Source organism: Mauremys mutica, chromosome 5, assembly GCF_020497125.1.
Source record: "Mauremys mutica isolate MM-2020 ecotype Southern chromosome 5, ASM2049712v1, whole genome shotgun sequence".
NCBI classification, from domain to species: Eukaryota; Metazoa; Chordata; order Testudines; family Geoemydidae; genus Mauremys; species Mauremys mutica.
Genome location: NC_059076.1, coordinates 136,015,194 through 136,590,498, shown reverse-complemented (window position 1 = coordinate 136,590,498; position 575,305 = coordinate 136,015,194). Strand labels below are relative to the sequence as shown.

General features: G+C 45.6%; 2 protein-coding genes and 2 long non-coding RNA genes across 11 annotated transcripts; 3 read left to right on the top strand and 1 right to left on the bottom strand.

Annotated features, from left to right (window-relative positions):
* The first annotated feature begins 143,672 nt into the window (after positions 1-143,672).
* SLC4A11 (solute carrier family 4 member 11) lies at positions 143,673-400,647 on the top strand. Of its 7 annotated transcripts, none has more exons than XM_045018780.1 (21): positions 143,673-144,196; positions 147,945-148,013; positions 254,086-254,136; positions 276,094-276,246; positions 294,499-294,542; positions 302,099-302,330; positions 304,261-304,342; positions 325,988-326,111; positions 331,247-331,453; positions 340,145-340,229; positions 350,301-350,426; positions 352,362-352,475; positions 353,550-353,682; positions 354,315-354,388; positions 365,023-365,275; positions 367,627-367,733; positions 368,966-369,134; positions 374,860-375,045; positions 378,237-378,432; positions 386,465-386,634; positions 392,587-400,647. In XM_045018780.1, the coding sequence occupies exons 1-21, from the start codon at positions 144,139-144,141 to the stop codon at positions 392,648-392,650; spliced, it is 2,697 nt and encodes an 898-aa protein (XP_044874715.1). In that variant the 5' UTR covers positions 143,673-144,138; the 3' UTR covers positions 392,651-400,647. The 7 variants fall into 7 exon arrangements, with proteins under 7 accessions (XP_044874715.1, XP_044874714.1, XP_044874717.1 ...); XM_045018779.1 differs by having other exon boundaries at positions 143,674-144,196; positions 294,496-294,542; XM_045018785.1 differs by having other exon boundaries at positions 143,675-144,196; positions 374,872-375,045.
* LOC123371318 lies at positions 154,720-165,719 on the bottom strand. The gene is made up of 3 exons (XR_006579761.1): positions 165,616-165,719; positions 159,317-159,394; positions 154,720-155,178 (listed from the first exon to the last, which is right to left on the bottom strand). It is a non-coding gene; the product is annotated as an uncharacterized LOC123371318 (long non-coding RNA).
* A 33,219-nt stretch (positions 400,648-433,866) lies between the features above and the next one.
* Positions 433,867-453,339, top strand: LOC123371577 (5-hydroxytryptamine receptor 7-like). Its single transcript, XM_045019331.1, has 3 exons — positions 433,867-433,977; positions 434,877-435,448; positions 450,954-453,339. Exons 2-3 carry the CDS (start codon positions 434,940-434,942, stop codon positions 451,723-451,725), a joined length of 1,281 nt encoding a protein of 426 aa, XP_044875266.1. The 5' UTR covers positions 433,867-433,977; positions 434,877-434,939; the 3' UTR covers positions 451,726-453,339.
* A 72,296-nt stretch (positions 453,340-525,635) lies between these two features.
* Positions 525,636-561,216, top strand: LOC123371892. 2 transcript variants are annotated; one of them, XR_006579997.1, is made up of 3 exons: positions 525,636-525,750; positions 540,878-541,025; positions 561,130-561,216. It is a non-coding gene; the product is annotated as an uncharacterized LOC123371892 (long non-coding RNA). The 2 variants fall into 2 exon arrangements; XR_006579996.1 differs by lacking the exons at positions 525,636-525,750; positions 561,130-561,216 and adding exons at positions 537,293-537,652; positions 541,398-541,522.
* The last annotated feature ends 14,089 nt before the right edge of the window (positions 561,217-575,305 follow it).

Genomic DNA, 575,305 nt, shown 5'->3' with positions numbered 1-575,305 from the left:
CTATGCCAGCCAGCAATGCGGGGGGAAGCTGAAGGCTGCCACTAACTCATGATACTGCAAACTGTCGTCATTAAGCTCCAGAGTTGTCAGTCCCATTGAGATGAATGAGTTCACACCTCTCCCAGTTTTTGTTTGTCACCCTGCAGACCATGCTCAGTTCATTCATCTGTCGTTTCCTTTATATCCATAATGGCTAGAACTTCAGTTGTTTTTAAGGAAAGTTTCGATTGTGCAGAAATGAGTCGGTTCTCCGGCAAGTGGCATAGCTGAGTCCCGCCCCCCAGCACAGTGCATGCTTGAAAGCTGTTCCCCCACTCTGTCAGCTCTTTGTTCAGGGAGGATGTTGCAATTATCTGCAGCCAGTCTGCCATGGCGAAGCTTAGAGAGACAAGGTGGGGGAGGTAATATCTTTTATTGACCCAACTTCTGTTGGTGAGAGAGAGAGAAGCTTTCGAGCCACCCGGCGCTCTTCGGCTTCTCCCTGAAGAAGACGTTTGTGTGGCTTGAAAGCTTGTCTCTTTGCCCCCAACTGAAGCTGGTCCTGTAAAAGATATGACCTCCTCCGCCTTCTCTTTAATATCCTGGGACCGACACCACAGCTCCGCTGCGTGAACCGTGCCCTGACATTTTGAGCACAATGCTACCCCTGTTAAAGAGCTGCCTGGGGCCTGGATCACAGCATTGGTAGCTGTGTGCCTAAATCCCCAGCCAGTCCTTTGAAACTGCTGCTGCCTGGGCCTCTCCTGTAGACTTTTTAAATCATTAACTAGGCCATTAATCTGTACTAGCACTCAGCATGCAAAACAGTGAGGAGAAATCAATCCTCTATTTAAAAGTTAGTGTCTTTTCCAACCTATGTAAACAGTCCCCCTCTCCATGGCTCTAGAGATAGAGTCCGATGGGTATGGGCTCCATACCAACACAATGAGATTATTTCTGAGCAGGATTTTTGGCGTTCTCCAGAAAACCACGTCCATGCTTTGGCAGAGTGACTTGTCTGTAGCTGTAATGCTATGTTTGTTAGGCAATCAAGTGATTCTGGCTGTTTTGCCTCCCGCAGCTAGTACAGTTGTAGAAGTGGCTTTTTTCCGCCTTTAAATAAATAATCCTTACGTTTCTAAAAAATTTTTAAAGGAATTGAAAAGGGAAGGACGCGGATTAGGGAGCGCTCTGTGTGTGTGTGTGTGTGTATGAATATAAACACACACCCACGTGGAGATGCTATAAGGTGGGTGCATAACTGGTTGGAAAGCTGTTCGCAGACAGTAGCTATCAGCGCTTCACAGTCCAGCGGAAGGGCATATCGAGTTGGGTCCCGCAGGCATCAGTTCTGGGTCCAGTTCTGTTCAATATCTTCATCAATGATTGAGGGTGGAGGGATAGCTCAGTGGTTTGAGCATTGGCCTGCTAAACCCAGAGTTGTGAATTCAATCCTTGAGGGGGCCATTTAGAGATCTGGGACAAAAATCCGTCTGGGGATTGGTCCTGCTTTGAGCAGGGGGTTGGACTAGATCCCCTCCTGAGGTCCCTTCCAGCCCTGGCATTCTATGATTCTATAATGGCACAGAGAGTACGCTGACAAAGTTTGTGGATACCACCAAGTTGGGAGGAGCTGCAAGTGCTTTGGAGCAGCAGTTCTCAACCAGGGGTCTGGGGCCTCCTGGGGGACCACAAGCAGCTTTCAGGGGGCCCACCAAGCAGGGCAGGCATTACGCTCACTGGGGCTCAGGGCAGAAAGCCGAAGCCCTGCCCCACAAGGCTGAAGCCCAGGGCCCTGAGCCCCAGCACCCGCAGCTGAAGACAAAGTCCTGAGCACCTTAGTTTTATGAGGCCCCAGACAATTGCCCTGCTTGCTACCCCCTAATGCCAGCCCGGGCTTTTATATGCAAAAACCCCGTTGTTGTGGCACAGGTGGGCTGTGGAGTTTTATAGCATGTTGTGGGGGTGGGGAGAGGGCTCAGAAAGCAAAAGGTTGAGAGCCCCTGCTTTGGAGGCTAGGACTGAATTCAAAGTGATCTGGACAAACTGGAGAAATGGTTTGAAGCAAATAGGATGAAATTCAACAAGGACAAATGCCAAGTGCTCCACTTAGGAAGGAACAATCTGTTGCACACATGCAAAATAGGAAATGACTGCCTAGGAAGGAGTGCTGTGGAAAGGGATCTGGGGGTCATAGTGGATCACAAGCTAAACCTGAGACAACAGTGTAATGCTGTTGCCAGGGCCGGCTCCAGGCACCAGCATTCCAAGCTGGTGCTTGGGGCGGCATTCTGCAAGGGGCGGCAGTCCCTGTTGTTTTGCCCCCAAGCAGCGCGCTGAAATGCCGCTGCGGGCGGCGGGGACAGTCCGTGCGCCCTGAGGGCGGCAGGCGCGTTTCCGCGGTGAGGGCAATTCGGCGGCAGCTTCTATGTTTAGCTGTCCGGGGCAGCTTCAGCTAAACATAGAAGCTGCTGCCGAATTGCCGCCGCCGCCGCGGAAACACTCCTGCCGCCCTCAGGGCACACGGACTGCCCCTGCCGCCCGTGGCAGCAATTCGGCGCGCTGCTTGGGGCGGCGAAAACTGTAGAGCCGGCCCTGGCTGTTGCAAAAAAAAAAAAAAAAAGCGAACGTCATTCTGGGATGTATTAGCAGGAGTGTTGTAAGCAAGACACAGGAAATAATTCTCCCACTCTGCTCCGTGCTGATACAGCCTCAACTGGAGTATTATGTCCAGTTCTGGGCACCACATTTCAGGAAAGATGTGGACAAGTTGAAGAAAGATCAGAGAAGAACAACAAAAATGATTAAAGGTCTAGAAAACATGACCTATGAGGGAAGATGGAAAAAATCGGGTTTGTTTAGTCTGGAAAAGAGAAGACTGAGAATTACAGGTTGTGGTGCCAACACCTGCCCACATGTCATTCACTCATGAGAGTCTCAGAGAGATCATGAAGAAAGCATGTATTCCACAAGATGAAACAGATTCCCCACTGTCAGTTATCCTGGCTATAGTTGAGTCAGATTCCAGAGTAGTCTATTATAAGCTGACAGGTGGTTTCATAATGACAGATCCTCCGGATGATACTGGAGACATGGACAATAAACAGTGCAGAAAGAAAAGAAGGAAGCTTTTGAGATGACTTTAAGAGAAAGACGAACTGTTTCTTGGCCCCTTATTTTCAAATCTAAACAAATTCAGTAATTTGTGTATGTAAATTAAAAGGTATACAATGGCTTAACTGCTGCTTTGCAAATCTTCACTTGCTCTGGAGAACTGAGATTTCTGCAGCATGCTTCAAAATAAAATGGTTTAAAAAAAATTGGGGGGAGGGATAGCTCAGTGGTTTGAGCATTGGCCTGCTAAACCTAGGTTTATGAGTTCAATCCTTGAGGGGGCAATTTGGGGCAAAAATCTGTCTGGGGATTGGTTCTGCTTTGAGCAGGGAGTTGGACTAGATCAGGCCTGCACAACATGCGGCCCGCGTGGGCTCACTGTGCAGCCCGTGAGGGGTGAGTAGGCAAACAGCAGGTGAAGGAGGTGGGTGGGCAGTGGCAGGGGGTGAGGAGGCAAGCTGGGGGGTGGGGAGTGGCGGGGGCTGAGGAGGCGAGCGGCAGTCCAGGTCTTTGGAGGCATTTTGGCAGCAGGAGGTCCGCTCCGCGTCTTCTGGGGCACTGAAGGACCCCTGCTGCCCAAGACCCAGAGTGGACCCCCCCCATCACCGGATGAGTAAAAAAAAAAATTTAAAAAGGCACCTAAGGTGCAGGGCCCGATTCTGGGGAATCGGTGGAATCGACCTAAAGCCAGCCCTGATTACAAAGTTGGGGGAAGATCTTATTCTACTTCTAGCAAAAAGGCATTTTTCTTTTACCTTAATTATACTATCTTAGGGGCCCGCTGTAACATATTACCATGGTTCAATACCACTGTTTCGGTGGGGCAGCGCTGGGGAAGGAGGGTTTATTTCCGCGGGATGGGTGGTGCTGGGGTGTGTATGTGTGTGTGGAGTATTTCAGGGGGGATGGGTGGCACTGAGGGGGTGTTGTTTCAGGGGGGGCTTGGTGGCACTGGGGTGGGGGTCGGCAGGGCTGGGGGGGGTCGGCCCTCAGTTGTTTTCTTTGGAATAATATGGCCCTCGCCGCTTTATGAGTTGTGTAAGCCTGGATTAGATGACCTCCTAAGGTCCCTTCCAACTCTGATATTCCATGATTCAATGACATAACAGTTTTCAAGTACATAAAAGGTTGTTACAAGGAGGGAGGAAAAAAATTTCTATTTAATCTCTGAGGCTAGGACAAGAGGCAATGGGCTTAAATTGCAGCAAGGGAGGTTTAGGTTGGACATTAGGAAAAACTTTCTGTCAGGGTGGTTAAGCACTGGAATAAATTGCCTAGAGAGGTTGTGGAATCTGTATCCTGGGAGATTTTTAAGAACAGGTTAGACAAACACCTGCCAGGCATAGTCTAGATAATAAATCCTGCCTTGAGTGCAGAGGACTGGACTAGATGCCCTCCCAAGGTCCCTTCCAGTCCTACGATTCTATGAATGGGGATGCAGCTGGGGTTTGTAGAGGTGGGGGATGGCGGGTGGAGGGGGGAGAGAGGGAAGAGATGTATGCATTGCTAGGGATACCTTCTCCGTATTCCTGTCTAGGAGACTCTGGAATAACCCAAGTGATGACTGGCCTCTTCCCAACAACCTCTTGAGCCCAGTGTATGCTGGGAAAGGACTTTGGATTCTGTTCTGTTCTAAACAAGTTGTTAGCCCACACAAAACACTGTAGTATCATCCTTACTGAAAGGCACTGATTAAGCAGCATGACTAACAGGGTCAAGAGTTGTTTGCAATGTTGTAGCCATGTTGGTCCCAGGATATTAGAGAGACAAGGTGGGTGAGGTCAGATATTTCATTGGACCAATGCCTGTTTATGGAAGAGACAAGCTTTCAAGCTACACAGAGCTTCTCTTTAGCTCCGGGAAAGGTACTCAGAAGTCTCAGCTGAATGGGAGATGGAACAGATTGTTTAGCATAAGTCATTAACACACATTGTGAGAGACCATTCAATGTGAAGAGGCCCATTAACGCCTCTCCAGTCATAGGACAAACAAAGGGGGAGGAGGGAGTTAGTGAGATACCGAGTGTAAATAAACAACAAGTCCAGTGTCTTTATTAAGACCAATGTTTTTTAGTGTTTAGCAAAGTTATGAATTTAAACTCTCAGCCTCGCCTTTTGAAGGTGCTGTGCAGGTTTCCTTTGAGGATCAGGACTGAGTGGTCAGATATGGAGTGATTGCTTTGTGAGAAATGTTTGTCCATGAGTGATAGGGTGTTTGTCTTTTATCATTTTTCTGTGTGAGTTCATTTGAGAGTGTAGTCATTGTCTGGTTGCACCCAGAGAGTTGTTTTCTGGGCATTCAGTGCACTGGATGATGAGGTACACCACAGTGTTGTGATAGACCCAGGCCAGTTGGGTACAGCAGAATAGCAGAAGGCAGATATACTGGCCACTGGGTTAACAGTTTTCTGTTCCCTGACTGACCAGAGCAGGGGCTGCTCCAGGCTAATGAGAACACCTGACTCTAATTAACCTGTAAAGAGTCAGGTGAGGCCATTCAGTTAATGTGACCACCTGACTCTAATTAAGGCCCTGCTGATACTATAAAAAGGGCTCACTCCAGTCAGGCAGGGGAGAGCCAGGGAGCCAGAGGAGAGGAAGTGCGGCTGAAGGGCTGGTTAATGAAGACACTCTCAAGCCATTGGTAAGGGAGCCCTCAGGTAAGGGTGAGGAAGGGAGAAGCAGGAGAGCTGTGGGGAACTGGCCCAGGGAAATGTAGCAGCTCTGGCAGTGAAAGGTTGGCTGCCAACAGCTGCTACCATTAGGGTCCCTGGGCCGGAACCCGGCGTAGAGGGCGGGCCCGGGTTCCCCCCAACCCACCACTACAGGAACATCTCCTGGGAGGGGAAGTCAGGCCCCTGTTAGGACAGGAGGCTAAACTGTTCTGAAATAAGCTCCCAGGGACAACAGAGACTGTGGGAGTTCTCTCACCAACCTCCTTGCAGGCTTATGATGAAAAGGGCTCAGTAGACTAACCCTGGCCCTAGAGAGAGAAGGGCTACGTGGAGGGTCATAGTGAGCCACTGAGGCTAGCATAAACCACCTAGAAGCTCAGGACCCACGGGAGCAAGGTCAGAGCTCTGCCACAGCATGTGTAGGACCCAGGGACCCTGGCAGGTGTGTTGTGGGGGATATTGATCATCGTAGCAGTGGGGATATGGCTGCAGGTTTTGCACCTGCTGTTTTGAGGTGGTTTGTCCTGGCCTGTGGGGAGCTTGCTTCTGATGATGTGGTTTGGGTGTTGTTTGAACACCAGAAGAGGGTGTTCGGGAAAGATTTTTCAGGATGTGGTCCCCATTATAATTCTTTGTTGCTATCCCATATGGGTTCCAGAGTGGAAGGGTTGTAGGTGACAAGTACGGGTGTGCAGTCAGAGGGTTTTTTTCTGTATTGTAGCAGGTTTTCTCAGAGTATTTGGGTGGCTCATTCTATGATGTTCTTTGCTGTACCTCATCCAGTGCCCTACGTTTCCCCAATGACAACTCTAGAGGTGAAACCAGGCCACTGAATGAACTCTCTCAGAAGAAAGGACAAAAAGACCTTATCACCCACGGCTGAGCACTTTTCACAAAGCAATCGCTGCATAGCTGACCTCTCAGTCCTCATGCTCAAAGGAAACCTGCCCAGCGCCTTCAAAAGACAAGCCTGGGAGCTTAAATTCATAACTTTGCTAGACACTAAAAATCATGGTCTTAATAAAGACACTGGATGTATGGCTTATTACAGCAACCTGTAACCCACTAACCCCCCTTCTTGTCCTATGACTGCAGAGGTGTTAATGGGCCACTTAGCACATACTGTGAGAGACAGTTCAGTGTGAACCACTTATACTAATCAATGTGTTCCACCTTGTATTTAGTTGTGACACTCCCTTTCCCAGAGCTCTGTGTAGTTTGAAAGCTTGTGCCCCTCTCACCAACAGACACCATCAAATAAAAGATATTACCTCACCCACCTTGTGTCTCTAATGGTCAAAAGTGGCTCCTCCTCTCCCTAGAGAAAACTGCGTGCAGTGTCACGTGTGTCTTGGTTTGGTAGCGTTTATTTTTAATATGCAAATGTTGCTCAGTGCGTGTTTAGAGAAGGCAGATCATATCATAACTATATTTCTATGAATAATATGGGGTGTAACATCACAGGAAGATTCTTTGAATAGGGCATAAAGATGTTTTATGCAAGATGGATCATGTGAGGTATCATTGAAAAGGTTATGATCTACTGCATGTGTTTATCCAATTTGAATGCAGGTATGATTTCTGTATCTGAAATTTAGAATGCTCCCTAAAAGTGTGTGTGTGGTGGAAGGCGGCGGGGGGCACTGGCACCTGAACCATGGCCAGGCCCCTTATGCTGCCTCTTTCTCCAAGGCCCCAACTCCACACTGCCTCCCCCCACAAGACCCTACCCCCTGCTCACTCCTCTCCACCCCTCCCCCCATTGATTGTCCTTATGGCCATTAAAAGTGAGAGGCCCATTCCCTGCCCCCCCCCCCATTCCAGCACCCCTGCTTTTAGTCACTGGTAGGTGACTTCCAGTCTGGAAGCAGGGAGTAGGTAGGTGACAAAAAAACACAGACCAGGAGGAATTGCGGGAAGGCACTGAAGCGTGGCTTAGCCATGCATCCACACTGTCGACTGGTTGTGTTAGGCATATATAACTAGGTTACTCGGGTGTGGATTTTTCATACACCTGAGTGATGTCATTATACTGACCTAACCCCAAGCGTAGACAGCGCTATGTTGACAGGCTTCTCCCATCAACCTAGCTTCTGCCTCTTGGGGAGGTGAATTAACTACGCTGATGGGAGACGCTCTCCCATTGGCACCATAGTGTCTTCACTAAAGGGCTACAGCAGGCCAGCTGCACTGGTGTACGTGAAGACAAGCCCTGGGCAACTGAAGTGTAAACATCACTTGGGTTTAGCCTATGAGCCAGGACGGGCCAGCTAGCTTCAGTTTAAAGCACCACCACATTTGCGTGAGAATTTTTCATGTGAAGATGGGAGTGAGGCTGGGGGAACACCCAGGTTAGAACCGGAGTTAACTCAGCAGTCAAGAGAAGCGCTCAGTGCTGGGTGGGTCCCATGTAATGCCTTTGTGATCCTTAAAGCTCAGACTTACTTCACTGTTGCGTCTTGGCATTGATTGAGGGAGGTTCCAGTAACCTGGGACCTAACCCAAGGCACGTTGTGTCCAGGTTCTATTATATCTCTGACTTATTATCCTCTCCACACACACATTGCTGCCTTGGGACATTAGTTTTGCTGGAAATTTGCCATATTTACTCTGAAGGCAAATGAGAAGTTTTCCGCAAACCTGAACTGCCTCATGTCTGTATCTCTATCGAACCAGGCGGGACAAGTCATGTTATTTCAGGGACGCACTGAATGACCAATTGTTAAATTTTGCTTTTAAGGCTTGAGGGTGCCACAGTTGCAGCAAGTTCAACTTAACGCTGGTCTTGTTTATGGTCAGCACTCGAAGGGTTAAGCAACAACGGTGACAGATTTCTGCTCTCAAAATCTGAGGGGATGCATGTTCCAGGCTGAAATCCAGCCTGACCCTCTGGCCTGAGGCAAACGCTGTCCTGCTAGAGTGCTGGGCCATCATGCTGGCTTCTTTTTTTTATTTTAATTAAATTTGTTTTGCTTTTGTGTCTTTTAAGTCAGAGCCTTCCCATTAATTAAACATTGTAATTAGTCCAAATTGCCGTTAGTTTCCTCTTGGTTTTTATAAAAGAAAAGAGAGTTCAAATGGTCTCCTTTTAAAGAAACAGAAAAGCAAAATGCAGCTGCTGATTCTGTGCATGGCAGATGCTGGATTGCTGCCTTTCTGGCTGTCGAAGGGATTTGTCAGCCTGGTATCTGTCTGTCCACTCACCCACCCCAGTAGTACCTAAGCACCATTGCTGTAGTGTAAGCCCAGCATTGAAGGTGGATTTCTGGTTTCCTATTAATAACTTTTTTGTCAGTTGTGTAGCTCAAGGCTGCTTAATACTGTACACGTTCCTTTGACATCATCACTTGTCTTTGTCGAGGCTGTACAAGAACATCAAATGATATCAGACCCTCCAGACCCTGATTCCATTCCGAAAGCACCGATTTCGCTGCCTGTGTCCTGCCGGGAGCTCGAAGGGTACTGCTGAGCTCCTATGGCTCATGCTGCAATGGCGCTGTGAGATCCCTAGCGGCTGAACCTTCCTTTCAGTATTGGAGGGAATTTCCAGTTGGTGCCGTCTGGAAGCAGCCATGTCATTTTGCAGTGGGGCCCCCGAGGCCAGGGGCAGAATGGAGGCAGAATGCCCTTGTCACAGTTCAAGGCAATTGCATCTGTATTCCCCCTCTGTGGTCCACTCAGGGCACCCAGTCTAGATTCCTCAACAGTCACGTGTCTTGGCAGAGACCCACATCTCTGTTGGTGGAGACTCGCATCTTTTCCAGCTTGCATTAGAAGCTGCCTTTTAAATAGCTGGAAAACCTGTGCCACTGGAGCCCCATCTCCCTTAGTGGTTTTCGGGACAGCAGCTGTTTTCAAATCGCTGCTCAGCATGTCATTTTAGCAGGATAATGTTTTCAGGGGAGCGTTTGACTGGACAAGTGTGGAGCGGGGAAAAATAGTTACATCCTCTTTGTATTTAGTCATTTGGCCAGATCCTAAAACCCTCTTTGAGCAGTCGTGCTTTGACTAGGAAAGATTTCCCCCTTATTTTACAATACAAGTTGTACTAGAATTTGGATATTGTAAACTGTCGTGGTGTATTAAAGGTGCGTTAAAGCTATCGCTTTAAGAGTAAGGGGTTTCCTCGTCCTGCTTACAGGCTAGGGTACTCTTGGCTTTTGTGCAGCTAGTCTGCAGAAAGCCAGCCTACAGCAAGGTGTAGGGTGAATTGTGTCTCTCTTTTAGGGAGCAGCCTGCTTTTCTCTCTCCCTGTTTTTGGGGCTAATTTTGTGTTATTTTTCTGAATTCTTAAAAATTAAGGTAGTGTTATAATGTAACCTTCCAGCAAGAGAATTTTATGTTTGTGCCTAACTTCTCTGTATGTGTGGCCTGAAACATCATAATAGTTGTCATTTCAAAGAGCTCCTGGAGGAAGAGGAGCAGCAGCAGCTGTCCACCATGAGCCTACGGGATCAATCCAAAAGGAATGAACAAAGGCAGCTTAGTGCAACTCCCTCGCCCCCACAGCAGCGGTTCCCATACTGCAAGTCACAACCCCAAGTAGGGTTGTGGCAATCCCGACTGCGTGGAGGATACCACAAATGCCACCTTCCATGCAGCATGACCTCGCACGCAGCGCACGTATGCGAGGTCACACTACGCGGGGGGTGCCATTTTGTAAAGCATTTTTAAATGGCATCTCCAGGCTGTCGGGGGTCATGACCCTCTGAAAATGGGGTCATGCAGGGAAAGCCAGGGAGGCATTGCCTTAATGGCTGGCAGTGCTGAAGGCAGCGGACAGATGAGCCAGTATTGGTGCGGATGGAAGTATTTAACTGTGGCCGCGTGCTTGGGGATGAGCAAGCCATAAATGCAGGCAGCCATTGCCCCCGCTTGCTTCAGCCCTACAGTTTCTATACAGCACGTCTGTCCCCTGCTGGATCCTGCCCGTGGAGGCCCGAAGGAATTCCACATACAGCTCAGGCTTTGTTCAGGCCACATTCTGGCCCCTTCAACCTCCAGCGGTGTCTGCTGAGCCCTGCACGATGTAGCAGACAACCTGCAGCCACACGGCGCCCTTGATCCCTTGCTAGTGACTTTGGCCAGCAAACCTTAAGAGGGCCGGGGCTCAGCTGCACCCTGTGCCTGTCTCAGCCACCTTCCCGGGTGAAGGAAACAGGTCCTGGGGTCACAGGGTAGAAGACTGCGGCTCAGAGCCAGGCCTGCTGGGATATAAAGGACGTCCTGTGGACAGGGAGGGGGCTAGAGACAAGAAGGGATCTGAGAGAGGCAAGGGGAAAGCCCCTGGGGCCGGCAGCCTGCACTGGGCTGGGGAACTGCTGTTTGGGGCGTTACTCACTTGTTTTCTGTCTAACCAGTAAATTATGCCCTGAGGCAAGGGCCTGAAATGGACTCTGGCATGGCACCGGTTCCTCGTTGGGCTGGTGAGAGAGCCCACTGCCTTACAGGGTCTTGTGGTTACATCCCTGGACTGGGACTCGGGCGACCCAGTTCAGCGTCTGACTCTGCTACCACCTGCCTGTGTGGCCTTGGGCAAGTCATTACGTTTTTCTGTGCCTCTTTAAAACAGGAATCGTCCGTCCTTTGTCGTCACGATTTAGACCGTAACCCACTGCGGCAGGGAATGCCCCTCCGTGTGTTTATTGCCCACAGTGCTGGGTGCTGTACAGTCCATAACAACTTGAGGGCTGAGGCCTGGTGGGAGCATCTGAATCAGGCGGCTCAGGCAGTGTTGCCCAGAGCGGGGCTTTCTCACCTGTGAACTCACTTGTCGCCCAGATGTTTGCCAAATGCAATGTGGAGAGCGGTTTACAGCTGTAAAGAGCTTGGTTCTCTGGTGGCATTGACGGGAAATGCACAGGGCCCTGCTCTGTGGGAGGAGGGCTGGAGGGTACGTTGTACAATGGCTGGTTCAGCCGAGGTCGGAAAATCAAACCAGGCGCAGGAAACGTTCCATAGGGGGTTATTGGCTGGGCAGGCAGCAGTTACTGGTAACATTGTACCTTGTGTTCGGAGGGCTCTGGGACTAGACCACAGGCGCCGATGCTATTGCAAGTTGAGGCTGGGTTTAATGATTTTATCCATCGATAAAGCCCTTCCCAGACGCTGGTGGAGGCAGCTCATCTCTCCAGCAGACGAGTGAGAGGACAGTTATTTCCCTGACACGGACTTCTTATGTCTCCAGTTTCCCAAACAGCAGGTAAAGTAAATGCGATGGGGGAAACCAGGGCTAAGGCCTTGTGCTAACTCCACACGGGCCCATGACAATGAGGCTGAATCAAAAGCCAGTTTCTGCTGCCCGGGCTTCTCAAACTGTCCCTCTCCCCTGTTCCCATCTGAACAGGATGCAGCTGGGACCCTTCTCCAATCTAGCAGTACGGCAAGAGTAGGGGTGCTTGTGCCACGTGCTGACACCTCTCTGATCTCCCTGGGGATCCTGGCTCCAGATCTGAGAACCCCTGACATAACAGAACACCACAGGGACTGGAGCTCAGCTGGCTGGGAAATGGCTCTTCCAAGGTAAAATAAAATCAAGTAGGAGAGAGAGAACGAAGCCAGTAAGCACAACTGTTGCCTACCTCTGTTTGACATGTCCTTTGGTATTAGACCCCAGAAATGACTCTCATCAGTCATTGGCAGGGCATATAAAAAGAATGAACTGATCAAATCTAGCAAATATCTGTCAATATTCAAGTCATCCTTAATTAAGGAGCTGCGACTGTGCCACCATTATATAAGTTAAAGCAGTACCAGCATCTTTTCTTTCCACCTTTAAAATTCCACCTGTCCATAGAGTGGGTTCTGTTGAACATCACGGAGTTCCTGTAAAAGAGACTCGCCCTCTTCCTACAGGAAAAGTGGAAATTTAAGACTCCAGTGCTGTTAAAACAAACCCACCTCCTAAACTATATTGAAAGTGTGTGGGTAAAAGTGAGACCTGAGTGTGGAAGTCAGCCATGTGCATAGGCTCCGACTCCATGGGTGCTCGGGGACTGGAGCACCCCCGGGGAAAAAAAAAAAAAGCGGGTGCTCAGCACCCACCAGCCACAGCTGTTTGCCACCACTGCCACCGATCAGCTGTTTGATGGCACCCCAATAGGCTAATTCAGGGAGCCACCAAACAGCTGTTTGGCCGCACTGCCCAACAGCTGATCAGTGGCTCGGGGAAGGACTTGGGGAAGTCTGGAGGGGATGAGTGGGTGGGGTCCTTGGGGAGGAGCTGGAGCATGGGCAGGAAGAGACGGGGTGAGGGTGGGGCCTTGGGTGAAGGGGCGGAGTAGGGTGGGGCCTCAAGGCAGAGTGGGGGTGGAGCGCCCCCCGGGGAAAACTAGAAGTCAACGCCTATGACGTGCCCTCATTCTCTAAATTGTACCTGGAAAATGGAGTCGAACGCCTAGATTCATAGGGTTTAAGGCTAGAAGGGACCATTACATCGTCTTGTCTGAGCTCCTGTGTAGCGCAGGCCATGACATTTCACCCAGTTACATCTGTACTGATCCCAGTCACTTGTGTTTGGCCAAAACGTCTTCCAGAAAAGCAGCCAGGCTTGATTTGAAGCCATCCAGAGATGGTGAATCCACCACTTGCCTTGGCAGCCTGTTCCAATGGCTAATCACCCTCGCTGTTAAAAATGTGGGTCTTCTTTTTAATTGGAAATTATCTGGCTTCATCTTCCAGCCATTGGATCTTCTGCTTTTCTCTGCTAGGTTAAAGAGCCCGTTAGTACCCATATTAATTCCTGTGAAGATACTTAGCCATTGTAATCAAGTCACTTCTCAAGCATCTTTCTGATACGCCAAACTGACTGAGATCTATACTTCTCACGCGCAGGCATATTCTCCAGCTCTTGAATCATTTTGCAGCCCTTTTCTGTAACCTCTCCAATTTTTACCACAGCATTGCCCTGAAAGCTCATGTTGTTCCTTGTTCTCTATGACCGCTAAATCCTTTTCAAAGTGGTGCTTTCCAGGATACAATCCCCCATCCTGCGGCTATGGCCTGCATTCCCTGCTTTTAGATGTATGAACTTGCACTTAGTTGTATTAAAATGCATTTTGTTTGGATGGGCTCAACTCACCAAATGATCCTGATCACATTATGACGGTGCTGTCCGCCTCATTATTTACCATTCAGCTTTTTGAGATCTGTCCGTGAGTCCATTCTTAAGCTATTTAACACAGGGCTGGGCAAACTTTTTGGCCTGAGGGCCACATGGGGCTTCTGAAACTGTAGGGAAGGCTGTGCCTCCCCAAACAGCCTGGCCTCCATCCTCTGGCTGCCCCCCTCAGAACCCTCGACCCATCCAACGCCCCCTGCTCCTTGTCCTCTGACCGCCTCCTCCCAGGGCTCCACACTCCTAACCACCCCCGTCCAATTCCCCCCGTCCCCTGCCTGCCCCGACCGCTATCCGCACCCCTGCCCCCTGACAGGCCCTTTGGGACTCCCACACCTATCCCACCGCCCCTTGTTCCCCATCCCCTGACCGCCCCCGGGACCCTCTGTCCCTTGTCCAACCCCTCCGCACCCTACACCCTTACCATGCTGCTCAGAGCACCAGGACTGGCAGCCGCGCCGCCTGGCCGGTGCCAGCCACGCCGCCGTGCAGTCTAGAGCACCGGGGCAGGCCGGCAGCTCTCGCAGCCGCGCTGCCCAGCAGCAGCTCGCAGCCCCCCACCCAGAGCACTGGCAGCATGGCAAGCTGAGGCTGCGGGATGGCGGGGAGGGGCCAGGGGACTAGCCTCCCCAGCCGGAAGCTCAAGGGTTGGGCGGGATGGTCCCGCAGGCCAGATGTGGCCTGTGGGCCATAGTTTGCCCACCTCTGATTTAACATGTGCTTTATTGATTCTGTATAATACTATTTTTTGAATCCGAATGCCGTGCAGTACTAAGCCAAACACCTTACCGAAGTCTGACCTCTCAGTCCTCGTCTTGAAAGGAAGCATGCACAATACCTTCGGAAGATGAGATGGGAAACAAAAACTTATGGACTCAGTAGAGACACTGGTTTTATGTCTGTAATCCATTAAGGGCTTGTCTACACTTGAAATGCTACAGCTCCAGTGCTGCAGCCGTGCCGTTGTACTGCTTCAGTGTAGACAGTGCTTCCGTCAGCGTAGGTGATCCGTCTGAGAGGCGGTAGCTAGGTCGATGGAAGAATTCTTCCATTGACCTAGCGTTGTCTACACTGAGGGTAAGCTTGGCTTAACTGTGTTAATCAAGGTGTGGATTTTTCACACCCCTGAGCAGTGTAGATTGGTTGACCCAAATTTTTGTGTAGACCAGGCCTAACTCTTGTCCTAGGACTGCTAAGGTGTTAAACGCCAAGTTCATTTGAAATGGTTTCTTGCAATGTGTTTAACAATCTGTTCCACCTTGTATTTAGCTGTAAATAACTCTGAGTACCTTTCCCAGTCCTGAAGAACAGCTCTATGGGGCTCAAAAGCTTGTCTCTTCTGCCAAGAGAAGTTGGTCCAATAAAAGATATTAGCTCATCCACCTTCTCTTGTATTTTACATCTACACAGTTAACTTTATCAGTCAAACTTGTAATTTCATCAACGAATGAAATCGAGAGTGTTTTGACAAGACTTAATTTCCATAAAATCACCTTGATTAATCGATCAGCAATTGTTGGTATGCAATGCTGAATCAGTTCCTACAGTTCTAAGCACCAGGGAGCAACTCTCAGTTGTTAGAAGTTCATCTGGGCTAAACTGTAGCAACAACCAAAGTACCCCAGGTTGGGCTGTTGTCAGGTTTTATAAGCTAAGCAGGACTGGGCCTAGTCAAAGCTTGGATAGGAGACTCCTTAAGAAACTCCCCTGGGGCATTGCTGATTAAATATGTGGCATTATCCAATAACACCTTGCCTGCTTCTTTTGGTGAGTGCTGTTTCTGGGAGATGCTGCATCTGCATTCCCAGCGCAGTAACCTAGGGCAGGCCTATACTTAAAACACTGCATTGATGCCGCTGCGTTTAAGGGAAGATGCTCCTACGCTGACAGGAGAGACTTCCCTGAGAGGAGATAGCTGTGTCGGCGGGAGAAGCTCTCCTGGCAACATCGTGCTGTCTACATGGGGGGTTAGGTCGATCTATCTACGCTGCTTAGGGGTATGGAAAAATCCACCCCCCTACGCGACGCAGTTATATCAACATAGGTCTGTAGTGTAGACCAGACTCTCGTTCCTGGAAATTCTATCACTTTTCCTTCAGGACTTGCGGGAATGTCATAATCTGGTTGTGACACCCAGGGGTAAATGTGGTTAAGGAAGAGTCGACTATACCATACGGGAAGAAGATGTGGTCGCCTGCTTATCTCACCTGTCATGATTATCTCACTGTTAACTTGTGCTCCTCCTGTTAATTGCATCCACCTTGTATCTCTCATCTGACTGTAAGGTCTTTGGGGCAGGGTCCATCTCCATTACGTACAGTGTTGAGCACAATGTGGCCCTTACCTCTATGTGGCTTCTAGCTGCTACTGCAATATAAATATGTTGTGCCTTCGTGCAGGGTGGGATGGAGGGAAAATGTCCCTTCCTAGGGCAACACACACTCAAGAGTGAAATCCAGCTGTCCCTAGTTACTAAGCTTTTATTGAAGATAAACCAAATGGTGGATTTCTGCAAGCTACTTTCCTACGTAAGTCTTGAGAGGTTGACAGCCATGCGTGATAAGGGAACACAGCAGAGCTAGCAGTGTCAAGTTTCTGTTATCAGTTCAGCCCATTGGGCCCATCTCACATCGAATAGTTCAGCTGTTAGTTTAACACAGCCTGGAAGTTCTTCCATTTCTCTCTTCTTCTTGTCAACCACCTTTCTGTAGCTATTTGGTTTTGTAGCCATAGTGATGAAACACATGCGTTGGCTGCTGTTGCGAGAATGCTAAAGAGGCGTCTGTGTTTGGTTAATTTTGCAAATTGGTTTATTATCTTACATCATAGTCACTGGAATTTGGGAGACATATTTGCATAGTGCTTACCTTAATGGGAACCTGCTCTCAATCGGGTCTCTGCTCTCTACCATTATGCCAATGATAACTATTTGTTCTCATCCCAGGGGATTGTTCCATAGATCATGGCACTCCCTCAAGCATTTGGCTGTGAATTTTGTGTCCCTGGTTTTGCAGAGTTTATGTGCAAAAATACCTGATCATCATTCTCCCCTGGTATTCTCTTCACAAGGGAGTGAACTTCCGCTGCTTGTAGCAGCAGCTGCCATTGTATCCACCCAGTCCTCTGCAGAGATTTTCTGAATCGTCTTTTCCACTTCACCTCACGTTGTCAAAATTGCCATACGGTTTGGGGTGGGAGTTGGGGGAGGGGAGTGTATCTGTTGGTTTGTTTTTACCAGAGATTTGATTATGCTGATATTTCCTTACATAGTCACTTCCTAGGGATTCATAGATTCCAAGGCCAGAAGGGACGATTTTGATTGTTTCGTCCAGCGGTTCTCAAACTGTGGGTCGGGACCCCGTTTTAATGGGGTCGCCAGGGCTGGCTTAGACTTGCTGCGGCCTGGGGCTGAAGCCCGAGCCCCACCGCCTGGGGCCGAAGCGGAAGCCCAAGGACTTCAGCCCTGGCCCCTGGGGCTCAGGTTACAGGGCCCCTGCCTGGGGCCGAAGCTCTTGAGCTTTGGCTTCCCACCCCCCCAGGGCAGAGGGGTCTCGGGCAGGATCAGGCTTCACTCCCCCTCCTGCGGTCATGTAATAAATGTTTGTTGTCAGGAGGGGGTCGTGGTGCAATGAAGTCTGAGAACCTCCTGGTCCAGTCTGGCCTCCTGCATAGCACAGAGAACTTCTCCAAACACCCCCCCCCCCATCCAAAAGATCTCCCATGGGAACGCCAAATAAAATCCCCGTCTTTCAGATTTATGTGGCTCTCGCAGTATGTGCAAGAGTTTAGCTCTGTTGGAACAGATGCAATTTCTTACATATTTGAATCTTGCTAGTCTCTCGCCCCTCCCCCAGTCTTCTGTGGAATAAAGTACAACATCTGGGCTATTATAAATGGGGTCAGTTTTGAAATATCCTTTGCAAGCGCTAGATGTTTCCCCATTTCTCTTGCCATGTTTTTAAAAGATTTTGACAACCCATGGATTTTTGTTGGTGGGGGGGAGGGTAGACGAGGGGGGGATATTTCCTTATTTGGTTGACCAGTAAATAGTCATTATTTTAGTAGTATTTGGACACCAGGTAACTCTAAATTCCAAAATATCTGCCTCATGGGTATCTGCAAATCCTTGTTATGGAGGTCCAGAGGGTTGTCCCTGGAGATGAAGAGTGGTCTTGTGTTTAAGACATTCAGCTGGGACTCAGAAGCTCTGGGATCAGTTCCTGGCTCTGCTGCAGTGTGTAATTTGGGGCAAGTCACATTGGGTCTGTCTACACTGCAACTAGACACCTGTGGCAGGCCTGTGCCAGCTGCCTTTGGCTTCGGGCTAAGGGGCTGTTTAACTGTGGTGTAGACATAAGGCTTCGTGCTGCAGCTTGAACTCTGGGATCATCCCACCTTGCAGGGTTCCCGAGTCTGGGCTCCAGCCCGAGCCGAACAGCTACACTGCAATTCCACAGCTCCTTAGCCTGAGTCAGCTGGCACTGGCCAGCCATGGGTTTTTAACTGCAGTGTAGACATGCCCTTAATCTCTCTGTGCCTCAGTTCCCTACCTGTACCACTGGGGTAGTAATACTTCCTCTGTCTGCCTTGTCTATTTGCTTTGTACTGTCCATGGGGTAGGAACTCTCTATGCTAATTATAATGGTTAGGCTGTTTCATGTGCTGAGACGGCGGCTTGTCATGCTGACCGCTATTGTCACATTATTTCCTGGTGCTCCCGTGTCGATCTGTCTGTATCCAGCTGTTGTCTCGTACATGGATTATAAACTTTTCGGTGCAGGGACTGTCTTTTTGTTCCGTGTTTTGTACAGCGCATAGACCAATGGGTCCTGCTCCATGACTGGTGCTCCTAGGTGCAACAGAGATAATGTGGATGCACACGGTCTAGAACAATGGAGCCCCGACCTCAGGTGAGGAGCTCTAGGTGCTACGGTAAATAATATATAATAATTTGTTACGATATGTTGAAGTGGAAAAGAAAAAAAATGAACCTGGTGCTAGGGACTCCGGCAATTGAAAGCAGCAAAGATTTCTCAGCAGTGTGTATCCATCCCTTAAACTGTCTATCATGTGAAGAACTGGCAGCTTGGGAGCTTTATTTCATTTGTGTGGTCACCTTATGTCTCATGCTCCCAACATGATCTCATGGCATAGAAAGCCACGTCGCTGGACAGGGTTGCACTTTTGGGCTGTGAGTCATTCTGAGAGAGCCAATCCACAGACTCTTGCTCCGTATTTTCTACCCTGCAGCCCGTTAACACAATCATTCTGAGGGAAATAGATTAAATTACATCTGCCAAAAAACTCGGATCAGAGTGATTCAGTGTTTCAGGTTGTATTAATGTTTAAATAAAGAAGGAAATAGAAGCCAGTAAAAGCACCCAGAATCTCATAGACGTCTCCTTCACACCTCCTCAGTCTGCATTTCAAACCTATGACATGCATATTTGAATGTGTGCAGCGTCGTTGTAGCTGTGTTGGTCCCAGGATATTAGAGAGACGAGGTGGGCAAGGTAATATTTTTATTGGACCAGTTTCTGTTGGTAAAAGAGACAAGTTTTTGAGCTACCCAGAGCTCTTCTTCAGGCCTGGGAAAGGTAACCAGAGTGTCACAGCTAAAGACAAGGTGGAATAGATTGTTTAGCATAAGGAGTTAACACGTTCTAAGAAACAATTTAGGTGAAGTGGCCAGTTAACATCCCTGTTGTCATAAGACAAAAATAGGGGGTGAGTGGGTTACAGATTGTTATAATGAGTCATAAATTCAGTGTCTTTATTAAGCCCAGGATATTTAGTGTCTAGCAAAGTTATGAATTTAAGCTCCTAGGCTCATCTTTTGAAGGTTTGTGCAGGTTTGCTTTGAGGATGAGGACTGAGAGGTTAGATGTGGAGTGATTGCTTTGAGTGTTCGCCCACAGGTGATGTAGTATTTTTGTTTATTACTTTTCTGTGAGTTCATTGGAGAGTGTAGTGAGTGTCTGGTCTCACCCACACAATTGTTATTGGGGCATTTAATGCGCTGGATGAGGTATGTTGTGATAGGCATGTGTAGGACCCACAGATCTTGAAAGCGATGTTGTGAGGGGTGTTGATCATCCTAGTAGTGGAGATATGCTACAAGTTTTGCATCTGTTCTGGTAGGGTCCGGGGCCACTTTGAGTTGGTACGTCTTGGTCTGTGTGGAGCTTGTGTCTTATGATAAACTTGGAGAGGTTATTTGAAGGTATTTTGTTCCCCAAAAGAATACAGTCAAATCCTGCTCAACATGCTCATTGCTACAGTACTCATATAGTGCCTGACCCAAAGATATTAGGGGATCTCTGATTCAATGGGTATTTTATAAATTCATAGAGTTTAAGGCCACAAGGGATTGTTAGATCATCTACTCTGATTGCCTGGATATCAGTGGCCACTAAGTTTCACCCAGTCACACTCTACACTGAGCCCAGAAACTTGGGTTAGACCAAAGCATTTCAGTCCTCAGGAGACTAAACTGTTGTGTGCCACTGGCAGAGAACAGGAGAGGCCGAGGTGCTACCAATGGCAGGGAACCGACTAAGTGAAACATACCCAGATTATCACAACAGGTGAACCACACCCAGGCTGCAAAAGAAGGTAAACCGCCAAGTTCTCTGCCATTTTGCCGGGGGCAGGGAGATTCCTCCCCAACCCCAATCTGGTGATAAGTTTGACCCTGAGCATATGAGCAATGCACATCAGCCCAGACATCTAGAAAGAAGATTCTCTATGCCACTTCAGTCCACAGCCCCCTCTGCTGGCTGCTCTATATAGGAGGTTAAGCACTTACTATTGTTACCAGCTAGTGGAGTTACTCCTTTAGCTTACACCCCCTTTATTTTTAGCACTGAAAGTCCTGGGTTCAGTTCCTGCTAGTGACCCAAAGTTTGGACTTTAAATCAAAAAGAGGAGCATGTCTAAGGCCACGTCTACACTACCCGCCAGATTGGCGGGTAGTAATCGGTCTATCGGGGATCGATTTATCACGTCTCGTCTAGATGCGATAAATCGATCCCCGAATCGACGCCCGTACTCCACCTCGGCAGGAGTAAGTGGAGTCGACGGGGGAGCTGCGGCAGTCGACTTGCCACTGTGAGGACAGCCAGGTAAGTCGAACTAAGATGGCGTAGCTGAAGTTGCATATCTTAGATCGATTCCCCCTCCCCCCGGTGTGGACCAGCCCTGAGATGGCACTGTGACAAGCCTGGAGTTGGGGATAATATAGTTGTCTTTCCCTATCATACTTATTATAAGATTGGTTCTTTTGGACACCCCTGTGACTGATTTGGCTCACTCGTGTGCATACGGAATCTTGCTAGGGACTTCTTGAACTAAAATCATAGAAATGTAGGGCTGGAAAGGACTTTGAGAGGCCAGTCCCCTTCACTGGAGCAGGACCAAGTACACCTACACCATCCCGGACAGGTGCTTGTCTAACCAATTCTTAAAAACCTCCAATGACGGGGATTCCACAACCTCCGTTATCTCAGCCTTTAACTACTCATCGAGTTAGAAAGTTTTCCCTAATATCCAACCTAAATCTCTCTTGCTGCAGTTTAAGCCCATTACTTCTTGTTCTACATTCAGGGGACATGGAGAACAATTGATCACCATCCTTTTGATAACAGCCCTTAACATATTTGAAGACCGTCAGTCTTCTTTTCTCGAGACTAAACATGCCCCTTTTTTTCAACCTTTCCTCAGAGGTCAGGTTTTCTAACGCTTTAGCATTTTTGTTGCTCTCCTTTGCTCTCTCTCCAATTTGTCCACATCTTCCTTAAGGTGTAGCACCCATAACTGGACTCACTACCCCAGCTGAGGCCTCATTAGTGCCAAGAAGAGCAGGACAATTCCCTCTCGTGTCTTGCATTACGACACTCCTATTAAGAAACCCCACAATGACATTAATCTTTAGCACAGCTGCATCACATTGCTGAGACGTATTCAATTTGTGATCTGCCCTAACCCCGGATCCTTTTCAGCAGTACTACTGCCTCGCCAGTTATTCACCTTTTGGTAGTTGTGCGTTTGATTTTTCCTTCTGAAGTAGAGCACTTTGTACTTGTCTTTACTGAATTTCATCTTGTTGATTTCCGACTGATTCTCCACTTTGTCGAGGTTGTTTTGACTTCTAATCCTGTCTTCAAAGTTCTTGCAACCACTTCCAGGTTGGCGTCGCCTTCGTATGTTGAAAGAGTGGGCTCCACTCCCTTTTCCCAGTCATTAACGAAAACATTGAATAGAAATGGCAGAGAACAATGCGTGTTTCTTAACTGCAAGTACATATTGTAATTTACAGTTGCGTAACATGATCCTAGTGCGGGGGTGGGGACCGCTGTAGCGGTGAGGATTTGATCTCTTGCTGACTGGCTTTTATTTTTTCATGTGGGGTGGCGTTTGCTCTTGCTTTGTTATTTTTAGGCGAGTAGTGTTTATAAGCTTTGTCAAAGCACCTAGAGCCTTGGGCAAGTGCTTTGAGGTGTCTAAATCTAAATAAAAACAAAATGAAGAAGAGGTGTATGCAATGCCTACATCTACTTAGAGAGGCAGTATGGTCCCATTGATGTCAATGGGAGTTGGGCACATATTTGCTTTCTGAAAACCCCACTAGGTGTCTGTATGTATCTTTAGGTGTCTCGATATCTTTAAAAATCTGGCCTTTTATTCTCTTTGTGCCTCAGCTCCCCACCTGCGTAATGGGTATAATAGCAAATCTCTTAAGGCTTGTCTGGCCTGAAAGTCTAATTAAACTGCCGTAGTTATACTACTCTCGTGCCCCGTGTGGCCACTCTTATTCCAGAATAAGGCTTCCTTTGAGCAGCTGTGCTTAAACCTACAGAATGGGGGAGCTGTCTCCTGGAAATCAGCGACTCTGAAAGGATTTAGGGGTTATAGTGGACGAGCCATGAAACGTGAGATCCCAGGACAATGCTGTGGCAAAAAGGGCCAGTGAGATTCTTGGCTGTATAACCAGGAATAGGAGTATTCTGTACCTGGCATTGGTGAGACCGGTTCTGGAGTGGCTCCTGACTGTGAATGCCAATCTCAGGGGCAGACTGTTACAAACCCCAATGTGGGTTCTCTGGTTAGATGTCATCAGCTAAGTATCAAACGTGAGCTCCTCAAACACTGGAACTGCCTTAACATGGAGTCACAGACAGCCCCCTTGGGCACCTCTCTTGCTGACCAGCCAAGCCAGTCTTTGTGATAGATGGTCCCTTACACCAAAAAAATCACAACAATATTCAGGGGGCAGAGGGATAGCTCAGTGGTTTGAGCATTGGCCTGCTAAACCCAGGGTTGTGAGTTTAATCCTTGAGGAGGCCACTTAGGGATCTGGGGCAAAAATTGGTCCTGCTAGTGAAGGCAGGGGGCTGGACTCAATGACCTTAGAATCGTAGATTATTAGGGTTGGAAGGGAACTCAGGAGATCATCTAGTCCAACCACCTGCTCAAAGCAGGACCAATCCCCAAATGGCCCCCTCAAGGATTGAACTCTCAACCCTGGGTTTAGCAGGCCAATGCTCAAACCACTGAGATATCCCTCCCCCTTCCAGTTCTAGGAGATAGGATATCTCCATTTATTTATTTAATTTAGGTTACTCCCAGTTCCAAAGGACCAGTCACTTAACCCACATCAATTGCACCTTAACTCTCACACCAAAGACAATGCTTGTAGCCAATCTGATGATAAACTAACTAAAGGTTTATTAACTAGGGGAAAGAAATAAGAATTATTTTCAAGGTTAGAGCCAGTCAACATACACACACAACTGTTACTGTCTTAGGCTACATCTACACTGCAGAGTTTGGTTGCAAAAAGTTATGCCGTTTTAATTAATGCGCTGTTGCATGTCCACACTATGCTCCTTGTACCAGTGGAGCGCGTCCACACTAGCAGCTCTTGCATCGACTCAGAGAGCAGCGGGAAGGGTGTGCAGTCCCTCATGGGGCAGGCACAGCATCACACGATGCAAGTTTTTCAATCCCATTGTTCTCTGGGCATCCCACTAGATTGCCAGCTGCTTTTTAACTGAAGTGTATGTGGAGGAGGGAAGGAGTGTGGGTGACAGGTTGTGTGTATATGTGTGTGTGTGTTGGGGCAATGTGTGAGAGAGTGGGAGGGTGTGTGAGAGAGGCAGTGTGTGTGGTGGGGGACTGTGTGTGTCGACACGCTGTCTTGTAAATTCAGACAGCTGCCGGAAGCAACCTGTCCTGGGGGAGGGGAGCACCCTTGACATCAGCCTCTGGCTCTGCACAGCACAGCAGTCTCTCTCTCTCTCTCTCTCTCTCACACACACACACACACACACACACACACACACACACACACACACACTCTCTCTCTCTCTCTCTCTCTCTGTCCCTGCCTGCCTCTGTGTTCGTAGTGTGGGAGAGAGCAGGAGCGTTCCATGTTAATGGTTTGCTCCTGGTTGCTTGGAGCCGAGCAGCAGGCTCAGCTGTCAGAATGGCGCTTTGAAAGGGGCAGGGCGCAGGCCTGCAAGGCAACTGTGTTCAAATCAGTGCACAGAACGGTCACGGCAGGCATTGTGGGATACTGGGGGAGGCCAGTTCTGGTGGCATAATGAGCGGGAGTGTCTACATTGATACTTTGTTTTAACTTTTCTGCAAAAGACTTTATGCCTCTTGTCAAGGTGGTTTTATTTTGTCATTGAAACTGAAGAGTTTTGTCACTAAAGTGGCATTGCGGTGTGTCCAAAGCTGCCTTTTTGAGACAAAATTCTGCAGTGTAGACAAGGCCTTAGATTCCAAAAATTGATAGAAGCTGCTGTAATGTGCAAGCTGTGTGAGTCCTTTAAACATCCAGGGATCCCTTGCTTATGCTTAGAAGTCTCGCCTTCTCCCTGAAGTCCAAGCAGCACAAGGATAATAATTTTTTCTTGACTGGGATTTTTATTCCCTTTCCCCAGAGCTCAAGCCAATGGGATGAGCGTTTGTGCACATCTCCTCTTCATGGATGTGGCGGGAGCAATCAACAGAATCTTTTGTCCACTGATGGTCCCCAATGGCTTGTCTGATGTCTATAGGCCTTCTTTTGTTGGGCAGGAGATGACATCTCTTGTGGTAAACTAATATTTCACACTTGGTAATGCTTCTCTCATGACTGCAGGGGTTTTCAGTTTCATTGCAAACACTTTTATAGTTATATAGAAAACATTTAAATAGTACCTTATGACATGGGGTACAAAGACTATAAATGAGATTAATTCATGCAGCAACTTACAAGCATTTCAAAGTCTAAATACATTTTTTATAAATCGAATGCCATTTTAACAACACTGAGACACGGGTCAGACAGTCTGGATTCCAGCTATACTTTTGTCAGTGTTCAGAGGCCCACGGGCCTTCGCATGAGCAGGCACCTGGTCTGCCAACATCACAAATCTGTCCACGTTTTAAAGAGGACATTGAAAAATTGGAGAGGATACAGAAAAGAGCCACAAAAATGACCGGAAGGTTAGAGAAAATGCCTTTTGGTGAGAGACTTTGTGCTCAGTGTGTTTGGTTTATCAAAAAGGAGCTTGAGAAATGGTTTGATTAGTGTCAAAGTACCTTCACAGGGAGAAAATACCAGGGACGAAAGAGCTCTCTAGTCAAGCAGAGAAAGGCAGCACAAGAACTGGCTGGAAGTTGAAGCCAGACAAATTCAAACTAGAAATTAGGCACACCTTTTTAACCGTGTGGGTGAATCGCCACTGAAACAGACTACCACAGGAAGTGGTGAATTCCCCATCTATGACGACCGGATGCCTTTCAGGAAGATGTGCTTTAGCCAACCCCAAGACGTGCTTTAGTCAAACTTACCAGTTACTGAGCTCAATGCTGGGCTGCCTGGGTGAAGTGGAATGGCCTGTGCTCTCCAGGAGGTCAGGTTAAATGATCTAATGGTCCCTTCTGGCCTTAGTCTACAAAATTGACAAAAGCAGGAGGGAAAACAGAGGCACGGGAAGATGAAGGGACTTGCTCCGGGTCACACACCAGTTAAATGGGAGAGCTGGAACCAGAAACCAGCCTACGTGACTCACAGGGCAGCACTCTAAGCTCGAGGCTATGTCGCCTCTTGAGCCATCTCTGCCTGGGTAGATCTGCTTGCAGGATTGGGGCCTATGAGATCATTTCTTTTCCTGACTAGATACCCCTTTTTTCTGTTGCCCTTTTGGTCCAGTTCTGTACTCCCCTCTAACCATCCAATTTTAAGCGCTTTTAAATAATCTTTGTGAGAGAGACAGGGATTAGAGCAGAAGGGGGAGCCTTTCATGTGAAGCGTAATACCATGCAGGCTTGGTGCACAAAGGAGATGACAGATCTCCTTTATACAGAGGCGTGCAGGAACATGACACACATCAGATGTCCTCGGTGACTCAGAGATTTTTAAGGCCAGAAAGGACCGTTATGCTCACCTTGTCTGGCCTGTTTGGGCAGCTCATTTCCCTCTTCTTCAATTGATTGGGGGAGTGAGGGGGGGAAATATTGGCCCTAATCCACAGCTGGTATAAAGTGACACCACTTACAAGCCCCCCGAACTGAGAGTCAGTGGGGTTGTGCATAAGTGTGAGCAGCGTCTGTGTAATGAATCCCCATGTGCATCTTGGGAGACGTACTTTTTTGACAGACACTTGTCATCACAGCCACACCACCTTCCTTGCCAGCTGCTCTGTGCCTCTAGCCTGTTGGCACTGTGTACGCTGCCCAGGCAGATCCAGCTCGGTTCGCAATTAGCCTTGTAGCATGTTCCTTGGCAGGATTTTCTCCCTATTATTACAGGACGTTTGTGCTTTCCCAATTAGTTCTTCAGCTCCTGTAAAACGGGACCTTTGGCCTTCACCAATGTACCAGCTCAGATGTTTGATTATTTTCCATGCCCCGGAAAAGCCGGCTGAAGTTAAGTAAAAGCCATTTTTATCCAACTTCTTCAGTAAATGAAACAGAATATGCTGCCTCTGAATAACAGTGGACAGTGCCCCCTGTCTGTTTCTTTAAAAGCATCCCGAAATAACCCTAGAACTCATGCAAAGGGATTGCAGCCAGAATTTCCATTTAAAACATCAGTGCAGAGTGGGTGTGGAGATGGTTTCACTGGATGTTGTGCAGAGACCCACTACATCGCTCTTGCCCTCTCTAGTCCTCCAGCAATAACAGTAGCTTCTAAAAGAGGGTCATTTCCTATGTTCCAAACAAGGTGAAAATGCCTAGCTAAACTGTTTTAAAGATTCCTTCTGGAGGTGCAGCTGGATATAGTTGCCAGCTCTTCCTATCCAAAACTGTCACATAATATTGTTGTGCAACATTACATTGTCTGGCACCACGCCAGAGGTGGCTGCATTTTGGTGGTTGGTGATGTAATTACTGTGTCCATGTGTTTATAAATGATACACATGTTCTGGAAGAATATGAGACTAGTAGAATCCATTCTGTTATATGTAGCAAGCTGCCGGTGCAGTGTTCTTAGCTCTGCCACAAGGGTGTCTGTTAGCATGTGTCAGTTGCTTCTCTGACCAGGCTGTTTAATTTCTATGATGTATTTAGGCCAAGGAACTGCTTTCCTGACTGCTGTACCCCCTCCCAGCTCTCATTCCAAATCCTCAGCGCACACACATGTACAGAACACTTACACATCGTGCTGGCTAGTGAAGGACTAGTAGACTCCATTCTTCAGATCCTGGAAGAAATTTTAAAGCAGCAGTTAAAAATGACACACATTCTCCCTTAATAGTATGGACTCCATCAGGAAATGATTAACTTCCTTTATACATATTTATGTTTTTAAAAATATTGCTACCACCTGATGCTTTTGGCTCCAGGTTTTGTTGTTGTAGTTTGTTGTTTGTTTTTGTTTTGCTCTTAAGAGGACGAAAACCCTGTTAATTCCCAAGATCTTGAAGAAATGTCAAATAAAACATGCTGAACAATTATTCAATCTGGTAATAAGCAGTAAAACAATCTTTCTGGAGAGGCATTGAACAAAGGTTTCCCCTGATACATGTAGACTATTAGGAGTCTTCAGTGCTCTGGTTCTAATTAAATTGCTGCATCATCTGTAAGCATCTAAGGATATCTTGCGGGAAGTGATGTGCAATGTACAATTCTGCAACTCCACCTGATGTGCAGGTACTTTGGACTTATTTCTGTCTCTTATCAGAGCCCCTCAATTTTGAGAGCTTCTTGATTGCTTCCATCACTCTCCTGATCATTTCCAGCTTCCCTGTATCTCTGGACCATTTACCCTGAAGACCCCTCGGCACCGGGGGAGCTGCCTTCCACATCGAACAACAGGATGACATCCATGCTGGTGGAATGCTGGCTGAACTTCACTGCCAGCTTGAGCATCGTCCCAGCGAGCCCCGTGTACACCTCCCCCTCCCAGATCTTGCTGCGAGTTGGCTGCAGTTCAGTCCTGGATTGCCCGACCACGAGAGCTCTGTAGGCTTTTGGCAGCTTGACTCTGAACCTGATCCAGCTTCGTTCCTGGAGCACTCCCGTCCTGGGCTGTAGCAAGATGCAGCCTCTCCTCCATGTGCTGTACACTCGGGGGAACGGAAGCCACCGTGGCTCGGAAAAGCAGCGGACAACGTAGTCGCAGACATGAGCAAAGTCCTTGTGGTCCTGGTTCCTGCTGAAGAGCCCTACTTTGTAGAGGCCCGATTCAGGAAGCAGGATACAGATGCTGACCTTGTTTCCCAGATGGGTGAGCAGGACATATCTTTCCATGGGGTACTTGATGTTCGTGACTTTGTCCTTACTCAGGATGGCGGCCACTTCGGTGTCCGCCCGGGTGTGGAATGTGATGTTGCACTTACCCTGGTTGGTGTTGATGATGGGGGCAGGGTGGCTGGGGTTAGAAAAGCCCCTACAGCCGGTGCTGATCCCTGTCCCACAGTGCATGCTGAGGCCAGAGGGGAAGAGCTCGTTCTGGTTGATGGAACCAGAGCAACGAATGAGGAAATTGGCTGCATTTTTGAACAGGTCACCTCCTAAATCTTTCACAAACACCGAGAGCCTGTAGTAACCCAGAAAAGGACACAGCACGTGGCAACTCAGCTTCTCCTCCTCTGCTTGAGAGGCCAGGCACTTCGTGCTCAGGGAAGTGTCTAGATCTTTATTCACCAGCTGGTACGTGGCCAGCAAGGGTCTAGATGTCTGTAGCGTCAACAGCAAAGTTCCTGTTGGAACAACAATCAGGTCCTCTCCGCAGTTGCACTCCTCAATCCCAAAAGCTTTCCCCTTTGGATGGAGGCCCCAGAAATGAAAGGGGTTTTCAGGCAGTTCTTTCTTATGGGACTCCAGGCACTTGATCTGATAGGAACACACCCAGCTATAGGGGTTCTGAGCGTCCGACGGGCGCGCAAAGACCATCAGTTCAAACAAGCCCTCAGTAGGGGGGAAAGCTTTGAGAGTCATGCTCTTCTCGGACACCGTCAGCATCCCGTGAGTCGTGCCTAACACTTCTTGGCTAACGTCGCCACAGAGCTTGGAAAGATGGTAGCTAAATTCTGCTGGATGTGTGCTCCTCAGAGACACTGTTGCTTCCCCGTGTTCTGTAGGAAGGGGAAGGAGTGAAACACTTAAGATCACAGTTCAGTGTGAGCATCCTAGTAAACTTAATTCTCAGCCCAAAGCCTCTCTCTTTAGTAACATCAGTCAAACCCAGGTTCGCAGACAAAATAGGAAGCAGGCTGGATATATACCACTGGACTGGGAGTCAGGAAATCTGGGTTCTACACCCAGCCCTTACTGAGCAGCTGAGTGGCCAGAGGTGAGTCACTTCTCCTCTTAATGCCCCGTTTCCACACCAGTTAGATGGGAGGGACGAAATCCCCTCTCCCTTGTAAAGCACTTCAAGGTCTACACATGGAAAGTGCTTTTAGCATTATGATTAGGTTGCTTTCCTGAGTGCCCGTTGTTAATGGGAGCAGTTCCCTGAACTTATTAGACTTACGTGACAAACCCCGTGTCCCATCCAGAGCATTATTTTTACAATAGCTCTCCCACTGGTTGCAGGAATTGGAGGTGCAGATCTGACGTGCTGCTATCATAGCAGCTGGGAAGCTCAGAGGATTTCAGCACAGCTGGGAGAAAATCCTACAGCAGTCAGCCAGACTGTCATCAGACAAGCCCACCCCCACTTTTTTTTGGGGGGGGGGGAGTCACCTTAAATAGAAAAATCCGGTGCGCTGTTGTCTGGGAGGCAGCTCTCAACCAGCAGGAGGGGAAATGCAGGGGTTTCACAGACCGTACCTAATGAATGACCTGGGTAAGGTTTGTTCTGATTATACAGCTTAGAGCTCAGCTGCACAGCACAGAGGAGTTGTGCAAACTTGTTAGATTTACACCTCTGCATCCCTTACTTTTCCTTTTCTGAGTCTTTCTTGTTTGGCTTTTTAACTTTCTTTTGTCACGGATACGTGTGCATATCTTGTATTTTAAAGCAGAGGCAGAATATCTTTTAAAAGAAAACATTATTAATGCGAGAAAGATCTTTAGGAGGATGGATAGTGTGTGTGTTTGTACAGCACCTAGCGCCATGGAGTACTGGTCCATGCTGGGGCTCCAAGGTGCTACTGCAATACAACATACAATTATAGCTACCCAGGCAGCTGGGATATGTGTGAGGTGCCTGAAACATCTTGGATACTTTCCTTGAACACAGGAACAGGGTTAAGCAGCAAAGTTGTGTGTGAATGTTCCTTTTGGTTGGGGGGGTGGGGGGTAGGGTATAGAGTATTCCCAGCTGCTGGCATTTTTACATATGCCCATGGGCAGCCTCAGTTTTCTGTGGAAACACTGTGCCTGCCTGATGCACTAGACTAGACCACTAAGAACATCCTGCCTGTTGCATGATGCGATCTACTTTTCTGATGGAGTGTCCATGTTTGGTGAAGGTGGTTTTAAGTCTGTTAAAGAGCATGAACAAATGGATATAAACTGGGCACTAGGAAGTTTAGACTTGAAATTAGACGAAGGTTTCTAACCATTAGAGGAGTGAAGTTCTGGAACAGCCTTCCAAGGGGAGTAGTGGGGGCAAAAGACATATCTGGCTTTAAGACTAAGCTTGATAAGTTTATGGAGGGGATGGTATGATGAGATAGCCTAATTTTGGCAATTAATTTAGCAATTGATCTTTGATTATCAGCAGGTAAGTATGCCCAGTGGTCTGTGATGGGATGTTAGATGGGTTGGGATCTGAGTTACTATAGAGAATTCTTTCCTGGGTGCTGGCTGGTGAGTCTTGCCCACATGCTCAGGGTTTAACTGATCACCATATTTGGGGTCGGGAAGGAATTTTCCTCCAGAGCAGATTGGCAGAGGCCCTGGAGGTTTTTCGCCTTCTTCTGCAGCATGGGGCACGGGTCACTTGCTGGAGGATTCTCTGCAGCTTGAGGTCTTCAAACTACAATTTGAGGACTTCAATAACTCAGACATAGGTTAGGGGTTTGTTATAAAAGTGGATGGGTGAGATTCTGTGGCCTGCATTGTGCAGGAGGTCAGACTAGATGATCATAATGGTCCCTTCTGACCTTAAAGTCTATGAATCTATGAGTCTATGTTCTGTGGTATATAAGGGCCTGGCTGTAGATAACCGATTTCTCAGTGTGTTTGGGGTGGTTACTGGATCTGAGAAGTAGATTGGATCATGCAATGGGCCACCCAATATCCAGTGTGAAACTTCTTCAATACAGGGGGAAAAAAAAACCCCAACTGTACACCCCTAGCTGTTACTTATCACTTCCAACTGGAACACACGTGGTGGTGTATGATGAAACAATTATAAGCGATACTCAATGGGGACCACATCCTGAAAGAAATCTTTCCCATTCCCTCGCTTCCGGTCTTCAAACAACCCCCCAACCTCACCAAGATCATCATCAGAAGCAAGCTCCCCACAGACTAGGATGCACCAATTCAAAACGGCACCAGACCCTGCCAGAACAATGGATGCAAAACCTGCAAACATATCTCCACTGCTACGATGATAAATGCCACCCCACAACAACAACACCTGGATCCTACATATGCCTATCACAACAACGGTGTACCTTATCCAGTGCAGTAAATGCCGCAATAACAACTGTGTGGGTGAAACCGGTCAATCACTATGCGCTCAAATGAACTCTCACAGAAAAGTGATAAACAAAAACAAAAAGCCCACATCACCTGTGGGCAAACATTTGCCACAAAGTGATCACTCCATATCTGACACCTGCACAGTCCTTTCAAAGGATGAGCCTGGGAATTTAAATTCATAATTTTGCTAGACATGAAAATTATCATGGGCTTAAGATATAAATCTCGTGTCTTTATTATCACAATCTGTAACCCATTAACCCCCCTTTTTTGCTCCATGACTGCAGGGTTGTTAATGGGCCATATCACCTTGAATGGCCCCTTAGAATGCATGTTAACTACTTATGCTAAACAATCTGTTCCTCCTTATGTTTAGCTGTGACACTCTGAGTACAGTTCCCAGACCAGAGGAAGAGCTCTGTGTAAGCTTGAAAGCTTGTCTTTCACCAAGAGAAGTCGGTCCAATAAAAGATATTACCTCACCCACCTTGTCTCTCTAATATCTTAGGCCCAACATGGCTACAACAGCACTCTTTTCTAGCCGGTCATTTCCCATTCTGTATTTGTTCTGTTGATTATTCCTTCCTAAGTGTAGTACTTTGCATTTGTGCTTATTGAATTTCATCCTATTTATTTCAGACCATTTTGCCAGTTTAAGATCATTGTGAATTCTAAGCCTGTCCTCCAAATTGCTTGCAACCCTTCCCAGCTTGGTATCATCCTCAAACTTTAAGTGTATTCTCTATGCTACTATCCAAATCGTTTATTGAACAGAATCAGACCCAGGACAGATTCCTGCAGGACCCTACTCAGTGCCCTTCCAGCTTGTTTGTGAGCCACTGATAAGTTCTCGCTGTTAACGATTTTCCAACCAGATATGCACCCACCTTATAGCAGGTTCATCTAAGCTATATTTCCCTAGTTTGCTTATGAGAAGTTCATGTGAGACTGTATCAAAAGCCTTAATAAAGTTGAGTTATATCACATCATCTGCTCCCCACCCCTCAACCACAATGTTTGTTATGCTGTGAAAGAAGGATATTAGGTTGGTTTGACGTGATTTGTTCTTGACAAATCCATGTTGACTGTTACTTATCACCTTATCTTCTAGGTGCTTACAAACTTATTTGCTCCATTATCTTTCTGGGTACCAATGTTAAGCTGACCAGGCACAGGATGACTATGAGCCGCCAATGTGATATGGCCATGAAAAATGCTAATGCGGTCTTGGGATGCATCAGGTGAGGTATTTCCAGTAGAGATAAGGAGGTGTTACTACCATTATACAAGGCACTGGTGAGACCTCATCCGGAATACTGTGTGCAGTTCTGGTCTCCCATGTTTAAGAAGGATGACTTCAAACTGGAACAGGTACAGAGAAGGGCTACTAGGTTTTCCATTCCTCGGATCATCCTATCTTATGAAAGGAGACTCAAAGAGCTTGGCTTGTTTAGTCTAACCAAAAGAAGGCTGAGGGGAGATATGATTGCTCTTTATAAATATATCAGAGGGATAAATATTAGGGAGGGAGAGGAATTATTTAAGCTTAGTACCAATGTGGACACAAGAAAAAATGGATATAAACTGGAGACTAGGAAGTTTAGACTTGAAATTAGATGAAGGTTTCTAACCATCAGAGGAGTGAAGTTCTGGAACAGCCTTCCAAGGGGAGCAGTGGAGGCAAAAGACTTATCAAGCTTAGTCTTGAAGCCAGATATGCTTATGGAGGGGATGGTATAATGAGATTGATCTTTGACTACTAGTGGTAAATATGCCCAGTGGCCTGTGATGGGACGTTAGATGGGGTGGGATCTGAGTTACTACAGAGAATTCTTTCCTGGTGTCTGGCTGGTGAGTCTTGCCCACATACTCAGAGTTTAGCTGATCACCATATTTGGGATTGGGAAGGAATTTTCCTCCAGGACAGATTGGCAGAGGCCCTGGGGGGTTTTCGCCTTCCTCTGCAGCGTGGGGCAAGGGTCACTTGCAGGAAGAGTCTCTGTACCTTGAAAGTCTTTAAACCATGACTTGAGGACTTCAATGACTCAAACACAGGTTTGTTACAGGAGTGGGTGGGTGAGATTCTGTGGCCTGCATTGTGCAGGAGGTCAGACTAGATGATCATAAGGGTCCCTTCTGACCTTAAAGTCTATGAGTCTATGATTATATAATTCCCTGGGTTGTCCTTATTCCTCTTTTTGTAGGCTGGCACTCTGTCTGCCCTTTCCCTTTCCTCTGGGATTTCTCCCATCCTCCATGAGTTCTTAAAGATAATAGCTTGGAGATCTCTTCAGAGCATTTCTTAAATATTCTAAAATGTATTTTGTCAGGCCCAGCTGACTTGAAGATATCTAACTTGTCTAAGTAATTCTCAGCATGTTCTTTCTCTATTTCAGCCCCAGAGCTTATCCCATTTACATTGATGTAAGTTGTCTGATCACTGCTAACCTTTTTGGTGAAAACTAAAACAATAAAGGCATTTAACGCTTTGGCCATGGCTGTAGGATAAGAGGACCCGTTTTCTTGGTTTGGAAGTGTGGGATGATGGGGTCTGGATGTCCCTGATGTTTAGAAGTTTGCGGGTTCCATAAGTTAATTCAAGCTGCACTCATTTGAATTTGCTGACGTAAGAGTCCTTCTCAGAGTCCTTCCAGCAACTGGCAAGTCACCTCACTCCATCGGCAGTTATTTACCCCTGTGCAGTTAAACACTAACATCCTGGTTTAATCTCATTTTGCACCCCCCTCTCTGCATAGGTGTAAATTATGAGACAAGACGAAAGGCTGTAGAGAATCAAGGCTATTAAGTCTCTAACTCCTGAAGGCTACCAGAGTGCTATACAGCCAGGTGCTGAAACACATGCTTATGTTCCATTGGCCTCAAAGGGATTTAAGCATGTTTATAAAGTTAAGCAGATGCTGCAGTGCTTTGCTGAATGCAGTCCCGTGTACACATGGATTATTCAACCCACTGTTAAATGCAGCTGCCATCAGAATTTACTACAGCTTTTAAGTTAGTGAAACGTAAGTAAGAAATTGTTGATGTTCAAAGCATTCAAACAATATAAATATAACATAGTGTAGGAGATCTGCCCTAGGTTCAGAAGCTTTTCATATGAAAGGAAGCTTTTTGCTATCAAGAAAATTAATGGAAATTTTTAGTGCAAATCCTGAGTTCTGGTATTTGTCACAACTACCCACCATATGTGTGAAAAGTGTGAAGTGGCTGGCTTTTGTTTTTTGTTTTTTGTTTTTTTTTGCCTTGATTTGTTAAAGTTGTGACTTGGCTCATGCAGTAAGTACAAACAATAATCCTCTGGCAAGTCTCCATCGGAGACCTTACTGATGACAGAATTTATTAACTGCAGTTTTGCTTGTTATTAAATTCGGCCAACGTCAGTTTCCTAAGCTGCTGCCCTGGCTGGCTGAATCATATTAGGATCTTTAAACAGACAGAAAGAAAAGAACATTGTATTCAACCAAGCCAAAGATGGTGAGATATAGAGAACAACACATTCTGCTTTGGGAGGGAAACTCTAAAAGATAATTAAAGGATACATTTGAACATATCTGGGGAATACTGAATTTATTCCATTGGTGTTCTGAAGATTCCTTTATATAGCAGAAGGCAGGTGAAACCACAGATGAGTTCCAATGCGGTTTCTGCATATATGTAGTTTAATTCCCTATCCTACCATAGGAGGGGGGAATTCTTTTGATAGGCCAGAGCCTAATAACATGCCTAGACCACTGCCCGCAGCTGGAATACCAGTTGTTATACGCATTGCTGAAAGCAGTTAGAAAGGCCATTTGTGTAACTTTAGCACAACTAACACACACAGAGGGAAGTGAGTGACCATGAGGTGTAAACATGATCCTGTACCCTCCTGACTCGAGCTTTTTGCTGAAGAATACAGTAGTGCAAGATGGAAAGTCAGCCAACAGTAACTATTGCTATGTGAAATACAGCTGGTTAACTGATGGAAAATTCTCTGCCTGACAGGCTGGAAAACTCCACACTTAACTTAGTTTCTGCTCAGCAGTTTTTCTGATGACTAACCTATGTAATACTAGCAGTTGGGGTATTAAAGGAGGAAGAGATCTGAGGTCAGTGGACACATGAACACTTGGAAAGCTTGGCTGTTTCTTGGACACCTCTCAAGTTCTCCTGCAGACGGAAGGCTGGCCATTGGAAGTCTACAGACTTCCACCCGAGACCTCCTCAAATCCTTGGGTAAACATTAATCTGGGGTTAATGCAGGGTGCTCTACTAACCTGTTGCGATGTGTGTAAATGCTGGAGACTAAATAAAGCAGAAGCTTTGAGTGAACGCACTTTTGTTTGCCTGCTTGCATCAACTATCGGCCAGATGGGCCGTGTCCCAATTGATTTATTTCCTGCCACCACCTCACAAATAAGGTTGCCAACGCTCCTGGATTGGCCGTGAGTCTCCCAGAATAGGGCTCGATCTCCTGGAGGCTACTGAAGCCAATCCGGGAGATTTTAGGACACTAAAAGTGCGGTGGCACAGCAGGGCTAAGGCAGGCTCCCTACCTGCCCTGGCTCTGTGCTGCTTCTGGAAGCAGCGACATGTCCGGCAGCAGCTCCTAGGAGGAGGCGCAGCCAGGGGGACTCTGTGTGCTGCCCGTCCCTGAGCGCTGACTCCACAGCTCTCATTGGCTGGGACCGGGGAACTGTGGTCAATGGGAGCTGCAGGGGTGGTGCTTGCAGGCAGGGGCAACGTGAAGAGCCACCTGACCACCCGTGAGCCTAGCAGCTGCTACCGGACATGCTGCTGCTTCCAGGAGCTGCCTGAGATAAGCACCGCCCGGCCGGAGCCTACACCCCAAACCCCTCCCGCACCCCAACCCCCGCCACAGCTCTGAGCCTCCTCCCACACCCCAATCCCCTGCCACAGCCCTGAGCCTCCTCCTGCACCCCAATCCCCCGTCCCAACCCTAAGCCCCCTCCCACACCCAAACTCCCTCCCAGAGCCCACACCCCAACCCCCCTGCCCCAGGTCAGAACCCCCTCCCACACCCAAACTCCCTCCCAGAGCCCACACCCCGAACACCATCCTGCACCCCTGCCCCAGCCCTGAGCTCCCTCCCAGAGCCCACAACACAAACCCCCTGCCCTGAACCCCTGCCCCGGGTGGGAACCCCCTCCCACACTCAAACTCCCTCCCAGAGCCCATACCCCAAGCCATCTGCCCCAACCCTGAGCACCCTCCCACACCCAAACTCCCTCCCGGAGCCTGCACCCCAACCCCCTGTCCCAGGCTCAGCCCAGAGCCTCTCTCACACTCCAAACCCCGTGGCTCCAACACTCTGCCCCAACCCAGTGAAAGTGAGTGATGGTGGGGGGAGAGTGAGCGATGGAGGGAGGGGGGCTGGAGTGAGTGGGGGTGGGGTAGGGGCCAGGGCAAGGGTATTTGTGCTTGTGTGATTAGACAGGTGGCAACCCTACTCACAAAGAGTAAAGTTACCAAGAGATTTGGGTTCAGCAAAACCCAGGGTAACACTACAGATGTTCAGTGTGTGTGTTGGATTGCTCAAGAAAACACCCCCCATAAAGTGCAGGCATGTTTTTAATTTCTCAAAATGTTGTTTAAAAAAATTCTTTCTCTGCTATTGTATCTAAGGCATCTGCCACTTAACTGACTTAGTACAGGAAAAGGTTAAATTCACAGGGCCAAATTCTGTTCTGTTACTCCTGGTGCAAAATAACACGAGGAATTAAAAGGACATGATATATAAAGGGTGGATGCTCAGTATTTTCTGAGTGTCAGGTGCCTTCAAGGTATCTCAAGCTGGGTACCCAAATATGGAGGCAAACTAATAGTGACATGTGACAATATTGGCCATGGGTGTTGAAACTAATAGGGAGAAATGGGCAGCTTTTGTAGTACACACCTCATACGCTTTTGCACTGACATCGTTTTAGACTCTTAAGAATAATTTTTCAGACACTAGCCTCCATTTTTTTATACTTATAACTTTGCAGGTGCATAAAATGGAGACCTCTTTAAGGTGTGCCTCACAATTTGGTTTTTAAACGTATTCATGATGCAGGGCTGGTTGCTCAGCATAATTTTAGTACTTAAATTACTAGAGTTGGTCACCCACCCCATTTGTATCCTTATAAAAAACAGGTTTAAAATGTTCTGATGTTTAATGGAAAAAATATGAAATTAAAAAATGAAGTTTCTACTTCAAAATGAAGTTTTGATTTCAGCTCAATTTTTTGAATGCTAACAGGATTTTGACATTTTTACTTCCCCCCCTTTCTCTTCCTTTTCTCTCACTGAAGCCAATAGAATGATATTTAGGAGCTCTCCCCATCTCCCCCCCACACACACTTTTTCATTTTCCACTCTAATTTTTCCAAACTTATCTAACTTTGGAGAAATTAGAAAGCGGAAAAAGTAAATTCTGCCACTCTGCGACCTTTAACAATGCACTCAACTTTTGAAACTTTGCCAATTAGCAAAGTTAGCATTTAATTTTTCTAACTTTTTCAACAATGAAGACCTTTCTAAAAGTTAGAGTGGGAAAAGGGCGGGGGATGACAAAAAAAGGAAATAGTTTTCTTTCCCTGGGGATTTTTACTTAACTTCCTTCATTCTGTTGCAGTCAGTGGTGGTAAAGTTGGGAGAAAGGAAAAATCAAAAGGTTGCAATTTTCCAATTTGAAAATATTTTTTTCAAAAACCAAACCAAACAAAATTTTCAATTTGATATAAAATAAAACTTTTTCTTTTCCTTTTGTTTTGACATTTCCCCATTGAAAACTTACAACATTTAATAAAAAACACTGTTTTCCTGTGAAAAACTTTGTTTTCGGTGAAACTCCATTTTTCAGCAGGAAAATGTTTCAGTAGAGAAATTTTGACTAGCTCTGTAAATTATATGCCGCATGGTGAAAATCTGGGAGAGTTTTGTAACCATGCTTTTCTTCCTGACTTTATATAAACCTTAACTAGAGTTAACTTGGCGGTCCACTGTACACATCGATTTGTATTAACACAAGGACGTCTTCAAAGTGTCTCAGAAAGCTGGATTCTGCCTATTCCTATGCATGCTGGGCCTGGTTGCATGGTATTGAATTACTTAACATGAGTAGAGGTGGTAGAATTTAATTGAACCCAACTGTTAGTCAAATGTTAGTCCATGATTATGAAATTATGTAATTATGTAAATACTTACAATGGAAAGAATGGATAACTCATGCTTGGGTTCCGTATGCATATGTATAATACATATCTATGCATAGGTTAATTTTATATTTGAACAATGCATCACTCAAGTAGGGAAGGGAGCCTGTCTGGTGGTTTGAGCAGGAGACTGAAACGCAAAAATTCTGGTTTCTGGTCCCATCTTTGCCACTGACTGGCTGTTTGGCCTTGGCCAAACACTTATGGGGGATTGTAACACATGCTTACCCCACGGGGATGTTGTGAGGCTTCATTACTTGTAAAGCACTGTGGGGGTCAGGGGGAGGAGGGCTATAGCTTCCATCTTTGATTCAACACTATCAGCAAAGCCTAGACCTCCTGACGTATGGCGTGACTTGGATTTCCGGGTAAATGACTCCTCTTGATCAAAAGCTTTACGCTGTGTTTTGTTAGCAATCCACTGGTTCTTCAGAACAGTTTCTTAAGCTCTGTAATAATTTCTAAGATTACTTTTCCCTAGAAGCCTTCCCTGCTGATAAACTAAATGGCAGAAAAACCTGACTGACTGCCAAGGACGATGGCCATTGGAAAAGCTAACTAGCTACACAAAGGATTCTCAGGCAGGTAAAGGTCATATTGTATCTGACCCAGAAAGTTATAAAACTACCACTGATTGGGCAAAAACCCTTCTTCCTCAAGAAATAGTACAGGAATGTTTCAATCATGCTTTATATTGTAATCTCGCTGCATCAGCAGTGTTAGAAGAAAGAAAACTCATGTCCCACTTTTTTGTTACGCTGCTGCCTATAGCAGAGTGCTTTGTGAACACTGAAATGATGTTTCAGAGATCTTAAAGCTACCTACAAACAGTTAAGTAGAATGTATTGTACTGTGAGATAGGGAAGTAGTATTGTACCTACTTTAGAGATGGGGAAACTGAGGCACAGAAGGGATTAAATGACATGCCCAGGTTAAGTACAATTCAGGAATCTTCACTCCTAGTTCTCCAGTCACTGTACCACACAATGCTTCTGATTCAGAAAACACTTAAGCGCTTGCTTAAGACCCATTGGCTTCAATGTGACGTATGCATGTGCTTAAAGTTAGGGACATGCTTGGGCCCCGTTCCTGAATTGGGGCCCCTATCTGCAAAAAGCTATCACCTTATAATCAGGATCCAGGAGTCAATGGCTGTAAACGGAGGTCCTTGCTTTGCATTTACCTGTTTTGAGAAGGGAGAGGTTTGGAGAGAGAAGAGAAAGCTGCAGTTTGAAAAACTCCGATGTTTTAAAAACTCTCTGTTCAAAGTCTTCTAGCGAGACATGCGGCTGCACAAGCTGCCATTCTGGCTCATCAGGCCAGTGGGTCTCAATGAAATCCTCAGGGTCGGGTAGAAAGAAGAAGTCATCGTACCTGCAAGAAAGAAGAAGTCATCAAACCAGGCCACAACATGAGGACACTGCAAACGTTTGTATCCCAGACCCCTCCTTCAGCACTGAAGTCTGAGGATACAGCACCATGGACTTGAGCAGAGTTGGATCTGCTTAAACAAGGGGTGAATGTGGCCTCAGGTTTAGTGCACAGACATGTAATGTTATTTGGAACATGTGCAGGATCATGCTGCTTCCTGGGCTTAAATTCAGAATCCAGGGCTTTGGCCTTTCATCTCCTCATCATTCTGAACCCATTTCCTCCAGAAGCTCTCTACAGTGGCCCCACTAGAATCTGTGACCTTTGGCCTCAGCTGCAGATTGTCTTTCACACCCATCTGGTATGTTAACTCTGAAAAATCTTTGCAGGCCTAATAAAATCTTTATTTTACCTTGGCTAAGTATAATACCATGGAATCATCCATGTGAGAGTCACCTATGGACTCATGAAGTCTTCTTGTTCAGTTCCCTGAGACAGTACAGTAGGGACTGGAAGGGTGAGGGCTATGATATTTTCTTCCATAGTCTATAAGATCTCACTGTCCGGAATTTTTTTCCCATATCTCCTTGAACTACCCTAAACAATTCCTCTCCATTTAGGGTTTTATCATCCTTCGAGTATTGAAGCAGCTATCTTAATCCTCCTGCTTAATTGAAAAGAAAAAACAACTCGACTGAATGCATTCAGCCAGCAAATTGGACCGCAAATCAAACACAATAAAACAGATATCACGATCTTTAATATTGCCTCACCATCACCAGTACGGATAGAGTACTGGTATACTCCAATGTAGCCAGCATGGTGGAACAAGCCAGGACACCCAGAACAAAATCAGTAAAGCCAGGAACACCTTCAAGAGCTTAAATACAGTCTGGAAATCATCAAAAACAACACCAAAACCAAACTCAAGATTTATCAGAGCTGCGTACTTTCAACATTACTTGATAGTGCAGAATGCTGGGGAATGAGAAAGTATGAAATGTCCAAACTGTCTTCATTCCATACAACCTGCCTTAGAAAAACTCTCCGTATCTTTTGGCCCAGAACAATTTCAAACCAAGATCTATTGACACAGCGCAGCCAAGGGGATCTGAGTACCATAACTGCTAGGAAGCTCTGGAGATGGATCGGTCATGTGCTTCGGATGGAAACTGATTCCATCACCAGAGTAGCAACAAGATGGACACCTGAAGGCAAGTGAAAATGAGGCCACCCGAAAACAACATGGCGAAGAGCTGTGGAAGCCGAGCTGAAAAACCTGGGGCACAACTGGGGAACCATTGGAAGACTTGCAAGAAGCAGACAGGAGTGGAGGAACTTGTCACTGCCCTAAACGCCAGAGGCATAATAGGAACATCATGATGATAATGATCAATTGTTGTCACTCAACCACGCTGTATGTGGTTTTGTTCCTTTAATTTTTCCTCACAAACCAGTTCTTCTGGCTGCTGAGTCATTTGTGTTGCTGCTTTCTCAACACAAGTTTTGTCTGTATCTTTCTAGTACTAAGAACATGGGATTGGAAGGGACCTCCTGGGCCACTGAGTCCTGGGCTACGCAGGCAACCCCTTCACATTATCTCATTCATAAATTTACCAAGCTCCATCTTAAACCACTTAGATTTCTTGCTCATATTTCTCCTTTTGGGGGCTGCTCCAGAACCTCACTCTTCTGATGGTTAGAAACCTTTTTCTGACTTGCAGCCTAAATTTTTTCATGGATAATTATACCCATATTGAGAAGCCTAATGCTGAAAGCAGTATGCATAGATTCCAAGGCCAAAAGAGACCATTTATGATCATCCATTCTGACCTCCCGCACAATACAGGGCATTGAATTTTATCCAGTGATACCTACAACAAGCCCCACTACTTATGGTTGAGCTTGATCAGATATTTTAGTAAGTCATCCCATCTTGGTTATAAGTCATTCCAATGGTTAATTGTCCTCGCTGTTAAAAATGTGCACCTGATTTCTGGTTTGAATTTGGAAGTTGAAGCTAGATGGCCATTGGATCTGGTTATGCCTTTGTAGAAGGAGAAGCAGATAAACAAATAACACCTGTACTTCAGCCACCTTGACTCATTCTACTGTGACTTGAGAGACACAGCAGTAGATTGGGAATCAGTATTAAAGAGCAGAGTGGGCTTAGCGCTCAGGTTAGGGTCTGATCCTGTGTTTTGCTGAGGGCCCTCTACTTCCATTGACTTCAACATGAGCTGAGGGCACTCGGCACCATACAGAATAGGTTCATCAGGACTTAACCAACTGGACCAATGCCTACTGCTTTCAGTGAGCTTTGGACTAGACCCAGAGGAAGCAGTTATTTGCCTGTTTCCCTGAGACAATAGCTGTCTATTCCATTCTTTCCCTCTCCATTCTTCAAAAACAACCCAAACAAGCGGATACTTTTAAAACATTGTTCCAAGTAAAATAATTGCCAATTAGTAATGGCACAATGCCTTCATTATGCAGCATTTGAGTAAAAAAAGTCAAGTTTCTAACATCTAATGGAATATTATTAAAAAATTTGATAAATAATTTTGACTCAATCATTATTTACTTAGTCAGAATGGGCTGAGAAACCTCCAGTAATTCTGTCTAGAGCCTCATAATAATAAAATGGCTGTGGAACCAGAGATTAATTACTTAAATGCTGACATATTTTTAATCAAAAACTAATGGTGGGAGAAAAGGTGATATTTGACTATTCTTTGAAAAATCTGTATTTACAAAACACATGACTTTTAAAACTGCATTTTCAATAAAAACATGCATTCTGGTGCTAACTCTTCAGATTTTCACCTGTCAGATGCCCAATATTGTGTTTCAAAATGTGTGTGTGTGTGTGTGTGTGTATACACACACACACACACACACACACACAATGTGCATGCTCCCACCTCTGGCTTGATCCAAATCTCATTGAAGTCAATGTGGCAACTCCCTTTGATTTCAATAGGCCTTGGCTCAAATCTCTAAGTATTTAGGTCCATGAGACACTGCAACCATGGGGTGCAAATCCATGCATGCAACATCTGTTTTAGGAGAGCTCTTTGTGGGTGGAAGGAGGAAACTGGGTTCATCTACTTTAGTGGCTTAGAGATGGATTCCAAAATGAATCCACCTCTATATGCCATCCCAGACCGTCCCCATTTAGGGTTTGATTCTTCTTCTGTTCAGATCAGTTGCAAAACGTCCATTGTTTTGAATGCCATGGGATCTAGTTCATGATTCTCTTTGCAGAATGGTGTGGGAAGTTATGTGGGCAGGGTGAGGCAGGGATAGCATCCAGAAATACTGATTCCCAATTTCCTGCTGTAACCCACAGATCACCATAGAATGAGCCCGGGTGGCTGATGAATTGGAGTTACTGATTTACATTTATTAAAGTGTCTCTCCAGTGTTCTAGCCCATGGGATCTCAACCATGGGAGCCTGGTGATCCTGGGGGGTGGGGTCTGTGTTCAGGTTTCAGGGATTTGCAGTTACCAACCCTTTCTTGAGGACTAGATGAGAGGGAGGGTGGGGACTCTGGACCTTTTTTCTGCTGTAACATGGAGTCACAGTACAGAGAGGCTGAGAACGGCTAATTTAGTCACATCAGAAATAAGTGGATTTCTTTATGTTTGGAAATGAGAAACGAGAGGTTGTGGAGGGGTCGGTGTCTCACCTGGGTATAAACAATTTCTTCTCCGCATCCACAGTGCCTGCACCCCAGCATGCATCCAGCAGGTACCACTGCCCTTCCAGCTGAACTGCATTCCACATGTGGTTGGATTTCTTTTGTTGGCGTTTTTGCCCTTGTTGGTATCCAGTACCTCTCCCATAGCCCGACACTTCAACGCAGCTCAAACCTGCCTCCCTGTAAGGATGGAAACATTCATGGTAGGAAAACACAGATTAGGCTGGAAACCCCTCAGAGTTGGTGCTTAATTAACTGCTGGGCACTCAGATGACGTGATAGCTCAGACTTCTGTAATCTCCTTTCCAGGATGTTTATGGTCATGTTCTTGCTGTTGAGCTCAGGGCACCTCCATTGCTTTAATAGCCTCTTAGTGGAGCTTGCTGGCTGTGAAGATCAGCAATGCCCTTCCCAATTCTTTCTTTGTTCTTTGCCTGAATCACGGTTCATTCAAACAGAATGGCTTTTATTTTGGAATAAGAGAGTGACAAAAACAAGAAAGAACAAAAGTCAAGGCTCCAGGAGAGAGCAGGGCATCCTGTGAACGGTTGCAACGTAGCATGGAAATAAATACGTAACACATTTTGCCCAGGAGTGCCAGCCATTCTCACAGTGTTGTTGGGTTAATTTATACCTGCACATTTCTTGGCATAAATTGGCATAACCAGAGCACACTCCTCTTCCAGTCTGCAGGACCTGTTCTGGGGTATGGATCTTCGGAGATAACCCTAAGAAGCCATCCACATCATATCCTAAGAGGAGGAAATGAAACCACAACCATTATCCAGAGGCGTTGGCAACTCCCCAAATAAAAGAAGAATTGGTAAAACCTTGGACCAATCCTCAGCTGGTGTAAATTGGGGTACCACCAGCAAATTTTCTGGTGAAGCAGGGGAATCCCAAACCCTAGATTAGTTCCTAATGACCATCCTCCTCAATCTAGACAAATCACCCTACTATGAGTCAAGCTGAATAAAAAACGTACTCACGGATATTGTGACACAACCACATCCATATTGCTCGCATGGTCTCCAGCTTGCTTCGGGCCTCGTCAGTAATCAGCTGAACAATGGTCTGGACTGACGACAAAGCTGGCTTTGATTTTATCTGGCAAGGACAGGATTTTATGGGAGCAACTTGAATGTATATTACGAGATATAAGTACTGGTCCCTTTGCATCCTCCCATGGTGTGAAAGGGTCAAAATATGGCTAGAACTTGCTAGCTGGGAATCCACACAGCATGAGTGAGTCACCACATGGCATGGAACAGCCCCAAGGTTGCTCTCAACTATACTTGGGCCGGACCTGGCTAGGAACAGATCCCAGAAATGGGGATCTGCAAGCAGTTCCTAGGCAGTACCTGCTCCTGATCATGCCTGTGGATACCGGGCACAGCTGAGAATCTAGGCCATGGTTTCTAGGTGCTAGGTAACCAGGGCCAGTGGCTCCACTTGACCACTCTGGATTGAGTGACTGGGTTCCCTCCTCCCAACCCCCCACAAACCCTTGTGTGTAAGTAGCCCCGCTGAGGTCAATGGCACGGATCCCAGCTCCTTGATTTGGCTTTGAGTTTAAAGTTCAAGGGGTCCTTGTTGGGTCTCTTGCGGAGAGAAGCTCGTTCTGGGGAGCTGTCAGCTAGGCTGGCATGTGGGGAGAGGTGGAGGCAGTTCCTGACCCCCAGGGAAGACCTGTGCCACTGAATGTGGTGGTCCACACGGGCAGAACGCACTGGACCCACGCACATCTGCAATGTACTATTGTCAGCATTCACAATAATAATTCCGGAGAGGAGAAAATGACAAAGTGCACCAGATTGCAGTACATTCCGTATTTTAAATAAGCAGGTGGGTGGTTTGTACAGCTCTCTATTCCCAGAGGTGCCTTTAGTGGTTTTTTTTAACTGTTGCCTCCACCTCTCCCAAGCTCCGTTTTAGCATATGAGGTAATCTCCATGGTCCTGAAGCCAAGCTTGCATGGAGACAAAATTAATTTCCTCCAAATCCCAGGCGATGTTAGCCTGCGGCTGGGTATGAATGACAGGTTTCTCCAGAACAGGGAGAGCAATTACTTTCAGCGCCGAGTAAATAATTGAACTTTTGCCTTCTTTCTATTTAACCTTTGGTGCATAAGTAACAAAAGATCGTCAGTTAGACTGTTGGATCTTTGACACGTTATGGTGGTCTTGAGGCTAACCTGGTGGTGTTTAGTGTAGGTAATAGAGCGTAATTATAATTTGTTTGTGTGCCAATCCCTGGACCTCTTACACAGTCAAACATGTATCATTGCGCAACTGCAGTTAAACTTTAAACCTTCTAGAGCACCATTCTCTACACCTCATGTGGTGAGATGTGCCAGGGAACTGGCTTGAATCTTACACCCAGTTTAGCATTTATTGGCTTCTGGTTGTCTGCCCAGTGGTTGGCCTGGAAAGAGGACCCAGTAGAATGCTTCATGGTTGAGAATGAGCAGGACTCAGGTGTATTGGATAGAAAAGGGATTCTTTATTACAGCTGCTGGACACAGACAGACCCTGTGGTTGTCTCTGGCGCTCTCGCTCTCTCTCTCTTTTCTGGACAAGACAGACACTGGCTCTCAAGCCCCAACTACCTAAGCACAACTTTTTGCTGCCTCATTTTGTCACATAGGATTTCCTTAAGCTCTGGCCCAGACTTAACAGTCATGGCATGAACTACTAAATACAGTATGAACCTGACTACACGTCTCTAATGGAGACTCTTCTTGGCTCGAGTCAAGATTTCCAGATGTGGCTGGTTTTGGGTGCCTCATCTGACACCTTAAAAGGGACCTGGTTTTTAGAGTACTCGGTGTTTTCTGGATAATAGGTCTGTCTGAGGTGTCTCAGGTTGGGCACCTATTGACCTGTAACACCAACCTGATTTTAGGGTGCACACTTAAATTATAGCCTGTGTTAATGCATATTACATTACAGCTCTACTAATTTTACTATCTTAACACATTTTAACAAGGAAAGCAAATGTAAAAAGATTTCTTCAAGGCTTTGCAAAGCATGAGGCCTAGATAGTTAGCCTGAAGTGCGTGACCTAGGGTTATAACAGTTGGCAATATGCATCTTGTGATAAACAAGTAAACCACAAACGGGCAGCTTAAGCTTGAAATAACACTTCTAGGGGATTGATTTTTTTTTTTTTGGTACATGTAACCACAGAGAAACCACATTCATGTATTAAAACTATTGGAAATGAAGTGACGCTGTGATTTTTGTCTCAACTCATAAGGCAAAAAGCAGGCTTATCATTAGCCAAAGCATTAAAAGGCTGGTTTCTCATTAACAATATCTATATAGACTTTGGAGGAAGCTTGTGCCTACAGTACCTACCTGCTCGCTCACATGCAGAACATGAGCATCTATGTGGCTGAAAACCTTTGAGTCTGGGAAAAGGTCTCCCCTTTTCTTTCTCTGGGTCACGCTGGACCATGCCTGCCTCTCTCCTCTCAGGCCATCCATCCCTTCTCTGGAAACAGCTAGCGGAGAACAACCCTTCTCAGGTGGCTTATGGATGGTAGATTTCTTCAGGGTCACCTTGCTGCCATTGTCAATTTTGTTTGCCCCAAACAGGAAAGTACGCTTGATGGGGGAATCCTTGGGGGCGTTGGCTATTCTCTTTGTTGCCATGGTTTCCTTCGGAGTGGTCTCCCCATTCTGCCGGCTCTCCTTGGCAACCCTTTGGTGGCGCTTCTCTGAGGCATCAGAGGGGCACCCCCGGGCCACATTGCCATTATAGAAGTCTGACATTTGACTCTTTCTAGCAGCAGCTGACATGATATCTGGGGACGGGGCCAGTTTTTCACTGTGGTTCCTACCCTGAGGTTGCCTCGCAGGGCCTTGGATGGGGTGGCTTTCATGGCAGTTGGCATTACTTGAGGAAGAGCAAATGGTGGAAATTGATTTGCTCACTTTGACACCCTGGGGTTTGGACGTCTTGCCACGGTCGCAGTCCATCTTCATTTGCGCAGATGGTCCAGTGGAGTCTGTGAGGGAAAGGTAGAAACTCCTGTTCAAAGGAAACATTTACTCTGCCTCCCCTTCCTTCAGAGCCTGTGTGTTGTAAGTAGAGTGACTCTGTATCTGATGGTTTGGAGCTGCAACCCACAGCACTGAAGGTTCCCGCTGGTAATGGAAGAGCAAAGGTAGAATCACCCATGTACATTCTATTGCAAAGCCATTTCCAGGCACAGGATATTTTTTAAGGATGTCAAAACCAGGGAAATTTAGCTGGGAAGGAAGAGTCAAAGGGAAATTGATAGAGGTATTTAAGCTTATTGGGTGTTGTGTCTCCCGTACAGGGCTGAGATCTATTCCTGGTTCTGACAGTGTCTCTGTATGCATTTGTGGGCATAATTGTGTCTGTTTCCCCACTGTAATATTAGAATAATAATTTTGTACATCCCCCTGTGTCGGTTCTGGGGCTGAGCCACGCCAGTACTCCATGCAATTAACACTTGAGTGCCTGAAATGGGTATTTTGGCACTCAAGTGTGAAAATTAGCCCATAAAAGTTAATTTGTTGCCTTCAGTTTCATTAAGCTGCTTGGTACCTGTAGAACAGCATTACCTCTTGCGCCATCACATTTTGGTTTAATATGTTGGTTTTGTTTTCTGTTACTGCTTAAGGCTGGTAGGGGAAAAGGGGTGTGGGTTGTGGAGTGGAATGAAAGGCCTGACCCTAGACTTACAGGATAGGTGGGTTATCCCATAAACAGGGAAGCACTCCCAGAACTTGTTCCTTCCCAGTGGTGCCAGGGGAAAAAAATTTCAGCAAAACATGCAGGTTGACACCAAAATATTTTGCGAATTCATGTCAGTTTTGCCAAATTTGTTTGTGAGGAAAAGAAAAATTCTGAAACAAAGTCTGACACTTTTGAAATGGAACATTTTGATTTTTCCATTCTTTTCCTTTCAAAACATCTTTCCATTTTATTAAAATAGTCAAAAACCTTTTAAAATTGTCAAAATAGAAACGAAACGTTTTGTTTGGTTTCATTTTGACAAAACTGAATCAACCCCACATTATTTTTTCCAGCTCTTCAATTCACCAAAAATGCTGAAAAATTTCATTTTCAGTTTGACCCAAAACAATTTTTTTGTGTGGCTTTGACAGTGAACTGAAAAATCCACTATTTCCCCAGCTCCACTTCCCTCCATGACTGGAGAAGGCTGCAAAGTGCTTGTTTTTATTAGGTTGGGTTTGCTTCTGTTTTTTAATAAATAAAATGACTGTGAATTGCAAATAGCATGTCGTGCTGTGAACCACTTACAGAGCGGCCCAGAAATGTCACACGCTGGATCCCTCCGGCTCCTTGCATGCGGAGGCAGAGTGGATATTCAGCAACTACTCTAACTCTTGCCTGACTCTTCCAGTGAAGCTACACGTCAGTCATCTCTGTGCTACCCGGCTGTCTGCTTTAAAGGGGCGATTCTTTTCCCCTGCATGCCGAGGCAGCTCCATTGGTGGTGATGGAGGTGGCTGGCCATCACCGCAAGACTTGCAAAGAAGGTCTTGCATGTGAGACAAACTTGGTGCAGCTCCTGCTGGCTTGGCTAAGGAGAGACTTCCCCTTAGCTCCGCTGGGAGAGAATCAGGTTGCTCCCTGTCTGGATTTCGGCTGCTCTGATATGCAGGGCGCACGCAGACTGCATCCCACCACCAGATGGGAGACACCAGTAATGAGTGACAACCTGTCCTAGGTGTTAGTGCAATACAAATAATAATCTAATACCCTCCTGGAGGATACAACACTGTCCCTTATACTTGATTTACCTGTGCATGAACTGGGCCAAGGGCAGAAAATGTGAGCTCCCAGAGGAGTCCAAACGGGTGTGATTTACACCTTCTTTCAGCCCTTTCAATGCGCATATCTCAGCAATTAAGAATCCCCTTACATGTTAGTAGGGTATTTCCCCACCATCTTCATAGTAGCTGCCAATTTATTAGCTAGTCACCCTCTTCCCTATGGAAGTGCTTTATAGTAACGGTTCCATGTGTGATCCTCTGAGGAGCTCTCTATGACACAACCTCTCATAGAGGGTTTGCCAAGGGCAGAACCATTCACCTTATGGGTTGACTCCACAGCCTGAAGACACCACCTGTTCTCTATTTACCTGAGGATTCTAAAGCTGGCTGCAACCCAGCTTCTAAACGTACACAGGCACATTTTTCATGCCCACCTGTTTGCATGTACAAGTCGCCCATTTCTAGTGGGAACGCAAGCAGCTAGTGGTGCAGTCTGTATGCACGGATACCAGCTAGCGCCTGGAAATACAGGTTTGGCGTGCTGGTTGATGAGTGAGAAAGAGAGCCCACTTCTGAAGCCTTGGCCTGGGCTAGCCAGCAGGTACCGTGTCAATCGCCAGCTGTCAACTTGGCAACAAAATCACAGCAAAATAAGCCCAGTTTTTCTCACCTTGCTCTCTCTTGACTTCTTCCCGCAAGGTAGAGGCGGCAGTGTGGTTTGGTGGGTAAAGCACTGGCCTAGGACTGGGTTCTAATCCCAGCTCTGCTGCATGATCTTGGCTTGTCTGGTTAGACTGTAAGCTCCTTAGAGCAAGGTCTGTCTTTCTCTCTCACTATGCATTTGTGCAGTGCTTGGAACAATGGAGCCCTGATCTTGGGTTGGGACCTTTTAGGTGCTATGGTAATACAAATAATAAATAACTAGGTGCTGAGCATCCTTACCTCTCATTGAGACCAGGTGGCACTGAGGACACTCCACATTTCACAGGATCAGTCCCCCTGAGAAGAGGGAATTAGAATTATATGAGTAACACTCTTGTTCTTATCTACTTTGTATAGTCCCTAGGCTGACCTGGGAGACACTGGAATTGTGAAATGATATCATTCTGTACTTGCACAGCCTGCAAGCCAGTAGCAAGGATTGCAGGGATTCCTTCCTGTTAGGTGGATTATGCCTTGCACCAGCTTTGTCACTGGTTCCCAACAGGGCCGGCCGGAAAACAAGAATTCTGTTTTGCCAGAAATGTGAAGATTTCAGAGTTTGGTTTTGTTCAGATGCAGAACAAAAATGAGACCCTTTTAAAAAAAAAAATGTGAAAAAACCATGAGAGAGACTGACAGATCACCTAGTGTTGCGAAATTTTTCAGACAGAACTTTTTCACCCAAAAAAGGCAGATTCAGATTGATTGAAACATTTCACAAATTTGAATCAAATGTAGCTAATTGTTTCAATTAAAAAGAGAGAGCGAGAAGCGATTTCAATTGAGCCTTTTTAAATTATTGTTGCCAAATGCTTTGTTTCAAATTTTACTTCACTTTTTTATTTTTAAAGTTTAAAAAAAACAACAGGTTTTGTTTTGACCCAATTTTTTTTTCAAGTCTTCAGTTTAGCCACTGAACCAAAAATTCAGTAGCTACAGACAGACCATCCCATCCCACAATAGCCCAGCAAGTACCCTAACCCTCTCGCGCTCTGTCACTGTCTCTCTGTTTTGAACAGAAATTCTATCCTGGACCCAAGAAGCCTCCCAACAAAAGTTTTTTCCCCAGCCGATACATTTCTGCAAAAAGTTTTGGTTTCAATACATTCGCATTTTCTGACCAAAATAAAAAAAAAAGTTGAGTTGAAAAATTCCAGGCCAGCTCTAGTTCCCAGAAGCGGGACAAGCTGCTGGTTTTGATTCTTCAGCATGGTTCCTGGTGAATGTAGTGTCCCGGTGCCCCCAATGTGCTGCATGAAAAGCGTTTGTTCCAGCGAGCATGTAGCAAGGAGAACGTGCTGCATGCAAGAAACCGTTCTCACTGGTGGGACCATTTATGTTAGTGGCTGTGGGAGAGTGACATGCAACCTGCTTCTTGACGAGTGACCTGCTGTAGCCCCGTTGCCTTTGGCAGGCAGGCAGCCTCCAGGATCGCCTCTTTCTACATCCACTGTGCAGCTGCACATTAAACCAGGCACTGCAAATGGTCTTTCTTCTGCTCCAGCTGGGGATGGAATAAAACTGAAATACTGGTATGAATATGAACTGCGTTGTGAGAGACGTGCCCTCATCTCTGGAGATAAGGGTGGGTGCTAAGGGGACGGGCTGCTATTCGAATTTGAAAAATAACTCCGGCAAACCTCCTCCCCTTCAATAGGGAGGAAACACCATCTGCGTTATCTTTTGGCTCACAGCCAGGGGCTCAGTCCTGACGCTCAGGCAATAGCCTTGCTTGTAGGTAAAGGAATCGCAGAGCTAGAATGGTTTTGCAATTTGCTCTCCAATGTGGAGAGACACCGGTGTCCATCTCCCAAAGACTCACCACCCCAAGCAGCACTAGCTGGCTTCCTTACAGGCAGCCCTCCCAGGAGGCTGGAAACGGCTGAGACTCTTGCCCCAGAAATCAAGACCAAACCATGTTCCTGGGGCCATGTTGGGAAAACTTGCACTGCTGCTGCTCGTGCTGTACCTGAGCTGGAGGTTAACAGGACCTTGGGGGAACAGCTGTATCGCTGGGGGAGAAAGGAGACGACCTACAGATCTTTTCCATTTCTTTGACTCAGTTCCCAGGACAATCAGTCCGATGCCTGGAAAGTCTCTTAAAGAGAACCTGTAACAACCCTCTCGCAGCTAGGGGGCAACTCGATGTATTTGCTGTTTGTGGTAGGGGGCGGCTCTGTGTCACCAAATGGGTCATAGCTGAGACAGCTGATACATGTACATAGCCAAAGGAAAAACCTTCAGACACTCCCATAGCTCAAGCAAGGAGGCAGAGCCCCTGCCATCTCCCGATAGCTGTCTGCCTGTGAGCTCTGGGATGGGGCAGTGTAGCGGGGTGGTCATCCCGCTCCTGCCCGGAGAGGTTAAAAACAGCCCTGCAGAGGGCTGTAGCTGGGGAAAGGCTGATTGGAGAAGGGCCTGGCTGCTGGGACGCTGACCCAAGTCCCTAAAGGGGAGCAGGGCTGGGGAAAGGCCAGACGAGCTGCAGGCCTTGTTAAGGGCCGAAAAGGTACTGGGGTTGCAGGGGGGCAGCCCAAGGCAGCAGGTCCAAACCCTCCTTGCCAATGATGAGTGGCTGATACTGCAGCCTGCCCCAGGGAGTGGGGGCTAGATGGTGACAAAGACTGAGGCAAGGTGGGGATAGGAGGTTGGGGGTCCCCCAGGGAGGGGAGACTCAGAGAGACCACGGGGTACTGCAGGAGACAGAACCCTGGCAGAAGGGGTACCGGGGGCCGGGAGGGACATGGAGGCCAGCGGCTTCCGAGACACTGGCCTGCTGAGGGCGCTCCTGGGTCGAAGAGCTAATTCCCAGGAGGACCGACAGGAGGCGCCATGCCGGTGAGTCTCACCCCGTTACAGGCAGGCCATTGGCCAGTCCGTGAGCAGAAGAGAGACCCACAGGGATGCAGAGCACTTGAGGTTAGTGTGTGGAGTGATAGGTCAGTGAAGAAACCAGCTGAAATGTGAAATATCAAGCAGCAGCCAGCCGCGCCCGGTGCCGTGGGAATTAGTGTGTGTCCAAATGACAGCACCAGCTAACATAGCTTAGTGAATACCGAAGAATGCATCCGAAGAAGTGGGTATTCACCCACGAAAGCTCATGCTGCAAAACGTCTGTTAGTCTATAAGGTGCCACAGGACTCTTTGCTGCTTTTACAGATCCAGACTAACACGGCTACCCCTCTGATACATAGCTTAGAAAACAAATATAGAACAGTGCCTGAAAGCCCAGCCTGGCGCTCGGTCAATGACCGTGAACAAGTCTGGCCTCTGCCCGTTTTTCTTCAAATATAATGTGCTAAATAGTCACATTCTGCTCCTTGAGGGTGGGTGAGCGTGCTGCAGTCATAGGTGGAAGCCGAGGTTTAGCAATAGTTGGTTTGACTTACCTCCCAAGTCTCTAGCTGCTACGTGTCTGTGTCTCGCTGCGGTCTGCCAAGGTCAGATAAATGCTGGTGGTTCACAGATCCCTTTTATATGCTTATTATCAGGCCTGGGCTGTTCTCATCTGCACCTTGCCAGTGCCAACTGAACTAAAAATACTACAAAGAATTGGAGAACACGGCGGGCACTTTGCAGGGTGCAAGCACTCCAGAGGGCCTGAGAGTTCTGCAGAATAATTGGCCGGAGCGTATTTATATCCATATTTATATAGAAAGCGATTCTAGTGGGAGAGATAAGCTACTTTTTCATAGCAGCAGCCAGCACCTGCAAAGGCCGCGTTTGTCTTCTCTCCCCAGCCAGCTCTTTAGAATCACTAATGGGAGAAACAAGTGGGTTGTGGAGGGGGAACATTCTGGGAGAAAACAAGAAAATGAATGTCAGGTATCAGAGGGGTCGCCGTGTTAGTCTGGTTCTGTAGAAGCAGCAAAGAATCCTGTGGCACCTTATAGCCTAACAGACGATGAATGGGAGTTTTGTTTGTCTCGAGGTGGTTTGAAAATGAGGATCGTGCTGCTTTCTCCCACCCCTACCCTCCTCCACAGCCTCTCTTTGCAAATCCTATATTTCCTTTGAGTCCCGTTTTCATAGCAATCTCCATTCACTCTGGGAGGGACCTAGTTTCATAGAATCATAGACTATCAGGGTTGGAAGGGACCTCAGGAGGTCATCTAGTCCAACCCCCTGCTCAAAGCAGGACCAACCCCAACTAAATCATCCCAGCCAGGGCTTTGTCAAGCAGGGTTTTAAAAACCTCTAAGGAAGGAGATTTCCCCACCTCCCTAGGGAACCCGTTCCAGTGCTTCACCACCCTACTAGCGAAATAGTGTTTCCTAATATCCAACCTAAACCTTCCCTACTGCAACTTGAGACCATTACTCCTTGTTCTGTCATCTGCCATCACTGAGAACAGTCTAGCTCCATCCTCTTTGGAACCCCCCTTCAGGTAGCTGAAACAGCTATCAAATCCCCCCTCACTCTTCTCTTCTGCAGACTAAATAACCCCAGTTCCCTCAGCCTCTCCTCGTAAGTCATGTGCTCCAGTCCCCTAAACATTTTTGTTGCCCTCCGCTGGACTCTTTCTAATTTGTCCACGTCTTCACTCCATCTGTAAATATCCTGCATCATCTTGATCAGAGCTGTGGTCAAACAATGGGAAAATCTTAGTGGCCAGCTGCATGGGAAAAATGTCATTGGAAGAATATTTTCCAGCCCTTTATTGCAGAACTTGGCAGAAAAGGAGAAAAATTGTTTTGGAATTGATGAGAGAAATGCGTCAAAGAAGCTTCTATGGCTATTAGTCAATCAGTTCTGCTCTGGATTTCCTGTGTAATGAAATCACGGTTTACTGAGGCGGCAGGTTGTTGTGTGTTTCCCTTCCTACTTATGTAGGTTCTGATGCTGCCCTCGGATGCATGTGGCAAGAGGGGGGAAGCTTTGCACTCACACGCACCTTGGAGCAGAATGCACATAAAATTATTAGTGCTGTGACTTTGTATTTGCAGAAAGTCAGTAAAAAGGAAACTTTCACAGTTAGCAGATCGTTGCACCAAGGATTTAGCGAGGGAAGGTTGCTGGACCCATGGGAGACGGCTAAATAAGCAATGGCTATATGATGGGGTGTCCACCCCACACAAGCCCTGAGTGGGGCCAGACAGGATTAATTAACCTTAGATGCTGCAGCTGGAGGGGACCCAGGGCTTGATAAGGTCTAATGGCAGATTAAACCCAGCTGGGGAAGGAGCTTGGCTAAGAGTATGAGCCAGGAAGTGAGAGCAGAAAGAGGCCACAGGGATGAGGTCTGCAGTCAGGGCCAGCTTTATGACCTGTGGGGCCTGATTGGAATACTCGGTGGCGGTCTGGGACTTCAGTGGCGGGGGGTCCGCTCTGGGTCTTCTGCGGCACCGAAGGACCCCCTGCCACCGAAATGCCGCCGAAGACCCCCGGAGCAGGGCACCCTTAGGTGCGGGGCCCGATTCTGGGGAATCGGCGTAAAGCCGGCCCTGTCTGCAGTCACTCCCTAGAGGAAAAGAGAGCTGGCCAGGAATAAGAAGGAGAATCCTGGGGTCCTGTCCTGGACCGGGGAGTCTGGCAAGAGGCTGATAATGGTGAAGTAACCATGGGGAGCAGAGGAATCTCCAGGGGTAAATCCAGAGACAGGCAAGGAGATAGAAAGCTGGGTTAGGAAGAAGGCCAAGGAAATAACAACAGGGACTGAGACTGAGCAGACCTAGGTTGCTAGTCACAGGGTTCCTGGGCTGGAACACAGAGTAGGGATGCACCCAGGTTCCCCTACCAGCCACTGGGAAGTGGCACAGGACCTGGAGACCAGCTGAGATAGCATCTGGACAGCTCGTCCAGTGGGACGTTGTTACCCTGGAAAAAGGGGATTATATAGTGACCTGGCTGGAGGGCCAAATGGTGAAAAGGGAGGACCCTGAGTTATGAAGAGAGGGGCCACAGTGCAAACAATGCACAAAAGGGGGCGCCAGAGGAGGCCAAAGCTAATTCCCAGACCCAACCACAAGGAGGCGCACCTGAGTGAGTGGAACTCCTTCAGAAGCTAAAACACACTTTCAATCCCTCTAAACATTAACGACCTTAGCACAGACCCCTAGACACTGCAGAAATCCAGACGGCTCTGCATGGGGTCTATGCTAATTGAACTGGGGAGGGGGCTATAAAGGGAATAAATCTTAGAGCATCTTCTTCATCCCTCTGCCAGCACAAAATCATTCCCTAGCAGTAATTCTCCATTGTTTTGTCCAGCCAGGTCTCCCAGGCTCTGCTTGCAGAGAAAAGCAAACCACTGCAGTCAGAGTTACTGTTGATGTGATCTGAATGTACCGTATGTGTACTAATGAAATGGGCATAGTGAAAGGAGGATTCTAACCGGCTTACAAGTGCCCACCCATGCGGGCATCCCATGAAACTGGCTGGGTCAAATGTTGATTTCACTTCTGAAAACTCACTAGGAACATAGGAACTGCCAGACCGGATCAGAGCTGTGATCCATCTAGTCTAGTGTCCTGCCTCTGACAGTGACCAGCAGCAAATGTGTCCTACAAGAACCATGCAGTAGGCACGTTAAACTCCTCCAAGGGGGGAAATAGGTGGCGTGGTAATTTCCTGTGCTCATTTATTTTAATTGTGAAATCCTTCCAGCCTCTCTTGGCTCCTGAAGTGCGTAGCTGCTTTTTCACAAAGCCCTCGGCAAGAAGCCAGAAATGAAGGGAGAATTGCTCACGCTTCGATATTGGCTGCCGGCTGCCTTTCCATTCCAATTCCCTGGAAAGCAAAGTTGAATCCAAGAAATGAGGCCAGGGAGAATATTTTTAAATAGTCCATTTAAATGCCTTTACCTGGACTAGAGTTGTACTTTCCAAATTAAGTGTACATGTAACTTCCCCAGAATGATAAATCTGAAGGCCAGGAGGGTCTATCATAACTATCTAGTCTGACCTCCAAGCAGAGCGCGCAGAGAATTCCACCTGATGGTTCTTTCGACAAGCCTAGCGTGTTGTGATTGTACTAGAGCATATCTTTTAGCAGGCATCCAGTTTCCAATTAAAGACGCCCAGTGGTAGTAACTGTCCTGCAGCCTTTTGTAAACTGTGCAAGTAGTTAAGCTATCCTTACTGGTAAACACTTGTACCTGCTTTCCAATTTGCCTTCTTCTGTCTTCAACATCCAGCCATTGGACCTTGCTCCTTTCTTGTCTGCTAGATTAATCAGCCCTTTTGTGTGGATTGCAAGGTCTTTGGAGCAGGGACCATTTTTGTTCTATTTGTACAGATCCTAGCACAAATGGGCCCTGGTCCATGACTGGGGCTCGTTGATGTGACTGCAATACAGATGATAATCATAGCATTGGATAGCGTCTTGCTGTGCAGGTAGTTTTATTCTGAGCTGCAGTGTTCTTAGAAAATATCAGAGGGGTAGCCGTGTTAGTCTGGTTCTGTAAAAGCAGCAAAGAATCCTGTGGCACCTTATAGACTAACAGACGTTTTGCAGCATGAGCTTTCATGGGTGAATACCCACTTCTTGCATCCGAAGAAGTGGGTATTCACCCACGAAAGCTCATGCTGCAAAATGTCTGTTAGTCTATAAGGTGCCACAGGATTCTTAGAAAATATGCAGCACACTGGGCATGTGGGTTGATCACTGAATTAAACATTTGTGCAGGTGGGGAAAGTAATGGGGTCATGGTTTTCTAAAGGAATCCTACGGCCATAATCCTGATTTGCCCATGGAACAGCTTGTTATGTAGAGTTCATATGGAACCTTCTCCTTTTCCACTGAGATCCCACAGCATGCGCTGGATAGCTGTGCATCTCTACAAATGTTTCCTCTATTTTTCCTTTTCCCATCTCCCTCCTCCCACTTTGCCCCATATCCTGGTGATGAATTTCTAACAGAAGCATGACATTTTGATTAAAGAACTAGAAAGATATAAAATTATCAGGGCACCCATTACAAGGATTTAAAGCTGGCTAACTGATAGGTCTCAAAAGGTAATTGTAAACGGAATCATCATCAAGTGGGTATGTTTCCAGTTGGGTCCTGCAGGGATCAGTTCTTGGCCTTACGCTATTAAACATTTTTATTCATAACCTGGAAGAATGGCACAAAGAATGGCACAAAAATTGGGGGAGTGGTAAATAATGAAGAGGACAGGACACTGATGCAGAGTGATCCAGATCTCCTGTTGAACTGGCCACAAGCAAATGATACGAGTTTTAATATGGCTGAATGTATACATTTAGGAACAAAGAATGTGTGCCATATCGGCAAGATGGGGGGTCTCCATCCTAGGAAGTAGTGACTCTGAAAAAGATTTGGGGGTGGTAGCGGATGATCAGCTCAACATGAGCTCCCAGTGCAACTCTGTGGCTAAAGGGATTGTAGTAGGAAGACAGCCCGAGACATAAGCCCTTGTATCAGAGGCCTGGTATGAGGCCTGAGGCCTGGGCTAAAGTAGTAGTCAAAGCTTTACTGATGCAAAGCAAAGACAAGCTGTGAGCAAGAGGCAGGACATTCCTAAGACGTGCTAGGCACAAAGTACTCACGCAAACACATCCCGATATCAAGGATGGTACAAAAACATTCCCCAAGGATTACAGGAACATGCTGACCTCTCCTAAAAGATAAGGTCAGGATGACAGTATGTAATAGAGATGTTTTGATCAAACCAACATGTACAAGGTGATGGATGATAACTAACCACGTCAGGGGGCAGCAACTAACTATGTCAGAGAAGCAGTACGTAACTTGTTTGTATCAGGGTATAAAGATGTATCTCAGAGGGAGTCTCTTTGTCGAGCCTAGGGAGGAACGGAAAGTTCCACCGTTCCCTGAACTGATCCATTGTTATGGGCATACATGTATTAGTGGTCTGGTAGAGTCTGTGGGATACTAGTACCGTGCTTCATTGACAATAAACCTGGCTGTGTGTTCTTGTCCCTTAACGGATCTTGTGGTCATTGGGTGGTTCGCTCAAGGTCTGCTGGCTGTCTGTGCAGCACTGGACAGCGCACAAGGAGAATACAGAACACACACAGTGCCGAACATCTAACGACAGGGCTAATGTGATCCTTGGATTAATAAACAGGAGAACATTGAGTAGGAGTACAGAGGTTCTTTGGCACTGGTGTGATCACTGCTGGAATGCTGTGTCCAGTTCTGGTGCCCACAATTCTAGAAGGATGTTGATCCATTGGAGAAGGTTCAGAGAAGAGCCACAAGAATGACTAAAGATTAGAAAACCCTGCCTTACAGGGATAGACTCGAAGAGCTCAATCTATTTAGCTTAACAAAGAGAAGGTTAGGGGTGACTTGGTTACAGTCTGTAACTATCTACACAGGGAACAAGTATTTAATAATGGACTCCTCAGTCTAGCAGAGAAAGGTATAACACAATTGTAGCAAAGAGGCGTGGCCTCCCTCAGAGATTGACAGTGAGGGAGAACCAGATGCCCCCGGGTGGGCAGAACCAGGAAAGCCATGCCCTGCATGCCGGAAGCAGAGGGGGTGAGACAGGAACAGAAAGTATAAAAGGCAGACCCTGTAGCTCAGTTGGGCTGAAGCCGCCAAGGGAGGCAGACGCTTCCACCCTGCTGCTGGAGCCAGAGCCAGGTGAGGACTTCTGCTGTCCCCAGGACTTGTCCGGACTGCCCGAGCTACCACATACACCTGATGCTGAGGAGTGGCTGGGATTACCGCTTGCACTGCGCCCAGGGGAGACGGATGACAACCCAGAGATCCAGGTACACCCAGAGGGATGGGTAGGAAGTGGCCTAGGGACAGCCAGCTATGGTCCGGCTGCGTTGCTGCCTGAGACCGGTTCAGTGTGTTACCGCTAGATCCCCGCTGACCCAGTGGCAGATCACTCTGCCACTGTTAGGGGCCTGGACTGGGATGTGGGGGAGTCGGGTGGGCCTGTATCCCTCTACCCCCTGCCACCCCTGGGGTGGAAGCCTCTCCACCTTTGTCCAGGAGGCCTGTGGGAGTCTGTCTGCTGGGCCCCCCCCAGACTGTGTTGGATGCTTGCCCCTGCCTGAGGGCTGGAGCCCTAGATTGCTGGTAGCCCCCCTGCTTACAGGCCAGGGTCCCCAGATTGTTCACTGATCTGCCCTGCCTAAAGGCTGGGGCCCTGTGCTTGGTACCCCGCCCAAGCTGAGGGCCTGGTTTCCCAGACTATACCTGGCTTTATGCTCCCTGAAGGCTGGGCTTTTAGACTGTTCGGTTCCCTGCCTTGTCTGAGGGCTTGGGCCCCTGGATCATTCACTACTCTGCCCTGCTGGGGGGATCAAGCCCTGAGACTGCTAAATTCCCCTTTGTCTCAGACTGTTATTCCAGGGGCGTGACAGCAAAGAGATGTGGCCTCTCAGTTTCATTATATTTTGCATTAAAATAAAACAATATTAAAATCTGGAATAAAACCTTGGGCATGGGGGTAAATCTATGTGCAATCCCCCCCCAACAAACTGTAAGTGAATGTTACGTACAACGAGAGGATGGCTGGTCTGGTAGAAAAGGTACTGGATTGTCACTCTGGGGACCCGGCTTCCATTCCTAGCTTCAACACATTCTTGATGGATGATCTTGGGCAAGTCGCTTCCCCTCTCTGCCTTATGGCAGGTGGGGGATTTGTAGGGCTGGGAGAGGGTTCCCAGCCAAGTACCTCTGCACAAACACCAACCCTCCCTCCAAGGGGAGGGGGTCAGAGTTAACCCCTGAAACAAGCACCATCCTTAACTATAGAACAACGTTTCTGTCTAACCCAGATAAAGCCAGGAGTAAACCTAGGTCAGGATCTATAGCAGGGGTTATGCAATCTCTCATGCCCCCGATGCAACATACAGCACCCTCCCCTCCCCCATGCTTGGCTTAGAGACACGCTGACTCTCTGCCCCATGCCAGTGCAATCCCCTCCCTGCCTTTGGGTCAGCCCAGCCTGTGTGTGCGCTCCAAGGTGGACGTGTAGTGTGAGCTCAGAATGGTGGGTCCTGTTGCGCGGTCTCAGCTCTCCTGCCAGCTCATGAGTCCCCTTTTCCAAGCAGCTGGCTCTCCTCCAAGCAGCACTGAACGTAAGAACAGACCAAATGTCCATCTAGCCCAGTCTCCTGTCTTCCGACAGTGGCCAATGCCAGGTGCCCCAGAGGGAATGAATAGAACAGGGGATCAACAAGTGATCCATCCCCTGTCGCTCATTCCCAGATTCTGGCAAACAGAGGCTAGGGACACTATCCCTGCCTATCCTGGCTAATAAGCCATTGATGGACCTATCCCCCATGACTTTATCTAGTTCTTTTTTGAACCTTGTTATAGTCTTGGCCTTCACAACATCCTCTGGCAAAGAGTTCCACAGGTTGACAGTGCATTGTGTGAAGAAGGTACTTCCTTTTGTTTGTTTTAAACCTGCTGCCTATTGATTTCATTTGGTGGCCCTAATGCTTGTGTTATGAGAAGTAAATAACACTTTCTTATTTACTCTCTCTACATATCCCCCTGAATCATCTCTTTTCCAACCTGAAAAGTCCCAGTCTTATTAATCTCTCCTCATATGGAAGCTGTTCCATACCCCTAATCATTTTTGTTGCTCTTTTCTGTACCTTTTCCAATTCCAATGTATCTTTTTTTGAGAGGGGGTGACCAGAGCTGCAGATAGTGCTCAAGATGTGGGCGTACCATGGATTTATATAGACGCAGCATGATATTTTCTGTCTTATCATCTATCCCTTGCTTAATGACTCCCAACATTCTGTTCACTTTTTTGACTGCCGCTGCACATTGAGTGGATGTTTTCAGAGAACTATCCACAACGACGCCAAAATCTTTCTTGAGTAGATACAGCTAATTTAGACCCCATCATTTTATATGTATAGTTTCTGTCTCTGCCCTAGCTCAGCGCTCCTGCTTCCTGCACCTGTGTCTCTTTTGTTTCCTCTCTGAATTTTCCTGGGCTCATCCCTTGTCCCACCCTCATCTGCTCATTGGCTCAAACCCTCCCAGGGGTCGCAGTTAATTCTGTTTGTTAGCTACAGAAAGATAGATTTTAAGTGACTACAAGTAGTGACACGCACAAGTCAGAATTGGTTACAGGAAAATAAAAGGTAACACACAAAGCAAAGGTGTCTCTCACCACGTGTTCCAGCAGTCTTACCAACTGAATCGCTTTCAGTGAGGGTCTCTCCCCAGTACAATGCTGCTTCCTTTGTTCTTCAGGTGCTGATGATGCCATGGGTAAAGAGCAAGGGAGAGATGAATTGGGGTGTCTGCTCTCTTCTCTTAATGCTTTTTTCTTGTGCAGGAACCATCTCTACCTAATGTTCAGGAGACAAAGCCCATGTGGGCAGGAACCTTAAACTGCTTCTTTGTCAAAATGTAGATCTTTTGCTCACACTTTCTCTCCTGCCGAAGAGAGGCCACTCAATCAGGTGATGGTCCCTTGGATTCTGTTGTCACCTGGCTGAGGCATTGGCTAGCCGTTTGTCTCTTGTTTGGGGCTGCCCTGCAGAACTTGTCGGAACACATCCCTGTAATATCACACAGTGGAATCTTATAACTTTACATACAATGTTGCCGCAGATATTTTACCTGGACAATAATGATCAGCAAACCGTGAGTGTTCAAACGATACCTTACATGGTATGCTTTGTACAAAATTTAACATAATCAATGTAAAAGGGGTGAACATAGGGGTCAGTGCCGTCCCTAGCGGGGGTGCAGGGCCCGGGACATAGGTGCTGAGTTTCTAATTTGCCGGGGATGCTCCCCCCCGGCTCCACTCAGCTCTAGCCCCCACTCCACCCCTTACCCCAAGACCCCACCCCGCTTCTTCCCACCGCTGCTCTGTCCGGCCTTTTTCCGCCCCCTCCCGAGAACGCGCTGTGCCCTCACTCCTCTCCCCTCCCCCCTGCATCTCCGCAAAACATCTGATCCGGCAGGGGCAGGGGAGGTGCTGATCGGCGGGGCCCACCGGAGGGCACTGGGGGGAGGGGGAGGTTCTGGTAGGGGGGCTGCCGGTGGCCGCTGCTCATCTCCTCGCCTGCCTCCTCACCCCCTCCCTCTTGCCTGCCACTCGTCCCCTTTTGCCTCCTCACCCCGCTCGCCTCACCTCCCCACCTGCCTCCTCACAATTTTATCCAAGCACGGGGTCCCCCAAATGCGGGACCCAGAATGGTCACCCTGATTTGCTGTACTCAAGGGATGGCTCGGATAAGGGTACAGACTGTCACATTCACCCTCTGTGGCTATGACCAAACACTGAGACCATCATCCTGTGTAAGACTAAGACTGGCATAGGGGGCAAGGATTATACTGTCCAGGTGGAGCCATCTTCTGGCACCTGTGCAAACCTGACCATGGTGACCCACAGCCTAATCATTGTCAGGGAAATCAGTCAGAGTCCTGCCAGTCAGAGTCCTGCACCACACCTATCAGTTCCTAAGGCTGTACCACAATCAGGCCATTGCATGGGTACTCTGCCTTGACTGGGAAGATGTGGCAATGCCAGGAGTGCTTCCATTGCCTGGCAAAGCAGCGTTAGAGAAGGCCTAGGAGAGTCCTGGCTCCAGGAGAAAGACATGAGCACTACGTAGATTACCACAGAACAGAGGGAGCATCTGGCCCAGCTGATTTGGAAACATTCTGCCACTTTCTCCAAGCAGCCAACCTACTTTAGGTGTAAAAGTGCTAGTCTCTAAGGTGCCATGAGGACTCCTTGTTGTTTTTGCTGATACAGACTAACACGGCTACCACTCTGAAACCTGTCACCATACTTTAGGTGTGCGACCCACAGCCAGTATCAGATCACCACCAACCACGCCCCGACCTGAGAGAGGTCCCTGCCGGTCCGACCTGCCTTATACCAACCAATGAAAGATGCTCAATGAAATGAAGGAAGGCAGATGTTATTGGAGTAAGCTGCAGCCCCCATTGTCCTGGTAATGAAAAAAAGACTGGAAACTCTGCTTCTGTGTGGACTATTGGAAACTCAACCAAAAAAAAAAAAATCAAATACTGCGAGACTCATGCTAAAATTGCAAGAGTTGGCCACCCTCCACCCTTTGTCTGACTTAATTATTTAGACTTCAAGCTCTTCGGGGAAGGGACTTTCTCTTACTATATGTTTGTCCAGCACAATGGGGCCATCCTCTTGGTTGAGGCCTTAGATGCCACAATCATACAAATATGAAAGGTTTCTTGAGGAAAATGTTACTCTAGATTCAACCTAGCATGCGTACTGCATTTATTTCCAGTTGCTATGGCGCTAGGGTAATTTTCCTTGAACAATAGAGTAAATAATACATCGAAGGTACCTGTCACTAAGTGTCCCCATCTTGTGCATCTTCTTCCTTGATGAATATTTCAGCGGCATTCTTTTTGTTAACAGGCTTCTCTTTCATACTGAGGAAGCACACGTTGTTTTTGACAATTCCACTTCATTATACTTTTTTTTTCTTTATAGGTGACTACATGAAATTGAAACAAGTTGGTGCCTTTTTTGATCAAATGCATGAAAGTACCACAGGGACTGTACATTCTGCTTCATAAACTGGGGTGAGAATTGCACAAACAGTGGCAAAGGGCTCGATGTGTATCCCTACCTGACCATCCCTACCCGAAGCTTTCTTGCATAACACAAATCCAAAATTGGAATCTTTGTTGAGACTTGAAAAAAATTTGGCTGACTTCATTATATTATGCTGGGGGTTGGGCAATTACATTGCTTTATTGAGGCTGTTGTGCATTGTGGCTGCTTTCCATTCAGGCGAAATTGGGAAACAATTAAATATCCCTTTGTTTAGTGACAGCTGAAACTATGTGAAGCCACCGCCCAAGCACTAGACCTCATGCAAATGTGGGCAATGGGTGTGCATGCAGTCAAAGGAGTTTTTGGGGGGGGCTCTAACAAACACAGGGGAGGGGGACTGATTTGATTGCATGTGTGTGTGTCTGTGCGCACACAGAAGAAAGAAGCAGACAGGGAAGGCATCAAAAAAGCCAATGAAAGAAGCAAGGGAAGCACTGGCAGCATTGCCAAGAGAGAGAGTGAGCATGCTTTTTGGGCAGAGTGCTGGATGAAAAAAGGGTTGGAACTGTAACCAGGGAAACTGCCTCCTGTTTGATTTCTTTCTGTGTTCAGAGAAACAGGGCTTTCTTTGTAAATAAACAGGATTGTAGCAAAGAAATACCTGACTCTTACCAATTTCTCCTTATGGAAACAACCTTCAGAATCTCAAATATTGGCTAACATCTCAGTCCCATGGGGTAATAATTATTTTCATCTGTATTTCCAGAGTTCAGACAGGAGTAGAAGCATAAGAAAACGTGAGAGAGCCTGATCTCATCATATCCCTGGCTTGCACAGAAGCAGGAGGTCCTGGAAATCTGTTACGGCATCCTGTGCTGCAGAGATTTCCAACTCTGGAGAAGCTTTTGAATAGCATCTGAACTAAACCTCTAAGCCTTTGGGGGCTTGCCCCTTTAGGCAAAGCATTGGTCCACATATTGAATATGGGAGCAGGAAAATATTTTGTTTTGAGTTATCGGTGGCCCTCCAGATGTACCATGCAACTATAGTAAGGTAGCAGTGAAATGAACTGGCTGGTGTAGCTGCCAGAGGCTCTGTCAGTGTGATGTTCTACATTGGCCATGATGAACAGCAGCACGGTGACATCCTAGAAGTCCTGGTGGCCCCCAGATTTAGCATCATGTGTATCCATTACAGTCTGCTTTAGGGATGCCCATTGTGTGTGTCTCTTCTGCATCCACTCTGGCTCCTGGTTCCTTTTTTAGTCCACCTAAGTTCAAGTCTGAATAAGGTGTTTTCCCCTGGAACATGCACTCTTCAGGCTGCCTAGTGACACATGTTTCTAGCACCCTCTTGTTGCCATTTGTTCTCACTTTTCCCAGTTTTGTAAATATAAAATGTGTGGGAAGAGCAAAATATGTGTTTTGCTGTTTTCAAGACTAGTATTTTAATTTGAGATCTAGTTTTAAAATGTACAGTCCCTGCCCTTACTACTTGGTTTGAGAAAGGGGTGGCCTGGATTAGCAGAGCACTACTAAGCAGGTGATGGGTGGAGTCCATGGAACTATACCACCTGTGAAGGAGACACAATCCTCAACGCTTAGGGAATTAGTGGGGAGACAAAACAAGGAAGTGTGGGGGCAAAGGAAGTGGCTGGGATCATAGAATCATTGAAGATCAGGGTTGGAAGAGACCTCAGGAGGTCATCTAGTCCAACCCCCTGCTCAAAGCAGGACCAACCCCAACTAAATCATCCCAGCCAGGGCTTTGTCAAGGAAAACCTCTAAGGAAGGAGATTCCACCACCTCCCTAGGGAGCCCATTCCAGTGCTTCACCACCCTCCTAGTGAAATAGTTTTTCCTCATATCCAACCTAAACCTCCCCCACTGCAACTTGAGACCATTGCTCCTTGTTCTGTCATCTGCCACCACTGAGAATAGCCGAGCTCCATCCTCACTGGAACCCCCCTTCAGGTAGTTGAAGGCTGCTATAAAATCCCCCCTCTCTCTTCTCTTCTGCAGACTAAATAAGCCCAGTTCCCTCAGCCTCTCTTTATAAGTCATGTGCCCCAGCCCTCTAATAATTTTTGTTGCCCTCTGCTGGGCTCTCTAATTTGTCCACATTCTTTTTGTTGTGGGGGGCCCAAAACCGGACACCATACTCCAGATGTGGCCTCACCAGTGCCAAATAGAGGGGAATAATCATCTCTTGATCTGCTGGCAATGCTCCTACTAATAGCCTTCTTGGCAACAAGGGCACACTGCTGACTCATATCCAGCTTCTCATCCACTGTAATCCCCAGGTCCTTTTCTGCAGAACTGCTGCTTAGCCAGTTGGTCCCCAGCCTGTAGCAGTGCAGGGGATTCTTCCGGCCTAAGTGCAGGACTCTGCACTTGTCCTTGTTGAACCTCATCAGATTTCTTTTGTCTAGGTCACTCTGGATCCTATCCCTACCCTCCAGTGTATCTACCTCTCCCCCCAGCTTAGTGTCATCCACAAACTTGCTGAGGGTGCAATCCATCCCATCATCCAGGTCATTAATGAAGATATTGAACAAAACCGGCCCCAGGACAGACCCTTGCAGCACTCCCCTTGATACTGGCTGCCAACTAGACATTGAGCCATTGATCACTACTGTTGAGCCTGACGATCTAGCCAGCTTTCTATTCACCTTATAGTCTATTCATCCAGTCCATACTTCTTTAACTTGCTGGCAAGAATATTAAAAAAAAAAAAATGGGTGGGAGACCGTATCATAAGCTTCGCTAAAGTCAAGATATATCACATTCTAGCAGGGTGGTTACCCCACTCCTGCCCTGAAGGGCTTAAAACAGCCCTGGGAGAGGGCTGTGGCAGGGGAAAGGCTGGGCTGATTGGAAAGCAGCCACAGCTGTGGCTGGCTTAACGAGGGCCCAGCTGGCCCTTATGAGAAGGATCTGAGCCGGAGTCCCAGAAGGAGTCTCTCTCTCCAGGCTGGGAGAGAGCAGGGCCTGGCTGCCTGCAGAAAGGGTGCTGGAAGTGGAGCAGGGTTGGGGAGAGCCAGAGGAGCAGGAGAGCTCCAGGCTGGCAACTCCCCAGGCTGCAGGGCCTGGTCCAAGGCCCATACATGTACGGGAAGCAGAGGAAGGCAGCAGGTCCGAACCCCCTTGCCTATGATGAGTGGCTTTTACACTGCAGTCTGCCCCGGGGAGCGGGGCCTTAGTGATGACTGGCAGTAGCCCAGAGTGAGGCAAGGTGGAGATTAGAGGATTGGGGGTTTCCCAGAAAGGGGAGACCCATAGAGACTGGTGGGTGTATTGCCAGGGGGCAGCCCCCGGGTAAAGGGGCACTGGGTCCAGGAGGGACACAGGGGCCAGCGGCAGAGGGACACCGGCCTGCAGAAGGCACTCTGAGGGCTGGAGAGCTAATTCCCTGAGGTGACCAGCAGAAGGCGCCACAGGGGTGAGTCTCGCACCATTTACACACGTCCACCACTTTCCCCATATCCACTGAGCCAGTTATCTCATCATAGAAGGCAATCAGGTTGGTCAGGCATGAATTGCCCTTGGTGAATCCATGTTAACTTTTCCTGATCACCTTCCTCTCCTCCAAGTGCTTCAAAATGGATTCCTTGAGGACCTGTTCCATGATTTTTCCAGGGACTGAAGTGAGGTCTGTAGTTCCCTGGGTTCTCTTTCTTCCATTTTTTAAATATGGGCACTATATTTGCCTTTTTCCAATGATCTGGGACCTCCCATGATCGCCACGAGTTTTCCAGGGTAATGTGCTAAAATGGTTTGAGTCCTTCCTGGAGGGGAACCTTGATCTTCACCACTAGTCCCCTTGCTTGTGGGGTTCCACAAGGATCCACTCTTTCTCTGGTCCTTTTCAACATCTACATGCAGTTACTAGGTGAACAGGTTAGATGACATGGCCTCGAGTGCTAGCAATATGCAGATGGTACATGGCTCTACCTATCCTTCACCATATACCACCACACTAGTACCATCAAGATGGCCCAGAGCTTGGTTGAGATCAGCTCATGGATGAAGAACAGCTGCTGAAGCTGAACCCCAGCAAGGCAGAAGTGATGCTGGTGGGCAGAGGAAAGCATTATGAACAGCTTGCATCCATGATGCAGTCGTCTTTGATGGAAGGTTCACACCTGCAGTTGGTCAATTCAGTAGGTAGTGTAGGAGTGCTCTTGCATTGGAGATGCTGAGCTCCAGCATAGCAGCATCCACAAATATAATTTTCTACTACCTCCAGCTGGCCAGGAAACTTCATCTCATCATGGTGTATGAAGACCCGGCTTCAATTATTCATGCCTTTGTCACATCTTGGCTGGACTATAGCAATGCAATGTACCTGGGTATGAAACCTGCAATACTTATGGAACTTCAGCCAGTACTAAAGGCTGAAGCATGTCTCCTCAGCAACACAGGCTACCATGAGTACGAGACCTGTCATGCTCTCTCTGCTGGCTTCCCATAAAGTTCAAGGTCTCTGTTCTTATTTTCAAGGCACTAAATGGCCTGGACCTGGGCCTGGGATACCTAAAAGATCCTAAATCTATAGATCATAGTCAACAACTTCACTCCTCTGGCACGATGGAATGCACTCTGTAATAAAAGTGCAGGGGAGAGAGCTTTCTTGGGGGCTGGTCTGAGACTGTGGCATGAACACCCCCAGGAACTAAAGACCATCCCAAACATCACCCCATTTTGCTCCAACAGTACGCTACATTTCTTTAATCCACCATCTTCCATATAAACACTAAGCTACAGATAAACCAAAAAATCTCAAAACAAAAAATGCAAGAACTGGAAGGTGTTCAAATACTGCGGTACGGTGCAAGAATCTGTACAGAATAGAATTCTCCTATCAGTTTTGTGGGATTTTGCTTTCTTCCGCTACATCCTGATGCGTTACGTTGATGCACTTCTGTTCCATTTTGACAACCCGTGATTCTGACTCATGGGGCATTACTGAATGGGCTGCACCATTGCAGATGCTGCTTATCAGACCAAAAATCAGTTTGCTCTTTCATTTCTCACAAGTACATCCTAACCCAGCCTGATTCAGTCACATTGGCCTTTTCATGCTGTTGAAAGCTCCTTTTATTTTCTGGGAGACTTGTAGCTACGCTGATTTAAGTTGAGGAGGGGTAGCTGTTCAGTGTGATCTTGTTTTCCTTTGAATCAAAAACCAGTCTGGTTTTTCTTTGAAGCTTTCTTCTTCTGTTCTCCTTAAGTTCAGAACCAATTTGATTTTTCTGCTTTTATGGTTAAGCTTTGTTCCTTAAGTCCTTGCAAGCAGCCCGTGCATGTTTTTTAGCACAATCAATGGAAAGAATTTAGGTGGAGCTGGATCAGGACAGGAATGTGCAATTGTGAGCACTAGGACTATTTTCTATAGGCTAATTCTTGTTCCTCATCTAGCAAACAACCCTGTGAGCTTGTCTCAGCCTTCATCATAGACCCATCTACTCCACTCTAGTCAGAGGGAGTTCAAGTGTGGGCGGCCTGTACCATCAGGCTCTGTGTGTTCTGGTGAGAGCTGGTCTCTTCTGCAGGAAATTCCAGTGTTTTCAGAAAACGTTTTATTCCAGTTTGGAATGAAAATCAGAAATTTCTAAATTTCCAACAACTTTTTTTTTTTTAAATGTTACATTTCATTTAGAAAAAGCTCCTAGGGTTTTGCAGGCTCCGTGGTAGCCTGATTGGCATGCTGCCATGAAACCGGGACACCTGGGCAGCCTGGCTCTGCTGACTATCTCGATATATAGAGATATATAAAAAGAAAGTTAGAGGCTGTCAAGCAATTAAAAAAATTAATCGTGATTAATTGTGCGATTAAAAACATTTATTGTGATTAATCACACTGTTAAACAATAACAGAATACCATTTATTTAAATATTTGTGGCTGTTTCCACATTTTCAAATATGTTGATTTCAATTACAACACAGATTACAAAGTGTACAGTGCTCACTTTCTATTTTTATTATAAATATTTGCACTGTACAAATAAAAGAGAGAGTATTTTTCAATTCACTTTAATACAGGTACTGGAGTGCAATCCCTTTATCATGGAAGTTGAACTAACAAATGTAGAATTACGTATGAAAAATAACTGCACTCAAAAATAAGACAATGTAAAACTTTAGAGCCTACAAGTCCACTCAGACTTACTTCTTGTTCAGCCAGTCACTCAGACAGACAGGTTGGTTTACATTTGCAGGAGATAATGCTGCCTGCTTCTTGTTTACAATGTCACCTGAAAGTAAGAACAGGCGTTCGCATGGCACTGTTGTAGCTGGCATTGCAAGATACTTACATGCCAGATGCAATATGTCCCTTCATGCTTCAACCACCATTCCAGATGACATGCGTCCATGCTGATGATAGGTTCTGTTTGATAACGATCCAAAGAAGTGCAGACCGATGCCTGTTCATTTTCATCATCTCTGTCAGATACAACCAGCAGAGTTGGTTTTCTTTTTTGGTGGTTCGGGTTCTGTAGTTTCTGCGTCAGAGTGTTGCTCTTTTAAAATTTCTGAAAGCAGGGCTGGTTCTGGAGCATGGAATGCTGCTGGTACCCACTCTGTACCCTGCTACTGGGCCTGGGCTGGTCCATTTCCCAAGTTCTTCTGAGCTGGGCATGAGGCAAGGGCCTTATCTATCAGCTCAGGGAGAGCGTGTCATGCTTAGGGAGCTGCCTGGAAGAAGGCACAGAAGTGATCTCATGGGAGGCTGACAGGTGAGCAGACAAGGATGGGAACAATGGCAGGGTGTGTGTGAATCTCAACAAGGCAGGATGGGAGGGGACGGCAGGGTCATGTAGAACACTGAAGGTGGTGGCAGGCAGGGCCGGCTCCAGGCACCAGCTTAGCAAGCAGGTGCTTGGGGCGGCCGCTCCGGAACGGGGCGGCACGTTCAGGTATTCGGCGGCAATTTGGCGGAGGGTCCCTCACTCCCGCTTGGAGCGAAGGACCTCCCGCTGAATTGCCGCAGATCACGATCGTGGCTTTTGGGGGGGGGAGGGGAGGCTGCTTGGGGTGGCAAAACCCCTGGAGCTGGCCCTGGTGACAGGAAGCGTAAATCTATATTGGTAGCTGCATTTTGTATGGCTTGAAGGGAGACAATGTATGCATTTGGGAGGCTAAAGGGGTGGATGTCACAGTAATTGAGGCAAGATAGAATGAGGGCCTGAATGAGAGACCTGACTATGTGGATGAAAAGAAAAAGGTAGATCTTGTAGCTCCACTAAAACCTGCTGCCTCTAAGAGTACTGCAGACACGTACCACCCAATAACTGCAATTGCCATGTGGTCTTGTGTCTTGCCGTGTGCCTGCCATCCAGGACTCAACCGATATCAGCTGTTGCATTCCAAATTCTTTTCTGAAGCATTTACTCCTGTGGCAGTTTCTGCCTTCTTGTTCTACAGGTGAAGAATCCCAACACCCGCATATGCAAGTGTTAGAATCTGTCTTCCGTATGGTCAGGCGTTTGTGCAGAAAAAAATGCATGTATGTGCACTGGCAAAGTAGTGTGTGTAATCCACTGATTAGAGGCCCCTTCTCTACATCCAATTCTTAGAGGATGTGAATCTGTTACAGCCCCAGCCTTGGAACGCTGGCTCCTAGCTCAAGCTGTAACAGGTCAGGAGGTCTCTGGTTTAATCCCTGATGCGTCAACCAAGAAGGCAGCCCATAGCACATACGTAGTAACCCCCATCTTGGTCACCACTGGGGACTGAATCCAGGACCTCTTGATCTAACTCATGAGTCTGTACAGCTTGAACTAAAGGAGCAACTTTCTAGCTGGTAGTTGTAGCAGACTCTGATTCCATGTGGGAACATGGGGTGGAGGGTCAGGGGATCCATAACGCACTAATGGTGAATTATGCATACATGCAAATAGAGGCCAGAAGTCTGAATATCAGGTGCATAGTAACTAGGAATGAAATTAATTTCCTGACGGATACTGATTTATGCAATACCACAACCTCTATTGCTTGGGAATCAGAGAACAGTTGCAGGCTGTCTGCTCTCCTACCACACTTATTTTGATCTCCCCTTTTCTTGTTTCGCTTTTTAGTATCAGCCTGTGGTCCTGCGTGTGGAAATCCTCACTCAAATTGCTTAGTTAAGCATTCAATAGCTCTTCTTGGTATAGTGTCCACCCCCTTTTTTTGTCATCTGCATTTCACAGCTGTAATGAGGAAGAGAACCAGAGTGTGCCACAGCCTATATTTGTTCTGTGAGAGAATCTGCCAACTCATCATATATCTTCCTAATGTGTGGTTGAATCATCACCATCACCAACAATGCTCGGAGGAAACTTTCTCCTGCTGTGCATATCTGCCATGCTCTCTGGGTTTGGAGATGTCTTTTCTCCAGTATGTAGACTAACTATGGTATATTTTACGTAGGCGAGACTATTTCTAAGGCTGTAAAAACAGCTGAGTTGAGCACTGGTTAAACACTGTTGTTAGTGTTTGTATTATGGTAGCGACAAAAGACCTCAAAGGCGATTAGCCCCATTGTGCTTGGCTCTGTACAAACTCTTAAGCCTGTTTTACACTTAAAAGTTTTGCTGGTAAAGCTGTATCTGTTAGGAGTGTGGGGAAAAATCACCCCCTGGACGGATATAGCTGTGCCTGCAAAACCCTTGTGTAGATGCAGTTATACCAACATGAGTCCTTTTTGCCAGAATAAACTCTCTCCCCACTAGGAGGCCTCACCCATACAACTACACCAGCAAACCCCTTCTAGTGTCTTGTAAGATGGACTCCCTGCCCCTTAAATTGTAAGCTCTTAATAGACAAAACAGACAATGGACAGGAGGGGAAACTTGCCCAAGGCCATGCAGCAGGTCAGTAACACGCTGGGAATAGCTCCAAGGCCTTTTGACTCCCAGTCCTGTGCTCTTGCTACTGGACCACATGGCCCAGCTGGGTGACACAGTCTGTGTGGATGAGAGACGTACGGGCCAGCTCCGCGGCTGGTGTGAGCTGACGTAGCAGAGGCATGTCCTGCTGTCTGAGGCTAGTGTTGCTCTGTTTCTGGTCAGGTTAGGGCCTTCATCACTGGCAATTTTATAAATTAAGATTGGATGTTTTACTAAATTATCTACTCTAGGAATTATTTGGGGGAAGTTATCTGATCTGTGTTAAACAAGAGGATAGCCTAGATGATCACAATGGTCCTTTCTGGCCTTGAAATCTTTTAATGAAACCAGAGACCAGGATAAGTTATTCCTTAAGCACCTGTTTCTAATGTGTAGAGAGGAAAACTGTGTTGTTATGGGAGACTTCAGTATGCGAGATATAGTCTGGCAGTCTCTTACAACCAAGAGTCAAACATTAGAGATTCTAAAAATAATAGATAATTTTCTATCAAAAGAGATATTGCACCCATCATCAAGTAAGTCTCTTTTGAACTTCCTTATGACAGATAAAGATGAAGTAATCTCTGGACTGTAAATTGGTGGTTGCCTAGGGACCAGTGATCATGACCTGATTACATTCAACATGGAGGAACAGAGGCCAGTTTCAACTACTAATATATATATTAGGTGCTTCAAAGGGTATAATTACCCAGAACTGAGGAAAGTTATAAGCAAATATGACTGGTAGGAAAAATATATACAGAAAAATGTGACTGGTACTGGGCGCTCTTTAAGAAGATTTTATTAAATGGTCAAAAAGCTATGATTCCATAATCAAGAAATAGAAGGGTTTTAGTTAAAAGGTCATACTGGTTCAGTTGTTAAATGAAGACAGAAATAAAAAAGCAACATATAACAAATGGAAAAAAAGGACAAATAAAAATCAATATAAATTAGAAGTTATGAAGTGCAGATAATTGATAAGGGAAGCTAAAAATATCGGGAAAATCATGGCTGTCAGACTAGGACAAAAAAGAATTTTTAAATTTATTAGGAACAAAATAAATTCTAGCAATGGTATAGGCATGTTACTAGATGGAGATAGTCAAATTGTTAATTACGTCGATATTGCAGAAGTGTCCAAAATATTTCTGTTCTGTATTTGAAAAGAAGCGGGATGATGTACTCATAGTATATAAAGATGATGAAGTACTTACCAGTCCATTTGTAGCCAAGGAGGATGTTAAACAACAAGTACTAGGGATAACACAAGAGATATTAAGTATCAGAGGGGTAGCCGTGTTAGTCTGGTTCTGTAGAAGCAGCAAAGAATCCTGTGGCACCTTATAGACTAACAGACGTTTTGCAGCATGAGCTTTCGTGGGTGAATACCCACTTCTTCTTGCATCCGAAGAAGTGGGTATTCACCCACGAAAGCTCATGCTGCAAAACGTCTGTTAGTTTATAAGGTGCCACAGAATTCTTTGCTGCTTCTACAAGAGATATTGCACCCAGTCAGGAGGCCCAGATAACTTGAACCCAAGAGTCATAAAAGAGCTGACTGAGATCATCTCTGGCCCACTGATATTAATTTTTAATTAACACAGAATTGGAATTCAATTGACTTGTACCATCAACTACTTGGAAAATTCCAGGAGACTCGAAGAGTGCTAATGTTGTGTCAATATTCAAAAAAGGGCAATTGGGATGATCCAGGTAACTCTAGGCTGGATGCCCTGACATCAATCCCAGGCAAAATAATGGAAAACCTGTTATAGAATTCAATGAATAGACAACATGGTTTTTATGGAAAATAGTTCCTGTCAAACAAATCTAATTTCATTCATTGAGATTACAGCTTTAGTTGATAAAGGTAACTGCATAGATTTAATACGATTACACTTTTGTAAGGCATTTCACGTAGTACCACACAACATTCTGACTAAAAAATTTGCACTGCCTAATATCAGTAAAACACATTAAATGGATTAAGAACTGGCAGATCTGGGTTCTATTGGGCTTGTGCAATGATTGGAAAATAAATTTAAAATCACTGCTGATTAAAAATTGCAGCTGACACAAAGACTGGTGGAATGGCAGATAATGATGAGGACAGGACAAAATGTGTTCTAATATGGCCAAAGGCAAAATTACACATCTAGGAATGAGGAATGTAGGCCACACCTACCGAATGAGGGATTGTAGCCTGGACAGCAGGAATCTACCTGGGAATGTTAACATGGTGACTCTTGTGGTCTTGGGGCAGCAGAAATGAGCTGTGTCATCTCAGAAGGTAGGACTCAGAGACCTCAAGAGGCCCCTAGTCCTTCCCCCCTGCACTGAGGCAGGATCAAATGTACCTAGAGCATCTACGACAGATGTTTGTCCAACCTGTTCTTAAAATCCTCCAGTGACAGAGATTCCACAACCTTCCTTGTCCCAGTGCTTCCCCATCCTTAGTTAGAAAATGTTTCCTAATATCTAACCTAAATCTCCGTTACGGCAAACTAATCATAGAACTGGAATGGACTTCAAGAGGTCATCTAGCCCAGTCCGCTGCACTCAAGGCAGGACTAAGTATTATCTAGACAATTCCTGAGAGGTGTTTGTCTAACCTGCTCTTTAACATCTCCAGTGATGGAGATCCTACAACCTCTCTAGGCAATTTATTCCAATTTATAACCACTCTGTAATTTAAAACCACTCTGACAGGAAGTTTTTCCTAATGTCCAACCTAAACTGCCCTTGCTGCAATTTAAGCCCATTGCTTCTTGTCCTGTCCTCAGAGGTTAAGAAGAACAATTTTTTGCTCTCCTTGTAACAACCTTTTATGTACTTGAAAATTGTTATCATGTCCCCTCCCAGCCTTCTCTCCTCCAGACTAAACAAACCCAGTTTTTTCAATCTTCCCTCCTAGGTCATGTTTTCTAGACCTTTAATCATTTTTGTTTCTCTTCTCTGCACTTTCTCCAATTGGTCCACATCTTTCCTAAAATGTGACACCCAGAACTGGACACAATACTCCAGATGAAGCCTAATCAGCACAGGGTAGAGTGGAGGAATTACTTCTCGTGTCTTGCTTATAATACTCCTGCTCATACATCCTAGAATGATGTTTGCTTTTTTTTGCAACAGCTTTACACTGTTGACTCATATTTGGCTTGTGATCTACTATGACCCCCAGATCCCTTTCTGCAGTGCTCCTTCCTAGGCAGTCACTTCCCATTTTGTATGTGTGCGACTGATTGTTCCTTCCCAAGAGGAGTACTTTGCATTTGTCCTTATTGAATTTCATCCTATTTGCTTAAGACCATCTCTCCAGTTTGTCCAGATCATTTTGAATTTTAATCCTATCCTCCAAAGCACTTGCAACCCCTCCCAGCTTGGTATTGTCCACAAACTTTGTGTGTTCTCTCTGTGCCATTATCTCAATCATTGATGAAGATATTGAACAGAACCAGACCCAGAACCGATCCCTTTGGGACCCCACTCGTTATGTCCTTCCAGTATGACTGTGAACCACTGATAACTACTCTCTGGGAATGATTTGCCAACCATTTATGCACTCACCTTATAGTAGCTCCACCTAGGTTGTATTTCCCTAGTTTGTTTATGAGAAGGTGATGCAAGACAGTATCAGAAGATACTTGACCATGCCTGATGTAGTCTACAATATTCTGTTAATATGCTTGTGATTCCACAATATTAAGTGGAAGCAGGAGAGTTATGCTGCAGAATTGAGACTTGCAATCATCTTGGGAGATCTGAAATGCCTCAGATGTGGGCAGAAGGATGGCCTGGTGATTAAAGGAGTGGAATGGGATTCAAATTACGTTCAGAAAGTCACGTCCCCTCTCTGTGCCTCAGTTTCCCATATGTAAAATGGAGATAACACTCCCTTCATCTATTTAGATTGTAAACTCTTTGGTGTAAGGGCTGTCATCTGTTACTGTACATGCACAGTGCCTACCACAATGGAGCTCCAATCTCAGCTGAGCTCTCTAGATGCAATTTTATTACAAATTATAGTTTTATTAATATTTTTTTCAGTTAAAAGAAAAAAGTAGACATGGCGCCCAGGACTGCATCAGTTCTAAAAGCAGCAATAACCAAAATCAAAATCAAGAATGTGTTTCATGCTCGAAACTTCCTAACCTCGGAAAAACTGTCCGCATTGCAGTTTTATTGGATTTGTGCTATCCCCTTAGGTCCTCTGCTCCCAGCGTGAGCTCATCAGCGCAGCTCAGTTTTCCTTTTTATGAAGGTATCTTCTCTCAGTCCCGAGCTGCAGACTGAAGACGCTTACACGGAGAGACAGAGGCATGGAACCCAAGAGGAGACAATAGAAGCCAAGGGCGAAGAGACAGGAGGCGAGCATCAAGCCTGCAAGACGAACGAAATGGATCCAAATGAGAGAGGCGCATTGGATGACTTGTGGAGTGGTCTGGCCCTGGAGATCAAACACAGACGCAGTCCTCTCAAGTTGAAATGAATTGCGTTGGGGTTTGAATTACGGTCACAATGATGATTGTTTTCCAAAACGATCCCTTGCTTTACTGCTCTCGCTAGCTGAGCCACCTTGTTTGTCGCACGCAACAAAATGCTGGATTGATTTGCTGCTGCTTTTTCCAGTCCAGTCTTCTCCTGCTTGGCAGTAGGTTGGCACCTGCCCTTTCCTGGGTTAGTCCCTTTGCAATGGCCAGGCAAAGCTGTAACTCACTGCCCCTATTTTAGAACGGTCACGGCAGCCAAAGTTGGAGTCTTTTGCAACCATCGTGCGTGTGTGGGGTCTCCGCAGTGCTATGGTCCCAAACTCTATCTTCAAACGGTCCCGGCTCGTCTGCCAGGTGCCCCCGGGCTCAGGCAAGTGCTGTAGCTGCCTCCGCTGCTTATGGTTCTAGCAGCTGATGGGGGCCGCCACACTCCTCTCAAGGTTACCCTGACAATGTGACCCATTTCTCCCTGACTGCCCTTCTACCTGGCCACCTCTCTCCCTCCCCAGCCCAAGGAGAAAAGCAGCAGCAGGTTCCCCCTTAGCAGATTCCCCCCAGCACACTGTCCACCGAGGCCCCATGGCTACTCAGCAGATTCATCGCATGGTTTCTCGGCGAGTCCCTCTAAGAAGGGCAGGACAAGGGAGACTCCCTGAAGCATGGCTCCCTCCCCTGCCTTCCTTTATAAGAGCCCATTTACAGCCTGGCCTCTCCTTGATGTTAACCCAGAAAGTGTTCCCCCGCCGACCAATGGGCCCGAGAGGCACCTTAAGCCAAGGTCTCCAATAGGAATGGGAGGGGTGGAGGACTTACCCCTTTCTCTGCATCACATTGTGGCGCCCTCACTTACATTGATTAGTACCAGGCCTGCGTGCCGAGTAAGGGGCCGGATGATCAGCTGGTGTAAATTGATATAGCTCCCTTGGCTCCATTAGCTGAGGAGCTGGTGGTAGGTTCTAGCCCTCTGTTATGTGTTAACTTCCTAACCTAACTGGGGCCATTTGAATGCTAAAATGATTGAGATCAGGCAATTTCTTTATCTTTGTTTTTTTTGTAGATTCTAAGGCCAGAAGGGTCCACTGTAATCATCTAGGCTGATCCCCTGTATAACACGGGCCATAGAACCTCTCTGAATTAATTCCCATTTGAGCCACTCATTTAGAAAAACATCCAATCTCGATTTAAAGGTGTCCAGTGATGGAGAGTCCACCACAACCCTGGCGGTAAGTTGATCCAATGATTAATTACTCTCTCTGTTAAAAATGTGTGCCTTATTTCTCAACTGATTTTGCCACACTTCAGCTTCCAGATGCTGGATCTTGTTGTTCCTGCATTTGTTGGACTGAAGAGCTCTTTATTATCGACATTTTGCTTCCCAAGAAAACACCAAGGAAATTAAATGTAAAAAAACAAACCCTGTCAATGTCAGTGCATCTTAAGGCTGAGATTTTTCAAAGGAGCATGTGGGAGGAATTAAGCACCCAAATCCCATGGGATTTCAGTGGGATCTGCACACCTAATTCCCAAAGGTTCCTTTGAAAATCCCAGTCTAGTTTGGGAGCCTTGAACTTCAATGACAGGTTTCAAAGTAGCAGCCGTGTTAGCCTGTATCCGCAAAAAGAACAGGAGTCCTTGTGGCACCTTAGAGACTAGCAAATTTATTTCAGCATAAGCTTTCGTGGGCTACAGCTCACTTCTTCGGATGCATAGAATGGAACACACAGACAGGAGATATTTATACATACAGAGAACATGAAAAGGTGGAAGTATGCATGCCAACAGGAAGAGTCTAATCAATTGAGATGAGCTATAGTCAGCAGGAGAAAAAAAGCTCATCTCAATTGATTAGACTCTTCCTGTTGGCATGCATACTTCCACCTTTTCATGTTCTCTGTATGTATAAATATCTCCTGTCTGTGTGTTCCATTCTATGCATCCGAAGAAGTGAGCTGTAGCCCACGAAAGCTTATGCTGAAATAAATTTGTTAGTCTCTAAGGTGCCACAAGTACTCTTGAACTTCAATGAATTTAATTTATTTTTTTGCATTTCCTACTTGAATATATTTATAGTTTGCTATACAACGAGTTACTTGTGTAGATCTCCTACCACTGAGAGAATAATATACTTAGTCATTTCTGTATGTCTATGTTTTTCTTCCCTTTTTAATTTAAAGCCTGCTGTTAAGAATTAAAAATGACTTCTTGGAATATAGTTATTTGCTTGGAAGCAATAAAACTCCATTAGCCTTCAGATTCTATACTGGCTTCCAGTTTTTTATCACCACTCTGACTACTGTCCAGAGCCTTGGAGTTTATTATGGATCTCTTTGCATTTCATTTGTGGTTGTCTGGACTCTTAGTGATTAATTCTGTGTGCTTCCATCTCCTTAATAATGCCAGGGGCCTCACTGACTCCTCTGATCCAGGACCCGCTCACAGATGAACAGAACAGTCATCATCATCCTCTGTCTTTTTCATTCATCCACTCGTGGTTGTCATCTCATCAGCCTCCTTGGAGCGAGGTGTAAGAAGCCAGGGATAAACAAATGAAACAAGACAGAAACTCTGACGGGAAGTGAGCGATGAAGAGCGGGGAGGATTGGTTTACGCTTGGATGGAGGGATCTACCATTAAAAAAACGAACCGAACCAAGGGGAGTTACACAGCATTTGAGCTTGCCCAGGACATGGTTTGGCCTACGGCTGTCCTTAGTTTGAACAAGGTGGGCTATCGCTGGAGTTGAAATGTTTGATACCGACATCCCTTCACTGTGTCCATGTCCTTATGGACGTGCCAGCGATTCTTGAGGAGGGAGCAATTGTTGCAGCCGTGTGCAAAAATAGTCAGCTAAAGTACAAAGCACAGAATAGCCCAGAAAAGCCAGCACGTTATTTGTTCTTGAATGATTATCTTAGTGTGAATGACCAAACCACCACAACCCCGCTATGGTACCGAGATTTGGGTATCCCCATCACGGCCAGATCAGCAGATGACATGAATCAGAGTAGCTCCAGTGGGTGAACTCCCAGTTTGCCCCAGCTGGGGCCCTGGCCCAGTATTGCTGCTGCATTTTATTACATATAATCCAACCTCCAGCCTGCAGAATTAGCAGAAGTGAAAGTTCGCTCCCAAAGATCAGGTCGATGGCAAGCCAGAGGCAAGAGGAAAGGTAGGAGATTCTGATGACAAAGGGAAGGGACATGTGAGCAGAGAGGTAAGTGAAACAGAGCAATAAGGTAATGTATCTCCTCAGTTGTATTATAGTGGTATCAGTAGCAGACTAATAGCCGTATGGTTCCATATAAAAGATGGAATACAGTTTATAGTGTCTGCTATGAAGATGTAACTGTTATTCCTTTTGGCAAGTCAATTCCTTTTTATACCTCATGTCTCCACCTGCAACAGGGCTTCAGACTCCCCCCACCAATAACAGTCTAATTTTAAAAGTCAAGCAAATCTGTGCCTGCATGTTGGGTCTTTTGCTCTTTAGCCAACAAATACAAATATGCAGAAACCACGTGGGCTCAGCGGGGTGCCAAAGAACAGTGCTTACTTAACTGTACACAAACATACTAGGCCTTGCTTGGTGATAAAGCTCAGTGGTTCATGAGCCAAATTCGCAATCAACCTTACCCAAAAGAGGCACAGTGGTGTGAAATCATAGTAAAAGCAACCTGATTGGTTAATAATTAAATCACACAGTGTTTTAATATCATGTGTTGCAAAGAGCCGCAGGAGATGCATTAAAGAGCCACTTGCACTCCCGAGCCTCGATCTGAGTATCACTGGCCTAGCTATATACACATGGCTGCTCTAGCTACTTTCTGGCAGCTTCTAAAACTTAGAACACAGTGAGCACCACTAGAGGGCTCACAAACTATGTAAAGGGATACAACCCTATTCCTATAAACTACCCTGCAAAACTGATACGTCAGGCCAACAAGGAGCTTGCTTCTGATCTCACTAATGTTGCTGTAAATCAGGCATAACGACATTGAAGTCAATGCCCAGCTAGAGTTAAATCAATCAGGCCTCAAATTCCTGGCCCGTGGTAATAAAAACACCTGTGCCCATCAGCATTTAGATGATTGTTTACTTCTGATTCACATCTCGAGCGCCTGTACAATCTACTGCAAATGGTGGCCCCTTCTGTTGAGAAGGGGGCGGGGCCTGGCCTGTGGGCAGGACATGAGGAGAACCACCACATTTTGTTTTCCAATCTGAGCCCGGGTTTGTGAGGGTGATGACTGGAATAGTATAGAATCACTGACCCCATCGAGCATCATATTATGTCAGAGGATCTATGTAATGTGCCTGATTCCTTCAGCCTTTCTGTTACATTATGACATAAAACATACATAAGGGCTATAGAATTCTTCCCTAGCAAATAGCATGGGCTCTCCAGACTATGCCATGCTTGTGCAGACCACCAAGCACTAATTCTGCAATCTCTTCCTCTCGTACCAGCAAACATCCAATTAAAATGTGCAGTTACCATGGTTTCTTCAGCACCAACCCAGGTAGCTTATCTGTGAAGCAGAGTTTCATGAAGTGTATTTTCTCATTAGAAAATTTATTCATGAGGTGGCTGCTCCTTCAAAATGTTCCATCCAGTCCAGTGTTTTGCCTGTTTATTCCGTGAGTGTTCTCACTCAGTGCACGCACAAATGTCCTGAAACGGAAGGGCCTGTGAAGAACTTGATGTGACAGATTTTTTAGCTGACACTAAGCAAACAGAGATGAGGGCTGGGGACGAGGAATGTCCATTACTGGGCGGGGTGGTGATCTGTATAAACACAAGAAGCTCCTGCAGAAAAAGATGGGTTTTATTGCATTCTCTTTCAATTCATTCCTCCTCCCCTCCCCCTCACGCCCATGTAAAAGTAAATTTCAGACTCTTTTACAATCCAACATGGATTTTTAGGGTCAGAGTTTAAAATGAATATACAGGTTAGGAACTCTTATGATTTGCTCATCGGAAGTTTCAAAGCTCTTCTTTTGCAGCCAGTAACAGATTATAACCCTGGAGACAACTGGGTCAGACTTGTTCATTAGGGTAAGATTTCAATTTGAAATTCAAACATATAGCACCAGGCACTGTGCTACAAGGCCACTAGGTTGTGAGACAAGATGTAGAAATGAGGCTTCCTAGCTACCAAATCCAGACTGTCTGTCTGTCTCTGTCTGTCTGTCTATATGAGCTTTGATCACATCTGAGCTCTCCTGTTCTGTGATTTCATTTCCAATTCTCGCCCTTCCCCCATTTGCTGCACTTTCCAGCTCTCTCTCCTCACCATGTTCCCCCCTCTTTGCAATTATTTCCAGCCTTCCCTTCCTCCCCTGATTTTCTTTTCCTGTTCTTAATTTTACTAGACCGCTGAGGCAGGCCAGTGAAGTGTATTGTACTAGACAACTGAGTGGGCCAGAAAAAGAGGCTGAGGTGTTTCTGAATAAATAGCAAACAGCTCTCACCTCCACCAGCTAGCTATGGTCAGGGTCTTGTGAATTCAATGATTCGACTGCGGCAGATTTTACCTCTTCCCAATGACTGTATTCCAGAATCTCAGCTTTCATTTAAAAAAAAAATCCCAGTGCTTATGGCTGCTGGAAGAACCTTGAAAATGTGACCCAATTGCAAGCGGCTGCAATGATGCCTTCCTGAGTCTGCAGAGAGTCTGAAACAATAGGTCTGTGTGGTGTGAATTACCCCCTTTGTCTGCAGCCATAGAATGTGGCATTTTCCCAAGATGCCCTAGAATCCAGCGTTCTTGCTGAGGGATTTGCCATTTTGCTATAGCCTGGCATTTTGTTTTCTGTCTCCCTTCTCTCCCAGGACCTGCCTACCACTGCCTCTTGCTCTCCTGCTTTCCCAGCAAGGGGAAGTTAGTTGGGTTATGAGGCATGCTCCTCACACTGCTGCATGGAGCCAGAGCTGGAGTCCATCTTGCAGCCATGGAGTGGGGAGATAGGTAGTCAGAAGCCAAGGCTTGTGAGTTGGGTTGCCTGCAGAACAGTGCAGCATTCAGGTCCCAGAGAGATGCTCATCTCTCGAGCAAGGGCTCGTTCACCTGCACATCTACCAATGTGATATATGCCATCATGTGCCAGCAATGCTTCTCTGCCATGTGCATTGGCCAAACCAGACAGTCTCTACGCAAAAGAATAAATGGACACAAATCTGACAGCAGGAATCATAACATTAAAAAACCAATAGGAGAACACTTCAACCTCTCTGGTCACTCAATAACAGACCTAAAAGTGGCAATTCTTCAATAAAAAAACAAAAACAGACTCCAACGTGAAACTGCACAACTGGAATTAATTTGCAAACTGGGCACAATCAGATTAGGCCTGAATAAAGACTGGGAGTGGTTGGGTCATTACAAAACCTAAACCTAATTTCCCCAATACTAATTTCCCCCTACTGTTACTCACACCTTCTTGTCAACTGTTATGTACCACTACATACGTTATTTTTCCTCCCTTGGTATCCTGCTGCTAATTGAATTGTCTCGTTAGACTGACCTCACACTTGGTAAGGCAACTCCCATCCTTTCATGTATTTATACCTGCTCCTGTATGTTCCACTCCATGCATCTGATGAAGTGGGTTCTAGCCCACGAAAGCTTATGCCCAAATAAATTTGTTAGTCTCTAAGGTGCCACAAGGACTCCTCATTGTTTTTGCTTTTAGCGGGACATGCGTAACATGCTCTACAAGTGTATTACAATGGCACCACTGTGTAGCACTGTGGTCTGGCACATCTAAGGAGCCCCACACCAACCTTGTCTGATTTTCCTGTGCAGAGTTGGTGTGGGCCCTTTCCAGGTTCCCCAGGGCTTACAGCAACTGGCAGGGAAAAAATGCACCATACCAAACAAGTAGAAGACTTTTGCTCAGTCCTCCTTCAAAGGCCTCTGCTGAGCCCTTGTCAAAACGGCTTCGACTACATGGCTGAGATCCTTTCCCTTATCACTTCTCTCATGTGGATGCACTCTCTGGTAAATCTGGCTCATGCAGTCTCAACACATGAGATCTTCTGCTTCCCCCAGGTTAGGCTGGAACAGTGTTTCACCACCGGTGCAAACCTCAAAGCAAAGCAAACCCACTCACCCCATAGCTAGGGCTGTATTGTTCCAAGGCCAAGCCATGGAGGGCTGCCTTTGTGCCATTCATTACGGAGAGATACTCAGATCATACCAAGTTACACATTGTGGGCAGGGGACTGTGGCTTCATTGTAACGCTGTGGTGTGTCTCCACTCAGATCACACACTGAAGTGCCTGGAGGGGCTATAAGGGTAATTTGGCTCTCAGAAGGACGGACAGGGTCAGGTGTCTCCCTTCTGGCCAATGCGTGGAATAATGTAGAGAGGCTGTGGGTAGCATAGCAACAAGAAAGCTATTGCTGAGACTGAAAGGGCAAGGAAGTGGTGGCTAGAGGTAGGTAGGAGATATTGCAAAGACTAGTATTAGTTCAGCATAGAGAAGAGGATGGTTTTATGATATAACTACTAGGAAAAATGGATGTGTCCCCCAAGCTTCTACGTTTTTACTCTGGTTTCCTCCAATAATTTTATACGCAGTTGAAGGTTTGTAGTGAAAACTATTCCATGGTTCCTCTTTTACATCATCTCAAAATACTGTTTTTTTATATAAGCGGTAGGAGGAGGGACGGTGAGCAGGTTAACTCTGGAATGTGAGAGTGTCTTCACAAAAGCATGTAGCCAGCCTGTGGAATTCACCACCGCAGGGAATTGTGAAACCAGGCAGCTGAATAATTTTACAAGCATTCAGAACGTTTGCAGTTATGCACCCTAGGATTAGGGCAATCAGAACTCCCTCCTCAAGGCATAAACTTAACCTCTGCAGGGACCAGAAAAGAATTCCGCCTGCCCTGTATAGCAATGCACTGTTGGCTAATAATGGTACAATGGGGGAATCACCTTTCTTTGGAGCATCTGGCGTTGGCCGCTGCTAGTGGCAAGGTGCTAAATTTGATGGATCAATGGTCTGATCAAAGTTGGCAATTCCTACATTGAGCTGGAGGGTGGGTCACTGCAACGCAGAGTTTCTGAGGATGCTGACGGGGTGAAGGACAGGGTAAAATGGCAGGACTCTGGAGAAAGGGAATGTTTTTAGCGAGAGTAACACATGAGGCACAAGTCATGGACTTTTGGCCCATGTGTGTTTCAATGAGAGCATACTGAACAAAGAATTTAATTCCTAAATATATACTGAATCTGCCTTAAGATCAATGTGTCATGCTGGTCTTCAAACAGGAACTATGAGAGCAGCAAACTGGTTCGAAAAAGAAAACAAAATGTTGCGGTGTGTAAGGCCTGGGATGGAAAATAAAGATGAAAATGTGAAGGTGCCATTCTATAAAGCACCTGCTCTGGTACACTGCACGTAGTCCTCATAAAGAACATACAAAAGTAGATGGGGGTTCAGGGATGGGTGACGAGATTAAGTAAAAACACCGAAAGACTTAGGCTGTGAAGAGAGATTGCAAAGACTGGGAGTGCTTAGTTTAAAAAGGAGATAAACAAGGAGGGACATGATAGAGGGATACAGAATAATACCTGGGCAAGAAGAAATAAATTGAGTACTCCTATTTACTTTCTCATAGTACAAGGAGGGGCTAGCAGCTGAGGTGCCAGACTGGACCCAAGACATCTGGCCTCCACCACAGACTCCGCTGTAAAATGTGGGTATTAATGCTTCTTTTGTCTGCCTGGGCTATTTAGATTGTAAGCTCTTCACGGGGTAGCCCATCCCTTGCTATGTGTAGGTACAGCACCTAGACACTCCGTAATATAGCAACAGTAAAAAAAAAAAAAAAAAAAAGAACAAGGAGCAATGGAATGCGACTGGAAGGCAGCAAATCTAAATCTGATCAAAAATACTTTTTTACACAATGTACAATTGAACAGTGGAACTCATTGCCACAAGATCTTACTGAGGCCAGGAGCTTAGCAGGATTCCAAAAAGGATTGTGTATAATTTAGACAGGAGGAAGAAAAATAAGGGATATAGAGACTGTCATGATCAGGGCATAAGCCATTCACTAACAAAAGAGTGTCAAGAAGAAACAAAATACCATGTGGGCAGATTATTCCATAATGTCATAATGTTTTGTACTTTCCTCTGAAGCACATGTTACAGACCATTGTTGGAGACAAGTTTTGGGCTAGATGGACCCCATGCCTAATCCAGTCCAGCAATTCCTACATTCTCCTAACTGACAAACACTCTTCCCATCCACATTTTCTTATTGCTATAGAGCAACATCAAAGTATTTCTTAATAGGGGAAATACATGGCCAAATCTGTCACATTAAAGGCAGAATATTTTTGAATGCTTACTTTTCATGCCCTGTGCCTCGGCTAATCTTAGTTCAGGCACAGGATGTATTAGCATTGTTGCCATGGTAAATAATATACATACACCATGGTTTAGTACAAATCTTCAGACACTTTAATGCCGGAGGACTGTAATTTTGCTTTGGATTCTGGCAAATAGACTCTGAGAACTGAACAGTAACTGATTAAAGTAATTCAGCGGTGGTCTCCCTGCGTCTCTTGTCTCTGCTATAGCAACATCTAGAATTATTTGAAGGGGTCAACAAGCATGTGGACCAAGAGGATCCAGTGGACAGAGTGTACTTAGATTTTCAGAAAGCCTTTGACAAGGTCCCTCATTGAAGGCTCTTATGCAAAGTAAGCTGCCATGGGATAAGAGGGAAGGTTCTCTCATGGATTGGTAACTGGTTAAAAGATAGGAAACAAAGAGTAGGAATAAATGGTCAGTTTTCAGAATGGAGAGAGGGAAATAGTGGTGTCCCCCAGGGGTCTGTACTGGAACCAGTCCTATTTAACATATTCATAAACGATCTGGGAAAAGGGGTAAGCAGTGAGGTGGCAAAATTTGCAGATGATAAAAAATTACTCAAGATAGTCAAGTCCCAGGCAGACTGTGAAGAGCTACAAAAGGATCTCACAAAACTGGGTGACTGGGCAACAAAATGGCAGATGAAATTTAATGTTGATAAATGCAAAGTAATGCACATTGGAAAGCATAATCCCAACTATACATATAAAATGATGGGGTCTAAGTTAGCTGTTACCACTCAAGAAAGAGATCTTGGAATCACTGTGGATAGTTCTCTGAAAACATCCACACAAAGTGCAGCGGCAGTCAAAAAAGTGAACAGAATGCAGGGAATAATTAAGAAATGGATAGATAATAGGACAGAAAATATCATGTTGCCTCTATATAAATCCATGGTACGCCCACATCTTGAATACTCTGTGCAGATGTGGTCACCCCATCTCAAAACAGATATATTGGAATTGGAAAAGGTTCAGAAAAGGACAACGAAAATGATTAGGGGCATGGAACGGCTTCTGTATGAGGACAGATTAATAAGACTGGGACTTTTCAGCTCGGAAAAGAGGCGACTAAGGGGGGATATGATTGAGGTCTATAACATCATGACTGGTGTAGAGGAGGTAGATAAGGAAGTGTTGTTTACTACTTCTCATAACACAAGCACTAGGGGTCAACAAATGAAATTAATGGGCAGCAGGTTTAAAACAAATAAAAGGAGTATTTCTTCACACAACGCACAGGGATGGTGTCCCTAGCCTCTGCTTGCCAGAAGCTGGGAATGGGTGACAGGGGATGGATCACTTGATGATTACTTGTTCTGTTCATTCCCTCTGGGGCACCTGGCACTGGCCGCTGTCGGAAGACATGATACTGGGCTAGATGGACCTTTGGTCTGACCCAGTATGGCCGTTCTTATGTTCTTAACAAGACCTAAGAATGGCCTATCTGGGTCAGACCAATGGTCCATCTAGCCCAGTGGTTCTCAAACTTATTTGATTGGGCCCTCCTTCTTTGTGTCTGTAGTCACTTATGCTTCCCCCACCCATCCCACAAGTACATATACCATTACCCAGCTCTGAAGGCAGAGCAGAGAACAGCGGCTGCTGGCCGGGTGCCCAGCTCTGGGGGAAGGAGAGCCCAAGCCCGCGTGGTGGGGCTCCGGCTGTCGACCGCAGTGGTGGGGCTCTATCTGTCCCCTCTATCCCTGCCTCCTGTGTGTGCACAGCCCTTGTGTATAAGCCCCAGCCACAGCTCTGACAGCTCTTCAAAACCAAAAAAAGCATGTCTTCCCCCTCCCCCGACACATTCCCGCGCCTCCCTTGTGAGGCCTGCCCCACAGTCTGGGAACTGCTGATCTAGCCCAGTGACTTGTCTCCAGCAGGGGCCAGTGCCACTGTCAGTTCAGAGAGGATCGACAGACTAGGGCAATTATCCAAAGTCCTCAGCCAGCCCTACACAAGCCAGAACAATAGGAAATCCACTAGTTTGCTTCTTAAGTATCTCTAAACTGAAATTGGATTCTAGACATGCTAGCAAGGTGTTGGCTGGGGATGAGGGCTTAGTAAGAACCAACGGGGCTAGTGCATTCAGGGTATCTCTCCGTGATTATTTACTGAGTGCTGACAGTGTTTAGATCCCCACATGACACGGGAGGAGGCCCAGTCCCTGGTGCTGACAGTTTAAATAGCTACACGTGCAGTGCCAGAGTAAATGTTTCACGTGCTGAGTGTGCGGCGGATTCAGTGGGTGCCAGGCAGTGAACTCCTTCATAGATGCTTTGAAAAATGTAGCCCTCCAACCGATGCGTCGTACTAATTTGCATCCTCGCTGGCAGACTCTCCAGCAAAGATAAAGATAAGGTGATTGACTAAGGCTGAACTGACCCCAGGGGTTCTTGTGCGAGACAGTGGCGAGCTAGTGGCTAAGGTCCTGGATTGGGCATCAGGTTATGTTTTCAGCTCTGTCATTGACCAGCTGGGTGATGTTAGGCAAATCACATCTCTCTGTGTCTCTGTTTTTCCTTTGGGCAGGTCCTTTCTCTCACAGCCCGTCCCTCCAGCACCCAGCAAAATGGGACCCCAATTTCAGATGGGGGTTTTTAGGGGCTACTGGAATACAAGTGAGGACATGTTTAGGCCCAAGGATTGGGAAGCTTGTTTTGCTGCTTGTTCCTGCTGCATCTGTTAAATCTCCAGGGCTTTCGTGCCAGCACCTTTCACTAGCTAAATTCCCTTTGAAATTAAAAGGCATGCCAAATAATACTAATACTAATCCCCCTGGGACTCCGTTTGGAAGGTGTCTCCTTTATCTGCACTAACCCTGGTGCACGTGCAAGCCAGGGAGAGCTAATGAGCTGTGGGGATACCAGAAAACCCTCAAGAATACGCAGCCTGAAGAAGGAATTGCCCAGGCTACCAAGCGGCCTATTAGATACAGGTTGTGCCATTGAGGCACTGAGCTGAGATGGGTGCAGAGCAGCATGGCATCCTCCAGTCGGAGTAGGCCTGCTGCACCATGCTATAGAAAGGGGGTAAATTGGTCTCCCATCTGCAGCCACCCAGCTCTGCTCCCTGCCCCTTCTCACCCAGGGGTGTCCTGGCATTCAGGACATAGCTGCAACTGCTGGATCCTTGCACCCGCCACTTGCACACACATGCAAAGAACAGCCACAATCGGCTCCTTAACCCCTAGGGTGGACCAGAAGGGATGCACAGGAGTCTTCATCAAACCTTTCCATTTTTAGTTGGATTAGACTCAGCTGTGTGTTCCGCTCTAGCCCAGTGGGTTGGGCAGCTGATTACATGGCAACAGGGTCCAATGCATTCATGCGTGTGATTGAAATGTTGCCTGTTTGCTGAATTCAGCAGCCATGCCCTAGGTAGCCTCCAGGGATTGGGAATGGAAAGCAAGCTGATTCTTTTTATCGCCTGGCTTTAAATAGAGACATTTTCTGTCTCCACTCAGAGCACCACAAAGGGTCAATCCACCTACTTCCCTCAGCTAACTTGAACACAGACGAGTGAGTCCCGGAAAGGAAAGAGAGGCAGTGATTTGCAAAGAACACAGAGCTATCGTCTTTATTAGGCTTTTTTGGAAGGCTCACATTTTTACAGAGCTACCAGAGTGACTCATTTAGAAAAGGCGGTGTACAAGATTTGCATGCAGATCTGTCAGATAGTCACGCAGGGGATCACTTCTCTCCCTGCATCCTGGGCTTGTCAAAAGCTGACAGGTTCTTTACGTTGACGAAAGAACAGCAGCGGGTCTCCAAAAACGTCAAGCCAGCAGTTTCTCAATGAGATTTCTCACTCATTCTGGACATAGAAGACGCACAGTATCACCTAGCCAAACGGGGGAGGGGTTGCTTGTGATGTCTGCTTTTCATTCCTTCCCGCAGCTTAGACAACTGAGAAAATTATTGAATTCCTGATCTTCCCCCATCTCCAAATCTTACGGTCACAACAGGGGTTTAGTTGACACTCATTCTTCCTCGGAGTCCTGTTCCTTTTTAATAAAACCAGGGGATTTAACCTTCTTATAGGCTTCTGTGGTGCACCACCTGCTCTTAAGTAAAACTCCTCCTCTCTAAGGCTGGGGATGAACTTGTAAAGCAATAATCAAATGCTAATTCTTTACATTTATCTATCGCTGAGCATCTCACAGCTCTTTGTTTATTAGGCCCTGATTCTATGAAGGGCTGAGCACCTTGAATGGGAATTGATGACATTCAGCGCCTTACTGGACGGGGTGCTTAATGAATTAAGCGTCACATCACCCCTGTCAAGCACGTGGATGGTGTTGGGCTGGATTCTCCACTTCGCTAACACTACTTTTTGTAGCATAAGTGGCGCAAGTAGCCTTAATGAAGCCAGAGGTGGTCAGTGGAGGATTCCCCCTGGGCAGGTGTGACAGAATGTACTCCTGTATTCACAGCCCTACACACTAGTGAAGTAATCTTTGTACAAAGTATGTCTTGTAAGGTATCATTAGAAAATTCATAATTTGCTGATCAGTGTCATCCTGATGATACATGTGTGGCAACATTGCATGTGAAGTTATAAGATCCCAATGTATGGTGTTATTAATACAAGTTCCAAACACAATAGATCTGTCTCAAACAAAAGAATGTGTACTCTGCTTAATTTGCATTTAAGTAGTAAACTGAGTCATCAAGCAGGAAGGGAAACAAAGGAAACTCAAACAGGTGAGAAAAAAACAGCAGGGAACATCCTTCCCCACAGACCTTTTGTCTCCTGGTACCCAGCTGGAAATGTTTTCAAGAGGGGGATCGAAAGGATAAAAAGGAGGGACAAACACCCCCAGGAACCACCAGCTTCCCATGGCCAATCGATTCACTGCACCTGAGCATCTGGCGGTCCAGATTTGGCCCTTGATCCACCTATTGACTACACCTGTTTAGATCTGTTCTGGTGAGGCTCTAATTGGTTGAGGATCCAGGAGCCACACCCATTTTCCTACAGTGACCTTCAGGCAGGGTGGGAGGGACTTTGACCCACAGAGTCTGGGAGGTTTCCTGGCAGTCAGGGTCATTGGGGCCTAATTCATAGGCTGTTCCTTGTATTTGTTCACAGTGGTGATGCTTTTGCCCTGCGTAAGGCCCAAATAGACCAAGGCACCTGTCTGGGATTGCAAGATCCTGACCACTGCTTTCAGATCTCCTTACATCACAATCCACGCCCTCCATCCTTGCTCTGAGGCTTGAGAGAGCCATAAAATTTGGGTATAAAAAGATACACTCCCAGTTCCAATCTGCCCTTTTATTTTAAAGGAGGTCTACAGTCAACTGGCTCTCAGGAGGGAGAATATTTCTTGGGGAATAACCCTTTGACTATTTAGAGCATGCCCCATCCACGAATCCTAAAGCACTTTCCATCTCACCATTGAGAGATAGTCTAGAGATAATTATCCATATAGCATATATTTCATACCGGGGCTGAGGCCTGAGAGAGCCTAAGCAATTCCCCTGATGTAGAGAGACGGGAGAGCTGGCAATATGTATCAATACGCCTAATCCCTTCTTCTACCAGCTGGCAGCCCTATCTCTTCACTCTTTGTTAATTACACACCACCTGAGATCTGCAGCTTTATTATTCAGTCTCTCCTCAGGCCCTGGCACCACTTGCAATTGATTTCATCTCTTGCTTCTAGCCGTGCAGTTCATTCCCTACACAGAGATTATTGTGTGCCCCTCCATCTCCCGAGCCATGACGGCTGCTCTCGGGTTTGTGGCTTGGACTCGGAATGTCTCGGAGAAGATTAATGAAGCTGGCAAGATCTTTCCCTACAATTGTGCAGAGAACTCCTGCCTCCTTTACTAGCATTGCTTTAAAGTCACCCATGCACGATGAAACCCGGCCAGCAAGGGAAGGTTGTCAGGGGCTGTGGATAGTGAAAGGCCAAGGATTCCCATGAAGCGGCAGGTGGGTTGCTTTAGATGGCCCTTGAGGCAGGTTTTCATTATGTGGAAAGCATGTATCTCAGCAGGGGGGCATAGCGCCTGTATTTACGGCGTCGGCAGCTTTCAATAGCAGTCTATTTTTAATGAAGCCAGGCTGGAACCTGGTGCCTGAGACTTTGGTTTTAGGCAGATTTCTAAAGGGAAGAGTTACTCAGATTGCTTGATTGGAAATTAATTATCGAAGCAATCAAGTTCAAGTCAAGTAATCGCATGCAGACGGCCGCAGGAATCAGATCATTCTTGGCATGGGAACCACATTCATTTACTTTTGTTGTGTTTCCATTGGGAAGGATTCCTAACTTTGGAATGAGCGTAAGGCATCGGACTGAAAAAAGGCATTCTTTATGGAGAGTCTTATGGAAACAAAATCAGTATTAGCCTGACTTACTGTCTCTCTCTTTCAAAATATTTCCAAGTCCTTATGAGCTGAGAGCTGATTTATTCACTGAAGCTCTACCCACAAAGAGGCTCTGTATGAGGCCTGTGTCTATTATACATCATCAGGACAAAGTATTGCAGTTCTACTGAGCTAAAACTCCCATTGATTTCGATGGGAGTTTTGTCTGAGGAGGAATTGCTCCATTTGACCCACTATACCTATCTAACTTTGAATGGTCACTGTCAAGCAAGGTAGACCCCAAATCTGACCTACCATAGTATTCACAGTCTTTAAGTATTTACACGGAGAACAAATATTTAAGAACGGGCTTCCGTCTATCCGAGAAAGGTAGAACATGATCCAATGGCTGGAAGTTGAAGCCAGACAAATTCAGAGACGTACATTTTTGACAGTGAGGGGAATTAATCACCGGAACAATTTGCATATACAGTGGTGGATTCTCCATTACTGATAATTTTACAATCAAGACTGGATGTTTTTCTAAAAGCTCTGCTCTAGGAATCATTTTGGGAGTTCTCTGGCCTGTGTTATATAGAACAGATGGGATGATTGTAGTGGTCCCGTCTGGCCTTGGAATCTATGAATTCTTATTATGGGATAGGCTAAAGTAACCTGAAAATAGCTTTTTTAACACAGAAATGGCCAGACTGGATCAGACCAGTGGCCCGTTTAGTTTATTGTCCTCACTCTGATAGTGCTTCTGGGGAAGGTGCAAGAACCCCATAGAAGCAGAAGTGGGAAATCTGCCCCCACATTAGGTTTTATTCTGGTCTCTACTGGTTAGAGATTGGATGAAGCCTTGAAACATAGGGTTTAATATCCTTTCCAACATTTTTGTTATCATTCATTAGGATAATTCTGGTATTCTTGAGGTCTATATAAAGGTCAAATCCCTTTTTAAATCGTGCTAAATTCTTGACCTCAACAACTTCCTGTGGCAATGAGTCCCACAGTCTACACGTTGCATGAAAAATATTGGGTTTGGTTGTTGGTTGATTGGTTATTTATTTATTTTGCTGCTTTATGAAGTATAATGTGGGCCCAAAAGGAGTTTTGGGGACAAAAAAGTTTGGTGTTTTTACATTCGAAATTCAGGCCCTGACTCTATGATGACTGGAGAACTAGTGGAATGATGACATCATAAGAGGCAGTAGAATGAAAGTTAAGCAGTTAACACAGGAAGAAATTTTCAGTCAAGAATGCTTAAAATTCTTGTTTATTCTTTGTTAACAGGTATTTAATGTTAATAATTAATTAATATGAAAAAGGAGGCCCTGTTTGAAAGAGTCCTCACGGTCTCAATTAAGGCATTATACTCAGTTATTTAGATTCTTACCTTCCATTGAAAACAGTGGAAGTTAGGAGGCTAAATACCTTGGAGAATCTGGGCCTAAAAGCTAACAATAAACATCCTTTATATCTCCTAGTGGTTCTCCAGCAAAGTGAGGAAAGACCTGACTTAAGTTTCTGATATTTCTAATCTAAAAAACGAAGCAAAAAAATACTATTTAAAAATCCTTTCTGGATTACACAACATGAAGGATGGGAGTGTGGGGGAAAAAAAGCACAAGCCCAACTTAAAAAAAATCCTACGCAGGCCATATTAAAAAAGAATTTTTCCATTACTAAGAAAACAGTAGCCACTCTGTATCCTAAGAAGCCAGATGAATGGAGTGAGCATTGGGTAATATTCTGCCCTCCAGTACACATGCCCAGCTCCTGCTGAAATCAATGGGAGTTCGGGATGTGGATAGGTGGGCAGAATTTGACGCAAGATTTGAAGTCGTGTGTTCCAGCTTCTGGCTTTGCAGCAGCCATCTTCCCGAAGCCATACTGGCATTTTGGCTGAGGAAGAGGATGCAATCAAATTTAATTAATTGTGTATTTAAAAGGGGCCATGTTAATTTCAGCTCCCTGGAGGAAAACACTGGTGTTTGCCACGCAGAACTCAGTGAAATTAGATATGATTTGTGTTTGCAGAGTGCCTAGCACAATGGAACCAGAGCCCCTGATTGGGGTGCCAGGTGGTACCATAACACACATAATAAACAATAATGATGATGAGACAAAAAGCCTTTATTTTTCAGCTTCTTCTACCATAGGATACTAGTACACATAATGAATAACATCAAACATCATTTAAATCTCTTTCTAGAAAGAGGCCAGCAGCATCTTTTTACACTCATCAAAATAATTCTATATGGCTTTCTCTTGTTTGAAATTAGCCAAGGTAATTTTATAGATATTTAGGTCACTTTATAGTGGCAGGCACGGTATTTAGCAACTCGGGAGTTTTACTAATGTAGGTGTCCTTGTCTGAGTCCATGAAACTCAACCAATTTTTCTTTGTAGACAAATTTATCCTTGAATGGAAGATGAAAGCTGAAGTTTCAAGGATCAGTTCTGGTTTGCTCTAGGCGATGAATTTACAGGCTCATTTGGGCGTCACAGGAGGATACGTCTTCTCTGTTGCATGTAGGATTAGCACGCACTGTGATGTGGAGTGGATAGTCCATTTTGGGGATGGAAATGCTCTAATTGATTTAGCACTGCTATTCAATGGAAAATTAATGTCCTACTTAGCTGGAGCCAGGTGTCAATGCTAACATTCAATCTGTCAGCTGCCTTAGACACTGCTGATCACAAAGTGTTGCTGACTTATCTGTGGCTTCAGGCAGGGGAAGATGGGCTGCCTTGGTTTGGTGTCATTCTTAGCTAGCTGAGAAGTCCCAAAGGCTTATGTTGGGCAGAAAATGCTCATCAGCCCTAAGTGTTCCATATGGTTGACCCTCTAGGTCAATGGGTACATGGAGCCATTGCAGGGCTGTGATGGGGCATACAGACCCCACACTGGCCCTGAAGGGGTTAAAAGCCAATACTGGTCCCAGGTGTTCCTGCACCCCCAGATCTGTTGAGCACGCTCCAACTGGAGGAGCAGGTTAAAAGGATGTCAGAAGCCCAGGCACAGGGTGATGGACAGGCTGCAGGAGAGCAGAATTCTTTTCTAGGAAGCCAGACACAAGAGTGAGCCTGAGAGGGGACCATAGAGTGGGTCTGGCCCTCAGGCCGAGCCTTCTCTAGACAGCCTCACTTTGAGAACTCACAAGTCTGACTGGGCCCTGCTCCTTTGGACTTTTTTGTTGTAAGGTGATTGGACTATAGGGGCCACGCCCCAAACTGAAAGGATCTATAGGTAGGAAGTAGCCTAGGGAAGCAACTTTGACTCATTGCAGAGAGGAACCCACTGGTGTTGCTTCCCACAGGGCCCTGGGCTGGTACCCATTGAAGAGGGAGGGCTCAGGTCCCCCTATCACACCCTTAAGGGCCTAGACCCAAATGCAGGTGGAAAGCCAAAGATCCCTGGCTTAAGGTCAGGAACCAGGTATCTGTACCACCCTGACAAGGAGGCAAGGGGCCAGAAGTCTGACCAAACACTGACCACTAGGCTTCCCATCCCTCCAAGCTCCCTATCACATGTGGTGAAGAATGCAGGCAGCATAGTGTCCCAGTCCTGAAAGTAGGCCAGAGAAGAGGGAGGACAACGCAAAACAAGAGGAGCAGAAATGGATTTCAAGAAGTTGCTGAAATGGGTCCTGGAAAACCAACAGCAGAATCAGCTGTTCCAGCAGCTTTCCACCCTGCAGCAGCAGCAGCTGATTAAAGAAATGGTGGCACAGCAGCAGTGGCTCAACCAGCAGATGATGATGCTCCAAGAAGTCTGGGGAAGCAGTGAGTTTCACCACAGGATGGGGAGGTACTGCCCCCCAATGCCATCCATCCTGGGCCCCACAGACAACCCAGAGGCATTTCTCTCGGTGCCTAAGTGGGTGGGGCACTCACAGACTGGCATGCCCCATTCATTGCCCTTCTCTCAAGAAACTCCTAGTAAGGTAGACGTCTCCCCGATCTAATTATTAATTGATGAAGGGGAAAAGTTTGTCATACATCTGAATTATTACAGCCATTGCCCTGTGTCCCACTGATCCCAAAACATACCCCAAGGACCTGACTCAATATATTATTTGGTGTAGAAGAAGTGTCTAAGATTCAGATTTTCAAATAGGCCTTAAGTAGTGAGGTGCCCAGTTATCATAGAATATCAGGGTTGGAAGGGACGTCAGGAGGTCATCTAGTCCAACCTCCTGCTCAAAGCAGGACCAATCTCCAGACAAATTTTTGCCACAGATCCCTAAATGGCCCCCTTAAGAATTGAGCTCAAAACCCTGGGTTTAACAGGCCAACGCTCAAACCACTGAGCTATCCCTCCCTGATAGTCAGTGGGAGTTGGGTGCCTGGCATCCTTAGGCCCATTTGAAAATCCTAGTCTATGGCTTTCACTTATCCTTTCATTCTGGCTGGCCTCTTTGCTCCAATGACATCAATGGGAGTTTTGCTATTGAATTCAATGGAAGCAGAATCAAGGCACAATATATTCCTATCCCTTCCTCCCTTATAGCAGCAGCTATGTCTGCTGCACTTACCATTTCTCCCAATCATGGAGTAACTTCTTTTGAGACTGCTCCGTTGTCCTGGAAATTGCCAAGACAGAATGGAAAATTATGGTGAGACTCTGGTCTGACGGTCCTAAAATCACTCTTGAAACTGAGGTCTGGTCTACACTACGGGGGCGGGGGTCGAACTAAGGTACGCGACTTCAGCTACGCGAATAGCGTAGCTGAAGTCGAACTACCTTAGTTCGACTGACTTACCCGTCCAGACGCGGCGGGGTCGAACTCCGCGGCTCCAAGGTCAACTCCGCCACCGCCATTCGCGGTGGTGGAGTTCCAGAGTCGACCGGAGCGCGTGGGGAGTTCGAACTATCGCGTCTTGATTAGACGCGATAGACCGAACTCCGAGAAGTCGAACTCACCGCATCGACCCACGCGGTAAGTATGGACCTACCCTGAGTATCATGCTGTGCAGTAAGATGACGATCCTGGACAGTCTATGATAACCATTGTATTTATGGATCAGGCTTAGGACTAGAATACTTGGTAGCAAGGGAGAAAAAAATCAGTGGCATATTTTTTCTGAGGTTAAGAAACTCCAGTCTACCGTAAGCTCTGAATGCCGTGAGCACTCGGCTGGGAAAGGGCACTCTGCCATTAATAGTTGTTAATAGTTTACTGAATCCAGGAATCCCACATAATATCGGTGGTTGGCTGCTGCCATTCCACTGAGTTAACCACTGGGAAAGGAGGACATTGGCCTAACCACAAAGATTTAATGACAATTCTTCTGCCACCGTGAGGAGATTGTGCCAAAAATAGGTCACGATCATGAAGACCCTTCCTTAAAAATCCACGGTATAATCACATTGAAAGTATTACGAGTGTTAAAATACAGTTTGGAGGAATTGGGTCAACTCTCCAGACTCCCATTTCTTTGTAGAGTTCTTAAGAAGGATATTCCATTACAAGGACTAGCTTACTTGAGAAATTCCAGTCGAGCACAGAGACTGTCCCTTTGAAGTCTTTGAATGAATTTAGATTAGACTCTGACTCCACCCACTTATCATGTACTTGCACGTCAGACAGGAAGCTACTGGTTACATTGCCTGACATCTTTAAAATGTGTTGATTCTGAGCAACTCCTGTCATGCTATTAAGGGGCATTTCAAACTGCTATTAATAGCTAGGAAATTGATGCTTATTATTTTAGTTTTCTTCCCAGGATCATTTCTCCTGAACTGAGTGAATCCATATGCATCTTCCCTCCACCCACACACTTCTTAGATGGCATCTGTAGTGACTACCTCTCTCTTCTCTGGGTTAGCATCTGAGGTTTGATCCACCCAATCAGTGTAATCTTTGTAAGCAGCCTCTGTGTTTGTCTGAACATCTGTACTTGTTCCCTGGAGGGTCCATCTCTCCAAAGGAGAGCTATGATATGTAACCTAACCCAGGGGAGAATTGACACTGTATAGGACATAGGTTCCCAATCTGTGGGGCATGCCCTCCTTGAGGAGCATGGAGGAACATTTGCGGTGTGTGCCTGGGGCCTGGGCCAGCCCCCATGGCAGGTGGAGAGGGAGCGCCACTCAGCTGTGCTCCTGGCCCCGGCCCCATGGTGGGGATCCACTCCTGGCCGCTGGCCCCACACGCAAGGTTCTGGCCGCCAGCGCTGCACCTGGGGATCCGCTCCAGGCTGCCAGCCCTGTGCCTGGGGATCTGCTCTCAGTCACAGCTGATGGCCGAGGCTCCACTCCTGCTCCCAGATGTGGCCCCAGCCTCAGCCCCTTTGCCCCTGTCCGTGTCTCCCCCTCCCAGAGCCATGGACCCACGAGGTCAAAAATGTGGGGACCACTGGTATAGGAGATCATACTTAGATTGTAAGTTCTTTGGAGCAGGGACTTTCTTTTTGTTCTGTTTGTACAGAGCCCAGCACAATGGGGTCCTGGGCCATGACTGGAGCTTCTAGGTGATATGCTAATACAAAGTATGAATAATTCTCCCAGGAACCACAGATGAATTATTGTTTTTTTTTATTTAACATTTGTATATAGTGCCAAAGGTGCAGGTTTAATTTAAAAAAAAAATGAGACATTGCTCCTGCCCTGAAGAGCTTAAAATTCAGTATGACAAGACATGAGGCTGGGGAAGATGACATCAGTCAAAGCAGAAGGTGTAAGGATCTACACGTCTAGAACCTGGCTTGCTACTGCTACAGATCTTGTCTTTCGCATCGCCTTGCTCCTCACTCCTGCCTTCATTCCTGGACTGAGTTGACTTTGGTACCTGTCTCCTGACTTGGCTTGGTAACTAGTCCCGATTCCTACCTTTGACCCCATCCCAGCTTGACCGTGGTGCCTATTTCCTGATTTGGCTTGGTCACTTGTCTCAACTCCTGCCTTTGACCGCGGCTCAGCGGATGCTTCTGGCCTGGCTGCCTACACCCTAGCCATTACCGGGAGGGAGGAATATGCTGAACAGGGTTATGCAGTTGATAGTTTGGCACAGTTCACATGCCTCATGCTAGTTCTTTTTTTAAAAATTAACCAGAAGTAGAGCAAACAGTACCATTGCCTTTCCTATGATCTGTAGTGTGGTGTTCTGTCATTTGCTCTGAAGAGCCTACATGAACTAAACTAATAACAGTTATCAGACTGTTCTTGCGCCTTTGGGCTTTTGTGAACCTCCTGTAGGAGCACTTTACAGTATTCTGTGCATATGTGTGTGTGGATGTAGGCCACCACCACTGAAATCCAGCTCTGTGGCAGACAATTTTAGTCAACGGATGCATCAACACCAAACACAAAGAGTAGTAATATCTTATTACTTATTAGGCCTGATCGGAAAATGGGATTTTTTTTCCAACTGAAAATTTTAATTCTTTTCAATGAAAATTTGAAAACTAAAATCTTTCGACTTGAAAATTCCAAAATATGATTCGGATATGATCCCACGGTGCCTGATGGAAGTTGTAGTTTAGATGCTTCATGCCCCATTCTCTTCTGTAGGCTTGTCAACCCGGTCAGAGCAATCTCTCAGGGTGCATCATAGTCTAAAGGGTCTGGCTGCACCTCTCTGGTGCATCATGGAAGTTCTTGACTGTGGTGCATCATGGGAGATGTAGTCCATCTGGGGGGGTCCAGCCCATAGAGGAGAATAAGGTCATGAGCCCCCTGAATTACAGTTTCTAAGGGGAACTGCAGTGGCACTTACAAATCAAATTCTTTGAGTTTGGGGTGTTCACGTTTCATCAAAAAACAAAATTTTTCCACAGAAAAGAGATACTTTGCATGAAAAAATGTCATTTAATCAAAAAAGTTGTGTGTTGAAAAATGGCTTAGATGGATGACTTTCAACTGGCATTACTAATAATGAACAGCTTTATTTGTGGATACAGCTGGTTTCTTTAACTCAATGCACAAAGCTGTTATGGCCCTGAAAATGCATAGATGTTCATAGACCTGTAGTTACTGCCTTATAATTGTGTCTCAGTGCAATCTTTGTCTTCCTGTCAGGTTGCTCCCAGGGGCAGAAATCCTCTTGAGCTGTAATCTTTGTATCCTTTGGTCACCAAGGCAACAGCAGCAACCACTTTAGGAATCTGAACAGACATAGCTTTAGCTGTATCTGTTTGAATCCTGTAACATTTTGTAAACCGTCTTGAATCTACTTCTATTCTCTATGATGTTCCCACTCATTTTTTAATTGCCTGCTACTCTATGGCTAGGCTAAGGGGAGTGAGATTTTTTCCTTTCTAGACCCTGATGGGAAATTTATCAGAAAGTGATTTAACCTTTTTCTGGTGCATTTGAATCCCCAGAGTTTTAATTATTCACTTGACAGTATCGGAACTGCCTGAGTGCGCCAGACCAATGGTCCATCCAATATCTTGCCTCTGATATTGACCACTACCAGCTGCTTCAGAGAAAGGTGCAAGTAACCTTATCATGGACAATGAAGGAGTAACCTGCACATGGGGGAAGTTTCATCCAAACCCCGAGCAGTTGCTAGTTATGCCTTGCAGCATGAGCACTTGTATTCTTGTTAATCCTAACTAAATTTAAATCTATATTGGAACTTCTTCTAAAAGATGCACTCAAGTTCAAACAGGGATTAATTCGGGGAAATCTTATGGTCTGTATTATTCAGATCAGACTAGATGACCACAATGGTGCCTTCTGGCTTGATAATCTGTCTAGTGTAACTCTGGCTGCTCTCTTTATCATAGAATCACAGAATATCAGGGTTGGAAGGGACCTCAGGAGGTATCTAGTTCAACCCCCTGCTCAAAGCAGGACCAATTCCCAACTAAATCATCCCAGCCAGGGCTTTGTCAAGCCGGGCCTTAAAAACCTCTAGGGAAGGAGATTCCACCACCTCCCTAGGTAACCCATTCCAGTGCTTCACCACCCTCCTAGTGAAAAAGGTTTTCCTAATATCCAACCTAAACCTTCCCCACTGCAACTTGAGACCATTACTCCTTGTTCTGTCATCTGCTACCACTGAGAACAGTCTAAATCCATCCTCTTTGGAACCCCCCTTCAGGTAGTTGAAAGCAGCTATCAAATCCCCCCTCGTTCTTCTCTTCTGCAGACTAAACAATCCCAGTTCCCTCAGCCTCTCTTCATAAGTCGTGCTCCAGCCCCCTAATCATTTTTTTTGCCCTCCACTGGACTCTTTCCAATTTTTCCACATCCTTCTTGTAGTGTTGGGCCCAAAACTGGACACAGTACTCCAGATGAGGCCTCATCAATGCCGAATAGAGGGGAATGATCACGTCCCTCAATCCAATCTGCTGGCATTGCCCCTACTTATACAAGATAAATGTCTAATCCTTTCTTTTTTTTTTTAAATCAGTTATTTCTAGGCCCTAATAATAGCCAGTGGCCAGGAGTTCCACATCTTAATTGAACATTGTGGGTTGTTGTTGGGTTTTTTTTCCAAAGAGTTCCCTCTATCAATTTTAAACATCGCCTTTAAATTTTACTGGGAGTCCCCTTTCTTTGGTAATAAAAGCTAAGTAGGAATTACTAGCTTTATTTTATATGTCTCTATCATGTTACCTCTTATTCATCTCCCCTCTAAGCTATGCAAGTCCCCTCAGGTTGGGGAAAGCCTTTGCATCTCTGATTTGAAATCCTTTCACCACTAGTCAGAAAATTCACCTGCTTCATTAAGAGGATGAATCCAGAACTAGAGGAAATATTTGATGGGTGCTTTTTCAAGTGCTTTTTGTATTTTCAGAGCTGTTCTTCCTCTCTTTTCACTGAAGTTCTAGAAAAGTGAGAAGGCAAACTACCCCTTAGAGCAGGGGTCGGCAACCTGCGGCATACGTGCCAAAGGTGGCACGCGGGCTGATTTTTAGTGGCATGCTGCTGCCAACCGGTGTCCCAGCTGCCGGCCCCGCTCAGCCTGCTGCTGGACTGGATTATGGAACCCCAGACTGGCAGCGGGATGAGCGGCTCATCCCGCTGCCGGTCTGGGGTCCCGGCTGCTGGTCCCTTACCAGCTGGGGTCCTGGCCGCTGGTCCCACTCAGCCTGATGCCGGCCTGGATGGACGGAACCTGGCCGGCAGCGGGCTGAGCGGGGCTGGCAGCTGGGACCCTGGCTGGCAGGGGCCAGTGGATGAAATCCCAGACTGGCAGCGGGCTGAGCGGCTTAGCCCACTGCCGGTCTGGGGTTCTGTCTGCTGCCCACGCTGCCGGTCTGGCATGCGAAACCTTTTACTGGCACGCAAAACCTTAAATGAATGAAGACTTGGCACACCACTTCTCAAAGGTTGCCGACCCCTGCCTTAGAGGAAGATGGAAATTCAAACTACTGTTTTACTTTGTTGCTTACAAATAGAGTTGGTAGATAAATTCTAGGCAGAGCAGTTTTCTGTTGAAAAATGCAGTTTTGTCAAAAATCAAAAGGCTAGCCAGGAATGTGTCAATTTTCATGAGAAAAAATCTAAAATTGTTTTGACGTTCTCATTTTGTTTTGATAGGCTGAACATTTTTTTTGACAAATTGCGATTCATCTTGTTTCAACTTTTATTTTAACATAAGTCAAAATGAAATCAGTCAAAATAATAAAGTCAAAATGAACATTTCTACCTTATCAAAAGACACAGTTCTACGTTATTGAAATGAAACATTTCAACATTATTGAAAGGAAACTATCTGATGATCCCAGATCTGAAATTTTCTTGAACTTTCAGGTCACAGGAAATTTTAAAATTTTGTCTTTTTTATTTGATTTATAATAAAAAAAAGTTTTATTATTATTGAAATGTTGGAATTTCCTTTGGAATGGAAATTCTGGTTTCCAGCCAACTCTACTCACAAGCAAGGGCCTACTCTTAGTAATGTCCCAATCAGTGCATAAGAAGAGGGTCTTGTGGCTAAAGCAGAAGACTAGGATTCTAGGTCTGTGTGTTTTTAAGGGGTTTTTTTTGGTTTTTCTCCTGGCTCTGACACAAACTTCCTGTCTGATCTAGGGAAAGTCATCTTGTGATGGGAGCCCTGGGATGCATCCTGAAACTGTGGGAGCACCTTGTCACCAGGAATCTCATGAACTTCACACATCTCCTCAAAAGTGGTAACGTATTCCAGGATATCACCCATCTCCTTGTATGCAGGACATAGTTAGTCCCAGTTGTGGATTCTTGGGTGAGGGGAATCGTTGGGGCTTGGAGGATTCTGGTTCTGCTTGTCTGCCAGATTCAGTTGATGTTTCTACTCTCTCTTTCCTCAGCTTCTTTGGCTCGTGCTGCTGCCTCTGTCTGCTTCAGTTCCAAGACCCTCTGATGTGCTAACTCCTTGGCTTGCTTCTGAGCCCTTATTTCCAGTTCTTTTAGTTCCAGGGCCCTTTTATATGCAGCTTTGTCTTTGACCTTTTCTGCCTCTTTTAGCCCCGAGGTTTGTTGGTGCACTTTTTCCTTTTCTGTTACTTGTAGTTTTACGGCGCTAACCTTGTAACTGCACCACTCTCTCTCATTGTTATGCCTTTCTGTTCCTATTTCCCTTTCCTGAAATGAGGAGACAAAATAACAAAAGTCTAACCTTTTCTTGACTGTTTCAAGCCTCTGCACTTAAAATCTCACTTAAAATCTCTACACCAGTGCAAATCTTGCTCAGAAAAAGCTATGCATTTCACAGCTCTCTGTGCTACTGTGATGGGACAATCTGGAACTGTGGGATTGCTGTGCTCCCTTAACTCTCCAGCCTGGGCTGTCTCTCATAATGCTATGCCAGTGACAAGCAGCAAACCCCTCCACACACTGTGATCACTCAGCCATCAGCGTGTGGAGTCTCACCCCCAGCTAAATTGCATGAATGCTCCCTGAGCCACTCATGAATTATGCAGAGAGAGGCACCAGCAAATCACCCCAGCTTGGCACCCCAGAAATATACTGTCTTACACTGCTCAAGGGTCCCTTGGAGAGTGCAAGCTCATCAATTAGTTCACGACTCCAACAAAGGGTAGAGATCTGCAACAGCCCCTGTTAACCTGAGCTGAGATTCTCTAAGCACTTCAACCAAATCCACACTGTTTTAGGTAAAACATAAAACAGATTTATTCATGACAGAAGGCGATTATAAGTAGCAGGCATACAGATCAAGGTTGGTTACATAAGAAATTAAAATAAAATCTCAGTCTAAATTCCACAGACTATACAAGATTTGAATCAAGCAGTTTCTCACCCCTTTGGATGTTTCAGGCAGTTTACAGTTCTTATTACACAGGCTGGATTTCCTTCTCAGCCTGGACCCAATCGCCTCAGTTCAGTCTTTGTCTTCCAAAACTACCTTAAAGGTGTTGAGATGCGGGAGGAGAGAGGCCAAGTGGTGATGTCATCGACCCTCGTTTATACTTTCTCTCCATTTGTTAGAAAGAGCCTTGCTGTAATGTGGGGATTAGGCAGCCCATTGCATACATACCCTCTCTGAGGAGTCTCTGGGAGAGTGGATTCTTCTTGTTGGGCCATCAACACATATCTGGCTGGTCTTAACGTAAATCTGTCTTGTCAGTGCAGTTGCTCCTTGGTTGCCACTGAAAGGCCAGCTATGGGCATTCCCCACTTACCACATAGTTCAGTAACAAACCTATAGCAATGCTTCGTAACCTCACAGACAGTGATAGTTAAGGACACAAGTCTGTCAGAGAGGTCACAGATTCCGTCACTTTCCAGGACCTCCGGGCAGTGTTCCCTCTAATTTTTCCCATGCATGTGTGGAATGAATTTTGTTATGTGCACCAATATGGAGGTGATGTGACCTCCATATTGGTGCACATAACAAAATGCATGTGGTGGGAGTGGGGCCAAGGGGTTCGGAGTGTGGGAGGAGGCTCAGGGCTGGGGCAGAGGGTTGGGGTACGGGGGGATGAGGGCTCTGGTTGGGAGTGCGGGCTCTGGGGTGGGGCCAGGGACAAGGGGCTCAGGGTGCAGGAGAGGGGTCATGGCTGAGGCAGAGGGTTGGGATGTGTGCGCTGGGGGTGAGGGCTCAGGTGTGGGGTCGGGGATGAGGGGCTCAGGGCAGGGGGTGCAGGCTCTGGGGTGGGGCCAGGAAGGAGGGGCTCAGGGTGCGGGAGAGGGATCATGGCTGGGGCAGAGGGTTGGGATGTGTGCGGGCGGGGGGCGGTGAGGGCTTAGGTGTGGGGTTGGGGATGAGGGGCTCAGGGCAGGGGGGCAGGCTCTGGGGTGGGGCCAGGAAGGAGGGGTTTGGGGTGCAGTCTGCCCCAGGGCTACAGTGGGGAGAGAGGACTCCCCCTCAGCTCTCTCTCCCTGAAGCAGTACCTAGGCTCGGGGGGGGGAGAGGCATCTCTCCCTGTCATGGCATCTCTGAGGTTGAGGCCGCGTGGAGGCACCTCTCCCCCAGCTGTGGCAGGTCCGGGGTTGGGTTGGGGTCATGGGAGAGGTGCCTCTTTCCCAGCTGCGGCAGATCCGGGGCTGGGGGAGAGGCATCTCTCCCCGCCATAGCCATGAGCACCTGCGCGGCGCTTAATAGGCTGCTGTCCGGCCGTGCAGCTTAGAGGTGAACTTAGCCTCTGGGACTTCTTCTGGGGCAGGGCTGGAGCAGCTGCCACTGGAAAAGCTGACTGGTGGCCAGTGAACAGCTGACCGACAGCCAGCCCCAGACCACACAGCAGCAGCTATTGAAACAGCTGGCCAACGGTCAGCCCCAGGGCCCCTGAAACAGCGGATGGGAGGTGGCGGCGCTAGAAAGCTGACCAGTGGCCAGCCCTGTGGACACAGGAACAAGTGACCAGCAGTCAGTCCTGGAGCTTCTGAAGCAGCAGCCCCCAAGATCACTGGAACTCCAGGGTGGCATCAAAGCAGCTGACCTGGGGTCAGCCCTAGGGCTGCCGAACAGTTGATGGTGGCTCTCTGTCAGAGCAGTGGGCCCCTGCCTGCAAGAATACCGGCCAGGATTGGATCATCCCCCTGGCGCTGGAGCAGCTGCAAGTCCCAGCAGTGCTCTGTTTCTCTCCCCACCTCCAAGTATTTTTAGTAAAACTCAGGGACAGGTAAATTTTTAGTTTAGTAAAAATCAGCTTCCGTGAATTTTTGTTTATTGCCAACAACCTGTCCCTGACTTTTACTAAAAATACCCATGACAGAATCTTAACCTTAATGACAGTACATACAATTCAACAGGCTAGTAATGTTCAACAGATCATGACTTCTCAGATGGTGCCTCACAAGGCATACTTTGTACAAAACATAGCATAATCCTATCACAGTGGTAAATGTGGGAGTTCCAGGGTGCTATTTTGAAGTACAGCATGTCACACACCTACTCTGTGTTTCAGTTCCCCATCTTCAGTGTTGCTGACTCTTGTAGGTTTATCACAAATCTTGTTAAAGTGACTGTTTTTCTGAAAGCCCCAGCTCTTGGAGTCATGTTATTAAGTGAGACTCTCAGCTTACTATTTTGTTTAAAGCTGGAAAACAAAAATCTTATGGCTCAAAACCAGAAGGCAAATAAAAAAGAATCATAAAATGTATTATTTTAAAAAATTCTCATCATTTTAAAGCCAATCTCACGACTTCTTGTGGTCAGTCTCATGATTTTTGGACATGTGGGGTTGGCTGTACTGAACCCATGAAATGGAGATAATGATCCTTCCTTTCTCCTATGCTTTGTGTCTTGTCTACACAGACTGTAAGCTCTTGGGGAACGTGTCTGTCTCTTACCGGGTGTTTGTACAGCACCCAATACAATGGGGTCTTGATTTCAAATGGTTGTCTAAGTAGCACTGTAATATTAATAATGTGAGTGAGAACATCAGTGTCTGACTTTATCCAGAAAACTCATATCTGTTTCAATGCTCCATGGAGGATATTGCTAGATGTATCTGAACTGGAGAAAATTATTGGGATCACATTCACCACAGATATTCCTGTCTTCATGGCAGAGAGTGCTGATTCCAACTTAGCCTGGATGAGGTTCTGGTTTGCCAGAAGGGTGGCTTTTCACCAACATACCTGAATAATGGGTGCTTGAGAAGCTTTCGCTGAGCGGGGGATGGAAACAACCTTTCCCTGAGATTTCAGCCTGGATTCAGACATCTTTGCTGTTGTATATCCAGGGAGCATGAATAAAATAAACACAGATGGTCAGAGGAAGTCAATGGAGCTATGCTGAACACCTGGCCAATAGCCTGTATTCTCACTCATGTATGGAAGTGAACACAAGTATACTGCCCTTTTCTCTTCTCAACCTAATGGGGGATGGATGATGTGGTTCTTGGGAGTCTTTAAACCATGATCTGAGGATTTCAGTAGCTCAGCCAGAGGTAGGGATCTATTACAGGAGTGGGTGGGTGAGGTTCTGTGGCCTGCAACGTGCAGGTCAGACTAGATGATCATGATGGTCCCTCCTGGCCTTAAAGTCTATGAGACCACAAACCACCACAAGCCTTTGAGCTTTTCCTTTCATCAGTCCAGATCACGTATGATATTCCAGAAGCACGTTCAAATTTTGCTCTGGATAAAAAGAAGTAACTTGAAGAAAGTCTTATACCCCCATGGACAGTTACTAAGACAATTTATAGTCCTATTTATCCATGAATTTGCTTTCTGTGGCTTAGGTTTGCTGGGTTCTACCTCCTTGCTCGCTCTGGAGGATGGTGACCAATCCACCTCTAAGGCTCCAGACTGCTCCCTCTCCAGTTTGAGTCATTCTGATTAGAAAGGAATCTCTTAATCTACTCCACCCTCCTGTCCATAAGGTACATTATTCTGGCATGCCGAGGGCTCTGAAAAACTCAGCTGTGTGGGCATCTGCTCTGTCTTGATAAGTCAGAGAAAGCAAACTGGCCAGCAAATGGGAATATAATTTGTTTTTCTGCAACACCACTGATACTACAAAGTGAGAGATGGCAAAGAACTATGGGCCAGATTCAGCTGGAGTTGTGTTCATGTCAGGACTGCTGAATTTGGCCCAATTAGATTATTTAGTCCAATGTTTCTCCATCTTTGCAGGTTGGTGACCCCTTCTTTGAAGTCAATGTTTTTCATGATCCCTTTACATTTACTGGAAGAGTAACACTGTATCAATAATAATGATAAAACCGTATCATTGATTATTTGGGTGGATATTTGGAGAGGTTGCCCGAGAACACTTAACCTAGAAAGGTCACAGTGTGTGGGGAGTGGGGAAGCAGGATTTTCTTTGCGTTAGATTGTAATAATAATTTTAACAACTCATGACCCCTTGACTGTCTTTTGTGACCCCCGAGGGTTGTAATCCGCTGAGTGAGAGGCACTGATGGTGTTCATGCTCAAGAGTTTTCTCTACAATATATTCCAGGGGGTAATCCAGCCTACCTTTAAATGTCACATGCAATATAGGTCTCTCCCCTCAGGGCTTGTCTACACTACAGGTATATGCTGGTATAACTTATGTCGCTGAGGGGTGTGAACAAGCCATCCCCTGAACGATGTGAGTTACACGGACCTAAGCGCTGGTGTGAACAGCACTATGTCAGCAGGAGAGCTACTTCTGCCCACATTGCTACCTCCGCTCGTGGAGGTGGTTTTATTATGCTGACAGGAACGTTCTCTCGGCATAGCGCGTCTCCACCACATGCGCCACAGTGGCGCAACTGCATCGGTGCAGCGCTTCTAGTGTAAACTAGCCCTTCGACTGTCTCACAGATAAGTTCCCCAAAGGAAAGGTGATGCTCAGAAGCTGTGCCCACAAGTGCTGATGTTCTGATATCTTTTGCTTTGTGCTAGAGAGGAACCAGGTACACTGAGTAAACAATTCCTCCTTTTCACAGTCCCACAATGAAAGCTCGAATAACAAAACCAAACCACCACTTCTAGCTCCTTTGCGGTGTTTGTTTCCAAAGTTCTTTCAGCAGCCAGAGATGAAAGGGATGACATGGATTAAAATACAAAGGTTGGCAAGGACGTCGTTGCTTAGAGCAAAATGCAAATCTGAGTGACGTGACAAAAGTTCTGGTATGAGACCGAAAAGCAAACAAAACCTGCAAATAAAGCGTAGCCTCGGGAAAATCTGAGAGATGTGCAGTGCTGTGTTTTCTATGGCACTGGCAACTGGTCTACTAGGCAGCACTCCCACAAGTGCAATGCACACAACCCACTGAAATGAACTTAACAGGGAATTAAAGCATAAGGCCATTTATCTCCTGTATCACCAGCCTCAAGATCTCATACTGGGCTGGAGTCTGAACCTATATTCATGCAGAGTCATTTTTTAATCCCCTCTCCTAGTCTCATGCTTTCACAGCTGTGGCCATCAGCGGAACTCAAGATAGATCCCACTTTTTAATGAAACAAGGGAATTCTGTGTGTGGGCTCTGGGATTCTGAATCTTACTTCCACCTTTAGTCCAAAATACAGAGCCAACCAGAGGGGGGAGCAAGTGGGGCAATTTGCCCCAGGCCCCGCAGGAGCTCCCACGAGACTATAGTATTCTATAGTATTACAACTTTTTTTTATGTAAGGGGCCTCCGAAATTGCTTTGCCCCAGACCCCCTGAATCCTCTGGGTGGCCCTGCCAAAATAGCCTCAATATGGTGACCTTCCAGAGAAGCTGCAAAAGACACCTGTTTGATCCGAATCTTGGAGAGGGGTGAGGATGTACTCCTTGGAATAATGGAAATGGGTTTGTTTGAATGACTGTGTGACACCAATGTCGCTGCATGAGACATAGTGGGCACTGAACCTGGAAACCCCCTGGAACTTAATGCATGAGCCTGTACTGCCTGAACTAAAGACCCACCTCTTTTAGTCAAGTCGAGTAGGCTCATCTTTCTGCAGGTGGCCTAGCCACCACCAGAGGGGATCAGAGCACCTCACTAGCATGGCTTACAATTGTTTTCATGCTGCTGTTGTAATACTAATGGTGTGTTAGGGCCCCGTGTAGACCTCTGTTTTATTACTATTTAAACTGAAGCAAATTAATAAGTGCTCAGGCTGATTAAAGAATGCAGAACTGGGCCCAAGGTAAGCAGGGTTAGACTGCGGAAGTGTTTGGATGGGAGACCTCGAGGGGAAGTAGAAGGTGGGGGATAATGATTCAATAGTCAGCACTCTTACCGCCTGAGTTTTGAACTGATGGTCCAGCGTGGTGCTAGGGGGCGCTGTGCTGCATTGAAGATGAAATGTAAATCAGTTCTTGACCAAGGTTCCCCATAACTGCGTATAGGCATGGCCACACCCCCAGCAGACTCTGCACAGATACGTGCTTGCTGTGCAGGGGGGAGTCTGGCAATTGAGCTCTGGGGTTCTCTCTTCTCCCAGGCAGTTCTGGGGGTGCAGCCAATTTGGAGTGGGGAAGCAACTCCTAGAGCTCCCCTTCCTTGGCTGCATCTGGTGCTGCTGATCGGGGGGCGGGGAGGGGCTCTGTGGTGCCCCCGTCCATGGCTGCTGACATGAGAGGAGAAGGGATTCCAAGACTCGCTCTTTCTTTCACTACATACAACATTTTGCAGCTCTCATCCGCAAATGACTGCATTACACTGATGACTCTCAAATCTCCTCCTCTGCTAAAGACCTGGCTCCCTCCATCCAGTCCTACCTCTTGGGTGTCTCTTTGGGGACATTCAACCACCAACTTGAGTTCAGCATGGCCCAGACCAAGCTTTTGATCTTAGATCCACCATCCAAAGCTTTCACCTCTCCCTCACCATGGGTATAACCACCATCCTCCCAGTGACTGAAGCCTGTCAGCTGGGCATCATCTTTGACCTCACCCTTTCTCTTGACCCACATCTAGGCTGTGTCCTCCACCATTACTGCTTCTACCTCTAATAGTTCAAAGGCTCAGTATTGTCTGTCGGCCCAGATGGCCAAGGCTCTTGTTCAGACCCTCATAACCTTGTACCTCAACTATTGTAGTCTGCTGCTCTCTGGCTTGGACACCAGCCATCTACTCTCTCAAGTCCATTCGAAATGATGCTGCCAGAATCAGCTTTCTGGCTCATCAATTTGAGCTCATCATCTCTTTTTATAGCCTTCCACTGGTCGATGGTTCCAGTTGCTGGTTACCCTCACTGCTAACATTTACTCCTTATTCCCAGTCTGAATGGGTCTAGCTTCAACTTCCAACCCTGGGGTCGATTAGACCTTCCTCTACTAGACTGAAGCTCCCTCTGTTGTCAAATATGTGTTCCTTCTGTGGGCACTTGTAGCTGTGAGCATCACGCCTTACCCTTGATCCCCATGATCAGGCAGGCTAAGATTTAGTCACGGGTATTTTTGGTAAAAGTCATGGTCCCTGACCTGTTCATGACTTTTACAAAAAATACCCTGACTAAATATCTACTTCTTGGGCCCCGGTGCTCCAGGGGGCTGTGTGCGGTGCGTCAGTCTGGTCTGTGAGAGTGAGGGATCGTTTTCCAGGATAGGTTGTAGATTGTTGATAATGTGCTGGCGAGATTTTAGCTGGGGGCTGTATGTGATGGCCAGTGCTGTTCTGTTATTTTCCTTGTTGGGCCTGTCTTGTAGTAGGTGATTTCTGGGTACCCATCTCGCTCTGTCAATCTGTTTCCTCACTTCCCGGGTAGTTATTGTAGTTTTAAGAATGCTTGATAAAGATCTTGTAGGTCTTTGTCTCTGAGGAATTGGAGCAAATTCGGTTGTATCTTAGGACTTGGCTGTAGACAATGGATTGTGTGATGTGTCCTGGATGGAAGCTGGAGGCATGCAGGTAAGTATAGCGGTCAGTAGGTTTCTGGTATAGGGTGGGGTGTGTGTGTGTGAGAGAGAGAGAGAGTTTTTAAGGCACTCACCAGAAGCTCAGACCACAGCAGTTGCCAGCAGCTCTCCTGCTCCTGAGCCCCACTCTGCGGAGACAGGGTGTATTGACACGGGGGAGGCAGGGGTAGAGGGACACCCTGACATCAGCATTTCCCCTCCCGCTCTGCACAGCAAGCAGGAGGGTCCCAGGAGCAGCTGGCGAGGGGCTCCAAGGCAGAGGGCAGGAGCAATGCGGCCGCAGAGCAGTGGGGGGAAGAGGCACCTGAACACACACGGCCGTGCACAGCTCTTCTAATCAGTGCGCAGCACTTGATTCACTCCTGTGCGGCCGCGCAGCTTAGAGGGAACACAGATCTTCACCAGGAGCTCTTGCACTGATTTCACTGACGGTGTGGGTGTAGCGAGGTGGTCTGGTTCCCCGCCGCCCTGGAGAGGGACAAGCCCCTCTGGATGCCAAGGTGGGTGGAGCCAGTGGAGCTTGTGCCCGCCCCCCAGAGGTCAGGGCGCAGGATAAGAAGTATAAAAGCCCAACCCCAGAGCTCAATAGAGCCCCGGCCGCCGGAGAAGCCAGACGCCTGTGGCCTAGCTCCCGGTTGGGAGGCTCCTGCTGTTGGCGACCGACCCGAGGACAGGCCAGACCAGCTGAGGCCTGATGCCGACCAGACCCCAGAGAAGCTGTTAAGCCTGCCTGTGGCAAGCTACCCAGAGGAGCTGCCAAGCCTGCCGCTCGCCGGGTACCCTGAGGAGCCCAGGGTGCTTGATTCCTTGGAAGACTCCGTCCAGACGCAGGTGCCTGGGGGGAGGCGGGGGTAGGAAGTAGCCTGGAGGCAGCCGATCCTAGTCTGGCAGCAGCACACCCACAGCCCATGTCAGTGTGTTGCGGTCAGGATCCCCACTGACGCAGCAGCGGGTCTTCTGCCGCTGGTAGGGCCCCGGGCTGGGACACAGTGGAATGGGTGGGCCTGCGTCCCCCCTGCCACCCAACTCGTGGGTGGCCGTCTCCCCCTCTCCCAGGTCCTTCGGAGCCAGGGCCTGAGCCTCCTTAACTCATTTGTCTGCGCAGCCCCTGCCTGAGCCACAGACTCTCGACTGCCCCGCCCTGACCCAGGGCCTGGGCCTGCTAATATTGAACTGTTTGCTCAGCCCCTGCCTGAGCTGCTGACTGTTTGCTGCACAGCCAGGCTAGTTCCCCGACACACCTGACCGAAGCAGCGAGGCGGTCTGGCTCCCCGCAGCCTCGGAGGGGGGCGAGCCCCGGCCGAAACCTCTACAGGGGCCATTGACAGCCAGAGCCCCACCGCTGGGGGCTGACAACCGGAACAGTCAACATGGTGTGTACACTGATATGTGTCAACCTAACTACATTGACCTATGTATCCAAGGGCTATGGAGGGGAAGTTATTAGGTCGGTGTAGTGAGTGACTTACTTTGGCAGAAGCAATATGGTAGTGCAGATGCTCACAGAGTTAGGTCGACGTAAGCTGATTTACATTGACCTAATTCAGTAGTGTAGACCAGGTCTAAGACTAAGGAGAGCATGCTAAGCCAGTGATCATGCACCAAACTGAGGTGCTCCAGTTGGTAGAAAGTGCCTCATGGAAAACATAGTTTGGGGTAGCTCAGTAACTGGGCCAGATGCCCTAGGGCTCTGGGTCAGGACCAGGTGGAGTGGGTGGGCCTGGGTCCCCCTACCTTGCCTCCCCTCCCCCCCCCCAACTCCTCTGTAGTGACTTAACCTCTGTGTGATCCATTAAAATAAATTGGGGGGGGGTTATTGAGGCCACAGCCCAGGCCCCCACTGGGACAACTAGGCCAGCAGAAACAGTATGGCCCTGGCTTGATTACTAGGCCTGCTGGTCATCAGACCTTCCCACTACATCCTCCTCCTCTTCTGTCAATGATGCCAGAGTTGGTTGCCCTCTTCTCTCCCAGTATCTCCGATCTTTCTCCTAGGCCAGCCCCCTTGCATGAAAAAAGCTGCCCCCTCTCACAATTCATAAAGCTGCCCCCTTTATCCCCTTTTTAAATCTCTCCTTAAAACCTGCTTCTGCAGTGATACCGACACATCACTCCCGTGTGGCATTGGCTAGGCTAATGAGGAGCTGGGACTTCCACTTTTCTGCTAGATTCTGCTTGTTTGATTCTTTCCTCCTTCCAACCTTTCCTACCCCATCTGCCTGTCTTAGCCACCTGTTGCATCCTGAGTGACATCAGATTGTGAGCTCTCTGGGAGAGGGAATCTCTTCTTTTGTTCTTTGTCCAAACAGCCCCTACCACAACAGGGTCCTGGTATTTGATTGGGCTTCCTAAGTGGGTGTTTAATACCAATAACAGATGCCATTGCACATACCACAGCTGTCTGCATCACTCTATTGTTTTAGTAAAATTCCATCCTGGGTTAAGAATATTCTCTCGACCTCATGTCCACAGGATACAGCCTTCTTCACTTTGCACCCTTCAATCTTCATTCCGTACCAGTGGCATTGTTCACTATGTGCAGCCACGGATGTGTGCTACTGCTAGAGCCCAGCAAACAGCTGTCATGTTGCACATAATCCTCACACCACTCCCGTGTCATGGAGGTGGTTTGATCCCCATTTTACAGAGTGGGAAACTGAGGTGATGAAATGACTTGCCCAAGCCTGAACTGTCAGAGCTGGAAGTAGAACGGGGGAGCTCCTAGCTCCCTGTGCTCAGACCTCTCTGTCAACAAAAGCCGAGCAGAGGAAGGAGCGATAAACAACCAGTTTCTGAAAGCAAAGGGGGTAAAAGCCAACAGCAGCTGCTTTAGATCTGTGGTAATGCCAGCTGCTATTGCACAAAACGAAGGTTTCTGATCTTTACTGGTGCTCCCATCCCATTTCTGAGCAACATTTAACTTATTTATTTCTATCTGCATTCATAAAAATGTGTCCGCCGCCCAGGCCTCTGGGCACATTTGCATCAGGGGAGCCATCACTCAGGCTCAGCAAATGGCAGCATCAAAGACAGTCGTTGGATTAACCTCTCCCAATGTGATACCACAATAAAGAATAAAGATTCAAAACAGTCTCCCTAGCCAACAGACGGATGCAGCCAAGTTCCCTGTCATGTCCCAGACGTCTGTGGCTGAGTAAAACAGATGGGTCTCACACCAAGCCCTGAGGATCAGCAACTCTGGGCCCAAACAGACCAGCACGGGGAGAAAATTTCAGCTTAATTAACCCTTTGTCAAGCATGCCTGGCCCCTCAGCTGCTCTCATCTGTCAGCAATGCACATAAGGAGGGAGAAAGCCAGGACAGGGAAAATTTAAAGCATTAAACACTCCCTGATGGTTTGAGTTTCACAAATTCCTCGGGGAAAGCACTTGCCCTGATTCAAATGCAACTCTCTCTCCTCTCATTCCTACAACAAAGGCAGACTTCATATTCTAAAAAACCCAAAGTTGGGGTCTCCCATCCGTAAGTGGAATTTATCTCTTTGCCTGTTGTGTGTGAGGGAGCTGCATATGGTAACATAGAGTATGTCTACACTGCAGTGTAAACCCAAGATTCAAACTCAGCCTCAAGCCCAACCTCCCTTCCGTCCTCACGCATCGTGCTAACCCAGGACTCAGACCGAGGGTCCCAGGTTCCCACATGAGTGGAGGGTCTGAGCCTGAGTCAAGCTGGGACCCAGGGTTCAAGCCCTATTGCTTTGCAGTTTAGACACAACCCCATTGAGCTCATGTTCTGGGTGTCCGCCAAAAGCATTCTGCAGTCTCACAGGCTGACTTCCATTGTCCTCTGGACAGTCAAATTTGGTGGACAGTCAGGTTTCCTCACACTACAACACGAACAAAGGGCTAGAGTGGCCACATGTTGAGAGGCATCTAGGAAGTCTTGGATATGGGTGGTTGGACTCAGGCCCTTCCAATGCAGTATAGATGCGGGACCCCTCCAGGTTGGGACTCAGGGTTCAACAATTCCTAGCCTGGGTTGCAAATGAGTGTAGACACTCAAGCCTAGGTTAACAGACCCATGATCTGCTAGCTCAAGTGCTACTAATCCCCAGCTTACATTGCAGTGTAGACATACTCAGGGAATCTAAGCACGTTCATGGTTAGAGTGTTTAGGATCAGAGGTAGCTTAACTCCATTAGATGCATGAAGGAACTGGCTGATTTTCATAGAAGAGGACTGAAGCTATCTCAGCAGTGTCCATATATGTTGAGCCTCCTAATTCATTCCACCTCTGATGACTGAAGGAGCTACTACTTATGCATGATATTACAAGCGTGGTTTAGATTGTTGGATATGTACAGTAGGTTAAAAGTGATCTATAAAGAAACAAATGGGGTGTCCCACCAACACTTCCCCTGTTTTTGTGCTGCTTTATGGTGTAGAAAGAAAGACAGTTTGTATTGGGGGTTTTTTTCTGCCCTGCCTGTTTAGCCTTTAGAAATATCAGGAATATATATTAGTTTATGCAGCATCGCTACCTCTACATGGTGTCTAGATCTGATGTGGAATGTGAGCTTTCCAATGTTAACCAATGTTAAATTTTTAACAAAAATGTCTTTCTCCTAAGTGTTCTTCACTCTTGAGTTAAAGAGGAGCTAACGAAGACAAAGAGCTATAAATAGAATAAAAAGTTACCGCTTACCTTACTCAGTCAGGTTTCATTTCCATGGTGTGTGTGACGTCATAATCATACCAGCTCTCCAGTTGTCCACAGGAACTTCTGGGAAAAATAAGGCAAACAAGATCTGAATGTCTAAAGTAAAAAAACACACAAAAAAGTAACAAAAATTATTAACTTTCAGATCTTCTTTATAAATCATAAAGAAGATTACAACCTTTTTTTCCCAATAGCTAAAGGGTTAACGACCTCACCAAGCTGAAGCTTCTGCAAAGTTCATTTGTTCCTACTAGCTAGAAGACCCTAGGAACAATAAATTATGAGATATTGTTGCAACTATTATTCCAGCCTGCACCAGCTTTCAATTAATCAGTCAAGGGATAGCTTGAGAGCTGCTATTGAGCAGCATGCTGACCTATTAGGCTGATGTTTTGCTTTGGAATCTCTTTTCTTTGTTTTTGCAGAAGCTTAGCATTTGACTAAGGAAATCCAAGCAGGTACTCCAGAATTCTTCAATACACAACAGGTTTTACAGATCAAGAAGAGAAACATAAGACCAAACTAATTATGCAGAAAGGTATTCAACACTACCAGGATCACTTTAGCATCAAAGTCTCCAGAGAAACCTACAAAGGAGACATGGAGGTTCAAACAAGATCCTGTAGTGGAATAATTTTGTGGCAATCAAAGATAAGTGGAAAGTTGTGGTTTCTATACAGTACTTACAGAGTTGTTTGCTATTAAAAATGTATGGCTAGACCAAAACATGTATTCTGTTTATGCACTGAAAATATTCTTCAAGAACAGCTCATGCATGTAGAAAGATTGTCCCTGAAATGTTGCCAAAGTCCTTTGCAGCTTCGTTTGCTTGCTGGCTTGAATGAGTGTCACTTGAACAAGATAAAGGCTCCTCCTAACACCGGTGATATTATCTTCCGTGCATGTGTCTTTAAATGTTCAGAACAGTATGTGACTAGGTTGCAAGTACGTTAAGATCTCACCTACATGTCTCTGTGCTTCACCAGACTCCACTCTGGATTTAGAAAATAAAGGAAAGCACAGTTTAGTCTTTCATATGAGTCCTAGCCAAATGTTTTGGCGAGGAGGTTTGTCTAGTGCTTTCCACAAGTGCTCGTCCCTGCCCTAACTCTCGTCATATTGACGTCAATAGGAGTTTTAATGGGTGCAGAGTTAGACCAACGCTGACTGTGCTTGAAAAGAATATTGGATTGAGATCCAAGACACCCGGGTTTCTTTCCAAGCTCTAAACCTGTATAGCCTAGGAGGAATATCTGTGCAGTAGTTGACCCAAAATGAATCATAGAATATCAGGATTGCAAGGGACCTCAGGAGGTCATCTAGTCCAACCCCCTGCTCAAAGCAGGGCCAATTCCCAACTAAATCATCCTAGCAAGGGCTTTGTCAAGCCTGACCTCAAAAACCTCTAAGGAAGGAGATTCCACCACCTCCCTAGGTAACCCATTCCAGTGCTTCACCACCCTCATAGGGAAAAAGTTTTTCCTAATATCCAACCTAAACCTCCCCCACTGCAACTTGAGACCATTACTCCTTGTTCTGTCATCTGCCACTACTGAGAACAGTCTAGATCCAACCTCTTTGGAACCCCTTTTCAGGTAGTTCCAAGCAGCTATCAAATCCCCGCCCCCCATTCTTCTCTTCTGCAGACTAAACAACCCGAGTTCCCTCAGCCTCTCCTCATAAGTCATGTGCTTCAGCCCCCTAATCATTTTTGTTGCCCTCCGCTGGACTCTTTCCAATTTTTCCACATCCTTCTTGTAGTGTGAGGCCCAAAACTGGACACAGTACTCCAGATGAGGCCTCACCAATGTCGAATAGAGGGGAATGATCATGTCCCTTGATATGCTGGCAATTCCCCTACTTATACAGCCCAAAATGCCATTAGCCTTCTTGGCAATAAGGGCACACTGTCGACTCATATCCAGCTTCTCATCCACTGTAACCCCAAAGTCCTTTTCTGCAGAACTGCTGCCCAGCCATTTGGTCCCTGGTCTGTAACCGTGAATGGGATTCTTCCGTCCTAAGTGCAGGACTCTGCACTTGTCCTTGTTGAACCTCATCAGGTTTCTTTTGGCCCAATCCTCTAATTTGTTTAGGTCCCTCTGTATCCTATCCCTACCCTCCAGTGTATCTACCACTCCTCCCAGTTTAGTGTCATCTGCAAACTAGCTGAGGGTGCAGTCCACGCCATCCTCCAGATCATTAATGAAGATATTGAACAAAACCAGCCCCAGGACCGATCCTTGGGGCACATCTCTTGAAACCAGCTGCCAACTAGACATGGAGCCATTGATCACTTTGGATGAAAAGTGTTACATGAGAGATAGGCATTATTAACAGTCTGGGGTCGTGAGGCCCTTTCATTGATGAGTTATATGGCAAATGTGAGCTAGATTTCATGGCATTGCTTTATTCTTCCCTCTTAGCTAAGGTGGCCGGCTCAAACTAGACATGGAGCCATTGATCACTACCCGTTGAGCCCGACAATCTAGCCAGCTTTCTATCCACCTTATAGTCCATTCATCCAGCCCATACTTCTTTAACTTGCTGGCAAGAATACTGTGGAAGACTGTATCAAAAGCTTTGCTAAAGTCAAGGAATAACACATCCACTGCTTTCCCTTCGTCCACAGATATGTCTACACTAGAGAGTTTATAGCGGCACAGTTGTACCGATGCAGCTGTGTTGGTGTAAGATCTCTCGTGCAGCCACTCTTTGATGACAGGAGAGTGCTGGCCAGTCGACATTAATTAAACCACCCCCAAGGAGCAGAAGCAGCTATCTCATTAGGAGAAACTCTCCCACCAACATAGCAATGTGCATACTACCACTTTTGGTGGTGTAACTTATGTCAATGGTGGGGGAGGGGTATTTTCTTCAGGTCTGGGAAAGGAACTCAAGAGTGTCGCCGCTAAATACCAGGTGCAACAGATTGTTTAGCATAAGGAGTTAGCACATATTGTGGGAGACCATTCAAGATGAAGGGGCCAGTTAACACTGCTGCAGTGATCGGACAATAAAGGGGGGGTTAGTGGGTAACAGTGTTTCATAAATCCAGTGATTTATGGGTAGATTGTGATTTGTGTGAACACTGGGAAACTGAAGAACATTAAAATCAAGTGGTGAAATGTGCAGCCTGTTGCACTATACTAACCATCATGGGCTTGATTCAACCCAGCGGGCACAGGAAGGTAAAACTGGGACAACTAATCCCATCAGAGGGATTCCACTCTGGGAAGAGCAGGCTTTGTTTGCATGTCTGTTCTCCCATGGATGAAAGAAGGCTTCAAGTTGCATATAGTGCGCCATGAGGAACACACACACATGCTGCTACTGCTGCGGAGGGGATATGCTGAGTCAGCTCATTCTGCTGAGCACCTTAATTGTGTAGCACTGGCTGTCTGTGGGGCCCACAACAGAGAAGGAAAGAGGGTGCAGACACTGTTCCATCAGAGCCCTTCACCAGGTAGACTTTCCTCCATCAGTGCTGAATCTAGACTAGCATTGTTCTATCAAGCATCTCCCGTAGCAGCACCTCCATTGCACCTACCATGGGGTCATCAGATCAAACAGGTCTAAACACATTCGTGGGAAAGAACAGAGGGTAACTGTTTCACTTTGGACTAAGGTAGGACCATCTCTCTCTGCTTCATTGGCCAGGTTACGTACTGCCCACCTGAATCTTTTCCCAATGGCATGAACATTCTCTACATCAAAGCATTAATAAATCCTATCATTAGTTGTTGATAATGCCTAAACAGAGAAGAGCTGGAAGGGACCTCCAAGAGGTCATCTAGTCCTGTCCCCTGCACTGAGGCAGGATTAAGTATTATCTAGACTATCCTTGACAGGTGTTTGTCTTATCTGTTCTTAAAAACCTCCAGTGACCGTCCTAGGTCACCTGTTCCAGTGCTTAACAATCCTCATGGTTAGTTTGCCCTAATATCTAACCTAAATCTCCATTGCTTCAAACTAAGCCGATTCCTTCTTGTCTTACCCTCAGTGGACATGGAGAACAATCAATCACCGTCCTCTTTATAACAACCTTTGATATAGTTGAAGACTGTTTCCATGTTGCCCATCAGCCGTCTCTTCTCTAGACTAAACACACAATTCTTTCAACCTTTCCTCACAGGTCAAGTTTTTTCAACCTCTTATTTTTGTTTCTTTCCTCCTGACACCCTCTCATTTGTTCACATTTTTTGTCCCAAAACTGGACACAGTGCTCCTGGTGAGGCTTCAGCTATGTTGAGTAAAGCAGGACAATTGCCTTCTGTGTACCTAACTTACAACACTCCTGTTAATACATCCCAGGACATTTGCCTTTTTCACAACAGCATCACCCTGGTGACTTATATTCCACAGTGTTTCATTCGTCCTGCTAGAAATTTCACCAACAGTCCAACTCAAGGACACCGGAATGGGGTGTGTGTGTGTGTCAGGGAGCCATGGCCCCATCAGTTTTAAAAGTAGGAGGGCTATGCAAGCGATGTGGGGAAGGGAGCAGAGAGGAGTGAGTGGCAGGCTGGGTCTTGGGGGGGAACTGGTAAAGCAGGAGCAGGAAGAGGCGGAGCGGAGCGGAAACTTGTGGCAGAGCAGAGAAGGACCGGGGTGGGGCCACAGGGAAGGGGCGAAGCATAGGTAGAGCCATAGGCCGGGTGCCGGTCCCTGTCCCCCCTTCTCGGGAGCTTCCAGTACTTCTGGTCCAACTGTATTTAGATGTTGTTGGATAACCAAAGCTGGGGCAGGCCTGGGCTCTAGGGACAGCAGATCATGCTGTCATGCAAAGGATCTGAGTCTCTCACTCCCATGACTGGCAGGCACTGAGCACATAGCTGCACGCTTGGCCCCAAGGGAAGGGAGCGCTCTGTGTCACTCCCAAGTGACCTACTTATGGCTGAGGGTCAGGGGAATGCTATTAAGCAGCTCCAGATGCAGCCCATGTCCAGCTCTCCTTATCGGGACAGTCACTGCAGTGAAGAGCATTTGGAAGTAGAAGTGAAGAAAAGCAGGGGGAAATAAAGGATCCCTGAAGTGCCACCCAAGAACTGTTCAGAATCAAGCGATTCAGCCAGAACAGGGGAGGGAAAGAGAGTAGAAGGGGTGCAAGGCCTGGTTCTTTTCTCGTTAACACTGATGTGCATTAGGCCTCATGCAATGGAAGCCAATGGAGTTACACAGATATACAATCTCTAGGACCAAGGCCACAGGCCCAGTTTGTTGCGTGAGTCTCAATGGCTGCAGAGTCTCGGCTGCAGTGACGAACCGAGACACCGGAAAGGTGGTTCCTTACCATCAGAGCCAGTGTCTCTTGGGTACAGTCTAATTACATTCGCTCTTTTCTTCAGGCCTGGGGAAGCGACACGTGTTTGGTGACAAATTACATAAACCTGCGGCTGCAAACATTTGCAAGTTCTGACAATTTGCAGTATCACTGGAATCGCTTGATTTCTCAGGATGCCAAGCAACAGCTGTGCCCTGCAAATGAATGAGAAGAAGCTGAATAGCAAGAGCGTGCGACCTTGGCAACCCCGGCTGTTCAGTGTCTCCTAATGTCATCACTAATGTATTAGCAAATCAAAGGTAAATGTACTTGTGAGACGGCAAATGCTATTTATTAAGATGTGTGCCTTGTAACTCCCTTCATTAGGTTTCTATTCCCTGCTGTCGTCAAGGCTGCAGAGGCTTCCGAGAGTCCTGCTGTGTTATACCAAAGAGGTGGTGGACACGTCCGGGAAGACAGCACTGTAGCTGAAAGGAGAATGCTGCATTATGGCCCTGGGGTTTGCTGTGCTGGGGTTAAGGTGGTATCAGCAGCTGTGACAAAGTTCCTCCTCTATCTTGCAGCTGTCTAGAGTGCCTCCGGGAACAGCTGTGCGACAGCTACACCTCCCTGGGCTACTTCCCCATGGCCTCCTCCCAACACCTTCTTTATCCTCACCACAGGACCTTCCTCCTGGTGTCTGATAACGCTTGTACTCCTCAGTCCTCCAGCAATATGCCTTCCCACTCTCAGCTCCTAGTGCCTCTTGCTCCCAGCTCCTCGCATGCACGCTACAAACTGAAGTGAGGTCCTTTTAAAACTCAGGTGCCCTGATTAGCCAGCCTGTCCTAATTGATTCTAGCAGTTTCTTCTTAATTGGCTCCAGGTGTCCTAATTAGCCTGCCTGTCTTAATTGGTCCCAGCAAGTTCCTGCTTGTTCTAGAACTGCCCCTGTTACCTTACCCAGGGAACAGGGATCTACTTAATCTGGGACTAATACATCTGCCTTTGAACACTCTCCTGTATCCATCTGGCTTGACCCTGTCACACAGCACTTTCATCGTCGTATTGTTATAACTCTTCATTTCTCAAGCCCCATTGATATATTGTCTGGATAGATGACTCATGGGAGGGACACAGAGGCGGGGCACCAGCTAAAGGGAGGGGCATATGACATCCCCATGTGACCCTCCATGTGACTCCTCCCCCCATCCCCGGGCTCCTGCACTCTCCCCATCCCACATTACGCAGGGGAGCTCTGTCCTCCTGCTGCGCCAGATACCGATTTCAGGAGAAAGGAGCAGAACATGGGGCTGCCGCTCCCAGGAGCCAGCGCCCTGTGCCGACAGCTCCTCCTGCACGGCTGTACTGCCCCCACCCTGCCCCCAGCCCTGTCCTCTGGCGTGGCTGTATCGCCCCCAGCCCTGTCTTCTGGCGCAGCTGTATCACCCCCAGCCCTGCCCTCCAGCATGGCTGTACCGCCCCCAGCCCTGTCCTCCGGCACGGCTGTACCGCCCCCAGCCCTGCCCCCAGCCCTGTCCTCCGGCACGGCTGTACCGTCCCCAGCCCTGTCCTCCGGCACGGCTGTACCGCCCCCAGCCCTGCCCCCAGGCCTGTCCTCCGGCACGGCTGTACCACCCCCAGCCCTGTCCTCCGGCACGGCTGTACTCCCCCCAGCCCCGCCCCCAGCCCTGTTCTCCAGCATGGCTGTACTGCCCCCAGTCCTGTCCTCTGGCATGGCTGTACCGCCCCCAGCCCTGTCCTCCGGCACGGCTGTATCACCCCCAGCCCTGTCCTCTGGCGCAGCTGTATCGCCCCCAGCCCTGCCCCCAGCCCTGCCCTCCAGCACGGCTGTACCGCTCCCAGCCCTGTCCTCCAGCATGGCTGTACCGCCCCCAGCCCCATCCTCCAGCACGGCTGTACTGCCCCCACCCTGCCCCCAGCCCTGTCCTCCAGCACGGCTGTACCGCCCCCAGCCCTGTCCTCCAGCACGGCTGTACCGCCCCCAGCCCTGTCCTCTGGCACGGCTGTACCGCCCCTAGCCCTGCCCCCAGCCCTGTCCTCCAGCATGGCTGTACTGCCCCCAGTCCTGTCCTCCGGCACGGCTGTACTACCCCCAGCCCCGCCCCCAGCCCTGTCCTCTGGCGCGGCTGTATCACCCTCAGCCCTGCCCTCCAGCATGGCTGTACCGCCCCCAGCCCTGTCCTCCGGCACGGCTGTACCGCCCCCAGTCCTGCCCCCAGCCCTGTCCTCCGGCACAGCTGTACCACCCCCAGCCCTGTCCTCCGGCACGGCTGTACTCCCCCCAGCCCCGCCCCCAGCCCTGTTCTCCAGCATGGCTGTACTGCCCCCAGTCCTGTCCTCTGGCGTGGCTGTACCGCCCCCAGCCCTGTCCTCCGGCACAGCTGTATCACCCCCAGCCCTGTCCTCTGGCGCAGCTGTATCGCCCCCAGCCCTGCCCCCAGCCCTGTCCTCCAGCATGGCTGTACTCCCCCCAGCCCTGTCCTCTCGCACGGCTGTACCGCTCCCAGCCCTGTCCTCCAGCATGGCTGTACCACCCCCAGCCCCGTCCTCCGGCACGGCTGTACCGCCCCCAGCCCTGTCCTCTGGCGCAGCTGTATCGCCCCCACACTGCCCCCAGCCCTGTCCTCCAGCACGGCTGTACTCCCCCCAGCCCTGTCCTCTCGCACGGCTGTACCGCTCCCAGCCCTGTCCTCCAGCATGGCTGTACCACCCCCAGCCCCGTCCTCCGGCACGGCTGTACTGCCCCCACCCTGCCCCCAGCCCTGTCCTCCAGCATGGCTGTACCGCCCCCAGCCCTGTCCTCTGGCGCAGCTGTATCGCCCCCACCCTGCCCCCAGCCCTGTCCTCCAGCATGGCTGTACTCCCCCCAGCCCTGTCCTCCAGCATGGCTGTACCGCCCCCAGCCCCGTCCTCCGGCACGGCTGTACCGCCCCCAGCCCTGCCCTCCAGCATGGCTGTACTGCCCCCAGCCCTGTCCTCCAGCACGGCTGTACCGCCCCCAGCCCTGTCCTCTGGCACGGCTGTACCGCCCCCAGCCCTGCCCCCAGCCCTGTCCTCCAGCATGGCTGTACTGCCCCCAGTCCTGTCCTCCGGCACGGCTGTACCGCCCCCAGCCCTGTCCTCTGGCACGGCTGTACCGCCCCCAGCCCTGCCCCCAGCCCTGTCCTCCAGCATGGCTGTACTCCCCCCAGCCCTGTCCTCTCGCACGGCTGTACCGCCCCCAGCCCCGTCCTCGGGCACGGCTGTACTGCCCCCTCCCTGCCCCCAGCCCTGTCCTCCAGCATGGCTGTACCGCCCCCAGCCCTGTCCTCTGGCACGGCTGTACCGCCCCCAGCCCTGCCCCCAGCCCTGTCCTCCAGCATGGCTGTACTGCCCCCAGTCCTGTCCTCCGGCACGGCTGTACTCCCCCCAGCCCCGCCCCCAGCCCTGTCCTCTCGCATGGCTGTACTCCCCCCAGCCCCGCCCCCAGCCCTGTCCTCCAGCATGGCTGTACTGCCCCCAGCCCTGTCCTCTGGCGCGGCTGTACCGCCCCCAGCCCTGTCCTCTGGCATGGCTGTACTGCCCCCAGCCCCGCCCCTAGCCCCATCCTCCGGCATGGCTGTACTGACCCTAGACCCGCCCCCAGCCCTGTCCTCCAGCATGGCTGTACCGCCCCCAGCCCTGTCCTCTGGCCGGGATGTACAGACCCCAGACAGGAGACGCAGCTGCATGGAAGGGCTAGGGGGTGGGGGCTGGCGGCAGTACAGCTATGCCGCAGGAGCTGCCGGTGTGGGGGCCACCCGGCAGCCCCATGTTCTGCTCCTGTGGTTCCTTATGGTTCATTGCTGTGGTTCCCTGTTGAATGTGCCCCCTCCAGGTGCTCATCTCCTTACTAATGTATAGAGCAGGGGTTGGCAACCTACAGCACATGTGCCAAAGGTGGCAGGCGAGCTGATTTTTGATGGCATGCAGCGATGGGCTGAGCGGCTCAGCCCACCACTGCTTTGGGGTTCTGGCTGCTGCCCCATTGCCACCCGGGGTCCCGGCGACCGGCCCCACTCAGCACTCAACCCGCTGTCGGCCTGGAGTTCCATTCACTCAGCTGGTAGGTGGGCTGAGCAGGTCTAAATTCAACGAAATAGGAAAACAAGAGCAACTAATGACAAAGTGCAAGAACCTAGAGCAGTGGTCCCCAACCTTTTTCGTCTGGCGGTCACCAGACAAAGGACCGTGGCGGTGGACGAGCATCCACCGAAATGCCACAGCATTTCAGCGGTGACGCCTCTGGATGACACTGCTTATCGGCAGCAAGCAGTGTCATCCAGAGGCGTTGCCGCCAAAATGCCGCCAAATTTCGGTGGCATTTCGGCGGATGCTTGTCCGCCGGCCAGTACGCAGGTGCACTGAGAGGCCTCTGCGGGCGCCATGGCACCCGCGGGCACTGCATTGGGGACCCCTGACCTAGAGAGCCTCCTGAAGCATGGCGATCATTTTGATTTAAAAGGACTTGAACAATATGAAGAATTGAGTACACTGTCCTCAATGTTGCCACATGCAAAATCGATAATGGATATTGTACAGTTTACTCATACCAGCAAACTTGTTGACATATATCCTAATGTGTACATTGCCACTTGTATTCTACTGACAATTCCTGTAACAGTAGCATCAGGAGAACAGAGTTTCTCAAAACTAAAGCTCATTAAAAACGATCTCCGCTCTACATGGAGTCAGGAACACTTGACTGGTCTTGCTATTCTTGCAATCAAACAAGACATCACTTTGTCTTTGTCATACGATGACATTTTTACTGATTTTGCAGCCAAAAAAGCCAGAAAGATTGCTTTTAATTAAAAACAAATCCTTGTTTCAATACCTCTTCATAGAAATTTCCAATAAAATGTTGACAAATTAAAAAAATTATATTATTTGCATCATTCTGTCAAATCAGAATTTTTTCTATAGTGCTACTTCTTTAGTGCTAGTCCATCAGCATTACAGTGTGCTTCATTAACTTAAACTGGTTTTAATAACATGCATGTGGCAAGTTTTCCAATAGCTTATGTTTGTGTTGCTAAGAGCAAGACAGGCACGGGGAACCAGTTTAATAATCCCGCCTAGGGCACCATAAATCCTAAGGATGGCCCTGCCACCAGCCGACAGGTAGCACTGTTCTTGCTAGCCTCTTGACCACCTTGCTTAGAAGATGGTTTGGTGCCCTCCAAATAGCTAAGATAGACAAAAGGTCCGGATTGGCTGCCCTCCATTAATCCACTGAACTCAGGCAGCAACAGTGGTGGGTTCTCTCTACCCCTCTCTTCCCCCTGCAGAGTGGCTAATGGCACTCACAGCAGTAGCCCCATGCAGCCTCTGTGCTCAGGTGAGCACTAGAGTCATGGCTTTGCTTTGCACCTGGCCAGGTGTGCCGGGGGAGAGGGGACAGGGGCTGCCCGCTTGCACTGCCCCCTTTGTGTGTCAGCCTATAGGCTGGGCACAGTCATTCCCAATGTGATTTCCGTGAAGCAGGAGATGTACCAATCGCTTTAATTGGCTAACTTTATTTTCACACCAATAGAGGGAGCGGGGGAAAAACAAACCAAAACAAAAAATCCTGAATCTGCATTAACTTGTTTGACTCTTAATCAAATAGTCAATTAGCTCTAAATTGGAATCCTCAATGTCCGACCGCCAGGGGCTTCCAAAGTTTCCCCCCCTCCCTGTCCCTGATACTTCTTCCAGTCTTCTGTCCCAGGGATTATAATAGCTATAAGTGGGAGGAATGGATATTTGGATCCAATCCTCCAAAGCGATCTGCCTACATGGGCCCTATGTCTGTGCCCACTTGGAGTCAGACTCTGCACAGGGGTTTGTTCAGGTGGATCCCTTTGCAGGTTCAGCACTGCTGAGGAGGGAGTTTGGGGATCCTGTGGGTGGGCTGGCAGAGGACCATCAGTCTCCCTTCATATGGGCCATCTGCTCTCATCCTGAAGAAGCACCCGTCACTAGAATGGTAGAAGCTCAGAGGAGAAACATTCCTAAGGAGATTTACTGAAAACAGTCTTCCGACGAGGCTCTCCATTAAAGACTACGAAGGTCAGTTAGAACTAATCAATGGCACTGACATTTCTGCCTTTTAAACTGCCTTGCAGAAGAAATTCCTTATCTCCGATTCTTTCTCTGCCGCGTGTATTCCCCCTTTACACCACAATTAAACCAACCCACAGACACAAGGGAGCAGAATATCCAAGTGCATTAGAGTAACATTAACAACAAGGCTGAGTCTCCGTTGGCTGTGTGCAGTGTATGTGCTGCTATCCGCCACAGTGAAAAGCGCACTGCATCCACGCTGCGATGTGCTGCTACGTGGGTCAGTGAAAGGCTCTGGCGGGGGCGGGGAGGCATGAGGAAAGGCTCCAGCTGCTCCCTGCTACCAGAGCCTTTCACTGCAGTGAGGAAACGCCATGGCATGGAGAGGCAGCGGGGAAAGGCTAAAGCCTGGTCTACACTACGCGTTTAAACCGGTTTTAGGAGCGTAAAACCGATTTAACGCCACAACCGTCCACACTAGGAGGCACCTTATATCGATTTTAATGGCTCTTTAAACCGGTTTCTGTACTCCTCGTGATCGCTGTAAGGGCAGGCAAAACTGTTCTATCAGCGCTCCGTTACAGAAGACGAAATTCAAAATCATTTTTTAAATATCTCCAGACAGACGCCATAGCAGGGACTCAGCGCACTGCTGCGTGGCAAGCGTAACGGAAAGCCAAAGAATCAAATGGACGCTCATGGACTGGAGGACTCAAGCTATCCCACAGTTCCTGCAGTCTCTGAAAAGCATTTGCATTCTTGGCTGAGCTCCAAATGCTTCTAGGGTCAAAAACAGTGTCCGCGGTGGGTCAGGGCATAGCTAGGCAATTTACGCACCCCCAGAAGTGAAAGGGAAAACAATCCTGTCTTGACTCTTTTACATGTCACCCTATCTTTACTGAATGCTGCAGATAGACTGCAGGAGCATCTCCTGTGAATAGCATACAGCTCATAATTTCTGCAGGATCTGACACAGAGCAGCTGTGCTCTCTGTGATACAGTGGTTCTCTAGTACACTTGCCCATATTCTAGGCAGGACTGATTCTATTTTTAGATACCAAAAAGGAGTCGATTTTATAAAATCTGTTTTACAAAACCGGTTTATGCAAATTCGGAATAGTCCCGTAGTGTAGACGTACCCTTTGTCTTTCCCCGCGGCCTGAGCATTTCCCTGCAGAGGAGAAGGGCCCCAGCATCAGGACGACACCACACTGCTAAAAATAGCAGGGAGGCACATCTTGGGTAAGTAGAAATTGTACCGTCTATGTACTCTGGATACATACCTGCCCCCAACAGGCGTGTCTTTACTGGCTTAATCTTACTGTGCCTCTACGTCCACACTGGCCCCATGCTAGGGGCACTATGAGTTACACGGAGACTAAAATCCTGCTGTGTGGATGCATCCCTAGAGAGAACCAAACAAGCCAGTCTGAGATTAGGTAGCTTCATGCTTTTGTTTCAGCCCTGTTGTTGTTCATTACAGGACGGTGATCCTGTCAAGATGGCCACAGAACAATGGATGATCTTACAGTTCCTTAGTTACAGCTCAAGGCTTGCAGTGTTTCAGAGGCTGCTGCGTGGGAGGGAAGCCAGAGACGACACTGTGAGTCATGCTGGGAACATGTTCTCTTGTTGTTCTCAAGAAGTGATCTTTGCCCGGCAGGAAGGAAATTCAAGCCCATGAAAGCGGTCAAGTAGGTGTCTGAAGAAGTTCAGGGAAGACTGGCAGCAAAGGCTGTGGTCCTGCTTTTTAAACCTCCCCACATATTGGAACTGAATCGGAGGTTATGCCTCCAGGAGTTAGTTTGGAGTAAATATAATCTGGAGTAATACAAGGGTTAATGTGTAAAGTGGAATGAGTAAGTTTCCTTTACACTTGGTTAGACTCCTTTAGATCTTCTTATACCCAACTGCTATTGTGTAAGGAAGTCAGACTATTTCTTCTGTGCCCCCACCCCATCACCTGGATCCAGCTGGGAACAAGAGAATAGGGCACAGGCTGTTGATTATAGCAGAACGCTCACCCCACTGACCAGTACTGTCATTACCTCTAAACCCCATCAGGAGGGAGGCTGAGTTGGTGCCTGGCATCTGATGTGGCCTTGGGCTAGAATTCCTTCTCCTCCCCCATCCTGCTGGGATCACCACCTGGGGCTGCTGAGCACCAACCCCTGCTACGTGGGCTGGAATTTGCCTGAGGGTGAATAAAGCAACCCGTTTGCTAAGTCCTTGCCACTTGTGTGCACCCGCAACTCGGCCCCCAGCACACCTGGGAAGGCTTATTAAAGAGACTGAGAAAGTAATGAGGAAATTGGTCAGTCTGAACAATTCAAGGTGTCGTCTTGCCCTGTGACAAAAGGGAAAACGTTCAGCTGAAATTGGATCACAAGGAAGAGCGGTCCTTCAATATTGATTGCAGCCAATCTTGACCTCTCGACCTTTGGCTCGTTTAACGTGCCACGCCTCCACCGAGGTGGTGCCTTTTGATCTCCCTTCCGCTGGTGCAAACCCAGAGTAACAGCAGTGACGTCAAAGGAGTAGCTTCAGATTTACACCGGGGGAACCAATTCTGGTCCAAAAAGCAGATTGCTCAAATTGCACCCAGGTCAGCAGGGACTGCAAGTTACCACATCGGATGTCTCTTTGTCAGTGTAACAGGGTGGCCTGCTCCCTAGGGGCCCGAGGCAGCCAGCCCTCGTCAATTGTCAGGCTCAGCTGGGAAGGGAGTAGGTGATGATTATAAAGACCAGCAAGTGGCTCAGCTGAGCGGGGAACTGCAGTAATCCCTGTTATATTCAGCCTCCGCAAGGAACGTGATAGACACAGAGGGAGCTCAAAGAAACAGACTTTATTGTTCCAGCAGCAAAACTGAAACTAACACCAAAGTGAGGCGTTGCTCCACCATTTCAAGCGACAGAACATCACAGCCCCTGCCACCGCGGGTGCTCAACCCCTGCTCAGCCCCACTGCACCCCTTCCCCCAAGTCCCACCCCTGCCTGCCCCTGTTCCATCCCAGGCCCCGCCCCATCCTGTCCCCTCCCCCGAGGGCACCCCGTCCCCACCCCTCCAGCGTAGGGTGACCACAGGTCTCGTTTTGGCCAGGACAGTCCCCTTTTTTAAGCCCTGTCCTGGCCGTCCCAATTTTGGGGGGGGCAAGACTGAGAATTTTTCCCATTCCTCTTGCCAACTTGATCAGTTGGCAAGTTGGAACGTTCGGGGGGGCGAGCGGCGATGCCAATCCTGCTTGGGACGGGGAGGGCTCAGGTATGGCGGGGCAGGCAGGGCTCGAACAACCAGTGACAGCCTTGCACAGGGGGCAGGCAGGGTTTGAGCAGTAACCCCAGCCTCACAAAGGGAGTAGGCAGGGCTCGGACAAGCAGCTTAGGTCAGCCTTGCGGAGTGTCACCCCAGCATCTCCTGCATGCCGTGGGACAGCTGATCACGATGGGCGGGAGGCACTGGGAAGGAGGGGGAGACATTGATCAGCAGGGCCGCCAGCAGGCGGAAGGTGCTTTGGGGGAGAGGGGAGCTGTCTGCTGGTGATTGCAAAGCACCTGCTAATTTTTTTTTTCTGGCGCACCCACGGAGTCGGTGCCTACGGTCCCTGCAGAAGGAAGACTCCAGGTGGGGAGCCCTGGGCATCACGGTTGAGTACGAAGCCCTAGCTGGAGCTTTTGCTGGCCTTTTGTGAGTTTGTGGCCATTTGGACAATGAACGGACCCCAGAACCAAGGGCTAAAGACTAATTTGAGGTGGCTGTAAATGGCCCAGGCTAGTGAGAAAGTCAGCACCCGTGAAATGATTCAGTTCAGTCCCTAATGGACGGGCAAGCACATCTCAAAAATCAAAAACACAACAGAGCAAGGGCTCCGAGAGCCCGGAAAGCCAGTTTTGCTGGCAGTATCTGCAGAGAGGCCAAGGTCTGACGGAGTGTAAGGATCTCACTGTGTTCTTTTCTACAGGGCATTTAGTTCTCCAAGGCTGTCATTCCCCAGCAGGCAATTCATTCACAACATTTACAGAAAGGATAACACCTACCAAGCTCCATCTACTTAGCTCAATTTGTGTTTCATTAGGTGGGGGGTGAAAAAAAACCAAAACCTGAGTGAAGACAAAGGGTCACTCAGTGGTTAATGTGAGCTTGGGAATGCTCCGTGCAGCTGTTTATCATTTTGTTCTTTGTGTTACACGAGAAAACAACCTGATTATGTGACCTGAGAAAATACTTCAGTTCTTTTAAACTTGCTGTACCTGTGTGTTCCTCATGTTACTGCACAAATGAAGGCTCATTTTCCCTAGGATGGGGCCTGCTCCAAACCTCATTTAAAGTCACTGGAAAGACGCCCTTTGAATGGACTTTGGATCAGGCCTTTAAGCAGCATGTGAGAAGCCTACTGTTAGCAGCTAATGTTTCCTACCAAGTCCTCGGAGTGCAGGTTGGATCTGTTTGTTTCTTCCTTCTATCCCCTCTGGGCCTGTGCTTGCTTTTGTTTGACCTGGCAGGCCATCAGATTGATGAATGGGATTTCACAAATAAATCACGAGGACGAGAAGAGCATAAAGATTCATTAACGGAGTTCTTCCCTGAGCTATAATGTTACACAACCAGGCACCGGAGCAAAATGTAATGTTACTATCGTGTGAACAAGGGATACTTGGCATCAAGCAAAAAATGCTGAAGGACTTCTAAACCTCATGTCGTTAGGTGCCTAATTACAAAGCTAGTTAGTTGCCTAATTCCCATTGATTTCAGGATCTGGGCCTGTTAGACATCAGCAAGGCGGTATTAACCTTGATACCTGAAAGGTTCTTAAGTTTGACACATCGACCCTCTCCCAGGTAGGGACGTGTTGGCAGTTGTAAGATTTGCTTTTGCTTTATAAATTCCTCTTTTCATCAACTAAAAGAAGATATTGCTTCTTAATAGGCAGCAGGTTTAAAACAAATAAAAGGAAGTTCTTCTTCACGCAGCGCACAGTCAACTTGTGGAACTCCTTACCTGAGGAGGTTGTGAAGGCTAGGACTATAACAATGTTTAAAAGGGGACTGGATAAATTCATGGTGGCTAAGTCCATAAATGGCTGTTAGCCAGGATGGGTAAGGAATGGTGTCCCTAGCCTCTGTTCATCAGAGGATGGAGATGGATGGCAGGAGAGAGATCACTTGATCATTGCCTGTTAGGTTCACTCCCTCTGGGGCACCTGGCATTGGCCACTGTCGGTAGACAGATACTGGGCTAGATGGACCTTTGGTCTGACCCGGTACGGCCTTTCTTATGTTCTTATGTTCTGATGTTTTAAACAACATGCAATAATATGTATGAGCAATGTTAATGCAAGCTTCAGCGTGAGGAATCAAGCACTCAGATGTTAGAAACTGCAAAGTTAGGGCTGCAAATTCAACCTTAACTCTGCCTCCTTTATGCTTCAGCCTCAGCATGGAGGTGCAGGAATGGGGTGGGAGTCTGGAGGCGGGTAGGAGAAAAGGTGGCTTTTAGGAACATTTGCATGCTTTGTACTCGCAGGCTGTCCCGAGGCAGCCTTGGCCCTCCATGTAAATTAGAACATCTGCAGGGCTGCTCTAACTTGTGCTTTGTCGGCAACTATCCCAATGGTTAATTTATCAGAAGAGGATTGTCTCCACCTCTTCTATACCACTTTTCTTCTTAAGCCCCCGGTCCTGCAGACACTTAGGCAGGTGAGTAGTCTCACTGAGTTCAATGGAACTAGTTGTGCAAAAAGTTATTCCTCTACTGAGAGTTTGCTAGAGTGAGGGTTGGGATTGTAAATGCTTTGGAGGAAGGGCCCATGTCTCCCCAGATATTTGTGCACAGCTGGTTACAATGGAGGCCCCAGTCCCAGCTGGACACCTTTGGGAGCTATGAAAATATAAAAGTTAAATTTGAATAACTCAGCAGAATGTAAACATGAGTAAAATCACTCCCTTTTGAAGATAGTACAGAGACTTGACATTACATAGCACCTATTTTATATTTTGCTCAGAAAGCAATCTCCTGCCCATTGATCAGTGTGCAGCATCCTGCCAGAATTAGGTGAAACGCAAGGCTTTGCAATCCATCCTCAACTTACAATTAACACCATGCAACACCCCTGCTGGTTCCACACTACTTCCTTCGTTGCATGACACTTCGCTGGCAATATCTTTTGGGTTACAGCTCATGTGACAAGCCCATCAACCACACTACAGTTAAGGAATTCTCCACTACTTTCAATTTTTAAATCCAGACTGGATGTTTTTCTAAAATCTCTGCTCTAGGAATTATTTGGGGGACGTTCTCTGACCTGTGTTACACAGGAGGTCAGATTAGATGATCACAACAGTCCCTTTTGGCCAGAGCCGTGGCAAGGAATTTTTGCACCCGAGGCAAGGGCTGGCTCCAGGCTCTTCGGCGGCAATTCGGCAGTGGGTCCCTGAGTCCCTATCGGAGGGAAGGACTTGCTGCTGAATTGCCGCCGAAGAATGAATGAAGCGGCCGTGGCAATTCAGCGGCAGGTCCTTCCCTCCAACAGGGACTCAGGGACCCGCTGCCAAATTGCCACCGAAGAAGCAGTGGCGGTAGAGCTGCCACCGAAGCACTGCTGATCGCGGTAGAGCTGTGCCCCTCCACTTTGCAAACCTGAGGCAGTGCCTCACTCGCCTCCCCCTTGTTACAGCCCTGCTTTTGGCCTTCAAATCTATGAGTCATGGGTCTTTTTCTCTTCTTAGTATATATGTGCCTGAAATTATAAACTTAAATCCAGGCATGTAATAAGGGAGACAGGTTACCCTAATTAAATGTTAATGTCAAAATTACATATAGTGTTATATCACCCTGCTAGAGGAACTGTTGATAAACAATGGGGTGAGAAGAAGATGTTGACTTCACAGCCTCTTCAGAGAGAGCGAGAGTGAGAGAGAGAGAGAGCGAGCGCTGAATGTGGCAGTCTTGCCATGTGAGAAGTGTCTGCTGGGGTTAAATTGAAAATACCAAATCTATTTAATTTATGGGCAAAGATTTGAATTTAGATCTCCACCTGAAAGCCTGGTGCATGTATCCACTACCCCATCTGGACCGCTACTGAAAACAAAGCTTATTGAAATATGGAGTACACGTTAGAAGGTTATGGAATAAACAGTTCCGCTAGCCACAAATATTTTGGCATCCCTTGCATCATTTAGACCGTTTCCCAGATGTAAGACTTACAGCAGTATAAGGGGGAAAGAGAGCGAGAATTATGCTTGTTAACATCCAAAAAGTCAGGGACTCCACGTATGCATCTGTCTCGCTGCCTGGAGTGTCTCCTGACTGAAAGTGCTAACCTCAGGGCAGACTGTCAAAAGCAGACCAGACACCCCAAACTGGTGGTGTAAATTTCACCAACTCAGCAACAAATGTGAACTCCTGGATCACTGTAAGAGTCTTAGCATTGAGTCTCAGACAGTGTCCTTGAGCATTCAAGTCTATCTTGCCACCAGGCAAGCTGGACTTAGTGATAAATGGTCACTTACACCAAAAATCACAACATATTCATGTTAGTCCCAAGAGACCAGTCAATTTGTACCTTAGTTCTCACACCAAAGAAACACTTGTAGCCAGTCCTACAGTAAACTAATTAAAGCTATATTAACTAGGGAAAAGAAAAGAGAGAATTGTTTACAGGTTAAAGCAGGCAACAGATATATACAAATGAGCTCAGGCTATGGTTGCAAAAGGTGATAGAGATGTCGTAATTTGTCAGCACTGAATGTCTTTTTAGGGCTAACCCAGGCTGATGCTGGCGATTTCCGTCTCATCGGTTCTTAGCTCCAGCTCTTGTAAGAGTTCAAACAGCAAAGAGATGAAAAATCTTGATGTCAGCTATCTTTATTTTTCTCTTCCAGAAGTCAGTGTGATGGAACGTGCTTTCTCGCACGTAGCCCCTTCATGGCTATAAGAGGGCCTTAAACCAGCCTTTTTGTTGTGATGTACCCCAATGCGCCACTTAGTCTTGATAGTTCTGGAAGAGCAGGGGAGCCCCTTTTCCTGCCTAGGTTCACAAGTTCAGAACAGGCATTTTTACAATGAAAGCAAAGCTTGCGTTTTACCTTATTGCGCAGGATACAGACATTACAAGTCAGATTAATGCATGCAGCAATTTACAAGCATTTCATGGAGACTAAACAGATTCTTACTGGTGTAACACCTACCTTGCACAATATTAGCACAGAAGTCTGGTTTCCACCTATGAAATTGTCACTGCCCAGCTGTCTCCTATAGACTTGGCAAAAGCTGGCACTTGGTTTACCAGCGTCACAGCCTCCCACACTCCATGCCGATTGCTGAGCAGTGATCTATGCCATGTGAGCGCTTCAGCATTCATTTTGTTGTTGCTTGTTTTACCTTCTTTATGATTATTTAGGTATGGACGCTCAGCTGACTAAATAGAGCTGAAATTACTAACAACCCAACCTTCAAGATCCTATTGGCCCAGGCACAAGCCCACCTTGAACTGAGTGTGTTAGAAATGCAGAACAAGCGGGCACCCCTCACATGTCTTAACATGTGCATGCAGTGTGCATCTGTGACTCAACAGTGATATGCTTGATTGTATCATGTGGGGAAAGCTACCATTCACCTGCCTCTGCAGCGTGGGGCATGGGTCACTTGCAGCTTTAAACTAGTGTAATTCTCTGTAACTTTAAGTCTTTAAACCATGATCTGAGGACTTCAGGAACACAGTAAGAGGTTAGGGGTCTATTACAGGAGTGGGTGGGTGAGGGTCTGTGACCTGTGACGTGCAGGAGGTCAGACTAAATGATCACGATGGTTCCTTCTGGCCTGAAAGTCTGATTCCATCATCACGTTTCTTTTGACACTTGTCCACACATACTGTCCTGAGAAATAAAAATAAATATCATAAAGAAAACAATCCTCATGATATAAATGGGGTGATTTCCAAAGGCCAACTACCATTGAAAGCCAATGGGACTTGGGCACTTGACTTTTATCCGAGCACCTGAAAAACTTCCCCAAAAGATATCAGGAGAAAAATAAGCAAATGACTATTCAGATCTCTTCCATTTTGGGCACACAGGGACTTTTTTACCATCACCTTTTACCTTGTGCAATCATTTACACCAGTGCAAATGGGTATAAAAATCTGACCATTGTGGTTTGGTAGCATTTTACACTAGAGCTGGTTGAAAATTTTCTGCCGAAGTGTTTTTCTGGAAAATGTAGTTTCTACAAAATTGAAATTTGCTACAGGAAAGTGTCTGGGTTGTCAAATTTTTTTATTTGGAACATTCAGTTTTGCTGACCTGAACTGAAACATTTTGGCTTCTGCAACACCTCATGGGAGTTTGGGCGCCTCTTATCCCAGTTATCCTGTATGGACTGGGCTTCCTCGTAGGGTTTCATCTCCCACGATGCACCATGGTGTCACCTCTGGTTGAACTGACAGGGTGCATTATGGGAATCAGTTGACCATGATACGTAATGGGAGATGTAATCCAGCTGGGAACCCATACAGGAGAATGGAAACATGGGGTACTCAAACTACATCTTTCAGATGGCACTACAACAACTCACGAGGACACCGATTAATGTCAAACCAAGCCAAAATAAAATGTTTCTATTTGGAAATGGTGAAACATTTCATTTTGATTGGGAATGTTAAAATGAAATGTTTTAAATATAATTTTTTTAGCTTTCCATTCCATGAGAAATTTCAATATTTCCATTTTTTTTCCAATTCAGGACCAGAACAAATCTTGAAATATTGGAATTTTCCACAAGATGGGAACCATTTACAAATGAGTTACAAACATGCTGCATGTACTCATAGACTGTCTTCCTGGTGACTCCTACAAACTCTTCCCACCTGCAACCTGTGCTCCTCCCTCAAGTTCCATGCAGGCTGTTACACTAATAAAGGATATACCCAAGGTGAAAGTGTGATCCTGAACCAATACATTTTCACATTGCAGCTACACAATGACCACAAGTCATTACCAAATGATTGCTATTCAGTGACTTAAGTGAAATGAGCTGGCAGTGTCAGTGCATATCCCAGAAACCACCATAGTTGACACTAATTGGTAATCTCAGCAGAGTCCAAGGACTGAATGAACCAGCATCTGATATATCTTTTTCTTCCTAAAGGTGATGTTTTTAAAGCAGATTTGAAGCATATTAATTCTGTGTGTATTTGTACTATGATTACCTTTCCTATATTGGTCTGGGCTCAATCCTTCTCAACTCACTAATTCACAACACTGTTGCAGATCAATGTGCAATATTATGCGTAAGTAACACAAGCAAGATCTGGCCATTTGTGGTTAGATGACTACAGACCTCAGGACCATTAATCAGGCAACTTTGTGAACATTAAATTCATGAAAAATCTTCACCCAGGATAACATTCTTGCTTCCTGCAACTGACTGGTATGAGAGTTGGAGAAATGTGTACCTGGGGCTGTTCCCACAGTTCGCAATCACGCTGAGAAGGTAGAATCCAGAAGTGGATCCAAATCCAAACTTTCCCAAAGTTTGAGGGAGTTCAGGTCCAGTGTTCCAGTTCAGGCCCACCTCCAAACCTTCCATCCATCCTACAAGATGCTACAAGATATCAGTACAGTATAGAACTAACTCCCACAAAGGGATTATCAGCTCACCTATAGAATCATATAACCGTAGGTCTGGAAGGGACCTTGAGAAGTCATATAGTCCAGTCCTCTGCACTCATGGCAGGACTAAGTATTATCTAGAACATCCCTTACGGGTGTTTGTCTAACCTGCTCTCAAAAATCTCCAACAATGGAGATTTCACAACCTCCCAAGCAATTTATTCCAGCGCTTAACTACCCTGACAGTCACTTACCAATTCCCTCTTTAAAAAGCATATCCTATCACTCAGAATCCTTGACTTCTAGGAACACCTGAACACAGAGGCGATATAGTACTTGGTAATAAATGTAATTGAAAACGTTGAATCTGGCAAACTTTATTCCTATTTACCAAACCTTATAATGTGACATTGACTGTTATATGTGTGACTTCTGACTCTGCTATCAGCGCTTCATATCCCGATGTAGATGTTATATGACGCAATAGTAATAAATGCACATTTCTCCTTAAATACTCCAAGATGACACCCATCTTCAGTCACCTGGACAGATTCACTGGTTCTAGCTCAAGGAGCTTTAACCAGAAGAAGAAACAGAAATGAGTTTCTCCTTGACAATATAGAAAGTATATTATTTTCCTGCTCATATATCTCAACAAAGGCAGCTGAACTGACTTTACCCAAACTTTCAATAAAAATAATAAGTCCTTCACCTGTAGACTAAAACCCAACATGGAAAATTTCAACCCAAAGAGAATATACTTGATGTTCGTAAAGCACCTGAAGAGAGCGGGGCTAGAATGGAAACTGGAACTCAACTTTGTCTACACTGATTGCCATTATCGTTTCTCCTCAGTTTCCATACAGTGGTATCTGAGGTACCACAATATTTCCCCGATGCAGCACTTGCATCAGCAAACAGCTGCAATGTCTCAGATATCACAGTGAGTAAATGCTGGCTCTCTGGTGTCAACTAATATATAATGCAAAACACATTATTTTGAACTGGCTAGAGCAAGAAGTTGGGTTTCAAGAATCCCAGCCTCTGCCACTGATTCACTATGTGATCTTGGGGAAGACACAACTGCTCGATGGCTTAGTGATCCACTTAATAAAATGGTGGTTATAATGCTTTCCTGGTCCAGCAGAGGTTTTGGCTAACGTAGGCTAGTCCTTACCTGTTCTGACACCACGCTGCACCCCAGAAGCGGCCAGCAGCAAGTCCGGATCCTAGGCAGGGGTGCCATGGGGCTCTGCGTGCTGCCCCCACCCCGAGCTCCGGCTCCATGAGCTGGGGGCGAGGGCGGTGCCTGCAGACACAAGCTGCACGGAGCTGCTTGCATACCTCTGCCTAGGAGCCAGACCTGCTGCTGGCCACTTCTGGGACTTAATGGGCAGCAGGTTTAAAACAAATAAAAGGAAGTTCTTCTTCACACAGCGCACAGTCAACCTGTGGAACTCCTTGCCTGGGGAGGTTGTGAAGGCTAGGACTGTAACAGGGTTTAAAAGAGAACTAGATAAATTCATGGAGATTAAGTCCATTGATGGCTATTAGCCAGGATGGGTAAGGAATGGTGTCCCTAGCCTCTGTTTGTCAGAGGGTGGAGATGGATGGCAGGAGAGAGATCACTTGATCATTGCCTGTTAGGTTCACTCCCTCTGGGGCACCTGGCTTTGGCCACTGTCGGTAGACAAGATACGGGCTGGATGGACCTTTGGTCTGACCCAGTGTGGCTGTTCTTATGTGGTACCAGGACAGGCAGTAAGCCTGCCTTAGAACCCGTGCTGTGCCACTGCGCGAGGTAAGCCTGTGCCCCAATCCCTTGCCCCAGCCCTGAGCACCCCAAAAACTAAAGCCCCTTCCTGAACCCCAAACCCCTCATCCCTGGGCCCAGCCCAGAGCCTGCGCCCTCAGCCCAGAGCCCTGACCCCCCCCCGCACTCCTGCCCAGCTCAGAGTCCCCTCCCACACCCTGAACCCCTCATTCCCAGCCCCGCCCTGCAGCCATGACCCCCGCACCCCATCCCTCTGCCCCAGCCCTCACCCCCTTTCACACCCCAAACCCCTCATCCCCAGCTCCGTTGGGTCGCAGGCATCAGCAATTTTCTTCAACTGGGTCACCAGAAAAAAAGTTTGAAAACCACTGAGCTAGATGGTCCCTTCTGGTCTTGGAATCTATGGTCTTGTTTGCCAGAAGCTGGGAATGGGTGACAGGGAATGGATCACTTGATGATTCCCTGTTCTGTTCATTCCCTCTGGGGCACCTAGCATTGGCCACTGTCGGAAGACAGGAGACTGGGCTAGATGGACTTTTGGTCTGACCCAGTATGGCCGTTCTTATGTTCTTTTGAATCAAGAGCAAATGATGAATGGTGAATTATTTTTATTTAAATAAGTCTTTGGGGGCATTTTCTCTCCTTAGGATTCAGGATTGTGGCATCAAACTACCCCTTTGAGGCCACTGAAGTCTCTATAATAACAATACAGACTGGCTTATATTTCTTTTATTTATATGGCTTTGGCCTGTTTTTAATCAGGGGACCCTACCAAAGAAGATGCACTGCACAGAACGGTGTTTTGACACTGTGAAGGGGCAGTTGCTCTGGGGAAACGGCTGGAGCGTGGTGTTTGTGGGTATTGTAGGCAGCCCAAGACCTAAAATGTTCCTCTGCAGAAATGTTCAGTAAGTACAAAAGTGTATCCCAGAAACTGAATGCAGCTTGCAAACACTGCCCCATTACAAAGGTTCTTTCTCACAAGCAGCCCCTGAAAATCCCCAAAACACAACCCCATTTTAGGCGTGTTCACAACCTCACTCATTCCTAGCTTAATCATGCTTCTGATTCCCTCATCCAGCCCCTTCAGTAACTAGCTCCCAGGAGAAACCTTTGAGAAACAGCTTCTTTCTGACCCAAGGATGAACCTTTTCTACCTAGAGACAGAACCCAGCAGCACACAGGTGGGCTGTGCCTTCTCACAGCTCCACCTCTCCCAGAGCTAACAGGATCACCTGTACCCAGCTCTTCTCTCAGCTCAGAACCAACCACTCTCTCATGAGGGGTTGGTTTGTTTTTCAAACTCCTGGAAGATTCCAGGAGGCAACAGTTAAACCAGCACCAGGGGTAGGTTGGTAGCGCTGTTAGAGCAGGTGGGTTCTGCACAGTTCTCCTCAGCTTTGGACTCAAAGCTGAGCTGCAGGCTTGTGAGCAGGGGAGCCTTAAGTAAAGCAATGAGCCCTGAGGAAAAGCTGGTAGCACCTTAAGGGGAGAGTGGAAGACATGGGTTGTTCCCTTCACACACCCACCACTAGTGATAGGTAAAGCAGCTTCCCCCCATGTACCTTCCTCTCACCCAGAGACAGGATGATCTTCCAAGGCACATTGCAGGGGTGTTTATAGGTGGGAACACTCCCTCCCCCCCTCATTTCCCACAAGTCTAAGGGTCAAAGAAGGGAGGAAAAGGCAGCTTTGGTCCTTCTGCTGTATCCTGTCCTCTTAAAAGATGAAAGCTGAGTCAAAGAGAACTGAGAGTGAGGGAAATCTTCTCTCCATAGAAGAAGGTAAGAATTGAATTGCTCATGTTTTGCTGGCTTCTCAATTAACTGCAGCTGCTCGAAGAGCAGGGAGATATTAAAGACACTACAGTGAAAGCCTCTGGTTCATGTGCAATGGGTGGTCAAAAAGGAAAACAAAATAATAGGTTGTAGATGGAGTGGGATAGAGACTAAAACTGAAAATATGATGCTAGTTTTCAAATTGGTGGTTTATCCCTACTCGGAATGTTGTGGTCAGTTCAGGTTGCCTTCCCTCCCTGCCACCCAGCGTTCAGATTCAGAGACAGACGGCCAAATGACTAGCGTTAGTGAGGGACTTCCATACAAAGAGAGCATGAAAAGAGAAGGGCTATTAGTTAGAAAGGCAAAGTGGTAGATGTGTACACAGTAATGACAACAGGGGGTCATTCAGTGAAATTCAAAGGCATCACATCTTAAACTGAACAAAGGAAATAGCTTTTGCCTAATGGGCCTGTGGACCTTGGGGCCAGGTGGCATCAGTTAGGAGAAGAGCTTAGTCAATTGCTTAGTGGAATGCTTTGTAAGAGCAATGAGAGAGGATATTTTTTTTAAAAATGTAGAACCTTCATTTTTGAGGGCAGAAGCCAACTACTAACTAATGGATGAGGAGCAGTTGCTTCCCAACACCCATGGGCAAGTTATTCTGTAATTATCTACCACAGAGTTGCTTGCACCTCCCTGTGATTCATCTGGTCCTGGTTGCTGTCAGATACAGGGTCAAGGATTGGATGGATTACTGGTCTGACCTGTTATGGCCAATTGGTATGTTGTAAAATGAGCACCCATCACGGAAAAGGGGTTGCAGCTGGTCTGAAGCAGAGCGTGAACAGTAACTGGGTGTGATGGGGTAGACTTAGCTGAATTCTGAGCTGGGACTTTAGCTACTTAGGGCCAATTTTTCTCCCTTGCTGAGGGGGGAAATCAGGCAAGAGCAGCAGAGGCTACCAGCTTATTGCTGAGGGGAATGGGGCCAGGAGTCTTTCCTGCCACCCACATAAACACAGGTAATGGTGGCCTAATTTCCCTAGAAAGGGCTCAAGGACTGAGTAATAGAGGCTTATCATGGAGGGAACTGGGTCATGAGATACTGGTTCTATTGCGGTGACTTGGAAATCCTTGAAGGTGCATCTTTCATAGACTTATATCTGCCACTCTTTCCCCTCTCCCCCACCCAGCCATAGCCCTTCCCTGGGATCACTTGTCTCCAAGGTGGCTGTAAGCAGGCTGTGAGATTTCCCTTCAGTCCCTGCTTCCAGCTGCTGGGGGATGCTGGGGCAGTGGGATTGGGGGCAACTGGGCTGCCAGCACTGTAGGGCTGGAAGGGACCTTGAGAGGTCATCGAGTCCAGCCCCTTATGCTGAAGCAGGACTGAGTAAACCTAAATCATCCCTGATAGTGTTTGCTAAACCTGTTCTTAAAAGCCTCCAGTGATGGGGTTCCACAACCTCCCTTGGAAGCCTGTTCCAGAGCTTAACTACCCTTACTTTTGGAAAGTTTTTCCTAATGTCTAACCTAAATCTCCCTGAGCTAATGAAGCCCATTATATCATGTCCTTCCTTCGGTGGAGATTGAGAACAATTGATCTTCATTCCGTTTTATAACAGCCCTTAATGTATCTGAAGACTGTTGTCAGGTCCCCACTCAGTCATCTTTTCTCAAGACTAAACATACCCATTTTTTTAAAGCTTTTCTCAGAGGTCAGGTTTTCTAAACCGTTTATTATTTTTGTTGCTCTCCTTTGGATCCTGTCCAATTTATCTACATCTTTGTTATAGCATGGTGCCCAGAATTGGACACCGCTCTCCAGCTGAGGCCTCACAAGTGCCAAGTACAGCAGGACAATTACCCTCCTGTGTCTTACACACAACACTCCTGTTAATACGCCCCAGAAGGTTAATGGCATTTTTTTGCAACTGCATCACATTGTTGACTCCTATTTCATTTATGATCCACTGTTACCCCCCCAGATCCTTTTCAGCGGTACTACCACCTAGTATTCCACTTGTACTGGATTGACTATGCCACTTTCCACTGTAGAAGTGAGATGCACTCTCATCATAGTCTAATCCCGGGCTTCTCTTAAGCAGACTGACGCTGGTACCAAATTTAGTTCCACTGTGTGGGCTAGAAAGCTTTTCTGCCATTACAAGATGACCAAGTTTATTTTCACTTTACCTTAAAGCCCTTACTTGAACCCAGGTCTTCAGGAGTGAAAGACTTGAACTAGGTTGATTTGCCCGTCATCAGGAGGCTTTTGAATGAATTGCCTGGGATTGTTCGGGGTTATACATGTGCTATCCTTTGTTCCAAGAAATGTTTAGGGTGATGCAAGAAAGCATATAACCATTAAAATAGTTTACACCATGTCCTGTTCTCTTGCTAGGAGAGCATGTTCAAATGAAATGATTAAGCCAAGAGAAAGATAAGATGCCCAGGCTGCCCTCTTCAAAGCACGATTTTATATATATAATATAAAATCTATACCCTAGCATAACAGGCACTTGAGTTTCATCCTTTTAAGCTTTACACTAATTTTAAGTAAAGTTCACCCAGAACTTGAGCAAAAGACCTCAGATATCCCCCTACACGTCTCAAATGAAACTAGAGGCCATTTGAATGTGGCAAATGTAAGTCGGGCTAAAATATTTATCATAACTTACTCTCTTGCAAAGCTTAGTATTACAGAATTACAAATTAAAAAATATACACACATCAGAAAATTTGAAATTTTTCTTTGAACATGATGCTTTAATTTTACAATTCACAAAAATCTAATTTAAATAACGGAGGCTATGTCTACACTACAGTTTATGTTGCTCGGGGGGGTGAATAAATCACCCCCTGAGCGACATAAGTTAAAACGTCATAAGCGCTGGGGTGGACAGCACTAAATTGGTGGGAGAGCGTCTCCACTGACATAGCTTCTGCCGCTTGCAGGGGCTAGAATAGTTAAGCTGACATGGGTGCAACTGTGCCACTGTAAACTCTCTAGTGTAGACATGGCCTGAGCCCTGGTTATACATCCAAATAAGCTGTTGTGCTACGTGTCTTCTTGCTATTTGCATCTGTGTAACTTGTCAATGGGAGCTACAGATATACACTGAAACTAGACCCGTTAAGACTGAAAATCAGCAGTCTGCAGCTTCTATAATTAACTTTAATACAAAATGGAATTGAGAAATGCATTGATCTTCTCTAGTAACTAACAAGGAACCACTCTACACTGTTAGTTTATTTTTGCTAGTCTGAACTAAAACTGAACTAAACAGATATTGAAAAGTTAAAAATTCCTGTTTGTTTTTATTCCTAGTACCAATACCATGATTTACAGGGAAATATACCTGCTGTAATGAAAAAAAGAAAGAGACACAAAGCTACACCAGATACAAGACCTCAGGAATGTACTCTAAATGAAACTCCATTGCATTAATCAATAAGTGCAAACTGTGGCTATGACAGTCCTCAGCAAGAAGGGTTTCCTGTCTAAGCGGCAGTAACTCTTCTGACTGTGGATTATTGTTCCTTCTGTGCCAGATTTTACAGTTCCTCTAATACATCTGGGAGAACTGTCTCAAAGTAATCTGCAACTTTCTTGACAACTCCCCACTCTCTGTCTCCTGCTAAGAACTGTAGCCTGTTGCATACGGGATAAGAAAACAGTTACTCTCAGTAAATAGTTGTGTATTCTTCGTCGTCATATACATATAATATACCCACTCTTTTTCTTGTTCAGTTTTTAGAATCTTTGGCAAGCCACTGCTTCCACCTCCAGATCCCTGGAGTGTTCCCATGTCATTACCCGGTATGTGAAACAGGCTAAAAGGGGGACGATACCTTACTTTATGTATTGCACAAAGTAATTATACATCTTCCTTAATCCATAAGAATCTACAACATCAGTCTAAGGAACTCATGCAGCCCATAGTATCTAAGCACTTCAAAATCTTTAATGTACATATCCTCACAACACCTCTCAAGTAGGGTGGTGCTATTATGCATGATTTGCAGATGGGGAACAGACACAGAAACTCAAATCACACCAGCGTGCAGGGACTTAGTCAAAGTTTCCCATGCCCCAGGCTCATGTCCTAACCATTGGACTGTCCTTTCTTGCTATAACAGCCAAACATCAGTATGTGTTTTCTTTCTGAAGGCTATTATTGAGGTCCCATCCTGTTCAGCTACAACTCTTCTGCAACTCTTTGAACACAAACTGTATTCTCCAGTCAAATTGCAAAAAAGGAAAAATTGAAGAGCAGGGGGGTGGGAAACCTTTCATAGTCTTGTGAAGTCAGTTGGAGCAAAGTTGCTTTATACCAGCTGAGATCTGACTGAGTGGCTTTAATTTAAAATTTACAAGAAAAATGCTCTATGGTGCAGAACTAGGCGTCATAAAGATCCTTTTCAATGTGGGTCTTGCTTAGAAGTGTGGCCAGGTCTCTTAAGAGTTAATTACTCTTCTGAACCTTGAGGATGCTGTGGTGTTTCCTAGAATGTGGGTCCTTGCCATCCCCACAACTCCTCTCTGATCTTTTGCTTTCCTACAAAGGCATTCAAAGGAGTGGGTCTTTTTTTAACTGCTTGGCGTTTGCCAATTACATTCTCTCTGGGCCTTGTGTTTTACACATTGCTCAGACTTTGGCTTTAATGAAATACATAGATTGCGTTTGTCAGTCCTGCAGGTCTGTTATTACATTTCTCTTGTGTTTGTGTAGAGAGGCGAATGAATGCGAATTACCGTAAGATTAGGATGACCTCAATACTTCCATATGGCAGAGGCATGGATGTCTTCCCAAATAAGTGGTAGTTAAGACTTTATCACACCCAACACAGTCGCTCCTGCTACAAAACATATCTTGACTCCAGTACATTATTCATTTCTGTTCTTCTAGGATCTGATCCAAAGCCTATTGAAACCAATGGAAAGACTCCAACACAGAACAGGGGGCTTTGGGTTCATTTCTATGCTTCCTCCTTTTCGAAGCACTCTTTTACTATAGCGCCAATGTCCTTGGTATGTATAGTGTGTGGTATGCTTAGTGTCACACTCATAAGTGCTGCGTATTCTTATGAGAGCTGGTTGGGAATTTTCCATCCAAATGATTTTTCAACAGGAAAAGCAATTTCCACAAAATAAAAATTATCCTGTAGAAAATTAGATTGTTGCCAAAAATTGTAGATTTTTCTATTGGGAGAAAATCAAAACATCTTGTTTCGGGTGAGCTCAATCTGAGTTGAAATATTTTGCTTGATTGAACTGCTGTGAAATATTTGGTTTTGCATCAGTCCAACATTAAACTGTTTCCCCTAATGTGGCATATTGCCTCATGGGAGATGTACTTTGGGTCTGATGTTCCCTTTCCCCATAGTTCTTGTGCTGATGTTCTGGTTTAAAGTTAAGTTTCCTAATTTATTTATTTGTAATTGAGTCTTTGATTTTCTGCATGAAATATCCACTCAGAAGTGTGTGATTGTCACTTAACACCCAATACTGTCAAATGCAGAAAGTAAATAAACTTGGAAAAACTATTTTTCTGTAATCTTTCAGTTATTCTAATTTTGTAACAAAAAAAACCATGCGTTTTTTTTTAAGTTGATCATTTAAGTTCCAAATGTAGTGTTTTTTTTACAAGACTTCTCATGAAAAGAGTTGATTTCTTGTTTAAAATTTTCTAGTGTGCAGAAAGGGGAAAGGAAAATGGGGAAGGATTTAAATATCCCACAATAGTGCTGGAAACCTGGATGTGACAAATGTGTTACTTATCTGTATTCTTTTATAGCACCCAGTGTGCTATAAAGGCACCTTGCATCCCTAAAACCAACAACTGATGAAAATATGATTCCACTGTCAAACTGCTACCTCGGGATTTAGTAGGTACAATGATCTGCTAGTGGCTTCTCATTAATTAAAAATAGTTTAACTAAAAGCCTGGCTGAAGAAGATCCTCTATGCTGTTTTCCAAAGTGTGCCAAACCTCATTCAATCCTGTTAATTTATTAGAACCAGAAAGTGAAATTGACGGCTTCAGTTGCGCTCTCCAAGCAGAGCACAATATCAAAAGTCAGCACAGAAAAGTAAACTCTGTGTTTTAAAAATTCTTCCAGTTCTACAGTGTTAATAAAACAGGCAAGGAGTTCTTAAATACGGCTTATCTTGATAATGGACAGTGTCTTATGCCACAAAAAGTACATGCAAATGATGTTTATAGACTGTTCAAGAGCAAGGAGTTTATGAATTAGGCTGACATTTTGCTACCTAGTCCACCTCACTTACTGACTGTAGCAGATAATGTAGCACTAAAGGTATTAAAAAGGACTTACTGTTTGGAAAGCTCCTGGAGTATCTAGTTTCAGTGTAATAGGCTAAGGATGGATTATCATTTGTTACAGGGAGGCAAAACTCTCATGTTTAACCATCTTTGATTATGTCAATATACTTACAGGTGGGATTGTGAGGGCAATATTTCTTTCTCTACGTTAGAATGGCTAGCTCCGGGTGCTTTGCAGTCTGAGACGTGCATTCTGTGCTCCAGGAGAGGCAGAATAGGCCAGACTTATGCCAAAGACCTGCGGTTTACAAGGCGGTACTGACACCCCGGTTCTTGGTAGGAGTGGACACAATTGCACTTCAGAGCCTTCAGCCTGTTCTCTCACAGAGGTTCCAGAGGATAGTATTGGCCAACTGCTCTCCTGCACTGTGAGTTATTTTATGTGGGGCCTACAAGGTTTTTTGCTTCCCACGGTTGTTCCACTAGCCTCCTATGTACAATTAAGGCTTGATCCTGCCAGGCACTCTGTTCTCATCCAGGAAAGCGTGTGGGCACGTAAACATAATTACGGCCAGGCTGGGTCAGACCAATGGTCCATCTACCCCAATATCCTGTCCTCTGATAGTGATCAGTGCCAGCTACTGCAGAGGGAGGGAAAAGAACAGGGCAATTATTGAGTGATCTGTCCCTTATATCCCAGCCCCAGCTTCTAGCAGTCAGAGGCTTAGGGACACCCAGCGCATGGGGTTGTCCCCCTGCCCATCTTGGCTAATAGGTCAATCGATGGTTATCCTCCATGAACTTCTCTAATTCTTCTTTGAACCCAGTTATAATTTTAGCCTTCACAACATCCCCTGGCAACGAGTTCCACAGCTCGACTGCGTTGGGTGAAGAAGTACTTCCTGATGCTTGTCTTAAACCTGCTGCCTCTTAATTTCATTGGGTGACCCCTGGTTCTTGTGTTATGTGAAGGAACAAATAACACCTCCCCCATTCACTTTCTCCACAACACGCTTGATTAGCTTCAAGCATGTGACTAGCCCCATTGACATCAATGAAGCTATTCATGTGCATGAAGTTAAGCTGCGCTTAAAAGTGCTTTGCTGGGCAGGAACAGAATGCCTGGCACCTGGCAGGACTGAGCCCGTAGTGAGGAGATGTGAGCCAAAGGGTGCTCCGTTTGCTGATCGCCTCCAGCTTTATAGCTCTGTCATTGGATTTGCACAGTGCAGTGGAAGGCATTTCCCAGCGACTGGGCTTGACTAAGGAATAGATGAAAGTGAGCTGGCTGAAGCTCACTCCTGGATGATTGAAGTGATGATGACGGATTAAGGGGCAGGTAAGTGGAGGAGTTAGCCAGGGCTGAGTTGGCTCCAGGTCTCTCCTCTGCTTTGCAGGAGTATAGCTAATATTTGTGAGCAAGGTCTAAGGGGCTCTGCTTACATCCCCAGCCGCTTCTCGATGATCAAATAGTAGCATGTCTAAGATTGCTGTTCTGTTTTCTTCATCTGCATCATGTCAGGTGGTCATGGCCTTTCCTTTTGGATGCAGAACTTGGTGCCATGCTGCCTTTTTGTCACCTCTCTACTGGACAACTGCATGGTGCTCATGTAGGGTTACATACTAAATCCATTTGAAACCAACACCAGTGTAGAACATGTCAACCTGCTTGGTAAGAGCTTTTTGCCATGGGTCTGTTAGGCCCTTGTGTCACGGAGTCCCCAGCAATGCTCTGGAACTGCTCCCTGCAAAGCCAGTCAGGACTCTGGGGAACCTCCTCTCCCTTGGAGCAGACTGTCTTCAGGACAAGAAGCTCACACGGCTTCACCTTCCTGGGTCTGACCTTGGAGCATTCAGCATATGCCCCTCCATGCGCTTTCCACAGCAAGTCCACCCCGGCGGGGTCCTGGGGAAGCCAGAGGGTCCTGCACCCCCACTTCGCAGTCAGACGTGACTCTTAGCCAGGCAGTAAAACAGAGGTTTATTAGATGACAGGAACACGATCTAAAACAAAGCTTGTAGGTACAGAGAACAGGACCCCTCAGCCGGGTCCATTCTGGGGCCCAGTGAGCCAGACAACCCCATTTGCCTTCACTTCCCGTCCCCAGCCAGCTCCCAACTGAAACCCTCTCCAGCCCCTCCTTTCTGGCCTTTGTCTCTTTCTTGAGCTAGGCAGTCACCTGATCTTTTTCACCTTTAGCCATCCCCTTGCAGGGGGGAAGGGCCCCAGTCATTTGTTGCCAGGAGACAGTGTGTCAGCCATTTAGATACGCTGGAGACTTAAGAAATGCATAGGGGAAACTGAGGCACCCACACAGTATTCAGAGGAAACATTAAGAACAGTCTCACTTTGTCACACCATGCTCCCGGATCTGCATGGCTGTTAATTGGGCACTGGGCTTACACTGCTATTTTTCACTCTTAAAAAGCCCTAAATGACCTGGAACTGCTTACCTGAGAGACCGTATGTCTCCCTATGTCATCCTCCTGCAGTTGAGATCATGGGGGCATTTCAGCTGGATCTTCTATAAAGGGCAAGGGACTGCTGGAGGAGCATTCTAAGTGGCCCCTTTGCTTTGGAATGCCCCATCTCCGTTAGCCTGAAGTAGCCCAGATCTATTGACCTTCTGGCCACCCTGCGAAGCCCTTCTGTTTGAGTGGGCATCTGTGGAGTTCTGAAGCTGTTGAGTGTAGCTGATTTCTGAGTGGTAGGAAGGTGTTTTGGGGGTGGAGTGTTAAACCATAGTCTCTTGGCTGGTGAGATGTGCGTGGGAGAAGTGCTGTTGCAGTTCTATTGCATAATTCCTGTGGCATTGTGTTAGACGTATGTCAGAGCTTTAGATTGGCGCCTCTTGGTGTGAGGCTTCTTTGCAGTCTTGACATACGCTAAATCAGGTGTGACTGCAGCATGTGTAGACATACCCAAGATATCTGTGCTGTAGTGAGCTCGAATAATAGCTGTGAAGCCAGGACCACATGGACTAGCTGTTTGAGTACATACCCAGGGTCCTGGGTGGGCTTAGACAGCTCGTGTTGCCACAGCTTTACTGCCATTGTTAGCTCAAAGCTAACTTAGCTATGTCTACATGTGCTGCAGTCATGCCTGCCTGCTGTGTAGACAGACCCTCAGAAAGAAAATTACATGTGGTACTTGCAGCATCTTCCAGCAAGAGCTGATGGAGCTTGAATAATTTTTCTCTGTCTTCAGAATTCTGTGCAGCTTTTGAAATACCCACCGGGCATTTGGAACGAATGAGAATACATTCCCAGAACAAAAAAAATTGCATCACTGTTCCCATAAAGAGATGTTAAGACCAATGCTTCCAGATGTCACACATTGGTTCTGTCTCTGTTTAACTATAGGAACACTTATTTAACAATTTGCAATTAAAAATGTATAAAATGAAACACAAATCTGCACTTGATTACACCAAATGAGTGTGTTTAATGAGACAAATGCTGACATGGGTTTGTTAATACTCGTGGCAGTATCTGTTGGAACAATGGTTAGATTAATAACATAATTGACATGGTGACTAACACAAATAGGAAATGGTGCGTATGTGTCCATCCATCCCCATCTGCCCCCAGAGTACCTCCTAACCAGCCTCATATCCCTATTTCTACAGAGCATTTCCAGAGTGTGTGGTTGTGATGCAGAGGCCTTTGGGGGTTCAGCAACTCTGTGTCAGGAACTCTTGCCAGGCCTGACATGCCACATCTAACACACAGTTGTCATTGAGAGAGATCCAAAAGGTGGCATGTAATATATCACTGCAAAACCAATCACTCACTGATCGTTGATATTCTTGTGAGATGTATGTACAAAGCTATGGATATTTGCTAGTGTAACCTTCTTGGGTGGGCTAGAGTTTACTTCACCATAGGCGCCAACGTCTGCTGGCCCTGGTGGGTGCTTGATTTCCCCCCGCCCTGACTCCAGCCCTGCCCCGCCCCCATTCCAACCTCTTCCCCAAATCCCCGCCCCGGGCCCACCTCCTCCCCTCAGCCACATTCCTGCTCTTCCCCACTCCCTCCCGGAGCTTGTTACACGGTGAGACTGATTTTCAGCGGCAAGCGCAGGGAGGAGAAGCGGGGACGTGGGCATGCGGTGTGCTCAGGGGAGGGGGCGGAGGTGAGGTGGTGGGGCAGGAAGCTTGGCTGCTGGTGAGTACAGAGCACCCAGCAATTTTTCCCCGTGGGTGTTCCAGCCCCGGAGCACCCATGGAGTCGGCACCTATATACTTCACTGCCCTTCTCCGGTGCCTAAAAAACCCAGCTCCCACAGAAAAGTAGCTGGAGACCCAGAGTTAAATAACTTTTATAAAATCTTATGATAAAGAAACAAACAATCCTAATTTTTACAGCGTGACGTGGCTATTTTGTAATCCACAGACATTACCTTCAGTTATACATAAACAAAGAAAACAAATTAAAATCTGAACAGTTTAGTCCCCACAGAAACACAGTGAGAAGAAACCAAGAGTTGCCAAAGCCTTAAGCTGAGTTCACCTAAGTCTCAGAGTCTTTGATCACCAAATCTCTACAGTCTGCTGAGTCTAAAACAACATCTTCCCTCCCCTTGTTTATTCCCCAGCTGCAATCCAGGCAGACTCTTCCTGTGCTGAAATCACTGCTAGCCAGTCAGCGAACTGATTAACCCACCACTCAGTTACGTGTATAGATTTAAAGAAAACCCTGTGACAAGAAAACACAAAACTGAGAATAGCCAAATAGAAACGACTCTTTCCCCATTGCTACATTTAAAGAAAAGTCGGTGACTAGACAACGTCACTAGAACAGTTTGGCTAAAATCAAAACCACATTCAAAGCCCACAGTTAAAACAGAAGAAGTTATTTTCCCCTCCCGATTTCCCCTGGCTATAATGAGCATTGCTCAGGCTTCCGGTTAGAGGGTTGACAGTATCACTAACCTGCTGCAAAATGCTTCAGCGTTGGGGACACCAGCCTGCTGCCTGCTCCTGGGGCTAAGACAGGCTCCCTACCTGGCCTAGCTCCACACAGCCCCTGGAAGTGGCCTCCAGGTCCCTGCGGCTCCTAGGGAGGCTCCACACGCTGCCCCCACTTGAGTGCCGGCTCTGCAGCTCCTATTGTCGAGGTGTGAGGACAGCGTGCGGCACCTCCCTAGCCACCCATGCGCCACGGGGCTGCAGGGACGTGGTGGCTGCTTCCTGGGAGCTGCGGTAAGTGCTGCTGGGACCCCACACCCCCTCCTGCACCCCAACTGCCAGCCCCATCCCAGAGCCCCCTCCTGCACCCCAAACCCCTCATCCCTGGCCCCACTCCAGAGCCCTCACCCCTTCCTGCACCCTAACCCCCTGGCCTAGCCTGGTGAAAGTGAGTGAGGCTGGGGGCGGGGAGCAAGTGACAGAGGAAGGGAGGATGGAGTGAGCAGGGGGTGGGGCAGGGGTGTTTTGTTTTGTGCAGTTAAAAAGTTGGCAACCCTAGGCACAGCCTAATAATTAATAATAACTGGAGATATACCAACCTCCTAGAACTGGAAGGGACCTTGGGTCATCGAGTCCAGCCCCCTGCCTTCACTAGCAGGACCAAGTTTTGCCCTAGATCCCTAAGTGGCCCCCTCAAGGACTGAACTCACAACCTGGGTTTAGCAGGCCAATGCTCAAACCACTGAGCTATCCCTCCCTGCCTATGAAGCCATGTTTACATAAAGAGTAAATGAAATCATCAACTTCTGGGTGGGGAAAGCATCCTGCAGGGGTCTGAAGCTCAGATGATAAGTAATTGAGTCACCTGATTGTACACAATATTACTCTATACACTTATATAATACAGCAAGATCTTTTATGAAAGCTAATGACACACTGGTGATTAATACCATTGTGATATGTCTGCATTAATGCTATATGAGGAATTATGAATACTTCTGATATTATGCTTTAAAGTCTGTGACCAAACAGAGGGAGAAACAGGTTTTCTCCCCCGACAGAAGGGAAGGCAGCTAGCTGCCTGTCTCCACTGAAACTAAACAAGGCATGACCAAAAACAATGGAAGCGCTATTTACATATGAATCAGCAGGGGGATGGGACATCCGCAGGAAAGGAAGAACAGCATGAGGTCATCCTGAGCCGGGGGACAAAACAGTGAGTTTGTGACGATATAAGGATAGAGGAGAAGCCATCTTAGCATCCATTATTGTTTAGGGTTGCCAACTTTCTAATTGCACAAAACTGAACACCCTGGCCCCGCCCCTTCCCCAATGCCCCGCCCCTTCTCTGAGGCCCGTCCCCCTCCCTTCGTCACTTGCTCTCACCCACCCTCACTCACGTTCACTGGGCTGGGGTTGAGATGCGGGAGGGGGTGAGGCCTCTAGCTGGGGATGCAGGCTCTGGGGTGGGGCCAGAAATGAGGGGTTCATGGTGCAGAAGGGGGCTCTGGGGTGGGGCAGGGGATTGGGGTGTGGGAGGGGGGTTGTGGTGCAGGTTCCAGGAGGGGGTTTGGGTGCGGGAGGGGGCTCTGGGGTGGGGCAGGGGGTTGTGGTGCAGGCTCCAGGAGGGGGTCTGGGTGCGGGAGGGGGCTCTGGAGTGGGGCAGGGGGTTGGGGTGTGTGAGGGGATGCGGGGTGCAGGCTCTGGGAGGGTGTTTGGGTGCGGCAGGGGGTTCTGACCTGAGATGGAGTGCAGGGTCTGGGAAGGAGTTTGGCTGGGGGAGGGGATTTTTGACCTGGGACAAGGGATTGGGGTGTGGGATCTGACCGGGGGTGCTTAGCTCAGGTGGCTCCCTGCCTGTCCTGGCCTTGCACCTCTCCTGGAAGCGGCTGCCATGTCCGGCCCCTTGGTGGAGGGACCAGGAGGCTCTGCGTGGTGTGCACTGCCTATGCCCACAGGCACCACCTCTGCAGCTCTCACTGGCCACAATCCTGGCCAGTGGGAGCTGCAGAGTTGGCATTAAAGGCAGGAGCAGCGTGCAGGGCTTCCCTGATTGCCCCTGTGCCTAGGGGCTGCAGGTACATGCTGGCTGCTCCTAGGAGCTGTGCACTGCCAGGGCAGGTAAGGAGTCTGCCTTAGCCCCGCTGCACTGCCAACCAGACTTTTAAAGGCCCGGTCAGCAGTGCTGACCGGAACTGCCAGGGTCCCTTTTCAATCGGGTATTCCGGTCAAAAACCAGATGCCTGGCTAACCTAATCACTGGACAGAGTCAAGGGGGCAGAGCTTTTACAAGCTGAGAAAAATGGAGTATTCAATTAAGGGTGTTGAAGTCTCTAGGAAACAAATATAAATGGAAAAAAATCTGCTCAAGCAAAGATCTTTACCTAGAAAGACCACGGCAGAGGGCTTTGGGGAAATTCAGGACTAGGGTGTGTTGGGAGTCATTTGGCTAGTGGAGACCAGTGTGATACTGTGAAACAAGCAGGCTGCTGGAGAAAGAGCTGCTGATCCAGGCCTGCTCAAGGCACAGTGCATGCTTGTAGGGTGGTTGGGAGCATTCAGGAAGGGAGCTGCAGAGCACTCTAAGGCACTCAGGATTACAGGACACAGTGGTGAGACCAGGAGCGGTGCCAGGGTTTCTGGCGCCCTAGGCAGAAATCGGGGGGCGGCATTTTGTTCGCTCCCCACGGGGCGCATGGGAGCTTCTGGTTCCACTCCCATCGCACCGCCGAAGAAGGACCCTCCACCAAAATGCCTCAGGCGACAGCGGCAGTCATTGAGCTGTTCAATTGCCTGCCTCTGTTTTCCGTGGCACATCGGCAGAAGGTCCTTCTTCGGCGGCGCGACGGGAGTGGAACCGGAAGCTCCCGTGCGCCCCATGGGGAATGCACAAAATGCCGCCCCCCGAATCCTGGGGCCCTAGGCGACTGCCTAGGGTTGCCTAATGGAAGCGCCGGCCCTGGGTGAGACAGCTTCTTGTTGATCTGAATTGCACACTCAAACATGATACTTGTCCAGGGGGAGATAATGTCTGGGAGGAAGCTGCTTCCTTCTCTGAGAAGAGTGAGATATGTACAGAGAGAGGACCCTCTGACTGTGGCTCTCAGTGGTAGCAGGAGAGGGATGATTAGGCCTCTTGTTACCACAATACTGTATGAGAACTTCTAGTTTCCTTTATTTACGTGTCAGATATTTTGCAATTTCTGTTACCTTTATCTAAATAATCCAAACGGTATAGGATTCTAGATTTCAAGGCCAGAAGACACCATTGTGATCATCTAGTCTGACCTCCTGCATAACACAGGCCAGAGAACTTCCCCAAAATAATTCTTAGAACAGATCTTTTAGAAAAACATCTAATCTTGCTTGAAAAATTGTCGGTGATGAGAATCCACCATGACCCTTGGTAAATTGTTCCAATGGTTAATTACTCTCACTTAAAAATGTGCACTTTATTTCCTGTCTGAATTTGTCTACCTTCAACTTCCAGCCATTGGATCATATTATACCATCTGCTAGATTGAAGAAACCATTATTAAATATTTGTTCACCATGTACTTCTAGACTGTGGTAAAGTCACCTCTTAACTTTCTCCTTGTTAAACCATGTAGATGGAGCTCCTTGAGTCTATCCTGAGGATATGTGGAATACTCTCAGTAAAATCAAAACATTCTGAGACTGGATTAAATCTTGTTATGGGCTGAGTTAAAGCCTTGTGTGAGGTTGATGCTTGTAAGAGCACACTTCAGTTAGCATAATTAAGTAAATCACAAAACCTGTACGTAAGAGAAAAAGGATTCTGTGACCCCACTCAGGAGTTTTAGACTAGGTTGAGGGGCTTTTGATGAGTATTGTTGTGACTAAAGTGTGTGTGTGTGTGTGAGAGAGAGAATGAGAATGAACCGAGACAAAGCAAGAAAGCTCACATGTTGCTGCGTGGCTAACACATTTTTCTTTCGTTTCTGGTTCCTCTTGTGTTCAGAGAAGCAGAACCTTGTACATCCCTTGTAAATAAACAAGATTGCATCAAAGAAAATAACAGACTCCATCAATTTGTACTCCCAACTGGAACATCCTCAGGGCCCTGAACTTTGATTAGCCACTCACATCAGAAAAGAGCAACAATGAAAGATTCATCCATTTATTTATTTATAGTATCCTGTCAAACATAGAGTAACTATCTCTTTCCCCCAACCCTTATAATGTTCTTACTAGTGCTGGGTCAAAACTGCAGATTTGGCAATACAGAAATGCTTTGTGAATTGTTTGCGTCTTGGATGGAGGGGAGGATGTATAAAGTAAATAATATAAACAAGTCAAAACATTTCATTTGACGTTTCAGAACAGTATTTTAGTTTGAAACAACTTTCTGTTTTTGAAATTTCCTTTCAGTTAACTTAAAAATAAAAACCTTTATAAATGGTGAAAACTGAACGGAAATCTCTCATTTTGGGTAGGAAAAACATTTCATTTTGACAAGGTTGAGATGTGTTTTGTGTTTGTTTTGTTTTTGTTTTTTGGGTTTTTTTTCCAACAGGAAACCAAAAAAATTGGTTATTCATCCTGTTCTAGGTCTTGTATTCCACAGAGTGTTTTTTTGTTTTTGTTTTTGGTTTTTAAAAACAATCCCTTCAGCAAACTATTGTGTGTGTTTTTGTTTTGTGGGTGTTTTTTGTTAAAGAAAGGAGGGGAAGGCAATTGGTGCTGATATTTTCCTATTGCCCATCTCTAATCTAGGGGCATGAGTCTCTTCCTGCTTACGCCTATGCAAACCAGAAGTAATTTCCTTGAGTTATGCTTTTATAAAGCCAGCATAAATGGGCAGAGAACGAGGCTGCCCTCACATTACATTTGATGGCCATCTTAATCTAGCTGAATTCTAGAGTGCTGTGGAAAGGATGTAGTTCCATTGATACTTCAAAGTGAAATACAATCCTACAGGGATGTTCATAAACTGAAAGCTGTATCTAATCACATATGCTTTTGCACTCCAAATTTGGTAGGTTTTGAGGTTCTAATTTTTAGGAGCAGAGACTAGGAGGCAGTTTCATGGCCAGATCCTCAGCTGCGAATAAATCAGTGTAGCTTTGCTGATCAATGGAACAAGGTAACTGAAAGCTACAGGATTTTTTCTTCAATGGAGCTACACTAACTTATCCGAGCTGAGGATCTGGCCCTCAGCCTTTTATTGACATTGCATCTTTTTGAAATGTGGTGTATACTTCCCATTGTACATGTGTTTTACAGGGTTTGGATCAGCACGCTATTTCTGCAGGTTCTGGTGTCATAAACTGAGATGTCCTTTATTTTAGTTCTTGGATAGTACTAAACTCTTTGGGTACCTTTTTGTTACCTAAAACTGACACATGTTAAGACTTCAGAGAACATGTTAAACCTTTTCACACCAGTATATTGTACGTTGAGCTGACTTTGAGTTAAGGTAAAATGTAACTTGTTGATCTTAGCAAGGCAAGGTTGTCTATTGCAGAGGTTCTCAAACTGTGGTCCATGGACCACCAGTGGTCTGCGAGCTCCATTCAGGTGGTCTGCGGATAGTTCCCTCTAAGGTGCGCGCCTGGGCGGCTGCACATGAGAGAATGAAGCTCTACCCACTTAATTAGTGGAGCCGCGCAGGCGTGGCTTCACTAATTAGGTGCCTGGACCCTGGAGGAGATGCACATGTAAGGTGAGGTGGTGGCCTTGAGGGTAATAGGGTACAGGTGGGAGGGGGCAGTGGGGTGAGAAGAGAGGGTGGGGCAAAAATGGGACGGGCAGGGCTGCAGCAGCCAGAGAAAGAGGCGACATTCCCCAGCTCCAGGGCTGTGGCTGCTTGGGAGAGACCCCCCACCTTCTTCCCAGCCACAGCTCTGAGGCTGCTGTGGTGGGGGAGAGACCGCCCCCCTCCTTCCCAGCCCTAGTGCAGAGTCAACAGTGCAGCGACAGCAGCCGACTCACCACAGTGAGTAGATCTAAGTACATTGACTTCAGCTATGTCATTCACGTAGCTGAATTTGTGTAACTTAGATCGATTTTCCCCCCACCCACCCACCCACCAGTGTAGACCAGGCCTAAAGCAAAATAAGGCAGATTTAAACACAACTGCACCTATTTAACAAACACCTTTTTTAATTAAAGAGCACACCTTCACTTTGTTTTACTGATGTGATGTACTGTTATGCTACATTTAAAATCAATATGGTTTTAACCCATACCCTTTGATTTTCTGGTCAGCGAAAGCAAAACCCTCCCATGGTTAACCTCCTTGAGCTTGAGAACTAGATTGTTCTAGTTCTTTCCAGCTTTACGTTGTAGCATCAAGGTTCAAATTTCCAAATGTTCAAGATCAATTGTTGTTTACAGTGGTGGTGTAGCCATGTTGGTCCCAAGATAAGAGAGAGACAAGGTAGGTGATGTAATAGCTTTTATTGGACCAACTTCTGTGGATGAGAGAGACAAGCTTTCGAGAAAGCTTTTCTCTTTAGACCAACTTCTGTTGGCAAATAAGGTGTATTATCTCACCCATCTTGTCTCTCTAAAGTTCACGTGGACGCTTATTCTATACTGAATCCAGCTTTCTATTTTAAACTAATATCCAGTCTGAATTGTTGGGAGTTCCTGCTTCTTTTCTAGTCATGTAAACATTTTATGGAGTGAATATAAAGTCAATAAACATTTCCTGTTTAAAGGCTGATTTGTTGCCTAATGAAAGATGTTTATACTCCAGATCTCATCACACTCAGTGCATTTCTTGAGGTTTTCAGTCAGTGTTACACCTAGCAGGAAACCCAGAGAATTCATTAAAAGTGAAAACACTCAAGTCCTGATTTTAATAATAGTTTATAGACTATCATGTATTTAAATTGCACTGAAATTTGATTTGAAGGTCCGTTGTTGTTGTTGAAATACACACAGAGGGAAAATGGATTGCAGCAAAACTACTCTCCACCTTTGTGTTTACACTGCAGACTATTTCATAACCCTTTTGCTGCTATTCAGTGTAACGAATATACTTTGAGTAATTGCTATGTAAACCGATAGCAGAGGCTGTATTGGAGATGGAGGGCTGAGAAGTATGTTCGTTCTTGCTTAGTATTTGTGTGTATATGTCACTGTTATTGATTCCGTACATAATCAATGTGAATCTTAATACTGTGGAACATGATACAGGTGCGCCATTTTTCCTTTGCGATAACTGAAAGAAGCTAGCAGGGATCTGTTGCTATTTTTGTTAATCAGATGAAGACAAAAAATATGAAACTCAAAGGTAATTTGCAAAAGCACAGCAAATAGTAAAATCCTGAGGCATGTTCACAACTTGCAATACCTGTTGGAATCAATGTCAATTGCAGATCATCAGCATCCCAATATTTGTCCAATAAAGCTTATGGCCCCCATTCAGATGTGACTCTAGGAGAAGTCTAGATAGGCATAACTCATAGCTTCTGCCTTGGTCTCTCCTGATATGTACATTACACCTATTTACCAATGTGAGGGAGGCTGGCTTGCATTGCTTCTGGGTTTGGCTCTATATAACTGCCTTTGCCTATCTTTTTTGCTAGTTACTTTCATTTGAGCCATTTGATATAGATTAAAAAAAAGAGTGATCTTTGGAGAGACTTCAGAACTTGTGCATGAGGTTATATAGTGATCAGAGGGGCCAAGGAAAGAGAGATGGATGATTGCACCAGAGGTAAATGATAGTTATCACTGGTACTGAAGTGGAACAGTATTTGGATTAAACTAGGGCAGAATTTTTTGACCAAAGCTTTTTTTTCAGTCAACAATGCAGATTCAGACACAGATATTTTGTGAATTTTTGTCAGACTTGTTCATAATAAAGAAAAAATTCCAAAATAACCAAAACTTTGACATTTTCAAAAGCAATCACTTCAACTTTCCAATCTGAAATGTATTTTTTTTATTTTGAAATATCCATTAATTTTTTTGTAAAAATTCAAAAATTATTGCAAAATGACCAATCAAAACAAAACATCTAGTTCAACTGGATGGTTTTTTTTTGACTTCTCAAAATTGCCAACAAACCGAAAAATCAGTTATTTGCCCAACTGTACCTATATATTTTTCTGTCCTGGGAGCCAAAAATACACAAGAATGTGTAATTCAAAGATAACACACCAGACAATCCAGAAGAGGTTTCTCAATAATTGTTGGATTACAACTGAGAGAAAATTCTACTGCTGCCTTTCCCAGGAAGGAAAAAGGATAGAAATGATCTTCCCCAGGCTCAATACATTCCACATGCATGTAGGGCGGGAGGAAAAATGGCAACAATCCAGGTGGACATCTCCTTGCTTTCATATACCAACAATCCTATAGAAGAAGTGACTCCACTTCCCAAAAAGCTTCCAGTCGAAGGGCATGTCTACACTACAGCGGCACAGCTGCAGCTACCCTGCTATAGTGCTGTAGTGTGGATGCTTTCCACATCCACAGAAGGGGTTTTGAGAGGTGCTAACTAGGTTGATGTTTACACCAGCAGTTAGGTCAACCTAACTCCAGGCGTGAACATGCTCAAACCCCTGAGCAAGATAACTGAGTCAATCTAATCTTTAAGTATAGACCAGGCCTAAGTATATAAGACAAGAGTCAACAGACAGGGAAAGCACAAGGAAATGGATGAGGCAGGATGACCTTTCTCACTCCCAGCCCTGCAGATTCTATTTGTGCTTTGAAAAGCAATTTGGTCTTTGTGTCTCAGTAATAATTCAGTAATGTGAACTTGATTGAAATCTTTGCACAAAGCAGTAGAGAATCCATCTAACTGTTCGGTAACTATGTTTTGGTTCACAGGAATGACAGTTAAAAAATTCAACTCTTGTTAGTAGGGCTTTGTGTGGATAGAAACTTTGTCATGGCTGAGGGTGGCCATGAGGCTCCTTGAAGAGGAGAACCAGAGTGGCTAGCTCGGATTTTCTGCAGCATTATTTGGTCAGTGGCCGCTGGGTAGGTGGGAGGGTGAAAGTGAGGGGAAATAAGTTAGAAAAATAGGTGATTTGAAAAAGTGAGCGAAATGGAAAAGAAAACAGGGGAGCAGATAAAGGCTATAATGTGAGGAAGGGATTTAAGTGGGGAGAGAAGTAACAGGAGGCACTGAAAATGACCTGGGAAAATATATGCCATGATCTGAAATGGGAAAGAAACAGTGGAAAGAAGCTGAATAAAATCAAGGATTTAGTCTTTGGGCTAGTTTCTGAGCTCTGATTTTGTATCGGTAATATGAAATGGAGGGGTGCACGCGCGCCTTTCTCCTTCAAAAGGCAACATTAGTAGTAAGCACTGCTACTGCATAATTTATATAGCATCCTAGGGGTGTATGGCAGTAGATTTGTTTCCTCTGCATGGACTAGCTTGCTAAATCCTTTGTACAGGCAATGGTTTACGACTTCCCCACAGAAGCTTAAGCCCCAAGAATGTCACAATGTAGATCTCCGGAGAACAGCGATTACACTTAACTAATCTCTAAGTTTTCAAATGTCTCTGAGGGAAGCGGGGTTCAAAAATGCATGTAATAGTCAAATGTCGCTTTATAATATTTAATTAATTGTATTGGCTGCAAGGTGAATGGCCGTTTGCTGTAGACTTGCCTTCCTGGGACGCACTGAATGGAAAGAATGGTCTCTGATGAAAAGTGATCATTAATAGCTCTGATCTTCTCTCAGATGTGGTGCTTTCACTGCCTGTGATTGCTCCTAATGGTCTATTATTACTTTATCATAGTGTCTTTGTTAAAACAGGTTAGCTTATCTTTTGATAAATGTTTTTCTTTCAGAGTTTTTAAAAATTCTATTAGCAACCTTTGGAGAAATAACTCTTGCCTAAGATCACACTACTGTGTGTATATAACAAAGGCTTTATAATCAAAGTGGCATGAATTATTCTTCTTAGCCATCCCATATATAAATTAAATATATTCACCTGTTTCTAGGCTGGGTTAAGTTTGCAAATCTACATTTTTGTAGAAGCCAGACAATGCAAAAGTTAAGACTCGCATGTTCAGTGTGGTCCAGTTTAAGCTACTCTATATAATTTCTATTACGTAATAATACCATATGCAAAACCAGAGACTGATATTTTTCTGAATGCTTGCAAGCATTTTTTTAAAATCATTTTTTCCCAACTGGAGTTGAGGTTTCCACATAAAGCCCCAGCTCTGGGAGTCATGTTAAGAAAACGCCAAATATTGCAAGATGTGCGGAGTTCTCACCCTTGGGTCTCAGAAGACAACAAGCTGAGGACTCCCTTCACTCACAAACTCTTCACCTCCTGAGGCACTGGCAGTTGGCCATAAGCCCCACCTCAGGGTTCCATTCCAACTGCCACTACCGCGGCGCCTTCCAGAAACTTCTCAGCTGGCTCTTTTCTGAGCACCATCTGTGAAAGGAATTCCTCACAGGAGCACATTATGCCCCAGACTTAATTTACTGCTGCTCCAGCCACTCTTGAGAGAGAATAGTTCCACAGTGTCCTTTAACAATCTGCCCATCTTCATTCCATATTAGGCTAGTGATCAGTGGACCTGAGTTTCTGCTCTCAGATAATAGGTAGCTTCTCCCCTCAGTGTTGTTCCTCTGGCTTTGTCCTGACATGGTTTTTCCCCTGTTCTCCAGATGACTGGAGCGAGACAAGAGCCCTAAGAGCTCATGGAAGATTTTTGCTTGAGGTGTATGACTTGTCCTGCTGCAGGTGGAAGTGGCCATTCCTAGCTGGTCTCAGTGATTGGGCTTTTCAAAGATGCCTTGTCTCAGGGCCGCTTCTTCCCAGAAACCTGGCAGTAACATTTTTAAGGATTCTATAGTCCTGGCCTAAGCATTGTTTGCGTACCGATCCAATAGAGGCCTGACTTTTTGGTTTGAAAAAAAAAAAAAGATTTAACTGGCACAGTCCTTAGTGTGGATGAGTTATATTGGTATACGGGCGCTTATTCCTGTATAACTTTATTCCCATAGATTTAGGGGAATAAACTATACTGGGATAAAGCACCATTTTAGCAATTATAACTTCATCCACACTAGAGTTGTGCTGCTTTGACTATATTCCATAGGGCAGTGGTTCTCAACGTGGGTCCAGGGCCTACTGGCGGGCCGCAAGCAGGTTTCAGGGGTCTGCCAAAATAAACCAGAGAGCAGGACCGTTGTGAGACGCACTGGGGCCTTGGGCTGAAGCTGAAGCCCAAGCCCCACTGCCCTGGGCTGAAACCAAAGCTCAAGCAACTTAGCTCTGTGGGGCCCCTGTAGCGTGAGGCCCCAGGCAATTGCCTTTCTTGCTACCCCCTAATGCCAGCCCTGGCTTTTAATCTATTGGATATGCAGAAAAAGAGTTATTGCTGCACTGGTGGGCCGTGGAGTTTTTATAGCGTGTTGTGGGGGTCTCCGAAAGAGAGAGGTTGAAAACGCCTGCTCTAGGGGAATGTGATTCTGTGAGACTGATGTATAATCCTCTGAATGCACTGCATCAACTTGGCTACTCACTGTCATAGGCGAGTTCGGACCTGAGAATTGATCTTTAGTTCAGATGGTAACAGATTTAACAACCTTTTGAATCCGCTGAATATAATCCATGCTCTTCAAGATGCAGGTGCAGAGGGTTTGTTGTGATATTTGGCATGCTGCCAGCACCCTCTCCTGTGGTAATAATAATCGTGACTAAGTGGATTTAAATAACCCTGTTAATCACTTGGTTTTGGTGACCTCCTATTGAAATGGGAAAATTTAATCTTTGGAATGCAAAATGTAATGACATGTTGTGAAACACTGGCAGTGTGTATGGATTGGTCGACAGTGAGGATGATGATGGCTATCATATGTCTCTTTCAAAGAAGGTATTTATATGATGTCTAATTTCTTTTCCCTATCATCTTTGACAAGACCACCAATGTCTACAGAAGTCTTCAGATGAGAAGACCCAGTGAGATGGGGATTAGATTTCACTAGAATTCTATCTAGTTGTTTTTGCCGGCACCTCTTTGCAAGTCACAATATGAATCCAGAAGAAACCAGTCATTATTGATTATTTTCTAGTTATTTTTCTAGTCTGAGTGTGGCTACCCTTTTTATGTTAGCTTCTGGTGTGGGGTTTTCCACTCACCATGGTAACCTTCAGTTCTCTTGAATTCAACCTCTTGAATCATAGCAGTTGTCAAAGAGTCTTCCGTTTTTATGTAAAACTTCCATTCTATACTTTCCTTTGGCCTGCCATTTCACAACCAATGCTTTCAGTTACGATGTCTTCCTGCCTGATCGGGCGTCATCCCCCTGAGATTTTTCACTCTGTCAAAGTGGTACCCCTGTAAGTAACTTCCCCTTCTTTAGAGATACCATTCATACATGTAATTCTGCTTCGCTAAACATATCCTCATACTTCCCCTAAGAGGTTCAGGTTTCTATTCTTATGTGGTGGTGGAATTAATTATTTATATTATGGTAGTATGCAGAGGCCCCAAGTGAGATTGGGTCCTGTATGCTAAGCACTGTATATGCATGTGGTAAGAGATAATCGAGATAAATTCTACAGGGTAGAGATTATACTCAGGACTGACAAAGGGTGAGAAGAGAAAAATCCAGTAAGTTCTCTTGCTAACACTAGCTCAGTTCCACAGGTAAGACATGGTGTAGATGGGTCACTGTTTCAAGCAGTATGTCTCTTAGACCTCCTCAGAGCAAGGTTTGATGGTGTGGTGCTAAAAACAGTGGTGACAATCCAGTCTAGGGATCCTGATATTGCTAACATTGGTGGAGTTCAGCCTAGATTAGCAATGGGTGGAAATCTTTGGAAAAACTTTCCCTGTCTAGGATAGAGCCAATGTTGCTTTCAACATCACAAGATGAGGCGACAACATGGTGAAGGGGTTAGTTGCTGCTGCTGCTATGTGGCAGGAGATCTTTTCTCTGCAAAGCTGAGTTAGCCTGGCAGCAATACACCTGTTTGCACTGTGGATGGCGACAGTTTGGCAACTGAAAAAGACATATATCTTTTTTTAATGGAAGATTAACACTTTGGAAAATGCAGCAGAAATTAAGGGAGCTCTACAATGCCAAGATCTGCAATATATATTATAACTATGCTAGCAAAACAATTTTCCTGATGTTCATGGGATAGCACTTTGTCTTTGGAGGATTGCACTCGGATGTGTCATCAATCATTTATAGTCTTCCTTGTGCAAACTGTTCCAGCAGTCCCTGGCTGGCTGGACAGGAGAAGGTACAGTATGATACCAAAGATGGCTCTATTTATTTAAAAACCTTAGCTCCTCAGGGAACACAACTGACTCGTAGTTATCAGAGTCCAGCTGTTCTTGAGTCATCTGTGTATTTGGAGTGATGGGGATGGGGGGCAGTGTGTCAATAATCTTTTTTATAACATGATTCAGATAGTGACCTTTACAGAGTGAAATAATCACCTGTAATATACTTTTTCCTAGTGCAGTTACATGAATCCAATGAACTAGCCTCTCTTTCTGACACGATTGTACCTCTTTGGCACGTCTCACCTGTGATGTAGCTCCCTTGTGCAGCTTCTGAATATTTCTCAGGTGTCCATCTGTAACAGGTGCAACTAACCCCGTGTCCCCTTTCTGGTGTCTCTGAGAGCACCCCTCCTTCAGGTGTTGGGCCTCCTGCCCTTACCTGTCTCGGGGTGGAACCTCACAAGTCTTCTACTCAGACAGGGACCCAAATACACTACTCTGGGTACCAACCACTTATCCTGCAAGTCCAGCTGGATTTCAGGCATCCTAGGAACCTGTGATCAATGACTCAGGGACTAACAGCCTCCTGAAAACATACTAGTTTAAGTTAGCAATTGGAACAAAGCATTAGAGAAGAGGGATTTTAAAACAACAAACAGCCTGCACATGCATTTGGTCTTCTCTAATCTCATGCATCCTTTCAAGCTTAGATAGAGAAGCTTTTCTTTTTAGTTACAGAAACAGAACTAAACTCACGTTCTCCTTATGTTCATCCCGGATCTTCCTGTGGGTCTCTCTGGTTATCTGCCTGACTCATCCTGTTCAAACTGGTTTGGGTGCTCCTGAGCGTTTATTTAAGCTTTTCTCCAGGACAATGTGGGCTAGTCAGTTGTTTTTTAATATTTAAGTTGACGTTAGGACTACAGCTCCTGGAGTTTTATTATGCAATAGCTTTAAGGAAAACCTCAAATATCACAAGAATCAGCAAAACTATGAAAATAAAAGCTATGGGTAGGGTTTGCGGGGGGGTTTCCTTATGGATAATCCCCAGTTGTAGAATTTGTAGGCCAAATATACTCCTATAACTTTGCAACCCTATTGCCTTCAATTACATCTGTGTGGTCACATTACCCTCTATGGGATCACACAGAAATAACTGAGGGCAACATTTGGACCTGCACTTGGACCTTCATTTAAAATTCTGTTGCTGATGCAGGGAAAGGAACAGAATCACTGTCTCCCAGCCGTGTGGCTCAGCAGTGTTAGGAGTCAGAGAGTGACAAGTCTGTGGTTAAATTATTCTGCTATGATTATCCTAAATACATGTGGGAGGGAGCAGCTCTGAATCAGGCAGCGCTATATCTACATGGTTGCTTCTCTGAGTTTCCTTCCTTTAGTTAATACATCTTCTAGATTACTAATCGAAACTGGTACACTAATGAAATACGTGGATGGTAGGATGATTTGCATGTACTGGTTCCGGGCCAGACAAATAACCCTGCCTAGAGAGATTAGAAATATGGGCTGAATATAACAGCATTTGAGGGGAAATGCAAAATAATACACACAGGAAAAATAATCCAGAAGACACATTTTCAATGCGAGGGAGAAACATGACCAGCCGTATTCTTGAAAGAGCTGAGGCAATAAAACATTAGTTCGTGATATGATACAGCTGAAGAAAAGGCCAGTACAATTCTAGGCTCCATAAAAGCATCACAGAGAGAAAGGAATAATTATTTCTGGTCCATTGGCTCAATTTTCAAATACAGGCGTCTAAATATTTGATTGAGGACCCTAATATTAGACATCCATGTTTGAAAATTGGAATTGATATGACACTGGTGCTATTGCACTTGTATCATTGTCCAGCTCTGCCTGCAATGGCACCTGTGTAATGATACTGAGGACAGTGGGGTGGTAACAGTGTAGTTTTGACAGACTGAGTTCAATTCTGGGCACTAAATCACCAAAAAGATTTAAGGAAGTTCAGAAAAGATAAGTGAAAAAGATCCGGTTCACTCAAAGGATTGATTATCAGGAAAGATTAAAGAACTAAACACGTGTCTTTGCTCAAAAACAAAGGTGGCGAGAAGGGAAAATGTGTGAAACTTACAAATATTTGAATACTGAAAACTCCAGGAATGAGGAGGAATTATTTAGCCTAACACATGGGTGTAGAACGAGGTGCATTAGGAGGAAACCAAGAAAGGGAGAAATTCATTTTGACAGTGAGATTCTGGCAGTGGAATAGGATCCCATGAATTAAGATCTCCAAAAATAAACTTTCATGAGCGATTGTTGGGAAATAGGCACCAAAATCCATGGGAGTTCCTTCAACAATATATCCCCCAGAATATACAAAGCAATAGAGAATATTTCATAGGGACTATTTCAGCAATTGTGGGAAGATGAGCTGGACGGATTTGGTTCTGTAAGCCTTTCCCATCTCTAACGTGTATGATTTTGTGATCTTTGGTAGAAGGAAAGAGTCTGGCATTTCTGCCTTATTTCATAAAAAGATAAACATAGTATTTTGCTTGTATGTTGTCCCTGGTAAATTCCTGGCTCCACTGAAGTCCTGCAGGCAATGGTGATACTGGGCGGTAAGGGTCTGATTCCTCATCTACTCACCATTTCTCAGACTCCAGCAAGTCTCATTTTGATGCAAATGTATATGGAACATTATGTATGTTACTCGTGATTCTGAAGTTCTTGTCAAGTCTGATTTTCCCACTCTGGTACTTTGAGTGCAGAAGGTGGAGGCCTGCAAGGATTCTAACAATTAATACTGGCCACTCCAGGCTTGTATTAAACTCCCGTTTACAGCTTCTCTCTGACCTTGGATGGGTAGATGCTGCCATCACCCAAGTGCAAAACCCTTTTGAGAACCCAGGAAGGCCCACTTGGGAATTCCTTCCTGTGGGGCACCCTCAAGCCATTTCACTCCACACCCGCCCAGAGAAGAGTTGAGAAAGAAATAAAGGAAATCAGCTGTTGCCACCAGCTAATTAAACAACATGTGCACAAACCTCTTAAGAGACACAACTCCAATCCTGTTCTTAAAGGTAAATTTTATTTAAAAAAAAATAGGAAAAACCCTCAAGCTATTTAAAAAGAGCAAATACAAAAATTAGGAATCAAGAATAGCTTTCTTGAGGTCCAGCTCAAAGGTTACAAGCAAAATAAAAGCACCTAGGGTTAGCACAGAGTAGTCCACGAGCCATAAAGAAATAAGAGAGAAATCTAATCACATCTTCCTAGACATTTCCTGCTCTACTTACTTATCTGGGGTTTCAAATGAGTAGTTTCTAGGTATGATCTGATGATTTTTCATACCTGGCCCAAACTCTTACGGCATCGTTCCAGCTCTCCAGGAGAACAACACAGACAAAGGGGAAGTTTTTTCCCCAATTTTAAAAAGTTCCTATTGGCTCTTTTGGTCAGGTGCCCACTCCCTTCCTTTTACCTATGCAGGAAGACTTTTTAACCCTTTACAGTAAAGCAAGTAGTGAACAACTACTAAGAGGGAGTTTATAGCTAGCTGGCTGGCTGGGTGTCCATAAAAGGGAGTCCCCCCCTTCATTTATCACAGTTCCCTTTAATAAACTTGTCTGAGAATACTGTGTCTGCCATACTGTGGCAATATTCCTCTCAAAATCCAGAAAAAATGGAATGCAGGGCTTGGGAATTATAGCAGTCCCACCTTGACCCCAAATCAGTATTGCAAGGAAACTAATATTTGTTGGTCAAGGAAAATGAGATCTTACACTGACATCAACAGAATTTGTCTGTTGGGATGTAACTGGATACCTTTTTGAATACTGCATCTAATCAAGCCCAAAATTTCAAGGATGTTCTAGAAGGGAAGGGAAGGCAGTTAGAGTGTGTGTGTCTGTAATATAAGCAAATGTAAGAAAGGAGATGTTGACAGTAATTTAATATAAATCAAAAGCTAGGAATTGTAGAAAATGGATAAGGGAAGCAAAAGGACATGGGGGAGGCGGGGGACATGGCCAGGAGACTTAAGGACAACAAGAAGGAATTTAAGTATATTGGGAACTGTTGTCAGTTCATTATTAGATGGTCATGGTACAATTGTCAATAATAATAATGCAGAAAAGGCAGAAGTGTTCAATAAATATTTTGGCCCTGTATTTAGGGAGGAAAACAGATGATAATCATACATGATCCTGAAACATTTTCCATTCCTGTACGTACTAAGCAGGGAGTTAAATAGCAGCTACTGAAGTTAGATATTTTAAAATCAGCTGGTCCAGATGACTTGTATCCAAGAGTTTTTTAAATGAGATAGCTGAGAAACTTGCTGGACCATTAATATTGGTTTTCAATAACTCTTGGAACAGAGGGGAAGTTCCAAGAGGCTGGAAGAAAGCTTATGTTGTTCCAATAGTTAAAAAGTGTAAATGGGGTGACTCAGATAATTATAGGCCTATCAACCTGACATCAGTCCTGGACAAAATAATGGAATGGCTGATCTAGGACTCTATTAATAAAGAATTAAAGAAGGGTAATAAAATTAATGCCAATGAACATGGGCTTATGGGAAAATAGATCATGTCAAACTAACTTGGGGTGTTTGTTTGAGATTACAAATTTGATTGATAAGTCTTGATGTAATATACTTTTACAGCAGTCTACAACATTTGACTTGGTATCACATGATACTTTGATTAAGAAACTAGAATGACTCAAAATGATTATGGCATCCACTGAATGGATTAAAAATAGGCCAACAGGTCTCAAAATATAATTGTAAGTGGGGAATCATCATCAAGCAGGTGTGTTTCTAGTGGTGTCTTACAAGTATTAGTTCTTGGCCTACATAATTTAATAATTTATCAATGACATGGAAGAAAACATAAAATCATCACTGATAAAGTTTGCAGATGACAAAGATTGCGGGAGTGATAAATAATGAGGAGGCAGGCCATTGATACAGCATTATCTGAATTGCTTGTTAAACTGGTCATAAGCAAATGTATGCATTTTAAAACAACTAAATGTAAAGGAATACATCTAGGAACAAAGAAGTAGACCATTTTTCCATGGGGGTGGGGGGAAGAAACCTCTATCCTGGGAAGCAATGACTTGGAAAAAGATTTGGGGGTTATGGTGGATCATCAGCTATACTTGAGCACTCCATGAGACACTGTGGCCAAAAGGGCTAAGATGATCCTTGGACATATGAATGTGGGAATATCAAGTAGGAATCGGGAGGTTATATTACCTATGATTTTGGCACTGGTGCTGCTGCTACTGGAATACCGCGTCCAGTTCTGGTGTCCAGAATTCAGGAAAGATGTCTGGGAAACTGGAATGGGTTCAGTGAAGAGCTCCAAGAATGATTAACGGATTAGAAAACCTGCTTAGTAGTGATTTAAATACATTGAGCTCCTTGAGTCTAGCTTACCAAAGAGAAGGTTACGGCTGATTTGATTATCGTCTGTCAGTCTCTACATAGGGAATGGAGATTTGCTAATGGTCTCTTCAGTCTATCAGACAAAAGTCTGACAAGATCCAATGGCTGGAAGTTGAAACAAGGTAAATTTTTATCAGTGAGAGTAATTAACCATTGCAGCTATTAACAAATGCTTGTTTGTGGTGAGTTCTCTGTCATGGGGTGATTTTAAAATCAAGATTGGGTGGTTTTCTTATGCTCTAGTGCAGACAGGAATTAATTCCGGGAAGTGTTGTACTGAAGGCCCGGCTACATGATCAGTGTGGTCCCCTCTGATCCCTATTGATTTTGGCGAAGGGAGAAATGAGGGACACATGGAGCCTCTTGCATCTGCTTAGCAGATGGACAAGCTTCAACCAGCGTTGTAATTGTCTGTAGATCGACTAACCAGTTAATGGCTGCCATTATCCGCTTCCAGCACAGCAATACCCCCTAAATCTTGGCTCTGCCCATCCTCTCAATACAATTTAAAATGTTGACACCTTGGATGACTTATTTCTCCTCTGTCTGGGAGAGGAGTGTGTGGGGGGAGGGGTTGGTGGGGAAGAACGGGAGAGCTGAGAGGCACTAATGGTATGTCTACACTGCAGCTGGGAACAAGCCTCTTAGCTTAGGTCGGTAGACCTGTGTTAATGGAGCTCATGCTAGAAATAGCTGTGTGAACGTAGCAGCACTGGCCGAGGCTTGGGCTAGCTGTCTGAACTCGCACCCGCCCCTCGCCCTGGCTCTGAGTTTGGATAGCTAGCCTGAGATTCCTCCACTACCGCAATGTCCACGCAGCCATGTCTAGCACTCGTGCTAGCATGGATCACGCTAGTGTCCGTCAGTGCAGGGTGAGAGGCTAGCTCCCTGCTGCAATGAAGACATACCCACAGAGTCCCTGGCAGGAAGGGAGAGGGGAAAGCGAGCGACATTCAGGGGCCCTGGTTTGGGATTGGGAGCGTGGCACACAAGGAGCTTTCAGGGGTGAGTGAAGCGAGGGCGGATGGAAAGGTACAAGATGCCCCTGGTGTATGCAATGAGCTCAGCCGACAGAAATGACAGTGTGTGGCCCTTAATCATATAAATATGTCTGAGTTTGGGGGGGTGTCTCTTGACCGCCTCTGGAGCAGCGATTCTAAAAGACTCACACCCTTCTTCTGTACTGCAAACAGGACTGCAGCCTCCTGGAAACATGTAAATGTCTCCTTTTGGGAAACATTTTTTTTTAAATGTAATTTTTATATGGTAAAAAAATCAGCCGCCGCCAAAGGGTATAAACTATACATACAAATCCAATGTAATGACCCACTTAGCATTTAATGCATAGCTCTCCGAGAATGAGAGTGCATTATTAGAAGTGGAAAACAAGAAGCTTCAGCTGATAGACAACAAAAGCTACTTCTTGGCATCAATGCTTTAAGCTTAATCACAGTCAAGAGGAAAAAATGACTTTACAGTAAGCATTTCTTTAGATTCCATAAGTAATTGTGCTGCTGTTGTGGTGGTATTAAAGGATTTTATATGTGTAGCCAAGCAATGAGGCAAAAGAGGTTGGTTGTTTCCTAGAGTAACTTCCTGGAGTTTTTAGGTATGGATAACTTCAGCCATGCTTTATTTTTTATCTTCACTGATTGATCGTATTTTATTCGCTGATGTTAGGACATTGGAATGATGATGATAAACAGATTTCCTTTCAACTATGTGCATATCTAAAAATCATATGATTTAAATTGCGTTATGTATATTTCATTATGTGCTCACTTAATGTTTGAGCTGGTTGTGTAAGTTTGTTTAGGTTTGATTACTTGGGAAAACCAATTTCTTCTTCACTTGAAATGTATTAGAAGTGTAAATCCAATTTTAGGCATGTCTGTATAAAACTTGAGCCGGAATAGTCACATGATGCTGATGACACTGTCAGTAGAGTTGGTCGGAATTTTTGGTCCAAAAAAAAAAATCCCATTTGACAAAGTCACAGCCAAAGCTTTGAGGGAAAAGCTTGAGGTTTTTGGCAAATTTCTTTACTCAAAACTTTGAAGAAAAAGTTTCAAAATTGCCAAGTTATGATGTTTTGACACTTTCAAAATGAAAAATTCCAGTTTCTTGGTTCAAAATGACTTTTTTTTTTTAATTTGAGCCAATTTATAGTGAGGTGGGAGGGGGAACAGACAGCATTGTGTGAAAAATTAGGATGGGGGCCATAGGGGCAATAGGCACCTATATAAGACACACCCTGAATATCAGGACTGTCCCTATAAAATCAGGACATCTGGTCACCCTAGTGGGTGTGGGTGTGAAACGCACATGCAGAGTCCACTCAAAATGTGTAGATTGATCAGAACCAAATGTTATCAATTCATGAAAATGTTATGTTTTGGTTTCTTTTTCCCCCTTATGATTTGGAATGTGAATTTTTTATTTATTTTATTTATTATTATTCGGCGCTAGTAGCCAATTTTATTTGTTACATGAAAACGCAGTTATTTTGTTATCCTTACATCTTCAAAGGCCTTAGAACTTCTGGTATGCATCTCCTGCTTCTTAAACATGATTTTGAGTGACCTAGAGTAAAATAAGAATTCTGTCGTCTCTTATGCCTCACATCCCTGACCAGACTGCTAGTGACCGTTATCCACAGTGACCAAAAATCTGAGATAATGGTGCCTACTTGTACAGAAACCACTTTCACATTCTGTAAGGTGCCACAGGACTCTTTGTCGCTTTTTACAGATCCAGACTAACAGGGCTCCCCCTCTGATACTTTCACATTCTACTGCATGTTCACAACCCACAGGGGTAGTGTTATCAATTAGCATCACTTTCGTATCTCTGAATTGTAGGTCTGGTGGTGGCTCTCATTTAAAATGTTGAGAATGAGAGTTTAGTCCTTGATAGTCATGTGCTTAACTTTTGTGTGAGGTAAGCTGTGATGGGGACCATTGACTGCTTGTGCCACCTAGTTCTCAGGCTGGGGTGGGGCAGGTTGCCTTGTAACTTCAGGGTCTTCCCCAACTAAATTCTGTGCCAAGAGAGAACCTTGTATTGTTGTCCCCTCTTTAAGCATTGGTAGGGGAGCCAGAGCTCGCTCTCTCTCCCACTGAGTCCTGGACTGGATCCCAGTGTAGGCAGCAGAGCCCTGCCCCTTGGGGTGCTATGCAGCTACCTCCCTGGATCACTTCCTACCAGTGCCCTCTCTTCCCCCGGGGTAAAGGCAAGAACTGAACACAAACATAAAGTTTCCGACCTTCAAAAGTCACCAGTCCCTCCTTTGCAGGCTTGGTCAGGTCAGCATCGCAACGTGTCGGGCAGCAAGAGTTCCTATGTTGCCCTTTCCCAGAGTTCAGTGCACAGGTCAGCTACTCCCCTGTCTGCCCACCACTGAGCTACTCTGCTTCCCTTAAGTTCTCGCTCCTGTCAGCCTTTGCAGGGGTGGTGGTATGGAGAGGCTTGGGCCCAGAGCAATTCCTTAACCACTTCTTCTCCAGTGTGAGGTTTGCATACCTCCATCACAGAAGTGTGTAGTTGCTGACTGGCTGGGGAAAAAAAAACTGATTTGGTCTGGAACATGGCATTGTTCTCCTTCAGCCTCTAATCCACTGTTGAGATAAACCCCTTATTCCACTTCTATCATTTAAAAATGGCTTAGGTGAAATCCAGCTGGGGTGTTTGCATTACCGAATAACTTAACAGTAGGTGGAAAACTTGCTCTCTCTTCATAGTCTAACACGAAATGAGGAGGGGGCTGGCAAGGTTTCTACATACATGAGCTTATGTAAATGTTTTAATGCAAATCTCGGCATTCTGATATGCGGATTTAGGGCAGACCTTGGAGGATTTTAGTTCTATAATTTTTTTTTGCCAGAGGGCTGCTCACATGTATTTCATATACAGTAACTTTAAAGGGAAGTGGTATCTGTGTGCTTCAGTCCAATACTGTGAAATTTCAGAAGCTGAAAAGCACATCGGTATTAATAGGATAGAGTGGAAATTTTTATAAATCTGTTGGGAGTCATGGGTGCTTGAGGAGGGAGTAAAGAACAGAGGCACAGAGATGTGACTTTGACTTTTGATGCAAGTGCTGTGATACAGTGATGGCAATTTTGAATGACTGATCTTGTGTCAGTTTTATGATGCAAATTGCTTGGATGACTGAAAGAACTTACAGCACCCTTCAATCACAAACAATCACATGCAGCCTGTTTTCCTCCCTGGAGGTCTGTGCACCACTTTATGTGCATGTACTTCTGCAGGAGGAGCCAATTTGCATTGCTTGGCCTTTATAGAGTGGCAGGTGACCTGCAGTGTAGATCAATGTACTGTGTTGGTATTTGATTATGTGCTTCTGCTTGGTAGAAGGTTTGAAGCAATTGCATTATGTCTTGGCTGGGGAGGGAGGGGTGAGTAGTTTTGAACAATTGGCAGGGTGCTCAGAGCCTGTGTGCAGATATATATATATATTTTTTTTTAATTCAGATTGAAAGACAATATGTTCTCATGTCCTTAATTTGTTGTATCCTTCGTTATTGTTCGTTCTTTATTCCCCCGCACCCTCAGGTGCACATCTACCAATTTCCACCATTTATTTCAGTCTTGCATTGTTATTACTCACTATTAAGTCCTCAAGACTAGTAGCACATGAGGTCCAGGGGAACAGAATATTTGATCAACTTTGACTCCCTCCAATCTCTGTATATAAACTGTAGCCAATTCGTCCATTTTATTATCCGTTTAGTGTTATGGTCAACTCATGCTATTTCATATATACTCAATGTATGCTAAATAGATTTAAACTGTACGATTAAGTATAGATTGACAAGTATTTAGGAGTGATGAGTGTGCATTGCAAGGCCTACAGGCTGAGGATTTATAGCGCAGGGGTAATTGTAACTTATTGCTTTAATAAAATGTGTAGTACAAATACGACTTTACTTGTGATTGTGTCTGTGTTGCATCCTCAGACTTCATGTGTATCTAGAGTCTCCAAATTTTGAGAAAAGAGTGAAATTCACCTCTCACGCTGTCGAGCTTGAAACTGTAGCAACAGGAGCTGAACCCATTGTAGTTTAATACAAAATCGCTGAATTCAATGTAAATAAAAACAGGCTACAAAACCTGTTATGCCCCTGAAGGTGTCTCTCTACTTGAAAAATCTTTGAGCCTATTGACCAAGTCTAAAACAGTTTCTACATCAGCTCTTGGAAATGTCTCTCCTACAGAGACGAAAGGCAGCTACTTGCATTCTTTTTACTCTTATTCACGGCCTTAATCTCGCCAAAGCTAGAGATGAGGCCCAGTTCTGGACAGAAGTTCTGCAAACTTCATTTACCCAGCTCTCCACTGACCAGAAGCCCTGGAATAGGGTGGGCCATGGGGCCAGGCCTGTCCACTTTTCAGCAGCCCCCCCAAAGACTCATTCCCACCCTGCCCCATCCCACCCCCAGCCAGGCCAGCAGCTGGGGCCCAGTCGGGGAGCCTGGGGAGATGTAGGGCGCTGTGCCGCGGACCCTCCACCTGCCCAGGAGGATGAGAGGTTTGAGAGCAGCCCCCGGTCCATGTCCCTGCGCCACAACGCCCCTCTCTTTCTCCCCCCCCCCCATCCAGGACAGGAGGGTCCGTCCCCACAGCTATCCGTGGATCTTACCTTGACCCAGCTCTGGCTGGTAGGCCACCGCCCGGCCATGTGCAGACAGCTGTGGGCAGCTGTGCTGTAGACCCTCTACCTGCCCTGGACGGGGGGCCCACAGGGTGGGGACACAGGCTGGGGGCTGCTTTCAACCCCCCCACTCCAGGCAGGTGGAGGGTCCGCAGTGCAGCTCCCCACAGCTACCCACGTGGCTCTTACCATGGCTGGGCTGTGGCCACCCAGCCGGAGCCACGTCCAGGTAAGAGCCGTGAGCAGCTGTGGGGAACCACGGACCCCCCTGGTCTGACTGGGGGCCTGTGGGGTGGGGCCTCAGGAAGAAGAGGAGAGGTGGGCAGCCCTGCCCTCCCCCACTTTTTGGCAGGCCATGCCGGCCTTGCCAATGACCCGCCTTCTTTGGGGCACGGCCTCCCGGGGGGGGGCAATTTGCCCCAGGCCCCACAGGAGCCCCTGGAGCGGGGTCCTTCACTCATTCCGGGGGCCCCAGAAAACTCTCGCGGGGCCTGGGCCCCCAGAGCTTCTTCCGCTACAGGTCTTCGGCGGTGGGGGGTTCCTTACGCTCCTGGGCAGAAGGACCCCCCACCACCGAATTACCATCAAAGACCCGGCACTTCGGCGGCGGGTCCCGCTTTGGCGGTAATTCGGCGGCGGGGGCTCCCGCCTTGGGTCTTCGGGGTGCTTCGGCGGCGGGTCCCGGAGCTGAAGGACCCCCTGCCGCCAAATTACCGCCGAAGCGGGGGCCCCCCATCACCAAAGACGCCAGGCCCCCTGAATCCTCTGGGCGGCCCTGCTTTGGGGTAATATTTCTGCTAGTTAATGCCCCAAGAAGGGGATCTAGTCTGAAAACACGTAAATGGAAACTAGCCCTTTTTCTCCATTAACTCCTGATTCTTTTGAGTAGCTTGTCAGTATAGAGTCACTTGCCCGCTCTGTTGTCCTCATGTGGAGTATTTGACGTGAAATTTGATTGTGGCTGGGAAGGAAGGGATTTGGAGCTGTAGCTTGTACTAAACCTTAGTGGGCAACTGGAGCGTAGGCCCGATAATCCCTGGGTTCTGACTTTGGTGCCAGGGTATATGTACAGTGTGGCGTATGCTGACAATCTACTTGAGGGATTTTTAACTGATGCTGATATGCTGCAATTAAGTCTTCTAAAAAAATAAATTTAGAGAAAACAGTATTCCTGGCTTTTACTTGTTATGCAGATCACATGACTGCGGTGTGAATTGTGCCAGTCATGTGGGTGTTTTTGTTTTTTAACTTCACAACACATCCACAGGAAGATCATGGGACCATAAACTCCTTGTTGGCCCAGTTTGGAACTCAGCAGCAGGATAAACACAAAATTGCATCAACCACCCTGACCAGGTTATCAACTAGCTGACTAATATTTTTTCTTGTGCAGTGTGCTTTTTCACAGGCAAAACCGTAGGCTTTTTCTTCTAATGAGCAATGGATGATCACAGGGAGGAGTATATGAAGGAAGTTTTATTTCATGTGTGAATTTCTGAAGACCCTTCAGTGCTGAGTTGATAGGGGCTTCTTACCATGTGTTTAAATACACACCAGAGTTTGAAAGTGGCAGGACTTAAGTGGTTTTTAAACTAGATGAGAAGAGGGATCAGTGGGACCTTTCATTTAACTTCATCTGCCACATGCTTAAGAAGATTTTTTGCAACAAAAAATCAAAGTACTATGTACAGGACATGGGCGGTGGGTATCCTAGGAAACAGCCAGGTGTGGCCCCAACCACAATCCACCCCTAGGCCACCACCTCCTGCTTCTTCTGTGGCACCCTGTATGTGGTGGCACCCCATGTGTGGTGGCCCTGGCTTGGGCTAGGGCTGTGCCATGTGCCCTCCCGGTGCTTGGAGGTGAGGGGGAGACTGGGGGCACTACCCTGGTGGTGGGGGCCAGCGGCCGCTGTACAAGGGCTCTGGGCTCCGGTGTGGGGCACGGAAAGGGGCAGAGCTCTCAGGTGGAAGGGGCGGGGCTGGGGCTAGCCTCCCCCAGCCGGCAATTCATGTGTCGCCCATGGTACAGGAGCGCAAGACACACCTGGGGAATGAACCAGAAGTGATGTAGATGATGGAGAAGTCTGACCTAATGAGTCTAAGTGAAGTTCAGTGGCCTGATGTTCACAAGTGGAATGTCAACACTGATCACTACAATATAGGTAGGGGAGGGAAAGAGGAGAGGAGGAAGTGGAGCATGCTCTGAAAATTATTTACAAAACCAATGGAATAAAATTTTCCATAATTGAGGCTAGTGGCAAAATATTTTGGGAACTGATATAAGAAATGGAAAAACAAAGGAACAAGGGCTGTAGGTAATTGCTATATACGTCCCAGGATTGAAAGGGAATGGACACTTCCTAAGCTAGCTGTTCAAGTTGGAAACCATTAGAAAATTATATTTGACTACTTGGGCATCTCTGACAAATACAGATAGGCCTGGGTCACTGCAGAGGTGCTTAAATTACACTCTCAGTAGTAGTAGTAATTATCTGTAGTGCTTGGGAGCCCCAGTCATGGACCAGGATCCCATGGTGCCAGGTGCTGTACAAAGACTGAACGAAATCACAGTCCCTACCCCAAACAGCTTACAATCTAAATATAAAACAGGAGACAGTGGGTGAATATAGACAGACTGATGGGGGGAATACAAGCGAAAAATGAGACATTAGTCCTCATGATAGGCTGTGGTCTCCACACACCAGCAGCCTAGCTGTTAATTTTTTTGTAGGCATCGCAGCAAAGGAGAGTTTTAAGGAGGGATTTGAAGGAAACCAAAGCAGCTTTGCAGATGTTCATAGAGAATACCTCCCAAGTGTAATGGACAGCAGCCATATATCCATGTAGGGGACAGATGTTTGGTGGGGTGCCACTGGGACTGATGTTAATCTGGGTTTTCTTGAACATATTTTTCTGGAAGAATAAGTAAATGGCATGTTAACTAACTCGTACCACCACAACCGAAGTGAACTCAGTAAAAAGTTAATTAATATCATGCTTTTAAATCTGGTTAAGCAAGGCTCAAAGGCTGGTGTTTCAGACAACAATTTTAGTCCTTTGCATGTCTTCTACATAATTCTACGCAAATATGCAACTTTACCAATGTTCTTGTTGTAAAGTCAAGCACTCAAAAGATAGAAAATGCCAAATTTTAGGATGCCTGTGCATATGTACTATGATAATGACGTGATCACAAGCTCCTCTCAATCCCCTTACTCCTCCGCTATCTTTGTGTGCAACTTCCTAGCTTTTAAAAAAAGCAAACTGGAAAAAAAGCAAAGCTTTTTAAAAAAGCAAACTGTGGTATTGTATTGATGATCACATGGTTCCTTAGCAGGGTTGGAACCTTTATACCCACTGCACAGACTTCTGACATTTTGAGCTACTGAAGTAACTGATAGCAGTAGTAGGTTGCTACTTTTAACACGTCTTATCCCCCCCTCTAGTTCTGATCCACATAGTCAGTGGCTTTCACATATTTGTGACAGCCAAGGAATGGGCAGGTCTCATGGGGATGGCCAAAGGCGAATCCCTGACACAAAGGTCACTCCTGCCAAAGTTCAAATCCCTGCTCCAAATCATGGGAGCCCTGGAGCTTTTCAGAGAGAGAGTCCCCAGAATTTTTTTTAACATGGACAAAACATTTTTCCCTAGGCTTATTCTCAGAAATGGCAGAAGCTTTTGGCTAAAATGTTCCAAAACAATTCATCCTGAGACAGACACTTGGCATGAGAAACTTCAGCTTGAATGGTTAAAGTTTTTGACAAACTTTTATAAGCAAATGAAAATGCATTTATGTAGTGGGAAGTGTCGGGCAACATTAATATTGTTTCAAAATCAGTAGTTTGTGGGATGAATATTTTAGGCTTCTTTTCAGTAGAAAATATTGTAATGAGCTGGGTGAAACCTTTTGTTATGGGATTGAGATTGATAGGTGTGAACTCACCCTTCAATTAACATAACTGTAAGCATAAGCCCCACCTAAGGTCAAAGGAAAGTGTGAAGACAGAACACAAAGAAACTGAAGGCCTGTCTGCACTGGCAGAGTTTCAGCACAGCTCAGAGAGGACTGAAGGGAAACCACTGTTGTGTGTTCACCCTGCCAGCTGCCTGCGCAATAGCGTATTCATACTTGTGGCACTTGCAACAGTATTCGGAGCAGTGCACTCTGGGCAGCTATCCCACAAAGCATCTCTTCCTCTTCTGCCGTTAAGAGTTGCGGGACGGCGGAGGGGGTCATGGGGCATCCTGTCCCAATGCCCCGTGATGCATTGCTTTGCATCCCAGTAATCTCTGTGCTTCTGTCTGCATTTGGCGCCATCTTTCAATGGTTTATGTATTGCATGCCCTGCCTCTTCAGGCTGCAGGAATGGATCCTGAACGGTTGGCCAGTAAGCTGCTTGCTCTGACCAACACATCACAAGTGGCAGTGGAGTTATTCCTTAAACTACAAAGGCAAGAGAAGTGCGACATTGATCTCACCACACATAGTTGTTATGATTGCTTGTGGTGTTCACAGAGGTGCTGACCACAGTGGAATGCCACTTCTGGGCTCGGGAAACAAGCACTGAGTGGTGGGATCACATCATCATGCATCTCTGGGATGACTAGCAGTGGCTGCAGAACTTTTGGATGAGGAAAGCCACATTCATGGCACTGTGTGACGAACTTGCACCAGCCATTCTGCACAAGGACACGAGAATGAGAGCTGCCCTGTCATTGGAGCAGCGCATGGTGATTGCACTGTAGAAACTGGCTACTCTAGACTGCTACCAATCAGTCACTAACCAGTTCAGAATGGGAAAGTCAACCGTTGGACTCGTATTAACAGAAATGTGCAGGGCCATTAATCGCATCCTGCTCCGAAAGACCGTGACTCTAGGCAATATGCGTGACGTTGTGGATAGCTTTGCACAAATGGGCTTCCCTAACTGCAGATGGGTGATAGATGGCATGAATATTCCAATTCTGGCACCAGACCACCTACCCACCGAGTACATTTATCGGAAGGGGTGTTTCTCAGTGGTTCTCCAGGCGCTTGTGGATCACCGTTGACGTTTCACGGACACTAATTCAGGCTGGTCCAGAAAGGTGCATGATGCGTGCATCTTTCAGAACACTGGCCTATTCAGGAATCTACAAGCAGGGACTTTCTTCCTGGACCAGAAGATCGCCGTAGAGGAATTCAAAATGCCTATTGTGATCCTGGGAGACCCCGCCTACCTCTAATGCTGTGGCTTATGAAGCCATACACAGGGCAACTTGACAGCAGCAAGGAGCGGTTCAACAGGCTAAGCAAGTGCAGAATGACTGTTTGACTGTGCGTTTGGCCTTTTAAAAGCCCGCTGGTGCCGTGCTGCCTTTATGGAAAGCTGGACCTGGCCAATGACAATATTCCTATGCTCATAGCCACGTGCTGTGCACTCCATAATATTTGTGAAGGGAAGGATGAAAGCTTCACTCAGGGCTGGACCGCAGAGGCTCCGCGCCTGGAGGCTGAATTTGAACAGCCAGAGACCAGGGCTATTAGAGGGATGCAGTGTGGGGCCATAAGGATCAGGGATGCCTTGAGGCAGTACTTTGAAGCTGAAAGCCACTAATATTTGTTGCTATGCTCCGGAGTGCAGTGTTTGTAATGCAAGGAGGTGATTGGTGCCAATGATGCAATATGTGGGTTTCACATAATTGTATGTTGCTTTGCAGGGCTCTTTTTGCTTTCAATTAATAGACTAAAGATTGCTTTCAAACCAAAACAATTCTTTCCTTAAAAGACAACAACTGGAGGAGAGAGTCAAACAAACAAACAAAAATAGTAGTGAGGGGGAAGGGAAGGTCCCAGGCAGAGGAGAGAGGGTCCAGGGATGGCTAAAGATTTGTGCATGTCCAGAGATCGTATCCAACCTTGTCCTTTGGAGTACAGTGCAGCAGGTACTGTACTTCAGCAGGGCTAAACTACAGATGGATGGGTGTTGAGTGCCGCGGGTAGTGGGAGTCTGCAGTGCTGGACTGTGAGCGGGGAAGAGTGGAATGTCACGGGTAGAGACTGGAACCAGGAGGTTGATAAGAATGTGTTGGCGGTGTCTGGGGGAGCATTGGAAAGAGTGTTTTTTGCAACAGTGGCTGCAGGGGAGAGTGGGCGTGGAGCTGCTTGGTTTGAAGAGCTAGTATCATCTGGAGCTAGTATCTCCTTGGTGCTCCATAATGTTTAAGAGCCACTCTGTGGTGCTGCATTCTCCTTTCAGTCCCTCTTCTCGCTGTCCTGCCGCTCCTTCCATTCCTGTTTCTCGGCAGCGGAGTGCATCAGAACCTCACACAGAAAGTCCTCCTTAGATCTTGGCCGTTTTCTAATTCTGTACAGCCATTCAGCCGCCGATAACAGAGAGGGAGGCTGAGCTCCCAAAGTCATCCCTGTGACGTTTAAATGCAACATTTTACAGAAGCAGCATTGTTTGCAACACAGAGACCAAGGATTCAGTGCTTTAAAACACAGCCAGAACTCACACACCTGTCACTAACTGGCTAACCCCAGGCAAGAACACATGAGCCACAAGACCCCCAGAATGGTGAGTAGCTGTGGGGGAAATCAGCAGGGTCCAGGGAGGGTGTACATTGGGCATGTGCTCTTGGGGGGAGCCAGCACTGTAGGGGGGGCCTGATGATCATTCCTGTCCCCACACTTTCCACAGGATGTGATCATTATAGAAGATATCTCACTGCTGAGGGCAAGCAGGGAATCAAGGGAGAGTCTTCTCCAAGACTGCGGCTTCCACCCTGGCCCTCATGCGACTCACCTGTGTGCAGCAATGATCCCCTCCCTCCCCCCCCCAGTAACAGCAGAGTGGCGCGGGAAAGTTACCATTAATGGGGGAAGAAACAAAGCAGCTCTGCCAAGGAACCTGCGGGAGCAGATTGCCCAGTATCTCCATGAGAGTTTCCTGGAGATCTGAGGGAGATTCCCATGAAGTGAAGGAGTCAATCAACAGCCTGTTCCGCCGCTCAGACTAGGCATGTGATGAGAGACAAGCCTGCTTTCTGCAACCCTCTTTTCCCCCAACAACTCGCTTCAGCGATTTGATTCCCAAAATCAGATCCGCTTACCAGGGGCCTCCTCTCCTGTTTGCGCTTTGCCAACATCTGACAGCTGTGACTGGCTAGCCTCCTCTGGGGTAAAAAAGAGCTCCTGACTGCATGCATCTCTGACCTCTGAGTCATCCTCTGCCTCTGGGTCCCCCTCCACATCCTCGTCCAAGGTTTCCTCCTCCTGGCTCGGTCCACTTTTGACTGGCCCAAAGTATCCACAGTGGCCTTTGCCGTGGAGGTGGGGTCGCCGCTGAGTATCGCGTCCATCTCTTTGTAGAGCCAGCAGCTCGTGGGTGCAGCACTGGAACGGTGGTTTGCCTCCTGTGCCTTGTGGTAGGTGTTCCACCACGCCTTCACTTTGACCCTACACAGCAGTGTGTCCCAGTCATGGCTCCTTTCTGTCCTGCATCGTGAAATCTGCCCATAGGTATCATCATTCCTATGGCTGGTGCATAGCTGGGACTGGACAGCCTCCTCTCCCCAAATGCTGATGAGGTCCAGCGGCTTGGCACTACTCCAAGAGGGGGATTGCCTGATGCATGAAGCAGGCGTGGCCACCTGGAAAGATATGCTGAGACCCCGGCACGCATCACTGAGCAAACAGGAAGGGGACTTTCAAAATTCCAAAGGACTTTACAGGGTGGGGCTCATGGTTGGTCACCTGAGGGCCGGGCAGTTGAGTTGAAACTGATGACCAGAGAGGTGAGGATGGGCATTGTGGGACACTTCTGGAGGCCAATCGTAGCGCTGTAATTGCCACAGTGTCTATACTGCCACCGCAGCGCTGTACCCTGGCACAAAACAGCTCTCGGGGTGGTTTTTATACAGCGCTGCAACTGTGCAGTTTCTGCACACTAAGTGGCTTGGCAGTGTGTACACCTTGGGAATTACAGCGCAGAAAGCTGCTTTCCTGCGTAGAAACTTGCCAGTGTAAACAGGGCCTGACCACCACAAAAACAAAACAAACAAAAAAAACCTGATAGAGGGGCAGCCTAAAGGAGAAGCTGAAAACACTGTAACTGACCCTGGAAGAAACCTGGGAAGAGGGTTTTGGGTCGGGGTGCTCTTGGTGCTGTGAGCACATGAAGCTGTTTCCTGCTATTTGATTCCTTCTGTGTTCAGAGAGACAGAACTTTTGTTTATTTACAAAGAAATGTACAAATTGCATCAAAGAAATGCCTGACTCCCACCGATTTCTGCTCCAACTGGTGCACCCACAGGGCCCCAAACTTTGACTAGCCACTCAGGTTCAAAAGGGGCAACAATATCTTGCAGATATTGAGTCCTACTGAATTTGCTAAGAACTTGACAAATTCAAATCTCCCCGGATTTCTATCATCCCAGAATTTTAGCTTTGTTGCATCTTTCGAGGTTGCATCATCTGTGTTTAAATAGTACATTATTCTTGACTCTACCACGATAGTAGAAAAGACTAATAGGGACTGTATTAAAAATACACTTATAACAACACATACTTCAAGGGTCATGGGTCACGTGATCCTCCCATAGATACACAATCAGACCCTGAAAGAACATTGTCTGCCTGAGAATTTCCTCTGACACACCACCCTGCTGAAACAGCAGGACAGCAGTCATGTTTCATTTTTCAAAGAGCAGTATTCAGCCAAGTTTGTAATTAGGACAATGAGCAGTGCATATCTGTAAAACAGCATGTCTTTTAAGGGTTGATTTATTTTTAAAAGCGGATATGATTCCAATACATTTTATTCCCCATTTCACTTACTCTTCCTATTGAATCTCGAAGGATAAATGTGGTGTTGACATACCGAAATCCTTAAATGGAAGCCTAAAGTTGGCTGGTTTACTTCTTCAAATCTATTCTCCTTATCGGCACTACATCAGTGTCTTTTAATTGCTGAGATTTGCTGTTTGGCACCGTGTTACTATCTGGGATTATTTTAGGTTATATTGATTTGACCTGCTAAAGCAAGAAGCATCCTGTAAAGAGATTTCCCTTTGAAGTCTATTTCATTTGAAAGGTTGGGATCATTTCTCTAGTCTGGCATCCATGTAAACACTACACAGTAGTCACTTTTCAGTTGGGCCATAATGGTCTATAAATCTTTGGAAGGGATGCAAACTCTACAGGACTACTATCAGGTAGTCTCTGCTCCAAATTTAGGAGTGTTACATAGCGGCTAGAGCAGGACACTGGATTCAAGATTTGAGTTCTTTCAACTCTGCTGTCTGTCTCTATTTTTCCCAGTCACATAATGGACATAATTCTGAGACAGCTTTACTGTGAATTCATGGGTTCCATTGAACCCACAGAAAATGCACCTGTGCCACTTTGGGTCTTGTAACCTGGCACAGGGGATAACAGCTCCACTCAGCTTTGACCCAGGCGCTCCTGTCAAAGTGGTTGAGCCAAACCTGAGCAGTGCTGCAACCTCATGCTCCAGGATGCTGTGCCTGGAGCTGGTCCCAGACCCATGGGACAGGAGCCACCGCTGCGGGATGAGCGTGGAGCAGGCTTGCTTTTCTGCCTTCCACCTCACTGGGGTGGGGATTAGGGTTGTGGCGCTGGGACATCCCACAGTTTGGGGACCACTGTGCTAGACAGTCCATTTAAGACATTAGATCACTTGAACTTACAAGATTCTTGACCCCTCAAAAGAGAGGGGCGTTCCTTTTCTCCTTTCTCTGCTTTCTTTTCAAGTTGGGCACACACCTCTGGTATTCCGGATGTTGCAAGGTGGTATCTTATGGAGATGACACAGGTAGTTGCATTATGCCACGTTTCTTTTATAAATTATATAGAATTCCATGTTACTGAAAGACTAGATGTCTTGCTATAGGCAAGTTAGAAAAATATTTTGTTTTAAATCCCGCTTTGTCTGCTCAGCCTATGTTTTCTGTTTCACTGTTTTAAGTTTATCTGCTCCTTCCTTGCCTGAAGTGTTCATTCTTGTCTGTGACATCAAACTAGATTGCCATGGAAACAATTGTGAGGTCACACACTATTACTTCAGGTAGGGAATATGCAACAAAGTAAAAATCATAAGTACTCATAATAAGCACCTTAAAGAACTAGTCTCTCTTTTTATAGGCTTCAATCTTCCTGGCCACTCGATTACAGACCTAAAAGTCACAATATTACAACAAAAAACTTTAAAACCAGACTCCAAGGAGAGACTGCTGAATTGGAATTAATTTGCGAACTGGACACCTTTAAATTAGGCTTGAATAAAGACTGGGAATGGATGGGCCATTACACAAAGTAAAACTATTTCCCCATGCTTATCTCTCCTCCCTTCCCTCCCCACCAGAGTTCCTCACATCTCCTTGTCAATTGCTGGAAATGGGCCATTTTCATTATCACTACAAACAGTTTTTTCTCTCCTGCTGATAATAGCTCACCTTAACTGATCACTCTCCTTATAGTGTGTATGGTAACACCCATTGTTTCATGTTCTGTGTGTGTGTGTATCTATATATTTATATATCTTCCTACTGTATTTTCCACTACATGCATCCGATGAAGTGGGCTGTAGCCCACGAAAACTTATGCTCAAATGTGTTAGTCTCTAAGGTGCCACAAGTTCTCCTGTTCTTTTTGCAGATACAGACTAACACGGCTGCTACTCTGAAACCTGTTTTTGTTGAGAAGACTTAAATGTACAGGTCAAGGGGAGGAAAGGTCTTAAAGTAGATGTTCATACTACAGGAAGCTTGGAAAAGGAGAACTTTTTGTACCAAAAAGCAACTTGCCCATTGTTTCAAGGTATCTTTGCTACTGAAATTTTTTTGTGCTTTTCTTAAAATGACTTTCTGGCTTACGGTCCTTTGTAATAGCACTTAAATATCACTTTACATGGTCTGCTCAGTGCTTTCACATTACATTAATCTGTGCTGCCTCTTGTAGTGAAATCATATTTATGTCCATTGGCAGCAAGTGATTGTGATGGCACAAATACAGCATTATGATTTCACTGCGCATCAAATAGGGGAAAGCGGCCCATGACACGTGGAGAACTACGCAGCCTAAGTGTATAACACAGACACAAAATAGAGGGAACAATAAAAATGTCAGCGGACGCTTGAAATGCTGTGGCCCTAATTCTTTGAAATAGTAAGGTTTCTCTGAACCTAGTTTTTGAGAATCGGAGTAACTAATCTTCAGTGATATTGAGCTAGCGTGGGTATGTCTGATGTGTAAAATGAGTGACAAGCATATTGCAACCTATGAATGCAAGGAAAACTGCATTATGAGGAAGGAAAACACTTCTTTATGAATGCATACTGTTAATTAGCAAATGAGATCATTTTTTCTAATTGTTTTCATTACTGTATTGGACATAATATGTTGGTCAGCTATATGGAAGTTTGCCCAGGGTAAAAATTACTTTAAATGAACAAAGATCCTGGTCAACATTTTTTTTCAAATAGTTTTTTTTTGTTTTGTTTTGTTTTTTAAATGAAAGGAATTTTAGTGAGAATTTCAGTTTTCACCAACACTTTTCATTTAATTTTGGTGGGGGAAAAAAATCACTTTTATCCCGCAGAGGGAAAAAGTGTGGAAGGCAATAAGTGGCTTTTTTCCACAGAAATGAATTTTTTTACCTTTACTCAAAATTTTGTTTTTTTTAAAAACTTTCAGTGAAAAATCTTGTTAAAATTATATTAGAACTTGAGATACAATGACTTCTGGTGGTTGATTTTTTTTTTATATCCCTGTATTTATATGTGATGAAAATCTGACTTCTAGGGGAAATAAAACTTTCGTCTCTTAAAAATAAATAAATAAAAAACCTGAACCAAAAAGCTTTTATGCAGAATGGGAGCTTTTAATTAAGTTGGGAAAACGGTGAAACAGAGTGCTAACTGATCTTGGAACACTTCCAAGAGAGTACCTGCAATATCAGAATGAAAACTGAGCCAGTGCAACCACTGCTGGAATACTGTGTCCAGTTCTGCTGTCCACAATTCAAGAAGCATGTTGATAAATTGGAGAGGGTTCAGAGAAGAGCCGTGAGAATGATTGACTATAAAGGATTAGAAAACCTGCCTTGTAAGCATGGACTCAGAGTTCAGCCTATTTAGCTCAACAAAGAGGAGGGTAAAGGTGAGTTGATCACAGTCTATAAGAACCTACATGGGGAATAAATACTTAATAATGGGCTCTTCGGTCCAACAGAGAAAGGTATAACCTGATCCAATGACTGGAAGTTGAAGCTAGACAAATTCAGACTGGAAATAAGGTGTAAATTTTTAACAATGAGAGTAATTAACCATTGGAACAATTTTACATAGAGTTGTATATTCTCCATCACTGGCAATTTTCCAATCAAGACTAGATGTTCTTCTAAACTATCTGCTGTTAGGAATTATTTTGGGGACGTTCCATAGCCTGTTATACAGGGAGGTCAGCCAAGATGATCACAGTGGTCCCTCCTGGCCTTGGAATCTATGAACTACTGTCTCTCAGCATCCATGCATGCTCTGAGTGAGTGTACAGCTGACAGGGCAGTACCCTTAGCCATTAGTTCACTAGGATAAAGAGATCAAAAATTTGAATTTGTACTTTAGGGCAACAGGATTTCTCAATAGGCTTGTGTGTGTGTGTGTGTGTGTGTGTATTTTATATAATATATATATAAAAATACTGGATCTTAACTTTCCTTTTTCTGTGTTTGGAAGTCAGAATTAACACTAGGTCCTACCTTACTTCAACAGTCCTACCTCCCTGGGCTTATGATCTTATCAATTCTCCCAAGTTATCAGGGTCTGGATGGGCCAGTAGGTGAAAGGGAGAACTAGAAGCCTCAGGCCCCAATCCTGCAAAGACATAAGCTCATGTTCCACTCAGCATTGTGTGAGAAGACATTGAAGTCAATGGGCTGCTCACAATGCATGAGGTTATGCACATGCGTAAGTCCCAGCGGGATTTGAATGCTAGTTTGCCCCATGGAAGGAATATCAGCAATTCACTTTTCCCACTGATTCCTTACTGAACCAATGCCCCCAACCCAAAGCGTATGTCCACACAGCAAAGAAAAACCTGCGGCTGGCCCGTGCCAGGCAGCTTGGACTCTCGGGGCTGAGGCTGCAGGGCTATTTCATTGCTGGGTAAACTTCTGGGCTCAGGTTGGAGCCTGAGCTGTGGGACCCTCCCACCTTGCAGGGAGTTAGATCCTGGGCTCCAGCCCAAGCCTGGACATCTTTACAGCCTTGAAACAGCCCGCAAGCCTAAGTTTGCTGGCACAGGCCAGCTACAGGTTTTTCTTTGCTGTGAAAACCTACCCAAAGTTGTGAGACACTGTGCTGCTAGAGGTGCTGGAAAAACGATTTCCCAGCCAGATGTGGTTATTAAAGACACTGCAGCACATCTTGTCAGAGCAGGAATATTAACTCCAGATCCTGGCCAAATTCTAATTGAACGCTGACATTCTGCCTGCCTAAATGTTCTGAGGTTCAGTTATATATTGTCTGCTTGATGCCTTAAACTGTTGTGTGACTATTTCTGTGTGCTGTTCAATTTTGTCTTGTTCTAGAACAGCGGTGATTACCATATACAGTAGTTTCTTCACTCTCAAAGTGCGGTGTTAGATTTATTAGTGGGGGTTTGTGTTGAATTCTTGTAAGGCGCCTTACATTGTTCCATATGTCATGTCGATTACTCATTACTGACACTATTAAATAGTACAATCTTGCTATTAACACCATTATTGTAATGCTGGTAAAAATGCTGTCAGATGTATTTGTGTAAGACATTGAAGTGCCTGGCCATGCCAGTCTTATTCTTTAGTTAAAATCTAATTTTGATAGGCTCTAAAGAAAAATGTTCACATTTATTCTTAAAAGTATCCCGTTGTCATTTGATTCTTTGATCGTTCTGCTTCGGAGATGAGCGAAAGCAATGACTAGAAATTACAAGTTTTGGACAACTTGTCAAAAGGGCAGACTGGCTATGCATTTAAATGTGCACCTGCGGAGAAGGATGTGGCTTGGAAAGGAATGCATGCTTACTAGATCGCTGGGGGATGAATCGCTTGAGTCGCTGTCTGTAGCGTGAAATATGAATTTGAAGTGGATTTAATAATGTTGCTGGAATAGCTTCTGCGACCATAGGCAGATGTCAATGTAAATTATTGTAGAAGCCACTCTTTCATTTATTTAAAAATATGCATTTGAAAAATAGTCTTAGAAGGACTGATGGGTCTGAGGAAGCTACTTAATTATATAAACCCTGATAGTTCTTATGAAGTTTTCTAAATTGCAGCTCCCCCCCGACCCCATTCTAATTTTGGCTACATTTCAAGGGTTTTTTTAATATAAAAGAATTGAGATGATGGTGGCACGTTAGGGAAGTCACTAAAAGAAATCATGGAAGTAATATCTGCGCTTTCAACTATGCAGGTTTGCCTGCCATTTGGTAATCAGTTTTACAATCTGGGCACCCTTATCTGAGCTTTGGCCGCTTCTTGGATGTCCAGCGGTTACTAACACTGCTGTCTTCGTCGGCTCCATGTATGATAGTGCAACTTTTCTCTTGTTGTAGACCTCACTACAGTGATCCATGCTTTGGTCACGTAGGGTCTGGATTATGGCAGTGTGTGCTCTACACGAGGCTACACCTGCACATCATTTGGAAACTTCTGTTAGCGCAGAACGCATCCGTACATTTGCCTAGCAAGGAAACACATCAGTGCTCCAGTTACATACTGATTTCTGGGTGCAACTCGAGGTGCTGGTATTGGTTTTTATTAAGGGCTTGTCATGTTTTGACAGTAGGTGAATAGGGTGTAATTCTACACACCATCTATCTATGCAAAAATCTAATCATCTTGTTCTCTGCCACATGCCTTCAGTTCTCTCAGAACATAGAACTCCAGCTCCATTTAGGAAAACTTGAACTTACCTAAAAAATTTTCCCTCTCCTTCATGAAATTAGGTCCACAGATCTGTTACAATGGGAACGCAGCCTGTTCATAGCTTGGGCACAGAACCAGCCCTGTCAGTCACTGGCAGTCAGGAAATGTCCCATCCCTGGAGTTCCCACCTGTTGAGACACCTTCTAAAGCCAGGATAATTTCATTCTAATATCTTTTAATAAGAGATTTTTAAAGCCTTGGTTAACAAAGACACAAGCTTCTCATAATGCAGAGAATGGGGATGAAGTCCCCTAATGAAATAAACCTGAATCTTTGGATGTCAATTTTCATCTCTGATTCCGGGTGATCCCTTTGTTGACAGGGTAGAATCTGTGGAACTTATTTCTTCAGAAAGGGAAACTTTTCAGGTAAGTTTTTTTTTTTCTAGTCCACTGTGATAGGGTACACAAGTTGGTTACAATGGGAGTTGTTGTTTTTTTTTTTACAGCAGTGTGCCTTCCAGGGTGGGAAGCAGGGTCATCTTTTAACTATAGACATCCAAAATTAAGGTCATTGATACACACTTAATCTTCCCCTTACTAGGGCAATGCATCATGGAGGTGACTTCTGCTGAAAACGGTGGCATTAGGTAAAGCTTAGAAGACTGATCTGTAGAACTAGGTCACACATGCACAATGAGGCCCCATGAAAATCATGAAATTGGCTTAAAAATCATGAGGTTTCTTCTCCACAACCACCATGAAGGCAAAAAAAACGGGAGGGATATTCAGGAGGCGGGGCTTTCCCCCACTGCTAACGATTGACAGGTCAAGCAGGCTGATCTGTGGACTGCACAATGAAGAAATTAATGCTGTTAGAGACAGAGCCCGATCTTGGGATGACTTGCACCCTATACAATTCTATTAACTTCAAAAATCCAGAATCTGGCCCATATAAACTACAGTGATTCCCCTTATGCTTGCCAATTGCTAACAGAAGTAAACATTACTTCAGTGTTGGCAGTAATTACCTACAGCAAGTGTAGGAATTATTCTGATACCAAGGTAACTGAGGGACCTAATAATTCTGTTGCTGAGGTAACAATTATCTGGGAGGTAATAGGCAAGTTTCTAAAGGTGACCACTATAAACAGTTTTGCGTGTCGCTGTCAGTTTAAAGAATGCCGTCTTTTAAATTCTGTCCAACAGCCTTTTTACTGCCTGGAGTTAGATGCTGCAGCTTGGAAAAGGAGAAAGCAGTCCACTGACTAAGCATCTCCTCCCCTCCCATCTTCTTCCTCCCTCGCTGTGAAAAGAAAAGACCAGTTTGTTAGCAATGTTATCAAGAGGAAGCAGATGAATTGTTCTGCAAGTTAAAAGTATCTGACGAAAAACAATGAAAATCGGTCTCTAGGGCTTCTGATGGAACTGCTAGACCGTCCCCTATTTTTGCAGCACTTCAAGATATTCTGTGCTTCTAGTTTCATTCAGAAAGAAACTATAGATACTACCATGTGGGGGCCCTTGCGCAATTATCTGCACGGCTTGGAGAATCATTGTAAACCCTTCCAGATCTTTTTGCAGCACCAAGGTTTGAGTGATGAGATGGGACCCGGAGGTGCTATTAAAATACAAGTAACATTCTTGAGAGCATTGCGTCCTCAGTGAAGCCTGTCTGAAACGATCACTCAAGGAACCAAGAAAAAAGGTCTAATAAAGGATGGTCGCTTTTTTTTTTTTAAATTCAAGGTAGCTGAGGCTGTTATTGGAACAGTTCAGAGGAGCCCAGAGTCTAACACAATGGGGCTCTGATTCTGGATTGGGCTTCCCAGGCACTATCTTAATACAAAAAATAAAAATAATTTTATATCCAGTATGATTTAGTCTTATCTGCTTATAAAATATTTGAGGTATTTGTATCTTCCCTGTGTTTCAAGTATCTTGTACTTGCAAAACTACAATTAAAAACATATTTGTAATACTTTTACAGTACCTATATTCTCGCTGCATGTAAAATACAATAATTCCAAAGAGCAAATAAGCCAATAAAAAGTTAGATTCAGCTTGTCCCTCAAGAATATCCGTATCCATCTGGGTCTTCAACAATGTCATACATACCCCTTCCTTCCCCTCCGCCTTCTAAAAGCCTGGGAAAACACATCAGCCCTGCAGTTTGCCCTGAAGGTGGTCAAATTCAGACTCTGTCAATCCAGGGCAGGAAGCTTATTCCAGATCCAGACTTTGGCTGTGTGACCTTGTAAGTTCTGTCCCTTTCTTGTTCCCTCCTGCTTTTGCTGGTGCTTCATCTGTTGTTGTAGAGATGATGTGGATGAGGAATATTCTCTGTTTCCCCCACTTGAAAAATGAGCTGGGATAGGGGAGATAGCAGCATATGTCCCATTGACCTTCCTTCACTGACTGGAGAGGTAGAGGATATGTGATGGTGGTGGCTCAATGTTGTGTATCCTTGCTTTTGAGGGTTTCAGGTATGGAGTGTGGGTGGGTGGGAACTAGAGCTGGTCAGCAATTTTCCAGGTAAATAGAACCATTTTTATTGGAAACTGAAGTGTTTAAAGGAAACCTTTTGGTTTTGATGAACTTCCGCCACCACACAAGCACAGGGATCCAGCATCAGAAACCTGCCTGGTTTCCCCCCCAAGCTCATCCAGCAGGCTGCTAGAGAGGCTTACAGAGCCATCGTGAGGACTTCCTCAGAGATGGGGATCCCAGCACTTCCCAGCCAGAAGCCTGGGAGCTCCAGCTGGAGCCGGCATACTGAGGAATTCTAGGCTCTGTGGCGGGGGTCTCCCCGGACTCTAGGGGACTCCCAGAGCTGCTCTCCAGAGGCAGGGCAGGGTGAGGTGTTCCTGGGACTCAGGGTAGCCAGACACTCCGTTGCATTTCGGAAAATTTGAGCAGAGGCACTTTAGATTTTTTTCCAGAATGAAAAATCTACAGAATTTCCTTCCCATGGGAAACTTCGAATTTTTGAGTTTCGTTCCAAATCAGCACAAAAAACTTTTGTCACAATTTCCCATGAAACAGAAATTCTGAGCATCAAAGTTACGACAGGCTCTAGTAGCAACTGTAGCTGCTTCACCAACTCAGATTGTACTGCCTTAATTTCCTATGGGTTTTTTAATGTGTAATTGAGAATCAGACTGGACAAGAGGTGGGAAGACATAGACTTATGAGGAGTTAGAAGTGCAGCTCCTGACAGAGGATATTTCATGCCTGCAAATCCTTATGTTCCAGAAATGGCCTATGAGCTCTCCCATGCCTTCGCTGTTGCTGGATAAAGTCTGACAGGACAGCATAGCTCCTAACAATGAAGGTTTTGTGTGTGCCCAACACAACACGTTCAGCTCTAACGTGACCAGCAGCTAAAAATTTCCCAAAGTCCAACATTAAATATTTGGATTAAAAAAACAGAACAACCCCCCCTTCCCTGATAGGATCTGTTCACCAGCTCTACTTCTGTGTGTAAATAGACCATAGTTTTGAGAGATACCTGTCAATAACTTAAAGTAGAACTGCCAATGAAGAATTTTTGCCAGAATCCCTATTTAGAATGAGAAACCAGACAAAAAACCCACACAGATAATTCAGAGTGCATGGAAGTCCTGAAACATCAATTGTCCGCCTGCTTTGGGAGAAAAACAGCACATTACGGCCCATTTTAGAATGCATCCCTATCTATAGAGATGCTAGCAGTAGCCTCCATAATAAGGCCCCTTAGTCAAAGACCGTACTTTCCATCTGATTGGAGAGAAGGTGCAAGGAGTGGTTGTGACAAACAATAGGAAGGCAGGAGGGAGGAAGTATGAAGATAAAAGTTGTAGGAATATGTGCTTATAGAGGCCAGTGATCTGCATCACTTCCTAGTTCCAAGTTGTTTAATTTGTTACCTCTGTTGAATATAAGTCAATATGAGCAATATCTGCTGGCCCTCTCATATGATAGAACTGGCTGGGTCATCTCCTAAAACCCTGTGGCTCTAGTAACAATGTATTCTTCTGAATAACTTGATTTATGTTTCTTTTATTATGATCCCTTTTTCTTCTGGGGAAAATACATTTTGTCTGCTTCTTGTGTGGCTGGAAATGCCTCTGAGGTGCATATGTACATTTAGAGGGTATTTATACGGAGGTGGTGGCTCTTTCTTTTGAAAGATCTAAAATGTTCCCATTCAAATTACCCAACTTCAAGACATCAGAACAAGAACATGAATCATATCAGAACAGGAGTCTGATCATAAACAAGAACATACGTATTATGTACTCTGCTGCCTTTTGCTTTCTCATCGTTCTGTTACAAAAATCATTTATGACAGCAGAAAGAAATATACTCCACTGAGTGCCTCTTCTTGTTTTGGGGAAAAAGTTAATTGCATCATGCAAAGAGAGACTATTTTACCATATAGCAATTGTATAAGTTAATGACAAGAATTTTGTTGTCCTCTTTCACTGACATTACAGAGTAACGCTTTCATTTTTAAAAAACGATTAGTTAGAGAGTCTGCTGCTGTATACTGGTTTGGTTTTTGATGGAGACAAAATACATTCCTAATGAAGTATTGTCTTGTCTCTTACAAACCGCATCTAACCATAGATACCTGCAGAAGCTGGTCACTCACTGCTGAAGTGCTGCTACGTCTGAGGTGGAACACAGCAGCTCCTTCTCTTGAGTCCTCTTTGACTGCTGTTACTGCTGCTGAGGACAAGGGCTCAGTGTGAGGCATAGAGTGGTTCCTGCAATGGCTCCAGGGTGGGAGTGAAGAGGAACAATGGTCAGCGGGGTGGGGTAGCCTATAGAGGCATAAGAACATCCACTGTTGAGTCCTTTCTCTGGAGTAAATATTTGGAAATGAGTTCGGAAACATACATGCAGGCCACCAGTGGGAGTTAGGAAAGGCAGTTACAGGTAGCTCTGTTCCCACCTCATAACAGGAAGAGAAAAGGGAAGGGTGAAGCTTGGGGGACTTGTCTCCCATAAGCACAAAGCAGGTGGTTACCAGCTTTAATCTCCAATCATGGCTGGATGCATTGCTGCAGGAAGCATGCGGAAGGAGAGAAGCAGCAGAGGCCTTTCCTCCCCTCACCCCTCCCTTCCTGTAGAATAGTAACCAGGAGTCCCTACTCCTTGTCCAAAGTTAATCAATTCCCCTCCCACCTTGCCCACAGATGCTGAGCATCCAGAGCTCCCACTGACTGGAATTGTTTATATGCTTAAACATCAGTTTAGGTGCCTTACTTATACACTGAAATCTATAAATGTGGCTTACGTGCTTTCTCTTTTTACAGATCCTGATTTGCTTCCAGGGTCCATAGCTTCAGTCTTTGCTATTTGGCTCCTATGTTCATGTTCGTTCAATACTTTTTGGAAGTGTTTACTGGTGCTGGGAATGTTGTGAAATTCATTAATAGCTACGGGCAGGCTAGTATGTAATAGATAACTACAGCAATTCTTAGAAGAAATCTCTCTCATCCTTAAGCCAAAATTTGATCTCGTCCATTGTTGTTTGTGGTGGTGGTGTAGCTGGATTGGTTGCAGGCGATGAGAGACACAAGGTGGGTGAGGTAATCTCTCTCATTGGACCAACTTCTGTTGGTGATAGAGACAAGCCTTCGAGCTCCAAAGAAGAGTTCTGTTTAAGCTCAAAAGCTTGTCTCTTTCACCAGCAGAAGTTGGTCCAATGAAGGATATTCTCATCCACCTGGTCTCGCTCAATAGGTCAAGACATTTACAGTTTTCTCCCTCTCTGCTTGCCAATGTGATCACTATCACTTGTTGTTTGGGATAGAAGGCCATGTGTTGGCAGTGGCACCTATCCACTGGCTCTAGTCTTCCACTGAACCAGACTTGTAGTTACTTGCAGCTTGTTTCTCCTTCAGGTATCAAGAACAGCCAAGAGAGGGAGGATGGGATTGTGGTCTGGGACTTGGGAGATCTAGGTTTTATTCCTGGCTCTGCTAAAGGTTCCCTGTCTTATGTTGGGCAAGTTATTTAATCTCTATGTTCCCCAGTTTCTCTTACTTCTCCTTCTCTTCGTCCCCTCCCACCCCCCAGTGACATTGTGAAACACTTTGAGAACCTCAGGAGAAAGGTGCTACAGATGTGCAAAGCATCTTTTGAAAGACCTCATGGTCTCCTTATTGGTGGGTTAACACAACCATGCAAGAGTCCCTGAAATAATGACACTGGCATGAGCTCAGTTTAAGAACAGAACATCACCTTATTACTCTTGCTGCTAGTACAAGCAGCTTTCCCCTCTCCCCAAGTTAGGAAGCACAAATTCTTCAGTTGCCTCTTGGGGTTGCTTCCTGAGATGGGTGTCTTTTCTGTCTGGGAGAAACATACCCTTTAAGGGTTACCTTTTTGGTGTGTGTGCGCGCGCGCTTGCACACACACACACACACACACACCGAGCCAAATAACTCTGTTACAGTATCACATTAACACCTTGTAGAAGCCACACACACACATACACACAAACACACACACTGAGCCAAATAACTCTGTTACAGGATCACATTAACACCTTGTAGAAGCCATAAGCATAATGCTTTCTGGAGTGCATGTCATCAGGTCCTGGTTGTGAGTGACTGTATGGGGGGTCATGGAATGTCCAAAAGTCTCCCTCCCGCTTACCCCCGAAACAAACCCCCAATAAACGGTCTGCGAGCACTGCAGATTTCAGATAATGGATGTAGAGACAGATGTTCCTCCTAGGAAATACACTTGGAAACTGCTGGCTGTGTCCTCCCATTCAGGTCAGGAGTTCCCCAGAAGACTAACTCAGTTCACAAGAACTGCCCAAGTGTAAATTAGCTTGTCTGTTTTATAGCACAAGACAATCGTTAAGAGCGTGTTATTAAAGCACAAAGTGAGATTAGTCTCTGGATGGATATGGGGGCATGTTGGTGGAGATAGGTGTGCCGGAGATCTCTTCTTTCTTTTTCCTCGCTCACCCTTCCTCACCTAACTGGGATGGATCACTTGATGATTACCTGTTCTGTTCATTCTTTCTGGGGCACCTGGCATTGGACACTATCAAAAGACGGGATACTGGGCTAGATGGACCATTGTTCTGACCCAGTATTGCCGTTCTTATGTCTACATATCTAAATCACCTTCATCTCTCTGCTATGGAAGTCTCTAGAACTGAAAGGAAAGGGGCATGCAGGGATCTGTGAATAATGAACAGAGTTCACATCCTGTTTCCTGATAGGTGGAGCTATAATGCTGAGTGGATTGCCAAGTGTGATGGGAGAAGAACCCATACAGGTGAGGGAATTACCACTAAGTAACCTGCCTTCCCTCAAATGTCAATAATCCCGGGAACATTACTCCCTCGTTAAACTTCTCAGTTCCATTCATCATCTATTGCCCTAGGCTGTACCTCCCTGATCTATCTAAACTGCTTTGCACTGGGTGAACAGACCTGGATAGTGCACTCCAAGGGTGGAGTAACTAGTGCTTTATAAAAGGGCTGCACAGTATTTTAGGATTTATAGTCCTCTTGATACCAGCCAGCATCCTGATGTTAGTTGCTACTGGTGTGGTGCTCTGCTCTTGTTTGATAAGTCGGCTGCGTGCATGTTCCCTCTGTGCGCTGCCCCGGCTCTGCGCAGATAGCAGACACAGCAAACCCCGAGAGAACCCCCAAAGACCACAGGCTCTAGTAAGGAACGAAGGAACCCGAGCCAGGTTTATTGTCAAATGAAGCACAGTAATAGTTTCCAGCAGACTCTACAGGACATACTACGAATATGTGCCCCCTGACAATGGACACAGCTCAGTCAGTGGCAGGACTTTCCACTGCCCGCTAGGCTGGCCAAAGATGCGCACTCCGGGACCTACTTTTATACGGTTACAGGACAGATTACTCATCCTTACTGACGTATTGAGGTACAGCCCCTTGGCTCATTAGGGTGCTGTCTCTCCTTTGATCATATTGTTCCAGACAAACAGATCTTACCATCATGCTGTCCTGTCTTTAAGATGCACCTGCCTGTTCCTTGTTATATCTATGGAGTGTCCTGATATCATCTTGGCACAAGTTCCTCTTCTCACTACTTCTGTGAGTGAGGCCTGCCTCCAGCTTTTGCTTAGCAGTGCCTGGAAGTATTTTGGTTCAGGCTTCAGGCCTCAGACTAGGCCTCTGACACAAGAGTTTGTTTCAGGGCCTCATCTTACTACACATCCTACTAACCTTTTTGCTGCTGTGGCTCACTGAGTGATGATTTTAACATTGGCACTAACAGTACACCCGTATCATTTTTCTCTACAGCATTAACTTATTCTATACTTCTCTGCCCGAGTACTGTTTCTGCCCACAGGCGTTATTTGACTGAGTCACATTAAATTTTGCATTTCGCTTGTCAGTCTATTTGCCTAATAGACGGAGAGTATCTTGAAAAATACGTCTGTCCCTCAGTGTCTTGACTACTTCTGATTCAGCATTGTCTGCAAATTGAATGATTTTTTTTTTCATAATAGCCTAACATTTCTGCTCTGTACAGGTGGTCTTGGCCACTGAGATGCAATCTGGAAGTGGGTTGTGCTGGGGTGCCCCCTGGGCCATACCCAACAGGCTGAGCTGCCAAATCCCGTGGTCACTGGAGTCAGGGCAGGTGCACCCCTCTCCTTCGTGCCCACTGCTGAGTCAGTCCCTGCTGCCTGCCAAGTGCTTTGCTCCTGGAGGGGAAAGCCAAACTTCAGGAGGTCGTGTAGCAAGCTCTGCAGCCCTTTGGAGCTGTGCTACCCTGTAGCTGAGCACTGTGTGACGGGAGAGAGCACCTCAGGCAGCCACTACCAGCCTACAGACCTGATGCATTGACCCAAACCCAGCACCCCTACTGAGGACCCACCATTCACAGCACCCTCAGTGACCTATTTATTTATTTTTTATTTTTTTTTAATTTATTTTACCTCCATCCCTATAGGCCCAACTAAACCCAGCACCTTCACTACCCACCATTCACAACCCCCCTCCTTGCACTTAAATATCATCTGGGGTTTCTTTCTTTCCAGGACCCCCTTTGACTGTGGGATCTGGATCTGGGTGGGGGAGTCAAGCCAAGAAACCATGAATAATTAATGCATCCTGGGTAGGAGTAGATTGAGCATGGTTGACATTCATTAGAATCCTGGTCTAATCCAGAGCCCTGTGGGACTCCACTCCTTGCTAATGTCCATGAAGAATACCATATTTAAAGCCTGCTTTTTGCTTTCTGGCTACTAATCAATTCATTATCCACATTAATGGTGAACTAGGTAACTTGGGGAATGGGTACAATAATCCATCAGCTGAAACTCCTCAAAGCTTTCTGATTAGCCATATTGGCACTGTCGGTGCTCGTGTTTTGCTCTGTGGATTGAGGACTTCACTTTCCAGTGGCATTAGCTCGGTGTCTCTAGTAAGCAATAAAACTAGAACCAGCCCAATGGATCAATACACTGACTGGCTTCTAACGTCGGGAGACTTGGGCAATGCTAGGCTAGGTTATGAGTGAAAATTGATGTAGAGATTTCAGCTAAATCATGCGTAGGTATTTGTCCATGTTATCACAGCTTGTACTAGTTTGCTGATCACGATAAGTTATGTCACTGTGTGGCTGATAGGTCAGGAACTGAAGCGGTAAGAAAACTTAGGATAGAGGTGTATGGATAGGAGATGCTTTCCTTGCACCTGCCTACACTGTCCCCGACTCTAGCAGTACTTATAGTCACTTGCATAACATTACTTGTACTGACACCACTCTTTTTTACTGACAACTTGAACATTTTCTTTTGCCTGATTCAGTAATATTGCCCAGCCATGTGACAACACTTTGGGAGACCGTCTAGTGCTGTGCATCTGGTGGGGTTTGTGCTGCTCCAAACATCCTGATGAGTGTCCATGCTTCCTTGATAGATCTTGACACATCCATTTCTGAACTTACTTTTTCCCACTGTGCTCTTCAGGCTGCATTCAAGCTCTCTAGAAGGAGGTGTTTGGCTATTTCTGGATCACAGGATTTTTCATACTGTCTATGGAAGTTTGCACATTCCTTCTCCGGACATGGTTACATAGGTGTTTGACAGTCATGTGGGATAGACTTGGGGCAGTCTCAATTTGCATTAGCGAACCTTGAATAAGCTTGCTCTATTCACGTGTTATATGGGATACAGACTGACTATTGGTCAATGAGCTTAGTGTAATTTTCCCAGTCTGCTTTTCTGTAGTTCCAACGTAGCCTGGGGCTAGTAGTCAGTAGAGGTATGAAGATCCCTATTTTGATGAGCATTGGATGATGCTAGCGGTGGGGCAGGTGGCTGGTAGAGGGCTGTCTCCAGCAGAAGTGACCCAGCTGAGGTCAGGAGAGTAGCCCTGGTTCCAGCAGACACAGTGAAGAGTTGCTGGTTGCCTAGGATATTGAAGATGTCATTTATTGAGGGTGGCCCACTTTGCAAGGTCTATCCCATCTTGATCAGATTCTCCATAGCCCCAGATGGCACGGTGGGCTTAGTCTCTGACCTAGAACAGGCACTGAAATGAATGAAAACAAGGAAATCCTGCATTTTTTGATAATGTCTCACCAGAACGATGTAAGGAAGATAGGGTATCAAACAACTGATTACCAGTATCGCCTTCCTTAGCGTGCTTTCGATTGCTTAACTAAAGGGAAAGGATTCTAAAGTTGAAGTTGGTTTTAGAGAGTTTATTAAATACCCTTAACAATAACAAGTAATAGTATAGGATATAAGAAGGCACAGATAGTATTGGATACAATTTGGCTACATAAATTAGAAAATTCGTCTATATAACCATTCTTGTTTTCAGAAACAAATCACATAGCCACAATAGAAAACAGCACTTCTACTCAGTTACTGCCTTGGGAAGGTGACTTTTAGATTTTTGACTGAGTACCTCAGAATAGGACCTCACTTGTGACAATTGGTTCTCAACTCTGGTGTTGCTAACACAACAGAGGAAAGAAAATCTAAAGCTAGATAACAAGACAATTTGGCCAGTTACTGACATGCTGATTTACCGAGGTCGTCTTCCCAATGGATCTATAATAGTCAGCTTTTGTTATCTATTTTCCTACAAATTATATTAGCCCCAGGGTCTAACTAACACTCCTAACTATAAAAGCAGCAAAGAGTCCTGTGGCATCTTATAGACTAACAAATGTATTGGAGCATGAGCTTTCGTGGGTGAATACCCACTTCATCAGATGCAATAATCTAACATAACTATCTAACATAAATGCGTGCATTTATGACACACTCTGTAGACTGTGTGCAGCTCAAGAAGTTTGCATGCTTAATCTCATTTTATGTCTGATGCACGTTGAATATGAAAGGAGGTATGAAAACTTTAACTGTGGTAGATATATTTACAGTGTACCACAATTTTAGTCAACAATAGTAATTTGTTAGTTTCAAAGTTACTTTACAATAATCTGAACTGGAACCTTTTACAAATAAAGACACACTGTAACTGTGACAATCTTTAAAACACATACCCAAGTGCATGTATACTTTATTACTAATTAGGTACTCAGTTTCAGGAAGTGGTCAATTGATTGATTTGGATCAACACCCAAAAGAATGTCTGTGTGTTGCGTATCTCCAGATTTTGCTCAGCCATCAGCTTTCAGCTCAGTTACTGTTCAAAGCAGGAGATGACACTGCAAATACAGATGGAGCAAAGGATGGCCACAACTAGTCTTTCCTTGGTCCACTAGCTGGAAAATAGGCACTTTTAACTGTCTCTTTCTATCTGAGATAGCACCAGCAGGTCTCCCAGGTGGCCAGCTCAGGACCTCAGTTTTCTCCCTTCCAAGTGTCTTTGGCTTCCAGGCTGTGCTGAAAGAGACGGGCCATTTTGTCCTATTTTGTTGGGCAGTTCAACTCGGTTCCTCCTCTTGGAGGTGCTGGTGTGGAGCAATCAGATCATGATCCATAATTCTTCCAAAGATTCAAAATGTCCAGACAAAATGAGTCTCCCCCTCTCACAATCCAGTCAGGGAATGAGACATCAGCTTTTGAGTTCTTGTGATTTAGGATTGGAATTTTGCAGTTTCTTTGTGCAATGCTTGTCGTACAGGCTTGTTTAAGACAAGTTAGTTTTACCAGCAGTTATGGTCTATTTTGGGACATACCTGAACAGCAGCTGGTTTGCAGCTTACCTCTGCAAGTTGCTTTCTGTGATTGCATTTTGTAGTGCATCCCTGGGCTATCTTTGCAGTTGTGCTTGTTCAAGTTGCACTTTCTCCATCCACACTCTGCTAGCAGCTGAAATGTCTAGTTTAAATGTCATATAATTTACCGAGTCCCTCCATATTTTTGAGGCTGTTTTTACATTAATTTCAACTGTCCATTATACGGTGCAAGAAAAGTTGTTCTCCAGCAGACCAGAACAGCTGTATAAATCTTCCATTTCTGTTCTATTTGTTTTAACAATACTGATGGGACCTTGATGTGTCTGGCTGAGCTGAGTTGATGCACTAACCAGTTACATTTTTTATTTATTCCATTCTGTGGTCAAGTGTCCTTAGTTCTTTTTTTATGTATTGCCCCTTTCAGCACAGGTGTATTTTACTAACTTGATCGCATAAGCATGCTTGACAGCAAATATAAGCCATGCTTGTTCACTTTATGACTTTAAACTAAAAGAAATTTCTTCACACAATGCACAGTCCACCTGTAGAACTCCTTGCCAGAGGATGTTGTGAAGGCCAAGACTATAACAGGGTTCAAAAAAGAACTAGATCAGTTCATGGAGGATAGGTCCATCAGTGGCTATTAGCCAGGATGGGCAGGGATGGTGTCCCTAGCCTCTGTTTGCCAGAAGTTGGGAATGGGTGACAGAGGATGGATCACTTGATGATTCCCTGTTCTGTTCATTCCCTCTGGGGCACCTGGCATTGGCCACTGTCAGAAGACAGGATACTGGGCTAGATGGACCTTTGATCAGATGCAGTATGGCCGTTCTTATGTAAATCAAAATGAACACAACCCCTTTCTTCCTAACATGATTACCCAGGAAGTAAACCCTGTCATTAGCATTTATAATATTTTGCCCGGAGTTGTATCACCTATACCTGTTTTGGCTTTTATGCACATTTTACTTATTATAATACATTCCATTAAGATTCCTATTTACTACTACTATCTGGTACATCATATAATTGATATTGATTTAATATTATTTATATTTCATTTGCTTATTCACAGACGGGGTGTGGGGGGAAGGAAGTCTCTTTGGCTGCACCAGCAGTGCACTCTTGCAAAAGGCTGCAGCAGCTCTGAATTTGCTCAGACTATTGAAGAAATCCAGCTATTAGCCCTTGGGATTTTATTCTCTTTGTCCTCCTAAAGGCTTTTCTAAAAGGCTTGATGCCTGAGCAATTTTAAATCATCATAATTCATAATTTTGGGGCCATAGTTACTTCAACTACTACAACATCTTGGGAAGAAAAGCCTACACTAGCTGTCTCTCCTGCGTTGCATAGGAGAACGTGATGCCCAAGATAGTGCAAAAAGCTACGGTGATCGCTTTACCAAAGCCAGGTAAAGACCACTCTTTAGCAGCTAGCTATTGCCCAATGTCACTTCTGAGCTGTAACTACAAATTCCCGGAGTGGGTGATCCTGCCGAGAATTATGCCCACAACAGAGCAACTTTTGAGTGATGATCAAGCAGGTTTCTGACTAAATCAAAGCACTTGAGACACCAAGTGTTAGCACTTGGAATCTATTCTCCACATACATACTAAGAAGAGAAGCAAACTGGAGCTCTCTTTTTTGACCTTACCCATGATGCCATCTGGCACACTGCTCTGCTGTACAAGATGTCAAGAGGTTTTCCTAGATGGGTTGCCATGGCAACTGAGCAGATGTTCCAAGGTAGATGTCTTCAGGTGGCTCTGGGCCACAAACCCAGCACCTAGAGATTCCAGAAGAATGGACTTCCTCAAGGTTCAGTGCTGACATAACCTTTATTTAATGTATTGACCAACGACCTCCCACACACGATCTCCAGGTGGCTCATGTACACCGACGGATATCTTCTTGGCCTTGAGGGACCATGATTTCCAAAAGTTTGAAGAGAACCTGAACTGTGATATGGTTGCCATGAGTCACTTAGGTGAGTGAGTCATTTAACTTGTCTCTGCCTTAGTTCTCCATCTGTAAAATGGGTTCCGTACCTTACTGGAACCTCGTATAATTTAATGGATCAATTTTCGTCCTGACTTTCCCCACATTCAAACCATTTGAAATACTGTGGTTGCATGGCATTTCTGAAGAGAGAATTGGTTTGTATACTTTCAAAGGCTACTGAAAGAAATGTAGACTGAAATCAAGTACGCCAAATACCATGCCAATATGCTTCCACCTACACTATGCTTGGAGTTAACTTGAGCTTAACATCTTTTTTGAATGGCCAGCAGTTGGCACCACCACTTGCTTTGGATTGTTTCTAGGGGTCCCCGTAGATCACATGCTCACATACAAGTACCATCTCACTAAAGTAGCTCAAAAGACCAAAAGCAGAAACTGTCTCTGAACAAGTATCAGAGGGGTAGCCGTGTTAGTCTGGATCTGTAAAAGCAGCAAAGAGTCCTGTGGCACCTTATAGACTAACAGACATTTGGGAGCATGAGCTTTCGTGGGTGAATACCCACTTCGTCGGATGCATCCAAAACGTCTGTTAGTCTATAAGGTGCCACAGGACTCTTTGCTGCTGTCTCTGAACAAACTGGTAGGATCCTCATGGGGAGCCAATACACAGACACTGAGTAGTTTTGGGGTTCACTCTCTGCTATTCAAGGGCAAGTACTCATTTGGTGAACACTGTTCCCCGGTTTAACCAAACCCTGCACTACACTAGACTAGCAGACATACAGCTCATTCATATCATCAGAATTATCATAGGCAAATTGAAGCCAACAACATTTTTATGGTTATTGGTCCTAGCCAATATTTCTCCACCAAACAGCTGTTGTCAGAATGCAGCCAACAAACTGATCACAAATAGAGCAAATACCATACTTGCCACTGTTCAGGGATTTATGGGATGTTCCTCGCTACTCACTGGGTAGCAGGAATCCTACCTGTACAAGCAATGTCCAATTTCCCTCCAGCTGATAACTTTATCATCTTCCTGTGGCAGACAGAACAGAAACAAACACATCATCACCAGGCCGATGAATGGCTGCCTGGCTTTGGCTTCCATGCCATCTCTAGAGCCTGTTTAACAGGTTCAGGCATGGCCAGGTTCACCCTGTCAAGACCAGCCATGCTGGGGGATCCCAAAACGTGTGGTGCAGTGCAGAGGATGTTGCACATATGCTGGATTGTTGTTCTTTTCATTCTGGGCTCCCTCGAGGTCTGACTAAGGCGCTATTGACTGCATCAAGACTATTTAGCTTTTCGTTTTGGTTTTTGTTCTTTTCCCAGCCTTGCCTGTCTTCCCAACATACAATCGCACACGGGCGCGCGCACTCTCTCTCTCTCTCTCTCTCTCTCAATAAAATATAGCACAATAGTTACCAATCTAGGCAAAGAACAGTCTCCTCACTATTCCAAGGGCCTTTGGGGGTTTGTGTCCAGTTGGAGTCCCAGGACACTCCTGCACCCCACTCCTCATGGTCTGTCTTGCTGTTCCTGGTGATGGAAGTCCAAGGAGAGAACCCCTGCTCCTCAGGAAGATCCAGTTAAATAAAGCTCTGGCCTCCTTTGTCAGGTGATGCCCCCTTCCTGAGCAACTTCAAATCCCAGGCCAGGTGGTGGTGATTAACGCCAGTCCTCCTTCCCCTCCCATCCTGATAAGGCCCTAGACCGCAGAGAGCCTGTTGTCCCAGCTCAGACCCATTTGAATGGATGACCATCGAGGCCGATATCCGCTCCCTCGCGTGTATGGATTTCTCTTGACACCTTATAGGTGTCCCAGCTCAACACTGAGGCTCAGGGCTTGTCTACATGAACAGTTAGACCATGGCAAGCTGGGGTGTGAATCTAGCGGCCGCTAGTTTGCCATGCTCTCGATGTTCATGCGCACCCTGCTAACGCTCGCTAACCATTTGTTAGAGCACTTTGATCTAATCCTCTTTGGGACAGGACTGGACCACAGCACATTAGCGGAGTGTTAAAACACATCAGCAGGGTGCACACAAACAGCTAGACTGCAGCTTGCTAGTGCAGGCTACATCCACATGCCAGCTTGGTGTGGCCTAATTGTTCATGTCGGCAAGCCCTAGGTACAAAAGTGATGGGCACAGGATAGTTTACAATCAAAATGGCATTCAGAAAACAGAATGGGGTTAGAAGATTGATGTAGACATTTAGAGACATACTAATCTTTCATGTGACTGAATTCCAAAACCAAAATCCATCATAATCAAGTGTGTATCTGAGCTTTTTTTGTTTTCTTTTTTAAAGCTAGGAAACCACTAACTCTCTTCATTGAAGGATATTAATTGCTAAATTTCAGTCTTCAAACTTCAGCAATTTTTGATACCTGTCAAGTAGAAAGCGATCTATTTAATTTTATGTCTTGCTTCTTGTATAGTAGAGTTTGGGGTATTTTTCTTGAATAAATAATAAAGAGAAGATGGTTTTAAAAGTGGGTGGATGCAAGATGGGGGTGGGACACCCCAAAAATGTGACTAGAATTGTTTTTTAAATGTATTAAACAGCACTAGATATCCTTGCAAGCTGATACCAAACCCAGCTTTGAAGTTTGAAAGTTATGTATATAAAGTGATATGTTGCCAGAAATCTATTAATTACACATTTGGGCGGGTTCGTGTGTATTTAGTATTACACTTAAAATGTTTCTGATGCACCAGGTGTATAGGTAGGATAGGGCATGAGTAATAAGGGTGTAGGGTTCACACCTTCCATTTAAAACAAACCACGCCTCACTGTGAGAATCTTTGAACACAAGCACACACAAAACATATGGAGGCACAGCTGTGCAAGGGCCAATAGTTGTAAGAAACCAGAATCCTGCACAACTACATTTACTGTGCAGGTTGTTTGCGTCCCTCCAATACACAGATTATTTTATTTTTGGTGAAATGATTGAGTTTAGAATCTCGTGGCACAGAATTGGAATCGAGCCATTGAATTTAGAGATGAGACCCACTAGCTTTTCCAATCCATTACCTGGAGAATACAGGTTTGCTTAGACATGACAATTGTTTTTAAAAAAAAAAAAAAATTCCCAGCCCAAGTTTTTGAATAACTTTAGTTTTTTGGAGGTGGAAGATTAATTCATAATATAATAGAAATTCCTGATTATTAAATCATTCTCCTGATATTTGCCATAAAGTACCTTCTTCAATTGCATTACAGTACTTCTAGTGTCCTCTGTGAATTGTCCTAAATGATTCTTTTTCCCTTTCATAATGTTGGCTCCCTTCAGACATTCAGACTAATATTGTATCATTCTTTCCCCATAGGTTAGTTACTCTGAGACCTTAATCACTGTATTGTTCATTCTCTGGATGCTCTCCAATTTGTCAATATCTTTCTTAAATGGGGGCACCTCAAATTGCAGCCATTAAACATACTTAAATTAGTGCTGAATATTAAGTAATGTCTTTGAGATTAAAATGATCTCCACTATCGCTGCAATGCACCATCTCTTGTTAATGAAAATAAGGCCACAACAAGAGGCTCTGAAATGGTAACTTTTTTAAAGCAAACATTTAAAAGGTTTGACTCAGTCTGGTTCACATTCTGTGGGGGTGGAGTTCTTTAAAAAAAAATTGAATAGCAAAATATAGTACATCCTCTATCACAATTTCTTTACTTCATGATTTTTCTATTCCGTTAGACATAAGTGAATCGTTTAATGCTAAGAAACTATAGTTGCATTGGTGAAACATGTCTGTTTCTACAGATAAAGGCTTGTACTGGAATATCACTTGGCTTCTTTAAAATCAATATATAAACCTAAGAGTATAATTAGCCTGTGCATCCTTTAGGCATAGTATACTTACCTTTTAAAAAGCTTTGCCGGAATTGTGTTTTAAAGAGGCAAAGATCAGAAGAAGAGCTGAGAATTTCAGGGATACAGACTGTAATGTTTAAGAAAGCAGGGAGAATCCAGAACTACACCCACCCCCGTACCCCGCACACACCATGATTTTAAGCACTTTCCTGGCTGTTATTCAGGACTGTAATAGTACAGGTGCCATTGAGCCAATAACACCATGAGATCACTTCAGGATGATGGAGGACAGTGCATTGAGGTCTCTCACTCCTACCACAGTCCTCTCTCTCAGACAAGTGAGTGAACAAAGTGCCTGGATCAGATAGTTCCAATCTCAACCTCTCATCTGTGGCTGCTTACTGAGGAAACTTGTCTTTGCTGGAGTCTGTTGTTCCCCATCTTGGGGTGCCGCTTGGGAATGGTTGGTTCCAGGAGTTCTTTGGATTATTCTTGTTACCATCTGTGATGGAGTTTGAAGCAAATCCGGGGACACTTAGCGATGGGACCTGATCCTTAGTCTGGGCCTTCCTACTCTGTGCCTAGGAATTGCTCTCTGTCCTTCACTACAGCAAGGTCAAGGAACCCTATATGAGCCCCACATGCTTCGTGTTAGCCTTCTGGGGAAGTTTTGTGAAGACCACAAAGACCAGGTGTTTCTATTTCCTTGTCTCAGGACATACCTATTAGGATACCCACTGCCACTTATTTTGTCCCATCCTACTATGACTATGCACACGTCTGTGCTTATGCAGGTGCTCCTTCCGATTGATTTGATGAAAGAAATAATGAAGATAGTGCAAGATTCTGACTAGTGTTCCTTATCTCCTCCTTTGAATGCCAATGTAAGTTCATCCTCGTCATCTCAGCCAGGTGATTTCCAGAGCTTTCAAAATCTGCTGTGACAAATGGCAAGGACTACGAATCTCAGAACTTTAGTGGTTCAGAAGATGATGTGCTGCTTAGTTGACTTACTTGAATTACAGTGGAAAGAGGAAATGCTGACCCCAATTAATGAGATTGTCCTGAAACCAGCTTGCTATCTTCCTGCTCATCCTGATCAGGAGAGCAGATGAGATGTCTCCAGCATGGATTGGAGTATTGCTATCCTTACCTCGGATCACTTGTTATATCAGCAGTCAGACAAAGGATGGCTTACAGATCCACCTGCAGACAGAGACAAAATGGCTGGATTTATTTGCACTGTTACTTACCAGTCAGCGACATTGTAGTTGCAGAGTGCAAATTATTAGGAATTTCAAATAAGGGATGACTCCTCTTTGCAAGGAAACTTTCTTAGTTTTGAATTTTTGGAACACCAGCCAGAAGTGATGGGCCTCAAATCCATCTTGACTGGACGACAGCATGCGTTGAGAGCCATAAATCACTTATCAATACGACAATCTGGGTCTGCTGATGCAACTGGACAAGCTGTCAACAGAAGATGTATAGTTGTCAGAAATTCATGTGTTCTTTCTGTTGATCTCTCTCTCTCTCACACACACACAAGCCTGGTCCTTGGAAATTTCACAAAGTTCCTTAGATCTCTGCTCAACCCTACTGAGACTGACAGATGGTTCTGAGGGTTCTAATTCTGTACTGAATGTCAAAAATAGATACTGTGACAGACCCAGACCAGTGGGGTCCAGGAGTCTGGTAGAGGGCAAATATACTGGTCACTGGATGAGTAGTTTTCTGTTCTCTGAGTGACCAGCGCAGGGGCTGCACTAGAGTAATCAGGAACCTGCTAGAACCAATTAAGGCAGACAGGCTGATTAGATCACCTGCAGCCAATCAAGGCAGGCTAATCAGGGCACCTGGGTTTGAAAAAGAGCTCACTCCAGTCAGGCGAGGAGGAGCCAGAGGAGAGGAAGTGCGTGTGAGGAGCTGGGAGCAAGAGGCACAAGGAGCTGAGAGTGAGAGGCTGCTGCTGCTGGAGGACTAAGGAGTACAAGCGTTATCAGACACCAGGAGGAAGGTCCTGTGGTGAGGATAAAGAAGGTGTTGGGAGGAGGCCATGGGGAAGTAGCCCGGGGAGTTGTAGCTGTCGCGCAGCTGTTACAAGAGGCGCTATAGACACCTGCAATCCACAGGGCCCTGGGCTGGAACCCGGAGTAGAGGGCGGGCCCGGGTTCCCCCCAAACCTCCCAACTCCTGATCAGACACAGGAGGAGTTGATCCAGACTGTGGGGAAGATCACTGAGGTGAGCAAATCTGCCAATAAGTCCAGGACCCACCAAGGTAGAGGAGGAACGTTGTCACAATATACTAAATCTTGGTAAGGACTTCTGAATAAAGCACAGTCAAATAGGTTTGTCTGTCAGATATGAAGGGATAAAACAGGATTAAGAGTTTTTGAAAATGTGATTTGTCACCTATTATTTGAGAGTCTGGTATCTCTGACATGGCTTATCTGATTAACCTGAAGAATTCAAAATTTTTCCTCAGGCCACAGACTACACTGGCAAAATTTTGCCTCAAAAGGCCCCTTCTGAGGAAGCTAGAGGCTGGCCAAAAACTGGTTTGTAATGGAAAATGTATAAGACTGTCTTAATTGGGTATGGATGGGAGGAAAATGAGGGACACCCATAGCGGTTTTTGTTTAGTGTGCAGTTCCACAGCATGATTATCTGTATTAACTATCAACAAGCGTTCACTTGAAAAGCAATGTGTGGTTTAGACGCATTAAAGCATACTTCCTTTACAGCCTTCTAGCTAATCAGTATTCAAACCAAGCAATGGACATGCTGCCAAAAACAAAGAAAAAAGTATTTTTGCACTACTACTGAGCCGTCGTCTAGCGCAGACATTTTTCCTCACATCAGGTGCTCCAGGCCATAGGAATCACACTTGCTTAAAATAGCTTTGATGCCTAAATGCCATTTAATACAATTTGTGGTTGTAATAGTTAAAAATAAAACTTTGTAACTTCAAAAGAACTTGGTTTCTCTTAGCTTGCACAGCAGTGTGATTGTTTTTGAGGTTGGGAGTCTGATTGCAAAATACAAAGTAATTTTGAATTTAATATTATTCATTCCTTTACTTAAGTGTTTGTTAAAGTTGTGGTTACAGATGCAGACTGTAATTTCCTATAAGCAGTGTGAGCTGTTAATTTCTGTCCATGACTATATCTTTTAAGGCTAAATAAATAAAGCAAAGCTTCCCAGTAGTTTTAGGGCCCAAATTTTGGGGTCTATGCCGTTGATCACTCAGCAATTTTTTCATAATTAATTTAAATGGTGAACTCTCGTTAACAATCAATAACCTATAAGCTGATATGGCCCTTTGATTTTGTTGGTGTGTATTTAAAAAAAAAAATTCCTGTAGCTACAAAAATCCATGACAACTTACTTAAACTTAAACATTCCCTATTAAGAGTTGTAACTCTGAAACTGATTATAGCCAAAAATTAAACCAATTGAGTTCTTTTCATTGCAGAAAGGAAGTATAAATGGTCATCTCCATTGAAGTCAACGAAGTAATGACAATTTACACCAACTACTGATCTACCCTATAAATGATGAAAATGAAATCTGTGTGTCTATAACAATCCATTTCCTATTTACAGTCTAAGATATTACTAATCTAGATTTAGCCTTGACAGTATTCAAAACAATCTGCTTAAAGGGACTCCATCAATTTAAAATGTGAATAATTTAAAAAGAATAATTACGTTTCAGGCCCTACACCTGCCCTTGAGATGCTTTGCCATTTTGTGCGTATTTAAACTAGCCCGTTGATTTCCTTGTTTAAAGTGCTTTCCCCTCCCATGTTGCTGCATCCTACAGACAGTGAAACTGACTATATAAAGTGCTGTCCAGTGCAGGAAGTAAACAGTTACAGAAATCTTTGCTGTTTACATTTTTGCTACTGATGCAAGTATCAGACATTGTGGGGGAGTTTTTGTTCATTTTTTAAAGTTGATGTCCCTTTGACGTGACACCTTGATGTGCATTGGGTCAAGTTCCTACCTGAAAATGGACACAGCAATCATTGCATTCAATAGAAGCTGAGAGAATGGAAGTGCTGCTAAGTACACTGAGGACAGAATTGAGGTAATTGGGTATGGCGCAGATCTAAAGTGAAACTGTTATGTCAGATCCCGCAAAACAAAATTTTAGGGCTGGCTATCATGGCTTCCTCATCTTTCTGAGGTTTGTTTTTATTGTATCACTTTACCAAATGCCACAGTGACATGGAATTGTACAGTATTTTGGATTAAATATGTATAGTTACAGCCACTTAGCTTGGGAGTCCAATGCATCTCCACTACACGAATCCCTAATCTAATACGAATGCCTAAGTGCAGCATATAGAAAAGAGAAAATTAAAGAATGGACTTTTCACCTTGAGTTAGGGGGAAAAACATCAAACAAAGTGTTCTTAACACACCCCAACGTGGCGTGTTGGCGAGTGAAATGCTGTCAGACTTTGACGTTGTTTTGTACTGAGCACCTTGATGCGAGTTAGTTCTTTTGCTCTTCTTGCACTCACTGTTAGCAGACTGCCAGCAGCTGTTAAGTCTGCTCGGCAAGATGAAAGGCACCATCTCCAAGTATGAAGATTTTTCAAAACCACATCCCAGCATATGATTCTTGTTTGTCTCAGAAGTGTATTTAGCCGATCTAAAAACTGCTCGAGCTGTTCTGTGGCTGTGCAGCTTTTCTTCATCGCAAGTCCTTGTGAACCTGCTGCTAAGGAGTCTTGGGCTGCTGAAAGCATCGTTTTACATGGAAGATGTCTTTCCTTGTTAGATTTTCGCTCGCCAGTTTCAATGCATTCTTCCTGTTCCGCATAAAATCGCAGTGTTATATGGCTCTCGGCTCTCCCTGATGATGTTTGTGAAGGTACCAGGTAAAGTTTGTTTCTGCCTATATCTTAATTTAGTACAATCTGGCAAGGAAAACAGGTATTTTTTTACACACAAATGTTTTAAAATAAGAATAGAAGTAGTAATTTTTTTTTGTTTTTAATAAAAACTAAATAAATTAGAATCTTGTTTTAGGTCATCAGATGTCGTTGCTAATAATTTTAGTGTTCTTCCAGTTATTTGTTACTTTTACAGCTGGGTTGTTCTTTAAATTGCACTACTATATACAGTACACATGACATCATTTGGACTTGATCTTGTTGTCTGCATGTTGAGCTTTATAATACCTTCAGTAAAGGCAAATCTTAGTTAAGGGCCATCCTTTATTATTCCTGGTAATGCATCATCTAAGTTCTAAAATAACTAAACAAACTCCATAGTAACGCCTTAGCTAGAGCAAACTGCCTCCAGCAATAGTAAAAACATGCCCATAGTTGGAGCCATAGCTAATAGGAACGAAGAACTGATTGCTGACAACAGGAACCAGGTAATTTGAAGTTTTTTAAATTCAGCTTTTGCAAAGAACAGCTGGTGATTTCTTTTTAGAGTAAGGGGAAACTTTTCTACAGATGTCCAAAATAAGGTTGAAAAATCAGCTACCCCTCCTTGTGCAGTTGCAGCTTTTATACTGTGATCTATATTGTTATCATTATGAGGGAAAGATCCATATTATGCTAATTTGACTCAACCCACCAGAAGCAGCATAATATAAACTTCTTTTTTCTTTTCTGGATGAGAGACTATGCCAAACAAAATAAGTGAGAAGTAACTTTCCTTTAGGCTACATGTAAGTGGTAATATGTAACTTACGTACAGTATATTTCTCAAATATTTGAACTCCAATTGATACATTAGACCACAATCATGAGAAGCATTAAAGCTCTCGAGAGCATACTAATGGCAGAGAAATGGAGCCATTGGCATCTATCATGTCGATAACCCATATATTTAAAGACCCCCTTATAGCAGCTGCTTATAGGATATAGTGAGTAATGGCTCTGATGGAGACCCTGTATTCTATTGTGTCAATCATCCATGAATATAGACATGCCTCAGAAGACTCAATAGCGGCTGTCTTTATTAAAATACCACAAACACATGTCTTAGATACAATAAGGAAATTTGGTGTTCAGGCCTGTACTCTTGCCATGATATCTAACCCGTGTGACTGTTCCTACTCTGTCTGTAATCTTTCCTTAAGCCTAATTATGGGCCAAATGTTGCCTTCATCTGGAGATACAAAACTAGGAGTCAGCCATATCCATGTATCTGAGGCCAGCATTTGGCCACAGGCTGTTTGCCACGAGCATATCCTGCAGCAATGAGTTCCACAGGCTAGTTACTTTTTCCCTTTTTATCTGTTCTATAAATTCATTGCCTTTTTAATTTCCTTGTATCCTTTCACTTGCCTAATATAGAGCAGGGCACAGAGGAACAGCAAACTGACCACCTCTTTGTTGTTTGGCTCATCCAGTTATACCCCTGCCAGAACATGATGGTTCTCTACAAATACCCTTAAGTGTTTTGTCTAGTCCAAGGCTTCATATTACAGGTGACACAATGATCCCACAGTCTACCTTGTATAAATAAATATTCATTGGGCCATAGTAGAACATCATCAACAGGAGAGATTGAGACACACACTAGAATACCCAATAGTCTGGTGAGTTAGAGGCCTAAAATGGGGTGTGGGAGACGCAAATTCAAATCCCTGCTCTGAATCAGGCAAAGTGAGGATTTGAACGCTAGTTGCCCACCTTCCTAGGCGACCACTCTAACACCTGTGCTATGGGGTCTAAGGGGAGTAGTGCCACCTATTGGGTAGGTTGTGCACTCAGAGCACAGCTGATCAGACTCTGCAGGCAAGATAGGGTGTGGGAATACCTAGTTTGTGAATCTCGCCAAGCAGCTTGGTGGTGTCAGGATCATGGCAGCTTTGTGCAGAAAGGTAGGTGCCAAGGGAATTTTGCCAGTGGAAACACAGGCACCCAAATTCCAGAGTCAGGCAGCAGCTGAGAAGTAGTTTTATGAATGGCAGTAGCACCTAAATGTTGGACATGAGGTCCTAAGACCCCCTTGTGAATCTAGCCCTTTGCTGTAGGCTGCTTGTTTCAGAGGGGGAGCAGAAGCTGACTGCACGGGGCTGTTACCTTGTCACATATTGCTAGCCAAGATGTGGCTTGATGAGTACTCACTTGACAGACCATCCATGTACAAACCTGTCCATTGCATACACATGTACCTCTTGTGTACCAAATGGTAGCTGGTATTTTGTCTCCTATGGAAGCGTTCCTTGTAGTAGCCATTGTTCCTCCATTCTCCTTCATCTCTTATTTTTCATGTGTAATAGCATCTAGCACTTCCAAGTAGGCTCTACTGGGGTATATTTCAACTGTGACAGAGGGGAGTTCAAGGGTGTTTTGTACAAGTAGAAGGCAATGCTGATCGGGTTGGGAGTGCTTGTTGGTCCTCCCACTCTTTTCCTTCCGATATTTGGTGTGCTCCATTTGTAAATGAAGGACATTAATTCTGTTCTAAAGGGGGGGGGGGAGTCAAATTAAGCTTATACATTTGATGACAGAACAAGGAGCAATGGTCTCAAGTTGCAGTGTGGGAGGTTTAGGTTGGATATTAGGAAAAACTTTTTCACTCAGAGAGTGGTGAAGCACTGGAGTAGGTTACCTAGGGAGGTGGTGGAATCTCCTTCCTTAGAGGTTTTTAAGGTCAGGGTTGACAAAGCCATGGCTGGGATGATTTAGTTGGGAATTGGTCCTGCTTTGAGCAGGGGGTTGGACAAGATACCTCCTGAGGTCCCTTCCAACCCTGATATTCTATGATTTAAATATAGTGAGTAAATATTTTTCATCTCCTTTAACGTTTCCCCTTGCGTATACTTGGCAATGGAATCTTTTATGCTGTACATGCGATACCACGCTTGTGTCTAAAGTCACAGAGAAATGTGCATTCTTCTCCGAACAAACATCTATACAGATTTTACTCTCGGTGAGCAAGTGCCACATGCACACGAGATCGGATTCTCTAGGCTAACAGTGTGTATCGGCGCCATGCCTGTGCCCTGGATGACAGAACCCCTCCCCACCAAGGGTATAAACATGGAGTAGGATCCAACCATCTCTTGGTTCCTTCTCGCCTGTGGCTGTGAGATGGAACCCGTAGCAGCATATACTTCTGTTGCACACTCTGCAATTTAGCGTAGGGTTTTTTAGGATTAGTGTAGTTTATTAGAGCTCATTCTGCTATGGCTCAGGCAGCCTCTGGTGCCTGTTTGGGTAACAGTGTCATACCGGAGATATATAGAGTAGCTATCTGGAGCTCGATCCACATATTTACTGCTCACACAGGTGTCCAGCTCGAATGCCAGTCTTGGCTGGGCTGGCCTGCTGTCACTAGTCAAATAGGACTCCTCATACCCCTCTCCAAGCAAACTGGCAACTGCCTGTTAGTCACCAAAAGTGGAATGTGTGTGGACAATACATCTTGAAGAACTGCACTTACTATTCTCAGCCTTTGGTATTATATGATTAGGTTTGGCAGGATTAGATTTTTGTCGATAAATATCAGTAAACGTTGATTTCACCCTATCCCCGCCCCCTACAAACTGAGGAAAAAATATGTCCATCAATGATAACTGAAAATTATAGATAGGCCTATTAAGAAAAATGCAGCTTGAGACCTTACTAGAGTTCGATTTAAGAATACTGACTTCATTTATTTTGATGTGATGTTGACCATTTGTGGTTTATCATTTATCAGCTTGTAACTTTTTTTGAATCTCAACATCTACTGCCATTAACTACCCCCATAATTTGATAGCCCCCATAATTTCCTATAATTGTGAACATTTAAATAGACCAAAAAATACTTAAAACCCACAATTGTGTGCAACCGTGAAGATAAAAATGGGAAAAAATGCTTAAAACTGAACATTGGTATCATCTGTCAAAATTATAACACAAAAATCAAATTCTGCAAAGCCTGTTTGATGTACTAAATAGCGTCGTGCTGTTCAGGAGTTTGCATTTCCTGGTGTTACCCAGTCCATAATAATTTTCTGTAATAAAACAAGTACGTTGGTGTAACAGGTGCAGGCAGAGTCCCAGCTCCACCCTGGTATAGTTGTCTGGCTACTCTATCCCAATCCTCCTTCAAAGCCAGCAGCAATCTTGGAGCAATCTTTGTGGAGAGGTTCGGTGACCTCTCTCCCCAGCAGCAGGGTAATGCTGGGCCTGTTAGCGCATGCTTGTAAATTCCTGGAGCACCCATGCGAGAGAGGCTTTCCTAGGTGTGTTGTGCACTCCGGGGCTCCCATTGGTAGGGAAACCCAGAGAGGGGCAGAAACTGAGAGCCGAGTGAGCTAGTCACCAATGTTCTTCTGCCTGAGATGTTCTCGATCCCTAACTGGTGGGTGGATGCGTGAGAGAGACGTGTAACTGAGAACATCTCACTTTGTTTGTGTTTAAAGCATCAGACTCAACTTTGCAGGAGTAAGTTTTATGCCGGTCCCTGCCTTACCTCCTTTTATGATTTTTCCTCTTCTATGCTGTATTAATCCCAGAATTTTTTTTTTTAACTCCTTGAATAGATCACTCTGCCGTCACCTCAGGCTGATCATTTTTGTTTTCTCTGGTCTTTTTGTTTTCATGATATGCGGGAATGAGTATAAAGATTAGATAAAAGATAGGTTAAATACGGCTTTAAGAACCAGAATCTGACCTACTTTAAAACTGTTCTAATCTGACAGAGAAGTTTTTCCCCACATTCTCTGGGTCTGATTCAATTCTGCTCTGCACCTGGTGCAGTTATTTACACCTGTGCAAAGTGTGTGGGTAAAAATGCTACCATATCACAATGGTAGCATCTAAAATCCAATTTGTGCATGTTGTGCACAGTTGTAAATGACTGCCCAAGGTGCAGGGCAACAAAGAATCAGGCCCTTAATATCTAGTTTGCTTGAAAACAAAACAACCAAACCCTACTGCTCCAAGGTTGGCCCTGCAAATCTGCTGGCAGATCAGTGCATGAGAATGAGGAGAATTAGAACCTAGATCTCAAATGTTAACCCTTTGTGCTAGGATTATTATCCTTTGCACGAGAGGGTGAACTGGAAGAGTTCTGTGTGCTCCTCCAGCACACTGTTGACCTCTCCGGTGCTGCCCAGTCTTCATTTGTTATCCTCTGAGGAGGCTGCCAAAAATGATAACTTGTGCTCCCTCTGCTGTGCAGTAGCAATTACTGAAACTCAGCAGTTCTGTCTCTAGAGCTGGCTGATCGGCTGCTTATCGTGGTGGTGTAGCCGTGTCGGTCCAAGGATATTAGTGAGACAAGGTGGGTGAGGTCATATCTTTTATTGGACCAACTTCTGTTTGTTGAGAGAGACCAGCTTTCAAGCGTACAGGGCCTGCAGACGAGCTCTGAGTAAACTCGAAAGCTTGTCTCTCTCACCAACAGAAGTTGGTCCAATGATAGACGTTGCTGCTGTTACACAAACAAGGATTTTTGGCATCAGGTTTACTTGTGAAGCAAAACTCTTGTTGTTTAAGCCTCACTCGAAGCACAGCAGAGAAATTTTGAAGGGTTTAGGGTATATGCTAAAGAGGGAATAAAATAAATAGGAAAACATTATAACAAATGCTTTGAATCATGCTTTGAGTGTGGCTGAGTCAGGCCTTGCAGACAACTTTTCCCCCTGAAATCCTGCTATCTGAGCTGGTGCTAATCTACTATAGATATGTGGATCCTGGCACTTCCTAATGCAAGAGTGTTACAAAAAAAATCCTCCTCTCTAGCATGAAGCCACGTTTTCATTCTGGGTCCCAAACGCTGCTCGGTAGATCAGTGGAAAAATTCTGGACCCTGATGCATACTGGCACAAGAGTACCATCAAAACAGGTGTCTGGCCTCTGCATCCAGCTGGTTTTTGGGCTCAACCCCCCCATCCCCCTGTCCATTTAGAAGACAAATACAAGCACTCCAGAAAAATCTGGAGCCTATACATTTTGGTGCAAGAGCACATCAGATATCATATCCATCTAGATCTAGCAGATCTGGCTCCGAACTCCCAAATCATACCACTTACACAGGTAAATGTAAGCTGGTGTTGGAGTGCTAAAAAAGTCTGTATCCAAATATTCTGTTCCAGAGGGTCCCAAGCCCCTAGCCACCAAGTTAAACTCTCTGGAGTAAGCTGCTTTTTTGTCATCCTCCACTCCAAATCAGTGATATGCTGGACAGGGTAATGGGGTCTCACTAGATCCCGTAGTTAAAACCCTTCTACTGACCTGAAGGGGTGAGGACTCGGTTGGGTTCCCTGTGTCTAATGGAGCTTGCACCCCTGCACTGAAATGACTAAATTTACCGCTATGTAGATGGTATTTTGGGTCTCCTAGAAATACACATGAAGAGCAGGGTCTGAGCCTTTGGAACGGACCAAATTGAAGGTTTTGTTTCTGTTTTTTTTTTTTTTTTAAACTCTCCACTTCTGTAACCAGTTTCAAATGAGAGACGCTGAACATGATGTACTGCTATCATTATCTAGTCACTCTGGAGTTCAGGAAGAAGGCTAAACATTTCCAGCAATGTCTGACAGGCCAGGGGGAAATTTTTATGGGGGAACCATGGTGAATTATTACCAGCGTATTACTGCCCAGATCATACGGTTAGCAAAGAGAACGGGACTGGACTGGTTCTTCAAAGGAAGTCAGTCTCCAGAATTAACCAGCCACACTTTTGACCTTCTGCAGATGCAACTTTTCCCTTTTTCATCATTTCTCAGGGTGCAGTTTTCCCTCATTCCAACACCCCCCCACACACACACCTCCCTGTTTCTGGATGAATTTATTGTCCATGTTGATGTCCTGTCTCACACAGCCTAACTTTCTCCATCTGATTCCTAGGTCTGGGGCTATTCTGCCACTCACCAGCTTAGCTAATTCTCTGGTTCCCTCAGTCACTGAGTTGCATCTTTCTGACCATCTGTTTTTCCTACAGTTTTGCCCTCTCCTCACCTGATCACTCAGTCCTCTTGTCCTTCAGCCCATAAGTACCTCTTACTTCTTTGCTGCTCTCTATCCGGACCCCTCCTGCAGTCAGTGAGCTCTACACCAGTAGCACAAGCATCTCTCTCTGAGGCTTTGTCTACACTGGCAAGTGAAAGACACAACTTTTGTTGTGCGGAGGTGTTGTGTGTACACACACACACACACACACACACACACACACACACACACACACACACACACATACACACCCCGAAAGACAAAAGTTTTGTTGATGACAAGTGCTGGTGTGAACAGCGTTTTGTCACTTGTTGGGGGTGGAAGTTTTTTGTCAGCAGGTGAGCTTGCTCCTACTGACAAACAGCGGCTACACAGTGCACCTTTTAGCAGCATAGCTGTAGGGGCACTGCCATGTCGCTTAAAGCGGAGGAGTGTCTCTTTCTTAACAGATTCCCGCCTTTTTTATTCTTTCCTCAAACCTTCTCCTTTGCCCTCCTGACTGGATGCCCAGGATCATCTTGGGAGGCAGCAATTTTCTTATAGAAGAAGTTGACAAGTACTTCCCCATCTCTCTCTCTCATCTGTCCTTTCCTTCCTGTCCTGTGTTGTTCCTTCATTCTTCCCAGCTTCTGATAACCTCTCCTACTGCGAGCCATGCCTCACCACTCAGCCTTGGGCCTTGACCCCATCTTGTCTATCTGTTGACCACTCGTGCTCTTTCATCTGTATCTCAGGCCTTGTTTACATGAGAGAAGTGACATCAGCTAATTAAGGTGATTTTTTTTTTAAATCAATTTAGTTAAACTGCAAAAAAAAACCTGGGTAGACACTCTTATTTTGGTTTAGATTACATCGTTTAGGAGCTGGTTTAAGGTAAACAGGAGTAAGCCACTCAAAGTATATCAAGGGTCCACACAGAGGTATTAAAAATGGACTATAGCAGGATTCAAAAACTAACTAGATAAATTCATGGAGGATAGATCCATCAATGACTATTAGCCAGGATGGGCAGGGATGGTGTCCCTAGCCTCCGTCTGCCAGAAGCTGGGAATGGGCAACAGGGATGGATCACTTGATGATTACCTGTTCTGTTCATTCCCTTTGAAGCACCTGGCATCGGCCACTGTCGGCAGACAGGATACTGGGCTAGGTGGACCTTTGGTCTGACCCAGTATGGCCGTTCTTATGACTAAAGTTAAACCTGCAACTTTCTGGTGTGAAGGCTTCATGGCTTTTTTTTTTTTTTTTTTTTTAACTCCTGCAAACATTCCCTGGTTTTCCCTAACCTAAAAAAAACCCTCAAGCTCCTTCCTTAATCCTTCCTACCCTTCCAGTTACAACCCTATCACCCACCATACTGCTTGAGAATGCTGTATTTTTTTTTATTCTGCATTGGCTTTCTCCTCAATTCCCCTGCAGATTTGCTTCTGCTTCGTCCTCGTCACTGAACCAGTTATCAAAAGTCTCCAACCGCCTTTTAGCCAAGCCAAAGTGCTTGAACTGGACGCTAGAGAGAGAATGTTGGAGGAGGAAAGTGACCAAGTCAGAATGGCAAGAGGAAATTATGAGAACCGCTGCAGAGCTTCAGACTGGTTGGAAGGGGGAGAGGGTGAGCCCAGAGGGCAGTAACTTAAAGCAATTAAGATCAAAGGTGACCAAGAAGTGAACCAAGTTTTATCTCTCCGTGCGGAAAGGAAAAAGGAAGTTGATCATTTGTTATCAATATTATTTTAGTTACCAAATAATAAAGAACCCAGGGTGCCCAAGGACAGAACTGGCTCTTGGCACTGTTAAATGAATATTTTAAGTTATTTGCAATGTTCTTGTAGCTGTGTCGGTCCCAGGATATGAGAGAGAGAAGCTAGGTGAGGTAAAAGATATTCTCTCTCCTGCCTTGTCTCTTTGATTTCATTACATGAAAATACCCTACAAGTACATACAACTCCCTATCTGATGTCCACTGGCTTTCTTTTGGTCTATACACTATCCAAGGGACTGATTTCTGCAAGGCCCTTAATACCCACTGAAGTCAATGAGAGCTAAGAGCTCACCACTTTCCAGTATAGGACCCCAGGCGATTCTGAATAGGTTCAGGTACAAACCACATCCAAACTGGACATGAAGGTTAAATTATTAAGACCACAGATTTAAAGCCATTAAACTAACGAGCATTAATTTATGCAACATCAGAAAAATGTTAGTGGAACCACAAATCGGTATTTTTTTAAAATGAATTCATCAGCTAAAACCAAACATGATCTGATCAAAACCAGAACACCCAACTCTCCATCCCACGTTTGCTTTGGACACAAGGAGTCTGGATTTTTCTTGTGTGCTGGAAGTAGTCACGCTTGTCTGTTTGGAGAGTGAACTTCTTTACCATTTGGAGCCAAAACCTAGTTGGGTCCAAATGGATTTAGGTGCTAGATACGTGTGGGTTTCTTTCTTCTTTTTTTTTTCCAGTACCCTTTACCAGGATGCCCTGGGGTCCATATGTTTCTGTTGGACTAACACCAAGGATATTTGCTTTTTTGGATCGTACAGTCTTGGGTTTCTGAGCCAAAAGTTAGCTGGCTCCAGGTGCAAGACCAGGGTTTTTGTGGTGCTGTTATGCCAGAATGCGTTGGGGGGGCTGGTTTTTCATAGATTCATTTTTCATGCTAGCTATGGTTGGCTAATTTTAGCGAGTACCAGTCTGGGGTTGCAGACAAAAACTCCCCCCAAAACTGGTTGGATCCAAATGTCTGATACGAATTTTGTGGCAGTCTAGTGCCAGGATATGTCAGGGTCTGGATTTTTGTGGTGTAATTGCTGTAGCTATATGGGATCGATATAGAGAATAGGATTTGGGGGTCTCGGGTCAAAAACTGATTAGATCAAGTTTTTAGATACACCCTGAAACTCTCTCTCAATTTTCTTCTATATATTTTAAAGATGACATCATCTTTCCCGGGCCAGTCTTTAAATTCAGAACTTATTTTGTTTCAGAGTCTGAGTGTTAAGTTTCCTTCCATTTCTGTATAGTGCAGCTTTTAATATGATGCTTGAAATTTAACAAACAGACCTTTAGCCACTCCCTCTGTCTTTTACTTTCTGCACTCCCTAGAGTTATTCATCTATCGCTTCTTTGGTGAGAATGCATAATGGCGAGGCAAATCAAACACTGCTCAGATGGCAAACAAATAGATCATGATGGTAACTGCCAAACGAGTTCAGTAAGAAAACAACATGCATGCCTGGGACTCTAGAGAAGAACGGACAACGTGCCTGTGTGTCCTGCTTTTTAAAGTGCAAGGGGCATCGTCACATTAAAAACCACACGCGTGTCCGAATGTTTAGTACCTGCTGTTGTTACAAGCCCCACGCGTGATCATGTATGTTTCTATTTTATCTGTTCTGTTTTGTGCATTTGATGGCACTTTTGTGTATAGTCAGTTTCACCATTTCCCTATTAGTGAAGGGGAAACTGATTACCCAAGTTAAATGATTGATTATTCAGAGCCATGCATCTGCAGAAGTGAGGTTTTTTTTTTACCCACAAAAGCTTATGCCCAAATAAATCGGTTAGTCTTTAAGGTGCCCCCAGACTCCTTGTTGTTTTTGCGGCTACAGACTAACGCAGCTACCCCCTGATACTCGATTACCCCAAAAGACCCTTACAAACCTGAGCAGGAAAACAGTTTCTGTAACACCTCCTTTTTTTTCAAAAGAGGAGACAATATTTCCGGAGCTGCTATTTAGGGGGGGGGGCGCTATCAGAAAAGTCTTTTGTTTTAATTAGTTGGTTAAAGAAAACATGCCAGTTGCCTGTGCTCCTTTAAGGAGTTTGCAAGAATACTGAAGGTACGGGTGGGTTTGCTGATTGGCTCCTCTGCCGCTCACTGAGGGCCGGTCCGTGGAGCGGGGAAGGTGAGAAGGGCGGGTCGGTGGAATCACCGTTCATAAGAGCAGGTGGGGCTGCAAAGACCTTTTCCGAGTCCAGGGCCGGGGCGAGCGAGGGGTGGACCAGGGCTTGAAGGGGAAGACGCGGGGCGCACTAGGACCCAGGCGGGGTTTTGTCACTGCTGCTCTTCCCCTTCCAGCCCGCGCTGCTTGGTGCACAAGGACTTTCAGTTTTGGCTGCGCTGCTGCTGCTTCTTTTTTTAAAAAAAAGTCTCCAAGGGTCCGGAACAGGATGGTGAAGATGGGGTGAGCGAGACGCAGCCATGGCAGCGGCAAAGCGGGTTTTCCACCTCCAGCCATGCGGTAAGGCGCAGGGATGAGAGCGGGGCGGCTAGTTCGGATCGCAACCTGCAAGATTTGTGTGCGTGTGTGTGTGTGTGTGTGGGTCCGTCCGTCCCCTCCCCACCCCGCGTGTGCTGGCAGCTCACAGGCGCGATGTGCAATGTTTACTGTGAAGGGTTTTCCTGTATTGCAATGAGCTGGGCAGACGCTTTTAGCAGCCTTAGCAAGAGCGTTTCGTTTTCATGGGCAGCTTGCTACTTCCCCATCCCGCCCCCGATTTCCTCCCCCCCCCCCCAATTGCCAAAAAAAAAAGTGTCAAGTTTTGACTGAGTTGCATCATTGTTTACAACCCTTTTGTTTATAAGCGAGTTGTGGTCCGATGCAAGGTGGAGGAGACCGGGTTTGCAAAATGGAGCTAATTTGACAGCAGTTGAGGCAATTTAAACCAAATTGGTGCAGATATGACATGAAAATAAACCACCGCTTCCTTCAGAGGAGCAGGGGATAAATTAGCAGTTTAAAGGTTTACGTTGTACTGTGGTGTTTACATCGGTTGTCATTAGGGGAAAATTAGCATCGGGAGTCTCTTTAACTAACTGTAGTGAGAGATGAGAGTCTGGCTTCTCTTTAGAAAAGGAGTCCGCGTAAAAGTTGTAACATAACTTGATCGATTTAACCTGATTGCAAATGGTTGGAGTGTATGCATGTGTTGGCAGAACCCCGGTAATGTTTTCTGACGGTGAGGGGTTTGTTTTTTTTGGAAAGGCTGTTTGGAAACAAATCACTGACACAATTTTAAATGCACTTTGAAATAAGGTTCTTCGCTACCAGATGGATGACAAATTTAATGTTGTGCAATTGTTTCTTTTTTTAAATGGATAGCAGTACTTCCTTGAAAAGCACCATGACTGCTCTAATGTTGCTTTTTATGAAAAATTAAGTTGCGTTGGATTTACAGCTGTTTCTCCATGAAAGTTCATTCTAGAATAAAAGGAACTGTTTAGTTCAGAGGTAGCAATAACACGGTCTTGGAACTCTAAGGTGCCACAAATATTCCTGGCTTGGAACAGGGACTCAAACTTTTTTCTGTTGAATTTTTTTGTTTGTTTTGTTTTGGTGGAGTTTGTGTTTTTTCTCCTCAGTTCATTGGTGACTGCTTGACCTGTTTTGAACACCAATTTTCCAAAGAAATAATGTTTCCTCTCGCTGTCTGGCTACCTACTCATGTCTTTCTCTACTTGTTAGCTCTGCTAAAAATCTTGTCATGGTGGTAGTTTGGGGGCCAGCCTGTGTTAAATGAGTGTTTTTTGTTGGCGTTCTGCTGTTATCCAGATAGATGATGTTGGTGCCAGAAGTGTGCACGTGAACAATCTCTATCTGATGGCATTTGGATTTTTTTCCAAGCTTTCATCCTCATCCTTGTAGATGACAGGAAAAGTTGCAGTGCTTGCTTGTATAGAAGTTTTCTATCTATCATTAAGTCTTCTAGCTGAGATTTGAAATGTGTTTTAGCAGCCCACTAAACAGTGTGTTACTTTTCCATATAGAGTCTGCAGTTATGAAAATAAATGACTCTTACTGCACTCATGGACTATGCTGTAGAGCATGCATTTATTTTGTACCTTTAACCTTCTCGCCTGGATTGCTGTTGGAATCTGTCAGGTACACAGATCTCGGGCCTTTTAAGTACTGCGTCATCTAATGCTGCTTTGAGAAGGATGGTGCTAAAATAACTTAAGCCTCTTCTATGCTACAACCTGCACCATTCCCACCAGCAGCGATGGGCTTTGTAACTTAACTTCTATTGTAGATGGCCACCACTATCTCTAACTTTTCTAGTCTCTGAGCAGCTTTTGTGAAGCTGCCATTTTGTAACAATGACCTGCAATGGAAATATTTTCGTCAAATCCATCCACTTTTGGAGAAAGGAGCAGTCCAGAATTGGCAAGTCAGTCCTTGACAGCTTGAAGGTCTGATAGCCTGTGATTAAACACGGTTAGAAACACCGGCTTTACGCCAAAACTGGCTTTTTCCAGATAAATACAGCACTTATTTGTAGTGCTGATGGGAAGGTGATGCCTTGGCTTATAGCAAAGCCATAGTAAATAACTTGAGGCTTTCATAAGTTATTAAACCAACTTTTTTTACACTGAATGAGGCTCACAATAAATAACTAGGCAACCTGGCTTTATAAGCAGAGGGGTCCAAAAGGAGTACTAGTGAACTTTTCTAAAATCACTTTTTCTAAACCGTGGAATAAACAAAACATATGATGCTTTTATTGACGCTTCCTGGGGATAATCAGCATGAGTAACGGGAGTCATGTCAATGACTTTAACTGACACTGTTGTATATTTGTGTGTGATTTTTACATAATCCCCCCTCACCCCCGCCCCCACACCTTCATTACTCACAGTACATATGCTTCTAAGGGAATTATGAGATTGTCTCCCCCCCACCCAGTTTACATAGCACACATGCGTGCTAAGTATATATGGGACAAAAGCATTACACTATATTACGTAAATTGAGATTTAAAAAAAGAGATGCATATGACATTAACCTCCAGGAATCTAGGGAGGTATTTGTGAAACCCAGTGAATTCCAGTAGTGTCCTGTCAGCTAATGCTCAGGGGTTATTCTCTGAACACCTGCAATGATGCCCTGCTGACCAGAATCCCATGGATACAACCAATGTTTCTTTGAAGTCCTGCTTCCTTCTAGAATGTTTCACTGGGCATAAACATGCCCAATAGGGCAAACTGTTTGGATATTTTTAATGACACATCATTCGAAACTAAGTCATCCGCCCTCTAATTACATATATGTAAAACTACCATTAATTACACCATGAGAGGTGAATTATGTGCATGTATTCAGTATATTTGCAGTGATAGCCACATATGCTAAATCCATCCCACAGTGCCTCAGTTTCCCTATGTGTGAAAAGAGGCATTGATATTTGTGTCCTTTTTTAAAGGTCTCTGTGATCTAAGGGTGAAAAGTGCTAGATGGTGGTGGTGTTTTGCCTACTGTACTAATGCTAATTTGCATGTAGGCTTGCAGAAATCTACTGCATCTGCCACTGTCGGAAGACAGGATACTGGGTTATATGGGTCATTGGTCTGATCCAAAGTGGCTGTACTTATGTTTCTATGTACTGCCTGTATTTGAAAAGCAGATGCTTGATGGCTCTGTGCTGAGAGCCATTGCAGCAGGTGGTGAAGATTTAGCAGAGGGCAGTTTTTCAACTTGCTTCCAATAAAAAAAACTATTCTGCTGTAAGTCTGTTTTGTTAAAATATTCCTGCCCTGTGAACAGGAACTGTAACCATGGCACTGTGCGGTTCCATATCTGTCAACTCTGCTCAATCTACAGCTAGAACAATGTCTTTTTCTAGCTTCTAGCCCTGTAACCTCACTCGGGGTTCTGGGAGTCGAGCTGTATTCTTTCCTTCTTTCTCATCATCTGTAACAGAGCTCCTGCAGACGACACTGTACTGACAAACACCAGAGCAACCCCAGTGTCATCAAATTAAGCCGAGTGCCACCTGTGCAAACCCATTCCCTTCAGTGGGGTTTGTCAAGACGTAACTAAGTTTGAGTAGGTAAACAATCCTGTGGACCGGACACAAAAGGGATTGGAATCCAGTTCCCTCTCCCGGAGTGAGGCTAGCTCTTCAAACACACACACACACTATTAGCCCTGTTTTTAAAGGCAAAAAACACTGAAAGCTGACGTCACCCATTAAAGTACATGGGAAAACTTTTGCTCACATATGGACAACTAAGACGTGTCTGTTACACAAGCAACTGTCAAGCAGGCATCCCACTTTAAGGACCTTTTTTACACTAAATAACTTGCTTGTTGTGGTTCCTAGACATACTCTGGTGTGATGTGTCTTACTGTGGCAGAGATTGGTATGGGGTAAATTAGAGAGAGCCTTAGCCTGCTGTCTCATAGCATGGGTATGGGATCCAACTTAGAGAAGGTTACAGACGATGCCAACGGCAGCAGGGTGAATAAGTATTAAAATGTTTTGTCACAGAGTGGAGTTAGCTCCCTCAGAGCTGAAACTTGCTTTCCATTATAATCTGATTTTTGAAATAACGCCTCTTCCTACCCTGCACTGACTGTCCCTAAGGTAGTCGGGTGTTGTATCCTGCAGTTTTTCACACATCCCATATCATCCCACTGTTGAATCTTTCAGAGGAACTTGGGGGCCATGGGGGAGAAATCAGAAAACGTGGTTTTTAAAGAGACCCTGCATATGGAGTAAAAATAGGGAGGTTCCCATTGTATTTGACAATGGTGCTTTAGGACTGTGTACTCTATCACCAGGTCTGGTGCCTGCAATTCAAGAAGGATGTTCATAAATCGGGGACGATTCAGAGAAGAGCCATGAACATGATGGAATGAATTAGAAAACCTGCCTTACTGTGATAGACTCAAGGAGCTCAATCTACTTAGTTTTAACAAAGAGAAGGTTCAGGGGTGATTTGAAGGAGATTAGCTGGGGTCCATTAATGCAGGGCTATAAAATGAGGCAGTAGAAGGCTGAGAAGGATGCCTGGGGATGACAAGGATGTCCTCACACTTCCTTTCCCCCTGAGGCCAGGGAGGAAACGGGGCCAGGAAGCTCTCTGGACCAGGCCAGGGAGCAGTGAGGACCTGGAGGAGATACTGGTCATCTGCTTCCACAGAAGGACTTTGGTGCTCACAACTCAGAAGACTCTAAGTTAGGGACTAATGTCTTGTCCCCTGCCCCCACAGCTGGGGCAATCCATCATTGTTTGGTGTCTTTTGGAACCGGTCTCTCTAGTAGGTCGCCCCTGTCCTGTATTCAGCTTGGGTGGCGAGATGCACCCCTGAGTGAAAGTGGCAGGAAGCCTATTTTGTTTTCCTCCCACCCTTTTGTTTTCTTTCTTTACCCTGTCACCCCTGGGTCGCACTCGGGCTGCTGCTTTTAACGTGTGTTTGTTGAGGAATAATTAAAATCATGTTAATGTTCAGAAATGTAAAATGACCGACTGACTCCATTTTGGACTGCGCCAGAGGCTAGTGGTGGGGCGGGTGTGGATCGCAGTGCGGTAGGAATCGGTGTTGAAATGGGGCGGGACAGGATTCGGAGAAGGGTCTGGGGACCTGAGGACCTGGACGGAACAAGGAGTAATGGTCTCAAGTTGCAGTGGGGGAGGTTTAGGTTGGATATTAGGAAAAAAAATTTCACTAGGAGGGTGGTGAAGCACTGGAATGGGTTCCCTAGGGAGGTGGTGGAATCTCCTTCCTTAGAGGTTTTTAAGGTCAGGCTTGACAAAGCCCTGGCTGGGATGATTTAGTTGGGGATTGGTCCTGCTTTGAGCAGGGGGTTGGACTAGATACCTCCTGAGGTCCCTTCCAACCCTGATATTCTATGATGGGGAGATACACAAAGGTGTGGCTTGGGGACTTGCTCCTTGTCTCTTAATAAGGGGGCGGGAGGCTGAGGGAAGCGTGACAGGAGATGGTAGCTAAACTATAGCTGTTGGTACGGCACAAACAGTGTTGTTTGGATTGTGAGCTGCCAAGTTATCCCCACTGTATATGCATGGGGGAGGTGGCAGAGAGGGAGTCTCCTCTCCATCCCTCGAGAAGCCGCCGTAGTCTGGCTGCTTGTACTCTGGCGTGGCTGGGGACAACTGCAATGCTGCGGGTGGTTTTCTCTTCTCTGCACTGGAGAAGATCTCTCTCCCCCTCCCCCCGCCAGCGTGTTGGGAGGCGCAGAGATGACCCCTGTTATAGTGGGGTCATGTAACAGTGCCATACTCTGCAAGTCGTTCCATTTTAAAGGCTGCATGTTTATTCCTGGTCTTCCCTTTATGATCTCTGCTATCCCAGATGCTGCACTCATCTCTCTCGTTCCCTACCTCTCCTTGAGGTTAATTGAGCCCCAGGGTTTAATATGCATGTATAACACAACAAACATGTGCACAGTCCATTCCAGTGGGAACGGATGGATGGGGTGGTTTTTTTGGGGGGGGGGACTATTTTATGCTGATTGTACACAACAAACATACAGCTTGAGCTATTCCTGAAAACAACCGTAGTACTGAGAATGCTACTTGAATATATTACCCTGGCTTATCAACCCAATGCAGAGCTAGAATTGAGGCTTTTCCTGTGCTGTCTCTTTGTATTTGCATGGTGTTTAAACGTAGGCTAGAAAAGCAGCATTTCCAGATATTTTACCGTGCTGTGTATCAGCATGCAGGGTGTTTTTTGTTCTGTTTTATATTATTTCCCTCCAGAAAACTTTACCTGACAGCTAAAGGTTGCTAGATTGCATATCCTACCAATACAAACTGTAAGCAATTATTCCACGCCCCGTCAGTTATTCCAGACCCTACACTCTGCTCTTCAGTTTCCCTTCTTAACCTGAACTAACCCCCCTCCATATCTCTCTACCCTCCTCCTGAACAGCCACTCAGGAGTTCAATCTTAACTCTGACCACCTTTATTGGTTACATGCTCATGCATTTTCACGGAGAGCTACCCCGGTGGTGTTTGACAGGGCTGGGGGACTGGAAGGAGAGGTTTTGGGGTTGGGGAGGGGGGACGGGGTTGTGGGGAAGCCCAGTGATTTTGATGTGGCACACATCGGTGCCAGCTGGCAAAGGGTTCGCTACTCTGCATGAGCAACTCCTAACAGGCCTGACAAACTCTCTGCACCTAATGCCGCTTTCATAGTATTTATCAATCAGTGGTGGCTTGCAAGGTATCAACTGAAAGCTTGTATCACGCTGGTCCTTGATACCTTTTGTGAAATGTATGTACTGATGATATTTTTAAAAGTTATGTAGATCTACTGGAATTATGTTTTAAAGCCTGTAACCAGGTAGAGTTGACAAACCGGTTTCTTCCGGACAGGAGATAAGACCTGTGTCTATCAAATGTAAATTATGCATTGTAAGCTACATCTGCATATGGCATAAACGGGGATGGGAAGACACCCGAGACTAAGCTACAAGGGGCTGTCCTCTCCCAGGGGTGCAAAGACCATGAACTTTGGGGTAGAAGAGGAAGGCAAAAGGACACTTCGTTTATCCTTCACCGAGGAAGCAAAACGGACCGTGCTCGTTGCTTTCGTGAAAGCTGGATCCTGGCCAAGAGGGCTAGTGATGCTACACGGATGCTTTAGGTGAGAAACTGCTTTAGACAAGGGCTTAACTTGAACAGGCTAAGTTTAGGCTATAAAGAAGTGTGTTTGTACTTTTATTTTATTTGTAACCGGTGGCTGTTATCCTTGCTCGCTATCTCTTCAATCTTTACCTTTGTCAATGAACGCCATATCTGTTTACACTATAAGCAGCTTACAGTGCTGTGGTGTTATATTGGAGCTGATACTCAGTTGAATCAAATAAGCTGGGGTGTGTATTGTCTCTGGGGACAGCTTACCTGGTAATTACTGTGTGTGTGTGTGGTGATGGGCTGGACCCTACAGGGGGAGGTTTCTGAATTGTTTGGGGCCTGGGTTGCACCCGGTGTTAACTTGCGAGGCAAAGAAGGAGCTAGCAGAGCCCTGAGGAGATTGTGTGGGTGGCTAACAGACCGGGCGTGTCAGGGAGCTGACACACAGTTTAGTACAAGCAAGTCACGCTCTTGCCTGGGGAGGGGGGTACCATGATGACTCTGTCCTGGACGCCCCAAGACAGCGTCACATCTGCTCTGAGGTATTGGTACTTGAAGGTTCCCCCGTACTGCTGGCTAATGCGCTGGGAAGCAGAGCATTCCTGCACCGAGCACTAGCCCTTGGATGGCTCCTGACCGAGCTGGTGTTCGGGTGCAGCAGAGAACCAAGGCGGTGGCATTGGAGGAGTCCTACAAGGGTCAATGCCTTTGTGCAGCCACGTCGAGCTTCCCCACACAGTCCAGGCCTCTGCTCTCCCCTATATCTTCTCCCACGTTCAAACCTCGTCTGCCTCCCTCAGCCCCTTGTGCATCCCCGCTAAACCATTTAATCCTTCCTTGGCCTTGCTATCTCCAACTGTTCCCAGGGCGCCTTCAGAGTCCCCTGCCGTACCCCGGCTACTTAGCCTGGCCCAGTAGAACGCAGCAGGGGAGTCTGGGAGTCAGAAAAACAAAATCTCGGCCAAAAAAAGGGCAAAAAATTGTAGACCGTCTGTATGTTTTTGTCTGTAGCTGAAATATCAGGCTGGCAGTGTTGGAAATGAGAAATACCTGATAGACCTGGGCAGTACTGTTGGATAATCTTTTTTACAAAAGAAATAATTTGCATTTGTTCATTTACATGTGCTATAGTGCCCAGGAAGGACCTGTACAGGAGGGACTTGCATGTGGGTTGCAGGGGTCTGTGGCTTTCACTTGAACCTGGAGTTGGTTTCAGAAGTGCGACTGCCTCTAGGTAAACAGCCAGTGCACAAGCAAGCCTGACTAGAGAAGACGTGTATTCTCCTCCTGTCTCTCTACAGCAGATCCCTTGTAGTTCTGGAGGATCTGGTCCTAGAGTGAAATCTCTAACAAACTCCGACTTCTGTTGAGACACAAATACTAAATACTGTAGTTGGGGGTATGTGGCCCCATTGTTTCATTATCTGAGCACCTGCTAACAGAATTAATCCTGAGCTAGAAACAAATCTAAATTAAATATTTTCTGCAAAATTCTTTCTCAGTGGTAAACAGCCTTTGATTATATGAAATGAATTTTAGTTATCATAGGACATTTCCTAATGGACATCACAAAACTCTGTCTTAACTGTACTCTCTGTCCATTAACCCCCTGTGTACTGTCAATAGCCTCTCTGCATCCAGGAGTTTCTGATTTGTTTCTGAGTTTGTGTATTCACATAACTGTATGTATTGCTTTCTAAGCATAAGAAGGCTAGACTCCTTGCAGCAATTTACTAGAAGACTGTAGGTTACAAAAGATCAGGCAAAGAACACATTGTTAGATACAGTGGCTGTGGCTTTAAGAGATCTCTGCTCGATCTACCTTTTGGCAGCAGTTTTTCCTCCTCTTCCTACATCTTCACATCCTTTTATTGTCATCTTTGTACTTCTGTCTGTAAGGTATAGTAGCTCCTCACTTCAGTTGGTGCCTGAATGCTACCAGGTTTCTTAAGGAGGAGCACTAGCTTTCTCGATATGGTATTCAGCAAAAAGCATTAGCTCGGAAGTGCAGGGTCACTTTAATTGAATTGTTCTATTTTTCCAGAAGCAAATAGCTCTGAGAGACAGTAAACCTCGATGGCTGCAGGAGAGAGATTCCAAGTTTAGGATAGCTGAACCTGCCGTGGAATGTAGATTGCTTTGAATTAATTAGCTACTGGATCTCCAGTATCTTCATTCCCTAGTTGTTTTACTTCTGCAAACAGTAATCTCTCTGAAAGCCGAAGTGGAGTATATACCTCTGGAATCTAATGGGTCATCCTCTCACTCCACCCATGTGCTACTCTCCAATTGGAAGTGAGGGAGAAAGATGGACTGGATTTATTAATATTGGAGCCACTGAGGAACCACAGGCCATTGCCTCTCGTGCCACCTGAACATAAGTGGCATTAGGAAACAAGTGTACAGGCTTATTGAAAGCTGTAGGAAAAGCAACAAACAAGATCTAAAGCTGTTTGCAATTTAGCAGCATCTTTCGTTAAAGAAGTAGTGCAGGTAAGTTAGTCTAAAAAAATCGTAGCTTGCATAGAGGCACTGTTGTTGCTGGGTGATGGATTTAACCAGGAAACTTAGAAATCAAGTAATCTGTCAGCTCTTTAATTATTTAATCGACCAAAGTAAGACAATACTTGTTGTGTTTCCATGGGTTTTGCTGCTTGGTAATGAAATCTATTGCTTGTTTCTTGTGTTCTAGATGCCTGTGTGTTTAGGGATGCAGAATACCTTTTTTGATTCTAATTAGACATCAGTTTACTGTATGTATCCAGAAAACAGTTACAGAAATTGCATGGGGAGATACGAGCAAGGAGAGATCTTCTGTCTTTTAAAAAAAACTAGTAATGCTAAAACATTGTCACAATCTGTCCTTTACATATTGCGAAGTGTAAAAAAAAAAAAAAAAAGGAATATGTAATATTCTCATATATCTGTCTAAGATGAGATGCTGGTAGAACATCCCTGCTACGGTGGCCATGTAACTGATCTTGATGAACTTAAATAAATAACAGTCCAGGAATGAATATTGTTAGTCTAACGACATTCTTTTACCTGAATATCAGGCCTCCTTCTCTTTCCACTATATTTTTGTTGTTTTTGCTGCTGCTTCATGGAGGTTCATGGTATGTCAGGATATAGAAATTCTGTCTATGTGTGGCTTGGTTTTGTTTGTTAGCCTGCCTAGTTGGTTGGTTACTATTCATTTTCCCATTTCTCTGGTTTATGTAATTTTTTTTTAATGTGCTGAGGCTGTCTTGTTTGCTTCCATAGGCTGCTTTCACTTTTATGGGCAAGGAGAAATTCTGCCTTTCCACATGCTGTAATATGTCTTTTTGTTTTTTTTTGTTCTGAAGCAGGGCTGAAGGTACTTTGGTCAGCTAGTCGGGTGATTCTGTCAGCACTCGGCAATGCTGCTCTAGTTTTGATCCTTTCAGTGTTTCCGTTATAAAACTTGTTTTACGTGGGTCTACAGACTGGTCACTTTGAGTTCAGTGTGAATTATAGTTGGCCACAGGTTCAGACCAGATGGGGTGTGTGTTTTTTTTGTTTTTTTTTGGCTTGCAGAATGTAAGTTGCAATAGAATTTGTCCAGCCACAGTTCGAGATGGAAATGCCTTTTGGTATTCGTCTCCCTTTTTTGTTTTGGCTTTTTGTTTTAATTAAAAAGGTTTTTATTTTAAGAACGAGTATTTCTCATTAACACATTATGTGGACTCAAACACACACCAAAAATCTTACTACCCTGGGTGACTGTCATTTTACAAACTCTTCTATTCTGAGAGTCCAAGATGGGGACTTTAAGGCCCATATTTTATTTTAAACTAAATCAGACAACAGTTTTAGCTGTCTTGCACCACTGTTTTCACAATACTCATCAACACAAAAGGAGAGTTATACAGAATGACTTCACTGAGACTGTCTCTGTTGAGATTTGACTCGTACCAGATTGTTTGGAGCTGGTAAGCACTTGCACTGGGTCCTGCATAGTAACAATAGTGCACTCTGCCCATGGTGGTCTCTCTAATCATGTGAAAAAAGGCCTGTCGATAAAATGACAGCATGCCGCGACAAAACTGTACAGAGTACTGCCAGAAGCTGGGTATTATACTTGAAGGACCCAAAATGCCCAAACAAAGTCAGCTTTTTCCCCACAAAGTTAAAATACCATTATGAGATTGATAGGCCTCTGTAAGTACAGTCACTGGATGAAAGAGGGACTTTCAGTGGCACCTGTGCTCCTAAGTCACTTAAGTGCTGTTGGAAATTCCACCTGAAGTGAAGAGCCTTAACTTGGAGAACGCCTGGGTCTTGTCAGATTGTTGTATCTCTGATGATTGGGTTTTTCCCACCCTCCACATGTAGCATTATGTCTGGAATTCAAGCCACAGATCCCAGTAGACCGTGACTATGTTTTGAGGATCTAATGAAATGGTACTGGATAGCAGCACTTTCTTTTCCTTTCATTCCGAGAAAAGTAAATGGCCCAAAGCTTTTATCTGTGTGTCAGCCAAATCCTGAGTGGTCATTGTTCCCTGGCTCCTCTTCTTTTTCCTGATCACCTAATAAAAGCGCCTATTGTGTGTAAACCCCATGCAGTTGTGCTGGACAGTAACTGTTGTAAGAAGTGCAGGAAGTGTGGAAGTGCCATAGTTCCTCTTGCTATGGTGGGACCCGTCACTCCTACGTGACACCTGTAGAGGAATGCTGGCCAAGAGAATGAATTTTTTTTTTAAAGAAAAGAGTAGAATGTATTCTGCTAATTAAGCAGCTGCACAGATCTCTGATTCTAAAAAGGGAGTTGTTTTGTAATCACCTCTGGGAGGCACCCTTGCATATTGAGCTGTCCGGTGGGCTAACTTGATGACTCAGCTTGGGCAGTCTGTTGCTTTTGGAGAAAAATCTATCAACACAGCCTTTTTGCTTTGTTCTGAAGGCTGGGGTAGCACTGTCATTACTACAGACAGTGACCTTTTGTTAAGTGGTTTTATTACTACTAAGGGGGCAGTCTAGCACAAAAAAAAAAAAACCCAACAAGGAACAGTAAGGAGAATGCTTTGATACCAGACAAGGCTGATCCCTGTGTTTGTGTGTGGATGCATGTTTGCTTGTGATTGCGCAGTTAGGAGGAGGTTGCCTGATGCATTATTTCAATATGATGTTTTCTCTCTCCGCAGCCAGCAGTTGTGAAAATCAGATCTCCCCCTCCCACCGCCCCACTCTTGTGGGTTGGGATTTCCCACTTACCAGAAGGGTGTCCACGATTGATAAGATTTAAGAACAGCCTTTTTCTTCTTGCAGTGGAAATGAGGGATTTTAAAAAGAGCACTGAACATACTCTTTGAATAGAATCTCCAGTCTAATAGGTTAATGTCCAATAGGGTATAAAAATACACTTTTCCCCTGTAGTCATGTGGTAGACTTTGGGTCAAGGATGTAACTATGGTACACGATGATTATGGTTATGGGTTATGGGCACTGCTTTTGTAGTGCACTTTCTGGGCTAGCCTGTGAAATTGGAGCGGATCATGCTGAGACTCACTGACACCTCAGAAGCTGTTTAGATCTTTCTAGTTATAGGTGAAGGAGGTCTCTCCTGCAAATGCTGGATGTAGGTGCATTCTGTATTGGGTGGGTTCATTATGAGATTGGAGCCCATTAAGAACAGTGAGGAGTATTTTGCATAAAGGGGGAAAATCCCCTAAGGAAAAGGCTAGAGAACATATTAAATGTATGTAGTTATGGCTGCCCAGGTATTCTATTTAAAAGTGCCCAAGATTTATTGAAATGTCTGTTTGGTTTTCAGTAATAAACACATTTAACAAGATAGGCCCAATTCCTGCCATGGCCCCATCACTTTTTACCAGCCAAAAGGGTGAGGGGAGGGAGAGAGGTGTTGTGGGGGTGTGGCCTCAGGGGGAAGGGGCGGTACAGGGGCGTGGCCATGGTTCAGGCGCCGTTGGCCCCCTCACTTTTAGGGAGCTTCCATTGCCCCTGAGTGTACATGAACACTGCTCTGGGCAGGACTCATGGGAGGAGGGCAAAGGTGGCTTTCCATTCCTCCCCCCAACCTTTGCGTGCTCCTTATTCTAGGGAAGGGAGCTGTGCTGGCCCTAGGTGCAAGTTAAAAGAGCCTAAGGAGTGCCCTTCACTTGTACCTGGCAGCCTGTGGTTCCAAGAGGCCGTTGATTTAGAGGCAAATGAAAGATACACGTAAATCCAAACACATCTATGATTCACAGAAGGATCAAACACTGTAATTACTTGTCACGTTGGATTGGGCTATTCTAAAATCAGAATTCTTTTTGGTCCATGCTTTGGCTGTCACTTAATTGGTAAATGTAAATAATACACTTCCTGCTTTAAAATAAGGCTATAATGCCTATAGTGCCTTGTATATAAATCGCACTACGCAACTCTTTCATAGAATTGTAAGACTGGAAAGGACTTTGAGAGGCTATCTAGTCCAGTTCCTTGCCCTTGAGACAAGACTAAGGGTATGTCTATGCTTACCAGGGATCAACGCTGCAGTGATCGATCCACTGGAGGTCGATTTAGCAGGTCTAACGAAGACCCGCTAAATTGACCACAGATCGCTTTCCCGTTGACTGAAGCGTAAGGTAAGTTGATGGTGGCTCCCATCAGCCCAGCACGGTGTAGACATCGCAATAAGTCAACATAAGCTACATCAACTCTATCTATGTTATTCATGTAGCTGGAGTTGCATAATTTATGTCAACATAACCCTGTAATGTAGACCTGCCCTAAGTATTATCTAGACCCGCCCTAGCAGGTGATTTTTTTTTTAACTTGTTCTTAAAATTTTCCAACAACGCGATTCCACAATCTCCGTAGGCAATTTATTCCAGTGTTTAACCACCCTGACAGTTAGGGAGTTGTTCCTAATGTCCAACCCAAACCTCCCTTGCTGCAGTTTAAGCTTATTGCTTCTTGTCCTAGCCTCAGAGGTTAACGATAACAATTTTTTCTCCCTCCTCCTTGTAACAAAATAATCTCAAAACACTTTCCAGAGTTAACGGGCAGATGCTATTTTCATCTGCATACGGGTTGCTCACTGAAATGAGCCACCTCTGAAATAGAACACCTAACGAGTAGGTACCATGTTACTATCATGGGAATGATGCTGCTAATGAGATGATATGATGTTATTTGAGGAGTGGGGTGGAAACTACCATCCTAATGCATACTGTAAGCCTCCTAGCATGCCAAGTAGGAGCATGTTTTTTCTAGAAGCCTGAACAGACTCAGGGAGTTGCGTCAATACATTTAGTAGGAGAAATGTTGTGCATCTTCCCTACTTGAGTACTTGCAGAACATAGCAGCTGAGGAATAGTGCACAGGACCAAACTGTTTAGGACACAAAATGAAGACCAGAATAACCAGTTGAAACTGCAGGAGGAATTTGGGTAATAGAACATACCTAACATCCTACTGTTTCAAAGAATGCCATAAGGTATTTGAGGAGCAGCAGGGATCAGGAATGCTGTTTCATCTCTCTTCTAAAAGATTGCACCTCCATCAGCACATCACCCTCTCACAACAACATATTGCGGTTCGATGCTGACTTGGGTCCTGTCTTTGCTGACAGAGAGGTGGCTTTTAGGGCAGGATAACTAATGCACATGAGATAACTGGCTGCAAAAACACAGTGGAGACAAAGCAGTTTAGTTTTACCGCAAGGTAGACTAGGTGAGGTCCAGCAGGGGGGAGAGGGTTGACCTCGCCCGTGACCTCTTAGAAAAAAACAAGTGCCTTGTCCCCAGTGATTTTTAGCAAGAGGTAACTGTCCCGTGTTTATCGCATAGTGTTTAAAACAACAACAAAAACCTCTTTTGTGTCAGTGAAGAGACAGTCTCAGAGGAAGAGTCCTACCTCTGAGTGATTAACACAGCTTATTGTAGTACCTGAGTGTTTCTTGGAGGGCTCCCATCCAAGTACTAACCAAGCCTAACTCTTAATTTGTGAGGAATGAGGAAGTGTAATATGAGAGAGCTGCTCAATTTTGAAACCTGGTATTGCTTGTTGCTGGTGTGTGTGTGACTTGTGTGTGTCAATCCTTTTAGTTGTAAGGTAACTATGTACATTAGAATGCGAGACGTGTAGGACTTTGTCTTTGTACCTAAGTATAGCCTGTGAATTTCTGGACACTTTTTTCTGGATATTGTAGAATGTATATATGTAGCTGTCTCTATGGAGACAGAGATGCATACATATATTTAGAGAGATGTATATTGTTGGTAGTGTTGCCTGTCTACAGATGTAGAGGATGTAGTCCTTGCACCAATGGTTCACAATCTAAATTAGATGCACAACATAGTCAAATATATAAGATACATGAGCTGTGGGTTGAAAGTTTGAGTGGCGCAGTATTTTAAGGTAAACTGTAGAGCTGAAATATTTCTTAGACATTAACTGTTGCTGACTCAAGAAATCAGCAAAAATGAATCATAGGACTGGAAGGGACCTCGAGAGGTCACCTAGTCCGGTCCCCTGCACTCATGGCAGGACTAAGTCTTATCTAGACCATCCCTGACAGGTGTTTGTCCAACCTGCTCTTAAAAACTCCAGTGATGGAGATTCCACAACCTCCCTGGGCAATTTATTCCAGTGTTTAACCACCCTGACAGTTAGCAAGTTTTTCCTAACGTCCAACCTAAACCTCCCTTGCTGCAGGTTGCGGCAAGTATTTTCAGTACGGGCTAGCGCTCTCATGCTGGTCAAGAGCCTGAAAATAGTGTTTTACAGACATGTGTCCAGCCTCTCTTGCACTTGAGTAAACAGTGCTACTGTACTGTTACCACGTTGACCCAAGTAGTTAGCTAGTTTTTGGGGTCTTGCAGGTTGTTTCCATTTAGGTGGAGAAATTGATGCAGTCCAGTATTTTGTGTGTACACATCCTTGGTAAATAACCAGGAATTATTAGTCCTGTTTTCTTGAACACAGTATGAATCAATCAGGGGACATTTTCTTTGCTCATAGTTCCAAAACTCTTACATCCAGCACTCTGCCCTAAAAGCTCTCTGTAGGCTTTTTGCTTAGGGTCTTGCTCCCAATGCTTGTTCTGGCTGTCTCCTTGGCTCTCTGCTGCTGCTTCCTCAGCTTTGGTGCTTCTGCCGCATCTCTCCGACGCATACAACTGCAAATGAAATCAGTCCTCTGCCCCCCTCTATTTATTATCAGACCCCTGGGATTGCATAGTGCAGCCACTGGCCAGGCTTGCCATGAGGTCTAGTCCTTGGGTGGTAGTTTCCCATAGTTACAGCTACCTCTAAACAAAGGGGCATTTAATTGTTTCCTCATTTCCCCTGAATGGAAGGCAGTCACCATGCCCAACAGCCTCAACCAGCTAGGGTGACTGCCCATCCCCGAGCACAGCATACATTCTTCAGTAGCTGGCTTACTGATGAAGCTGTGTACTTCAGTAAGTAACTAGTGCTTTTAAGCCGAATGGCCCTGTGTTTTCAAAAATTATTGTGCATTTTTCATATAAAAATGAGGCCCCTTTCTAAGGTGTGTCAAGCAGAATAGCTAAAAACTTATGACTGATTTTTGGGTGTCTTAACTTCTGAAAATTTAGGCTGAAAGGATCCCCAATTACAGTTGAAGCTTTTATCAAGGTTACCACAAAGGCTCAGACATTCAAGGAATCTGCATATTTTAGCAGAGGTTCCTTTTGTTTTGACTTGGTTGGGTTTTTTTTAAAGTTGCTCATGATGATGGGATTCAGTGTGCTAATCATCACAGACCCAACCATCTTATCTTGGAGCCAGTTTGCCAAAGAGTGAGTTTTCTAGGAGATCTGATATTAAAACATCCTTGGTCAAAGCTAACTGCTACAGTCCATTAATTTTAATGACTTGAAGCAATTTAAGGTGATTTAATGGCTTTTGAAGGGTATTTTTGTGGTACAAAAAAAGCACGTATCTGGCTATTCTGTATGTTCTAGTGCAGGCAGGTTGGAGATGCCACCAGTGAAGATGTATAAATATATACTTAAAAACATTTGGCATGCAGACATCCTGTTTCAAATTTGTGTGTAGCCTTAGTCTTGTTTCTTCTTAAGAAAGCAATTCTTTCATTTTAAAAAAGGAGGAAATGTGATATATCATTAGCAAAACTTATGGGAAAAACTTTCAGTATTTATTGAGCAGATGTAAGAAGTCTGCAATAAATTTTGCACGTTGCTTTCTTTAACATGGAAGGGTGCATGCTGGCAATCCATTAGACAGAGAATTATGTTGTACATCAAACAAGATGCTTGGGTTGGAGGAAAGCTGTTGCCTCAGAAGATGCCAGCAGCAGAACATTTTTTTTTCAATTTTTTTTACAAGTATCCAGAGAATGTGTTTTTATTTGTAATCTAGTAATATTGCATGGCTCAAGAGAGCTTATTACTAAGCTTGATAACAAGAAAGTTAAAACTGGTTATTAAAGGAATTGCTAGGACACATCTCCCTGAGGAATTTAATAATGGAAGATGGCATAATGGATTTTTGTCTTTTTCATTTTGTTGCTAGATCCAAATGTAAAAATGTAAGAAATCAGGAAGTACAAATATTATTGTCCTGATCTCTCTCTGCTGGCCTATTCATCTTTATTGTGGGCTTTTCTGTTTTTGTTTTTGAGACCAAAAATCCTAAACAGCGACATAAGTTAGAATTTCCTACCTGACCGGCAGTGCCAGGAATTGAACCATCACATTCTTTAAACTTTGTACATTACATCTGAGTCATTGAAATGGCTTGAAGTCAAAGGGCGGTTGTTTTTCTGAACATGTATCTTCTAAATCTACAGAATGGATATTAACATTTACCATTTGCAGCTTTTGATTAGAGGGCCATAACAAGCTGTGTACTGAATATATATAAAATCTGTTTTTTTTAAAAAGCTTTAAAAAGCAAGGAAATCATAAGGCTTCAACATTTTCTAAATAATCCTAATTTAAATAGATACCCTCTAGGGAGCAAGAAGAGTTGGTTATGCATGTTTTTGACCGATAAAAAGATTTGAAAAACACAGTTAAATTGCCAAAAAGTTGAAGCGTGATTACTAGGGTTTTGTTGGCAACTAAATAGGAGGAAGGTAGTATTTTCCTTTAGTGAGCAAAGAAGCCAAAAACATATTTGTTTCTTCCTAGAGCAGCTAGAATAATCTACACATTTTAACTATGTTGGAGGAAGAAAAATTGTTTTTCTATTGATACTGTCTTTCCTAAATAGTGAATTTACTATGTTGCTTGCAAAGTCCTTGTCTGTAAAACTGAAGTGGGCAAGGTAGTCTAGAGACATTTTTTTTTAATGTCCTTGAAACCACTTTTTTCTTTATGGATCACTGTATCTCTCTTTTGTCTCTGATCTAATCTCTCATTTTATAGGACTATGCTACTTGCTACACAGATGGGGTTTTTCTTCTGAGTTTATAACCTAAATTTTAGATTCAAGATTGGCAATCAGCAGGGAAGGAATGGGGGTAAAGAAGGACCAGTGTCGTAAGAAAATATGTGGCTTAGGGATTTATGTATGTGTAACGTGAAGTCCTAGCCCTACAGGACTCAAAAAACTTCAGTGGGGCTAGGAGTTGACTCATAGTTTGGTGAATAAAGATAAAGGTAGGAGATTGAATACTTTTAACTCCTTTATTGTGTTTTAGGGTGGTGGCATAAAAAAAGGTTCAAAGACACTTTGTAGAAGAAATGAATGCAGAGGGTAGGAAAGCTGGCTTCATTGGTGGGATGGGTGCCATACGAAATAGATCATTAATTATTTTCTTTGCTTATTGGGTTTTAAAGCCCTCAGCATTAAAGTGTGCCAACAAAAACAATTTTGCTAAACATTTAGAGTAGAAAGATCTTCATCGTTTACTATGGAATTGTTAATTGCTTTGTTTGAATTTGAATCTCTTCATAGCACATCCTCTTTTTTTACTGGGGTTGTTTATGTACAGGATTCTGCTCCTTTAATATCAAACTGGGGCTTATCTATCTTGATACTTGATTCTGTGTGGATTTTTTTTTTTTTCAGGAAAATGGTAAGAATTAATACATAGTAGACTTGATGGAATTGTTTTTAAATGTTTGAAGACACAACAGCAAGAAAATGATGGCAAACTGTAGTGCTAAAACCAATCCCCCCAGCAGAGCTCATTCATTTCCATGAATGCAATGTGAACCTTTCTATTGATAACTGATCTCAAACAAGCTGATACAAAACTGTGGATACCTCAAGGGAGAACGTAACGGTTCAGTTACAGACCTGAAGAAGAGCTCTGTGTAAGCTTGAAAGCTTTCTCTCACCAACAGAAGTTGGTCCCATAAAACACATTACTACTTTGTCTCTCTGATATCCTGGGACCAACACAACTACAACACTGCATACTGTTACTTCCCTGTAAACTTTGGATTTTGTTACCGTATGATTTAAAATATTTGCCTAAAACAGGACCTCTTGCTTCCTGATTCATCTGCTTTCCGCTACTTCTATCCCCACCTGTAATCAGTCTGTCTGCAGCTGTGTCACAACTGATGTCTGCTTATAGGACTATGATGTACAAGTAGAGATTTTTATCTTCAGCTGAGGTTCAAGCAGGAGACACAGATGGACTCTCCTTGCCTGTACCCTTAGTAGCAAAGAATAAAAGTGAAAAACAGAGAACATCTATGAGCAGATTCGTTTTAAGTCACAGGTTCAATATTTTCCATAAGACACTGCTGGCTCTTTGGGGTATTAGAGGGTGACGTGAGAGGGGCATTGTGGGACTGTTCCCTACAGTATAACTGGCTAGTGTTTCATTGTCAAGATTTAAACATTTGAAGTGATGGTGCTGCCATCATTACCCTTTGAAGATTATTCTGATACTTTGCCAGAACCTTTCCATTTCTTGTGCCACCCTAAATAATTGTTCTCTCTCCACTGTTTACACCCTGCAAATACTTGTAGATAGATCTGTTCCATCTGAGTCATTGCTTTGCCGTATATTGTATAAAAAAGTGTGGTAAACCTGTAAGGTTCTAGATACAAACTATCCATAGACATATGTTCCCATATAATGAAAAGAGACCATACTTTGTGTTCCATCTTAAACAGATTTTTTAAAATATTTATTAGATACAAAATGCTTTTAGGAAATAAGATTATGCTGAAAATGTACTGATCCGCTGGATGATGAGAAAGAAAAGAGATGGGCCCTAGTTCTGCAAACATTTATGTACATGCTTAAATTTAAGCACGAGTAGTCCCATGCATACATTTTGTGCGGGACTGGGCCTATAATCAACATGTATGTAAACATGTTTATCTCACAGGCTCCTAAAGCATATTCCAAACCTATTGGGATACAAAGTAATAAGTTCAGCCACTTCTGTGTGTGTGGTAATAGCTGTCCATTGCTACGCAATAGTTTTAAGACTTTACCCAATTGAAACCGTAGGACAACTTACGTAATGAGAATCCAATTACTGGAGTTGGAATTCAGCCAAGACATTCCAGGGTTAACACCCAACTTTTTCAAAACGTGCCACTGGACCTTTAATTACCAGGTTAAAACCTTGGTTTTATGACTCATCTGAAAAACAGCATTTCCAGCATAACTGTCCCCTAGGCAACATGCTTGAGCGTTGGTTCGTTATTTACTCAAGGGAAATAGTGCCACCTAATGAAACACTGCTCCTTATGGCAGTGCCCTGGCTTGTCCCTTTTGTTTCCCATCCAAGTAGTGATCAGGCCACAGTGCTACTTAAGTTGTGATAAAATCACAGCCCAGGAGGGATGCTGCAGATATGAGGCACTTTTAATATAGAATGCAAGAATCTTTGAACTCCTTTCATTCATCAGGTTTTATATATATATGAAGTATACAAACTCCGTACTCTGCTAGGCACTAAAAATAATGGACTGAACAGAGACACTGAATTTATGGCTTATTACAACAATCTATAGTTGCTAGTCTTCACTACGGTGACTGGACAGCAAGTGTGAAAAATTGGGACAGAGAGTGGGGGCAATAGAAGCCTATATAAGAAAAAGCCCCAAATATCAGGACTGTCCCTATAAAATTGGGACATCTGATCATCCTAGTCTACACTGGCAACGCTAAAGCTCTCCCGGCGCTCTAAAAAACCCACCTCCACGGGGGGTGTATTTCCCAGCGCTGGAGCACTGTCTACACTGGCGCTTTATAGCGCTGAAACTTGCTGCGTTCAGGGGGGTATTTTTTCACCCCCCCGAACCAGAAAGTTGCAGGACTGCAAATTGCCAGTGTAGACAAGCCCTAACCCCCTCTTTTGTCCTATAGCTGCAGAGGTGTTAACAGGCCACTTGACCTTGAATGGTTCCTTATAATATGTGTTAACTACTTATGCTAAACAACCTGTTTCACCTTGCATTTTGCTGTGACGCTGGGAAGCACCTTTCCCAGACCCAAAGAAGAGCTCTGTGTGGCTCAAAAGCTTGCCTCTAACCAACAGAAGTTGGTCCAATAAGAGATTATAATCTCACTCGCCTTGTCTCTCTAATATATACACACACATTTTTATAATAAAAAGGATAGGCTTTGGTTAAAATAAATGCAGATTCATATATTTCTATTATTACATTGGCCATCAGAGGATAACCACGTTAGTTCAGGAATGCAATGGAAACCTAATAAATAGGATGTGGAGGAGGCTATAGAGTTGAAACAGAGAAGAGCCCCTTAGTTCACACTCTGATTTAGGTGCTTTCATAACATTTTGAAATCATGTGACCTATTTTAGTTAAACAAAAAAACTGTGATGCACAAGATTTTTTTTTTGTCAATTCCATCAGACCCTTGATATGTGGACTTCATGCTCATTATAAATTGAGAGTCTAGGCTGGGGGTAGTGAATTTTTTTTTGGTCAAGGTCCAGATTTCTTGGTCAAGGTATTGTCAAGGTCCCGACTCCAGAGAAGATGATGATGATGGTAAAAAATAAATAAAAATTAAAAAAAAAATGTTTTGGGTCCGTTCAAAAGCGTCTGGCAGTCCGGATTCCGCGTATTGACTATCCCTGGTCTATTTAGTGGCTCTTCCATCAGGATATCTTATTTTTTAACTGGATCTGTTTCTTTTAACGTATGTATGCAGGAACTGAAAAGAAGTGCCTATTGATTGCTCTAGGTGCTTGACCGTGCCTTAAAAATGGACAGCTCCTAAATCACCCTTCAGTCATTAACGTAACACATTTTCCCGTTCCCTCCCAGCTAGATAAAACAACTGACTCTTTTTGGGGGCATCTTCGGACCGTGGTTCATTGCTTGTCCATCAGCCCAATCGTTTCTCTTACTCCTCACTCTCCCTCTTGGGGAAGCACACCGTTATTTCTGCTTTTGTCCTGGGCTGGTCTCCGGGTTCATCCTTTTTAACTTGTGTTCTTTAAATAGCCCCAAGTGTATGAACACTTGGAGCAAATGCAGCCAAATGGAAGTCTCTGAGACACAAAGCTGGATGTAAGTTGGTTAGAAAATGAATATAAGCAGGGAAGTAACATAACTTGTACCCTTCTGGCATTTCATGTGCCAGAGTCTCTGCTGGCGTAATTCGGCTTATGTCAAATGGAGTTATGCCAGCAGCAGATTTGGCCCTAATTGTGCAAAATGAGTGTAACCTCTGTTCCATGTAGGTTGTGGGAGAAGGGTGATGGGTAGGGTATTTGTAGCAGGAAAATTAAGTACCAGGATACTATATTGTAAATTAAAGAGGCCTGCTTCATGTTGTTTTATACCATCTCTAATATCCATAGGCCCAAATTTCTGTCTGTGGCCCTTGTTTTGCACACCTGCTGAATGCCAGATCACTGCAGGTTATGCCCTTCTGCCGCTTACACCACTGTTTACAAGCCAGTGAATTTGGCCCTCAAATACTGCATGTGACTGCTATGTGAAGTGTTCAGGTGAATGTTTTAATGTATTAATGAGTATTTAGAGCTCCCTTCCCACACCTTTTATGGTGAGTTGAACTGAAGAAGGGTTACACCTTGTCCAGTTCCTGGTATAAAGAAGGTCCTCAGTGGTCCTAAACTAGGGTGACCACCTATCCCAAATTGGGCAGGACAGTCCTAAAATGCAGAGTTCAAGTCCCGGTCCTGGGCTGAATAACTCTGGGACAGTATTTGTCCTGGATTCCCTGCAGCGCCGCCCTATGCCTGCCTAAGGCTCAGGGGTGCTGCCAGTCTCTTCCGGGGCGGGGAAGAGCTGAAGTGAGCAGGTGGGAGGGTCTGGGGCTCCCCACAGCATCCTGGGCAGTGCAGCTCTTACCATGGCCCAGCTCTGGCTTCCGGCTGGGTCACAGGATGGGGTCTCGGTGGGGAAGAGGAGGGGTAGGGGACGGGGTTCTGGAACATGGCGGGGCTCCTGCATGTGTCCTGCTTTCGCCTTTCGAAAAAGCCGTTGCCCTCTCCTAAACCAGCAATCTGAATTGTTTAGGGTGGGTTTAAAAATTCAACTTGGCCCAAATACACATGCATCTCTAAGAGTAGGCAGCTAGCCCACATCATCATTCAGAACTGATGGGGCAAATTTCAGCTGGCTGTTAAACCCTTTTGTCCTATGTCTGCCAAGTGTCACTCATACTTTGTGTAACTGCTGATACTGAGTTAAACCTAGCCATAGTGGGAAGTCAACTGTTTTAAGCACGGGTACACAGGGACCCATTCCTGACATGAATTCAGTTTCCCAGTTGTTTGCATGTGAGTGTGACATTGCCTCTTTTTTGGGACACTGTTGGAACAAACGGTATCTGTCCGCTATATCCAGGGTCGGGCAGCTGGCAGGAGAAGACAAGAGCGTGTTTGTCATTCGTGAGAAAGTTCTGGTTCGGGTGCCCTGATGGTTTGTTTAAAAGGAGCAGAACGGATTGTAAAATCAAGCTCTCATTTAAGTGAAGGTTTCATTAGAATTAATTATCCAAGCATACGGTGCCATATTTGGTACGTACCGTCTGGATGCCATTATTTACTCTTTTTAATAGGATCGTCCCTTAGCAGACTTTTGTGTTAATACTTGCACCCATGTGGTCCTTCAGATCTGACGTGTCATGCCGATGTAATTAGGCTTGTGCAGATGTTGACTAATGTAGTATCTTCTGCTGGAAGCACTAAACGCATACAGGACAGCTGAAGCATGAGTTGTGGGTTTTTTTGTTTTTTTTTTTGGTTAAACGCTTTTTGCAGGAGATGGTGACGGTATTGAACATTCTGGGAAATGTTCAAGTCAATAAACAAAAGGTTAAACTTGTCAGTACCAGAATAAATCATTAATGTCTGTAATAGTTTTCTTCTTCCGTCTGTCTGAGAGCATTTATGATGATGAGCTAAGCCAGGGGTCTCAAACACGCGGGGTTATTTTCTGCGGCCTGCAAACTCCTCGTGCCTCCCTCAGCCTTTACCTAGAGTGGCTCCCGCACCGGGGGCTGTTGCTTCAGGCACTGCCCTCAGCAGCTCCCATTGGCCGTGGTTCCCCGTTCCTGGCCAATGGGAGCTGTTGGGGGCGGTGCCTGAAGCAACAGCCACACTCACCCCTGTGCCCCTCCTTCCTCAGGTTCCGTCGGCTTCCCGGAGTGGAGCCTGCCCTGCCCCCGGTGCGCGTCGGGCCGGAGCCTGCCCCCCGAAGTCCTCCTGCAGCCGAACCCCCTGCCCTGAGCCTGCTGCCACATCCTGCACCCCAACCCACTGCCTTGAGTCCCTGCTGCACCATGACCCCCTGCCCTGAACCCCCGCTGCACCCCTCCTGCACCCCAATCCCCCTGTCCTGAGCCCCCTGCCGCACCCCTGACCCCCCTGCACCCCACACCCCAACTCCCTGCCCTGAGCCCCTGCCGCACCCCACATCCCTCCTGCACCCCCTGGGGGCAGGGAGGGGGTGGAGTTGGGGTGGGGATTTCGGGGAAGGGGTTGAAATGGGGGTGGGAAGAGGCGGGGCAAGGGCGGGGCCTCATGGAAGGGGTGGAGTGGGGGCGGGGCCAATGGCGGCAGGGGAGAGGTGTCAGTAAATGCGTCCCTCGAGCCAATGTACTAGTTCTCATGTGGCCCTTGTGGTCATTTGTGTTTGAGACCCCTGAGCTAAGCAGTTAGACCCAAGTATTCAGATTCATTACGGTTCTCACACTTGGACTTAATCTATCTCTTCTCCCCCCACCCCCCCTTTTTTTTTCTTCTCTTCAGAAAGTCCACCGGCAGCGATGTCCAGAAATGGGTATTTTTTTGAAGAGACTGGCAAGTATAATTTTGTTTTCTACTCATTTGTTGCATGTTATATTGTATATAAAAGAAACTACCACAGTGACCTAGCTGTATCAGTGGAAAAATAACTACTGGTAGGCTGATTTTGAAAATCATCTGCAACAGATGGCGTATCAAATCCATTTCACTTATAACCTAAACTGGGTTTGAACCCAGGTTTGTATGGCTGAAAGGTATGTTGCATAATTCTAGTGCTACAAATAGTCTGTACAATCAAGTCCCATAGATGTTAATGCCTTACTGCTTTGAATATCCGTATCTTCAGATTTTCCGTGCATGTCCCTATCTTGGGTGGTTCCTTGTCTTGTTCTGTTTCAGGGTGTTCTCCTCCCCCTTGATATGCCAGATACAGCATGGTCAGTATCCAGGGGTCACTCTCACTATAGGAAACTAGGCAGCTGCCTAGGGTGGTAGATTTCTGGGACAGTAGACTCCCCCCATCTAGCACAGCTGAGAGCTTGCTGTATGTTGCGACCGCCCCGCCACCTCCCCACACACAGCCGTCCAGCTCTCTGGGGCTACCACCTCCTATTGTAGGGCTGCTCAGGCTGGGGCCAAGCTCCCGTGGGAGAAGATACTGGGGCTTTGCCCCCCATCTGGGCAGTCTTATAGCAGCTGAGGCCTGGAGCAACTGGTGCCCTGCTCAGGGAAACCAACACTAGCTCAGAGCTAGCTGAGAGGCCTGCATGCGCCTGCTGTTTCCACACCAGATGAGCTTTCCACCCTGGGTCCCTCCATCGGTAGTGGCGACAGCAATGGATGCGGCTGGCAGGGCTGCCCAGCAGAGCTCGGTGGCCACAAGCCGGGGCTCTGAGGAGCAGGAAGTGGCCCCCAGCCAGGCTGGTGGGGAAGCACTCCTACCCCCTCCCCAGATGCTTCCCACCACCAGGGCAGGTAAGATGGCGGTCGCAGCTCAGGCGCTGGGTGGCTCGGAGTTGCTCTTGGTGGCACCACAAGAGCTTGCTGGGGCTTCAGCCTCAAGCACAGGGACCTGCCCAGCTTTGTGTCAGTATCCAGCCCCCACCTGCTGTCCATCACCCCTCCCTGATGGGCCCTGCTGCCCCCCTGGACTCTCCTTGCAGCCGCTGTTTCAATTCCATCATGTCTGGGCTCTCGAGGTGCTGCCCCCACACGGGCTAGGAGCCCAACAGCTAGGAGTTCCTCTGGAAAGATGCAGGGAAGGGCGGACTGGGGGGGATGCTGAGGGCCAGGTGGAGGGTACAGGCTGCCATGGGCTGGGGGGATACAGAATGCATAGGGCTGGATGCGGGACTGGAGATGTGGGGCTATGCTAGGGGCTCCTGTATACAGCAATCCTCCCCCCCTCCAATTCTGCCAGTGGGAGGGAGCCCATCACCCCCTCTGCAAGGGGGATGAGTGCCCCCAGCCTGACTGGCTTTGTGGGGGCCCTATGGGGGGGAGCTGTTACCTGCCAGTGTGTGGGTCCCTTTGTGGTTGAACTGAGCATCTCCTGAGGTACTGAGCTGGGGCCTGCTCCTCCCTTGAGCCCCAGGCAGCTGGTGCCAACCTGCCTGAAAAGGGTCATTGGGAATCTGGCCCTGGCTGGGAGTATTGGCCACGCTGGGAGCACAGACCTCAGCCACTTGCAGGCCCCAGAGCAGAACCTGGGGGACTTTCATCCTGGTCTGGCCAAGCTCAGCCCGCCCGGGTATCGCTGTTCCCACCTTGCAGGGTCTGTAACTGGGGCCCAGGGGCCTCTGCAGGCCCAGGCCGAGATCTGCCCCGTCAGCCTCCATCCCAACTGGGTGTGGGTGGCAGCAGTGGGGGAGGCTGAGGCGAGCGTTTCACCTCATGGAAGGAAAAGGAAGAGCACCTTCCCCGGTGCCAGCAGTACGTCCCCTTTCAGGGCATTCAGGGTCCAGCAGTGGCAACAGATGCCAAGGGCCCTTAGCCTCTTTCTCCAGATGCCAAAAACAGAGAGACTTTTTTCTGGGATTTTGTTAAGACTCCAGAGCTTTTTAGTTCACCTGCCGTCTTCAGCAATCTTCAAGAGCTGGAGGCAGGCTCCCGGCATTTTGTTCTCCAGATGGCCCATGGTCACCTTGAGCACACTGTGTCCTGACAGTTCTTTTTGCACTACACTGTTAACCAATCTCCTCCATCCATAGGGGATACTTCCCAGCTCTAAGAAACCCAAGGACTTGAGCTAATCATGCAGACTCTGCTTTCCCATTGTTAGGTTTCTCTGGTTTTGATTGTAGGTGGTTCTTTAAATACAATGCTCTTATTGTATTGCATCCAGACTGATTATAATTGTAAAGGTGATGGATTTTTTTTGTTATTTTGTCCTTAAACCTCCTGTCAGTCATTTTCCTTCTCCTAGCCTTATAGTTATAAAATCTGACCTTTTTTAAAAGTTCACTTTTGCTGCTAATCCTAGATGAATCACCTTCTTATCTGCACTAATTGTGATGCGATCACAGTGAACCTCCTGCACAGAATTTAGGAATAATAATCATCATAGCACTTACCTAGAGTTTTACAGCATTAATCCCTGCATCACCTGGTGTGTGAGCCCCTTATGCTTAACAATCTGACCTACCTTCTATTTAGCTTATGCGCTCTTGTTCCTGTCCCCAGGCCTGAGGAACAGCTCTGTGAAGCTCAAAAACTTGTCCCTTCCACCAGCTGAAGTTGGTCCAATTACGGATATCACTTTACCTTACTGTGTCTCTTATCACCCTGTGAGGGAGGAAAGATTTGTTAGCCCCCTTTCATGTTTGGGGAAACGTGCAGAAGTTAAATGACTTGCCCAGAAATGCAGGCAGAGTCTGAACTACAACTCAATTTAGAGGAAGCCATATTTAAATTCCTAAATCCACTTCCTCCCTCTAAAGTGAGTCACCCTTCCATTTAATATAAATGGCTTTGTAAAGCAGGCTTATCATTTAATTTGCTTCTCCAAACCATGCCCCAATGTGTCACTTGACCAGTTAATACTGAGATAGCTAAAGTTGCCCCTTGTTGTACCAGCAACTTCCTTTACTTCTTTCAATACGTTAAGGACCTTTTTGTTGCACTGTACTGGGGCAGTACTCCGGCATTCATGATTTTTGTTACTTAAATTTCATAACCATGAGCTGGAACACAAATTGTTATCTCCATCCTGGAATGATCTGTTGATAGTATCTCTAAGTATAATTGCAGTCTTTTCCTTCCCGTTCCCGAGCCCTTCAACGTTGTCTTTTAATTAGGGATAACAATATCTCGTTGGCTTATGGTTTATCTCACCTCATCTTTAAGATACTGATCTGAGAAAATGATAGTCCCTCTTGCCAAGCCAAATATTTCTGCTCTTCCCTTCTAGGTTTTCATTTTTTTTTAAAATGAAAACACTGATATTCTTTATTTCTAGCGGTACAGCAACTGTTGTTAGCTCCACTGAGTTGAAACCCTAATTTTGCTTGGATCGATGCTTGGATCTATAGGCCTTTACCACGGGAAGAGTAATACTTTCTAACAGATTCTTCCTTTGGGTCTTTGATATTCCCAACTCCCAATAATATCTCTAACACCTTTTATCACTTTTATAGCCATCTGCACCTGTCTAGTACTTTTGAACTCATCCTTCATGCACACACTGAGATTTGTACATTGTGTGGTCCTGCATGTCGACTGGGAGAATTTCAAAGAAAACTACCGCCGAGACCTGGGATTAAGTTGGGGTGTGTGCATGAGAAACAAGGATAAAATATTCTTTAAAAGTTTTAACAAGTAGCTTTGCAGAGTCGAGAGCAAGCTGGCAAAATGAGAAGTAAATTCTAATTTTCTTGAAGTACAGTATGCTGGTATTTAGCAGTAACGTGTTTTGACTTGTATACCAAACTGAGCAGATTTAAGGGACATTAATAAAAACCTCTCTTCCTTGTTGGTAAAATACTCAATTTATTTGTTTGTTTATTTATTTATCACTGCTGTTGCATTGCCTTTTTTCTTTTCCTTTCCTTTTTTTGCCATAGATGTCAGTATTATTTCCCCCCCCCCACCCCCCCCCCCCCAAAATCTGGCAAATAGCAACAGTGTTTGATACAGATTGTGTTTTTTGAGTTGACCAGTTGGTATCCTAAATGAGATTTCATGTCAATTAGAGTCCTTCCTGGCAATTTTAAATGTCTGTTCGAGTGATTGTAAAGACTAAGTCCAAATCTGAAGATAATTAGAATCTTGATGAAATGCAGCTCTGCAAGCAGTGTTCAGAATAACTCACTAAGCTAGTTGTCTTTTTTCCTAGTGGAACCTTCTAGTTCTGCTCATTGTTAAAAGGGGTACAGATACCTAAACTTTAACTGTAAGCGGATTAGTTCTAACACAATTATATTCTACTAATACTAATTCTATTTGCCAACATAAGTAACTTTTTAAATGATCAGGCAACATGTGCTGGTACTGCATCTTCATTTTATCTGAAGAGAATCTTGTTTTAATTATGAGGGGTTATAAATCCTAAAAGAAGGAACCCTAACATTCTATGGAATAACTGAAACCGTGCATTGTTTTAAAGCTGGGTCAGCAAGTACTACAACACAACTTTCACCTTCCAGAGTGAATCTTATTGTTTGCTCTGCTGATTTATTAATTGGTTTTGCTGGCACAATAAATTGCAATTCTGCTGGAGGGACTTTCCTGGCTGGGGATCTTTGGACATATTTTATCTATTTGTTGTTGTGTTTTCGGCTTTGTATTTAAGTTTGGAATGTGTGTCATGGTTTTGCTTTTTTAAAAAAATTAGTTTTATCTAACCATGAAATTTATCTAAATGCCATACTGAAATGAATCCTTTCACAATAGGAATTGGATTTTCCGGGTACAACGTCTGTTTGCCAGCCGCGAATGCACCACAACTGCTGATGACAAGCCAGAAATCAGCTTGCGTGTCTTGCTATAGATTTTTGTTTCTAGGGCCTATTGCTAAGATAGCTATAAATTAAAATGAAGGTTTCTAATTTAGCGCCTTGTAGTACAGAGCTGGAACTTTGCACACTGCTGTGTTTAAAACAAACAAAAAAACAACCCACCGCCCATTGATTACTTAGATTAATTACAAGATTTCTTAGATAACTAGCTGTATAACAGAATACTATTCAGATAAGCCTTATTTCTTTTGTAGTAGCATATCAGTTTTTTTTTTTCAAGTCTCTTATAAATTATTATTAAGGCAGCAGGGAAAACTTTGCATTTCCATCTGGCTTGTTTTATGTCAAAAAAAACACCCCCCCCCCACTACAATACGGTTGGAAATCATGGCTGTACAGTAGTGAAGAAAAAACATTCATCCCAAGACAGTATCTCGTAAGCCTCCTGTTAAAATAGCTATCTTCAAACCCATGGGGAAATACTGCCTTCCCTAACTATATCTTTTCCATTTTTCTCAAGTGGCAATGGGTCTTGGGGATTGGCAGACATAGCCCATTACCTCTGGAGCAAAGAGAGCCCTGAAATGGAAGTGAAATGCTTCTTCTTTAACTCAACACTGAAGTTGTCTAAAGGGCTTCCCCAATTCAGAGATCCATATAGCATAGTTACCTGTTAGGGGTTTGTTGTTATTAATTTGCTAAGAAGTTAAATTGGGACAGAGGTGCTAGGGAAGGTCTCGACCCATGGAGCTAAGTAAAGCTTAACGTTCTAGTAAAGCAAAGTTTTAACGTTTGTTCTTTTAAGATCGGCAGATGTAGTTGTAAACACAATAATTAATTTTTTTTATGACTTGTATTAATCTCCCCCATACTGCTTTAATGTTTTAAGTCTAGTTTCTGTGGGGAGTCAGCTGGAAAAATAACATTTCTCTTTACGGCTGCTGGGTAGAATGCCAGAAGTATTTTTCATTATCCTCCATTATCATGACAAAGGGTGCGGTGAGTACAATCTGTAGCTAGATTTGGTAAATTTTCCTGACAATTTTGCAGACTTTGTTTAAACTGGAAATGAATCAGAGAGGATTTTTTTTTTAATTTACCTGTATGTCTGCAGCTGGAAGTAGGATACAAATGTACAGTTTTGATCACCCTGCTTTGAAGAAAAAAGCCTCTTATCCATGCTTTGGGTTCCTGTGGTGATAATTTTGACTCAGAAATTGCTCTTCTGCCTTACCCTTGTTTTCAAGCAAGTGGGTTGTTATGTGTAAGTGTGCATATTAAATGTAATGATGGCATTTTAAGAGTGTGTGTGAGGGTGTTTTTTTTTTTCTCACTAACTTTGTTTCTGGAATGTGATGAATACAAAATAGAGGGAATTGGTAACATATGTATAAAGTAAATTCTTCCCTGTCTGTAAAGTCCTTTGATTATTCTCCTACTAATATTAACAAAGCAGAAAGTTGGAGGCAATACTGCGCCTGCATATTTTTGTAATCCCGTTTTCAGTGTGGAGATGCAGGACATTACACTCCATAGGTAAAGTTGAATTCCGTTTGGCACTTAAAACCAGGGATTCATTTTTTTGTTTTGTATGAAAAATATAGTGTCGTCTCCCTGAATTTACAGCAGTCATTCTCCAAACAAAGAACAAATTTTCTGAGCATTTACAAGGAAATCTGTTAATTACTCTGAGCTCAAAATTAATTAAAAATTGGGCCCTTTAAGCAGTTTAGCATCTGTCAATCTTTTCTTTTGTCCTGAGTGACACGAAGGGGAAAATATGGAGTAGCAAAAGAACTCTGTGTCTTTAAAAATTAGTTTAATGTAATCTGAGACCCTAAACACTAAAATGTCTTTAACCATGTGATCATGGTTGGCATCACTATGGGGCAGAGTTAAGCTCATTTAGATACCTTTTAACTATGCATTTCTTAACTTTTATAACGTTTGGATTTTAAGTGTAACTTTAACTCTGAATTCCCTGGATTAACAATGCTTGGTTTTAGGATACAGTAATTACAACTTCCCTTTTAATGTGTTTTATCTTTAAATTACTAGGGTTGCCCACTTTGGTTGGACAAATTCCTGGAGACTTCATCACATGACAGAATCTTTAATTAAAGATTAATCTTTAATCCCTCTGGAAATTCCAGGACAATCCTGGAAGGTTAGCATCCCTATTAAAGTTATTGATGCATACTTTGAACCTTACCTCCGTTTTAACACAGCTGTAATGTGGGAATAATAGGGATCTGCCCATGTGGGCAGAAACATGCTTCACAAACGTTTTCATATTGTAATGAACTTGGTTCAGGGTAGTCCTTTTTATTATCAACCATACTAACAGAAATTGTGCTGTAGCCTAACTGAACTGATCAGCATGTGTGAGGTTTACAGTTTGAAACCATAAAAATAAGCCCAATGGTTTTTTGTTTGTTTTAATGAATTGGAATCTATGATAAACACATCCCAAGTAGTGATGTTGGAGAGAAACCATCCCTATTTTAGGGGAAAAACCAATCTGAGTTGCTAAATTAAAACAAGAACAGAGTTGATACTGCTACTTTAATATTTGGCTGCAGTACCACAAAGGCTAGTTTGCCAAATCAACAGAGGGACTACCCTGTATTTTGCAGTCCATGCTGTCTGCTTAGAAACAAACGTAAAAAGCAATCTGAAACGTAACAATGCAAGTGTTGTATCAGTAACTTTCAATATTGCCAGCCTCAAGTGTTCAGAAATTATCTGGGCCTCCCAAAATCACGAGTGGCTTAAGAACAACCCCAAAAGTATTGTATTTGTCATCTGGTTTTTGAGTTTCTAGCATTTCCATTTCTTCAAGCTTTTTCTCCCAACCACGAGGGCTGCAAGATTTTTTTTTTTTTTTTTTTTTAAAACCCAAAACACTGAAATTCTGATGTAATTGCATGAATGCAGGAGCTGGTGTCATAAGAAAAACGCCATGTATCATGAGACTTGCAATTAAATGATCAGAGTGGGCATCATCGAGCTTGAGTTGCTAGTGGAACACAAGTGCTTATAAACACTGTGCTGTTAAATTCTTTTTGTTAGCAGGGTTAAATTTGTAAAATGTACATTGCTTGGAATGCTTGAGGGTAAAAATGTAACTTGAAAGGCATTTTTCAATAATTGGCCTAAATATTCATAGCATTAGCATACTGAGTCATGCGAATGCCATCTGAAAACAAAACCATAATTTTACAGCTCCTGTGTAGATATTGACAAAACTTTTACAGTTTATCAATTCTTTTGTCTCCCAGTTTCTCCTCTCCTCCCCCACCCCCATGTTATTTCTAGGGAGAAAGTTGCATATGTAAACAAGATGTCAGGTTTTAAATATAGGGTCACAAAAATCTGTCTCTTACTCAGCACGTATGTTCTCAGTGCAGTGCAACATCTAAATCTTGCTACAAGGAGAAATGACTGATCATTTGAAATGCTGTTCTCCCTTCCGTGCCATTTGCCTGCTCCAGTTAATGTTTAGAATTGTGCCCAATACGCTGATGGGAATAATAGACCTGTTCACATTAGACAGCCCTTAAATTGCTTGTGCTATAGTGTAGTTCACACACTTGTAGTCCCAACTGTTGATGTCTACAAAGTGGATCATACAGTGTTTTCTCTACTTGCACTTTGTACACCGGCTTTTTGAGGACTTTATTTTGAAAGGGGATCTCATTAAATGAGCTATGGTCTAGCAGCACGTATCTCAAATAGGCCAGCATGTAAAATGAAGCAATTACTGAGGAGAGTAGTCTTGTTACGAGAACCTCTCACAGTGAGAATTTAAGGCTGTGATTTTTCAAAGGCATAAAGGACAATTAGGTGCATAACTCCCACTGACTTTCAAAGCATGATTTTCAGTGGGAATTGGGCAGCTAGCCTCCCTTTGTGCCTATGAAAACCTCCCACTAAGTTGGTGTAGTTAGCAGGGACGCTAGCTTTGTTCCATAAGAATGGCCACACTGGGTCAGACCAAAGGTCCATCTAGCCCAGCATCCTGTCTTCCGACAGTGGGCAATTCCAGGTGTCCCAGAGGGAATGAACAGAACAGGTAATCATCAAGTGATCCATCCTCTGTCGCCCATTCCCAGCTTCTGGCAAACAGAGGCTAGGGATGCCATCCCTGCCCATCCTGGCTAATAGCCATTGATGGACCTATCCTCCATGAACTTATCGAGTTCTTGTTTATCATGTTCATTAGATTTCTTCTTATCGTCAGGGCTGGTGGTGCAGACGAGTATTACGGTCGCCTGACACTTCCAACTGTCAAGCACTCTTTTTTTTCAGTTGCTTATAGCGTTGCCAAACCTCAACGGATTGGGTTGAAATTTCACATGCAGTGTGTTTGGAAAATTTCAGCCAAATCAATTCACTTGTTTCACAGAATGGGAAAAATTCATTGGTTTTTGCCCATGTTAGAAAAGGTCATGACCTTTTCTATAAATGCTTTAGCATCCCCCATGCTTTGGAGCATGGACTTGAAATTTGGCAGGGTGTGGCCTATGCCAGGGATGTGACTTTTGCCATCCCTATGAAAAGCTGCACGTTTTGGCCAAGTGATAAGCCTTTGAAAAATAGCAGTTTGCACGTGCTCAGTAGAGACTTTGTTTTTTAGCAGCAAAAATCTCCTAGGATTCCATCCTTACTGAGCAGGCTCTGGTCTCTTACAGCTCCTACCTGTGACTAGACTGCATGTGCTATCCTTACATAACCGTGCATGTTCCAGCCAGGGCTAAGGGCCAAAGCGGGACCTCCTGAGGTCCCTTCCAACCCTGAGATTCTGTGATTCTATGACATTTCCCTATAATGGCTGCTCTGTGCCAGGCACTGAAATTGAGAGCAGGTAGCCTATCTCTGTGTTCTCAATGACCCCCTGTGCTGGTAGCCAGAGAGCATGGAGGAGGAAGCAATCTAACTTTAATGCAGAGGGAAAAAAGTTAGACAAGGGGAAAGGAAGAGGAGTAGATTGGGACCAAGTCTGATGAGACTGGGACTGGCTGGACGAGGAGATGGGGACTAGGAAACAGTGGGGGAGTGTGGGCAGGAGGAGGGATGATGAACCTGACAAGGAGCTGGCAAGTGTGGGGAGACTTGGGACCGGCTGGGTAAGGAGACTGAGACTGGATGTGGAGAGGGGAAGAGACTGGGAATGGAAGGGAAGATTTGGACTTGGACAGTAAGCCCAGAGAAGAACCTAGGACTGGCTGGGCTGGGAGACTAGGGCTGGGATGAGAAGAGTGGAGACTGGGACACGGGGTCAGTGTTGGAGAAGAGACAGGACTGGAAACTGGACAGGTTAAAGAGGATGGGCCAGAAGGAGTTAAATTTGGGATAGGCACAAGAATGTGTGACACCCCCTGCCCCCAGAGCATACCCTCTCCAGAGCCTGGAATGGAACCCATGATTCCTGAGCCTGATTGTTCATCTGCTGTCAGCAAATATCTGTGAAATCCACTAGCAAAATTGTGTGCATCATTCCCCTCTAGTGCTGATCCACATAGAGCCGAAAGGTTGCCAACCTCTGAAGTGGTATGCCGGGTATTTTAAATGTTTAAGAAGCTTCATTTAAAATTAAATTAAAATGCAGAGTCTCCCGGACCGGTGGCCAGGAACTGAGCAGCATGAGTGTCGCTGAAAATCAGCTCACATACCGCCTTTGGTGCGCATGCCATATGTTGCCTACCCCTGACATAGAGGATGACAACCTACTATTGCTGTCAGTTGTTCCATTAGCTTGAGTGTCAGAGGTTTGTGCAATAGATGTAAAGATTCCAACCTTGCTGGTGACCCATACAGGTGTCCTTATGATGCCACACAACGGAATTTTTCTTAATTTTGCTTTTTAAAATCCTAGACAATTGCACCCAAAAACTACATTACAAGAACATTACTAAGACAGGAAAGACAAGCAGTCAAAACGTAGGACGTGCCAGAATTCAGCCCCCATGTGCATATGTATTCGGATACAATTCTTAATTACATGACCATATAACTACATGATCACACACAATTTTTTTTTCCCCACAGGCCCCCTGACTTTTCACATGTAGTTACTAACTGTGTGTTCCTTGTTTTCTGGGTGCTTGACTTAAGACCTGAGGTCTCATTTGCAGAAGTGCTGAGCACTCACAGCCGCAAGTAAAGTTAATGGGAGCTGTACCTTAAACATACAAAGCGCTGTATTATGCGAAGTACTGTGAAAAATCAAATCCTAGGTGTCTGAAATTGGGTACTCGAAATTTAGTGGAGATTTTTTACCTTACTCTGTCCCTCAGTTTCCAAGCTCCCCATCTGTCAAATGGGGATAGCCCCCCCCCATACCTCCCAGGGGTGTTGTGAAAATAAATTAACTTATGTCTGTGGAGCACTTGGCTACTATACTGATGAGCACCATGGAAAAGCCCATGAGGAAAATAATAATTCTATCTTCAGAGCAGGGTTTGAATAGTTTGCAGTGAATAGGCCCTGAGGCCATACATTGAACAATGAGGAGAAAACAAAATATTGAATAGGCGCTCATTCAGGGAGCACCACCCTTCCTGTGCTCTGAATGAGGCAGGGGTCCTGTGGGGGATAGATCGCATGTGATCGTGTAATTAAAGACCGTATCATAATGCATACCTACCAGGGGGCCAAACTAAGATTACACAGGCATTTCCTAGCTTTGGAGCGTTTGACTTGATTAAGGTTGCCGTGTTCTTTAACACAGCTTTTTTGGTGTGTCTATAGAGCCATAGACTGAGGGGGAATAAGGACCTCCTAGATCATGAGCTCAGGTGAGAAGGGGAGATCAGAGGACAGTAGGTTCTCCCACCGTGAGCAGAGTGGAGAGGGGTGGGCAGAGCTAAGCTGGCACAAGGGCAGCAGTGAATTACTCTCCTCTCCCTCCAAGGTGAAAAGTAGGAGCAGGGAAGACATTTGACAGAATGGTGATTTGAGACACAATTTTTTGTTCTTGGCTCTTTTGGAAAAAGACTTGTGTGCCACCTCCTTTACTCGGGGGTTGGAGTGAAGGCTCAATCAAGCAGTTTTGACAATACTTCAGCTCTACGTGGCACAACCCATCTTCAAAGCACTGGCACAGTTATTTTGCTGGTACCGATGGTGTCTTTGATGGAACAATTCAGAAAAAGATGCTGTAAATAGGTACAAGTGACATGCTGTGACTTATTGAAGTTTGAGGCGTCTGACTAGATATTGCAGAGTCTGAATCTTTTTCTCAAGTCAAGGTCAAATTAGATGTAAATGCATTTTATATTTGGCAGAAGATTTTGCTGCAAATGCTTTGTTTAAAGTGGTTTTCTATGGTTTGTGCAAGGCTCAAAATTGCTTCTCTCTATTGAAGCAGATTTCAGCTGCCTTTAGATGAGATTTATATTTTCACACTGGAAAATATCCTACCAAGCAACACCACCACCAAAAATCCCTATCCCAAAACACCGTTAAACAAAAATCAAAACTCCAGGGTAATTGAACAGATTCTGCTGCCTCCTGCAGCCTCGTCTGCATTTTTTTGCAAACAGAGTAGAAACATCACTGGGTCTCCCTTTGGGGATGGATTCTTGCCAGACTTTTCAGTAAATTCTCACTAATCAATTGCTGAACTACAGAGTCGGGAGAGAATGCAATGTATTTGCCTGCCAGACAGCTAACAGGAAAATAAAAAATGTTTAGCTGAGATCATGGGCAAAATGTGAATGGATTTGAAGAAGAATTAAAGGAAATGGAAAGTGTTATGTCTGCATCAATAAATTGATTAAGGGGTTTCCCAAGTGATTGTGGCTTCCTAAGCCACAGGCTTCTATTTTGAGGAAAAAATAGAAACCTGCTCAAATAGCGTCTGTGTTACTTTCCATGAGACTTTTATAGTCCAAACATGTTTGGTTTATTTGTAAAATTTCAAGAGGCACCAAGCTTGGTTTGACACTCCCTTCCCGCCCCCCCGGCTCTGAAGAGGGAGGAATGATGAAACTGGACATTTTTCTAATCAGGGAGGCGATTGTAGTGGGACGAGTTTTGAGGCTGAATATGTTGCCTTGCCAAAACATACCCACGATATTTTTCTGTTTTCATGGATTCCACGTGCCCCGTTGCTTCCGCGCTCTCTTCAAACCCTCCCACCCCTTCTACTCGCCCTCCCCTCAGTTTTGCTGACTCTTTCAATAGAAGATCAACAAGCTCTGGCATGGTTTAGTCACTCCTTCCCAGTCTTAATAGCCTCCCATCTGTCTACCGTGTCAGGTCCCCACCAAGACTAAATGCCAGCCCTTCACCTGCCCCTTAACCCCCACTCCTTTCTAACTGCTGACCTCCCTCTATCTTCTTCCTTGACCTCTCCCTTTTTTTTTAATGAAAGCTGGTCATGGTCTTCCACACTCTTTAAAAATCCTCTACCTGAATGTCCCCTCCATCTACCATCCTCCCTCTGTTTCTTTCCCTCACTTCCAAATCTTCCCAGTAATGGGGTTGGAACTTACACCCAGTCAACCATCACATCCTCCTTTCTTCCCAAAATCTTGTCCTGTTTGTTTTCAGGACTGACCACTGCTGCTCTGTGCTCACTTAGGCCTTGTCTACACTGGCAAGTTTCTGCGCAGTAAAGCAGCTTTCTGCAGTGCAACTCCCAAGGTGCACACACTGCCAAGCCACTTAGTGCACAGAAACTGCACAGTTGCAGCGCTGTATAAAAACCACCCTGACGGGAGGTGTACAGCTTTCTGCGCCGGGAGTACAGCATCGTGGTGCCAGTGAGGACACCCTGGTCGATTACAGCGCTGCAGTTGGTCTCCAGGAGGTGTCCCACAATGCCCGTTCTCGCCTCTCTGGTCTTCGGTTTGAACTCTACTGCCCTGCCCTTAGGTGACCAACCATGAGCCCCACCCCTTAAATTCCTTGGGAATTTTGAAAGTCCCCTTCCTGTTTGCTTGGTGACGCATGCAGAGGTGTCAGCACATCTTTCCAGATCATGGACCTCATCAGCATTTTGGAGAGAGGAGGCTGTCCAGTCCCACCTGCACTCCTGCCATAGGAATTATGATACCTCTGGACAGATTTCATGATGTATGACAGAAAGGGGCCATGAGCGGGACACATTGCAGTGCAGGGTCAAAGTGAAGGAGCTGCCGAATGCGTACCACAAGGCACTGGAGGCAAGCTGCCGTTCCGGTGCTGAGCCCACGAGCTGCTGGCTCTACAAAGAGCTGGACGCGATACTCGGTGGCGACCCCACCTCCACTGCGAAGGCCACTGTAGATACTTTGGTGACTCACGTGCCAATCGAGACTGGACTGAGCCAGGAGGAGGAAATCTTGGACGAGGATGTGGAGAGGGAGGGGGTCCCAGAGGCAGAGGACGACTCAGAGGTCGGAGATGCTTGTATCCAGGAGCTATTCTCTACCCTGGCGGATGCCAACCTGTCACAGCTGTCGGATCTTGGCAAAGTGCAAACAGGAGAGGAGGCCCCTGGTAAGTGGCTTTGATCTTGGGAATTGCTGAAGTGAGGAGTTGTGTGCAGGAGGGCTGCAGAGAGCAGGCTTGTGTCTGTATGAGGTGCATAGCACCATGTGCCTAGTGTGAGCGGCGGAACAGGGTATTGATTGACTCCCTCACTTCACAGGAATCTGCCTCAGAGATCTCCAGGAAACTCTCATGGAGATACTGGGCAATTCGCTGCCGCTGGTTCTTTGGCAGAGCTGCTTTGTTTCTTGCCCCATTAAGGGTAACTTTCCTGTGCCACTCTGCCATCACTGTAGGGGGAACCATTGCTGCATAAGGGCCAGGGTGGAAGCCGCAGTCTTGGAGAAGACCCTCCTTTGATTCCCTGCTTGCCCTCAGCAGTGAGATATCTTCCATAATGAACAGTCTGTGGAAAATGTGGGGACAAGGAATGATTATAAGGCCCCACCCAACAGTGCTGGCTCTCCCCAAAAGCCACACACCCAGTGTACAGTATGGTCCTGGCACACTGATTTCCCCTGCAGTTACTCACCATTTGGGGGGGTCTTGTGGCTCATGTGTGCTTGCCTGGGGTCAGCTGGTTAGTGATAGGTATGTGAATAGTGGCTGTGTTTTAAATCCGGGGTCTGTGCGCTGCAACCAATACTGCTTCTGTAAAATGTTGCATTTTGGCTTCACAAATATGACCTTGGGAGCGCAGCCTCCCTCTTCGTTATCGCCAGCTGAACGGCTGCGCAGAGTTAGAAAGCAGCCACGATGAACTAAAGAGGACTTTCTGTGTAATGTCCGCAGCCAAAAAAACAGGAATTGGAGTGGCGGGATAGCGAGAAGAGGGACTGAAAGGTGAAAGTGGTGTGCCAGAACGAAGCCGCGGACACACTCCAGGTGCTACCAGCACTGCAAACCGAGCAGCTCCGGGCCTGCCCTCCCCTGCAGCCGCTGTCGCAAAACTCTTTTTCCCATGTGCCCCCCGGACACCACCAACACACTGTTATCAGCCTCCTGGCTTCAGTCTGTTCCCGCGGCATTCCACTCCTCCACCCTCACAGTCCAGCCCTGCAGACTCCCAGTACTCACTGCACTCAACACCCAGCCCTCTGCAGTCTAGCCCTGCTGAAGAACTGTACCAGCTGCACTGGACTCCAACGGACAAGTTTGCATATGATACCTGGACGTACACAAATCATTAACCGTCCCGGGACCCCACCTTCTCCTGGGACCCTCCGGTTATTGTTTTTTAATAAAAGAATTGTTTTGGCTTGAAAGCAATCTTTATTCCATTAACTGAAAGCAAACAGGATCCTGCAAAGCAACAGGCAGTTTTCTGAAATCTTCACAGTGCATCTTCTGCACCAATCACAATCACCTCCTAGCATTACAAGCACTGCACTCCCGAGCATAGCAACAAATATTAGTGGCTTTCAGCTTCAAATTGCTGCCTCAAGGCATCCCTGATCCATATGGCCCCGCGCTGTGCCCCTCTAATAGCCCTGGTCTCTGGCTGTTCAGATTCAGTCTCTGGTGCTGAGCCTCTGCAGTCCAGCCCTGAGTGCACTTGTCACCCCTCCCGTCACAAATACTATGGAGCATACAGCACGCGGCTATGAGCATAGGAATATTGTCATCAGCCAGGTCCAGCCTCCCATATAGGCAGTGCCAGTGGGCCTTTAAACGGCCAAAAGCACAGTCAGCTGTCATTCTGCACTTGTCAGCCTGTTGTTGAACCGCTCCTTGCTGCTGTCAAGGTGCCCCGTGTATGGCTTCATAAGCCACGGCATTAAGGGGTAGGCAGGGTCTCCCAAGAATCACAGTGGGCATTTCGACTTCCCCTATAGCGATCTTCTAGTCCATGAAGAAAGTCCCTACTTGCAGCTTCCTGAACAGGCCAGTGTCCCAAAAGATGTGTGCGTCATGCACCTTTCTAGACCAGCCTGTGTCCGTGAAACGCCTGTGGTGATCCACAAGCGCCTGGAGAACCATAAAGAAATACCCCTTCCGATTTAATGTAGTTGGTGGCTAGGTGGTCTGGTGCCAGAATTGGAACATGCGTGCCATCTGTCACCACTCTGCAGCTGGAAGCCCATTTGTGCAAAGCTATCCACAATGTTACTCACGTTGCCCAGAGTCACGGTCTTTCGGAGCAGGATGCGATTAATGGCCCTGCACATTTCTGTTAATATGAGTCCAATGGTCGACTTTCCCACTCCAAACTGGTTAGTGACTGATCGGTAGCAGTCTGGAGTAGCCAATTTCCACAGTGCAATCACCACGTGTTTCTCCAACGGCAGGGCAGCTCTCATTCTTGTGTCCTTGCGCTGCAGGGCTTGGGCACACAGTGCCATGAATGTGGCTTTCCTCATCTGAAAGTTCTGCAGCCACTGCTCGTCATCCCAGACATGTTCCACTGTGGTCAGGATCTCCATGAATGCCACAAGCAATCTCGTGTTGTAGCTACTACACGTGGTGAGATCAATGTCACACTCCTCTTGCCTTTGTAGTTTAAGGAATAACTGCACTGCCAATTGTGATATGTTGGTGAGAGTGAGCAGCATATTGGTCCACAGTGCATGATCCATTCCTGCAGACCAAAGAGGCAGAGCACGCAGTACACAAACTATTGAAAGATGGCGCCAAATGTGGACAGAAGCACAGGAATTGCTGGATGCGAAGCAATGCATCATGGGGCATTGGGACAGGCTGCCCCACGACCCCCTCCACCTTCCCACAACTCTTAATGGCAAAAGAGGAACAGATGCTCTGTGGGATAGCTGCCCAGAGTGCACCACTGAGAATACCGCTGCCAGTGCCGCAAGTGTGAACACGCTTTAGCACAGGCAGCTGACAGTGTGAACACACAGCGGTTTCCCTTCAGTGCTCTCTGAGTGGTGATGTAACTCTGCCAGTGTAGACATACCCTTACTATCTGATTGCTTCCCTAGCCCACTGCAATTGGCTTAGTCTTATCTGGAATTGAGTATCAACCAGGTTGTGGCCATCCGTGCCTCAGTTGCACTCAAACATTGAAAGACGCTCAACCACATTCCATTGGGCTGGGCGAGTCAGATACGAAGCTGTGAGTTAACAATGTACTTAAACTGTTCTAACCCGAGTATAGATTCTTACTAGGCTCTCCTCAACGGCACACGTTGCATAAGAGGGGTGACAACAAAGAACCAGGAAGCAACTTGGGGAAGAATAGCAATTGCCCCAAGCAATCTTCTGGAGTATTTGTCAGACAGAAAAGAATAAAGTCCATTGTGGGCAGCCCTGTCCACCTCCACCAGGGACTGTAATGAGTCAACAGCACCTAATTATCCACGGTATCTCAGGCAGCTGATAGAGCTAATGATATGTGCACGGACACCAGGTATTATCCATTCTAGCAGTGAAATCAACCAACATAAAAATTGCAGTATCTGTGCCTGACTTGCAGAGCCTTGATTGACAAAGTTAAATGAAACCAGCCCAGTTTCAATGCTCTGAGTTTTCTTGCCACAACCTGTTCTATAACCTTAAACAAAAATGATCAATTGGATACCGATTGGCTAGATTGCCAGTGTTGAGAGATGACTTTCCTTGAGCACAGGCCAAACAAATGCTTCCTTTTAAATCAATTGACAGCCTGCCCTCCTCAAAGGAGGCACTGGTAATTTCAACCAGCCAAAGACTCAATACTTGCCAACTGGCCCCCACCTGCTTGGGGAAGACAAGGATTCGAAGCACAGACGGTGGCATGAAGTTCTCCCAAAATGTCCATAAATGGCACTGGCTTAAATTCAAGCAGTGAAGGCCTAGCTTTTGTCTCCTCCAAGCTTTAACACACCTCCATGGACACAGACAGTTTAGTCTAAATTGGACTGATTTCAATCCACAAAGCTACCTTGGAATGGATGGACTTGCATCAGAAACTGTGGGAACGGTCCAGATTAATTGGGCATTCCACCACCTAAATAAAATTTGCTGATGGAGCCACCACAGTGCAATGCTACGATGGATACAGGATCCCTCCAGGATTGTCCTGGAATCTCCAAGGATTAAAGATTAACCTTTAATTTAAAGATTGTCATGTGATGAAACCTCCAGGAATACGTCCAGCCAAAATTGCCAACCTTGGTCACAACCCCCAGGCATACCCTGCAAGCTCCAGGAGCTGCTGGACAGGGAGAGGGCCCGGGTGAGAAACCCTGGCAGAAATCGGGTGGGGCTACGTGACCCTACATGTCCACCCATGCATCGCCTCTGCGTTTTCCCTCTCCCATGGGCTGTTGCAGGTAAATCATGGTGAACTGTGAGGAAGAAGCTGGGGAATAGGGTTGCCTGAAGGCTGCTGTTTTGACAACCAAGCACAAAACATTATTACCTGGTCCTGGGAATAATACAGTCTCCCCCAGAGCCCTCTGGAAGCCCTCGAGTAGGATAATTTGAAATTGTAGAAATGGTTAAGCATGTCCATTATATCATTTGTATAAGGTAAAGTGTATGTGAGGGAGGAAATAAAGTACTTAACTTGTTTCTCATAGTGGGGAAGGACAGTGAAGAGTAAACTTTGGGGTTTTTTTTTTTTTTTGGTTCTGTGTTTTGATGTAGGTAATCTTGTATGTTCTTGTTCTAGAAGTTGCACTCAGAGACTCATGGTAGCGCTCCTCTGAGGTGGTGGGCCTTACATAAAAACCCGAATAGACCCAATGAATTCTACTTTCTGCAGAATGAAAGTTGGCATAGGCTTCTGATCCTAAACCAGAAGATGCATAATAGGTATCTTCTGAGTGAGCACATTGTGCAAGAACAAGCCTCGAAAGATAATTTTGCAACAGGAAGTCCTGAAGTTCAAGTGTCATAGTTTAGAGTTCCTGTTTGTGGTCTTGAAATTAGGGAGTTCTTTGTTTTGTGGTGGCAAACTGTCAGCCTGATGTCCTGAAATATGTATTTGAGTTTAAACTCTTCTTCTTGGCAGTCTTTTTTACATCTAAATTTCTTACAAGGATTAAAAAAAAAATGTTCCATCAATGTTATATTGGTTTCTATTCAAGTGCTTTTGATTCTGTTCTGAAACTAGTTGCTTTAGCTTGCTGTTGTCTCTAAAAACACATTAATAAAATATGTCCATATATTTTGTCTGTGTGCTATATATTACTTGCCACAAAAGGGGTGGAAATTGCCTAAATAACTTTTCAGGTAATATAGAACTTGTTAATGCATCACATTTGATTTGAAGAATTACACTGCACCAGGGTATTTCAGTTGGTTTGTAATAAAAGGAAGCGGTGAATGAGACTAGATTAAGCTATAATGATAAGGCTGCAAAAGGATCTAAAGTTGTCTCTTGTAATTAGGAAATTTGTCTGCCTTTTTGGTGTATCATCTCATCTGATCAGCCATGCCCCTGTTCCTTACCCCGTTAGGACACAACAATTAAGACTCGTCTTCTTCTCATGTATCCGCTACCACCTCCTCTGCAAGATAAAATGTTTGTAGCGCTTTCAGTTTTCAAATAACGAATCCAAAGTGAAGTTTCTGTATTGCTAGAAGCTAGATTAAATGGTAAACCCTGGCTTTCTGACTTGGACGGTTTCACTGGGACATGAATGGAACAATAGAAATGCTCACTTGTAGGTCATCCGTTTGGTAGCCCAGAAAGAGAGTGACTGACGCCTCAAATGATGGATGCATTTGTGCTTTGCAGGTATGGGGCCTACATTTTTTTTTTCCTCCCCCCTCCATCCATCTCATAGCTTTTGAGTGACATGTCTAAGGTGAGTTGTTCTCACTCCAGCTTCAGTTGGACAAGTTTCAACATCACAGCCCCCTACCCCTACCCATGTTGCATTAATTAGCACCATCGTTGGCAGCCTGATCATGGAGATCAAGTACTGAATGCACATTGTCATTGGACTTCCCCCTCATAACTAGACCCAGCCTCTAAGGAACAACATTCTTTAGGTTTGTAGGGGCGCTTGCGCTGCTGCTACTCAGGCTATGTCTGTTCTGCGGCCAAATGGGAAGCTTCATTCTCCATGACTATTGCTCCTTCCTCTTTCACCAGTGCTATAGTCACACAATCCTTGAAAAAAGGAATTTCATAACAATAAGCAAATACATTTTTGATGCTTCCATAGAGCGTATATAAATGAAATTTACATAATGTGTTGTATTTTCTTCTTTAAGATTTTTTTTTAAGCAATATTTTTCAACACAAGTTACTTGACTTCTCTGAATTGTTTGCTACTACATCCTATGTGAAAGTCTTAGGGCTTGTCTACACTGAGTGGGGGATCAACACGCAATGATCCATACATCGGCAGTCAGTTTAGTGGGTCTAGTGAAGACCCACTAAATCAACGGCAGATTGCTCTCCCATCAACTCCTGTACTCCCCCTGAACGAAAAGTGCAAGGGGAGTTGGGAGACGCTTTCCCGTCGACATAGTGTAGTGTGGACCCCGCAGTAAATAGATCTAAGTTACACCGACTTCAGCTACATTATTCACATAGCTGAAGTTGCGTAATTTAGATCAATCGCTCCCCCCCATAGTATAGGCAAGGCCCAGGGGCGGCAGATTTGTATAATTTTTGGTGGTGCCCAGAATGCGTCCAAGTCCTGCTCCCACCCCCACACCTGCCTAAGGCTCTGGGAGTGAGTTTGGGTGCGGGAGGGGTGTAGGCTCTGGGAGGAAGTTTGGGTGCAGGAGGGGGTTTGGGGTGTGGGCTCTGGGCTGGGAAAGGGGTTGGGGTGCAGGCTCTGGGAGGGCATTTGGGTGCAGGAGGGGTGCAGGCTCTGGGAGGGAGTTTGAGCTGGGGCAGGGGCTTGGGGTACAGGAGCGGGTGAGGGGTGTGGTGCTTATCTTGGGTGGCTTCTGAAAGCAACCCTGCACACCCCTCTGGCAGCGGCTCCTAGGCGGGGGGACAAGGGGGTCTCTGCGTGCCATACTTCCCGGCCAATAGGAGCTGTGGAGTCGGCTCTTGGGAGGGGGGGGGTGCAGTGCACGGAGACACCCCTCCGGGGCTGCAGAGACGTGGTGTGGAGCAAGGGCAGGCAGGAAGCCGCCTTAGCCCCACTGTGCTGTCGGTGGTGTCGGCTGGAAGTCCCCAGGCCCTTTTAAATCGTCCGGGGGCGGCAGGTGGGGCCGGGAGATGCTCCAGGGGAGACACACAGAGGCAGCAGGTGAGGCCGGGGGAGAGACCCAGCCCAGAGCAGTGGTGGAGCCGGGCCCCCAGGTCCTGAATGTTCCCGGAGCACAGGCACCATGGGACCATATAACTTGCTGCCCCTGAGAAGGCCTTAGAGGTTTACTAATGCTAACATATAGGACAGCATTCTTCTCCAAGGCCACGGTAGAGCTCTGTTCTGGTCTGCTGTGCTTTGAGTGTGTGGAATGCCATAATGTAACAATTTTGAAGGAGCAAATCCTCTTGCAGGCTTGAGGAGATGTCACCCGCAAAGTAAAATTGCAAAATATTCCTTTTTGTTTTGCTCGTGAAAAAAGCTTGATATAATGAGGGACCTTTTCATTGTGGGCTTGGTTCGATTGCTTGTGAAGGGCAAAGAGTATAATGAAGAGGTGTTATTTTTATTTGCAGGTTATCTTAAATGTGACACCGATGACGGCTGTGAGAACAAAGAAGAAGTAGGAGGAGAAGAGCTCTTTGACACTGTAAATTCCTCAATTGTTTCCGGGGACAGCATCAGATTCTTTGTGAATGTCAATTTAGAAGTACAACAGAATGTAACTGGTAAGTGCATTGTGTTCTCTACAATCCTTATTGAAATGTGAGGAGGTCAAACTATGCCTGCCTTGATCTCCCTATTTTTCTGATGAAGACTCCCCTGGTAGGTATTTGCCCAACAAAAGCTGTGGTATCCAAGGGAGATTTTCAAAGTCACAGACCTCAATTAGGCATCTAACTACTATTGACTTTCAGTGACAGGTACCCAAATACCATTTGAGCCTCTGAAAAGCTGACCCCATGTGCATGCCTAGAAGCACCCATTGACTTCAGTGAGAGCTGCTGCATGCTCAGCATTTTTTAAAATCGCGATTTTTTTTTTATGTAGGTGCCGACTTATTTTATATAGGTGTACTTCTAAAAATGGACTTGGGAGACACATTTAAAGAACTCATTTTTGAAAGCCTATACTTCTGTGTACACTAAGTTCTCTCTTTTTGTTTTGTTTTTTACTTTCAGTGAGTGTGAGGGGGTGGTGAAATGAGGTTGAAATGGGTTTTCTCTTGAGCTCTGAAGTACTGAGGTGGACTATCATAATGACCTCTTCTAGAAGTGAGTTCCATAGCTGTGGGCTGGATGCCAGAAAAAGCTCTGTCTCGCATTTTTCAGTGGAAGCTGCATAAAATAGGTTGTTTTCCAGTAACAAAACTTTTCTCTTTCACATCAACATTTGTAAGGCTTGGTCTACTACACTACAGAGTTAGGACAACGTAAGGCAGGCGACCTAATTATTAGGACTGTCGAGAGATTTAAAAAAATTTAATGATTAATCGCACTGTTAAACAGTAATAGAATACCATTTATTTAAATATTCATGTCTTCTACATTTTCAAATATATTGATTTCCATTACACACACAGAATACAAAGTATACAGTACTCGCTTTATATGATTTTTATTACAAATATTTGCACTGTAAAAAACAAAATAAATTGTATTTTTCAATTCTCCTAATACAAGTACTGTAGTGCAATCTTTATCATGAAAGTTGAGCTTACAAATGTAGAATTATGTACAAAAAATAACGTTTTATTTCTGAATGCAATGTAAAACTTCAGAGCCTATAAGTCCGCTCCGTCCTACTTCTTGTTCAGCTGGTTGCTCAGACAAACAAGTTTGTTTACGTTTGCAGGAGATAATGCTACCCACTTCTTATTTACAATGTCACCTGAAAGTGAGAACAGGTGTTCACATTGCACTGTTATAGCCGGTGTTGCAAGATATTTACGTGCCAGATGCGCTAAACATTCATATGTCCCTTCATGCGTCAACCACCCTTCCAGAGGTCATGCGTCCATGTTGATAATGGGTTCTGCTCGATGACGATCCAAAGCAGTGCAGACCGATGCATGTTCATTTTCATTATCTGAGTCAGATGCCACCAACAGAAGTTTGATTTTCTTTTTTGGTGGTTCGGGTTCTGTAGTTTCTGCATCGAAGTGTTGCTCTTTTAAGACTTTTGAAAGCATGCTCTACAGAGTCCCTCTCAGATTTTGGAAGGCACTTCAGATTCTTAAACCTTGGGTCGAGTGCTGTAGCTATCCTTAGAAATCTCACATTGACAAAATGCAAAGAAGGTACCAAATCTGTAGTGAAAGTGTTCTTAAAATGAACATCAGTTGCTGGGTCATCATCCAAGACTTATATAACATGAAATGTATGGCAGAATGCGGGTAAAACACAAAACAGGAGACATACAATTCTCCCCCAAGAAGTTCAGTCACAAATTTAATTAACACATTATTTTTTAACGAGCGTCATCAGCATGGAAGCATGTTCTCTGGAATGGTGGCCGAAGCATGAAGGGACGTACGAATGTTCTGCATATCTGGAATGTAAATACCTTGCAATGCCAGCTACAAAAGTCCTATGCGAATGCCTGTTCTTACTTTCTGGTGACACTGTAATTAAGAAGCAGGCAGCATTATCTCCTGTAAATAGGGTGACCAGATGTCCTGATTTTATAGGGACAGTCCTCATTTTTGGGTCTTTTTCTTATATAGGCTCCTATTACCCCCCCACCTCCTGTCCCGATTTTTCACATTTGCTGTCTGGTCACCCTACCTGTAAATGCAAACAAACTTGTTTCTCTCTGTGATTGCCTGAACAAGAAGTAGGACTGAGTGGATTTGTAGACTCTAAAGTTTTACATTGTTTTGTTTTTGAGTGCAGTTAAGTAACAAAAAAACCCTACATTTTTAAGTTGTACTTTCACAGCAAAGAGATTGCACTACAATACTTGACTGAGGTCAATTGAAAAATGCTATTTCTTTTGTTTACAAATATTTGCACTGTAAAAATGGCAATACAAAATAATATAAAGGTGAGCAGTGTCAACTTTGTATGCTGTGTTGTAATTGAAATCAATATGTTTGAACATGTAGGGAAAAAAATCCAAAAATATTTAAGATTTCAATTGGTATTTATTGTTTAACAGTGCAATTAAAACTGCAATTAATTTTTTGAGTTAATCACATGAGTTAGCAGCAATTAACTGACAGCCCACTAATTATATCAGTGTACACGCTGTAGCTGTGCTCACACTGATGTAAGTGCCCTGTTACACCAACATAGTGACTCCATCTCCTCGAGAGGTCTGGGGCTTATGTCAATGTAGTTAGGGCTATGCAGTGTCCGTGTAGACACTGTGGGTATAACAGTAGTTAATTAGTGGGACTGCATTTCCTGATTTGAATGTCACTCTTGTGTTCTGGTGTCGTTTCTAATTTGTATTTTTATTGTAATATATAAAAGGAGAGAGGGAGAAACATGCATAACATGACTGCATCCAATACAAATGAATGTGCGATAAAAACACAACACAGGATTTACATGTATTCACATGTTCCCAGGTCAGGTCTTCATTTGATACAGTTGCACAGAAATGCGACGCAGATTTAACTTCAAATACCTTTGTCATGGCAGCAAATGTAACTGGCACATCATACATAGTTCTGGGAAAATAACTGGTTTGGTTTGGTTTGCTGGCAGTTCCAAAAAATAGAGGAAAAGGAAAAAATCCATAAACCCAGTAATCGTGAAAAATGTGATTAAATTGAAAAAATCCATTCTAGGATCTCAGTCTTGCCATGACCCAGTGACTATTCATGGTCATTGATTGACTAGAAATTGCCACTATGAATGACCGTGAATAGCCATTAAGCCAACAGAAGAAGTGAGAATTACTCTTGTCTGGTAGTTAGGGACTCACGTAGTATGTGGGGGGCCAAGTTCAAATCCCTGCTCCAATGACTATTTATACCAAATGGAACAACTTCAACAAGAGAGATTGAGAGCCCCTTACCAGAATATCCCAGAGCCTAGTGGAAAGGGCATCTTCCTGTAGTGTTGGAGACCTGTGTCCAAATCCCTTCTCCAGATCAAGTCAATGGTGGAACTGAACTTGGTCTCCCACATCCCGGGTGACTGTCTTAACCACCGGGCTAAACTTACAAGGAGGGCGCTTCTACCTCTCATATTGTAAATGGGATCTAAGTCCTGAAAAATATTTTTGGCCAAAATTCTTTGAACTCATCTCAATTTTGCAAATAGCTTTGGGTTGATTGAGACAGCATTTTTCAGCAAATAAACTAATTTGTCCAAAAAAAATTCACCCAGCTCTAATCATAAACACCGAAGCTTCAGTAAGCAGATCATAGTAATCCTGGATAATTAATTGTGTACCTCCAAGAAGGCTGGTCAGATGATTCTGCTTCTTTAGATTAGCTATTCTATTTCTAGGCTTGCCAGCACAAACTATCCTGTGTTCACGCAGGTTGTCTATAATCCACACCATGTATGTTGTTGGGAGCTCCAGATGACTAATTCATTAATTAATAGGTTCCAAGGCCAGAAGAGACCACTGTGATCATCTAGTCTGATATCTCGTATAACACATCCCAGAGAACTCCCACAAAATAATTCCTACAATATATCTTTTGGAAAATAACATTCAATCCTGATTTTAAAATTCAGTCATGTAGAATCCACCACAACCTTTTGTAAATTGTTCCAATTGTTAATTATCACTGTTCTTTTCTTTTAAAAAAAATACCTTATTTCCCGTCTGAATTTGTCAAGCAGGAGAATCTTAAATGGGTTATTTTTACTTCTATATTTGGCATTAGTATGACCACTGCTGGAATACCGTGTCCAATTCTGGTGTCCACAGTTCAAGAAGGATGTTGATAAATTGAAGCAGGTTCAGAGAAAAACCCTGAGAATGGTTAAAGGATTAGAAAACATGCCTTCTAATGGTAGACTCAAGGAGCTCAGTCTGTTTAACAAAGAGAAGGTTAAGGGGTGACATAAGTACAGTTTATAAGTACCTACGTGGGGAACAAATATTTAATAGTAGGCTCTTCAATCTAGCAGAGAAAGGTATAACCTATTTCAGTGTCTGGCAGTTGGAGCTAGAAAAATTCAGACTGGAAACGAGGTGCAAATTTTTAACAGGGAGTGTAATTAACCATTGAACATCTTACCAAGGGTGGGCTATGGCTACACTTGCAAATTTGCAGCGCTGCAGCAGGGTGTGAAAACACACCCTCTCCAGGGCTGCAAATTGCGGCGCTGCAAAGCGCCAGTGTGGTCAAAACCCCAGCGTTGGGAGCGCGGCTCCCAGCGCTGTCCGTTATTCCCCACAGAGAGGTGGAGTACGGACAGCGCTGGGAGAGCTCTTTCCCAGCGCTGGCGCTTTGACTACACTTAGCGCTTCAAAGGGCTCCGGCGGCAGCGCTTTGAAGTGCAAGTGTAGCCATAGTCTGAGTCATTCACAATTTTTCAATAAATGTTGGATGTTTGTCTAAAATCTGCTTTAGGAATTATTTTGGGGAAGTTGTGTGGGCTGTGTTATGCAGGAGATCAGACTAGATGATGACAATGCTCACTGTTTTCTTTACCTATTTTGTCAAAGCTGCTTAAAGCCTCTTGGTAACTTACTCAGTGACTAACTTTCTTGTGGGTTGGGCTATTTTGTCATACAACCTCTGTTGCAGTCAGTGGCAGTGGCTGAGCTAACAGCAGCTTGACTCAAGAGAAATTAATTTGGGGAAGTTCTATGGCCTGCGTTCTGCAGGAAGTCAAACTAGGTGATCACAGCGGTCCCTTCTGGCGTCGGAATATAAATTTCTGAAAGGGAGCTGCTTGCAAGACCCTTTCCAAGATGTCACTCCACCCCTTGTTCGGAGGGAGCCTGGATCTATCATCTGTAATGCATGATGAGACGCTCATCTCTTGTGCTAGCCATTTGTTGAAGAGGCATCAAACATGGTTATCATCATTTTGACTAAATAATATTTTAATCCTCTGTACCTGGAGTTCTTTCAGTACTGATGACATGAAGCAAACTTTAAAAAAAATAAAAATAAAAATTAAAAAAAAATAGCCCCAATGAGATGTCCAGGAGCTAACTTAATAGTTACTGCAATCTTATGTATGTAGACTAGTCTCCTCTGTTGGGTCCTCATTCTGTCTAACTTCTAGATTGCAGATTTTTTGGGGCAAGGATCTTATATACTTGATATTCTGTAAGGCCTGGGCTGCACTAGCGGGGGGGGGGTGTTTCGAACTAAGATATGCAACTTCAGCTACACGAATAGCGTGGCTGAAGTCGAAGTATCTTAGTTCAACTTACCTGGCCGTCCTCACGGCTGCCAGTTGACTGCCACGGTGCCCCCGTCGACTCCACTTACTCCTGCCGAGGTGGAGTGCGGGCATTGATTAGCAGATCGATTTATCGCGTCCAGACGAGACACGACAAATCAATCCCCGATACATCGAACACTACCTGCTGTTCCGGCAGGTAATATAGATGTACCCTAAGTGTGACAGTCAGCCTCCAGACACACCAATTGGAGAACAGGGTGTCTGAACCCCAAAGTGTAAGCAGTTGAATCAACTGGTGGTATACAGTGTCCTTGTGTATGAAAACATGTGGAGTAAGGTGTTTTATGAAAGCCTGTAATGTTCTGAATTTGATGGTCATTATGACCTGTATACAGACTGTGGTTATGAATTTGTGTATTTGAGTAGGTATAAAATGGTGCTCATAATTTATGCTGCTACATTCAGCTCCACCACACAACAAGGCGGTGGTCAGCCAGGTGTGGGAGGAGGATCTGTCTCCCCCCCAGACAGACAGAGACTAGCTCCAAGCCCCTAGCATTGTATAACCCAGGAAGAGACAAATGGTTGGCCATTAGGGTTAATGAGAAAACATTGTGCTAGATTTCCCCACCCTAAGCAACCATGAGTAACCATGTCAGGAGAAAAGAAAAGCAGGGAGGGAGCCCTTAAGAAGAAACTGAAGTTTTCTTAATGAGGGGTAGCCTCTAAGCAGGGAGCTGTCTGTGAAACGCTGGATGCCCTCTATGACAGAGTGTATTCTGGGAAACTGCTCAGTGACAACAGGTAACTTATATGAGGCTAATTCCCTTTTTCTAATATACCGTATATACTCGATCATAAGCCAGTTCATTTTATAAACTGAGCCCCCTCTTCTTTCCCCCCCCCCCCCCCCCGCCCAGATGGATAAGTAAAAATGGAAAATTTTTATGACCCATTCATAAGCCGACCCTGTAATTCAGGGCTTGGCAAACTTTGGCTCCTGGGCCATCAGGATAAGCCGCTGGTGGGCCGAGATGGTTTGTTTACTTCGAGCATCCGCAGGCACGGAGGTAAAACTAAGAATGCAAAGTGTCCCAGTGCACCAGCTGCTTACCCTGATGGGCCGGAACAGCAACTGGTGGGGAAATTTTTTAGGGGAGGAGAAGCTGGGGGTCAGGGGAGTAACCCCTGTGACCACCCCTCACATGACCCCACCCCTAGTCTGGGACCCCCACGCTCTCCCTATCCCAACCCTTCCCACCTTATCTGGGGAGGGCCAGGGGAGGATGTCTCTGGCCTGGCTGGAGCTGCTCCGGTGGGCCAGACCGGGTGGCGCGGCCGCAGCATGTTCCAGTGGGCTGGGCCTCCGTCGGAGCGGGCGGCGCGGCCACAGCCTGCCAGCCCCAGAGCTGCAGCTGCTTCGGAGGCTGGGGGGAGAGCAGCGTGGCCAGAAGCAGAGACTCTGGCCCCACCTCTTCCCTTCTGGCTCTGCTGGCTGTGCTGCCTCTCCTTGCTCCCTCTGTTGGGGGCGGGGCGGGGCTGTGTCCCACCTCCCCCTCTCTAGACCCGTTCATAAGCTGACCCCTTTCTCTGGTGCTTCCCTTTTTTTACTAAAAACATTCGGCTTATGAATGAGTATATACGGTAAGCGTAAAGCCTGAAGTTGCATTTTTATGTGTAATTTGCATGTGTTTGCTATATTACGTGATTTCCTCTCTGAATCTGTGATTTCTCTATTAAATAAACTTGTAGTTAATTTTTACCTTAAGCAGGTCTCCGGTGTGCAAACTGTGGCGTGTGTGTGCCAAAGTAAGCTGGTGTCTGGCGGGCTGGTTTCACGCCTTCGGAGGGGGGTGGCGGTGATGAACCAAAGGGGAAAAGCCAGAGTGTCTGTTAGTTACGAACTCAGGAAGGATGGATTTGGGGCGACTTGAGAGCAGCAGGCCTGTTGGGGTCACCCTGCAAGGAATAAGTGGGCTGGTGAGAGCCAGGGTGAAACTTTATGCTTGGGGGTGGTTTACTGGTGTCCTGGCTCTGAGCCATAGCAGCATCCAAAGTTATAAGGCAAGAGGTGACCGAACTCCTTGCTGCTCTGGGCAATCCCCAGAACATAGGGGTAAGGCACCTCCCCCACTTTCAGGTCCAGTACAAATAATCATCCCTTGTAAAAGCACCTAGAGCCACCCGGGATAGGTGCTTGAAAGAAGTGTAAACTAATAGAGTAGAATTTATGAACCTGGTGACAGCTCTGCTGTGATCCTTTCTAGTTAATAACCTCATGTAATGGACGTACAGCTCAGTACATGCATAATTAGATGCTCTTTGCTATAACTTTTATTTTAAAATATCTTTGCGTGGGATTAAACAATGTTGAGCAACAGAGCCATAAAATTATGGCAACTAGTTAACTATTGAAGCAGCAAAGAATCCTGAATACCCACTTCTTATTCACCCACGAAAGCTCATGCTGCAAAACGTCTGTTAGTCTAGAAGGTGCCACAGGATTCTTTGCTGCTTCTACAGAACCAGACTAACACGGCTACCCCTCTGATACTAGTTAACTATTGTCATATAATTCTGTACCATAGGGAAGGGTGTAGCTAAAAAATAGAATATACATTATTAAAAAAAACAACCCTCATTCTTGGCTAGTCCAGGCTATTACTGTATAAACCAGCTTTCACCCATATCAGCCTAAGTGCCCAGATACTAAAGGTTGGCTCAGTTTTGCCACTTGGGTCACTGAACCTGTTCACATACATGTGTGTTGCTTCCTTGTGGTTGCTGGAGAGTGCCCAATCAAGCTCGTTCTTCAGCCCCTGGAATTTGAATATTGGATGCTATCGTCTTTGGCAGAGGTAGATAGGCTGTACTGTTGAATGGCTGTGTTTATTTCTGGTATGAAGCACTCAGGGTGATTACAGGTACTTGCTTATGTCAGCCTGGGGCCTTGCTATTGCTCATCATGTAGATAAGGTTTTTTGGGAAGGTTGGGGTGTGTGTGTGTGTTCAGGCTCTCTAAAGAAACGGTCTCAGCAAAGCTGCTGCCTTTTAGGATACTCTGGTTCTTAAAAACTTTTTTGGGAGGATGGAAAAGTGGGGAAAGGTTCGAACAAGGAATTGGTGGTAGTAGGGAAGTCTGTGAGGGGATTGCAATGGAGGCTATACAGGGTTGGCATGATCTCCTATAGGCTTGTTTTCAAGACTCATTTTAATATTTGCAAATATAAAAGCAAAGGGGTTTACAATGTACTTCCATCTCTGGGTAGACGTGTACAATAAACACAAAGAAATGCCCTTCTTACCTGCTTTCTCTATAGGCCTCTACCCTGGTCCAAGCCACTCCTCCTCTTCCCACTTTCCCTCTCTGATATCCCATGTAGGGAGCAGTCTGTCCTCCCCAGGATTAGCACCCCCTTTCTGCTCTGTATCCAAGAGTTGCAGGTCCCAACCGAGCTTTCACCCTTGTGGAATTAGACTCTTGTATTGTTCCTTGCAATCCCATGCTCCAGAGGCCACAATGGTGGATCAAAGTATGCAAAGAATGCCCAGGGAGAAAGGAGAACTCAAACTGGAGTGATCCATCCAGTTGGAGGTTCGTGAGCCTCGTGGCTGTAGTTGCTATCATTTTATCATCTGTTTGCAAACTATATATTTCATAATAGCAAATACTTATTTATGCCCCTGACTGCAACAAAGAAGCCTGAATGTTTTTGTGCTTGAAAGTTGACGGGGAAAAAAATTCCTGGTTATTAGGGACTGGTGAAAAATCAATCCAAAGGAAGGATGTGGCTTTGTTAGAAATAATAATGGAACACAATTTACACTTCACAAGAAATTATAAAGACTGTTCCACCCTCTAGACAATAGACCATTCCTAGATACCGAGAGCCAACAGTTTCCTGTAATACACTCCAGAGACACACGCGCGTGCACACACTCGCCTGCTGCTTTACTAGCAAAACACAGATTTCCAGCGTGCTGTCAGGCCCCTGTTAAGATAATTTTTTTATAAATGGGGATGAGGAACGTTGTGGTGGCGCCAAGGAATTCCAGGGAGAGTAGTGGCCAGAGACAAGTGGTCTGGGTCTGACTGGGTATCCTTCTGCACACAATGGTCACATTTCCTCACATGAATACCAAAGGCCTTTTTATGTCTACTGGCACAATGCTGACCCAGGGATTACATCTGATAACACCTATTTTAGAAGTGTGATGTCAGTGTGGGATGTTGGGCTCTTAGGGTTTCCTATACTATAATGGAAAGTGGATACACCAATTGTGTTGTCACATTGTGGAGAGGGGTGGCCTCCCTTCGAGCTTCCTGATCTGGGTATTTTCAAAGCACTGTTTACAAACTTAACACGCCCCCGCCCCCCAACACACACACACTTACTCTTTTTTTGAGCCTAATGCAAGTATTTATGCAAGAGGTCTGTGCTAATTCTAGCTCCTTCACAGTGGATCTACTTCAGAGGCGCTGGGAGCCCAGATGTTTTTGTGAGTTTTATTTAGTGCCCTATTTGAGCCGATTACCATTTTAAATGGAATATTTTCCAGCACGATGGTTAGGGCCAGAGCAGGAGATTATTTTTCTTGCAGGTATCAAAACCTGTTGTTTCAAGAGAATCCGGCTCTGCATAGTGATTTGTGTCTGAACATTTCAGTTCATAACAGGAGTGGGGTGGTGTCTTTCTCTAGTCACAGGTGCCTTTGTGCGTTTCCCCCCCTCCCACACCTTCTATGAGAGGAGCTCCCAGTCAGAATTCATCAAGCCAACACCTTGCTCCCCTTCCAGTTTTCCCTCAGAACTAACAGCTAGACGGACAGTGAGCTGTGATCACCTGGTTAAGAACTATGCACATCGCATTAGATTTGTTACTCTGCTACCTTCCCACACCCCTAAGCTCACTCGTTTCTCTCATTCACTCATTATGGCTCTTAAAATGTAAGCTATTTGGGGGCAGGGAATGCCATTGTTTATGTCAGAGGTTCTAAAACTGTGGTCCACGGACCGCCTGTGGTCCGCGAGCTCCATTCAGGTGCTCGGTGGATAGTTCCCTCTAAAATGCGCGCCTGGGCAGCTGCACACGACAGAATGAAGGGCCACCCACCTAATTAGTGGAGCAGGCGTGGCTCCGCTAATTAGGTGCCTGGACCCTGGAGAAGATGCACGTCAGGGGAGGTGGTGGCCTTGGGGAGGAATAGGGGGTAGATGGGAGGAGGCAGTGGGGTGAAAAGAGGCGGTGGGGGGAATTTGGGATGTGCAGGGCTGTGGCGGCCAGAGAAAGAGGTGACTTTCCCCAGCTCCAGGGCTGTGGCTGCCGGGGAGAGACCCCGCCCCCTCCTTCCCAGCCCCAGCTCTGTGGCTGCTATGACAGGGGAGAGGACCCTCTTTCTCCCCCCCCCTCCTTCCCAGCCCCAGCTCGGGGGCTGCCGTAACAGGGGAGAGACCCCCCCCCTCCTCCCAGCCCCAGCTCGGGGGCTGCCGCGGCAGGGGAGAGAGGGCACATCCATCGCATTAGAAAGGTAAGACTACTGAAATGAAAATGAGTTGTGTGCTTTTATTTGTAAAATAAAAAAATGTTTCTTACGTTTTTTTATATAGCGCTGTTATCCAAAGCGCTTTACAATCGTTAGCTAACGGTACAAACAACACTTGGAAAGATCATGAAGTGGTTCGCCAAGACCCTCGGCAATTTTCAGGTGGGCCGCGGGGGGAAAAAAAAAGGTTGTGACCCACTGGCTTGTGTTGTACAGCACCTAAGACAACGGGGCATCATCTGGTCGGCCGGAAGGTGCTACCACACTGTAAATGTAAATCGTGATAGCGGCAGCAGCCGCATCACTTTGTGAGGATTGGGGGCGCAGAGAGCAAGTGTGAAAAATCAGGATGGGGGTGTGGGGCAATAGGTGCCTATATAAGACACAGCCCCGAATATCGGGGCTATAAAATCGGGACATCTGGTCACCCTAATTGTGGACCAAATTTTGCTCTTACACCTGAAAAATTTCATAGTAATTAGATCCCTGTGAGGAAAGATGGAAGAATTATTCCTAGGGGCTATGGTTGCCAACCCTTCAGGATCGGCCTGGAGTCCCCTGGAATTGGCCTTGGTTTCCCAGTGACTATTGAAATCAGTCCAGGAGATTTTAATAGGATATTTTTAAGAAAATGTTATTGTCATGTTGGGGGGGGGGGGGAAATCTCCCATAATAGCTTCAGTCAGAGTTGGCTACCCTACCAGGGGCTCTGATTTTATTTAGGGTTTAAATCTTCATACTTTTTTTTTTCTCCACAGTGCCGAATCCAAATGTCAAAATTAGAGTTACATTGGGGGTGGGAGGGGGAAGTTCATGTGAAGCTGATTGCCTTTATCCCTTGTCCGTTTGCAGCTGGTAGAGCACCGCTAGAAATCAGGAAGACAGAGGCTCAGGTTTTCAATGCTGGCAGTTGACCAGCTTGCAAATGAAAGGCCCTCAGCTAAGTCACTGAGTGAATACTCAGGACAAGCAGCAGAGCAGAAGAGCCGTTTGAGCTCCTGCCACTGGAGCGCCCCCTCAAGAACAGTGGTGTGAGTTGAGTTCCTGTCACCGCTCAGTGCCCCCACTGCATTCTGTGTCAAAAGTGTGGCCTACAAATGACATAGATCCTGAAAAAAACAAAATGGCAGGATGGTCGTTAGTGCTGCAGTCCAGGGTGCATGCCAATGCTGTTAGAAATGTGTTTTAATTTGTTTGAGTCCTTGGGGAAAAATCACCAGCCCTGATCCAGAATTATTAGCTTTTGTCTAAGTGCCCAAACACGATCACTTCAGAACCTGAAAATAAGACTTTTAAAACTAGATGATAATGAAATTGCTCTTATTTTGCTCAGTTTTATTTGCTGGAGTTGACTTATTTTATTATGCTAGCACTTGAAGTAATCTACTGGGTTCTGGACCCTGGTGCTGTGGCTGCTGTACTAAAAAGCCAGTCCCTGCCCTAGAGATCTTAAATCTAAGGGTAGGTCTTGTGCACTGTCCGTAACGTGGAGACATCTCAAACACGTGTGGTTGTGATTTTTGCAGACCCCAAAGGCCAGAAATTTGAGTAAACCAATTGCTTTAGAGAAAGTGAGTGACGTGCAAGCAACAAACTTTCAAACCTACCATTCAGTTTAAATGAGTTTGTTTTCAAGGCTGCCTTTGCATAGAAAAATACTGGCAGTTCCTCTTTAAAAACAAAATCTGAAACTTTCTTTTGCATTTCCAGGTTGTCCCAATCATGGGAGGTTAGCAGGCAATGCAAAGGCTGTCTCAGAGAAAACTTTGCCTTAAGGCGCATAGAGTAAATGTCACAATAAACATCCAGTCATCGTATTTATGAATCTTTGTCATGTCAGACCCATCCTTGTCAAGCTGTAGAAGCTAACCTGTCCTATTAAAGTCTGCTTGCAACTGCAGATGGTTGGAAGGAGACTTTGTCCTAGGTACTAGATAATACTATAATAAAACTGAGAAAAACAATGGGGCACCGCTAGAACTTTTTTGAGTGCCCATATGCAAAGCCACAAGTGTGAATTCAACATGGTGCAATTTGTCATGGTCACTGTAAAAGTATTTTAAAGTCCCGATGAATTTCTCACAGCTCGTCTGAGCAAACCGGTAGACGTACGTGTGTGTGTGTGTGTGTGTGTATCATACGAATCATAATGTATCATACGAATCATACCTAAGCACAGGTTCTGATGTACATCTGGGGTTTATTCGCTGATTTGTATTGATCAATTTAAAAAAAAAATCTCCAGACAAACTGGAGTACAGTCTAACAAATGCAAGGTTAGACTCCTTGCCCTATTATTGGTTTCTGTTTGCTACGTGCAGAGATACGTAGAGGTAATGAAAGTACTATATTTATTAGACTTTTGTAATAGATTTTCAAACCACATTCTTGGCTGGAATTTGTTAAATTTTATTTTCAGCAAGGAGGAGCATGAAGAACAGAATTGAAAATACAAAATGACCGTGGTATGTTTTTTCATTCTTAGATATTTTTAAAAATATCTATTCTCCCACCTCCCTTTTTTTTTTTTAAATTAAATTATTTTATGTAAATGCCTCCAGCTGTTCAAATTAGATCCGTGTTTGATGCATTCTGTCTAGCTCTAATTTATGCTGTGTTTGCTCAGTCTGTTTACCTAGGTACCCATCGCTGGGGTATCTAAGCACCAAGAGCCAGTAATCTAAGAAAACACATAAAGACAAAGGCCACTAAGAAGCTCCTGCCACACACATGCCCCAGTGTGTTAGTTATGTTCATTCAGTATCAGATTCAAGAATTCCGCTAGATCAGAACGGGACAGTGTTATTAACAAGCAAGACTTGCATGATATGCTTCCTTTCCTGGGAAAGCATCCAAGCTGTGTTCTTGGATACTGTGATGAATGAGGCTCCAGGCCTTATAAAACTTCCATACATTCCTGAGGATATTTGATGAGAAGTTTAAATGGCCCTGGTCCAGAAGATGTAATCAGAGATGCTTTTGCTTGCTTTTGATGATGAAGCAAAAGAGTTCATTCAAGAAGATTACTTGAGAGAATTGCTGATGGTAATTGGACTGGTTTACTGCTGAGTTAGTAGATGAGTTGAACAGAGAGGGTCATGAAGTGACGAAGGGTAACTTCAGTTATATTAGATTCATGCACATCCGTAAGGATGGAGCAAACACCCACAGATATAGTTTATTTTGAGTCTCATTTCATTTCTTTGATTGGTGGCTTTTTTTGCTGGAGCCACCAGATCGCATGCTTTCAGCTTTTGCATTCCTCTCTATTTTTACTGATTCCAGGTCTCTCTAGCACACTTCTACCTGTGTAATTAGACTGTAAATGGAGGCTATTGTAAAAGGAAAACATTTGGGAATAATGAAGAGCGACTATAAAAGCCTAGGGAAAATGCTCATTGTTTCTGGTTGCTGGAGGCTTACGTTTTTCTACTAAATCCCATTTTCAAGTAAAGATGACTTATAAATTAAATATTCCTGGCAAAGATATTTTAACAATCATAACTTTCATATGAAAAAAACCCTCATGAAAAGGTGGAAGTATGCATACCAACAGGAAGAGTCTAATCAATTGAGATGAGCTATCATCAGCAGGAGAAAAAAAACTTTTGAAGTGATAATTAAGATGACCCATACAAGGTGTGAGGAGAACTTAACATAGGGAAATAGATTCAATTAGTGTAATGACCCAACCATTCCCAGTCTCTGTTTAAGCCTGAGTTAATTGTATCTAATTTCCATATTAATTCGAGTTCAGCAGTCTCTCTTTGGAGTCTGTTTTTGAAGTTTTTTGTTGTTGTAAAATTGCCACTTTCAAGTCTGTCACGGAGGCCTTGGCTACACTTACAAATTTGCAGCGCTGCAGCAGGGTGTGAAAACACACCCTCTGCAGCGCTGCAAATTGCGGCGCTACAAAGCGCCAGTGTAGTCAAAGCCCCAGCGCTGGGAGCCGCGCTCCCAGCGCTGTCCGTTATTCCCCACAGGGAGGTGGAGTACGGACAGCGCTGGGAGAGCTTTCTCCCACCGCTGGCGCTTTGACTACACTTAGCGCTTCAAAGTGCTGCCGCGGCAGCGCTTTGAAGTGTAAGTGTAGCCAAGCCCTGAGTGGTTAGAGAGGCTGAAGTGTTCTCCCACTGGTTTTTGAATGTTATGATTCCTGATGTTAGATTTGTGTCTATTTATTCTTTTGCATAGAGACTGTCCGGTGGCCAATGTACATTGCAGAGGGGCATTGCTGGCACATGATGGCATATATCACGTTGGTAGATGTGCAGGTGAACGAGCCCCTGATGGCGTGGCTGATGTGATTAGGTCCTATGATGGTGTCACTTGAATACATATGTGGACAGAGCTGGCATTGGGCTTTGTTGCAAGGATAGGTTCCTGGGTTAGTATTTATGTTGTATGGTGTGCGGTTGCTGGTGAGTATTTGCTTCAGGTTGGGAGGCTGTCTATAAGCGAGGACTGGCCTGTCTCCCAAGATCTGTGAGAGTGAGGGATCATCTTTAAGGATAAGTTGTAGATCTTTGATGCGCTGGAGAGGTTTTAGTTGGGGGCTGTAGGTGATGGCTAGTGGCGTTCTGTTATTTTCTTTGTTGGGCCTGTCCTGTAGTAGGTGGCTTCTGGGTACTCTCCTGGCTCTGTCAATCTGTTTTTTCACTTCAGTAGGTGGGTATTGTAGTTTTAAGAATGCTTGATAGAGATCTTGTAGGTGTTTATCTCTGTCTGAGGGATTGGAGCAAATACGGTTGTATCTTAGAGCTTGGCTGTAGCTCACGAAATAAATTTTAGTCTCTGAGGTGCCACAAGTACTCCTGGTTTTTTTTTTTGCGGCTACAGACTAACACGGCTGCTACTCTGAAAACTTTCGTATGGAGACTTGCATAATCTATAATACTTCAAAGTTAATTACACTTTAATAACTAGTTGATTGATGAAAGAAATGGGTGTAGCCTCTGCACTCTGAGATTCTCTATGGCAAATAGTGATTACATCTGAACTGCCTTATAATATTTCACTGTGCTTAAAGGGGTGCATGTGCGGGCTTGCTTCCCTGTAGAGTTAACTTGAGTTGTAACTCATGTGTTGCCCCAACTTGAGGTCCATCCATGCACGCTAAACCCTTAATTTAAGTGTGGTAGTGCTTTTTAACTTGAGGGGGATATATGTGCACAACTTGTCAGCTGCTAATAAAGTCATTTTGTGCAGCAAGCCATTCACTTTCTGCAGCTCCAGTGTTCTACAGAGTGGCAGCTCCCTCTAGAGAGGGGTTCTCAAACTGGGGGTTGGGACCCTTCAGGAGGATACAAGGTTATTACATGGGGGGTCGCGAGCTGTCAGCCTCCACCCCCAAACCCTGCTTTGCCTCTCACATTTATAATGGTGTTAAATATATAAAAAAGTGTTTTTAATTTTATATGGGGTGGGGAGGGAGGTCGCACTCAGAGGCTTGCTATGTGAAAGGGGTCACCAGTACAAAAGTTTGAGAACCACTGCTCTAGAGCAGTGCTTAACTCAAGTTAACTCTGCAGTGAAGGCATAGCCTGTATGTCTGGTGGACCCCATCTTCTGCTGGTGTCAATCAGCTTTATTTACACTGAAGATAATGGCGTTAAGTAGAGCACCAGTTGAGGACAGGCCCATGTAGTACTTGTAAACGAGAAGGGGAACGGATCAAAAATATTTTTGCATATAAAAATAAGATGATAGAAGCAGTTCAGCTGTTTAAAGATGTGGCTTTAAAAACAGCCAATTTAGAAAAGATTAGTAGCTTTTAAGATCCCTGATTGTGCTCTACCCAGTCACGGCTCCACACATAGAAGAGCTCTGACACTTTTTGCTTCTTCAACAAAGATGTGGTCCGTATTTCCATTAAACTCAGTGGCATTGTGGAAGAGTTGTTTATGCATTTTCACTGTATTTCTGTGTCATAAAACAATAAAGTACTGAAAATACAGTGGTGCTTTTGGTACTGTGAAGAGGAAAGGAGGAATTTTTAACAGAAGTGCAATCCCAAGAGAGATGAATTCAGACCTGTGAAATATAGGGCAGATTTTTTTATCCACTGGCCATTCAACTGTCTTTGGTTAACATACATCGGAAATTACTTTTTACCTCTAGTGTACCGAGTAATCACTCTTTTTTAATACTACAGTACAAGTGTACGGAAGCAGAAAGTATTTCCTAGAGTGTTTCCTACTTCATACCAACAGCTATAGATATGCAAAATTTTCTTAATTGATTATGAATTTATTTTGCTCTTTGGAGAGGATTGGGAATAGGAATTTCCTATGCTTTGCTATTCAGTTCTCCATAATTTAGGTAACAAATTAAAAATCGCTTTACTATATATTGTGTGGCTAGCAAACGGGTAAGAATTTAGAATACAGAATCACATTAAAATGACTTTCTCAGTGCCTTTTTTTAGGTCTTAAGTTTCCAATCTAATGCATGTAATATTACACACAAAGTAAGTCTACAAAAACTCTAAAAATAGTTCGTGGTGCTTGATCTTGTCAAGGTAATGCCATAGAGTTCGATCATTTATAGGTAGGTGGTGGTGATATTTTCCCATCCTGTCTCCAAGTCGTCATGTCACAATCTATCACAACTGCTCACTGAAGTCAATGGGAGTTTTTTGCATTAATTACTGTGAATGCATGGTTGGACTCTAAATGAGGAAATACTCTTGATCCTTTGAAACATTTTGTCAGTAAACCTGAATGAGAGACAGATGCGTAGGATACAATTATATATTTTACCTACTGCATTGGGGATTAGATGAAAATAATCTTGTCACTAATGGAAAAAATCATATTTTTGCAGAACCTTGAAGCACTTTGACTTATTTCCATTTTTTGTTCGTGATTTCAATATTAAAGAAAATTTCTGCACACTGAATAGCTCTTTTTGTTGCTGCAGTCACAAATTTGTTTGGAAAGATTATTAAATGTTGCCAATGTCAGACCAAAAAGCTTCATTTATCAGTAGAATGATAAACTTTCACCCTGCATTATGTTGTAGGATATTTGCAAATCCTTCATTTGATGCCTGTTGCCTGTCAGATATCTACGATTGTAATATTCTTCTCAAATTCTTTTCCAGTAGAAAGTGAAAGTGCTGGCTGTGTTTTATTACATACATCTAGAAAGGTAAGTAGCAGTTTTGTTTAACTAGTTAATCCTTTTTAACTCACTCCTGTAAATCATAATATGTTACTAGAAAAAGTAAAGTTGATCATTTCTGGCCTAATCAGAAGACATTTCAGTGCCTTGCTCTCTCAGAATACTTTTGTTTCTATTTACATCCCAAAAGCCATGTACGGTCCTCCTTTTCCTAACACAATTTCTTTCGCCATCAAAATCTAATATCCTTATTATTGGGCCGTATTAATTCATCGCTTGCTCTCATGAAACTGCCTGAAAGGTGGTCCAGGCTTACACACAGCAATACAGTCTCCTTAGCTTGCCTCAAACTTAAAAACAAAAGCACCCAATAGATATTGTAACTGTGTGATTCAGTTTCCTGTTTATCCCAGCTAATCAGATCTGCCTTCAGGAGGTTCAGCAGGAGTGAACTCCCTTGCAGCAATGTAGCCAAAGAGGATTATTGTCAAATAATGTTTATTTTGCACTTAGTTATGCGGCCATAACATGTTAGTGCTAACAGAGAAATGAAAAAATTCATATAGAAACCACATTACTGCAAACAATTTAATAAACAGGTAAATCAACCAGAAAGCGTTTTGCAAAGGAAATGGAAACTTACCCAATATCACTTAAAATCTAGAATCTTGGCAATCCTGTGGGATCTGGAACCTGGGAGAGAGAGAGTCTAAATGTGTGGTGTTCCCTTTCTAAATCTTCTTGACTCATTCCCCAATTTCCCACCCGCCCACGAGCTCCGAAGTAAGACTCGCTAGCCCTTCAAAACCCAATAGGTTACATAAATATACCTTTACCCCAATATAACATGACCTGATATAGCATGAATTTGGATATAACACAGTAAAGCAGCGCTCCGGAGGGGTGGGGCTGCGCACTCCGGCAGATCAAAGCAAGTTCGATATAGCGCGGTAAGATTTTTTTTTTTTAGGCTCCCGAGGACAGTGTTATATCGGGGTAGAGGTGTATAATTATTAAAACTATATTATAATTTTGGGCCAGATTTTGAAGCTTGGGTTCTTTATGTGCAGAAATCTGTATTTAGACACTTAAGTGCCTGTTTTAGGCACTTAAATACTGATTCGGCTGCCTGAAACCATATCTGTGTATAGGCACTCTAATTTAGCATTTATATACCTAAAATGGGTATTTAGATGCCTAACTTCAGGCACCCATGTTTGGAAATTGGTTTAAATAGTTTGATTGCCCCTCTCCACAAAAAAACCCTAAAATGTTTTGGGTGCTAAACAGAATAAAACAGTCTCTTAAAACCCAAATTCTAACCACAGAAGAGAGTTCATTTTTAGAAAGAAGAAACAAAAGGAAGGCAGTAGTGAATACATAGCAGTTTGTCTGTTTGCTTTTTGAATTGAAAGATGTAGCTCACCTGTTTGTATACAGGTAGCACTTAAAGGATTTTAGGGCATAATTACTATTATTTATTATTCAATCTGTCATATCTGCTTTGACCAGGATTAGCTAAAGATTCAGTAGCCAATTTGCTTGACCCCAGAGGAGGACTGATTCAGAGGAAGACTGGTTCAGAGGCCTTGTGATGCTGTGCTCAGATTCATAGATTCTAGGGCTGGAAGGGACCTCGAGAGGTCATCGAGTCCAGTCCCCTGCACTCATGGGAGGACCAAATACTGTCTAGACCATCCCAGATAGACATTTATCTAACCTACTCTTAAATCTCTCCAGAGACGGAGATTCCACAACCTCCCTAGGCAATTTATTCCAGTGTTTAACCACCCTGACAGTTAGGAACTTTTTCCTAATGTCCAACCTAAACCTCCCTTGCTGCAGTTTAAGTCCATTGCTGCTTGCTCTATCCTTAGAGGCTAAGATGAACAAGTTTTCTCCCTCGTCCTTATGACACCCTTTTAGATACCTGAAAACTGCTATCATGTCCCCTCTCAGTCTTCTCTTTTCCAAACTAAACACATCCAATTTTTTCAGCCTTCCTTCATAGGTCATGTTCTCTAGCATTCTTGTTGCTCTTCTCTGGATCCTCTCCAATTTCTCCACATCTTTCTTGAAATGTGGTGCTCAGAACTGGACACAATACTCCAGTTGAGGCCTAACCAGCGCAGAGTAGAGTGGAAGAATGACTTCTCGTGTCTTGCTCACAACACACCTGTTAATGCATCCCAGAATCACGTTTGCTTTTTTTTTTTTTTTTTTTTTTTGCAACAGCATCACACTGTTGACTCATATTTAGCTTGTGGTCCACTATAACCCCTAGATCCCTTTCTGCTGTACTCCTTCCTAGACAATCTCTTCCCATTCTGTATGTGTGAAACTGATTGATTGTTCCTTCCTAAGTGGAGCACTTTGTATTTGTCTTTATTAAACTGTATCCTGTTCACCTCAGACCATTTCTCCAGTTTTCCAGATCATTTTGAATTATGACCCTATCCTCCAAAGCAGTTGCAGTCCCCCCTAGTTTGGTATCATCTGCAAGATGTGATGGTGCAAGAGACATAGATGCACCCAGACCAGTGATTCTCAACCTATTTATCATTGTGGGCTGCATATGCAGCTCTCTGTTTTAGGGGGGAGAGGGCGCATCCACACAATATATACACTACATGTATGGCCCTGAGGGGTGTCACATGGGCTGCAACTGTGTGCTGATTGGGCCCGCGGGTTGAGAACTACTGACCTAAAGAGAATGGATGTATTTCTCCCCCCGCCCCCTTTTTTTTAAACTAGATTCTCACTTTGCTCCTTTCTGGTGAATCCTTCACTATGAATGCCAGAGTAGTCGGCACTCAAAGCATCTTGCAAGTCATGGGCCACTACGTTATTTGGGGTGCTCAGGGTAGGAGTAAGGAGTTGCTTTTTCTGCCATTCTCCCACACTAACCCTCATCTGCAGCCCCAAACTCCCCAGATATAACACATTCAGAGCTGTCACCGACTTGTTTTCAGAAAAATACTGCTGTCCTTCAGGGCACCCTTCCCCAGCCAGCCACCCGCTATGCTGGCTGAATGTGTGCCTCCTTCCCCACCAGTCAGGCACAGGCAGAGTTGACTTAATTTCTTTTTTGACAGCGGTGATGTGAGTGCCTCTTCCGTACTCTACTCAAGTCTCCTTCTTCTCTGCGTCTGGAGCCCCCCTTCTCTTGGTATTGCCCAAAGATGAGAACACGCTCGATGGGGGCGACTGGATAGTTCAGAAGGCAGTGGATGGAGGGGTAGCAGTGCAACAGGAGAGGGCGGGGGTTGCGAGACCAAGAGAGGAACATGATATGTTGTGACCATTTTGATTGGGGGCATGTGGCGCCCCCGCTGCAACTTTTGGTGACTGAGCGATGCACGAGTAGAGTGTGTGGTGACTCTCAATAGAATGGGAGAGACCAGTTTGTTTAAAGACTGGCCACTTTTCATTGAGGTAAATTCCAAAGCGTTGTGCCTGGTAGAATGCACAGGCAGATTATCTCCCTTGTAACTGGTGATGGCATCACAGATAGCTACAGCGGAGCACCATTTCCTTATGCTCTTGTAGGTGTTTTGCCATCAACTACTGGCAGGGAAAATGAGAATGCTGAATGTGTTTTCTCAGCAGGTATGTCAAGAAAGAACTGATCTGTTTTTTCCATTTTAAATATCTCTCTGGTCCGAGTTGCAGAGCGTTGATCACTGCTAGCTGTTGTCTTTCATTCAAATCTGCGAGTATATTGCAGTGATTTTTAAAGAAGAATTAAATTCTTAATGCCTGCTTTCCAGCTGAGCAAGTTACAGCTTTAGACTGGATACTTGTAATCTTTCTATTAAAGAGTTTTCAATTCAGCCAGTTCTCTGGAATGGACCAATACCTTTGCTTTTTTTCTCTATTGAGACATATTTTAGTATCTGGTCTTGTACAGTAGCTCATGGCAGATACATGAAGAGTACATAAATTCCTATAGTGCAGCTATTCCTGTAGTCTTATGGATAGTTCAGTGATTTGAGCATTGGCCTGCTAAACCCAGGGTTGTGAGTTCAATCCTTGAGGGGGCCATTTAGGGAACTGGGTTTAAAACAAACAAAAAAAACACAACTGTCTGGGAATTTGCCCTGCTTTGAGCAGCGGGTTGGACTAGATGATCTCCTGAGTCCCTTCCAACCCTGATATTCTATGATCTACAGAGAGGAAATATTTCTTGCCTCCAGCTGTTGATCAGCTTATGCCCTGTAAGCATGAGAATCAAAGAAGCCAAACATATTGTTTGATTCTATGATTGTTGGCAAGATTTGAACCTGCTTATGAGAGCCTCAACCAATTGAGTGAATTGCCTCAAGCAACCTCAACATTGGGAAAACTAGGAAATAATGTTCATGAGAATAAATTTTTGGAACACGTTTTTGAAACTTTCTTGCAGCATTTGTGAGCAGATGTAATCACCAAAGCAGCAGTAGCCCAACAGATAAAACTCCTTTTGGGCCTTGTTGATAACTCACATTTATTGTTGTTGGTCGTGGAACCATGGATATCACTTGTGAAGGGGGAAAGCAATGTTAATTATGTTCTTGAATGAAAAGACTCTTTGTTTCCCTCTTACAATGAAGACAACTTTGGTTTGCAGTGTTGCAATTGCACTTTAGGAGTACAAAGAATTTTTTTCTTCCTCTTATAACATCTGTATTGTTATAAGACTTTTTTTTTTCAGTTTTCATTAAAACGATTCCAGCATAAAGCATCCCATTGTGACTTACACGTTGTTTAAGACAAGATTAATGACCAATCCTTCACAAATATTTTGCGCTTAAACAAGTGAATTTTCTCTTCATAGAGCAGATTTCGGGCTTGTCTACGCTACCCGCTGGATCGGCGGGCAGCGATCGATCCAGCGGGGGTCGATTTATCGCATCTAGTCTAGATGCGATAAATCAACTGCTGAGCGCTCTCCTGTCCACTCTGGTACTCCACCAGAATGAGCAGCGCAAGCAGAGTCAGTGGGAGAGGGTCAGCTGTTGACTTACCCCAGTGAAGACATCGCGGTAAGTAGATCTAAGTACATCGACTTCAGCTACGCTATTCACGTAGCTGAAGTTGCATATCTTAGATCGACCCCCGCGGTAGTGTAGACAAACCCTTAGTTTGAGCTAAGCCCCCAGCATTTCCAACTAAGGCCCTGGCTACCTTGCGTGGTCTGTAGCAGCATAGCTATGGTGCTGTAGCTATGTTGGCGTAACCTTATAGTGCAGACCCAGCCTACACCAATGGAAGGGGTAGCGTTCTTCTGTTGACCTAGCCGAGGGGTTAGTTCAACGTGAGTGCCATAGTTACATTAACCTAAAATTTAAGTCATTTTTGGTAGCTACCTGATACTATCTTACGGTACTTCTCTGGCCCACTTGACTGTAGCTTCTGAGCATCTCACAATCTTTAGCATTTTTACCCTCACAGCCTGTGAGACAGTACAATGCTGTTATCCCCATTTTCAGATAGTCTTTCTGTGCCTCATTTCCCCAAGTGACTTGCCTATGGTCACTCAGGAAGTCTGGTAGAGCAGGGATTTGAACTCTGGTCTGCCAACTTCTAGGCTAGTGCTCTAATCAGTAGACCAGTGGTTCTCAGCTCAGAGTACACCTACCCCTGGGGGTATGCAGAGGTCTTCCGGTGGGTACATCAACTCCTCTACATATTTACCTAGTTTTACATCAGGCTACAGAAAAAGCACTAACTTGTCTATACTGCTTTATATACTATACACTGTAATATAGTTACAATATTAATATTCCAATTGATTTATTTTATAACTATCTGGTAAAAATGAGAGAGTCAGCCATTTTTCAGCACTGGTGTGCTGTGACACTTTTTTTTTGTATTTTTATGTCTGATTTCATAAGCCGGTAGTTTTTAAGTGAGGTGAAACTTGGGGGTACGCAAGACAAATCAGACTCCTGAAAGGGGTACAGCAGTCTGGAAAAGTCGAGAGCCAGTGACCTGGACCATCCTTCCTGTCTGGAATTGTGACTTACACTGTGTGTCACTGGGGAGATTCCTATTGGTACAGCCCAAAAGGGATGAGCCATCTGCATTGGAGTGCCCTCTGTATTTCTTTACCCTTTGGTTTGAAATACACTGCTGAGGATGCGATGTGCCATTCGCTTCAACGAGCGAAGGTTGGGGATCCTAGCACGTAGGTTTGAACAGGGTGCTGTATATCTCTGTAAAAGGCGGCTGGAGAAGCAGTATGTTGAGAGGTGAATCAGAGGGGCGATGGGCATGTTCAAAGCGCTTAATGCTGCTCTGCCAACAGATACTGCTGTTCAGTCCAGTTTTCTCTCAAACATCTTTGTGGTTCTCCCACCGCCCCTTATGCATGGGAGAAGAACCCTGTTAAAATCTGCGAAGTCACTCTGTTACCTTATTTACAATAGCTCCTTAAACCTCACCTCTGCCGTGGTGCCTGCAAATCATGCCTGCCTGGCTTTGATTAGGTGAGTGGCAAATGGAGACTTCTGCTTAACTGTGTTTGTTTTGCTGTTGTCTTACCCTCCCCTGTTTATCTGGGTTGTCTGGTAGATCGATTGTGTACTCTGGGGTTGTCTGTACAGTGTCTAGTACAATAGGGCCCCCTGTTCCTCAGTTGGACTTCCTGGGGTTACCACAATATAGGTAATCTTCCTTTTAATGAACATATGGCAACAAAGGCTTTGAGAAGAGAGAAGCCTAGTTCCTTAGAATAATTTAGACAGAGAAGGATTATTTTATGTAAGAAACTGATTCATGCAAAGTAAAACAGTGTTCATTGCAATGGATGTGTTGCTTGTACTGATAACTTGATCGTTAAAGTCATTAGTAAAATGTTAGTCGCACTTTGATTAGGCTATAAATGGAGAAGGGAAAGAGGTTGCATTTGTCATGTGTGAGACAAATGTGGACCCCAACAATAAGGATATAAGGTAACATTTTTGAAAGTGCTTAAGTCACCTTTTCAATGATGACTTAGGAGCCTAAATCTGATTGATTTTACAATCAGATTTAGACTCCTGTAGGCCTAACTCACTCTAGAAAATGAGACTTAGGAACCTTAACCATTCATTTAGCACTAGTATTTACAATTTTTATTTTTATATGTCCTTTTGCCAGAACTTTGCCTGAAGCACCTGTAGAATTGTAAATGTATTGCAGTATCTGTTTGATTGTGTATGTATTGTGGTCTGATTATTTTCTTTTAACGGTACCCAAACACCCACAATTTCCAGTGCCATGAGCTGGAACTGCAGATCCTTAGTTCAATGATAACTGAATTATTTAACTAACAAAAAAATAACCTATAGAGTTATCACAGTGCTGCTGCTCTGCTGTGGTCAAGCCTGGTTGTGTTCAGTCTCTATCTCTGACTTTCTTGTCTGAGAGTGGGAGTCTGTGGCACTCCTAGTGTCCCGCGGGATGTGTAGCACATTTTTTCAGTTTTGTGTCAGTTTTACAGCCCGAACGAACTGCATATTTGTGGCTAACTATCCAGGGGGTCAGGTTGCTCTAGTAGTTCATTGGTACATCGAGCGTGAGTATGAAACGTCTAATGAGAGAACCTTTCCCTAATGCAGTACCTGAAGTTAAAGAATTTTGAGGAAGAAGTCAGAGCCCACCGTGACCTGGATGGGTTCCTGGCCAGAGCTATCATCATACTGGATGAGACAGCAACCTCCTTGGATGATGTCCTTCGAGAGATGCTGAAACACTTCGCTGAAGATTCTGACAACACCGAGCCAAGCTGCAACTTTGACAAAATAATGAGCACTTTATTCACCGATTCGGGAGCCCCCAGAGAAGGGAATGGTAACTACCTCTTCATTTATTGTAGCTGTGGAGTTTCTATCTGAGCTGCATGTTTTGACTCTTATGAACAACATCTAAATTGCTTTGTACCGTTTTCATTATGGCTTATGAGTCTCAATATTCACTGCTCGTTCCCCGTGACCACATGCTCATATGTTGTGTGTCATGCCGTTGGTAACATTTAGATCTGAGTCGCTTATTAATGTGGTAGCTGAGTTATCCCATGTTGTGTCTGTCTGAATTGTTAAAAGATACATTTTATACTTAAACTAGAATATTGACTTTGAGTCTAGGTTAAGTCATATTGGTTCAGTCTGAAGGGATGGGTCATCAGCAGCATTAAAGTGCTCTTTGTTTTTCATTACCCTTTGGTTTGGAATATTTCTCTTTCAGTAAGAGCTTGTTTGTTTGTGGTGTTTGTTAGAGTCCCTTCGGGACTGGTACCGCTTGCTCCCAGAAACACTCAGCTTTGCCATGGGAATCTCTCTAAGCCTAAAATCACCCAACTTGACACCTGCTTGTGAATTTCTCTCTGACTCTGCTGAAATCCTGCATGGTTGCAAATATCTAACCAGTTGAGGAGACCTGGACAGAACTTCCTTTGTGGCCATTTAACGTTGTTTCTCAGTCAAATGAAAACAAGGAGTCTGGAACATATGTAGCTCTGCAGTTTCTCTTCATTTGCAAATTTTACACCATTAATTTGGGCTTGAATAGGGACTGGGAGTGGCTGGCTCACTACAAAAGCAATTTCCCCTCTCTTGGTATTGACACCTCATCATCAGTTATTGGGAGTGGACCACATCCACCCTGACTGAATTGGCCCTGTCAACACTGGCTCTCCACTTGTGAGGTAACTCCCTTCTCTTCATGTGCCAGTATATTTATGCCTGCATCTGTAATTTTCACTGCATGCATCTAAAGAAGTGGGGTTTTTTACCCATGAAAGCTTATGCCCAAATAAATCAATTAGTCTTTAAGGTGCCACCGGACTTCTTGTTGATTTTTGTGGCTACAGACTAACATGGCTACCCCTCTGAGACTTGACAATCAAATGAAAGTGACAGGAGGCAGTTCCTCTTCTCCAGAAATTCAGTGAGATGCCGTGGGAGCAACACCAGCTGGCCTACAGCATAAGACACTGGAGCCAGTGATCAAATCGTACTCAACCATGTGACAGTACATGGCACCAGCACCCGGCCCTCCAGTCCATTACCCATGCAACACTAGCTGAACAAAGAGGCATTGATTGCAAGCATCCATGTGCATTTTAGAAACTCTTCATTGAGAATAAAATATTTACGTGAATATACAAATGTGCGTTACTTAAAATACAGGAGTCCCACCTTTAATTTAATTAACAAATTTGACAAGACTCCTGAGTGAATAGCACATATGTTCCTGCTTTGGTTATTCCGTGCTAAGCATTCATTCGTTCATATGGGCATATATTGATAGCTATATGCAATACAGATTTTCTGCCTCTTTTCAATGGCAATTGAGCATAAAGTTATAAATTGTTCCACAGAACAAGCAATGGGAATAAAATAGTCCAACCAAAGGATAAGATTTCATCTTTTGATAATTGGATTCGGCCTAACCTTTTTTTTCTCTTATGTAAGAGAGGCCTTATAGCCTGACTCTGTCAGCTCTGTTACGAAGAGAAGAACATTGCCACTCAAGGCTGTAAAATGTCTTTTAAGGACAGTATTTGAAAACATCAGGTTGCGTGTTTCTATCTTTTATCCTTTTCTCCTGTGCATCAATCCAATCAGCAGATAAGTGAATCAAAGTGCAGTATTCATGCCAGCGCTTTGACAGTGTTTTCCATCAGAACTCTGCATGAGTCTGGTTTGATGAAGCTGCAATTCTGCAGAGTTACAATTTCCAGTACGTTTCTAAGTGTCTCTTTTTTTTCCACCCCCTCTAGTTCACCTCCTATCCGATACAATTCAGGGGGTCACAGCAACTGTCACAGGGGTTCAATATCAACAGTCCTGGCTCTGTATCATGTAAGTATATCAGACTATTGGGAACCCTTCCTGGGCTTCTCAGAACTAGAAACATTTTTTTTCTGTACAAAACAATATGTATTGCACTTTATAAATGAGAATTTATTTCCTTCTGCTCATGGGCACATAATAATAATACATTGCACTACCTTCCATCCAAGGGTCTTGAATTGCTTTTTCAAACACTAATGAATTAAACTTCTTAGCACTGATCTGATGTGCTGTGAATGTTCCCCATTTTACAGATGGGGAAACGGAGACAGATAGTTTAGGTAATTAACAAAAGTTGCACAATATTTTTTACCATTCTGTATGATATTAGATAAAATATTGCTGGAATACTGTGTCCAGTTGTGGTATGCACACTTTTTTAAAAGGATATTCAGAAATTGGATAGGTTCATGGTCTGGAAAACATTAGTTACAATGAGACAGTTGAGCAGCTCAATCTGTTTATTATATCTAAGATGATTAAGAGACAGTTCGATCACTGTCTGCCCGCTACCTACCGAGAGGGAAGAGCTCCTACACCAAAGGGCTCTTTAATCTATCAGGCAAAGGTATACTGGGACCAGCGCCTGGAAACTGAAGTGAGATGCACGTATTTAACAATGAGGGTAATGAAATATTGAAACAGACTATCAGGGGATGTGGTAAACTCCATCACTTGGCATCTTTAATTTAGGACTCGGTGTTTCTGTGAAAGATATATTTTAGTTCAGCCGCAAGTTGTTGGGCTGGCTGAAATCACTGGATGAAATTCTGTGGTCTGTGTTATGCAGGAAGTCAGACCTAGATGATCACGCTGGTCCTTTCTGGCATTAAAAAAAAATCTATTCATCTAGAAGTCATTGACCGATCTGGGAAATGAGCTCCGATCTTCTGACTTTATCCTCTGCATTATCACGCGCTCATGTTTCTTTCAAACATAGTTTTAGAAAAGATGTAATAATGTCATCAGGAATTATATGTGCGTATCAAGAGGAGAATATATATGTCCCTGATTAGTCTGATAGATTGCTGAAGAGTGACTGAGAGTCTCGTCATGAGATGTCTTCTGTTTCAAACTGAAGTGGATATTGTGGTGGCCTTGAGGATTTCCATTCCTCTCATAATACTTGTCCTCAACTCTGGACCCTGCCACTACATCCATGCTGTGATGTTTGTTCTGGACTCATAAATCTATCAGAGCTTTGGTTTGGTTGGGGTTTTTGCATGTTGTGTAACAGAGAGTGCTACAGAGAATGACTCTTCAGAGATCATTAAATATATTACATATTATACAGCTTTCTGGTGTTAATTTGTTGTATGAAATTAAGAGCAAGTTACTTGTAGCATTGTCCTACGTAAGTATATGCACTGTTATTTACTGATCAGTCTACAAGTCGAACATGTGTATAGAACCCCACATTTAGGCAGATGGGTATTTGATGCATCATTGTTTTACTCTAGTAAGCTGGTAAGTGCTACTGATTCAGTATTGTTGAAGCTGTGTCTCAGCCAGGGTTAATCAGGCTATGTCCTGGGAACTCTGGAGGGGTGAAAGTTAATTGTGAGATTGTAATGCAATGCATGCTCAGCCTGTTACAACCTGTAGACTGGAATAATGCTCACGGCCCCTCCAATCCGCCAGTACGAGTGGTTTGGATCACTAGATCTACATATGTGCAACAGTGACTGAACATGTTGAGAAGACTAATGATATGTTTACTTACCTGTTGGGGAAAGGACTTACTGTCTTTAGGCAGAATTTTTCAAGGCTTACCTTAACCACATCTTAGTGGAAGGGTTTTCTCCTTTGAGCCATCGTTTGGTGATGCATTTCCTTGTTGCTGGTTACTTGGTAGGTTTTGGAGAATAGGTAGTTTATCATCACAGCACATGCTGAGTGATTTTTATATATGTGGCCACTATGTTCAGATCTGTTTCAGAAGACGGCTTGGTAACCTGCTTGCCAACATCCCTTTCAGCGGAGGGTAAAGCCTGATATAAATCCATTATTAATTAACATGATTGATTTTAGTTTAGAATTCTCTCCCTAGCGGTGTGCACAGTTTGCAGGATGTCTGTCAAGAAATCGTCACTTTTGGCACCTCGAAATTCTGGTAAACCCTAAGAAAGCTCTTCTCTTCTTTACCTACTTTTGTCACATCACACACTCACTCCCTGAGTTGAAGCTGTCTTTATTTGCTGAGTTATCTGCAAAAATAGGCACCTGCATGCTGTGATCCTGGGGACCATACAAGTACCTAGATTGTAAACTCTCCATTTGTACAGTGCCTGGCCGAATGAGGCCCTTGTCAGTGACTAGGGCTCCTACCCCCTATGGCAATACAAACGATAAATAATCATCATACTGTCAAGACAGTAAATTAGATTATAAACTCTTTTGGGAGAGAGACCTTGTTTTTTATGTCTATAAAATGTCATGTACACTACAGGACTGCATAAATAATATAGTTACTGTACTGCTATTGAGAGCTGCATAGGGAATGGTAACATGTCCTTTAGAAAGGTCTGTTTTTCTGAATGTTTGCGGTTCATTTCCAAACAGAGCATGGTTTGCCGTACTTTTTCCAAGTTTCAAGTCTGAGGGTTGATATAGAGGCATCAGTGCTTTTAATGTGTTTGATCTATAAAGTGTGCATATGGTATTGATTTCAATAAGGAAGCTGGAAGAGCTATTCCTTCCCTCCTACCTCAATAGAAGTTCCATCAATATGTGTGGAACAGTATCTGATATCAAAAGTAGGGATAATAAACATAAACAAACTAGGGAAATGCAACCTAGAGGGAGCTACTATAAGGTGGGTGCATAACGGGTTGGAAAATCATTCCCAGAGAGTAGTTATCAGGTTCACAGTCAACCAGTTCTTGGTTTGGTTCTGTTCAATATCTTCATCAATGATTTAGATAAATCGATGATTTAGCAGTGGTTCTCAACCACGGGTCACGAGCAGGCTTCAGGGGGTCCACCAAGCAGGTTTTGTTCAATATCTTCATTAATGATCTGGAGGACGGCATGGACTGCACTCTCAGCAAGTTTGCAGATTACACTAAACTGGGAGGAGTGGTAGATACGCTGGAGGGTAGGGATAGGATACAGAGGGACCTAGACAAATTAGAGGACTGGGCCAAAAGAAACCTGATGAGGTTCAACAAGGACAAGTGCAGAGTCCTGCACTTAGGATGGAAGAATCCCATGCACTGCTACAGACTAGGGGCCAAATGGCTAGGAAGCAGTTCTGCAGAAAAGGACCTAGGGGTTACAGTGGACGAGAAGCTGGATATGTGTCGACAGTGTGCCCTTGTTGCCAAGAAGGCTAATGGCATTTTAGGCTGTATAAGTAGAGGTATTGCCAGCAGATCGAGGGACATGATCATTCTCCTCTATTCGACATTGGTGAGGCCTCATCTGGAGTACTGTGTCCAGTTTTGGGCCCCACACTACAAGAAGGATGTGGAAAAATTGGAAAGAGTCCAGCGGAGGGCAACAAAAATGATTAGGGGGCTGGAGCACATGACCTATGAGGAGAGGCTGAGGGAACTGGGATTGTTTAGTGTCATAGGTCTTCTCCCCCACTTGGAGCTGTTGGGTTCCAAGATGGGGACCTGCATGGACTCCTCTAAACTAAAATCCTAGTTTAGATCTGGTTTTCGCTGCCACCAGTCAGGTTAAAGTGTCTGACACACTGCCTGTCCCCCAAGCTTCCCCTGGGGAACCCAGATTCTCAAACCCCTTGAATCTCACCAGAGAGAGAGAAACAGCCAGTTCCCCTCCCCCCCCCCCTTCCCTCTCTCCAGCCTGCTCCGGAGAGATTACACACCGAGTCAAATCCTTGACTCAACACAAAGGGAAACAACCCATTTCCTCCCTCCCCTCTCCTAATGCTTAGGAGAGATACCTGATTCAAACTCCTTGAATCAACCAAAGAGGGATTTACTTCCCCCTCCCCTTCCCTTGAAAATGCAAACAAGAGAAGAATCAATCAAGTCCTAAAAAGAAAAGATTTTATTAAAGAAAGAAAAAAGTACACTCTCTCTGTATTACCAGGATGCAAAAATACACAGAGTCTAACCTATAAACCTGGAGAGGCTCCCCCCCCCCTTTCTCAGAATAATCAAAGTAACAGCAAACAGAAATAAAGATATTTCTCCAGCAAACACACAATTGCAAATATAGAAAGCAACTCAAAAGACTAATCCGCCTTTTTAACTAATACTCACTATACTGGATAGTAGGAAATACTCCAGGAGAACTTGGAGACATGTCTGGCCTCTCTTAGATCCAAAGAGAGCACACAGAGCAAACAAGGAACACAGACAAAGGCTTCCCTCCACAGAGATTTGAAATTATTCTGTCCCTTGATTGGTCCTCTGGTCAGCTGTTTTTCAGGTTACTGAGCTTGTTAACCCTTTCCAGGTAAAAGAGACCTTAACCCTGATCTGTTTGTTTATGACATTTAGTCTGCAGAAGAGAAGGATGAGGGGGGATTTGATAGCTGCTTTCAACTACCTGAAAGGGGGTTCCAAAGAGGATGGATCTAGACTGTGGTGGCAGATGACAGAATAAGGAGTAATGGTCTCAAGTTGCAGTGGGGGAGCTTTAGGTTGGATATTAGGAAAACCTTTTTCACTAGGAGGGTGGTGAAGCACTGGAATGGGTTCCCTAGGGAGGTGATGGAATCTCCTTCCTTAGAGGTTTTTAAGGCCCCACTTGACAAAGCCCTGGCTGGGATGATTTAGTTGAGAATTGGTCCTCGTTTGAGCAGGGGGTTGGATTAGATGACCTCCTGAGGTCCCTTCCAACCCTGATATTCTATGATTCTGTGACCAGTGTTAAACTTGCTGGGGCCCAGAGCAGAAAGCCGAAGTCCCACTGCATGAGGCTGAAGCCCGGGGCCCTGAGCACCGTCACCTGTGGGCTGAAGCAGAAGCCTGAGCAACTTAGCTTCACAGGCCGTGGGCAGTTGCCCTGCTTGCTACCCCTTAATGCTGGCCCTGGCTTTTATATGCAGAAAACCCGTTATTGTGGCACAGATGGGCGATGGAATTTTTATAGCCTGTTTGTGGGGCCTCAGAAAAAGTTTGAGAAGCCTTGGCATAATGAGTAAACATATGAAGTTTGTGGACGCTACCAATCTGGGAGGGGTTGCTTTGGAGGATAGGGTTATCATTCAGATTGATCTGGACAAACTGAAGAAAATAGGATGAAATTCAATAAGGACAAATGCAAAGTACCGTAAAAGCTCTTTTATCTGGTACTGCACCAACTGGCATTTCTGATCTGCACTGAAAGTCCAGTTTATAGTGCAGTTGGTGCAGGGCTGGCAGGGGGTGAGGCATAGGAGCTACGGGGCGTGCTCTGGGAGGGAGTTTGGATCCAGGAGGGGGATTGGGGCAGGGGGTTGGGGCACAGGAAGGGCTCGGAGTGCCAGATGGCAGGGAGTGCTCACCTCCAGCAGCTCCTTGTAAGCACCTCCCCATCTCTGCTTTTGCTGTTCAAGGCACGGCCAGGCGGCTCTGCAGGCACGCTGCCTCCATCCCAGAGCGCTCCCAGCTCCGTGGCTCCCAGCTCATTGGCCAGAAACCGCGGCCAATGGGAGCTGCAGGGCACGGCACCTGCAGACCAAGGCTGCAAGACACAAGAAGTAATTCTTCTGCTCTACTATGTGCTGATTAGACCTCCGCTGGAGTATTGCATCTAGTTCTGAGCGCCATGTTTCAGGAAAGATGTGGACAGATTGGAGAAAGTCCAGAGAAGAGCAACAAAAATGATAAAGGTCTAGAAAACATGACCTATGAGGGAAGATGGAAAATAATGGGTTTGTTTAGTCTGGAAAAGAGAAGACTGAGAGGACATGGTAACCATTTTCAAGTACAGGTTGTTACAAGAAAGGGGGAGTAAAATTGTTCTCTTTTTTACCTCTGAGGATAGGACAAGAAGCAATGGCCGTAAATTGCAGCCAGGGCAAGTTAGGTTGGATTTAGGAAAAAACTTTCTGTCAGGGTGGTTAAAGAGTGGAATAAATTGCTTAGAGAGGTTGTGGAATCTCTGTATAACCTGCTCTTAAAAATCTCCAATGATGAACACCTGTCAGGGATGGTTTAGGTAATACTTAGTCCTGCCTCAATGAAAGGGACTAGGCTAGATGATGACCTCTCGAGGTCCCTTCTAGTCCTATGATTCAATCTTCCAATCTACTAGCAGTTTTTAGGTGGCCTTTCTGGGAGTGCTTGCGCCCAGTTTTGTGCTATCTGTAGGCCTTGCGGGAGCCCTAGGCATAACTGACAGTGTGAACCAAAGGCTGTGAACCAGAATAGGCCTGGCCTTGGCAAAATAATACACTAGGTATTGGCTACCCATGTAAGCACATTCCTGACATGGGAGGATGGTACAGGAACCACCTACCCAGAGTTCTCAAGGAACTATGTGAGCACGTTCTCAAGAGATGGTGCAGGAACACACTGATCCCTCGTAAGATAAGAATGGGATGATAGGACAATGGATAATAACATTTTGCTTGAACTAACAGGCGCATGGATAAGGGTGGTGACAAACATCATTTGGAGTGTCCCACAGAACTTGTTTGTATCAGTGAATAGAAGAAGTCATAGGAGGGGCATCTTTGTTCGGCCTAGGGGACAAGATCCTGGTGTACTGACTGAGTGGGTACTTAGTCAAGGGCATACACGTGTTAGCATACCTGTAGCTCCTATGAGGCGCTAGTACTGTGCTTTGTTGACAGTAAACCTGGCCACATGCCTTCGCCTCTGAACCGAGCCTGTGGTTTTTCCTATGAATAACATCAAGGTCTGCTGAATTAATGTGCTGCACTGTCTGCTAGAGCCGCTGATGTCGGAGCTCCAAGAGCAGCAACACTGCCAGCAGTAATAACCCTGCACATTGGAAAAAATAACCCCAACTATACATACAATATGATGGGGGCTAATTTAGCTACAACGAGTCAGGAAAAAGATCTTGGAGTCATTGTGGATAGTTCTCTGAAGATGTCCACGCAGTGTGCAGAGGCGGTCAAAAAAGCAAACAGGATGTTAGGAATAATTAAAAAGGGGATAGAGAACAAGACGGAGAATATAGTATTGCCCTTATATAAATCCATTGTACACCCACATCTCGAATACTGTGTACAGATGTGGTCTCCTCACCTCAAAAAAGATATTCTAGCACTAGAAAAGGTTCAGAAAAGGGCAACTAAAATGATTAGGGGTTTGGAGAGGGTCCCATACGAGGAAAGATTAAAGAGGCTAGGACTTTTCAGCTTGGAAAAGAGGAGACTAAGGGGGGATATGATAGAGGTATATAAAATCATGAGTGATGTTGAGAAAGTGGATAAGGAAAAGTTATTTACTTATTCCCATAATATGAGAACTAGGGGTCACCAAATGAAATTAATAGGCAGCAGGTTTAAAACAAATAAAAGGAAGTTCTTCTTCACGCAGTGCACAGTCAGCTTGTGGAACTCCTTACCTGAGGAGGTTGTGAAGGCTAGGACTATAACAATGTTTAAAAGGGAACTGGATAAATTCATGGTGGCTAAGTCCATAAATGGCTATTAGCCAGGATGGGTAAGAATGGTGTCCCTAGCCTCTGTTTGTCAGAGGATGGAGATGGATGGCAGGAGGAAGATCACTTGATCATTGCCTGTTAGGTTCACTCCCTCTGGGGCACCTGGCATTGGCCACTGTCGGTAGACAGATACTGGGCTAGATGGACCTTTGGTCTGACCCGGTACGGCCGTTCTTATGTTCTTATGTTCTAACCCTGCAGCATCAGCAAAAACTTTCCACTGCACTCACAACACTATCCTGTGGAAGCTTGTGTTGAATTCTATTCCCCCTCCCGTAAACAAGTGTCCGAAGATGAGTAAGCTTGCGAGGAGTGTCAGGAATAAGTACTCTAAAGAGGGACAGGAATCATGGCAGGAGGCTCATCTGCGGATGAGATGGGAAGGATAATAGAATCAATGAAGAATCAATTATTCTACTGGGAAACTTCGCCACAGGTTTTCTATGCTGAAAATTTTGTCCTGTAGATTTTAATTTCAATGCTGTTCTAGGACTGTATCTACCTAAAGCTGCTGTGCATGACCCAAACAAGTATTAAATACTTAGACCAAAGTTGAATTTTTTTTAATTGACCGAGTCTTCAGTGGGACTGTCTTCTTGAACATTTCAGACATTTTAATTCAGCCATGTTTTTAGTGTATGTGGGAAAAAAAATCTGTTTAATATGTTCTTTTAGTGGCAATAGAGTCTCTCTTTTTCCCATCCTGGCATCAATCAGCTTAGCTGAAGGTGTACTGTTGAAGGCTTTCAAAAAATAAATTCACTCCCAGTCTGTGGATAATCATGGAAAATTTCAGCCCAAGAATCCAACTTGTCAGAAGGCCGTGAGCAACTTGTCAGAAGGCCTGAGCTTTATAGTGAAAGGGTACAGTCCCGACATAAGCTTTACTATAGCAGGTGTCATCAAGCATCCGCTACAGTCACGTATGACATGCCTATTTGGACGTGTTCATAGAGCAAGTCACTTCATAAAGCACTGATCAAAGGCGAAATTGTGGTACAAATGTTCTGATTAATTTAATACATATGGTTTTATGGCATAAATTTATGCTTTCTCTTCTACAGAGGGCAACCCTAAGATTGAATAATAGTGTGTTTGAGTAATACTTATTTCCGTGGCAATCAGGATTTGAAAAAAATAAGCTTATAACCCAAAGGTGTATAGTGCTATTATCCACAGTTTTCCTTATTTCCTTCTCCTTTTGTGACTCTAATTAAAAGAGAGGGAGGAAGGTTCTGAGGGAAAGAAGTGGATGAGTTGTGTACTATAATTATATCTATTATTTTACTGTTATTTTTGCTGTAGCTAGTGTAGAAAAGCTTTTAATAGAGCTATATTTTTAGAGCATATGCCTTGCCTGAAGAAAAATTACAACTCACTTAACTTGAGTGGAAGATTTTGTCAGGGAGAATAATCTGTTTTTCCTGTAATATTAATAGGAAAATAACCTAAAATAAATCTTTTTGCCATTGTTCTTCTGCAGTGTGTCATTCCTCATCCTGACTCTGTTATCCTTTAAACTGACACTGCTGTCTTTCTTTCTTTTTTCCAAAACTGCATTTTTCTCATTGCTGGAGTGAGAGTAAGACTGAATGCGGTAGGCATTGTGCATAATGATATAAGTTTTTGTTAATTGTTTAAAACATCTAAAGCAAATGAAAGGATGGTGATTGGAGTAAGAATTTAAAAGCTTAACTAAGGAAAACATTCAAGATCTAATGTAAATCCCCCAAAATAAGAAAAGTGAAGTTAAAATGAACCCTCTTCTTGCTGTGCTTTGGTACAAAATGTTGCAGTTGAAAAATATTTGTAGATAATCTTTTTAATTCATATCTGCAAAAACTGACTGCACAAAATATTCCTAGCAGGAGAGGACACTTGGTCTACCTCGGCTGTGTGTGTTCTGGACTCTGCGGGAGTATGTCTTCTCTCTGCCTCTCCTCACCCCCTAATTCCTCTAATTCTAAGAGTGATGAAAATCAAACAAGCTAAAGCCAAAGTTATTCTGATTACCCAGACCTGATCAAAAGAACAGTAGCTCTCAGATCTACTGCAACTATCTGTCTCTCCCCACAATTCCAGATCTGTTGACCCAGCAGAGGTGTCGGAGTTGCCATCCGGACCCAGACTCTCTCCACTTGACAGCATGAGCCATAGGACTTTGAGAGATCTTGAACTGTCCTGTTCAGACAAGGTACAGGAGATTCTATTGAACTCTAGGAAGTATTCAACTTGCCTGTGTTACGATCATAAGTGGAAAAGGTTCTCTTTGTGAGTAATCAGCAATAACATTAAACCCAGCTTCAGCTCCTGTTCAGTCCATACCAGAGTACAAATGTAATTTGAAACCTCCATATTGTTAGTAAAAGTACATCTCGCAGCCTTCTCTTGTTCTTTGCTGCTTAGTCCAGCGAAAGACTCTGTTCAGCCACAATCTGAAAAAAGATTTTTTGAAAGGGTTAATGAACATCAACTCTCCGGTTAGAGAGCCCACATCTACGTGGAATCTTGGTCTCGTACTCATTCAGCTCATGAACGTTCCTTCGAACTCATGAAAGAATGTTCTCTGCTTCATCTGTCAATTAAAACAGCCTTTATTATAGCAACTGCAGCCACAGAAAAAGAGAGAGAGCTTCAGGGTCTCCTGGTGAGACCCCATTTTACAGTTGTTTGCAGAGATAAAGTTATCCTTTGTTTGAATCCAAAATTTCTCCCCAGAGTGTTAACAGAATTACGTCCTAACTAAACTTGCCAGTAGCTTTTCCATAGGCCTCACTCTCGCTCACAGAGAAAGCTAAGCTACCTACCCTGGGTGCTAATAGAGCTGTAGATTTCTATTTGAATGGGTGTATGAAATACAGGAGATACCCTGTGTGACACAACACAGTGGCATTCGAGTACTAGTTTTAATGTGGGTGCGGCCTCTCTGATGTATCAAGTTCATAGGCAGCTCTGGACTGGCTCTTTGCTCGCTGGTGGTTCACTATGTTGTGTCAGCAACTCTTGTCAAGCCTGACACACTCACTGCACCTTACACCATGTTGTCATAATCTGTACCTAAAAGGTGTCTCACAAAGTATCCTATGCAAACTGGTAACACGCTGGTGATGAATATTATTGCATGATGTATGAGTGGGTGTTGTATGGAGAATTATAAGTATGTGCTGGAAATACGTTCTTAAAAGGTGTTTTGTAGACAGGGCTTCAGTAACCTATTCCTAGACAAAGGAATGGTTCTGTCTGCTTGAATGCGTCTCCAGTGTAAGCTGAGCAAGGGGAGATAATGAAGGTATATTTACATAGAAGGTAAACAAAGCCATCAAACTAGTGAGTGAGGGAGATCACCACAAACTGCCATGATTGGGGGAGGAGACTACCCTGGCTCCAAGCAAGCTGAGCCCCCAGGAGGGCTTCCTGACTTTGAAAACAAAGATAAAACTTTAAGGATATGAGCAGAGAGGAAAAGCCATTTTTAGCATTCCTCACTTGAGGAGAAATGAAGCACTTTGAGCTCTGTATGTTGGGTCCTGGCTAAAGGACAGGCCAGCCAGGCTGGAAGAACGACTGTGGTGAGAAAAATGTCTTTGAACAAAAGGCTCTAGTTTGTCATGTTTTAGCTTTAGAAGCATATTTTTACTTCTGCTTGTTTGTGACCATTTCTGTCCTTATTCCCTATACTTGGTATCACTTAAATTATGTCCTTTTGCTAATAAACTTTTTACGTTGACCATAAACCAACTCAGGTCTTTGATTGAAGTGCGGGGTTTGTCAACCCCCCTGAAGTGAATTAGCTGCTTATTACCATCTCTTTAAAGGAGTAGCGAACTTGCTACGGTTTTGTGGGTGCTACAGTAAGAAGGGCTGAGCACTGCAAAGGAGGATGGTTTGGGGGGAGAACTGGGGCTGGAAGGGTTGTTGAGGTCCCCCTGGAAAGAGTAACTGGGTGGTGGAAGCCAGGGGGAGATCCATGTGTTATATAAGCTGGCTGTTGGTATCCGAGACCTGAATCAAAGCTGCACAGCGCACGGGCACTAGGGTAACAGAGGAAGTGGTGAGTAACCCCCTTACTGGTCTAGGTTGAACCCCAAAGCATGTCACCAGTATCCATGCATCTCTGGGACAGTTTAAAAGAGCTCTGTGCCCATTGCACTCTGTCTGGCCATCCGAAAGGGTGCATGCCATTTTGAACATCAACGTGAACAGGATGGCAAGATACTTTACAGACGGAGCAACTCAACAGTCCCTGAAGTACATTTCTTTTCCAGTTCAGATGACTTAGGATGCCGTTCTTCAGAGCAGGAGCTCTACCAGAGGTCAGTGAGCTAAACTGTACACTGACTCAGTCAAGGGTGGAATAATTCTTGTTAATTCGTCTATTTGCTGGAAGCTGGGAGTGGGTGACAATCACTTGATGATTTCCTGTTCTGTTCATTCCCTCTGGGACACCTGGAATTAGCTACTGTCGGAAGACAGGAGACTGGGCTAGATGGACCTTCGGTCTGACCCGGGATGGCCGTTCTTACATTCATTGAGTTTACTACGTACAGAAATCCACTGCACTGTTTCTCTGCCACTCGTTGCTTGCTTGAAATAGGCAATGGCTTGTGTTGCCTTCTAGTTTTTGTTAGAACAGAAGTCTTCAGTCAGTCTTCCCAGGTGGTGTGTCTGAGAATTCATGGATAGAGTGGTCTGTTAGAAATTAGACCTAGAAACCAGAGTAAATAAGAGATTTTGTCAAAATCTGGTTTTGTTTATTCTTGCTTCACTCTTGATTTGGAGGTGATTTGCTGGGGACTTAAGGCTGCAGGAGAGGCAGTCCCCAGCTGACAGATCCTGACTGATGTGATACAGTCTCATACTTCCATGCAGGTAGAAATCTGCATTTTGAGTTTCATCCATGAGCTTGAGACTTCTGAGCCAGAGGGGTTGAATTTTGGGACTGTGGTCATTGACAGCACCCTTCTGTCAAAAAGCCCTTCCAAAGATTGTCATCGGACTGAAAATAAAGGGGCTGATCTGGGGAAGACCTCTTTTACAATGTACTATAGTTCTAAACCAGATCTCATCCCTGAAATACATGAGTGTCTGTTTTTTCTGTCTCATAGGAGCCAGTTGATTTTGATAGTGAATTCAAAATATAGTGTAGTGGACCTTCTCCTAAAACCGGGGGTCAGGAATTAATCTAATCCCAGCTTTCATGAATCACTTGGCTTGTAAAAGGTGCCCTGCTTTAATGGGAGCTTTGGGAGGCATTGGGTCTCCTCAGGTCTCCCCTACATATTATCCCCCTCTATGTCTAGCTCCTCCATGCCCCTGAGGTTAAGGGATAGCTCGTGCTCTGTATCTGTGTAGGTTCAGATACTAATACTTACTTACTTCCCAGGACAGGGATGAGGCTTAATTATCCAATGCTTAAGAAAGAATTTGCCATGTAAGTTATTAATATAGCAGCAAGCAACAGCCTGCAGGTCTTTCCTTGCATCTCTGTCCTTGATGTTCTTGTTGGGATGATTCTTGAATAACCCCTATATTTTTATATGGGTTACTTAAATGGAATTCTTCATAGCATTTTTATTAACTTGAAGCAGTGTTGGCACCAAGCTATTCCTTAATTGCCAGGATACAGTTCCTATTTTTAAAAGGGCCGAGTTTGGAAAAGTCAGACTATGAGGAGGCAAATGTCAAGTCATGGAAGAGTCATTTCCTTTGATTGCATTTATAAGGCACATGAAGGATTTGTTTTGAAATTGTTCAGTTGATTTGATAAAGCTCTCATGACTAACGAAGCAAAGGAATAATCTCTCAGCAAGATGGGAGTGTAGCTTGATATTTGCTTATTCTAATATATTAATTATGTCATCGTAATGGTCCCTCTGGAGGAGCTAACTCACTCAAACTCCCAGGTAACATTTTAAAACATGATGCATGAGGCTATTTTGGATGCTGAGCAAAATTGCTGTACAAACAATAATAACTTTTAAGAGTAGTAAATAATTTTTCAGTTTTCATGTCTGTAATTAATCATAGCATGGGCTCCTGATGCATCTCTGCTTCATCACCGAACATAACTAGGCACGTGGATTGGATTTTGCACATTTTAAAAAAGTAATTATTAGTCTGGACTCCAAAGAATTTTTCTGTTACCGTCTTAAAGTTGCAATGAAAAATCCCTTTCATTACTACTTTAGATTTTAAAATAGCACATTTTCAAATCAGAGATGTTTAAAATATAGTAATTGGTGCAAAATTATGCCTAATAATAACACAGTGCATCATTTTTAATAATGAAATTCTTCTGCCATGTTTTTCCTTGACAGCTATCTGTTTTTCTGTAAAAAGAAAGGCTCCTTTAGAGGAATGATTACAGGACTTTATTCTATTAATGAAACCCTATGTATACAAGTGCCTTTGCCCTCATGCTTACAAGAGTAAGCTTTCTAAAGTTCTTAAACACCTATTTTTTCTGTATTAAAAAGCCTGCAGCCACCATAATCAGCCTTGCTTGTGTAGTTCTGGTTATTTCTTTGCACACAGGGATGTTGTGGAACTTTTCTCCGCCTTCAATTTACTTTTCCATTCAAGCTGTCAAGTCAAAACCTTCTTGTCCAATAATTTAACTCTCTAAAGATGAATTATTGGTGATTGAGGAGATGGTCCAATTTCTGTTGTGGCCAGTTCTTTCTTGCATTCTGTTTTGTAGACATTCTTTTTGATGGTGATAGGTAAGGATGGGATTTACTTTCACCTGGATAGCCCACCAGGAGAGGTTCAAGACTATGTCAAGAAGCAAGTCTGCGGGACTGAGTATTCTAGTACATTACCAGATATTCCTCTTGGCAAGGTGTCAATAAGTCCAAATGGACCATCCAAGTTGTCAAGAGGAATATCTGGTAATGTACTAGAATACTCAGTCCCGCAGACTTGCTTCTTGACATAGTCTTGAACCTCTCCTGGTGGGCTATCCAGGTGAAAGTAAATCCCATCCTTACCTATCAGAAGGTTTAAGACTTGATGTATCACACTTGGGGCATTGCTTTCTTAGATGTACCTGCAGTGCAAAAGAACCAAAATGTTGTTGTGCTACTGTAAGATAAGAAAAGGCTCGCTGGCTAGCTCTAATGAGCAATCAGGGTTCCATTTTTCTTACCGGTGAAAGTAATTAATTTCCTTTCTTGCCCTGATTGCTGGTTTTTATTTCTGATGAGTGTGTATGTCTTAAACATTAATAATTTTGTGTAAGAAATGTCTGTTATTGCTTAGATAAGATCTTGGGCTTAGGTCAGGTCTTCAGCTGGTGTGAATCTCTATAGCTTCACTGATGACAGTGGAGTTATGCCAGTTCATGCCAGCTAACCTCTTGTCTTGAACGCTGCTTTAAATGTAGCTTTTAAAAAAAGAAATATATTGGGCAGTGGTGCAGAAATGAGAACTGTAATTTAAAGAGCCTTTTATGAATATCGTGTTGTTAGAAAATATGGTATTATGGCATCTTTATAAATAAGACCTGGTATTTAAACACAGTTAATCATTTCATCTGGATCATTTTGTCATGACTGCATTTCAGCCCAGTCTTTTATTTTAGAGAGTCTTCACAATTCAAAAAATTGTAAAGTGTCAGTGAATGCTAGTGTTCATGTGAGGATATGTGCAGTGTTGCCCCAGCCATAGTATTAATCCAGGGAGCTCGGAGAAGGTTATAGCTGAAAGGTCTCTCTAGTGAAGCAGAGCAACAGATAGACTAGCTTTAGGGATCATGCTGCTTTTTCTTTTAGCATAAGACAGTGGTCCCCAAACTGTGAGATGTGCCCCCTAGGGGGGCATGGAGGAACATTCGGGGGGCGGGGCATGGCGAAACCCAGGCCAGCCCCTGAGAGGGGCAGGGAAGGAGTGCCACCCAGCCCCACTCTGCCACCAATTCTGCTCCGGCTCCTGGCCGCAGACCTGCCCCCAGCTGTGGCCCCGCCCTTGGCCCCTGACTCCCAGCCCAGCCACGACTCCGGCCACAGCCTCGGCCCGACTCTGGCCCTGTTCCCGGCCCTGGCTCCTGACTGTGGCTGGGGGAAAAGGGGGATGAGATAAAGAGTTTGGGGACCGCTGGCATAAGGGCTTGTCTACACACAGAAGTTCCACCTGTTTCAATAAGGTTAAACACTGATTTTGTTAAACTCCTGCCAAGACACTTGCATCATTTTAACATTTGTTTAGCTCAGGGGATGGCAAACTTTTTGGCCCAAGGGCCACATCTGGGTATGGAAATTGTATGGCGGGCCATGAATGCTCATGAAGTTGGGGGAGTGAGGGCTCTGGGGTGGGGCTGGGGATGAGGGGTTTGGGGGCAGGAGGGGGGCCAGGGGGTTGGGGCACAGAAGGAGGACAGTGGTGCAGGCTCAGGGCAGCACTTACCTCAAGCAGCTCCCACAAGCAGTGGCATGTCCCCCCTCCAGCTCCTACACAGAGGCACAGCCAGGCAGCTCTGTGCACTGCCCCGTCCGCAGACGCCACCCCTGCAGCTCCCATTGGCCGTGGTTCCCAGCCAATTGGAGCTGCAGGGGTGGTGCTTGGGGCAGGGGCTGTGTGTGGAGCCGCAAGCCCCAGACTGCGCTCCCCAACGGGAGCTCAAGGGCCAGATTCAAACGTCTAACAGGCTGAATGCGGCCCGTGGGCCGTGGTTTACCCACCCCTGGGTTAGCTTGTATCAGTAAACTTACCAACACAGGTTAAACCAATAGACAGGCTGAAACAGATTTTAAGTGCCCACACACATGACTTAAATAAATCAGTAGATAAAAATCACACCTTGAATTCAATGGTGCAGTTTTGGGTGTAGACTACTGCTTGTAAATTTCCTCCTAGGGCGCTGGAAGAAATCCCAAAAGAGTTCTATTGTTGCATGATATTTATGAAAGGTGAATGACTTGAAGTGCTAGACTCCAAAGTCCTTTAGCCACAAAACAGGTGTAGTATGGATAGTGACCATGCAGGCTTTCCCATTGCCCCACTGATATACTCAGTGTTTCCAAATCTCATAATCTGATCATAAGTCTCGTGATATCTGAGAATCTCATTTTTAGGTTTTCAGTTTTCATGGCTCCTGAAAAGAGCTGGACTCAAGTGGAGCCTAATGGCTAAAAGGCTGGAAAACAAAGAAAAATCCTCTTTATTTTTTTCAATAAAATCTTCTGACGCTGCAGGGAGGCTCAAACTTTTGAATGTCTTGGACTGGCTGTACTGATTACTTCTCCTTTGATTTGGAAGGTCCATCTTAGGAGTGTAAAGGTCTCACAACTAAATCAAAGTAGGGTCTTTTTGCTAAGAGAGCACATTGTGATGGTTAGATTTGTGGAGTGGTCATCTGTATTGAACTGAAGTAACCTATTCATTTCTAGTAGGTTTACTTAACTATCCTATTGCAATAACCTAGTCACTCCCCTCTGCTGCTGTATTTTAATGGGTTTCCTACAGGCAAAAGTCTTAATACTCGGTTAACTCTTAGAGCTATCCAATCAACTATTTTGGTTTCTAGCTCCAAAATCCACATGCAGTACAAGGAATTGTGTAACTAACTATGTAAATTGTTTTTTGTGCTAAGAAATTAAGATTGCAGCCCTTAATTGGAAAACTTTTCAACAACGAGACTATAATTTGCTGTTCATCAGCATGGTAGCCTTTTAGAACAGGCCTTGGTTAACTTTATTTTGCAAGTTCTCCCATTTTGACTTATTTTTATTCCTTAAAGGAATACTAGATAAGTTTTTAAAAAAAAAATGTAAATCTGAAAAGTTTCCAAAAACCATTTGGAATAAATCAGATAAAATTGAATATATTTTTAAAGAATCCATCAGTGAGTCATTGACTATGAACTAAGCATAAAATAACTCATTTGGATGAGTTATCGTAACATAGAGCAAATCCCATGGGCGTACATGGCACTATTCTGGCTTAGCACAAGGAAGTTATCTTGTTCTGGTTCAAGAAGCTATTGGCTTTTAACATGCATTCTGACTTGGCAGAACAGTGTCATTATTTCATTGCTGGGCATTGTCTTGTTTTTCACTGACAGTCCCACGAGGGAATTGTTGATGTCAGTCTGAGTGTCATTCCAGTGTCATGGCTCATGTTTAATGTGAGATTTTTCTTTTTGGTTCATATCATCTCCTTGCTTTTATTCCATCTTTTTCCATCAACCACTTCAGCTCTTTCATCAATTCACTGGCTTGTTGGCCCGGTATCCACAATGGTGTCCTGGCAGGAAGAAACTTCTATGTTACTGAAGGCTATTTTGTAAAGAGAATCTAACCAGTATCAACTGTTAATCCCAGTCCCTGACTCAATAGGCATGACCTCTTCTTCTAATCATATTACATCCATACAATGGTTACCATTTAGACAAAGTCAACAGTTACCCCACCCCAGTATATACCATAATTGTTCCCTATTCTAAGTCTACCATAATGTGTTTACTCTTGATATATGTTGACTTTTTGATGGTGACCACTGAAATTTTGTGTGTACATCAAACTTGTAAGCTTTGTACTGAAAAGTGAGAGCTGCAAGTGTGTATATATATATGAGGAAGAAGTTGAATGCAAGTATTTTGCCTGCAGTCAATGCCTACAATAATTTATTCAGCTAATGATGGTTAGGTTGCGTGGCAGTGGAAGATTGCTGGGTGTGTGTTTTGCCTGAAGAAAATTAAAACTTTCAAAAGGCTTGGAGCCATCAAGCTCTGCACGTTGTTGTCCGAGAAGCTGCATGATCTTACTATTGTTAATCATCTTTCTCCGACATATAGCCTCCTGTAGATTGGAATGCACAAATGTAGTATCATGTTTCAAATTAGGCTCTGATCTTGCATTGAGAAGCATATGCACCTGCGTAGAGCCCCAAGCATGCCTTAATGTAAGATCAGGGCATTGTATCGTAGGCAACTTGGAACAGCGATAGTGTTGTCTTAAGCATTTGTTCAGCACTTTGCCCAATTTGGCCATGATCCTGATTGAGGCCTTTGGCCACTGCCGGAATACAAATAATAACTTTCAGAACTCCAGGCGAATCTTCCTTTTTAAAGAACTGCGTTAATCACTGAGCTCAAAGGCTAAGGAATGAAAGTGTTGACTCAGTGAGCAAACGGAGCAGAATACAAGAGGGTAGATTTTTCCAACAGTGCATTAACTGTTCACCTCTCCGTTCATGCATGAGGTTTTACCAATTAATATGGGTGAAGGTAAGATGACCTAAGATGTTGGACAACTTGACAGATATCCTGTCAGTCCCAAAGCTCTAGAAAGTCCATGTGCTTACCCCAGCTATCTTGCTGAATTGAAACCCACAATTGACAACACAAAATGATTTGGGTACATTCAGGCTCACCCACCTCAGTGGCTCTAGATTAGATTAAGATTGATTTCAGTTTGCTGCTAATTGTTGAATTCACTTTTAACTCTGTTTTCATTTGGTCCCTGTTGGAAAGGTTTATAGTAGATTGTTACCAAATGTGTCCATTAGTAACTGTAACCTTCAGAAGCAGCAAAGAATCCTGTGGCACCTTATAGACTAACAGATGTTTTGCAGCATGGGCTTTCGTGGGTGAATGCCCATGCTGCAAAATGTCTGTTAGTCTATAAGGTGCCACAGGATTCTTTGCTGCTTTTACAGAACCAGACTAACACGGCTACCTCTCTGATACTTGTAACCTTCAAATAATTGCCACTCAAGAAAAGACTGCATATAAACAGATTGAAAAGTGTATGGATGCATGCACAGAACTTTGAATAAGTTTATTTCTATCCCAAGGGTATGTGTGGATTTTCTGTTATGAGTCTGATTCACGTAAAAAAGGGGAAGAAAGGGAATGTGACTAATACAGTATAAAGATGTGAAATCCTGCACCCTTCCATATATTCTATCTTGTGCAAATAATAAAAGGAATGTAACCATCCCTTGCATCAAAATAAGCATGTCTAACAATAGCCTGTCAGATTAGTTTGCATAAATCAAGTAACTTAATTATCATTGTCCATCAAAAACCTATTCACTAGTAAAATGCCCCATATGGATACACTTACAAGCTAACTTTTCAGACCTGTATGGAAGAATTATTAATTCAGCTCTGGTCTGCACATCCCCTTCTCTCCAATTTGTTCAGGGATTGCTATTGATATGTCATTTAAGTTGAAAATTAAGGTGATAAACTATGTTAAGAGAAAGGAAAAGAGAGACTGGACCAAAGTACTGAAGCCCTGTCCACATCCTTTAATTGCCAATCGTTAATTTGGCAAATATTCACCTGAAAAAAGCAATGATAACAAAAACAACAAGGAGTCAGGTGGCACCTTAAAGACTAACAGATTTATTTGGGCATAAGCTTTAGTGGGTAAAAAATCCACTTCTTCAGATGCATGGAGTGAAAATTACAGATGCAGGCATTATTATACAGACACATGAAGAGAAGGGAGTTACCTCACAAGTGGAGAACCAGTGTTGACAGGGCTAATTCGATCAGCGTGGATGTGGTTCACTCCCAATAATTGATGAGGAGCTGTCAATTCCAGGAGAGGAAAAGTTGCTTCTGTAATGAGCCAGCCACTCTCAGTTCCTATTGAAGCCCAAATTAATGGTGTTAAATTTGCAAATGAATTTTAGTTCTGCAGTTTCTCTTTGAAGTCTGTTTCTGAAGTTTTTTTGTTCAAGTATGGCTACTTTTAAATCTGTTATAGAACATCCAGGAAGATTGAGGTGTTCTCCTACTGGCTTTTGTATGTTAGTAATGATAATAACAGTAACATAATCTTGCTGATATTTATTACATTAAAAATAATGTAAACTCTCATGTTGCAAAATCAAGCACTGCAATTAGGATGGAGTATCAGGGTTGTGTGCTATTCACCCCAATAGTGAAATTATTATGCATTATCTGCCACTGTGTTTGTAAAGAACTGTAAAGTGTATTAGCAGAATAATTAGCTGTGGTTTTATTGGTAGTGTGATGGTGTTATCCGATGTCTGGCATAGACTTGGTGTGTGATGTTGGACAAGTCACCTTGCTTTGCCTCAGTTTCCCCCTGGTAAAATTGTGAGAATTATGGCTACCCGCCTTGCCAGCGTGTTGTGGTAGTTGAAATAAACAGCGAAGAGAAACTACTGCTCTTTTGTGATGCCCCCAAATGGCTTCCATGTTTTAATAAAAAATGTTTTGTTTTTAACATTAGAAATGTCAGGTTCTGGCTTTTCTTTATTGGAAGTCTTGTCAATCTTTGAAAGATCTAAGTGACTGCTTAATTCTTCAACAACTTTCCTCTCCTCTCTAATGGACCTGGGAGATTTCCAACTCAAGTTTCGTCACTGAGCAATGATGTCACCGTTTTGGTCCTCTGAAGGCTGTCTGACTTGTCCAGCAAAAAGAGGGAGGTCAGGACCTGATATTTGTAATGTATTTAAAAATAATCCAAACCAACCAAGCAGGGAGGGGAAAACCTCTTGAAAACAAAAACAAATATTGAGGCATCTGCTAAAGAAGGAATGAGAGAGAGAGAGGGAGAGAAGCAGTTTGTTTATTGGCTTTTATCCTTAAATTGTTTGCAACAGCACTTTGAGACCTCTGGATGAATGGATCTACGGAAGTGCAAAGTACTATCTGTTCATTATTCTTTATTAAGAATAAAGGGGGAGCCCTCTAGCTAGAACTCTGTGCAATACTGAAAATTTAGGGCAAGTTTCTTTATTGATTTACTGCTATTATATAACAGCTGGGACAGATGAAGCAAAGTAAGGCCCCAGCCCTTGCCAGCTACTCCGTGAGCAGGGCCCTGCTGTCACCGAGTGCCTTTTCCCACTGAGCAGCTCTCAGGATCAAGGCCTAGAAAGGAAGGAAAATCAGTGCCATTAAAATGCCATTTTTGTCTTTTTACAAACAACAATGTTTTAAGCCACCTGTTTTCACCCATGTGTATTGTATCATCGCTAGAACGGGAATATTTAAAACCTTCATTTGACGGAAGGGAGAGTGTCTCGTGTATTGTCAAACCTAAGCCATAATATTTCCATCTCACTTGACAGTTGCACTATAAAGTCTCTTCAGCGACGTCATGTTTGCATCAGCCGCCTGGAGAGGCCTCAGAACTGGGGGGAGAACTCCTGTGAAGTGAGATTTGTCATCTTGGTTCTTGCGCCTCCTAAAATGGTGAGTGTTTCTCCGTCATTCACTCTTGATGCCTCAGAATGCTTTTCTGATAGTTCTCTTGTGGAGCTCTACCAGGGTGCACGACCACCCATTTTCTAGATGCAGGAGGAAGAGAGCAGGACTGAGGTCACCACAGTGGGTTGTCTGCCAACATCTCCTTCTGACTCAGAAGCGAGCACAAGGTATAAAATTATGACAAATGACTTTCTGGTTCCCCAGGCTCCTGCAGTCTCATGATAGAGCAGAATGGCTTCCTATCTAGCATTGGAGCCGGAGCCTGGCATGGTCTGTAAGTCTGACTATGACTGATCTCGTATCATAGCTCTTGCCTCAATGTGTAGCCTATACCAATAGGTTATTTGCTAGGTAAAGCATGGGTATAAGTTAAGGCAGTAATGTAATGAGCCTGCAAGGCCTGTAAGACAATAGCTTAGCTAAACAAGGCCTAAGGTTCAAAAGCCCTAGCATAAGCAGCTAACCAAAAGTAACCCTAGATTGGCAATACTCAGAGCTCAGTGGTTCTTGAACCAAATTAGCACTATCCAAAAGAGCCACAGTCGTGTGAATTCTTTGTTTTATTTACTCTAATATTATAGATTCATATTTAAACAGCATGACAGGAAATCTATATTATTTGCACAGCAAATAAGTTAATAACTTACTGAGCAATTATTAGCTTGCATTAACATAGTAAAAGCATCCTGATTGGTTATTAACTTAGACTGGTTAATTGAATCACACAGAGTTTTAATATTATGGGCGGCAAAGAGCGACAGGAGACACTCAAGAGCCACTTGCAGCTTTTGCGCCCCGGTATCACTGCCCTAGATCACAACATAGAACGCTGTAATGACTAAACCGCAGACAGGTAACCACAAGATGCTAGGTTAGCCCAAGATGGTATATTTTAAGGTGGTAACCTCCGCTGATGTCTGGCCACCAGTGTGCCATGGTAACTAATTGACGTACGTGCTAATAAGTGTGAGGTAAAAGCTCTCTTAACCTATGGGAGAAGGGCATGCCAAGCTTAGGAGGGTGAGGAGATACAAGTAAGGAGAAGGGGAGGAAACCCCTCCTGAACATGCTTAGGCATAGGGGTGTCTGCGTAACACATTATAAAAGTGGTATCCAGGCCTGTGTGCCTTGGGAGATGCCAGGACGGTGAGTGGTGGTGATGAGGAAGTTGATGATAGTCATAGACTTTAAGGTCAGAAGGGACCATCATGATCGTCGAGTCTGACCTCCTGCACAACGCAGGCCACAGAATCTCACCCACCCACTCCTGTAATAACCCCCTGACCTATGTCTGAGCTATTGAAATCCTCAAATCATGGTTTAAAAACTTCAATGTGCAGAGAATCCTCCAGCAAGTGACCCGTTCCCCACGCTGCAGAGGAAGGCAAAAAAACCCCAAGGCCTCTGCCAATCTGCCCTGGAGGAAAATTCCTTCCCAACCCCAAATATGATGATCAGCTAAACCCTGAGCATGTGGTCAAGACTCACTAGCCAGACATCCAGGAAAGAATTCTCTGCAGTAACTCAGATCCCACCCCATCTAGCATCCCATCACAAGCCATTGCGTGTATTTACTGCTAATAGTCAAAGACCAATCTCATTATACCATCCCCTCCATAAGCTTATCAAGCTTAGTCTTGAAGCCAGATGTGTCTTTTTTTGCCTCCACTGCTCCCCTTGGAAGGCTGTTCCAGAACTTCACTCCTCTGATGGTTAGAAGCCTTCATCTAATTTTAAGTCTAAACTTCCTGATGGCCAGTTTATATCCATTTGTTCTTGTGTCCACATTGGTATTTAGCTTAAACAATTCCACCTTCTTTTGGTTAGGCTAAACAAGCCAAGCTCTTTCAGTCTCTTTTCATAAGACAGGTTTTCCATTCCTTGGATCATCCTAGTAGCCCTTCTCTGTAGCTGTTCCAGTTTGAATCCATCCTTCTTTAACATGGGAGACCAGAACTGCACACAGTATTCCAGATGAGGTCTCACCAGTGCCTTGTATAACGGTACTAACACCTCCCTTTCTCTACTGGAAGTACCTTGCCTGATACATTCCAAGACCACATTCGCTTTTTTCATGGCCATATCACATTGGTGGCTCATAGTCATCCTGTGATAGACCTCAGAGTATTGGTTGTTCTCCTCCTCTGTTACTTCCAGCTGATGAGTCCCCAACTTATAACAAAAATTCTTGTTATTAATCCCTAGGAGGAAGTTAATGACTAGCGCTTCAGGTTGTTCTGCAAGGGTAGCCTGAGTGTATGAGTGCACAGACACTCATTTGTTATGAGCTCTCTCTACCTGGTTGGGTTGGAGTGTGTGTAACTTTGCTAACTCTGTTAATAAGCCTGTTGCAGATACAGAAGGTTTTTCCTAAGTCTGAGTGCTGCAACCATGCATGTTGGAGTTCCCACTGAACGGTAATTTTAATAATACTGGCCCTGATCTTGGGATGAAGACCTACCAAACCTCACTGTGTTAATTGGAAATTCTTAGGTAATCAATATAATTAATATGCAATCAATAGATCAGGCAACAAATGCACTGTCATACGGGAGATCTGAGGTCAAGTTCTACTTGAGGATCCCAATTGTTGGGCCAGCGGAGCTGAGGTTCTGAAGTGATGCACTTATGGGGGCATGAACCAACTTGGGAACTGTGATACCCCCTGCTGGTTAAACTAGAAATCTGCACCTTTCTCCCACTTCAAGTTGTTTAGCCCCACTCTAGCCATATTAGGTCTGTCCACAGTGTAGAGGTGGCCTTTTGGAAAAGAGAGGATGGTTCAGTACATAATGCACTGGCCTGGGATTTGGGAGACCTAGGTTCAGATCTCTGGTCCACTGCAGACTGCCTGATCTTGGGCAAGTCACTTAGGTCCATGTTTTAAAAGGTGTTGCTGAGCTCAGCATTACAATGCCTAACTGATTTGGAAGCCTGAGACTCTTTTTTTTCAAAAGGATTTAGGCACTTAGGAGGCAAAATCCCCATTTGAAAATGAGACTTGGATACCAAGATCAGTTAGGTGCTGCAGTGCTAGGCGTGACAATGCCAAAATATCTTTAAAAATCTGGGCCTTAATATCTTTGCCTCAGTTCCCCCTCTGTAAACATGGGGATAATAGTGTTTCCCTATTTCCCAGGGGTGGGTGAGGAGAAATACATGAAAAATTGTGAGGTGCTCAACTGAGGGTCATAGAAAGAGAGCTGATTTTTTTGAGCATTTATGTCCAGACTGATTCAGCAGTTTCTGCCTTAATTTTTGTTCATTTTTTATATAAAAATACTTTTGGCACCAATCACATTGGTGTCTGAAAACTGTACAGACTAAAAACAAACATACGGATGTCGCCCATCGAATGCAGCAAACAAACTGAGCCCACTCAGCTGTACTGATTTCCTTTTTCAATGTATACAAACTGTGTATTCATATAGAGTCAGCAACGTGCTAAGGGAAACCCTGCTGCTGCAGGGAGCAGTGTCAGTGACTCAGTAGGGGGCACTCTTCCTTCAGAGTCAGTACTGACCTCGGTACCCCATGGCGGTGGTGCAGAGAGTGATGCTGGTGGCTAGGGGGTGCTGGGCACTCCGCGACAGGTATGAAGATAACTCCCAAGGAGCACACGGTACAAGTGGACAGCGTACAAATAAAGGGAAGGGAATGGGAAGCATGTGACTGGTAAAGAAAAGCCATGGTTTGAGCTAGTCTATGACTTTTGTTTTGTTTTTTAAATGAATTTATCTATCAAGCCCTAAGTACGTGCTGGGTACAGTTGCTAAAATAATGAACTCATTGACAATATCGAATTAAATTGCCTTGAGAAATTGTCTGGGAAATAGCATAAAATCCACACCCCAGTCTTTCCATGATGATGGTGAGGATGAAAAAACTGATTAGTTCTGACTTCCTTGCCTTGCCCTGAATCAATTTCCTTATCCAAACAGCGCTCTCTCTCCCCTCCCCGCTAGTAGTTGTGTTGGTGGCGGTTATTCTGGTGTGTATTACACTAGCCCCATCCGGAGCCCATTATGCAGTACAGTCATGAAGTAAAGATTTTACAATAAGTCTTAACTCCCTTCTGTCGATGTAGCAGACTTGCAGACCAAACTGGCTGAGAGCGCTCAACCTAGAACAAACTGCTGCTGTCTCTAGATGTTTAAATCTACAAAGTGCTAGCGATACTGTCTCGGGTGATCTCGAGCAATGTGCAGGGTCTTTTTGATAGTTGGGACACAAACTCTCTCTGTAGGATTAAAATGAAGATGTTGTGCAGTGCGTGCAATCTAAAGTATTCTACATCTGTGCTCCTGAGTGGTGCATCGGAAGAGCCCTGAATGCTTTGCCAATGTTAATTTAAAAAATCACCTGCCAATCTCACTTATCTAAATGACTATCAAAATTCACCACAAAATGAAAATATAAAAGCAATGATTGTTTGTGTTATAGCCAAATGATACTGTTCCTGTGAGGCTTTGGAGCTCTTCGGGGGAGAGCTTTTTTGGACTGTCTTGCTGGATTGGATAGTAGGGGGTGTTCAGCACATGAAGGATAGAGAGGGTTGAAGTATTGTGAAGTAATCCTAGAGTGGTTCCCCGCCCCCCCCAAATATCTGTGGAATATACTTCAGAAGTCACCTTAATCTGATGTTTCCTATGAGACTTGGTCACGGTAGTCTTTAACCTTCTGGATGTAACTTTCAAAACCTATGTCTTGTCTTTACATCTAAAGTTCTACAGCAATTCATTGAGATGAACCTACAAATGACACATACCTAACATCGCAATGGACTTTGGATCAGTCTCCCAATGCTAAAATCGTAATGTTGTGCTTGAGATTGCAATGCACAAACCAGTTCACCTTACAATATTCCCCTGTAAGAAATGGTCTCTCAGCACCAAAGCCAGGCTGGAAGCATTTGCTTGCTCTTCCTGCCCTGATTTGCGTGTTTGTGCTAGCGGTGATTTCAGGGGAAGTGTGGAATCTTATGTTCTGGTCTTGACAGGCAGGTGAAGGAAGATTGGTGTTTTGGGTGGTATTTATTTTGTTTTGAAGTTTTACAGTTTTTAAACAATTTAAGAGTTTTTGTTATGATCCCTAATCTGCACATCATTTGTTTTCCTCAGAAAAGTACAAAAACTGCCACCGAAGTGGGCCGGACCTTTGCCACGATGTTTTCAGATATAACTTTTCGGCAGAAGCTTCTAGAAACAAAAACCGAAGAAGAGTTTAAAGAAGCCTTGGTACATCAGCGCCACCTGCTGACGGTGGTGAATCAGAGACCCTCAGCCGTGAACGAGGGGCACAAAACACACAGCCACAAGCCGCTCAAGGTAGGGCGAGAAAAAATCTAAGTCCTGGCTTTCCACTGTTGTTTCTGTTTAAATAAAGTGCAGGAACCTGGTGATTATTCATGGTCTTGAATTTGCCCTAGTTATATATTAATGAGTTTATGCATCTCCGTCCTCAAAACAGACAACTGGGTTAGGTCTACACAGCTGCTGGGAGCGAATCCCACAGCCCAGGTTGACTGACTCACGCTATCAGGGCTTGGGCTAGTGCGCTAAAAATAGCCGTGTAGACGTCGCTTTGACGGTCGGGCTTGGGCTGTGAAGCCCACCCTACTCCTTAGGCTTCAGAGCCCGAGCTCCAGCCGGGGCAGGAATGTCCAAATTGCTGTTTTTAGCACACTAGCGGAAGCTCCGCTAGACTCGCTCCCAGCAGCTGTGGAGACACACCCTTTTTGTCACCGCCAGCTAGTTCTGCTCAAATGTTCTGGTTTCTTATGCTGTTTAACTGAATCTCTTTTGCAACAGTGAAAATAGGGTAAAAAGTAGTATTGCCCCTTTTTAATACCTGAGAAATGCAATGAATCTTGTTTATATATATCTCCATGTAACAACTTCCCACTGAAAATTAAAGGAAAACCCTTCAAATGATCATGCTTAATGAGGGCTAGGATGGATGGATTATTGTAAATTGCCACAGAGAGGCAAATGCATTTTAGCACCCTCAATTGGGAAGATAGCAAGTCTGTCTCTGAAGAACCGTAATCTTTACTCGCGTGGTCATCACTTTGATCTGAGGGTTTCTTGGCTCTCCTGCAGACTAAAATCCCTTGGAAAAGTGGCATCTCTTAGCACGCATGCCACATCTCCGCTTTCTCTTCTGGAGCTCCCTTAATGTCATCCTTGCACCCTGTCTGTTCACACACAGGTTTTATTATCCAGGCTGAAAAGCTGCACATCTAAAAATAAATTGGTGCATGCCACTTCGAATCTCCTACTCTTTTCCCTAGACTACAAGTAATGTGAAGCTTTGAAACAGCCTACGGTGTTCAGAGTGGAAACTTTCAACACACATCCATGTTCTGGCTGGTTTTCAGAGTTTTTAAAATATAATGGTTTAGGACTAAGTGAAGAGCACAAAGGGGGCAGCCTGCCTGCCCTTTCTTACCTTGATCCCTGTCCTCTGCATTTTAAGCACAGAATCCCTTCTTCCAGAGACAAGTCTATAGTAGGTGACTCCTGAGCTCATCTAAACCTCATTCACCCTGGGGTTCAGGTTTGCAGAACCAGTTTAAGCTGTCAGAGGGGTAGCCGACCTGTAGGAGAACACTTCAGCCTCCCTGGCCACACAATAGCAGATGTAAAGGTAGCCATCTTACAGCAAAAAAAACCTTCAGGACCAGATTTCAAAGAGAAACTGCTGAGCTTCAGTTCATCTGCAAAATTTGACACCATCAGCTCAGGATTAAACAAAGACTGTGAATGGCTTGCCAACTACAGAACCAGTTTCTCCTCCCTGGGTGTTCACACCTCAGCTGCTAGAAGAGGGCCTCACCCTCCCTGATTGAACTAACCTCGTTGTCTCTACACTGATTCTTGACCGCATATTGATACCCGCCTCTGGAAATTTCCATTACATGCGTCTGACGAAGTGGGTATTCACCCATGAAAGCTTATGCTCCAATACGTCTATTAGTCTTTAAGGTGCCGCAGGACTCTTTGTTGATTCTTTAAGCTGGTTACAAGTGATTTGCAGCAATGTTTTCTTCCAGTGCAGGTTTAACCCTTTGATCCCTTTCCTCTGAAGCCATTTCTGTAAACACTGGGGCATGTCACAGTAGGAAACCACAGCCTCTGGGTGAAAAGTTTAACAAGACTAGGAGTATGTCTACGCTGGCAGAGTTACAGCCCCAGCAGTTGCAGCACCACTCAGAGTGCTGAAGGGAAACAGCTGTTGTGTGTTCACACTGTCAGCTGCCTGCACAATAGCATGTTCACACTTGCGGCACTTGCAGTGGTATTCGGAGCAGTGCACTCTGGGCAGCTCTCCCACAGAGCATCTCTTTCTCTTTTGCCACTAAGAGTTGCGGGAAGGCGGAGGGGGCTGCGGGGCATCCTGGGTCCTATCCCAATGCCCCGTGATGCATTGCTTCATATCCCAGCAATCCCTGTGCTTCTGTCCACATTTGGCGCCATCTTTCAACGGTTTGTGTACTGTGTGCTCTGCCTCTCCGGGCTGCAGGAATGGATCCCCCACTGTTGACCAACATGCTGCTCGCTCTCACTAACACATCACGAGTGGCAGTGTAGTTATTCCTTAAACTACAAAGGCAAGAGCAGTTCAACATTGATCTTATCATGCGTAGTAACTACGGCAAGAGATTGCTTGTGGCATTCACGGAGGTGCTGATTATAGTGGAACGCCGCTTTTGGGCTCAGGAAACAAGTACTGAGTGGTGGGATCACATCATGGTGCACGTCTGGGATGACAAGCAGTGGCTGTAGAACTTTCGGATGAGGAAAGCCATGTTCATGGGACTGTATGATGAGCTCGCCCCCAGCCCTCCGGTGCAAGGGCACGAGAATGAGAGCTGCCCTGCCATTGGAGAAGCGCTTGGCAATTGCACTGTGGAAGCTGGCTACTCCAGACTGCTACTGATTGGTCGCTAACCAGTTTGGAGTGGGAAAGTCGACCGTTGGACCGATGGAAGTGTGCTGGGCCATTAATCCCATCCTGCTCCGAAAGACCGTGACTCTGGGCAACGTGTGTGGCATTGTGGATGGCTTTGCACAAATGGTCTTCCTTAACTGTGGAGGGGGATAGACGGCACGCACATGCCAATTCTGGCACTAGACCACCTAGAGACCGACTACATTAATTGGAAGGGGTATTTCTCAGTGGTTCTCCAGGCGCTTGTGGATCACCGTGGGCTTTTCACAGACATTAATGCAGGCTAGTCCAGAAAGGTGCATGACACTCGCATTTTTCGGAACACTGGCCTGTTCAGGAAGCTGCAAGCTGGGACGTTCTTCCTGGACCAGAAGATCACCGTAGGAGCAGTCGAAATGCCCATTGTGATCCTGGGAGACCCTGCCTACCCCTTAATGCCATGGCTTATGAAGCCATACACGGGGCACCTTGACAGCAGCAAGGAGCAGTTCAACAACAGGCTGACAAGTGCAGAATGACTGTTGACTGTGCTTTTGGCTGTTTAAAGGCCCACTGGCACTGCCTATATGGGAGGCTGGACCTGGCTGATGACAATATTCCTATGCTCATAGCCGCGTGCTGTACGCTCCATAGTATTTGTGAAGGAAAGGGTGAAGCTTCAGTCAGGACTAGCCCGCTGAGGCTCAGTGCCTGGAGGCTGAGTTTGAACAGCCAGAGACTAGCGTGGGGCCATAAGGATCAGGGATGCCTTGAGGCAAAAATTTGAAGCTGAAAGCTACTAAAATTTGTTGCTGTGCTCGGGAGTGCAGTGCTTGTAATGCTAGGAGGTGATTGTGATTGGTGCAGACGATGCACTGTGAAGGTGTAAGAAAATTGCCTGTTGCTTTGTAGGGCTCTGTTTGCTTTCAATTAATGGAATAAAGATTGCTTTCAAACCAAAACAATTCTTTTATTAAAAAAACAACAACTGGAGAGAGACAGACAAAAAAATGTGCGGAGGGGGATCGGGGAAGGGAGGGTCCTAGGACTGTTAAAGATTTGTGTATGTCCAGGTGTCATTTGTAGTACAATGCAGCGGGTACTGTACTTCAGCAGGGCTAAATTGCAGAGGGCTGAGTGTTGAGTGCAGTGAGTACTGGGAGTCTGCGGTGCTGGACTGTGAGCAGGGAGGAGTGGAATGCTGCGGGTAGAGACTAAAGCCAGGACGCTGATACAGTGTGTTGGAGGTGTCTGGGGAGTGCAGGGGAAAGAGTTTTGCGACAGCGGCTGCAGGAGAGGGCAGGTGCAGAGCTGCTTGGTTTGCAGTGCTGGCGCACCTGGAGCGTGTCTGCTCAGCGTTCCATAATGTTTTAAGAGCCGCTCCATGGCTTCGTTCTGGCGTGCCACGTTCTCCTTTCGGTTCCTCTTCTTGCTGTCCTGCCATTCCTTCAATTCTTGATTTCCGGCTGTGGAGTGCGTCAGGACATCATGCAGAAAATCCTCTTTAGTTCTTCATGGCCGCTTTGTAATTCTGCGCAGACGTTCAGACAGCGTTAACATAGAGGGAGGCTGGGCTCCCAAGGTCATATTTATGAAGCCAAAATGCAACGTTTTACAGAAGCAGTATTGGTTGCAACACGCAGACCACTGATTTAAAACACAGCCACTATTCACATACCTGTCACTAACCAGCTGACCCCAGGCAAGCACACATGAGCCACAAGACCCCCCAAATGGTGAGTAACCGAAGGGGCAGGGGAAATCAGTGTTCCAGGACCATACTGTACACTGGGCGTGTGGCTCTTGGAGAGAGGCAGTATAGGGGGGTGGGAGGTAGGGCTTATAATCATTCCTGTCCCCACATTTTCCACAGGCTGTGTTCATTATGGAAGATATCTCGCTGCTGAGGGTGAGCAGGGAATCAAGGGAGGGTCTTCGAGGCCTGGTCTACATTAAGGGGCGGGGTCGATGTAAGATACGCAACTTCAGCTATGTGAATAGCGTAGCTGAAGTCGAAGTATCTTATTTCAACTTACCTCCCGTCCTCACGGCGCAGGATTGACAGCCGCGGCTCCGCTACCGCTGCTCGCTCTGGTGGAGTTCCGGAGTCGACGGGAGCACGCTCAGGGATCGATACATCACGCCTAGATGAGACGCGATATATCGATTCCCGATAAACCGATCGCTACCCGCCGATCCGGCGTGTAGTGTAGACATACCCCAAGACTGCAGCTTCCACCCTGGCCCTTATGCAGCTCACCTGTATGTAGCAATGCCCCCCCACCCCACCCCAGCAGAGTGGCGTGGGAAAGTTAACCTTAATGGGGCAAGAAACAAAGCAGCTCTGCCAAAGAACCAGCGGCAGCGGATTGCCCAGTATCTCCATGAGAGTTTCCTGGAGATCTCTGACGGAGATTCCTGTGAAGCGAGGGAATCAATCAACAGCCTGTTCCGCCGCTCAGACTAGGCACGTGGTGCTACGTGCATCATACAGACACAATCCTGCTTTCTGCAACCCTCCTGCACACAACAAGTTGCTTCAGCAATTCCCAAAATCAAAGCCATTTACCAAGGCTAATCCGCGAAGGATTAATTAATCCCTGAAGGAGCAATCCTAGAGGTAGGAGAAGGACGGAGTCACAATCACAAAAGGAATAATTGGAGTTAGACTGTGTGTGTGGTGATGATGTCTAAATGGAGTGTCCACCTTAAGCCTTGACCAGGAAGAGGTCACCAGAGACCTCGGTGAGAGCCAAGGGCAGGATGGAGAAACCAGCTCAAAGAGAGTCTAGGATGGAATTAAAGGGGCAGCAGTTACAGATTGTGCTTGATGAGCTTGGAGATAAAGGGAGGAAGGGACAGTAATTGGAGGGGGTGACTTTTTAATAATGAGAGAGCCCAATTCATGTTTATGTGGTGAGGTGGAAGGAAACTTCAGGCGACTGAGAGGATAATGAGAAGGGTGCAGGTAAAGGAGGTGAGGACCCAGGGGAATTTGGAAGTCACTGTTTAGGGAGTGAGGGCTTCTATCTATTCTCCTTCTTGGCCATCCATGTGAAATCACTGGTACTGCTGTTATGAGGGTATTAGAGACCAGAAGGGAAGCAAGAAGCTGATTTGAAGTTAGAAGTATAATTTTAGCTGAACAGAGATCTCAAGATGGTTATGGAGAAGAAGGGGATCAAGAGCCTTGATGAACAAGCAGGAAACCGGGATTATGACTAGCCCAACACTTAGGCATGTAAGCAGGCTGGTGTGTGTGTGAGCGCGTGCCCTAGAGAAACATACATACACTGCCACCCCTGTAGACGGAAGATCATCAGCAACAATAGAAGCTGATGGCTGAAGCCAACTCCTTTTAACAAATCCTGTCCTAAACTTGTCCGTTACAGTTGATTAAAACCCAACAAAAACCACAATTTTAGTTTCCCCGATAAACTTTTTAAAAGTAATAGTTTCATTTCCTTTGGGCAGCTGTTGTGTGTGCGATTGTCCACTGTGACATTTTAGCCAACCAAATAGCCCAGTGATAACGTTCTTCATTCAAGTAATATGGAGAGAGGAGCAAGGCTCACAAATCTGGTGTTTCTGCTCATTTATTCCAAATTTTCCCTTAATTCACTGCATGCGTAATTTTTTTCCTTTTAATTTGTTCCTTCTATGCTGTTGCCACCACTAGCACCCAGATCAACCTCCATTCATGTGCATGAAGGCTGCCAGGGCAGGCACTGAGTTTAGCAGCTTGTGCCAACCACGGACATGGGTGCAGCCATTTTCTCTTTCTCCCCTAAGGGTAACCATTCTGATGGTTGGTCTCCTGTGCTTGCTATGGCAAGATGAGTAAACGTACTCCTCATTAAAGCAACTGTGATTCTCCGTCTGACCTGTGCCTTTGGGAATGTTTACGTCTAAAAATATTAGCCTTTTACAATACGCTCAAATGTTTCTATCAGAGGGTTTGGGGTTTTTCAGTTCATATTTCCCTAGTTGTTTAGACCACAAACAAGGTGCTAGAGTTCAAATCTCCAACACAAACAAGCAAGAGATCTTTAAAAGAAGGCTCAAAATAAAGTCCCGTGGACACACAGCAGTAGTACACGTGTGCCAGCACCATGCCAAGAGAAACAGGCAGTTGGCCAAGTAGCTGAAGGCCAATGGGAAAAGTAATGAAGAATACACAGAAACTGAGCTTGTGGGGGATCCCTTTAGATTATACCTGATTTGGGAAAAGTCCCAGTTTTCAGCTCAGCTGTGATCTCTTTCCACTCAATAAGTGATTCCATTCCATGTGAAATGGGTGGGGAGTTCCGTCGTTTGCAGTCAAGTCAATGCCACGTGGAAACCAATCCCTGGTGAATGTTTTATACTGAGTTAAATGCATGTAACTGATTTTTAGTGTTGCAGCATTAAAACTTTCCTTTCAAACACACAACTTCCACCCAGCCTTTCACAGATGAATAGTCAACCAAAGGGGAAAGCCAATAAATCTGCACCTCTTTGAGATGGAGCCACCATCTAGTTAATTTGTGTATGTTATGTCTCCAAATTGTATTGAGTCTCTCATTTAGATTGTAAGCAATGTGGTCAGGGACTGTATTTTCTGTGTGTAGTATTGAAACAAACATACTGTTGGCTCTTTTCAAATAAGACCCTTGTAGCCATTAGGGTTCGAAATAACAGCAGGGTAGAAAGATTTTGCACCTGAACTATTGTGTGGTGTTTTATGCCCTGCGTTGGCAAGGCTAGCAAGAGAAATGAAGTGCTTTAATTGTTAGATGATTTAGGTTTTTGGAAGGAACTGAATCAAATTTCTCATTTCATGGTTCAAGGAGCCAAATCTATTACATTCTGCTGGCTCTTTACAAAAGTGCAGAAGTGTGGAGGTTGTTTTTTAAAAACAGCAGAGATGTATTCAACTCTAACAAGTTGCTTACTGTAATAATATTGCCCACTCTCAATTTTATCGTGATTCTCTCAATGGTCGGTGTTTTTCTTAAAGCTCCAGCTGCTGGAATTAGAAGGCTGCAAGAGAATCTCATTTTTTAAAACAAAGGAGGCTTCTAGCCCCGTGGTTTCAGAAGAAAGCCTGATAGCGGAAAGCTATTGCATCCTAAAAATACCAGAAGCAAATAAAAAGAGCCTAATATTTATTTTTAAAAAGCCGTGAGATTATTTTTTAAATCAGTCTTATGATGGGGGAGCTGCGGGGGGCGCTAATGATTTTTGAACTTTGGGGGTTGGCAAAGTCAGGCGAGACCTCTGTTATTGGAAGCAGTTTATCTGATGCAAAAATAGTTTGGGTCCCTCAGATTTACTGGCCTGGATCATCTAGTTGGATGGAGACCTAGGGAAGTGGACTTTGTGGGAGGAAATCCCCCAGTCCCTTCTTTTGGAGACTCGCCACATCATCCTTTTTAGGTAGGAGTTTGTATGGAAAAGGCTGCAGAGCCCACCCCAAACCTGAAAAATCCTGAGATCTACAGGAGGCTAGGTTGTCCGTTTGGAGGCTTGTGCCTTACTCGGCATTGGCTGTAGCCCCTGGGCTAGGCACCTAAACTCAGTCTCTCTTTCTCTTCCCTCACCTCAGTAACATGGCTCCATCAGAGCCTCCCTATTACCACAGCAGCCTCCAGAATCAATTTCCCTGTCTCTGAAGTGGGATGAAAATAACTGTCAAGTATCAGAGGGGGAGCCGTGTTAGTCTGGATCTGTAAAAAGCGACAGAGTCCTGTGGCACCTTATAGACTAACAGACGTATTGGAGCATGAGCTTTCGTGGGTGCATCCGACGAAGTGGGTATTCACCCACGAAAGCTCATGCTCCAATACGTCCGTTAGTCTATACGGTGCCACAGGACTCTTTATGAAAATAATTGTGTCTCACGGAAGGGTGACAGTGCTTTGGACTATGTAAATTGCTATAGACGTGCTAACTGTTTATTTTTATTATTATTACAAAGTCTGGATCTGAATGGCCCATTCAAAACAATTAGTTTTAAGTGCCTATCAGCACTGAATAAGGAGGTTAATCTTTTTAACAATACACGAGCCTTTAAACTGACACAACATTTCCTTCCTTTCTTTTAGTTGCATGAGTTTTTCAATGTTGGCAAGGGAATATTTGATGACATAGCACGAAGATTTCCAGTGTACGCTTTGGACTTCACTGATGGTAGGTTGGCCAATGTTTATAGAAGCACTGGCCTGCTTTTTAATTCTTGTGATATGATGTCCTGTTTACAATGTGAATTGAATATGTTCTTTGATATCTCTGTTGGCCCTTTTTATTTAAAAGAAATCCGGGATAGAAACCTATAAATAATTTCTGAACTGACATGATTTAAGGACTTGAGAAATTTGCAACATTCTCTTCTTAACGAAGATGTTTGTTTTGAGCTAAATTAATTCCCCATTAAATTGTATGTTGATGATTACATTGATTTATTGTTGGTAAGGAACGTGAATCAAAATTGATCATAAACTAATCAGTTTTAATTGGTACAGTACACTCCCCTTCTGCTGCTGTCTGTGTAAGCCAGCCATCGCTATCCAGAGATGATGTGGATGTTGAGCACTGTTACAAATTGAAGTTATGGGCGTCTCGGCAAGATGTCTTTTACAAACACTGTGGTCTCATTAAGGTTCATAAGCAATACAGAGGGCTATAAGCCAAACTAGTTGTTATACTAGGGTTTAACTACCTGGTTTTATTATTATAGTAGCGTCAATCAGAATTTGTAAATGGTCATGAAATTGTATCCAGTATAATTGGCACTAGTGTGACCACTGTTGGAATACTATGTCCGGTTCTGGCATCCACAGTTCAAGAAGGACGTTGATACATTGGAGTGGGTTCAGAGAAGAGCCACGAGAATGATTAAAGGATTAGAAACCTGCCTTATAGTGATAGACTCAAAGAGCTCAACCTTCAATCTGTTAAAATAAGTAGATTAAGGGATGCCTTGGCTACAATCTGAATACCTACAGGGGGAACAAATATTTAATAATGTAGCAGTGAAAGATACAATGCAAACGAATGGCTAGAAGCTGAAGCTAAACCAATTCAGGAGGCACATAAGGTGTACATTTTGAACAGAAAGAATAACCACTGGAACAATTCATGGTGGATTCTCCATCACTGACAGTTTTTCAGCCAAGATTGGATGTTTTTCTAAAGGATCTGGTTTAGGAATTATTTTGGGGAAGTTCTATGACCTGTTTTATACGGAGGGGGGCAGACTAAACAATGGTTCCTTCTAATCTTGAAATCTATGAAAAAACACGCATTTTTGGGAGTCTACAACTGTTGTAAAAACTGTCTCAGGACAGAACCTTGGCATCCAAAGCCTCCGACCAACAGCAGTTTTTATATTCTGTTCGCTGGTTTTGAGATCTAGGAGTAACGGAAGTTTTAATTTATTACGTAAATTGATTTGGGGGTTCATCTAATTCAAACAACTCCACATGTTACAGTGAAAGGTGCCAAATGATGTGTCCTGTTAGAACAGGATGGAGACTTCCTTACATTCCCATAGAGCCAGTGTCCCAAAGTTTGCTGCCCCACAGGAAGCTCTGGCCTTCTGCCAGCAGGAGGGTCACAAAAGCTGACTGGCGATTGAAAAAATTAATTTTTCAAATATATTTTGCAGTTTGTGAATGGCGCAAACTGGGGGAGCCAGATTTTGCAACCGCAGGGCCGATGGGTCGTTAGTGATGGGCTGGGAGAGCAAGTCTGCTCCACACTCACCTGGCGGCAGCAGCTGCTCCTGTCCCACAGGGCAGGGCCCAGCTCCCCACTCCGGGCATTGCAACCTGGCGCATGGGGTCGTAGCACCATTCAGGTTTGGCCCAGCCAATCATGTGAGTCGGTGGCATTGCAACGTGCAACGCGGAGTCTGGGTCACGGCGCTCCCGTGTGCCAGGGCACAACACCCAGAGTGGGGAGCCAGGCAGTGGGGGCTCGCTCTCCAGTCCCGTATGAACATTGGTGTCATGCCCCTTCTTTTGTCCATTTTGTAATATGCTTGAAAAGTCACCTCGACATAGGGCGGTCAGCCCCGAGTCCTCCTGTTAGCTCCCAACGCTGAGGGCAAGGAACTTTTTACCTTCTGCACTGCCATTCTGCTGGGCTGAGTGAAATGGGTCTAGTTTCCTTTATCCTCCATGTGCTCCATACCCAGTTGTGCCTGAGTGCTGAAGGTGTCTCCTGGCTCTGAGACTACCGTAACTGTTCGGCAGCTGCTAAATGTTTACAAGGTGGTGAAAGGACAGAGTTTCAGTCTTTCCTAGATTGATGCAAGTGGGGACAAACCCTTAGAGCTCAATTTTCAGAGTGTATTGTATGAGCCAATTGTGCACAAAGATGATGTGCAGAGAAAATTATTTCCAGAAGTGGAGCTCAAATGCCTAGTGCAGCTAAAATAAAAATCATTTCTTTGCATATGCATTTTTGAGTTTTGTCTGGTGGATGGGGAGATAAATTATCAGAGTTATGACCCCAGCTTTACCTGTGACTTGCTGTGTGACCATGGGCAAGTCACTCCATCTAAGGTAATAATTGGAGATATACCAATCTCCTAGAACTGGAAGGGACCTTGAAAGGTCATTGAGTCCAGCCCCCTGCCTTCACTAGCAGGACCAAGTACTGATTTTGCCCCAGATCTCTAGGTGGCTCCCTCAAGGATTGAACTCACAACCCTGGGTTTAGCAGGCCAATGCTCAAACCACTGAGCTATCCCTCCCCCTCTCTCCATGCCTGGTTTCTCACATGGTATTGTGAGGATAATATTAGCATTTGTAAAGCCCGCGGAGTGCCTTGGATGGAAAGTGCTGGAGGAGTACCATGCAGTGTGTAGCTTACTACAATGATCCATGCCTTTGTCACCTTAAGGCTAGACTATAGCTGCTCACACTACCTGGGATGACTCAAGGTCCACCCTGTAACTGCATCGGGGTAGCACACAGGCAGGAACCCATCATCCTAATGCTCTCCACTCTACATTTACGGAAATTGAATTCTGAATACAATTCAAGATCCTTGTTCTCACATTAAGAACGTTGACTGGGCTCTGAACCCTGTTTTCCCAGAACCATCTCTCTCTCTCTCCTCCGCACTGTGTTATGCTACTCTGTGACATCAGCTGACAGATCCCACGTTTCTTTTGTGTTGGGCAGAACAGAGTTTTCAGTGGAAAAATTCCTAGGATGGAACCAACGTTGGCAGCAGACAAAACTGAGCCCAAAATCTCTCCCCTGCATACCATGCTGCACATCACACCTCTTAAGTGAACTTTTCCCCAAAGCAGCCATATAACAATGGCACCGAGCACTGAAGGAATCTACCACTAGTCCCTATCGCTGTGAAGAACTGGCCTAATAGAATGAAATAGAGCTGAGGCTTCAAGAGGTGGGGGGGTGTGTGTATGTGTATGTATATACTTTTCTTTTGTGAGGGGCACAGAGACTACAACAGGGAGTGCTATACAAATGTCTATAAATGAGAGCTAGGTGGAGTGTGAAAGTTCCATTTTTGTGAAGGATTTCAAAATTTGACTTCATTCTAAATTGGAATTAAATCTGAAAACTTTGAAATTCTGTGAAGAAAATTTTTAATTTTTTTTAATTAATCATAACACTTTGTTTTGATTTTGACTTTTATTTTTTATTCTACAAAATTTTAAAAAATTGAAATATAAAGCCATTTTAAAAAAATCAAACATTTTGTTCCAATTTTCTATATTGTCAGAATTTTTTCCTGAGTTTCTCTCCAAAACAAAAGTTCACCAAAATGACACACATTTTGCAAAAGCATTTTGATTTCAATGGAACTGTGTTTTCTGGTGAGCTCTACTATAAATAAAGACTGTAGTATATTTTTGTAGTTTGTGCTAAAAATCGGTGAAGAGCAGGAACACCATGAAAGAGGAGTAAGTATGTGTTAGATGAGTTTAGGCAAGGACCTTTCCTTATTTTGTGTTCCTTACTGCGCATCACTAGCTCAAATAAGCAGAGAAGTTTTGTCTGAGCAGTGGTCACAGCTGAAACTCCGTTCAATGATTCTCAGCACTGCACCATCAATATACTTAGCATTTATGAAATAACATGAATGATGCAGTCTGTACAGAATATAGGTGGAGCGGCTGAAATTCTTGCAACAATCAAGAACTCAGTGGTGTAATTCTTTAAGAATACATGGGATGAAAAATAGATGAGAAACAGTGAGCATCTTCCACAAACCACCAGGCTGGAAGGAGAACAAGACCATGAAGTTTCTGAATCATCTCAAAGCAGCATGGTACTGCAAATGGGGTATTTGAATGAGCCAAACTAAAACAGCCACAAGGTTCACGTTACAGAGAAGGCATTGTTTTTATTGAGGAAGTAGAGAATGCAGTCTGAGCAGAAGGCACAGTAGCAATGTATGAACAGACCAACAAGACCAGCCATTAAATTGTCTTTGGAATGTCATAACTGTGCAGGGGAAGGGGGCTTTTTGCTGTCCTAGTGGCTTTGTGCTCACAGTGAAGATAAGGGATCTGCTAGTGCTAGCTAAAGAAGAATGCTTTAGTTCATAAGAGGCTTGTGTTTTTGTGGCAGAAAGACTAGGGGTGAAATCCTAGCACCTTTGACGTCAATGGAACCAGGAAGTCACAGCAGGATTCTAGGGGTGTGTATGATTTGTATAGAGATTGTCTTTCTTGTCTGAAGCACTTGGGTTTGATACACTCGAATTATGCAAATGACTGGGACACTTGTAACTGTCCTTTAAAACTGGGAGTAAAATGAAATGTACGGTGAGCTATGAACTGTTGAGTTCTTGCAGTGTGGCTCATGGGATTTTGCTTGGTTTCTATAAACTTTGGTCCCGCAGCAGCAGTTATCTTTTAATAACTTTATTGATATATTTGAGTAACTCTCCTTGTGACTTACCAGTATGTACAAAAATAATAAAGTAATAGGGCCAAATACAGAATTTCCCATTGCTGAACTTGTCCCTAAAAAATTCGGAAGACTTTAGCTTAAATTCCTGATGAAATCATACAGATTTTGCGAAAACTGCCTATGTCCGTCCCCGTCCCCTCCTTCCCCCCCCCAAAAACCCACCCTGTTGTTTTCTCTTGATCATATATAAAATTTAAGAATGTAGAGAATGTGTAAATGTTTTTCCATTCCTTCAGTATGTTTTTTTATGTATAATGGCTTTTTTTGTGGTTTGCTATTTTATTCTACCAGTGCAATACAAAGAGAGAACTTTGAAACAATTTAAAGATGTACAATGCTCATCAGCTAAATGAAAGCCAGTGCACTGAAGTAAGATACTGGTGTTCCTGGATTTTGTTCTCTGCAGTAACACTGACCCTCTGTCCTTGTGATGATCGCTTAGCTTCCCATTGCTTCAGTTTCCTTGTCTCACGGGATTTGAGATTAATTCTTGTTGACCCTATTCTTCCACCTTACTCATGTTGAGCAGGACCTGGGAATGGGCAAGAGGGGATGGATCACTCGTTGATTCCCTGTTCTGTTAATTCCCTCTGGGGCATCTGACATTGGCCAATGTCAGAAGACAGGATACTGGGCTAGATGGACCATTGGTCTGACCCAGTCTGGCCGTCTTATGTTTTGACTCACCATGCAAGTTTTGTTGTTGAAATCAGTAGGATTGTCCTCGTAGGCCTTGATCCTGCACAGCACTTAAGCACACATGTAACTTTGCTCAAGTCCTATTGAAGGACTACAGACGTGAGCCGCATGATGCATGTGTTTGTGTTTTGCAGGATCAGGGCTATAGTGAGGTACCGTAATACTCACCAGGGTCAAGATGTTTATAAAGAACTTTTCAAGGTAAAAAGATTAGTTTAAGTGCTATAATTAATCTGACTTGTTGGAAAAGGGTGTGTTTTGCAAACGTGAAAAGTGCCTTAACTGACCAGTGCATCACCTCAGCCTGCAAGTGCAGTTTGAGCCTGCAGCTCCCCATTGGTAAATACTCACATGCACTTAAATAGGCGGCCACTCTCCTGATCTGACTGTTTTGCTCTCTTGCCTTAAGCGCTTGATGGGTTTTGCCTCCCTAAAGCCCCATCTCTGGCCATGTTCAAGTGCCAAACTGTACAGACTCTCGGCATTTCCATGCATAGCTTGGGCCCCTCTTGTTGAAAGTGAAGCCTATTAAATAATATGGATGTGTGTGAATATACATCCTCCTAAGTGAACAGAAGTCTGCAGGAAATAATAAATAGCTGAAAGAAATACAAGATACCAAGTTGGTAGAATCCCCCTGAGCATTCTCTTTATTTTCTCAAATTCAGTTTCCTGAACCTGAGTGTATTTTCCCTTTGCCCAAGAAAGAATCGGTTGAATATAGAGCGCTCCAGCTTAAAGAACGTGTTCTCATAAGCAGTCTTCCTTTAAGGAAAAAGGAATTCTTCATTCTCGCCATCTGTGCTCTTCAAGAATACAAAGTGGACTCGCGTCTTCCTTTCACTTCTTGCTTTCACTCTTCCCGCAAATTACAGGGAAATTGTGTTGTTCTTAATTGGGATGGATCTGAGAGGTAGATCAGAAAGCCAGATCTAACCTAACAATTCATAATACAGTTCAAAAATCTCTCTAATGTGGCACTGCAGCATGAAGTGTGTATATGGTGCCCTTCTTTAGGAATGACTCACATGATATCATCTGCCAAGTATTTTTCTAATTTAAACATGACTGATGCTTTGCCTTGGGTTTAAAAGATGTGGATTTGTCTATGAAGCACATCAGTGTAATTGAACTTTTCAGCTGATTTTATTCAATAGCTAATACAATGGGAAAGGAACACTTGCTTACTAATAGCTGTACTCACACAGCTCCTTGAATGTCTCAAGTTTATTCAATAAATGTAAAATTAATAGGTCTAAGTGTGTCAGCCTCTGACTGAGCCTTTTTATCAATTATGTTCTAAACATGAATATTCAAGTAATTTGAGGCCAACAATACTCTAATCCGTGCATTTTCCAGAAGATGCTGTATGTTTGTTTTTTTTTAAAGTCAGATAGCAATTTTTTCTTTTAACCTGAATACAGATAATTGAATATGTGGAAATGGTAGAGCACAAAAAATAGAGCTGTTGTACAAATACGCATTGTCGCTGGCAGTTTGAATTGTAGCTGTAACTTCGTTTTAAGTCACAGCTTCTCTAACAGTCAAGCACTCAAATCTCACAGCTGGACTGCAAGCTGATTGTGCTGCAAATGTACACTGCCCAGTCAGAGGAAGGTGGCTTGTTTTTCCACTAGTTTTATTAGGCTGTTCCAAATGATATACTGTCATGATGCATCCTGCATTTTTTTCAGATGAAGTGGACTGGGTCAGTTTCTGGGCTGCAAATAAACCTGTTAAATCTCTCATCAGACATTGACTTAAAAGAAAAATGTCATTGTGATAAGTATTTGACGTTAAAAATGCTAATTTTACACATGGTTTATTTGTACGTGCAGAAAGAAACAGCAGCTCAATGGATCTGCAGTGTTGCTGTAGCTGTATGGGTTCCAGGACATTAGGCCATGTCTATACATACAACTGAAGACCCTCTATGCCGACGGGACAAGCTCTCCCACCAACATAGCGCTGTGCGCAGGAGCTCTTACGTTGGTGTAATTTGTGTCGCTTGGAGGTGGAATATTCACCTCAGAGCAATGAAAATTTTGCCGACAGAGGCTGTAGTATAGACATGCCCTTGAGAGACAAGGTGGGTGAGGTAATATCTTTTATTGGACCATCTGCTGTTGGTGTGAGAGACAAGCTTCTGAGCTCTTCTTCAGGCCTGGGACAGGTATACAGAGTGACACAGCTACATACAAGGTGGAGCAGATTGTCTGGCGTAAGTAATTAACACACATTCTAATCTAAGGAACCATTCAAAGTGAAGTGACCCATTAACACCTCTGCAGTCATAAGACAAAAAAGGGGGGGTTAGCGGGTTACCGATTGTTGTAATAAGCCAAAAATCGAGTGTATTTATTCTTAAGACCATGACTTTGTGTCTAGCAAAGTTATGAATTTAAACTCCCAGGCTTTTTCTTCTGAAGGTTTCCTTTGAGGACAAGGACTAAGAGGTCAGATACCAAGTGATCGCTTTGTGAAAAGTGTTCGCCCACAAGTGATATAGTGTTTTTGTCTTATCTTTTTTTTTGTGAGAGTTCGTTCAGTTGGTCCAATATAAGATATTACTTCCATCCACCTCGTCTCTTTAATATCTTGGGACCAACACAGCAAAAACAACACTGCGTATAACCTTAACATAGTCATTCTTGTATTGTATCACTTGTTTTTGTAAAACTATCAAATCAAATAAACTATGTTTTTTTCCCGTGTGTTAATTATTCAAGCCTATAACGTTATCAGATTTCTGTCTGGGACAGTGTAGTTCCTGGTGGTTATTTTTCCTATCAAAGGCACTGGGAGCTGAGAAGACAATTGATTAGCATGTTGAAACTAACAAAGGACAAATCACAAAATGTTCACATGCTTGATTTTTAGTTAAGAACCCCTAACATGTGGCTGCTGCTTTCATCTTCATCCAAGCTGTCCAGACTTCTTGGGTCTGGAAAATTAGGCTGCAGGTCTAACAAAAACATGTTTTCTCTTGAGATTTCCAGTGTTTCCTGTTTCTGATGATGCTAGAACGTCTGTCTGCTAGAACAGCCGATCGGGTGGCATTTTGACACTTCCGATTTTGGCCTGTTTTGATAAAGTTGCCCTAATTGTAAGCTCAACAGTGTAAAAAAAAAAAAAAAAAAAAAAATGTGAAAGTTGACAAAATGTTACAATAACCTATAACAACAAATGTTGATGGAAAAATAGGTCAAATTGTTTTCAATATTGAATGTTGTCAACAAATGCAAGAAAACCAGACAGAGAGACTAAATTAGTCCAAACAAAAAGGCAATGGTGATTTATTTCAAGGACTGTGTTAAGATCATGTTTGGTAAAACAAGAAGCCGTGGAACCAGAAATTAATTAACCCAAATGGGTGTGTCAGGTATTGGGCCTAATTGGAGGACAAAATAATGAGGAGATGGGGTATTTCGCCCATCACTCTCTTTTTGGGTCCTGAAAGAGATTTTTTGGAGGACGAAGTAAGGAAGAACAGACAGAGGCTACTGAAGCAGGCTTCACCATCATGGCTGCGAACCCCACCATTTCCTGGGAACCCTGGACCTTCATCATCCTGATTCTGAGAGATGTCCTGACTAGACCAAGCCGGAGAGATGGATTCAACCCTACCAGTTCCAGATGAATCCCAAACACCAGCAGAGATAAAACAGGGTTGGACTTTAACAAGAGCACGTACAACAGCGGCTCCATCTCAACTAACATCTTCTCTTTTCCCCACCAGGACAGTTATTACCATCTTTAAAACCACCTAAGAGACTGTCAGGCAAGGGATTTTCCCCTGTAAAGACTCTCTCCAGGGAAAGGGGTATTGGTAAAATAAAAAGTCAGACTCAATTTACATTTAACTGGTTTCCCTTTTTATTTTATTTTTTAAACAAAATGTTAAACGGATTTTTAATGGTGCGCTGGCTTAGGTACTAAGCAGGCTGAGGGGGCCTCTATACCAAACCTCAAACCGTGTTTAACGCTTTTTAATGTTGGATAGTGATTGGATTTATGTTAATATCTTTGGGCCATATATTAATACAATGAGTCCCAGATGGGAGTGCAGAAGTGCGCTAAAATGAAAAATAATTTACCTTTTTTTAAAAAAAATTCAAGCCTCCAAATAAACCTTTGGCTTGAGGTTTGGTTGTTAGTTTATCCCAACTGGTTCAGCTTCCTTCACCTAAGTCACTTCCCATTTAGAAATTATTTACAGATATTTCTTAGAGACCAGGGAACAGAATGAAAAATCAAATATAGTTTGTAAATAACAAACAAAAAACTCACCTCAACAGAAATGGAAGTTTCCTTAATGAAGGTAGCTTTTCAGGTTGAAACACTGAACATTCTTTCATACCTATGTTCACTACTTATGGGTTATCTTCCATAGCTTGCCTTTGTACTATAACTGGGCATAAACACCATCAGGAATTGTATCTTTTAAATGGATGCAGACTACATCTCTAGTTTTTCATTTTAGCAATTAAATTATTGTCACCAATAACTAAAGATCTGTGTGACTGTCTTTGAGTGATGTTTTAATGCCATAGAATCAACTGTGCTGTTGATTATTAATACTGCTATTTTTGGTTTGTTTCAGGGATTATTGGGAATAACAAGGCCATAGGAAAATACATCACAACGATGATCTTTTTATATTTTGCCTGCCTCCTGCCATCCATTGCATTTGGTTCCCTAAATGATGAAAACACAAGAGGAGTTATTGGTGAGCTTACCACTCTTTTTGGTTTAAAATCCTCTCCCTGTCTGTAAATGAGGGTTGCTTTATGTCTGTTTGGGGGAAATAATGAAATAAGGTCTGGTGGAGGAGACGTCGGTAATGACTTCTTTTCCAGTAACAATATGGACGGTTGTGTTCCGACCTTGTTTCTCTTAATAGATTAGAAAAACGAATCTGTATCTATATACAAACTTTTCTGGTATCCCTGGGTGCGTAGACAAGTACAGACGTCATATTGTTTTCTGTGCTACCTGTGTTGCGATGACACTAAAGGTAATCCTGTGCACAGGGTTGTAAGTCCACACTTGCTATGTGTTTGTACAGCACCTAATGCAATGGGGCCCCGCTCCTGACTGGGGCTTGGGGTGGCTATTATAATACAAATAACTAGCCTGGTGGAAGACATTTGCTTACTCTTTTAGTATCACCCAACCTATCCCCACCTTAGGGCTGATTCATCTTTGCACTGAGGCCCCTTGATACTGTGCTTGTAATTCAGCAGCAGCTTAGTGTAGATGAGAATCCAGCCCTGTTTTGTCTACTACTTATGTATGAAAAATTGCTCCTTGCTTCACTTTAAAAGAGTGGTTCTCACTCTGGGGTGTGCCTCCCAAGGGAGGTGCAGGAATGTGTCAAGGAAAGTGCAAGCTGCACGTGGTTGTTTGTTTGTTGTTAAGTGCTCCAGCTGTCGGCCCTGGGCGGCTCGGACCGTCAGCCCCAGGAGGCCAGAGCTCATGCAGAAGGACCATACGGACTGGGGAATCAGGGGGAAGGGATAAAGGGGACAACCAGAGCCCCGTTGCCTTGGGCTGACAGCCAGAACCCCACTACCCGGGTTTGGGCTCTCCTCCCCTCTCCTCCCCAGGCCCCAGGGTGGCAGAAGTGAGGTTGGCAATGGGGCACTAAGTCTGCTGTCTGCTGAAAAGTGATATTGACAAATGTCACTTTTCACATTGCCACCCTTACTTCTGCGCTGCTGCTGGTGTGGCACTGCCTTCCGAGCTGTGCACCCAGCCAGGAGCCACGGCTCTACCCTCTGCTTGGCCAGCAATGGGTGGGTGTGTGTGTGTGTGTGTGTATGTATGTATGTAAAGGGGGGGCGCAAACGATTACAGACACAAAGAAGGGGGGTGCAATCAAATAAGTTTGAGACCCACTGATTTAAAAAAAATCCCTCTGCTCCGCACGTTAAAGGGCAATTGCCTGGGATCCCAAGTCTCCCTTTAGACTGTTAATGTAAGTTTGGTTATGTTCCATCGATTTGAATTCCCTAGTAATGATTGTGCCCTTTGTGCATTAGCTGCTATCTGTGGGTAGGCCCCTGTTTGAATAGTCTAGCTCTCAGTATGTGCTGTTAGTGGCTGGCATTCACGACTTGGGTGGTTTACATTAGCGCAATAATAATCTTGCTGATCACTAAACAGGAGCGGCTCCAGGCACCAGCGCACCAAGTGCGTGCCTGGGGCAGCAAGTCAGGCTGCCTTCGGTGGCACGCCTGCGGGAGGTCCGCTGGTCTCGCAGCTTCGGTGGGAATTCGGCGGCGGGTACTCCAAAGGCGCAGGACCGGCGGACCTCCCACAGGCATGTCACCGAATCCGCGTTACCTGCGGACCTCCCGTAGGCATGCCGCCAAAAGCCACCTGACTGCCGTGCTTGGGGCGGCAAAATACATAGAGCCGCCCCTGTCACTAAGGGCATGTGTACGCTGCATCGGGCTCACGGGGCTCAGGCTTAGGGGCTGTTTAATTGTGGTTTGGACCTTCAGGCTCGGGCTGGAGCCTGGACTCTGGGACCCTCTCTCCTCGTGGGGTCCAGAGCCCAGGCTCCTGCCTGAGCCAATTGCAGTGTAGCCAGACCCTTAGTAGGAAGTGCATTTGTAAATATGTGGGCTTAAAAAATACACTTTTTCATTATTTTTAGATGTGCAGAAGACAATTGTTGGCCAGTGTATCGGTGGACTTCTTTATGCTCTGTTTTCAGGGCAGCCGCTAGTTGTACTCTTAACCACAGCTCCTTTAGCCTTGTACATCAATGGTAAGTTTACCAAAGCATATTGCGGATGGAGGCGATCATACTGCACTCGGAATCGGTGAGATGACACTCTCGGAGAGCCTTGCCTTCCTTACAGCTGCACTAACTAAATCTATCGTAGGCGTACAGCTACACAAAGCTAAACGTTACAGACCTGCTTTCAGCCCTGCAAAAGGGATCTAGGGAGTGTTGTTTCATTGAGATTTCTAATAGAATAATTTTAAATTAAAAAAAATACAGATTTTTTTTTAATGAGAATAAAATTGAATGTCCATGGGATGTTTTTTGTTCTCACTTGGGAATAAATATTTGTATGATTGAGGATCAGGGACTGCAATATGCATCCTGAATATATAGTCCTGATGAGGTGTGATGAGTGGATTTTCAGTAATGGGTAACCGGTGACAGTAGCTCTTTTTTTTTTTTTTTAAAGCTGAAGGTACAGGGATAAGTTGGATTCACCAGTATTTGCATTATAGGTCCAATAAGTCAAATTACAGTGGGATGGTTTGGTGGCTTAGCTCTCCACTAGAGAGATACTGCTTGGCTACCTTCAAATGAGCACCCCCGCCCCGGTATCATTCTTTAAATATTGGTACTGACATGATGTTACTGCTTTTTTGACTGGTCCTCTGCTTATGCTGTGCTACCAGTGCTCATTAACAAGAACCAATGGAATGTTAAGATGTGTTGTATCAGATTTGGTTACACGGTACCTAGAAAATTCAACCGCAGCCAAATGGTCAAGATATGTAATGCAGGACCTCTCTCTCTTTCTCTCCCTTCCTTTCCTGTGGGTGTTAAACCTCCCTTTAGATTTGGAACAGTCCATAGTGTTGACAGATAGAATCGAAACTATTGCCCATTCATTGCATTTGAACAAATTAGTGCTTAGCCAAATACAAGTTACTGGGCTCAGTACACAGGTAACTGGATGAAATTTAATGCCTGTGACATACAGGTCAGACTTGGTGATCTAATGGTCCCTTGTGACCTTAAACTCCATAAACCTGAATGGTTTAGCTATAAAATCTTAAAAATGTGAATCCACCACTGAATGTTTTACTGTTGTTGCAGTGATCCGAGGGATCTGTGATGACTACAGCTTGGATTTTAGTGCTTTCTACGCCTGGATTGGACTGTGGAACAGTTTTTTTCTTGTGCTGTATTCTCTCTTTAACTTCAGTCTTGTAATGAAGCTCTTTAAAAGGTACCTCTTGCTTTTTTTCAAGGGAAGCTCCATTTTGATTATATTATTCAGCAAACAGAAAATCATACGTTCCAGAAGTTCCTAATTGTGAACTTGCTATAAAATCTATGGGCTTGTCTACATGAACAATTAGTTTGCAGCAAGCTGGGGTATGAACTGCCATGGACTGATTTTCGGTGTGGACCTTGCTGATGTGCATTATTCATTCATTAATGAGCTTTGATCTAGTCCTGTTTCAAAGAGGACTAGATCAAAGCACATTAATGAACTGTTAATATGCATCAGCAGAGTCTGCAGGGACCGTTTGTCTTCAGCAGGCTTGTGCACTCTAGATTCGTACCCCCACTTTCAGCAAGCTAAATGTCATGTAAACAAGATGTGTGTTACAAAACTAGAATACTCTCAACTGAGAATGTAGAGTTTTGGTTTTGGACAGCATGTGCTCATTCCAGTTTTTAGTACTTCTGTTTGCAAGATGTTTTCAAGACTTGCTAGTTCTATCACCCACATCAGTGTTTAACTAAAATCTGTGCACTTGCCTCATAAAATAACAAGTATATTAATATATTCGGGGGTATTCAGACTTTGTCACTCTGACCATATTAATCCATGGGAGCTTTTTTTTTTTGTAGATCAACAGAAGAAATCATTGCACTTTTTATATCGATCACATTTGTGCTTGATGCACTCAAAGGGATTATTAAAGGTAAGCACTGAAAGAAGGTGGTGGTTTTCAGTTCTGATCCATGCTTAGTTTTGCTGTAGAAAGAAAATAAGTAGGTTCCAACCTTAAATGCAGTTTCTTTTCAATGCAAACCATGCTATAGAACTCCCAGCAAAATGTGATTTGCAGTATACACAGCATTTGTTGTCTATTAAGTATTCATTAAGGGTCTTCAGTTTTTCTAAACTGTGTTGCTGGGAAGATGATTCATGACAAGGTGTTGTTTTGGATATGTAGGCTGTATTATAGATGCTCTTGTTTCAGCTGTTCTGTTAGGATCAGAGACTAAAATCGAAAGGAGAAGGTGCAATTTAATGACACTGTAGAAATTTTTGCTTCTTGCCACCCACATACGTTTTTCTGAACCGTTTTGTTTTTCTTTCAAAGCCCTGTTCAACAAAAATTCGCCATCATTTTAGATTCATCCTCCCTTCCGCCATCAATAGCACAGTGAACTTTGGGGCAAGTGGAGCATAACAAGGGAGGGAAAGAACCGTAACCCTTTGAGTAAGCAACCTGGGTTCTGGAGCCCACGTCAGTTGTGCTGGGCTATGTGAAAGCTGGTCCTGGCAGTCTGTGCCCGGGCTGAAACATAGTCCTGTTTGAAACGGGACGTCCTCAACACGAACTAGGTACCGTTTAGATTGCGCCATGTGGAGCAGGTCGAGCCCAGCCCCTCTGAAAACCGCCAGGGTTCACCTCCAGCCAGACCCTAACTGCGCGGTGCCCCAGCGCCCTCTATACACGAGGCACCACGAGACTGCTGGGTAACATAAAGACCCTCCGCCTGTGGCCATATACGAAGAGAGACCCTTACAGATGATTTCAGAATGAGCTGCCATACTAGTCCAGCTTCCTTAAAGGGAAGCATACAGGTTTGCAGCAAATGCCTGTCAGGATGCACCTAAAGGAAGCATTTCTGGTCTCTCTGCCAAACCAGTCACAGTTCATGGATTCTCTGCTGTACACCTCTGCAGTGTTTTGACCTTGGGTAAGAGTAAAAAAGCTCCTGCAGTCTTTACCTTCACCAGACGCAGGCAACAGGATGGGGCATGAACAAAATAGAATCATAGAAGATTAGGGTTGGAAGAGACCTCAGGAGGTCATCTAGTCCAACTCCCTGCTCAAAGCAGGACCAACACCACCTAAATCATCCCAGCCAGGGCTTTGTCAAGGTGGGCCTTAAAAACCTCTGAGGATGGAGATTCCACTACCTCCCTAGGTAACCCATTCCAGTGCTTCACCACCCTCCTAGTGAAAAAGATGAAAGCTCCTTGCAGAAACTGCATGCTAAAGGCAGTGTTCCTTTTGCCTTGCCTTGAAAACACTTTGAATGAGGGATTAGCTAATGTTATTGCCCTTCCCCCACCCCGCCGCCTTTTTTTTTTTTCCTGATACTAACAGGGCGAAAGGGATTTTGAGTTCTGCTGCCTTGAATCCTTTATAATTAAGGTGGTCCCATGGTGTGATTTGTAGTTCTTAGAACCTGCAGGCTCTGCTCTTTATTTGCACACTCAAAAACTACTTAAAAGAAACATTATTCAGGCTGCAAAATGAAGCACTGAAAAGTTAGGAAATGCCAGAATTAGGGTTGCTTGAGCAGTGTTAATTCGGCCCCTTGTGCATATGCATTATGATACAGTCTTCAATTGCATGACCACAGACTACTTTTTCGATAGGCCCCCGGCCTCATTCAGAGCACAGGATGGGTTGTGCTCACTCAAAGATCAGCTCTTCTGTATTTTTTTCCTCCTCATTGTACAATGTGTGGCCCCAGGCTTTATTTACTGCACATTATTCAACCTGCTCTGAAGACCAAATTACTAATTTGCCATTTTCTATGGTGCTGATAACAGTAGTTTCCGAGTGCTTCACAAGTGTTAAAGAGTTCTATCCTCATTTTACAGATGAGGAACTGAGGCACAGAGAGATTGAGGTCCAAAGTATCCACTATTTTTGGGTCCCCGATTTCATGCCAAGGACCTGATTTTTCAGAGTACTTAGCATTTTACAGCATTTCTGTGTTCAAAGCTCAGCTCCCATTGATGTCAATAGCAGCTGTGAGCACTCAGCGCTTCTGCAAATCGGACTCTAGCGTCTCGGGCTGATCACCCAGAAAACGAGGAACGTGCAATTAGTGATCACCAGTGGAATGTTTGGTTGTGAGTGAGTTGACTAGCATCACACAGAAACTCTGACAGACGCAGGGATAGACTCCAGTTCTATGCAGGACACCCTTGAGACCCGTCCCCATCAAAAATAAAACCAAAAACCCAACCACCTCTGCTCCTTGAACTAATGGAGTAACTGATAGTAGCTGTCATCCTCTATGTGGATCAGAACTAAAGGGGGTTCATGGATATTTGCTGACAGCAGAGGAATGATGAGTCATGAATCCTAGGTTCCATTCCAGGCGTTGGGGGGGAAGTGATCTAATGGGCACAGACTCTTCTGCCCTTTTTGTCCTCTCCAACCTGTCCTTGTCCTACTGTCTCTCCCCCATCCCTTGCTCCCCATCCCCTCATCTAACCAGTCCCAGTCTCCACTCCTCAGGCTTCGCACCCCAAGCCAGTCTCCTTGCCCAGTAAATCCCAGTCTCACCCCTTTGGACTTTCCCTCCCCACCAGCTCCTCATCCAATCTGTCTCTTCCCAGCCTCCAGTCATCCCCTCTTCTGACCACATTCCCCATCCCTGCTTGCTTCCAGTCCCAGGCTCTCTCTGAGTTCCGCATCCAATCTGTGCTGTTATCCACTCAGTTTCTTGTCCAGTGTCTTTGCCCAGCCAATACCTTTTCTCCCCCTGCAAACTGGCTCCTCCCCATGGGATACACTGATAGATACTCCCAGTCTCCTTGGCCAGCCACTCCCAGTTCCAGTCTGCCATCCCAGCCCACTGGTTCCCAGTCTCTCTCTCTCCCCTTCGTTTTCTGTTTCAATCTCCAACCCCTCCCAACTCTCCCTGCCAGGGCAGGGTGACGGAGCGGCTCCAGAAATGGACAGGACTACTCCGGTGCCCTTTGGGGGAGGTCACTGATTCTCAATCAACTAGTCCTGTCCATGCTCTGGTACTGGCTCAACACCCTGGTCCCGGCCCCGGGCTTCCTGGCCGACCTCCAGACGGCGATTCTGGAGTTCTTTTGGCCAGGACTGCACTGGGTCTCTGCAGGGGTCCTCCACCTGCCCCTAGAGGAGGAGGGAGGGCAGAGTCTGAAGTGCCTACACACTCAGGTCCATGTCTTCCGCCTCCAGGCCTGCAGAAGCTCCTTTATGGTGCAGGTAGTCCGGCACGGAGAGTACTGGCACATGCCTTCCTGCGCCGCTTCCGAGGGCTCCGATACGACCAGCAGGTCCTTTATCTCAATCTGAGAGGTCTTCTGCGAGACCTCTCCGGGCTGCAGGTCTTCTACCAGGACCACCTCTGGACCTGGAAACTGTTCTCAGCGACCATGTCCATGGTGGCCACCGAGGGGGCAGATCTCCTCACGGAGCCCCTGCTACACAACCCCCAGCTCCATGCGCAGGTGGCGGAGTCCCCCTCGGTGCACCAGAGGTTGGCCCTGGCAGAAGTCACCAGAGTCGGAGACCTCCTGGATTACGACCGGGGAGACTAGCTGGATCCCCTGACGCTCGCTTGGCGTATGGGACTCTCCAGGCCTTGTACTCCCCAGCGCATACTTCAGGAGGTGAGGACCACTTTGCTGCCCACTGCTCGGGCCTACCTCGACCAGGTCCTGCACAAGGGCACCCCCCGCCCACCCCAGGCCCTCTGGACCTTTTCATCGGGCACCTGGACCCAGCCACCCTGCCCCCGTCCCTTCTCTGTGAGCCGGCTGCACAACTTGTAGCCGGTCTGCTTCCGGACCGCGCCACGGAAGCATCTATACACGCTCATGCTCCACACCCTTCACTTCATCACCCTCAAGTCCTGCCCCAACACAAAGTGGCGGGACCTCCTGCCACCTCTAGAGGATGAGAAGCCCCGGTGGGCCAGCCTGTACTCCACCCTGGTCCCGAGGCCCGCCGGGGATATCAGCTGTGGGGCTGTGAGCACGGCCTGTATTTGGTGCGATTTACCCCTATACTGGACACCTGCCCCTTCTGCAGCATGAGGGAGACTCTGGCGCACGTTTACTTGGAAGGTGCCAGGTTGTAGCCCCTATACCGGCTCCTCACGAATATTCTGTTACATTTCTGGCTGCACTTTTCCCCTCAACCTCCTTCTCTATGCACTCCCTATCCGTGGCCCCACAAAGTCACGGGACCTCCTGGTCAACCTCCTCCTAGCCCTGGCTAAAATGGCCATCTATAAAACCAGGCAGAGGAGATTGGCCGATGGAGACTTCTGTGACTGTGGGGCCTGTTTCCGATCCTCTCTCCGTTCATGTATCCGGGCAGAGTTCCTCTGGGTGGCGTCCACTGGCTCCCTTGACACCTTCGAGGAGCAGTGGGCGCTGTCTGGAGTTCTCTGCTTGGTGTCCCCGTCAGGCTCCCGTCTTTTAACCCTTTGACTGCACTCCTGTGCCTGTTATTTCATTACTTGTCCCCTGGTCCCAATCTACTCCCCCTGCTCCCTCCTTTGCAGGTCTGTGTCTTGTTCCTTCTGTGTTCAAAGCAGGCAGCTTCCTCCTCCATGTTGTCTGGGCTCAGCGGGGGAGAGGGGGCATTGACAGTAAAGGAAAGGCATGCTCCCTGCTCTCAAGTTGAGTGCCTGGCCCAAAGCAGCCCAGAACTAGAATCGCAGGGAAAGCCCTGCTCACCCCCTGGCTGGAGCATGCCCAACGCAGACGGAATCTTCACGGAATTTATACACAAAGCAAAAACAAATTTCAACTTAGCACGTGTGAACTGCAGTTTTTAAACTTGGCCAAATTTAGGCAGATTTTCCCAGGGATGCCAAAAGGCACATCCTTTGCCACACTTCAAGTCCTTGCTCCAAAACATGGGGGCGCTAGAGCTTCTCAAAGTAAATGTTCAACAAAATGTATTTTTCCCCCTAGCCTCATTCTCAGAATGGCTGAACCATTTTGGCTGAAATTTTCCAAAAGAAATTCAGCCTGATGCGGACAAGCAACGTTTAAAGTTTCCGCCCCAATGGTTAACATTTGGCAAAGTTTTATAAGCAACTGAAACCAGAGTCTTATAATGGGGTGGTATCAGGCAACTTTAACATTGGGCAGTGCTACTAGCCCCACCTATAGCAGATGTAGACCATCCCAAGGTCAGCTTTCAGCATGGGCCATGGGCGTTTAGGAGCACAGCTCTTTCACATTAAAGGATGTTCTGCATTAGAATCTGTTTAAAACTGCCATGCTCCTCACTGCCCAACTCCATGAGCATGACTGGCTTTCTAAGTACAGCCTGTTACACTCTTCCAAATATCTGTCTCCCCGTCTCCTTGGATATTTAGGTTCACCATTGCTATGCCTCCTCTGAGATGGGTTGATTTTGCTACAGTATGAAAAAGCCACACGTGTGTCCAGTATACCATATTGAACGTTGGAAGGGTGTGGGCAGAATCACTGAAATGAGGCTTTTACAGACCCTTTTGATCCTTTGTAAATTCTCCTGTGGACTGACCGAGTGATGATACCCGGGGGTTATGAGAGGCTGCATGGACTCTGGACTACAGGACCTGGATCCAGGGGCTCCAGAGTTCTAATCCTGACTCCTGCTTGCTCCATAACCCCAGCAAAACACTTAACCTTTCTATGTCAGTTTTTGCCTACCATATTATTGAGGGACAGTCAGAATCAGGGAATATCAGGGTTGGAAGGGACCTCAGGAGGTCATCTAGTCCAACCCCCTGCTCAAAGCAGGACCAATTCCCAACTAAATCATCCCAGCCAGGGCTTTGTCAAGCCGGGCCTTAAAAACCTCCAAGGAAGGAGATTCCACCATCTCCCTAGGTAACCCATTCCAGTGCTTCACCGCCCTCCTAGTGAAAAAGTTTTTTCCTAATATCCAACCTGAACCTCCCCCACTGCAACTTGAGACCATTACTCCGTGTTCTGTCATCTGGTACCACTGAGAACTGTCTAGATCCATCCTCTTTGGAACTCCTTTTTAGGTAGTTGAAAGCAGCTATCAAAACCCGCCCCCCCATTCTTCTCTTCTGCAGACTAAATAATCCCAGTTCCCTCAGCGTCTCTTCATAAGTCATGTGTCCCAACCCACTAATCATTTTTGTTGCCCTCCGCTGGACTCTTTCCAATTTTTCCACATCCTTCTTGTAGTGTGGGGCCCAAAACTGGACACAGTACTCCAGTAGTCATGTGGTTAGGGAGATCAGAAGGGTGAGATCAGAAGTTTTCTGCATGCATAACACATCAGCTGGCCAGACACTACACTTCTATGCCATTCCTGCTACCTTAAAAGCATTGTGTTGGGGACACACTGCTCCCAAGGAAAATTACATTTGTTCCTTAATTTGCTAAGCCATGTTGCTTTTATATATGCTTTGCAAGGTATCCTTAAATATGCAGGAAATGAGGGAGAGAGGTATTATCACATATAGTCATTCAAACACATGCATTCTTCTTACTATCCTAGTGACAGTTGTTTTCAACTCATGGCCCAACCACCTGAGCCATGCTTCTGTTTGATCTTGACATTTGCACTCTGCAGGAAACGGTTCTGTAACAGCTGAAGCAAACAACAAAGGTGAACTAGAGGGAACAGAGGAACTAGAAATTAAACTGCCTTCTAGGACAGTTCAGTTTAAAGTATACAACCTGCTAGTTTAAAGTTTCAGAGTAGCAGCCGTGTTAGTCTGTATCCACAAAAAGAACAGGAGTACTTGTGGCACCTTAGAGACTAACACATATATTTCAGCATAAGCTTTCGTGGGCTACAGCCCACTTCTTCAGATGCTGTGTTCCATTCTATGCATCCGAAGAAGTGAACTGTAGCCCACAAAGCTTATGCTGAAATAAAATTGTTAGTCTCTAAGGTGCCACAAGTACTCCTGTTCTAGTTTTAAAGTGTTTGCAGAAATTCAATAGAGAAAAGAACTCAGCTGTTCTGTAGTGTCTCTGAAAAGACTGCTTAGCATGCAGCAGCTGAATATTAAACACTAAATCCTTGTTACATGGCAGACTGATCTATCCAACTGCCAATCATTCCAATCAGAACACACATTACAATAAGTAATGAAAAATCAGCTACATTTCCCCAACATTTAATCCAAAGTGAATACATATAATCTAACTGCTACATTTAAGTAAAATGTGAAGTGACACAAATCAGTAACAGTCTTGAAATTTATTTTAAGATCTATGCTCAATTCTAAACCTACTCTGTTGTGTTCAGGTATTACTGTAGTGCCGAATGTGAAATCACTTACTGTTCCCAGAACATCTATGGTAACTAGACCAACAGGATGACTTAAAATATCAGCATTATTTTGAATTTCTTGGCCTTTTTTTCTTTTTGGATCTGAACCTTGTCAGTAGTTATCAAAGCGAAGAGCGTTTATTTCCATCGGGTTAACAGTCAGTTGGGAATAACTGAGGCTATTAGAGATCTTTAACCCCAGCTGGCTATTAATCCTCTCGAATTATTGCCATTGCTATTATTAGGAGTGTCCTTTAATGGTCAGAGCAGTAGACTGCAGGTCAAAACTTCTGGGTTCTGTTTACAACTCCTGCACTGACTTTCTGCCCAGTCATTTCAGTACTCGGTGCCTCAGTTTACCTATCTGTAAAATGGGCCTGACAATATCTACTTTACAGAGGTGTTGCAAGTGTAATTAATGTAATAGAATATTCTGAGCTCCTCAGAGGAGATGTGCTATTGAAATGCCAAGTATTATAATCGAGGTGTTTATTTAATACCTTTCTGATAACTTTCCTGCCGAGTTTCTGAAGTCGTGGTCGTGCAGTGTGCATGAGAGATCACTGGCATTGACTTCTGGCTGTATTGGGCATTGCCAGGATATATAATGGCTAGATAGTACATTATCCAATCAGATTTCAGACTTCTACTTTAAGAAAACTCCAGTGATGGTTCAAAATTTCAGAATCATCCAATCCAAAGGGTTGGCCTTTATTATTAAAAGGAAACTAGCAAGACAATTTTTGCCCAAAATGCTGTTCCTCAGAAAAATAAGGTATGCATTAACCCAAGGGTTGGCAACCTTTCAGAAGTGCTGTGCCGAGTCTTCATTCATTCACTCTAATTTAAGGTTCCACGTGCCAGTCATACATTTGAATGTTTTTAGAAGGTCCCTTTCTATAAGTCTCTCTAATATATAACTAAACTATTGTTATATATAAAGTAAATAAGGTTTTAAAATGTTTAAGAAACTTCATTTAAAATTAAATTAAATTGCAGAGCCCCCCGGACCAGTAGCCAGGACCCAGGCAGTGTGAATGCCACTGAAAATCAGCTCACGTGCCGTCTTCGGCACCGCGCCATAGGTTGCCTACCCCGCATTAACCTAAAGCCACTAGAAAAGTAATAATAGTTCAAGAGAAACTTATTGTAATAAATATTCTCCTGCCGTGTTTGCTGCATTGCAGAATTGTGTAGTTGACAATGAAAGTCATTCTAGCAACAAAAGCAAAATGTTCAATGTCAAATCTGAGAAATTTAACAGATAGAACATGAATTATGCAAATTATTTGATTTTTTTTAATGTGCTACTTGTAGCCTGAGTCATGAAACTTATTTTAAAAATACACGTCCAGGTAGTGAACTGAGACCTCTGTTATCGCACAACTATTTGCTTGTTTTGCAGTTATCCCTTATCCACTCCTTTGCCTCATCCACCTATTGCATTTCTTAACCTAGATTGTCAACTCTTTGGGAAACCTTTTCACTGCCTGTTTGTGCAGCAGTGCCCAGCACAGTGCCCCAAAGCACTGCTGTAATAGCGATAGTATTAACCTGGCAGTGTAGTTAAAAGAGGGTGATGATAACATCTGGGTAGGCTCTCAAGCAGAAATTAAAAATAGCTCCACGCTCCTATGGAACTAGAGCTGGTCAAAAAAATGCCAATTCTATTTTACAGGATTTTTTTTTCTATAAAAACTTTATCTTTTTTGTGGAAAAACTGAAACATAAAGCTGAAAAAAAAGTGTGTTTTTTAAAAACCATTTTCAGGAAAAAAGTTCCGTTTCTGGAAACCAAAATATCACCCCAAATCTTTCATTTTCTGGGTTTTCATCAACCTGGGAAAGTTTTGACCAAAACGAAAAGTATCTGCCAAAATGTTTATGGTTTAAAAAAAATAAATAAATTTTTTGGCGCTGAAAGTTATTTTTGATGGAAACATTTCAGCCAGGTCGACACGCAACTTCAAGGTCTCTTAAGTCCTGTTCCGCTTTTGCTGGCTGCCTTTCTCCACAGTGGCTGGCATGTACCTCTCCCCTTAATTGACTTCCTTTTCCATTGCTCCTCTCCTTCTGGCTGGTTGCTGTCTTTATCTTCCTCTTCGCCCACCACCCTTTCCTGGCTGCCTCTTTTCCTAATAAGTTTCCCAGACTCTTGCTCATCACATCATCTGAGACCATGGCATCTTCCATCAAGTATGGTCAGACCCATCCAGTGCCAAACCTTCCAGAAGTATTCCTCTAATACTATTCTGATTTTAATTATAGACTGGAATAGCATCTTTACAGCAGCTACTCGGTTCTGTAAATATTTAACTGCAGTCTCTTTAATGTAGATTACCTCACTATGTATTTTATGGACCTTATGAAGCATTATAGAGTATTTAACTTGGATAGTTATAGCAGGCGTGTTTGCATTTGTCATTTATTGAGGTAAATTTTTAAGCTAGTTACAGTAGGCCTGGTAAACCATAATATCTCAATGCATTTTGCAAATTCAGTTTTGGAGCATGTTTACAAATGTATTATCTCCCAGTTAATTTGTCTGTCCTATAAAACCGAACTTGGACATCTTTGCACTAGTGAGTGTAGGAAAGTACTTACTGCATGTTCATAATAGTAACTTTCCTGAGTATACTCTGCCTTGGATGTTTTCAGTTATTGCCAAGTGCATATTTTTAGTATACTAGAGCAAGACATTGCCACAGTTTACTTCTTTACATATAAAGCCATGATTCAGTGCATGGAGCAAAACCAGGTAACAATATGAACGGGGTGGAGGGGGACTTACAAATGGCCTAACTATTTTCTTAAATTTATAAAACAAGCTACGTTTCGTGCACAACTGAATTATAAACTCCTAATGATCTAGTTTCTCTTACCTTCAGTAGTGTGAATGGTGCCATTAGAGTACTAGACTATGCACAGATGCCGAGTTCCTGTGTTTTCCGGGTGATGCTCAACTCCCGCTCCACCCCAGGCCCTGCCCCAACTCCACCACTTTCCCCAAGCCCCACCCTCGCCCTGCCTCTTCCTGCCCGATTCAGTCTTCTCCCCCAAGTGCACCCCACCCTCACTCCTCCCCTTCCCCTCAGTCCCTCCTGCACGCTGCTGAACAGCTGATCCGTGTCAGGCGGGAGGGAGAGGAGCTGATCATTATTTTTTTTTTTCCTCGTGGGAGCTCCAGCCCTGGAGTACCCACGGAGTCGGCGCCTATGTGACTACAGGTAAATAGAGACTACACTGTGAAAGTTGTTAATACTGCCTATTTGTTGTTTTGTGCAGTTTTTAAGAAATATTACTACCATGAGCACCAAGGAGACAGTTACTTGGAAAGTACACGTGCTGATGTAATTCCAAGCCTCAGCATCAATACCACCTTCTTGATGAATTCATCAGTGAGCAGGTCTATGTCGCTGGAGAATCAGACGGGCATGAATGAGGTCGTGCATTATGGACGTGAAACTGCTGTCCTTAGTCTCATGTTGATGCTGGGAACCCTTTGGCTTGGTCATACACTTTATCAGTTTAAGAAAAGGTGAGTTACTTCAGTCTTAGAGTTCATTCTACAGATTCAAATCCCAATCTTGAGTCTAGGTTATGTCTACACTGCAAATAGACACCAGTGGCTGGTCCGGGCCAGCTGACTTGGACTTCCAGGGCTCGGGCTAAAAGACCATTTAATAATGGGGTAGACATCAGGCTGCAGCGCAACCTCTGGGACTCTCCCATCTTGCAGGGTTCTAGAGACTGGGCTCCAGTGTGAGCCCGAACGTCTTCACTGCAATTAAACAGCCCCTTCGCCTGAGCCCTCGAGTCCAAGCTAGCTGGCATGGGCCAGCCGGGTTTTTTTAATTGCAGTGTAGACATACCCCTAGCGAAGTTAGTGGGAGTTTTGCCATTGACTTCAGTGGGAACAAGAACAGGCCTTAATTTGGCTGGCAATCTAGGAAATCCCAGTCGCCTGCAGCTGCAGCGCAGATCAAACAGCGATACAAGTTGTTGAGGAGTTGCCTGCTAGCCAGCTTCAGCGGTGGGCTCCGAGAGCTCCACTTGGCCACTACGAACGCCGTTGCTCGGCTCAGCGAATAGGCAAACGCTAAGTAAATCTTGTTTAATCAGTGGAAGACATGCTTCCCTGTCTGGCTGGGCATTTTAAGACATTAGTCGATTTTGAAAGTGTTGTGACAGTCATATAAACTTCCTTTGACTCTCTTGGAGAGTGCGTGGCTAAAACCCAGTTAATCTCATAAGAATGGCCACCCTGAGTCAGACCAGTGGTCCATCTAGCCCAGTATCCTGTCTTCCATTGGTGGCCAATGCCAGGTGCTGCAGAGGCAATGAACAGAACAGGTAATCACTGAGTCATTGTCCACTGTTGTCCACTCCCAGCTTCTGGCAGTCAGGCTAGGGACACCCAGAGCACGGGGTTGTGTCCCTGACCATCCTTGCTAATAGTCATTGACAGACCTATCCTCCATGAACGTATCTAATTGATTTTTTTAAAACCCATTGTGTTTTGGCCTTCACAACATCCTCTGGCAACAAGTTCCACAGGCTGACTCTGTCTTGTGTGAAGCGGTACTTCCTTTTGTTTGTTTGAAACCTCTTGCCTAGTAACTTCATTGGGTGACCCTGGTTCTTGTGTTATGGGAAGGGGTAAATAACACTTCCCTATTCACTTTCTCCACACCACTCATGATTTTATAGACCAGTATAATATTGCCTCCAGTCGTCATTTTTCCAAGACTCACTCCTCATACAGAAGCTGATCCATCCCCCTAATCATTTTTGTTGCTCTTCTCTGTACCTTTTCCAGTTCTAATATATCTTGTTTGAGATGGGGTGACCAAAACTACACAGCATTCAAGGTGTGGATGTACCATGGATTTATATAGTGGCATTATAATATTTTCTGACTTTTATTATCTATCCTTTTCCTAATGTCTCCTAACATTCTGTTAGCTTTTTGGCTGCCACTGCACATTGAGTGGGTGTTTTCAGAGAACTATCCACAGTGACTCCAAGATCTTTCTTGAGTGGTAACAGCTAATTTAGAGCCCATCATTCTGTAGGGATTATTTTCCAATGTGCAGTACTTTGCCTTTATCAGCATTGACTTTCTGCTGCCATTTTGTTGCCCAGTCACCCAGTTTTGTGAGATCTCTTTGTAACGCCTCACTGTCTACTCTGGAATTTAACTATCTTGAGCAATTGTGTATGGTCGGCAAATTTTGCCACTTCACTGTTTTTTAAATGATCTGGAAAAGGGGTAACTTTCTAGAAATATACTCCCGTATCGTAAATGATAATTTCCTGGAAAGTACCTCATCTCACTTTCCTCCAAAAGCACAAAAGGCAGTTAGCTGGGCACCCAGCTCTCTCTGAGAGTCTATGGGAATTGGGTGCTTTAACTCCTTTTGGAGTCTTTGACAAATCTCCCACTCGAATGGTTAAAGAATGGAAAAATACTGGAGCTGGAAATTGCAGACACAAGCCACATTGCGGGGGAAAAAAACTGGAAATAAGAGCTAGCTGTCAGCTCTGGAGGACTGTGCACGTTTTTCAAAGCCTGAATCTTCAATTTTATTCCCTTTTGGATTTCATTGTGATTTTCACCAAACTTCAGAGCCTCCATTTCCCATAAATGGAGATTCTACTGTTTTAGCTTTCAAAAAACTGGTAGGTACATTACGTCATTACGGACTTTTTAAAATAATATTGGGAGTGAAGAATTAACAATAGCAGCACTGGGCTGAAGTAGCATTCGGTATAGAGCTTGCCACTGCCTGTGGTTTGAATGATTACTCCATTACCGTCATAGTGGGAAAACTGAGTATGTTGAATGCTAATAGAAAGTTGTTGGTTTTTTGTTTTTTTTAATTGCAGCCCCTATCTGCATGCAAGGGTCCGCGAAATCCTGTCCGACTGTGCCTTACCCATATCCGTTCTAACCTTCTCCATCGTAGGCTCCTACTTCTTCAAGGAAATAGAAAGTAAGTCCACTTGTTTACTCCTCCAAATTACCAGGAGAAAGGCGCTTAAGATGGAATCGAAGAAGAAAACAAGTTAATTGCAAAGAACATTAACATAAAAATACAAAAGTTCTTCAGTATATTGTCTCTTAATTACATGCCCCACACATGCATAAATATGCCTCCAATTCTGTCAATAAAAGTTAATTTATGCAAACACCGAATCAAACAATATTGCATATAGTTTTTCTCAGTGCGTTATTTAAAGTTGTCATTTCATTTGAATGTCTTTAAAATGTGCATCTGTTGTTAGAAAGAGTTGATCCTATTATTCTCATAAAGGACAGAAGGGCAGGGCAATTAGTAGGCAGGAAGGGTTGTCACCAGCTGTACAGATGTGGTGTTGATGATCTCGGCCTGTTCTTTTAGTCTCCTCTTTATATTTTCCTAATTAAAAGTGTAATGGTCCAAAGCATCTGGGTGATTCTAAGATACACAAGGAAGTCTAACAATGATACACCATTCATTGGACAGATGGATCAGCTTTTCCATATCAGGAAGAGAGACTAGGGACAGGAATTGCATTGACCTGTGATGACGTGAGTTAACGATGTGAGGAAGTGTATGGAAGTAAATAAGAAGTGGCACTTTTGGTGTGACTCTCACTCCATCCAACTGGATTGAGAAGTGGTGAATTGTAGCGTGTGATCTTTCCCTTAGTGACGATGGATTTCTTGTCACCAGCTGAAGCCAGCCCTGTATTATGCTAAAACCCATTGTGCAGCTCATTTGGTGTTGAGAGTATTTTAAAATGCCTATACTAGCAGATTAACTATGAAGTAAGACTGTACGATGAAGATGCCAAATTATTTGTAATTATTTCAGATCCAGAAACGTGCTGTAAAATCCTATGTCTATGATAAGAATGTTTCTTTTTTTTAATTTGCATTGTCCTCAATTAAAATTTTCATCTCCTTTTATAAAATAAAAATTGCAGCATGACTAGCCATTATTAGTCAGGGCTAGAGTGATAAATATATTTTAAAAAAACAGATTTATAGACTTCAGTGCAAGAAGGGGCCATTATGATCCTCTTGCCTGACCTCTTGCATAATGCAAGCCAGAGAACCAGTGGAACCTGTATCAAAGCCAGTAACTTGTGGTTGGACTAGAACATAAGTTTGCTTCATGCAGGTAGTTGGAAAACAGTACGATGCCTCTTTAACACTTTTTTTTTTCCTGTGTGTTTACAGTGTCCAAATTTAACTACAACCCATCTGAGAGCTTATTCGTGCTGGCCCCAATCCAGTCTCTCTCAATTGGCTCTGTAATGAGTGCTATGGGCCTGGGGTTCCTTCTGTCGATGCTTTTCTTCATAGAGCAGAATATAGTGGCATCACTCACAAATGCTCCAGAGAACAGGTAAAATTGTTAATCCCTTTCTTTCTAAACCAGAGTAGTTCTTCTTAGGGATCCTCTATGTGAACAATGAGACCAGGCCAGTGAATCTACCCAGCCCTAGCCTCGAACTATCCTTGTGCACCCTGCTAATGCTTGTTAACAGCTGAATAGACTTCTTTGACCTTGTCCTCTTTTGAAATGGGACTAGCTCAAAGAGCGTTAATGAACTGTTAAAGCATGTCAGCAGGGTACATATGGAGAGTGCCCCGTGGATTCACACTCCTGCTTGCAGCAGTCTAATTGTTCATGTAGAGAAGCCCTGAGATAATTTCACTTCAGTACTATATTACAGTGTTCTGAGTAAAGATGGACTGGGACTGAATTACACAACCTTGCTAGCTCTGTTTGTGTACCCCTTATATATTTGCATGTGGAAGTCTCCAAATTCTTCATACCTGGAATGGTATTTTATGCCAGTCCCAGGAAGACTGCCTGCAGCCATGCGTTCTTTTGGGAGTGATTTCATAGGTAGGGGTCTGCTTAAATCCTGGAGAAGTCACACACTTTTTTGCAGGTTGGTCATGGCATAAATAGCAAATTTTGCACCTGTTAACGCATCCATGAAATTTGCTGTTTTATGCTGTGACCAACCCACAAAAACTGTGATTTCTCTGCAGCATTTCTCAAGCTGGGGGCTCTGCCCCAAAAGGAGGTCTCAAGCCAATTAGGGGCTCGTGGCATTGCCACCCTTACATTTTCACTGCTGCTGGCAGAGGTGCTGCCTTCAAAGCTGGGCACCGAGCCAGCAGCTGCCGCTGTCCATTCTGCCTTCAGAGCTGGGTGGCCGGAGTCCAGATTTCACAAGTGAGACCAGATTTCATGCAATCAGGACATGTGATTGCAGCACACAAAGTCGTACTCGCGCTAGTTTTGATCAAAGTTAGCTCAAATAATAATAGTAGTGAAGCTACAGCAGTACAGGCTACCCTGCCCGTCAAGGACCCTGGGTATGGGCTTGAGCAGCTGACAGCCTGCGCTATTTTGAATCATAGAATATCAGGGTTGGAAGGAACCTCAGGAGGTCATCTAGTCCAACCCCCTGCTCAAAGCAGGACCAATTCCCAACAAAATCATCCCAGCCAGGGCTTTGTCAAGCCTGACCTTAAAAACCTCTAAGGGAGGAGATTCCACCACCTCCTTGGGGAACCATTCCAGTGCTTCACCACCCTCCTAGTGAAAAAGTTTTTCCTAATATCCAACCTAAACCTCCCCCACTGCAACTTGAGACCATTACTCCTTGTTCTGTCATCTGGTACCACTGAGAACAGTCTAGATCCATCTTCTTTGGAACCCCCTTTCAGGTAATTGAAAGCAGCTATCAAATCCCCCCCCCCCCCTCCCTCCCATTCTTCTCTTCTGCAGACTAAATAATCCCAGTTCTCTCAGCCTCTCCTCATAAGTCATGTGCTCCAGCCCCCTAATTATTTTTGTTGCCCTCCGCTGGACTCTTTCCAATTTTTCCACATCCTTCTTGTAATGTGAGGCCCAAAACTGGACACAGTACTCTAGATGAGGCCTCACCTATGTCGAATAGAGGGGAATGATCACATCCCTTGATCTGCTGGCAATGTTCCTACTTACACAGTCCAAAATGCTGTTAGCCTTCTTGGCTATACTACTATTGTTACTCGAACTAGCTTTGCTCTAGAAATAAATCAAAGCTAGCTCAGGTATTTCCACATGTGCTGCAGTTCCACCTTCCAACTGCAGTGAAAACATACCCATAGTGCCAAGTGTACTCTGGCATTATTCCTAGAAATTTATATTTGGGGATTACACGGTGCAAGATGTGTGGCTACCACCCATTTTGTTTGTTGGGCCAACAAGTACTCAACCTACCTCGGAACTTCCAAAAACACCAATGTCTAAAGCAGAGGTTCTCAAACTGGGGGGCATGGACTGTATTCTGGGAGGGTGTCAGAAGGCAGAATAGAGAGCAGTGGCTTCTGGCTGGGCACCCAGCTCTGAAGGCAGCGCTGCCGCCAGCAGCAGTGCAGAAGTAATGGTGAAATGATACGGTACTGCCACTCTTACTTCTCTGCTGCTGCTGGTGGCAGCGCAGCCTTCTGAGCTGAGTGGCCGGAAAGTGATACACTATACGCTTAAATGGCTCTGTTTGAATCAATGATGCCTTACTGTTTTTAATATTTAGTGAGAGTTGAATGTTGGTTGTTTTGTTTTTTGGTTCTTTTTAAATCAGTATATGTACTTGTATGGTCAGGGGAGGGGGAGCGAAAACTACTACAGACATGAACAAGACGCAATCAAATACGTTTTTTGAGAACCACTAGTCTAGAGAGACCAGATAGAGTCAGACCCTCTCAAATTTGGTTTGTTGGAACAAAGAAGGTTATTTCAAGCCTCTGTTAAGAAAACAAATAGTCAGGAAGCATTTCAGGTTTTGGAAAGAATCTTCAGAAGCAGTCTCTTATGACTTTTGACAAAGACAAAGAACCAGCGTTGCAATGGAGCAGTGAGCAAAGCTTCTGAAGATTGGTTACCTCACCCTGCAGCTTTGCCATTCTTACTTTATGGATTTTACATTTATGATCTCCTTTATTCTGAAGACAATGGGTGCACCTCCCATTTTGATATGTGGTCAGGCTTGTGGTTTCTTGATGTTTGGAATGCAGTGAATATTTCTCTTTAAACTAAGAGCGGATCAACCAAAAAGATCTCCCGCATCATGTATTGCAGCTATGCTAATTTAAAAGAATTTTGAAACTGAAAAAGGAGCGTTTGGAACTATGCTGGCTTGCCACTATATAATTCAGAATATGGAAGCAAAGGAGGTCAGGCTTAAAGTAGGACAGTGGTGTGTAATCTAGTATCACTTTTATCTAAAAGCTCTGATTTATGCACAGGCTTGGGAACAAGAAGCTACAGTCTTCAAATATTCCCTTTGATGTTTCTACCAACTACAATCAGCTATGGCATCAAGGGTGAATTTATAGGATTCCCCCTCCTCACCGCCGGAACTACCATTTTCTCAGTGGATTTCTTTTGCTAATGTAATACATGGGAGGGTTTTTCTTTTTTTTTTTTCTTGCATAACAATTTTTTTTAGTGTTTTTTCTGTTTCTCACACTTTATTTGATAAAGGACCATTAGCACAGGAAAGCAGAGAGAAATGGACAGGCTCAGAACAATTGGATTATGTCTGTTCAGGGATTTCTTCTGTGTACCATTTGAAAATTATCCTCTATCCTCATTGATGCAGCTCTTTAATTAAATAGTGCTTGGCATAAATGTAAGTTGTAAATGGGTCATTTTGCCATTTTCTTGATTGAATTTCATGAGTCATTTTCTGCCTATGTGACATTAGAAGCACATGAGATGTGGTGACTTTTGATATTGAGTAGGGTTATAGTTAAAGGGTATGTAAATGAGTTCTTCCTTAGATATCACAGCCAAACTGCTAACTCCCACATCAGTGTCTTTTTTTTTCTTTTCTTCAAATGGAATGGAGCCTTTCAGTTGTGGTATAGAAAGGCAAAAGATGCTGCTCAACTGAAAGTAGGTTGAATTGCTCAGTTACAAAACTCTTCAAAACTGGATTGAGTAAAGCATTACCAATTAAAATCTAGATCTAGCTGGTCCTGCCTCAGCATAGAATCACAGAAGATTAGGGTTGGAGGAGACCTCAGGAGATCATCTAGTCCAACCCCCTGCTCAAAGCAGGGTCAACCCCAACTAAATCATCCCAGCCAGGGCTTTGTCAAGCCGGGCCTTAAAAACCTCTAAGGACGGAGATTCCACCACCTCCCTAGGTAACCCATTCCAGTGCTTCACCACCCTCCTAGTGAAATAGTATTTCCTAATATCGAACCTAGACCTCCCCCACTGCAACTTGAGACCATTGCTCCTTGTTCTGTCATCTGCCACCACTGAGAACAGCCAAGCTCCATCCTCTTTGGAACCCCCCTTCAGGTAGCTGAAGGCTACTATCAAATCTCCCCTCACTCTTCTCTTCTGCAGACTAAATAACCCCAGTTCCCTCAGCCTCTCCTCATAAGTCATGTGTCCCAACCCCCTAATCATTTTCATTGCCCTCCGTTGGACTCTCTCCAATTTGTCACCATCCTTTCTGTAGTGAGGAGCCCAAAACTGGACGCAGTACTCCAGATGTGTCCTCACCAGTGCCGAATGGAGGGGTATAATTACTTCCCTTGATCTGCTGACAATGCTCCTGCTAATGCAGCCCAATCTGCCATTGGCCTTCTTGGCAACAAGGGCACACTGTTGACTCTCATCCAGCTTCTCATCCACTGTAATCCCCAGGTCCTTTTCTGCAGAACTGCCACTTAGTCAGTCAGTCCCCAGCCTGTAGCAGTGCATGGAATTCTTCCGGCCTAAGTGCAGGACTCTGCACTTGTCCTTGTTGAACCTTATCAGATTTCTTTTGGCCCAATCCTCCAATTTGTCTAGGTCACTCTGGAACCTATCCCTACCCTCCAGGGTATCCACCTCTCCCCCCAGCTTAGTGTCATCCGCGAACTTGCTGAGGGTGCAATCCATCCCATCATCCAGATCATTAATGAAGATATTGACGATGCGGGGGTGGACTAGATGACCTCTCAAGGTTCCTTCCAGCCCTGCATTTCTATGATTCTGTGATTGGTGAAGAGAAAAATGATGGGTTGACTGGGCAATGTACAGGCAGCTTAATAAATCTTCACGGTCTCTTATATCTGTGTTTCTGTACATTGAGTTTCAGCATAACTTAGCGGATGTTGCCCGTTATTCAAATTGAGTACGTGCTGTACATATCTTGAATCAGGTCCCAGGCCGTGGTCTGCTTGCTGTCAACTGAATACTTTAAAAACTTATCAAAAAACCTAAGGGCAACATCCCAAGTTGGGACTGAAACAAGGATAGAGAGAGTAGCCAGATGGATCTAGGCTTTGGAAAAAAGCCCACAATGGCATAAGCAATGAAATACCTTTTTGTATAAGCTAACGGGAAAATCCAAAAAGGGCAGATAGGGAAAAAAACAATAAAGGAAGCCTCCGCTGTTCAGGTGCTGCTTTGGCAACGTGGAAGAACAGAACGTGAGCTGAGAACGTGCCTGCTTAAAGCTTGCCTAGAGGGGAAGCAGGCACATAACCCCGGTGGATGCTGCTGATTAAAGATGTCTTTCCTCAGAATGGGCCCCCTACGGACCTTTAGTAAATGTTTAAGCATGTCGCTAACTTAGCAGGCACACACATGCAATGCATCAAAAACAAGGCCTGGAAAATTTCAGCTTAATGGATGAAATTTTATGAGCAACTAAAAACCAGAGTTTAAAATGAAAAATGCTTTGGCAGCCCTTGCTATGGCTGTTGCTAGTGCTCCAGCTAGAACAGTAGTACATCTGATGGTAATATTAATTTTGAATGAGTTGAAGTATCCTGTTTAATATGACAGTAATAAATGCTGAAGAAATTGAGGACTAGACCATTCTTATAATGGGAAATGTTTCTCTTTTCAGTTGTTCTTTCAAACTGATTGCTCTCCCCCGGCAGCAATCACGTTTTCATTACCTTTCAAATTCATGTACTGTCCTCTATAAAAGAGGAGGTCTGTAAAATTCTGTGCATTGAGATGCACAATCAGTGTCCATCGATGAACACGCTAGCTCAGTCATAGCAAGGGCAGCATTGTTACTACATGGTTGAGTGCACATAAAAACTTTATTAACTAGAGTTTATTTCAGGTTAGTGAAAGGAACAGCTTATCACTGGGACCTCCTCCTTGTAGCTCTGATTAACACGGGACTGTCTGTCTTCGGATTGCCATGGATACATGCTGCGTTCCCTCATTCCCCAATGCATGTCCGAGCACTGGCCTACGTGGAAGAGAGGGTTGAAAATGGGCACATCTATGAGACGTAAGTTTTGGGGACAAATCCATAGAAGGAAAGAGATCTGGGGATCCTGAAGGGTTTTCCGGGGTTCTTTAAACACTACAAATGATTAATTCACATCATTCAGAACAACCTTTCCTATCAGTCTCCACCAATCCAGACAGCGGGTGCTAGGAATGGTCTGCCCACATCAATACAGAAGCAGCTGGGATGAAGAAAGATTTGTTTTGGGGGTCATTTATTGGTCCCAGGAGCAGCTATCAAACCTTGTGGTAAACACCACCACTATTCTGCATCTTTGGAGTAGCTGGCAGTTGCACTGCTCTGACAGAGCACTTTCTTTCGGTGCTAGCCTCAAGGTATGCTGTTGGGAAGCCAGGTTTTCCATATGTCAGTACTTTTTTTTTCCCTACTTTTTTTGGTTCATCTGGGAATCCATGAGGAAAAAACTTTTTGTTGAACTCTGTCTCCTCGGAGATCTTAGTATTTCTAAGCTCTCTGCTGAAGCCCTGCTGAGCAGTGAGACAGTAGTTTGGCCAGACGCTGCCTGCTTGTCTCATTAGAAAAATATCCAGTGCGACTCTCCCGTGTCTGAAACCCACGAGGTCAATAGTGCAAAGGGTAGAAAACAGTATCAGTGTGGATCTGTTTCAAAGCTCACTGCAGCATCTTCCATTGTACCTCAGGAAGCTGAGAGACTTCTGTTACACAGAGAGCTTTCCTGAGGCCACCCCTCTGCCATTAGGCCCTCTTGGGAAAACATTGACAGGACTGAAGCGAGTAGGTGCACATGGCCATAAGCTACACTAAGAATCTTCTCCTTTATGTTCATTCTGTCCTGAGGTGCTTAGATATATAAATGACAACTTCGAACTGGATGCTGGGGAATGGGAGTATTTTCTGCCTTCTACAGCTCCCGTGGAGATTCCAGATCTCTTGTTCCTCACAAAGCTGTAAACTATAAACAAGATGCTCTATGTATTGTTGTCTTCCTCCTCCTCAACTGCCTTGTTGCGAGAGGGAAGCTGAAGCAAAGCTTAAGTAGAAAATCAAAAAAGGATTATTCACCTCTGGGTACTGAAAGGTCCCACCTCTTGCTCTCTGAAAGAAACCAAGCTACAGACTCAGAACACGATTGATACAAGTAAACACAAGAATCAAGAACCTCCTCTGAAATGGGCAAAAAATTTCCTCCTCCTTGTCTGCGGAGAAATCTGCATCAGAGTTTAATCCGGGCCAACCTTGGAGTCTGATCGTGTAGCTAAATTAATTCAAGGTGCTACGCCTCATATAGCTAGGAGCCCAGTGATCTAGCCTTGGTTTAAGGATTCTTTGAAGAGGAGCTAGGATTATATTCTGGAGTCTCCCCCAGTTCCCTGTATTTCCTCAGCTGATGACAAGCCTTCTAGGGCCATAGTCTTAGCTGCCAGACTCTAAAAAGTCTCTGCAGAGCCTGTGTGAACTGATTTTGAAGAGCTTTTTATATAAAATGGACAAATTTGGTTAGATTTTGCCAGCAATGAGTACATTCCCTCTTGTCCCCCCCTCACCTGGCCAGATTTCAAGCCCTTGCTACAAAGCATGGAAGTGCTAGAGCTTCTCAACCAAACAATTGTAAGAATTGCACAAAGCCGGGACATCTCATCCTGCACATGCCCATAGACCAGGTGAGAAGCAGGGGAGGGATAGCTCAGTGATTTGAACATTGGCCTGCTAAACCCAGGGTTGTGAGTTCAATCCTTGAGGGTGCCACTTAGGGATCTGGGGCAAAAATCAGTACTTGGTCCTGCTAGTGAAGGCAGGGGGCTGGACTCAATGACCTTTCAAGGTCCCTTCCAGTTCCAGGAGATAGGTATATCTCCAATTATTATTTTATTTGTATTATTATTGAATAACCACAAGCAAGCCACAACACATCCAGAAGGGGGACAGAGTTGTTGGAAGAGACCCAGGGGAGAGTACCTGACGCTTTTCTTATGCTACCCAAGTGAGCCCCTTAGTTGGAACTTGGTGGAGTGGGAGAACCCGGGTTCCCCTCCCTCCTAACCATGAGGCGTGGCCGTTTACCACTAGGTGTGGGCTCCCCCACTCACAGGCACTTGTACAGTTGTCTCTGTGCTGATATAGGCAGGCCTTTGCCAGCAGTTAACCTCAGCATTAGTGCTTACATTTCCTTATAAGGAAACAAAAATACAGGTAAACTGTCCATTTATTTTTTTTTTGGATAATCCTGGGAGAGGAGTTTTCCCCTTTTCGCTGTTTTTGGTAGGCACATAGGACAATGGCAACAATTGCTCACATGTAGGGTAGCAATGTCCTTTTTTCTTATCTTATTTTCCGGCTTACTGCATGGGGCACTCTTTCACATTCGGGAATGTTTCTAGACTGTGTGTTGTACAGTGTGTTTTAAAGTTACTTTGTCCTTTCTTACTTCCTGTCGATATATTTCCAGTGACAGGTCTGTCAGTCTAAAAATCTGTCAAATTCTGGAAATTTGCATTAAGTAAGTAGGTTTTTAGCATGGGTTAATGAGAAATTTGCAGAGCAACTCCCATACTCCACCATAGGATTAAGTTCCTAATTCCCTACATAATTCTCTGGACATTTTCCCTGGTGTATAAACAAGGGGATTCTTGTGTTTATCAAAAATGCTGATGACTTAGTCAAGAGAATGTGTTTTCAAGTGGATCACTAGTTAGTTTCCACAGAAGCAGCTCTCTGACCCCCTTTTGGGGAGGGGGGCTTGTATATGTATAACATACATGCACACATCAGTGCAGTCTGAAATCAGGTAGTGCTGGGAAGGCTTAACGTGCAGAAAGGGAGCTCTAGAATGTTCTACAGTGATTCTGCTTAGCAAACTGCAGATAACTAAATTAGTTTAGTTTAAGCTCAGATAGGATCCATGGAGCTTGGGAGAAAACAAGAGTAGAGCTAGAAAATTAAATAAACAAACTTGGTCCTGGGCCTTGGCACTTATCCAGCTGCTCTGTTTGAGTGGTGGGCTAACTGCCTGGACTGAGTCCAAGAGGGTTTCTGTCTTCTGAAAATATTAGCATTTGGCTGGAGATACTTGATTGTTGAATTGGAATGACACATATCCCATAACAGGCTCCCAGTGTGAGTGAGCCCCAACGGTAAGCATGGGGGTTGACCTGTCGTTATCCTTCTCAGTCTTTGCTTCCGTGTCACTGTGTGTCTTCTCCCACCTGCAGGATAGTGAGCGTGAAGGAGACACGACTGACTACACTGGTGGCCAACTTCTTGGTGGGTCTCTCACTCTTCCTCCTGCCCTTCCCACTGCAGTGGATCCCGAAGCCAGTCCTCTATGGCCTCTTCTTATACATCGCCCTGACCTCCATTGATGGGAATCAACTCTTCGAGAGGGTGGCCCTCTTGCTGAAAGAACAGGTATAGAGAGTCATCCTGGAACTGGAAATTTACTGCACAGGATATGGAACAAGAAATAGCGCCTTACACTCTGTTTCCTGAGGAAACTCATATAATGAGTTGATTACTATAGCTTCAAAACATTGCCATTAAATAGTCCATGATTATGTGTGTTTTAGCCTCCTCGTTCCGCAAGCCATCCTCCCCACACACTCACACACACCACACACCCTATATAAGCTGTCTTGTGCGTGCAGCCACCATAATAATTACAGGGCAATAGGCCACCACAGGATTCCCGACTGTCTCGCCATTAACCCTGACAGGAAGGGTGCTTCAAAAACCTTATGTTCCTCTCCTTTGATTGATATGTGAAGGAGCTTTTATTGCCTGCCTTTGCAATCACACCCTCATTTTGTGTTCCCATTTGATATTTGTCATGTGGTTTTTACTTCCTTGCAGGTTGGCAAACACGGCACAAGCTCTTTGGACCGTGAACTCACCCCTTCTCACAACGATGGGGATGGCATGTTTGAGTCCCTTTGCACTTAATTTACCCCCAAAACATTCAAAATTATACCACCTCTTGGTGTACGTTAGACATGCGGCTCCCAGTGAAAATTCCTCAGGGCAACGGGTTAGCCAGTCACTTAATTTTTTTCTATTAAAAAAGAGTGAAACTAGTGCTTGTAAAAGTGAGGAACACCCTGATTGTAAGCTCTTTGCTGCTACAGGGACTGTCCGTCTCTCTTTGGGTTCGATAGCATCTGGCAGAATAGGACATTAATCCAGAGTGAGGCATCTGCATATTACTGTAATACAAACAATAATATTGACTTGACACACATTCAGTTCAGGTAGATGTATAAACATCTCTGTATGCTGGAAATCTGTGGTGCTGGGAATGCGGCTCCCCATGGAGCCTCATGCTCTGCATGCTTAGGATGCCAAACCACAGGAGGAAGACAAGTCCCTGCCCAAAGAACTTGCAGTGACAGTAAACAAAGAGGGGGCATGCAGCATTCAAAAGCACTTCAGTGACTGAATAGTTATGGTTCACCCATTAGTTCCATGGTTCTTATCATTGGTTGGTACAGTTTTTCCTATTGCCTTTGTTTTCTTTTATCTGCATTATGAATTACTTAAACTCTGCCATTTGTTGCCTTTAAAATAACCCATTCCAGCCTGGGGGGCTCCGAAGAGTCAGTTACATGGGGCTTCCCAAGCAACTTTTCCCTTCTGTGAGTTTTGCACAGACGTGACCAAGCTTTAATGCGCTAATCTTTCACCTCGGGAGAAATGGGCTCCAAAGAACCGTATATTGTTACTCCTGCTGGAGACAAACCCTGAAGTGTTTGCAGAGTACAAACCATAAATGCTTGAACGATACCATTTAAATAGATTTGGTGTGTATTAATATATTTCTACCTTCTGACTGTAAAATATCTGGAACATATATTTTAAAAGCCAGCCACAGTGTCTACATACAGGGATAATATCTGTATGCTGTATAAAGCCCATAAAATAGCAGGTGTATAATGACAATGAATTTGAGAAGTGAGTGAAGCTAATGGCATAGTGAAACATTTTTCTTTTTATAAAACAAAGGTTTAAAATCTCAAATCGTGACTAGAAATGTTCAGTTTGTGCAAGTCTAAACTAAACAAATGCAGTTTAAAGCTAGCTGGTGAAAAATTAGTTACTCCTTCACTTACTCACCATATTCCTAAGTTCAGAATTACATTCCCCAGCTACAGAAGATATCCCTGCCTTGTTCAGTGAAGTTATCAGTTATTGCAAGAGAGAGAAAAACTCTTATCTCAGGTTGTGGCATGTGAAAATGCTTTTCAGTTCGCCTGCTAATAGAGTATTTTTAGAAAACCAATTACATTTCACAGCTGATAAGCAGTTGACTTCCAAGGTAGACTGTCATTCCGGACAGCTACCGATTACAATCCACTGAAAATTTTTCAGTGAATAGTTTTCCATTGCAAAATGCAGTTTTGCTGAATTCACATTGATTCTCAGGGGCATGTTGACTTTGACCAAATTTTCATCAGGAAAAAGTGGAAATGATTCATGTCAACAATATTGACACATTAAAATCAATATTTTAACATTACATGTGTATATATATTATATATTTTAATATCATCTAAACATTAACACAAAATAAATCAAAATGATTAAGTTGTGATTAAATGTTTTTACCATATGGGAAACATTTTGATGGTCCTGAACAGAAATTTTTTGGAATTTTTATTAGGCAGGAAATCTTGGTTTTCCAATCCAGGATGGAAACAAATTTCAAAGTGGAGCAGAAATTCCATTTTCTAATAAGTTCTTCTGCTCATGTTAACAGGACAGAAGCAAAGCCAGTCACTAGGTTAGACAGTAACAAGTAGTAATGTGAATCTCCACCTTATACGTTATGGTATTGTAATAAGGGCCAAATTATGGGTGTCCTTCAAGATATTGTCCAACGGGCCGAGAAACCCCTCAGAACTTTCTTACTGCCCAAGATAGTCATTGGAAGTTCTTGGCTTGCCTTTGCACATGCTGTGTGTGCTCATTGTAAATAGTTTTCTAATTGATTGGTACTTCATTCATAATGTAGATAGGATTTGTTTCTTTTTCAGTTCCCAGTTTGGGCTTTCCATTTCTTGGTACCAAAGGGTACCCTGCATTTCCTGCACTAGGCCAATGTACCTGAGCAACCCACACTCAAGCTGCTTGAATTCCTTATTGGGGAAGCTCATACTTGAGGTTGCTGCCAAATCTGCAAAGACTTTAAGTCTAGGACAAGGGAAGACAGAGAAACCAGGCTAAAGGTTTTGCGCATGCCAGCAGCCCTGAGACTTCTGGCAGAGCCCAGCTGTTTGGACTCAGCAGTGACTGCTTTGTCATTGGTTAGGAATCTTCTATGTTGCCCAAGACCCAGCACTGCTCACTCTCCCAATGCCTAAGAAGAGGCATAAGACCTCTCAGCAGATCGCCAAGAAAGGAAGGTTACTGGCACTAAAATTCTCTAGGCTTGGGATAAGCATAGAGTGCAGCTGAAACCCAAGCACTCCTCCGATACCACAGAAACCAGCACTGTTGACTCAGGCACCGAGATAGGTACCATTTAGTTCTGGGCCTGATGGAGCGCCTTCTTTGTCGGTGGGACTGCATCATTCCAAGACCATCTTTGAACTGACCACTCTGGTGGCGTCTGTGGCAGTGAGAGGTCTGCTGAACCTATTGGTACCGGTTTCTGCGGCAGTGCAGGAGACCATGCAATCAGCACCAGTAGACACCAGTATTGTCAGTGCAGTGCTCCATACCACCACAAACTCCGTTGCCTCAGACATCATGCCTGATGGTATCCATGAAGGGGAAGCCCGCAATGTTGGCAGTGTGATGTTCTTCTCTGACTCGCCACCAGTCTTCAGCACCATTAGGAGCAGCCTCTCCTTGACCAGCAGAGGGAGACTTATCCTCCTCTGAATCGGAAATTGGCGCCTGTGCTTCCCAGCCTCAGAGCTGCTCTTGCCACTATCCATCAAGGCGCTACTACCCTAGAGATCATCCAGTGGGAGTAACACTGAGCATGTGGGCTAGGGGCCCACCACCAGTCCAGTGGCCTTTTTGGAACCTACAGGGATTCCCCTGGTTTCTAGGTCATACACAAGGCGTTTGTGCTCCGTGTCCTTGAAGAGACATGGGGAATCTACTCACCAGGTGCCACCTGTTCCTGAGCCCGGTACTGGGCCTGGTGATGAGCAGCAAGAGTTACTTCAGGAGGATGGTGCTGGACAACTAGCCAGAGGAGGAGCAGCCTCAGCTTGTGCTGGCCTCTTCAGCCTCCTCTCCCAGTGAGGCAGTCTCCTCAGGGGGCATCTCTCTCTCTCCCCCAGTTATTATAGGGCTCACCAGGAGCTATTGAAGAGGGTGGCCTCAAGCTTGGAAATTCAGATGGAGGTGGCTAAGGAGTCCTTCCTCTGCCTTGTTGATATTTTGGCCACCACAGGGCCTCCGTAAGTGGCCTTACCTATTAATTAGGTAATTATGGACCCCCTTAAGTCTCTTTGGCCGACCCTTTACTACATTCCTCCCACCTCAGAAAGTATTATGTTCCCTCCCAGGGATTTGAATTATCTGTACTTTCATCCCCACTGGGATCTCTGGTGATGGCAGGGCCAAGAGGCTTCATTCCCCAGATCACAGGATGCAAAAAAACTACATCTATTTGGTAGAAAAGTTTATTCTACTGGGGGTTGCAAGACTGGATTGCCAACTAACAAGCTCTTTTGGGACGTTATGATTTTCATGTTTGGGACTGCATGTTAAAATTTAGGGACATGCTGGCAGAGGACCGTAGGCAGGAATTCTCCTTGTTAGTTAATAAGGGGAAATCTATAGCAAGAACTTTGCTGCAGGCGACACTGGATGCGGCAGACTTGGCAGGTAGGACAGTGGTTTCGGTGGTTTTTGTGCTCAGGAGCTATTGGGCACTGTCCTCGGGGCTTCCACCAGAGGTCCAACAGACATTACAAGACCTGCCCTTTGAAGGGTCATCACTGTTTTTGGCGCAAACAGACTCTAAGCTCCATGGTTTGAAGGACTCTGGGCGACGTTAAAGTCTTTAGGGTTGTACACTCCATAGCCATCCAGGAAACATTTCTGCCTGCAGTGGACCCATCATTACTCTTCCCCTGCACCTCAACAGGACCTGCAGAGAGAGAAGAGTGGGGGTTATACTTGTAGACCACCTCCTCCTTCTGCCTCTGCATCAATACCTGCTCCATCCAAACACCCAGGGAGTGCTAAACCGTCATTTTGGTGGGTCACTACAGAACGCCATGCCAGTTTACAGAATGCCAGGTTCCATCTTCCCCATATTCGCAAATGGCCTTTCTCACGGCCTCAGTGCTTGGTCCCAGATGACTTTGGACCAAAGGATATTCAGCACTGTGGAAGTAGGATATACCCTCCAATTGATTTCTGCCTCTCCCCATTCCTCTTCAGGGACCGCTGTTCCGAGGATCTCCTCCTCCAAGTGTTCAGTCACGCCTTTAGGTAGGAGCCATGGAGGAGGTTCTGCAGTGTCTCAGAGGGAAGGGGGTTCTCTTCCCGTTATTTCCTAATCCCTAAAGTGAAGGGAGGTATCAGACCAATTTTAGACCTGTGCCAGCTCAACAGATTTCTCAAAAGGAGAAAGTTTTGCATGGTCACCTCGGCGTCCATTATTCCCTTCCTGGAGACTGATATGCCGTCCTTGATTTAAAAGGTGCCTGATTTCATGTGGCAATTTATCAAGCTCACAGAAAGAATATCAGATTCTATGTTTTTCCTGCAATCCCTCTCCTACAGATAGTGTTGCTAAGTACCAAACAAGACCATGCCTGGGTTATACTAGTACCTCCAACATGGCCCCAGCAGACTAGTTCACCACTCTCCTGGATCTATCTGTGGATGCTTTGAGTTCACTTCCATTGGACCCAGACTTAATCTCCCAAGATCATGGTGGGCTGCTCCACCTGAACTGGTGGGCACTTCTTTTAACTGCTTTGAGGCTCCATGGCTAAATCTCAGAGGGGAGTCTTGCTTGGAGCAAACTCTCAATGTCTTGTTAAATAGCAGAAAGCCCTCCACCGGGTCTACTTACATGTTGAAGTAGAAGCATTTTTCATCTGGTCTCGTCAGTCTAGGATTTCGCCAGTGCAGTCGTCAATCCATCATATCCTGGACTATCTATGGCATCTACAACAGCAAGGTTGGCAATTCTATCAAGGTCCACTTGGCAACAATATCAGCTTTTCATTTCCGTATGGACAATTGTTCTATATTTTCTCACAATATGACAATCAGGTTTTTGAAGAACCTGGAAAGGTTGTCAGATAAGGAAACCTCTCCCTTGCCCTGGGACTTGAACCTAGTTTTGTCAAGACTCATGGGGCCTCCATTTGAGCCTCTGGTAAGTATCACTTCGCACTGGAAGGTGGCTGAGCTGCATGCAGGAAGGTGGGCAAATTGACTTGTACAGTCTTCTTTAAGGTTTAAAGTATGTTTGCACCCTCATCCAAGATTTCTCTTTAAAGTGGTATCTAATTTTCATATTAACCAGTTGATTTACTTACCTATCTTTTGCCCCAAAACCACACTCCAATGGAGAGGAGCAATGCCTGCATACTCTAGATGTTAGGAGATTTTTGGCACTCTACATAGACAGAACTAAAGAGTTCCATTTGTCAGCCCAACCATTCAGACCCATTGCAGACAGAATGAAGGGTCTCCCAGTCTCTTCATAAAGAACTTTATCTTGGATAACCTCTTGCATTAGTGTAAGTTATGATTTTACAGGCATTTCCCTGCCCAGCAAAGTGACGGCACATTACATAAGAGAGATCACAAGTGGCCTTGTTGTGTTCACTATCCAGGAAATCTGTAGAGCAGTAAACTGCTCTTCAGTTCACACCTTTGTATCCCATTATGCCATCACCCAGTACTCTAGAGATGAAGCTAAATTTGAACAAGTTGTGCTCCAATCTGTATGTCCATGAACATGGATCCCTCCTCCTACTTGACAGCTTGAGTCACTGAGAATAAAATGCACATGTGCAATCCTTCGAAGAAGAAAAAACGGTTACTAACCTTCTGTAACTGGTATTCTTCTAAATGTATTACCCATGTCCATTCCACAACCTACCCTCCTATCCCTCCACATTGGAGCTGTCCAGCAAGAAGGAACTGAGACGGTTCTGGGGCGGCTGGGCCCTTTATACCAGCACATAGTGGCGCACAGTAGCAGAGGGCCCTTGAGTCGCCCGGATGGGTACCACTGAGGGAAATATTTCCAATGACTTTGTGCAGATTGCATACGCACCAAGATTGAGATGTGTTGCACATGTCCATTCAAAAGGACAACAGTTACGGAAGGTTAGTAACTCCTTTTTTTTTCTACTGGCAACACTCCTATTGATTTCAGTTGAGCCCAGGATTTGGTCCTAACGGAAAAACAGTCTCCTAATTTTATTTGGCATCTATTGAAACCCACTGCTACCTAGGATATCACAGGTACTGTAGATTCCATTGATTGAATATATCCATTTGTAAATAAAGAATGGATATGGACATTGTATGCAGAGTACTCCATTTGTTGGCTCTTGTCTTAGGTTGTAAGCTGTTTGGGGTAGGGACTGTCTTTTTATTTTGGTTTTGTACAGCACCTAGTACTATGGAGTCCTGGCCCATGACAGGGGCTCTTAGGTGCTATGATACACAGATTGGCCTGTTGTACCTAGGTTAGGAAACCTGCATAACTGGTGCTGCGATCCTAGATCCATTCGTTTATATCAGCATCAGCGGATAGTCACTCCTACTCACACTACATTGCCGTCTCCTTGTGTGGGGTCTCTTCTGTCCTCTCCCCAGCTAAGTTCCACAGTTGCTCGATCTCAGATTGGGCTGAAGTCTGCCGCCTAAAAAGAAGATGGAAAGTTCTCAAATGGTAAAGGGCTCATTAAAACATAGAAAACAAACTGAAATGGGAGCAGCACGCAAACAGATCTGCCTAACACGGCAACACCACGTGATGCACACACTCTCCCTCGCCCCCAGATATTTTACATGTTGCTACAAAGTGCTGCTAATCATCCACTGGGGAATCTAATTATGGCATTTCTATCAGTATTTCTTGTGCTCCAGGTGTTCCCTGAGGCAAGTCTATCTCTGGTTTTCCCCCGTTTTTTATTGCCCAGTCATTCTCTGTGTTCTGTTGCCAGTACCACAGCCAGAGGTATTAGCTTTAACCCTAGAAATCCCCAATTCAGCCCTTTTGGCTTAAGGAACAGGCCAGTACTCCGCTAAGAAAGTCCTTCAACATCTGCAGTGCCATTTGTGTATTTCTGGTATCTACCCGTTGACTTGATGTGCGATATGAACCCTTACAGCTGTGTGTTGATGGTTTCCCTAAAATAATTTCTCTCCTGGGCACACTTTTTATACTTTATTCCCACCTGGACTGATTTGTCTATTGCTGCCTGACGCACACCCCTTCTCTCTTTCGCAGACGGCTTACCCTCCGACGCATTACATCCGCAGGGTCCCTCAGAGGAAGATCCACTATTTCACAGGCCTACAGGTTCTCCAGCTCCTCATCCTCTGTGGGTTTGGGATGTCACCATTACCGTACATGAAGATGATTTTTCCTCTCATTATGATAGGAATGATCCCAATCAGGTAAGACGCTCTCTGTACTGAAGACACCTCACTAAGTGGCCAGGATGTTTGGCTTCTGACTAGGCAACTGCATACTACTTAGGGTGGGTGTACACTACCATTGAAGTTGATCTAAATTACATTGCTCAGGGGTGTGAAAAAGCCTCCGCGCTCCCTGAGCAATGCAAGTTTCGCGCTGTCCACACCAGCGCTATGTCGGCGGGAGACACTCTCCTGCCAACATAGCTTACACTTCTTGCCAAGGTGGAGTCATGATGGTGACGGGAGAGCGCTCCTCCATCAGCATGATGCATCTTCACCAGACACGTGACCGGGCACGGCTGCACTAATGGAGAGCTATAGTGTAGACTTGCGCTTAGATTTCTCTGTGATCCTGTGCCATATTCTGCACTGGCTTGAGTGGTCACACAAGGTGCCAACTTGCTCCCCTGGAACCAGCTACCTGGATCATGGCTAGCAGTGTGTGGTGGGTGGGATTTTTCTCAGGACTTCCCAAGGTGGTGTGGGGCAGGGAGCCTTGGAACCATACACACCAGCCAGGATATCTAAGTGAAAGCCACTCATGACCAAGATAGACTGTAGCACAGAAGCAAGGAGGAACCCAGAAGGCAGATTAGTCTGCTCTAGGGGTAACATGACAATGCCTTGATTGGGGTAAAGCTGTGATTGAGTCTTCAACCTGTAATGTCCTAGATTACGCATGCGGCACCCCAGCTTGACCTGTAACTAGTTACTCTCAGCAGAATTGTTACATACAGTAAAGAATGTTCTCCTAAAGAACTCTCTCAGTATTAACTTAGTGCTTTATAGCTTCAAACCATGGCACAATTACAGCAGTCTCCTGGGCAGTGCTCCTTAGTGTTAAGATTACATTGGCACATGTTCACAATTGGCTGAAATTTGCCTTAGTGGCCCGGAAGTGATTTGGGGTTTTTGTTGTTGTTGTTGTTTTTTTGGTCTAAATTTCAGGAGACTCCCTTGATGCTTTAGGGGCCATTAGTGAGTGAAAGAAATTCATTTTCTCAGCATTGTAGGAGTTGGGGTTTTTTGGCTCATTAAATAAAACAATTGACCGACGCCCTCTTTCGTATTCTGTCCTTTCTTAGGTGTGGTGGGAAATGAATTAAACATCAAACAGTAATAAGCTATTAAAAATCACTTCTAAGCATGCTTGTTGGGCATCGGCCAGCCCTGTAGCAGTTGAATGATCCCCTGCTGCCTTTGATGCATTACAATGCAGCGTTTCCCACATGATCCAAAAGACACCTGGGCTGCTCGGAGAATCTGCGAGAAAAAATTGCAAATGAACAGTGTGTGTCAAAGGTGGAAACTAATGGCCCAGTCCTGTCCCCGTTGAAGGGACGGTCAAAACTGCCATGGTCTCTCTTACAATCAGGATTAGGCTCTGGGTGGCTGTCGTTTTCTGTTGCTGCCCTTAATTGCTGCTTTTCCATATGAGCTGCTGGTCGCTTAGCCCAGCCTTGCAGAAAATGCCTCCAGCCAGACAATGACAGCAGCACGTGTGTGAGCATCTCCTTTCCCTTCCCCTCAGCGGCTGTGCCTAAATGAAAATTGTAGGTAATTCTCTTTCAGTTGCTGTAACAACAGTGCGTCACCACTGGTGCTAATGTAACCCCCACGCCTCCTGGTGTGGTGGTCTGTCTCGTCTAGTGGCACTGAGACCACTTAGAAAGAGAGTTAAATGAGTCTGCTCTACAGCCTTAGCAAACAGCCAGTTGGCTTTTAGCTCATGCAGTAGAGGCTCATGCATTAAGCTCCAGAGGTCCCAGGTTCAATCCCGCCTGCTGACGACCGGGCATTACGGTAATACAGGGAACACTAGTGCAGACCATCCACAGGTGTTTGTACCACCTTGCCATCTAGCCCTGCTGTCAGGAGAACTGTTCACAGCTCACGGTAGAGCGAGGTGTGGATTGAAAATGGAAGTGAAAACATTTAAATGTGATCCTGCATATGTTTTGCTTTCCTTTAATTAGAAGGGGGGAGGGGACTGGATTGCAAAAAAAAACAATAAAACCCCCACATACATCAACATTGAGGTTACATTGTTTAACTGTGTAAAAAAAATAGGAATTGCAGAATCGTAGGATTGGAAAGGGCCTTGAGAGGTCATCTAGTCCAGTCCCCTGCACTCCAAGTCACAATTCTCATAGCAACATTCACTATCTCACACTGCACATAGACAATATCAGGGATTACTGCTTAGACTGCAAGATGGATACTTCAGTATGTGCAATCACAGCAAGTTTGTAACTGTGAGAACCTTTACTTCTGTGTCCTGAATTTTTCTCCTCATTAGTTAGTGTTACAGCAGGGCTGAGCAGGGTGGATAAAAACAGATGGTTTTTCTTGGGGCAGGAATTGGATTTTTTATTTAAATTAATGTTTTTCTTGACAAAATAAACCTGTTTACCATGAAATCTAAATGTAATACAAAATATGTTAAGGTCTAAACATCTTATAATCAAAACATTTAAATAAAAATTAAGTTATGCTGAATCCATGAGCCTCTATCAAAAACTTTTGAGTCAAATGCTGCACCTCTACATAGAGAAAGAACCTGAGGATAAACAACCAACTTTTGACGCCAAGCTTTATGAATATGGCACAATAGGACATGTGCTGTATTAAAGGCTTGATCCTGTGGGGGATCCAGGGGCTGTGCTATTGGGCGCAAGAGGCTGGCAAAGTCACCACAGACACTAGGGCCTAGCCTCTGACTCCAGGAGACACCATCATGTATCTTGTCAGGGTCATCCACTGAGCCCCCGGGGATGGTCTCATACTCCTTTTCTATAGCTTCTCCCTACCTGAGCTCCGATTGGCTCAGTTCTCAAATTATGAATATTTATGGCTCCACCCATCGTTGACCATTTTCTAACTTACACAAATGTACAATTGATAAGAATCTGAAAATACCAAGCGATATAATTGCTTAAAGAAATGTCCATAGTTACAGTGAACCCTTCTGAGTAGCAAAAAGATATACCAAATCTACTTTCAAGGCTCTATTTAGCTGTACATCAACATGTTTTAATGGTTATATCAACCAGTGACAGTGTTCCTTTCTTTAGAACAGGGGTAGGCAACCTATGGCACGGGCGCCAAAGGCGGCACGCGAACTGATTTTCGGCGGCACTCACACTGCCCAGGTCTTGGCCACCAGTCCAGGAGGCTCTGTATTTAAATTTAATTTTAAATGAAGCTTCTTAAACATTTTAAAAACCTTATTTACTTTACATACAACAGTTTAGTTATATATTATAGACTTATAGAAAGAGACCTTCTAAAAATGTTCAAATGTATGACTGGCACATGAAACTTTAAATTAGAGTGAATAAATGAAGACTCGTCACATCACTTCTGAAAGGTTGCCGACCCCTGCTCTAGAAAATAACTGAAATACAAATGGAAAAGTGGATTAAAATTGATGAATTAAATGAAAGCTTTCCACTCGGTGCTTGAAATCATGCTTTAAATCAACCCACCCTGCTGCTGAGAGTCCCCAACCAAGACTCTAGGCGCTGTACATACACATAGTAAGTGACAGTTCCTGCCCCCACATTGTTGATCATTTAAATAGACAAGACAGACACGGGGTAGAGAAGGGAAGTATTATCCCCATTTTATAGATAAGGAAGTGAAAGGAGGATTAAGTGTCTTGCTCAAGGTCACATGGGGAGTGTGTGGCAGAGCTGGGAACTGAATCCCTATCCAGTGAGTCCCAGCAGAATTTTGCAGAAATTAACACTGTGCGTGCAGAATTTCCTTACCCCCGCAGAAATGGGCTGCAGTGCTGCTGGCTGCCACTAGGGGATCCTGGACCTGGCAGAGCCCATCTCGCACATAGAAGACACTGCTGGGGGGAGGGAGAGGGAGCTGGAAGGTTCCTGGCAGCTGCAGTTCCCAGCATGCCCTGAGAAAAGGAGAGGGCAGCATGCAGGAAACTCCGTGTAAGCCTGGGGCCAAGCATCTGGGTGTTTCTCCCTCTGGATCCCTTGGCTAGGGGGCCCACAGTTGAGCTCTGCGGGAAGAGGTGTGGGTGTCTGGCCCCCGGCTGGAACAGGAACTGGGTTGGCATAGGGGATTTCTTTAACTCTCTACTCCTGGGGGAATTTTTGCCTGTGTCCATGTTCTTACAGACACACTTGCTGACAGGTATTTTGAAATAACTTACCAAAATAATTGAAACTGGTGTGATTATGTAGTGTTATTTTGACCAATAACATTTGCAGAGTTTTGCAGAATTTTTAATATCTTGGCGCAGAATGCCCCCAGGAGTAATTATTTCGGGAGACTCTACCCTGGCTGTAATGGAATATTCCATCCGGAGAAAATGTGACCTCTCTCAATTCTTAGCAGGGTCAGAGCTTTGGGGATGCTGCTGACTAAACATGACTTCTCTGGCACTATATCCCCATGGATAGGAGAGTATTTTAAGCATCCCTTTTCCTCTTTGCACAATCATTTGTGTTTCACAACATGAATTGAATGTAGCTCAAACAGAGTTTGTGTTTTCCTGGACGCTTTCATTTTCCAGTGTTTAGCTCATGTCAGATCAATTTGAGGAGTTAAGGGCATTGCGCTGCAGCTAGTGAGATTTGAAATCTCCTTTCCTGGCTACCTACTGAGGAGCTCTAAATATAAACCAGGCTTATTACATTGTTGTCGTTATTATTTAAATAGTTGAAAAGTAACTTCCTGTGCCATTGAGGAAGCAGAGGATTAATCTACAAATATCCAGTCGGATATATTAAGGAGAAAGCTTGTTAATGTTGACTGTGTTTAGGGCCGGCTCCAGGCACCAGCCGACCAAGCACGTGCTTGGGGCGGCACCTTGGGGTGGGTTTTTTTGTTCGTTTCAGCCAGGCAGCGCTCGGAGGGGGGGGGTGTTTCGGTGGTGCTCGGGGGTGGGGGATTGGGGGGCGTGGCGCTCGGGGGTGCGGGGGGCTCGGGCGGCGCTCGCAGGGGGAGTGTTACGGCAGGGCGGCGCTCCTTTTTTTTGCTTGGGGCGGCAAAAAAGTTAGAGCCAGCCCTGACTGCGTTGCCACTTAGTGTGCGTTTCACTCAAAGGAGATACCATTATTATGATGTTCTATAAAAGTAGATTCCAGAGGCCCCAATCCGTACCGTGCCCAGCACAATGGGGTCCTGGTTTTAACATGGAATAAGGCAGTCCCTCCCGCAAAGACCTGACAGGGGCAAGACGGAGAACACAGTGAAGCAGGCAGAAGCAAAAGACGAGTGACTGTAAAAGCAGTGATGCTAGCTCTCACGAACAATATGTGGTGTGTTTTCTTAAAGCCGCAGCTCTTGGAGGCATTGAGTGTCTGAGAATCTTAGCTGACTTTTGTTTATTTGGGTTCTTGTAAAAGGAACTCAGATGTATTATTTTGTTTAAAATGGCGTCCTGTTTTAAGCCAGTCTCATAATGTTTTGGGTCCTGCTTTGTGATTTTTGAATAACAGACATGAGAGCTGGAAATGACGTTCTAGGAAAGTTAGACCCCTCCTGAACACTTCAGCTCCTCAGGCTGGTTTATGTTCTGTTTCGACCGATCAAAAGCTGGTCAGCTGCCTCCCCCAAACCAAACAGGGACATAGATGTGGGGGCAAGGCCAACATTCCATTCCATCCTTGCCGCCTTCAGAGGGGAGAGGGAGCACCAGCACTAGACATGGTGGAGATGCTGGCCTGACAGCTGAAGGCAATTTGTTCTAGGAGGGTCTTTGCAACACTGCCGTTTCAGGGATTCCAGCGATGTGAACAAACATGGCTGTGTTTTCCTGCCAGCTTGACAAACCTGATGTAAATCAGCAAGTTGCATGAATTGCCCCAGACACACCCAGCTCTGAAGAGCCTGGAAAAGGATGAACATAACCCTTATTGCAGCACTAACCTGAATCTAATTATTTCTGTTGTTCACTCGTAGGTATAACCTGCTTCCTAGGATCATTGAAGCAAAATACTTAGATGCTATGGATGCGGAGCACTAAAAATGAATCTCTGCTCTCAGAACAGCGAACAGCTTTTCAAATCAAAAGGAAATGGCAGCCTTGCTGAGATGTAGAATTATTTATCTGAAGTTCTCTTTTGTTTAGAACCTCCAGAACTTTCTTTCTGCTCTAGTCTGGCACTTGGAGATATACGGTTGAAGACCAATTGGCCATTCAAGTTTCAGATCAAAACAGCCTTGGATTGAGAGGCCAGTACTCTTCTGAGTTTTGAGGCAAGCCAGCTTTATGGAAATGTCACCTTCTACATCCTAAAACTTGAAGTCCCACAGATCAATGTGTTTCTCTTGTTGGATTGTGCTATGCTAGGGTTGCCTCACGTTCCCTTTTTTAAGGGGGATCCCTTTTTTATACACTGTGTCCCTTTTCCCAGAACACTATTGAGATGTAAGGACAGTAATCAACCCTTGCTTTACAGATTTACTGAATAATTTGGAGCTTTAATGCAATTACCCATCTCTCCAGTTCATCTTCCAAAAGGATAGCCCTATGTCAGAGGATCTCGTCAAGTTATTGATTAGTAGTGGATGGGCTGGGAAGCAAAAGAATATGGTTGTGCTGAGATTGTGTATTTAATTTTTTCATGTGTACCAGAAATGTTCAGAGGTTGGATTCACTTTGTGATGCTGATGTAATTACAGCCGCTTGGGAATGAGTTGAACCTATTTTACACTGTTACTTCTCAGTAATCGAATTTAGAATTGTAGGTGTGTACAGCAGCAACATTTTGGTTGTGCCCAAATTCACCTGGATGCTGAAATGTGGCAAAATTCAGTCATGTGCATTAATGTTCGCATATACATATGTACAGAACGGCCTATGTGTACATATATACATACATAATTGAGATTGGTGTATATATTTTGCATATATATTATACATATATTGGATATCTAGGCATATTCTTTCAAGATATTGAAAGTGTTCTTGTGCAATCAGTGTTACCTGTACTATGTTGACATACATTTGCCCTTTGCTTTGGTGCTTCATTTTTCTCCTTCAAAGCCATTCTTTGTCAAACTGCATTAACCCAATTACTGATCTTTTTTAAACATACTGCTACGTTCAAACTTTCCTTCATTTTCCTCTAGTCCTTTGGCTTTTGTGACCTGCATCATCCTGTCTGAATGCTTTCTGACATCTGAATTTTCCATTTAATTTTAATGTACAGTATGTAGTGAAAGTTGGTTGTTTTCTAATCAATATTTCTGTTTGTCACTTCACTGTTTCAGTTTTGTAGCTACCTCCCATTTTCCCCCACCCCCAAACATTACATTATATTTCTGTATGAATTCTAACTCTCCTGCTATCTATTTTATCTTTTGGTTTATTTAATTTAGCTGGTATTGTGGTCAGTTTTTCTATACTTGAAGTACTGTGAAACAAGCTATCCTGTAGCGAATTCCATATTCATCTCTAGTGCAGCCAGGGGCAAACTTTACAAGAAAAGAAAGTGGAGCAATGAAGATAATTTTAAAAAGCAAAAATTAGGATCACATTACAATAAATGCAAACAGACAGTAGATTAGTGCAGACAAGTGTTTTTGTTTCAAGCAAATTGTTTGCATAATAATTGGCGGTGAGGTTTATCAGAGAGAATACATCGGCAATTTGGCTTTCTTTACGAAGTAAAAAAACGCCTCTCTCCATCGCTGAGAGGAACTGGGGAAGAAAGCTCATATGCTAAAACCAAACTTATAAACCCAAACTCAATAACTAGTTTGCTTTTAATAACACTCAAAGGGATTCCATCATAATGCAATTGCCTACAGCTTTGAAGGAAACTACTGACAGCAGAGTGTTCAGTTTCTCTTTGAAGTTTCATAAGTTTCCCATTGACAATCCAATGAAGGAGCACCAGGTTGTTCCTAAGGGTTTATATGTTACTGTCAGGGATAAACATTTAGCACAGTGATTTCAGGGAAATAGATTCTCTACTTCATTAGCCATCTAAGCAGCATTGTATTACCTTGAAAATGTAACCTTATGTTCTACTCAACTCCTGCGGATGTGCTGTGAGGGTCATGGCCTAATTTGGCCCCCTTAATAAATGAAACGTGGGCATTGCCATTCATTTGTTTTTACTAGGAATATCTTAGCACACCAAAAAGTAATCGCTGTAGTAACAAACATGGCTAACTAACTAACAAACAGATCTGACACTTTTTGCATGATCCAGAACAAGAAGATAAGAATTAAAGGCAACTAAATTATGCACATTGACTAATATTCTTAATCCTGGAATCAGGTCTATAGTAGGCTTGCTAGCAGTCATTGCAGAAGTTTCAAATTAAAGTTTATTCATTTTTTTAACGTCACCTAAAGATGAGGTGAATGTTCAGCAAACAAGACTGTTGTATGGTCCAGAGGGCAATCTGTGCCAGTCCACACAAAAAAGACCAGGTGACTCAAAAAGAGAACAGTATTGATATCCATGGTCGGATATGAATTGCAATAAGACAGTTTTCCAGCAAATTCTTTCCTTCCCAGTGTAAAACACATTGAAGTGAAACCCTCTGAAAAGAAGGTTGGGTGTCTCAAATACTTTGGAGTGACCTGCGTGTTGAAAACATGGGTGTTCGAACTACACATTTGTTGTGTTGTGTAATTGATGCTTGGGCTCCCAGTGTTTATGTTTCTAACAGTAGCCGTTAATGTGAAAAATCAGACTCCATGCATGAGAGGGTATAAAGCACACGATGGATCCCCTGACTGGGAGCGGGGCGTGAATGCTGCATGCAAAGCAGCTGTTTCAAGTAAAAGTCCATAGGTGAAATTCATCTCTGTGCAGTCTCATGGAGCATAAGTTGTCCATAGGTTTTGGGTTGACCCTCTGCACAGGAGGTGAATTTTGCTGTACACATACAATAAATCTAGTTACAGAAAAGCCTATGAGCGTACCTGCAAACTGCATGAAAATAATGTAGGACTAAAAAGGAAAAAGAAAACCCTAAACTATGTGCAATAGAACAGCTACCATAGGGTTCATTGTTCACCTTGTAAACTTACATGAGTTACCACGACCTGTCATTTTTGCATTGACAGACTGGGTGTGTTGCACTTAACAAAAGCCCTGGCAGGAGTAACCTATTTTAAATGAGCTCTTTCTCAGTTTCTTGAAAGAACCAAAAATGCCCTTTACTTTTCTCTAAGTCTCTCTGAAAATAGCAGTCCAGATGCAGTGACAAACGTCGCTGAGTTAAGCAATGTAAAATATAGAAATAGTTACACTTCAATATGGTTTGGAGGCAAATTAACCCTCACAGCTAAAATAAACACCCTAACTACTTCTATATTAAGTTGTTGTTTTGGAACAGTTTGTGATGCAATTTCAATCTCGCGTGTATTTTCTTTTTACCATAAACATGACTTTGATTTTGTTTTCCCCCAGGGTTTTCACTATATAAATCATGGGCCAGAGAATCAACTGATGTAAATTATCATCAGTCAATGCAGTCAATAGCACTATTCCTATTTTCCCTATCTGAGGATCTGGCCCTACATTCTAATCTATGGGTATCAGATGACAAGCTTGACTATGTCAGAATGTCTTGAATTCTATCAGGCTCACAAGGTACTGGTAATGATGATCCTATTTCAGACCCAAAAAAGTCAGGATTTTCATACAAGTACCTTTCCCTTCCTGTTACAAATGAAAGTTCTTTTGCTTCTCTTTTTACTGATGTAAGCAGGCATTTCCAGGAAGTAGGCTAACTAAGAAAAGAGAGTTTGCTAAACAGAACTATTTCTGCACTTTAATACCTGTGTGAAGGTTAAGACAGTTAGAATGTAATAACCAAAAGTTTTCTTTTATTATAAGCTCTTTAGATAGATATGCACAATGTTATGTATAAATATTGCCAAAGAACTGGATCTGAAAAGATGACGATTGCTGTTAATTAAGAGGGCCTTGTGCTATATTCTACTGGAGTCAGACGGTAGTAAATACCTGTGAAATGACTGGAATTTTGTAACCTAAATTAGTTGCCAACATCTGCCAAAATTATGAGGGTACTGGGAAATATAATACACTTTTTTTTAAAAGGCTGTAGTTTGTAGGCACTTAATGGTATTGCTAGAAGTCATCCTGATCAGGTGGAGATGTAATATTAATTGATAAATAGGTCTGCTTGCTCTGAAAGTTCTTTTTAAAGCTGATGAAATGCTGTTGCTACATTACACATTGAAATGGATATGTTGAGGTCTGTTGTGTGTATTAAAGAATGCTGGTGCTGTATGGGCTGCTGAATGTGCCTTCCAGATTGCTCAGAAACTAACACACAAAAATCTCCACCAAGCAGCGGCGAAGTTTGAAAGCCTTATTGGATGGTAAAAGCTAGCTGGTTACATACCACCAGGTCACTGTTAGGGTAGTGACATAAAAAAATGCTACTTGGTGAAACATCCCAAGGTAGAATCAGATAATTGTACTGTGAGAAACACACATCACTGATGAACTGCCCATGAATTAAGGATACAATCATATAAAAACAAATACAATACACTAAGATGCTGAAATATGACCATTACAAGCCCTTGACTCGCTGCATATCACAGCAGGACCACACAAAAAAAAAATCTTGATGCACCCAGCTTCTAAAACATGCATCTCCAACTGAGCCACCGAATTAAGCTAGCTTTTGGAGAGGTGTGCGCCTTCCATTTCACTGCATTGAAACCATCATCAGGAAAACATAGTTCAACAGCATGATCTTGAGAGAAGCAGGAATTTTGGTTCAAGGTGATTGGATTGTAGATCTAGATTGTTAATCAGAACAAACATTTCATTTGCCATCTCGAAGAGAGAGGAAAGTAACATCAATGGGAGAAGATATATTGATCTCACCTCAAGAACAGCCTTCATGTTCCAGATTTCTGCTAAGCATTCACTTTGCACATGTCGGAATAGACAGAGATAAAAGTCACCTAGAACAGTGAGAGGGTCACTTTTTAAAATGTGCATTTATACTTGGAAGCTAGCTGGCAGCAGTAGCGATGGTTTAAATTAATAAATTGTTTGCCCTGTCTGTTTCCCATACCATGGCATTGGCTACTGCTGCTAAATCGTTGCTCTCTCTTCTCCTTGTGTTAACCATCACACATTCCTTCCATGGATCATACATCAGAGGCAAAATCTACTCTTCTACTCTCCATTCCAAAGACATTGGCAATGTGTCACTATAGCATGCCACTCAATCTTCACTGGCCTGTACAAATTCTGAGCTAGCTTTAAGGCGTAGGCATGGCAACTCATGCCATCTCAGACAATTATGAATCAATCATAATTTCTGTTATATGATTGTTGTGCTGCTGTATGCAGCACCTCTTTAGATGGTTAGCTTTCTGGTGCAGTTCTTGACTAGAGCAGGCCTTTCTTTCATCTCTTGAGCTTCCAAAAATACTGAAGTGATGTGATTGTCTAATTTTCCTAGGTGTGTTTCCAAGGAGGCCTGTGGTGGTTAGAAGTGAAAAGCACATAGCATTGCCAATTTGATATCAAGTTGCTTAAAGAAAACGTGCCTTGAACTCCCAGTCCTGTCCCCGGGGCTACAGGCCTGGCTTGGGTTACAGCAAAGAACTGGCAACCAGGATTGTGTCAAGAGCTGAGGGTATTGGAGGTTGCCAGAATATTTTAAGAGGTTCCAGAAATGCCTAACAACTTCTAATACCTTCTTTCACTGTGGTGTGTCCATAATCCTTATGGCATCTCCAGCATTGTTGCTTCTTCACAAATGCACATGGTTGCCCTTCAAGCTAAGAAAATCAGTCTATAATTTTTCTATAGAAAAGTGCAAGAACATGGATCACTGGGTACGATTCTGAACTGTATTTGATAGAACATCTATGATGTCCTGGGGAATGTATTGCCTCTCCCTCCCCGTCTCTGCCTCTCCCGGTGAGAGAATTCAGTTTCCATTATAAGACCCAAAGCCTGGATGTTCGATGAGTAGAGGTGGCCTGTTGTGCCAACATGCATATGGTGGCATTTGTAATGTGGATTCTTTTTGTTGTGAACCAAGCTAGACCATCCAGCTCATTTCACTTAGACTTGAGCTGAGCACCCAGGTGTGGAAAGCCACCAAATCCCCCCCAGCTAGTAAACACTTCTAAATTTAACTGCTGCTCCACTTCAAGCTTGAAATGCACCAGTCCCAGTGATTTCCTGTATTGTCACTGTTGCACTGCTTTCTTGCTATGGTGCTGTCCACTTTGTGATTGAGCAAGATGGCAGCAAGGAGGAAAACTGATTAAATGAAAATCCTTTAGGTTAATAGTCTTTGGCACTCTGTCCTCAATGCGCAAAGAGACGAGCTGGCTGACAGTACCTTCACCTTAGTTACATGATCGGATCCAACAGAAAATCTGCGTATCAGGTTCAACATCTGATGTATCTATTTCCGTACTTGGTTTACCAAGTTCAGCAGGGCAATGAGACGCATGTCAGCTTTGCTGGAAGTAGCTGATCCAATGAGTGCAGTAGCTAGGTAATTAAGTACCATGGTTTGCAGGAGATCTGTTTTCAGGGCACGATTAATTATGTTCAATGAGTGACACAGCCCTCTCGGTATAAACTATTAAGTTCATCAGGCGGTGTATCTGTTTCAGTGAAATACGTGTCTGAGCAGTAATGTTCCATACATCTTTCCATTATTAATGTATCCATTTCAATGTGCAATATTTTGTAGCCCCAGACTTCCGGAATTTGGGACGTGGAGCTCCTTCTGGTTGGCAACGACCCGCCCTTGCAAACCTGGGTGCGGCAGTTAGGGGCCTGACTTCATACTTGGCCACTTAAATAGGTGACCCAGTTTTTCAGAGGTGCTGAGCATCTGCAACTCCCCTTGACTGCACTGAGATTTGTGGGTGCTCAGAACCTCTGGAAACAGGTCGCTTCCAGCTAAATGCCTAAACACAGAGTTAGGAGCCTAACTTGAAGCACCCAGGTCTGACTGTTGAGGCTGAGGTGCACCTCCACAACTGTACACCCTACTTGGCCGATGGCAGTCTTGGCTCCAAAGAGACCCAGACATAGAGAAATGAAGTACAAATGCATGAGTCCGGCAAGCCCATCACCTCCCTCGCCAAGCATAGCGGTCGGTGGAAGTCTTGAGTTGTACCTACCTACACGTCAGCTGACTGAGCATGTGTAATGAGTAACTTGGGTTAGAGCGACCTTAAAGAATATGCCAGTTACAAACAGTGTTCTGTATTTTCTTCTCCCTCTCCCCCTACCCACATGGAGTAGTATCTTATTCCTCAGTTTCCACTGTGAAGATTGGCACTTTGCCACGTGGGTAAGGCAGAATCTGCCCTTTAATTCTTACTTCCCTAAAGTATTCACCCCTACAGGTTATATTATGCAGCCAAGTCTCTTTGCCCTGTGTTGGACCTGCAAAGAGCCTGTGCAGAAATGACAGATTACAATTCCCCACCTCCTTCTGGGAGATACAGGGTAATGGCATATACAGGTAAGCCTCATGGAGCACCCAGAACCTAAAAACAGAGGAGCTTTAATTCTCTGTTCCCTGAGATATTCAGAACTGATTCTTAAATCCTGTATCCTGCTTCCATACAAGCTAATGCTAGAAAAGCTGCTGAGCTCAGACAATCTGTTACATGCCAGGAGATTGCTAGGGGTGGTTTTATTTTTTGACATGTCACTTGGAATGCAGCCAGTTAATAGATTTCTGTACTTGGTGACCAAAAGGTTTCCTTGACAGCTCGGCTAGGAGCTAGTCTATAAATATTTTAAGTGGCAAAACACAAGTGGTTTGTATTTATAGAGGTGGAGCCTATAGATATTGCACTTGCTAAGTAGGATTTTAAACGCATGCATATTAACTAGTGTTGATTACAGTGAACGATTTTCTTTTGATAAAAGAGTTGCTTCTTGGGGAAAACAATTCCTTTATTGTATAAGGAACTCTGTTGTATTTTGAAACATACAAATAAAAAGAGAAATATACTGTTTATATATTTCGATGCTGTGCTCTGATGTCTTTTATTATTATTTAAAGTCGCCCAAGGACTCATTTCCTCTTCTAAAACAGCAATACCCTACCATGGTTTAACGCAGTTGTCTTAAGACTCAGGGGCTGATCTGAAACCAACTGAAGTCAATAGGGAGTCTTTCCATGACTTCAGTTGGCTTCAGGATCAAGCCCGTAAGGATGAGACATTGACATAGAATTCTGTTGTGCTCTGAAATAGCATTTCTGGATGGAGCAGGTGCCAGGTAGACCTGTGTCGCTGTTTCAAGGGGAGAATCTTGCTTTTTCTTGCAACAGAGTGCTGATTATTTTTAAATGACATCTCAGGAGGTTCTCTCTATCGGAGTTGCTTATATGGACCCCATTATCATCAAATCTGAGCACCTCCTTATCTTTAATGGATTTAGCCTCACAACACATCTTTGAGCTATTTACCCCTGTTTTGCAGATGGGAAACTGAGTCACAAAGAGGCTAAATGACTTGGCCAAACCCACCAGGAAGTCTGTGGCAGAGTAGGGAGTTGAATCCAGATCTCTTAAGCCCTAGAGGAGTGGCCTAACGGTTGGACCATCCTCCTGCCTACATCACTGCTATGATATCCTGAATGAGGTGCCTGCTTCTGTTACCCATGAAAAGGTAGCCATATTCTCTGCTAACCTAAAACAGAGCTGAATGTGACAATAACAAAATAGCCAGTGAAATTCATTCATTTGGGAGAATGAAAGTGATCCCCTGTTGTAGATATTTCATTCCATCATCAACAGCTGAGCTATTCACCAGCCTCTTCGGTGTGTGTGGAAGAGAGTGATTTTGAGTGATAGCATCCCAAAGAGGTTTAAGTATGTCAGTAAAAGGGCAAACATAATCTGAGGATCTATAAGGGAAGAGTCTGGCCTTTAGAAAAGGATGTGGAAAAAACGTGTGCACCCCACACACCTTATATGTGCACCCATTCACTGAGGCACTGCACAATGGCAGTGATTGCATGAGCATATGGGCAAATATACATCCAATTGGACACTGACGTGCAGTTCAAGGTACTAATTAGGTGCTTAAGGAGGGATTCCCCTTGCCACACACACATTCTCTTTCCTAGTCGGGCCATTGTATTATTATTTCTATTATAGTACCTAGGAACCCGAGTCATGGAGCAGGACACCGTTGTGCTGGGTTGTTGTACAAACAGAACAAAAATGTTATGGTTTGGCATAAACACAGAGAAGTTAGGTTAGAACATAAAATTCTCTTGCTGGAAGGTTGCACCATAACAGTACTTTATTTCTGAGAATTCAGAGCAATAACACACACGAATTCAAAATCAGAGTGAGACAAAACAGGCTGCTCTCTAAAAACTGAGGCACAACTCACCCAGCCATACTCTGGGCTGGCTGGTTGACTGCTGACTGCCTCTGATTGCAAGCTTCCCTACACAGCCTCCTGCCTGCAAGCAGGACCAGAAACCCTCTACCCTCCTTCCCCCACACACTCTTAAAGTGATAACGTGCAATTCCACTACAGTCCTCAGTAGAACACAAAAAAAGACAGCCCCTGTCCCAAGCTCTAAAAGCCCCCTGGTCAACAAAGCAATAATCCCCTTAGGGTAGGTAACTCTTGCAAGGCCTCTTTCAAACAGGGGCTGGGTCGCAGTGGGTTGTCAAGCTGCTCAGAAGCAGCCGAGTCAGGGTTGCTGAATCTTGGAGCAGCTTCTTGAGCTGCCTGTGTTACACCAGAGTCCATTTTGGCCCTTGAGAGCCCAGAATCTTTTTGCTTCACCTTCCTCCTGGACTGTGTGTGCTTTGCCTCCCAAGGGCGAGGCACGCGATCTCGCCCCTAGATCCAATTGCAAGGGGTGTATTAGAAAGAACTGAGGTCGAGAGAACTGTGCATGGAAATTTCTGACACCGTGGCCTGTTGTTTATGTGAAGAGCTTCCCGCATCCTAAACTTTCCTCCAGTGCTGATGCTTCATCTTTCTTAATTAGAGAAGGATGTGATGTCTCTGCTGTATCCTCTGTTCCAACATCATCTCTCTCCTCCGCTCCAGCTTTCTGTACTGCCCTAGAGGTGCTAACTGGTGTTTTCCTGTCTTGCTCCCAATGCAAGGACTATGGCAATTCAACATGTAATTTTGTGATGTCCTGGCCTATAGTTGACCGCCACCTCTCCTTGCTTTGCTTGGACTGTCCTTTGGCGTGACCTTCAGCAACTGCTCAGGATTGTGAGAATCTCCATTCATTTACATTGCAACAAAGCATTCCCATATGAAGTCAGGCCGCCCACCCTCTCCTCTACTCCTCCTTCCTTTTCCATGCCATTTCCTATATCTGCCCCTATTCCAGCTGTCACGGGGCACACCCTTCACCACCAGACCAGCCCCTCCTTTTGGTACTCTGGGGATTAGCTTGAGGCCGATGCCCCCACCCCCGTCCGGGATTTGCACACCGTCACTCCATCTGCCTGCACCCCCTCTCGCAGCCTCAGGAACCAGTGTCCTCTTCGGGTCTCAGCGTGTCACTGTCTCTGTTTCACCTTCAGGGGGAGGTTTAGCTGCTCAATAGTCCTAGGCAGTCCTCTCACTCACTGCCTGGTGGCTGGTAGGGGAACCCGGGCCCACCCTCTTCCCCAGGTTCCAGCCCAGCAACCCTCAGCTCAGCAGCCTGGGCCTTCACTCTTTGGCCTCATTGCTCCTCCCCTGGGCTTCTTCCTGCCACTGGTTCCCCTTTTCTTCTCAGACCTACCTGTTCCCCAAAACCTCCCTCTTCCCAGGGAGTGACTGCAGGCTGCCATCTCCATTTGCTCCTCTGTCACCTCGGAGTGTCTGCCTTTTCCCAGCAGCCCCTTCCGATCGCAGCTCCTGAGCTTTATAGGCTCTGCCTATTCCTGCCCAGCTGAGCCTCCCTTAGTCAGCTGCCTAATGGGTTAAGTGGCCCATCTGGCCTGCATTCAACCCTACAGAGTGAGTGTGGGGTAGTCACCCCATCGCACCAGCAAAGCATTTAAAACATGTTTGTCTCACTGAAGCTGATAGGGGGGCGAAGCACATGCTTATGCCCTGTAGTAAATCAGGGGCTTTGTGCAGAGCAACATGGTAAACCTGAGGGTCTAAAATAACCAAAAAATTAGGGGATGTTCCTGCAACAATAACATTGCATCCCTAGGACACAACCACACAATAAGCCATGTAGTCAAATAGGGTTGCTCAACATGTAGCTTTGGGGCTGAGTGGGGCCTATGGCAGTGGGTTTCAACCTTTTGTACTGGTGGCGCCTTTCACACAGCAAGCGTCTGAGTGCGACCCCCCCCCCAATAAATTAAAAACACTTTTTAATATATTTAACACCATTATACATGCTGGAGGCAAAGCAGGGTTTGGGGTGGAGGCTGACAGCTCGTGACCCTGGAGGTAATAACCTCGTGACCCCCTGAAGGGTCCCAACCCCCAGTTTGAGAACCCCGGGCCTATGGTTAGTGAGGGGTAGAAAGGGAAGAGAAGAAATGTTAATCATCAATTATTTATGGCTCTTTCTCCCACCGGATGAATGCGAGGTGAGGAGAATATCTGAGCAATTGTAGCCATGTGTGTTGTATCAGCTGTCCTGAGCCTTATCTTCTACCAGGCAGCACCTGTGTGGGGGTGACAGTTGGGGCTGAGTGAATGATTCTCAGTAAATCATTTCCCTGATGGTTTTTAGTATCTTGTCCTGTTTGCAGAATGGCTGCCGGCAGTTTGTGGTTTCCACACATGTATTATTCACTGGTTGGATTGTTTGTATTCACTGTTGAGAGAGGTTGATGTCCATGAGATTTCTCACATTCTTGACATTATGCATTTGCTCGTAAGTAGAATCATAGAATATTCCACCACCTTTCTAGGTAACCCATTCCAGTGCTTCACCACCCTCCTAGTGAAATAGTGTTTCCTAATATCTAACCTAGACCTCCCCCACTGCAACTTGAGACCATTGCTCCTTGTTCTGTCATCTGGTACCACTGAGAACAGCCAAGCTCCATCTTCTTTGGAACCCCCCTTCAGGCAGTTGAAGGCTGTTATCAAATCCCCCCTCACTCTTCTCTTCTGCAGACTAAATAACCCCAGTTCCCTCAGCCTCTCCTCGTAAGTCATGTGCCCCAGCTCCCTAATCATGTTCATTGCCCTCTGCTGGACTTTCTCCAATTTGTCCACATCCCTTCTGTAGTAGGGGGACCAAAACTGTGCACAATACTCCAGATGTGGCCTCACCTGTGCCGAGTAGAGGGGAATAATCACTTCCCTGATCTGCTGGCAATGCTCCTACTAATACAGCCCAATATGCCATTGGCCTTCTTGGCAACAAGGGCACACTGCTGACTCATATCCAGCTACTCATCCGCTATAATCCCCAGGTCCTTTTCTGCAGAACTGCTGCTTAGCCAGTCAGTCCCCAGCCTGTAGCGGTGCATGAGATTCTTCCTTCCTAAGTGCAGGACTCTGCACTTGTCCTTTTGAACCTCATCAGATTTCTTTTGGCCCAATCCTCCAATTTGTCTAGGTCACTCTGGGCCCTATCCCTACCCTCCAGCATAATTAAAAGGAGGGCTTGGAGAAGCCAGAATCTCTAAGGCAGTGATAGCAGCAAAGGCCAAGTTTGGCCAGATCCTGGGATCTTTCCCAGCTGTGCTCTGCAGCCTAAATTTTTGTTTAAAACGCATTAAGTCTCTAGGCCTTATGGTTGTGGAGATAACCAGCCAGGTGTCAACCAACTATAAATGGATGCACTGCATCCATCTGAGATGTCAACTAGCCTAAAACAATAGTTCTGTGTAGTGCAAGGTGTCCCCATTCAATACAAACTCTGAAGCCTAATGATGATAATTTAAATGTCAACATTGTCCATCATTCATCAAAGCATCAAGAAGGAAGAAGGCTCATGGGCCCCATGACAGTCTTCTGCACCCCCAAACAAATACATATTTGATGCTGGGCATAGTCTAATGCGAGTTTACCTCATTTTGGCATCATGAGTGAACAGAATTTTGTAGAGTTACTGGCACTTGCAGTTTGCCGGGTCATTCAGAAAGTGTGTGTCAGGAGCATACATCATATCATGGCCTCTGAGTGGCCAAAGGGAGGAGGGAGAGAGAGACAATCTGCTGTGATTGGCATCTGATTTTTGTGATCTCAAGTAGATGGTGCTTGCTTTTCTGGAAGGAGCTTGAGAGTAGTTCTCTCTCTCCTCTTCCCCCACCTTCCAGCATCCCCATCTTCTGAATCTTTGGAAGCAGATAAAGTGTAGAATGAAATTTGAGAGAAATTAGTTTTTTCCTTTCTGCACTGCCCTTTCCAAGGCATCACTCTTAGAAAAATTAACTTGAATTTGAGATGAGCCCAGCTCTGATATTTATGAACACGGCAGTGGCAGTAATTATTTTGCCGTGCCTTATATTAGAGCAGCGTAAAAGAACTCTGTTGAAAGGTGCAGCCACATGGTAAAGCTTCCATGTTCTCGCGGGTTAATGCATTTGATCATTGGTGTATGTGAATGCTGCAAAGAGAGGTGTTTTCTTAACCTCTGTTAGCTAATCAGAGTTGGCTACCTTGGGTTAAAATAGCAGCGAAGACACGGCCATTCAGCTTTGACCCCAAGTTCGCAGCTTGAGTTAAAACCTACTGGGGAGCCTGCAGTTGCAATCAAGCTGCTAACCTGCCTTAAAAGCCAAGTCACCATGTCTTCATTGCTATATTATCCCGAGTTAGCTCACCCGAGTTAAGAACACACCTTTTCTTGCACTGCAATTGTGGAGTGTGCCTAAGGCTCATGTAGACATCCTGAGCTCGCTTTATTCTAGCTAGCTTGAGAACTGCAGTGGTGAAGCGGCAGCAACACAGGATTTGGAGTAATTACCCAGGGTTCTGGGTGGGCTTGTACGATTCCTGCCGCAGCCCTTCACAAAGCTAGCACAGGTACGTCAGCCCAAGCCGCCGTCACAACCCGTGATGGCAGCAGAGGTGGACCTTTACACGCTGAGGCCAAGAAAAGGGAAAGATCAAAACTTGCTTTTTGAAAAACCGATTCCGATAATGTGGGATCAGTTGTCTAATACAAAATCGTACGTCATAAAGATCAAGAAGCGCTCGTTTTAATCATACCTTCCGGAGGAAAGAGTCTGTTCACAGACACTGGCAAACGGCGCTGCCTGTGCACTAAACGTGCAGCTGTATTTTTTTAATCAGAGTCTCAATCTTCTATGGAGAACAGATGCCACCTGGAGCACGGTAGGAAAAATACTGCTGTGTGTTTCTTGTACGACGTTTCCAAGAACTACACTGACTTTGTGACACACTTCAGGTACAACCTTTCTTTTTCCACAGAGAGATTGATTTGTTGCTTTTCCTCTTGGCATAGGAGCTTTTCCGGGCCAGATGGTTAGCTAATGTAAATCAACACCCTTCCATTAGTCAGTAGAGCTATTCCAGTTTACACCATCTGAGAATCTGGCCCATGTTGCAAGGGAACTTTATATTAACAAGCCAAAAGAAAAATGCCTACACTGGGCAAGTATGCAAGTGAAAACATTTGAAAGCTTTTCTCAGCTCCCATAACAATTCAAATCATTAGAGTCCTGTTATAATCAGATTAGAGCACCAGGCCATTGTCATATATTACGTCAGAGTATGCATATTTGTGTATGAAAGAGCTGTAGCAAGTGCGCCTGGGCTGAAATTTCATGTGCTCTGTACTTCAGCCATCACCTTAAGTAAATAATATAATTATATTGGCTCATTAATAAAAGATCATCAAGTAGATACTATCCCTTCTCTGCTACGTTCACGATCTGGAACGCCTGTTGATTTTGGCTGACTTGGGTTTTTGTTTGTTGTTTACTGTGGAGTTTTTTAACATCTTTAAGTGTCTTCCCCCATTTCTGTTTGGTGATTTCTTGATGGCCATTCTATGTGCACAAATTTCCTCTCCATAATGTCCTGTATTGATATATATGTGTCTTATGGAAAGGGAATGATACTTCAGCTCGGATGGAGCCATAATGTCACCTGATAGACATAAGAATGGCCATGCAAGGTCAGACCAATGAGCCTTCTAGCTCAGTATCCTGTCTCCCAACAGTGACCTGTGCCAGGTGCTCCAGAGGGAATGAACAGAACAGGGCAATTATCGTGTGATCCATCCACTGTCCTCCAGTCCCAGAATCTGGCAGTCAGAGGTGCAGGGACACCCAGAACATGGGGTTGCATCCCTGACCATCTTGGCTAATGGACATTAATGGGCCTATCCTCCACAAACGTATGTCATTCTTTTTTGAATCCAGTTACCATTTTGGTCTTCACACATCCCCTGGCAATGAATTGCACAGGTTGTGACTGTGTGTGTTGTGTGAAGAAGAACTTCCTTATATTTGTCTTAAACCTGCTGCCCATTAATTTTATTGGGTGCCCCCTGATTTGTGTGTTTGTGAGGGGGTGAATAACACTACCATATTCACCTTCTCCACACCATTCATATTTTATAGACCTCTATCATTTCCCAGTCTTTGTATTCTCTCCTCATATGGAAGCTATTCAATACCCCCTAATCTTTTTTTATTGACCTTCTTTGTACCTTTTCCAACTCCAATATATCTTTTTTGATATGTGGCAACCAGATCTGCATGCAGTATTCAAGATGTGGGTGTACATGGAAATTTTCTTTCTTCTTTTAGTATGTGTATATCCAAGAGCTATCAGAACAGGGCCGTTTTCCTTCACTCCTTAGACCATGTCTGCACTAGAGACCTTACAATGGCATGGCTGTACCGATGCAGCTCTGCTGCTGTAAGATCGCTCGTGTAGCTGCGTTATGCCGACGGGAGAGAGCTCTCCCGTCGACATAATCAAATCAGCTCAACGAGGGGTGGTAGCCATGTTGGTGGCTGAGCGTCTCCTGCCAACATAGCGCTGTGCACACGAGCGCTTGTGCCGGCAAAACGTATGTTGTTTTTTTCACACCTCCTGAGTGTCACAAGTTTTGCTGACATAAGTGCTAATCTCAATGTGGCCTTATTCTGGCAAAGGCCCAGGGCGCAAGGACTGAGTGAAACCCTGAGGATCTGGCCCAAAGAAACGTCTGCCTGTAACTGGATTACGCAGAGGAAACGCTTCCAAAATGTGATGTAAATAGCAAGTGCCTGATGCTGTGTCAAAGCAGCATGAGCTTCAAAAGCAGCTCTGCACTTCATACCCAGTACGAGTCAGCTGTGCGTTGGCTGCTGTGCTCACCCCAGAGGAGGCTGCCTTTCACGTACAGTCTATGCGGAGCTGAGTCAAGAGAGCGGATAAGGTAGAGCTAACTCGGATATCCCCAGGCCGCTGAGCCGGGATTGTTTTCGACAGGCGCCAGTTAGTTCTATTAGGAACAGGGCTCATTCCCAGCCCCGACAGCAGCCTGCTGGGCTGAAAGCTTCAGTTCTGATGTAAATCTGGAGAGATTTTTAAAGGCAAGCGAGCCCAATATCTAAAGCCTGTGTTTGTGCTGTGAATCCAGCAGGGGGAGCCTCGCCTATACATTTAGACTAAACGAATCCTATTATTTTCTTGAAGCAAATGCCTTTATCCCTGGCGTTCTCCCTGGGTGCTGGCCTCTGCCTTTCCCCTGAGGAGGTGGAACCATATTTCCCAAAGGGAAAATGGGAGACAGGGTGGGGCTAGCCTGAGGCTCCCCCGTCAGCCCCACACGAGGGGTGCGGGCTCTGGCCAGGCGGCACTTACCTCAGGCGGCTCCTGAAAGCAACCGGTGCATCCCTCTGGCAGCAGCTCCTGGGCAGGGGGTTTCCATGCGATGCCCCTGCCCACAGGCACATCCCCCACAGCTCCCATTGGCTGCATTTCCTGGCCAATGGGAGCTGCGGAGTTGGCACAGTGGGGAGGGCAGCACGCGGAGACCCCCTGCCACCAGCAGGAGCCACTGGGACTCAGCAGCCGCTTCCGGGAGCAGCGCAGAGCCAGGGCTGTCTAGATGGATAGCCCACGCTCATTGCCACGAGCCCCTCGCTGCTGCACATTGGTGGGGTGGGGGTGGGGAATCTTGCCCTGCCAGTGAATTCACTAGCTAGTGTGGATTCAGTGTCAGGATGGGGAGACTGTTTATCCGCAGGCCTGTTCAGAATAGAATCTGTTCTGGTGGGTGGCGGGGAGGAAGGAGAGGTCTGGGGCTTCTTGTCCCTATTAGATAAGAGCTCCCCGTTGTGAGATCCTGAGAGAGGCTGAGCGCTTGTGGCTCCCACAGAAATGAAAGGGGGTTGGTAGGTCCTGCATGTGCTATTCAGTGATCACCCGATGCTTACAGTGCATTAATCTGTGGATGGTTCCAACTGGCTGATGAGCATAACAACAAGAGCTTTGCAGCAACCCCCCTGGCCTCTCTCTGGGAAGTTCAGCCCTTAAAGGCATAGCCCCTGGCACTGGGCGCCTCTCAGGACCTGGCCTGCTGTACCTGGTTTTGAAAGTGCAATGGAGTCTCTTGCCAATGGGGGGGTGGGGAGGCCTGCTGTCGGACTGCAAGCTGCCACGTCTCAGTGGGAATGACCCAGCGATAAGTCCCGTGATTGCACTCAGAGCAGAAGCAGATGTAAATAGCAAACAGCCCTGCGCAGTACCCTGCTGATGCCGGTGAAGCTGACACCTCTAGCCTCTGCTAATTTTCTGATCTCACAAATACCTAATACAAAAGTTCCCTCTCCCCACAATGCGCGCACACGCTCCTAAGAGCTTTACGCACTATGAAAGAGTTTAATGGGGTAATGCAAGTGGGATCGGAGGGGCCTTGGCAGAGCTGTGTGTGAGATGAGCTTGCTTAATGGCAACCAAGCCCGGCTTGCCTGCTCTTAGCCAGTGTTATGAGAACCTCATCCCAAGTCCATTGAAGTCAATGGAAAGATTCCCCTTTATTTCAGTGGGTTTTCATTCACTCAGAAAAAGCAAGAAACAGCCAGGGTTACAGGGCAGGGCCTGTTTGCCTTTACAGCTACAGAACACACGGCTGGTTTTGGCAGACACCAAGAATTTCAGACCTTTGCTTATTTGAGTGAGCAATTGCTGGATGCAATCGGGAGCCTAATTTTGCCTGTGCAAATCAGGTGACAGGCTGCTCAGCTGCTCCTCACCAGCCGTACGCATGCGCAACGACTTGATTTCCACATGCAGGCTTGCCAGGTGCTCGTGCAAAGCAGGCACACGGTTAGGCCCCTAAACTTCCCGAGCGGCTGGGGCTCGGTGTCTATTTTCCAAAAGCGGTTGATGTAAGTTTCAGAGAGAGAGAGAGAGAGAGTGAGTGTGTGTGTGTGTGTGTGTGTGTGTCCCTGCTGCATCCCCTTTTCTTTGCCATTTCTCCAAGTGATTCCAGATCTCCTCTCCTTGCAGTTGATGGGCTGGAAGAGGTGTAACCCGCTGGTGAGGATGTATTTCAAGTCCCCTGCTGCACCACTGAATATGAGCTGTTATATCTCCTGGCTATGGCCCTTTAGCTCAAGCTGTAGCCACTTGTGGCTTTAAGTTCTGCCTGGCTCAAGCTACAGAGTGGCTCTCATACAGGCAATGGGTTTATTATTTAGATAGTGCCACTAGCACCAGCTTCCTTCTTGCCTTGGGGTGCTCAACCTCCGCTCAGGCTCCTCCCGTTCCCCCAACACCCCGATACAGGGTTACGGTGTAAACACACCACCCAAAGATGATACAAGGGCACGCTGACCCCCTCTGAAAGATAAGGTCAGGATGGCAGCGTGATGGCTAGAGATGTTTTGATTGAACCAACATATACAAGGTAAAGGGTGGTAACAAGCCACGTAACTTGTTTGTATCGGTGTATAAAGAGGGGTCTCAGAGGGAGTGTCTTTGTCTGGCCTAGGGGGATGGAAAGTCCCGCCACTCACTGAGCTGGTCCATTGTCAGGAGCATCCATGTATTAGTGGTCTGGCCGAGTCTGGGGGCACTAGCACCATTCTCTAGTTGACAAACCTGGCTGGGTGCCTTTGCTACTAAACCAAGTCTTGTGGGCAGCTCTCGTGAGGTCTGCTGTGTGCACAGAGCTGGGCCAACACCCGCAGAAAGTCACTGGCTGCATGTGTTTTAACTACACTTACTACCCCCCCCCCCCCCGTGTACACATCCAAGGATCACATTAGTCCTTTTCGCCATGCTCCCAGCGCAATGCTCGTGTTGCGTTGTTCAGCCACGATGAGCCCTGAATCCCTTCCGGACTCAGATTTCCAGGGTACGGTTCCTCACTCTGCAGGTCTGGCCTGCATTCCTTGTTCCTAGGTGTACAGCTCTCAGTTAGGCTGGATTAAAATGCATTTTGTTTTAACGGGTCCAGCTTGCCCTGCAATCCAGTTCACCTTATGGCAGCCCCATCCTCATTGATCACTCCACCAATGTCTCTGTCGGCCGCAGTGATTGTATATTTATTTCCAGATCCGTGAGGAAAACGTGGACCAGTGTCAGAGCTAGTACCGGGCCCTGTACAAACACAGGACTACATGAGGACCCCTTCCCCAAGGAGCTTAGAAGCCAAGTATTTCCAGAAGGTCAAGACTGGCACCAGGCTGAAGGGAGGCTTCTTATTTCTGACTATTCTCCTTCCTGTTGGGGGCAGGTTGGAGCCCTGGAGAATGAGCTCTTCTGTAAATGCATGGGCAGCAGCTGTGCAGGTTCCTTGCTAGCGTACCCCAGTACTGACCTGGGAAGGGGAGTTGAGTCACCTTAGGCTTGGCCTCCATCATGTGACTGCCATCAAGGGAGGGCACTGAGCTCCAGTTCTGCCGGTGGCTTTTGTGGGGTGGACACCTTTGCAAAAGAACTCGAATGTGACCATCAGATTCACTGCGCACAGGCCACTGAACAGACAGTTTTGACTAATTTGGTCTGGATGTGACTTGGTATCACATTAGCAGAGCCTGATGCCGTCCACATCACCCCCAGCACTGTAGCACTCTGAAAATCTTCTTGCACTTTGACTCTTCTAAACAGACGTCGCTCAGTCCTTTTGCATCAGATGGTTCCCTTTTTACAGACATATGCAGTGAGGGGGCGGGTGTGGAGAGCAGTTAGCCAGAGCAGTAAAGGAATATATACTCCACCTCCATATTCAATAAATACCACTTAACTTTTCCAATGTGAGGGGGGGTTTTCAAGCCACCAGGCCACAATCTGGAAATAATTATGGATATTATTTGAGGTTTATATTACTTTAATAAGTGGCTGCCGAAAACAATGGGTTGATCCATATTTCTGGAGCTCTGGAATGTATTTCAGATGGAATTTTAGAAGTCCCGATGTGCCTGGTTCACTGATCAAATCATGTATACTAAAAGCTGGCATTCCAGAGGCCTCATGTCGCTTCTTTCTTGTGCATGTAGCTGTTGGGTAAAGTTTTGTCCTGGACTCCTGTTGTTTATGGAGATAGTTTGAAGGCTGGGTCAGATTACAGACGAACCTCCCTTGTAGACATGGGTGGATGGCTCCACCATTGGCCTCACTCCAATAGAGCTGCACTTGCTAGTGCCAGGTCTGGATTTGTCCCATAGCACTCCCAGAGGAGCTAGCGAACAGGAGCGGCTAACAGGGGAGTTTGGCGAAGGACTTCGCCTGGTGAAGGAGGAGGGATTGCGGGACCCTTGGGGTAAGTTTGTTGTCTGTAGTGTTTGTGGTGTGCTTGCTGCTTGACTGAAATATACCGTGTGGCCTGTTTGTTTGGGGGACCGTGCGTGTGCTGAGCCTAGCGGCCTGCTAGGCGAGGCTGAGAGCTAGGAGCGTCTTGTCGGGGCAACTAGTCAACCCTTAACCAGGAGGCGGGGCTACTCAGGCACAGCAGGGCTTTAAAAAGCCCACTCCTAAGCGACCAGAGGAGCTAGCGAACAGGAGCGGCTAACAGGGGAGTTCGGCAAGGAAGTTTACAGGGGGAGCGTGAGCAGGGGCTAGATACACCGAACATTCTTTGCACTTAAAGGTCAAAACACTGCTTGATAAAAACAAAGCACCAAAAAGGGTACAAGCTTCGGGAGTAAAAAGATAATGTGGGCCAAAGTCCAGCAACAGCGTGGGAGCTACCCAGTTTATTGCGCTGAGTGCAGCATGTAGGATTACCTGCCCTACAGGCTGGTGGCGTATGTGTGCATTCGGTGCAAGGAGTTCCTGGCCCTCAGAGACCATGTACGAGCTTTGGAGACCAGTGTGGCTGAGCTGGAGGAGCTAAGGGAGACAGAGGTACATAGATGAGACTTTCCGGGACACCATAGAACGGTCCCACCTCCGGTCTGACAGCTTCTGTGCTGTTGAGGAGGATGAAAGCCTCAGGGAAGGAGATCATCCAACTGGAGCAGAGGGAAATGATCCCATAGTTGGGACCCTCCTCCCAGATGATGATGTGGTATCCTCTCGCACTGAGGATACTTCTTCGGGGGAGGGAACTCCAGTTATTAGGAAGAGACAGATATTAGTAATGGGCGGTTCGATCATTAGAAACATAGATAGCTGGGTTTGCGATGATCGGGAGAACCGCATGGTGACTTGCCTGCCTGGTGCAACGGTTGTGGATCTTTCGAGACATCTTGATAGGCTTATGTGTAGTGCTGGGGAGGAGCCGGTGGTCGTGGTACATGTAGGTACCAACGACATGGGGAAGGATAGGAGAGAGGTCCTGGAGGCCAAATTTAGGCTCCTAGGTAATACATTGAAGTCCAGGACTTCCATGGAGCATTCTCTGAAATGCTTCCAGTTCCACGTGCAGGGCCGGTTAGACAGGCAGAACTGCAGGGTCTCAATGCGTGGATGAGACGATGGTGTAGGGAGGAGGCGTTTAGATTTATTAGGAACTGGGGAAGCTTTGGGGAGAGGAGGAGCCTATACAGGAAGGATGGGCTCCACCTAAACCAAAGTGGAACCAGATTGCTGGGGCTTCAAATTAAAAAGGTCGTAGAACAGTTTTTGAACTAAGGGCTGGGGGAAAGCAGACAGGTGCGGAGGAGCATGTGGTTTGGACAGAGACATCCCTTAGGGGAGGATCTATAAATGGAGATTCCCTATGTCCCCATAAGGAGGAGAGGATGGAAAATGATAAAATACAGGGAGGATCTGATGAGAAACAGTCAAATGAAAAAAAAGTCCCATTCAATTATGTTACGCAATAGGGGACAGCCAAAAATGACAAGTTTTTGAAGTGCTTATATACCAAGGCTAGAAGTCTAATAAGATGGGTGAACTAGAGTGCCCCATATTAAATGAGGAGATTGATATAATAGGCATCACAGAAACCTGGTGGAATGAGGATAATTAATGGGACACAGTGATACCAGGGTACAAAATATATCGGAAGGACAGAACAGGTCGTGCTGGTGCGGGATTGGCACTATATGTTAAAGACAGCGTAGAATCAAATGAAGTAAAAATCTTAAATGATCTAAATTATAATATAGAATCTCTATGGCTAGCAATTCCATGCTTGGGAAATAAGACTATAGCAGTAGGTCTATATTACAGACCACCTGACCAGGATGGTGTTAGTGACTCTGAAATGCTCAGGGAGATTAGAGAGGCTATTAAAATAAAAAACTCAATAATAATAATAATTAATGGGGGATTTCAACTATCCCCATATTGACTGGGTACATATCACCTTAGGACTGGATGCTGAGAGAAAGTTTCTTGACACCTTAAATGACCGCTTCTTGGAGCAGCTAGTCCTGGAACCCACAAGAGGAGATGCAATTCTTGATTTAGTCCTAAGTGGAGCACAGGATCAGGTCCAAGAGGTGAATATAGCTGGACGGCTTGGTAATAGTGACCATAATATAATTAAATTTAACATCCCTGTGGCAGGGAAAACTCCACAGCGACCCAACACTGTAGCATTTAATTTCAGAAAGGGGGACTACACAAAAATGAGGTTAGTGAAACAGAAATTAAAAGCTACAGTAGCAAAAGTAAAATCCCTGCAAGCTGCGTGGCAACTTTTTAAAGACACCATAATAGAGGCTCATCTTAAATGTATTCCCCAATTTAAAAAACAGTAAGAGAACCAAAAAGGAGCCACCATGGTTAAACAACAAAGTAAAAGAAGCAGCGAGAGGCAAAAAGGCACCTTTAAAAAGTGGAAGATAAATCCTAATGAGGAAAATAGAAAAGAGCATAAACTCTGGCAAACGAAGTGTAAAAATATAATTAGAAAGACCAAAAAAGAATTTGAAGACCAGCTAGCCAAAGACTCCAAAAGTAATAGCAAAACATTTTTTAAATACATCAGAAGCAGGAAGCTGCTAAACAACCAGTGAGAGCCACTGGACGATCAAGATGCTAAAGGTGCAGTCAAAGACGATAAAGCCATTGCGGAGAAACTAAATGAATTATTTGCATCAGTCTTCACTATTGAGGATGTGAGGGAGCTTCCCAAACCTGAGCCATTCTTTTTGGGTAACAGATCTGAGGAACTGTCCCAAATTGAGGTGTCATTAGAGGAGGTTTTGGAACTAGTTGATAAACTAAACAGTAATAAGTCTCCATGGACAGGTAACCGGTTAAAAGATAGGAAACAAAGGGTAGGAATAAATGGTCAGTTTTCAGAATGGAGAGAGGGAAATGGTGTCCCCCAGGGATCTGTACTGGGCCCAGTCCTATTTAACATATTCATAAACAGTCTGGAAAAGGGGGTAAACAGTGAGGTGGCAACATTTGCAGATAATATAAAAGTACTCAAGAAAGTTAAGTCCCAGGCAGACGGCGAAGAGCTACAAAAGGATCTCTCAAAACTGGGTGACTGAGCAACAAAATGGCAGATGAAATGTAATGTTGATAAATGCAAAGTAATGCACATTGGAAAACATAATCCTAACTTTGTCTCTCTCTCTATTTATAATACACACAATGATGGGGTCTAAATTAGCTGTTACCACTCAAGAAAGAGATCTTGGAGTCATTGTGGATAGTTCTCCAAAATCATCCACTCAATCTGCAGCGGCAGTCAAAAAAGTGAACAGAATGTTGGGAATCATCAAGAAAGGGATAGATAATAAGACAGAAAATATCATGTTGCCTCTATATAAATCCATGGTACATCCACATCTTGAATACTGTGTGCAGATATGGTCGCTCCATCTCAAAAAAGATATATTGGAATTGGAAAAGGTTCAGAAAAGGGCAACAAAAATGATTAGTGGTGTAGAATGGCTTCCAGATGAGGAGAGATTAATAAAACTGGGACTTTTCAGCTTGGAAAAGAGACGACTAAGGGGGGATATGAGAGGTCTATAAATAATGAGCGGTATAGAGAAAGTAAATAAGGAAGTATTATTTATTCCTTCTCATAATACAAGAACAAGGGGCCACTAAATGAAATTAATAGGTAGCAGGTTTAAAACAAACACAAGAAAGTATTTTTTTCACGCAACGCACTGTCAATCTCTGGAACTCCTTGCCAGAGGGTGCTGTGAAGGCCAATACTATAATGGGGTTCAAAAGGGAGATAGGTACATCAATGGCTATTAGCCAGGATGGGCAGGAATGGTGTCCCAACCTCTGTTTGCCAGAAGCTGGGATTGGGTGACAGGGGATGGATCACTTGATGATAACCTGTTCTGTTCATTCCCTTTGGGGCACCTGCCATTGGCCACTGTCAGAAGACAGGATACTGGGCTTGATGGACCTTTGGTCTGACCCAGTGTGGCCGTTCTTATGTTATGTTCACTTTAGGGGACCCGGCTGAGGACTGAGAGTGAACACAAGTAGTCAGTCTTGCACAGCAGGGAAAGGAGGAGACTAGGGTAGTTCCCAGCAAAGGATGTGATTTCTGAGCACCTCACAAAGTTTCCCAGTCTCAGCCAACTGCATGGGGAGCTGCATGTTGTAGGAAAAAACAAGTGAGCACAACAACCTGGGGATGTAGCCTGCCCCATGTAGATGTGTGGAAGAGAAGCTCAGGCCAGCAAACCCCTCCAGGGCAATACGTAGACTCAGACTGCAGGAATCCAGTCCAGACGAATCTAGGATGGGGCTTGTTTTCAGCCCCACCGTACATCTCTGGCACAGAGTAACCCGAAGTGGACCCGCTACTCATGTCCAAAGTGACTGTACAGTGCTACCTTTCCCATGGGGTTCCATTTCCCACGCATTCAGCACAGCCGGCGATGACTGCACAAGGGGGGCAGGCCCATAACGACACACTGGATTCTTTCCCAGTCCTCTGTCTGAAGTAGGAACAAGAAACTGCTCCCCTTTGAAGGACCGAAAGCCAGCACTGCTTTATGGCTTGTCCTCAGAAACCGGCCAAGACTGCGATTTCATCTTTATAGACACAGACGTGCTGCCGCAGCCTTGAATCTTCCTTCCTTGAATTGTGTTTCTCTTTCTCTTGCCCTCCAACCTCTGTCGCTGATTTCGTTCCTTTGTGGGCTGCATGCAGATATTCCTTATCTGTGCCCAGGCCTTCTCTGGGTCATTTTCAATACAGTTCTCTACTCCTGGGGGGGTGGGGGGCGCCCTCTGGTGGGCCAAGAGCGCATGTGAAAAGTCTTATTTTATACCAGGAATGTTAACGCTGTCTTTTAAAAATCAAGCCCAAACACATTTTTCTTGCCCAGTGAGTTATTTGTGAAATTTCCGGGGGTGGTTGATGTGGAAGCAGCCACACAACGGTACGAGGATGTAAACAGTGTCAGAATATATTTAACACAACCCCCGGGAAAATATACAGCGGTGGAGAAAAAACACATTGTTTGTCTAGGAAGATACTGAGCAAGAGACAATTTTCCTTGGCTTAGCCTTGTGAATAAATCCACGGGGCTCATCTCCACTCTCAAGCCAATCTCCCTGCCCCCCACCTTTCCTCTAAATAGATGTTTAAAAGCCAGCTTTCTAAAGTCATCAGCTGTGAGTGGGTGGCAGAATTCTACTACACAGGTTGAAGGGTTGACACGACCCTTGTGCTGTTGGGCCCTGCTTCGCTCATGGAGGGAAAGAAGATGGGAGTGTCTCCCAGGGTTGCTGTTGCTTATGTCTGTTATGCTAGTGGCTAGGAACCCCACCCCTAGTCAAGGAGCAGGGCACCATTGTGCTAGGGGCTGTACAGACTCCTAAGAAAGAAGATTAGATCCAGCCCAGAGATCTCACAGTCTTGGTGTCAGACAGGCTGTGACAGGTGGACATCATGATTGTCTCCTTCACGTGCTTGTGCGGGTATCCAGTCTGCTGTCGCTGGGTGTGTGCCCACTGCAGTCAGTACTGACAGGCCAAAGCCTGCCTGCCCTAATGCCCTCATGCTCTGAGCCGACGGCGTAAAGTGGGGTGCTGACCTGCCTCCCTCCCCATTCCTCCTTACTGCCTGAGGTGAAAGTCAGAGCTTCCCATTTCTCCTCACAGACTCCATTTTTTATCTGTATAGAGAATTTATTCTTCCCTTTTCTAAATGTTGTTGTGCACAACACGCTTGAAGAGCACCACTTACTGTGCAGGTAAGTAGCCCTTTTTTACCCGGTGTTCTCTGACCCTGCTGCGACACAGAGAAGAAACATGGCTGCTATCACAATTAGGCAGAGAACTTGCCTCTATAGCTTGAGCTGAAGGATTGTGTGCTTTGGCTTGGAAGGTCCTGGGTTCCTATGCAGGAGGTCAGGCTAGATGGTCGTGGTGCTCTTGTCACAGCCTGGTGGCCTTTTAAGAGGGAAGAGGCCGGTGCACCTGTAACTGGTCAGTTGACCCCGAATTAGGCTTATGAGAGGGCACCTGGGCCCTGGAGGGTAGGAGACTGGGCAGTCAGACACCGTCAGAGCTGCTGGAGTCTCAGAGAGACAGGAAGCAGCAAGGAAGAGGAGGCGTGAGTTGCTGGGACAAGAACTACAGGAGATCCAGTAAAGGGAGCTGAGCTCAGATGGGAGCTGGAACAGGACTGTCAATGAGAACCAGCCAGCGCTGGGGGGCCCTGGCGAGTGAGCAGGTCAGGCAGTGCCCCCTGGGCAGAAAGGGAAGATCCAGAGTGGTCAGGGAAGCTGAGCCCAGAAGCAAGAGGGTTGTTGCGGGAGGGAGGCTCTCCCTGAGCCAAAGGGTAGGGCTCTCTGACAGGCCTGGAGGAGAGGAACATTGTACGAGGGGGAGCCCTTGGGGCAGAGAGCTGCAGGAAGACTGGTCAGGCTCAGGCAGGGAGGCCTGGGGAGCGGTGCCCTGGAATCAGGGTGATGCGATTGACTCTCGGGGGGTGACCTGGAGGTGGTATCCCCAGAGAGGGCAATGGAAAACCTGCTGTACTTCACATGATTACTGTGGAGAATTGTTCTACCAGGCTTCCGGGGAACTGCTGCACGGGTATGTACCAATAAATTACACCCAGAGGTGGGCTTTGATTCTGACGCTGAGAGTGTTCTTTTCAGGAGAGGACAAAGGGAAACTGAGACAGGCCCTGTCACAACGTGACTCCTGACCGCGACCCCGACACCACCCCTGGTTCCGACCACTAGGTAAGACTGCCCTGTTATGGGTCCTGACAGCTCCAGAGAGATCTATTACGCATTCACTGGCAGGCCAAACGCAGGTCCTATCTGACGACTTCTGAGTGCCAGGGATTTGTAGTTGAATTCTTCTGTGCCTAGGCTGCATGGAAATGAGACCTTGCCACCAAGCTTCATCCCAGACTGCCTTTGTCCTCCGCCCGACATTCCCCAACAGGATTTTCTCCTCCCTAGTGCATCACCCCGCCTGCCATTAGGCACTGCCATGTCTTTACTACCCATAACCCTCCTTTGTTCTGAATCCGAGATCCGCTGACGTCAGTGTGCGGGGGCTTTATTCTTTGCATCTTGCAGAAGGCCCCTATATTAAATTGTTGCTCTAAACCTATTTACCGTCGTGGGCTGCATCCAATACTATCTGTATGGCCCTGAGGATGCCACATGGGCCGCAGCTGTGCTCTGACTGGGCCACAGGTTGAGAACCGCTGCTCTAAAATATTTCTCTTACTCCCACCAGTGCAGGCGCAGAAGGGTAGAGAAAACTATCAAGGCAAATGATTGCCTTAAGGGTGCAAGGTCGGGCTCTAAATGCCTAGGTTAAGTAGAACGAACAAGCTAAGGAAGGCAGGGTTGGGTTAGAAGGGAGGCAGGGTTGGGTTGGAAGGGTTCTTGAATGCGTGACCTCTAAGAACCAATGAGGTTCTGCAGGAATTTGGTACAGGTAGTGCAACAGCTGGCATTCTTCTCTCTGAATCAGCACTCAGAGCTCCAGCTTTGGGCCAGTGGAGGGGCTGCCTTTCAGACGAGTCACTAAGCTGTGGTCCTGACCAGTTGTCCTCAAAGACCCCTGGGCAATGTTTGTAAGAGTAAAAATATGAACTAGTACTCTTAGCCACATTCCGGTGCAGGTGGTACACGGCATACAGCCTGTCATAATTCCCCTGGCAGTTTCAGCTGGACACAACGCTAGTCTTTCGTTTCTATCCTGACCTGTTGTATAGTGTCGCTAGGCTTTATTGACCCCAGGGCCGGACAAAGTGATTGCCTTTATCACTTGTCTAGTAGGTTTAGCTTTAACCTGCTTTCAAAGTGGGTGAAGCTGAACAGGAACAAGACACTGTTATTCTGGAATCAGAGTGTCCACACATGAAATTAATCAGGAGCAGTGAAGCAGGAATAATGCCGTGTGTAGAGGGGCCTGTCTATGCAAGGCAGGCATGGCAAACTCCATTGTGGTGTGAATTTGAAGTGTAATAGCTATTTCCCACTAGCTCCCTGTGGGGACACTCTTATTCTGCTCGCCGACTGCTTTTGAGCTTAATCTGCTTCCAAAGCAGACACGCCCTTGCTTAATGTCAGCAAAGCGCTTTGAGATCCTCACTTGAGAAGTATTATAGAAGCACAAAGTAGGAGTAGATCAAAGGCAGTGGAAATGAGATGCTTGGTAAATTTCAGGGAGAGGCTCATCAAATGGGGAGACAGAGAAGATTGCTTTTGAAGACTAATCCTAAAAACACTGGGAGGTTAAAGACCTGGGAGTTAATGAGATTTTTTTCAGAATTTGCATATTAATAACTATGCACATGACTTTGTCATTAAAATGGCTAAACCCTATTAACTCTAATGTATTTATCTATCTAAAGTGTAACAAGGGGCCTGCACGGAAAGAACCAATGCTGGCAGAAGACCGCATCTCCCGGAGGATGCCCCGTTTGTGTAGCAAGAGCCCTCGACTCTCATCCGAAAATGGACACAGGAGCCAGGGTCTGATTCTGCCCACCCTGTGGCATGAGGTTGCTGCAGAGCAGGAAAGACTACAGACTAAAGCGGAATCCATCAGGATTAGTGCCACTTGGTGGGCCCGTGAGATAAGTGACTTGGTAACATGGCAGGAACAGGCAGTAATGGAGACAGTGAGCTGGATGGAGGAGGGAAGCTGCAGGCTATGTTCTGCCCTGTTTGGAAGCCTAGGATTGAAGGTCCTGTGGTGGAAAAGAAACAGACTCTGTGCATTTGGGAGGAGGAGACCAGGAAAACAGGCTGAGCGGCACTGCTCACTGTGGAGCTGAAGAGGGGATATGACAGAAGGCTATAAAATCATGAGTGGTGTGGAGAAAATGAATAAGGAAGCGTGATTTACTCCTTCACCTAACACAAGAACCAGGGGTCATCCAATGAAATTAATAGGCAGCAGGTTTAAAACAAACCAGGGGAAGTAATTCACCCAATCTGTGGAACTCTTTGCCAGGGGATGTTGTGAAGGCCAGAACTATAACAGAGTTCAAAAAACAACTAGGTAAGTTCATGGAGGTTAGGTCCATTGATGGCTATTAGCCAGAATGAGCAGGGTTGCAACCCGATGTCCTCCTCTTAAGTCCATCTGGCTAACTATATGCTTCCATCAGCCGGGCTCTGCACAATCGTTAATGGCTATATCCTCATAACCTCCCCACCCCTGGAAGGGAGCTGTTTCACGCAGGAGGAACTTGGGGGGCAGAAAGTTTGATTTATCAAATGTGGCAGGTCATTTTAAATGGTAATCGGGCCCCTTAAAGGTGTTTCAAGTTGAACACTCAGGAACCCAAAATGACAAATGTTAACCAGTGCCAGGAATTGAACCCGACCTCCTGAGTGCCAGTCCAGTGACTTAACCACAAGGCCATCCTAACTTGTAGAGTGTGGTAGCTCTGTGTGACTGAAGGTGGCAGAATGGGACTATAATGGTTTTGCTCATGGTCCAAGACTCCCTTTGATTTCAGTGAGAGCAAGATCAGGCACCTTATTTTCTTTCTGTTGTTTGTCAGCTGGATAACTCCGACCCTGAAGGAAGTGTGTCGCGGGGTCCACTCACTGCTGGCGTGGCGCCACCTCCTGGCCACTCTGGGGATTAGCTCTTGAGGTCAACGCCCTTGTCCACGGTTTGCATGCTGTCACTCTGTCTTTCCCTCCGGTCTGCAGCCCCTCTCTCAGCCCCAGGAACCGCAGCAGCATCTTTGTGACTCAGCCCTCTGGCTAGGTCACTCAGTGTCCCCCCTTCTGAGGTAGCCAAGTTCCGTCTCCCTAGCAGTCCTAGGCAGTCTTCCCTCTCACTGCCCCATGGTGCCACTCCCTCCGGGGCTGGCTGGGAACCTGGGTCTGCCCTCTACTCCGGGTTCCAGTCCAGGAACCCTCGGCTCAGCAGTTCTGGGCTTTCTTCTCTCAGCCCTCACTGCTCCTTTTCTGGACTGCTTCCTACCACACCTGGTTCCCCTTTTCTCGCTGGGTGTACCAGCTCCAAAACCTTCCTGCTTTCCTGCAGCCCCGTCTGTTGCTACCTACCTGGCTATATATAGGATCCTCCTGTTCCCGCACAGCTGAGCCTGCTCTCCATTAGTTTCCTGCTCCCTAGCTGTTCCTCCATGTGCAGCTTGTGGAGTTAATTGGCCTGCCTGGCCATCTTAACCCCTTCCAATCCTGTGTGGGGTGAACACCCCATCACAAAATGGGAGTCCTTTCCTCTCTTCTGTTGATCCTAAACTCTGGACTGGGTTTATTATAATTCCTTTCAGTGGAAGGTGAAAAGATCACCCAGACAGTCCTCTTATGCTGTTTATCTTAGTGTGAGTTGCGGCCTAATGGATAAATCATAGAATATTAGGGTTGGAAGAGACCTCAGGAGGTTCATCTAGTCCAGCCCCCCACTCAAAGCAGGAGCAATCCCCAACTAAATCATCCCAGCCAAGGCTTTGTCAAGCCAGGCCTTAAAAACCTCCAAGGAAGGAGATTTCACCACCTCCCTAGGTAACCCATTCCAGTGCTTCATCACCCTCCTAGTGAAATAGTGTCTCCTAATATCCAACCTAAACCTCCCCTACTGCTACTTGAGACCCTTGTTTTGTCATCTGCCACCACTCAGAACAGCCGAGCTCCATCCTCTTTGGAACCCCCTTCAGGTAGTTGAAGGTAGCTATCAAATCCCCCCTCACTCTTCTCTTCTGCAGACTAAATAATCCCAGTTCCCTCAGCCTCTCCTCGTAAGTCATGTGCCCCAGCCCCCTAATCATTCTTGTTGCCCTCCACTGGACTCTCTCCAATTTGTCCACATCCCTTCGGTAGTGAGGGGATACAGGACCCCCGCCCATCCCAAGGGGGAGCTGTGGAGGGACTAGGCCTATGACAGGGCATGTCACGGCCACCTTGCCCCATCCCATCCCACCTGCTCCTGACCACCTGCCTAGGAGAAGGATGTCGTGGCAACAAGGCTGAGCCTGCTTCTCCTGCTGTGCTGGTGCTTGGGACATGGGCAGCCTATCCCCGAGAGTGAAGAGTGTCTTAGAATCATAGAATGTAGGGCTGGAAGGGACCTCAAGGTCATCTAGGCCAGCCCCTGCGCTGAAGCAGGACCAAGTAAACCTAGATCATCCCTGACAGGTGTTTGTCCCAGTGACAATGATGGGGATTCCACAACCTCCCTTGGAAGCCTATTCCAGAGCTTAACTTCCCTTAGAGTTAGAGAGTTTTCCCTAATATCAAACCTAAATCTCCCTTGCTGCAGATTAAGCCCATTACTTCTTGTCCTACCTTCAGTGCTATGGAGAACAAGTGATCCTCATCCTCTTTATAACAGCCCTGAACATACTTGAAGGCTGTTATCAGGTACTCCCCGCCCCCAGCTTCCTTTTCTCAAGACCAAACCTGCCCAAGTTTTTTAACCTTTCTTCAGAAGCCAGGATTTCTAAACTTTATTCTAAACTTGATTTCTCTAATGAGGAGAGAAATTAAGACGAAGAAGAGAGATGTCCAAATGAGGTTTGAAAATTGATGGAGAGAGACCGGTGCTCCTGCTTAGAGGAGTTCTGGAAAACAGAGCCATGCCCTGCACTGCCAATGCTGTCATGTTGCTTTGCAGTGGCTGTTCGGTGGATTAGATTAAATGATTTGTGGGGGTCTCAGGTAAGTACCTAACTGTGGACAGGTGTCTGGAGTGCCAAAAATAATCCCAACCTCACCACCAGTATAGCATCATTACTGGCATTCTCAGCAGAGGCGCAGAAGACTGAATGGGTCACAGAAATCAAATCCCGCTCTTGTGTTGGTAGTGCAGGGGATGCTTGCTGTATTGAGGCCTACGCTGTTCCTGTTCTGTGGGATAAATACAGGACACCAGCTCCCTGGGGCTGTCAATCCGACTCCATTACTGATATTGAAAATTTGCAGTAAAAACACGCCCCCTCCCCCCCAGCCATTTATCTACAGTTCAGAAAATAGCAATCAAACTGATTGCAGCCTCACTATGCTGGTCTTTTCAAAGGGAATACACAGAGATCTGTCCCATGTTCCTGTTCAGCCCGCGATGTGTGTGTCACATGCTTTTTATTATGCACCAAAATCCCTTCAATGGACTCTTTTGAAAACAGCTCTTCCTAAAAGCCATTTACATACAATTATGCGTAGTTCCGACAGTAGACAATGTGGACGCTGAGAGTAGTTTTGCTTCATGAAAGACAATAATGGGGAAGCATTTACCTTCCTTTATGGAGACCGAGAGCCTATTCTGCAGGGATGCAGGGCCAGATTCTGCAATCTAGCGGTTACATTACCCTCCAGTTTACAAGTGAATTTGTGTAAGTGACACAGGGTGCAGAAATGGTGAAATGTGCCTGTCTTTGCCCAGTATATGCAGGAAACGGATATTCCCCAATGTGGATTTTTAAATTGTTTTTTTACTGTGCTATCAGAGGCCTTTCTGTAGGTTGTGACAGACCCAGGCCAGTTGGGAACAGCAGAGTAGTAGAAGGGAGATATACTGGCCACCGGATAAGCAGTTTTCTGTTCCCTGAGTGACCAGAGCAGGGGCTGCTCCAGGCTAATGAGAACACCTGACTCTAATTAACCTGGAGGGGAGGGATAGCTCAGTGGTTTGAGCATTGGCCTGCTAAACCCAGGGTTGTGAGTTCAATCCTTGAGGAGGCCGCTTAGGGATCGGGGGCAAAAAAAATTGGTCCTGCTAGTGAAGGCAGAGGGCTGGACTCGATGACCTTTCAAGGTCCCTTCCAGTTCCAGGAGATTGGTATATCTCCAATTATTACCTAACCTGCTAAGAGTCAGGTGAGGCTGTTAAGCACCTGACTCTAATTAAGGCCCCTCTGATGATATAAAAGGGTTCACTCCAGTCAGGCCAAGGGGGAACCAGGGAGTGGAAGTGTGTGTGAGGAGCTGGGAGCAAGAGGCACAAGGAGCTGAGAGTGAGGGTGTGCTGCTGGAGGACTGAGGAGTACAAGCGTTATCAGGCACCAAGAGGAAGGTCCTGTGGTGAGGATAAAGAAGGTGTTTGGAGGAGGCCATGGGGAAGTAGCCTGGGGAGTTGTAGCTGTCATGCAGCTGTTACAGGAGGCACTCTAGACAGCTGCAATCCACAGGGCCCTGGGCTGGAACCCGGAGTAGAGTGTGGGCCCGGGTTCCCCCCAAACCTCCCAACTCCTGATCAAACACAGCCATGGGAATTCTCATCCTTGGTTGTTTATTTTTCTATTACAGTGGCACCTAGAGGCAGGAATTTACCAGGGAAGGCCACTTCATGGCCAGTGATCACATGGTCTCCAGAAAATTTGGTGGAATAAGATCGCCAATGATCGACATAAACTAGATATCCAACCAGAGCACTTTAAGGACCTAACTAGAGATGGAGCCGGGTTGCACACAATTTTCAGAGTGTCTTTGGCCCTTTGGGGTTTGCATGATGATGATGGTGAGCGCATAGAAGCCTTAACTGTGATCAGGGTCATATGGTGCTAGGTGCCGTATAAACCCAGTGTGTGAGGCAGTCCATGTCTTGTCAAGCTCATGATCTAAATAGACTAGCGCGATGCAGGAAGGATGTACTGTCTCCATTTTACTGCTGGAGAATGGAGGCTCAGTCGAGATTGTGATTGGCCCAAGGTCAGACAGGGAGTCTGTACCAGAGCTTGGAATAGATTCCTCCCGTTTAACCTGAATTGTCCCGGTGGCATCTGAAGCCCGTTTCAGCTGTGTTTTGTGCACATCTTGCTGACTGACAATAACGGCTCCCTGTCCTCTGTATCACAGCTGGACAGCTTCATGTATCCCCCTCTGTCTTTCTCCAAACTGCGCCTGCTCAATTCTTCCTAACCTCCCATGGCAGGTTGTATCTTCCGGCCTCTTGATCATTTTTGTCTCTCGCCTCAGGAGCCTCTCCAATTGGACAGGCTTCTATCTAGTGAGCTGCCCGCAGCGGAGCTCCACATTCTAATGGCATCCTAGCGAGGCTGCCTGGAGTGGAATAACCCCCTCACTTGTTTTACACATAATACAACCCAGTGTAGCATTTGCCTTTTTGTGCAGCAGCGTTGCCTGCTTAATGCAACATCCTTTCTGTGGGCCATTTCTCCAGCATTGTTTTCCTTTTCCATTGTCTCCAGTCACACTGACTCCCCCAGTCCATCCAAAGGGCAGCCGTCAACATTATCTTCCTCACCTGTCCATCTGACCACGTTCCACCCCCTCTCTGGATCCCTCCACTTGCATGAGCACTGCTTCCAGGCCAGCTAAAAATTCTCAGCCTTCTCCCCGTTGCCAACAGCTCAGAGCGGGTCTCTCAGCAGGTCTCCTCGCCCCCTGAGCCCTCCACTCCATCCCGGATGCTGATCTTGATGCTCAGTTTTGTTTCTTTCCTCCACACTCATTATTTGAATTCTGGTGGGGCCAGCTGAGATCCAGGCTCCATTGCACCAGAAGCTGTGCTAACATAAAGTAAAAGACAGCACCTCTCTGCATTTTTTTCTGTGCTGTCCTTTAATCTCCTCTCATCCCAAGCCACCATCCTTCTCCATTCAACTCCCTGCCAGTCATTTAATATTTTTCTTGAGAGACATATGTCGATTGTATGTTCTGTCCTTGTCTCCTTAGACTGTGAGCCCTCAAGGGCAGTGATGGTTGTCCTGTGTGTGAACAGTGTCTAGTAGATTGTGGGTGCTGCTGGAATCCTTGATTAATAGCGCCTTGCAAAAAAAAAAAAAGGGTAGCCAAGCACCAAGGTGTCCGAACACCTCACAATCTTTGATGGCTTTATCCTCATCCGCTGTGAGATTTGACAGACGGGGAACTGAGGCACAGAGAAACAGAGTGATTTGTACAAGGTCGCAAAGAAAGTCCCTGGTGGAACAGAGATGAACTGAGATCTCCCAGGCCTTAGACTAGTGCCCTAACCACTGGTCCATCCTTCCTCTGTCTAACTCTTAGGGCTTGTCTGCATGGGGCATTATTCCTGATTGACTCCATAGATGGACACCGTAATTCCAAAATAAGAGCGTCTTATTCTGAACTAGCTTAAGCCACGGTGGTTTTACCTAATTCAGAATAAGGCACTCTTATTTGGGAATAAGAGCGTCCACACATGGCATTAATCAGGAATAGTTAATCCGCTTTAAATTCACACCCTACCTTACTCTGGATAATGCCGAAGTGGAGACAAGCCCTAGATGGTAGCCCGTTTGGAGCAGGGGCCATTTTTATTTTGTGCATTCAGCACACAGTCTGCACTAACCAAATCTAGAAGAGGCTTCGCTGGAAGGGAAAGGAAGGGAATAGTGATTAAAAAAACTGGTGTGGTATCATGGGCCAGTCTCTGTGACCTTGTTCAGCAAGTGCTTCAGTTCATCCCAGCTCAGTGCTAAGTTCACTTAGTGCTTCAGTTCATCCCAGTTCAGCAAAGCACTTAAGTGTATATTTAACTGAAGTCCCATTGAAGTCATTACGACTTAAGCACAGGCATAAATTCTTTGCTGGATCAAAATTAGATACCTGCCATTGCTGTTTGCAGTGTAGCTGTAGCCATGCCAGTCCCAGCATATCAAAGAGAAACAGTTGTTTCTCTCACCCTCAGAAGCTGATCCAATAAAAGCTATTACCTCGCCCACCTTGTCTTGCTGAATCAAGACCCGTAAAACCAAAGGTGTTACCCTGGTCATCAGGCTAAATTATATCTTCCAGTTGCAGCTTCACTAGGATCAGGTGTTTGTAATATCCCAGGGAACTTTCCCCTGCAGCCTGGGGTACAGATAAAACAGAGGCTCCATCCTACAGCTGTTATCTTCGAGCACGGTATAAATAGAAAGAGAGAGTTTATGGGATAGATATGCGTGTTGGGATAGATCTTTGAGCATTTGGCTAGTGCCGTGTGAATGCTGCTCACATCTGGGCTGCATGAGTATGGCTCAGAGTCTCAGTGCTCTGATTTAAAGAGCGCCCGCTAGTCTTCTGCCCTAAACTCCCCGGGTGGTTTTGCCATGTGCTGTTACACAGCTGCTATTTTCAGCCACCCTGGACGTGGCTCCGCTGCAGCAGTGAATGAAGGGATTTTGGTGCACGTCTGGTCAAATGCCACTTTTTTATCATACTTTTACAGCGCACACGAGGCCTGGTCTACAGGTGGCGCGCACCTAAAACATAGCCTGAGCTAGCCACATTGCTCAGGGGAGAGAAATTGACACTCTTGAGAGTGTAGTTAAGCCCCGGTATAAACACCGGTGGGAAATGGAAGAATTCTTCCGTCAACCTAGCTACCGCTGCTCTAGGGGATGGATTTACTATAGCGACGGAAAACCCTTCTGGTGCTGTAGCAAATGACTGCAAACAGTCTATACTAAGCAAATCTACAATGGCATAGCTGCAGTCCTGCCACTGTAATGTTTGCAGCACAGATATGCCCTGAGTTTCACCCAGTTTGGTCCAGTGTTTGTACAGCGGTTTGTTGTGTTGGCAAAGCGCTGTGGGATTCTTTATGGTTCAGAAGTGTCCCATCTGCACCCCTGGACTGGGCAAGAATCCTACTACAGTGAATGGGCACGTTGTCGGAGTAAGGACTGGGCCCATGGAGTTTTTGATGGAGCTTGACGAGTTTATGAATAATATGATGGGGTTGCCCGTGATAGCTGGGGTCTGGACTTCTGATGACCTTTCCTGTCCTATGTTCCTAAACGTAAGGTCAGGCTCATTTCCTGGGAAAATGCAGCAGATCCCCAGCTAATCCCACATTAGCTCACTTCCGTAACAATCAACTGCAGCAACAGCTCAAGGGTGCTGTGTTCAAGCAGAAAAAGAGTTAAGTTACAGCTGCATTTCTCATGCACTGATTCCTTGCCGTGGTTAAGTACGGTGGCAATCTCAGGCTCAGTCAAAATGCATGTGAAATGTCTGACAGAAAGGGAAGGTGGGTAAATCTGATCTTTATTCACTTGACTGATTCATTTGTTCTACTTGTTGAGATTTAAAGAACACCCATTAACGAGCACCTACCCCAGGCTCTAGATTCCCTTCCCATCTGTTCTCATTACTGGACCAAACCAACAGCACCTTCCCCCACCGCTTCAGTCAAACAATTAAAAACCTTCCAATTCCCAGAGGTAACCCCACCCCCAACTCTCTCAACCGTACTGCTCAACCACAAGGACTATGCAGCACGCCGCGAAGCTCAGCACAGTTGGGCTATTTCTGCCCAGCGTGCAAAATGAAGCACAGAGTGGAGTGGGTCTCATAACCAATATTCTGCCACCATCTCTCCTCTGAGCAGGGGAGCTCAGGTGCCTCTGCTGTGGCAGCAGGGCAGGGGCAGAAGGGCATCTCTCAAGTAGGAAAGTCCCAGACTATTTTAGGATGTTATAGGACAATTCCCACACCTTAAACTCCACCTGGAGGCCAACAAGGCTCCAGATGGGCTTAGAGTCTGTCCAAATGGGTCTGACTGCGGAGCAGGGCCTAAATTAAGACAAGATGTAATGACTGGGTGTAACAGACTTGGCAGGCATGGAAGAAGGAGGCCTAGTGGATAGACTCAGGAGAACTGGGTGGATAGACTTAGGAGAACCGGGTTCTACCCCTGGCTCTTCTGCTGCCCTGCTGGGTGATCTTGGGCAAGTCACTTCACTGCCTTGTGCCTCAGTTTTCCCATCTGTAAAATGGGGATAATGATACTGAGGACCTTTGCGAGATGCTTTGAGACTACTGATGAAAAGTGCCGTATAAGAGCTAGGTATTATTATGAGGGTAGCAATGACAGGAACAACTGGCTACATAGACTCTGTACAATTAGCAGATTTCAGGTCAGAAGAATTATTTTATAACCAAGAAATATTCAAGTGCTCAGTAAGCCCTACTGCCCGCCAGCCTTGGCAATGTGGTCCAGGGGCCAGAGCAGTGGTCTGGGATTCAGGGGAGCTGTATTCAGTTCCCACCTCTGCCACTCACCAGCTGGGTGACCTTGGGCAAGTTACTTCTCTTCTCTGGGCCTCTGATGCCCCTCACATATGTCGGCTACCTTGTCTATTTAAATTTTAAGCTCTTTGAGGCAGGGAGCGTGTCTTACTGGGTGTATGTACAGCGCCAAGCACAGTGGGGCCTGTAGGCACTACTGTAATTATCATTAAGGTGCCAATTTTAGAATCATCAATGAAATGTGGATGGGTCCTTGAGAGATCATCACGTCCAGCCACCGGCGCAGGACCAAGTAAACCTAGACCATCCCTGACAGGTATTTCTTAAACATGTCCCATGACGGAGATCCCACGGCCTCTCTTGGAAGCCTGTTCCAGAGCTTAACTCAGGGCTGCCCGGGGGGGGGGGGGGCAAGCGGGGCAATTTGCCCCGAGCCCCACAGGGGCCCCCATGAGAGTTTTTCATGGCCCCTGGAGTGGGATCCTTCACTCGCTCCGGGGGCCCTGGAAAACTCTCGCGGGGCCCAGGCCCCCGGAGCTTCTTCTGCTCCGGGTCTTCAGCAGCAATTCGGCGGTGGGGGGTCCTTCCGTTCCGGGACCCGCTGCCAAAGTGCCAGGTCTTAGTGGCAATTTGGCTGCGGGGGGGCCCTAGGCCCCCTGAATCCTCTGGGCGGCCCTGGCTTACCTCCCCTTACAGTCAGAACGTTTTTCCTAATATCCAGCCTAAATCTCCCTTGCGGCCGGCGAGGCCCATTACTTCTTGTCCTACCTTCACTGGACAGGGAGAAGGATTGATCCCCGTCCTCTTTATAACAGCCCCTACCGTATCTGAAGACTGTCATCAGGTCCCCTCTTGGTCTTTTCTCAAGACTAAAGGCCCAGGTTTTTTTTAACCTTTCCTCAGAGGTCAGGTCTTCTAAACCTTTTCTCATTTTTCTTGCTCTCCTCCGGACTCGCTCCAGTTTATCCACATCTTTCCTCGAGTGTGGCACTCAGAACTGGACACAGTCCTCCAGCTGTGGCCTCACCAGTGCCAAAGATTCCCTTCTGTGTCTTGCATATAACATTCCTGTTAACACACCCCAGAGTATTAGCCCTTTTCACGGCTACGTCACATTGTTGAGTCTCAGTCAATCCGTGGTCCACTGTAACCCCCAGATCCTTAGCAGTACTACAACCTACCCAATTATTCCCCATGCTGGGGTTGTGCGTTTGCTTTTTCCTTCCTAAGGGATTTTGGTGCAGAGGTCACGTTTTCAGGGTAAGTGTGAATTTTAATAAAATCTGTGATCCCCGCAGCGGCAGCTCCCGTGAGCCCGGAGCCCTGCTCCAAGCACTGCAACCTAGCACCTGGGTCGCAACGCCACTCGGGCTTGGCGTGTCCGCCCCTCCATAGATGGGGGCTTTCTCCCCACTCCTCTGCCGTGAGGTTTGCATGACAAAATCACAGCCTTAATTATTACATAACACACACAGTCACATAGTAACACATTCCTAGAAAAGGACAAACAAGTTTTAACCTGCACCATCAGTGAGACGCTGTGTCAATCAGAGCTGCGTGAACTTATTTTCATTTACGTAAATGGGCTTCTGCTTGATCTGCAGTCACTTCCAAGTAGTGATGCTCTCCCACAGAACAGCTAATACTGTCGCACTGAGCGTGAGTCTGCTCTTTTAGTGGAGCTGTGTTGGGTTTTAAAAAAAACACACACCAAACCCTTCTGTGTCTTGCTTTGCTGGCCCAGGGATTATCCACCAGGATAATGCTCTGAGCCTCCGGCCTTGCTTCTGATGAGATGTCTGCGAGCGGCTTCACTTAACAGACATACGCTGTGCTCCCCGGGGCAGTTTTAGTAAAAGCTTTTCCTTTCATAGTCCAAGAAGCTGCTGTTCCTCATGTCCATTGCTTCCCTTACCTTGCTCCTCTTCGCAGCCCCTCCCCGCACCCGGCCGCCTTAGAGGTCAAGAAGGGGCTACAAAGCATCCTTAGATACCATCATCCTCATGGCATGGTCGTGTCTCTCCCTAGCCTCAGCTAAACTCGCAGCCAACCCAGCGGATCAGGGAGCCGCCTGTGTAAGCCTTTCTCCTGCTGCCCCTTCTCTTCAGATCCCTACTGCCCCCAGCTCCCCCAGGCCTGGCTCTTGCAGAGCAACCCGGGCTGGGTTTCAAAGCAAGGCACTTTTCTTGGCTTGTTTAAGGGTGGGGGGGAAGAGAGCCTCCCACCTCCCCCTCGGAGCGCTGGGAAGGCACCTGCAAGAGGAGGGATTTTTTCATTTTGGAAGCTCCCCCTCCCTGTGCAATGTCTTCCCCTGCTGGGGGGTCCAGGCGGAGGCTGGTAGGGCAGGGGGCGTGGGGGAGGAGTTTAAGCACCACCCCAGAAGTGCTCTGCCGGGCTGTGGCTCGCAGGCAGGGGCGGTGACATTGACACGTCTCGCCGGCCGCCGCTGGGGCTGGGGCTGGCTCTGGGGCGCGCGTCCCCGGCAGCTGCAGGCGGGTTTCTCGGCGAGGCTCCAGGGTCCCTCGCCCTGCCCGGGGCGGGAGGCTGGGACCAGCCGGGCTGCTCCGCAAGGAGCCGGGGGGACCTGGCAGGCGGCTCCAGCGAGCGTCCGGCGCCGCGGCTGGAAGATGTCCCTGGCCGGGGGGCGCAGCGGAGGTAAAGCGCTGGGGCGGGGGGGTTGCAAGCCTCACCTGGGGCTGGCACTGTAAGGGGGGAAGGAGGAGGAGGAGGTCTCCCTCCTGGACCCGGGCCCGATCGCAGGGGCTGCTCGGCTCAAGCCAAGCCCCCAGGGTTAGCCGGGGAGGGGGGGTTGACCGGCCGGGGGGGTGGTTACCCTGTGGAAAGCAGAGGGAAAGTCAGTAAGTGAGCAGCGGTGCGCGGCAGCTGATGCAAAGCGCTGTGTGTTTGCACAGAGCGCATAGGACTGTGTGTGTGTGTGTGAGACATGCGATTTAATCAATCTCCCTCTGTGTCGCACATGGGATTTAATCTACGTGTGCATGTGTGTTAGTGCATAGTACTTTTCATAGATTTGTATATATGGTTACAGGAGATATTCACACACACACACACACACACAGTGTATTGGTTGCAGTGTCTTTTAGAAACACATTCGAATGCCCTAAAGTGACCTATGGAGTAAGAGGTTGACAGTTATGCAGCCTTTGCACAGTAAATGGTAAGGTTTCTATTCGTTGTTAATTTAGCATTAACAACAAGGAGTCCGTGTGGCACCTTAGAGACTAACAAATGTATTTGGGTATAAGCTTTCGTGGGCTACAGCCCACTTTATCCGATAGAAAATACAGAAGGAAGATAGATATACAGAGTACGTGAAAAGATGGGGGTTTCCTTTAACAGTTTCACAATTTAGCCTTGTTAACTCCCCCCTTGCAGACTAGCTGGAGGTTAACCTTTTCCAAAGCAGGGGATGATTTGGGCTCCCAAGTCCCGTTGCAAGTCATTAATCAATACTAGCGAATGTTACAGATTTAAAGGCAAAGGAGAGATTTTTTTTTAAAAAATCATGTGGAATAAAATGCTGTGCTTTGTAGGTGTTGCCCGTGAGAGCTGTGGGAGAAAATTTGGGTTGCTCCTCCTTGCCATGAGCCGAAAGAATGATGCTGAGGGTCATCCCCAATCAGATGCAGGAGCAGCGTCCTCTCTTTGTGGAGAATACGGAGCACGAGTATCCCACTCCAAAGTCACTCCCAGATCCATCCATGACTGAGGGACCCTCTGCTCCAGTTGAGCCAGACCTGCTGTCCTCCAACCTAACCAACTCTACAGACTGTGGAGAGGAGATCCTGCTCTATGGGGACACTGAGAAAATCGTGATTGGGACAGTGCTCTCCATCATCACCTTACTGACCATTGCTGGCAACGCCTTGGTCATCATCTCGGTGTGCATTGTCAAGAAGCTCCGGCAGCCCTCCAACTACCTGGTGATCTCCTTGGCAGCGGCCGACCTCTCCGTCGCCTTCGCGGTCATGCCCTTCGTGATCATTACGGATCTGGTGGGAGGGGAGTGGCTGTTTGGGAAGGTGTTTTGCAATGTATTCATCGCCATGGATGTTATGTGCTGCACCGCCTCCATCATGACCTTGTGTGTCATCAGCGTGGACAGGTAAGGATGCCCTGGCACCCCTATATGTAGTCATGCCAGCAGTGGGTAGCTGAAGGGCGCTCTGCAAGCGCTGAGAATCTGTGTCAAGGTGGGTAAGTGCTGCCATCTCCATCCTACAGCTGGGGAAACTGAGGCACAGAGAGGATAAGTCACTTGCTCAAGAGGAGTCAGTGGGGAAAGGACCACGGTCTCCTGCTGCCAGCGTCCTCCCAGGAAGCTCCCTAAAAGTGGGGGAGCCACTGGCACCCCAACCATGGCCCCACCTCCTGTGCTGCCCCTTCTCCCTGAGCCTCCACCCTCGTGCTGCCCCTTCCCTGGGCCCTGCCCCCACGCCACCTCTTTCCCCCCCCAAGACCCACCCCCAATTGCTCCTCTCTGCCCCCACGCCCCAAGAGCCACCCCCAATTGCTCCTCTCTGCCCCTATGCCTGTTGCTTGCCCTTATGGCAGGTAAAAAGTGGGAGAGTATAACCCTCCCACTTTTAAAAGTGATGGGGCCCTGACCCCAGCCCCACCCGGTTCCGGCCCCCCTGCCGCCTCCTCTATCCAATGGACAAGAGTCACTTAACCTCTGTGCTCTAGTCCAACCAGGTGTGGAATAGTATGAAAAAGCAGAAAGTTAATTGAAAATCTAGATGCTGCATTTGAGTTGAATTTTTTCCTCCACAAATAAGCAACAATGTATCTTCTAAAGGCCTTTTTGAATATTAGCTGGCCACTCATGCTAATTTACCATTGCACCTGTCTAACCAGTTTTGCTCAGCATTTCTAGCACAGCAAACTGCCCTTATATTAAAAACAAAATGACTAGAAAAGCACTTTTATAAATTGAAATCTTCATTAGTCCCAGCTTCAGTGTGTAAGTGTTGGGTTTTTGTGTGTGAAAAAGCCAATTAATTAAAGGAAACGCATTAAAATACAGAAGCCCACATTGAAGAAGGAAAAAAAAATCCATCTCAGGGGTGTGAAAAAATAAGATGCAATAGTGGAATATATGAATTTTTGCTTTTCAGGGATTATCGACAAGTATGGTAGATCAAATGAAACAGAATTGCCTTTAAAACACACCCACACTCTCTTTCATTAAATAAAGTGGACAAAATGGAATTTGAAAAATGTGTTTTTTAAAGCCACCGTTGCAAGGAGCAGTAGAGATCGAGATGTGAAAGTGAAAAAGAACAGACCTCTTACTAAAATTAACAGCAATTGATTGCATCCATTAATTATGACCATCTGGGCCAAACTCCCTGGTGGCGTAGGCAGGCACGAATCCAGAGCAAGCAATGAATGTGTGGAATTTGGCCTGCCCTCTCTCATCACTGATATATGAGCAGACGCAGGATTTCAGGGAAATGTGGATTAATCTGGCCAGAAAGCGTTTAAACCCAGAAAATGCAACAGGGCCAAATCCTGAGAGGGGCTGAGTGCCTGCAACAGCCATTGAAGTCAATTAGACTTGCATCCGAAGAAGTGGGTATTCACCCACGAAAGCTCATGCTGCAAAACGTCTGTTAGGCTATGGCTACACATGCACTTCAAAGCGCTGCCGCGGCAGCGCTTTGAAGCGCTAAGTGTAGTCAAAGCGCCAGCGCTGGGAGAGAGCTCTCCCAGCGCTGTCCGTACTCCACCTCCCTGTGGGGAATAACGTACAGCGCTCCCAGCGCAGGGGCTTTGACCACACTGGCGCTTTGCAGCGCCGCAATTTGCAGCGCTGGAGAGGGTGTGTTTTCACACCCTGCTGCAGCGCTGCAAATTTGTAAGTGTAGCCATGGCCTTAGTCTATAAGGTGCCACAGGATTCTTTGCTGCTTCTATTGAAGTCAATGAGGAAGCAGTTGCTCAGGATTTGGGCAATGGCGATGATAGAGCAGATTGTGAGCTGCATCTGAGCGCTCAGCACGGCTCGGGTGTAGAGGGAGAAAGGTGCTCGTCCTATCCGCAGTGTCAAATAGAGCAACCTCGGGACTACTCTAAATTACACTGCTTGTCAGTGGCCCCGAGGGGCCATTCTGGCTATGAGGTTCTCTTATGCACCAGCAATCCCCTAGTTATTGTCCCTTTCTCCGCACTACTCTCTGGATGGGGGGGGGAGTGGGAAGTCAGTAAATGAGTTGCTGCAGCAGCTCTGCATCACCTACGCAACTGGGAACAAGCTTTACCTATGCCATGGATGACGCAAAGCTGTCGTAACGCCGGGCAGCAGCAGGCCCTGTGATCCATCCATTGAGAAACTCTTGATGCCAAAATCAGTTGGTAAAAACAACCCACCCACCCATTTCCCTCCACTCCTGCGCCTCGCCCCCCCTCCCCCCTCCAAATACATCCTCTCTTTCATCCTCTGCGAAAGTCAACAGCTGAGTCTCCTGGTAGGGACTGAAATGAATCACTCATCTAGCCTCGATTGCTCTTTCCCTCATGCGAGGTAGGGAGCTGTGTTTTAGAACAAGAGAGTAGAAGAGAAGAAATAGCAGGAGGCCGAGATACTGGGTGATGTTCTACATGATTTGACCTCGGTGCTTTCAGGCAGTTCAGCTCGGTGGCTGAGTAAAGAGCTGTGACAATCACATGCTGCAGTTGAGCTAATCTCTCTTGCCTCTCTTCCGAATGCTTAATCAGACCTACTGTACCATTAAGTTGCTGCCTGTTCGCGATTATACTCCCCACCCCGTCGCTGCTAATTTGTAAATCACTGGATTTGGGAAATACGGAGTGAAGTGGCAGGGGGCTAACGAACCAGGAAGCAATTCAAGGGGGGGAAAAACGCACCAGGGGGTTAAATTATAACTGGAATGAGCTGCTCACCAGAGAATTGTATTCCTGTGAATAAGCCTCCCGTAGACGTGTATAACAGGTGTGGGTCTCACTGCCCATGTGTCAGTGGGGTTTGTAATAAGGTCTATTTCATTATATCCATGAAACACAATTTTAATACATCTATGAACACAGTAACAGCCACCTGTGGGTGTGTGTGTCAAATGCTCCTTCTCTCCTCTGACTACCCCCGTAACTGTTTGATAGCTCCGTCAGTTTCATCCTGAGCTCCTGCCCCTCCCCTGCGTGCAGGAATCGGGTGGGAGAGGGAAGATGTGGGTTACTTTTCCAGGCTCGGCCGACGTGAGTCTCCAAATCGCAACGCTGCTTGCCGCAGAGAGTGCAGATGTTCCCAAGCTGATTGTGCGTCTCCCTGGGCTCCCCCTCGGTGGTGCGGCTTGAATGTGCTTATAGGCTCTGCTAGGATCCTTTGCCTCGGCTCCTTCTAGATGGGGGTGGGGAATACATGGTGGTGTTTCCCAAACGCCACCCGCCGGTGACACCAAAGGGAGATGTCGCTCACTGTATCTGGCTCAGAGAATTGTGGCCTGCCCCATCTGTCTCTGTGAGGGGTTAACCGGGAAGTGCGGCAATGGCACTGTTAACTATTTCATCCCTCACGTAAGAAAGGAGTGGGTGGGTCAGAGACTTGCACCGTTCTTATGTCATTGGGCTTCGGAATTAATCCCGTATGAATAGGGCAGTTCACACCTCCCCGATCTATTGCACCAGGCTCTCTGCAGACTCAGGTAGACCTTTCTGCATCACTTAGCCTTGCAAATGGGGACCAAGTGTTTCTTTTCAACCGTAACAGCTAGAGACTTCCTTTTTGTGTTAGATGACAAATAAGTTAGCAACATCAGGGAGGTGCTGGTGTACTGTATCACTGAGTACTGCTGGATCTGACTTCTCTCTTTGAGTGCCTTTAGTTTAAAATAACTCTGCCCGGTGCTCACTCACATACCATTGAAGGCTCGTACCCTAGCGGCTTGGTTTCCAGGCACTGCTCCATTAGGCTACTTTAGCTCCTGGGGAAATGGTCAACAATTCCCCTGGCAGCCTCCTTCCTCTGTAGGTTGCCTTCTCTTTACAGATTATTTCATTAGCAATGAAGAGCAGCTGCTTTTGGTGGATCACATCCTTGGGACCCATCTGACTTCTCTCCTGTGTTCTGGCTTCTCCTGGAGCTCTCTTGTTCACTAACTAGATCTATGCTGCTCTCCGTGATGGGGCACGTCTGTGAAGGTCCATGAATGGGCTATTTGGTTCAGATCCAACTCTCTACTATATACAGAAATTCTTCAGTTCCAGTCCTAAATGCTGTGTTGCTCTGCACTGTTAGTCAGCTGTCCCACTCCTCCGAAGAGGTGGCTGCATTTCACGGATACATATAAGCTAACAAAACCATGTAAAGGACTTTCAGATCCTTCAAGATGGAACGTGCTATGAAAATATAGGGTGGTATTATTGATTACTAATGCATCCTTTTTTTAAAAAAGCCTCTTGGGTGCAGCTGGTGGAAATTTCTGTCCTGAAATTCTTTTTTTATGGAATGTTTTTTTTCATCCAAACAGACTTTTCTTCAGGAAATGTCTATTTCCATTAAATTTTGGGAGTGGGTGAGGTCATCACAAAACCCAAGAACCTGCAAAACCATGCATCTGAAGAAGTGAGGGTTTTTACTCATGAAAGCTTATGCCCAAATAAATCTGTCTTGGTCTTTAAGGTGCCACCAGACTCCTTGTTGTTTTTGCAAATGTTTTGGTTGCCAAAAAAACAAAAAAGAGTTTTGGCTTTTGGGATCTTAGACAAAAACTTGGGGGGGGGGGATTTGTTTTTTTTTACAAAAACTTTTTTTTTCCCCAAAATTTTCATGGTGGGGAGAAAAAAAAACCTATTTCCCAGCCTGCTTTCCTTTCGGGGTGTCCAGCGATTCTCGCTGTGAAAAAGAAAACCCCTGAGAGAGACGACATCTGAAACAGCTGCTTCCTGGGATTCCCTCTTACTTCTCCCCCTGCGCTCACTCCTCTCAGAGTTCAGAGGATCCCTCTCTCCAGGTGGGCCAGAATTAAAGTCAAAACATCTGTAGCAAACTGAGGGGCAATCTGGCTATTTCCTAGTAATGGCTCAGAACAGCCTTGCTAATTTCAACATCTGTCTGCATCCCCCCAGAAATCGCAGCCTAATAATGTGAGCAATTAAGATAGGATGTTTTTTGTGGCTGTGATTTCCAGGACAGTACCGATGACTTTTTTAGGATATTTTGACTAAAGAGTCATGTTGTTTAGCACCCCAGCCAGCCCTGTTCTGATCAAGCCTTCTCCGTGGGAGGCAGGGTGGTCTTGTGGTGAAAGAGCTAGCCTGGGGTTCAATCCACTATCCTGTATGACCTGGGACAAGTCACTTTAATTGCTCAGTGCCTCAGTTTCCCCATCAGTAAGACAGAATTAACATCACTTCCCTACCTATCAGGAGTGCTCTGAGGAAAAAAACATTAATGTCTATGAGGTGCTCAGATCTGGTATGCTAATAGAGGCCATATAAGTACCTGCATAAAAGAAACTTTACAAATTTGTTTCTCTGTATGTTCAGTCTCCAGGCATATGACCTGGTCTTTTAAATAGCTTTAAATCCTCAGTTAAATATTAAGTGGCTGTAATATAAAGGATACTTAACCTTAACTCTGACCCAAACATTTACAAATACTTTCCACATATACACCACTAATCCATGTATATCTCAGACTAGGGAATCAGTGATGCATATGTTGAAAGAATTCCAAAGTATGTTTTGTAGGCAGACTCCAGTCTGTTCCTGAAATAGACAAGGTGAATTTTTACAAAATAAGACTCTTAATGAAGCTCTGGTTTCAACTTTAGCTCTGGAGTTTGAGACCCAGCGCCCCCACAACATGCACTATTAATAAATACAAAAGGGCTTTTACTTTAAATACTCAATGGCTTTTCCTTTGGTAGCCTGTGCTGCTTGCATCACATTGCTAAATAAGCCTTTAGAATTATATCAACTTTTATTAAAGGAAAGAAATAGATTTTTTTGGAGGGGGTAAAAAAGAGAAACAAATTACCCCTTTTATTGGCCAGCAACAATATAAGCCAAACACTTGGGAATTTGGGACACTAAGGACTGAATGTGAAATTCGCTCCTGTGCAGAGACGCAGCCAAGGCATGTGTGATGAGTGCTGTCCACCACTATGCACTCCTTTAAACAGTGCCTAGGCCTCGTTCTGACCCTCATTTCAAAGTGTTGAAACCCCCTGCAATGCATATAGACTCATGGGCATATATGTAAAGGCATCAACGACAATCTTGACTATGTCTGGATTTTCCTCCGCATATATGCATGACGTGTAGATTATAGGCTGAATGGGTAGTAACACCTCTAGACCTTGTCTACCCTTGTGGTGGCGCGTAGGCTATGTGTAGCTACACACGGCGGGGAAAGGCTCTGGCACTGGGACGCTACATGGCTAAAAATAGCAGGATAGGGGTGCTGCTTGGGCATGTGGAGAGGTGGGTAGGGAATGTGTGTTCAGGCATGTTTATACTCTGCTCACCTAAGGGGTGCCTTGCTGTCTACAGTGCTAGGGAGGGATAGCTCAGTGGTTTGAGCGTTGACCTGTTAAACCCAGGGTTGTGAGTTCAATCTTTGAGGGGGCCATTCAGGGATCTGGGGCAAAAATCTGTCTGGGGATTGGTCCTGCTTTGAGCAGGGGGTTGGACTAGATGACCTCCTGAGGTCCCTCCCAACCTTGATATTCTATTTAGACCTTTGTTAGCTGGATGTCCATAGCTTGTACTCTGTACACCATGGGAAGCATAGACCTATCTAAAGTTAAGGTTACCTGGGGCTCCAGGGATAGACAAAGGGGAAACTAAGGCACAGTGGGGAAGTGGTTTGCTCAAGGTCACCTAGCAGGCTAATGGTAGAGCTGGGACTAAACCCCAGTCTTTTGACTCCCAGTTCAGCATACTAGCTACTAGACCAGTGGTTCTCCAACTTTTTTTCCCCGCAGACCACTTGAAAATTGCTGAGGCTCTCGGCGGACCACTTCATAATCTTTCCAAATGTTGTTTGTACCATTAACCCACTATTGTAAAGCGCTTTGGATAAAAGCACTATACAGAAAAAAACCTTAATAATAATTCACTTTTTTGTTCTACAAATAAAAGCACACAACTCATATTTTCATATCAGTACTTTTACCTTTCTAATGCGACGGATGTGCCCTCTCCCTGACACCATGGCAGCCCCCGAGCTGGGGCTGGGAGGAGGGGGGGTCTCTTCCCCTGTCACAGAAGCCAGAGAGCTGAGGCCGGGAAGGAGGGCCGTCTCTTCCCGGCAGCCACAGCCCTGGAGCCAGGGCCATCCTTACCCATACGCAAAGTACGTACGCAGCTGCGTAGGGCACCAGGAAATTGGGTGCCCCAAGTTTTACTTTATTTATAGGCATTGAAGTGAGTGTGTGAGAGAGAAGGAATAAGTGATGCTGGGGGAAAACAGGACAGGCAACAAAGGCTTCTGTTTTGCCTGAAGATACTAATTATTGCACCCCATTGTTATGCAGATTGCTAGCGACCTGACTAATGCAGTCTGAACCGTAACTCGGGAAGGCAATCATCCCAGGAGAAGCCTGCTGCTTAGACAATACCTGAGGCCTCGGCACACTGGGGAGGGGTTCAAACTAAGATACGCAACTTCAGCTACATCGAAGTATCTTAGTTCGACTTACCTGGCCGTCCTCACGGTGGCGAGTCAACTGCCACGGCTCCCCCGTCAACTCCGCTTACTCCTCCTGCCGAGGTGGAGTACGGGCGTCGATTCAGGGATCGATTTATCACGTCCAGACGAGACACGATAAATCAATCCCCGATACATCAAACGCTACCCGCCGATCTGGCGGGTAGTATAGACGTATCCTGAGAGACTGGTGTAGGTGGATTCATAGACCCAAAGGCTGGAAAGGACTATTGTGATTATCTGGTCAGACCTGTATTACACAAGCCATAGATCTTACCCAAAATAATTCCTAGAGCAGAGATATTAGAAAAACACCCTATCTTGATTTAAAAATGGTCAGGGATGGATAATCCACCACAAGTGTGGTAAATTATTCCAGTGATTAATAACTCTCACTGTTAAAAATTTACACCTTATTTCTGGTCTGAACATGTCTAGCTTCAACTGCCAGCCATTGGATCATGTTATGCCGTTCTCAGATAGATTTAAGAGATCTTTATTAAATATTTGTTCCCCACATAGGTGCTTATAGACTATAATCAAGTCATTCCTTAACCTTCCCTTTGTTAAGATAAATAGATTGAGCTCCTTGAGTCTATGACCTTAAGACATGTTTTCTAAACCTTTAATCATTCTTATGGCTCTTCTCTGAACCCTCTCCAATGTATCAACATCCTTTTTGAATTGTGGACACTACAGCTGGATAGTGTATTCCAGGAGCGGTCACCAAATACAGAGGCAAAATAATCTCTCTACTCCTATTCGAGATTCCCCTGTTTATGCACCCAAGGATTTCATTCGCCTTTCTGACCACAGCGTTGCACTGGGAGCTCATGTTCAGCTGATTACCCACTATGAGCTTCCAAATCTTTTTCAAAGTCACTGTTTCCCAGGATAGAGTCCCTTGTTATGTGAGTGTGGCCTATATTTTTGTTCCTAGATGTATACGTTTACATTTAGCCACATTAAAACACTTATTGAGCGCTTTGCATTAGTGATCTGTCCTCTTCATTATTTACCAAACCCCAATTTTTGTGCCATTTGGAAACTTTATCAGTGATTTATTTAGTTTTCTTACAGGTCACTTATCAAAATGTTAAATAGTATAGGGGCAAGAACCGATCCCTGTGGGACCCTACTAGAAACATACCTACTTGATGGTTTCCCATTTAAAATTACATTTTGCGATCTATCAGTTAGCTAGTTTTTAATCCATTTAATATGTGCCATATTACTTTTATATTTTTCTAGTTTTTTAATCAAAATGTCATGTGGTATCAAGTCAAATGCTTTAAATACATAACATTAACACGATTACCTTTATCAACCCAATTTGTAATCTCATCAGAAAAAGATATCATTAGTTTGACAGAAGCTATTGTCCATAAACTCATGTTTATTGGCCTCAATTAAATTACTCTCCTTTAATTCTTTATTACTCAAGTCCCATAACAGCTGCTCCACTATCTTGCCTGGGATCAATGTCAGACTGACAGGCCTTTAATTACCTGAGTCACCCCATTTACCCTTTTAAAATATTGGCACAACATTAGCTATCTTTCTTCAAGTCTTCTGCAACTTTCTCACTGTTCCAAGACTTAATGAAAATCAATATTAATGAGCCAGCAAGCTCCTCGGCCAGCTCTTTTAGAACTCTTGGATGTAAGTTATCCAGTCCTGCTGGTTTGAAAATGTCTAGCTTTAGTAGCTTCTATTTAACATCTTCCTGAGATACTAGTGAAAAGAAAAGAGTGTTATCGTCATCATATGATGACACTACATCATCTTTCTTCCCCTTCCTCTCCCTAAAGTTGGCTCTGTTCCTTCTCTCCAGTGAAGGGTCACAGGGGAAAGTCTTTGAATATGGCTCACCCACTCTCCAGCCAAGACGGCTCTTTGTCATTGCATTATGTCATGCAGAGGCTGAGGGAGTTATAGTCTGTGGTGCCATCAGCAGCCTAATAGCACTCAGCTCTGTATCTCTCTTGAGTCAGAGACAAAGAGAGCTGCTTTCCCAGATCCTCGCCAGGGCTGTGTCTACACTTGAACCATGGCAGTACTGCAGCTGCACTGCTGTAGCGAATCCATATAGCCACTCACTATCATGAGGTGTTCTCCCATCGCTGTAGTTAGTCCACCTCTGTGAGAGGCAGTAACTGTCTACACTGAGGGTTAACTGCATCGCTCCGGGGTGTGGATTTTTCACACCCCTGAGTGATGTAGCTGGGTCAACTTAACTTTTTAGAGCAGACCTGGCCTGGGAGAGGGGAATGAAGGAGAGCAAATGGGCTGAATCTCAGCACAGACCAGGTGGAGGTGATGCCAGTGGTTACAATGCTGCTTCTGTTGACATTGGGTTGTGCTCACCGGTTCTCAGTGAGTCTCTTGCTAGAGCTCCCAGATTCTCAGGTAGCAGTGGTGGCATCTGCAATTTGCTAGGTGGTTGTGACGATTGCTGGCTGAAAAAATAATTCCATTATCAAGAAAAAATTCCAAAGAAATTAACACTTTCATTTTGGGTTGAAACATTTTCTTTGTGGACTTTTGGGTTTATTTAAAAGGTTTTCTCGGGTGTGGGAGAGGAGGGGTTGTTTTCCCCCCATGTTCTATCACTCCCCCCTCCCCTTTTTATTTCTGTGCTGCACTGGAAAAGGAAGAAATGTGAAACCCCACAAACTTTATGAACAACAAATTTATTTAAAATGTTGCAGTCAAACTCCCCTAAAATTTCACCTAATGTGAAAATTCTTTACAGACATTTTCCTTCTGGTGGGGAAAAAACATTGTTCATCAAAAGATCTTTTCAGTGAATTTTTTTTCTCCTGCCCTAGTGATGCCTTTTCCCCTTGGGCGGAGAGTTTGCCAAGATTGACAAAAGGAGCGCCATCTATTTAGTGTATCAAAGAGAAGGTTAAGAGGTGACCTCATCTCGAGCTATGAATATGTACTTGGCGAAGAGACGTCTGACAGCAGATAGCTCTTTAATCTAACAGAAAAAGGCATAATAAGAGCCAGTGGCTGGAAGCTGAAGTTAGACAAATACAGACTAGAAATAAGATTCACATTTTTAACAGTGATGGGTAATTATCTGTTGGAACAACGTACCTGGGATGTGGTGGGTTCTCCATCACGTGACGTCTTGAAGTCGAAACTGGATGTCTTTCTAAAAAATCTGCTATAGCTCCAACAGAAGTTATGGGCTTGATGCAGAAATTATTGGGTGAGGCCAGTGGCCTGTGTTATGCAAGAGGGTCAGCCTAGATCGTAATTATGGTCCCTTCAGCCCTTTAAACATATGAATTCATCAATTACCCAGGCCGTTGGAAGCTCCCAGTTGGAACGTCTAGCATATGACTCATGTGGGGATACCAGATGGAAGCTCCTTATCGCATAGAACAGAGTTACCTGATTAGTCAGCAAGCATTGGCTTGCTTGATGCATATAGCACCAGTCCTCTGTAGGGACTGCTTCAATTGTGTTTCTGGGCACAATTTAAGATGTTGACACAGATCCATAGAATCCCTACAAGTTTTGGTTCCTTAGAGAATGCAGGCTAAGTTGAGAGGTGAGTGGTTAGGTGGTAGATGTTTCACATAGGTATGTGGGGGCAGGGGCTAAAAGGTGGTGTAAAATAAGGGGCTTGTTTACACTACCGGCCAGATCGACGGGCAGCGATCGATCCAGCAGGGGTTGACTTATCGTATCTAGTATAGACGTGATAAATCAACCACTGATCGCTCTAGCGTCAACCTAAAGGGTGGTGTAAATTAAAGGGCTTGTCTACGCTACTGGCCGGATCAACGGGCAGCGATCGATCCAGCAGGGGTCGACTTATCGTATCTAGTATAGACGTGATAAATCAACCACCGATCGCTCTAGCGTCGACTGCGGTACTCCACCCCCATGAGAAGCACAAGGGGAATTGACGGGAGAGCGTCTCCCGTCGACACACCACAGTGAAGACAACGTGGTAAGTAGATCTAAGTATGTCGACTTCAGCTACGTTATTCACATAGTTGAAGTTGCATAACTTAGGTCGATCCACACCCCCCACCACCACCATAGTGTAGACCAGCCCAAAGGCTATTTAATCCTGCACTTTCTTCCACCATCCTATTAATAGCATTTTCTGCCCCACTTCTTTCTTTCAATCCCTTGGCATATAAATCTCACCGGTACTCACCAGACTCTCTTACATTCATTTGCCAGATGTGGGCCTGCCCCTCTGTGACGGGTTGGATCACAGAAACCCCCTTGGGAACTGCCAACTGATGAGCCTAGATTTCCTCTGAGCCCGTTTTCCCTGCCAGCTTGGGACTTCAGTACCTTGAACCTGCTGCAAACACAGATCCAAGTCTGAACCACGTCCCGCACAAGCTGCAGGTTTAACTGAAAACGGCTTAAGAAATGCTCCTGTCTCCAGCACTGAGATACCCAGCTCCCAATGGGATCCAAACCCCAAAGAAATCCGTTTTACCCCGTATAAAGCGTATACAGGGTAAACTCATAAATTGTTCACCCTCTATAACACTGATAGAGAGAGATGCACAGCTGTTCCCCCCCCTCCTCCAAGGTATTAATACGTACTCTGGGTTAATTAATAAGTAAAAAGTGATTTTGTTAAATACAAAAGGTAGGATTTATGTAGTCCCAAGTAATAACAGACGGAATAAAGTGAATTACCAAGCAAAATAAAACAAAACACACAAGTCTAAGCCTAATACAATAAAAAACTAAATGCACGTAAATCTCACCCTCAGAGATGTTCCAATAAGCTTCTTAGACAGACTAGCCTCCTCCTAGTCTGGGTCCAGCAATCACTCAGATCCAGTTTCTTTCAGGCATCCTTTGGAGGTGAAGAGGCTATCTCTTGAGCCAGCTGAAGACAAAATGGAGGGGTTCCCAGGGGCTTAAATAGACTTTTTCTTGTGGGTGGAAACCCTTTTTCCTCTCCTATGCAAAATCCAGCTCCAAGATGGAGTTTTGGAGTGACATGGGCAAGTCACATTTCCATGCATGACTCAGTTCCTTACAGGCCAACGCCACATTCCCAGGAAAGCTCAGATGTGGATTGGCATCTCTCAAAGTCCATTGTTAGCTTAAGTGTTTCTCGATTGGGCACTTACTGAGAATAGTCTTTTCTCAAGGAGCTGACCATCTGCTTCACTGAGGCCACTTAAAATCAAACAAGTATATAGCCAATATTCATAACTTTAAATACAAAAATGATGCATGCATACAAATAGGATGAATATATCCAATAGATCATAACCTTTGCAGAGATATGTTACATGGCATATCTAGCATAAAACATATTCCAGTTATGTCATATTTACACTCATAAGCATATTTCTATAAAGCATTATGGGGTGCAACATCACCCCCCTCCTCCCCTGCACTGTGTTGAGAGTTGAGGCCAGCTGGGGCACTTTTGCCAGTCGTCTGTAGATTTGAACTTTGGGGGCCTGAAGGGATCTTAGCCCTGGAGATCTCTTCCACTGTGGGTTAGGCAAGCCTGAGGGCTGAATTCTGCTCTCCATGACACATGGGTGCAATGCCGTAGGGTATGTCTACACTATGAAATTAGGTTGAATTTATAGAAGTCGATTTTTTAGAAATCGATTTTATACAGTCGATTGTGTGTGTCCCCACTTAATACTATTAAGATCATTAACTCGGTGGAGTGCGTCCACCTACCGAGGTTAGCGTCAACTTCCGGAGCGCTGCACTGTGGGTAGCTATCCCACAGTTCCCGCAGTCTCCGCCACCCATTAGAATTCTGGGTTGAGATCCCAATGCCTGATGGGTCAAAAACATTGTCGCGGATGGTACATGTCATCAGGCCTCCCCTCCCTCTGTTCCTCCGTGAAAGCAACGGCAAACGATCATTTCTCACCTTCTTTCCTGGGTTACCCATGTAGACTCCATACCATGGCAAGCATGGTGCCCGCTCAGCTCACCGTCACCGTATGTTTCCTGAGTGCTGGCAGACGTGGTACTGCATTGCTTCACAGCAGCAGCTCATTGCCTTTTGGCAGCAGACAGTGCATTATGACAGGTAGCCATCATTGTCATCTCCTGGGTGCTTTTTTAGCCAACCTCGGTGAGGTCGGTCAGGGGCGCCTGGGCAGACATGGGTGCTCCTGGCAGACCTCATGAGGTCTGTCAGGGGGGCCTGGACATAAATGGGAGTGACTCCAGGTCATTCTCTTTTTAAGTTTCGTCTCCTGGAGATTCAGCCCTGCCTGCAGTCGTACTGCACCGTCCTCTGGCGAGCAGCCAGGAGACGATGATGGCTAGCAGTCGTACTGCACGGTCTGCTGCCAGCCTAAGATGTATAAGAGAGATGGAGTGGATAAAAACAAGAAAGAGACCAGATTTGTTTTGTATTCATTTGCTCCCCTCTCCCTCCCTCCGTGAAATCAACAGCCGACAATCGTTTTGGTGAGGTCTGTCAGGGGCACCTTGAAAAGTTTAATGGAGATTCAGTCCTGCCTGGAATAGTTGGGGGAGGGATAGCTCAATAGTTTGAGCATTGGCCTATTAAACCCAGGGGTTTGAGTTCAATCCTTAAGGGGGCCATTCTTTGTGACAGTTGTGTGTGTTTCTCCTTGATGCAAACCCACCCCCTTCGTTGATTTAATTCCTTGTAAGCCATGTAGTCAGTCAACCCTCCCTTGGCACTGTGGCAGGTACCTATTATAGTCTCTGTCCTTCATGCCCTTGGAGATTTTTTCAAATGTTTGGGCATTTCATTTTTGGAACGGAGTTCTGATAGCACAGATTCCTCTCCCCATACAGTGATCAGATCCCGTACCTCCCGTTCGGTCCATGCTGGAGCTCTTTTGCGATTCTGGGACTCTATCATGGTCACCTCTGCTGATGAGATCTACACTCACCTGCAGATTGCCATGCTGGCCAAACAGGAAATGAGATTCAAAAGTTCATGGGCCTTTTCCTTTCTACCTGGCCAGTGCATCTGAATTGAGAGCGCTGTCCAGAGCAGTCACAATGGAGCACTCTGGGATAGCTCCCAGAGGCCAATACCATTGAATTGCGACCACACTACCTCAAATTCAACCCGGCAAGGTCGATATCAGTGCTAATCCCCTTGTTGGGGGTGGAGTACAGAAATCAATTTTAAGAGCCCTTTAAGTTGAAAAAAACAGCTTTGTCATGTGGACGGGTGCAGTGTTAAATCGATGTAACGCTGCTAAATTTGACCGAAACTTGTAGTGTAGACCAGGGCATTGACTTCATTTGGCATTATTCCTGATTTACATTGCTGTAATGAAAGAGCAGAATTTGGCCCTGAGTCTGATGACTTTCTAGTCATTTTTGACTTGGGTTTTTGCCTGCTGGGGTGATTAGATGGTCTGAATTGTTGTGATTAGAGCTGGTTGAAAATTTTCCACGAAAGAATATTCAGTGGAAAATTGGGTTTTTGATTAAATGAAATTTTTTACAAAGTCTTGATTTCCAGCTGAGTCAGAAATTGAACTACAGTTTCCATGATGCACCTTGTCAATGGGATTCCTATGTACATCATGGTGAATACTCTGGTGAATGATGGGAAGTGTAGTCCAACTAGGGAGCCTGGCCTATAGAGGAGAAGTGAGTGCACAAGGCACCCAGACTACAACACCCATGAGGCATTGCACTGGCATTTCTGAACTGACATTTTGGGATTTGGGCTGAAATATTTTGATTCTTTTTTTCCCCCACAAAGCTGGAATTTTGCATGGAAAATCTCAACAAACATAAAAGAATTTTCCTTTTGGGGCAAAATATACCATGGGGAGCAAAAAAACATTTTCCAACCAATTCTCGTTATGACTGAGGTGACACTTACAATAGCATTTCTGTAAACGTTTGACAACCTTCACCTTCCTGTGAACCAAAAAGCAAACCTGACCAGCTTTGAAACTGTTTTGCAGGTACTTGGGGATCACACGGCCGCTGACATACCCCGTGAGACAAAACGGGAAACTAATGGCCAAGATGGTGTTCATAGTTTGGCTTCTTTCTGCCTCCATAACTCTTCCTCCGCTCTTTGGCTGGGCCAAGAACGTCAACGTTGAAAGGGTCTGTCTCATCAGCCAGGACTTCGGATACACCGTCTACTCCACTGGGGTCGCCTTTTACATCCCCATGACAGTCATGCTCATCATGTACAGCCGGATCTACAAAGCCGCCAAGGTCAGTGCAGAGAAACACCGGTTTATGAACTTCCCCAGACACCAGGAGCAGGAGGGGGTGCACTGCCTGGACGTCAGCGTCCGAGGCCATCACAGCTCCAAACGCAGCAAGGCAGTGGAGGAGTGTGCCACCTTGTCCAAACTGCTCAGGCAAGATCGAAAGAACATTTCCATCTTCAAAAGGGAGCAGAAAGCAGCCAGGACCCTCGGCATTATTGTGGGGGCCTTTACCTTTTGCTGGTTTCCCTTCTTCCTGATGTCCACAGCCCGGCCTTTCATTTGTGGCATCCAATGCAGCTGCATGCCTCTGCGGCTAGAGCGGACTCTGCTGTGGCTGGGTTACACCAACTCCCTTATCAACCCCTTGATCTATGCTTTCTTCAACCGTGATCTAAGGACTACTTTTTGGAACCTTCTGCGGTGCAGGTACAGGAACATCAACAGGAGGTTGTCGGCAGCCAGCATGCATGAGGCCTTGAAAGTCACTGAAAGACATGAGGGCATCTTGTAAATCTCCAAGAAGGTCACGTTCCTTAGCCTAATGCAAGTGCTGCGTGCCTAATTAAAGAACTCCTGCCCATCCATCTAGCCTACTGCAGGGTTCCTTTTTCAGTTGCCTGTCAGGCATGGCAAATATGTGCATTTTTGTTCCTCTGCCAGAGCTAACCATCGCAAAAATTGCACAAGCGCTTGTCGCCCAAGAGGGCCACACCTACAGGAGAAGAGATCATAGCCCTTCCTTTTTCATCTTTGATAGGGAGAGGCAGCTCATGGAGACAGCAGTTCACGCCAGTGTGTGGTCCATGAGAAGGCAAGTCAGGATCTCCTGGGTTCTCTTCCAAGCTCTGCCACTGACTAACTGTGTGACCTTGGGCCAGTCATTTATGGCTCCGTGCCTCCATTTCCCAATCTGTAAAAACAAGAATACTACTGACCTTCATAAAAGGCTTTGAGCTCTGCGGAGGGGGAAAGCACTATGTGCTATTCTTGGATTATCTCATAAGCTGCATTTCCATAGCAAACAAGAGAGCAGCTACGGACTGTGTTATAGATGTCAGTGGAACGCATTGTAAGCCCTACACTTTGCATCCCTGCTTATAAACTGTTGCAACTGACTTGGTTCCATTGTACACTCTCAAGCCAGTTCTCAGTTTGCATGGCGGGGAATGATACCAATGACCCTCTTTCCGCAAGCCCTTGTGTTACAGTACCTGAAACTGGCATGCTTAAAAATAACAATGCAAAACCTTGTTTAACAGCCTATTTATATCAGAGAAGTGAGGAGCAAGTAAAGACTGCTGTATTTACTGGGATATATTATATCGTCCATTCACAGCCAACTGGTGTGTTTTCCTAATTTTGTGGCTAATTGATTAATCAAGGCAGTACATAAAAGCACGCTTTGGTCAACAAGAGACAAAAATGTATTATTTCACGGACTGCTATTCAGTGCTGCACTATAATGTACAGCAAATGTGAAAAATATCATACTGAACAATGTGTCATTCTTTTAAAAAGTTTCTTTAGTCCAATCTAGATTTTTTTTTTTTTTAACGTATTAAGACTTTTGGTGCATTTTTTTTCCCACCCTTTGACGTGGTTCTGTTTGGTCCTGATCCCAAACCTACTGAAGCCAATAGAAAGAACATCCACTGATTTCCGTGGGCTTTGGATCAGGTCTCCTTGTGAATTTAAAATTATTCCTGTCAAGGCTGAAGAAGAGATTGTACTAACACATGGGGGATCATGGGCTCTTCTTTCACAGGGATTTCCTGTAAGTGCTATGAAAAGGCAAGGCTGGAGTATGAAATAAAGGAGCTCCTATTACTTTGAGAGAGAGAAAATAATCTCAAAAATCCCCGTAAATCAAGATGAATTTCCTTTAGGCTCTTTGCCATCCTAGCCGTTAAGTCAATGGAAGTATAGTCAATGAACCTGATGGATCATTGTAGCACATGATCTGTAGAACACGACGGGCATTCACAACTGGGCTTAGAAGGATCTTTCAAAAAGTACCCACAAAATACAATGAATGATATCCTGGCCTGATTGAAATCAGTGGGAGTTTTTCACTGACCCGGGAGGGCAGAGTGTGTGTGTGTGTGTGTGTGTGTGAGAGAGAGAGAGAGAGAGAGAAGTCCGCCCCCACCCCAATACCAGCTCAAATTACCAGCCCCACACATTCCGTGTCCAGCCTCCAGCATTGGCTGATAATTATTTAGATGCTGAGGGCTCCCAAAGTGGGCTAGGAAGCAGGCCCAGTCCCTGCCCCAAGAGCAAACAGTCCACAATGACAAAGGTGTATGAAGGGCAGAGGAGACACAATATATAAATGAAGCCATGTGGATATTGATGGGCAGGTGGCTAATTAGTTACACGTATGCGTTTCTTTTAACATCAAATGCACTGTGCTCCCTGCTCATCAACCACTCTCCACAATTTGGCCCGCTTATCTTTTTGGACCCCTGCCCCCCATGCATCCTTACATGTCTTACCCCTTCCCTCCAGCAGTTCACTCTCAAGATACGTACCTGAAATAGCTACATGGATGACTTACTGATCTAAGATGTGCAAGTGCCCCTGTGATGGGCACCAAAGGCAGGCCAAGATCCAGCTCTTCTGTAGCTGTTCTGGAGTTTTAAAAAGACAAGGGATCCTCTTTCATTCTAGAGCCACAGGGTACATCATCTTGACCAGTGGTTCTCAAACTTTGTACTGGTGACCCCTTTCACATAGCAAACCTCTGAGTGCCACCCCCAATTAAAAACCCTTTTTTATACATCTCTACCTCAATATAACCACCACTCCCCTCCCCGGAGCACTGCTTTACCGTGTTATATCCGAATTTGTGTTATATCAGGGTAGAGGTGTATATTTAACATGATTATAAATGCTGGAGGCAAAGCAGGGTTTGGGGTGGAGGCTGACAGCTCGCGACCCCCATGTAATAACCTCATGACCGCCTGAGAGGTCCTGACGCCCAGTTTGAAAACGCCCTGATCTTGACGGTTAAGCAGATGTGCTGGTTGGGTTGTGTGTTGAGTCCAGTGGCGTTTCATGGTACAGTAGGGTGGATAGTATAATATGTGGGTGTGGCCAGGCCCTCAGCCCAACTGTGTGCTTGGCTTAGACTATATGGCTGGGTAAAAACACAGCCTCACTCCGAGGTTTTACAATCTCATCCGGACAAGGACAGTTCAATCCACACACACCCAATGCTATAATTTGGCAGCAAACTCCAAATAGAAAAATAAATGTGATGTAACTGACTGTTGTTTTCTGTTCTGCTTCTTTCCGCCTGAATCTTTTGCACACGTTGTATTTTCCTCACCTTACAAATTGTCTCTGAAAACATCTTGCTTTTGCCACATGGTTCTTCCAGAGAGAGACAGGGCAAGAGTTCATTAGGCTGGGGATTCTACATGGTCTCCACACTGACAGGAGTGGGAGGTACTCCCTTCATAGCTCTTCCCAGCACTTCCGGTTTCACGCCTTTGATTGTAGGACACGAGGGATTTTAGAGAGGCAGAGTGGGCTGTGACTGCCCAGGCGGGAATTGGTCGCAATATTCATGATGCCAACACACCAAGTCTGGGAGAAAATAAAAAGTCATGGAATTTTCAGTGACCATAAATATTCAGGTTCCTGGTTTTATGTCTTACCCCAGAGATGACTCCACCAGCCAGTGAAGTGATGCAACAATTTTAACACAGATCCGGTATTATTAGTTATTTTTATTATGATAGCACTAAGCAGTCCTAGTCATGGATCAGGCCCGTATTGGGCTAGGTGTGGTAAAAACTCAGAACAGATGGTCCCTGCCCCATCGAGCTCCTGAGAACAAGGAAATCACTGGTCAGCATGATAGTCAGCGGTCTCAGCACACCAGCAGCTTAACTCTCGTCATTACAAATATTGCCTTGGTCATGAGCCACTCCCTGATTCATTCACCCCTCAAAATCCATCCGTTCCAGACACTCCCCAGTCCATAAATCCTTGTCCCATGTAACCCTGTCTCAAGCCATTTCCCCTTCTCCAGCACCTCGTGGGAGATCCTCTAGGGGTCAGCACAACCTGGCAGCAGTGCCCTCTGGTTATGGGGTGGTGGGTCAGGTGTGACTCTCATCTCCTGTGGTGATGAGCTGAATGGGAATTCCCTTCTGCTCTAGAAGTCGGTTAGGGTGACCAGATGTCCCGATTTTATAGGAACAGTCCTGATATTTGGGGCTTTGTCTTATATAGGCTCCTATTACCCCCTTCCACCCCCATGCCGACTTTTCACACTTGCTGTCTGGTCTCCCTATGTTGGAGGAGTGGCACTAGGGTGGCGGGTGGGAGAAGATGGGGTGCACCCCTAGTGGCTCTGGGGTACGTGACAGTCAGATACAATCACAAATGCATGGAACGGTCTGTACATGTCTGTCTCTCACACACACATTCTGCTGCCTTGGTTAGGTGCCTATATTCAGGAAGTGATTAATTAGTAAAATAGCAGAGTCCTCACCCAAGGGCAAGATCCTAGTAACTCTTCGCCACAGGCTGCTTAGCTGTTGGCTTTCAGATTTACTTAGCGCTCCTCTGCTCACAGCTGGAGTCAGTGCTGCAAACACAAACAGAGCTGGTAATTATAGTCTTTATGCAGGCGTCTCCAGTAGGCATTGCTTATAGGCAGGAAAATGAAGAGATCAGTTAACAAGAACCTATTTGAGATGAGGCCTTGATGCTAATCTGAAAGAAACCAGCAGGAGGCCACACCGGAGGGGTCCAATGTCTTCTGATCTCCTATCCAGGCGTTCTTTGGATTACAGCAAGTGATTCTGCAGAGCTGGCCCAGGTTTTTTATTTGATCTCTGTTACCTGCAGCTGTAACTCCCTTGTTAGCATGTTCTATATGTGCCCACTGCACCGAGGAGATGAGTCTGTTACAGACTCTGCTACAGAGCTAGGATCTTTCAATGGCGCTGTAGAGTCTTGTGTCTCTAGCTGGAGGAATTCCCAGTTTGATCCCTGGTGTCAACCAGCTTTGTATTACTGTAGCAGGTAGGCACCCCAGTCAGAGACCAGGACCCCAATGTGCTAAACACCCATTTCCACTAGAGCGGGGCAAATACTGGAGTCTTTTTGGGTCACTGGCAATTCCAAAATATCAAGGGGTGGCGGGAAATCATTTGGGTTGAATCAAAACCAACCTGTTTTGCAATTTTCAGCAAAGCAAAAAAGTTGGGAAAAAAATGTTTCAACACAAAGCAAAAATGCTTCATTTTGCTTTTTCAGCATTTTTTACATTTTTGAACCACATGGAAGGAAATTTCAAAACAGTCATTTTGCCTCGAAAAGGCTGAATTTTGGGGGGATTTTTTTCCCAAGAAAGAATTCAGTAAAATATTTCAGTGTCCAGATCTGCAGTCCCCCCGCCCCCTCAAAATGTCTCCAAACATTAGCTGCCATGTTTTCTTGCAGATGTTAATATAGCACTCATGCTTCCTGACCAAAGTGCCCTAGACAAGTGGGACTAGCATGACCATGTGCAAAATGGGTTGTATTTTACCCATGGGTTGTGTTCAGGGCCTGTCCCAGTTACTTCTGCCTTTAAAGCAGTCTTGCCCTGGTTCTGCTAAGCCCCTGAAGCCCCCATGAGGACCCCTTGTTGAACTCCCCTCAGTCAGCACCAAGCCGCCAGCCAGTCCTCCTCAAGTCACAAGGTGGAAGGGGAAGGAGCAGGAGGCATAGAATCATACAGTTATAGAATATCAGGGTTGGAAAGGACCTCAGGAGGTCATCTAGTCCAACCCCCTGCTCAAAGCAGGACCAATTCCCAACTAATGTGCATTTCTTCTCTTGCAAATCTTTTTGTAAACCCTTTGTTTCCTCACCATTATCACCATCCCTCTGGCAGCTGTCCTGGTCATTCCCTTTGAATACCAACTCACTCTAAGCAGGACAATCACTCTGTGGGTTTTTTGGTAAACGTTTGCCTTTTCCAGAGCAGCTGCACTTCAGTGAATCATTAGCATCTTCACTGCCACGTGATTTGCAATAAGGGGTTTTTTCACTCCAAATTTCTCTTAGGCCACAAGCCAGCTGCTCATCTTTGGACCTTCTTATCAAAAACGGCCTCGCTGCTTAGCTAACATAGTGCTGATCTTTCACAGTATTTTATCAGATGCTGTCCTTCACTTCCAGCACGGTACAGAGAAGCCCAGCTGGTTTTGGCTAACACAAGGTTATGCAGTCATTTGGGCCATTTTTCTTTCAACAGTGTTACTTGAAACTGAACTTAAGGGCTACTGCTTTTGACAGTCACTCCAAGATGCAAAAGGGGCAAGCTAAGACATTCAACACACATTAAAAGGCACAGTTGGTCTGACATCACTGTGTGCGTACATGGCTCTGTTGACACAGTTTTATTATGTACCACATCCCAGGGTCTTTATTTACCTTTGAAATGTGTCACATTTTTAAATGCTGCTTCGCATTATTAAATGCTGCTTCGCATTATTCGCAGATTTTGTTGGTGTTTTGCCTACAGTCCAACAGCAGCCTAGAACACAGCTGGGACCAGACCTCACATCTCCAACAGGGTAGAATCATAGAATATCAGGGTTTGGAAGGGACCTGAGGAGGTCACCTAGTCCAGCCCCCTGCTCAAAGCAGGGCCAATCCCCAGGCAGATTTTTTTGCCCCAGATCCCTAAATGGCCCCTTCAAGGATTGAACTCCCAAACCCTCGATTTAGCAGGCCAACGCTCAAACCACTGAGCTATCCCTCCTAGGGCTGTCCTTTAGCCACAAAACCATCCAGCCTCCTGCGATTAGGTTAAGTTTAAAGAAAATGAAAGATATGTACTCAAAGAAATGAACAGCTTGTCCACACACAAGCTAGCACCTAGCGATTAGTTGAGCCCATGAAAATTTGAGTCCTTACCTTCTATGTAAAGCACTTTGAGATCTAGTCTTAAAAGCTGGATGAAACAAAATAAAAATTAACCTGCAAAGGGTTCACATTCCTTTCCTTGCCACAAACCTGAGCCCTGCAACACAAGCTGGGGCATCCATGCATTTGGCCTGAATAACTACTGCAATGCTATTTCTTGCCTGGCTTGAAATGTCCCACAGCAATCAAATCAAGCACACAGTTTCTAGGCTGGGAAGTTGGCAGATCGGTTACTGGAACAAGGGGAAAATGGCACATGTTGCTGCTGTGGAGAATGACGCAGATGAGCATTTCTGTGCTGACCCTTCCCAGAGGGTGGAGTCAGAAAGCAGTATTTAAAGCAGAGGACTGGGAGCCTAGACTCCTCAAGACCAGATTCGTCTACCATAGGACATGAGGAACTCCCATTCCTCCAAAGGAAGTCATGTTGTCTCAACGGGTAGCGATCAATGGCGCCATGTCTAGTTGGCAGCCGGTATCAAGCGGAGTGCCCCAAGGGTCGGTCCTGGGGCCGGTTTTGTTCAATATCTTCATTAATGATCTGGAGGATGGCGTGGACTGCACCCTCAGCAAGTTTTGCAGATGACACTAAACTGGGAGGAGTGGTTGATACGCTGGAGGGTAGGGATAGGATACAGAGGGACCTAGACAAATTAGAGGATTGGGCCAAAAGAAATATGATGAGGTTCAACAAGGACAGGTGCAGAGTCCTGCACTTAGGACAGAAGAATCCCATACACTGCAACAGACTAGGGACCGAATGGCTAGGCAGCAGTTCTGCAGAAAAGGACCTAGGGGTTACAGTGGACGAGAAGCTGAATATGAGTCAACAGTGTGCCCTTGTTGCCAAGAAGGCTAATGGCATTTTAGGCTGTATAAGTAGGGGCATTGCCAGCAGACTGAGGGATGTGATCATTCCCCTCTATTCAACATTGGTGAGGCCTCATCTGCAGTACTGTGTCTAGTTTTGGGCCCCACACTACAAGAAGGATGGGGAAAAATTGGAAAGAGTCCAACGGAGGGCAACAAAAATGATTATGGGGCTGGAGCACATGATTTATGAGGAGAAGCTGAGGGAACTGGGATTGTTTAGTCTGCAAAAGAGAAGAATGGGGGGGGGATTTGATAGCTGCTTTCAACTACCTGAAAGGGGGTTCCAAAGTGGATGGATCTAGATTGTTCTCAATGGTAGCAGATGACAGAACAAGGAGTAATGGTCTCAAGTTGCAGTGGGGAAGGTTTAGGTTGGCTATTAGGAAAAACTTTTTCACTAGGAGGGCGGTGAAGCACTGGAATGGGTTCCTTAGGGAGGTGGTGGAATCTCCTTCCTTAGAGGTTTTTAAGATCAGGCTTGACAAAGCCCTGGCTGGGATGATTTAGTTAGTTGGGAATTGGTCCTGCTTTGAGCAGGGGGTTGGACTAGATACCTCCTGAGGGCCCTTCCAACCCTGATATTCTATGATTCTGTGATGGAAGTTACTCGTACATTGCAGAGGCTGGATTCTTTTCCCAGTTCCCACTCATCCTTTCTGTGTGTAACTGACTGAAAGGTAGAGACTCCAGCCAAGGGCTGGAAGGTAGGCAGGGCTGGCCGTGAATGCCCTCACCTCCCTTGCTTTCAAAGGAAGCTAAGGATGCTCAGCACTTATAGGAGCTAGGCCTTGGGTCCTGATCCTACTCCCACTGAAGCAAAACGCCCATTGCTAGTGGTGGGACAAGTTCAACCCTTAAACTCTGTGGGTAATGGGGCCTACTATCTCCTTGGTGTTGAGTCCACTCAGTCTAATGCCCCCTAGCAGAGATGACCCGTACCTGCCGATAGTAGGGGAGCAGAGTGAGGGCAGTGGCTTCAGCAGATGTTGCTGAGCATGCTCAGTCTGTGTGAGCATGCTCAGTACAAGCCAAGCAGGACATCTGGGGGGCGAAGTAACCCCGCCATACCCCCAACACGCGTCGCCTGGCTCCCTAGCTTCCTGGCGATCATCATAATTCTGCCTCTAATAAAAACAAGGGCCCATAGCAGTGCATGTAGGCTGGAATTATTGTATTCATTGTTTAAATTCTGGTGGCATAAGTATTTCATGTAACTTGAGAACAAAGACAGGGCCTCCCCTTTCTCGTTGTCGTATCCTGTATGCCTCTAGGAGAAATAGCCACAGTCACCCACAGCACCTGTTCCAAAGTCCTTCCACTTTGCCTGAGCAACATTCCCTCTTATCCTAACCAACGAACTACAGGCTGGCTTTTCAAAGGAATGTGGACATAGCGATGGGAGTTGGGCACCAAACTTTCCCAGGTTCCTTTGCAAAGCCCTAAATCCCACCCCTAGTCTCCTCTCCCAGACCTGAAGCAGGATCCTGCAGAATAGCGCAGTTGGCACCAAGGGGTCGCGGGGGTCACAGCTCCTGAGGTCACAGGGCAGAGGCTGCTAGTGTGCACTCTCCACTCGCTTCCTGATGGCATATTGCCCATCCCTCTCTCCCTCAATTGCTGCTCTGGGGCTGTACACCTTCGTTTATTCACCATCGAATGTCTCTGTCGGCTCTAAGCCGACCACCGTCCGTTGTCCGCTGTCTTGTATGTAATTCGGTGACGCATTCTGGGCTATGGTTTCTGCCACAGATAATAACGCCAAATAAATGGGCAAGCTACCACCCTACATTTGTCTTGTGGCGAACAATTAACTTAATGAGATGCTGCTTCCTGTGCTGCTCGGCACTGACATATGGGAAGGAAATGAACTGTGCGCAGAGGTTCCTTGAGCCTTCTTTTTAACGGGCGGTAATGCTTTGATGCATCACATAAAATGCAATAAAAGTATAGACTGTACAAACGAAGGGCCGGATCCAGGGGAAGGAGGGGGTGCAGAATGCTTCTTGTGAGAGGCCAAATGCCCTCAGTGCGCACTGAGATTAGTGGGAGTGGCAGGAGCTCAGTGCCTTGAATTCAATTGTATGATTTGAGTCGCCGCATTTCTAATCCCATCAGGTAGGTACTACGCAGGGAGAAGCATGTTCCCCAGCTACACCCTGCTCTGGGCATATGTTCCTCACCACACAATAAGGACGGTCCAGTGAAAACAAATCACGCTCTATAGAGAGAGTGAGAGAGACAGAGATTGGGCACACCCAGCCACCAGCAAGCAGGGTAATTTAGGAGTGGTGGGGCCTGGCGCCTCATGTGCCCAAGATCTGGCTTTCAGCCAGCACTATCATTTGGTTTAATTAGGGTGACCAGATGTCCTGTTTTTAAAGGGACAGTCCCTTTTTTGGGACTTTTTCTTATATCGGCGCCTATTACCTCCGACCCCCCCCGTCCTGTTTTTTTCCACAGGTGCTATCTGGTCACCCTAGGTTTAATGCCATTGCTTCCGTGTACGAGCGCTCCTCTGACCCTCTTCTGCCTGACTAATCACTAGCTAGACTTTGAAAGTAGAGTGGCTGTTCATTCTAAGCCGTTTGCAGCCAGCCTCTCCCAGCTTGCTGAAGTGATACTATTTCTGGATCCCAGTTTTGGAGAATTCAGGGTGGTTTCTGTGTTGCTGCAGTCAGGGACAGTACACAGGAATTGCTAGACTGGCTCAGACCAGTGGTCTGGCCAGCAGTGGGCAGCTGCTAGAGCCTTTCCCCTCCATTGGAGCCTTTCACTGCTGGGTGTAACTCCACACCACAGGGACCATGGATGCAGCCTGCCTTTCTCTGCAGTGTGTAGCTACCCTCTACCCTACATGTTATACCAATATAATAAAAACCAGCAGGATCTTATTAAGAGGGATAAGGCAAAGATGCCACGTTTATTGTAAATATAATAATAAAGCAAAAGATAAAAGTAAACAACGTTGTTTGACTACTTATTCCTATTACTACTTATTCCTTACACACACACACTCACACTCTCTCTCTCTCATTCATTCAAGTTCTGTATAGGTGTTATAGTTACCACCCTAGAAGTTGCTCTTGCCAAGTTACTGGCCAGGTATCGTGGTCATGAGGATGGAGCCGAGTCTGTGTCAGATGCACCTGATGCTCCTGGAGGTTGGCAGCAGAACCAGAGACTCAAAGTCCTTAGTCTTTGGAGTTCATTCTTATAGGAATTAATTCCTATGTTAGTCTATGGGAGCTGTTTCATCCTGCTGTTGCTGACTCAATCAGCAGATGGCACATTTCTGGTGGCTCCACACTGTTTAAAGTTTGTGTTTCTCTTCCTTCCAGGTGTTGGGGTGGATCCCAGTTTACCCTTCGGGGGTTGTGTGGTGGTCCACTTGACACATTCTTCGGCCGATGGATACTCCCTTTCTAGGCTGGCACCTCCCTAACCATTCATGTACATCAAGCATTCATTAACATACATTCCAAATTAACGGCTTAAGGCTCACAGCAGGGGTGGTAACATCGTGTTTACTTTAAGAACAAAGTCAATTAATTTGTTTGTAAGTTTTACATAGTAATAGAGTATCTTTCACGGGACAGATACAATCAATGTTTTCTGCAGACAGGAGACTAAAAGATTTTTGTACTTGGTGAAACTAGGGGGGTCAATGTCACTTGGGGGAATCACTGTTAGTACTTCTTTAATATCCCTACATACATACCACTGCAAGTGTGGACAAGGCCTTTGTGGAGCTAGTCCTGGGTGATTTGCCCCATAACGTCTGGGGTAGAGGGGGGAATTGATGCTAGGTTTTACGAGTCCTAAGTTAGCGTCCTAACGGCTGAACTCGCCTTCCTCCTTACACAGTAGAAATCAGGACTGTTTCCTGAGATCAAGGAGCCTGTTGGTTCCAGACCAGCTGTCACCTGTCATCACCTACTTTGTCTTGGATTGGAAGGTGGCACAACTAGATTAGTTCCCAAGGATGGTGTTGAGTACATAGTTTTGGATGTAAGGTCATCCTTTCATTTCAAGATGCCCATGGACTTTTCATTAAACGGTATCCTGTGTAATGCATCTGCCTTTCCTGGTGTGTTTTTTCAACCAGGAGAACTGCAGGAAAACATGCCTAATTTCCAAATAAAACCCTTTGCCTCACTGAAGATTAACATGTAATTAACACCTTTTAGGGAGAGTTTCATCGATATGCAAATGAACAGCTCGCCCTGTTCTGTGATGCTGGGTCTCTAGCACTCACTCCCATCTGTGCTGTGAAAAGAACACCTCTTACAGAGTGGAGAAATAGACAATTAAAACTAATAAGCATAGATACTAAATAAAGTGCCACCAGACTAGTGCGTGGGCCAGTGGCTAGGTCAGAGAGACACAACTCAAGACAGCCGGATTCTAGTCCTGGTTCTGCCACCGACCTACTATACAGGGCGGGGGCCGGTCCCTTCTTCCTCTGTTTCCCCTTGCACCCTTTATCTGTCTTTTCTATTTACACTATCAGCTTTCCAGGGCAGAGGTTGTGCTTAGCACAACGGATCTCAAGGTGCTATTGATGTACTCAATAATGTGTGATTAGATGGGAGTTTGGGGCCCAAAAGGAATCAGGATTAGACCCTAAAACACAAAGTTCCAAATTCATGCTTGGTGTACATTAATGGAGTTACAGCTGAAACTAATAAAATTACCGCAGGGTGCTTTTTCCCACACCCCCATCTAAGCATTCCTCATGATCACCAACCCAGGTACCCTCCTTTGGCCTATTAGTTATGTTACAGTTGGAACCAGGGGACAGAATCATTACTTTTCATAACGTATCGCTATATGCAGTTGACATGCTGAGATTCAAGCCGAAAGATAGATGTTTTAAGAACAAATAAAACAAGAGTTACGTTAACCGGCAAGCAGAATAATCTAATGGTTTTGCTAACCAGTAAAAAAAAAAAAAAAAAGAAAAGAAAAATTATACACTCTGAAGAAGCAAGACACCTCAAAGGCAAAGCTCAGCATCTCCCTGCCTAAAAGTAGTTCTATCTGGTCAGCTTTTTGCAGGCATTCATTTGCTTTGCTGTACAAAACACGGAGGCTACTCAATCTCCAGGTTAAATCACATCTGTCTTTTCAATGGGGCTAGCCTTATGTCACCTTGGAATAAAACAAAAAGAAAGAAAAAAACATTTGAGACTAGTCATCTAGCAAATGAAGAAAGGCTACATCCCTCAAACCAGATACAAGTGAATGTGTTGGATGGGACTAGGTGAAAGAGAACGTCTCTGTTTTGTTATTAAAACCGCTCCATTGATTGAAGCTTGCAGTGACTGATGTGTTAATTGACTGGCACAATTTCATGCCGCAATAACTCTGGGCCCTTCAGTTCAGCCATGAATAAATTTAACCATTAAGTCCTTGTGTATAAATCCTTAAAGTCCCTAGCCACCGTTCAAAATGGAAACATGGGTTGGAATATCCAGATAATCCATCATGAGCCCAGCAATTCAATCTACACGATCCACCCTTGAATATACAGAGTAGCTGTCATAGACCCCGTTCAGCTTCCTTCATTCACCAGCTCCTCTGGCTGCTCAGATACAGCACTACGTGGGATTTAGCTGCATCCCTGCCTGACGGTGCTTCCATACCACATATTGAGCACCAGATTGATAGCTAGATAGAAACTAGTAAAAGAAGTGCGCACACCCAGAGGCAGAAATTTAGGCATCTAGGGGACTTTTAGAGTGAACATTTAGGCACCTATAAGGTTAGGCATCAGCCAAGCAGTAGTTTGATGGATCATAGCGGTGTCTATATCTGGGGTTTGGATGCCTAAGTCCCTTTGTGGATCTGGGCCATAGTCAGTATATAGTTATAATGGTGCTAAGCCCAACAGCAAAGCAACCTCCTGCCCAAAAAGTCTTCCTTGGGGAGTTTTAGGCCCCTGTGTACTCTTCCCAGTGCAAGGGTAAGGCTAAGGATTCCCTCCTCCCATCTCCCAGAATGCCTTGCTGGGTCTGTCCCTTTAAATTTGGCAGAGCCAAACAGCTGCTGCCCTAAAGTGGCCATTTTGCAAGCAGCAGTTGCGGGTTCCTTTTCATTCTCTTCCAGATGGTAAGTCCTTGTTATGTTTTCCCTTTCTCATTGCTGAGGAGATGGTACATTCTCACAGATATCCCCTAGTAATTCACATGGGTTTTATTTAAACCCTTATGGGGTGTCTAAATGGGTAGTTATATGATTTCAAACTGGTGGCTGCATCCTGTCCAATTCGTTCCTCTTACTCAGTTACCACAACTGTGTGTGTCCAATAATCTATGTGATCCTGGACTACATGACTATGAGGTCTTTGGATTCAAGGCGCTGATGGTTGTGAAGAATATATTTTTATACTGATCCCCACATCAGAAGGCATATGGGATCAGCCTTAAGGTTGTTTGTGCAACCTTAATGCTGAATTGGCAGACTTTCATAACTATGTTAAAAAAAAAATCCAGGTTTTTCAGACATTTGTGTTTGACTTTAAATTGCTATGTTCTAATTATATTTGTCCTGGAGCAATTGGTGCTGTATGTATTTATAACCTTATCTCTCTGTTTTAAAAGGGCTTTGTCTGAGAATAATCTCTGTTTAAAATGTTAACATAGATCCTGGTTAAACAAAGGAGCAGCCTTAAAAAGTATAGTTAGGTTCTATGGTTCAGGCAGCCATGGGACAGCATTTCGAGCTTTCTCAGCCTAAATCTTTGTACATGCTCAATCACTTAGTCTAATGCGGTGGTCCCCAAACTTTTCCTCTTGTTCCCCCCACCGCTAACCAGGAATAGAATGTGTTTGGTAACCCCCCCCCCCTCCCCCCAGTCTGTGGAGTGAAGTGACGGCAGGGCTGTGACAGGAGCAGGGGCCAGGAGCCAGGACCACAGCTGCAGCCGGGGGCTTGGGACCGGGGCAGAGCTGGGGACAGAATGGGGCTGGGTGGTGCTCCCTCCCTGTCTCCTTGTGGGGGCTGGCCTGGGCCCCACTGTCCCCCCAGACATTCTTCTGTGCCCCCACTAGGAGGGTGTGCCACACAGTTGAAGGACCACTGGTCTAATGAGTGCAGCTGGTCTGCTGCTTTTTGACTTCTACTGCAACTTTCCCCAGAAATGTCCACTGCTCCCCGAGCTGAGCGAGGGATTTTAGGCTACCTCCAAGCCCAAAGCGAAAGAAAACTCCAGCCAAAAATTTGGGCATGGTTCTGAGCCCAGTATTATTGGTGTAAATTCATTGATTTTTCATGGCGTTTCTCTGGATTTACACTGGCATAGAAGAGAATATATCCTGATCCCATTTTCAAAAAGTGACTAGTGATATTCGGTGCTCAATTTGAGAATTCTTAACAGGATCTAATTTTCAGAAATTTGCTGAGTGCCACCCTCTGAAAAGCAGGCCCCTTTGAGGGTGTCACCTTCTGAGTCACCCAAAATCTGCTAGTTGCTTTTGAAAATCATAGAATCATAGAATATCTGGGTTGGAAGGGACCTCAGGAGGTCATCTAGTCCAACCCCCTGCTCAAAGCAGGACCAATTCCCAACTAACTAAATCATCCCAGCCAGAGCTTTGTCAAGACTGGCCTTAAAAACCTCTAAGGAAGGAGATTCCACCACCTCCCTAGCGAACCCATTCCAGTGCTTCACCGCCCTCCTAGTGAAAAAGTTTTTCCTAATATCCAACCTAAACCTCCCCTACTGCAACTTGAGACCATTACTCCGTGTTCTGTCATCTGCTACCATTGAGAACAATCTAGATCCATCCTCTTTGGAACCCCCTTTCAGGTAGTTGAAAGCAGCTATCAAATCCCCCCTCATTCTTCCCTTCCGCAGACTAAACAATCCCAGTTCCCTCAGCTTCTCCTCATAAATCATGTGCTCCAGCCCCCTAATCATTTTTGTTGCCCTCCGTTGGACTCTTTCCAATTTTTCCCCATCCTTCTTGTAGTGTGGGGCCCAAAACTGGACACAGTACTCCAAATGAGGCCTCATCAATGTTGAATAGAGGGGAATGATCACATCCCTTGATCTGCTGGCAATGCCCCTACTTATACAACCCAAAATGCCGTTAGCCTTCTTGGCAACAAGGGCACACTGTTGACTCATATGCAGCTTCTCGTCCACTGTAACCCCTACGTCCTTTTCTGCCCCCAACTGTAGAAATACTTGAGCACATAAGCAGTTCCACCAAATTCAGTGGGACTTCTCAGGCACATAAAACGATGCACAAACCTATCAGCAAGAGTTTGCAGGGTTGGAGTCTTAGTTTGGAAAAGTCGCAGTGTGAAAACGACCTTCACAACAAAAATACAACCACCCGCCAACCCCTAAGACATTTATTGGCACTGTGACAGTGTACCCCATAAGGCTTTATGGGGTGGGAGTGCTCATAAATGTATGTATGATATAACTGGAATAGGGTTTTGCTACATATGCCATGTAACATATCTGCGTAAAGGTTATGATCTACTGGTTATGTTCATCCTAGTTGTATGCAGGCACCATTTGTGTGTTCAAAGTTATGAACACTGGCTGTATAATTGCTTGATTTCTAAGTAGCCTTAGTTAGAACATTTGGTCACTTCTTGGGAAAGGAATGTGCAAATTAGGTGCTCAATCAGGAAGCACTTAGACAAAAGAGCTTGGAAGGCTCCAATCCACATAAGAAGTCTTCCTGGAGACATACAAGATACCATGTGGACAATGACTTGTGCCTGTAAAGACTGAGTCATGCATGGACATGTGACTTGCCCAGGTGACTCCAGAACTCCATCTTGGAGCTGGACTTTGCATAGGAGTGAGGAAGGGGGTCTCCACCCACAATAGAAAGTCTATTTAAACCCAAGGGAGACCCCTCCATTTTGTCTTCAGCTGGCTAAAGAAGGAGCCTCTCCCCCCTCCACCCCCCCATACTTAAAGGAAACTGAAACAAAGGACAGAAACTACAGGGGGTGTGAGTAATTGCTGGACCCAGGCTAAAAGGAGATTAGCCTGTAAAAGGGAGCATTCTGGAACTGGTGAGGATTTTATCTGTATTTAGTTTAATTAGATATAAATTTGTGCATTTTATTTTATTTGGCTTGGTGACTCACTTTGTTCTGCCTGTTACTACTTGGAATCACTTAAATCCTACTTTCTGTATTTAATAAAATCACTTTTTACTTATTAATTAACTCGGAGTATGTGTTAATACCTGGGGGAGCAAACAACTGTGCATCTCTCTCTATCAGTGTTATAGAGGGCGAACAATTTATGAGTTTACCCTGTATAAGCTTTATACAGGGTAAAACGGATTTATTTGGGTTTAGACCCAATTGGGAGTTGGGCATCTGAGTGTTAAAGATAGGAACACTTCTGTTAGCTGCTTTCAGGTAAACCTGCAGCTTTGGGGCAAGTAATTCAGACCCCGGGTCTGTGTTGGAGCAGACGGAAGTGTCTGGCTCAGCAAGACAGGGTGCTGGAGTCCTGAGCTGGCAGGGAAAACAGGGATAGACGTAGTCGTGGCACATTGGCTGGCAGCTCCCAAGGGGGTTTCTGTGATCCAACCCATCACAAGCACCATAACCTGCCTACATTTATTTAGAATAATAGCACCAACGCTTCCGCTTCCTTGCATGAATTCCATCAAACCGGGGATGCTCTCCGAGTCCTCTCCCTCCAAAGTGCTCTGTTCGATGCCATATCTTGTATCGTACCACGTGCTCACATGTCTTTCTTTATGACTTCCCACCACGACTACTTCTTGGATCAGCCTCTCTGTCTTTTCCCTTCAGTCTTGATTGGTTGGACTCTGTCAGCAGTGTGCTTTATATGACCAAACTATCTGACCCTGCACGCCCTTGTTTTTTCCCATTTATGGGTGCTACTTTGAGCATGTCTCTCTGACACACGCCTCACATGATCTTTCTTGCTTACACCATTCATCCATTTCAACATTCGCATTTCTGGGGAACTTTTCGTTTGCTCGTGTTTCTTCTTTGTTGCCCAGACATTCGAAGTGGACGGACCTCTGTTTATAGACTTTCCCTTGAAATTTTACAGGTACCTTCCTGTCACATGGTACACTATCTCATTCCATTTATTGGTCTTTCTCTAATTTCATGCTCTGTTTCCCCATTTTCCTGGATTCTGGAGCCCAGATACCCAAAACTCTGCATTTTCAATAGTGTCTGCCTATCTCGTTTCAAGGATAATTCTTCGGTGTTCACATTACTGAAATTACACACCATATACGCTGTTTTTCCTCTCCTTATTTTGAGCCCATGTCTCTCCAACACATCTCCCCATTTATCATGATCCTCTTCTAGGTTAGCGTTCTCGTCACTGCACAGAATGGTATCATCTGCAAACAACATGCTCCAAGGTGCTTCCTTCTGTATGTTCCTTGTGAGAGAATCCCAGACGAGGGTAAACAAGAAAGGGGTCAGTGCTGATCCCTGATGCACTCCCATCATTACCAACGGTTCATCTCTTTCGCCACTAGAAGTTCTTACTACTGATGCTCCATCTACATACATGGCTTAAACAAGTCACACATAAAGTTCTGGCGCCATTTTCTCCCTCATATCTCACCAGATGACGTCCCTTGGAACTTGGTCAATGAACACCATGTGAATGTTTCCTTTTCCCATCTCATAATTTAATTGAACAGGGAAGTCAGCAGATGGATGCCTCCTATTCCAAGCTTTCCCTATGCCTCTGTAGGGAGGAATAGCCCCAACTATTAAAGATAATCTCCCCCTATGTCTCAAACTCCTTGATAAAGTCCTGAAGGCTTATATTCATCCAGTAGTTTTCTTCCAAGGCTTTCCATTCACCCTGGCACAGTGATTTCTAATTATATTGCACAACATGCGGTGCTTGGCATGTCATCATTCTTATTAAGCTTCAGGCTTCCTGCCATACTCAAGATAAAAAAACCAACTACAATGAATACTCATTTGGGAGCCAGCATTAAAACCCCAAAAAAGGACTAAGGCAAAGGCCCTTTTTCAATAAAGTTGTTAGGTTAATAGGGCCTAATCTTATTTCCTGGTTTGATCTTTTATTTAGAAAAAGGATTTCCAGCAGGGAAGCAGATATTAAGGAAGCACTATGTAGAAACTAGCATGAGGGTTGTGGGACTAGAGATGCATTGCGGATGGGAAGGAATTAAATAATAGAGGTACTGAAAGTTCCAAACTCTGATTTCTATTAGATCTGGGAAGCAAGAGTCAGAGAGAATTCAAATCAACTGGCTAGCAAGTACATCGGTTTCTGCCCTCTACTGGTTGGACACAGAAATGTATTCTTGTGTATCGGGCCCTATGGGTACATCTACGCTACAATAAAAGACCTAGGCCAGGGGTTCTCAAACTGGGAGTCGGGACCCCTGAGGGGGTCGCGAGGTTATTACATGGGGAGGGTCACGAGCTGTCAGCCTCCACCCCAAACCCTGCTTTGCCTCCAGCATTTATAATGGTGTTAAATGTATAAAAAAGTGTTTTTAATTTATATGGGGGGGTCGCACTCAGAGGCTTTCTAGGTGAGAGAGGTCACCAGTACAAAAGTTTGAGAACCACTGAATGGCTGAAGCTGGCCCAGGTCAGCTGACTTGGGCCCATGGGGCCTGGGCTATGAGGCTAAAAAAAATTTTCTCCTGCTGATGATAGCTCATCTCAATTGATTGGCCTCTTACAGCTGGCTACTTCCACCCTTTCATGTTCTTTGTACGTATAAATATCTTCTTGCTGTATGTTCCAGCCTATGCATCCGATGAAGCTTCTGCTCAAATAAATGTGTTAGTCTCTAAGGTGCCACACGTACTCCTGTTCTTTTTTTTTTTTAGTGAGAACAATGAAATCTTAGGTGCCCATGGGCTTGGTTCAGTGTGCAGGACGGGCAATGGGGTTAGAAGGGCCCAGGCCAAAATTTTTCATTTGGAATATTCCTCTGTGTAGCGGGGTGGTTACCCGCTCCTGCCCTGCGGGGCTTGAAACAGCCCAGGAGAGGGCTGGGGCTGGGGAAGGGAGCAAGGCCCCGGCTGATTGGGGGAAGTGGCTGCAGCTGGGGCCACGCCCCAAACAGACTAACTGGGCCTTATAAGAAGGCCAGGGCAGCCAGAAGCTCAGGACTCTCTCTCTGCTTGTAGAGAGAGAAGGGCCTGGCTGCTGGGGAGCTGAGCAGGGTACCGAGAGTGGAGCAAGCTGGGGGAAGGCTAGAGGAGCTGGGGAGCTCCAGCCTGGAAAACCCCCAGGCTGTGGGCCTAGCTGAGGGCCTAAGACCGGTACTGGGGCTGCAGAGGGGCAGCCCAGCTATAGAAAGAGGCAGCAGGTCCAACCCAACCTTGCCTGTGATCAGTGGCGTACACTGCAGTCTGCCCCAGGGAGTGGGGCTAGATGGGGACTGGCAGTAGCCTTACACTGAGGCAAGGTGAGGTTAGGGGGTGAGGGTTCCCCTGGGTGGAGAGACCCAGAATGTGGGGGTACTGCAAAGGGGGCAGCAACCCAGAGAAAGGGGCACCAGGGTCCTGGGAGGGACACGGGGGCCAGCGGTAAGGCAGATAACCAGCCTGCAGGGGGCGCTCCAGGACGCTGGAAGAGCTAATTCCCATGGATGACCAGCAGGAGGCGCTGCAGGGGTGAGTCCACTCCCTCCCCTCCACCCCCCAAACACCCACGTTTGTGGAACCCAAATCTCAGCCACTCCTAAGAGAAGAGGGATGACCTTGCGGTTAAGGTACTGCCTCCGGACTCAGGAGATGTAGATTCAATTCTCCATGTGAGCTTGGGCTAGTCACTTAGTCTCTCCACTTCAGGCAGAGGGGGAATTGAACCTGGGGCAGTGCCCTAATCCCTAGGCTAAAGGTTATAAGGGCTCCTCCTGCAGCATCTTTTGGATGGGTTTGGCCCCCAATGCTCTGACGTACTGGCATGAGTTGGGGGCTGGGCAGTGCATGCTCAGCCGCTAAAATGTAGGTGCCTTAGGGATTTTAAGGGTGCTTAAAAGTTAGGCAACAACTGAGCAGGGTTTTGTGAATGCCAGTGGCACCTAAATGTTGGACGTAGACACCAAGGGCCCTCTGTGACCCTAGCCCTGTGTGTTTGTATTGTGCCTAGGACAAAGAGGTCCTGATCTCTAGGGATGCTTCATGGGATTTCATACAGCACATACAGAAATGTTTGGCATAGACCAGAGATCCAGTAGAAAAATGCTAGATGCTGAATTGTGGAAGCTAGAAGGGGAATTTAGTCAAGAGTGGGTAATGGGTGAAGGCGGCTCAGAGCACCACCAGGATTCAGGCTCTCTAGGCCGGCTTTACATTGGAAATATATTTTGGAACTACTCATTCTTTTGCCTGTTGTTCCAAATCTCGTTCACATTTTTGTGGACACGGCTACGCAGTTGTTTGGAGAGCGGAGTCTTTAGAGAAGATTTCCGGGCACAGTATGCTGAAGGCCAAGACCTAATAGTTCTCTAGCTAAATACATCACATAAACAAGTTGATCTTAGAGACTTAATTCTGCTTTCAGTGACACCATTTTCACTAAACACGCAGCTTGCAGCAAAAATCCCCCAAGCACTTTAAGTGGGTAATAAATCTGACTGTGTTATGAATTGTGTCCAAAACATATTACATATTTGGGGGAGCAATGGGGTTGCAAGAATAACCGAGGAAGCTATGGGGCTTTCCCTTCACCCCCACCTCTGGTTCTTGTCACGCAGACAGAAAGCAGAAGACTGGAAGTCTGAAGTGCTGGCAATGCCGTGTTCACTGGGGTTAGCTTCAAGCAAACATTCATAGCTCTGACGCCACGGAACCTTTACCGGAGTCCCCGTTCCCAGCTCTGACGCCGCGGAGCCTTTACCAGTATCCTCGTTTTCCTATTCCCCCCTCCTCCTGTTTAGCAGGCCCAAATACACCTGCAGTGCACACGCTTGGTCTCACCCCTTACAATTTATGGTCATGTTCCATTTTGGGAGGTTGTGAGTCTGGGGGCTTCGTTCCACCTTTTTTGTATTCCATGAGAGGGGTAAAGAGTGAGCTTGTATTTCGGTGAGGGACAGGCATTTCTTTGGCCTTAGTGTTTCTTATACCTTTCCCCCCTCCATCCCCCTTGCTCCTCCCGACTGGTTGCTTGACCTTGCCTTGAGATAGGAGTTGAGGCAAGTCTTCAAGTGCGTGCTCGGATATTATCCTCCCACCGTGCCCAGTAACACTTTCACTGTTCTTATCTGTTCCCATTATACTAGCAAACCCATGTGACTAAGCAGAAGCCACACACAGTGTCTTTGTTCTTTGTTCACACACATTAGTAAGGATATAAGAGTATCAAAAATCAAACCCAAAATTCTATCTCGGGCTACCAAACAGGCCTATCTACTAACAAGAGAGAATCCGAGAGACACGTTGCTTGATGATACAGAGTCAAATTCTCATGTGTTGTACCAGTGTAAATCCCAAGTGACTCTGACTCCACTGGAATGCCTCACCACTTACCCCATTGTAAATGAGAGCGGAATTTCACCCACAAGCCTAAGGGGGGAGGGATAGCTCAGTGCTTTGAGCACTGGCCTGCTAAACCTAGGGTTGTGAGTTCAATCCTTGAGGGGGCCACTTAGGGATCTGGGGCAAAAATTGGCCCTGCTAGTGAAGGCAGGGGGCTGGACTAGATGACCTTTCAAGGTCCCTTCCAGTTCTAGGAGATTGGTATATCTCCAATTATTACCTTATTACCTAATGGATCGATATAGTGTAGTCAAGTAGTGGCTTTCAATTTTCTGTCTCAAAATCTGTCGTCATAACCAAGCAGATGCAACCTGTTGCAATCCATTAATGGGTCATTTCAATATAGCTGAGCTGTGGCTTGCAATTTCTGATTGGAAGTATCTGGCATCAAGCACAGCCAAAAGGCTACAATACCTTACAACACCCTGCCAGGAACGGAAACTCCCCATGCAGCATACTTGACTAATGAATGGATTCTAGCATACCGCATTTCCTTGGCCATTCCTGGCGTCAGAGACTTGCAGCCAAAATCTGCAAGTCACAGCTCAGCTGTATGGTATTGATTTACTAATGCAGAGACTCTGCAGTATCCCTGGTTCTCAACCTTTCCAGACGACCGTACCCCTTTCAGGAGTTTGATTTGTCTTGGGTACCCCCAAGTTTCACCTCACTGAAAAACTACTGGCTTACAAAATCAGACATAAAAATACAGAAGTGTCCCAGCACACTAGTATTGAAAAATGGCTGCCTCTCTCATTTTTACCATATAAATATAAAATAAATCAATTGGGCTATAAATATTGTACTTACATGTCAGTGCGTAGTATACAGAGCGGTATAAACAAGTCATTGTATGAAGTTTTAGTTGTACTGACTTCACTGGTGCCTTTTATGTAGCTAGTTGTAAAACTAGGCAAATATCTAGATGAGTTGATGTACCCCCTGGAAGACCTCTGCATACCCCTGGTTGAGAACCACTGTCTTAAAACACTTTAGTCTACATGGGTAGACAATAGATGGGTGCTTCCTGTAAAATCCACATAGTTGCAAACATGACTTTGTCAGGGATCTTGTCAGACGCTAAAAAAGGGATTCTTAGCTTGAGAGACGTTTTGAGACTCAGTGGATACAAGTGCTGGCTGTTTTGTTCTGGAAAAGGACAGTGGAAACGACTCCCCCTATGAGTATTTGCATTCTTTTGTCTTGATCCTTTTAGCATACGGAGCCAATACAGAGAGCAAGCTGTCTTCTGTTCTCCTACATACATGCTCATCAGCCAGGATTTGATAGCAGAGTTTGTCTGTGTCTCTCTCCCTTCTTTTTAACTGGGGATGATGTCGGAAGAAAAAACAAAATAGCTTTTTAGTTTCTTTTTTAATGTTAATCTCCGGTTGACTTTGCACTGCAGGCAGTTAGAAAAATACACCCCAGTTCAGACCTGATGGCAACAGATCTGGGCCTGCTTACACCAGGCCTGAATTTGGCCCATGATCTCCTTGGCTTGTGTGTTTTGGGTGTCACTGAGATAGGAAACCTTCCTGTGTTCCTTTTAGAGGTGCCTAGAGGTGCTTTTCTGCTTATACCTGTGTGACTTGCACTGCATATGATTTTATGAAAATATGCTAATGAGTGCGAATATAATGTAACTGGAATATGTCTCTTGTAAGGCATCATTACAAAATTTTATAATCTACTGAGTGTGTTCATCCTATTTGTACGAATGTATCATCCTTGTATCTGAAACTATAAATATGAAATATAACTCGGAGGTACTATTGTAATTATGCAAAGTGTGGGCCATTAATGGTGGTTTCGAATCTTGATGGCTCCATTAACCAGGACAATTGACTGTAGATGGCTCTGTTTACTTGCAAGCTTTCCTGTTAGTCAGGCCATGACGAATGAAGGCTTATGGTCTCCCAGGACATGTGACCATGTCACCTGGTACTGGAATCCTGGTGCTTTTCCATTTAGAAGGAGGAGTGGGGACCCAGAGAGACAAAAGATTCCCACCTTGTGCCAAAGCTATAAAAGGGGGTGGAACTGAACAAAGGTGGTTCCAGCCACGTGAAATCCCCGGCTTTTCACCTAAGATGCCTGCTGGAACTAACAAGATCTGTACCAGGTGTTAGGATATAGCTATTCAGGCCTGTCTGCAAAGGCCTACACTTTAAGAATTTAGGTGTATTCCTATCACTTAGCTAGTTATAGAGGTATAAAAGAAAGAATCAAAATTACTGTCAGCCAGTGCAAGGGCCTTCTCTTACTGTGACAGTCTGAGGCCTTGTTCTTAGGCTAAGGCCTTTGGCTAAGCAGCAGAGGCAGCCATAAGCTAGGAAGTGTATGGTCACATCCTCACATCCCAAACTAGTCACATTGAAATAAGGTGCTGTTGGGCTGTTAGGAATACAATCCTGTCCTGATATTCCTATCACCTCCAGAGAAAGGGAAAGCCTAGAAAATATAAAAGAAAACTTAGTTTGATAGCATCCTGTCTGGCAAAAACTCACTTATCAATAGCTGGAATGTAAAATCCTCATTTCTGTATTGTTCTAGCACTGTAGTCTCCACTTCCCTATTGTTTGTCTGTATAATCTCTGTCTGGTTCTGTAATTGTTTCTGTCTGTATAATTAATTTTGTTGGGTGTAAACCAATTAAGGTGGTGGGATATAATTGGTTAAATAATTATGTTACAATGTGTTAGAATTGGTTAGTTAAATTTCAGTAAAATAATTGGTTAAGGTATAGCTAAGCAAAACTCAAGTTTTACTATTTAGTCTGCAGTCAGTCAGGAAGTCGGGGGGAATGGGAACAGGGAATGGAGTGGGGGAATTGGAATCATGTTTTGCTAAGGGGGGTGGAAATGGGAACAGGGACACAGGCAAGGCTCTGTGGTGTCAGAGCTGGGAAGGGGGACACTAAGGAAGGAAACTGGAATCATGCTTGCTAAAAGTTCACCCCAATAAACATCAAATTGTTTGCACCTTCAATCTTCCGGTATTGTTGCTCTCTGTTCATGTGAAAAAAAAAAGCAGGGAAGTGAGAGGGTGAAGAAATAAGCCCCCTAACACCAGGGGAAAGGATTGGGCCCAGACTACGAAGAAGTCTATTCTGTGAAAGAAGCTTATTGGAACATCTCAAAGGGTGAGATTTACCTATATTTAGTTTCTTAATGTATTAGCCTTAGACTTGCGTGTTTTGTTTTATGTTGCTTGGTAACTTACTTTGTTCTGTCTGATATTACTTGAAACCACTTAAATCATACTTTTTATACTTAATAAAATCACATTTGTTTATTAATTAACGCAGAGTAAGCGATTAATACCTTGGGGAGCAAACAGCATTTCTCTCTCTCTCTCAGTGTTTATAGAGGGCAGACAATTTATGAGTTTACCCTGTATAAGCTTTATACAGAGTAAAACTGATTTATTTGGGGTTTGGATCCCATTGGGAGCTGGGTGCTAGAGACAGGAACACTTGCTAAGCTGTTTTCAGTTAAGTCTGCAGCTTTGGGAGACTTGGTTCAGACCTGGGTCTGTGTTGCAGCAGGCAAGCGTGTCTGGTTCAATGAGGCAGGGTTCTGAAGTCCCAAGCTGGCAGGGAAAACAGGCTCAAAGATAGTCTGAGCACGTCAGGTGACAGTCCCAAGGGGGTCTCTGTGACCCATCCTGTCACAACCTGCCCTGTAATAGATTGTAACGTTGCAGGCCTCAAATTATTTTTGATCTCAAAGGGCCAAATGCAGACCTGTTAAAAGTGGGAGAAACTCCACTGGAGTTGCATTTGCTAACATCCTCAGATGACTTTTAGCTAGAGTCAACAGACCTAATTCTTGTGTGAGTGGGTAGTATTCCCATTGAAGTCAATGAGAGATGTGCTCCCTTATGCTAGAACTGAGCTAAGTACTACAAGTCCCAGCTTGTCGATCCTATATTGATCCAATAAGGGTTGCGTGACAGGAACAGGTTGTATTTCTCTGGCTAGCCCTCATAAGAGCTGCTCGGTTGGTTGAAAAGTTACTCACTTTTTCTTTTTGTTAAAGATTAAGAAAAATAAATCAAATGTTGTGCATTGCAGTGTCTTTGCTCCTGCGAATTTTTTGTTTGTCAAAAACCTACTACAGCCTTTTACACTGACCGCATATTACTGATGGATTTTGCTTATAAAGCCCAGGCCTTAACAGCAGATTAGCTATCATGGTTATAACCACACATCTCATAGAATCATAGAATATCAGGGTTGGAAGGGACCTCAGGAGGTCATCTAGTCCAACCCCCTGCTCAAAGCAGGACCAATCCCCAAGTAATGTGCATTTCTTCTCTTGCAAATCTTTTTGTAAACCCTTTGTTTCCCCACCACCCCTCTGGCAGCTGTCCTGCTCATTCCCTTTGAATACCAGCTCACTCTAAACAGGACAGTCACTTCGACTAATCCCCAACTAAATCATCCCAGCCAGGGCTTTGTCAAGCCTGACCTTAAAAACCTCTATGGAAGGAGATTCCACCACCTCCCTAGGTAACCCATTCCAGTGCTTCACCACCTTCCTAGTGAAAGGTTTTCCTAATATCCAACCTAAACCTCCCCCACTGCAACTTGAGACCCTTACTCCTTGTTCTGTCATCTGGTACCACAGAGATCCAGCCTCTTTGGAATCCCCTTTTAGGTAGTTGAAAGCAGTTATCAAATCCCCTGACTGGGATAGCTCTGTGGTTTGAGCATTAGCCTGCTAAACCCAGGGTTGCAGATTTAATCCTTAAGGGGGCCACTTAGGGATCTGGGGCAAAAATCCATCTGGGGATTGGTTCTGCTTTGAGTAGGGGGTTGGACTAGATGAGGTCTCTTCCAACCCTGATATTCTATGATCCCTCAGCCTCTTGTTGTAAGTCATGTGCTCCACTCCCCAAATCATTTTTGTTGCCCTCCACTGGACTCTTTCCAAAGACTCATCTTGAGTCTTTGCTTCTACAAAGTGCATTAGGGAATGCCCGCTGAGCACTGGGGAGGGGGAATGTTCTCCTTCCAATCTGTGGAGCCTATTTGCGAATGTTCCAACTCCAGCACAAGACAGGAAGGAAGAGCTTGTGGGTAAAGCTCTGGAGTAGGACTCAGGAGAGATCTGGGTTCAGTCTCTAGCTCTGGCACAAGCGATCTTGGCTAAGTCGCAGCTGTTCAGGCCAGGCTTCTCTTACAAGGTGTGTGTTCAATACCTAGCCAAATGGGAACCTGATCTTGCTTGGCAACAGGGGCGGCTCTAGCAATTTCGCTGCCCCAAGCAGGGCAGCACGCTGCAGAGGGCGCTCTGCCGGTCGCCGGTCCCGCGGCTCCTGTGGACCTCCCGCAGACGTGCCTGCAGAGGGTCCGCTGGTCCCGCGGCTCTGGTGGACCTCCCTCAGGCACGCCTGCGGATGCTCCACCGAAGCTGCGGGACCAGCGGACCCTCCGCAGGCACGCCTGCGGGAGGTCCACCGGAGCCGCCTCCCACCCTCCTGGCGACCGGCAGATTGCCCCCCGCGGCGTGCCGCCCCAAGCACGCGCTTGGCGCGCTGGGGCCTGGAGCCGCCCCTGCGTGGCAGTCTCTCTTCAGTACATTAAAGGGATGCTGCCAAGTAGCTTTAAATTTTGTTGTTTTTAAAAAAAATATGTACCAACCCTCAGGAGTTAGTATACCGTATTTTTAAGAACATGGGACTGGACACCTGGAGACCTGTTTCTTTTCCTGCTCTCTCTGTCTTGCTGAGTCATTTGATCTTGAGAAATTCACTTTGCCTGTCGGGCTTCAGTTTCCCCATCTGTAAATTGGAGTCAGTGCCAGCTCACAGAGCCATATTTAACTGGGTGTTTATATGATACATTGGCTTCTTCAGAGGAAAGGCCCTATGGAAAAAACCAAAGTCCTGGGGTGCCAGTTCCTGAGTGTGCTGCTTCCATTGATTTCAGTGACATGGCGTGCAGTTCTGACTGTATCCAGTAGAGGGCAGTGGCATGTGTGCACACGTGCACGCACACAAACACAAACATTAGTTCATTGCAATATTTGTACAGAACAGACCTTGTTCCACTTCTCACCGATCAGCCACATTCCGAGCTCACTAATTTTGTCACCTCAAAACCCCTCACAGCCAGCATAGGGCTGATCAGAGTGGGGTACTGAAATCAAGGAAACAATCTACTAGATGCCTGTAACTAGATTATCAATTACCATTAATTAGTGATCTTTTAGAGGTAATGGATGAGGAGAGGGGGTTGATCCTTAGATCGGCCTGACCTTTTGGAGAGCGTAAAACCAGAGGTTGTAGTTAAGGGACTTTGCACAGCATTCTGTGCGCTCGATTAGCTGGCTCTGCTCTGAGGTAACTCAGAGTTGTGTCACGTGTTTATACACGCGCGAGCACTGAAGAAGCTTTATTGGTCAAAACCACAAACATCAGACAGATCTAGTTTTCTAGGAGTCCATTTGTTTGCAGACCGATGCTACATCCTGTTAACAGAGATACTATTTCTCTTTCTAAGGCTTCCTCCTGCTATCTAGGAAAGCAGCGCAGTGAGATAAAATCCCTGCGTGCCTCTTAGCCTGGAGATGCCACCTGGTAACCAGGAGCAGTTCACCCTTCTCAGACGGCGTCCTTACCGGGAAAGCATCCCATTAAGGTTCACTTTAGCAAATGGGGTTTATTTCTCCCATGCACCTGTTTCCATTTAGAACCGCCAGGGACAACCTTGGACCACAGAGGACAGCAAGCCATTGAACATCCTGACCTGTAACTGCAATCGTTACAGATGGAAAAGTGTGGCCTAGGTCATGTTGCTGTTGACACCTTAGCTCAAAATGTTCAAACTCAGGTATTTAAAGCGAAGCGTCTAAATCCACATTAAGGCACAAGTGATGTATTGGCAGAAATCCTCAGCGCCTACAACTCTTCTGGCCATCATGGCATCTGACTCTTCCCTCCTGTCCCCCTCTGTGCTGCTGTCAGCGACCATCCACCCACCTACTTCCCGACAACCTTCCTGTGATTTATACTCCTCTGTCTTCTCTCTGTCTCCCCCATACATCCTCAGTGACTTCACCTTCCATGTTCATGACCCGGCCAACCCCTTCAGTCATGTTTCCTTGTCCTCTCCTCTTCATTCGACCTGCTGCCCTGGTTTAACTCCCCCTCTCGCCAAATGGGTCGTTCACATGAAATAGTCTGCACTAAACACTGCTGCCTTTCTGGTCTCTCTGTTGTGAAGTTCCCCCTCTCCAGCCATCACCTGGTCTCTTTAGCATTGCCCATCAGTGCCGCCTCTCCATGCCTCATTGCTCAGTCTTTCCGTGACTTCCAGTCCACCAGCAGTGGTGACTTCTCATCTGCCCTCACCCCTCTCACTTCCCTGTCTTCTATCAAGATGGTGGTTGATTCTCTCCATGTTTCACTCTCCTCCACTCGTGATTCTTTGTGTTGCCTCTTTCTCATCGCAAGGTCCACCCTGCCAATCCTCCCCCAGCCATGGGTCAGCAAATCTTCCTCTCTCTTCTCGCACTGTGACAGGTCTCTGGCAGAAATCCTGTCATCAGGCGGGCTTCGTTCTCAGCTGCCTGTCCGCCACCTATGACTCGCTCCTCAAATCTTCCCCTCTTCCTGCCTCCCCTTTTATCTCCACAGAGGATCTCACTGATTTCTTCCAAGATAAAACTGGAAGGTGACCTTCCCTTCTCCCTTCCCTCCCTACGACTTTCTACTCCTCGGTCACAGAGGCAGACATTTCTCATCTGGTCTCCTCATCTAAACCCCTCACTTGCCCCAGGGACTCCATCCCATCTCCTCTTGTCCACTCTCATCCCCACAGCTAAAACGCTTGTCCGTGCTCCCATCACCTCATTACCTCAACATCCTTCTGTCTGGTCTTGACAAACGCAATCTTGTCCCCCTCGTAACCATCCATAATGCTGCCGCGAACATCATTTTCCATGGCTTTGACCGTGTCACCCTTCCCTTTGAATCCTTCCTCTGGCTGCCCCTTCTCGATTTAATTAAACTTAAGCTTCTTGGCTTCACTTTTGAGGCCCTTTATGGCTTGTTCCCTCCCTACCTATCATCTCTCATTCAGTATTGACAGCTCAGCTCCCACCTCCAATCAGCCCACAGTCCCAGCCCCCACCACCTACCTGTTACATTTTCAAACAAGCACCTTTGTGCTTTCTCCCACGCTGCCCCTCGTGCTTGGGAGGAGCTCCCTGTAAATGTCCACAAAATGAATTCATTATCGTCCTTCAAATCCCGCCACACACACAAATCTCTCTTGCTGTGATGCAAAAAATCTTGCTGTGATGTGTGCAAAAAAACTTGACAATGGTTAAGTGGTGAGAGCACTGCCTGTTTTGCTGACCAGTATTGTCACATTGTTTCCTTGTGCTCCCCCATCTAGCTGTCTTTTGTCTTAAACTTCTTGGGACAGCAACTGCCTTTTTATTCAGTGTGTACAGCTCCTATCAAGTTGTGCCTTGTCCATGCTTAACAACTCCTAGCCTAGGTGCCAAGAGTAATACAGATAATAATAATTAATATCTCCTATGATGTACCATGGTCTCCTGCCTTGGAGATGGGAAGTGGTGCATCCTGGGAGTCACTGACCATTGTGCATCATGGGAGATGTAGTCTGTCTAGGGACCCCAACCCATGGAGGAGACTGGAGACATAAAGCAAACAAGCCAAAACTCCCAGGAGGCACTGAAGCAGCATATCCAAATTGAACAAAATATTTAGATTTTCAGGCATCGGCCATTTTTATGAAAAATGGAACAGTTCTGAGGAAAGCAGACACTTTCCCCCCAAAAAAGTGAGTGGAAAACTCAATTTTCAATCAAAAACAGTTTTAATGGAAAAAATTTGACCATCCCCATTCACTTCACCTATTCTTTGTATTACTAGTTTTGCAAAAGCACCTTTACCGTTTAATAAATATGTACTTGTGCTAAGAGCTTGTGTGTCTGATCTTTTTTGCTTTCACACAACCCACAGGAAACAGAAGATTTCAAAGTAGCCTCCTATTTCTATTTAATTGCTCATTTACTGAAAGAGAATTAGACAAGATCAAACACAGCTTTATCTCCCTTCTTCTCTGCTCTTGGCTCAGAGGTGGCTCCTGGCGCCCCAGTCTCTTGCATCCTGATGTTTAGAATACATGTCTTCCAAGTGATTAAGTGGCATTCGCCTTCTGCGAATGCTGCAATGAAGCGGCAATGGGAACTTGATAGACCGTTAACTGAGAATGTCTCACTTGGCTTATTTTACAAGTGCCTTTATCTCCTTGCTATGCCTGTTCTCTCATTTCTGCTCATAATGTTGCTAATTTCAGACGCCAAGGAGAAATGCCAGGAATGTTTAAACAAGATCTTTTGTGTTTCTCGCCGAGAAACAGAAGTGTCAAGAACAGGAGAGAGAAAATTCCATGCTTCTGGGTTAAAGGGGATGATGTGGTCTAATGGGTAAAGCACATGACTAGGGGGTCACAATTCCTGGGTTCTGTTCTGGATTCTCCCACTGACTCACTGTGTGATTTGGGGCAGGGCACGTCCCCTTTTTATGCCTCAGTTTTCCCATCTGCAAAACCAGGGTAATAATAATTCTTACCTATATCATGGGTGGTGCGGGGCCTATTCAAGGACATCCTTGACACCTTTCTGAACCTATACAACCGGAGCCTACCTCTCCATATCATGATTCAATAATCTGTGCTAATCATCAAAATCGTGAGGGGCCGACATGGGACGGGGGAAAGAAGTAGGGATCTGAGGCAGAGATGGGAAGTTGTCAGCTTGCAAAAGGGGAAGGAATTAGTGATTAGTGCTCTGGCATAGGATGGGGGAGACCCATGCTCAACTCCCTGCCCTGCCATGGACTTCCTGTGTGACCTAGGGCAAGTCACCTAACATCTCTCTGCCTCAGATCCTCGTCTGTAAAATGAGGATAATAATACTTCCCTACCTCACAAGGTGTTATAAGGGTACCTACACTAAAGACTGTGAAGTGCCTTATACGCAATAGACATTATTAATTGCTTTCAAGCAGCAACATCCAAGCTAAGGGGATCTTATATGCCTCTTATATGAATTCCCCTGATGCAAATGTCCCCTTCCAAACAGCTTCTGGGCACGGTTAGGGGCCCTTTATTGAAGCAATTGCCAACATGCCTGCAGATATAACAACCACCTTGATCACACTTGGAACCGCTGCACTTAGTTTTCATGTTTTATTTATAGAACTCCAGTGTTCTCAGCCGATCACAATTGACATTAAAAGCTCGAAAGAGCAATTGCTAATTATATTCAGTCTTGACATTCACAGCACTCCCATGGAATCCAGGAGTGGCAATGTTAAATCATTTGCCTCAGAACCCAGAACCAGATTTTTGAAGAAGGATAGGCAGCCTTGGGGTGGGACTCTTGCCCCTATCTGGAGGAATTCAGAGGAATCTCTAGATTGGATTCACACAGAATTTCTTCATGCTTGTATGTGTTTTTCTCTGTCAGGGCACAATTGGGTGCCTTGTCTTAAGCTGCCTGGAAAAATATCTAAGGGCTTATCTGGGCTAGGAAAACATACATCAAGTAGTTACATCAGTGCAATCACTAGACAAACTGTCCCAGTGCAAAATGGGGCTTGCACTAGTACAATTTACCTGTGCAAGTGGTGTCTTACACCTGTGTATCACACCTTTCCTGGGGGGGAGTTGTACTGATTGTAGCAACCTGCATGGAACTTGGAAGGTGGGGCACAGGCTGAAGGGGGGAAAACTCTGGAGGAGGTGCCAGGATGTCAGTCTGTGTGCACATGGCTGGAATGACAGCTGCAGATGCAGAACCTCCATATGTTGTTATCCATCACATGGCACAAGAAATAGTGGTGCAATTTAGTGTAAAATAGAAAAGCATAAACAGGACCCTACTGCTGGCTCTAGGAAAAAAAGCCCTCTAGAAAACTAGATCCGTCAGGGATGCAACCCCACTCAGTGGTTGTCCCTAAACACCTGACTGCCAGAAGCTGGGCGTGGACAACAGGGGATGGATCACTTGAAATTGCCCTGTTCTGTTCATTCCCTCTGAAGCATCTGGCACTGGCCACTATCAGAAGACAGGATACTGGGCTAGATGGACCATTGGTCTGACCTAAGATGGCCGTTCTTATGACATTTTGTTCCATTTTGGAATGAAAACAAATTTTGAAATGGCGCGATTTCTGCAAAACAGAAATACTGGCTCCCTGCACAGCTCTTGTTAGCAATATATGCTCCCTTCAGCCCATTACAGGTCTCCCACTGATGAGAATGACATCGGAACCTGAAATCACTATTCAGTCTTTCCACCCATGGGCCACTCTCCAACAGACTCCCAATGAGAGTTTTCCCGAGTAAGGACTTAGCAAACACTGGTCTATACATTGTGAAGCACTTCAGAATTCTTTAGGATATGCTGAATATATATAATGATGATAATATGGCAATATGTCTCATACCACACTTTTCATCCATAGATCTTACAGTACTTTACAGAGGAGGGGGACGTGCCATTATTTCCATTTTACAGCTGGGGAAATTGAGGCACAGAGCGGTGAAGGATCTTGCCAAGGCCACCTGGCAGGCCAGCGCCAGACATGATTGCCAGTCCAGTGCTCTACCCACTAGGTGACTCTGCCTAATAAGATATTACTATTTCTTTGTAAGACTGTCACAGAGTGGGAGGCCAGAAGGGACCACCAGGTCACCCGCAAGAAATTGTTCATGTACGTAGTCACCTCCCACCACCCTGGCCCCTCTGGCCCATGATCCTCTCTCCCCATTCCCTCCCAGGAGCCTCAGTCCAGAGAGCCCCCCTACTGGCCCCTCCCAGAAGCCCTCATTTCCCCTCACCCTGGTCCTCACTCCTTGGTGAGCCTTGGGGCCATCCTGCTTTCCAGTGCCTAGAGGAGCAGCAGCCGCCTGGCGTGTGGAGATTGCAGGGCCGCACCGCTCCGCCATGACAGGGAGTGCGTGGCACTGCAACCTGGTGCACGGGCAGGGGTGAAAGTAGAAATAGGGACTTACTGGTACGGGGCTGGGTTGGGGCCGGCTCTGGCCCCTGGAAAGGGCAGGGATGGGGGAGTCAAAGCCAGCCCTGGCCCACCCTGGACCGGTAAGTGCCCTCCCCTCCCCCACCAGGGTAGCAGCGGCAGCCAGGGCTCCGGCAACTATTTCAAGGGCCAGGGCCGTAGAGGCAGCGGGAGCCCCGGGCCCTTGAAATAGCCCCCGGAGACCCGCCGCTACTCCAGGGCTTTGGGGGCTATTTAAAGGGCCCAGGACTCCCCTGCTTCTACCGCCCCGGCCCTTTAAATAGCCCCCGGAGCCCTGGGGTAGTGGCAGCGGGGCTCCGGCGGCTATTTAAAGGGCCCAGGGCAGTAGAGGCAGCGGGAACCCCAGCCCTTTAAATAGCCCCCGGAGCCCCACCGCCACTACCCCAGGGCTCCAGCACCAGGTCTCTGGTGGCAATTTAAAGGGCCTGGGGCTCCAGCCACTGCTGGGAGCCCCAGGCCCTTTAAATTGCCGCCTGGGGAAGCTGGGCTGCCCCGGTACGGTGCACCGGCTCTTGCTGGTATACCATAACGGGCCGTACCAGCTTACTTTCACCTCTGTGCACGGGGTTCACTGTACGACTCAATTTTGGCCCCACCGCACCGCTCCCCCCATTATGATGGAAGAGGCCACTGGCCAAAGCTAACTGGGCAGCCTCTGTCTGCCCAGGGATTTCAGCAAGATGGCCTCTAGGAGCCACTGGTGGGCAGGGCATGGTAAGTAACATGTGAATGGTGGCAGGTGCCACTGGGGACCATTATGATTGTCTAGCCCAGGGGTAGGCAACCTATGGCACGCGAGCTGATTTTCAGTGGCACTCACACTGCCCGGGTCCTGGCCACTGCTCCGGGGGGCTCTGCATTTTAATTTAATTTTAAATGAAGCTTCTTAAACATTTTAAAAACCTTTATTTACTCTACATACAACAACAGTTTAGTTATATATTATAGACTTATAGAAAGAGACCTTCCAAAAAACGTTCAAATGTATGACTGGCAAGCGAAACCTTAAATCAGAGTGAATAAATGAAGACCCGACACACCACTTCTGAAAGGTTGCCGACCCCTGCTCTAGCCTGACCTCCTGCATAACACAGGTCACAGAACTGCCCCCAAATAATTCTGAGAGCAGATCTCTTAAAAAAAAAACACCCACCAGAATCCACAGTAAATTGTTCCAATGGTTAATTACCTTCACTGGTAAAAATTCACACCTTATTTCCAGTGTGAACTTGCCTAGCTTCAGCTTCCAGCCATGGACTCGTGTCCTGCCGTTCTCTGCTAGACTGAAGAGGCCGTTGTTAAATTTCTGTTCCCCATACAAGTACTTACAGACTGTCATCAAGTCATGCCCTGTAACTTTCTCTTTGGGAAGCTAAGTAGATTCCTGGAGCTCAGTCACTGTTTGAGGCAGGTTTTCCAATCCTTTAATCCTTCTCATGGCTCTTCTCTGCACCCTCTCCAATGTATCAACAGCCTGCTTGCAGTGTGGACATCAGAACTGAACGCAGTGTCCTTGTAGCAGTCACACCAGTGTCAAATACAGAGAATGTTATAACTTCCCTACTTCTTTTCAATATTCCCCTCTTTTATGTAGGCTTTGCAAACAAATGTGGTGGTGTGAGGAGGAAAGGTCTATCAAATTAGGGCCTACGAACCTGGGCATTGTCTCATTTACTTATTTTGATTGACATCTTCCCATGTCAGCAGGATTTTCTGTACATCACAACGGGTCAAACGATTCCGAAATCCGCTTAGAATGGGAAAGTATTTTCCCTGCTGCGTGAACCCAGCTGACAGTGAAGAAGTGAGAACCTCGCCCCAGGAACTGCTCGGGCAACGTTCTCTTCTTACCTCTCATGTGTGACAGCCCATGCCGAGAGAGGAGGGCTGTGCGAGCTGAGAAGGGAAGCATTTGCTGACGCAGTGTGTCCAAAATCCCATCTGCTCGTGAGCGGTGTGCACAGAACCCTGGGAAACGAGTCATTTTCTGCCTCCAGCTCAGTGCGCTGCAGCATGTTGCTCAGGGTACGTTTCAATGGTTTGTGCTCGGCAAAGACGCGCGCAGTGAAATCGGGGATGGATTTGTGGCGGGGGGTGGGGGAGGGGACATTACAGTTTGCAAAGGCTTGCTAGAAGTAGAAAATTCTTACTACTGTCTATCTGCATTACAGCCCAGCTTAGACGCCACAACAGAGACCAGTGCCTAGCACAAAGGGGCCCTGTACAGTCATGCTGTAGGACAAAGCCTCTGCCCTGAAGCATAGACAAGACAGTACGGACACATCGTAAGCTTTTTAGGGCAGGGGCTGTCTCTTACTACATGAATAGACAAGGCAGACAAAGGGTGGAGGGAGTGTTGGCCTCATTTTCAGATGGAGAGCGGAGATGAAGTGACTTGCCCAAGGTCCCCAAGGAAGTCTGTGGCAGAGAGGGGAATTATACTACTAAGTTCTAGATCAGTGCCTTAACCACAGGGCCATCCTTCCTCTGCCTGACTCCAGCTTTGAGCACTGATTGTAAAGTCGTCCATTGCTGTATTACTGGCTCAGTTCCCAATTCACTAGCAACTGAATGTTATCATCTGGCAGCTGTGTGATGGTCTCTGTGGACTGAATTGGATCTCTCAGCACAGTCCCTAGCAGAGAGAAGCAGCCACGGCTCACCAAAAGCCCCCCCAGCACTTTAGCACCAGTCGGCCCTGGGGCTGAGAGGCTCAGCAGGGAGGCCAAGGACTGAGTGGGCCGTGGATGATGGCTCCCTTCTCAGCCCTGTGTCATTGTCAGAAGTGAGGCAGGTTAGCAGGGCAGTGTGGAGACAGCTTGCCCTACCACGGCCCTGCTGCCCTTGTTCGGGGGGAGGGGGAGCGTGTAAACAGAGACAACAGTCCTCAGGGCATCCCACATAATGAGTTGAGTTCTGGGCTCTGTGGTCCCTCCCTTATCCGAAGGGGGTGGGCCTTACATTCGGGTAGGCTCCGCCCACCTCCCCCAGGGTTTAAGAAGGCCTCCGCCTTTTACCAGAAACTTTCTTTTTAAAATTAAGGAACAAAATGTTATTGAAGTCTCTGGTGGAAAATAAAGGGAAGGTTTATAGCTGTAGCGCAGGGTAGGTGACTTAGCCAAATTACACAGTAAGGCAAGTCAACTCCGGAGCTGACTTGGAGGTCTCTGCTCTAACCATTAGACCACTCTACTACCGTAGATATAGAGAGTAAAATTTCCTGAACTAGGTGACTCCCTACCTTTCAGAACTCTTTTCTTTGTCAGGTTGTGTGTGTGTGTGTGTGTGTGTGTGTGTGAGAGAGAGAGAGAGAGAGAGAGAGAGAGAGAGAGAGAGAATATATGCTGCCATCCACCCTGCAGGATGCCAGTGAATGTGAATATGCTACTTTGGTGCTATCCAGATGGTTACGGATATGCATGAGCCATAATGGATTGCTTTGTCTCTCATCTCTGTACTTCCTTTTCTTCTACCCTAAAATGTGAGTTCTTTGAGGTGGTGTTGTCATGACTACTAAAAAGTGAACCAGACTCACTTTGGCAGCCTTTGTTCCTGGGGAGAGTCAGATGATCTAAAAATTGTGAGATCTCTTTTTTGTCACTGATTGCAGAAAATTGTGTGTGCGTGTGTATATATTTCTTTTTCTCTCTTTTTCTTTCTTTAGTTTTTCCATAACGCCCTCTCAGCAGGTGCATGCAAGGGCATAATGCCATTCTGAGTTTACCACAATGTGATAATTTTAATGTACCAGGATCATCTAAATTAATAACTCTTTCATTGCTCCAGGTTTCTAACGATCTTTCTGACAGCTCAGAAGGTCAATCTTTTCTGAGATCTTTTGTAGTCTACAAAACCTTCCTGTAAGAATGTATCACAAAACATTCTGATCTGTGTTCAAATTAGGGTCTTTTATTTTAAAAGGACCTCCATGGTAGGGGTATTTTCAAAAGGCGATTGAAGAGGATTGTCATCTATATTCCGTTATCAAATTAGATTAACACTTGGTGTAAATCCATTGAAGCCAATAGAATGCTACCAGTGGATGACTCTGGACTATTGATGTCAAAGTTTTACGAGAAGTTTCCACATTGACTTTCTAATCAGTAGTTATTCCATTGGAGTATAATATATTTTGGGTGAGAATTTCAGAAGCTGATCCCACTCTGCTCCCATTGAAATCAATGGGCATTTTTACCATTGACTTCAGTGGAAGCAAAGTTAGACCAATGCTTTTGAAAATTAGTGTTTTTTTAATTATTTATTAATATTACAGTGGAGCCTAAATGCCTGATCCCCATTGTGATAGGTGCTTTACAAATATAAAATGAATGATGCCCCCTCTCCTGAATGAGTTTCTGATCAAAGTATAAGATGAAAGACTGTAGATATTAGTGTAGATGTTCCATTAGACACTGATTTTAACAGACTATATTGTGAAGCACTAAACTATAAAAGCTATTTAGATTACAAAACACTTCGTGACAGATGTCAGTGATATAATAAAACATCCATTACTGTTCAACATTGGTTACAGCTCTAACAGTAAATAGCAGCCACCGAATTCAGGTTGGAACCAGTCTGTGGGGTTGATGAAGAGAAGAAAGAGGAAGAGGGGTGCATGATGAAAATCATATGTTGATAGATTCAAAGGCCAGACAGGCCCACTGTGATCATCTAGTCTGACCTCCTGTATACACAGGCTATGGAACTTCCCCAAAATAATTCCTAGAGCAGAGCTTTTAGAAAAACATCCAGTCTGGATTTAAAAAGTGTCAGTGATGGAGAATCCACCATGACCCTTGGTAAGTTGTTCCAGTGGTTAATTTCCCTCACTGTTAAATTGTTTTTTACATCTTATATCAGAATGATATGATGAGGACTGAGAACCCGGTAAGCTACAAGCGTGAGAAGGAATAGCTGGCTATCACTAGGAAGCTGAGGTTCCTATCTTTCCAGTGTGGCAAACGGCGTCAGTTCTTGTTGTAAAGATGCGTTGGGAAATACCATATCTTAAGAATCAATAGTCACACCCACCGTAGGTAAGTCAGTCTCAACAATTCCCCTACATTTAAAGTTGTGCGTCTTAAATCCCATGCTCCAAAAAAGAAGGTAGAAGATCAAGAACATTACTCGCTCTAAATTGTTTCTCGCCTCATTTTAATTTTTTATTTACTGACCCTGTAGAGCACCCCAAGTTCCTATTTCTCCTTGGTGTTCACATCCTTCATGTATGTATTTGTATTATCGTAGCCCGTAGAAGCCCCAGTCACGGACCAGGACTCCACTGTGCTAGGTGCTGTACAAAGACAGTCCCTGCCCCAAAGAGCTTACCATATAACTATAAGACAAGAGACAGCAGATGGATATAGACAGACCAACAGGGGAGTACAAGGAAGCGGTGAGACAATATAGAGACAAACAAGACACATTTACATGGGCGCCAGGTTTGTATAATTTTTTGTGGTGCCCAGAATGGATCGAAGCAGAGCCGTCCTGTCCATAGGATGGACTGGAGCAACCGCTCTGGGCCCTGCACTTTGGGAGGCCCCACTCTTAAGGGGGACATGGGGACCAGGGCGGCCTGGGGGATTAGCAGGGGGCCTGGCACCACCAGCAGCAAGTGATTTGCCTTCAGCCCGCTCTGCCCCGCCCCGCTGGCTCCCAGCGTTGCTCAGGGGAGGGGGTCGAAGCCAGAAAGAGGCAGAGCGGGAGCTTAGGGGAAGGGGTGATGATATCCCCCTCCAGCTTCTTCATAGTTCAGTGTCTCCAGCTTCTCAAGCCATTTTGGTTCCTCTTCTCTAAATCCCCGCCCGTTGTCTAAGTATTTTTGGTGCCCTGAACTGATCACATGTGCTCTTATCAGAGATTTATTAAGAGGGCATCTCTCCTGTATGACGTGTTCAGCCCCAAACTGTGTTGGCCTTTTTGGCTCCTGTATTTACACAGCAAACCCCTAGCCACCTTGGTGTTCACAGTCACCAGGCAGCATGACCTGCTTGCTAGGAGCCAGATTCCAGTGCCCACTGAAGTCGATGGGCATTCTGACACTGACATTGGATTTGTCCGTAAGTGTCTCGCACTCCCCAGCTCCTTTGAATATCAACAGGTCTGATCATTTCCCCCAAACGAATGGAGTTGTACTTTTACAAGCTGAATCTCATTTTATTAATCCCTTCCAATAGGTCTAACTTCTTTAGATGCTTTTGTATTATTTTTCTTCCTTTCAAGGCTCAAATGGTCTCTGTTCTGTCATCTCTCAGCCATCAAAAATGTCCAGTCAGTTGCTAAAACCTGAATTTAGGTCACACTCAACGTAACAATGGAGCCGACAAGCTGTCTCTTATGATCTATTGTTCTGCCTTTCATGATCCATTGTTTTTCTAAGCGAGGGGAGTTAGGATTTTTATCTGCAAAGTTCAGAGCCGATAGCGTTTCTTAAAACTGGATACTAAAGTAACTGGAGGAGTTTAATTCATCTTTAAGACCATGGCTACAGCAGAACTATTGCCAAATCAGGGAACCCATTAACAGCACCTTTTGAGCTACTTGCCACATGGCTAAAAGTTTTTGCGTAGGCAGGACCTAACCTCATCTTGTCACTTTTTAAAATCCTGGGCTGTAACATCTTTCGTTGGACCATTTTCTGTTGGTGAAAGAGATAAGATTTCGAGCTCCTCAGAGCTCATCCTCAGGCCGAGTGGCATGGACAGAGTTTTAGAAAACTGCCGTCTCTAATCCTCTCTCTGAAACGTCACTCGCTGCTCTCTGACGTGCTACCAGGGCAAGACTTTGCTTGGCCTTGCGGGGCCAAGATGCCATGGAAATGTTCTTTAATAATGGTGGCCATTGCATCAAGCACAAAGAACAGGGCGGTAACTCCAGTGTGATCTCTAGATAGACTCATGGAAGGTGGGGCCATTCTGCAGGTTTGATCACCGCTCATCCTCTCAAAGGGTTTGTTCTATCTGTTCTTGGATCTCTGCAGTGATCTGAAATGCTTCTCTTGGAGATTCTATTCCAATGGTCCCCAGTGGTGCTTAATGTTAAAAGCTGTCCTCTAAGATCCACTCTAACCTATTCGCTCTCTAGCTTTGGACTGTTGCTCCTTTCTCCGCGATCTCTACGCAATCCTTCTTTTATTTCCTTGGGAAATGTCTATAGTGGTCACACACCCCTGCTGACTTCTTCTCTCAGCCTCATCTCTGGGCGTGGGGCCCTTTTCCTGCCACAGAACCATAGGATTTCTGGAGGATTATGAAGAGTCTAGCTCTGACAGAGCTTCCTTGGCATTCACGTGCAACAGTGGCGTGTTTTGGAGCCAGACTCACAGGGGACTGGGTGAAAGTAGGACCAGTGGATCTGCCAGCTGTTGGCACACACACAGGGTGGCGCCAAGTGGGCTCCAGCATTGTGGAGAGCGCTTCAGTCCTCATTCTGTTATAATGGCCACAAGGCAGCCCTACAGCTGTACCCTGGCCTGGGAGGAGGCTGCCTCTCTGCCGGTCCCAGCATTCAGCCCAGTGAGCTCTTTCACTTGCTCCTGTGTCAGATCCTCCAATCCTTGGGTCATTTCTGTGGCCCTCGTTGGCACGTCTACACTGTGAGTGTATGATGGGGTGTGCATCCCACTCCAGCCCTGATAGGATTAAGAAGGGCTGAGAGGCCAATTGGGTTACCGGGAATCATCTGAGAGAGGGACGGCCTGGGTTAACTGAGAGTGAAGCCCAGCTGGGGAAGGGCGGGGCCAGCACTCTAGCGCCAGGAGGCTGACAGCAGAGGGAGGCTGCCGGGGAAGGGGGCTGTAGTTACTCCCGGGGAGGAGAGAGGTTGTCAGAGCCGAGGAGGAAGTCCGGGGTAGAGTAAGCCCTGTGAGCTTGCCCTGGTGTAAGGAGTCTAGCAAGAGGCTAAGAGGGGGTGAAGTAGCCATGGAGACCAGAGCAGGCTCCTGTGGTAAACCCATAAACAGGAAGGAGCAGAGAGAGAGGCTGGGTAGGAAGGCGCCCGTGGAAACAGCAACAGGGATGGAACAGAGCAGAGCTGGATCACAGGTTGTAGGGTCCCAGGGCCAGAACCTCGTGTAGCGTGAAGGCCCGGGTTCCCCTGCCAGCCTCTGGTATGGTGGCACCAAGCCCAGAGCGGGGGCTGAACCCTGTCCAGAGAAGGCATTTGGACAGTGTCCTATTGGACTTTGTAACCCTGGAAAGGTGCCCTAAACGGTGACCTGGCCAGGGGGCCAAATGACCAGAAGAGAGACAATTGCAGAGTGAGCAGAGAGCTACAGAGATGCTGTGAGGGCATGAGGAGGTGTACTAGCAGTGAGGGTCCAGGGTACTACAGCTGCAGCACCGCCACTGTAATGCCGTAGTGTAGACTCTTCCCTCAGTGACAAAAGGGGTTTGTCCACTCATGTAGGTAACCCACCTCTCCAAGCGACAGTAGCTAGGTTGACAGAAGAATTCTTCCATCCCCTAGCTGGGTCTACACCAGGGTTAGGACAACCTAACTACAGCCCTCAGCAACACAGCTATGTCAAACTAATTTTTAAGGAGACCATGCCAATATTTTGTATATTGTTCCTAAAATGCACTCACTAGAACTCCATGTTAAGTTCCAGGATTAGTTGGCATGGGAAGGGCACTGGACGGGGAATCAGGAAACAGGAGTTTTATTCCCAGTTCAGACCCGCTGGATGAACTTAGTAAAATCACTTAATCCTCCCTCTGGGACTCTGTTTCTCCTCCCACTTTGTTCTATTTAGACTGGAAGGGATGGTCTCTTCTTACATGCTTAGCACAGTGCTTAGAGGTACCGATCTACTGTATTAACATTAATAAATATGTAGACTGGCATTATTTCTTCTCTTGTTCGCACTTTGAGCCCCATGGGAGTTACTCCTGCGATGACTTTGATCTTTGTTCTCCTCCTGCAGCTGAGAACAGGTAGTAATTCTCCTGCCACCATTTCCAGATATGTACTAACGCAGTGGGGAACTTTATCTGTGTCTGTTAATCAGTGGAGCTGGAGCAGCCATTAGCTAATATATTTTTTTTCAAACCTCTTCCAAAAAAAATGTCTGGAAAAATGAAAGGCAGGGAAGTAATAACATAGATCTTCGGGCCGTACTTCAGAGCCAATGACATTGAAAATGGATCTCCCCCCCCGCCCCAACGCAAAATATACAAAGAAGGATTCAGAGGAAAACAATTAAAACCATTAAGGGGCTGGAAGGATTGAAGTACTGCATGAGGGAAGATGAAAAGGGCTGATATGTGCAGTCTGGGAACACGAGTGAGGGAGAGGATATGAGGAGCTGTCTGTACCTAGCTCGACTGTGTAAATAACATGCCAGGCAGAAGCGCTGTTTCAAGAGCTCTAGCCAAAGGGGGTGTAACGGGAAATGGAGTGGAATTCAGAGCGGGAACATTTAGCATGTGGATCAGGAGCATATGACAGTAAGAGCTACCTGAGTGCAGTATAGCCATGCAAGGGGAGCGAGGGAGGCCACATCGCTTCAGGAGGGGCGTGGGCGGGGATGATTTTGCACCCACTTTTTAACAGTGGGGTCAAAACCGAGACTGGGTTTGTGTTCTGCTGGAGTTACCTCTGCCTCCCGTCTATCAAAGGCTACGTCTACACTATGAGCTGGGGTTGTGAGTCCCTTGCTCGTGTAGAGTCACACACTCATGCTAGCTCTCCTCAAGCAAAGCGTGCCAAGAGAAGCAGAGGCATAGCTGAGCTGAGTGCCGACCCCTTGTTCTTGGCATGGTTCAGCCGCACCTCCGCTATTTCAAGCAGGAGAATCAGGCCCCTAGTGGAGGCATAGCCATAGATGCTCTCCTTTGCCACAGAGACAGACAATCTTTACTGTCTAGCCTCACTGCATCCCTGGTAGGTAGGGCAGTCCCATTAGCCCCATTTTACAGATGGGGAAGTGAGACCTAGAGAGACTGAGTTGCCTAAGGTCAGACAGGAAGCCTGTGTCAGAGCAGGGAATTCAACCTGGTTTTCCTGAGTCCCAAGGGGTCACCCTAACCAGTGGCCCATCCTTAAACATCTAAGGATGATGTGTACAGTAGAATGATGCCCCAACAGTAGGAGTTGATGTATAGGCTTTGTGGGAAGTTCATGAATAAACACAGTGTAGCTGTTATACAGTGAGCTCAGCATACTTGTGTAAAGTTCACAAAATGAGACCATTCTTCCACACCTCAGAAACAACATGCAAAACCCCCAGTCCCACAGGTATGGGCACCCCAGGTAGAGACATTTAAAGGGCCCATTCCTGAGCCTGATTCTTCCCCTCCTCCCCGCGCATATTTACTAGGATTTACTATGATCCTCTTCTACTAGAATAGAACCCATTGGGCAAAAACTCCCATTGGAGTAATTAGGAATTTAGGCCTCTGCAAGAATGAGTCTTAAAACTTGTGCAAAGATTGTAGGATTGGACCCTAAAACTAGACTGGACCAAACACTTGAAATTGCGTTGCAGTGAGCAATCCAGGTATCGGCTAAATGACCCAATAGGTCTCCTCCATCTCTAATGACTTGAGGAGCTTGGTTTGTTTTCCTTAACCAAAAGAAGGTTGAGAGGAGATATGATTGCTCTCTTTAAATATATCAGAGGGATAAATACCAGGGAGGGAGAGGAATTATTTCAGCTCAGTACTAATGTGGACACGAGAACAAATGGATATAAATTGGCAGTCGGGAAGTTTAGGCTTGAAATTAGACGAAGGTTTCTAACCATCAGGGGAGTGAAATTCTGGAACAGCCTACCGAGAGAAACAGTGGGGGCGAAGGACCTCTCTGGCTTTAAGATTAAGCTTGATAAGTTTATGGAGGGAATGGTTTGATAGGATAATGTGATTTAGTCAATAGGTCAATAACGTGCGACCACTGGTAATTAGTACCGAGGGTCAATGTTGGGATATTGAAAGTCTTTTTCCTGAGTGTCTGGCTGAAGAGTCTTGCCCGCATGCTCGGGGTTCAGCTGATCGCCATATTTGGGGTCAGGAAGGAATTTTCCTCCAGGGTAGATTGGCAGTGGCCCTGGAGGTTTTTCGCCTTCCTCCGCAGCATGGGGCAGGGGTCGCTTGCTGGAGGATTATCTGCTACTTGAAGTCTTTAAATCAGGATTTGGGGACTTCAACAGCTGAGTCAAGGGAGAGAATTATTTCAGGAGAGGGTGGGTCAGCTTTTGTGGCCTGCATCTTGCGGGAGGTCAGACTAGATGATCATAATGGTCCCTTCTGATCTTAAGTTCTATGATTCTATGATATGATTAATTTCTGTAATTTTTATGGTCGCTCGAAATAACGAGAGCAAAATAAAACTTCAGCTGTGTAGAATTTGGCAGGAAAGATGAACTGGCTGGACGTGGTCTGTTCTAACTCTGGCTGTAGGAAGGTGTTTTCAAAAGTAGCCATGGCAGCAAATTCATTGTAAGGAGCATGACAGTCCCTGCAAGCACTGCTTTGCTAACCAGCATGTGGAGAATACATAAATTAACATAGGAAAGACTGGATCATGTTTGCAAGCTGTTTCTCTCTCCCTTTTAGAGCACTAATGGGATATATCCATTCAGATATAATAAGACTCAGCCTTCATTTTCACCTAAAACTTGAATCTAAACCAACCCAAATCTTTAGAGGATCCTGAAAACCAGAGTCCTTTCCTGGCATTTCATGCACCACTGAATTTCTTGTCTGAACTGAAAGCAAGAGCATTGATGTACCTTCAGAACATCTGCTCTCTTGGGATTTCCAACCCTATCATATCAGAAGCATTAGATATTTCACAGGAGCATCTGCGGCCTACGCTTCAGTTTTGAAACATCTAGCCTCCTTGGTTGAAACCAGTTTCAAATTCCCAGCAAGGCTGACTCAGCCCTACCTCTTTTTGCAGCAGAGAAAATGAGCATCATGTATATTCGTGTGCATGAGGTTTTCATAGGTGATTTTAAAATTCAACATCCTTTCCCACTATTTATTATTTAACGTTTTACAGTAGAACCCGGACGCCCTAAGCAAGATCAGGGCCCCTTTGTGCTAGGCACTGTACAGACTCGTATGACACATTCCCTGACGTGAAGAACTTACATTCTAAGTAGACAAATGGTGGGAGAGGGAAACAAAAGAGGAAGTGACTTGCCCAAGGTCACACAGACAGTCAGTAGAAGAGCTGAGAAGAGCCCAGATCTCTCAGTGCACTGTCCACTGGGCCACACCACCACCGTATATGGATATTAAGAGAGATTTTCTCTCGTGCCCTTAGCTTATGTATTCCCTCCCCTTCGCTGTTGTGAAATTTCTTCTACCTTCAGTAGCAATTTACATATAGTGCAGTGCCTTGCATCCTATGTATCAGCATGTGAACCAGCTTTCGAACCTCCCGCTAAGAAAAGTCCTCACGGCAGAGCTAAGTTGGGCGATCGGAACACTGGTCTAAGCACTGGGCTTGGCCCAGCTCATGTGAGAGCGGCTACGTTGCACAGCCGTACTGGAGCGTGTCCACTCAACTGCCTCCACACCGTGCTGCACCATTCACCATGTGAAGCACTAGGACTTCTGGGGACACATCCCAGGAGTCTTTGTGCTGCAGGAAGCTGAGCCGCTCTATCAGGCTTTTCCAATGAATTGTGGGACACTTTGTCTGCCCTTTTGGGGCCGGTGGGCGGGACTGTGGGAAGGCGTTGGAGGGCTATCAGCACGCAAGTGATTTAGCTTGCGTCGTCACCGCACAGTGGGTAGGCTACCAGCTCAAGTCATAGCTCCATTCAGGCTTTGGCCTGTAGCCCAGCCAGCCAGTTAGCCCACATTGGGCGAGCAAGCTTTGTGTGTGGATGGGAGTTGGGTTAGGGGCAACATCTGAGTAAGAGGTCGATTTAATTCTGCAGCAAAGAGAGACCCACAGGCTTGAGTCAGACTGGGGCCAGAGACTTTACCCTAGAACCAGGAGGAAGCAGTGGAATTAGCTCTATCTGCACCTGAACAAAGGGCTGGAGTTTCACAGGCCAGGGCTCCTGTCTGAACAGGGTTGGCCTAGTGAGATGGGACTCAGTGAGGAGCAGTGTGACCTTACAAAAAAGTTCCCTGGTAGACAGAGAGGGGCAGAGACTAGCAATTTTCCACTCCAGAGTGCTAAAACAGTTTGGACTTGATCCTGCAACTAGGGCGGGTTGACAACACGCAGATATGGTAACGCTGGAAGGTTTTGTAAAATTCACGTTGGTTCTCCCAAATTTTTGAAGAAAGAACATGCTAAGAAACCAAAGTCATAAACCTTTTGTTCTGACATTTTCAAAAAGAAACATTCTGATATTTCAGTTTGAAACAATCTTTCAGTTCAAAATTGCTTTTCATTTTAGTTTTTTAAGAAATAAATGTTTTAAATTTGAAATCAAATGTTTAAAAATGTTTCAATTTGTTGAAACAAAATGTTTCATTTGACCTAAAGTCTTTTTTTTACTTTTGGTCTACCAAAAAATGTGGAAATTTTTGTTTTCGGTCTGCCCTGAAAAGAACACGTACATTTACTTGACTTTTCAAAATTGCCAATTAATAGAAAAATGTACTATTCACCCAGTAATAACTGCAACCCTTGTTCATGTGCATGTTCCTGCTGCAATCAAGGAGGCTACTTTCGTGAGTAAGGACCACTTTCAGGAGTCAGGGTTGCAGGATCAGATCCCTTTTGTTTTAGCCTGGCTTGGAGACTGGCTTGTGTGTAAAACCATTTCCTGAAATCCATTTGTTGACCTAGATTTGGCAATGATATCTCTCCATTTGGGGATTTTTTTTCTTTTGATTCTGATTTGATTCTGGTTTTCATTTTATCTTGAAGGGTTTTTTTTATCTATCACTCATATCCTTAGCATCCTCATGTCATCAACCTACCCACTTATGAGCTCTCCCTAGCTGAGGCTGCATTATAAGCAACATCTAGCAAATATTTTTTTTAAAATTGGAAAGGCCAGTTTCCAATTCCACTTATTCCTGCCTACATTTACCTCCACTTATTTTACTGGGAGCACTTCTGAAAAATCAGGTGATTTGTGTTTAAGTTCCTACCTGTAGTTCCCCAAGTTTGAAAAGTTTGGCCTGGGGTTTTGGATGGAAGACGTGAATTTCCTCCCTAGTTTGCATCTCTCTTCTGAGCACTGAGCAAGGATGATCCATTAGACTCAGGTGTGTTCTATAAAAATGCTGCATTGGGAATCCTCCATTGAGGTGTTGTCTTCAGTTCATAGTGATTGCATAAGTTCATAGATTCCAAGCCTAGAAGAGACTGTTGTGATCATCTAGTCTGACCTCCTGCATAACACAAGCTGGAGAACTTCCCCCAAATAATTCCTACAGCAGATCTTTTAAAAGAAATATCCAATCGTGATTTAAAAATTGTCAGTGATGGAGAATCCACCCAACACATGGCAAGTTGTTCCAATGGTTAATTACCCTTGCTGTTAAAAAATTACATCCTGTTTCCAGTCTGAATTTGTCTAGCTTCAACTTCCAGACATTGGATCATATTAGATTTTCTCTGCTAGACTGAAGAGACCATTATCAATTATTTTTCTCGTGTAGGTACTTATAGACTGTAATCAAGTCACCCCTGAACCTTGTCTTTGTTAAGCTAAATAGATTGAACTCCTTGAGTCTATCACTATAAGGCTCCTTGAGTCTATCACTATAAGGCATGTTTTCTAATCCCATAATCATGCCTCATGTCTCTGAACCCTCTTCTATTTAGCAACGTCCTTCTTGAATTGTGGACACCAGAACTGGGCACGGTATTCCAGCAGTGGTCACACCAGTGCCAAATACAGAGGTAAAATAACCTCCTTACTCCTACTCAAGATTCCCCTATTTATGCCCCAAGGATCACATTAGCCCTTTTGGTTACAGTGTTGCACCGGGGGCTCATGTTCAGCTCATTATTCATCACAACCCCCCAATCTTTTTCAGAGTCACTGTTTCCCAGGATAGAGTCCGCCATCCTGTAAGTGTGGCCTGCTTTCTTTGTGCCTAGATTATACATTTACATTTATGTATTGTGACACTTCCCGGCAGTATCCAGGGCTTGGAGGCACCTCGCTACTCCCTACCCTTAGTGTGAGGGAGCCTTGTCTGTGTCTGCCCATGGTCAACTCCCCGATTCCCTGAACAACACGAACATTCCCCTCCAGGCCTACACAGGTCTGCCTCTCTCACTACAGATTAGCAATAGGCACAGTTCTGCCCGCAAGCCTACCAAGTGTCTCCCTGGAGTATCCAGCCCCTGGTCCACAGGACACTTGGCCTATTCCCAGATTTGCTGCTTCCAAAGAAGCCATAATACCCCTGCTTACTAGTTCTATCTCAGATCACCGCTTTGCTTAACACACAGCACTTAGATATGTTGATAGTGAAAACAAGTAAAAGTTTATTTAACAAAGAATGGGGATTCAAGTAATAGCAAGTTGAAGGGTTGGAAACAAGTGGTTACATATAAAATAGTCATAACATGCATTCTAGAACCTAGACTTACTCAACTAGATACATTCATGTCTTACAGAGCAATGCTGACCCAAAGTCCTTTCAGAGTTTTACAGCCAGGCCTGGCTGTGATTATCCATTCATGACACAAATCACAGTGTCAGCTTGCCTTCCTGGTGAAGGATCCAGAGTCTCTGTTTGCACCCCCAGACATAGCAGCATAATCCATTGTCCTTATTCATAAATTGGGTGATTCCCGGCTGGTTATTTTTCCTGTATACGCTCTTGTTGATTTCATTATCTCTTAACCAGCATCAGGCTCTGTATGCAAATAGACTTACATTGTGAGACATACAAATACAGTATGACCAGATAGGGGAAAACATAAGAACGGCCCTACTGGTTCAGACCAATGGTCCATCAAGCCCAAATCTCCGATCTTCCAACAGTGACTGGTGCCAGATGCTTCAGAGGGAATGAACAGAACAGGGCAGCTATCAAGCGATACATCCTTTGTCGTCCAGGATTTAGGCTTAGGGACACCAAGAACATGGGGTTGCATCCCTGACAATTTTGGCTAATAGCCATTGGTAGACCTATCCTCCATGAACGTATCAAATTTATTTTTTAAAACCCATTGTATTTTGGCCTTCACAACATCCTCTGGCAACAAGTTCCACAGGCTGACTGTGTCTTGTGTGAAGCAGTACTTCCTTTTGTTTGTTTTAAACCTGCTGCCTATTAAGTTAATTTCCTGACCCCTGGTTTGTGTGCTATGAGAAGGAGTAAATAACACTTCCTTATTCATTTTCTCCACACTACTCATGATTTTATATCTATCATACCTCCCCCCTTAGTCATCTCTTTTCCAAGCTGAAAAGTCCCAGTCTTTTTAATCTCTCCTCATACAGAAGCTGTTCCATACACTTAATCATTTTTGTTGACCTTCTCTGTACCTTTTCCAATTCAAATATATCTGTTTTGAGATGGGGCAACCAGAACTGCTCGCAGTATTCAAGGTGTGGGCGTAACATGGATTTATATAGTGCCATTATGATATTTTCTGTCTTCTTATCTATCCCTTTCCAAATGGTTCCTAACATTCTGTTTGCTTTTTTGACTGTCACTGCACATTGAACAGATGTTTTCAGGGAACTATTCAGAATGACTCCAAGATGTTTCTTGAATAGTAACAGCTAATTTAGACCCCACCAGGGAGATAAGTGGCCATTAGCCCCTGTCTGAGGTATGTCACCTCCTGGTTACCTACCTTAAGAACATAATTTTTGAAGAACATAACTCCTTAAATTTTATCTGTACATACATTTCTCAGTGATTATGATGACTAGTGGGTTACTGGCTCTCTGTAAGACCTCACATCCCTCTTTTTAGTGAATTGTCATGTATCTGACCCAGCGGATCCCTGTGAAACTATTCATTTCCTGTATCCTCTGCCAGTTGGCCTCAAGTGATTCCTGGGTCACAGCCATATTAAAACACACATTGGTTGCTTGCGCCCAGTTCACCTAGTGATCCAGATCTCTCTGTTTCAGTGACCTGACCTCTTAATTATTTACCACTCCCTCAATCTTTGTGTCGTCTGCAGACTTTGCCAGCAATGATCTTATGTCCTCTTCCAAGTCATTGATTAAAAATGTTAAATTGCATAGGGCCCAGAACAGAACCCTGCTGGATACCACTGGAAATACACCCTAAAAAGCACGCCAAAGTTTGCGGTGTTGGAACAGAATTAAATAAACTCTGCATTTTGGTGTTTTCTAGCTGGCCCTCATCACGAGTCTAGTCCAATCTTTAGTGCTTAATATTTGCTTCCACACTCCAGTACTAATCCGATTCCATTCTTGGGGTGAAATGCTAAAGTAAGGGTCCCTTCATCCCAGCTCAACGACAGCCCAAGCAGAAATTAAAAATCCCATCACACTTGAGGAAAGCATCACAGTTCCTGTTGGAGCACAGGGCCACTTACACGTGGGTAAGCCAGAGCCCAAATGCAGAGAGATAGCTCAGTGGTTTGAGTATTGGGCTGTAAACCCAGGGTTATGAGTTCAATCCTAGAGGGGGCTGTTTAGGGATCTATCAGGGATGGTATTTGGCCCTGCTGTGAAGACAGGGGGCTGGACTCAATGACCTTTTAAGGTCCCTTCCAGTTCTATGAGATAAATAGGTATAAAGGAGTCATCAGACACTCTTTTTTTAAACCCCATAGGAACTGATTGCTGAAAATCATTTGGATTCCAAAAAGTCCTGTTCCTGCTAGTGGGTAAATTGCAATCTGCCCCTTTGGTGCATTTTTTTCCTGGTGAGATTAATCCATATTCCTCAATTCTGCTTTTCACCCTCTGTTACCACACCGAAGAAATGCTTTTCTTTGAGTATGATTAGGGACAGCAAACTGTGAAGCAGCTGTATTAACTCTGTCCTACCAGCAGTAATCCCCAGCAGGCACTATTTGGGATGCCTGGAGATTGCCGAGAGGCATGTTCTAATTACCTCTTTCAGCCTCACTCCAAAATGTTTGTATGGCTGAACATGTCCCCGGTGTGCGAGAGAGAGAGACATCCTCCTCTTTGCTCTGTTCTAAAGACCTATTTCTAGTCCAGGGGGTTCATGCAGATCATTCACGTCTCCAGATAAACTAGGCAACTCATGATCTACCATGTGCTCTGAGCACTCATTACTCCTCAGCAGCCACTTACCATATGAACTACCAAGGAGGTACCGCTATTCTCTCAGGTTCCTCGCCCAGGTGGATGTTTTCCTCACTAAGCCAACTGCCCCAGAGGTCATCACACAATTTAACTCACAGAGGTTTCCCCTTGAGGCATTAATTACACACCAGGCACTACCGTTAGTAGAGATGGACCTGGCCAAAGCTGGTGGATCTGAGTGGATGCTAAACTTTGGAAAGGTTTGAGATCCTGATGCAAACTTTGCGACTCCTCTCTCTGATATTAATGTCCATAACAAACAGCATCCCATTGCTTATGTCCAGTGCACTTTGATACAAATGGTCTCCTGCAATTCTGGTGAAATAAAAACATCCGTGTTCAGAGAAATTTTGGAGAAAAGGGGGATGAACCCTGGTGTCCTAGCTAGGATCCTTATGTTCTCCCCTATTACTAGAGCAGTATGTCTAGAAAAGCCCTGCTGAGCATATAAAGACTGCTACGTGTATGACCGGTGCCTATTAAAGTGACATGAGATAGCTTGTGTGTGAAAACTGAATCCTCTTCAGTTCTTGTCTTATGTTATGTAAAGCAAGTAATGCACATTAAAAAACATAATCCCACCCATCCATATAAAATGATGGGGTCTAAATTAGCTGTTACCATTCAAGAAAAAGATCTTGAAGTCACTGTGGATAGTTCTCTGAAAACACCCACTCAGTGTGCAGTGGCAGTCAAGAAAGCAACAGAATGTTAGGAACCATTAGGAAAGAGAGAGATAATGAGACAGAAAATATCATGCTATCTCTATATAAATCCATGGTACGCCTACAGTGTGAATACTGTGTGCAGTTCTGGGTGACCCCATCTCACACAAGATGTTTTAGAATTGGAAAAGGTACAGAGAAAGGCAACAGAAATGATTAGGGTATGGAACAGCTTCCGTATGAGGATAGATTACAAAGACTGGGCCTTTTCAGCTTGGAAAAGAGACGACTAAGAGAGGATATGAGGGAGCCAAGGCGACTGGTAACTGCTGATAGTGTGTGTGTGTCAGGGGGGGACAATGGCAGGCCCCCCTCTTGCCACCACAGCCACGATGAACTTCCTCTTGACCATGGTGTCCCCCTGACCACAGCACCCTGAGTCATTGCCCATGTAGCCCACCCTTAAGGCTGTCCCTGGGCAAATTTATATTTTGGCCCCCTGGCCCCCGCTGCCTCCCCAGACTCCTGACCCACTCCCCATCACTCCTGGCCCCTGCTGCTTCCCTGGGCTCCCCACCCAACCCCCAGCTCCCGCTGGCATGTGACCCCTGTGTGCTCCACGCATTGCCTATGTGATAGAGGTCTTTCAAATCTTGACTGGGGTGGAGGAAGTGATTCAGGAAGTGTTATTTATCCCTTCCCATAACACAGGAACCCAATGAAATTAATAGGCAGCAGGTTTAAAACAAACAAAAGGGAGTTCTTCTTCAGACAACACACAGTCAACCTGTGGAACTCATTGCCAGGGGATGTTATGAAGGGCAAAACAGTAACAGGGTTCAAAAAAGAACTAGATAAGTTCATGGAGGATAGGTCCATCAATGGCTAGTAACTAAGATGGTCAGGGATGCACCCCATGCTCTGTGTCCCTAGCCCCTATTTGCCAGAAGCTGGGAATGGATGACGGGGGATGGATCATGCGATTACTGCCTGTTCTGTTTACTCCTTCTGAAGCACCTGCCATTGGCCACTGTCAGAAGACAGGATCCTGGGCTCAGATGATCATTAGGCTGACCCAGTATGGCTGTTCTTATGTTGTTATGGTGATCTGTCCACTGATATGTCCAGAACTCCCATTATCAACCCTCATAGGAAAAGAGCAGTGCAAGGATACAAGTGATACTTCCAGATCAAGGAGGGGAAGGATTTGTTCTCCTCTCCGTCTAAGCAACACGCCCACTTTTTATTATTAATTTTCATAAAGAAACAATAACAAATACAGAATGCTAAATGACATACAGCTTGTAACATGCCTGTTTTATAATAATTCATCTTTAAACAGCACATCAGTTCTCCTGCATGAGCTGCAGGCCTGTCACAGAATCAAAAGATAGTCTGCTTGTCTGTGTTAGCTGCAAGTTATAAAACTTGGGTTACATATGTAGTGATCGGCCTTGATTAATCTTGTTATCTTTGCTCTGACAGGCTGATATCTGTAGAAAGAGGAGAGGCTATTCGATACCTTATTACACTCCTGATCAGTTCCCACTACAGAAAGTGGCAGACAGATATGTAGCCCAGGTGTCCTATACATAATACCTGGGAGCACATAACACAGGATGTGTGTGTGTGTGTTGGGGGTTATATCTACTCCAGACAGCTGCTATTAGTACAGCCAAGGGATTGGAATCACTCCTAGCATACATTTGCTTCTAATCATGCAGCACATGCCCTGTATCGTGATCCTGCTGTATCTATTCCCCAGTGTACAGTATCTGACTCTTGCAGAGTGTTCAGCATGATGTTTGGCTTTTCATGCTTGCTAGAGCTGGATACAACAAATTTTGATGTTGTGCACAATGGAAGAGTTTTCTGTCGGCAAATACAGTTTCCTAGAAATCCAAACGTTTTGCAGGAATGCTTCAATGATGACAACATTTGTGATGGGAAAAAGTCAAAATGAAACGTTTAGATTATCATTTCTATAAGAAAAAAACATGTTCTTTTGACTTTATCAATACAATTAATTTCATTTCAACTTTTATATTATATTAAAATACGAATGTTAATATTCAATTACATTTGCATGCATACTAATTTAACACATATGTCATATTTAATATTTTTATACTGTGAGAATGGTTCAACATTATCAAAATATTTCAACGGTTTGAGATAGGAATTTTTCAGATTCAGCAGGAAATTTAAAAACATTGGGGATTCATTCAGATTCAGAACGAGGTTAATTTTTTTCAGATTTCCCAAGGAACAGCTTTGTTGCTAGTTCCCAGTGTTGCCGACTCTCATGCTTTTGTGATGAGTCTAAGGAAAACAATAATTATCATGAAAGCCCCAGCTCCTGGAGTCAAGTGAAGATTTGATGCTTTCAGCCTTCATTCTTAAAGAAAAAGTAACTTTCTAGCCCTTGTGGCTGTGGAGAAAGCTTCAACATGTGACACCTAAAGGCTCAAAAAGCAGAAGGCAAATAAAAAAACACCAAATCTATTATTTTTACATAATCTCATGATTTGAAAGCCAATCTCATGATTTTTGGGGAGCCTGGGTCATGATGTTTGACCATTTGGGGTTGGCAATACTGGTGATGGGATGGCGGGGGAGCTGTTCTCCAGTTGCTGAAACTCTCCCTTACCGAAGTGTGTTTGCCCCAAACACTGTGAATAATGTGCAGGCCTAATAGCTTCCAGCAACCACTCCTCACATGGTACCACTGTCCTAAGAGCATTGCTGCTTTCTTGCTGGCAAAGACCTTGTACTAAAGAAGACAACAATTTTCTTGAGGCTATGTATCACAGAGAGAACAAGTTAACATAGCACAGGCCCTGAGAGAATTACATAATACCAATTATGATACTTTTTCCTACATAGGCTTCCATCCCCCCACCAGGGACTCTTGCATGTTGGGGAATTTGGGAACTTTGGATCAGAGAATTTTGGATGCACGTTCTGTTGCTTTTTATGTGCAAGTCAGCAGTTCTCTAAAGGCTCCCGCTCTGACATTTGATGCTGTGTGCTTTGTTAGCCATGTAATTCTAAATCTGAAATGCTTGTACTGTATATGAAAGCGTTGTCCAGAGGCTCGGAGATGGTGTGTGAACGCTGTTTGGCTGGAGCAAATTGTGTGTATGAAACATGCTGTTCATTGCTAGTGTACGCCCGCTCCCCAACCTTTCCACTTACCCATTTGACCTGGGACCTGAGACCCTTAAAGGTCAGGTCATAGATTATAGGGTCAGAAGGGACCATTGTGATTATCCCGGCGTAACTTCCTCTATAACATTGGCCATAGTTTGAACAAGAGCAGATCTCTTAGAAAAACCTCCAGTCTTGATTTTAAAAAGTGCAGGTGATGGAGACTCCACAACTCTTGGTAATTTGTTCTAATGGTCAATTACCCTCATTAAAAAATTGTCCCTCATTTCCAGTTAGATTTATTGGTCTTCCGCTTTCTGAGCCTTTAGTTCCCACTTGTCACATTTTCAAGCTTTTTCTATGGAACCGTGAGAGCTAGCAACGTACTTTCTGAATCAAGGCTGATAGTCTCATGTAATCAGCAAAATCCAGAAGTGGGGCTTTAAGAGAAACAGTAACGATCACGAGACTTGCAATAAAATCGTAAGCATTGGTAATGCCGCAGTGCCAGGCTGTCCCTGATTAACGCATATGACTGAGTTCTCAAAGATGTCAGTAAAGATTCATAGAGTCAGGAGGGGTTGGGGGTTTTTTTTGTTTGTTTTACTTATTGTAGGCTGACATCCAAGCTGTTCTCTACATCATACTCTCTGAAAGGCAGCCAAATTCCATCAAACTGTCCTGATTCCTTCCTGGATTTCTATGCTGCTGAGAATGTCTTTGAGATTTCTGAGCCGTTTGCAACCCTCTGGAAGTGATCCTGGCCTTCTACGTTTAGGGGCTGCTCCTGATCTAGAGCAAATCTGCATAGCAACAATATATTGCCCGATGCGATAAACTATTTATAGTTTACACAATAAACCTGCCTTCTGCATCATTTTTGCTTTATTAAATTTCAGCTGAAGCGCCTAGGATAGCGGCACACAAAATAAATTCAAGTACAAAACCCAGGAACATTGGGGCAGAAAGAGGAAAAAAGACTATATGCAAGAAACTTAATCATTCAGACAGCTACAGACATATTCTTCCTGGCCATCATAGAATCATAGTGGGAATCATATTATAGAAATAATCTCCGATTTGTAAAGAATAATGGTTTAAGGAGCTTATAACCTCAGGTTATCATCATGTCACACATGTTCCCATCATTGTAGTCAGTCAGCCGAAACACCCATCATTTGGGATCCCAGTTTACAGAGTGCACAGGAATGACCCAGCTCTAATGCCATTCTCCAGGCTTTGTAGCCGCATGTTTTTAATCCCTCTGACACAATGAGAGACCGTGTGCTGCTAATTAACATAGAGGGAATAGGCTGTACAAAACCTAAGGGTTCAATTCATTAACAATTAAAAGCATTTAGTCAAGGCCTTGTCCCCGGCAACACATTATTATTTGTGATCAACTGGGCAGATTTACCACAAGACCCATGGAGAAGGATTAAATATTGCAGGATTAGTATCTGCTCGCAGCCCATTGAGATGGGCTTTTAAATGAGGCCAGTCTTTTTGGGCTTGGTGCAAAGCAAGCATAGCACTGGTCAATGCTACGCTAGTTACGATTTGGCTTGGCAGAATTTGATTTCTATTTTTTTTTATAATTTTGACATATCAATGTGTATTTTTACGCATTTTTTTTTCATTTTTATCAAAGTTGCATTTTCACCATTGTGGGAAATTGGGCGGGCAGAGCAGACGATAATTAATTAATGACAGTAGACATTGATATTCAAAAGGTTAAAGTTTTATAACTGGTAAAACACAAATTCAGGGCCGGCCCACAGCATTTTGGCACCTGAGGCAGGGAGCTCAAATGACGCCCGCATGCCACCTCGTGTGGGCCAAAACTTTGAAAGGTCTCAATTCTGCCTTCTTCCTGTTCTTCTCCTCTCACAGTACTGCTCTGCTACCTACCCCAATAAAAGAGAACTAACAACTTTAAATGCCTTGTTCAAAAATTTTAAGTAACACTTAACTTTCAAACGCCTGAACAGCAAATGTAACTTTTCTTGTCTGCATAGTAAACACTGGCATTTAATCTGTTTGAATAATCAAAGTGGTGCTTTCCGTGCCTTCTTGGTTGCAAAGATTTGAACTGCTTCCTGAAGGTCCACAGTCTGGGCCAGTTTATGCTGTATTGAGATGGTTGCAAGGCTGACCAGCCTCTCCTGTGTCATTGTACAGTGTAGATGTGTTTTTATTAACTTCAGCTTGGAGAAGCCGCGTTCTCCACTGGCAACTGATACAGGAAGTGTTAGAAGTATGCGCAGAGCAACAAAAGCATTTGGAAAGAGGGTGGTCATCTTATTTGTGCACATATATTCCAGAACAGCCTTTGGAGTTGATCCTGCTGAAATGTATCTTGAAAGGGCTTTCAGTTCATCACCTAAATCACTCGCATCAATATCGCGCATGCCATCATCATAGAATCATAGAATATCAGGGTTGGAAGGGACCTCGGGAGGTCATCGAGTCCATCCCCCTGCTCAAAGCAGGACCAATCCCCAACTAAATCCCCAAAATCCCTAAATGGCCAATGCTCAAACCACCGAGCTATCCCTCCCCCCATCATGTGTCAACACTGTCTCTAGTGCCCTGCATTGCTGGGGTAGGGTTTCTTCAGGTATAGTGAGGAGTTTTGGAATATCATACAACATCCCAAATATTCTTCAGTGTTCCTTGAGCTGCATGAAATGTTCTTCAACTGACTATATTGCACAATCTAGCACCTGGTTAAAGAATTCAACTTTGAATTGTTGCTTGGGTTTCTTATGGGATTATCCTGTGCCTCGTAATTAAAATGTCTTCTTCTTCGGTGACTCTTGTATTCTTGAATGGATGAGAAAATAGCTTTAGTGTGCAGTTCCTCTGCCAACTTCTGTGCACTCTTCAGAACATTTTGAAATCCCTCATCTGACCGGTAAGATTGTAGGTATGACTTTGCTTTGTCCAGTTGTTCCATTGCTCCAGATATATCAAGGTCAACACCTTGGAGTCTCTTGCTTACAACATTTATTTCAAACAGTAGGTCATGCCACAACACTAAGCCACACAGAAATTTGAAGTTATGTATGTTTCTGGTGATTCCACTTCCCTCTGTCACTGTTCTCCCACAAACAGTTCCTGTCATAGCATTATCCTCCATAATGGCAACTAGAGCATCAGCTATCTTCCCAGTTTGGTGTTTGATAGGCTTTATCGCCTCCACTCGACTTTCCCATCATCGTGTGGCACTCAGTGGTTTCAGTGTCAGAGAGGACGTTCCCAGATGTTGCTTCAAAATTTGCCATCAATGAGTTGATGCAGAGAAAAATACATAGATGCTTTGAATTACATTAAAAAATTCAGCAGCCTCACTAGAAGCTGAAGCTGCATCACTGACCACCAAGTTCAATGAATAAGAACTGCATGGGACAAAAAAAGCTCGAGGGTTTAACTCTCGGATCCGTGTCTGCACTCCTCTGTTCTTTCCTTTCATGTTGGCACCATTATCGTAGCCCTGACCTCTCATGTCAGCTATCGCAATTCCAGTATTTTCCAGCTTTTTAAGAAGCACATTTGTCATACCAGCTCCTGTAGTATCATCAATGTCAATAAATTCTAGAAAATGCTCTCTGACAGTCACCACTGCAGGGACATTTTCACTAGGTTCTGTTGCTGTTACAAAATGCACCATTAAAGTCATTTGTTCCATATGGCTGATATCAGGTGTGCAGTCCAAAATAACAGAGTAATATCTTGCTGACTTCAGATCTGCCACTATCTTCTGTTTGACTTTTGTTGCCAGTAACTGTATGATCTCATTTAAAATTGTTTTTCCAAGGTAGTGGTGTGTGTACATTTCTTGGGTGGTGACTCTTCTCAGATGCTCCTGGAGCACAGCATCAAACTCAGCCATCAGCTCCACAATTTTAAGGAAGTTTCCATTGTTTGGCACATACAGCTGATCTGAAGTGCCACGCAGTGCTAGGTTTTGGGTAGCAAGCGTTCTCACAATGGCAATGAGCCTTTTCGGATAATTTTGCCAGTAAAGAGACTCTGATGCAATCTTCTCTTGATGCTAATCATCTATGGTGGCCTTTAACCTTAGTCTCATCTCAAGCTCTTTCCACCTATGGAATGCTCTCTGGTGATTTGCTGCCTTCTCATGGCATGCCAGATTTCTAGCCAGATTTTTCCAGTCCTTTGTTCCAGTAGCACCCAATGTGGCTGGAACATTAGACTGGAAGAGTTTGCAACAAAAACAGTATGCAGCATTCTGGGTTTTTGAGTACATAAACCATGGCCTCTCCACTTTGTCACTATCAGGGATTTCACGCCAGTAACGTGCTGGATGGAAACTTGTATTTTCATTGTCTTTGGGGAACATGAAGTTTTTCACTTGCTGTGTCCCATGTGGTACAAGGAAGTCCCTCAGGCTACTGCTCAAATGGGTCCACAGTCCTGGATCATCTAGACGTAAGGAACTAAAAGCAGCAGCAACTGTTTCTTGCGCCTCCACCACACTCTTCTCTGATCTACACTTTTCTTCAGGAATGTGCATGGTTATATCCATTTGAGATGGAGATATGGATGCTGCAATAGCTGCCAGGTCACCTGCACTCTGACTAACTGGAAGATCAGGAATCTCCTCACCACTCACATCCTAACTTGGGCCGAAAGGCTCACCATGAACATTTGTGTCTATGTATCTCAGGAGAGCTCCTTGCTGCTTAGATAGAAAAGCTTCCTTTCTTTCTTTTTCTGAATGCTGCCCCAGAGGGGTGTTTTCTTCTTTCTCTCATGACTGCTGTTCTGTGCCAGCTATAGTGGCTCTCAACACTCAGTTGAAGGAGACAAATAAGCAGGCTGGTAGCAGGGCCTGAGTGAGGGAAGATATCAGCGTCTTAAGGGTCTAACTGGCTCTTACTACTTCAGCTGACTGCCTGTTCTCCTCAGGTGGGTTCAGGGAAGCATCAGGAAACAGGAAGCTCCCTGAGAAGCTGGTGTTAATCAGTCCAGGCTCTTGGGGGGTGTTAGATAGGTACATAAGAGGCTCCTCCTCCTCTCTCTCTCTGCAGATCCTGCTGCTTTCTGTTATGCCCTCTCACCTTTTCTCCTGCCTGCCTGTTATGTCTCTTGTGCCCTCCTTCCTCCAGCACAGCGCTCCACCATCTCTGTGCATCTAGAGCAGAGAGAATACATATGCACCAGCAGCAGAAACAATTTTCTACACTCTGGGTCCTAGTGGCGCCCCTCCACAGTCTGGCACCTGAAGCAGCTGTCTCAGTTCGCCTCATGGTAAGGCCAGCCCTGAGGAACAGAACACAGTGAGAGATGCTACTCTCACGGTATGTCTAACCCGGGCAGCAGTGGAAGCGACCCAGTCATTTCATACACAAAAGAGGCTCATGGAAGCACCTGAATTGAACCTCCAGATATTTTTGAGTTTGAGGCTCATCAGTACGAGCACTATTTGATTCTTACACGTTAGTATCTGAGCATGTGATGATCTTTAATGTACCTATCCCCACAACGTCCCTGTGAGTGAAGGCAGTGCTGTTATCCCCATTTTGGGGAGCTGAGACACAGAGAGATTAAGTGAATTGCCAGAGGCCTTTTGAGTCCTAGCCTGCACCCTGACCACTGGACCAACCTTCCTCTCCTTACCTTGGATATCTGGAGTTTCCAGCTGTCTGGCAGAGTGCATTCCACAGACAAAAAATGCATTCCTGTAATAAAAAGGAACTACTTTCCTGGAGGGCAGGAAGGCTCTAGGACAGCAGTTTCATAGGGACTAGAGCTGGTTGGGAATGCTTGGGCAGAATATTTTCCATCAGAACATGTTGACTTGTCAAAAGCAAAAAGTTTTGAGGACATTGTGTCCATTTTGATAACTTTTTTTTTTTTGGTGGGGGGAAGAGAACAGGCCTTTTCAGAGCAAATTGTTTTGATTTTTCCATTTCAGAGAGTCTTTTTGTTTCAAGTTTTATTTTTACTTTCTATTATAAGGCATAATGTAACATTTAAGTAACAAATGGCATGAAAAGTTGCAATTTTATCAAAATGAAACATGAAAAAAAATGTTTTTTCCCAGAACTTTGTTTCATGGGAAACTCATTCTTTAGATTTTCCCTTTCTGAATGTACAAGTTTTTGCAATTGTGAAATTTCTCACAAAACGGAAAATCCAGTTCCTGCCCTGCTCTAATATAGCCCTTTGTGTTCAACCGCCAGTAAACACTACAGGCAAACTAATCTCTGGCGTACTCTGCTGCAGCCAATAGAATTACACCAGGGATGAAGGTGGCCCGGTGAAAATCCAATAGCATAAATTTGTGCCATTTTCTGATACCTACCCTATGTAATTGTACATCTGGAGAACAGAGAAGCATTTGAGTGGCACAAAGGGAGGCAAAACAGAGACTGAAATGAAGTTGCAGGCTTGGCGATGCAGAAGTGTGGTTGTCATACTGCTAAGTGGGACTCCTCACCAGATAACAGGGCTAATAAAGGTGTATTCTGATTGAACTAGTAGGAGGCATAACAGGGGAAAGCAATTTGTGTATATTTTTAAAGGTCACCTTTTCAATAAGTTTCTGGATTTTCCCACTGAGAAAATAGGTTTATTCACCGAGCAAATATGAAATTCTGCTTTTTATAACCAGTTAATCAAAAAGAGCCCAATCCTGCTCTTATTTGAGGCAACAGCAAATGTGCCACAGATGTAGCTGAGAGCAGAACCCAGAGCAGACACTTATATATTCATTTATTTCTTAATTGAATGGATCATTTATTGTGTTCAAAATGGCTAGCTGGTTACAGTGGGTGGTGATTGTCTCTGGATGTTGCCTCTGGGTAGCTATCCCAGTTGTACAATGCCATTGGAGGACCATTTACTCACCTATCCGGGCCACTCAGATCAATTCTTATTTTCCTCTTTTCAGTTTTGGAAGTAGGGGCCAAATTTCCCCAAAGTTACAATTGTGAAGTTTTACCCCAGAGCTAGCTGAGGTAATGAAACCTCGGACGCGGCTCTCCACCACTAGCACAGTTGGCTTCAGATTCTCTCCTCTAAAATCTCTAAAGGTCTGGCAAGAGAGATAGTGGAGTCCTGGCGCAAAAGCCAATGTTAGACAAGAGAAGCAGTTGTCAGTGTAGCTCCCTGGGCATTCGTGCTTGAGCCGATGAAATGCATGGTGAATGGAATAATCGCAGCACGTTGTTCGTTAGGAGTAATCTTTACTCTGGATTTTTTTTAAATGACTTTGGTGTAGATAGGGGGAAAGGAGAAGAGTGACTTTGGCTAGAGTCAGGCATAGCGTTGTGACAACTGCCAAAGCCCCCTTCATTGACACAACCATCCATGCAGCTTGGCCAATGCACCTCAGCCCTGACCAACAGAACGTAATGGCTCCTCAAAGGGAAATCCCTCTGTTTTTTTCAGTCCAGGAGCAAAAGCTTCCCTGGTGACCAATGCCAGCTGGTTCACTGACCACTCTTCCAGTGGCAAATGGGGGTTTCCTCTCAGGGGCCAGCTGACCTAGCCTCAGGTTGGCTGCAACTCCCTCCACTCTGAGTATAATTGACAGGGCGGAAGCTGGAACAAACTCAACTAAGTACCGGTCTGACTTTTAATTACAGAACAGAGTCATTATTAGCATATCCCAAGGATGGCTTAATGGCTTCTGAATTTCTTAGCATTGGGGAAGCTGAACTATTTAACCTGCCTCTCTTGGATTAGACGTTAATGGTGCTGATAAACCAGGAGCAGCGTAGGTTCTTTATTTATTATGCCGGCATGAGCCACTATAGCTCCCATACATTGCTGTGGTCTGTGTGACCCTAAGAGCTCCCGTATGCCAACTGGCAAAGAGTGAACCCAACAGACTGTTGTCAGAATATTTAGCCAGTGTCTTGTAAGGTGTCAGATAAGACCTGGTGACCTGCTGGTCACAAATATTACTGCATGATGTATGTACGGGTGGGGTGTTTGCCAGAAGCTGGGAATGGGCACCAGGGGATAGATCACTTGATTCCCTGTTCTGTTCATTCCCTCTGGGGCACCTGGCATCGGCCATTGTCAGAAGACAGGATACTGGGCTGGATGGACCTTTGGTCTGACCCAGTATGGCTGTTCTTATGTTTTTATGTGTAAAGAGTTACGTATGCATGCTGGGAATGTGTTCCTAAAATATGTTTTGGGGACCAACTTGCAGGGGCGGCTCTAGCTTTTTTGCCGCCCCAAGCACGGCAGTCAGGCAGCCTTCGGCGGCGCGCCTGCAGGAGGTCCCCGGTCCCGCGGCTTCGGCATATCCACCGCCGAATCCATGGGACTGGCGGACCTCCCGCAGAAACACCGCCGAATCTGCGGGACCGGCGGACCTCCCGCATAAACACCCCTGAAGGCTGCCTGACTGTCGCCCTCGCAGGGACTGGCAGGGCACCCCCCCGCGGCTTGCCGCCCCAGGCACGTGCTTGGAGCGCTGGTGCCTGGAGCCGCCGCTGCCGACTTGATAACAAAGTTTGTCCTAGAGCAGGGATTCTCAACCTTTTTCTTTGAGTCTCCCTGTTCCCCCAATATGCTATAAAAACTCCACGGCCCACCTGTGCCACAACAACTGTTTGCTGCATATAAAAGCCAGAGCTGGTGTTAGGGGGTAGCAAGTAGGGCAGTTGCCTGGGGCCCCACACCACAGGGGGCCGCCATGAAACTAAGTAACTCAGGTTTCTGCTTCAACCCCGGGTGGCAGGACTCGGGGCTCTGGGCTTCAGCCCTGCATGGCAGGGCTTAGGCCTTCTGCCCTGGGCCCCAGCGAATCTAACACAGACCCCCTGAAACCTGCTCCTGGACCCCCAGGGGGCGCTGGACCCCTGGTTGCGAACCGCTATCCTAGAGGAAGGAACAGTTATTCTGCCTGCTCACCTGTCTCTCCAACGTAAATTGAGTGAGGTGATGTTAGAGACAATGGAAGTTATATTTACACGCAAGTCAACGAGGGGATGGGAAGTCAGAGAGGAGTCAAACAGCGGGGGAGAAGCACGCTATCTGGGGATACACTTCAGAAGAATGCATTTCAGAGGTTTACTGGACTATAAAAAGAAGAGAAGAGAACCCTGAGTTATCCATTGCTTAGGGGACAATGGGGGCCGCACTCTCTGATTCTGTGAACGTTGGATCCTCCTGCTGGAAGGGCTGGAGATGCTGGTAACCTGATGGGACAAGGCTGTGTAGGCAAAGACTGTCGCTTGCTAAAGTTAAGTCTTAGACAGTGTGTTTTATTTTGTTGTGTTTGCAGCCATTTTCGGTTTGTTATCTCTTAGTATCATTAAAATCTCTGTTCTTTATTAATAAACTTAATCTTAGTTTTACAATACAATCTTCTCAGCAGACGTAACAATTTCTGTGAGTGTCCAGTGAGAGAGAGTGGGCACTGCAGAGACGTATCTGGGGAACTTGGGAACTGGGGTTCCCTGAATGTTACCTGCAAGGTCAGGTTAAGGCTGGCAGAGCCTCAGGGAATTTGCTGATAAGGCTGACAGAACGGGCGTGGCAAGGATCTGACACAATTTAAGGCCCAGAAAAGGTCTCCCTTGCTGAGGTAGAGAGGTAACACAGTGGCCTACGGTTCTGGGTGCAATATCCAGGACTCTCTAACCCAGCGTAAATCCCTTGTCCTAAATGGTTGCGTAGTGTAGCTGTGCCACTGTTAAATACATGCCACATTCTACCCTAGGCTGCCTTTCAGTGGTGGAGGAAATAATCCCTGTGTGTGATTCATAAACCATAGGTTCCAAGATTTAGTCTGGATCTGGAGCTCCATTGCTCGTACTCATTATTTGTTTTAGCCTCAAGAAAATAGACGAGGAGGGGAAAATATCTGCAAGGCGTACCACTTAAGAAGCTATGAAATAAACTCCAGCCATGAAGTTTCCAGGACGTGGATAGTTCTGGGGTTTAAATGTGTTAATGCCGCATCGAGGGACATGCCTTTCCCCCTCCCCCGCTTCCCCTCTGAGGCAAACGCTCCTTCACACAGCGAGGCAGAGTCTGACGAGGGAAAATGGCCTCAGACTTAAAAGAGAATTATGTATTTATCCCGGTGTGAGAGGAATTCATTAAGTCTGTAGCCAGAAACCAATTTGGCATTTGTAAACGGAGTTAAGAGGCTCCTGCTATTGATCCGGAAGCTGATGAAACGTGGGTGGGATGTTTTACAAAGTGCCGCAGTGGTTGGGTCGAAACCAATGAGGGTCAAATGCCTGGGGTGACATCCTGGCTTCCACTGATATCACTGGCAAAACTTCTATTGGCTTCAGTAGGGCCAGGACTTCAGCCCTGGCCAGCTTCAGTGCTTCCTGGTGGATCTGTAGCAAAATGCACCTGGCTCCAGATCTATCCCAAGGGAAAGGCAATTGGGCCCCACACTGTCTGGGGATCTTATTGTCAGCAGCCTCCTGTGACTAGACACACCCTTGCCTCTGCAGACTGGCCAGTCTTGTAGGCTGAGTGGCTGGGTCTGTTATAAACTGGAGACATTGGAGCCCAATGGGGAAAGGCCATGGCTAAGCAGAACCAGCTAGCTTGGAGCAGGCTGTGACACTCCATGCCTTTCACACAGGCCTCCAGATCCGAGTGGCCCTGGTGCCTGTTAGTCCCTGTGGAAATTGTAGTGTCCCAATGAGCTGCTGACGCTCAGGTCCTGGCTTTGTGGTGAGGGCTTCTAATCTGCACATTGTAGATCCTTTTCGCTATGGCACGACCACTATTGTTATTTATATTGCTGTAGCACCTATTGCGCTAGACACTGTACATGCCCATAGTAACGAACTGAGTTAATTGACAGACAGAAGAGAGAAAAAGGTGGGAGGAAACCTGTATTAACCTGTATCCCCATTTTACAGATGGAGAACTGAGGCATAGCGATACTAAGGCCTGTTCTACACTTAAAAACTAGATCAACCTAGCTATGCCACTCATACCATGATTAGGTCAACGTAAGCCCTAGACATGGCTATGTTGACGGGAGAATTCTTTCATCATCTAGCTACTGTTTCTCAGAGATGTGGGTTAACTATACTGACCAAAAACAAAAAACAAACAAACAAAAAACACAACCACCACCTGTCTACGTAGGAAGAGTCTATGCTATGGAATTACACCAAGATTTTTCATTTACCAAAAAACCGAGTAACTGAAAAATTTTGGAAATGGTTTCCAATTTTTTTTAAAAATGTGAAAACCAAATTAAAAAGTTGAGAAAGCAGAGTTTTTAATGGAAAAAAAATCTGGTTTTTGGGTGGAGGATGAAAGGAGGAAAAGATACTTTGCAACAACAAAATATTTTGTTTAAAAGGTTGACAGCTGATCACCCAACTCATCACAGGGGGACACTTTGTATGTACCGAATGAGGCATCAGGGGCTGAACAGTATCAGAGTTAGAGGGCAATGGCAAAAATTTGTTGATGCTCACAGAAGGAGGATGTCTGCCTACTCTGGGTACTCTGTGGCAAATTACACCTGCATTCTGCAGCGAGATTCTGATGCAGCAGCTTCTGTCTATTAAAAATTGAGGTTTTCACTGCAGGAATGTATCTCACTAGGCTTGAAAGGATGAGCTTTTTAGTAGTAAATGTCAATTTCACCGTGCTCTCACAAAGTGACCAAAAAATATTTCCATCAATAATAATCCAAATTTACAACAGGGAAAAGAAGAAAAAAATTGTGCATTCGTTTGATTTGAAGATACTTACTTTGTGTATTTTGACAGGTGATGTTGACAGTTTCTGCTTTAACGATTATAAAGCCTTCATTTTTCACATCTCGGTGCCTACTGTCATTAAAATAATTATTGTCTGACCTCACCCATTATCTGCCTCCCCCATAATTTTCTGTGAAAATATAAATTGATAAAAATAAAAAAGCTTAAAAATAAACAGTGATCTTCTCCACTGAAATTATAAGAATTGAATTCTGACAGACCTATATATAGTCTGACTCCCCCGGCTGGGTTGGTGACAAAGAATTGAATCCCAGATACGTAGATTTAAAAGCATGAGCCTCCACTACCTGAGCTAAAACCATCACCTCTGTTAAATTCAGTCAGAAGGCCACTCACAAACCTCTGTATGGTCGAGCTACAAGAGTCACCCCATGTGAGCCTGGGTTCTAAGTGGAAAATGAATAATGCACTAAGCATAGAAGGCCATGGGTCTTGTTCGCTGTTGAATTCAATTTATCTTACCTTATCGTCACATTCTGTATTGGTGCATAAATGCTTCTTAGACATTGTCAGGAGGTGAAAGCTACAGGATTTAATCGCTGGATTAGGGATGGATTTCAGCTCCTAGGAAGGGACTGGAGACAACTGGGGGATTGGGGACTAAACACTACGGCTAAATGTTTCTGTTAAAATGATCAGCAGTGAAATAGTCAATGGTATTGATGTTTGAACTATCATCATGAGGTTCCAGAGTTATCAACCCATTCAGATAAATAATACCGTTCTCCCTTGCAAAAGCTATTGTTTCAGGCTCTTTACAGACTCAGGAAGACAACTCTGCATTAGTAACACGAGTGTTAGATTTTCAAACATTATTCACAACAATAAGGATAGATTTTTTTTTTAAAGTGAGCTTGGATCCTGGAGGACAATTCAGAGGCAAGGGGTGGATTCCATGGCTACAGGGCCTTGGGTTGGGCTAGAACAGTGCGATTAACTCAGTGACCTGTAGAAAGTCAATCATGTGCTCAGTAATTGGTTTTCTTTTCAGATATGACAGAGAAAAAAAACCTCTTTGTACAAATGATTGTTTGGAGAAAGGTCACAGCAATTTGTACATGCTAATCAGTGGTACACACATCAATCATATTCCCTTTTCTTCTTTTCAACAGTATCTGTGTCTTGCAAATGCACGGAAACTGAGCAGGGCACCCCCAGAGAAATCATAAGCCAAGATGGATTTGCCTTTTGTGATGGCTCTGACCAAAGAGATTTTCCTTGGAACTTTGCCAGTGCCCGCCAAAACAGGGCAGCCCTCCTAAAATCTCTCTAGGTCCTTTTGAGTTTGGCATTTATTTTTTCCTGGGGCATCTTATAAATCCATCTATATGAGGGTGTGCTGGGGCAGGAGCTGATTTAGCACTCTGTCACTCAAATCCCCCCAGCATACATTAATTGGGAGTGGGACCTGTTTGCAAAGACAGGCAGTTGATGCCAATTAACTGCGTAGAGATGCAGCTGAGGAGCTAATTGGATGGAAGGCACCCCCCAGCAGCCGGGACTATATAAGCAGACAGGAAGGAGGTGCTAGGGAGGAGTGTATACTGGCTGTTTCCCCAGAAGTAGTGGGGAAGCTGGCTGCTGACAGTAAATGGTATGTAAATAACTCTCCAGGCTGTGGGATATAATAAAGCACAGTGGTGATTAAGAGACCACTGGGAGTTGTGGTGGTCAATCACTGTGGCTGGAAAAGACTCTCTGGGGACCACACCCTGGTGTTTGCTGCCCAACTGTGAAAATAAGAAACGTGTGTTCATTTCCCCTGGGAGATAAAGTATCTTTGTGCACCCTCAATCATGTGAATATGCTAATGTGAGAGACCATAAGTAATATCAAGGGAGAGTGACCCCAATCTTCAAAAGCGGGCTCTGATTGGGTGGCCTCGTTTTTGGGCGCTCAGCTTGAGATGCCTTAAATGGGCCAGATTTTCACAAGTGCTGAACGCTGGCATCTCCTGCTGACTTCAGCAGCCTCTGCAGAAGCTCAGTGCCTCTGAAAACCAGTCCCCAGGCTGTCAAGTTGAAGAGACTGAGAAAATTCTTGGATTCTCCTGGGCCGCAAACGGTTCCACATATCTGTCTCCCCTGGTGGCTAGTGAAATTTTTCCAGTAGCTTTGCTAGTCGCTGAGTTGGCCGCTGCAGCACTGCCAAACTGCTGAGGGCAGGAAGTGAAGAACTCAGAGTCCCCTTTGCAGAGGTTAGCGCTGTCAGTGCCGCTAGACCTGTGAAGTTCTTGGACCCCACTCCAACAATGTGCCAGTCATGCACACTGGACAAAAAGGCAGAGAAAGGTCCAGGTCCCCTTTGCACTCAACTTCTATGTGGAAAGGAGAGAATCTAGCTCTTCATCTTCAGTAGGTGTTGAGGAACCAAAGCAGTGGGCTTGGTTAGGTGCCGTGTCTAAGCAGGATAGGATAGCAAAACCAAGGGAAGAGATCTGTAGCCAGATCTTTTGACCTGAATGTTGTACGCGGTGTGTATCTAACTGTTGGCCTCATCCTGGGCCTTTCTTCCCAAGCTAATATCCCTTAGGGGAACCCAAGCAAGCAGCATGTGATTCCCCCAAACTTCAGCCCGGGGACGGGAAACCTAGGGAGCATTTGCATGCTAATACAGAAATAGATTGGAGGGCTCATTGAAGGCTTCGGTAACCAGGTCTGGCTTTGCAGAGGCAGCAGGCAGTGTAAAGCGTATGGGGACACAGGCAAGGTGGCTGGATTTGAAAGAGAGGGGCATTTAGTGGATGTTTCAGAGACACTGTAGTCCAGAAGCCTGAGCATGGGATGGGCAGCTGGGAACTCATCTTGTAAGACACTATCTACAGAGCAGCTGGGAGGTGCGATTCCCAGCACGGGTAGAGAGATGCGTGCTTGCTTGATCCAGCTAGTATGCTAAAAATAGCAGCGTAGCCAGGGTGACCCAGACAGTAGTGTGGGGTAGCTGTGCCAGTACGATCCCCCTCCCACCCCCATGTCTCTGGGTACATACTTGAGCTGCTAGCCTGCATTGGCATTCATGCCACTGCACCCCGCTGCCATTTCTAGGGTTAGTTCGAGCAGCCCTGGTACATGTCTGGCTTCACCTCGTAGCTGCTGTGTAGACGTACCCTAACTGACTCCGTGTGATGCTGGGCAAATCACTCCACCTTTTGGTTTCCTCAGTTTCCCCTCTCTATAAAATGGGATCAATGCTGCTTATTCATCTCACCGGGGGAGGCCAAGGGTTGTTAGAGCCCAATCCTGTGAGCTGCTGAGTCTTACACCAAGATCAGTGGAGGCTGATGGTACTTAGCAGGTTGTCCCCAATTTAAGTTCTTGGGTACATATCTGATCGGTGACTGTAAAGCAACATGGCAATTCGCAGCAGTATATATGTGTTTATGAAAAATACCCCATTCACATCTGCAAAGTGCTTCAATACCTTCTTTTGGTGGAATTGTGATTTATTATCATTGTGACTCACTTGCATTACACTTTGGGATATGACGTGTCCTGGGTAGTAACTGTATGTATTGTTGTTGGGAGAACTAGTTCCAGAAGCACATTCCTCCGAGCATCAGGGACTGTCAGCTCTGCAGCTAGGGAATATTTGCATTCTACAGCCCCGCCGCACCCGCACACCAAACATGAGACTGTTTTTGTCACCCCAAGAAGTGTCCTCAGCTGATCACGCTGTCAGCTGAAGAATTTGAGAACTCCCCCCTAGAGTGCAAGTGAGGGGAAATGATGCTCAAATAATTGCGCTCGGTTCCATCTGGAGATGGTGTAAGGAGTAAGTTAGAATGATAATGCCAATGGTTATTGCCTGTATGAATAAATCTCATCACATTTCCTTAACATTATCTCCTGTGTGACTATCACAGAGGAATAGACGATTCATCCTGAAGTGCCTAACTGTAAATATAAGGCTGTTCAGATACCTGTTGGTGGTGGGTAAAGCTCTGGGCTGGCTGACCCGCCTCCACTCCAAAGGAAGAGGGCGATAACATTTCCACGGCTTAGCCAGATCAGGAGCTAGTACTGGGGGAATTGCAAGAGGCTGGCTAGCAGTTCAGATCCTCACCCTGTTTTCCAGCCCAAAGGGTTTCAGCTATCAGGCCCTGTGGTGATAGGGAGCAGTACAGAACTGTGAGAGAAGAGACTTCAGTTTGGGAACTTTCCCAGGAAAAGCTTTCTTAGGAGGAGAGTAATGAGAGTTCGGACTGGTTTCTTCCCCTTCAGAAGTAGCAAGCGACATAGTGGCATCTAGTGAAATCATTTTTTTTCCACACAACTTTGCAAATAGCAGAGATTCATTTTGGGGACAGCCCTAAAGACTGCTAGTATCAGGGCTGCCCGGGGGGGGGCAAGTGGGGCAATTTGCCCTGGGCCCTGCAGGGGCCCCCATGAGAATATAGTATTCTGTAGTATTGCAACTTTTTTTTTTATGGAAGGGGCCTCTGAAATTGCTTTGCCCCAGGCCCTGTGAATCCTCTGGGCGGCCCTGGCTAATATCAAGAGGATTCATTTAGCTCAAGTGGTAAAAGCTGGTGTGTTTGTTGCTGAAGGACCCCCGTTCTAATCCTGACTCCCCAGTTTTATGTGTGCATCGGATTTATCTACCTTAATCATTAGGTCTGTTTCCAGCATGTGACTTTGTTGCGCTTTGGGAAATTTTATGGTGTCCCAAATAGGGCACTCAAAATCACTAGGTCACTTTTGAAAATCTTGACTTAGATTTTAAATCCCAGCTGGAAAGCAGCACCGCCAACAGGCATATGATAAAACCACAGTCTGTGCTAGCTGCAGAACAAGTGTTGGGTCCCTTTCTGAGCAAAAATTATTTACAGGCACGTGGGACATCCTGTATGTAAATACTGCTATCAGAGCAGGCTAACATACCCGCTCTGGTCCCTAGTCTAGTTTCCAATCCTTATTCCCATTAGCCAAAGGAAATCCCTGACAGCCTGTATTAAAGAAAAGGTTATTGAATGCGGAGTATTACCACTTGCACAATGTGCGTAGACTTTTGTGCAATGAGTTAGGGGATTCTTAGCCTAGTTCCCAGTGGGCAAGTGCCCACATCATACAAAACATTGTCACTGGGAGTGTCAGCAGAGAGGTAACGGGTACCTGTTGAGAGGCTGGGGGAGAGGCACATCAGCTGACTTTCTCAAGAAGAAGTCAGAAGGGAAGAAGTGAGTTGGTGTTCTTATACCGATGGGGAAAACCTCTTCCATTGGTGCAGTCTGTGTCTACACTACAGGTGCTACGGCATCATATGTATGGCACTGTTGCTACGCTGTGGTAGTGCCCGTGGTGTAGACATGGCCTCGGGTCATAATTCAGCTCTCTGTAGTTTGATTTGATTTCTCTCTGTGTTAGTTTCCTCATCCAAAATATGAGGATATTAATTCCTGCCATATGGAGCATTGTGGGGCTTAATTGTGTGCAAGAGACCCTTGGAGTCTCTTAAATAAAAGGTGCTATAGGAGAAGGATGTATTCTTTATTATTATTATTCCAGGTATGATCAGTTCTACATGAGCCACAAATGGCCAAAAATGACTGCATCCAGGGTGCTTCACTTGCTAAAGAAAGGTTTGCTTGTCAGAGATAACCTGGTTTGCTGTTAGAGGAGTCTGCCACAATGCTTCTGCGGAGGATAATGATCTTCTTGCTTTGTCTCTCCCTGCCCTGGGAGAATGTTTAGAACAGAGGGAAGAGAGACAAGTGAGAATAAGGAGGTGCCTAGGGCAGTTATTTATATTGCTCATCAGATAGCAGCAGCTCCACAAAAGAAACATTTCTCTCCTTTGGAGGACAGAAAAAAGCAAGAGCATGGTGACCTGATAGCTAGTCTGTCCCTGAAAGAGAAAGCAGACAGAAGGGAACGGTTGCTTGATTTTCTATTGTACTGCTTCAGATTGCAGTGTCAGATCTGGGAAGGAACATACTGCCTTGGGAAGGGACAGGGTGAAATCATACCAGGAATGGGTGAGGAGTTAGATGCATGTCTCTGGCATCTGTAAGGCCCAGGAGGTCTCAAACTGTGGCCTGCAGACATGGTAGACAGCTCTATGCTGCTACCCAGCAGGTGTTATAGCTAGCTTGCACTCCACTGTCTACAACCTGGTGAAGACATACCCCACAGGAAGTCCCACCTCAAGGGGTCTGACAAGCAGCAGCCTCATGGCTCCTGATTGGCTCTCTGCCCTATATAAACCCAAGGGGCATTCTAGGAAGTCAGAGACATCTCATCTGGTTTTGACATCAGCTTGATTTGGACCTTGCCTACTGACCCTGAAACCTGTCTTGGACTCTGGTCCTTCATATTGATGCTGGCCTGGAACTTGACTACAAACTCCTCTGTGAGTCTCAGCTGCAGGTTTGACAGCTATTTTACTCCAAAAGCTGCTTAACTGCTTCTTACATGTATCCTGAATAAAGCTTGATGCCCTGCCCACTCATTTTAGCAAGGCTGGAGACCAAGGCCATGCTTGCTGATAGACCCTAGCACCATTGGCATAATAGTATGACCCCTGTTACATCCTTGTTTTCATTCTCTGGGCAATATTTGCAATTGTCCATTTGACAGGGATGCCTAGGAAAAGTACCTGTATGGGGAGAAGGTTTCACTAGGAGAGCGCTCTTCAGTCTAGCAGACAGAGGCATAACAAGACCCAGTGGGTGGAAACTGAAGTTAGACAAATTCAGGTTAGAAATAAAGGCAGACATTTTTAACAGTGAGAGTAATTAACCATTGGAACAATTTACCAGAGATATGATGGGGTCTCTGTCACCTGAAGTCTTTAAATCAAGACTGATATCTTTCTAAAAGATTTCCTCTAGCTCACCCAGAAGTTATGGGCTCGATGCAGAAATTACTGGGTAAGATTCTAGTGGTCAGACTAGATGATCACACATTTGGGCCTTTAAAATCCATGAAAAGCTTGTCCAGATCATATCTGTTCTGGAAAGTCTACACTGAGCACAAGTGATCATGTCTCTTTAGTGGCTGGCTAGCCTGAGCATAGATAAATGCCTACAACTGAGTACTGACTAATTGATTTTCTCCTTTAACTCAAGTAGTAGAAGCTTGTGCTTTTGATGCTGAAGAACATAATAAGAATCGCTATACTGCCCCCCACTACAGAAAGGATGTGGGCCCCCCACTACAGAAAGGATGTGGACAAATTGGAGAGAGTCCAGTGGAGGGCAACAAAAATGATTAGAGGGCTGGGCACATGACTTGTAAGGAGAGGCTGAGGGAGCTGGGCTTATTTAGTCTGCAGAAGAGAAGAGTGAAATGGTATCTGATAGCAGCCTTCAACTACCTGAAGCGGGGTCCAAAGAGGATGGATCTAGACTGTTCTCAATGGTACTTGATGACAGAACAAGGAGCAATGGTCTCAAGTTGCAGTGGGGGAGGTTGGATATTGAAAACACTATTTCACTAGCAGGGTGGTGAAGCACTGGAATGGGTTACCTAGGGAGGTGGTGGAATCTCCATCCTTAGAGGTTTTTAAGTTCAGACTTGACAAAGCCCTGGCTGAGATGATTTAGTTGGTGTTGGTCCTGCTTTGAGCAGAGGGTTGGACTAGATACCTCCTGAGGTCCCTTCCAGCCTTGATATTCTATGATTCTAGAACAGGGGTTCTCACACTGGGGGTCAGGACCCCTCAGGGGGTTGTGAGGTTATTACATGGGGGGAGGGGTCACGAGCTGTCAACCTCCAACCCAAACCCCACTTTGCCTCCAGCATTTATAATGGTGTTAAATATATGAGAGTGGTTTTTAATTTGTAAGGGAGGGTCGCACTCAGAGGCTTGCCGTGTGAAAGGGGTCACCAGTACAAAAGTTTGAGAACCACTGTTCTAGAACAATAGTCCATCTAGCCCAATATCCTGTCTTTGGACAGTGGCCAGTGCCAGATGCTTCAGAGGGAACTAACAGAACAGGGCAATCAGCAAGTGACCCATTCCTTGCCATCCACTCTCTTCTTCTGGTTTAGGTATACCCAGAGCATGGGGTTGTCCCTGACCATCTTGGCTAATGGCCATTGATGAGCCTATCCTTCACGAACTTCTCTAATTCTTTTTTGAATCCAGTTATAGTTTTGGCCTTCACAACATCCTCGGTCAACTAATTCCTCATGTGGACTGTGCATTGTGTGAAGAGATACTTCTTTATGTATATTTCAAACCTCGTTGCCTATTAATACCATTGGGTGACCCCCCGCCCGGTTCTTGCATTACGTGAAGGAGTAAATAACACTTTCACTTTCTCCACACCATTCATGATTTGATTGTCCTCTATCATATCTTTCTCCCCCTTAGTTGTCTCTTTTCTAAGCTAAACAGGCCCAGCCTTTTCAATCTCTCCTCAAATGGAAGCTATATCCTACCCTCAATCATTTTTGTTGCCCTTCTCTGTACTGTTTCCTATTCTAATAGATCTTTTTTGAGATGAGGTGACCAGAACTGCATGCAGTGTTCAAGGTGTGGGCGTACCATGGAATTATATAGTGACTTTATGATATTTTCTGTCTTATCATCTATCCCTTTCCTAATGGCTCCTACCATTCTGTTAGCTTCTTTGACTGCCGCTGCACATTGAGTGGATGTTTTCAGAGAACTACCCATGATGACTCCAAAACCCTTCTTGAGTGGTAACAGCTAATTTAGAGCCCATCATTCTGTATGTATAATTGGGATTGTTTTCCAGTGAGGTAAGAACATAAAAATGGCCGTACCGGGTCAGACCAAAGGTCCATCTAGCCCAGTATCTGTCTACCGACAGTGGCCAATGCCAGGTGCCCCAGAGGGAGTGAACCTAACAGGCAATGATCAAGTGATCTCTCTCCTGCCATCCATCTCCATCCTCTGACGAACAGAGGCTAGGGACACCATTCTTACCCATCCTAGCTAATAGCCATTTATGGACTTAGCCACCATGAATTTATCCAGTCCCCTTTTAAACATTGTTATAGTCCTAGCCTTCACAACCTCCTCAGGTAAGGAGTTCCACAAGTTGACTGTGCGCTGCGTGGTCTCTTCCAACTCTAATTTTCTGTGATTCTATGATTTAATGTGGTGACTGAAATGAGCATTTGCCATACCCCAGTTAAATTAATGAACTGTAGTTTATTGTCCCTTTATATTCGTTGCTTCGTTAATAGTTTCTATGAGTGTTGCAGAAGAGGGCTGCATACCGCAGGGAGACGTCTCTCTGGGGAACTTGGGAGTTGCAGGGTGCTGTTTGTTACCTGCAAGGCAAGGTTTGGACTGGCAGAGCCCTGAAGAGTTTGTTGGCAGGGCAGACAAGCTGGTGTGTCAGTGGGTTGTCACACAGCTTAGGAGTAGCAAAACTCTCATTTGCTGAGGCTGGGCGGGATAACACAAGAACTCAATTCTGGGAACCCCAGCAGATTGTCACGCTGGCAGACGGGTTCCGGGGAAAAGTGGGACTGGGAGGGTGCTGGAGTCACTCTGCAAAAAGTAAGTGGGTGAGAAGTCAGGGTGTGACTTGCATGCTTGTCGGCTGGCTGTTGATGCTCTGGCTTATAGCCTTGACCACCTAGCATGTGAGGCATGCAGAACTGCAGGGCAGGTGATGATACAACCCCTTACTGGTCTCAGTTGACCCCCACAGCAACCTGTCAGCTGGATTTTGCTGGCCACAGCACACAGTCCCCCTCTGAGGACTGAAAATAATAATAAAAAACCCAGCATGGGCCACTAATGCTAGAGGGCAAAAAAAAAAAACTAAGAGAGGAAACTTTCTTTCCCTTTGTTTGTCCAGAGTAAGTTTAGTTATTGGTTCCGCTGCAGCTTGGCTATCCAGGATAGGGTCCTATCCCCAGACGGTGGAAAATGGCCAAGCTGCAGTCAATGGAGCTAGGCCAATTGATACCAGCTGAGGAACCGGTTCTTCCTATTTTGTGTCTCTCTGGTGACCTCTTTGGTGTTGCCTGGTATGCCAGGTACATGGGGCAAAATGAGGAGCAGGGGAGCCTCCAATTGTCCAGTACATCAGATTAGCACCCACAAGTTTGAACGCATCTTTGAATCCTCCAAACACTGGTGAGAAGGGGCCATTCCTCAGGAGATTCCTGCTTCTGGAGAATGCCTCTTGAGTAGCCTCTGCTGATGTATTTTGGTACTTGCCACTTCAAGTACTGACAGGACCTGGGAAGCTGGGGGAGGTATGTGGTTGGGAAGGTGGGGATAAGGAGAAACAGGGAAGGAACAGCAGGCACCTCCCCCACGACAAGTCCCTTCTACGCAACTGCCAGAACATTGCCGGAGAATACTTCATCGTAGGCTTTGAGATCTATAGTTACCCAGAGCAGCACTGCCGTCGGAGTGATTCATAGATTGAAACTGCACCTGTGATGTAGCTGGGGCTTGGTCCATTAACTGCTTTGAAAGTTAGGACCAAGGCCTGTAGCCGACTGGCAGCCAGTGGAGACTTGAGGCCAGGCTTGATGTGCTCATGGTGGCCTGAGCCATGGAGAAGGGTGGGTAGCTGCATTCTGGACCAGCTGGAGCCTGTGCATGGTCTTCACATTCGTGAAGATGCCGTGAATTACAGTGCTCCAGATGGAAGGTGACAAATGGCCGGTTCTCTGTTGGGAGGAAGATTCCTAGTGAGCTGGAGATGAAAGAAGGTCTTTTGGGGGGATGGGGGACAAAAGGCTACCTGGTCCTCCAAACTAAGCGAGAAGTCAAACCAGACCTGGAGCCTTTGACCCATGTTGATGAATGGCTCTATGCCTGTGATGGAAGGTGGGAGACATTTTGGCCAATTCTTTAAAATCTCTCTCCTGTCAGCATCGCTTTGGTCTTGCTGACTCAAACTGAATCCAGGCTGCTCTTCATCCAAGAGCTCACTTCCTGTAGAGGCATTGACATTTTGGCAAAGGCAGTGGCTGCATCCGCTGAGAGTGAATTACATAGCTGAGTCTCATCAGCATCCTGTCAGCAGCGGAGCCCCTGGCCTCTCACCATCTCTCCCAAGGGGCTCATGTAGCTCATGTAGAGAACAGGGATAGTATGGATCCCTGCAGGACCCTGGAGGGCTCTCAGAGGAGGTTACCCAGCACCACTCCAAGCTGTACTGGAGAGAAGTGACTGGACCCGCTGTACTGCTAGGCCCTCTTCTACTGCTGTGTCACATAGGTGGGTTGGCTAATACGGTGTGGTCCACTGTGCCAAAGGCTGCAGAGAGGCCCAGCAGTGTGAGCATGGAGATCCTTTCGGCATCCGTGGCCACAAGGTGGTCGGTTTTAGTGCCACTAGAGCTGTCTCTGTGCTGAGCCCTGGTCTGAAACGTAATTGTGAGGCATCCAGGAATTTGACTGAATGTCGCATGTCACTGCAGCTTGGTTCTACCACACAACTTCCTTCTCCTTTTTAACTGAAAACATTTGTGCAAACCTCGAGTTGTAGTGCCAGACTGGAAAATTTGCTTTGCTGTTTCACTGTACCTCAGTATCCCTGTGATGGGGTGAACCTGGCCCCTCGTGGTCCCCTGCTGGAGGCCCACAGTACTACCCCACCCCAGAAAGGAGCAGCAGAGGTGGGTCTTCCAGGCCTACAGAAAGAGGCCTCGTGGAAACAGCCAATCAGAGAAACTCAAGTGAAGAGCTGGATTTAAAGGGCCCGGAGATAAAGCTGAAGGCCATGATGAGGGGAAGACAAACAGTTTCAACTCTTTAATACCGCAGAAGGGATCAATTTTTGATTGTCAAGTATCAGGGGGTAGCCGTGTTAGTCTGTATCCACAAAAACAACAAGGAGTCCGGTGGCACCTTAAAGACTAACAGATTTATTTGGGCATAAGCTTTCGTGGGTAAAAAAACCTCACTTCTTCAGATGCTGTATCTGAAGAAGTGAGGTTTTTTACCCACGAAAGCTTATGCCCAAATAAATCTGTTAATTTTTTACTGTGACTCTACCAGAGGGCTAAGTCATTGAAGACCTGCCTAGCAAGGTTTGCAATCTACAGAGGGTACCAGGAGTGGGGAAAAGATTGCACTACCCCACTCAGCTGCTAAGAGGTAGGCACAAGGTGAGTGCCCCTGTTACAGTCCCTGATTTTTCATCTTCTCATTCTCATAATATTTATTAAATAGCGCCAGTCATGGCCCAGGGCCCTATTATGCTAAGTGCTCTACAAACGCAGAACAGACAGTCCTTGCCCCAAAGAGCTTACCTTCTCCCAGTCCTGCTCCTTGTCCTCTTAATGACCAGCCACTTTTGCCATGACAAGTGATGGGACTACCATAAATTGAGACCAGGCGAGTTGTTGCATGTGTAACCTGGGCCAATCAGAATCTCGTCAGATGAAAAGACTAGTGGACAAACAATCGCAGTGCATGCAGCCCTGTACCTTTAAGCTTAATCCATTATTGTATTTGCCTTCTGACCTGAAGAGGGTGCGTGGGTGGGGAGGTGGGTGTGTATGCAGCATGCAAACTTCCTGCTGGACAAGAAAAATTTAAAGGAAAGTGAATCTCTTCTCCTTACACTTCTCTGAAAGAAAGTAGTAATCCTTTAAAGGCCTCCCTGGTTCAGCTAGATTCTCATAAGTCTTTTCTGGTCACAGACCCCTGCGTCCATCCTCCCCCAAACCAGGACATGACATTTCAAGTTTAAATTAAACAATCCAATTTCACACTTCTTAAACACTGCAATTACCACAGCTGCTGTCTTCCGGAACTCACAAATTAATAGTCAGTAGCTGTATTTTCCAATCTGCTGGGATTTTTAGAAGATGCGAGTCCAAGACCTGATCCCATCACTCCTGAATCTGGATCCAAACAACCCATATCTGGGGGCTCCAGATTTTTTTTCAACCTTCATCTCTCTCTGAATAAGCACCCAAGACCACTCCATGAAAACATCAGTCATCAGCAGGGAGTGAACGGTGTTCTTCAGCCATCAGGCCGTAAGTGAATTGGGATTGGACAAAATCTAAAACTTTTTAAAAAATCAAACTTGTTTTACTCTTAACCCTTTGCTATGCCATGCGATAGGCCCAAGACAAAGTTTGGCTCAAATCTGGACTATCCCCACGTGTGGAGGGTGCATATCTGGGATGGGGGGATAGAATCATGGATACTCCTTCCCTCAGACATGTCAAAATAAAAACAATGGTGGCTCTGTCTGGGATGAAAAGGGCCTTTGCTTGGCTGTTTAACTACTCTTGAAAAGTATCAGAGGGGTAGCCGTGTTAGTCTGGTTCTGAAAAAGCAGCAAAGAATCCTGTGGCACCTTATAGACTAACAGACGTTTTGCAGCATGAGCTTTCGTGGGTGAATACCCACTTCTTCGGATGCAAGTCCAAAGTGCTCTTGCATCCGAAGAAGTGGGTATTCACCCACGAAAGCTCATGTTGCAAAACGTCTGTTAGTCTATAAGGTGCCACAGGATTCTTTGCTGCTTTTACTCTTGAAAACCAATTCTATTGAAAACAGGGTGCCCCACACGCACAAGAGACCGGATGGGGCCCGTTTCATGCAATTTTTAGACTGACCTAACCAGGAAAAAAGGAGGGTGTGGGTTGAATGAAACCAAATATTGTAACACCCCAGTCTGTGAGCTGACCGTGGTTGGATATAATGCATGCTGGATTTTGTACAGTTTACTGATCCATTGTGTGGTATAACAGCTTAAGCACGGAGCCTGTATAGTTTTAAATACATGATCCTCATTCCCCTCAGGAGCTTGATATCCCAGTGATTACATTCTCCTAATGTCAATGAACATCTTCCGAGTGCCTCTCTGTATTGATCCTTAAGTATCTGCCAGATGGGGCTTGTTAGCTAGTTTATCAGCTAGCTATTGGGTTAAACACAGCGGCATGGTAACAAAACGTTTATTTGGACCCACTTCATACTACATGGCTAAGCATTAGAAATGCCATTGGTATTCTAATAGAACGGATGGTGAATTCCTTTGCTGTACAGTGCCGTGTCATAGCATTGGTCAGGATGAATTCAGCTGCTACCCATACGAATGGAATACGGACCCCCTTATGGGAATCTTGTTAGCTAGTCACTGGTTATGGTGCAGCATGCGCTTTGATCTCTTAGAACAGTGTTATTCATTCGCTTTTCCGGGCTACTCTAATGAATTGTTTTGTACTAGGCTTGGGCATATTAGTTCAGATAAAACAAAAACCTCCACGTCATTGCCCCAAACTCAAATTGCTCTGACCTAGTTAGGTAACTGTCCCTTGTGATGCTTCCTGGGGGTTCCCAGGGTTGGGAGGCACCTCACTCTCTCCTGCCTTTAGCCTGAGGTAGCCTTGTCTGTGCCTGCTGGGGTCAGTTTGCACTTGGCTACCCTATGTCCAGATTATTGCCACTGAGACCATGAATATACCTGCTTTCACTTCATGTTCCTCCATGGGCTTCCTGTTGTCTTGGTCAAGTTCAAGCTCTTCATCTTGATCTCCAAGGCTCTGCCCAGCTCCAACCTACATCTCTGGTCTCCGTACACTTCCATCCCTTTCTCCCACTCTTAACTCCCCACTTCCTTTCATGCTCACCCTTCCTCCTGAAATGCCCTCCCCATCCTGGTGTGGCAGCCCTACTTTCATACTTCAAACCCCTTCTGAGACCTCGCCTCTACCTTGTTAGACCATCAGTGCCAACCACTTCCATAAAGTGCCTTCTCCCACTCACTGTAATAAACGCTGACGCTTAGAATCACCCTCTACTTTCCCGTCATGTCTGATTGGTGTCATCTGTCTAGTTACATTGAAAATGCATCGGGACAGCTGTCCCATCTTCTACTTTGCCTTGCACTCAAGAAATAATAGCAGCTGGAAGCTGATGTGCCAGGATGACGTGAGTTCTCAGGGGATTGAGACTGATGGGGAAGCAGAAAGTATCAGAAATCGCAGGAGAGAGCCTGTTCGTTCAAGGCTTCCATCCTAACAGGGCAGATCCAAGGGGCTTAGATAGTCCAGACAAGCATCCAAACTTCTGAGCACTTCACTAAGCTACTGAACCTTATGATGCTTGCCTGCCATCAGCCTGTAGGTCTGAGGAAACCAGCTTGAACGTTCAGCAAAAAACTCAGGGGAAGTTGAGATAAGGGGTCAAAATGCCATTTGCACATCACTGCAGGCCTTAAAGCCTTAACTGCTGAACGAACAGCATGTTTAATTTTTAATATACAAAATGTGCCCATCTCATGGTCCATAGGCCATGATGTTCTCTATTTAAAACCAATGCATGGGTGTTGTTGAGCAATGACCAATTCCTCCTACTTTGGGAGAAAGTTTGAGAGAAGAGGTCTTGTACCATGCCCTACTGGTGGACTGTCTGAATTCCAGATAAATTCAGTGCTAGGGTAAGCAGGTGCCAGTGTGCTAACACGAATGGAGTTGCACCTCTTTACACCAATGGCAAGGTTGGCTCCAACACTGTCGGTGCAGCAGGAATGCAAATTCCAAACCTGAGGGTGCTTCGTTGAGAGAGACTTGCCCCCAGCCTGCAGATTCTCCAACTCTTTATCTTTGGTTCAAGACTGTTTGCCTTTTTTGGACGTTATACTTCAACCAAACACAAGTATTAGGCTCAATACAGAGGTAACTGGGTGAAATGTAATGGCCTGTGATATGCTGGAGGCCAGATTAGGTGATCTAATGGTCCTTTCCAGCCATAACCTCTGTGAACCTGTGAATACTCAGATCTAGGGACTGTTGGCAAGAGCTCCTCCAGTGTCATGGGTAGATAGATGTCATGCTGCAGGGATGGGAGTGACTATGCTAATATGATGAGAAGGTATCCTATATACTTCTAGTGAGGACTCACTGCCCCAGTGTTCTCCAATCAGCCTGCCTTCTGTGTGTTCCTTCACCATTCCACTGGATGCAAGAGGGAAAGAGGCTTTCTCTCTATGGGGACCACCCTATATCTTATTGATCACAAGAATGGCCATACTGGAACAAACCAAATGTTCATCTAGCCCAGTATCCTATCTTCCAACAGTGGCCAATGCCCAGTGCTTCAGAGGGAATGAACAGAACAGGGGATCATCAAATGATCCATCCCCTGTCTCCCATTCCCAGCTTCTGGCAAACAGAGACTAAGGATACCATTCCTGTCCATCCTGGCTAATATCCTCCATGAATTTATCTAGTTCTTTTTTTAACTGTGTTATAGTCTTGACCTTCACAACATCCTCTGGCAAAGAGTTCCACAGGTTGACTGTGTACTGTGTGAAGAAATACTTCCTTTTGTTTGTTTTAATACCTGTTGCCTTTTAATTTCATTGAGTGACCCCTAGTTCTTGTTATGAGAAGGAGTAAATAACACTTCCTTATTTACTTTTTCCACGCCACTCATGATTTTATAGACCTCTATCATATCCCCCACCCTTAGTCGTCTCTTTTCCAAGCTGAAAAGTCCCTCTTATTAATCTCTCCTCATATGGAAGCTGTTCCATACCCCTAATCATTTTTGTTGTCCTTTTCTGAAACTTTTCCAATTCCAATATATCTTTTTTGAGATGGGGCGACCACATCTGCACGCAGTATTCAAGATGTGGGTGTACCATGGGTTTATATAGAGGCAACATGAGATTTTCTGTCAGAGAGAGAGAGAGAGAGAGAGGGTCAGATTCTGCACTCAGTCATAAATCTGAGTGATTCCATTAACTTCACTCACTTCAGCTGTACATCAGTGTGATTGAGAGTAGAATTATGTCCGCTGGGGGGAAGGGGCAGGAATTCAAACAACATAAATGTAGGCTCCTTTCAACTGAAATCAGTTTCATCAAGTCTGAACTTCGGCTGGGGTGTCCACTCGGAGCAAGGGAAAGAGCAACAAGATTATTTTTTTTTTTTTGACCATTGAGACAGCTTGAATTGCAATTGAAATACACTGGACAGAGATCATATCAGAACGGCGAGATACCGCTGCAATGTCCTTTGGAAATGTGAGTGACAAAGAATTTCCAAACCACAATGGAAAGCAACTACTTGGCCATCAGTGCAAACAAAAACAAATACTGTGGCCCACGTCTCTGGAATGAGGGAACTTTCTAATCTAGGCAGTACATTTTCTCTTTCCTTTATGTACAGATGTTAAAGATATGCCGCTTTGTCATCCCTCTGCCGTGGAAATGAGCCAAATTCTGCTCTGTTACCCTGTTGGAAAGCTGGAGAGACTCCTTGGATTTTATTAGACCTTCACTAGCCTGAGCTGGGAGGGACTCCATTCTTAGTGTGACTCTGGAGGGGAACTCATGTAAACAATGATAGGGTGCTTCAGGGCACTAGTTCATGAGCCCCAGATGGGACCAGGGAGTGTCTATATTGTCTATTGTTCTTTACAGAACAAAATGATATGAAGAAACAACACATGCAAAGATGGGTCCCAAACATCTGTATTTACTAACTGTACGCAATCATAAATGGCCTAGTCACATCAATACTGCTTCTCTGATTGGTTGCTGAAGGCTTCTAGAAACAGAACACAGTGAGCATCAGTGGAGACCTCACAAACTCCTTAAAGGGATTCTACCTGATTTCTATTCACTACCATGTAGAATTAAGGAATTCATGTATTTTAAAGCCAGGAGGGATCATTGTGATTGTGACGTTTCACTCCATATTCTTTATGAAAATATGCTTATGATATGAATATGACATAACTGAGATGTACTTTATGCAAGATGGGTCTTGTAAGAGATCATTGGAAAGGTTATAATTTACTGAATGGGATTATCCAAGTTGCATGTCTGTATCATTTCTGTCTCCGAAGTTAGGGATATTGACTAAGTATCTGTATTTCAACTATGCTACTTTGGGTGACACCTACTGCTAACACTTCCAGTACAACAATGGAAAAGCCAGACAGGGCTGATGACCCATCAGTGAGGACAATGGACTGTGAATGCTCCATACTGCCACTGACTCATGGACTCCGTGACACAACAGAGTCAGGTGGTCTTGTCACCGAATACTAAACATTACCATGGACTTCTTGTAACTTTCCACTGGAAGGGAAAGGAGGTCAAGTTTGGGAAAGAGCGAATTGCTGCCTTATGTAAATCCGATTTACGGGTGGGGAGGAAGGCAAACGGACTCCTCCTCTCCGTGGCCTCTCTGCCCAAGAAGAAAGATTTCTAAAGCCACCTGAAGGAAAGGCAGAGGGCAGTCCAGACTGAGACGGGGGTCCAGTCTGAAAAGAAATATACCTGGAACTCTGAACCACGGAAACGTTGCAACCTGCCTAAAATAATATTTAGGGTAAGAAATTACTTTTTGTAACCTGTTTCTTAAGTACATTGAGCTTAGCTTGCGTACTTTGTTTTATTTGGTCAGTAATCTGCTTTGTCTTGTCTGTTATCTCTTATAGTCATCTTTTGTAGTTAATAAACGTATTGCTTGTTTATAATATAATCCAGTTTATGTAATTTCTAACTGGGGGAGGGGCAAGAAGTTGTGTATATCTCCCTCCACATTGAGGGAGGAGGCAAATTTCATTAAAACCTTTGGGTTCGTCCCCCTTGAAGGGAGTGGGCAGCAGGGTGTTGGGGCGAGCCCCTAAGGCTGAATCTTTCCAGAGCGGATCTCTGTCTCTGTGCAGCTGGGTGTGGCCCTGCCTGTGTGCTTGACTGGAAGAGGCCTGTGAGCCCAGCCCAGCAAGGCTGGGTAAAGGGGACCCAGGCTGGCAGAACAGGCTGACTCAGTGGCACCCCAGCACATCAGGTGACACCCCAACCCATCCCAGTGATCATCTAGTCTGACCTCCTGTAAAACAAAGACTTCCCTGAATCAATTCTGGCTTCCTGTTATTAATTAGGGCAGCCGTGGGAGGATGGGGAGGGAAGTGGGGTGGGGGTGGGTGAACACACATGCTTTCCCACAAATGTTCTGATCCTAACCACGGTCAAAGATTAAAGGAATCATTGCTCTGAGTTGGGATAAATTATATGATCCGAAATGATACTCAAAACTGAAATGTAGAATGTGTGTCCAATGTCCAGTGCTCTCCGATATCTGCTCAGCGCTCTGCATCCTGCAAGAAACACCTCTCCAATAAACCCTTTACCTAGGGCTGTGTGATGGACTGTATAGAAAACAGCACATAAAATGATTTGGAGAGAGTAGGACAAGGGGGAGGGATAGCTCACTGGTGTGAGTGTTGGCCTGCTAAACCCAGGGTTGTGAGTTCAATCCTTGAGGGGGCCATTTAGGGATCAGGTGCAAAAATCTGTTGGGGGAATGGTCCTCCTTTGAGCAGGGGGTTGGACTAATGACCTCCTGACATCCCTTCCAATCCTGATATTCTAAGACTTACTCTAGTGAGTTAATTTCCACATCTCCAGAGTAATAGTGAGAGCTGTTCCCCAAAGCTTGGACATTTTCAGGCCTGCACATCAATATCGACACTAATTTTTTAATCAGCATCTTTTTAACCACAGAAATAAAAGACAGCATAATTAATTACAGAGGTTGCTTCTAATCATTAACCACAAGGGTCAGGCTGGAGCCTGCTATTCTGTTGCTGAATGTAAATACAGCAGACTAGGGAATATGTTTGCCCAACATTGTCACGTGGTAATTAATGATGAAAACATGAGTCTCCCCGGCACATTTTGAAGAAGGCTGAGACGGGATTTGTTACTGATGACGAGATGGGTTTACAGCGATCACCTCCATCGCTAATTGTTTTATGAAATGTCACCACTTTCTCTTTGGGATTGTGCTAAATAGTCCCACAATGTCAATAGAGATATACTAAAGGGTGTAACAGCCAGGTCTTGTACAGTGCTTTTTATCAGCACTTTACAAAGGAGGGAAGCATCATTATCCCCATTTTACAGATGGGAAAACTGAGGCACAGATTGGGGAAGTGATTTGCCCCAGTGTCACCCAGCAGGCTCGTGCCCAAGCTGGGAATATAGCCTCTGTTCCCTGAGTATCCGTGCAGTACTCTATCCCCTAGGTAACACTACCTCCCTCCACTATGCCATCTCTACCTCAATAATAATGTCTCTAAGAATGCATGCACGATCAACACTGTAGCAGCTTTGTGATATGTTATCTACATTACGCTACATGTAGAAGCCCCAACTCACCTTGAGAGACTGCCTCTAATAAGGTGTTTGTAGCGCACCCACGTCCTGAAGATCTTACAGTTTAAATAGATAAAGGCTGGGGAGGTGACACAGTTTTAGTGATTTGCCCAAGGTGTCACAGCAGATTGGTAACAGAGCTGGGAATAGAACCCAGATTGTCTGACTAGTCACTGAGCCACACAGACACCCTCTGTATTACAGGCAGGGCTGGTGGCATTACCCGTTAAGTTTGCCCCATTTTACAGATAGAGAAATGAGGCCCAGTGAGCTGAAGGTGAAAAGTATCCCCTAATTTTGAGTGCCCAATGTGAGATGCCTAGCACCTGATTTTTCACAGTCCTTCGCACCTGATTACATGTTCCAAGTGCAGCTCCCATTGACTTGGGTGCAGCTCTGAATGCTCAGCACTTCTACAAATCAGACCCCAGGGTCTCAAGGCTGGCAGCCAGAAAACCAGGAACACGTCATTAGTGAGCACCTGTGAAAAGTGCTCCACCATGCAACTTTAATAATGGTCTTTCACCATAGGCTTTTTGGGGTTTTTTTTTCCTATTTACATTGGATGGTGAACTCCTCAGGGCAGGGATTAGAATGAACGCTCTCTGGGAAGGTGTCATGCTCAGCTATGGCAAATTATAATAATGCAACAGCTGTCATCCCAAAGCAGTTCAGCCAAACTCCCAGACTGGGTCAAATTTGTGTCCTGAGTTATGTGCAACCAAGGTATAAATCAGGACAAAATCTGGCTTTTTTGCAGATTAGGAATTTGGAATCATTTCTTGCACCAAAGAAAAGCAGCCACCTCTGGAGCAGGATGCAGCTGGGAGATAAAAGGCCTCAGCCGTTTAAGACTGGCATGAAGAACGCTGTTGCCAAACGAAATGGCACAGGAAGTGTAGGCAGGTAGAACGCCTTTATCCAAGTCAGAACTGCCCATTTTGAGGTGTCTTACACCGCCTGTGATTCAGCTGGCACTGGCTTCTACTGGAGGTGGGATGCTGGGCTACACAGACTCCTACTCTGATCCAGGATCTCAGTTGCTATACCTCTCTACGGAGTTGTCCAAGAAACTGCATTTCAATACTCCATCTCCTGAGAAAAGTGCCTAGGGATCTTTATAGATAACAAACGGCCGGGACCTTGGTTTTATGGCAGAATAAAGGAGACAGATAGCAAGAGCAGAAAGCGAAGCAAGGCACAGAATCTATAGAGAATGTTTCCCTGAATACAGGATGCGAGCAACAGCAAGGATGAGATGCCAGTTACAGCCGGCACTTCTGACTTGCCAGTTGCTCCGCCTAGAAGCTGACAGTGACATCCACTTGCTCATCATGTAAACATAATTGGCGTGCTTCAGAACACTAATATTATTTTTCTGCTCCATTTGCAGGCTGATGGGGGATACTTAGCAACACTGTTCCCACGACGACCCACGTCCAGTTCTCGCCATTTGCGTTTGCAGCGAGGAACACGTGCATCTCTGATGTGATCGTCTCCCCTTCCCTTGTGTCCGAATGAACTCATGCAAGTTCTCACAGGTAGGTGACTTCTGATCTCCCCCCAAAGCTCTTTACTATGGTGGACCAATGGGTCTACTAGAATTAAGGTTTTGACCAGCTTTCTTTTTAAAAATTGATTCTAAGTGTTCTAAAAATCCACACTGCATATATGTGGGGCATGAATCCAGTTTGTTTAGCAGACACATCTGGGGGGGCTATGTGTAAATGCCTTACTTATTCAGCTCACTTATAGAAAGCCGAACCAAAAAAAAAAATTCTTGAGCACCGCCACGCCCCAAGGTGCCACCTCAAGCACGTGCTTGGTCGGCTGGTGCCTGGAATCAGCCCTGGCGACAGTAGCACTCAGCTCTTTGGAGCCAAGGACTCCCTCGTATAATGCATTTGGTGCAGGGCTCAGCACAACGGAGCCTCGATCGTGTGACACAGATCCAGGGACTCCAATAGCGTCATCGGCTCCGCTCTCTGGACACGGGACACACCTCTGAGAGCTGGGACCATCCACAGGAATTTCAGGAATGTCCCTGTCCCCTGCCACTTTACTGCTATCCCTCCTGGCTCCTGCCTCAGCTCCAGTCCATGTCTTCCCTCCACTGTTCCTCCCCCACACTCCTCCCAGTGCTCCTGCCAATGTCCCCATTTCACCTTCCCCTCCCTCCCACCCCCATCTCTGGCTCCCTCCCTGTCCCTCTGCCTATGTACTCACTGCAGAGCACTGAGAGCACCAGTCAGTCTCCCAGTGCCTGGTCCCACAGTCGTCCCCTCGGGCTGGGAGCAGCAACTGCAGGGAAAATCCCACTGATCTCCTGTATCCCTGGGCTAGAGCATGCTCAGGTGCTGCCTAGTCACACCTAGGAGCTGTGAGATGCTGGAGCATGCTCAGTGCAGCTGACATCTTCCGTGAATTTAGCAGCCAAATGCCAGCAATTCTCTACAGAGCATGTGCAAACTCAGGGGTTTTTTCCCCAAAGGCTGATAATGTGGCCAAATTTGGGTGAACATAACATAAGAACATGAGAACGGCCATACTGGGTCAGACCAAAGGTCCATCCAGCCCAGTATCCTGTCTACCAGCAGTGGCCAATGCCAGGTGCCCCACAGGGAGTGAACCTAACAGATAATGATCAAGTAATCTCTCTCCTGCCATCCATCTCCATCCTCTGACAAACAGAGGCTAGGGACACCATTCCTTACCCATCCTGGCTAATAGCCATTAATAGACTTAACCTCCATGAATTTATTCAGTTCTCTGTTATAGTCCTACCCTTCACAACCTCCTCAGGCAAGGAGTTCCACAGGTTGACTGTGCGCTGTGTGAAGAAGAACTTCCTTTTATTAGTTTTAAACCTGCTGCCCATTAATTTCATTTGGTGGCCCCTAGTTCTTATATTATGGCAACAAGTAAATAAATTCTCCTTATTCACTTTCTCCACACCACTCATGATTTTATATACCTCTATCATATCCCCCCTTAGTCTCCTCTTTTCCAAGCTGAAAAGTCCCAGCCTCTTTAATGTCTCCTCATATGGGACCCGTTCCAAACCCCTAATCATTTTAGTTGCCCTTTTCTGAACTTTTTCTAGTGCTAGAATATCTTTTTTGAGATGAGGAGACCATATCTGTACGCAGTATTCAAGATGTGGGAGTACCATGGATTTATATAAGGGCAATATGATATTCTCCATCTTATTCTCTATTCCTTTTTTAATTGTTCCTAGCATCCTGTTTGCTTTTTGGACTGCCGCTGCACACTGTGTAGGCATCTTCAGAGAACTATCCACGATAACTCCAAGATCTTTCCTGACTCGTTGTAGCTAAATTAGCCCCCATCATATTGTATGTATAGTTGGGGTTATTTTTTCCAACGTGCATTACTTTACATTTATCCACATTGAATTTCATTTGCCATTTTGTTGCCCAATCACTTAGTTTTATGAGATCTTTTTGAAGTTCTTCAGTCTGCTTTGGTCTTAACTATCTTGAGCAGTTTAGTATCATCTGCAAATTTTCATGGGGACAGTAAAGGCACAGCCTGAATCCCAGGGCGACCCCCTGCCAAATTCCAAGTCCCTGTTCTATAGCATGGAGATGCTAGAGGTTCTCAGTAAAATGGTAAGATTTTTTTTTTTATATTTTCCTCTAACTTTGTTTTTGGGAAACAGCTGAACTGTTTTAGCTGAAATGTCTCCAGGAAAATTCATCCTGAGGCAGCCAGCCAGCGTGGGAAACGCCAGCCTAAATGGGTTTTAAGTTTGGCAACATTGTAAAGCAACTGAAAACGAAGTTAAATAATGGGGAATGTTGAGCACTCTTAAGCACAGGCGATGCTGCGTGTCTCGCCTATGCTATAGCAGTCGGATCAGAAAATGCGCACTCAGCCACGACTCCGGGAAAGCTTGGACTTGGGGCTGCATTGCAGTGGAGGCCCGCAGACATTAAAAACTGCGATCAAAGACCTCTAAGAACCGGAACTCACTCAGCAGCAAGCATCAGAGAGAGAGCCACTGGGTCTCCTCCAAATGGACTTGAAATGCTGAAATGGAGGCAGAGAGGCCCCTAGAGAACTTTGAGGCGCAGCACCAGAAATACCCCAGTGGCTGCCGTTGCATTTTGACGAGCCTCATGCATTACGGATGAAGGGGGTTACGTAAGAACCTCTTGGCCATTCACCGGAGGCCAACCCACCAAGGGCTGCGGGCGTTAATTCATAGCACGTCATGCTTTAGGGGCCCTCGCTGCAAACTGCTGTGGCATCGTCTCTCTCCGAACATGTTACTGTTCTCATTAAGGGCAAGGCTGCTACATTTTGTTTTGGCTTCGAGGCGCGGGGCTTTGGCACTAGCAGCAGCCTCGGCGCGTCTCCGTTTGAAAGCCTGGAAATGAAAAATGCATTTGCAATGAATATTTTAAGATGAATAATCCCGTGAACTCTCCTGGAGATTTTAGCAAGGCAATCACTCCTCCTATGAATTAACTTCCCACTGAATGGAAAGGAGTCATTTGAAGCTATGATCCACCTAGCCTCCTCTGGCTTTCTGAACACATTTCACCTGAAATTAATTAGCTAGCTAAGCACAGAGAGCCAGACTCCTTGTTTCTGAGCTCCTTTAAGTGGGATTTGATTTATTAACCCGTGACGTCCGTTACTAGATTCTTAGATCTGTCCAGAGTTGAGGTGTGCATTACTGGCTGCAGTTTAATTAGGAAGGTATTATTAATACAGTGTCTAAGCAGAGTTCACTGGATGGATCATTGCTGACTTTCACTTCCAAACATGGGATTGACTTACACATAAGCTTGTTAGATTCAAAGCATCTTACATCTTTCCATCTCTCTGCCTCAGCTGTCCATCCTGGTGTAGTTCCATGTATTCAATCCCTCTTGTACAGTAAGAACAAACAGATAAAACACACGATGCTGGGATAGCTGGCATAGTACTGATATTGGCATGGCACCTTTCATCCAAGGGGTATCATTGCACCCACTACTGAAATAATCTGCCTCTCTTGTTACCACATAACACTTAAGACAGGGCATGAGAAGAATGCAATTCCTAACTGGAACATCAGTGCAAACAGGCAGAACATAATTACCCTGTAACCCCAGAGCCAAGACCCCTGCTCTTGCAGGAACTGCTGTGTGATTAAAGTTGTGCAGTGTCATCACCCCCATTCCAGAGGTTGGGGGACAGAGAGGGAAAGTGACATGACAAAGGACAAACAGTGAGTCTGTGTCAGAGCTCTCAACAGTATCCAGGAATCCTGGCTCCCAGTCCTGTGCTCATCAGATGCCAAATTCAGCCCTGCCTTAATATTCTAATCCAGCAAGCACTTAATGCATATGAAGTCAATAGGATTACTCCATGTGCTTAAGTTTAAGCATGTGCTTAAGTGCTTTGCTGGAACAGGGCTTGAGCAAATGCAAATTCCGTCGGCATCAGCCACTTACATCAGGGTTGCATCTGATCTCCTCCTCCCAATGTCCAATTTAACAGGCCAAAGCTGGTAATCTTACTGTTTGGTAGAACCCTACTACCCATCCCCTGCTCCTCTAACAATCATCGTCCTGGGAGAGCCCTTTCCGTGCCTGCTATGGCTGGCCTTTCTGAGGTGCAGTGACCCAAACTGAACGCATTGCTCAAAGTAATGCTACCCTATCCATTTGTCCAGGGACGCTGTGCTTTCTCAGCAGGTTAGTCATTTCCTTGAAAACTCCTGCACATTAGCTGACGTCTTCACTGACCTCTCTGTGATGACAACTAGATCTTTTTCCTAGAGAGGTGGGGACTAATTCAGAAATCATCAGCGTGTACAAATAGCCTAAATTGTTCCTTTCAGTTCCTATTACCCTATGTTCAGCTGAATCTGTCGCCATGCTTAGCCCCAATGGGTCTCCCATCTTGCTTGGGATCTCCGGGCACTACCGTACTACAAGCGACAACTAACGATCAACTATAATGCTGATGCCCTTGGGGGGATTGTCGGCAGCGGGGCTCAAACCTGGACCCTCTGGATCTGAATGCACAAGCCTCTGCTGCCTGAGCTAAAAGACCCTGCTCTGGTAGCCAAAGCTGTAGCAGGTTCATCAATCGTTGGTTGGCCTCGGCACCACTACAGGGGAACAGAGTGCCAAACCGAGCAGGTATGGCTTACACAAGGCAAACCATTTCTGTGTTCTCAAGGAGCTTTTGGGCTTCCTTGCAATTCCGCGTCGCTTCCTTGTTAATCAAACCTCTTCTACCTCATTAGTGTAGATACTGAACACCATGTACCACGGTGGCTGGCCCTTTATGGGGAATGGAGCCTAGCCTCATTGGTGGCTGATCAGCTGCATCCTGGCTGATCAACTGCATCCCAGCTAAGACAGATCCAGGGATTGTAAAAGCCAGCAAGTGGCTCAGGTGAGGGAGAATTGCAGGAGGAACATTGCTCCTGTGGCTGGTCTTGGAGCAAGGGCAAAGACACGCAAGGGGGCAGGTCTCTGGGTCCCTGCAGAAGAGCTCAGGTCAATGGGGTAGGGGCAGCCAAGTTTATATGTGGAGTTTACACTGAACTGTTTTACTGTGTCTGAAGAATAAGCTGTGCCCTGAAGGAAAGGGCTGAACAGAGTGCGAGCCCAGCGCCAGTCTTTCCTGGGCTGGGGAGCCAGGCCAGAAGCCCTACCCACCACCATGTGTAGTTCAAGCCCCAGCACGCCGCGATATTAACCCCGTTCCGTGTAGAGACGCTTCTCTCTCCGTTTTGTCTCCTGTCTCTTAACCAGTTTTTTACTCCCAGGACAGGTGCTGTAAAGGAACTGAGATGGTGTGTAGGTCTCTGGGTAAGCCCCCCCTACGGGAGTGCGTCTCAGCCCTAGTCCCCAGTCGTGCCATCCTCACTCCCCGTGAGTTGTGACGTACATCAATGGGGCGGGTGTGGGTGTAGTAAGGTACTATTCAATGTGAGTTATGATAATGCCTACCTCTTACATAGCACTGTTCAGCCAATCTCAAAGCACTATACAAAGAAGGTCAGTATTGTTATCCCCATCTTACCGCTCGGGAAACTGAGGCATGGGGAGGGGAAGTGACTTGCCCAAGGCCACCCAGAAGGCCAGTGGCAGAACTGGGAATGGAAGCCAGGTCACCCGAGTCCCAGCCAAGTGCTCTATCCACTTTAGGGCCCAATCCTACTCCCACTGAACAACAGGGCAATAGCCTGGTCATCCCTAGCTCTTCCTGTGGGGAGAATATATTTGGTATTCTGTTTGTTTCTCTTGAGCACGGCGCAGACTGATTTCTCTGGGTTTGTGTCCTTTCAGTCTGTTCTTGTATTGCAGCAATCTGTCTACCTTACACCTGCCACAGTCATTGCCCACCCAGAAGGATGTAGTGCCTCCATTCTGGTTTTCCAAAAAGACCAGCGATTATTTGAAGCAGTCGAATGAGCAGATGGCTATTTCACAGGCTGGGAGTTGAGGGGACTGACGCATTTGATTATAAGGGAACAATGATTGATGAGCCGTACACTATGGCTGGAAGCAAGGGTAGATTAATGACAGGGTTGAAGGCTGATCCAAATTGATCAAGGAGTCAAACTCAACTTGGAAGCAAAATTCTTGAGCTCGATAATCGTCTAAATAGAAAAGTGTGTGTGTGTGTGTGAGAGAGAGAGAGAGAGAGAGAGACACACACACACACACACACACACCAGCACGGTGTGACCATGTCTTCCCTCAAGGCTACAGTCAGGGGGGTGGTTAGAAAGAAGCATGCCAGTCTCAGTTCTGTTGTAGAACTTCACAGGATCCCAGAGCCTGTGGTACATTACATGATTGGGGAGGAAAGACCACCTCAGAAAACCACTTTAACACACTGGTAGGGGGAGAGTGTAGCGATCATTTGGGAAATGATTAGAGAAAGTCCAGAGGGGAGCAAAAACCCGATAAAAAACGAAAGTTGAGAAAACCTGACTTATGAGGAAAGGTTAAAAATGGCATATTTAGTCTTGAGACCAGAAGAATAGGGCGGGGGGACCTGATAACAGTGTTCAAGTGTGTTAAGATGGAGATAGATTGTTCTCTATGTCCATGGAAGGTAGGAGAAGTAGTAATCAGCTTCATCTGCAGCAAGGGTGATTTAGTTTGGATATTAGGAAAAACTTTCTAGCTATATGGGTAGTTAAACTCTGGAACAGGTTTCCAAGGCACGTTGTGGAATCCCCGTCATTGGAGGTGTTTAAGAACAGGTTGGACGAACACCGGTCAAAGATGGTCTAGGTTTACTTGGTCCTGCCTCAGCACAAGAGGCTGGACTGGATGACCTCTCGAGGTTCCTTCCAGCCCTACATTTCTGTGATGAAGCAGTTGTGTGTGTGTATGAGACCGGAGAGAAGGAGAGTGTGACTAAGGCCATGTCTACACTACCAATTTGTGTTGGCAAAAGTGACATAATAAAAATTGCAATTTCGTGTTCACACTTGCTCCCTCTGCCGGCAGATTGCATGCACAGTGGGGGCACCATCATCGACAGTGTGAGCAATGCACTGTGGGTACCTATACCACAGTCCTTCTGTCATTAGGTTTTGTGGGATGACGGAGCAGATCGCGGCTCATCTTGGGACAGTGCTAAATGTCCCATGATGCATTGCTTTCTGTCCCAGCCCTCCATGGGCTTCTGGCTTTCTTTCATGGCATTTTTTCAATGGCCCTTCTTTGCTGTGCACCCCAGAATCTTTGTGAGAAGGGATGAATCCTGCACTGCTCTTCTGTGCTCTGTTAACTGTCATGAAAACATCGCGGATGGCAATGCAGTTAATCGTCAAGTTCCTAACTGAGGAAGACTCGCAGGTGGCCAACATTCTGCGTGACATGGATAGGAGAATGCATAGGGTAGACCTTTGCTTTTGGGCTCATGAAACAAGCACTCAATGGTGGGATCATATCATCTTGCAGGTGTGGAACGATAAGCAGTGGCAACAGAAATTTCGGATGTGGAAAGCCTCCTTCCTGGAACTGTGCACAGAGCTCACCCCAGACTTGCGGCGCAAGGACAACAGAATGAGAGCTGCCCTCTCGGTAGAGAAGCATGTGGCAATTGCTGTGTGCAAGCTCGCAACTCCAGACAGCTACTGGTTGGTCGTGAATCAATTTGGAGTGGGGAAGTCGACTGTTGGGGCTGTGTTAATGCAAGTGTGCAGGGCCATAAATTGCATCCTCCTACGAAGGACTGTGAATCTGGGAAATGTGCTTGAAATAGTGGATGGCTTTGCAGAAATGGATTTCCCTAACTGTGGAGGGGTGATAGATGGCACACACATTCCAATTTTGGCACCAGACCAATACAGAATACATCAATAAGAAAAGGTATTTCTCCATGGTGTTTCAGGTGCTTGTGGATCATCATGGGTGTTTCACTGATATCAACACGGGCTGGGAAGGTGTGTGACACATGCATCTTCATGAACACCGGCCTCTACAGAAAGCTGCAAGTGAGGACTTTCTTTCCTAACCACAAGATTACAATGGGGGGTGTTGAAATGCCCATAGTGATCCTGAGGGATCCTGCATACCCCTTACAGCCGTGGCTCATAAAACCTCACATGGGACACCTGGACAGCGGTAAGGAGCAGTTCAACAGGCTCAGTAGGTGCTGGATGAGAGCTGAATGTGCCTTTGGCAGATTAAAGGCGCACTGGCGATGCCTTTATGACAGGCTGAACCTCACTGAGGATAATATTGCTATGGTCATAGGTATCCCAGTTCCTACAGCTCAAGCGCAGCTGGGACTGCACAACCTCCTCTCCCCATATACTGAGCAGAGCCAGCAGCACTGCAGTGGTCCAAGCGGGAGAGCGTTTGCTGCGATAACCCGCCATGGTCACCTGGGAAGAGGCGATGAGACCTCTCCATGCCGAGTCAGCAGGAAATGGAATTTCAAACATTCCTGGGGCTTCTAATGGGGAGGGGCAGATGGTTATTTACCTGGCTGCAGGGCAGTGGAGTTCAAACTGCTGACCAGAGCGGTCAGGAACAGCATTGTGGGACACCCCCGAGGCCATTAAAGCAATGAAATGAAGCGTGGTGTCTACACTTGCATTTTGTCAACAAAAATGTAGAGGAAAAAGACGTAAATCTCTCGTGAGGATGGATGTATTTTGTTGCCAAAACCAGGCATTTTCCCCAACAAAAGTCACTTTGCAGTGTGTATGCACTCACTGTTTGGGTCCTGTGACAAAGTTCCTCCTCTGCCTTGATGGGTCCTGCACTTTTTGGCGGATTTGCTCATCTCAGAGGTTCACGGCAGGGCCGCCCAGGGATTCCGGGGGCCCGGGGTCTTCGGCGGTGGGGGGCCCCTTCTGTTCTGGGACCCGCCGCCAAAGTGCCCCAAAGACCCGCGGCGGGAGCCCCCCGCCGCCGAATTACCGCCGAAGCGGGACCCGCCGCCCGGTCTTCGGCAGTAATTCGGTGGCGGGGGGGGGGTCCCCGCCGCGGGCCTTCGGGGCACTTCGGCGGCGGGTCCCGGAACAGAAGGGGCCCCCCACCGCCGAAGACCGGGCTGCGCTTCAGCGGCCCCGGGTCCCGCTTCTCCCCCCCCCGCCCGGCCCCGGGTCCCGCTTCTCCCGCTGCCGCCCGGCCCCGGCTGCCGCTTCTCCCCCCGCCCGCCCGCCCGCCCGCCTGGCCCCGGCCCCGGCCCCGGCTTCTCCCCCCCGGCCCCGGCCTCGGCCTCTTACCGAGCGCGTCGCCGGCAGGGCCTGAGCTCCGTCCCGCTCAGAGCCGCGTGGTGAGGGGGCGGGGCTGTGAGCTCCATGCCGAGCGGAGCCGTTGGAGCTCCCAGCCCCGCCCCCTCACCACGCGGCTTGGAGCGGGGCGGGGCTCAGGGGCTTGGCCGGAGTCTCGGCGCTTGATGCGCTGAGGCTCCAGGAGAGGGGCGGAGGCGGGAACCTCCGCTCTTCTCTTGGGGGCCCCTGAGGAGCCCGGGGCAAATTGCCCCTTTTGCCCCCCCCCCTCTGGGTGGCCCTGGTTCACGGCAGCCCTCAGTTTGGCCATTTCTGCTAGAGGCTCAAACCTGCCATTCACTCAGCTCACCTCATCCAGCATGTGGGAAAACGGAGAACAATCTCCTCAGTCTCTGTTGTCCCAGCTAGTGGGTCAGGGACAGGCCAGATCCCTTTCCAAATTAGACCTTCCCCTCTGGTGTTTCTCACAGACCAGGTCAACGCCTCCTGTGTCTGATCAGGAGTTGGAGGGAATGGGGGGAACCCAGGCCCGCCCTCTACTCCGGGTTCCAGCCCAGGGCCCTGTGGCTAGCACCCGTCTATGTCTCCTGTAGCTGCTGCGCGACAGCTACAACTCCCTGGGCTACTTCCCCGTGGCCTCCCCCCAGCACCTTCTTTATCCTCACCGCAGGATCTTCCTCCTGAAGCCTGATCCCGTTTGTACTCCTCAGTCCTCCAGCAGCTTCTCACTCCCTGCTCCTTACACACCTTCTACTAACGGATGGGAGGCCCTTTTTAAACCACGTGTCCTGATTAGCCTGCCGGCCATAATTTGTAAGCAGAGTCAGGATGAGCCCCACCCTGACATCTGGTGGTAAATTATGGGGAGTGCGGAAAGAAGTTTCGGTTATTTGCATGGGCACTCCCACCCCACTTAGCATACCGCAAAGCAGCATGGGATGGTTATTTTCACAGCTGTGGGACCCCCAATTTTGTTGTTATTGGGGCAGGAGCAATGAAATGTTGTCACCCTGATTGGGTAAATGGGGAACTACAAAATTGTCTTGTGATGGGGGGTTTCATTGTCAGCAGGATAGCGCTTGCTAGACGGGGGACATGGGTTCCAAAACCCATTGGAGAGAGAGGCTGGGGACAGGTATCTGTACTTGGTGGTGCAGGCTCCTTGTGTGAGCCAGAAGCACCAGTTCCACCTATGCTTCTCTCCACTGTGGTTACTGAGCTGAACTCACTGGTACTGGGGCTCCCCTACTATGAGCTGAAATCACTGAAGAGCTGGACTTGCTGAGCTGAGAGCACTGTGCTGATGAGTGGGGGAGCCTGAAGCAATACTGGCAGAGCGGAGGGGAGCAGTTTGTGCAGCCACTGGGTGAGTGGAGCTGAGCAGCTCGTGAGGACGGCTGGAGCGGATCACAGGACAGCTGGTGGACCAGAGCAGCTGGCAGAGCGGAGCAGCCCACAGAGCAAGCGGAGCTGAGCTGTTTGCGGGGACGACTAGTGGAAGCAGAACCCCACGAAGAGGCAGGGCAGTTGGCCCCGAACCACGTAAGGTGCCCCTTTCTACCCAGGCTGGGGAGGGGGACCTCTGCAAAGAGACTCTTGAACTCTGGGCTGCCTGACCCGGGACAGAGACTTTTGAATTGTGGGACTTTTGGGACTGTGGGTGATTTGGGGGGTTGCTGGACTCAAGGGCCCAGAGACAAGGACACGGCCCAAGTTGCTGGGGTGGGTCTTTGCTCACGGTTTGACCTATGAACTCCAGTTGAGGTATTTTCCAAATGTCATGCTTGTTGTTGTTTATCTTATGTAATTAAACCTTTTCTGCTACACCAAGAGTCTGTGCTTGCGAGAGGGGAAGTATTGCCTCCTCGAGGCGCCCAGGGGTGTGTGTAAGATTTTCCCAGGTCACTGGGTGGGGGCTCGAGCTGGTTTGCATTACGTTGTGGGGAAGGGACCCCTAGGTATTGAACCCGGCCCTTGCTGCTATCGTTTCAGCCTGGCAGAGGGGTTACAATTGATCGTAGTAAGTTCTTAACTGGCTCCAGGTGTCTTAACGAGCTCGCCTGTCTTAATTGGTTCTAGCAGGGTCCTGATTGCTCTAGTGCAGCCCCTGCTCTGGTCACTCAAGGAAATGAAAACTATTCATCCAGGGGCCAGTATATTTGCCTTCTACTAGACCCCTGTTTATCCAGGTCCTGTGGATCCTTCCCTTAGGCTGGGGGGAGGTCCTTGGGCTTTGCCCGCCCACTTCCTGGCTACCAATAAGACCAGACTCCTGTACCCCACTGGTCTGGGTCTGTCACCGTCGACAAATGGCAGTTTTGGCGACAAAACTTGGTAGTGTAGACAAGGCCTTAGGAAAGTTTCTGGAAGAGTAGACAGCTTAATCCACGGCTAGGAAATTGGACTGGGAATCTGGAAACAGTGTCTCTTCCTAGCTCTGCTCTTTAATCCAGCAGACAAAGGAGTCAAAAGATCCAGTGCCTGGATATTGACGTTCGAGACATTCAAGCTGAAATATGGTGCCGGTTTCTTAACAGTGAGGGTAATTGGCCATTGAACCAACACATCAAGGGGCATGGTGTATTCTCCACTTGAAGCCTTTAAATCAAAATCAGATGTCTTTCTAAATGAGAGATTCTAGTTCAACCACAAAATATTGGACTCAGAATAGGAATTACTGGGTGAATTTCTCTGGCCTGGGTTAAGCAGGAAGTCAGACTAGATGGTTATGATGGTCCCTTCTGGCCTTTAAAAGTATGAATCTATTAATATTCCTGAGTTTTCTTCCTTGCTCTGCCACTGGGAAGTGTGTGACACCTTGGGCTAGTCACTTAACTGCCCTGTGACTTAGTGTACACATTAGTAAAGTGGCTGCAGATTAATCCCTAGCTCAGCAGGGTATAAACATGCGAAATAGCCTCCCAAAAGAAATGCTGGAAGCCCTGCCCCTTAGGGTATTTAAAACTAGACTGAGCAAAACCACTAGGATATATTTCTGTAAGGAACAATCCTGTGTTGGTTGGAAGAGCGCCTAGATAAGGAGTCTCAAACACACATGCGGCCTGTTGAGTTATTTCCTGTGGCCTGCCATAGGTGCTGACTCCACCGGTGGCCAAGCTCCCCTCCCCGCAATCCCTCTCCCCCCCAGCGCTCCGCATCCCTGCTCCTCCACCTACCTTCCAGCGCTTCTGACTTTCCAGGAGAGAGGGAGGACGAGTGGGGACGCGGTGCACTCAGGGGAGGAGGTGGAGAAGAAGCAGGGCCAGGGCGGGGATTTGGGGAAGAGATTGGAATAGAGGCAGGGAGGGGGCGGAGTTGGGGCAGGGACTTTGGGGAAGGGGTTGGAATGGGGGGTGGGGAAGGGGTGGGAAGAGGTGGACAAGGGGCGGGGCCTCATGGAAAGGGTGGAGTGGGGGCGGGGCCGGGGGCAGAGGTGGTGACTTTAACCGAAGTAATTCTAAAAGTAAATGCGCGTTTTGTCTTTGAGTGAGGTGCATTACTGAGTATTTATATTTTATTAAAACCCCTCTTCGCATTACATTTTTCAAAAAGTTAATAATTGACTTTTAATAGCATACTATATTACTCTTCATTTTTTTTTCATTTTTGACTATACTTTTGTATCGTTGTATGAAAAGGTTTCAGGGATGCATCCCTCGGGCCAATGTACTGGTACAATGTACTCGTGTGGCCCTCGTGATTTGATTTTGAGATCCCTGGCCTAGATGAACTCACAGATTGTCTGCATTTCTAATTTCTATCCCTTTGTAAGAATAAGGAATGACACTTCCCGTTTCTTTTTAGTCAAGGAGAAAGGAGGACAAATTCATTTCATTTGCCCATTTTATCAACCAGCGTGTGGGCGACATGGCTGTTCAGGGTTTAATTCAGATACTGAAGGGCTTTTCTGAATAACAGACGCTGCATTAGGAGCCTAAACTCACATGCCGGCCAGGGAGGCCTGAGGATGAAGGATCAGCTGTCCTGGAGTTAATGAGTAGGAAATCAAGCTAACCATAGGGGAGAAGATGCATCTTGCCATGAAATGGGCTTGCCCGGTGGTTGTTCCCTTACTGTGGAAACGCTTGGCTGGAAAGGCAGATTACAGCCACTCGCTTGCAGCGGAAGGTTCATCATCTGTCTGGTGGGCGGCAGCAAACCAGGCATGTTTGCTCCTAGGTGGCAAAACTGCCGTGGGCAAAGACTAAAAATACAGGCAAGAGGTTCTGGCTTTTCACACTTGAGTGTGGGGGCTGGAATGCCGTCAGGGGAGAGCTCAGCTTGCTTTTCAGAACACGAAGAACACTTCCTTTCTCCTGGTAGGGCAGTGGCGACTCCCAGCTCTACCTCTCTACTCCAGACTTGTCTCCTGTCCAGACTAAAACCTCTGCCTGGCTCTCTGACATAGGATCATAGAAAAGTAGGACTGGACGGGACCTTGATAGGTCATCTAGTCTAGTTCCCTGCACTGAGACAGGGCTAAGTATTATCTAGATCATCCCTGACAGGTGTTTGTCTAACCTGCTCTTTACAATCTCCAGTGACGGAGATTCCACAACCTCCCTAAGTAATTTATTCCAGTGCTTAACAACCCTTATGGTTAGGAAGTTTTTCCCAATGTCCAGCCTAAACCTCCCTTGTTGCACTTTAAGCCCACTGCTTCCTGTCCTGTACTCAGTGGTTAAGGAGACCAATTTATCACCCTCCCTTTTATAACAATCTTTTACGCACTTGAAGACTATTACTGTGTCCCCCCTCAGATGTCTCTTCTTTGCAGTAAACTAACCTAATATTTTTCAATCTTTCCTCACAGGTCATGTTTTCTAGACCTTTAATCATTTTTGTTGCTCTTCTCTGCACTTTCTCCGATTTGTCCACATTTTTCCAGAAATGTAGTGCCCCGAACTGAACAAAACACTCCAGCTGAGGTTTTATCAGTGCTGAGTACAGCAGAAAAAATTACTTCTTGTGTCTTGCTTACAACACTCCTGCTAATACATCCCAGAATGATGTTTGAATTATGTTTTTTTGCAACAGTGTTACACTGCTGGCTCATATTTAGTTTGTGATTCACTAGGACCCCCAGATCCCTTTCCTCCATACTCCTTCCTAAGCATTCAGTTCCCATTTTGTATTTGTCGTTGATTGTTCCTTCCTAAGTGTTGTATTTTGCATTTGTCCTGAGTGAATTTTATCCTATTTATTTCTGACCATTTTGCCAGTTTGTCAAGATCATTTTGAATTCTAATCTTGACCTACAAAGTGCTTGCAACCCCTCCCAGCTTGGTATCGTTCACAAACTTTATAAGTGTATTCTCCATGCCATTATCTAAATCATAGATGGAGCTATTGAATAGAACTGAACCCATGACAGATCCCTTTCTGGGGCATTGAGATGTGAAATGATGATGGGACACCACTGGATATGCCCTTCCAGCTTGATTGATTGACAGCTACTCTCTGAGTATGGTTTTCCAGCCAGTTGTGTACCTACCTTATAGGAGGTTCCTCTAGCGTATATTTCCCTAATTTGTGTATGAGAAGGACATGTGAAACTATCAAAAGCCTTACTAAAGTCAAGATATACCACATCTACCACTTCCCATCAACCACAAGATTTGTTACCCTGTCAAGGAAGAATATTAGGTTGGTTTGACATGATTTGTTCTTGACAAATCTATGTTGACTGTTACTTATTACCTTATTTTCTTCTAGGTGCTTACAAATTGATTATTTGTTCTATTATCCTTCTGGGTATTGAAGTTAAGCTGACATCTCCTCATGACAGGCAGACCTCTCCTCCGGTATTAAACTGGATGCTCCTACTTTTCTAGGGTTTGTCCCCTATCCAGTATCAACAAAACTGAAAGTGGTTTTGTCTGGTATTGGACGGAGGATGCCATTTTGAAAAGTGACCTGCCCCATTCTAAGTGACCTCGCACCCATTGTGTGTCTGAAGTCACGCCCATGGGGGAGGGGCAGTGCCCTCTCAAAAATGGCACCTGCACACCCCTTATGCGGCTTGACCTCTCATGCACCGTACGTCCGTGGCAGTGGTGGGTTCACACCAGCACTGGAAGTACCGGTATGCAGGGAATGCATGCATGGCCACCCTATTTCATGGATAGTCTAGCCATCAGCGTGAGCACAACATGGCTAAAACAGAGCTCTTAATCTTCTCCCTGAAAGCCCTCTCTGCTACCTCCTTTATTGACTACTGTGCACAGTACCACCATCCACTGTGTCACTCAGCCCTGTAACCCGGGCAGCATCTTTGACTCCTACTTCTCTGAGGGGCTTCACATCCAGGCTAGGTAGAAATCTTGCCAGTTCTTTCCAAATAACATCCATTCCCGTCTATCCGTGTAACTAGAATTCTTGTCCAAGCTGCCGTCAGCTCACATCTCGATTACTGCAACGTCCTTCACTCGGGTCTTGCCCCACTCCTACCCATTCAGAATGCTGCCTCAAGGAGCCTATTCGTCTTCTCTCATCTCCTCTTGCCTTCCTGTTACCAGTACCGCTCTCTCTGCCGCTTAACGGTATGGAGTCCCTTGTACCTCCCTTCTCCTGATCCACAGCTCAGCATGGGAGGCCCAGACATGAAGGCAGCCCTTGTACCTAGGATCACCCCTGCCCCCCCACTTAGGGCCTAGAGGTGGGAGGGGGTGTCTCACCAGTCTCTGGAAGTGCAGCACCGTTGGAACGGTGCTACCAAAGATTCCTCTGGGGGAGACGATGCACGAAAAAGATCACAGCCCCAAACCCACTGGTCTTTTCTGAATAATCTCAGTGGGGATGGGGGTTGGTGATATGCATCCCTCCCCCATGCCTAGCCTCCCTCCTTCAGCATAGGGTTCTGCCAGATTGTGCAGAAAGGCCTCCAGAAGTGTGGTGGAGAATGGGGCACTATCATGGTCCTATACTACTGTCACACTGTAGGGGTTGTAAAAGCAGCAAAGAGTCCTGTGGCACCTTATAGACTAACAGACGTATTGGAGCATGAGCGTTCGTGGATGAATACCCACTTCGATGTATTGGAGCATGAGCTGAGCTTTCGTGGGTGAATACCCACTTCGTCAGATGCACCCACGAAAGCTCATGCTCCAATACGTCTGTTAGTCTATAAGGTGCCACAGGACTCTTTGCTGCTTTTACAGATCCAGATTAACACAGCTACCCCTCTGATACTGTAGGGGTTGTGCAATGATGTGTTTACTTGCATTACATTATTCAGCCACTAGATGTCTCTCTGTGTTGCATACAGTTCCAAACTGGGTGTGGTTCCTGGTAAACAAGGGAGACAAAGCTGGAACCCAATCTGTGTGGAAGTCTGTTTTATTTGTGTCTATAATAACTGCTGTCTAACAAGATTTGTGAATCCATAGATCAGGGCAGGGGGAACCCCATGCACAGAGGCACCATTCCATCTGTGCATCTTGAGCAACGATAAGTAGCAGTCGGAAGAGAATTATTATATTATTTGCTTTGCAGTACAGACTGTGTCAATACATAGCAAAGACAGCACCTTCCCCAAAGAGGGTACAATCTTGGTGTAGAGAAAACCATTAGAGGGATAATAAAAACAATAGCATGAAAGACAACTGGTCAAACTGCTGCAGGAGTTAATTAAAGGAAGAAAAGGATGGCAGCGTACGGGGACCAGGTGTGTGAAATCAGTTCAAGAATGACAATAGAAAGGTTAAAGAAGGTCCCCCCCTCCCCATGTGTTAAAGTGATTTTAGACGCTAATTTAAAAGTCCGGTATCTTTATGGTGCTTGGCATGACGCAGGGAAGACATTCTAGGTCTCAAAAAATTTACTAGATAATTAAAAATCATCCTTTGTCTTGGCCACTGGAGGCCTGAATACTCCAAGAAGTTAATTAAACGAGAGGGTTGCGGGCGGGGAGGTTTCAAAAAAAAGTCAGCAATGATTTTTTTTTTTCAGATTGCTGTGCACCGTCAGCCTGAGTGATAGAGGAGATAATTAAACAATCGATTGCTATGCTTGTTGGTGTTCTGAGGAGAGGGCTGTGTCTTCACTGCAAAAAAAAAAAAAAGAGGGGGTGTTTTTACATTCAGTTTTCTAGCTTGATAGACCAGGCCCAGGACATTTCTATCTCAAAGTGGCTAGTCAAGGTCAACCTCCCCCCACCACCTCCCCGCACACACACCTAGGGTTGACCTTGGCTGGCGACGGGGAGGTAAAAACTGCAGTGCCTTATCTCCCCTGTGATTTCCTATCCAGGTAGCTAACACAGTGTAAGAACACCTCTCTTTTGGCAGTGAGGGTGAAGACTTTGGCTACATCTCCACTACGAGCTAAGGGTGTGATTCCCACCGCGCGTAGACATCCTCACCCTAGCTCATGGGAATTGGCCTGTATAGCCGCAGTAGAACAGGTAGGGCGGCGGTGGCACGGCTTAGTTCTACTGAGCACAAACCCTCCCGAACCCCATGGGTATGGGCTCGGCACGGCACTGCTGCCTCTGGCCATGCCACCGTGGCTACGCTGCAGTGTATACTCCCGCTCACTGACCTAGCGCAAGTGTGTGTCCGCGAGCTGGGAATAGCCCCGTAAAAATTGGATCAACCTAGCGATGTCGCTCAGGGCTGTGAAAAATGCCATGCCCTGCGTGCCATAGTGAGGGTGACCTAACCCCCAGCATAGACATGGCTAGGTTGATGGAAGAATTCTTCTGCCGACGGGTGTATCACCGCCTGGGGAGGTGGATTACCTACATCAACAGGAAAACCCCTTCCGGCGGTTGTAGGAAGCACCTACACCACTGGTCCCCAAACTTTGCAGGGATGTGCCCTCCTGTTACCACTGTTTGTGGCCACCCCCAACCCCCCGGGGCGAGGAGCAGGCCCATGGCTCTTTGGGGGGGGTACAGACGGGGTAAGGGGGCCACAGCTGGGGGCGGGGCTGAGGCCGGGAGCTGGGCCCGGGTTGGGGCTGGGACCGGAGGCGGAGCTGCAACCGGGCTGCGGTAGGGAGCCAAGGCTGGGAGTCAGGGCGGCAGCTGGGGGTGAGGCCTAAGCAGAGCTGGGAGCGGAGTGAGGCTTGGTGGTGCTCTCTCCCCACCCCCTGAGGGGGCTGGCCGGGACCGCGGGGTCTGACCCCGCCCCCCCCAAACATTCCTCTGTGACGCACTAGAAGGGGACGCTCCACCGTTTGGGGACCTCTGGTCTACACTATACCACTACTGCAGCCCCATATCTGTGCCTCGGTAGCGGTTGTAGAGATTCATACCTGCGGCCCAGCATACACACAGATTTTGTACTGGCATAACTGTGTTGGCGAGGGGGTGATTTTTTTTTTCTGATCTAGTTATACTGGTACAACCTCTAGTGTGGACTCGGTTATACTGATAGAAAGGTGCCTAATACCAATATAGCCTATTCCCCTTCCCATATGGGAATAACTATGCTTGCATAAGAACTTTTATTCCAGGATAATGGTGTCCACACTAGAGGGTTGTTCCGCTTTAATTCTATCAGTACAGTTAAAGAAGCACAACTTTTGTGTAAACATCAGGCTGTGTCTTGCTGTCAAAGTGTCTTAGGTCTGGTCTGGACCCACACCTCTACCGATATAACTAATGCTGTGATTTTATACCCCTTTAGTTAAACTGGTACAACTTTGATATGGACTCTGGTATCAGTATAAAGTTGGTTGTGTCAGTGTCATGTGCAGGCTAAACTCCTGCAACCAATTTGAAACCAGGCTAAGGGCTTGGCTACCCTTGCAGAGGTAGGGGTACCAGCTGGGTATGGAGAAGCTGATTATCCTATAAAGAGCAGCAGGGAAAAACAAGTGGAGGGAAGCTGGAATGAGAGACTTGAGCAGAGATGTAGCAAGGCAGGGAATGGGGGCTGGGAGTGAGTAGGCTTCAGCAGGGAACCATGAGGAACCAGGTAGGAATTTAGAATGACGACGGAGACTGCTAGGAGTTCAGCAAGAGAACCTGAGTCTTCAGAGAAAAGACTTCAAGCCGGGAAGGCCTGGGAGACCCCAGAAGGAAAGACTGGGTGTACGGACTTTCTGAAGAGGTGAGAAATGGGGGGGGGGGTTTGATTTTTGTTATGTTAATAAATCCAGCCCCTAGGAGGCTGAAGCAGAGAAGAGTTTGTTTTGGGAGACTGATTTGAGAGAGCCCTGAAAAGTGGGGAAACTGAGGCAGGACTGCTGCAGAGCAGCCTCAGGACATGAAACAGTGCTTGGGAGGCGGCCGGGCCATGGATACATTGTTGTTACAAAGATCACCCGTCACTTCATAGCTCCTTATTTTGCTGTCTTTCTGTGTGTGTTTTTAACTGTGGTAAGATCTGAAATGCTCCTGTGTTACGGCCTGTAGGAGAGAGTGCTTTCTTGTATCCTCCTGGGTTTGCATTTCCCTTAGTCTGAACTCCTTTGGAGTGCAGTAAGGTAATGAAGCAGAGCATATCCTGCAGATTGGGAGTGACAGACTGGAGCGGCTGACCTAAAACTGAAATCTTTATTTGACACAGGTTAAGCAAGCAGACAAACAAACCCCACAACCCCGTGTGTTTGATATATTGTGTCTTGCACGAATGAAAGCGTGTACCCCCGAATTATATAAATGCTTATGTCATTACCAGAGCAGTTCTCTTGCAGCAAAAATAGCCATGACTCCTGCAGAGGACCCGAGCTCTTCCCCTCGTGTGCCAAGGAGAGGACTCGCCAGGCTGCCCAATTGTCATGTTAAAGGGAATTTTTCACAGGGGAGCAAATCCCTCCAAGCTGGTGTCAGAACAGTGATGCCAAGCACCAGGCTTCTTGAATCTGATTCTCCTGGGCCCCCCTTCTCTCTCTGTACTTTCTTCAGCCTTGCTCAAGCTGGTCTGCGAGACCACTGACCTCTCCTCCTTTTAATCCCTCAGGAAAACCCATTTCTGCCACAGTGCATCCAAGAAAGCAGTGCAGGGCGGGGACTGGCTACAGGGGCTGTGTGGCTGATGAACCATGGGATGCAGAACCTCCTGCTGCCACAGAAGCTCTCCTTGTGCAGGGGAGCTGCTCCAGCTCCTAGAGGCTGCAGCAGTTATTGCTGTGAGCAGGGGGCTGCAGGCAGTGGAGGGAGCAGGAGCACAGACTTCTATGGGGCTATGTCAAATCAGCCCCACGGAGATGGTCTTACAAGCTCTCTGTCCTGCCTGCTCCCTGTTCTGCATCATCGGTTCTTTGCCTTTCAGAGTCTTTGGGGCAGGGACTGTCTTCCTTGCGATGTCTGTGCAGCACCTAGCACATTGCGGGCCTTGCCACAATATGAATAACAGTATGCTGAAAGCCAGGGAAATGCACACAGAGAAAGTAATTTGCTTGGCCGGTTGTTTTCTGGTAATTTAAGAATTGCGGCATCAGCACTGATTAACTGTCAGTCTAGCCCGATCTCCTATCTCTGAGCATGGCCCATTCTAGACAGTGCAACACCCAGCTGTCCTAAACCATGATCCCATATGTGCGGCTACCGTGGTCAGAAATGAGGACAGAACCTGGGATCTTCAGGGGCAAAAACATAGGCCTCCACTCCTTGAGCTAAAGGAGAATTCCTTGAACCACGGGTAAACAGCAGGCTGTTATATCGGAGGGCCAGCCACTAGAGGGCGACATGATTACACATACTAAGTCAGCGTATTTCACACCCAGTACATGCCCCTCTATGTATGAGACTCTGCAATCCATTGCCCTCCACTACCATGCAGCCCAGATCATGTGCGGCAATCCTCTGCCCTGCTAAAGATCCCAGCTGCCCAGCACCCGCTCTCTCTACCCTTGCGCACACAACCCTTTCCTAAACTACCCTCTCCCAGCACAAACTACTCTGCCAAGCACCCACAACTACGGTAAAGGGGTGGAGGCAGAGTTCAGGTGGCGATGGGCTGTCTGCGGAGTTACGTACGCGTGGTCATGCTAAGGCGGACGTACTGCTGGGTGCCTTATCTTTTCATTTCCTTGCCTTTGTGGGTTTGTGTTGGGTGTGTGCGTGTGTGGCGACCCTTAAGGCCACACAGCAAAGGTGGTTTTGTGCATTAGTGGTTGGGTGTTCCATTTTCCTTGTCACTAGGCAGGTGCACTGTGATTTGATACTCTCAGACGCTCTCCACTCCCAAGCATGATGTTAATGGCCCAGTAGCACCATTGTGAAGAATCACAACTCTCGTCTGAGCACGCAGGACTATTATCTGGTGGTTAATGGATTTGAGCCACCGTGCTCTGTCTGAGTGGAGACAGCTTTAATAGCATGTTTCTAATTCTGTTCCTCTGCCTTATCAAACGCAATCTGTCCAGGAGGGGCACACCAGGAGGCTGGCAGGGCTGATAAAGGCGCCCTGCTGAGTTCATTACCCATCTGTCCACCTACAGCATTGTCATGTGAGTGTGACAGGGAGAGAGACTGAGGCTGTTCTCAGCTCTTAACCGATTTAAATGTCAGATTGAAGTGTGATAAATCAACCCACTGAGGGTGAAGCGAGAAATGGTTCACCGGCTTCTCTTTGGTTCATAATCTGTGTGTGTCTTTAAATATGATGCACTTCTCAGAAGGGAACTTGAGGGCTCTTTCCTCATGCAAGCAACGCCCCCACTGCCAGCTGAGCTGGGACCTTTTAGTGTCTGCTTCACAGAAATGAAATTATGCCTGGCTGTTTCATAGGCTTAGTCTATGCTAGAAAAGGTTTGCTGGTCCTTTTTGTTCAGTGTACATGCAGACAAATTAGGTAAAACATAAAATGCTCTTTCTGGAATGTTGCACTTTATTTCTTAGAATCCAGAATCTTAACACAGAAGAACTAAAAACAGAGAGAGACAAAGCAGGCTGCTCCCTACAGCAGCAAGGTAAAACTCCCCCACTTTGCTCTGGGCTGGCTCTTCGCAGGCTGACTGTTGAAGACACAGCATGCATGCTTGCCTAGCCTGCAAGCAAAACTAGGAAACCCCCTTGGCTTAAAGTGATAGCTTGTAATTTTCAATATGCCACAGTTTATACCAGCAAACCCTTCTAATAGAGAGACAGCTTATGCCAGCAAAAAAGTGCTTCTGCCAATTTAACTTGTGCCAGATGGTTCTTTGGGTACCCAGGACTGAGAGTCACTTTTTGTTACCCCTGCCTTCAGTGTGAGGGAGTCCTATCTGTGGTAGCTGAGTGTCAGACCCTTGCTACCTTTCAGGCACTCTCCTCTGGGCTATGCCAGCCCTGACTTTGCCTTGCAAGTTAACAATTGGTGCACCCCAGTCCCTGAGCCCCTTTGAATCATTCCCCTGTGATATCCAGCCCCTGACTGGCTACTCAGAGAAATACCAGATCCTCTGAACCCAAAGGTGCAGTGTGCCCCAGTTTACTGGTTTTACTTTAAATCCCTGCTCCTCTATCACACACAGCACTTGAGAGCACTTATGATAAAACAAAAGGAAGTTTACTTTAGAAGGGATAGAGGTGCCACGAGAAACAGAAGAGGGCAATGGAAACAAATGGTTACAATATAAAACATGAACCAGGGCCTACGCTCGTTAATTGTTACCTTTACTAGCTAATAAAACAGGTCCCAGGAGCCAGGATCCAACCTTTCATGGGAAAAACTCCTCCTCAACAAAATGACTCCTCAGTGAATGGATGCAGAGGGGCTTCTCCACCCTGTGATGTACTGAATCAGTCCTGTCTTCATTCACTAATAGTAGGATCCCCAGCCCGCTATAATGTTCCCTTTTTACCTCCAAGTGGTTATGATAGTTTCCAAGTAGCTTTAATGGGTTTTCCACGGACTGTTTGGAAATGGGGCAAAGGCAGACAAATGAACTGTGTGTTACATCAACGCCTGACCCAGGATGGGGTGACAACTGCCTCCTACTTCAATAGGCCATCACCAAGGCATGTGATTCCCTGGTGATTAACCTTTACCCCATGAACAACAGGCATCACTTTCAAAATTACGTTATTACCTAAATATTTCCCAGGCACACATCTCGAAATGATTATGAGCGCTGATAAATTACACACTTTTAGTGGAGACCTCACATGCTACCCTTCATGGATAAATACCGTGAAAGCCATGTGTTAGGTGTAGTGAGTTTGTCAGGGCTGAGACAGGAGTTGCTTGTAAAGGACAGTGAATATTTTGCCAGCTGGCACCAATGTGCCTGTGTCTCACCCATTCCTGGAACTAAATAAGCTGTCTCCCCCTACACACTTTTTTTTGCTGGTGTTAACTGCCTCTCCCCTAGGCCTTTTGCCAGTATAGAAGTGTTGTAAGCAAATCACGTCCTCGAGCAAATCGGCAAAAATTTCCTGTGTAGCCCTGGCCATGGATAGGCTAGAGCCCTGCGTTGCTAGGAAGGGGAGTTCTTACAGGGGTACCAGTGAGACAGGATGTATCTGTCTATAGCTAGACACCTGGGCCTTGTAGTGCAGAGCAAAAGCCCTGTGTGCATGATGTGGCAAACCCAGAACTGATCAAAGGAAGTGCCTTTTCCCACAGCGCTCAGTGACCCTTCCTCTTCTTTCTTACATTAACTATTTCATTGCTTATGTTGATATCACTGGGCATCTGAGTTCACCCCTCACTGAGATGAAAGGGGCAGCTCACACCTCTCCAAGCAATTGTTCCAGGCTCTCTGCAGACTCAGGTCAACTTTCTGCTATTGGGTACACTCGGTTCCCATTTTCAGGGTTCTCTTTGGGATCATAAAAGCTACTGCCTTTTTTGCTTTATATGAAAGCTGATATTCTGGAGAACAAGTCTGCAACCTGAGAGATAGAATATCAGGGTTGGAAGGGACCTCAGGAGGTCATCTAGTCCAACCCCCTGCTCAAAGCAGGACCAATCCTCAGTCAGATTTTTGCCCCAGATCCCTAAATGGCCTCCTCAAGGACTGAACCCACAACCTTGGGTTTAGTGCCAGTGCACCATACAACTGTGTGCCAGTACAATCCTAACCCTGCTTAGCTGCCTACTTCCCTGTCATGGGGTGTGTGTGACCTGATTAGTTAATATTTGTAAGGCATTACTATACATAATTAATAACGGCCGCCAGCTCCCTCAGCATGTGGTCTCATCAGCTGTGATGAGCTAAACAGGGCAAGAACTGGTCACTGTTTGGATGATGAGGCTTCATAAAAGCCAAGCTCTGCAGGAAGTGGTGCTGGTGATTTAGGAGCTCATGACCTTTCATGCAAGTCAGGGTGGAGCCAACCTCCCACCCTGCTGTCAAGGGATAGCAGGCTACTGGTGACGCCATCTTCTGCGTGCACCATTAATCTGATTGCCAGACCCCATTTCAGATGATGATGCACTTTATGCCTGTAACTCCAATGCCCCTGAGTGGGTCTATAGCCGCAGGACTCAAACCTGGGACCTCTGGATCTCAGTGCATGAGCCCTGTGACACATTGTACCTCAGAATGGCAACCTGTAATGCCCATATTCATCCATATGTGGTTGTGATCTCATACAAAGCATGCCATACAAGGTATCATATGAAAGGTCATTATCTGCTGAAACCTGTTGTTCTGTCCAAATAGATAGATCATTGGTGTGTATAAAGTTGAGATTTTTTTTTTTTGCTGTATAGTTGTTACTGAAATATGTACGTTTGCTAGTGACATACAAAGGACCCCCACCCAGGAGGGTGTTCCACAACCATTAATCAGCAGCGGAGTTGTAATCAAAGGATTTACAATTCAGTGACTCATAGACTTTAAGGTCAGAAGGGACCATTATGGTCATCGTCTGACCTCCTGCACAACGCAGGCCACAGAATCTCACCCACCCGCTCCTGGAACAAATCCCTAACCTGTGTCTGAGTTACTGAAGTCCTCAAATCGTGGTTTAAAGACCTCGAGGTGCAGAGAATCCTCCAGCAAGTGACCCGTGCCCCACGCCGCAGAGGAAGGGCACGGGTCAGTTGCCCAAGTCCACACAATGGGAGTTTACGTGGTCACTGTGGCTCAGCAAAGCTCACCGGGACAAGTGTCTCCCAGGCACCCGGATAGAGGGTATAAAATAAGGGACAGTTCTCGCATGCCTTAGCGTTTCTCCTCCCCTGGCTACACTGGAAGCAACTGGAGTGCTGAGAAGACGAAGGTCACCGGAGGTGACTGGCCCAGCCTTAAGGAGAAGCCTGTGTATTCAGTGGGGTGAGAAAATTGCTGATGTAAATACTGCCCAATGTAATACGGTTTAAGATTTAGATTGTGTGTTTTTTCCTTTGGTAACTTGCTCTGATCTTTTATGCCTACCACTTATTATCACTTAAAATCTCTCTTTCTGTAGTGAATAAATCTGTTTTATACTTTACCTAAAACAGTGCATTGTGCTTGGAGAAACCTCAGGTACAAAAGCTGGTGCATGTCCCCTCCACATTGAGGAAGGGGCAGACTGGGTTATAAACTTAAACTGGTCAGGCATTTGTCCAGGGCAGGATGATGCAGCTCAGGAATGCAAGGCTGGGCAGCTGGGGGAATTGGCTGAAGCCTCTCTATTGTTAGTTCATGAGTGGCTGGGAGACGCGTTCATGTAGCTCAGCTGTGTGTCCCTGCCTGTGGATATCTGTGTAAGTGCAGGACCTGCCAGAGGTTTGCAGCTTGTCACAGTGTGAGAGGGAGCCCAGGCTGGTGACACAGAGGGCTCAGGGGTACCCCAGTTCTAGGGTGCACCCCAAGGACCCTGTCACAAACCCTACTAGCTGAGCTAAAAGCCCCAGCTCTCTCAGCCAAGGCTGTAGTAGGCTCATCAGTCTCCAAGTGGCTGAGTCATCAGCAGAGGGGGACCGAGCACCACACAAGTAGGCATGGCTATGTGCACAAGCAGGTGTTATTCCAGGTGTCCTGAGCAAATTTCAGTTTGGGTAATTTTGCAATCTGTCCACCTGATCTTCCCTTCCATGTTTAACCACCTCCTGTATTTGCCACTGCCTGTCCTCAGCTGTTACCATGTGTTGCTGTTCCACACCAGAGGTGGGCGCACTGCGTGGCTGGGAGAGAAACCTTGTCTGTATAGCTTGGTAGAGCACTTTGGGGAGCAAGGTGTGTGGGATATTTACATGAGTTTATTGCTCCTCTCTGCTGATGAACATCCCTTTTCTCCCAGCCCTGACAGCTCGCTAGGCTGAAATATTGGCAAAATGAGAAGTGAGGGTTTAAGCGCTGCATTGAAACATGCTGCAAAAAAATCCTTCACTGGGGGAGAGTTGTTTTTTTTTAAAACTGCTTTAAAAATTAATCCAAGCGCGTCTCACATCCAAGTGAGCCAGAGTCGTGGTGGCAGGTCTGGCAGCCTCTGGAGGCCTCCGTCGCAGGCTGTCCAGCTACCCTGGCTGTCGCAGCAGTGTGATGTGATATAAAGGGATGTTACTGAGCACAGAGCGATGAACGAAGCCGGCCCCAGCTTGCTCTTTGGTAGAAGTGCCAGGTGCTGGGGTGCCCATGAGCGACTGGTTATGGAGCTTTGGGGGCAGCGGTGGCTGGCCTGGGTCATAGCTCTCAAGCTCATGGAACAAAAAGCCTTGAAAAGTCTTAGCACCAAATGCCTGGAGATGCTGAGAAGTTCCTATTTGTGGGACTTCTACCCTGGGGGTGTGGAAAGAAGAGACCCGGTCTGAGGTTGAGACTCTTGGTGGTGAAGGCTGAGCAGGACACAAGGTGGTAGTATTAGAAGCGTCACTGATTTCTTATCCCCTTTGGGCAATAGGGCAAATCCTCCCCCCTCCCTCAGGGCAGATGTCCCGTACAGCAGCAGACCCTGTGTGCATTTTGCTGGGGTGCTGGGGTGGGGGAAGACGGGGGCAGAGTTGGCTCAGGAGTGACCCAAGGGACTAGGCCAGGGGAGAAACTAGGATATCGTCCCCCACGGAGGATGCACCCCTAAGTAGGCACTAGAGCTGGAGGAGCTACGGGAGCCTGGAGGTGTGGGGATGAGGAACCCTGACCCACGTGAGCATCCTCAGCATGATTCCTGCTGGCTCAGCGTGGGCACCAGACCAGGATTTGACCCAAGTTTACAACAGTAAAAGCTTTAGTTGTCTCTGTATTTTGCTGCCAGTTCTGCCCCTGTACTTGAACCCCTCCTGGACGACATGGGACATAATGGAGAGGAAGGATAGGCCCATGCTGAGGGTGAACGTAAGAACGGCCACACTGGGTCAGACCAATGGTCAATCTAGCCCAGTTTCTGACTTCCCATAGCGGCCAATGCCAGAACAGGGCAATTTCAAGTGATCCATCCCCCGTCATTCAGTCCCAGCAGTCAGAGGTGTAGGGACACCCAGAACAAGGGGTTGCATCCCTGACCATCGATGGAGCTAGTAGCCATTGATGGAGCTATTCTCCATGAGATTAGGATTTTGGAGTCCTGCTCTGCCACAGACTGCCTGTGTGACCATGCTGCTGTAAAACAGGAACCGTATCACGGCCCTCACCTGTGAGGATAAATACAATAACAATTGTGAGGTGCTCAGTAGTGGGGGCCAGTTAAATAACATGGCCAGATGCTGGGATTTTCCAGTTCTAACGTCTACGCTTGAGGAACACAGACCATGAGTGGGCCATCATATGTCTTCACTTAGCTCTGCCTGGGTGGGAGCGGCCATGTTGCAAAGCACAACACAGGCTACTGGGTCCTCACTGGTGCTGAGCTCCCCCGTCTCTGTCGCTAGGGCTTCCGGGGCACATTTCATGGGTCTTTGCAGTACAGTCAGCTGAGCTGCTCTGTGATGCTTTCCCACTGAATTGTGGGAGAAGGTGTCTGCCCTGGGCACCCTGGAGGACTATCGGCACTTGAGTAGTTTAAGCTGGGTCCCCACCGCTAAGTGGCTCGGTTAGCAGCCCAAGTAAAAGTAGCACGTGGGCTTCGGCCTATACCTCAGCTAGCTTGGGTTGAAAGCACCTCTATACGCAGGTGAGAGGATATTGTGTGTGGATGGGAGGAAGGGTTGGGGCAAAACCCATGTTGACTCAAGATACTACAGTAATGACAGCCATCTAAGGACCTGACTAGTTTTATTCTTGTGCAGTCGTTACTGGGACACTGGATTTGGTCCCCCCATGCCAAGCTCTGGTCACACCTGGTGCAAAATTTCACATTCAAGCTGACCCCACAATAAAATCGAACTTCCAAGTTTGACACTCGGTATCTTCTATTCAGAGACCGTAGGTGTTGTGCAAAGCAGCACCTAGCAAGCCTGCCAGTGAATTTATTCTGAACTTCTACTCCAAGGAAAACATATTGTGGTAGATAATGTACGCGGTGACATGCCAGATGTCAAAACAACCCAGGATAATGTTGCTGAAAGCCGCCTCTGCTACGAAAGGCAAGTGCAGGGATCACTGTTTGCTCATCAGCAATCAAAATTTGATGGCACACCATTGTGATTGAAAGGCTTGTGAGCGTTCAAAATACAGTGCGGGTGAAAGATCTCACCTGACATTTTAGGGTCCAGTTTAACAGGAAAGGACTCCCCATTCCTGTCTGCTTTCTCCTCGGAGGTTCTTTAAACAAGACAATGTGCAACGTTGTCATGAGCTCTGCCTACCTTCGTGAGAGCCCAGGCAGCCTTGCAAGATGTCGTGTGGTCGCTTGAGAAGTCATTTCTTTCACCAGTGCTGTGGGATGTAAAAGATGCCAGGTGGACCGTTTGTGGTAACAGAAGATGATCTGTATCAGACCATAGTATCTGAGCACCTCACAATCTTTAATGTATTTCACCTCGCAGCACCTCTGGGAGGGAGGGAAGTGCTATTATCCCCATTGCACAGTTGGGGAAACTGAAGCACAGATCAACTGAAGTTTTGTCTTCACTAAACAGAAAAAAGGGTGTTCTTAATTTTTGAGTTAGCTAATTATGGTTTTACCTTAATGTGCTAACTGGTGCACAAACTGCCTTGTCTTCACTAAAGTTTAAGCTCAAGGGGTTTTTTTGGTTTAGTTTTTGGAGAATATTTTTTAAGTGAAGACAAGGGCTTACCTACACTTAGAAATTTACCAGATTTGCTATTCTGGAATAATTTCCCATGTGGTCACTGGAATGGGGGTGGAGGGTGTTATACTGAAATAACTATTCTGGAGTTTTGTCTGCCGTGTCATTGTAGCGGTGTTGGTCCCAGGATATTGGACCAACTTCTGGTGGTGGACAGGACAAGCTTTCCAGCTCCACAGAGCTCTTCGTGAGGTCTGGGAAATGGAACCAGAGCGTCACAATACAAAGAGGAACAGGTTGTTATGCATAAGGGGTTAACACATTTTGTAGGAAACCCCTTAAAATGAAACGGGCAATTCACACCTCTTCAGTCAGAAGTAGGGTTGCCAGGCACTGCTGACCAGGCCACTAAAAGTCCAGTTAGCGGCGCAGTGGGGCTAAGGCAGGCTCCCGGCCTGCCCTGGCTCCGCATGGCTCCCAGAAGCAGCAGGCAGCTGCTCCTTGGTGTGTGGGTAGCCATGGAGGCTCAGCGTGCTGACCCCACCCCGAGTGCTGGCTCTGCAGCTCCCATTTGCCAGGAACTGCAGACATTGGGAGATGCGGGAGCAGTGCCTGAGACCGCAGGCAACACAGAGCCCCCCCGTCCTTCCACCTAGGAGCCGGACATGCTGGCCACTTCCAGGAGCCGCATGGAGCAAGGGGAGGCAGGGAGCCTGCCTTCGCCCCGCTGCGCCGCCGACCAGGAGCTGCCTGAAGTAATCACTGCCCGGCTGGAGCCCATACCCCGAACCCGCACCCCAACCCCCTGCCACAGGTTGGAACCCCCTCCCTCACTTTAATTCCCTCCAAGAGCCTGCACCCGCTCCTGCACCCCAAACCCCTCATCCCCGGCCCCACCCCAGAGCCAGCCGGAGCCCCCACCGCGGTTGTAATTCAAGCTAGATAATCAAAGCTAGCTCAGGCATGTCTACACTGCTACAGTCACACCTCTGACTGCAGTGTAGACATGATTCAGAATGCAGGGAGGGGCAGAATGAAATTCTAAACCAGAATCCCATTCAGGAGCTTTAGCAGCTATCAGCATCGTTGTTCAGCACAAAAAGGGACTAATCTTCTTGCCACCCGGGCAGGGTAGGCTACTATTATTCCCCCCATTTTGCGGATGGGAAAACTAGCACTGAGAGATTAGGTGGCTTGCCCAACAGACCATCTACTACTGGCTTCCTGTCCTGAGCTCAGGCCTCACCGCTCTAGCATGGAGCTTGCTCTCTGCCGCAAGATTTGTAGATGTTAAGGCCAAAAGGGATCATTGAGTCTGACCTAGCATAGGTCAGAGAACTCCACCCAGACTGACTTGTATAAAATCCCACCAGGACTATCCAAGAGCATTCCAAGCAGCATAGCATATGCAGTCCCAGGTGCATGAGAACTGCAGACAGAGCACCAAGGGGCAGGTCATCATTCTTGTACTATCGGCTCGGCTCTAGCTCTCTTCTAGTGGCTGAAAGGGGCTTGCGTTCCCTGTAATATACGCTCAAATCCAACATGAATGTTGCCCACCTATATTATTAACTAACTTTTAATTTATGTAGTGTAATGTATAGAAAATAGTGTTACAATTACAAGTTATCACTTTAAATTCTCAGGGCTTTTTCCTGGTCCTGTTTACAGGCTAAGGGGTTTTGTAGGGAAACATGCAATCTGGGTCTAGCAGCAGTCAGACTGTGAAGAGCCAGCCTCGAGTAAGGTGAGGTGAGCTCTTCCTTAGGGAGCAGCCTGCTTTGTCTCGCACTGGTTTTGGTTATTGTATGGATTTTAAGAAATAAAGAAGTGTTCCGCTGCAACCTTCCAGAAAGCTAAAACCAGGAGACTGGACTGATCTACTGAGGTCCCTTCCAGTCCTACAATTCTATGAAATTTGGTTCCTTTAACAAGCCTGGCTATTAACAAATCAAATCAAACGGCAGCACAAATGCACATCTTCTGAGGGGCTTTGTTCTCCTACTTCCTGAGTCCCTTTGTACCAAGTGGTGCTACTTTCTTTCTGAGGAAAAGAAAATAAACCACACACAATTTAAAAAACACAAACAACTTTAGCAGTCTCTTAGGCCTTTCTAAATTGAAGCACTTTGTTGGTACAGCTATACAGCTTATTGCAGTTCCCCAAGCAAAATAAGCTATCCCAGCAAATGGACTTGCTCATCATTTGATATTATAATATTATAATTTATATGTCTGTAGCACCTAGGGACCAGAGCAAGAGCAGGGCCCCTGTACAGACACAGAACAAAAACACCGTCCATGCCTCAAAGAGTTTACGATCTAATACAGTAGCACCTCGAGGCCTCCGCCAAGCTGGAGACCCATTGTGCTAGGTGCTGTACAAAGAGGGTGAAATCCTGTTGCCAATGAAATCAGTGTTCCCTCTAACTTCACTATGGTCAGGATTTCACCCCTGTATCTTGCAAGAGGATGGTTGATTCTTCCTCAGGGTCCTTCAGATCTGGCTTGTTCCCTTTGGTGTGGACACAGTGATTCCCCATGTCATGCCTCCTCTGGATCATTGGAGGGAGCGGACAGACAATTCATCCCATGGGTCCAGGACTCCTGTGTGCCCAGCAAGTGTCTCCGGTGGCACCTCGGTATGTGATGTTCCCTTTGCAGCACCTCAGGAGGATCTCGGCCTGTCAGTTTCACTTATGACATTCGCTGGGACCCGTATCCATTGCAAGAGCCTTGAATTCTCCACCACACACCAAGGCCCTTGGCAGAGTGGTCATGGTGAGATCTGGCCCTCGGGCTTGTCTTCTGTCTTTCCCCTTCACTCCCGAGGGGCGCCTGTGTGTTTGAGGTGAGAGTAGAGATTCTTCACAACAGGGCAGCCTGGATCTCCGTCCCCTCATCTGAGAGGGTGATCCTGCTGTTCCTGTATCTCACCAGGGCAAATTGCACCAGTTACGCAGAGTGGGTATGGCCATTCATTCACATCATTCCTGTTCCACTTCCTCCGCTCTGAAAGTATCCATCAGAGCGAGTCAGAGAGTGAAAACAGTCGGTCTGGCAAATAGCTGATGATTAATGGAGAGAGACTCGGCAGTTACAATCTGCACATATGGTTCGACCAGTTCTTCTATACATTGGCATCCTTAACATTGCAATAAGGCAGCTTTCTCTATGGAAGAGAAAGGAATGAAAGTGAGTGTTGAGTTTTACAGGGCGCATAGTGAAGTCCTTGGCATTTGTGTTTCTAAAGTGGGCTGTTGCGCCCCAAAGACACAAGATTTCAACCCTCACAAAGTTCAGTGATGATTTTTATGAGAGCACTAGAACAAGCGGCAGATCAGTGTGTTTGTGTCATTGTTTGACTAGCAGTGCATTCTTTCGGTGTCCCCTCCCTGCCTCCCATCATTTTCCATCCAGCAACTTTTAGACACATTTTAGGGATAATAAATCAGGAACAGCTGTAAATACCTCCCAGATTGTTAATGTTACATTACAATGACCATACAGTATTCTAGCTCACTCGTTATTCATTTTACAGCTGGGGCACTGAAAGTTCATGTGACTAACCCAAGGTCACCCAGGAGGACGTTAGTGGAGGCAGGAATTGGACCCAGATCACCTGGGTCCCAGGTAGTATATTAACTAGAAGAGCATCTTCCCTCCCTACATAATGTTGCTATAATACTGATCCTTTTTTGTCCTTGTTGGCTAATTGTTAAAGGACCCCACCACCTGCCGAGCTGGTCAGTGTTTTCACAGCCACAACAGTAAAACCCCAGGAGCACACGCTTTTGCTTTTCCCCTGCTATGGTCAATAATGTCTGACACCGAGCACAGTTCAAATTTCCTCCCCCTCTTCTGTGGGGAGCCTGCGTCACTTGCTGCACTCATGGGATTGAAAATGCCCCGTGTGGCCGACTGTCTACTACTGGCCCTTTAACTCTAGGACTCGGCCATCCTTGCCTTGACTTCTGCTCCCTTGCCATTCCTGATCTCCCTTTCCCCGTTTATCTCTGCCATGGACCCTGTAGCTGACTCCCCCTCAGACCCCTGCCCTGGCTCATGCCTCTCTCCTTCCACTCACACCCCCACCCAGCTGAATGCCTCTGCAGAGACTGCAGTGCCCACGTGGACTTCCCCTCCCTTCCTCTTTCGCCCCCGCCATCTTCACTGCTGAACAGCTCTGCTCCTCCTACCTCACCTGAGCCCTGGCCCTGCTCCCCCCACTGCCTGTCTGCTGCCTTCAGCTCCCCTTCTCTCTGCTCTCAGGATCTCCTCAGCTTCCTCAAAGAGAAGTGACCTCCCTCCCTTGCCCTTTCTCCACCGCTCCCCTTCAAACAGCCTCTCCTCCTCCCAATAACTGGGGCCAGGAGATATTCCTGAGAGTCTCCTCTACCATGCCCGCCCTCTGGGCCCAAACCAGCCCCCCATGGCCTACCTCACCCTTAAAAGCACCTCCGGGGGCCTGCCTCTCTCTCATTGCCATCCGGTCTTGCTCCTCGAGTTGGGCCTTCACCACTGTGTTAACTTCCTCACTTCAGACTCAATGCTGGATCCTGCTTCACCCTCTCCACTCCCTGGACACTGATCTCACTCGACTGTCCAACGACCTCTTCCGGCCATGTCTCGGAAACTCTTCTCCCTTCTCAGCTGCTGCCTTCCAAACCATTGTTTTCTCTTCCCTCCTTGGCGTCCTGCCTTGCCTTGGCTTCCATGAGCCTGTCCTAGCCTGGTTCTCCTCTTACCTCTCTGGCTGGTCTTTCAGCACCTCTTCTTATTCCCCACTTTGGAGCCTCTGGGGGTCTTCCCCCATATTTCTATGGGCCAGCAGTCAGACAGCATCCACTGGCGGTGTTAACTCAGAGGGAATCATGCCACCTCCTGAGTCATCAGCATTGCCTGCCTGTGGCATTTGATTTTCCTTGAAGGTCTCCTACCCCAATGTTGACTAGGATTGCTCCTGTTTCGCTGTGTAAGATCACAGGCAGGGAAGCACAGCTAGAAACTGGGGGGTAGGAGGGGCATTGGTGCAGCAGGGGCAGGGAGTGGAGGGGGCCTGACTGGGAAATAAACAACTCTCTCCCCTCTGCAGCTTTGACTTTTAAAACCTCTTCTGTGCGTAGCCTTCAGTACGTGTCACTCTTCGCCC

Excerpts from the sequence above, each read along its gene's own strand:
- SLC4A11 (XM_045018779.1), top strand. The coding sequence starts at position 144,139 with ATGAAAGCTGAGTCAAAGAGAACTGAGAGTGAGGGAAATCTTCTCTCC. Across the intron at positions 340,230-350,300 it reads CGCTTTGGACTTCACTGATG|GGATTATTGGGAATAACAAG; the intron begins GTAGGTTGGCCA and ends GGTTTGTTTCAG. Across the intron at positions 353,683-354,314 it reads GTAATGAAGCTCTTTAAAAG|ATCAACAGAAGAAATCATTG; the intron begins GTACCTCTTGCT and ends TTTTTTTTGTAG.
- LOC123371577 (XM_045019331.1), top strand. The coding sequence starts at position 434,940 with ATGATGCTGAGGGTCATCCCCAATCAGATGCAGGAGCAGCGTCCTCTC. Across the intron at positions 435,449-450,953 it reads TGTGTCATCAGCGTGGACAG|GTACTTGGGGATCACACGGC; the intron begins GTAAGGATGCCC and ends ACTGTTTTGCAG.